This window comes from Suncus etruscus, chromosome 10 (genome assembly GCF_024139225.1).
Source record: "Suncus etruscus isolate mSunEtr1 chromosome 10, mSunEtr1.pri.cur, whole genome shotgun sequence".
Taxonomy (NCBI): domain Eukaryota; kingdom Metazoa; phylum Chordata; class Mammalia; order Eulipotyphla; family Soricidae; genus Suncus; species Suncus etruscus.
Window position 1 is genome coordinate 79567719 of NC_064857.1, and position 576716 is coordinate 80144434.

General features: G+C 45.9%; 6 protein-coding genes and 3 non-coding genes across 28 annotated transcripts; 7 read left to right on the forward strand and 2 right to left on the reverse strand.

Moving 5' to 3' along the window:
• Positions 1-103436: 103436 nt before the first annotated feature.
• CXXC1 (CXXC finger protein 1) lies at positions 103437-108665 on the forward strand. Of its 2 annotated transcripts, none has more exons than XM_049781538.1 (15): positions 103437-103527; positions 104073-104191; positions 104277-104377; positions 104640-104875; positions 104961-105167; positions 105613-105639; positions 105716-105961; positions 106101-106220; positions 106328-106512; positions 106784-106991; positions 107076-107186; positions 107323-107372; positions 107484-107580; positions 108009-108161; positions 108242-108665. In XM_049781538.1, exons 1-15 carry the CDS (start codon positions 103525-103527, stop codon positions 108386-108388), a joined length of 2010 nt encoding a protein of 669 aa, XP_049637495.1. In that variant the 5' UTR covers positions 103437-103524; the 3' UTR covers positions 108389-108665. The 2 variants fall into 2 exon arrangements, with proteins under 2 accessions (XP_049637495.1, XP_049637496.1); XM_049781539.1 differs by having other exon boundaries at positions 106101-106208.
• Positions 108666-109985: 1320 nt separating this feature from the next.
• On the forward strand, positions 109986-124637 carry MBD1 (methyl-CpG binding domain protein 1). Of its 19 annotated transcripts, none has more exons than XM_049781521.1 (17): positions 109986-110165; positions 111119-111254; positions 115833-115947; positions 116041-116207; positions 116295-116377; positions 116531-116571; positions 116922-117068; positions 117212-117340; positions 117491-117565; positions 117677-117838; positions 117922-117993; positions 118543-118710; positions 119012-119305; positions 119395-119532; positions 119887-120015; positions 120102-120163; positions 122860-123626. In XM_049781521.1, exons 2-17 carry the CDS (start codon positions 111145-111147, stop codon positions 123047-123049), a joined length of 2082 nt encoding a protein of 693 aa, XP_049637478.1. In that variant the 5' UTR covers positions 109986-110165; positions 111119-111144; the 3' UTR covers positions 123050-123626. The 19 variants fall into 19 exon arrangements, with proteins under 19 accessions (XP_049637478.1, XP_049637484.1, XP_049637483.1 ...); XM_049781527.1 differs by having other exon boundaries at positions 122867-123626; XM_049781526.1 differs by having other exon boundaries at positions 119440-119532.
• A 780-nt stretch (positions 124638-125417) lies between these two features.
• Positions 125418-159542, forward strand: CFAP53 (cilia and flagella associated protein 53). The gene is made up of 8 exons (XM_049781679.1): positions 125418-125799; positions 133752-133981; positions 134257-134430; positions 136923-137226; positions 148920-149138; positions 151343-151559; positions 157437-157539; positions 159329-159542. Exons 1-8 carry the CDS (start codon positions 125731-125733, stop codon positions 159540-159542), a joined length of 1530 nt encoding a protein of 509 aa, XP_049637636.1. The 5' UTR covers positions 125418-125730.
• A 20465-nt stretch (positions 159543-180007) lies between these two features.
• Positions 180008-390364, forward strand: MYO5B (myosin VB). The gene is made up of 39 exons (XM_049781585.1): positions 180008-180081; positions 274394-274504; positions 281497-281668; positions 285008-285152; positions 311493-311649; positions 321209-321352; positions 321922-322003; positions 324248-324355; positions 327031-327140; positions 331255-331520; positions 336753-336834; positions 337534-337674; positions 341617-341739; positions 342322-342405; positions 343850-344005; positions 344541-344638; positions 348971-349057; positions 352475-352586; positions 353706-353917; positions 355559-355715; positions 356996-357235; positions 360278-360511; positions 361547-361631; positions 362775-362909; positions 364344-364465; positions 365184-365324; positions 366896-366961; positions 368491-368730; positions 370043-370137; positions 374260-374458; positions 375462-375555; positions 375999-376142; positions 377780-377931; positions 379207-379296; positions 382394-382544; positions 384610-384895; positions 385607-385781; positions 386951-387031; positions 390058-390364. Exons 1-39 carry the CDS (start codon positions 180055-180057, stop codon positions 390208-390210), a joined length of 5457 nt encoding a protein of 1818 aa, XP_049637542.1. The 5' UTR covers positions 180008-180054; the 3' UTR covers positions 390211-390364.
• Positions 188714-188877, forward strand: LOC126021089 (U1 spliceosomal RNA). Its single transcript, XR_007499702.1, has one exon. It is a non-coding gene; the product is annotated as a U1 spliceosomal RNA (small nuclear RNA).
• A 9150-nt stretch (positions 390365-399514) lies between the features above and the next one.
• On the reverse strand, positions 399515-399595 carry LOC126021041 (small Cajal body-specific RNA 18). Its single transcript, XR_007499660.1, has one exon. It is a non-coding gene; the product is annotated as a small Cajal body-specific RNA 18 (non-coding RNA).
• Positions 399596-401135: 1540 nt separating this feature from the next.
• Positions 401136-427269, forward strand: ACAA2 (acetyl-CoA acyltransferase 2). The gene is made up of 10 exons (XM_049781564.1): positions 401136-401209; positions 407241-407407; positions 414417-414545; positions 416592-416708; positions 418022-418169; positions 420920-421095; positions 422454-422583; positions 424812-424882; positions 425667-425821; positions 427067-427269. The coding sequence occupies exons 1-10, from the start codon at positions 401194-401196 to the stop codon at positions 427149-427151; spliced, it is 1194 nt and encodes a 397-aa protein (XP_049637521.1). The 5' UTR covers positions 401136-401193; the 3' UTR covers positions 427152-427269.
• Positions 427270-482103: 54834 nt separating this feature from the next.
• LOC126021378 (5S ribosomal RNA) lies at positions 482104-482222 on the forward strand. Its single transcript, XR_007499905.1, has one exon. It is a non-coding gene; the product is annotated as a 5S ribosomal RNA (ribosomal RNA).
• A 50740-nt stretch (positions 482223-532962) lies between these two features.
• LIPG (lipase G, endothelial type) lies at positions 532963-555494 on the reverse strand. Its single transcript, XM_049781680.1, has 10 exons — positions 555389-555494; positions 551964-552145; positions 548994-549173; positions 548260-548371; positions 541989-542210; positions 539561-539803; positions 537581-537701; positions 536542-536760; positions 535072-535176; positions 532963-533089 (listed from the first exon to the last, which is right to left on the reverse strand). Exons 1-10 carry the CDS (start codon positions 555492-555494, stop codon positions 532963-532965), a joined length of 1617 nt encoding a protein of 538 aa, XP_049637637.1.
• Positions 555495-576716: the final 21222 nt, after the last annotated feature.

Sequence of the window (576716 nt, forward strand, 5' to 3'; positions counted from 1 at the left end):
TTTTTAGGACTGCTGGGGCTTCAGGCTAGGGGTAAAATTATGGGTTCTTAGTATATGCTGTGTCAGCCAAGTTTAAACTGGTTGGCTGAAGTAGCAGAGGAGAGGCTCAGACACCTCATGGGTACCTACAACCTTGGCATGCAATTACATAAGGTTTATCACTCGCAGGCCTCTGGGTATAGCTAGTTTATCTAACTGTCCTGGAACATGCTCTCAAAGTTCCTGGAACTGACTTCTGGCCTATTCCTTTCTGCCACATATCTGAGGCCTGTCATGGCAGTCCCTATGTCTAAAGCAAAGCACAGCTACAGAAATGAAACAGCAGAAGTTAATTCTAAACTTAAATTTCCTTCTAACAATATCAGTTCACATTTACGCTAATGTGCACAAACCTGATTTAATTATATAATTTACATATATTAACCTGTGGAATATTTATAGTCAACTTATGAATACATCATAGTTAAATATGAACCATGCTTTGCACTTTACAATTGAGGAACCTGAGGTTTATGATTACGAAATGTGCCTATGGGGCCGGAAGTGGCGCAAGCACTAGCCTAGGACAGAACGTGGTTCGATACCCCGGCATCTCATATGGTCCCCCAGCCCAGGAGCAATTTCTGAGTGCATACCAAGTGGCTATGTCACCAGGTATGGCCCAAAAACCAAAAAAAGAAATGTGCCTCCATGCAATAGTGGAATAGTTCAGTGGTTAAAGTATTTGTCTTACACATGGCTGTTCCACTTTAATCCCAGGCACATTCCCTGAGCACAGACCCAGGAATGAGCACTGAACACCAAGCAAGTTATTGGACAATCATGTAGTTCCTAGGCTTAGAACTTGCTCGAGGTGTGTGTGAACACAAGTGTGCACTCACATGTTCACACACACTCCTTCCAACAGTGCAAAAGGTCACCATGGCCATGGGAGGCTGTGGTAAGTCAAGGAATGAACCCCAGGGGCTGGAGAGGTGGTGCTAGAGGTAAGGTGTCTGCCTTGCTAGCACTAGCCAAGAAAGGACTGCGGTTCAATCCCCTGGCGTCCCATATGGTCCCCCCCAAGCCAGGGGCAATTTTTGAGCGCTTAGCCAGGAGTAACCCCTGAACATCAAACAGGTGTGCCCCCCCCAAAAAAAAAGGAATGAACCCCAGACTCTATTCCACACCTGAGCTCCAGCCCCTTAAGCTGCTCCTCTGCCCGCTGCTCTGCCCCCTCTAGGAGCAGGGGGTGATTTGCTTCCATGTTGATGTTTCTGAACCTTGAGGCACTTGTTATAGTTTAATGTCTGTATGTGACTTAAAGTGAAGCAGAACATTAGGCAGAAATTAGACAGTGTAACTTGAAGTTGCTGAGCAGGGATGAATAGGCCATAAAACATGAATTTAGAATAAGGACAGAATAAGTCTGAACAGGTTGCAATGAACATGAATTGGGAAGTCATAGAAATAGTAAATCGATGTTTGTTTAGAACTTAAAATAAATTATACTGACCAACCATTGCTGTGCCATTTATAGAAATTTCTATATTTCTATAGGGGATGGACAGAAAGCCCGCTAAAATGTCATACTCTTAGTGTGGATGGCTGTTCATTGACCCCTAATGAGATTTTAATCAAAAGGCCCACTGTGGAAGTTTCACCATTGTGAGGAAAGTTGAGGAAATTCCGTAGAGAAATTTTTGAGATTCGTATTATGGTACTGACATTATATTCCCTTCATATTATTTAGTCTAAAATTAATTCTCCCTTCTGCTGGTATTCAAAGGCAAAATATACCCTTATTAAAATCCCTAACCTGGATACTTTTCAGCACCAAATTAAAGACAATATTTCTTTTCTCTCTCTTCAAATTGCCCTTGAAGTGTCTGCTTCTGGGAACCAAGGGTTTGACTAGAATGCAGATTTTGAGCTATTGACTCTTCCCAGATATTGAGAATTGCTTCCTTATAAACTTAGCTCTCTCCTTCACTTCTACTTCTAAAATGATAGAGCCTCTCCCCTTATTATTATTATTATTATTATTATTGTTGTTGTTGTTGTTGTTGTTGTTATTTGTTTTGTTTTGGTTTTGGGGTCACACCTGGCAGCGCTCAGGGGTTCCTCCTGGCTCTATGCTCAGAAATCGCTCCTGGCAGGCTCAAGGGACCATATGGGATGCCGGGATTTGAACCACCATCCTTCTGCATACATGGCAAATGCCTTACCTCCATGCTATCTCTCTGACCCCAAGCCTCCCCCCTTAAAAATAAGGATTCCTACAGAATTCCCATATTCTCATAATCCTTTATTTTACTTCTGAGGCTAGCTTAGCAGGAACTGCTTTAAGATGTTAAACTTAACCTTCTCCTTTGTAACTCAGAACTTTTACTGTTTATTCCCCTAGCCTGATGTATTATTTTATTATTAAGCTGTGCTTTGTACTTGTAAACATTATTCTCATACCCATGACTGGCATTTACCCCTTATAAAACTCCTAGCTTGAAGATTAACGTTAGAATGTTATTCTCCACATACATTGTGTGTGCTCTCATTTCTTCATATTTCACCACCCATTCATTCCACTCTCATCAAGAAGACTCAAAGAAGTCCTCTAATCCATCCAGACCCCAAGAGCTAGTCAGCAGCAAAACATTGTATAAATTAAATAAATACTGTTCCCTCTCCAATCATGTATTATGTTTAAATACTCTGTGTGAATTGGACTCAGGACTTGATCCTTTTTGGCAATAGCCAGGTCAAGTATACATCTGTAAATAAATGGAGTCTCCCTCATCCCTCTTCTGTGCTGCTTGTTCTGTAACAAAAGTACCATGTGACCATTTCTGGATGATAAATTGCAAGTTTTTGATGCCCACTAACTTGGAGAGAAAAGATTTTATTTGTACATTTTGATTTTTTTCTGATAGCTAGAATTCAAAGTTTTCATGCCTCTGAGTCAAAGTAAGATTCACATTATTAAAGGATCTCTGTAAGCAATAGGACTCTGTATTTCAGGCAGCCTGGGAAATATTTATTCCTTTTTAGATCTATGACCATTTAGTCTAACAAGATTTGGGACTATTTCGAAGCTTTCTGGTGTCCACGGGTCTTTTAGGAGATGGAAGGTCTATTCTAAAAGATGGAATGCTTCTGAGATAATATGGAGTCTGACCTTTAGGGAGTTAGTTAGAGGCAGATTGTTTTTGCATTTCCTACTAAACTGCATTCCTTTGGCTTGTTTAAAAAAAGCTCCTTTTCAACAGACATTAAAATCCAAGGCCAGCATTTGCACTACAGTTCTCACAGGGATCATTTCTCTGCTTTTATTCTTTTATAGCAGTTAAAGTGAATCGTGAAACAAAATCACAGCTCATTTCTGCAAGGTCTGCTTGTGGAATGGTAAATGATTTATAGCTCTGGGGGGATTTGGGGGGATTTTGGTTCATTTGTTCCTTGCTTTTGTTGTTTGTTTGATGGGGCTCAGCACTGCATGGACTGGATTGTGATACAGTTGGTTATGGTGTGCCAGACATCATTTGTTGTGGTGCAATAAATCACAAATGACTTTGCCACCAGTTGGCTCTTGCAGTCTGATGCTTACAATGGATGCATTCTACCCTAATTTTTTAACTGGGAAGGTGGGGGTAGGAGGAGGTTAAATTTTCTCCTATGTTCTCTGTTGTTGATGTTGTTGTTGTTGTTTGGACAGGGCCACATCCAGAGATAATTGGGGGCTACTCCCAATTCAGTGCTTTGCTGTCACTCCTAATGATACTCAGAAACACACAAAGCTGCCTCATACTGGTAGCACCATAGATCAAACTCAAGACCTCATATTAACAAGACAGGAGCTTTCTGTCATTGAATTATCTCTTGGGCACCAAGAAGATATTATTTGAAAATGCATTTGCACTGAAAGGACATACATTGTATTCTGTTTAAGAAGTGGCAATTGGGCCAAATAGATAGTACAGTGGTACAGTTACTTTCCTTTCAGGCAATTGACTTAAGTTCAAACCCTGGAACCACATATGGTCCTGGAGCACTGCCAAGAGTGTTCCTTGAGTGCAGAGCCAGGAGTAAGCAAGCTCTGAGCAGAGCTAGCAGTGGCCCCAAAACTAAAAAGAAAAACAATAGATGAGAAACACTATTTGTGATGTAATTCCATAAGAATTAAGCTTTGCATAGAGAAGCTACATTCCTTGAAGAGGCCATAGGAAGGTGTTGCTATGAAAACTGAATACTTGTCTGTGATAGGTACCTAGAGTTCTTTCAACGAAAGCTTTAGCTCAAAACCACCTCTTTGTGGTTGTCAAACCTGATAAACATCCTGTTTAATTGAAATGGTTAGCGCCAGCTTGCCAGGTGACCACTAGGTGGCAGGGCAGCACTATTCCTCTCTAGACCACCAATCTGACAAAAAATATAAAACCGCCAGAAGTCTTGTTCTAAAAATTACAAAGTCTAACTTACTCTTCCTTTTTAGGTACTCTTTCTGTTCTAAAACTATCATGTGTTTTCATTGAAAGTTTTAATAACACACTATGATAAAAGCTCCAAAGTAAAAAGTGTTACAGTCAGAAACATCCACAGGATCCAGATCCCTTTCCTGAAAATGCAATGGTGGCCCCGTGGAACATTCTAACAGTTTCTGTAAATGTCTCCTGCTCAGGGTCTCCTCTTTCCCCTTCTTAATGGCAAGTCTCTGACCATTGTCTCACTTCCTCTCTCCATCCAACAAGCCGTCAGGAGAGATGAAGTCATGAAATGTTCTTATACATGGATATACATGGAATCTATTATTCTGAGTGAAATTAGTCAGAGGGAGAAAGAGAGACACAGAATAATCTCACTCATCTATGGGTTCTAAGAAAAATTAAAGACAATGAAATAATTCCCAGAGTTGAGGGCGGGAAGAACTGGCTCAAGATATGAAGCTCACCACAAAGTGTGGTGAGTGCAGTTAGAGAAATAACTATGCTGAGAACTAACATAATAATGTCAGTGAATGAGGGGTGTAGAAAGCCTGTCTCAAATACAGGAGTGGGGTGGGAAGGAAAGAGATGGGGCATTGGTGATGGGAAGGTTGCACGGTGAAGGGGGATGTTCTTGCTATGACTGAAACCCAACTACAATTATGTTTGTAAATCATGGTGTTTAAATAAATTATTTTTTAAGTTCTTTTAAAAGCAGTCAAATGAAAAAAAAAAGTAAAGAGAAAGAAGTTAAATGACTATACAATTAAAAAAAAGATTCATCAACCTCACCCTGTTGTCTGTTCTTTCTTCTTAGTGTCAGTTGTTATAGTCCATTTCTACTGCTGGTCTCTGAGCACCAAGTGGCCAAGAATTGTGCCCATAGACACAGAAGGAGTCTCCATGGCTTGGCTATTGTGAATAATACATAGATAACCATAAGAACAGGGGCTGGAGATAGCACAGTGGTAGGGCCTTTGCCTTACATGCAGCAGACCCAGGACTGACCTAGGTTCAATTCCTGGCATCCCATATGGTTTCCCCAAGCCAGGAGCAATTTCTGAGCACAGAGCCAGGAGTAAACCCTGAGCACCGCCAGTTGTGGCCCAAAAAAATAAAAAATAAATAAACATAAGAACAGAGTTATTTTTGAGATTCTAATTTCTTTTGTGTATTATACCCACAAGTGAGATAGCTGAGCTGTGTGATAATCCTAGTCATGATTATTTAAAAGAAAACCTCATACTCTTCTACAACCTCTCCACCAATCCATAGCTTCACCAAAAAGGCTTGGTTTCGCTCCAGATTCATACCAGCACTTTTCTTTCCTTTCTTTCTTCGTTTATTTTTGTCATCTTGGTAACAACTATCCTAACAATTTCGGTTTTGATTTGCATCTTGCTATTGATGAATGACACTGAGAATATTGTTATATACTATTTTCTTTGGGAAAAATATCTATTCATTCAAGTCCTTTGCTACATTTTAAATCATCAACAAGTATTTCATAGGTATCCATTGTTAGATATACTATTTCAAATCTGTATTTCCCAGACTTTAGTTTGTTTTCTTATCTTCTTGTAATTGTTGTTCTTAAGTCACATCTAGTGTTGCTGAGAGGTGACTCAAAACTTAGTGTTTACAGGACCAGAGCAGTGGCACAGCAGGCAGGGCATCTACCTTGCACATGGCTGGCCTAGGATGGACCACGATTCGATCTCCTGGCATCGCAGATGGTCCAAGCCAGGAGCAATTTCTGAGTGCAAAAGCCAGGAGTAACTCCTGAATGTCACTGGGTGTGGCCAAAAACAAACAAACAAAAAAAAAAACAAATAAAAAAACTTAGTGTTCAGGGGAAGCTCCTAGCATTCAGCAAACTATGTGATGCTGGGGATCAATCCCAGGTCTCCTGCATATACCATCCTACTGAATATGCACTAAGTTTGCACCAGCCCACTGATCTTTCTGGTCCTTCTTCACATTCTTTTAACCTTAATGCCCTTAATGTTTTCAATGCCCTTCAATATCTTAATATTCTTAATGTCCTCAATGTCTTCACCTCTTCACCCTAATTTCCTCTATGTCCACAGAGCAAAAGTTTTGAATTTTAATGACGTCCAGTTCATCAATGTTTTCCTTCATGCATTGGCCTTTTAGGGTGGGAGGGGCAGCTCCCAGGTAGTGCTCAGGAAACCTGAGGGCCCTCACTGGAGATTCTCATCCTGAAATGACACTGGTGAAGTCAGATCCCAAGATGGAGAAGTCACTGGTGAGGTTGGATCCTGGGTGAGTAGAATACTCACTAAGAATACAGCCACTTCAGGGGAGTGACTCAGTTTATTGTGAGTGGAAAAGGGATATTTATATTAGAGGAGAGTAGGGTGTGGACTCTATGTCAGGAAATCAGGTAGGATGTGAGAGGAGATTAAAACAGGGTGTGTGCTTCTGTGTTTATAGAAGACAGAGTAAGGGGATTAAAGAAAGCAGGGTGTGAGCTTAAAGTGATTAGCTACATCAATCAACTGAGCTGCTGGTAAAATGTGGAGGATAGAGGATGTGGTAATTGGTGGTACAAGGACCCAGGCCTCCAACACCACAGTCGGGAACTCAGTTTCACCTAACAATGGAACTAGGGACCAGCTCCACTGCATATAAGCCGTGCTTTAACCTTTGTACCACCTCTCTGACTTTTATATTGTATTTTTGATATTGCATTTAAGAATCGTGGTTCTACTTGGATCTAAATATCTTGGATTTACTCCTTGTCATTGAGTTTTTTTCTGGATAATGTTTAGATGTTCTATAGTTTCATGTTTTACACTTAGATGTAAGATCAACTATCATATATTTGCATATCAGGTATGAGGTTTGAGTCATCCTTTTTTCATATTAATACCCAGTTGTTCCATCATCATTTATTAACAAACACTAATCCTACTTTTTAAGTGCATGTTTACCTTTGCAAAAAAAACTAACTGCTCTTGTTTGAATGGGTCTTTTTTATTTTGTTTTGTTTTGGGACCATACATGGAAAGCTCAGGAGTTACTCCTGTATCTATGCTCAGAAATAATATCTGGCAGGCTCAGGGAACCATATGTGATGCTGGGTATCAAACCCAGGTCAGCCATGTGCAAGGCAAATGCCCTACCTGCTGTGCTATCACTCCAGTTTTTAGTCTGCTTTTTGTCATGCTTTTCAGTTCCATTGATATGTTTATTTTTCTATCCCTTTATACCATACTATCTTAACTATTGTAATATGGGCCCGGAGAGATAGCACAGCGGTGTTTGCCTTGCAAGCAGCCAATCCAGGACCAAAGGTGATTGGTTCAAATCCTGGTGTCCCATATGGTTCCCCGTGCCTGCCAGGAGCTATTTCTGAGCAGACAGCCAGGAGTAACCCCTGAGCACCACGGGGAGTGGGCCAAAAACCAAAAAAAAAAAAAAAAAAACTTTTGTAATATATGTCTAAAAACATTTGGAGAGGGGATGGAGTGGTGGCATAAGCAGTAGGGTGTTTGCCTTGCATGCACTAACCTAGAACAAACCGTGGTTTGCTCCCCCAGCATCCCATATGATCTCCCAAGTCAGGAGCAATTTCTGAGTGCATAGCCAGGACCATCACCAGGTGTGGCCCAAAAAGAAAAAGAAAAACATTTGGAGAGTACTCCACCAATGCCAAGTCAGGTCCGAGTGATATAGTACAGTGGTAGGGTGCTTGCCTTGCACTCTGTTTTTGATCCCTTAGCCCCATATGGTCTCCTGAGCACTTACAAGAGCAATTCCTGAGTGCAGAGCTAGGAGTAACCCCTAAGCATTGCCATGTGTGCTCCTCCTAAAAAATCAAACATTTGGGGAGGTGGATTGGGCGACACCTGGAAGTACTCAGGAGACCCATATGCAGTGTGAGGGTGATTCAAACTAGTGTTGGAAAGTGCCTTACTAAATACATGTAGTATCTTTTTGGTCCCAGTAATCTCATAATTCAAAGTAGAGTCAGGGACTAGGGAGACAGGTTAAAGGCCTGGAAAGTAACTTTGCATAAGGAATCTCTGAGTTTGATCTTTGGCAACACATGGCTTTCCCTGAGCACTGAAATTGGAATAGCCCTTAGCACTTTTCCCTTGCCCCCCAAATAATGAAAATGAAGTTTTGTCAATTCATCAAATAGCTTTTCCTTTTATAATTTGTTTTGGCATTTTGGAAGCCAGGCCAAGAAGAGGAAAGTGGCCTGTGAAGGAATAGGGTTCAAAATGCACCTTGAGAGCCTGAGAGATAGTACTGTAGGCGAGGCACTTGCCTTGCATGTAGCCAGCCCAGATTGAATTGCTACATCATCTCCTGTGTAAACTCTAACCCTGAGTATTAGGTTATACCTTATTTTATCTAAAACAAAGATTATACCTGGTTTCTTTGTATCAGTTTATTTACAACTTGGTATTACCCAGAGATTACCTTACTTGTAAACCTGGGTGGAACTGGCTCAGGCTAGCCTGAACTATTGCTGTGAGTTAGCTTTTGGGGTCCAGTTGTGTTAGAGAACTTCTTTGGGTTCCCTTGAGGAGAGTGGGTGATGCGAATGGCGAAATATGAAGAAATGAGAAACCACACAAATCTTAGGTGGGAGAACAAGCATTTTCAAATATTTTAATGTGGGAGGCAGGTATGGATGAGGTAAATTGCCAGTCACAGGTATGAGAAGAATGTTCACAAACAAAGCACAGATTAACAGTAAAACAACTCATCTGGCTAGGGGGATACACAGACCTGGTGATAAGATAAATATTAAGTAAGAGTCCTGAGTTACAAAAGAGAAGGTTAATTTTAACATCTCAAAGCCATTTCTGGCACACTAGCCTCAGATTTAAAATAGTATATTAGTGAACAGAGTTTTTCTTTTTTGTTTTGTTTTTTTTTTTTGTTTGTTTTTGGACCACACCCAGCGATGCTCAGGGGTTACTCCTGGCTGTCTGCTCAGAAATAGCTCCTGGCAGGCACGGGGGACCATATGGGACACCGGGATTCGAACCAACCACCTTTGGTCCTGGATCGGCTGCTTGCAAGGCAAACGCCGCTGTGCTATCTCTCCGGGCCCTGAATAGAGTTTTTCTATCAAGTTCCTATTTCTAAAGGGAAATTTTTTGTGTGTATAAGGAGTACCTACTTATAGTTATATGAAAGATACAGACTATATTTAAAGGAATGCAGAGTTTATACCTGGTAAAAGTTTTGACAGTCCAATGCCACATCCTGGCCAAACTTTTTTCTATGTAAATTAACAAGTACTCAAGATCCTATTAGAGATGTCCCCAGAAGTATAAACTGCAAGGGCAATTTAAAGACAGAGAAAAAATTGTTTCTAAGTGTCTTCAATTTGGTGCTGAAAATTTCCAGGTAAAGAGAAATAAAATCAAGATTATATTTGCCCATAATACACACAGCAGAAGGAAGAAAGGCCAATTAGATGTTAGTCGCAAAGGAAATATGTCAGTACCATAACACGAATTTCAAAAATATTTCTAAGGAATTGACCAGCCATCCATGCAGTGAGGAGGCTTTCTGGTGAAATATTCCTTGGGAGTATTCAAAATAGCAGTCTGCACTAAGAAAATGGCATCTTAGTGGGCATTCTGTCGGTTCTCTTCTAGAAATATAGAAATCCCTATTTATGGCGCAACAAGTTATCTGTCCGTACTGCTCCACCCAGGGTGGTCTCTGTACTCAATAAAAATGGCAGTTCTTGGGGCCGGAGAGATAGCATGGAGGTAAGGCATTTGCCTTGCAAGCGAACCCAGGACCAAAGGTGGTTCGAATCCCAGCATCCCATATGGTCCCCGTGCCTGCCAGGAGCGATTTCTGAGCACAGAGTCAGGAGTAACCCCCGAGCACTGCCTGGTGTGACTCAAACAACAAAAAAAGAAATGGTAGTTCTGGCAGGTAGCTGGGGGATATACAAGGTAGAAGATGGTCAAACTGTACGTGTTTCACTCTCAGCTTGGTTTGAATTATTTTATGCATGACCCTGATTTAGACTCGTTCACCTGTGGTTGGAGATAAGACACATGGGATGATTTTACAACTAGTGCCCAAACAGCAACCTAGGACTCAGGGACCCAAGAAGACCACACAATGGTGAGTTACTTGACCTGCTGGCTAATTATCACCATCACAGCCACCTAGAGCTGTGCTGAATGTGTCTTGTCTTTCACTAGAACATCAATGAACATAGCTCCTGTTCTGAATGGCTTCATGTTGCTCTGGTCCATCTACCTGCATTTCTCACTCTGGACTGTACTGCCAGACTCCCTAGAGATTCACCTGCATACATTTTACAAGAGGGAAAGAGTGCCTTTCCAGTAGTGACGAGTTCTTGATCATCCCAGGGCTGATAATGTATCATTTACTACTGGCACTAAACCATAGAGACCCCATTTCTCAAGAATGATGAACCAGCTATCGTCTCTGCAGACTCAGAGTCTAAAAATGACTCATTCAGAGATAACCCTGCACAAGCACTGAGTCAGGTAGACAAACTGGTGCTGGCAATCCAAGTCCTGGGCACTGTCAAATTGTCAAATGGTTCAATGTCCAGAATGGTTATGGATTTATCAACAGAAATGACACCAAAGAAGGTGTCTTTGTTTACTGGACAACTATTAAGAGAAACAATCCAGGAAGTTTCTGTGTAGCATTGGCAATGGGGATACTGTGGAGTTTGATGTTATGAAAGCTTCTAATGTATCTGGACCTGGCAGAATGCCAGTGAAAGGTTGAAAATATGCTCCCGGGCCCGGAGAGATAGCACAGCGGTGTTTGCCTTGCAAGCAGCCGATCCAGGACCAAAAGAGGTTGGTTCGAATCCCAGTGTCCCATATAGTCCCCCGTGCCTGCCAGGAGCTATTTCTGAGCAGACAGCCAGGAGTAACCCCTGAGGACCGCCGGGTGTGACCCAAAACCTAAAAAAAAAAGAAAAGAAAAGAAAAGAAAATATGCTCCCAATTGACTGTCGATTCATCTCCTGGCCTCACTCAGCTGCTCCACTACCTATGGTGGCAGAGGCCACTCATGTTGAACAGAAGCAGGCAGTGAAGGGGAGATAGCTAAAGACTCTGGGCAGCATCTCAGACACTGATGTTTTTCCTCTATCGGAGGCCCCTTTTGCAAAGATCTCAGACCTCCAACCTGCAGCAACTTGAGGCGACCCCAGAAGCCTAACATAGGAGAAAATGGATGATCCATGCCCAGCTGAAGACCAGCTGAGGAGAAGCTGCTTTCAGAACTTTCTGCACCTGGGTTACCTTCAAAAATTAACTTTCTTCAAGGTTAATCTCTTGATCCTATTTGCATCAGTCACTATATTGCTGGTTAAATTGTGTTTTATTTGTATGAATCTTAATAGCCACTGTTTTGTTGTTCTATGCCCCACTGCAAACAGAATATTTTGTATACAATTTTAGTGGTTTACTATTAGTTTGCACAATTCTGGGGGAAATGCTTCATGTTGTTAGAGTTTTAAAAGTTCTGAGTTTCTGGGTTTATATCCCGGACGAGCCCCCAAGGGAAAAAAGTTCTGAGTTATCCTAGTGAATGTTTCCCAATTGCTATGATGTTTGGTTTTGCATATTATTTAGAAACTTGTTCTCTAATTATGTCTGCAAAATTGTTCTAATGTCTTTGTCCACAGAAGTCGATGAAAACAGAACTTGGATGCTATAGACTTTTACTACAGTGCTCGTTATAAGAATGATTTAGCGGGCCTGGAGAGATAGCACAGCGGCGTTTGCCTTGCAAGCAGCTGATCCAGCACCAAAGGTGGCTGGTTTGAATCCCGGTGTCCCATATGGTCCCATATTGGTCCCATATGGTCCCAGGAGCTATTTCTGAGCAGACAGCCAGGTGCTCAGCTATTTCTGAGCACCGCCGGGTGTGGCCCAAAAAACAAAACAAAAAAAAAAAAACAAACAAAAAGAAAAAAGAAAAAAAGAAAAAAAAAGAATGATTTAGCAAACTTATTTTCAAACTATATATACCTGCAGAATGTTCTTGTAATTTTGTTTAATTAGGTTTATAAAAATGAATGTGGATATTCTAGACTTGTATTACAGTGCCCAGTGTAAGAATGTTTAAGAATTAAGTGTATCTGCAGAAAGGATCGAATGCTGGGGTCCTCAAACTTTTTAAACAGGGGGCAAGTTCACTGTCCCTCAGACTGTTGGAAGGCTGGATTATAGTAAAAACAAAAATTATGAACAAATTCCTATGTACACTGCATATATCTTATTTTGAAGTGAAGAAACAAAATGGGAACAAATACAATATGTGGCCCATGGGCCATAGTTTGAGGACCACTAATAATGCTTATGTTGAGAAAAGTCTATGAAAAAGTGTTGTGAGATGTGTAAGATTGAGCATGAACAATATGAACATCTGAACTAACATCTCTAGGATGGGTGCTGATTCTTTTTTTTTTTTTTTTTTTTTTTTTTTTTTGGTTTTTGGGCCACACCCGGTAACGCTCAGGGGTTACTCCTGGCTATGCGCTCAGAAGTCGCTCCTGGCTTGGGGGACCATATGGGACGCCGGGGGATCGAACCGCGGTCCGTCTCCTAGGCTAGCGCAGGTAAGGCAGGCACCTTACCTCCAGCGCCACCGCCCGGCCCCGGGTGCTGATTCTTTTGTTTGGACTTGGACCTTCTCTCCTAGAGAGACCTGAGGAATTTATCCATAGAAATTGGCAAACATGGGGCTGGCGAGGTGGCACTAGAGGTAAGGTGTCTGCCTTGCAAGCGATAGCCAAGGAAGGACCGCGGTTCAATCCCCCGGCGTCCCATATGGTCCCCCCAAGCCAGGGGCAATTTCTGAGTGCTTAGCCAGGAATAACCTCTGAGCGTCAAACGGGTGTGGCCCGAAAAAACAACAACAAAAAAAAGAAATTGGCAAACATGTCTCTTGTATGGATCCCAGTATATATAGGTGGCCGAATGAAGAATGGAGAATTTCAGATGAGGTGAAGGTTGATCTTTTGTTAACTTTAAGATGTTTGTGGTGAAGGTTGATTGTAATAGATGATGCCAGTGATGCCAGATATTAGGCAAGATTGCAGAAGCAAGTTTGCTGTGAAGTTCAGGACAGATTAAAAAGTTACATAGTTTTCTGTAAATATAGATTCTGCCAGCCTGTCCTCAGGAACAATGGAAATGAATACAAAAGAAATAACTTGAGATTTTTCAGTTACAGAAGGTCACGTCCACCCACTTTCTAATTGATTCTTCAAGGTAGCCATTGCTGGGTAGTCATTATGTATTCTTTTTTTTGTTTTGTTTTGTTTTGTTTTGTTTTTTTGTTTGTTTTTGGGCCACACCCGGTGACGCTCAGAGGTTACTCCTGGCTATGCGCTCAGAAGTCGCTCCTGGCTTGGGGGACCATATGGGACACCGGGGGATCGAACCGCGGTCCATCCAAGGCTAGCGCAGGTAAGGCAGGCACCTTACCTCCAGCGCCACCGCCCGGCCCCGTCATTATGTATTCTTGAACTCAACAATGTTTTTTTCAATCTACTAGTCTCTCTGTATGATTCAGGAGCTTGAATAGTTCCTAATTATTTCGTGTTCATTTAATAATGATTTTCTAATTGTTTTGCCTTTATTTGGGCACACAGCAAGCCAGACTTTCAATAGAAAGTTACTTAGGGTTACTTGGGGCTGTAGGGAGTTTTACAGAACATTTACCTATAATCAATCCCTTTTTTTTAACCATTTAAGACAAAAAGAAATGGCTTCTCACATAGTAGAGAATAGGGAATCCTTAGGTGATTAGAAATGTTGGGGACCCTATTTGATATTGAAATCCTCTTCACAGCATTTCTACTGCCATTGAAGCACTTCTCTCTCTCTCTCTCTCTCTCTCTCTCTCTCTCTCTCTCTCTCTCTCTCTCTTTGGTTTTTGGGTCACACCCAGCAGCGCTCAGGGGTTACTCCTGGCTCCATGCTCAGAAATCGCTCCTGACAGGCTCAGGAGACCATATGGGATGCCGGGATTCGAACCAATGACCTTCTGCATGAAAGGCAAATGCCTTACCTCCATGCTATCTCTCTGGCCCCTTCTCTCTCTTTTTATAAATTAATTTATTTAAAGAAAATGCATTACATAGTTGACAAAACTGATAATAATGCATTTTTAGGAAGACCAAAAGCAACATGTTTTTTTAAGAAATAGAAAATTGAAAGAAAAACTAAAGAGATGAAAGAGATAGAAAAGGATATTTTTGAAAATTATTAACTCAATGAATTCATTGAAGCACCAGCAGAAAGTTTTGTAAGCTCTTCTTGAAAAAAAAAAAAAAAAAGGATAAGAGTTAAAAAAAAATACAGTAATAATGGGTGAGAGTGGCAATTGTTATTGTTTGCATTGGCCCAGCAAATATGGGTAAAATGAAAAATAGAAAACAACCTTAGCCTAAATATAAAGAGACCTTATCCCTGAAGTTTTCTGGCATAAGACTGACTCTGGGTTCCCTGCACACTAGGTTGTCCAACCTGTGAGTCATTCTCTGTGGTCATGGTGAATTTTTTTCACACATTAGTTGTTGATGGTGTCCTGTTTCTATAGTTAAAGGTTCTGGTTTCTGTGTTTTATCGAAGTCAGGATGTGGAGCATCCTCTAGTTTCACCTTACCATTAGATATGGGGCATCCTGCCCTGTAAGCAAGTTGTTACTATTACTGAGTCATCTGGGTGTTAAGGGAACACTCCTTAGAGTAAAGTCAATGCCAGGGTAGCGGTAGGGTCTTCCTGATAGAGGTTTGCTTCCTGGTGATGTTGTAAACAATTGTGGTTGTTTCTTTAGATGGTCAATGGTTCAGGGGTGTGTGGGAAATGCCCATTCTTCAGAGGCCTGAGCTAAGTCATTATGCCAGTGTTCAGGGTATAAGGCCTAACTGCATTACAAAATTTGTGTTTTTATCTCTATTAGATAATAACTTGTTTGCATATGTAGTATTTTCCCATTTTAATGCATCTATGCAAAGGAGGAACAATACCACAATGTATTATTGGTGTCTCTGGGGAGCCGAGGGAACAAGTCCAACAATCCCCTTAACTTGTTTTTAACATAGATTCTAAAGAGAAAGACTCTTCTACCCGAATTCCTTGTTGAACTGATTACAAAGAAAGAAAAACAAATAAACCAATAAAAAAACAGTGGGCACAATTATCACTGTAAAAGGGGATAGTCAATAAGAGTTATAGCACTTAAGGGAATACATCTAGGATATTCAAAGGAGATATGTATGTCCCTTTTATGTCATTAGAAATAGTTGGAGGAGGGTGCTGAATTCTGGACGCCACTTTGGTCTGTGATTTGGCCTTCTGAACTCCCAAAATGATTCCCAGCGCATCCATATCAGGAAATGCCTTTGAGTGGGAACTAATCAGAAACCTAGTATGGTAGCAACCAAAGTTACAGAGTGAAGGAAGGTGGATGAAAGGAGGCCGCTGAAAGTAGATAAGTAGGAACAAAGTACTGGATTCTTCTCAGACTGAGAGTCTATTTTTTCCAAGAAGCACTTATCTTTTAGTGTTTCTGCTGATGGAGAGCATATCAGTCCTCCAAAAAGAATAGCTCTAAGAGGCCCTTTCTTAAACTCAGTTCTGGGTTTGGTTTATCATCTTCCTCCATCTCTTCAATTTAAATTCTTTACTGGAGAATCCAAGGAGATCCATCTTAGTCTAGGGGGTTTTATTCCCAAAGAATTCTCTGAAAATAAGTCTTAAAGATACAAGGAAGTGTGGGGCAAGAAAAGAGGCCCTTGGCAGGAAGTTGGGAGACAAAGAACTCACAGTGAGTCTCTCAGGGATGGTCTTAACCCCATAAGTCCTGGGGCAGTTTCACTTTGCAGTGAACTGTAAAGTGATACTAACAGCCCCAAACAACCTCTTTTTTTCTCCAAATCTCTTCTTTTGGTATGTAAAAGCCCACTTGGATTGTAGGCTCTCCCCTTCCTGGTGGATTTGGTTCTGGATATAAAAAAAAAAAGCAGGTCTGGCTTGGAGCAGGCACAAAGGCAGCATGGGGCAGTGAGAGATGATGAGCAGAAATCAGGCTAAATCTGATTCTTATCCTAATTGATTTGTGTATTACTTCTCTGCCACTATCCTGGTTCATCAGACCCATCTACCTAAGAAGTTAAAAACACAGTGCCTGTGGTGGACTCACCAACTCATTGATTTATATATTTTACAACTGGCACCCAAACAGGAACAATATAAGATAATACCCAGCTATTAACCCAAACAAAAGTGTTCCCCTGACTTCCTCTTTCTGGTAATGTCTTCTTTTGATATGTAAAAGCCCACCTGGATTATTAGACCTTCTCTCTCTGAGGCTGGGGAATTGGTTTGAATAAAGAAAGGAATCTGACTTTGGGATCCGCAGAGAGAGGTCATAAGGCAGAAAGGTCAAGAAGAACAAGCAGACTAAATCCAGTAAAACTCAGTGGCTTGGTATTATTTCTCTGTCAATACCCTGCTTCATCAGACCCATTCATCTGAGGGGTTAGAAACATGGTGCCTGGGGCAGTCTCACCCAACTCCTGAATATTTTTTTACAGTAAACAAAGCTGAGTTGAAGAGGGTTGCATTGGTAGACAACAGCCAGTTTTTAACTTCTTATGGCAGATTCTTCTTTTTTGCATGTGTGTGTGTGTGTGTGTGTGTGTGTGTGTAAAGCTCACCACCTCCTCCCTTGACATGGTGTGGACCCTGAGTGCTGCGAACCTGTGTATCTTCCTTAGAAATGAGGGTAAAGGAGGAAATTGGAGGATAAGTGGCATGTTCCTAGTGATTGTCATTGTTAGATCTACACCCAATAGCTGGTCAGATATTTAGTGACCATTGTGTCTGAAGTTCAATCTAGGACACATTTTAGAATGAAAGGGGAACCCAGAAAAAGATGTCATAAAGAAAACGGGGGCTTGAGACCTAACATAACCCATTTACAATGAGTGAGAATGAGGCCTGGTTGGGCCCTCTGTCTGAAAAGTTATATGAGAACACCTTAAATACCACTCACTAATGCCAATTACAATGCCAATTACAATAACACTCACCAATTAATTAATTCATTTGTTTAGCAAACATATTTTGAGGGCCTGCTAATGCTGAAATTGGCACAGGAACATGCAAGGCAACATGGGCCTGGCCAGTCTAGATTTTTGCTCAATGCAGAGTGGGGGAGAATCATCTTGAAAGGGTTAAAAAGAACTGTGATTGTCAAAATAAAAGGTCTACATGACCTGCAGAGCTCCCCCTTCACAGAGCTCCCTCCCTCACATCTTGCTTTTCTACCCAAGCCTACATGCCTGACCTTGCATAAGCTAACTGATAATGTCAAAACTGTAACTCATAAAACAGCAGAATGTTCTTTGGTAAGGCTTAGAATTTCCATCTTCTGGAGGTTGCAAACCTAGTATTTTATTGACTAAGGGGCCTGGACACACTTCCCCCCTCCTGGGCAGATATTGGCCCTCAGTTCGCAAACTGAAATCCAAGGTGGGTTGAGAATGTGGTTGAGTAGCAGGCAATTATTATGTTATCAATGGCATTACTAATTATTAATAGATTATTGTGACATTTATATTAACAAAATAATCAGGTGAACATAGTTAGCAAAAACACTACAGCTTGCCTGTATAGGTAAAAGTAAAAGAAAACAGTCTTGTTATTCAAATAATCTACCAAAAAAGGACTTTGGTGAATATTTGGGTCCTTAGTTAATGGGATCAGAAGATGTTACAGGAGGCAATATTTCAGGTGTGACTTTATGGGAATTTTATGCAAGCATTAAGAATAATGTAGTGGGAATCAGATCTTCATTTATTCTATCCATAAAAGAGATTGATTAGTCATCATGCACAAGGGTTTTTTCCTAGTAAATAAAATTATTCAGTAAAATTCCAAGATTGACTATGGTGTAATGGGTAGCAAGACTGCCTTGAAAGCAGCTGACTAGACACAGACGGCGGTCCGACCTCCCACATGGTCCACTCCCCCCCACCCCCCAGCCTGCCAAGAGCGACTCTGGCTGCAGAACCAGGAGGAAACCCTGAGCGCCCCCTGGTGTGACCACTAAACAAAAAAGAGAAAACCCTCTCACAAAATTATTCAGTGAAATTCCAAGCTGAGAGATGACATATATTTGCAGAGTATATTTATGGATTTGGGCTTTTGGACTGTGAATACTGCAGCAAACATAGCATCACATCACCCTCTAGAAATGTCTGGGTGAGGACATTGTGTCACCTGGCTACCATTTCTGGTACACAATATTAAACCAGAGAGAGATGTTGCAAGCTATGCTACAAATACATTTCCAGATCTTTATTTCTAAATAGAAAGAGGTCAAGATACTCTATTTGTAATTTCCCTGGCAAATAATTGCTTCAAACTATTGGATTAATAATAAAATTGATGCTACCTGTCATCGTATAAAAAAGTTGTTTTAAAATCTTTGGGGCCAGAATAATAGCTCAGTGGTTGTTGGCTACCGTGACTGACTCAGTGGTTACTTTTGCAAAACTCCCTGCCATTTTTTCAGTGCTAAGTGCTATTTGCTATAAGCCCATATACCAACAGGAAAAAGGCAACCATCAAGTAATAAGTAACTTCTCAGCCTAGGGGAGGAAGACACTGCCTGATACCATGGAGCCAAGTCTCCCCTTAACTTACATTCCTGAGTTAATAGCTAAATGCAACAAAGCTTGCCTGCTGAAAGTTCCGGAAAGTGGTCTGCAAACCCTACTTTAGGGTCATAGGGCAATTCCTTGAAAGCTGCTGACTTAGGAGTGCTTGTAAGATGTCACTGCTTCTCCCTCCCTTCTGGAGAATGATTTACTGCCTTTGTTTCATGGCTTTCGCGCCAAAAAGTATGATTGACATGCCTTTTGCCTGCCCCCTTTCACCTTCCCTATATAAGGGGTGCAGGACCCTAATAAACCTTACCTTAGACCGGTTTAATCGCCTAAGGTCATTATTACTAACCTCTCACAGATTTTTTACAGGTGTGGTTGTGCTTCTAGCCCTGCTAAATAAAGATGTGGTCGTCCGTGAGCCTCCCGACTGATTCCTGCTGGCCGGGCCCCCCCGGGGGGCTTGCAGGACCCCCCAAGTGGTGGGGCATTTTCCTTGCATGCAGCCTACTGAGGACAGACCCTGATTCGATTTCCAGCATTCTATATGGCCTCCCCAATCCTTCCAAAAGTGATTTCTGATCGAAGACCAGGAATGACCCTTGAGTGCCACCGGGTGTGGCGTAATTAAAAAAAATACCATCTTCCTCATGGTTTCCTGCTATACCTCTTTCAAAATTTGCTTTAACTTTATGCCTTTCTGCTCACTCCTTGCTAGACCTTAAGTTACATATGTACCTATATTCCGAGAACCAGAAACTCAACGTTGACATGAATTAAGGCCAATTTTGCATCTGTCCCTTGTCACTTGTAATGCTCTGACTAATCTCGAGGTACTAATTATTTTGTCACCACCAAAGACCATGATTCTAGATCTCAGTTCAGTTCTTTTTCTATTTCAGTTGGCATGATCAAGAAGTAATATCCATTGTACCACAGTCAAACTAGAGGGAAGTCTTACACCTTTAAATTTATGAGACATACCAAGGTAAGGAATTTAAAACCTAAACCTAACTTAGATCCATATTGCTGATTAATCCTAATACAGAATTTTTTTTCTAAATTGTAGAACAGAGCTCTACCCTCCTCACACATCCCACTGTTCTTCCAACTGTGTTCATTTGTCTTTCTGTCCAGACATCATGGACCTTAAATATTTGCCTGTGTAGCAAATTTCTTTTGAAATTTCCTTTTTCCTTTTTTTTTTTTTTAGGCCACACCTGGTGACGCTCAGGGTTATGCACTCAGAAATCGCTCCTGGCTTGGAGGACCATATGGGATGCTGGGGGATCAAACTGTGTCCGTCTTAGGTTAGCATGTGCAAAGTAAATGCCCTACCACTTGCGCCACCACTCTGACTCCTGTGAAGCAAATTTCTACCATCCACTGATTTCTTTGATAAAATGCCAAATAAACCCTGTTGTATATGAAAACATTTCCATAAGATTATTCTTTGCCTGTTGTCCCACCTTGACCTTCCAGGTGGGGGTGCTGTTGAGAGCCGAATAAATAGTTTGGAAGCGAGGTATTTAAGGTCTTTTGCCAGAGTTTACTGGTTGACTCCAGGTGTTTTTTGGAGCTGGTCGTAGGCTCTCTGCGCCCAACCTTTTTACCCCTTTACCCTCCTGTCTGTGTGGATTATTTGCTGAGGATAAATATTACTAAGATCTACCCCCACAAGGGGATAAGGGGATGGGAATCAATTTCTCATTCTGGGAGCTCTTTGAGGATACACAAATAACCAATAAAGGAGTAAACGGGACCCAACAAAACCCCTGTAAGTACATGGTTCTGTCCAATTCAATATGACATTGAATGGTAAAGACATTTCAAATACTTTTTCTTTCATGTTGATTTATTTTTATTTTAGTAGTAGTAGTAGTAGTAGTAGTAGTAGTAGTAGTAGTAGTAGTATTTGGGTCACACCCAGCAGTGCTCAGGGGTTACTCCTAGCTCTACGTTCAGAAATCGTTCCTGGCAGGCTTGCGGGACCTTATGGAATGCCGGGATTTGAACCACCATTCTTTTGCATGCAAAGCAAACGTCTTACCTTCATGCTGTCTCTCTGGACCCATGTTCATTTTTTTTTTTTTGTATTAGAAAATCTGAACATTTATGCAATGGAACATTTTCCTACAACTTCAAAGATGATTCGTCCAACTATTATCTGTTAATATGCTGTAAGGACAAGTGGGCTCATGCCAACCTCACATTCACAGATACAGACTAATATGCCTGATCTGTTAGGCCCTAGGCTATGCTTTAACTATGCCTTATTGCTCATATACATTACCAGCGGTCAGGCTGATTGATGTGGGGAAATAGAGCCTACCAATCTTCCAGAAAAAAAGAGTGACCAGAAGGCACAGAAACTGATACTGATATATGCTTATGGTTCCCTCATAAACACTTATCTATGTCCATTCTCTCACATCTGGGCCTGGTGGACATGCCTTGTCTAGGGTGGTCTTGATCCATTTGAATTGTTATTTGTGTTATGCAAAATGTGTATGCTGTTTCCTGAGGCTAACTGAATAATGTGCATAATGTCAGTGACTATAAAAACTCTACAGATGGGCCCAGAGAGATAGCACAGCGGTGTTTGCCTTGCAACAGCCGATCCAGGACCAAAGGTGGTTGGTTCGAATCCCGGTGTCCCATATGGTCCCTCGTGCCTGCCAGGAGCTATTTCTGAGCAGACAGCCAGAAGTAATCCCTGAGCAATGCCGGGTGTGGCCCAAAAGCAAAAAAAAAAAAAAAAAAAAAAAACTCTACAGACTCCAAGCTTCAGGCTCTAACCTACACCCTATTGATCAGGAGTAGTTGCACCCCAACATGCTGGCTTAATAAGCTTCACTTTGTGACTTGCATTGCCAAGTGCTCTCTTTGTCCTATCACTGGGCTGATAGCACAAACCAACAATACCAGTCTGAAAGATAGAACACAAAACATGGGTTTAAAAAACCACTCTTTGAAGGGCCAAAAGTTAATTGAGTGGCTAATCTTTTGCTTTGGCACATGGTTGACACAGATTCAATCCCTAGCAACCCATATAGTCCCCCAAACCTGCCAAGAGTGTAATTCCTGAGTGTAATTAGGAGTAATTAACCTTTGAACTGCTGAGTTTGGCTCCAAAACAAAACATTCATGTTACATTTGATTTTATAAATTAATGCAAGTTCAAAAGACTTTACTGGGGTTTCATTGATGTGCAAGTATCTACGAAAAGTACCATATTTTCCAGTGTATAAGACGAATGGGCATATAAAACAATCCCTACTTTTTCTGTTAAAATATAGGGTTTGGGCTATATTTGCCATATAAAACTACCTCTCTTTAATGCACACCAAATGGAAATTAAAAAATGTAAAGGAAAAAGAGTAGAACCCTCAAAGGTTAACAGAATATGTTTAATAAAGCTAGACGTTAGAGTGCCAGCAATCATTTTACATTTGTCATTTGTAGTGAGTAACTGTGATTTTTTTAATTGTGATCTATATTGAGAGCGGGGGGGGGGGGGCTCCTTCAAGAGCTTCTGGCTGGGGTGCAATGATTAATAGGACAGTTAGAGGGAGAGAGAGCACCTCCTCTGTGTTCCATAAAAGCTTAACAGAGGACTGAGCACTGGAAAGCCTCATACCAACGATGATACCCAGCTGCTCTTGGGGTGCAGCGCTCAGTAACTCAGCTCCTCTGTGTGCCCTGATAGATGAATCAGGACAAGCAGAGGACTGAGTGATGATGGCTGGCAGTTGGGTGAGATGCAGTGGTAAGAGAGAGGTGGATCATTGGTCCCTGAAGCTGAAGTAAGTTTCAGCATGCTGTATACCAGTGAGTAAGATTACCCCCTACTTTTAAGAAGTTTTTCATGGATTAAAATGTCGTCTTCTACAATGGAAAATACAGTACTAAACCCATAGATTTTATAATTAATAGAAACATAAAAGATCTGGAATGGGAAATAATACACATTCATAATTATCAACAAACATATGATCTGGTGACAAAAAGTTCATGATATTCAAAATGAATCCTGAAATTAGAACAAGAAATCAGAGTGCCAGTTTAGAAGTGGTAGCGCCATTGAGACAGGAGAATCAGTGTAGAAATGTACATTCAAGGATCACAATCCAAGTAGATTAAATATAGGTAGTACAATGCCACAAAGTGCAAGAAATTCCTGGACCCTTTGAAACCTAACAAAGGTGTTGCTGGTTCATCAATAAAAATTAAAGATACCAAAACACTTCAGCAAGAAGGGAGTAAATGCAAACCAGCTCTTTATCCATGAAGAAGACAAGTAAGTTAAAAAAATTACATGAGAAATTAGAGTTCAGGTCTTCTTTTCTAAGATGTGGTATGTGCAAGCCAGAGTCCAGATGTGGCTCTGATCATCCTGGAGAAATGGTCGCTGACACTGAGAAAATATGCATCAGAACAGACGAGGCAAGAATTATAAACTTTCAGCATATAGAGATAGTTCTAGAGGGAGGTATTATTCAAAAGAAAGTGTCCAGTGAGAAGTTGGTGGCTTTGTTTGGGCCTAGATGAAAGGTGGGAAGGCTTCTGGATGCTGAAGGGTATCTGGGAAAGCTTTTGGGAGGAGAGAACAGCATGTATGTCTTCAGCAGGGACAAAGTCTGAGTCTCTCTCTCTCTCTCTCTCGCTCTCGCTCTCTCTCTCTCTCTTTGGTTTTTGGGTCACACCCGGCAGTGCTCAGGGGTTACTCCTGGCTCTACAATCAGAAATCGCTCCTGGCAGGCTCAGGGGACCATATGGGATGCCGGGATTCGAACCACTGTCCTCCTACATGCAAGGCAAATGCCCTGCCTCCATGCTATCTCTCCAAGGTCTGAGTCTCTTGAAACAGAATAGTGGCTATGGCTGGGAATAGGAATTACCCAGAGAACAGATCATCAAAATCAGTCTACATTAAAATTAGCCCTATAAGTCTAAGAGAAAAAGGCCTTTCCAGGACTCTTGACAGGAGAGGTCTAGGCTGCTTTGGGCTGTTTCATATCCTAGCTGCTTTGTGTTATCAGTCAGATCACACAAACCAAGAACACTGCTAACTCAACACCAGCTTAGGCACAATAAGGCTGCAACTGAAAAGGGAAGTCAGAAGTCGTCACTATTCCCGCCCCCACCTTGGCGGATGTCCTGCCCTCAGGGAAGTCGTCACTACCTCACTGCTTGCCCCCACCAATACCTCGTGTTACCTAGGCGGATGTCCCGCCCTCAGGGAAGTCCTCACTACCTCACTGCCCACCCCCACCAATACCTCGTGTTACCTAGGCGAATGTCCTGCCCTCAGGGAAGTGTTCACTACCTCACTGCCCACCCCCACCAATACCTCGTGTTACCTAGGCGGATGTCCTGCCCTCAGGGAAGTCCTCACTACCTCACTGCCCACCCCCACCAATACCTCGTGTTACCTAGGTGGATGTCCTGCCCTCAGGGAAGTCCTCACTACCTCACTGCCCACCCCCACCAATACCTCGTGTTACCTTGGCGGATGTCCCGCCTCTAAGGAAGTCGTCACTACTCCCCCCCCCATTATCGTATATAAGGGAGAATGTAGAAAACCACGAGGTCATTTGCCTTTGTCCTGTTACGGACACACACAGCAGTTGACCCTGACCAGTCAGATTAAAAACCCATTTGAGCTTTTGCCTGAGTAATCGTCTTTTCATTTCTCCACGTCGGAGTGTTATCTGGACTATTGGACCTTTCCATTAGCGAACCAGCCAGGAGTCCTTGATATGCCCGGAGCAGGGTGGTGAACAGACGAACTCAGTGGGTTTTAAGTAGTATATCTTGTGATGTCAGTTGTAATTTGATGTGTGTAGAAGCTAGCAGTATATCTTGTGTTGTCGTTTGTGAGTTAACGTGTGTTGGAAATAGTTGTGTGATCGAGGGCTTGAGAGTCTCCATTCGACGTGGATTATGGGTGGAATTAAAAGTCCCCACTTGACGTGGATTCTGAGTAGTAGTGAACTGACGGGTTCAAAAAAACTATAGGTCATGACCCTGGAGGAGCCCCAGGAGTTTGGTTTTTGCTGCAGCAGGAAGACGTTCCCGGGCTGTCATAGTGGATCCTATTTCTATTAATTGGAGATCTTTGTTTGTGAGGTTTTGTTTTTCCTTTTGTGTAAGTGTGTAGGTTGTGTAGGTGGATGTGGGTTTCATTTCCTTGAATTTTTCTGCTTCCCTCCCTCCCTCTCTTCCCATCTCTCCCTCTCTTCCCTCTCACTTCCTTTACCCCCTCATCTACTTCTTTGATTTTCTACTCCCATCATGGGTCAGCCATCCCACTGTGCCTAACCCATACAATCTCCTCAGCACCTTAAGCCCTGAAAGAGTATGGTACACCATACTGGACTTAAAGGATGATTTCTTCTGCCTGTCTCTACATCCGGCCAGTCAACCCTTATTTGCTTTTGAGTGGAGTGATCCGGAGGCAGGAATTTTGGGTCAACTAACCTGGACCAGATTGCCCCAGGGATTTAGGAACTCCCCTACCATCTTTGATGAGGCCTTGCACCAAGACTTAAGTCTCTTCCACAGCCAGCACCCCCAGGTTTTCTTGCTTCAGTATGTGGACGATATTTTAATTGCAGGAAAAACTAAAGAGAATTGCAAGAAGGCCACCCATCACCTGCTAAAGGAACTTGCTCGACTAGGGTATAGAGCATCAGCCAAGAAGGCACAGCTGTGTCAGAGAGAGGTGACATTTCTGGGATATATGCTAAGAGAGGGAAGATGATGGTTGACGGAAGATCGGAAGAAGGTCGTGGCACAAATGCCAGTGCCTACCACCCGACGGCAGTTACGTGAGTTTCTGGGAGACAGCAGGTTTCTGCCACCTCTGGATCCCTGGTTTCGCCAATCTGGCAGCCCCACTATACCCCCTCACGAAGGGGGACGCCCAGTTTGAGTGGACCCATGAATGCCAGAAGGCGTTTGACTCTATCAAAACAGCTCTGCTGACAGCCCCAGCCCTGGCCCTCCCTGATGCTAGCAAGCCCTTTACCTTATATCTAGAAGAAAAAGGGGGATGGCAAGGGGAGTGCTGATGCAGACGCTAGGTCTGTGGAAAAGGCCAGTTGCCTACCTATCAAAGAAACTAGACTCAGTGGCCAGCGGGTGGCCTAAATGTTTGAGGGCTATAGCCATAGCTGCACTGCTGGTAAAGGATGCAGATAAAATTTCCTTGGGACAGAAGTTAACTATAATAGCTCCTCATGCTCTGGAAAGTATAATTCGGCAGCCCCCGATCATTGGCTCTCAAATGCCCATATCACCCACTATCAGAGTATCCTTCTAGACAAAGGCAGAATAACCATTGGCCTACCTGTGACCCTAAATCCAGCCACCCTGCTCCCTGAAGAATCAGAGACACCAGTGTTGCATAACTGCCAGGATTTGCTGGCCGGAGAGAGTGGGCTGCAGAGGGACCTACAAAACCAACCATTAAGAAACTCTGACGTCATGTGGTACACGGATGGCAGTAGCTTTCTCCAGAATGGGGAGAGGCGAGCCGGAGCTGCAGTGGTGAGTGACCATGACATTATCTGGTCCCAGCGCCTAAAAGAGGGAACCTCTGCTCAGAGAGCTAAGTTGATAGCCCTTACCAGAGCACTGGAAATGACAGCGGGAAAAAGAGCAACCATCTACATGGATAGCAGGTACGCTTTTGGAACTGCCCGTGTCCACGGCGCTATCTACCAAAGGAGAGGACTCCTGACTTCAGCGGGAAAAGAAATTAAAAACAAAGAAGAGATACTGCATCTTTTATCAGCTCTACTCCTACCCAAAGAACTGGCCATAGTTCAATGTCCAGGTCATCCAATGGGCAAAGGGACCATCGCGTCCGGGAACCGAAGAGCTGATGAAGTGGCAAAGGCAGCGGCATCCTGCACAGAGGAGACCCCTGTGCTTACTGTTACTGAACCTGACAACCTCCCTCCAGTGTCAACTGGAGAATTCCTTCCTTCTGACAAAGTACAAGAAGTCAATCAGTATCTGCAAACTCTTCACCAACTCACCCATCTAGGGGCCAGAAAAATGATGAAGCTAATTAAAGAATGGCCCCGGGCACCCAAACCAAAGTGGCTAAAGGAAATGGCTGAAAAAATTGTAAAATCCTGCTGACCCTGTCAGCTGGTAAATGCCTATCCTACCAATATGGGGACCAGAAAGAGACTGAGAGGGGAGAGACCAGGCCAACATTGGGAGATTGATTTCACTGAAATCAAGCCTGCCAAATGTAGACTAAAGTATTTGCTAGTCTTTGTAGATACCTTTTCAGGATGGGTGGAGCTTACTCATGCAAGAAGGAAACAGCCCAGGTGGTGGCTAAGAAGATATGAGATGACATCTTCCCCAGGTTTGGACTTCCTCAGGTAATTGGGTCAGACAACGGACCTGCTTTTGTGGCCCAGGTAAGTCAGGGACTAGTCAAGACCCTGGGGATTAATTGGAAGCTGCATTGTGCATATCACCCTCAGAGTTCAGGGCAGGTAAAAAGGATGAATAGAACAATTAAGGAGACTCTAGCCAAATTATCTCTAGAGACTGGCATTGGGGACTGGATTACCCACCTATCTTCTGCCCTTTTCAGGGCAAGAAATACCCCCTTGCCTTCTTTGTGTGAATTAACCCCCTTTGAAGTGTTGTATGGTGCCCCTCCACCAGTCCAAATGCTTTCTGAGACTTACGATGTTTTCTCTCCCCCTTCTACCCCCTAGCAGCTCGGCTGGCTGCCATCACTGCCCTACAAAGCCAAGTCTGGAAGGGACTCAGACAGGCATATGAACCCAGAGGACTGACAGTGCCTGACCCCTTCAAGCCGGGAGACCAGGTCCTGGTGAGGTGGCACAGCTCACAAACTTGGAGGAAAGTACCTTATGTCGTCCTTCTGATCACCCTGACTGCTGTTAAGGTGGACAGGATTGCTTCCTGGATTCACGCCTCTCATCTAAAACCTGCCCCTGCTGATCTCAACCATGATGAGTGGAAAGTGGAGCGTACTGAGAATCCCCTCAAGATTTGGGTCTGGTGGACACACTCCAGCCCTGATGCGTTCATTGACTCTGACAATGCTTCTCCTGGCACTTGCTGAGGGAGGACTCGATCAGGTCATACACCCGGATGAACTGGTAAAAAGACTATATGGGACCCCTGTGACTGCAGGGGGGGCTATCAACTCAACAGTAGGCTTCTGTACACTCGATCAGTAGACTGTGGAACTAGGACTGCTTACCTCCAGTCCCCCACTTCTTCCCATGTGGGGGGGAAGCCGGAATGGGTATGTAAAGCAAAACCTCAGACTCTGCCTCCTTCTTTGGGGAGGCAATGCCCTGCTGGATGTGTGGAGCTTGATCAAGTTCACTCCCAGTGCTATAGGGAGTATCGAGAGTGTACCAAAAATAACAAGGCATATCTGGTGGCCAGGCTTACCGAAACTTACAGGGGGAGCATGGGAGGGGAGTGGACAGTTAATAGCCATAAGTTCCCCTATGCAGCCACAAGTTGCATGGCCGAAGTGGGAGACTTGGTCTGTTGGCCCCTAAAGGCGCCCATTCACATCTCGGATGGGGGCGAGGGGGCCAACAGACCAGGAAAGAGAGAAGGAGGTCATAGACTGGGCTACGAAGAAGGGGGAGGCCCTAATGCCTAAGTGGCCCCAGCTTCCCTCCCTCCGACCCCGGATGCCTGCTGAGAAGTTAGATCCAAATACTCAGAGCATCCTAGAGAAAACTCACAAACTCCTTAATTTGTCTAACCCTTCTTTAGCTGCTGATTGTTGGCTTTGTATGAAGATGGGGGAAAATTGGCCTCTGGCTGTCCCTGTCTGACTAGGTAATCTAGCCTTTGCTACTTTTAGTTGTACTTATGTCAAACCCTTTAAGGTAGTTCCTCTTAGCTTTGAATCTTCTGTTTGCTATTCGCATAATGGCATCGAATCTGTAGACCTAGGTCAGGTGGGAGCCGCTCAGTGCTCAGAAGTCCTACCTGCCCCCCAGCCCAGGGTGCTTTCCTCTGGGGCGGGTATGGATATGTGGGGGAAATTTGGCTTACTCTCTTCTACCCCAAAACTGGACTGGGATTTGTGCCCCAGCATTAATACTTCCCAACATTGACATCATCCCGGGGACAGAGCCCATTCTTCTGCCTAGCATAGATCTCTTAGGAGGTGCTTGTCAGTCTCGACGAGCTGTGGTGTTCCTGCCCCTACTGGTGGGGCTTGGGGTAGCAGGAGGATTAGCTACTGGGGGAGCAGGCCTAGCAATATCAATAGACAGGTATAACAAACTCCCGCAAAAGTTAATTTCAGATGTGGAGACGGTATATAAATCCATTAGTGATCTGCAGGACCAGCTCGACTCCATGGCTGAAGTGGTATTACAAAACAGGCGAGGGTTATATTTAATCCTGGCAGAGAAGGGAGGGCTTTGTGTGGCCTTGCAAGAAAAATGTTTTTATACCAACAAATCGGGAATAGTATGGGACAGAATCAGACACCATCAAGAGAAGCTGGCCAAAAGAAGAAAGAAGCTATTAGATGGTCCCTTATGGTCTCTATGGAGTGGGATTCTCCCCTATCAAATACCCCTACTGGGGCCCCTTTTGGGCCTCTTACTCCTGGTAGCCATTGGGCCATGCATAGTCAGCCACCTCACCACATTCATTCGAGCTCAGGTTGGGGAGGTCAAGCTCATGGTATTATGCCAACAATACCAAGAATTAGCTCACGCAGGAAATTCTGACCAGGAATATCAGAAATGGAGGCCCCCGATCACACTGGCTTCTAGAATTAGAAGCCCCACTACAAGAAGTGAGGATTGAAAAGGGAAGTCGGAAGTCGTCATTACCCCCACCCCCACCTTGGCGGATGTCCCGCCTTCAAGGAAGTCATCACTACCTCACTGCCCACCCCCACCAATACCTCGTGTTACGTAGGCAAATGTCCCGCCCTCAGGGAAGTCGTCACTACCTCACTCCCACTCTTAACAATACCTCGTGTTACCTTGGCAGATATCCCGCCTCTAAGGAAGTCATCACTACCCCTGCCCCATTATTGTATATAAGGGAGAATGTAGAAAACCACGAGGTCATTTGCCTTTGTTCTGTTACGGACACACATGGCAGTTGACCCTGACCGATCAGATTAAAAACCCACTTGAAAAAAAAAAAAAAAAAAAAAAAAAAAAAAAAAAAAAAAAAAAAACAACCACTTGAGCTTTTGCCTGAGTAATTGTCTCTTCATTTCTCCGCGTCAGAGTGTTATCTGGACTGTTGGACCTTTTCACGACCACAAGTGAACAAATGAAGAAATAACAAAATTGAATTCCCTTCTTTGCTCTTTTCTCATTTCAGCCAGGCCCACAGGAAACAGAAGTGTGAACTGTTGTTGAACCCAACACACATGACTGCTAAGCCTTCTCATGTCATGAATCTCTCTGGTGGGACTATGTCAGAGACAGCCAGAGATCAAACCCTGATATGGAATTTATCAGGACAAAACAGTCTGTGTGGCAAGAATACATAACCTAAGTCCTAAGGCATTAACTAGCCCAGAGCCCTAAGAAATATCACAGTTTCCTATCAGGCATACATTCCAGGAAGCTTGAGATATCTTTGAAGCTTTACTATCTTAAGGTGAAAATTGGTTCCTGTGTAAAGATAACATGTACAGTTTAATTACAGGATGCACCCTGTAGAGACTGCCTGTAATGCTGGCTGTTCCATTTTGGTTCCTCTCCACCCCGTTTTAATCATGCTTAAAAGAACCTGTGCGCATCAATAAAGAGAGACCTTGATAAGACACTTTACTTGGTCTCTGTCTCTTCCCCCCCTCATTCTTTTTACAGGCTGGAACCCCTCTATACACCCACGAAATAACTGAGTCCTGCAGGATGGTACATGTGGTGCCCCAGACGTGGACATAGAGTACGGACCCCCCAGTCGGATGGAACCAGACTGGACCTCGAGGACCTGATCGTAAGACGCCAGTTAAACCCCATCAGGGCGGCGTGGATAGATAGGAACATCTGCACAAAACCTCAGCAGGGTGGCGCAGATTACTTTGTGCACATTTATATTTCCATCCCATCAGAATGGGTCAACATTTGTCTAAAGAACTGCCTTTGTCAAGAAACTGAAGGCATCTCTCAGGGAAAGAAGTGTTAGGGTTTAGAGAAAGGAAATTTTCTTTCTTTGTTCATAACCAGTGCCCATACTTTATCATAACTGACCCAGAAATTCATCCCTTGCAATTACCTCTGCTCCTGCCCTTTACTGGGAGAGAATTCTGGCCAGCAGCTTTCTCTCAACCAGGACAGAAGGCAGAAGGCAACTACAAATAATTCGCGAGTGTTAAGCTCTTTTGTGAACACCTAGAAAATTAAGCTGTAGAAGTTAGTAAAGGGCTCAGGGTGACATGTGCCAGTCGAGAGACTTTATTAAGGGGAGAGCAGGGTTTTTATGCCCTGCTCCAGTGGGAGGAGTAGTAACATAGGATTGAAACATAAACCAATCAGATTTGTACAAGTACAATAATTTTAACCAATGGGAGCATAAATTCCTTTTTTGGTTTAGTGCGCATACTGCACATACACATTTTGATGGCGGGAAGGATAAGGAGGAACCTGGCAGGATGAGGGGAGGGGAAGCAAATTCTTAAACAAATAGCTAATTGATATTTACGCAAATACAATTTTTTGTTTAGCCTATTTTCCATTTAGATCTATCTTTTGTGCAAGCAATAAGGATCACAATTTAAACTTTACAAAAACATATCTATAACTACATGCTTGAGAGCAGGCACAAAAACAGATTCCATGGAAAGGTTAAGGAATCTGGTTAAGCCAGATTCTGTGTGCTGAGCTAAATTTATTTGCAGAGTTTCCTGTTGGCTCGGGGCTATGCAAACTTTGTGGCTATCAGGCAGGCGGTGGAAAATTCATCCAGAGTTCCATTGAACATGTGGGGTGCACGGTCGCCCACAATCCCTCATAATGGCAAAAAGTGGGCCGAAAAATATCATTCTAATGGAGTAAGGGCAGAAGGATGTTACAAATACCATTTTTACCTATTGGGGCTTGATTAAAGATATTGTTGAAGGGGCTGAGAGTGACCCCAACAAACAACAACTTCTGTAGCTGAATTCTGCTTGCACCCTTTGTCTCATACTGCCTCTCGAGCTGCCTCTAGGGCTGCTCTGAGACCTCCCTCCACTCCCTTCCCAAATGTGATTATTCCTGTCAGACAAGTCCTTCGCCTTCTATTGCAGATGATCTCTTCCCACCACCACCCCCGCCTAAACATCTTTACCCCACTCTGTCTTTTCCCTCTGAGGATCCCCTTGATCCAAGGGATACCCAAACCTTGGAGAATGACACTGCCCATTATCATAACCCTGATGGGCTGCTTCAAGCAGCTGCACCATTACAGCCTCCTCCATATCCCTATTCAGGATATTCATTATCCAGCAAATAAGTTTATACAGTTTTTTAAAAGATGCATGTTTGTATATTTCCCATTATAACACAATCTTCTCCTATCAATAATGCAAATGTCATATTTATGAATGGGTCTTCTAAATAAACACACTGCCTATATAATACCATAATATCCACTAATCACACTTCTGCACAGTTGGTAAAATTATGAGGTTTTAAAAGTGTTCAAAAATGTCATAATAAGCCCTTTAATCTATGCAGAGGTAGTGTATATGTGGCATATTTTATTTATTTTTTTATTTTTTTATTTTTTTTGGTTTTTGGGCCACACCCGGCGATGCTCAGGGGTTACTCCTGGCTGTCTGCTCAGAAATAGCTCCTGGCAGGCACGGGGGACCATATGGGACACCGGGATTCGAACCAACCACCTTTGGTCCTGGATCGGCTGCTTGCAAGGCAAACGCCGCTGTGCTATCTCTCCGGGCCCCATATTTTATACCTGTATTGGAGACAGTAAGTTTCTGTGTAGTCAAAACATAGAGTAAAATAATGGAGAGAATATCACTTCCCCCTTAAAGTTGTTAAAATTTGGCTTAAGTTCATCAGAAATAGTCTGTGTGTGCCCTTGTAGTCGTAAGTTTGATTGTTCTGCTAAAGATGGCAGATAGTGACGGAGGTATATATTGAAAATAAATCAGCAACTCTGTTTATGTGGAATTTATAATAAGAATTAGTGTCAGATTTATGAATTAAATTAAGTGGCATGAATGTGCCTTTTCTAAAAGCATTTGTGTAATTAAGCTTTGTGCATTGGGTGGTATAATTATTAAAACATTAAAAATTAGACAACCTTCTAAATTCAGGTCTGTAAGGGTTAAAGAATTCTCTAGGGAGAAAAAGCAACAGGGAGATAAGGGCACTAAACTTTGTTTATGCCTCAGGAATTTTAGAGCAAGGTAACAATTCTATCACTTGTAAAAAAAAAAAAAAAAAAACTTTTGGTGTTTTAAAATTTGAACGGACACAAAAATGTTAAAATTTGAATATCTTATATATCTATTAGAAAATTATTTTGATCTTAAAAGTATATGCAATATGTTGTGGTTAGCCTTTTTAAAATAATATTATTAATATTATAAAAGTAACTAAATTTTATAAGCAGGTTGACAACAAGTATCAAATATAATTTTGGTCTTAAGCTCTAGGTGTGGAAATGCATCAGATGTCTAACTATATTTTATAATGATCTAAACCTTTTGTTAATTTGGTATATAATATTTTTTACAAATTATTCACTTGAAGTCTTCAAAGTAGGAATAGTTGTTTGTTTTTTAAAGTCAGTTTTTCATACCTTTTATAATCATAGTTTATGCTCTTGTGTTTAATCAAAAATTTTTAAACTTTATTGCAGCTGTCTTACTGTTCTACTGTGAAACTAATTTAAAGGAAATCCATTCATTTACAGCAAATGGTATCATACTTCAAAGTGGAGACTCCTACTACAGTGCTCATTAACCATTTTACTTTAAAATTTTTAACTGCTTACTAACCATTTTACTTAATTTTTTAAACTTCAAATTAGAATTGTTTTAAAAATGTTTTGTGCTAAATCTAAACCTTAAAGCTTTTATTATCAGCAAAGTTCCACTCCATCTACATTAAGTACTTCTAAAAACTGAAAAAGTTTTTCTACAAAAAAATTTTCTTACAAACATGCTGGCTAAATATTTAAAAGCACTTTTCCAATTTTACCCAGGTCATTTTTTTCTAACATAAGTTTTGGGTCGATCCTTTTTGTGTTCATGTGTGTGTTGTGTTGTGATAAATGAAAGTGACCACGAGTGTAAAATGTTGTATTTAGTGTTGTGGGTTTTTTTTGTCTGTTTATTTGGTATCTCTATATTTTATGATAAATACAATTTTCAAAGCCTTATCCATTTTTGAAATTTCAATTAATTTTTTCACAACTTGGTCAGCCTGGTCACTTAGCAGCTGACAGACTGTGGCATCCTGCAACTAAAGATCATGTGTTAAAAATTATGTGTTAAGCTGGCTTTGTCCTTCTGAGAACATGGCAGAAGGTGTAGGGGATGGTAAACCCCAGATTTCTCAATGGCCATCGGAGATAAATTTTCCCTGGAGAATTTCTGGAATTTGCAATCACCCAGCTTTTCTGCCATGTGTAAGTTAAGGCCAGAAAAATATGGATATGTGGTAGAGAGAGAAGCATCTAGCTTTAAGATAATAACTAATAAGTTTAAGAAAAATCACCTAGGTTCAGTTTAAAAGTTTTTGAAAAATTGGCGATTGTTAATTATAAAATTCTTTGAAGTCTAAAGTCTGACAGAAGTCAGTAAGCATTCCCCTGGTATTCAGAAATAATTTGTGTAATGTAAATTGCTAGTGTCTTCTGCCTGTAAACTGAGACCAGAAGACTAAGTAAACTCCTATTTTTATATGAAGAATTAAATTTATGGAAAATTTTATTGTAAAAAGAACCTCCCAAGTATCCATTTTGCCTCCTGCCAAGCCGTTTCTTATAGACCTCCTGCAGACTTGTCTTCATCCACCTCGAAAGAACATACCACCTCTGTGTTATCCACCCACTGTTTCAGTCCTTCAGCCCACCATTCCTGCCTGACCTGTTTCTGACTGACTCTGCCTAAGGGGAATGTTGGATTCCCTACTCTGCCTGGCAGCCCTTGAAGAAATTGCCACCTTTGGCACGCCCACTGCCACCAATGACCCTCTCACTAAGGCTTAACTTTAAGACAGGTCATGAGCATGGGACTTTGCTTACTCAGACCATATATGCGCCCCCCTGTCCATTGGACATTTGCAACCAAACCATTGTGGTTAACAACTCTTCCATCTTTATTCAAGCCCCCAACTCCACTTATTTTGCTTGCTCCACTGGACCTTCTCCCCATATTGTTACTGAAAATGTTTCTTGCTCATCGTGATTACTGTGTTTTAGTTCTGTTAATGCCTAGATTAACCATTAGACCTGCTGATGATTTGCTTTGGGATAAGAAGATTACTATGTTTAAACATAAGCGTGAACCTATCACTGCTATTACCCATGCTGTTGTGTTAGGTTTGAGTTTTGCTGGAGCAGGAACTGGTATTGCTTCTTTAATCATTTCACAAAGTCATTTTAATCAGCTTACACATGCTATTGATAGAGATGTCTAGGAACTGGAGGAAGGTTTAAAATATCTTACTGAAATTGTTGGCTCTATTGCTGAAGTTGTACAGCAAAACCGCCGCAGTTTGGATTTAGCCTTTTTTGAAAGAGGGGGAATTATGTACCGCCCTTAAGAATGTCGCTTTTTTAAAGATAAATTAGGATTGGTTAATGACAGATTAATAAAATACAGCAAAGCCTAGAGGCAAAGAGAACAGAGTCCTGGTATCAAAATTGGTTTTTCACCTCCCCATGGCTATCCACTCTATGGATATCCACTTTGCTGGGACCATTCATGGGATTTCTGCTGCTCATTTCTTTTGGCCCTTGGGCATTTTGTAAATTAACAGATTTTGTTAAAACTCAGGTTGACTCTGCCACCAAGAAGATTATAGCTGTCCATTACCAACATCTGCAGGTATCAGAGGCTCTGGACGCAGACTTTATTGACCCCGCTTCTGATGGGCTTTTAAGCCCTGAAGGACCACTACCACAGGATGCCCTGCAGCTTGAAAAGCTAATCAGACTATCCTTGTGGTCCCAGCTGTGGAGTAGCCAAAGACAGGAATAGCTCGATGCCAGGAGTCAGTCACACTCCGTCAGAGTCACACTCCCGCATATAATTAATGATTGGGCAGAACAAAATTATTTCATTGTTTTGAGTGCTGACCCTGGGGGCCCCATCGGGCAGGCCTAAGACAGGCTCTCCACCCACCTTTTCTTTTAAACACGGAAGGGGGACTTGTCAGACAGCCAGAGATCAAACCCTGATATGGAATTCATCAGGACAAAACAGTCTGTGTGGCAAGAATACATAACCTAAGTCCTAAGGCATTGACTAGTCCAGAGCCCTAAGAAATATCAGTTTCCTATCAGGCATACATTCCAGGAAGCTTGAGATATCTTTGAAGCTTTACTATCTTAAGGTGAAAATTGGTTCCTGTGTAAAGATAACATGTACAGTTTAATTACAGGATGCACCCTGTAGAGACTGCCTGTAATGCTGGCTGTTCCATTTTGGTTCCTCTCCACCCCGTTTTAATCATGCTTAAAAGAGCCTGTACGCATCAATAAAGAGAGACCTTGATAAGACATTTTACTTGGTCTCTGTCTCTTCTTTCTCCCCCCTCCCCATTCTTTTTACAGGCTGGAACCCCTCTATACACCCACAAAATAATAGAGTCCTGCAGGACGGGACAGGACTAGAGCAATAGAAGAGTGGTAGGGCATATGCCTTCCATGTGTCAGAGCAGGGTTTGATCCCCCAGCATCACATACATTCCCCTAGTTTTCCAGGAATGTTTTCTGAGCTCAGAGTCTGGAGTAACCTGAAAGTCACCAGGTGTGGCCCAAAACCAAACAAATAAAAGGAAAAAGAAAGAAACAATCTTTCTAGAAAGGATCTCTGGTCCCTTCCTCCACTCCAACGGGCCCTAAGTACAGGAGGCAATCTGACTCTGTGATGAGAAAGGAGAGCAAGTTTTACATGAGGTGAGGAGGTGAGGAGGTGAGGTAAGGTAAGGTAAGGTTAAGGTAAGCTGTCTTGCTCATTGGCCCCTTCAGGTCATACTTCCTTCCATTCAACACCACATATTTCTTAAGCTTTAAAATACCAACTCATGATTCAAAAATGTTAAATCTCAGAGAAGAGAAAGTCCACAGGTCCTTTTGATCCCCTTTCTTCCCTCTGCTCCAACCCTCCTTATGGCCCTGTGGAGCTTAAATAACTTCTAACTTCCCAGGGTTCTAAGTCCTCCCCACAAACTGTTAACTGCTTCTCAGCAACTGCCACTAACTCAAAATGGCCTCTGAGTCCTTGCTCCCACACCAGACCAAAAACTTCATCTCAGCAGTGGTCCTTGTCATTACCAAACATTCCCACCCCAGAATTAGAAACATTTTGAAAGTTTCTCAGGGATCTCAACAGTTGGTGACTTTCTTCATCTGAGGATCCCAAGTTGGTGTATCTGCCCTAGAAAGCACACTTTAATACATTTATCAAAAGGGCCCCAGGGTCACAGAAACTTTTAGGAGAGAATAGAATTGCATGGACCCTCATTCTGGCTAGTCTAAGCATTCATAGAACTTGTCTGCAGGGCAGAAGGGATAGTACAGCAGGTAGGGCTTCAAAAAAGGAGCGTCTAAATAATATAGATGCAGGGATCAAAAAAGCTATTAATTGACAAGTTCTCCATAGGAAGAAGAAAGCAATTGACGGGTCTCTTATAAATTAGGAAAAACTCAAGCAAACAAGCCTGAGGCCTGTAGTTTGGGAACTATAAGATGTCCCCAGAAAAGGCACCTGCTCTAAGCTCCTGCTCCCAGGAGGCCATTTATGCTAATTCTAAAATTATAGATAAAAAAATTCTTTAGGGGCCGGAGCAATAGCGCAGTGGTAGGGCGTTTGCCTTGTATGTGGCCGATCAAGGACGAAACTGCCTGGTTTGATCCCCAGAGTCCCATATTGTCCCCCTTGCCAGGAGCAATTTCTGAGCACATAGCTAGGAGTAACTCCTGAGCATCACTGGGTGTGGCCCCAAACCAAAACAAAACAAAACAAAAATATTCTTTATATTTATCACCATGTTTTATACAAAATGACTGGCAATAACTATAAGAAGTAATGTAACCTGTTACTGTCATTATTTAGTAGATCACAGTAAAGTTAAAGAGAAAATTATGTTTTAGTAACTTGCATTTCTATAGAATTTAGATCCAAAAATAGTTAGACAAGTGACTTCTAGTAGGCTTAATTTAAAAGATAGTAATTTTTTGTTTTGTTTTGTTTTTTGGGTCACACCCAGCAGCACTCAGGGGTTACTCCTGGCTCTGTGCTCAGAAATTGCTCCTGGCAGTCACGGGGGTGGGAGGTGAAGGGGTAGGGGGACATATGGAATGCTGGGATTTGAATCACTGTCCATCCTGTTCGGCTGTTTGCAAGTCAAATGCCTTATCGCTGTACTATCTCTCCAGCCCCTAAAAGATAATCCTTAGTTTAAAAGATATACTGGCTCACAATATGAAGCTCACCACAAAGAGTGGTGAGTGCAGTTAGAAAAATAACTACACTAGCAAATACCATGACAATGTTAATAAGTGAGAAAAGTAGAGGGGCCTGCGAGGTGGCGCTAGAGGTAAGGTGTCTGCCTTGCAAGCACTAGCCAAGGAAGGACCGTGGTTCGATCCTCCAGCGTCCCATATAGTCCCCCCAAGCCAGGGGCAATTTCTGAACACTTAGCCAGGAGTAACTCCTGAGCATCAAACGGGTGTGGCCTGAAAAACAAAAACAAAAACAAAAAAAGAAAGAAAGAAATAGAAAAAGAAAATTAACTACGGGCCCAGAGAGATAGCACAGCGGCGTTTGCCTTGCAAGCAGCCAATCCAGGACCAAAGGTGGTTGGTTCGAATCTCGGTGTCCCATATGGTCCCCCGTGCCTGCCAGGAGCTATTTCTGAGCAGACAGGAGTAACCCCGAGCATCGCCAGGTGTGCCCCCCCCCAAAAAAAAGAAAAAAAAAAAAAGAAAAATAACTACACTAGCAAAAACCATGACAATGTTAATGAGTGAGAAAAATAGAATGCCTATCTCACACAGGGGGTTGGGAAGGAGAGAAATTGGGGGCATTGTTGGTGGGAATGTTGCACTGGTGAAGGGAGGTGTTCTTTGTATGACTGAAACCCAACTACAATCATGTTTGTAATCACGGTGTTTAAATAGACATTATAATTAAAAAAGATAGTCCTGTAGAAAATTCAAATGAACCTTGATTTGCTGGTGGCATTTTTTTGCATATTTATTTTTAAAAAATGAAATGGCAACATACATATTGAGCAATTAGAATTTACTCTGAAAGCCAGAAAGATAGCATGGAAGTAAGGCATTTGCCTTGCATGCAGAAGAATGGTGGTTCGAATCCCAGCATCCCATATGGTCCCCCCAGCCTGCCAGGAGCGATTTCTGGGCGTGAAGCCAGGAGTAACCCCTGAGCACTGCCGGGTGTGATCCAAAAACAAAGCAAAAAAAAAAAAAAAAAAAAAAAAAAAAAAAAAGAACTTACACTGAGCAATTTGAAGTAATCCCTTAATAGTTTTTTTTTTGTTTGTTGTTTTTGTTTTTTGTTTTTGGGCCACACCCAGCGGTGCTCAGGGGTTACTCCTGGCTGTCTGCTCAGAAATAGTTCCTGGCAGGCACAGGGGACCATATGGGACACCGGGATTTGAACCAACCACCTTTGGTCCTTAGATAGGCTGCTTGCAAGGCAAACGCCACTGTGCTATCTCTCTGGGCCCAATAGTTTTATTTATTTATTTATTATTTTTTTTTTTTTTTGGTTTTTGGGCCACACCCAGTGACGCTCAGGGGTTACTCCTGGCTATGCGCTCAGAAGTCGCTCCTGGCTTGGGGGACCATATGGGACACCGGGGGATCGAACCGCGGTCCGTCCTAGGCTAGCGCAGGTAAGGCAGGCACCTTACCTTTAGCGCCACCGCCCGGCCCTAGTTTTATTTTTTAACGCCCATTTTACATATTATATACATTGACAGAATTTTTCTGTCACTAGCGGAAGTTATTTTGTCTTACAGAGTTATTTCAGGGTCGTTCAACCAATTGGTGATTGTTCTTCTATTTAATTTAATTTCTATTTTTGAAATATATACTAAAAAGTACTTTGTGATGTGCCAGGCAAGAGACCTCCCCTTAGAAAGATGAGCCTCATGTAGAGGTGATAATGGTTTGTAGGCACCTGAAACCTTGGACTTAGTTGACAAAAACTGTCTGGATGTACAATCTTTGTAAGGTTAGGAGCTGGGTGGAAATTGCCCATCTTTTTTATTATTTATTTATTTATTTATTTCTGTATTTATCTTTCGGTTTTCGGTCACACCGGGCTAGGGTCAGGGGTTACTCCTGGCTCTGCACTCAGAAATTGCTCCTGGCAGACACGGAGGACCATATGAGATCTTGTAGTGCAAAGGGACCTTACACCCTGAACATTGACATAACGACCTGGCACAGGCCTCAGAAGAAAGGGCATTTTCCATTCACCCCTGAACCAGGGAAGCCATCCACGAAACATCCAGGTTTGTCTATAACATCACCTGGAAGCAATCCTCTACCACGGAAGACCCTACCACTGCTCAGACATCGACTTGCTCAAAAGAGACTTCCCTTAACACTAAGAAGACTTAACAACAACAAGGACCTGCTTACAGGACAGGGCTTCCTGCATTGCCCTTTAATGGTGAGGTGAAACAAGAGGACACTCCACATCCTGACTTCAATGTAGGATATGCAGATTCCAGGATATTTAATACAGAAACATGATACCAACAACAGAGACTGTGTGAAAAATAAAAGTGTGTTGGCACTACAGACAATGTCTTGGATTGGACGATCTAGCTTGCCTGGAGCCTAGAGTTGGTCTTATGCCAGGAAACTTCAGGGGTCGGGTCTCTTTGTATTTAGGCCAAGGTTATTTCTTTCCATTCTCTCATATTTTGGTGAGCCTATGCAAACAACAATTGCCACTCTAATACCGTTTTTACTGTGCTCCTTTGACTCTAATCCTTAAAAAAAAAAAAAAACACTTAAAATTTGAAGTTAACTTAAGCTAATATGCATGTACATGGAAATGTAAAAAATACTATGCCTCTAATGTTTAAGGAGTTATGTAAGTTTTATGGCTTTAGATTGCCTTGTGTGCTGTTAAGAAATATTATAATGTGTTACAATCTGGGGACTTGAGGGACAAAGTAATTGTACATGGATTTTGTTTTATTTATCTTAATGCTCTTTGGCTGAAAGTTCAAAGTTAAGATATCAGCAAGGGGACTTATTCTGAGAATTATGTTATGGGTGATTGTCCTTCCACTGTAACTTTAACTTGTCCTCTTTCTTTGCATCTTTGTTCTCATAATTAAAAATAAAAAAATTTATAAAAAGAAAAAAAATTAATTGTCTTGTACAGAGGTCCTAGTGTTGCTAAAGTTATACCTATCCTCATAATACAACCCAATTTCTAACTTAAGTTGATTTAGTTCTGCAAGATGAAGTCCTGTAGGTCATTTCATTTTATCTTTGGTTCAATTCTTCTGCTCTTTCCAAAGAGCACAGGTTCTAATACTCAGGAATTTTAGGTGTCAATGTATTTCATTTTTCCCAATAGAATATTTAAATCAAGAATTCCAATTTCTTTATAGTCTCATCAGTCAATATAGAAAATGGTCAGCTTACTTTTGGTAAAACAAGGTCATAGTAAATAAGTATTGTACCTAGACTTTTAAAATTGCTAGCTTATATAGGATTTTGCTGTTTATCCCATTTACTTACTGATCTCCCAGGTTTGTACCTGAGAATTTCTATTTCTTTCTTTCCTTTTTTTTTTTTTTTTTAGAATTTTTATTTCTAATTCCAACCTGGCTTTAATGTTCCACAACACAGACAGACATATGAATTGAATTGATTAAAATCATAGAAGTGGCCTCCACACACACATAACATATATACACAGTTTTGTTTTGTTTTTTTTTTTTTTTGGTTTTTGGGTCACACCCGGCAGTGCTCAGGGGTTACTCCTGGCTGTCTGCTCAGAAATAGCTCCTGGCAGGCATGGGGGACCATATGGGACACCGGGATTTGAACCAACCACCTTTGGTCCTGGATCGGCTGCTTGCAAGGCAAACGCCGCTGTGCTATCTCTCCGGGCCCAGTTTTTCTATCAATTTTCTCCAGCTGATATTCTGATCCATTTAGTGTGGCAGGGAGGAAACTGATGTGGGGGATGAGAAAGGAAAGGACAATTCCCAAGGCAAAATTGGCCCTGTCGGGCAATTGGAGCTTTGTCCTACATTTCCCAAACTTGCACACCAGACACTGATTTTAGCCTGTTTTACTTGGGAATGGTCAAAGCAATTCATTGGTAGAAAGCCGACAAGTATGGTCTGGTATGTCAGTATACGACAGTGAAATGTTATCATTATCAGCTCTGCTCTGAGGGAGAGAATTAATATTCTCTTAGACACAGGGAGAGGTTGCGCTAGTTAAGCCTCTGCAAAAGGGATATTAAGGAAATTTTCAATCAGTTACTGTAATTTCCAGTTTCTGTCAATCATTGCCAGTGAGAGAAGGCTTGACTGCAAAAGTTCCATAAATTAAATTGCTGCACTCACCATTCTCAAACAAATCAGCTTTTTCCATATCCCTGTCTTCTTCTTCTTCTTCTTCTTCTTCTTCTTCTTCTTCTTCTTCTTCTTCTTCTTCTTCTTCTTCTTCTTCTTCTTCTTCTTCTTCTTCTTCTTCTTCTTCTTTTTTGTGGTTTTTGGGTCACACCCGGCAGTGCTCAGGGGTTACTTCTGGCTCCATGCTCAGAAATTGCTCCTGGCAGGCACGGGGGACCATATGGGACGCCGGGATTCAAACCGATGACCTTTTGCATGAAAGGCAAACGGCTTACCTCCATGCTATCTCTCCAGCCCCATATCCTTGTCTTCTAACACATCACAAAAACTAAGGAGTTCCAAGGACTCTGGAAGAGTTTCTTAACTAAACAAATTCTTTTATAAGGTCTTTTATTGTACCCAATTGTTCGTACTTTAAGAATTACTGTCCCATCAACATGGACAGAATGTATTTCCATATCAAGTGTAGGGACAGTAGCCCTGCTTAAAGATTTTTATTAGGATCTTGCTTTAAGGGGTATTCATTTTCTTTTCTTTTTTTTTAAGTTTAAACACCATGTCTACAAAGTTGTTCATAATACAATTTTTTTACAGATAAAGTTGTTCATGATTGAGTTATTCATACAATGTATAACAAACTTCACCAGTGCACATTTCCTGCCACCAGCGTTGACAGTTTCCTTCTCACCATCCCTGAAGCCCTTTTCCCTTCCATTTACCCTCTCCCATCTGCCTCTGGTACAGGCATTTAATTCTTCTTTCTCCCTCTTTCTCTTTCCCTCCCTCCCCCACCCCTCCCTCTCTCTTTCTCTCTTCTTTTGTGGCAATGTAGTTTGTACTACTGCAAATGATGAGGTGCCATGAATGTCCTTTCCATATTAGACCTTCTCTACTCTAACTGTACTCTCCACTCTTTGTGGCAAGCTACCTATGATGCAATGGTTCACCTGATTTTCATATTTATTGTCTCTAGATATCATCTCCACTGTTTTTTCTTTCCTTATAACCCAGTGATGATTGAAATTATGTTCTTCAAGTTCATCCATGTATAAGCAAAATTCATGACTTTATTTTTTTTCTAACAGCTGCCTAGTATTCCATTGTATAGATAAACTAGTTTCATTAAGGACTTATTTTTTGTTGAGCACCTGTGTTGCTTCCAGATTCTGTTTTGTTTTTCTTTGGGAGGGTCACACCCAGCAGCACTCATGGTTACTCCTGGCTCTATGTTCAGAAATCGCTCCTGGCAGGCTCAGGGGACCATATGAGATGCCAGGATTGAAACCACTGTCCTCTGCATGCAAGGCTAATGCCTTACCTCCATGCTATCTCTCCAGCCCCTGCTTCCAGATTCTGGCTATTAATAAATAGTGCTATGATGAACATAGGAGTGCAGAGGTCATTTTTGTATTGTGCTTATGTTTTCGTAGAGTATATCTCCAGGAGTATTTTGTTGGATAAAAAAGAAGCTCAATTTCCAGTGTTTTTAGGAATATCCTTATTGTTTTTCAAAAAGGTTGGACTAGACCAGTGGTCGGCAACCTGTGGCTCGCAAGCCACATGCAGCTCTTTACACTTTTTAATGCGGCTCTTCTGTGTGCCGGGCGGCAGCTCCAGGAGTCAGGACTCTGTTCCTAGCCTCTGTCAGTGCTTGCCCTGTGTGGCTCTCAAAATAATTTTCAATCGTGGTTTTGGCGAGCTTTGGCTCAGTTGAAAAAAGTGTGACTCTCCCCATGCCAGAGGCCTTCTCCCTAGCCTGAGGAGTGCTGGGAGGCTTGGCAGGCCCCCAGCCATCCATATCTTTTTCCCCTGACTCCAGGCCTTCACTGGGTACCAGCTCAGATGGCCAAAAGTGGGTTCAGGTGGACTCTTAGGGGTCCTCAGGCTTCCCCCCTCCCTCCATACTCCAGGGGGAGTGCATGGGGAGGAGGGCGGGCAGACATCTGGCTTCTGATTTCTCCTTTGATTCTGGAGGCCAGCTCTTGCCAAGTATGGGATTCGGGGAGGCCCCATGCCGGAGGCCTCTCCCTAGCCTGGGGAGTCCTAGGAGGCTTAGCAGGCCCCCAGCCGTCCCCCTCTTTCTCCCCTGACTCCAGGCCTTCCCTGGGTGCCAGATCAGATGGCCAGAAGTGGGTTCAGGTGGAATCTTAGGGGTCCTCAGGCTTCCCCCTCCCTCCGTACTCCAGGGGGTAGGTGCATGGGAAGGAGGGCGGGCAGATATCTGGCTTCTGGTTTCCCCTTTGATTCTGGAGACCAGTTCTTGCCAGGTATGGGGTTTGGGAAGGCCCCATGCTGGAGGCTTTCTCCCTAGCCTGGGAAGTGCTGGGATGCTTGGCAGGCCCCCAGCCATCCCCCTCTTTTTCCCAACTCCAGGCCTTCCCTGGGTGCCAGCTCAGATGGCCAGAAGTGGGTTCAGGTGGACTCTTAGGGATCCTCAGGCTTCACCCCTCCCTTCATGCTCCAGGGGGTAGGTGCATGGGGAGGAGGGCGGGCAAATATCTGGCTTCAGGTTTCCCCTTTGATTCTGGAGACCAGCTCTTGCCAGGTATGGGGTTTGGGGAGGCCCCATGCCAGAGGCCTTCTTCCTAGCCTGGGGAGTGCTGGGAGGCTTGGAAGGCCCTCAGCTGTCCCCCTCTTTCTCCCTTGACTCCAGGCCTTCCCTGGGTGTCAGCTCAGATGGCCAGAAGAGGGTTCAGGTGGACTCTTAGGGGTCCTCAGGATTCCCCCCTCCCTCCACACTCCAGGGGGTAGGTGCATGGGGAGGAGGGCGGGCAGATATCTGGCTTCCTGTTTCCCCTTTGATTCTGGAGGCCAGCTTTTGCCAGGTATGGGGTTTGGGGAGGCCCCGTGCCAGAGGCCTTCTCCCTAGCCTGGGGAGTGCTGGGATGCTTGGCAGGTCCCCACCCATCTCTTTCTTTCTCCCCTGGACTCCAGGCCTTCCCTGGGCACTGGTCCAGGTGGAATCTATAGGGGTCATCAGGCTTTCCCCCTACCTCTTTCTACACTAATGGGAATGCACTTTGGGAGGAGAGCGGACCGTTCTAGCACTCGTTTATGTTGGGACAGTCACTGGAAATTTTTTCTCCTTGGTCTCCTATTAATAGTATTGTATGCATATAGTTTATATATGCATAATATCCATCTTGTATTGTGACCTTGATACTGCCCTACAAAGCTCATTTCTAATCTTGTACTGCCTCAGTCCCAACCCTTATTTCCTCCCATCTACCATGTAGGTGCAGCTCATGACATGAAGCTCACCACATAGAGTGATGAGTGCAGTTAGAGAAATAACTACACTGAAAACTACCATAACAATGTGAATGAACGAGGGAAATAGAAAGCCTGTCTCGGGTACAGGTGTGGGTGAGGTGGGGAGAGGGAGATCTGGAAAATTGGTGGTGGGAATCTTGCACTGATGAAGGGGGGGTGTTCTTTACATGACTTTAATCATACAACTACAATCATATTTGTAATCATGGTGTTTAAATAAAAGAAAAAAAGGAAAAAGTGTGGCTCTTAAAATAAATTTCAATCATGGTTTTGGCGAGATTTGGCTCAGTTGAAAAAAAAGGTTGCTGACCACTGGCTCGAGAGCCACAAGAGGCTCTTTCCACTTTTGAATGCGGCTCTTCTGTGTACCAGGCGACTGTTCCAGGAGTCAGGACTCTGCTCCTAGCCTTTGTCAGTGTGCGCCTTGTGTGCAGTCCCAGCAGCAGGATCCACACAGCTCCAATCAGGTTATGTTGCATGGGGGGGGGGGGGGCGTGACTTTCTGTGTGGCACTGCGACATTGAGGCAGCATCCTATCTTTTTCTGCTGCCCTCAGAAGAAGACTGCACCTCCTAAATCAGCAGTGTGTCATCCAATAGGTGTAGCAATGGCTTGGCCTGCCTGCCTCTGGGTACTCAATTTCTTTTTTTTCTTTTTTTTTCTTTTTTTTTTTTTTTTTTTTTTTTGGTTTTTGGGCCACACCCGGTAACGCTCAGGAGTTGCTCCTGGCTATGTGCTCAGAAGTTGCTCCTGGCTTCTTGGGGGACAATATGGGACACCGGGGGATCGAACCGCGGTCCGTCCAAGGCTAGCGCAGGCAAGGCAGGCACCTTACCTTTAGTGCCACCGCCCGGCCCCGGTATTCAATTTCTGTCACAGAAAAAGGAAGGGTTGGGGGGGTGGAGGGGATGAATATGAACTATATGCCTCTGAAACTTGGAAATGCAAAGTTATGAAATTGGTGATTAAGATGATCAACTCCATTGTAGCTAAAACTCTTCATCATCGCCAGTTTAAAGAATTTTTAGTTGAAATGGAGAGTGAGTATGCAGATTTTCTGCTGCATAACAAGGTATGTTGGTTATCAAGAGGAAACATTTTGAAACATTTGCTTCCTTATTATCAGAAATCAAAGCATTTTTCCTCGAGAAGGGTGTTCACTATCCAGAATTAACAAACGATCAGTGGATTCAAAAACTGTATTTCATGGTGGATGTTACTTCACATCTAAATCAGCTTAATCATAAATTACAGGGGAAAGGAAACACAATTTTTTCGATGTTAAAAGTTATTTCCTTTGAAAACAAATTATTTGTTTTTGTTCAAGATTTTGACAGAGAAACTTTGATTCACTTTCCAAGCCTGTTGAAACATTGCCAAGAAAACAATTCTGATATTGACATTACCTATGTTAAACAGCACTTTTAAATATGAGGGAAGCTTTTCTCAAGAGGTTTCAGGATTTCAAAAGCAGCAAAGTGACGTTGGCCTTTGTTAAAAACCTCTGGATGCCACTGTAACAGAATTAAATTTTTCTCCCTTTAATATCTACATTAGCAACTTTGAAATGCAATTGCTGGTTTTAAGAAACAAAAACCGTGGAGCTCGAAATTTGAAAGTCTTTGTGCTAATTTAAAAAGATTGGAGAAACACAAATGTGAATTTAGTTCACAGCACAAGTGGTCTGCTTTGAAAGACCTGGAGAAGGAAGATATGTTAATTTTTAACACCTGGAATAGTATTCCTGACTCATATAATCAACTAAAAAAGCTAGTGTTTGCTGTTCTTACCTTGTTCGGGTCTACATATTTATGTGAACAATCATTTTCAAGCATGAATCTTATCAAGAGTAAATTGAGAAATCGTCTCATCAATGAGAACCTGGAATCATGCCGAAAATTAAAAACAATAACATACAAACCTGACTTACTCAAACTATCCAAGGAAATGCAAGGCCAATGTTCACATTTGTGTTTGTGACTTTGTCAGTCATTGTCAGGATGTAATTTTCTCTACATTGTAAGGCAAATTTTAGGGAATTTAACATTATTGATAAATAATATCATTCTAAAGTTTTTGTTTTATTAGTTGTGTTATTTGTATCCTCTCAACTTATGTGGACATTTGCATGCAGAATATTCTCAATAAAAACTTATTGAAACTAAAAACAGTGTACCATCCTATGTATTTTCAGTTTTAAAAATGTGGCTCTCAGGCCCGGAGAGATAGCACAGCGGTGTTTGCCTTGCAAGCAGCTGATCCAGGACCAAAGGTGGTTGGTTCGAATCCCGGTGTCCCATATGGTTCCCCGTGCCTGCCAGGAGCTATATCTGAGCAGACAGTCAGGAGTAACCCCTGAGCAACGCCGGGTGTGGCCCCCCCCCCCAAAAAATGTGGCTCTCAAAATAAATTTCAATCGTGGTTTTGGCAAGATTTGGCTCAGTTGAAAAAAAAGGTTGCCCACCACTAAACTAGACAGCATTTCTACAAGCAGTGAATAAGAGTATCTTTCCCTCCACATCAAAGCCAGTTGTTCTTTGTGATGTGTGCCATGTGTTTTGCATAAAACTGAAAAGAATATTCTTTCTAAATTCTAACTCCATGGGATCAGATAGTGCTGGGTTAATGCTGCAGGTGGAAAACACTGTCTGGACCTCTATTACAGTATGCCCCCCCCCCAAGCACTACAGAAAGTGACCCAAAGCACAGAACCTAGATTATCCCCTAGACTCTTTGGTTGTGGACCACAGTACCCACAAAATCCCCGCACACTACTTTACCTAAATGCATATAAACTCTATTATGCAAGAACTTTTGAACTCTGCCTCTTTTAGATACCCGTCATGAGCTTATTACAAGGTAATACAGAGGAGAGAGAAGAGAAAAATCATCTGAAACTCTTCCAGCTCAGGTCAATTTCAATTCTCAAGCAAAGAATGTAATAAATAGGGAAACTTGACAATACCTCTCATGTCCTTGTCAAGGCAACAATGGTGAGACGACAAGTGGCCATTGACACATGCACATTCTGCTTCTAGCTAGTGAAACATAAACAGGTAGCAGAAAATTAATAGCTACACTTTGAATAGTCAGGAACCCTAGTGTGTACCTTAAGCCTCTGATTCCTCTCCATATATCTGAGATGGACAATATTTTCCATCTGATGGAGCCAAGGTTTTGAGAAATAACTACCAAAGCCTAAAGGCTCTTACTCAGTGAAGGCTAGTAAAATGGTAAAAAATATTTACCCAAAATGCATCTGATAGTGGATTCGCATTTAAGATATACAGAGCACTTATAGCACTTAGCAAGAAAAACACATATGACCCTTTCCAAAAGTGCAGAGAAGAAATAAACATGCATTTTAACAAAGCAGAAATCCAGAAGGCCTAAAGACTCATGGAAAAAAATGCTCCACATCGTTGATCATCAGAGATGCAAATCAAAACAGCAATGGAAGCCATCTCACTCCACAGAAACTGATACACACCATAAAGAACAAGAGCAATCAGTTTTGGCACAAATGCATGGAGAAAGGGACTCTCAATCTCTGCTGGTGGGAATGTCGACAAAACCAGCCTTTATGAAGACTATCTAGATATTCCTCCAGAAACAGGAACCAAGCTTTCATATGACCCAGCAATCTCTCTCCTAGGAATCTAGCCTAAGAACCCAAAAATACAATGTTGAAAAGCTTCTCCATTTCTATGTGCATTGCAGCATTCTTCACAATATTCAGAATGAGGAAACAATACAAGCGCCCCAGAACAGATGAGTGGATAAAGAAATAACTTACAGAGGCCAGAGAGACAGCATGGAGGTAAGGCATTTGCCCTCCATGCAGAAGTTTGGTGGTTCAAATCCCGGCATCCCATATTGATCCCTGAGTCTGCCAGGAGCGATTTCTGAGCATAGAGCCAGAACCCTGAGCGCTGCCGGGTGTGATCCAAAAAAACAAAAAATGAAAAAAAAAGAAATTATGTACAGTTATAAATGTAACACTATGCAGCTGTTAGAAAAAATGAAGTCATGAAATTTTCTTTCTTTTTTTTTTTGATTTTTGGGCCACACCCATTTGATGCTCAGGGGTTACTCCTGGCTATGCACTCAGAAATCGCCCCTGGCTTGGGGGGACCATATGGGACGCCGGGGAATTGAACCGCGGTCTGTCCTACACTAGCACTTGCAAAGCAGACACCTTATCTCTAGCGCCACCTTCCCGGCCTCGATATTTTCTTATTCCTGGGTGGATATGGAATATTATGCTTAGCAAAATGTTTCAGAGGGAGAGGAATAGGCATAGTATGATTGTCATACTTTGTGGGATATATAAAAATGATATTGTGATAATATCCCAAAACAATACAAACTAGGGCCAGGCAGACTGGTCCATGACATGAAGCTTGCCACAAATAGCAGGGGTATGGATTTAGAGCACAAAAAGGACGTTTATGATAATGATAGTTGGAAATGATCTCTTTGGACAAGGATTGGATCCTGTACAGAGATAAAGTCATAGGCATAATATCCTTTCAGTAACAGTATTGCAAACCACAACCAGTGACTTAAAGGAGGACAAAGGAAGAACCAAAGGGTGGGTGAGAAGAGGGAGGAGAAGATAGAGTATAAGAGAGAGAAAGAAGAAGAGAGAAAAGAGAGAGGAAAATTGTCTATGCTAGAGGCAGGCAGAGGGAAGGGCAAGTGGGTAACTGGGGACATTTGTGGTGAGAAATGTTCACTTGTGAAGCGTGTCATACATTGTCTGACTGGAAATCAGCATGAACATTCTATTGACTGAAAATCAATCATGAATAAAAGTCTGTGGAAAAAAACAACCAAATATAATATGGACAACATTGTAACCACAGCATTTACTAACCACATTATTTAAAGTAAAAAATATTAATTAGCTAAAGTACCTATGAAACAGTCAGACAAAAGCATTCATAGTGAATCACAACACACTCTGCTTGTATAAGATATTGTGACATAGGCATTAGAAAATAAACATTTTGTAAGTACAGATGTAAAATTTTCTTTTATTTCTGGCAGGAACAGTAGGTATATAGAGTGCATCCAAACCAGGGAAATCAAAAGCATTTTATGATGTTCCAGGCAAGAGACCTCCCCTTAGAAAGTTGGGTGCCACATGCAGAACTGATAATGGTTGTGGCCACCTGGGACCTCGGGCTTAAATTGACAAGAATTATCTGGGTGCACAGTCTTTGTAAGGGTAGGAGCTGGATGGACATTCATGGCCTGTTGCTCATCTTTAAATCTTACTCTTTTACTGAGCTGTTGGTTTGTTCCCCTGGCAAAATAACTCTGGTTGTTGGGGATGGCTTCAGTACTGGAAGCTGTATATTTCCCTAAGTCTACAAAGTATTGGGGCCTATGGGAATATAAAGTCCCATGTACTGTGGGCAGATGTTTATGCATGTGTAATTCTGTGGCTTGAAGGCCATGATTATTTGCAAATTTTTCATCTACAATCTTCCCTAGAGCCACCATGAATCTCTGAGACTCAGACATCTCACCACCCATCATCACTCTGTCTTTGCCTACTCCTTGGCTCTTTGCAGAGGATGCTGTAGGTCTGCAGTTTTGCAGAGAATCCTGGCCTTTGTCTTTTTTGTTAGCAAAGATTGATTGTATAAATAATTTTAACCTATTAAATAAATTTTGAGGAGCCTGTTTTTGGAGGCATTTGCATGTAGGAGAGTTTGCGGTTGGCTTTCCTGGAAAGAGAAAAACATGATTACTCAGTGGAATGGTCTTTGATTCTTCAGTTCTTTTCTGTTTTCTTGGGCTGGGTCTCACAAAAGCCACATTCCTCTGCCCTTTCCAGGGGTCCACAAAGTTGGCACTCCTGGGGCTCCTAGGATCGAGGCTGTTCCTAGGATCTACCCTTCCATCTGTCTTGTAGATACATCGCACAGGGCGAGCAAACTGTTCTCCCATAGGACTTTTTTGGATGTGGTAGCGAGGAACATTAGAAGGTACGTTGTGTGCAGCAAGAAGTACATGTGTGTGACCATCTTCAGACTGCTTCTTCATTTTAGATTTAAGTTCCCTTACTATCTCGTCTTGATGGTGATGAATTGGAATGTTATGGAATAAGGGGCTTGTTGTACAAGTGCTATAACTTTCTTTGCTAATCATGGGCAAATATTGGACTTGCGTCTGCACACTGGAATCCAAGGTAGATTTAGAGTCCGGTTGAGGTGCAGGCAACTTTTCAGCCTCTGCTGTCCCTGTGGTCTCTGTGGCCTTCACAGAACCTAAGTTCTCCCCCACCACTTTTTCCTGATGGCAGGGCTCCGTTGACATGCAATTAGTAATCTCCACTTTTGATACTTTTGTGGCGATTGCAGAATCTGGACTTAACTCTGAACTTTCCTTCCTAGCCTGTTCCAGAGATCTGCTCTCAATTTTTGTGGCCTCAATGTTAGATTTGAAGGAATCTGTAGGTTGTGTGTCTTCTGTAGGCTGAGAAAGAGATGTTCCCATAGACACCTGTTTACTACCAATGGAGATCTCACTGCACAACTTCTGAATCTGCTCAGATGAAGGTGATGACAATTGGACCGGCTGCTCTGAGCTGGGAGCTGTTTTTGATTGGACCTTCCTTTCTAGAGGGACCTGAGGACATTCTTTGAAATTGGGCATTTTGACTCTTGAGGGGGTCCCAGATACATTGGTAGATGATTGGGAAGAGGATACTTTCTGTTGAGGTGAAGATTTCAGAATGTTGATAGGCTTGAGAACCTTTAATGGAAGCCCCCACCTGTGATTGACCCAGTATTTCCGAATGTGTGCTTCTAGAACTGACCTCGTGATGGAATCGAGGAAGTCATCTCTGAGAGAGGTTTTTGCACAGTCTTTACAAATCTTTGAAGTTCCCGATTTTCTGTTTTTTACTCTCGTGTCAGCCATCTTTCCAGCTTCACTGGCATCACGCCAGGATCGAGCCACACTCACAGGAATGAAACCCTTACAGATATTGCCAAACTTCTTATCCAGATGTCTTTTCAGGCGTTGTTCTAGAAGGTCATCTAAAGTTTTCATTAAGTCAGTTCCATATTCACTACTTGACACATCCAGGTCACTGCCTGACTCCTCAGACCTTACAAACAGCTTTTCACTGGATCTTTCTGATTCCTCAGGCTCTGGAGCTTGACTCAGGTGCTTGCTGACCTCTTTTTTTTTACTTCTACCAGCCAGTACAGATGGCTCTGAGTATCCATGCTTACCCTCTAATTGGCATGTCCTTGAAGCATTTCCCTGGTGCTGTACTAGTTCTAGGCTTTCTTCAATGAGGCTCAGTTCTTTATGATGTTTGATAAGCCATTCTTTTATAAGTTTGTCAAGTTTCTCCTGGAGATGGGGATTTATTGAAAGGTCTTTTGCAAGAATGCAGTCCACTGTCTTATTCTCATAGGTAGAAAATACACTAAAATTTTTCTGAGATTTTTTAGGTATAGGAGGGAGCATCCACCCACTTCCTACTTCATTTTGCAAAAATAGCCATTCTGGATACTGACTCTTGATTTGAATGAGGGATTCTTTATTTTTCCATCGTGGAGAACCAGCTCTACTCTGGGATTGAGAAAACAGGGGCTCATTTTCCATAGAAAAATGGGTCTGAACCCCAGTAGTATTTTGACCATCAGATAGAGTTCCAATTGGGCTTTGAGATTCAATCTCGAGATGGCATAGGGACTGTGACTGGGAAAGCAAGGGAGATATATTTTCCTTCATTTGTTCCTGGAAGGTACCCACAATCCTATTAAATAGTAAAGGATATCGTGATGTTGTGGAGTTCCAGGCTGTAGCCACTAAGGACTCACTGTGGAGCCAGGGCAGACCCCAGAAAAGCTGAGTATATTTCTTTTCTAAGATCTTGGAATCTGAAAGCTGCATAAACAACTGCTGTTTGAATTGTCCTTTTGTGGTCCAAGATGTAACTGGTGCTCTGGTTTTCTGCGCACCACCCAGTGACTTTAGCACGCTCTTCAATGGATGTAGGGGGTAGCTTGGATTTACTTGTTTTAAAAATGATGCATTTTCTATGCATTTGTTGATTTCTTCTCTCTCTGGACTTTTTAATTCCATGTTAGGAGAAATTAAAGAGAGACTATCAGGTTTGGTCTGCTTGAGTGTTTGTTCTTCCAAGAACAAGATTGCTTGTGAGGGACAAGAATTCTGCCCTTGTTGGGACTGAGAGGATGATGCTGTTGAGAGGCACAAGGTTTTGACAGTTGTCTGGCACCAGGACAGGGTTGAAATGGCACAGTTTGCATGGCCAGTGCCTGAGATGTTTGGGGTAAGAGAAGCTGGCCATGATATATGTGTGGAGGAGCTCTGTGGGTCCATATCCATAGGAAGTGCCAATGGGTGACCCTGGACAGGACTCTGAATAGAGCTTAGAGATGGTTCAGTATCATCTGGGGGAAAAGGGGCACAGGGCCCTGAATCAGGCATTTGTACAGGGGGACTAGAAGGTATAAGGAGTGGAGGAGAAGGACATTTCAGGGGAAGGGAAAGTTTAGGTTGATCATTATCCACCTCCTCTGCAATAGGACGTTGAGCTACAGTAGACACTGCTCTGCACACCTCACCAGGATGGTCTTCACACCAGAGTGCATGCTGGCTGTCCTTGTCCTGGTATTTCTGCACTCTGCTACAGGAGACAGAAAGCACTAGTTTAGACAGGAGCATATAGAGTGAGGAAAGACAAGCAGGGTGAGCAGAAATGAGAACTGCAGGCCAAACTGCCTGGACTGCCACACCTGTCCCTTGACATCTTCTCTGCAAGTAGTTTTTTATACTTGACATCTGTGGCTTAAACCTCTCTGCCCCAGATTAGTTCTAGATAGCCCGTAGTCCTGATTTTAAACCAAAGGCCCTGATCTGACAAATACAGGAGGGAAAGGGGAAGATGATTTACCTTTGCAGAAATGAAATAAGGTTTTGAGTCCTGTCCAGTTCTTTCACAGATGTTCTACAAGCTGAAAATCAAAGGAGACTAGGTCAGGTACTGAATATAAGAGGCCTAGAGCTCTTACAAGACATTATTACCGTGTCCAGCAAGAGGAGAACTGGAGAATGAGATTCTGCAAGGGCGCAAGGCCCCATAATCTCTCCTAAAGGAGAATTCTTTTCAGGCTTATGGGGTAACAAAGGGCAGGGGTCATTTCCCAAAGGAATGTAAGCAAGATTTTTTTTTCTCTAGCCAGCCTCTTTTGAGTTAGAGTAAGTACAATTTAAGTACAATTGTTCCTCTGCAACCCACATACCCTGACTGGGCAACAGATCATTTCCTGGTGTCTTATGACTTCCTTCCTAGCCTACAAATCTGAAAGTTCTGCATTCTGACACCTTCCATGGAGACTGGGTGATGGGCTCTTCTGCTGACACCAATCACATTGTGGAGTTGGACTCTTAGAACAGGAGATTTGGGGTTTCCTCTTGGGGAATTCAGGATTAAATGGGAGAAGCTTACATTTCAGAAAATCTCTTTTCTTCCACTTCCTGTTCCTTGCTGTAGCCTTTATCTGATGCAAAGAGATGAGAAAAAAACACATATTTATTAGGTGCCTATGACCCATTCTTACTGACACCTAGACAGGATTAAGTCATTATCCTTCAAAAATATGATTAATAAAACTTTGTTTCCCCTGTTAGTCTACTCAGAATGAACAACATATTTTTCATTTGAAATCCAAAATGAATGATTTTTCTATGTGAGACTTTTTAGGAATTCTCTTTCATCACTGTTCTCTACTCAGTGAATATCAGTTCATTATACTTTGGCCTGACTAAAATGTCAGGACCCTGCTTCCTGGGGCAGAGCTGGGTAGACCCTGCAGACATTCCGCACTGTCCTTTGAACAACTCTGACACAGAAAACCTTGACCCTGAGACATCAATCACAGAAAAAAAAAAAGCAATGAGGTAGTCTTAAGGACTTATCTTCCCTGCAAAATTCCAAATAATCAGAGATGGAATTCCTGGTCATTGAATTTGTACCTTTGCTCTGGGTCCTCTATCATACTTGGGCACTCATACATGTGGTCAGAGATCTCTAGATAAAATCTGAAGATCAATCCTAACCCTTCTTTTGTCTAGCTTATGCTTAGAAGAAGAAAAACCATTTTTTTCTTCTGAAACATCCTATTTTAAAACTGAGCCTTTCCAGGTTATTTCAGAAAGCAGAAATAAAAAAAAAAAAACAGAAGATCATATTAAATATTTCTGATGCAAGTTTCCTTACTTACCCTCCTGACTTGCTGATACCTTTTAGGTTGTGGTGTTGTATTCTTTGGGAGGAAAGGGAGAAAGAGAAGGAAGATCCCCACTCCACATAGAATGGCAAGGATGCCATCAATCACTCCAGAGGAGAGGCCAAAATCTAGCCAAGTAGCACTAGTACTTTCCATTATCTGAGCACTCTGTTCTTCTGAGGCAACTGAGCACTGAGAAGTCTCTCAGGACAGAACCTGAAGGTCATCATAAGGTGGTGACTTTGTCACAAAGGGATCCTTATGATGGGTGGATGGGGCAATAAAACATGCATAACCACTGCCTCGTATTTTCAAGTCACATCCACATGGGGGGGAACACATATATTTCGAGATACACACAAAAGCCAAAAGGGCAGAACTTATAGATTCCTTATAGATAAGAAAAGGCCTCCTACATTTGTGACCTGAGAGATGAATGGTCTGAGTCTCCTTAACAGTTGGTGAGAGAAAAAGAAATCAGTTGCACAGATTAAGATAAGATTGGGTGTCAAAGTAGAGCTACCAAGTAGCTCATAAAATAGTAGAGTCTAAAACTCCGGAAGAGGTGCAAGCTAGAAAGTAAAGTAGGCTTAAGGCCAGATGTGGAACTTTACCTATAAAATTCTTAAAGGGGAAGAATGTAAAGGCTGAGACTAATTCACCAACACGTAGAGCAAAACTTCTGGCTTCTTAATCTTTCTTTTTTTTTAATTTTTTATTTTATTTTATTTAATTAATTAATTTATTTATTTTTTGGTTTTTGAGCCACACCCGGCGGTGTTCAGGGGTTACTCCTGGCTATCTGCTCAGAAATAGCTCCTGGCAGGCATGGGGGACCATATAGGACACCAGGATTCGAACCAACCACCTTTGGTCCTGGATTGGTTGCTTGCAAGGCAAACGCTGCTGTGCTATCTCTCCGGGCCCAATTTTTTTTATTTTTTTAACTGAAACCCAACTACAGACATGTTTATAATCACGGCGCTTAAACAAAGACATAAGAAAATAAATTAAAAATAAATCTTCAGTCTATTTTCCTTTTTTCTTCTCTTCTTTTTCTTCTTTCTTACTCTTCTTCCTCCTCTTCCTCTTCTTTTTTTTTTTTTTTTTTTTTTTGGTTTTTGGGCCACACCCATTTGACGCTCAGGGGTTACTCCTGGCTATGTGCTCAGAAATCGCTCCTGGCTTGGGGGGACCATATGGGACACCGGGGGATCGAACCGTGGTCCATTCCTTGGCTAGCGCTTGTAAGGCAGACACCTTACCTCTAGCGCCACCTTCCCGGCCCCCCTCTTCCTCTTCTTCCTCCTCTTCTACTTCTACCTCTTCTTTTTCTTTCTCCTCCTCTTCTTCATTTTCTTCTTCTTCCCCATCTTCCTCTTTTCTTGTCTTCTTTTTCGTCTCTTCTTTTCCTTCTTCTTTTTCTCCTTTTCCTCTTCTTTTTATTCTTCTTCTTCCACTTCTGCCTCCTCCTCTGCTTTTTCTTCCTCTTCTTCCCTTTTTCTTTTTATTCTCCTTCCCCCTTTTCCTCTTCTTACTCCTCTTCCTCTTCTTCTCATACTTCCTTCAACTCTTCTTAATCTCTTCCTGAGTCTCTAGACACCAATGATTCCTATGTTGTTTGTGTTGAGTTTATCACAGACTTCTATTTTCATCTGTTCACATTTTTTGAGTAGTTTATTCATGGTCTGATCATTTGCTTTAAGGTTCCTTTCCAATCTCTTCTGCTGTATGGAGTGAATCTGCCTCTCAACCTCTGGCTCACTGACCCTATCCTGAGCTGCTGTTACTCCCTTGGAAAGGCTTTCCATTGAGGTTTTCATTTCATTTACTGAGTTTTTCAGGAGTTTTCTGAGTTCTATCTCTGTCTGTTCAGCTCGATCTATGCTTGCTTTGAGTTCTTTGAGCATCTTAATACTCTAAACTCCTTATCTGGGAGGCTTTTCAGGTCATCTTCATTCTCTATGCGTGGCGTTGTCATGCATTGTTTCCCCATTGCAACACTTGTATAGTGGTTTTTACTATGTGCTGTGCTGGGGTTTGTGGGTTAGAAGATGCCGTGCAACCATGGAGCAAAGAGGAGCAGCTGTGCTCCTCTGGCTATGGTGTCTTCTTGGCTGTCTTGGGCAGAAATGCAGACAGGGAGCAAGGCAGCAGTCTTTTATAATGGCTCTCCAGGTTTGGTTTCTGGAGGCTGTGTTTGATGGCGTCTTCTTGACTGTCTAGGGCAGAAAAGTAGACAGGGAGCAAAGCAGTAGTCCTTTATAATGGTTCTCCTGTGCCCAATCACACGGCAAGGATCAGCACCCACCTTATTGGGTGGGGCCCTTACAGGGTTTGGTCCCTGGAGATTATGTTCGATGGTGTCTTCTTGGCTGTCTTGGACAGAAAAGCAGACAGGGAGCAAGGCAGCAGTCTTTTATAATGGCTCTCCAGGTTTGGGCCCTGGAGATTGTGTACGATGGATTCTTCTGGCAATCTTAGGCAGAAAAGCAGTGATCTTTCTCCTTTGTGATCCTTTTTTGCCCAAGAAATTTAGTCATGATACCAGATGTGTAAGTATATAAAATAGGTATATATATATATATATATATATATATGTGTGTGTGTGTGTATATATCAAACATATATATAAACATATATCAAACATTTACAGATAGTAAGTCATAAAAATTAATTTTTCAGAGTTTTAGGATTAAAATGTTAGAAAACATTTATATTTTCACAGTCCTCACAATTGAATCGTGTGGCCCACAACTTAAGAAATTAGGGTCTAGAAAATTGGCAAAAGAAGCAAAGGTAGATAACAGAACTGGTCTTCAATAGGCAACAAACCACTTGAGGGGGCTGGTGGATCAGACAGGGAGGTAACAATGTCAATGATGGTGGGAAGCATTCAGCTTGAAGGAGATGGGTGAAAGGTGGTGAACTGTTATGAAACCATAGTAGCAATAATATTGTAAACCACAATGTTAAAACGAATAGAAAAAAAGCATCTCTCATAGAAGCAGACTGATGGCTGGCTGTATGAGGAAGGCTGTATGTGGCTGGCAGTGGAAGACTACATATACAAATTTATATATTCTAGGGGCCGGAGAGATAGCATGGAGGTAAGGCGTTTGCCTTTCATGCAGGAGGTCATCGGTTTGAATCCCGGCGCCCCATATGGTCCCCCGTGCCTGCCAGGAGCAGTTTCTGAGCCTGGAGCCAGGAATAACCTCTGAGCACTGCCGGGTGTAACCCAAAAACCACAAAAAAAAAAAAAAAAAAATTTATATATTCTATAGTTGACTTCTCCATAGCAGTAAACATTCAAGAAACAACTAATTTTATCTAGAGGGAGATATTCCCAGAAAAAATAATGATCTGAGGACTGTTAATACAAATTACCAAGAGGTAGGTACCCACAAAGAACACCCTGGAGTGAAGGGAACAAACAAGGGCTTCCTGTTTCTCTTCTCAGTTAAATCAGGTCCTTCAATCCTGCCAATCTATGAGCAGGGTGTGTGTCTCCATTTTCTTGTGTCCTCTCTTATTTCTTGAATCAGGCTGTTGTAGTTTTTTTTTTTTTTTTTTTTTTTTTTTTTTGGTATAGGTCCTTCACCTCTTTATTTAAGTTGACTCCAAGATATTTGAGTTTGTGACAAACTCAAGTACAATGTGAATGTGACTTTTTTTTAATGTCCATTTTTTTTCTCTATCATTGGTGTATAAGAATGCCATTGAGGGCCCAGAGAGATAGCACAGCGGTGTTTGCCTTGCAAGCAGCCAATCCAGGACCAAAGGTGGTTGGTTCGAATCCCGGTGTCCCATATGGTCCCCCGTGCCTGCCAGGAGCTATTTCTGAGCAGACAGCCCGGAGTAACCCCTGAGCACCGCCGGGTGTGGCCCAAGAACAACAACAAAAAAAAATAAAGAATGCCATTGATTTTTGCATGTTAATTTTATAGCCTACCACTTTGCTATATGAACCTATTGTTTCTAGAAGCTTTTTGGCAGAGTCTTTAGGGTTTTCTAAATATAGTATGTCATCTGCAAACAGTGAGAGCTTGACTTCTTCCTTTCCTATTGGGATACCCTTGGTATCTTTTTCTTGCCTAACCGCTATGTTGAATAAAAGTGGTGAAAAAGGGAAGCCTTGTCTTGTAACAGATTTTAAAGAAAACTCTTTTAGTTTATCTCCATTGAGAATAATATTTGCCATTGGCTTGTGGTAGATGGCCTTGACTATATTGAGAAAAATTTCTTCCATTCCCATCTTGATGAGAGTTTTTAGCAAGAATGGTTGGTGGACCTTATTGAATGCTTCTGCATCTTTTGATGTGATTATATGATTTTTATTTTTTGTTGATATGGTATATTATGATTGATTTACTTATGTTAAACACATGTTAAACCATCCTTGCATTTCTGGAATGAAACATACTTGGTCGTGGTAAATAACCTTCTTGATGAGGCATTGGATCCTATTTGCCAGAATTTTGTTGAGGATCTTTGCATCTGTGTTCATCAGGTATATAGGTCTATAATTTTCTTTTTTGGCAGCATCTCTTTCTGGTTTTGGTATCAAGGTGATATTAGCTTCATTAAAAACTATTTGGAAGTGTTTCTGTTTCTTCAATTTCATGAAAGAACCTGAAAGTAGTAGTAGTTATAAGAGGTAATAGTTCCTCTTATAAGGTTTGAAAGAATTCATTAGTGAATTCTTGGCCTGGGCTTTTGTTTTGGGGAAGACTTTTGATTACCATTTTAATTTCCCAAAGCATTATACAGATTTAATAAATCCCTCTAAAGATACCCATAACATTCTTCAAAGAAGTGAATCGAACACCCTGAAATTTTTGGGAAACACCCACAAATAACTAAAGCAATCCTTGGGAAAGGAATATGGGAGGCATTACTTCCCCAATTTTAAATTATATTACAAAGCAATAGTTATTAAGACAGCATGGTATAGGAATAAGGACATCCTCAGATCAGTGGAATAAGCTTGAGTATTCAGAGAATTTTCCCCAGATATATTATCAACTAATCTTTGATAAAGGGGCAAGAAATCCAAAATGGAGCAAGGAAAGCCTCTTCAACAAATGGTGTTGGCACAACTAATTAGTCACTTGCCAAAAAGCTAACTCAGACCCCCAGCTAACACCATGCACAAAGGTCAAATCCAAATGGATTAAAAACCTTGATATCAGGCATCAAACTGAAACCATAAAGTATATAGAGCAACACGTAGGTAAAACACTTCATGACGGGCCGGGCGGTGGCGCTGGAGGTAAGGTGCCTGCCTTGCCTGCGCTAGCCTAGGACGGACCTCGGTTCGATCCCCCGGCGTCCCATATGGTCCCCCAAGCCAGGAGCGACTTCTGAGCGCATAGCCAGGAGTAACCCCTGAGCGTCACCGGGTGTGGCCCAAAAACCGAAAAAAAAAAAAAAAAAAAACACTTCATGACATTGAGACTAAAGGCATCTTCAAAGAGGAAACAGCACTCTCCAAACAAGTGGAAGCAGAGATAAACAGAAGGAAATATATTAAGCTGAGAAATAAATAAAAGTTTATTCATTCATGAGAATATCTTACATGAATTAGAATGAAATGTACTATTGCCATAAATTTTGGTATTGCCCTGCCAGGGCTTAGATGCAGCAGACCCAGAGAACCCTGGTAAGGAGCAGACACAGTCCAGCATTGGATCGGTGTGGCCTGAACCCTGGCAAGTCTCCTTTCTGGGACAGCATTGTGGAAACTTCGCAGTGTTATTCGGGTAGATGTGGGGTTAATGGGCTGCTTCCTCCTAATGAACTGGTGATGTTCCACAAAGTGGGCCATACATGAGTCAGCCAGGTGCAGTCATAGGGGGAGACCCTGGGCAGTAGCTCTAATGAAGGACCTGATTTAACTGAGAAGAGCAACAGGAAGCACTTGGTTGTTCCCTTCTCCCTTAGACTTTTGAACCCAGCTGGACTCAGCAGGGGTGAAGCATTCTGTTTCCAAGAAAAGAACCACAAGGACTCTGAGGAGACATGTTCCTGTGTCAATGAGTTAAAGGCCAAGGGGTCTATTTTCATGCCATAGGTTGTTGGGGACTGTGACTTGTTTGAGGTTATTTTGCTATACTTTCTGCCTTAGTTCAGCCTTTCACCTAAAGGCTACATGCAGTCTTGCTGTAAGTTCTTGGGCCAAAGAGAAAGGAATGTGCAGCTGCAAAGTATAATTAATCTTGTAGCCCGGAGGAGAGCAACACGGAACCGGTACCATTCCCAGAAATGAGGTCTTACTCCCTCAACTACATTCCGGAGTCAACAAGGCAGTTATTATGTGTATATGTTACATTGTCTGTACAAAATTATTTCTGTAAGAACATTGCCCCCACCTTATATCTGTTAAAAGTTTAGAAATGCAGCTAGAAGGTCACAAGATGTTTCCATGGATACTGCAAGAAGTATTGCCCACTTGCCTTATTTGGAATAATGAAGTAATTTTCATGCCAAAAGAATGATTGACATTGCCTTTTGCCTGCCTCCTTCACCTTCCCTATATAAAGAGGTGCTGGACCTCAATAAACGCCTTTGAACAGAGTTTATGTCTTGGGCCATTTATTATTAACCTCTCTCAGATTTTTTACAGGTGTGGTTGTTCTTCTACTCAGCAAAATAGAAGTGCGGTTGTCTGAGAAGCCTTCCCAGCTAATTCCTGCTGGCCGGGCCCCCCTGGGGGGCTTCAGGACCCCGCAATAGGTGGGTAACAAGGACCCATGTTTCCAGCCCTGAGGCTCTGTGAGCACCAGAACAGCCATGCAGATGGTCAGGTTTGGGGAATTTGGCTGGGTGAGATAGTCCACCACCCCCCTCAGGCTGTTATAGAGACTAGTAGTGGCCCTGTACCTGCCACCTAACTCAGGCAAGTATTGGTGATCATTGTGTGCTGGAAGGCTTTGGTACACTCCTTGTCCAGGCCCTAGACTCTCTGGATGTTTTGATCCCCAAAAGAAACCACCTGGGATTGAACACTAAGTTCAGCAGCATCATTTGCAGTGATCAGAGGGCAGTGTGCCAGATGTCACTGCTGGACCAGGTCTGGTGATGTTCTAAACTACAGACCCAGTTATGAGCTGGATAGGGACTAGACCTCTAGATACCAGAAGTTGGAGTCCCAGGTCTCACCATAACCATGTGGGGAATTTTTTGGAAATCTGCTAAAGGTGGGTACAAGCAAAGTAGAGACTATGTCATATAGGAGTCAACACACCTGGGCTGGACCATGCCTGGTGGAGGGAAGTTGAGCCCCATTGCTGCAGAAAACCTGATATGTGGATGACTCTAGCCATGTAGCCAGCTAGGTTTAAGCCAGTGGTCATCCAGCCCTCTACAGATATGGGTCTGTATGTCCAGGTGAGGGGACATGTTAATATGGCAGGACTTGCAGCTCTGCCTCCTTGTTCCATGGCAGGCTGGCCCTGGTAAGGGGGCAGTGATAAGGGTTGTTGCTCAGCAGAGTGGCACTGAATAGACACCCACTGATTGCATTGTGACAGCTTGCTGCATGCTGGCTCCAGTGCTCTATGGGTGATGGATTAGGATTGGATTCATTGCTCACTCTGGAGAAGAAAGTGATGCTATCTATGGGCATCTATGTGCTTAACTCCCAGATCGATCACCTGCTTCAGGGCCTCCATGGAACATTTGCCTGCCTTGGAAATACTGTGCGAGCTCAGGAGGACCCCTCGTGACGGAAAGCAGTCATGACACCCATTTGACAGGCACTATGCAGGATATTCCCTGGAGCAGAAGTAGCCATGCTGTGCAGGTCCCCAAGAAACCTGGAACTTGGTGGCACATGTGAGCAGCAGAGGAACCCAAGAGACTACAGAATGTGTCCCAAGTGGGTGCTTGCTCTGTAGAGGAGCAAATGATCAATCCTGCTACGGATCAGCACTGGGTACGCAGTTGAAGCTGTGTCTCCACGCAACATTTAGACTAGGCAGAGACAAGAGAACAAAACACCAAGTCAGGGTGCCAGCATCCAGTATGAAAGCCTGCATTGCCCTTTTCATTCAGTATTTATTCTTCAGGACAAGGAATTTTTATAGGACAAGAAGAGAATTCATTTTTCACTTAACCTTGATAGAGAGTTCTAACACACCCAAGAGCCTGTATCATTCCTGAATTCCTGAGTGCAGAGCCAGGGGTAAGCCCTGAGTACTGCTGAGTGTGGTCCATAGCTCCCCACAAAAAAAAAAAAAAAAAAAAAAAAAAAAAAAAAAAAACACTTGATAACTGATAATTTGATAACCTTGATAACAAAACAAAACAAAATGAATTTTATAAATGGCAATAAAACAAAAAACTAAGCAGAAAATTTGTCATATAGCCCTGAAAGACATTGTGAGACAGTACCCAGCAAACAGCAAAAGTAGTTTTCTTTTATATTGAATCATCATGAATTCCAAAATTATAGTTACTTGTGATTGAATTTCAGTCATACAAAGTTCCAATACCCATCCCTTTACCGGAGACCAACTCCTCAGGGAATGTTCATGCCAGGAATCTCTAAATAATAAGGCCAGGGACAGGCCCTCAACATTGGAAGAGTGGCAAAGCAGATGGAGGAACAGTGGGCTAAAAATTCACCCAAAGTTCATGACTCTTCATCTACACAGGACCTGAGTGGAAGGCTAAAGCAGGTCTGGCTGGGTCCCAGGCTGGCATTTGATGCAGGTGTGAGAGTGAATCTACAGTGCAAGGCAGGGAGGTAATCCAGCATTCAAGGCCAAACTCCACCTGAGAGCTAACTACAAAGGCCTTTCTCTGTCTGATCACAGTCATTCACTCTAAGGAGGTCCGATCTATGAAATAAGGCAAGACTGTTCTGCAGTGCATGGCTGCCCAAGCTCAAGGACTAAAGCTCCAGGACCAGAGTGGTGAGAGCAGAATGATAGTGCTGGCTTGCACTACAGAGTCTTAGCATGAAGCAACACAAAGTCAGCCCCACAGATTACATGTGAAATTATTGAAAATGACCTTGAGATCGCACAAAACCAGACCCTCACCCCAGCCCTCAAAACGCACTAGACAAAATAAAAAAAAAAAAAAGCAAAAGAGTTCACCAAAATGAATGGGTATAGACAAAAATTTGGAAAGTTCCTCAACATCCAGTACTTATAAAACCAGTAGGGGGTAGGAGGGGCAAGCTGCAGTGATAGCACAGCAGGTAGGGCATTTGCCTTGCATGATTCAAAACGACAAGGATTTGCATCTGATCCTCTGAGCCCTTCAGGAGTGATCCCTGACCACAGAGCCAGTAGTAAGCCTCTCCATCAAAACTCCTTCCCCACTCCAATTTGCCTCTTTTGACCAGTTTGCCTCTGCAAGAGATGCAAAAACCACAGTTGTGCACTGTGTTTTCTAATACCATTGCTGATGGGCTTCATACATGACACTTTGCACCTTTTAATATCATCTCCTCCTGGTTGAACTCTTTACTCCACATTTGCCTCCTCCTTGCTCTATCCTGAGTCCCAACAGATCCTATTTGGAAGTAATATGATGTTGAAAATATATAAGGGGGTAAGGAAAGAGGATTAATGGAGATTGATTCAATGCACATGAGGCTGCTTTGCTTTGCATGGTTTTTTTTAGTGGCTCCCTCCATAGTGCTTAGATGGTCTGGAGTGTCTCTTGGCAATTGTGAGTTTGTACTTCAATACCAGAGTCCTAATGTTGTTTTTCTTTCTAGGTATACTCATTTTTTTGTGTGTGTGTGTGTGGTTTTTGGGTCACACCCGGCAGTGCTCAGGGGTTATTTCTGGCTCCAGGCTCAGAAATTGCTCCTGGCAGGCACAGAGGACCATATGGGGCGCCGGAATTCGAACCGATGACCTCCTGTATGAAAGGCAAACGCCTTACCTCCATGCTATCTCTCCGGCCCCTAGGTATACTCATTTAACGACTTTCACTATTTTTATTTTAACATCATTGCTTTATTTCACTCAATTTAGGTTTTAAGACGCTGGCATAATGATACTTTTTAGGTGGACTTTCTTCACAGTACTTCTTGCCCATGATTGATTATCATAGAGTTACTGTTATACAACAACTTTGTATATATAGTGTTACACACTTATAGTAGAGTTTTCCATGTTTGTATTATGCATGAAATTCTCTTTCAGATCTGCTCTGCTCTGCCATAAAAAAAATTTTTTTTTGAATTTGAAATTATTTATCTAAACAGTTGCCGGCTATTACATTTTAAGGCACTTTTAGTTGATTCAGCTGAATTCTCTTCTCTTTTGCTCTATTTTAGATCCTTTCCAACAAATATTTTTTGGTATGAGTGAGTGTTATGGCCATATTTTTTGTGAAGTCTGTATGTGTATGTCTTGTTCAGTGTCTGTCTGTTTTGCATATTTTGTATATAGTCCCCTTTTTCCCAATTATATCTTCCCCAATTTAGTCTTCCTTATCCTTCCTTTCTAGTCCTTAACATTTAATTCTCAGGATTCCCTTCACATGTGCAACTCATCTCCTTCACCCACAACTACAAGCCTCCTGATCTCGGCCTGAGGAAGAAATCTGTGACTGTTGGAGTTTTGTACCATGTTTGCTGCAAACTTGTTGGAAATGAAGCCACCTGGAATTTGTGTCACAATATATCCCCAGAGAAAAGATCCATGGATAAGGCCCACAATCTCTGGATCCCTGTTAAACTGTGCTATCTAAATTTCTGGTTTTCCATCCACATACACAGTGCTATCGTTGACCATTTCTACAATGGCTACCCCAAGATTGCACCGATCCCAAAGGAAATGCAGAAGCCCAACCAACTCATGATCACTTCAACCCGTTTTTCCAGACCCATCAAGTGTCTTTTGCTGGTCTTCTCGGAGTTCCAGACCCCTTATCTTTACAAATTGGTATTGGACTCTGTAGAAATTTCACCTTTTGTATTTTTCTTATAATTGTAATCCTTTGAATTTATATTTGGTACTACACTTCTTTTGACTATTGTAATTAATGTTTTTCTATTTTAGTCTTTAGTCTTAGGAATTGATGTTGTATTACATTAGGGTTTTGCTTTCTTGACTTTAGGTTAGTGGGTTAGATATTGTTGTCTATAATTTCCTAAATGATATTTTTGTCTGGTCTCAGGGCTTTTTGCGTGGGCGCATCATAGGCAAAATACTAGGTTTATAGGAGGTTCCATCCATTTTGGATGGGCCCTCAAGTTGTTTATTTACACAGAGAGGGTCTCTGCCTTAAACATTTTGTTTTGGGGGCCGGGCGGTGGCGCTAAAGGTAAGGTGCCTGCCTTGCCTGTGCTAGCCTTGGACGGACCGAGGTTCGATCCCCCGGTGTCCCATATGGTCCCCCAAACCAGGAGCAACTTCTGAGCACATAGCCAGGAGTAACCCCTGAGCGTTATCGGGTGTGGCCCAAAAACAGAAACAAAAAAAAAAAAATTTTGTTTTGGTTTGTGACTTAAGCTCCCATCTATAAATAATCGACTTTATTGGTACATCAATTTTGGACATCATATGGACTTCAGCCTGGATTAAGAACTTGGATTAAGTTCAGAAGCCTATTGATCATTCATTGCAGTGGCCCCCCACACTGTGCAGGGGGTATATGCTTCTTCCTCCAAAATAAGGGCCTAATTCAATGACCTCAAAGATGGGCTTTCTGGTCTACCTGGACTTGAATGAAAATGGGTTCAGAGAGATAGCATGAAGATAAGGCATTTGCCTCACATGCAGAAGGTCATTGGTTTGAATGCCGGTATCTGCCAGGAGCAATTTCTGAGCATGAAACCAGGAGTAACTCCTGAGCACTGCTAGGTGTGACCCAAAAACCAACAACAACAACAAATAAAGAAAAGGTGCTTCTTCTCGTCTGCTACACAATCTTTCTGGCATCTCTTCGAGGATCTATGTACGTCTTAGATTTATCTTCTCAGGAGCTTGTAGTTGATTCCTTGATACATGTTTCTGGTTTTAGACACCCTGTGTTTAGGTTAGAAGTTTTTCTTTACATTTTCCTGTGATGCGCTTATGTAAACAGTCGCTCTTTTATTATTGACTAGTTTTTCCTTTAATAATTGTAGACAATATTGTTTGTTTACTAAAAACAAACGGGGGAATTGTTGTATATGTAAATATTTTTGGGGTTATTATGTTACTGACCCTACCCTGATCCAGTGATTGTGACCTGGCATTCTGCCCCCACCCTAGGGCGGTACCTGATTCTGCTTCCACCATTGGGTGGTACCTGATTCTGGGGGATAAAAACAAGGGTCTGTGAAAGGCGAGGGTTGGTTGGCTGGAACTGAGGCTGAGACCTTGAACTTCAGTCTTGTCCACCGAAAAAAGCTAATATTTCCACAAGCCTGACTGTCTGCGAGCTGTTTACCAGCCTTTTCACCTCAGAACCATTGGCTGGACAGGGTGGCAGACGCGTGCTCCGAGCTGGAGGGGAAAGACCTCATCCTCCATCCCTCCATCAGTCAACCTCTTCAGGGGCTGACTTGCAACACCAGGATGCAGTGTTGCTGGTGCTTATGGTGCTAGGGATTACCCAGATCACCTAGGTTGTTCTCAGGGAGTCCAGAATCATACTTGGCAGGCATCTAGGGCCACCTTTTGTGAGGGACCATGTAACACTGAGGACCAGCCCAGAGACAGTGATATGCAAGGAAAACACCTAACCACTCGATTATTGCATCCTACTCAATTATCTAGACCATGTTTTGCTGGCGGCAGCTTCTGTCCTACAGCCATCAATGGGATTTCAATGAATCCACTTCAGCGAGAGTGGGTTGCATGGGCAGCGGAAATATGAAAAAATGAAGCCACACAAAATAAATTGTATGGGGACCTACGTCTTCAATAGGTGTGAGACAACTTTAATCTCCAGGCTGGGAGTATATAAAGGGTAAAGGGACAGTCATATCATGAAAGGAATGCCCACATTTGTTTCTTTTCAAAATACAGAAACTATCAATGTATATTGTTTGATTTTAAAACAAATGCATATGGCTTTAGGTAGCTTGTAATCTTAGAATAGAATAGAGTTCAGTTAGGAGCCAGAGGATAAAAGGAAGGCTAATTTCTTACATATCTGTTGGTTACCGTGACCTGACAGTGGCCATTTTACAATAGCCTCTCTGCCATTTTCCAGTCTTGCACCTGCAAACTGGCTACGTGCTGTTTTGCTACAAAGCCCCTGAGCCAGCAGGAAAAAAGCAGCCACAAAAGTAATAAATAACTTCTTAGCCCAGGGGAGAGGAACACAGCCTGGTACCACTCCCAAGAATGGAGCTATACTCCCCTGGCCCGCATACTTGAGTTAACAAGGTATTCATTATTGTTCTGTGCAACATTGTTTTTACAAAGTTATTTCTTAAGAACTTGCCCCACCATAAATCTGTTAAGAGCTCAGGAATGTGGTCAGCAGACCCTACCCAGGGTCACAGGGTGTTTCCATGGAAACTGCTAATCTAGCATGACTTGCAAGTTGTTTTGCCCCCTGCCCCACTGCCCACTTTCCATATTTGGGGAATGATGTTATTTTCTTTGTTCCACCCAACCTGTGCTGTGTTTATACCTTATTTGGAATAATGGAGTGGCCTGCGTGCCAAAAGAATGATTGACGTTACCTTTTGCCTGCCCCTCTTTACCTTGTCTATATAAGAGGATGCAAAATCACATTAAAGGGCCTTTGAACGGTTTTTCTGTCTTGGGTCATTTGTTATTAACCTCTCTCAGATTTCTTACAGGTGTGGTTGTGATCTGAGCCTCGCAAAATAAAGGTGCGGCTGTCCATAAGCCTCTCATCCACTCTCCGCTGGTCGGGCCCCTTCGGGGGGCTTACAGGACACCCGCACATATCAAATTAGTTTCTAGCCCTAGGAGTCAATACTGATGTAAATTAAAGGATAGCAAGAATCCTGTTTTCCTTCCTAATAACAACTATCCTTAACCTAAGGGAATAGTTTTCTAGCTAGGGGCTAAGACCAACTTCCTATGGTCTGGTTATAGAAAGAGATAAAACTTATATGAGAGGGGTACAGAATTATACCTAGTAAATTCAATACTACACTGGCCAACCTGTTTGTTAGCAGGTATTCAAAGTAACAGGGAAAGTCCCTGAGGCAAAGCCATCCTGCTCTGGTGTTAAAGACAAGGAGAGAAGACATTGTCTTTAGGTTGCTAAGTTTTGACTTGGCCTTTAGAAGTAAATAGGCTGACAGAAAGAGACCAAGCCTGTCTTATTTGGTGTGAAAATTTCTCTGGGAAAAGGAATTTGATAGAGGCCCTATTTCGGCCTGTAATTTTTTTTACCTCCCTCCACCATTGTTTCCAAAGTCCATCCCATGCCAACACCCCCTACCCCACAAACTGCTAGCATAACAGAGCCATTTTTCATTTGGGTTGTTGAAGATTGAGTCTCATATTTTCATTGTTGTTGACTCTGGCTTGGCTGCTTTCTGTTCTGTTCTGTACTTTTTTTTTTTTGGTTTTGGGCCACACCCAGCAGCATTCAGGTGTTAATCCTGGCTCATGCTCAGAAATCACTCCTGGCTTGGGGAACCATATGGAATACCAGGAATCAAACCCAGGTCCATCCTGGGTCAGCTGCGTGCAAGGCAAATGCCCTACTACTGTGCTATCACTCCAGCCTTGTTCTGTACTTTCTTTTTTATTTTTTATTTATTTATTTATTTATTTTGGTTTTTGGGCCACACCCGTTTGACACTCAGGGGTTACTCCTGGCTATGCGCTCAGAAATCGCCCCTGGCTTGGGGGGACCATATGGGACGCCGGGGGATCGAACCGCGGTCCGTCCTACACTGGCGCTTGCAAGGCAGACACCTTACCTCTAGCGCCACCTTCCCGGCCCCATTCTGTACTTTCTTAACACCACCAATGAACCCGAGACATTTTGGTCCCTGTCCCCCATGCTTTCATATTTGTGATTCTCCTCTACTCAATTTCTGTCCTTCTCACTGTACTCTAGGGCCTAGAGTATTCTCAACAACCCCCATTAAAACCATTGCAATGGGGCCAAAGAGGTGGCGCTAGAGGTAAGGTGTCTGCCTTGCAAGCACTAGCCAAGGAAGGACCGCGGTTCGATCCCCCAGAATCCCATATGGTCCCCCCAAGCAGGGGCAATTCCTGAGCCCTTAGCCAGGAGAAACCCCTGACCATCAAATGGGTGTGGCCCAAAAATGAGTTTAAAAAAATAAATAAAAATAAATAAAACCATTGCATTATTTATGCACTTAGTATAAATATAACATGTAAGTGATATTATTTTGTACTTATTTTTATAAATAAAATAATTTTTAGAAACAAAAATTGATTTTTCGGACCAGAGCAGTGTCGGCCTGAAAAAAAAAATTTTTTTTGGTTTTTCGGGCCACACCCGTTTGATGCTCAGGGGTTACTCCTGGCTAAGTGCTCAGAAATTGCCCCTGGCTTGGGGGGACCACGTGGGACGCCGGGGGATCGAACCGCGGTCCTTCCTTGGCTAGCGCTTGCAAGGCAGACACCTTACCTCTAGCGCCACCTCGCCGGCCCCTGAAATTTTTACAAGGGAGAGAATGTGCCAAAGTATAAGAAATGGTAATGTCACTACCATGTCATGAATTTCAGAAATATTGCCAGTAATCCACGTAGGGGGTATAATTAATGTCCACCATTGGGCCTGCTGACTAAAATATTTCTTGGGGAAATATCAGCTCACTGCTCCAGAAAAATCATGTTAGATACATCTGGCGGCCCAACATTCCCCTAAAATGGAGGTGTCTATGTCACCGTGTGGCAATGCTTGGCTCATTTCACAGCAAAGAAATATTTTGCCATTTCAGGCCCTGTTTGCCCAGCATGTAGTTTGCTGAAGATCAGCAAGCAGCTCAGTAACAAGATGTGGGTTGTCAGCAGGATGTGCTTCCTGTTCGACTATTAAATCCCAGAAAAACATGTTCGTTCATTTCGATTCCCTTCTTCCTCTTGCTCACTTCCTCCTTTTACCCTATATAAGCTATAAGCCTGCTCAATAAAGTAGGAGCTGCTCTGACAGAACCCCTGCAGTGTCATGTCTAAGTATTTGTTAGCACTATGGAGAGACTTCTCTCCTCCACTCAATCCTTCCCAGAACTCTCACCTGTGAAGGTAGTTTTCCGAAGAGGCTTCAAACTCCTGAGTTTGAGCAGTGACTGCTGGATGACCTGCTTAATCTGCTACCGAAAATCCAGGAAGACTCTGACACTCAGTGACTTCTCTGGCCCCAAGACTCACAAGAGAGGAGCACATTTAAGAGGTGACACACATTTAAAACCTCAGGAGTAAACCACATGGTATTATTGAGGTAAACATACCTAGAGGATATGATCAAAATGTTACTGGAACCTAACAACTACTAACTATAGGGGAAGAAAATAAAAAGTGATCAAAGAATCAAAGACAGATTTTGTTTGTTTGTTTGTTTGTTTTGGGGCCACACCCAGTGTGCTACTCCTGGCTATGCATTCAGAAATCGCTCCTGGCTTATGGGACCATATAGGATGCCAGGGGATCGAACCACACTGTTAGTCCTAGGTTAGTACGCGCAAGGCAAACACGCCCTACCGCTTGCACCCCGCTCTGGCCCTGTAAAGACAGATTTTAACAACTCAAATAATCCATAAAACAAGTGTAATACTTTCATTTCAATTAATTCACTTCCAAAATGTCCTGAATTCACCAATTAGAAGGCACAGAGTGCCCAAATGAATCAGAAAACTGAACCCTGAGCTGAAGAGCTAGGCATAGCATTTGCTTTACACATGGTAGCTCAGGATGGTCCTGGGTTTGATTCCCAGCATCCTATATGGGTCCCAAAGCCTGCCAGGACCTATTTCTGAGCAGAGTCAGAAGTAACCCCTGAATGCCACAATGTGTGCCCCCCCCAAAAAAAAAGAAAAAGAAAAAAGAAAGAAAGCTGAACCCAACTTTCTGCAGCTTACAAGAGATAAACCTCAAAGGTTTGATAAATATAAGCTCTAGATACAAGGTTGAAAAACAGAAGGAGATGATATTAAAAGGTGTAAAGTATAATATTACAGGCAAATATTACCTTTGAAAAGGCCAGCAAGGCCATATCAGACAACATAGTCTTGAAATTTTATTTTATTTTATTTTAGAGCGGGGAAGTTAGGCCACACCCAGTGGTGTTCAGGGCTTACTCGTGACACTATGCTGAGGTATCAGTTTGTACTATCTCTCTGTACAATAGTAACACTGTAATATCTCCACAGATAGTTGGCTGGAATGTTAAATTGTAGACTATCTTGAAACATTTTGACATTTAAACATACTGAGTCATTTGATCTATAAATCAACATTTATTTCCATTTATTTAGATCTTCTTTGATTTATATCATTAATATGTTTGTAGATTTAAGCATGCAAATATAGCACAAACTTTATTTGATTTATCTCTATACATTTTGCAGTATTGTTTTGAAATCAATATTCCTGTTTAAAAATTTTGTCTTTGGGGCCAGAGCAATAGCACAACAGCTAAGGCATTTGCCTTGCACATAGACCCACCTGAGTTCAATTCCCTGTATCCAATAGGGTCTCCTGAGCCTGCCAGTAGCAATTTCTGAGTGCAGAGCCCCTGAGCACCACAGGGTGAGTCCCACTAACCAAAAATAAATAAATAAAAATTTTGTCTTTAGGGAACAGACAAAGTCAAATGACTTCATAACTGAGATTATCAAAATAGAAAGGAGTTTGGGGCCACAACCAGAGATGCTCAGGTATTAATCCTGACTCTATGCTTAGGGATCACTCCTGGCAGGGCTCAAATGATCATTTGGGGTTCTAGGTTTGAACTCAGGTTAGCTACATGAAAGGAGAGCATCCTACCCACTGTATTATTACTCTCATCCCAGAAAGTGATTTTTGAAAAAGGTGGTTTAATGGACAGAGATAGAGAGATATTGGTATTTGGTGTGTGGTATCATAGCAACACTATAATACTAAAATACATACATGCTTGTAAATTAGTGTTAGCCCTATAAAATGTAAATTAAAAGTAAACAAAATTAACTTTTTGGTTTTGGTTTCAAGTTGGTCAGATGTCCATATAGGCATCTGATTAATTAGATGTGCTGAACTTTTATTCTCTAACATTACAAAAAGTTCTAGAAACTTTATTTGAAATGAAAAAAAAGATTGCTTAATATATATCATATAGGAAATCATATTGTTTATCATATTAGAATAAGGGTTTTTCTGAGGCTGGAGAGATAGCACAGCAGTAGGGCGTTTGCCTTGCAAGCAGCTGACCCAAGACTGATGTTGGTTCAAATCCTGGTATCCCATATGATCCCCATGCCTGCCAGGAGCAATTTCTGAGCAGATAGCCAGGAGTAACCCCTGAGCACTGCTGGGTGTGACCCAAAAAACAAAACAAAACAAAAAAAAAAAAAAGGAAAATGGGTTTTTCTGGGATCTGGGATATGGCTCAGTGATGGAGTATTTGCTTGGCAATACTCCCTTTTTCATTGATGTAACGTTCACCACTTCTTGTAGTTCCTATTACTGACTTCAACAGGAATGAGCTGCAGCTCATTGGGAGTGGTGTGAGCAGGCACAGAGCACCACACTATCTACCAGAAGCAGCAGGACCAGGTTATCAACCCATTGCTGGTTTGCAAGTGCCAGATCACCAAGGCAAGTGTGACTCACAGGCATTGGCACAGCAACACCGTAGCCATTGAGAAGCAGAGACAGAACAATGGCAGCTTCAGAAGTGAAAGTCTCCACCTCGGTGACAGCCAACTTCAATCCAGGGCCAAGTCGATAGTCTGCACCCACACTCTTGTGCTGCCTGCCTCATTTCTCCCTGATAGGAAGGGAGGTTGGCCAACTGCCATGTGACACACACAGTTAAGATAAGCAAGAAGTGTTTGTAAGCCTGAAATAGATAAAGGCATCCCCAAACAAAGAGACAGGATCAGTACAGGCTGTAAGAGGAATGTAACCCTTTGCAATGAAATGTTCCAGAAGGAAACATAGAGAGAAAATGTTAAATGGGGAAACTCTCATGTAATAGCAACCAGACAGAGGCAAAAAGCTACTTATGACTGCCCTTCCCAAATGCAGACATCCTTATTCCAGTTATAAGGAGAAAGCAGACAGTCTTTCATTATTTAAAGTGATGCTAGCTATAAAATTTTGTAGGTTTGGGGCCGGAGAGATAGCACAGCGGTAGGGCTTTTGCCTTGCAAGCGGCTGACCCTGAACCGATGTTGGTTCAAATCCCAGCATCCCATATGATCCTTCGTGCCTGCCAGGAGCAATTTCTGAGCACAGAGCCAGGAGTAACCCCTGAGCACCATCAGGGGTGACCCAAAAACCCCCAAAAAGAATTTTGTAGAATTTTGTTGTTGTTGTTGTTGTTGTTGTTGTTGACGGCAGCGGCAGGGGACACCCAGAAGTGCTCAAAGGGTTTACTTCCAGCTCAACACTCACAAGTAGTGCTTTGGGAGTTGTGTGGTATTGGGGCCTCCTAAATGCAAAGCATGCACTCAGTCCTTTGAGCTATTTCTCCAGCTAACTAAATTTTTTATAGATATACCCTGTCCGATTCAAGATGTATTTTAGTGGGCTGGAGATATAGTGCAGTGGGTAAAATGATTGCTTTGTATAAGGTCAACCCTGCACCCCATATTATTCCCTAAGTCCTGCCAGGAATGATCCACAAGCACAGTCAGAAGTAAACTCTGAGCACTCCTAGGATGCCCCCCCCCAAAAAAAAAACCCAATATTTTTTGTTATGTACCTGGAAACCGAGAAATTGGTTTATAGCTCTGGTCAAGTGTTTGTTTTGGTTTGTTGTATTGGTGTGGATTCTTGGACATTTTCAATACATAGTATCTTGTCTTGGAAGAAATAGTTTTATTTCTTCTATTTCAGTATGAATGTCTTTTATTTCTTTTTCTTGACTAATTATTCTGGCTGGAATTTCCACTAGAAATGTTGCTTTGTTGTGTTTGTTTGTTTGTTTGTTTTCTTTTGGGGCTTCTATCTCTTCAGATAATTGTAACTTCTTAATATATACAGGTGTTCAGTAAGAGAAATAAATCACAATGTTTTCATTTCAAAAAATATTCCAGAGTAAAATGAACAGTGTGAACTAGCAAGATAGGTTGAATAAGAGATAGATATGAACCTGAAAAGTGGGTTTGAAATTTGAAGGAAAAAGTTTTGCTAACTGCAGAAAGTTGTACCAAAAAAAAAAAGAAACTGGAGCATTGAGGGGAGAAGGGAATGCCACAGAGAGTGTAGCAAGGAGAGGCTTAAACTAAAAAACACTGTTGGAGTTCCTTCCGAGTAGGCCACATTAATTGCCTACTTTCAAACATAATTTGTCAGCCATCAGGAAAGAGTAAGCATGAAGGAAAAGATCTCAAAAGCACAACGAGTATTTTCAAGCATCCAGCTCACACTTGTTACGCATGGTGACTCCAGTTCCAGAAAGAGAGCCAATTTAGCCAGTCATGCATTCCAGCTCCATTTTGCTGTTTTCAGTTCCAATCTCACCTGGTTATAAAAGCCAAGCTGCAGGCCAGGATCAGGAGGGAAAAAAGTCAGATCCCACCTCCCCCTTGGGCCTTCAGAACTACCGTCCCTAATTCCGATTTCTTGACAGAAGACGCTGGTGCAGGGAGTTATCAAAGTGCCTGTTGGGATCGTAGGTGTTCACTGGGCATGTACTGTAATTATTAAACACCCCCCCCCATTTTCTGAGCCACTAGGTAGAAGGAAGGAGGTTCCTGGTGTGCCTATAGGCTAACTCACCCTGCTGTTCATTTTGATAAGCATGTACTGAGAATAGCTATGGTAAGATTCTCAGCTTCTCCATTCTCCAGTCCCTGAACCAAAACAGACTGAGGGTGATTGCAGTCAGAAGTCCTAGCAAAGGACCATTTCCGGGGGGTTGGTGGCACACACCATTTGCTCCCACTTTCCTAATGGAAAATATATCTTCCTGTAGGGGAAGAAAATAAAAAGTGATCAAAGAATCAAAGACAGATGTTTTTTGTTTCGTTTTTTGGGCCACACCCATTTGACCATCAGGGGTTACTCCTGGCTATGTGCTCAGAAATCGCCCTTGGCTTGGGGGGACCATATGGGACGCACGGAGGATTGAACCGAGGTCTGTCCTAGGCTAGCGCTTGCAAGGCTTTACCTCTAGCACCATCTCTCCAGCCCCAAGAGGTGGGTCTCTTAAGGGTGGTATCACAGTCTGCAAAGGAGATCAGAGGTTAAGGCACATCTGCACCACACCCATCGACTCTACCAGGAATGAGACCTCAACGGTGCCCATTTGTGAGATGCTGAAACTACAAGGGCCATAGGGGAGGCACCACAGTGAGGGGATACAGTGGGGAACAGGACTTTTGGCTCCTGTGAGATTTGTGAGACCACGACCCTTGCTCTCTCTCAAGAGTCGGCTCCTGGATCCTGCCTGTGTACTATCCCACCACCACCACTACACATATACATACTTTACGCCAGCACAGTAATCACAAAATAAACAAAGAATTTTCCAGTGCAGTGAAAATTCTCAAAGCCAAAACCATGCATGCTTCTAAACAAACCAGCTCTCCTTGGGACCTGAGGGTTGTGCAATGATTCAATGCCACCTGCAGAGAGATTAGGCCCTAGATCTAAACAGGTGATTTTCTGTTTAAAGGGCTCTGCAGGGATGCCCTGCTTAGAGCAAGGACTGCACATTCTCAGGCTCCCCCTTCTGTACAGCAACTTGCAAGGTCTGCGACCCTTGATGCCCAAGGCAACAGTGAGTTTTCTTTCCCAGGTCAAAGGATACTCATCACACTTGACCAACCTGCTCAATTTGTGGGGAACCCTCAATCCACAGAATTTTGTACTGGTGAGATCAGCAATTGGGAGGAGCAGAATTCTCCATCCTTAGTGAGAACAGTAAGTGTAGTGGCCTGATGTATGTCCTGGCCCCTGAGTGATCTGCCCTACACACTGTCTAACCTGAATGAACTCGCAGTTAAAGTCTCCTAGACTCCTAGGAATATACCCTAAGAACACAAAACTACAATACAAAAATCCCTTCCTCACACATATATTCATTGCAGCGCTATTTACAATAGCCAGACTCTGGAAACAACCAAGATGCCCTTCAACAGATGAATGGCTAAAGCAACTGTGGTACATATATACACAATGGAATATTATGCAGCCATTAGGAGAGATTAAGTCATGAAATTCTCCTATATATGAATGTACAGGGAATCTATTATGCTGAGTGAAATAAGTCAGAGGGAGAGAGATAGACACAGAATAGTCTCACTCATCTATGGGTTTTAAGAAAAAGTAAGGGCATTACTGTAACAATGCCCAGAGACAATAGAGATGAGATACAGAAGGACTAGCTCACAATATGAAGTTCATCACAAAGAATGATGAATATAGTTAGGGAAATAACTACACTAACAACTATCATGACAGTCTTAATGAGTGAGAGAAGTAGAATGCCTGTCTTGAATACTGGCAGGGGTTGGGAAGGAGTGAAGGGGGCATTGGTGGTGGGAATGTTGTACTGGTGAAGGGGGGTGCTCTGTTTATGACTGAAACCCAACAATACCATGCTTGTAATCATGGTGCTTAAATAAAGATTTTATTTAAAAATAAAATAAAATTTCAAAAAAAAAAAAAAAAGAATCCTTAGAGTAAAGCATGACCTGAGTTCTAGTGAGACTTGAAAGATGAAAAATAAAAACAATTTAGTCTTGCACCCCTTACCCATGCCACAGAATCTCCATACCTCTTTGTAAACTTTATGTAAACTCTGTGCATCTAGATCAATATAAAGATGTGAGACAGAATCTATATTTAAAAAGTCATATCATGGGTATATTGAAATTCTTTTCCATCTAAGAACCCTTGAAAGATGGGGAACAAGTGTCACTTAAAGGGCACTGCGTCCAGTAGCAGAAGATCTGGGGTCCTGGGCTGACCAATATGACCAGCACTCAACTGCATTACCTGACCATCTTCTGTGGAAGGTTGGCTATAAATACTTCTCAAGCCTTTTGCTGAGCTTATTAAATACTAATCATTTCACTGCTGCACAGAATCGTCCCTGCAAGCCTGGCAAAGTGGTCAAGGCTCAATGTCTCAAAGGACTAGGAAGTTGGAAGGAGGACACAGGAATGCTGTTCCTGCACAAGGTTGACTCCCCTGCCCAGAGTCATCCCCACACACTTGGGCAACAGAAACTGGTAAACTACCACCTGGATTCCTGTGTTCCTACAGCTTATTTCTGCAGGCCAGAAACTCCTCCAGCAGGCAGTACAGTGGCCCTCAAAGACTTGTCCTTCAGGAGACACAGGATCCCTGTTAGAATCTTAAGTGGGGAAACTCTCTGTTCCTGAAACCATTGCATGCTAGCAGCAGATGAGGTGCTTTGCTGTTTGTAATGATTGTGCCTTAAAGGGAAAAGCACAGCAGACGAATAGCAGCAGAAAATGATTTGTGATGCTTACTTTTGCACATAACTAACTTCATTCATTATAGAAACCTGCACCATATTCTCCCAGGACCTTGGAACCTGGAGGAATTGTGTCTGAGTCAGCAGGAACTGAAGAAACCTGCCACCAACCCAGAGGAGCAGGTGTGTTCAGTGCTTTGTGCTCCTAAAGGAAGGAAACCGGTTTGGAAGAGAAAAGAATAGAAAGCTGAGTTCTGGGGGTGCAGCCCAGTGGCAGAATATGTGTTTTTCATAGGTGAGTGCTTGAGTTCTATCTGGTACTGAAGAAGAAGAAGAAAAAGTACATCCTCTGCAACTGATACAAATCTCAAGAGCCTGAGTTTGAGAAGTATAGGTATCAGGAATGGTAGGAATTGAGGTATGGGTAGGGATAGGAATGAGATCCACCATCAAACAATCTAAATAATTCATCCCATAAATCATCTTAAAGGGTTTCTCTTGAGACCTGGCAAGTTTCCAAATACTCAGGGAGACAACCATTGGAAATATTATAAAGAACTCTTTTTGGTGAGTTTTTCCAGTAAACCCAGTTTATCTAATCCTCAATACAGGTTGGGTTTTTTTTGGGGGGTGGGGCTATTATTTGTTTGTTTATTTTTGATTTTTTGGTTTTGGACCACACCCAGTAGCGTTCAGGGGTTACTCCTGCTCTGTGTTCAGGAATCAAACCTGGCAGGCTCAGAGACCATAATGGATGCCGGGAATCAAATCAGTCGGAAGCACACAAGGCAAATGCCTACCTTTTGCCTAATTTGGTATTTGATACCTATTTGATAATACCAAGGCATTATCGCTCTGGCCCTGGTTGTTTGTTTTTGATCCAAACATTGTCCTGTCTGTTTTGGTCCTGCTCCTGGTTCTGAGCAGAAAGATCACTCGTGGTGGCCTCAGGGACCATGAGGAGCACTGGGGATTGAACCTAAGAATATATTAGCCTTACCAGTTGTAATATCTCTCCAGGTCCTCAGCCATTTTATGGGGGCATTAGGGTTTTGTTTTGGTTTTGATTTTTGGGCCACACCAGGCAACACTTAGGAGTTAATTTCTGGCTCAGTAATTACTACTGCTAGGCTCAGGAGTCCATATGGGATGCCAGGGATCAAACCTGGGTCAGCCACATGCAGTGGCCTACGCACCGTGTTATTGCTCTGGCCCCATCAAACAGTTTTTTTTAATGAAGATATTGGTTTTTTGTTTATTTTCACAAATAAGACGCAAAACAGATGGACTTCCTAATGTCAAACATCTGGTATTAGGAGGACTTGGAGTTATCTAGTTTGTAAGATTTTGTCCTTTGTGGGGCCTGAGAGTTAATATACTGGATAGAGCATTTGCCTTGCATGTAGGTGACCTGGGTTCAATCCTTGGCACCATATGTCCCCCAGCTTCAGCAGGAGTAAGCCATGGGAGCAGCTGGATGTGTCCACCTCCTAAAAAAAGATCTTTAAGCCATTAGCTTGTACACTGGAATCTTAGTTTTAGGTATTAAAATAGTAATAGAAGACATTTGGGAAACACAAAATGAATCCTCACCCCTTACTCTTGCAGAGACCTATCTACTCTAAAATAGCATTCTCATGTGACTTAGTTCACCTTCAAATAGTGAATTCCAAAAGCCTTCTAACTTCTGTCTCCCCTCACTGCATCAATGCCCTAGTGCTGTACAAGTGCTATATATATAAATACTCCCAGAACCCCCACAACTACTTTGGATGTTATTTAAAAACTAAATATGTAAATAAACACATTTCATCCTCAATCAAATGATTGATTCCTAGAGTTTTGTTTTTAAAAGACCACAATTTAACTACACAGTTTGAGACACACCTAAATCAAAATGGCATCAAAAGAAAAAATATGAGGGCCGTAGAGATAGCATGGAGGTAAGGCATTTGCCTTGCATGCAGGATGGTTGTTCGAATCCTGCCATCCCATATGGTCCCCTGTACCTGCCAGGGGCAATTTCTGAACATAGAGCCAGGAGTAACCCCTGAGCACTGCCAGGTGTGACCCGAAAGCAAACAAACAAAAAAAAGTACAAGTTATTTGTGACTTATCCTTCTAATCTCACCTCTGCTTAAATACAACCTCTTCACAGCCAGCAATAATCTTGGGTGTGTCCAGTTTCAAAGACATATTCAAGGGCAAAAACTTACAGATTTCCGGAAATAACTCTGGAAATGCTGAATCCCTTTCCTGCTCCACCTACTACTCTTAGAAATGAGGTAGAAACCTTCCCCTTAAAAACCACTTCACGGGGCCGGGCGGTGGCGCTAAAGGTAAGGTGCGCCTGCCTTGCTTGCGCTAGCCTTGGACAGACCGCGGTTCGATCCCCCGGTGTCCCATATGGTCCCCCAAGCCAGGAGCAACTTCTGAGCACATAGCCAGGAGTAACCCCTGAGCGTTACCGGGTGTGGCCCAAAAACCAAAAAAAAAAAAAAAAAAAAAAAAAAACCACTTCACTTGGTCCTTAAGCTATATCCTGATACTGTGCAGTTAACCTCTTCCAGTAACCTTTTTTTTCCTGGCCTGATCAATTGATCAATCAGTCATCATTCAATATACAACAAAATGTCCCTGACCTTTGTGTGGTGGGTGGGGGTAGGGAGAGTGTTTTAGGGCCTCAGACATGCCTGGCAAGTGCTCCACAACTGAGCTAAGCTCCTGGCCTCCAACCCTTTGTCTTTAGCATTGTTTGCCATGCATAGCTCTTCTAATGTCTGATCTCCAGAGGCCTGTTGGTGAATTTCCTGCTTGTGACCTTTCACCTTTCCGTGCCTTTGATCATCTTTCTATGGCTTTCAGGCACTTTTGTGACATTGAGGCAGAACACACGTTTAAACTCAAATCCTTTATCTTCACAAAGAGGTCGTGAGATATATCGGGCCTTCCAAGCGTGTCCCTGCTATGGCCTCTTTTTCAGGACACTTCAGGGAGTTCTTGGGGTCCCTAGGAAAGTGGGTGCAGGTTTTGGCAAAGGAAGGAGACACCCTCAGTTGTTGTGGTGGATCATAATTGTGTGTCTGTTTATTGAATGCTACAGAGGTGTATTTAAACATGAATTTTATGTGTGAGAGACTGCCTATATCTGCTTTCCTGCAAGGTTAAAAAAAATGTACTTTTTGTTAGCAACAAGCTTATCAATACATACTGTTTGATCTATACATTTCTTCACAACAGATAATTCACAGGCCTTTAGTATGGGTTACAAATCTTCTGAATGATAAGTTCCAATTAAAAGATGGAGGGGAGTTGAGCCAGAGGCTTCTCTGATATCTAAGGGCAAACTTTAACATCTCAAAGTTTTTTACTCCTAGGCTGGACCTTGGGTGTCAATTCTAATGTAAATTAAAGGATTAGCAAGTTTATCAAATGTAAATTAAAAGATTAGCAAGTTTGTCAAATGTTCCTACAAAAGGCTTCTTTCATCTGAGCAGAATATCTTTCTTTTTGTTTGTTTGTTTGGTCACACCCGGCGGTGCTCAGGGGTTACTCCTGGCTGTCTGCTCAGAAATAGCTCCTGGCAGGCACGGGGGACCATATGGGACACTGGGATCCTGGATCGGCTGCTTGCAAGGCAAACGCCACTGTGCTATCTCTCCGGGCCCTGAGCAGAATATCTTTTAAAACTTTAACTTTACTTTGGGAGAATTACAGTTATTTGTATGTTTCTCTTGATGCTGATTTTCCCAGGTAAAGTGATATTTAATCAAGGCCATATTTGTATGTATTTTGTCATCTGAAAGTAAATGTTCAACTATATACATTCTTAGCACAACAGCAGAAAGATTCTTATTAGGCGAAATATATGTTTGCAACTATTGTTTGAAACTGTTACTAAGCTTGAGAAATAGCAACCTCACTTTTCAAGGAAGCGACCCCTCTTTGAAGTCTGAGGTCTTTTCTCAACCATCGCACAGGGGGAGCCCGGGAGCCCAGCGGGCCTTCTGATTTTAACTTTCCTTAAATTATGCGGCAGTATGTCCCCAAGCTATTTATTTATTTATTTATTTATTTATTTATTTATTTATTTATTTATTTATTTTTGGTCACACCTAGCAGCGCTTAGGGGTTACTCCTGGCTCTGAGCTCAGAAATTGCACCTGGCAGGCTTGGGGACCATATGGGATTCCTGGGATAGAACCTGAATCGGCTGTGTGCAAGGCAAACGCCCTACCGCTGTTCTATTGCACCGCCCCCACCCCCACCCCAGCTCTTTTTTCTCAAAAATCTAAGTGGATAAAATCCTCGTTCAAGATTCTCCACCCAACCAGGCTGTTGGGGCTTTTCCACTGATCAGTTCAGACTTTGACCCTCGAGGCCAAGCCAGGCTACCCCCTTGCCTCTCCTGGAGCTCCCCTCTCTGCAAGCTCTCCTGGTCTCCACTCCTGAGCTCTTAGAAACCTGACACCTGCATTCGGATTAGCCTCCAACTCTTTTTTTCCTGCAGCCCTCCAGGCTCAGAGGTCTGTAAGGACAAAAACAGCCCCTCCAGGAACCCTCTTGCAAACCAAATAACACTTATTTTCTTTGTTTCTTTAAGGCAACATGAATAAACCATGAGCAGAAAATGAAAACAAGAATTTCACCAAAATGCAATTAAAAGAAGAAACAATTGGGCAAGAGAGGGTTCAAATAAAAGACAATGAAAATCTCACAGGAAAAGAAAGTGACTTAGAGACAAGATTTGGACACAGAATAACTCAAGGCAATTCAGTAACAAATACAGAAAGAGAATCTTGAAATGAGTCTATAAAAAAGGATTTGGTGAAACAGCTCAGAAGCTAAAAGCACCTGCCTTGCCAGCTTAAGGATGTGAATTTGATCCCCAGAGCTGCTCACAAGTTTCTTTTTATTTGATCGTCATCAGGCTAAGCCTCGTCACACACCATGACTCTTCTGCAACATTTTCAACCATTTCTCATGAGGTAAAAGTGAATATTTTTTCTTTTTCGGGCCACGGGCCCTGGCAGTGCTCAGGGGATAATTCTGGCTCAGCATTCAAGGGTCACTCCTGGTAGTGCTTCCAGGGACCATGTGTTGCTAGAGATCAAAGCCAGCTCTCCTCCATACAAAACCAGCATTCTAGCTCCTGTCAGCTCTCTCTGGGCACTCAAAAGTGAATTGACAGAGGCCAGAAAGATAGCACAGTGGTAGGGCATTTGCCTTGCACGCAGCTGACCCAGGACGGACCTGGGTTCAATTCCCAGCATCCTATATGGTCCCCTGAGACTGCTAGGAGCAATTTCTGAGTGCAGAACTGGGAGGGAGTAACCCCTGAGCACTACTAAATGTAGTGCTCAAAAAAAAAAAAAAAAAAAAGGCGAATTGACAGATTGACTTAGCAAACAAGTAGAAATTACAAAAATGGAAAGCAGAGTTGTGAAAACAAGCCAAATAGAATTTTAGAATTTAAAGATAAACAAACCTTAATACAAAACAGAGTCACTAAGAACCAGGAATATGGCTCTGCAGCAGAGCACATGCCTTGCAAAGTGTAGGCTCTGGGTTTGAAACAACTGGGTGTAAAATGTAAATGACAAAGGGTTCAAGAAGTTTAACAATAGGGGGCCAGAGCAAGAGTAGGTAAGGTATGTCTTGCACATGACTGACCCAGCACCCCTTTTGGCCCCCCCAAAACCACCAGGAGTAAGTCCTGAGTGCAGAGCCAGGAATAACCCCTGAGCACTGCCAAGTGTGGGTACCAATCCTTCCTCAAAAAAAAAAAAAAAAAAAAAAAAAGTAAAGATGGGGATGGGAGTAATAGTATAGTGGGTAGGGTGTTTGCCTTGCATTCACCCAACCATGGTTAGAGCCCCAGCATGCTATATGGCCCCTGAGACTACAAGGAGTGATGCCTAATTGTAGAGCCAGGAGTAACCTCTGAATACCACAAGGTGTGACCCCCCCCCCAAAAAAAAGAAATTTAAAGATCTAGAGAAAGTAAGGAAAAAGAAAAACAATTATGAACAACTTTTTATTGGGGGGGTCACACCCGGCAGCGCTCAGGGGTTACTCCTGGCTCTATGCTCAGAAATCGCTTCTGGCAAGCTCAGGGACTTATGGGATGCCACCGACCTTCTGCATGAAATGCAAACACCTTACCTCCATGCTATTTCTCCGGCCCCAATTATGAAAAACTTTTGAACAATATATCAATAGACTAAATTTAATATCATGGAAATCTAGAAGAAAAAGAATAATACTGATGAGATCATTCACCAGTGATCTGAAATGAAAATATATTATATATATATATATATATATATATATATATATTACAAAAGATACCTGTGCCTTCTTCCCACAGTGACTAAAAGACATAAATATATATATTCAAGAAATTCAGGGGCTGGAGAGATAGTGCAGTGGTAGGGCATTTGCCTTGCATGCAGCCCATCCAGGATGGGCCTGCCAGAAGCAATTTCTGAGCACAGAGCCAGGAGTAATCCCTGAGCACCACCAGGTGTGGCCCAAAAATCAAAAAGAAAAAATAAATTCAGAGGTCAGAGCAGTCTAGCAGGTAGGGTATTTGCCTTACATGTGGCTAACCCGGGCTCGATCCCCAGCATCTCATCTGCCCCCCCCCACGCCCACCAGGAGTGATGCAGAGCCAGGAGTACATCCTGAGTACAGTCAGATGTGGCCTCAAAACCAAAATAAAGAAACTCAAAAGGTCAATGCCTCCCATGGCCATGGTGGCACCACCAAGTAGAAGGTGCACTGAGGAAAGGGGCATCAGTAAATAAGGCTTTTTTTTTTTTTAATAAGGCTTTGAACATAAATTTCAGAGACTATGAAAACCTATATTTAAAAGCTTTCTATACTACATATATACATACGTGTATAAATACAGATATATATATATATATATATATATATATATATATATATATGAAGCTGAAGAGATTGTGTAGGAAGGAGAGCAAAAGACTTAAAAAAAAAAAAACAAAAAGGGTCCTGAGAGATAGTAATGTTTGACACGGGTGAGAGAGAGAGAGAGAGAGAGAGAGAGAGAGAGAGAGAGAGAGAGAGAGAGAGAGAGAGAGAGAGAGAGAAAGCGGTTGGTAAGCTCAAAGACACAAGAATGCAAAACACAGAGGGAGTTTATTCCCTTAGCTAGGTAAGGGCCCAAGACTTCCACCTGACAACAGGCTTCCAGTCACTATTCCACTCAGGTTATATAGATGTTTGGCATCAATCTAGACCCACCCAGTTACTTTTCTATTGGCCCCTGCTACATTTCAAAGAATACATCTTCTATTTCATTGGGTCCTGTCACTACCTGTAACACAGGGGTCTCAAACTCAATTTACCTGGGGGCCAAAGGAGGAAAGTCGGGGTGAGGCAGGGCCACATAAGGGATTTTGCTTACCGAATATTCGCAATAAAAAATCACATTAGTGGGGCCGGGCGGTGGCGCTAAAGGTAAGGTGCCTGCCTTGCCTGCGCTAGCCTTGGACGGACCGTGGTTCGATCCCCTGGTGTCCCATATGGTCCCCCAAGCCAGGAGCAACTTCTGAGCACATAGCCAGGAGTAACCCCTGAGCGTTACCGGGTGTGGCCCAAAAACCAAAAAAAAAAAATCACATTAGTGGGGCCGGCGAGGTGGCGCTAGAGGTAAGGTGTCTGCCTTGCAAGAGCTAGCCAAGGAAGGACCGTGGGACCGCAGTTCGATCCCCCAGCGTCCCATATGGTCCCCCCAAGCCAGGGGCAATTTCTGAGCGCTTAGCCAGGAGTAACCCTTGAGCATCATATGGGTGTGGCCCAAAAAACAAAACAAAAAAAAATCTCATTAGTAAGAAAAAAATCGTAAAAAATCGCATTAAACATTTTTTTTTATTTTTTTTTATTTTAATTATGACAACAAAGATGCAAAGAAAGAGGACAGGGTAAAGTTACAGTGGAAGCCCAATCACCCATAAACAGGATTCTCAGTAGTCCCATCGATGATATCCCAGCCTTATACTTTCAGCCAAAGAACATTAAGAAAAACAAAACTGAACCCATGTACCATACAATTACTTTGTCCCTCAAATCCCCCGTTGTAGTACATATTATTTCTTAGCAGCACACCATATAATCTAAAGATATTAGACTTATGTAACTCTTTAAACATTGAGGGCAAAGTACATTTATCTAGATCCATGCACATGCTTACTAGTTTAAATTAACCTCAAAAGTTTTAGTGGGTTGTTTTTCTTAAGGATTGGAGTCAAGGGACCATAGTAAAAAACGATATTAAAGTGGCATTTGTTTGCATAGGCCCACCAAAACATAAGGGACATGGAAAGACAAATTATGGTCTAAATAGATGGAGACCCTACCCCTGAAGTTTCCTGGCACAGGACTGACTCTAGGCTCCAGGCAAACTAGTTTGTCCAATTCAAGTCATCGTCTGTAGTGGCAATACACCTCCATTCCTCACATAGTCTCTGTTGTTGGTATCATACTTCTGTATTAAAGATCCTGGAGTCTACATGTCTCATATAGCGGTCAGGATGGTGCAGAGCATTCTCTCGTTTCATCTCACACTTAAGGGGCAATAGAGAGAACCATGTCCTGTAGAGCAGGTCATTGTTGTTGTCACGTCTTATCGCAGGTCATTGTTGTTGTCACGTCTTCTCAGTGTAAACGGAGGGGTCTTTTTAGGAGGTCGATGTCAGACCCTTGGTAGTGTCTTTCCTGGTAGAGGACTGCTTCCAACTGTTGCTATAAAAGACCTTGGATGTTTCGTAGATAGCGTGCCTGGTTCCAGTGTGAATGGAGAATGCCCATTCATCTGAGGCCTGTGCCAGGTCATTATATCAATGTTCAGGGTGTAAGGTACATTGTAATGAGATTTATTAGATAATAACTAATCTGTATGTATAGTGTTTTCCCATTTTAATGTGTCTATGCAAACAAGGATCAATGCCATGAAGCGTTATTGGTGCATTTGGAGGCAATAGGAACAAGACCAGCAATTTCCATGACATAGTTCAATCATAGGCATCAAACTGAGGGACAGTTCCACCAACAATCCTTACTATACAGCTTACAAAGAAAAGACAAGATGAAAAGTGGATAGAAAAATGATGGTAGAAGAATATATAGAGAGTTACAGTAGTTAAAGAAAATAATCATAAAATATTCAAAATATATATGTGTTCAATATGTGTTCGATTTATGTCCTTCTAAATAGTTCTGAGATTTGTAAGATCTACTGTATGTCTTTGGACAGAGATTAAAACTGTTTGTTACTGAAGGTAAGAAGGGTAAATCAGGGGTACTGGTGGTTGGGAGGAGCATAAGTTCAAAATGTAGACTGGTATGAAATTGCCAGTGACAGCCTGAGTATAGCTGAGCAGTTATCTGCCACCCCCCAGATCAAACGCCACCCCCTAAGCCAACCCTGGAGCAGGTCTGGGAGTGGGGAAAAACCCAGGGTGCCCCATCAGCTCCTCCCAGAAACCCACCTGGAGATCCGGAGGAAAGGGGGAGAGGGAGGCCGGGTGACCCAGGTCCGGGCCCCCCCTACCCTAGGCCAGGCCAAAAGGCCGCTGGCACATGCGGAGGTCTGCCAGCTGCCCGCCCGTGCGCATTAAACATTTGAATACCCCGAACGAAAGTGCTCGGAGTATGCGAATGTTTAATGTGATTTTTTCTTACTGATGCGATTTTTATTGCGATTATTCAGTAAGCGAATAATTGCGAATACTGCAATATTTGCAGGCCGGCCGCGGGCCACAAAATGTTGTATGGAGGGCCACAAACGGCCCGCGGGCCATGAGTTTGAGACCCCTGCCATAACAGGTATGTCTCCATTATCAAGAGAGGCACACACCAGATGTGTCTTTTGGCTTTCCTGGTGCAATGCCTAATTTTCCTCCCAAGAAATATTTCAGCCAGAAGGCCCGTTGGAGAAGTCAATCATAACCCCTGCATGTGTAAGGGCTGGAACACAGTTCCAGGAAAGAAGCTTTGCGGCCCACCAGAGACCCCGACTGAGGGAGAGGCTGGAGACCACAACAGTTATTCACGAGTCACGAAGAGGATTCCGGCCTAGAAGAGAAGAGGGGCTGGGAAATAAAGAGACTCGAGATGAAAAGTTCCGATCAGGAGTCTGTTTATTATGGAGAAAGGTAGATCTTATATAGTCAAGCCAAACAAAGAGAAAGGGGGCAAGGCATTCTTGGAATAACTGTAACTTTCCATAGGCACATCTTGTTTTTTCAAAATTAACAAGGTTATACATCATGAGTCTGGCATTCATCAGTCATGAGGCCCACATTGTGTTTGAGCAACAAAGTATAAGATCTAATCTCCGCTTAGGCCCACTAGCCCCTATCTTTATGAGAACATCTTGGTGCCTGTGGTCGACTCCCCTAGCTCTGAGGTATGCGGTAACTCCCTTTTCTTTAGGTCCAAGGGCAATGGCCACATCTGCTAGCTGCTCAGGCTGGCAGTTCGTGCTAATTGTCATGTAGGCATTTTGACTCAGACTTTCAGAGACTCCATTTTGATTTTAGTAAAAAGGGGCTTTTAGTTATGCCAAACAGTCTTCAACAAAGCTTGACCTTTCTTTTTTTTTTTTTTTTTTTTTTTTTTTGGTTTTTGGGCCACACCCGTTTGACGCTCAGGGGTTACTCCTGGCTATGTGCTCAGAAATCGCCCCTGGCTTGGGGGGACCATATGGGACGCCAGGGGATCGAACCGCGGTCCGTTCCTTGGTAGCGCTTACAAGGCAGACACCTTATCTCTAGCGCCACCTTCCCGGCCCCAAAAGCTTGACCTTTCTAAAAGGCAGATGTGTGGAAACTCCCCCGGGGCAAGGTAGAAATTCCCGTATGACTGCTCATTGTAGGGAACTTCCTGGTATAACTATCATGTGATATCTTGTACTTTTCCACTGCCTCAGAATGTCTTAGCAGATGTTATGCCCTTATAAGGAAATGTTAAATTGTCCCCTATCCCCTCTCCCCTCCTTATGGTATATAAGGGTTGACAAAGAAAGCCACGAGGTCCTTTGCCTGAGCCTGGTTACAGCAAGGCACTGGACCCTGGCCGGTCAGAATAAACTGGAGCTTACTTGTGTGCCTTACAGAAGTGTCCATCTCTTCACTTCCCCACACTGAGACCCTTATCGTAGGCCTGACAAAACTAACACCGCGAGACACACAATGTTCCATGCAATATTTCAGCACCCATCACGTCACCAGCGCACATGTCCTACCACCAATGTCCCCAGTTTTTCTCATGTCTTCTCTTTGTCTCTGTCTCTCTGTCACTCTTCCCTTTTTCCTACTAGTCACTGTAGAATTGTTAGTTAAGGGATATCATGCAAATCACTACCCTCTATCAGCACCAAGTTCTTAACCAGAGTCATTTCCAAGTATATTGATAGTGGTTGCTTCTCTCCTCTAACTGCACTCTTCTGCTCTTTGTAGCAAGTTTCCAACCAAGGACTAGTTCTCCTGGCCCTTATCTTTATTGTCTATGGGTGTTATTGTCATTGGAAAGTAGGTTTTTGAGCCAGAGTTAAGATACTTGCCTTGGGGCTGGAGAGATAGCACAGTGGTAATGTGTTTGTCATGCATGCAGCCTACCTGGGGTGGACCCAGGTTAGATTCCCAGCATACCATATGGTCCCTCAAGCATGCCAGGAGCGATTTCTGAGTGCAGAGCCAGGAGCATTGCCGGGTATAACCCAAAAACCAAAAACCAAAAAAAAAAAAAAAGACACTAGCCTTGCATGCAAGAGACATGGGTTCCATTCCCAAGAACTCATAAGGTATCCTCAGGCCCAACAAGAGCAATTTTCACCCTCCCCCACAAAAGTAGATTTTGTTTTTGTTTTTGTTTTTTGTTTTTGTTTTTGGGCCACACCCGTTTGATGCTCAGGGGTTACTCCTGGCTATGTGCTCAGAAATCGCCCCTGGCTTGGGGGGACCATATGGGACGCCGGGGGATCGAACCGCGGTCCGTTCCTTGGCTTGCGCTTGTAAGGCAGACACCTTACCTCTAGCGCCACCTTCCCAGCTCCCAAAAGTAGATTTTGAAATGGCGGCAAAGGACTCTCCAAAGGCCTGCATCATCAGAGTGCACATTTGCAGGACATTTCCTGGCAAAATCCACTTTGGTTCTACAAGTTCATGCATGTTCAATTGCATATGCTAATATAACACCTGGATGGTTAGACCAACCCACAGCTGGGAGGGGTTTGAGGTTGGGAATAAAGGTGTTGCCTGGGAGGAAGGGGAGTAGGAAAGGCAGCAAAGTATCATGAAGGGCAGCAGGAAAGAGGCTGCTCAAAAATCTTAGCTTAAAAGCTATGTGGAGAAATGCACATGGCGGTTAGGGCCATGTAATAAAGCTTGCTGTCTCCTGAAACTTTATCTGACTGCTATTGAATCTCTCCGCTGTTATCCTGCAACTTTCAGACTCAACGACCATGAGACTACAGGAGAAGGGCCTCACTCCAGCACTAGGATTTTATATTTTATATTTATACAACAACTTTGTTTTTGAAACTGTCTCTAACTAAAAGAGCCAGGGAGACCTGGCAATCTATTGAAACAAAAGTGGTTAGGGCATACCATGTTTCCTCCCCTAGTGTCCCCAGCCCAGCCACATCCCATACTAGGTACCGGGGTTGCTAGGAAATTAGCCCATATCCACCTATGACTGCCAAAAATTTATTTCCGGCTGAGGAATGGGCTGTCCAGAAAAGGACTTTTTTTTTTTTCTTTAACTATTGCTTGGATTTCTTGGCTCTGGACATAATAGTGACTGTTGGCTTCTATGATTCTACTTTTTGTGGCACCACATTTTATCACTTTTCCCAGTTTTCTTCGTGATTTCCTCCATACTCCCATAGACACATGGTGGAACTATGGCTTGTGTGAGTTTCTGCTGTAAAGGGCTAGCATTAGTATCAGTGTTAGTAGTTTGGGGACAATACTGGGTTGCTCAGGCTCTATTTCTGGCAATGTTAGGAAGCTGCAATACTAAGGACTGAAACCAGCGTCCTGTATGCCACACATAAACTGTAGCTGTTGTACAGCTTCTGCCTCCCTAGAGGGGGCTTTTAATCCATAGAACAGGCTATCACATAACCTTTGACAACTTTTTAATGTTGATTTAATTCTTATTCAGTTGAAGTTAATTTTATTCTTTAGATTGTTAAATGTTAGAGAGGAAGGAGATAGCTCAGTGGGCTGCAGTAAATGTTTCACATGGGAAAGCATAGACTTGATCCCCAGCACTGGCTTACATGCAGCAACTTTTCCCATTGGTATCCTAAGGGAGTAGTCCCTGAATACTACAGGATGTGTGGTTCAAACCACCCCAAATTATTAAATGCTATTAATTAGCTTTAATTGATATTATTAAATTGATTTGTGTTGACAAACTACTTAGAAAGAGTTGTTACAATTACTAAACACTATGGAACTCAATTCAATTTTATTTCAATTTGGTGTGTGAAAATAGGTTTAAATGAATATGGTTACACTATATTTTTTTTTGCAGGGGAGACACACCCAGTGATGCTCAGAGAGAGATAACTCCTGGCTCTGCACTCAGGAATCATCCCCTGCCACTCATGGTTTCTATTGGGAATAAAACCTGGGATGGCCACATGCAAGGTGACCCCTACCCACCATCTTATTGCTGGCCACATCTAGTGACTCTCAGGAGTTACTTCTGGCTCTGTGCTCAGAAATTACTCCTGGCAGGCTTGGGGGACCATATAGAATACTGTAGATTGAAACCAGATTGGGCCCTGGACACACCCATTGGTGTTCAGCCCTTACTCCTGGCTCTGAGCTCAGGATCACTCACTCCTGGTGATGCATAAGAGACTATACAGGGTGCTGAAGATTCAGATCACGTGTATACGAGGTAAGCACTTTATCTACTGAATTATATTTCTGGGACCTTAATTTTTAATTTAATTTGAGTCAGTATAATATTAGCATATTAAAATTAATGTTGATGGGGCTAAGAGATAATACAAAGATTGAGATGTGTTCATTGCATGCAACCAAACCCCATTCAAATTCAAGTACCATATAGTTCCCTGAATATCACCAGTGTAGTCCAAAGGATCCCTAAGCACCAAAGGGGTGGGAGATAGTCTCAGACAGCACCATATCCTTGGGTCCAAAAAAATCACAGGTGTGTTTGAGAATTATCAGAAGTGTCCTAGGCCTAGGCATTACTTGGTAGATGCCAAAAATGAGTTTTAAAATAAATGTAATACTTTCATATATAGTTAATGTAATTTTGGTTTATTTGTTTTATATTTAATATAATTCATTAAATTTCACTTATTGCAGTAAAATTTTTGTTTGTTTTTGGGTCACAGCCAGTGGTGTTCAGGGGTTACTCCTAGCTCTGCATTCAGAAATCGCTCCTGGGAGGCAGGGGGGACCATATGGGAAGCCAGGATTTGAACCTGGGTTGGCTGTGTGCAAGGCAAATGCCCTACTGCTGTGTTAACTCCCTGGCCCCTACATTAACATTTTTATCCTAATTCAACTTAACTCTTTAAACTAAATTTAAATCCAGTTACTATGATTTGGAAATACAATTTATTAAATAAAATAATACTTATCTAATTGAGAAAACATATAAGTTAACCACCTCAAGAATAAAAAAAGAGTCATCAGTACAGACCCTATAGATGTACAAAAGAAAATGTGATTTATACATTCTAACTACTATATGGATGCCAGGGATTGAACAAAGTTGGCTGAGTGCAAGGCAAATGTCCTACCCACTATATTATTGATCTATATTTGTCACTCTACCTTCACCTCACCTTGTGATCCTGGAGAAATACAATGCCACTTATAACAAGATTCTCTATTTAAACTTCTCTTGTGGTCTATTGTTCAACATGGAACTCACCATCTGCCAACTTATGCTCCACTTAATTTTATTTTATTTGTGGTTTGGGGCCCACACCAGGTAGTGCTCAGAACTTACTCCTGGCTCTACTCTCAAGAATCATTCCTTATGAGACCTGGGGGACCAAATGGGACACCAGGGGAATTTAACCCAGGTTGGCCACATGTAAGGCACCATCTTACCCACTATAATATTGCTCTGACCCCTCCATTTAATACTTTTTTTTTTTTTTTGGTTTTTGGGTCACACCCGGTAGTGCTCAGAGGTTATTCCTGGCTCTATGCTCAGAGATCTCTCCTGGCAGGCTTGGGGGACCATAGGGATGCCAAGATTCGAACCACCGACCTTCTGCATGAAAGGCAAACGCCTTACCTCCATGCTATCTCTCTGGCCCCTACATTTTATTTTATTTATTTATTTATTTATTTTTGTGGTTTTGGGTCACACCCAGCAGTGCTCAGGGGAAACTCCTGGCTCCATGCTCAGAAATTGCTCCTGATAGGCACTGGGGACCATATGGGAAGCCGGATTCAAACTGATGACCTTCTGCATGAAAGGCAAACACCTTACCTCCATGCTATCTCACCGGCCCCTACATTTTATTTTTTATTTTTTGGTTTTTTGGGGCCACACCCGGCGGTGCTCAGGGGTTACTCCTGGCTGTCTGCTCATAAGTAGCTCCTGGCAGGCACGGGGACCATATGGGACACCGGGATTTGAACCAACCACCTTTGGTCCTGGATCGGCTGCTTGCAAGGCAAACGCTGCTGTGCTATCTCTCCGGGCCCCATTTTATTTTTTTTAACTTGATATTGATTGGCCTTGGGCCACACCCAGAAGCACTCAGAGTTACTTCTGGCTCTGCACTCAAAAATCACCCCTGGCAGACTGGGGGATCATATGGGATGCTGGGATTCGAACTGGGTCCCTTCTGGGCTGGCCACATGCAAGGCAAATACTCTACTGCTGTGCTATCTCTCCGGCCCCTTCATTTAATAAATTTTAAATGATCAGAGTCATAAGATGAAGACTGGCAGAACCTACTGCCAATTTGCTCCCTCAGCCTTCCCAAGATTCAACTCTGCCTCCTCACAAGAAAGGCAGGTGGCCAAGTCAGGCAGGCTCCAGCAGGCATAGAAGGATCAAGTGGGCTAGGAATGACCCGGTAGGAATTGGGGCCAACTTTGCAGAAGTTGCTTCCTTTTCCACTGCACTAACATTTTTAGTTTTCTAGTTTTTTGGTTGTTTTTTTCTTTTGGTTTTTGGGTCACATCCAGCAGCACTCGGATTACTCCTGGCTCTTTGCTCAGAAATCGTTCCTGGCAGGCTCGGGGGACCATATGGGATGCCGGCATTCAAACCACCATCCTTTGGCATGCAAGGCAAACACCTTACTTCCATGCTATCTCTCTGGGCAAACAGCACTAACTTTTACTGGCTGTGAATTCAGCAGCAACTTTTTTTTTTTTTTTTTTTTGGTTTTTGGGCCACACCCAGCGGTGCTCAGGGGTTACTCATGGCTATCTGCTCAGAAATAGCTCCTGGCAGGCACGGGGGACCATATGGGATGCCGGGATTCGAACCAACCACCTTAGGTCCTGGATCGGCTCTTTGCAAGGCAAACGCCGCTGTGCTATCTCTCCTGCTCCCGCAAATTAACTTTTCTATGGTAACTATTTTTATTCATATTTTCTTTGTCTTTAAACAGAAAACTACTTCATCACTAGTCGGTTATAAACCCTCAAACATGTTTTGTTTTACTCTAGTTTCCAATGAACAACAATAACAAAACTAAGTTCTTTCAGTGGCTGCTCCCTACATGTATTTTTTCCTCTTGTTTTCTCCCTACATATATTGGGTTGTTTTTTTTTTCTCATTACCTTTGGTAGTATATTCATGATGCCTGAGGATATGATTTTTGTAATGGTTTGACACAAGGACAACTATCTTGTCCCCAGACCACCAATTTGATTTTTGTTTTTTGTTTGTTTGTTTGTTTAAGAGACAGGGTCTTGCTATGTTGCCCAGGCTGGAGTGCAGTGGCTATTCACAGGTGTGATCCCACTACTGATCAGCACGGGAGCTTTGACCTACTCTGTTTCCGACCTGGGCCGGTTCGCCCCTCCTTAGGCAATCTGGTGGTCCCCCACTCCTGGAGGGTCACCATATTGATGCCAAACTTAGTGCAGACATCTGATCAATCAGCATAGCGCACTGCAGCCAACTCCTGGACTCAAATGATCCTCTGGCCGCAGCCTCCCGAGTAGCTGGGACTACAGGTGAAAGCCACCATGCCCGGCTTGATTTTTGTTTATCTTAAAAAAAAAAAAAAAAAAGACAAGCTCCACAGAAGTAACCAACCGAGACCAGATAGAGATCTACTTTAGCTATAGACTCAAAAATAAGACTGATTACTAGCCGCTAGGGCTGATTGATAACTCTGGGCTTTTTCCCATAAGGAAACTGCATATCTACTTGTACACATCTGCTCTAGAAGATGCACTCCACTCTGTAAAAGACTTGGAAAAAAAACTATCATGGAGGCTTCATGATTTGGGTCTAGGACCTATGCAGTTGCTGGTTAATAATACCACTTAAAATTCTTCAACTTTTTCTAGGACTTTGAGTCTCTCTGTGCAATCCCAATACAATTTTGTTTGTTTGTTTTTGGGCCACAACCCTTAGTGTTCAGGGGTTACTCTGGGCTCTGCACTCAGAAATCACTCCCGGTCAGGGATCATATGGGTTGCTGAGGGATTGAACAGGGATCCATCCCGGGTTGGCAACATGTAAGGCAAACACCCTACCACTGTGCTATCACTCTGGCCCCAATTTCTTTTTTAAGTCAGGTCTTGTTGCATGCAAAGTATGTATTTCTGGTTCTGAGATCAGGGTGGAATTTGGAACCATAAGTGATGCCCAGATGGAACCTAAATTGACTGGCTTAGAGGGAATTACCTTACTCACTGTACTATCTATTGGTGTGGTGTAAGGTCCGGATAACTCGCTCTCCAGCTGCCTGGCGCAGAGTAATAAAAAAGACTCAAACCCAGCAATAATGCAAGTGAGTTCTGTTTATTATCTGACCGATCAGGGTCCGAAAACGTTCTCGTAGCCAAGAAGAGGTTTGTGGACCCTGAGACCCTAAACCAGTCTCCTTTTATACAGAATTTTAGCGGACAGCTGCATTCTTATCGTTAAAGCACAATCTTGAAAAGAAACAGGAATGAGCACTGACGTGGGAGAACTGCATCTGAGGGTGGGAGATAAGAAGATTTCAAATTCCAAGACTTTAGAGTGGGTGGGCCACACAAGGAGCAGCTCGTAAAACGCAGGAAACAGGGGAGGAGGAGCCGGGAGCAGGCAGGCAGCATCTGTAACTCAGAAGATAAGAAATACATAGGCAGGCAGCTAAAGAAAAACAACATATGGCTAGTTAAAAATGAAACGGAAGTAAAACAACCCAGGCAAGAGAGTTTCATATCATGTTTTAAAATTTTCAATTTTCATTACATGTTCATTCCTTTCAGTGGGATCGCGATTTCTGCTTTCCCCATGAAAGTTTCTGCTTTTCGCTAAACTGCTTAAAATTGCTTATTAGTTTCTGTATATTCCTTTTGTTCGCTTGTAGCTTGAAGGCCTATTAGAATGTTCCTGCTTGTCACACCACCTCAACTCCAATTATTTCTCTGAAAGAGGGTTTTGGGGTCCCCTCACTAATTTTAAGATTTCCTGTCTGCATGGGGATCACTCCTCATGCAGAGAGGAAAGCCATCTGCTTGTATCTTGTGCAAAGCAACATGATGCTGTGACATAAAATGGTACTGAAGGTTCTAGGAAAAGAGAAAAAGCAAATATTACTTAAATTTGCACAGAAAATTCTAGAATCTTTCAACAAGATATTTTATATTTTTAATTCTTTAAACCATGACCATATTCAAAAAGCCTCTTGTGATACAAATATCAATGTTCTTGGTAGCAAATAATGAAAAATTGTAAAATAACATTGTAATTATGCTTAATTTTACATATAGAAAACAGAAGTTTACTTAGTCTTCTGGCTTCGGTTTACAGGCAGAAGGCACCAGCAATTCACATTACACAAATTAATTCTGAATACCAGGAAGAATGCTCACTACTTCTGGCAGATTTAGACTTTTAAAGAATTTATAATTAAGAATCACCAATTTTCAAAAACTTTTAAACTGAACCTCAATGATTCTTTTAAATTTTTGACTATTTCCCTTAAAACTAGCTTTTATCTTTTAGATGTTTATAAGATTTCTTATTACCCTACCCAATAACATGAGAATACTATAACATGTTTTGAACGTTTAAACTCCTTTTAATGAACACATTAACTAATTTAACCAAAATTTAATCATTTAGTTTGATTCTCGGTTCCTTTTGCACATTCTTTTTTTTTTTTTTTTTTTTTTTTTTTTTGGTTTTTGGGCCACACCCGTTTGACGCTCAGGGGTTACTCCTGGCTATGTGCTCAGAAATCGCCCCTGGCTTGGGGGGACCATATGGGACGCCGGGGGATCGAACCGCGGTCCTTCCTTGGCTAGCGCTTGCAAGGCAGACACCTTACCTCCAGCGCCACCTACCCGGCCCCCCCTTTTGCACATTCTTAAACTTTCTGCATTCAGCCACTACTGATCAGCATGGGAGCTTTGACCTGCTCTGTTTCCGACCTGGGCCGGTTGCCCCTCCTTAGGCAACCTGGTGGTCCCCCACTCCCAGAGGGTCACCATTTTGATGTCGAACTTAGTGCGAACACCCGATCGGCATAGTGCACTGCAGTCCAGAACTCCTGGACTCAAGTGATCCTCCAGCCTCAGCCTCCCAAGTAGCTGGAACTACGGGCGCACTCCACCACGCCCAACAGTGCTTGAGACCATGCCGGAATTTGAGCTACATTTCTTTTGTATGCAAGGCAAAAATGCCTTACCTTTATGCTATTTCTCTGGCTCCTTATCTTTTTAACTTCTTCTCCACTCATCCCTTGAGAGTGGTTTTGCTGCTAAAAAAAAACAAAAAACAAAAAATGCCACGTGCACCAACTCAGATCCAGCCTTTCCTTAAGGACCAGCTTTCCAAATTTACAGTCTAGAACCCAGCATTAGGGCCCTAGGAACAGAGCTTTAAATTGTCTGCTGCCAATTTGGAATTACTTTGCTGAATATTTTTGCACCTAGTGGACCATATTCTATTGATTCCTTTTTCTTTAGGTATTTACAACCTAGTACTATCAAGATTTTTACATTAAAGCTACCTTAAAACCCACCATTAAGTTTGGTGAGATAAATTCGACATGGAATTGAGATACTTTATTCACAAAATTAACAATATTGTTTTAAAAGACCAACCACAATAACTTGCAACATTTTTCACCCAATTGTTCATTCTAAGAAACTTCTAAGTCAGAAATTTAAACGCTCAAAATTTTTTTTTCTTCCAGCCAACAAGGGGCCAGTTAGCCTTGCTCCTTTCTCTAGTCACGTTCATCTTTTTCTGGCCTTAACTAACACATGGCAGGAAAGCTGGGTGATTGCAAAGTCCAGAAATTCTTCAGGGAAAATATATCCCCGATGGCCATTGAGAAATCTGGGGTTTACGATCTCCAACACCCTCTGCCATGTCCCTAGAATAACAAAGCCAGCTTAACACACAATTTTTGGCCTAAGGAGAGGTAGCATTTTTCCTAGAGTTTCCCTCCTTGTTTAAATCAGACAAACATGGAACACAGAATCACAGACAAAAAACAGACAGACTGACAATGGTGCCACACTGGAACATTCCCAATGAATGCATTCCTTAACACTTTTAGCCTTTAGAATCAAGTCACGATGGAATAACCCCTTAGTGGGCCATCTAACCTTAAAAGTGGGCCACTTTGCTGCACAGAGGGTCTGTTACTTCCCTTTCTTGACCGGGAAGGAAAGTTCCTGGGCTCTTACTTTCAGATCACTGAGCGATTCTGCGCTCGGCTCCTGACCTCGGTCGGACCAATGGTCCAGAATAAGGGATAGAGGGGCTGCCTGTTGTTGACCCATAACGACTCAACAAAAATGAAGGACAAGAAGAAGAAGCAAGAAACCAAAATCGGACCCGAACCTTTATACTGTCCACACTCACGCGGTACCTTCCCGCCATTTATTATGCACCTGGGGTGCCTCCAGGGCCGTGACCTATAGCACCAGAGTCCGTAGACTCACTACCAGTAGGAACTTCTTCAAGTAGGGGCCTCAAGCCCTCAGTCATGCAAAACACGGTCCGATCACATAAAAGAACAAGAGCAGCAATAAGACAAAGTGGAAGACTCTGAAAAGTAAAAAGAAAAGAGAGAGGCTGGAGCTTACCAGGCGCCGCCGGTTTCACCAACCCACAGAGACGGACCAAAGTGGGCCTCCTGGCTGGCTCGCCAAATGTTAGGTTTGGCAGGCCTACTGTCTCGATGAGACAGACACCTCTATAAGGCACACAAGTAAGCTCCAGTTTATTCTGACCGGCCAGGGTCCAGTGCCTTGCTGTAACCGGGCTCAGGCAAAGGACCTCGTGGCTTTCTTTGTCAATACTTATATACCATAAGGAGGGGAGAGGGGGTAGGGGACGATTTAAAATTTCCTTATAAGGGCATAATATCTGCTAAGACATTCTGAGGCAGTGGAAAATTACAAGATATCACATGATAGTTATACCAGGAAGTTCCTACAATGTTCCCTACAATGAACCATCGTACGGGAATTTCTACCTTGCCCCGGGGGAGATTCCACACATCCACCTTTTAGAAAAGTCAAGCTCCTTTCCTGGAACTGTGTTCCAGCCCTTAATCGGAAATTCAATAAAAAAAAAAAACTTGTTAAGTAAAGCTAAACACAAAATGGACAAAATAGTATGAGATGCATGTGGAGGGAGGTCAACACTGGTGGTGGGAATGGCCCTAATTCACTGTCACTAAATGCCTAAAATACATGGTAATTCACAATGATCTCTTTTAGAAGCTATAAGACTTAGAGAGCAAAGTGGAGTCTCTGATGCCTGGGAAGTCAAAGGCCTGTGTGACAGGCTGCTGGTGGCGCTTCCCCCATGAACCTAAAAGAAAGAGCTGACCATAAAGAGAGCCATTACCAGAGGTCAATGGTTAAGCAAGAACAAACATGCTATGTAAAGGCTACAAGTTAAGATTAGATCTGTAGCACTGTTAACAGAACAGAGCACCCCAGGACCACTTATAGTAAATGTATAACTCGCTAAAAAAAAACCCTGACATATTTGATGTATGGGAATGTTACGGTGGAAAAGTACTGAACCACCCCTTCCCCTATTTTGTCTGAAAATATGCTCATGCTATATAAGCTAGCCCCCTACTATAATAAAATGCCTTTTGATCAGAACACTGTCTTAAGCTCATTATTTTCCCAGCCTCTTCTCTTCTAGGTCGGATCCTCTTCGTGACTTACGAATAACTTCGTGACTCCCCAAGTCTCCTGCGGGCAGGGGTCCCAGGGGGTCGCAGATCTCAATAAAAATTTTAATTAAAAAAAATAAATAAAAAGTGGATTTAGCCCATTCAAAAAAATAACTTAATTGAAAAACAAAAACAAAAACAAAAACAAAACAAACAAAAAAACAAAAAACCTAGGTTCTGGAGGGATAGACGAACCACGTCGTCGTTGTTGTTAATGGGGAACTTTCCCCGAGTGCTCGCGTCCATAGGAAGAAGTGAGAGGAGAGAGTGCACAACCCAGAGGTTGACAGTGCCAGGCCTGCGGGTGGCAAGAGGGAAAAGAGGGAAGTGACACAAAAAAAAGAGGGCTGACACCTTCCAGGGGGTAAAGCACACAGCCTAGAGGCGCCCCCTTGCCGAGAGTGCGCGCCAAAGGAACTGGATGGACGGGGATTGGCGAGGAAGGAAGGAAGGAAGGAAGGACCGTAGATTCCGCGGGCGTTTTGCGTTTCCAAAACTCTCCTGCGTGCTTTAGCTTCCGCGTACGGAATCGCCGTCCAAGATGGCGACGCCCGGTGGAAGTGTCGTGACGGACGCGGCCATGACTTGCCTGGTGTGTGGACTTAGGAACTCAGCCATCTTACGGCATCAGATTCCAAGATGGCAGCGACCATTCGGAAGTTGCTCCGTGGGGGCGGCCATCTTGCCGCCGACAGCCGGTCCGTACGAATGCTCGGCACCGTTCGGCGGCGAGGAAGGCGGCGGATTATCTTAGGCAAAGCAAAGAGAGGCGAAATCCTGTTCCACGTAGGGAGGGGCTCGAGAGTCAGGAGGGCGACGCCTGACAGCTCCCCGAGGCTCTAAGTGGACGACCTCCTTCCGGGGTGGGGGTGGGGCTTCGGCGCCGCTGCACTGGGCTTGCGCACTAGGAGTACGGTGGCCCGGAGGCTCAGCCCAAGCGGAAGTAGCTGCGGCGCTTCGCAACGGCCGTGGACGCGGCGACCGTGGACGCCGCCGAGGGTTGTGCGCGGGGGCGCGGGGCGCGAGCTGGTGCGCCCGCAGCTGGAAGATGGTGAGTCCGGGTCCCGGGGCGGGGGCCGCCCGGCTGCAGAGGCCACAGCCCCCAGGCGGGGCTGATCGTGCTGGGGGCCTTCGGCAGAAGCTTGGGGGGCTGAGATAAGGTCTGTCCCGGGAAGCTGGTCTGTTTTCGGGGGGCCCCCGGGGAGCCTTGCCGGAGGCGGGGGGTTCGGACTGCCCCGACGTTCTCCAGGAAGAACCGTGCGGGAGCTTTGGGAGGAGGAGCGGGGAATCGGTCGTGCAAGTTTCAGCGGGAGCAGTCCTGGGGTGATCCCAGTGGGGACCAGCCCCGACTTGCACGCGGGTTTTCCCGGGGGTCTGCGCAGGCCACGTTCGGGGCATGCATGCTTGTCTGCAAGAGGGGCAGGAGTGGGGGGCGTGGCAGGTGAGCGCCAGCTGCAGGGAGGTAGGTGTGGGGAGGTCTGGGTCTCAGTAAGGGAGTGCTTACTTAGGGTGGCATGGAGAGAGGTGGGCCTGGGGGGAATAAGTTGGAGACTTTGGGGGTGCCTAGAGGAGTCCTCATGGGGGCGGATCTTGCAGGAGGGGGATGGCTCGGACTTGGAGCCCCCTGACGCCGGGGAGGACAGCAAGTCGGAGAATGGGGAGAACGCGCCCATCTACTGCATCTGCCGCAAGCCCGACATCAACTGCTTCATGATGTGAGCGTCCCGGCGGGCAGGGGGGCCAGCGTGGGGGTGCGGGGCGGCCCTCACTTCTCCCCCCCCCCCAACCCCGTCCCCGCAGCGGCTGTGACAACTGCAATGAATGGTTTCATGGGGACTGTATCCGGATCACGGAGAAGATGGCCAAGGCCATCCGGGAGTGGTACTGTCGGGAGTGCCGAGGTGAGCGGGACTAGTGGGAGGCTTTGGGGGGTTGGCAGGGTTTCGGTGAAGAAGCCAAGCTAGAATGAGAAAGGGGGTCTTGGTCTTAGGGGTGACATTGATGGCATTTTGTGGGTAGAGCTGTAAGTGGGGGGGGGGCTCCGTAAAGAGCCACTAGAGCAAGGACAGAGCCGATGGATGGAGGAGAAAAGAGGGACAGAGAAGTCTGACTCCCTCCAGTCCCTGACAACCAACTTAGCCTACACCCCTCTTCTGCCCACAGAGAAGGACCCCAAGCTGGAGATCCGGTATCGGCACAAAAAGTCCCGGGAACGAGATAGCAATGAGCGAGATGGCAGTGAGCCCCGGGATGAGGGTGGAGGGCGCAAGAGACCTGCCCCAGATCCAGACCTACAGCGCCGGGCAGGGTCAGGGACAGGGGTTGGGGTCATGCTTGCTCGGGGCTCTGCTTCGCCACACAAATCTTCTCCTCAGCCCTTGATGGCCACTCCTAGCCAGGTGAGTGCTGGTGGCGGCAGGGTTGGGGCAGGTGACCTCTTTCGCCACATGTGGGTCCCTGACCTACCTCACACCTTCCCCTCAGCATCACCACCAGCAGCAGCAGCAGCAGCAGTCGCACCAGCAGCAGCAGCAGATCAAACGGTCAGCCCGCATGTGCGGTGAGTGCGAGGCCTGCCGGCGCACTGAAGATTGTGGCCACTGCGACTTCTGCCGGGACATGAAGAAGTTTGGGGGCCCCAATAAGATCCGGCAGAAATGCCGGCTTCGTCAGTGCCAGCTTCGGGCCCGGGTGAGCAAGGGCAGAGTTGGGCAGCACAGTGGAGGGTGGTGGTAGGGGTGGTAGTGGAGGCACATGTGTCCAGGAAGAGCAGATTGAGGGTAGAGTGGGTGAGCCAGGTGGATGGGGCCTGCCTGCACAAAGATAGTCGGAAATAGCCTTGATGAACGGAGCATGATCGTCGTATGTGCTGGGCTAGTAGGAGAGCCCTCACCCCAGAATTGGTAGAGCAGAGCCTGAAGTTTCTAGGCAGTGAGCATGCCAGGCCAGGTAGAAAGGATTTGAGCATGACTTGGCACTGAGGGGAGGTAGGGGCCAGTGTATTTTTTTTAGAGGATCAAGAAGGGCTAAATAAAGAAGAGCTAGATCAAGAAGGGCCAGATGCTTATGGGGGATGAGGGGTTAGGGCCACCCTCTATCCAGATGGCTGACCTAGGCCTGCCTTCTGCCGGTACAGGAATCGTACAAGTACTTCCCTTCCTCGGTGAGTCCAGCCACCCAGGGCGGGTGGAGCATGCGGGCAGGGCGGGCAGGGCCAGTCCTGAGATTCTGCCCTGCAGCTCTCACCAGTGACGCCCTCAGAGTCCCTGCCAAGGCCCCGCCGGCCGCTGCCCACCCAGCAGCAGTCTCAGCCATCACAGAAGCTGGGGCGCATCAGGGAGGATGAGGGGATAATGGCGTCATCAGCACTCAAGGAGCCACCCGAGGCTACAGCCACTCCAGAACCACTGTCAGATGAGGACCTGCCACTGGACCCTGACCTGTATCAAGATTTCTGTGCAGGGGCCTTTGATGACCACGGCTTGGTAAGTGGATAGTGTCCAAAATGAAGCGAGGAGAGGCAGAGAGCATGATTTGAGAATTTAGGCAGAGAGGCTGGTTTGAGAACTTAGGTTGTAGGGGTCCTATGTGGAGTAGAGAAATTGGGGTGTGCCTCACTTACAGCCCTGGATGAGTGACACAGAGGAGTCTCCGATCTTGGATCCTGCGCTGAGGAAGAGGGCAGTGAAAGTAAAGCACGTGAAGCGGCGGGAGAAGAAGTCTGAGAAGAAGGTGATGGAGAGGGTAAAGTGGTAACGGGAAGGCAGAGGTTGTGGGCTGAAAGGGCCAGGAACCTGAATGCAGGGGTTACTGGGGTTTGGGTTCTACCTTACCTATCCTCTGCCCCACAGAAGGAAGAGAGATACAAGCGACATCGGCAGAAGCAGAAGCACAAAGACAAATGGAAACACCCAGAACGGCCTGATGCAAAGGACCCTGCTTCCTTACCGCAGTGCCTGGGGCCTGGCTGTGTGCGCCCTGCTCAGCCTGGCTCCAAGTATTGCTCAGATGACTGTGGCATGAAGCTGGCAGCCAAGTAAGTCTTACTTGTGAGGCCTCAAGGCATCAGGGACTCCAAGTGTTCTGATAGTATCAAGGCATGAGTGGCAGAGTTTTGACTCTTCACCATAGTCAGCCAATTCCCCATCCATCATGTTTCCCATCATTCCCCATTCATTCCCTCCATTTATTCATCCATTTATCAGCTGCCTGTTACCTTGTTGCCATTCAGTCATCTGGTCTGTCCTCCATGGATTGGGTTCATGCCACTTGTTGGTGTTGCTTGCTACTTTCTCTGCTCTTTGCAGCCGCATCTATGAGATCCTCCCGCAGCGCATCCAGCAGTGGCAGCAAAGCCCCTGCATTGCAGAGGAGCATGGCAAGAAGTTGCTTGAACGTATTCGCCGTGAGCAGCAGAGTGCCCGCACACGCCTTCAGGAAATGGAGCGCCGATTCCATGAGCTAGAGGCTATCATCGTGCGTGCCAAGCAACAAGCTGTGCGTGAAGATGAGGAGGTAAGCGAGCATGGGCTGGGCAGAGCAGGCCCAGGCCCACTTCTTAGCCTACCCTGGCTTCATTGTTTCCTCTGCTCCATGCAGAGCAATGAGGGTGACAGTGACGATACAGACCTGCAGATCTTCTGCGTCTCCTGCGGACACCCCATCAATCCACGTGTTGCCTTGCGCCACATGGAGCGCTGTTATGCCAAGGTCAGGGTGTCAGCCTGAGGGGGGAAGATGGTATGGGAACATCACTGAACCATGAGTGATAGACATGTTGTCAAGGTACTGTGTTGGGAGGGCAGGCAGCGCACATCCACAGTGTCTTCCATTCTCATTCCTCCAGTATGAGAGCCAGACGTCCTTTGGGTCCATGTACCCCACACGCATTGAAGGGTGAGTGGGGGCATCATTTTAGAGGGGGGAGGTTAAAGCTGGAGTTAGTGGTGGGTTATTGGGTAGAGTATGGGCATGGGTGAAATTAAATACCTTCTATTTAAACCCCAGGGCCACACGACTCTTCTGTGATGTCTACAATCCTCAGAGCAAGACTTATTGTAAACGGCTCCAGGTGCTGTGCCCCGAGCACTCACGAGACCCCAAAGTAAGGTTTCTCTCAGCTCCCAAGTTTCTTCCTCCTCCCCTCCTGACTGCCCTCGTGTTCCTCTTTTTCCTTTCTTCCCTTACTACTTCCCTTCCTGACTCCTCATCCACCTCCCATTGCTTTTCATGTCTCTCCATTTTCCTGTGTCCTCACCTGTACTTCCCTCCACACCCTTTAAAAAAATTTTTTTTCTGGATCCACTCTGGCAGTGCTCAGGTATTCCTGGCCCTGCACTCCAAGATTACTCCTGCCAGGGCTTGGAATACGGTGGTATAAGCACCCTACCTTCTGTACTATCTCTCCAGCCCCCTTCATACCCTTTGCCTTGCTTCACCTTCCATTCCTCTCATTGTTCTCTTCCTCCCCCACCATTCTCGATACCTTCATCTCATACCCCCACTTAACCGCCAATCCCTGGTCTCCTGCAGGTGCCAGCAGATGAGGTATGTGGATGCCCCCTTGTGCGTGATGTCTTTGAACTCACGGGTGAATTCTGCCGCCTGCCTAAGCGCCAGTGCAACCGTCACTACTGCTGGGAGAAGTTGCGGCGAGCCGAAGTGGACCTCGAGCGTGTGCGTGTGGTAGGTTTCCATGCAGGACGTGCCAGAGAGAGCTGGGGCTTTGAGGTGCCTTCTCACAGCTCCTTCTGCTCCCCTGGCAGTGGTACAAGCTTGATGAGCTCTTTGAGCAGGAGCGCAATGTCCGCACAGCTATGACAAACCGGGCAGGCTTGTTGGCCCTGATGCTGCACCAAACCATCCAGCATGACCCGCTTACTACGGACCTGCGCTCCAGTGCTGACCGCTGAGCCTCAAGACCCAGATGTTCTCACATCCTGCATTCCAGTCTGGGACTTCTCCTGAATCCGTTTGTCAGTTCTGCTGTTCATATTTCTCCGATTGTCTCTGAGTTTCTTCCTGTGCCCACCACAATTTGACTGCTTCTCTGCCCTTCCTCGAGGGTCTTGGAACTTCTGCCTATCTTGTCTAGCCCTCTTCATTCTCTGTGCCTGGGTGGAACTGTGGAGGCCACTCACCTTTGCTTCCCTTCCCCCTGGTTTTGTTAATAAAATTTTGAAGACTTAAGGAAGGTTTCTACATAGGGTCTCATCTTTCTTAAGGCAGATGAAGGTGATGCACCCGAGGTCCAGGAGGTGCTGTAGCGCAGGTGCAGGAATACAGTCGAAGTCTGCTCCACTGAACCCTTCACTCCCTATCGGAGCTGAGTTCATCGGGTTATTGCCGATTTACGTGCCTAGGCGAGCCTTCACATTTAAACACAGAGGTGTTTAAATACTAAGCCCTCTGTTCGGGGCATCTAGACACAGTGTCAGCCCACAGTTTTGGCATCAGGGCATCATCCCATTTGCCCGTTGTCAAGTCTAGGGGACCCCGCAGACCAGCCGTTGGGAGAAGGCACAGATTGCCAGTGCCAGGCAGTATTCACTTGCCTTCTCCCATCCTTCCTCCCAGTTCCCGCGGAAGCAGCGGAAACCTCTCCCGTTCCTGCAAAAGATCGAGTTGGGAGGAGAGCAGAGAATATCCCCGGGGAGGATGATCCCAGGGACCGGGAGAGCTCAAGCGCAAGCAAGGCTTAGAGAAGGGAGATGCGGGGCCTGGACACCTTGCTCCCAGCTCCGCTCCTCGCAGTGGCTGCTTGAGGAGACCGCCAACCTCACGACGCGGAGGCCAGCCCTTGCAAGTCTCCTCCCTCCACGCCCACTTAAAGCAGGAACTGCTGGGAGCAAAACCAATCGGGAGGGAGAGCTCAGGCGGGGGGAGGGAGCGAGCTGGCTAGCGGAGCAAGGAGCCTCGCGCAGGCCTGGCGGGTCTGTCTCCCGTCTCCCTTATGGGTCGCGGTTGGACGGAGTTGCACAAGCGCAATAGAGCCCAAACAAGAGGCGCGCGCCGCCCTGGGACTGAGTACGCAGGCGCAGGGGTTCTGCTCTCTTAAGGGCAAGCGTCCTCGGGGGGGTGGGATGGCAGAGACCCAGAGCTGGCCAGTGGACTTCGCGCAGCTTCGGGACTCACTACGCAGGCGCAGGGATTCTGCCCTCTTACGGGTAAGCGTCTGAGTGCAGTAGTGCACATGCGTCCTTGCGGGGGCGGAGACCCAGAGCTGGCCAGTGGACTTCGGATCGCCTTGGGACTCAGTACGCAGGCGCAGAGGTTCTGCCCTCTTAAGGGCAAGCGTCAGAGGGCAGCAGCGCGCTTGCGTCCCTCCGGGAGGGGGCGGAGACCCAGAGTTGGCCTGTGGACTTCACGCCGCCTCGGGACTCAGTACGCAGGCGCAGGAGCTTGCTCTCTTGAAGGCAAGCGCCTGAGAGCAGCAGCGCGCATGCGTCCCTCCGAGAAGAGGCGGAGATTTGGAGCTGGCCAGTGGACTTCCGGTTCCGGGAGCAACGACCTGCCCAGCCGCGGCGGCGGCGACTGCGACGCTCCCGCTTCGGAGCGCAGGAGGAAGCGCCTGATTGCGAGGCCCGCGCTGGGCTGGGCTGGGCTGGGCTGGGCTGGGCGGGAGTCGCCGGCGGGCCTCGCGCCATGGCCCCGCGGACCTAGAGCGGCCGAAGCCCCGGCGCCGAGCCGGTGAGCCAGGAGCGGGGCTGGGCGCGGAGAGGAGGGAAGCGCAAGGCAGGGAGGGCGGGCAGGAATGGCGGCGTGGCTGGGGTGCTCGCGGGAGGCGGAGGGCGGGCCGTGGGGCGCTGACAGGTGGAAGGAAGCGTCGGGGGCCCGGAAGGGGCCTGGGGGACAGGGGGTCGAACCCAGCGCCGAGCGGACGTGGAAATACCCCGCGGGCCCTCGAGAAGCGGTGTTCCGAAGGCCGGGGCGAAGCCAGGCCCCCGCCGCACCCCCCGAGCTGGTGACGGGCCCCGTGGCGAGAGGAACTCGGGGTGCTGGGGAGCCTGACAGCTCGGGGCGGGGCTGGGGCTGCGGCCCCCCCCCCCCCCTGCTAGCAGTCGGTCGGGGCGCTTGCTGGCGGGAGACTCGGGGCCCCTCGGGACGGGGAGGGGGACCCTGGCCTGGACTTGGGGCGAGCGAAGGAGGCCTCTCGGGCAGGGAAGGAGTTTAGGGGTTCCAGGGCAGTAAGAGGCATTAAGTCCGGACCCAGCGTCTGTCGCCTGGGCCCGGAGCAGGAGCGGAATGAGCCGAGAAGAATGGCAGTTTCCTGCTTGGCAGTGGGAGGAGAATCTGGGCTCCCAGAAAGAGGCATGCATGGAAGGGGTGAGTGAGGGCGCTAGAAGGAAGCAATGGGGGGTTTAGGCAATCAGGCAGAAGCGGAAAATGAGGTCTTGGGCCCCTCACAAGAAAGACTGAGTGAAAATGATGTGATGGGGTTTGCTTGTTGTTGTTTGGATTTGCTTACCCAGGCTGGTGATGAGCGGCCACTCACTCCCAGGTCTTGGGGGGGGGGGGGGAGTGTTAGTGAGTACCCGGTTTTTGTTTTTTTTGTTTTGTTTTGTTTTTCTCATGTGATCTGGAATACAACATAATTCTTTGTAGACCCTTAGTTTCTCCTGGTTGTGCTCTTCACGTTACAGGCCGCTGCTCCTCCCTTTTGGCCTCCATGGCTGAGGATTGGCTGGACTGCCCAGCCTTGGGCCCTGGCTGGAAGCGCCGTGAAGTGTTCCGAAAGTCTGGTATTACCTGTGGACGCTCAGACATCTATTACCAGAGGTACTGGGCTGAGTTGTAGCGGACAGAGTCAGGAGTTGGCTTAGCTAAAAGTGGGGTGTGATGATAAGTTTACAGGGGGGTTGGTTTCTTTGCATCTCGTAGTAAGCACTCATCTGTTGCAAATTCATGCGTTGTGTGTTTGTGTTCCTAAACTCAATACTCAGGTTATGTTTCCTGCTTAGTTCGTGTACTGTTAAATATGTCTTAATGCCATATATTTTGGATTTTTGTACTTTTTTGGGGGGTGTTACTTTGCTGTTTACACAAACCTCCAAACACAGTGCTGAAGTGCTGTTTACTCTAAATGGAAGTCTGATATTTTATAAGAAAAATGTAGGTGTAAGTTCTGGTATGTACTCATAATCAAAATGATCAAAACATGAATTAGAATCAGTGAATCAAAAACATGGCACATTCAGAAAAAAGTAAAAATAATTTTTCCATTTATGTATGATGTCTATACTTTTACATATGTGCCCCCCCAAATACAACAGTAACATCTTCAGTATGTGAGGAAGCTATGGGAAAAGTAAAAAAGTGTTGAGAGTATGTATAGGTCTGAAGTAAAGACCATTAAAGCAGTGTGGTTCTCAAATAGTGAGGCAGGAGGCTCCGTATAGGGGGGCGCATTTGACCTCGGCAAACACTGTCATAACAAGCTAAGCCCCGTGTTTCTGTCTCTGTATGTCTCTGGAACTAAGATTTGCTGTGTCCTGCTTCAAACTCGCTTCGAAAAGCTATGCATTGCAAAACGTGCTCACTGTAGCCATTAATCCAGACATCACGTCTGATTAAAAAATCAGCTCAAATTATTTTATATATTTTTGTTTTGCAGGTCAAAGTTTTTTTTTAATAAAGATACTATTTACGGTCGCACGGGGGTCACGAAAAATGTTTTCTTCTTCCTAGGGGGGCATGACAGAAAATAATTGAGAAGCACTGCATTAAAATCACACATGCTATAGCATTGGTATAAGGGAGGTTGTAGACATGAAAGCCATGGATACTGTCATCATGTTACTCAGCACTTGAAAATGTTAAATATGAACAAGGCAAATTTTGCAGGTCATGAATCCAGGAAGAATTTTTATTTTTGATGTGTATTTGTTTGGGGGTGGGGTGGGGCCACATCCAACTATGCACAGGGCTTACTCCTGGCTTTGCACTAGGAATCACTCCTGGGTAGCTTGGGGGCCATATGAGATGCTGGGGGTCGAACTCAGGTTGGCTGCAAGGTAAGGCAAACACCCTATCTATTTCATCCTAGTCTCCTCTAATTTGTATTTTTCAGAGTATGTGGTCAGGTGTTCTGTGCAAAGAACAGAGGTGTGTAGCAGAGTTAGGTTTTTAGTGCTGATGAGAATGGCAAGTTTTACCAGGATATTGGCAAAAAAAAAAAAAAAAAAAAAAAAAAACTATACAAATTGGCTTTCAAAGCTTTTCACTTTCCTCGGTCAAAGGCCATGAATGTAAGGACAGAGTTGTGGGCGCATAGCAGAGTACCTGCCTCACATGTATAGCGAATAGTGAGAGAGAGGAAACAAAAGGAAATACAAAGTGGGGCGTCTAGACAGAAACACAGATAAGTCGCACATTGATCTGGTGACCAAAATATTGGGACCAAAGACTTGTAAGAACCCAACTTGTAGGTCCTCTAGGAACAATGATTCTTTATTCACTAACTCAAGATGACTTTATTGAACATAACTCCTGTAATTAACAGGAATTCACTATAAATACATGCACACAAATCTCATATTTGCTAAAAGGATTTATTATAATTTACTATTATACTTGGCTTAGTTCATTTTAGTTAATTTTTTTTAAATATTAATGAGCTCAAAGGTATGTTTTAGCAATACAATCAATTTTCTACATTCTTCCTGAACTTGTATTATATTAAGTTGCCACTATGGAGAAATGTAGTACAGTTGTAAATATGATTGCACTTTAGTTGCACATTTATCTTACAACATGTAAGTTTCTGTGGGTTTTCACCTTGCAGTTTTGCACAAGAAACCAGACAGAATCACAGAAATGAGTGCATTTTGGCTTTATGGATCCTCCTGAGCCAGCCAAACTTCTTGCTTTCTGCTGCTTTCCCTGCCACTTTTATTAGCCAGAGATCAACATAAATCACCTGGGGTCAGGGTTGATGTAATTAGGAGTACTTGCGTAATCAACTTAGAAAAAGTGAAAGGAAAAAGTGATTTTACAGGTGTAGAACAACAATGTTTATAACTATTCAAGTATTGAGAATTGAAAGGATCAGAGTTTATCCTGTTTAGGGCAAGACAACAAATATGTCACAGTTTCCTGATGGCTTGTAGGTCAGAGACTCTTGGGTCAGATGAATTTATTATTCATACGTATTTATTCGAGTATAACATGCACCCCCTAATTTTCTATTAAAAATCGGTATAAAATTTTGTTTCACACCAGTAATTGACAAAAACGTTGTCGAACACGTGTGGCCATAGTAAGTCATTTATTGACAACATAAACTGGTATAAACACAATACCGAAATAAAATTACCAATAACATATATATATATATATATATGGGTTAGGCCACACCCAGCAGTGCTCAGGGGTTACTCCTGGCTATCTGCTCAGAAATAGCTCCTGGCAGGCACGGGGGGGGGGGGGGGGGGGAGAGGGGGGGGACCATATGGGATGTCGGGATTCGAATCAACCACCTTAGCTCCTGGGTCGGCTGCTTGCAAGGCAAACGCTGCTGTGCTATCTCTCCGGCCCCAATTTTTTTTTTGTTTTTGTTTTTGGGTCATACCTGACAGCGCTCAGGGGTTACTCCTGGCTCTATGCTCAGAAATCACCCCTGGCAGGCACAGGGAACCATATGGGATACCGGGATTCGAACCACCGTCCTTCTGCATGAAAGGCAAATGCCTTACCTCCATGCTATGTCTCCGGCCTCCGGTAACAATATTTATTTAAAATGCTTCAAAGTAGATTCATCATGAGATACACTAAAGAGTTGTTACCATTCTTCTCGAGTTAATTTTTCATCAGTGTCCCAGTTGGCAGGAACATCTGTTTCTCCAGTTTCTTCGCTTTCTTCTGAGTCTGAAATCCATAGCAGGTTGTCTTCTGTGCCGTCCATTTTATTGCTGATGCCTATCTTCAAAGAAACTCTTGATGATCATTTCTTTTGGTATGTCTTCCCATGATGTTTTAACCCAGGATGTCACAAGAGATAGGCCTGGTTTCTTGCGTTTTTTTTTTCCTTCGCCCTCACGTACAGTGCGCAGCTGCAGCCCGGAAAAGGCTCAGTGCGAACTCACAGTTCGCCTGCGCCCTCATTGGACTGGCCGCCACTGCCACCCCACCCCAGCCCTTGTTTATAACGTGCACCCAAACTTTGATTTCTTTTTTTGGTGAAAATTTTGCGCATTATACTCGAATAAATACGGCAGATCCATTTTTTTTTTTTGTACCAGTTCCCTGAACGCTTATTTCCACAGGGTGAACAGGAAGAGAGCTAACCAACACCTACCATATGCATTAAGTTGTGCTATAGGATAGGGATCCAAGGCTTAAGAAACCAAATATTGGGGCCAGCGAGGTGGCGCTAGAGGTAAGGTGTCTGCCTTGCAAGCGCTAGCCAAGGAAGGACCGAGGTTCGATCCCTTGGCGTCCCATATGGTACCCCCAAGCCAGGGGCAATTTCTGAGCGCTTAGCCAGGAGTAACCCCTGAGCATCAAATGGGTGTGGCCCGAAAACAACCCCCCTCAAAAAAAAAAAAAAAAAAAAAACCAAATTTTGGCTGGAGTGATAGTACAGTGGAAAAGGCACTTGCCTTGCACATAGCTGACCAGGTTTAATTCCTTGGCATCCCCTGCGGGCCCCTGATTCCACCAGGAGTAATTCATAAGTACAAAGCTAGGAGTGATCCCTGAGCATGGCTGTGTGTAGCCTAAAAATCAAAAAGCAAAGAGAAAGAAACCAAATCTTACAATGTTCAGTAAGAATGTCTTCTCTTTGCTTTGGATGGAGACCTTATCTTTTTTTCTTCTAAGGCATTTTACAAAGATCCTTGGGGAAAAAAAATTCATAATAAAAATGCAAGAAGTAGTTCTCTTGCAAGACTTTGCTTCCAAGTTTTACATTTATTTTGTATATGATTAGACTTGTTTACATATGTGCTTATATATAGCTTCTTTACAGATACAGATTCACTTTGTGTACTTGGTATGTAATGCTAACACCTGTACATGTTATTTAATAATACATTTGTGTTCTCTTTGTGTTTACATCTACTCATCCACTCATAAGCATTTGCTATATGTGCCTATACACATCCATTTATTCATTCACTGTTATTCACTGACATGTATGCGTATATGTTATGTACTGGTATTAACGTCCCTTTTATATTCTTGCTATTCAGGGTTAGTTGTAGTGGGGCCTGGAAAAATTTGCGCATAGGCACATCCCAGGCTGCCTCCTGTATCCTACCCACCCTGCAGGCCTGTTCACCAGCCCTGTAGGAGGGTTGTATGGGTAGAATGACAGTGGCTCTGGCTAAGTGCCAAACTATCCTGGCCCAACTCCAGCCCCACAGGAGACAAGATCAGAAGCAAAGTAGAGCTCACCCGATATCTGGGCCCTGCGTGTGACCTCACCCTCTTTGACTTCAAACAAGGCATCCTGTGCTATCCATCCCCCAAGGTATTATATGTGTGGGTATTCAGACAAGGGTGTAGCTCTCACCCAAGACCCATCCATTGACTATATTTCTCTTGCCTGCCCTCTGATCTCCAGGTCCATTCCTTGGTTGTTCATAGCAAGAAGAAAAAGAAATCTTCAAAGCCAGCCAAGGCTCAGAAATGGCAAGTTGTATCCCAGAAGAAAGAAGTTAGAAAGGAGACCCCAGAGGATGAGCCCAAGATTGATGCTGTCACAACCCAACCTTTGCTCCCTGCACCTGGGTGAGTGTGGCCAGAAGTGAGCCAAGTAAATGAAGGCTGTGGTGAGGCTTGGCGAGCAGGGCCTCATATACAGGCGTCCCGTGTTAGGTGCTGTGAGAACTGTGGAATCAGCTTCTCGGGAGATGGTTCACGAAGGCAGAGGCTCAAAACGTTGTGCAAGGACTGTCGAGGTGGGTGTTCTCCAGGGCACTGGGAGAGAACAGCTGAGGCAAGCTCTGTCGTGCTAGAATTAAGATTGGTGAAAGGAGAGGCAGAGGCAGTGAAAGAAGGCAGATGTCTGATATTTTCTTTCTGCTTCTCTCCTTCTTTACCCTTTACCCTAGTACAGAGAATTGCTTTCAACCGGGAGCAAAGGATGTTTAAGGTGAGTAGAGCCACCTTCTCACAGGATTGTGGTGGGAACAAGATGTGATAGCAGCTGGCTAGGGAAGATCAAGGAAATGGTGATGGTCTATCATTTTATGGAACCTAGCTGCAGCCACATTTCAGTAATAGGAGTTAGTGGCCTGACAGTAGATACAGTAATGAGCTACTAGGAGCCAATAGAGTTGGAGCATCCACAGATATTGGCGGCCAGTTAGAGAAAGGGACAAGGCAAATGGGCAACTAACAGACATTGCGATGGTTGCTAATGTGGGATCAGCAGACAGTGAGGGACAGTGGTTCTGGAGTAACTCTGCCTGGGCATCTGACTTGTCCCATTCTTCCTGGCAGCGTATGGGCTGTGGGGAATGTGCAGCCTGCAAGGTAACTGAGGACTGCGGGGCCTGCTCTACCTGCCTCCTGCAGCTGCCCCGAGATGTGGCCTCAGGACTGTTCTGCAAGTGTGAGCGGAGACGGTGTCTCCGGATTGTGGAAAAGGTGAGTCGGACAGATGGGGTGGGCCCGAGGCTCACCCTCCCCTTTATCTGTCCTTCCTCCTAGCTTCTGGCCCTCCTGACCCTGGTTCCTAACCCATGCATCTTGCCTCTGCTCTTCCATGTCCTGTGGCCCTCTTCCCCCAGAGCAAAGGATGTGGAGTATGTCGAGGCTGTCAGACCCGAGAGGACTGTGGCCTTTGTCGAATCTGCCTTCGTCCTCCCCGTCCTGGTGTCAGGCGCCAGTGGAAGTGCATCCAGCGGCGTTGTCTACGGGTTAGTCTGGTTGGAGGGGCTAGGGCTGGGCCAGAGTTCATTTTACTATTGAAGTTGCTACTGTTTTCTCCAACCTGGCCCAACGCTTATCTTCCCCCTCTCCCCCCCCCCCCCCCCACTTTATGCTCTCCCTGCCTGCTACATTGCCAGCACTTAGCACAACGTCTTCGTCGAAGCCATCAGAGATGTCAACGACGTCCTCCTCTAACTGTGGCTCTCCCAGCTGTGAGTGTCCCCAGGCTTCATGAGGTTTTTTGCATTCCCAGGGGCTTGAGAGGAGGCCTCTGTTAATTGCCTCTTTCTACCAACGTAAGACATGCTTTGGACTTTTCCCAGGGGAAGCATGGCCGCCGCAGAGGAGGCTGCGACTCCAAGAAAACTACTCGGCATCGCCCTCAAACTCAGCCTCAGCCGTTGTCACCTTCGCCTCCACCTCCGCCTCCGCCTCCGCCTCCGCCTCCACTTCCTGCACCACAGTCCCCAGGGTCCCCAGAGCTGGTGAGGCCCTGGTGGGCAGGGGGATAGCACAACCCAAATCTGATCCATTACCTGACCTGACCCCACCCCATTTGTCTCTGCAGTATCCCAGGGGCCTGGCCCCCTCACCACCTGCCGAGTTCATCTATTACTGTGTAGACGACAACGATGAGCTAGTGAGTGGCGCCATCCCACCTTGACGAACCTAGACTCTCCCAGGACTCTTGGTTAACTCCAAAGAAGTAGATGCTTGTAATGGACCCAGTAGGGGCACAACAAGACATTGTAATGGCTGCTGGTATGGGATGAGCAGGCAATGGTAGGGGCCCACTTCAATCCACAACCAGCATTCTGGTGGGTTCTTTTAAGAGGAAAAGCTGACCAGTGATTGGGATTCATGGAATTTCAGAATTTCAGTAAGTGGAACAAACAAGTATGGTTACTGGGAGCCACTTAAGGGTCAGCAGACACAGCCAAAGACTGTCTTGGTTGCTAGTAGCAACTAGCTGACAGAGTGGTAGATATGCAGTGGAGCAGACACAATCTTCATGGTGCCAAGGGTCAGCTGGACGATGATGGTGCCTAATGGTGGACTGAAAATCACTAGTGTGACAAGTGTGAGTCAGTCTTAACCACCATTTCCTTCGATGACACTAGTAAAGGAGCAACAGGAATAGCACTGTGATAGTCTTAGTGACCAAACCCCAATTCCCCTTGCCCCTCAGCAACCTTACACGAATCGCCGACAGAACCGCAAGTGTGGAACCTGTGAAGCCTGCTTACGGCGGATGGACTGTGGCCACTGCGACTTCTGCTGTGACAAGCCCAAATTCGGAGGCAGCAACCAGAAGCGCCAGAAGTGTCGTTGGCGCCAGTGCCTGCAGTTTGCCATGGTGGGTGGGGCAGGAAGAGCCAGTGCCTGGGAATGGTGGGCTGGCCAAGTGGGTTCTGTTGTTTCAGAAGGCTTGGCGGTAAGTGGGTTTGACTATGATTTCAAAGCCTTTCTGCTGAGGCAAATGAAGAATTTGGGTGGCATTGGCATTGCCAACAGACAAGGAGGCCCAGTGATGGGAACACATGTGTAAGCAGGTTCTCTATTGGACTGATGGGAGAATAAGCAGGCACATTAGTCAAGACAGGGTGGTACTTGGGTTATTGCATTAGATGGCCATAGCATCCCATGCTTTCTCACAGAAGCGGTTGCTGCCAAGTGTCTGGCCAGAGGATGGGATGGAGTCATCCCCTACAAAACGCCGTCGGAAGAGACCTGGCTCTGCTCGATTCACCCGTCTGGTCCCAACAAAGGAAGCCCCCTTGGTCAAGTCCACAGCCCATGCCAACTGCACACCGACTCCAGTGAAGGAGGAAGCAGGCAGTGACTTTGTGCTGCCTCCACCAGGCACAGATCTTGTGTTCCTCCGGGAAGGTGCCAACAGCCCTGTGCAGGTGCCTGGCCCAACTTCAGTTGCTGCAGGATCTCTGTTACAGGTGAGAGCCCACTAGATCCTGCTCATTCCAGCTCCACTTAGCCTTGTGCCAAGGAGTTGGGACCAAGTCTGCTGCAATCCTCCATACAGGAGGTCCACCTACCTGACCTGGGTTGGGTTATGACCTTACCCCAGGTGAAACAAGAGAAGGTGGATGCCCAGGAAGACTGGACACGGGGTCCACCCGTCCTGACTTCTCCTGTATCGCTGCCCAGCTGCCCCAGCAAGGTGGGGATCTGATAGGTGGTCTGTGAGCAGTGATGGTGAGCCAAGATGGTGGTTCTTATGGTTCACCATAGTGTGCTGACTGCAGCCTCTCCTAGAATTACCTTTCCTACCCAATGGATGCCTCCCCCCACCCCTCCAGGTAACTAACCAGCTTTGGCCACTTTGCTGCTCATCTAACAAAAAAGGAAGTGTGTGGTGAATGGGAATGAGAAAGATTGGCAGGCAGAGGAGTGGCTGCTCTGTGCTGACTTACAATGGAATTTGCATGTCAACCCTGTGGTGGGTTGGCTAGTAGACTCTGCTCCCAGGCTGCCGTTGCCCTTCTAATGGCCCCTCCTTTCCCACCTTTTCCAGGCAGTGGACTCAGGCCTGCCAGTTGTGAAGCAGGAGCCACCAGATCCTGAGTGGGATAAGGAGAGCAAGAATGACTCTGCCTCTGACTCGGCTCCAGAGGAAGAGACAGGAGGGCCTGGCACGCCTGTGGTCAGTGCTGCATTGCACCCCACTTTGCCCTGATCCTTCTTTAGCCCCACCAGCCAACTTGAATCACAATGTTAATTTTTCCTCAGATCACGGAGATTTTCAGCCTGGGTGGAACACGCCTCCGGGACACAGCACTCTGGTTGCCAAGGTGTGCTCCCCACAATGAGGGTTGGGGATGGGGTGAGTGCAGACCATATGTGGGCCCTGAGGTATGGAAGTGTGGGTAGTAGTTTGGCATGGTGCCATGGGGTAAAAGGTCCAGCACAACTACCCAGTCATAATAAGTAAGTGGATACAGACAAGATTCTAGAGATTCTCCGAGGCCCAGGTCAGACAGGCACTCCCTGAAGGGATAATGAAGGCTATGGGTAGATGATGGAAGAGGATTTTAGTGCCCTGTGGTGCGATTGGGAAATAAAGATAAAAGGCTGCTTCCTTCCCCCCTAAGAATATTCAGCAGGTGTCAGACAATATAGACATTCTTTAGAGAAACATCATTTGGGTTCTTGAAGGTGTTTGGCGTCTCCACGAGATGACCAGATGGGCCTGCACAGTGGTAGTTGGCAGGAGGTAGGTCTGGGTTCTGAGAGAGCTCTGTGATCTGGGTTCACATGCTGGCACCTTTGTGATCTTGGGCTAGTCCAGCAAAATAGAGCCCTTCTCTTAGGAGACAGTGGAGGGATAGGGTGTTACTATATAACCTTCCTGAGGCTGTGGTTAATGGTTTAAACTGCTATAGAGACCTATTCTGGCAATGTGACCAAAGCTAGGCATCTCAAAGAACTAGGAGGTTGGGAGGGATGTTGGTTCTGCGCAAGGTTGACTCCCCTGCCCAGAGTTCTCCCTACTCATCCCCACTCTCTTGGGCAACAAAAACTGGTGACCTAAGCACCTGGATTCCTTTGTTCCTACAGTTCATTTCTGCAGGCCAGAAACTCCTCCAGCAGGCAGTACAGTGGCTCTGGAAGATTTGTCCTTCAGGAAACACAGGATCCCTGTTAGAATCTTAAGTGGGAAAATAGTCTCCCTGTGCCTGAAACCACTGCATGCTAACAGAAGGAGATGAGGTGCTCTGCTGTTTGTAATCATTGTAGAAGAGACTAAGGAAGCCTTAATAGACCAATAGCAGTAGAAAATGGTTTGTGATGCTCCCTTTTGCATACAACAAAATTTATTTACCATAGAGACCTGCACCCTCTTTTCGCAGGTGCCAGGACCTTGGAAACCCGAGTATGTTAATGTACAGATTTTTAAAATGAGTGAACTAGAGTGGAAATGGGAGTACAATTAATGCCCAACAGAACCACCTGAATAATCTAGCATCATCATTTTAAATGATCTTTAGGTGAGACTTAATAGTATCTCAAACATTTTCTCAGGGAAACAACAATTAAAAATATGAATAAGTAGGGGCCAGATAGATAGCATGGAGGTAGGGTGTTTGCCTTGCATGCAGAAGGATGGTGGTTCGAACGCCAGCATTCCATATGGTTCCCCGAGCCTGTCGGGAGCGATTTCTGAGCATAGAGCCAGGAGCCCTGCTGGGTGTGGACCCCCCCCCCCCAAAAAAAAAATATGTGAATAAGTAAAGGGAAGGAACCTTGATGTGGGTTGTTCTTCTATTAAACTAATGTATTTAATCCTTAAAACTTTTTTAGGAGAACATTGATTTTTCCCAATTACACTGGTGGAAAAAGATACTTCATGAACTTGTTTAGTTTCAGAGAGTTAGTTAACTGGACCAGTGAGATAACTCAGCAGTCTGCATGCTTTGCATTCAGGAAATCTGTTTCTGGCACCAAGTCCCCAAGCACTGCTGGGAGTGTCCCCCCACACATAGTCAATAAGAGTTGCTCATGAGCACACCCTAAGTGTGATCCAAAACATAAAAATAGCTTTTATTGATAGATCCCTCATCAAACTTGTGGTTCTTTAAATTATGGTAACAGAAATTTCCAGATAACCTTTCTAAGCATTTTAACTGGCCCTTTCTCTCCTACCTCTAGCATGGTTTCTGTTGTCCAAGGCTGTAAGGATGGGCTTTCCTTGTCAGAGCAGTATACATCTAGAGACTAGCTTCTTCCCAAACCTTGAATGTTAAGTAGAATTTTGTAGAACATAGCGGGTCGTTCCTACCCCCACAGGCTGATTGTCCATTATTTCCCCTCTCTCCCCCTCAAAGTAGCCTTTGGAAGATGCCACTCCTGCTGATAATTTTTGTCACTTTCCCTCGATGATCTTTGTGCTTATTTTCTGCTATCAGTCTCCATCACTAGGAGATCATGTTCTTCAAATCCTGCCAAAGGGCCAGTTACAGCTTAGCCTGCCTTTTTGTAAAATACCAAAGAAGGTTAGACCTGTGATTCCTTATCCAGTTTTATGGAACCAGGATAGTGTGCCTTTTAAAATTCTGTATTCTTTGTTTTTCTCCTTTTATTAATTTCCCAGCTTTGTGGGTTTTAGGTAATTCAGATGTAGATTAGCCACTTTTCCTTCTCTAATTCTTGATTAGCTACCCTCTTTTTCTTTTTTAACTACTTAAGTCAAGATTGTATAGTTTTCTCTAATTCACTCCCCCCAAAATCCCGCCACCCAACCTTACTTAGCATTCTGTCCATTTTGTCTGTGATTACCAGAATGTCCATTGTAGATGTATTTGATGGACATTCTCACCAAAGACGGGTTTGGTTATCCTGTACATCAGGATGCAATCAAAAATGCACCTCTAATATAAAGATTCTTATGTGCATACATATTTTAAGGAATTCATTGGAATTTGACCTATGCAATTGTGGGAGCTGGTTAAACAGTATTTTTAAGGCTATCTAATGCTGGAGCTTGAAGTCTGCAGGGCAGGCATTCGAGGAAGAAAGATGCACATAAAGTATGGGAGACCGCGGACACATTGGCACCCACAAGCAGTAGCTGGAACCCACAAGGATGGCCTGGAGCCCATGTCCACCTTTCAACACCTCCAACTCCGATGATGTGGGTGTCCTGTAGAAGAAGCTGGTGCCCTTCGTCACAAAGTTAAATACACCTCTGACCCAGGACTTAGAGGAGCTAAAGGAAGATCCAGGGGAAGGTGGAGCAGCTGCAGGCCTGACTTCAGGCCTGACTGCTGCCCACACCAACGAGGTGAGCCAGCAGATAAATGACAACAGGTGTGAACTGCAACAGTGTCCGGTGCTGCTGCATCTATCTTCTGAGTGTAAAAACAGTATACAACCGCTTCACTTCTGACCTTCAATTATCACGCAAATGTGGCCTGTCCTAACCGGAATCATTGGGGAGGGGAGGCCTGGGAAATATAGTCTAGACGAGGTGACATTACAAAGCCACCTTGCCAATGAATCAACGCCCAAGGTTCTTGCTAATCACCTGAGGATAAAACGTTACTGAAAATGGAAAGCTGAAGACCATGGATTTCATGGTGACCGCAGGAAGTACAGGAATTCTGTCAAGCCCACCTAGAAAAATCTTGTTGGTCTCTATTTTTGTTTCACTCATCAAGTACTGAGAATTTTGCCCGTCGTAGGCGCTGTAAATATAAGGATACAGAAACGAGAAAGATATAGTCCATACAAATTTATTAAATGCATTATTATGTATTATAAGTGGTGAATGGATTTCCAACTTTGTCGTGAAGTTTAATGGCAAAAATATAGAATTTGGGAAACTGGAGGACAGCCCTTGTGGGAACCTTGTTGGGGCACCATAGGTATTGCAAATAACATAGTTCTATCTCTAAGATGTTATATGTATTTTTAATTATTTCAAATGATTTTTATCGTCCCTTTAACTGATTGATGTGCTTGGTATTTCTTTGGGAGAGTATCCATGTCGGTGGGACCAGCGTCCACCGCCTCTGAGAGTGGGATCATGGGTGGCAAAATGGAGGTCAGGTTCTGCGTAAGAACCGGGTGAGTCACGCCGCTAGCCCGGGCGGCTTTGGCTGCAGGCCCAGGCTCGCAGCTTGGCGCCGCACACTTCAGCTCCCCCAGCCTCCCAAGGGGCCGGCCGCAGGACCCCGACCTCTCCTGGCCCCGCCGGGCGTGGCCTCCGCCCCGGGGCGGGACTTCAGTCGAGCGTTTTCGATTTCGATTTCGGCCGCGTGGGAGGAGACGGTGGGAGCGCCTCTGCAAGCTCGGGGCCGACGTGTACTGTAGGTGGATCCGACAAGGGTCACAGCTCAAAGTGAAGAGCGTTTCCCGGCTTTCTGACCTCGGCGGGAGGCACAGGACGGCACCAGAGAAGCACTGTTGCCGGCGATTGGACGAAGTTCTCCTGGCCTCCGTTCCCCCTCCCCCCCAGGGTGTGGTGTGGGGGGCGGCTTTACCCTGGCCCTGCAGCTTGGGTGGGTCTCTGGGATCGGAGATCTGTCAAGAATCGGGCCCTCAGCAATCCTTAACGGGGACCAGGCGACCCTCTAATTTTTCCTTCTGTTTGTTTGTTTCAGGCTCTGTAAACTCTTAGCAGGAAATGAGTATTTTACCGAACTGCAATCGAAAGAAGACGCATTATAGGAGGAAAAGAAAAAAGACAAAAACGAAAGAATTATTAAAACGTTGTTAAAAGACATTTTGTGGCTGAAAAGCTGAAACTAGCAGTTAAGAAAGTGGAAGCCTAGAATCGTATCTTAACACAAAATCCGAAGTGGGTGGATTACAAATAATTAAGGCATATCAATTCACAGTAAATTGTGACCTTACGGTGATATACAGAGTAGTTGCACTGGGGCGATTATCACACGTGAGTGTGACTAGGGACTGCTTTTCCCCCCTTTGCTCTCGTGTTCTTGTTCTGGCCCCAACTTTACTATGGAGCATCAAAGTGTCTTCTGTAATGGATTTTTCAGCCTTCCCGGGGACTTAAAAGTATACACAGCTGTGGTCTCCAGCTGTGCTGAAGACCTCTCTTAAGAGTCCATGCCCTGGAGGGCTATTTCTCAGGGCCTGATTGCATGCACTTAACCACTGCACCCTCACCTTGGTCCACTGGGGCCCTGGATTCTGTACATGATGCCTGGCAAGATTGTTGCACTGCGCCTCCCCCTCATCCCAGGGCACACGGAGTCTGAGACCTGTTTCTGCCCAGAGTTGTGGGAATGGTTTTAACAGATTACTGGTACTTAACTCGTCAAGGTAGCTAGACTTTCAGCCGTGTCTTAGCTGGCTATAAGTTATATGTTTCATCGTCTCTATGAGGCTTAAAGGTATCCTGTGTGAATATATTTTGCAAATTACTTGTAAAGATCACTCAAATGTATGAAAAGGCAGCCTTGTGGTGATTGTTTCCCTCCTGCAAGGTTAACCTGAACAAGATCACAAAAGTAACGTTTCCCACTAATCTCGTCTTTTAGGCCATGACAAAAGTATAGGTCGTTGGAATGTGATTAGATCTTCGCTTTGAGTTCGGGTTAAAGAGGCTCCCCCGTCCCCCACTTCCTTTAGTTCAGCCTCAGAGGAAGGGAGCAAGTTCTGGGGAGTACAGTTCAGGCGCTCTAACTCTGGCAAGAGGAAGTCACCAATGAGGCCCAGCTCTGGTCACCATGGTAACGGGGTCAACTTCCGTCCCCCCTCCCGCCCCTCATCCCCCCCACCCCGCGTGGTGCACCTTGGCAACCAGAACTGCCACGCGGAAGCAGGTCAGGTCGCAGCTGTTGGGGCGCCTCGGTGAATTGGACGCTGCCCTCATTCCGAGGAGATCACGAAAATGTACAGTCAGCGATTTGGTGTCGTCCCGCGGGAGATAAAGGGGCCCACTCCCAAAGTGGTGATGGTGGTAAGCATATCCCCAGGGGAGCACCGGAGCACCGTCCGCCCCACCCCCGCCTAGGTCCTCTCCAGCAGCAAGTACCTGGTGCAATGAGTTGAAACCTAAATAGATCATTTCGTTCACCTAACTTCTCTATGGGAGCGAGGGTGGGCCATACCCAGGGTGCTCAGGGGATAATCACTCCAGGCAAGCTCGGGTGACCATATGGTTGCTGGGGATCGAACCCAGGTCCATCCCCCTGTCGGCAATGTGCAAGGCAAACACTCTACCGCTATGCTATCATTCCATCCCTCACCGAACTCCTCTTCCATCACTTGGCTTCCGCATTCCTGCAGACTTCACCCCAAGTCAGTTATATGATTTAGAATCTAAATCTTCTATCTAAATCTAAATTTTAGATGTGTATTTGGATAGTGACCACTTGATACCTTTTAAATGCAACTTGATACCTTTTAATGCAACTGGAGTTGCATTGCTTGGACGTCAAGTATGCCTCCCAGAAAGAGTACCAGGAGAGATAAATAGGTGGTAGAAAGGATGGTGGAAACGTGGCTGCTAATGGAGTGATCTTGGATTGGTCCTACACCCCTTGGAAAGTTGCCTTGTAAAGGGATTAGGCTGTGAGAGGACCAGAGTGGTTATAGAGTCCTTCCAACTTGCTGTAGCAGAAATGTCCCTGCAGACCTAGACATAGAAGGGCTGGTTTCTTCTAAATTGCGGTGGTGGTAGGAGACCAGGGAAATGCTGTCAGCTGCAGAATTAGATGGACCCTGTTCAGTACCTCATGTACTTAATCCATGCACTTGGGATTCCTTTGCCTTTAGTTTCTTTGGCTAGAAAATCTTCCAGGTATAATTAGTCAGTTTTCAGATAAATATTTTGGGCCTTGTTGATGTGCATAATGGGATATTGTATTGTTGGTGTGCATAATAATATGGAACATATTAGTTGGATACAATGATAATTTATCATTAGAGGTTTAATTCTTTCTAGTCGCTAATTATCTGATCTCAGAAACAAGGTAGACACGGTAGATTATGCTATGCTAGGGCTGCTAGCATTATTTACTATAGCACTTTATGGAAGAAAATTAAAAATAAAGATCAAGATAATGACAGAATGTATAATGCTCTTAAAGTGCACATAGCAGTTCTCAGACAACTTAAAGACGTTCTCCCTAATCTATTCTGGTACATCTGTAGGACCCAGGTCTAAAATCGTGCAGACTGAAGATGTTTACAGATTACATGTTCAAGGTTAAATTTCAGGCAGACTTCTTGGAGGACAGAGACCCATCTACTTTGGGTTCTGTATTTGAATGCATCTCAGCTTAGGAACTGGACCATTCATTGGTCAGATTGCATTATCTGTGCTGGGAACCAATAGGGAATGGGAATTTTTCTTTAGAGTCATCAAAGAAACAGACAAGTGGAATACTCTGTAAGCTTATAAAAGAAGAAAGAGGCAAAGAAAAGGGTCAAAGAGGTGGGTGGAGTTGTACCTCAGCAATAGAGCACTTACCTGGCATGTACTAGTTCTTGGACTCTACCTTTGCCTGTCTTGAACTACCAAAATTAAAAAATAGAGAGAGAGAGGAAAACATTTGGAATTGGTGCATTTCAGGTGTAAGACTGCTAAGTATGGATGTTCAAAGTTGCAGAGTTGGGGAAGAATTGAAGCCATTAGAGATGATATACTTGGATGCTAAACAACTTACGGATTACAAAAAAATTAATGTCTGAAGTAATAGAGAAGTAAAAGGAACAATTGTGTGTGCCATCTGGGAACCCAATTCTCAAAATATTTTTTTAGGAGAACATTTATTTTGCTCACTTTTACAGATATGAAATAAACTCAGAGTTTAACTAATTTACTCAGTAATACATATTGTGTATGAAATCAGACAATGTTCTTTAGGATTAGTACAGTTGAAAAATTGTAGTACCAGAAACTAATTTGAGATGTTACAGTAACAAAAGACTTTGAAAAAATAGGCAGTTATTAAATCCTGTGTCCTCCGGCATTTTTAAAGCTGGTTTTAGAATTGCAATTGCAATTTTGAATTGTCCAGTATGGTGACCACTACCAGACATGGCTTTTGATCATTTAAGATGTGTCTAGAGTCACGTGTTAAAATGACAATATTTTGAAAATAATAAAATAATATTAAAATTAATTTCCTGGTCTTTATTTTTAAGTGCCATTACTATAAATGTTTGATTATAGATTTTTGCTTTATATTTCTCTTAATAAAGGTTTTTGAGTGATGTCCAAACAACCTATATTAGCATTACCTTGCTAGAGAGCTTTAGGTCATACATAGTTCACCCAAGTCTGGTTTATGACTAAAAATCTATAGGTTCTGCAAACTTTAAAAGGCTTTCTCACGGGCCCGGAAAGATAGCACAGCGGTGTTTGCCTTGCAAGCAGCCCATCTAGGACCAAAGGTGGTTGGTTCGAATCCCAGTGTCCCATATGGTCCCCCGTGCCTGCCAGGAGCTATTTCTGAGCAGACAGCCAGGAGTAACCCCTGAGCACCGCCGGGTGTGGCCCAAAAGCCAAAAAAAAAAAAAAAAAAAAAAAAAAGGCTTTCTCAGCAACTTTGGCATGGCAGTTTCTCACCACCCTTACCCCACTCCTTTTCCTTTTCAGTCAAAGTATACTTCAGAACCTAGTTTCTGAAAACTAGAAACTCAAGAAAACATTTATTGGTGGGGGCGGGGCAGGGGAGTTTCTACACCCAGAAGTGCCTAGGACTTACTCCTGGTTCTACACTCAAGAGATTACTCCCAGATGCACTTGGGGAACCATATGGGAAGCTGGGGGTCAAACCCAGGTGAGCCACATGTACTGGCCCCAAGAAAATGGATTATTTAAAAAGAAAAAAAAAAGTGTTATACCCAGCAACGTGAAAGGCATATTTCAGGGTCTGGTACTCGGGCCACCAGAGTTATAATGAGCAGTGCTGAGACAAGACATGAGAAGGCTTGAACTGAGAACTTTGCACATACGAGGCTGTGACCACTTTGAGTTATAATCCCTGCTCCAAGAAAATGGATTAAGATATTTGTGTGTGTATGAAGCAAAATCGTTTTTTGGGGGGGTTGGCATTTGGACCACATCTAGCAGTGCTCAAGGGTTACTCCTGACTGCACTCAAGGGTTGTTCCTGGTGAGCTTAAGGGACCATATGGGGTGCTGAGGGTGGTCACATGCACATCTTTACCTGCTGTATTATTTCTCCAACCTCATGGAATAGTTTTTGTTTGTTTTGTTTTGTTTTTTTTTTGGACCACACCTGGTGACGCTCAGGGTTACTCCTGGCTATGTGCTCAGATATCACTCTGGCTTGGGGGACCATATGGGACACCAAGGGATTGAATTGTGGTCTGTCCTAGGCTAGCACGGGCAAAGCAGATGCCTTACCCCTTGTGCCACCACTCGGCCCCTCATGGGATAGTTTTTTGTTTTTTGTTTTTATTTATTTATTTTTGTTTTTTGGGGGGTCACACCCAGCAGCGCTCAGAGGCTACTCCTGGCTCTACACTCAGAAATCGCTCCTGGCAGGTTCGGGGGACCATATGGGATGCCGGGATTTGAACCACCGTTCTTCTACATGCAAGACAAACACCCTACCTCCCTCTCTGGCCCATGGAATAGTTTTTATTGAAAGTTTTTTTGTTTTTTTTTTTTTGTTTTTTTTTTTTTTTGGGTCACACCCGGCGGTGCTCAGGGGTTACTCCTGGCTGTCTGCTCAGAAATAGCTCCTGGCAGGCACGGGGGATCATATGGGACACCGGGATTTGAACCAACCACCTTTGGTCCTGGATCGGCTGCTTGCAAGGCAAACACCGCTGTGCTATCTCTCCGGGCCCTATTGAAAGATTTTTACTTAGAAAATTAGAGGGGAGAAAAAGAGAGGAACACATGTTCAAGAGAGACCATGGGCTTCTCAGAGTGGAGGAAAAAAATTTTTGGTTTTTGGGTCACACCCAGCACTCCTGGCAGGCTCGAGAGACCATATGGGATGCTGGGATTCGAACCCAGGTCCGTCCTGTGTTGACCACGTGCAAGGCAAACAAATGCCTTACCGCTGTCCTATTGCTCCGGCCCCTATAACTGCTTTTTTTAAGGAACAACACTAGGTAGTTCTTTGCCTACACAGTGGGCAGTATATGAGGCTACTACAAACACCAGATGTACAACGGGTGTGAGAGGAATCATATATAAGTCCTCATACCTGCTGCCAGGCTTAGGGACCACTGGTAGAGCTATCTCCCAGAACAAAGCAAGTGGATTCTTGATGACCTTTGGACTCTGACTGCTGGAGCCTGAGTTTCTTTGTGCATCTGGATGAGATACAGTCACAATTCTTTTGGGGTTTTTCACTGAACTCATGAAATGCCAGACAGGGCTGAGGAGACCACTCTGAGGGAGCCTCTGGATCAATTCCTGGGACCCCATTGCCCCCTACATACCATAGTGGGAATAATCACCCATTATCAAAACCACGAACAAAATGTATCTGCTAGAAAAAGCGTATTAACTAGTTCCAGGCTCTAAATGATTCTGATACAGATGAGTCACTTGCCATGCTGTAAACCCAGCAACATCTGTCTCTGACCGACCTCATTCTTGTCCTTTCTGTTCAACAAATGCTGGGTATCTGTATGTGTAGACTGAACCCTGAGTCACTTTCTCAAACATTCTTCAAATGTTCTCCTTTACCTACACCACAGTCTCTTTGTAATCCTGGTAGTAGTATTCTAGGTGTAAATAACCAGGCTCTGCTCTGTGAGTTAAGAGTTTACTGAGGTTGAGTTGGCACACTTGAATCTCAGTAATCACCTGAAGGTGACTTGCCTAACCTCACTGCAAATTCACAATTTCAGGGAGAGGGGAAATGGTCAAGCTCACTCACAAACATTGCTTTATTTATTCATTCACTCATATTGGGAACATGCCACTCATAGCAATACATGTCCTAGGAATACAGAAATGAAAAGTTACAACCCATTTGATTTCAATAAATGTCTCAATATTTGGTATGTTCATGTAGTACTAAATTTTCAGTAATTTAAGTTTGTATAGCATATATAAGTGTGTATTTAAAAATTTTTCCTCGTATGGGGGGGGCTGTATTTGGGTCACACCTGGCGATTCACACCTGGCATTTGGGTCAGAACAAGCTGTGCTCAGGGATTACTTTTGGCAATAATCAGAGGACCACGTGAATACCACCGATGAAACTCAGGTTGGCAGCATGCAATGCAAGCACTCTATCCACTGTCATCACTATAGCCTTAAATTGTGTGGGCTTTTTTTTTGGGGGGGGGAGGGACACAGGGATACATATCCGGTGATGATCAGGGGTTACTCCTGGCTATGCACTCAGAAATCACTCCTGGCTTGGGGGACCATATGGGACATCGGGTATCAAACTGAGGTTTGACCTGGATCATCTGAGTGCAAGGCAAATGCCCTACCACTGTGCTATCACTCCAGCCCCTTAAATTGTGTATTTTAACAGAAATTTGAATTACCAAATGTTAGGAACAGAGAGCCCTTGTATTACACATCTCAGGCAATATAAAGAACAATAATATTTTCCTACCAAGTTTTTCTCACTCTTTTCTCTCTAATTTCCTTCTTTTCCTTTTTTCTGAGAGAGGGTTTGTTTTTCAGTGCTGCTGCTCATTACATATGTCCTGTGTGTCTGTATTCATCTTTTTTTTTCCTGTTGTATTTATCGTTTGGGAAAAAACCAAATAGTGTCCAGAGACCCTTTCTGGCCTGATAGTGGTGTATTTTAAATGGATAGTATTTTTATGACAGTAGCAATGTCATCTTCTGTTTGATTACTGGGTTCTACCCTAATCAGTATTCATATTCCACCCAAGGGTGTGATCTGGTGATGGGATTTCTGGGTCCCTTCCTACTTGGTATTCCTTCTCCACTCAAGGGTATGGTATGGTACTTGCTAATAAAAGCCTGGGTTTCAGGAAGAAAAGGGCTCTTCTTTGATCTTCCTCCAGTAATCTGCTGTTCCTTCAAAGGAACAGAATGCTTGGGTGGTGGAATTCCTGGATTGAGTGTTGGAATTCATGCACCCATTCTTGCACCCTTTCACTGTGTGGATTATTTCCTGTGTCAACACTTGCTTTCAGACCTTTGTCTCTCCAGGTCCTAGTTTTGGAGCCTGAGGTTACTCTTAAAATCTACATGTGATGCAGTTAGAGAAATAACTATACTGACAACTATCATGACCATCTCAGTGAGAGAAGTATAATGCCCATCTCAAATACAGGCAAGGGTTGGGAAGGAGGAGGGTGGTCATCGGTGGTGGGAATGTTGCATTGGTGAAGGGGGTGTTCTGTTTATGACTGAAACCCAACTACAATCATGCTTGTAATCATGGTGTTTAAATAAAGATTTTATATATTTAAAAAAATCTACATGTGAGATTAGAAAGTCAGAAATTAGGGCCAGAGTGGTGGCGTGCGATAGCCTATTACGGACCGCGGTTTGATCTTGGCGTCCCATGTGGTCCCCCAAGCCAGAAGCGATTTCTGAGCACATAGCCAGGAGTAAACCCTGAGTGTCACTGGATAGGCCCAAAAAACAAAAATAAATAAATAAATAAATAAATAAAGTCAGAAATTAGAACTCTAATTCTTGTCCTACACAGGTTGTCCCCAACTATTAGAAGTACCTTGAGAAACTTATTTAATAAGTTTGACAAGACAATTTCTAAACTCCTATTCAAAACATTTTTTCCAACTTTTGGTTATTCTTGGCTCTGCTCCAGGCTTACTCCTTGCCCTACAGTTAAAGAAGTCCTCCTGACAATGTTCAGGTGACCCATATTGCATGCCAGGGATTGAACTTGGGTCAACAGCATACAAGACAAAAGGCAGCCCCCTGTTTCACTTTTTTGTTTTGGGGCTACATCTATCTGTACTACACCCAAACTGGCTTGGTGCTGGGACTGGTGTGTGTGTGTGTGTGTGTGTGTGTGTGTGTGTGTGTGTGTTTTATACAGTACCAACAGTTGAATTGAGGTTCCTTAATGTAAACCATGCACTCGAGCCCTGTGACCCACCCCCCCCCAACTTGTAGACACCTGTCCAACATTCATTTTTTTTTTTGTGGGTTTTTTTTGGGGGGTCACACCCGGCATGGCTCAGGGGATACTCCTGGCTCCATGCTCAGGAATTGCTCCTGGCAGGCACAGGGGACCATATGGGACGCCGGGATTCGAACTGATGACCTTCTGCATGAAAGGCAAACGCCTTACCTCCATGCTATCTCTCCAGCCCCCTGTCCAACATTCTAACTTTAAAATCTCATGAATTTTTTTGGGAGGGGTCACACCCAACAGCGCTCAGGGATTCCTCCTGGCTCTACACTCAGAAATCACTTCTGGCAGGCTCGGGGGCTTAGACAATATGGGATGCCGGGATTCGAACCACCGTCCTTCTGCATGAAGGTAAACGTCCTACCTCCATGCTATCTCTCCAGCCCTAAAATCTCATGAACTTTTACTCAAGTGACACTTGAAAAGTATTTGATGCCATCTTACATAGAACCAAAGAAGTTAGACAGTCAAAGAAGTTACATCTCAGGTACTTAAAGCTAATGTAACTGAGTAGAAGCTATTGTGTATATCAACTTTTATTAGTTTGAGTATTGGTAGAAGTTATGATTAGTTGAAAATAAGCAATCAGCCAGAGTGATAGTACAGCAGAAGGGTATTTGCCTTGGATGCAGCTGACCTGGGTTCAATTCCTGTTATTCCATATGGTCCCCCAAGCTGCAGGGCTATTTCTGAGTGCAGAGCCAGGAATAACCTCTGATGGCACGTTTTTGGGGTGTGCCCCCCCCAAAAAACAAAAACAAAAACAAAAAAGAAGCAATCAGTTTGGGAGTTTGTCGGAAGTAATAGTTATTTGTTTCTAGAGAGCCAAGCCTCCCAAAGACAATTGGAGAGAGCGACGTCTGAAAGACATTCTAAACAACCAAGAGAACTACCATGCTATTTTGGCTGCTGTAAAAGAAACAGAACGAGTCCGTTCAAAAGTTGACTGGGAGCAGCACATGGACAAAGTATGTGTTAATCGTCTTGTGAAATCGAGAGTCCAGGACACCATGCAAGGCTTTATCTTCAACACTGAAGAAAGGCGAAATAAGTAAGGCTCACAAACAAGTGACCTAGCGGAGGAATGTCCCTATTCTTTGGTATTTCTTATTTTAATTAAAATCTGCTTTCTGTGGGCAATCAAATAAAATAGATCACAGATGAGTAGGTATATTGCTTTAAATATCAACTAGACTAATTTAACATCATCTTGCCTTCTAACAAAATGTATGATTACTTCTATACTGAGGTAAAATTTTATAAAATTGAGATGAGTAAAATAGTGCATGTGACTTGAAAGTTAAATTTTGGTCATTTGTTTTTCAGGCTACGTCAACTTTTAGCATCAGAAGAAAATGAATATTTTGCAGAAATGCAATTGAAAGAAGAAACAATTGAGGAAAGAAAAAATAAAATGAAAGAGAAAATAAGTGTATTAAGAGGGGAGAAAGAAAGAGAGAGACAGAATTTCGTAGCTGAGAAGCTAGACCAGCAATTCAGGTAACAATCCAGAAAAGCAAAATCTAAAGTTGCTACATGATAAAAGACTAAAGGACATTAAAATATAAAAACTTACTGTCATCAAGGTCTATGAATTAGTTGTATTTTAAATCAATAATTATATATCATCTAATAATTTAGACAAAGGGCGTGAATTTCATTCCCAAGTAACTGTTTCTCAGAATAATGAGAAAAATGAAATTGTAAGTGGCTTATGCCTCAAACTACCTATTATATTTGGTAGCATTTTAGAAATTTATAGAGAAAACATATATAAGAAATCATAAAACTCCATAGAGAAGTTATGTAACTTGTAAAAATGTTAACAATTGTCAAAATGTTAACAATTTGGGGCCAGAGCGATAGCATAGTGGATAGGGCATGTGGCTTGCACACGCTGACCTGGATTCTATCCCTAGCATCCATATGGTACCCCCTAACCTGCCAGAGTGATTGCTGAGAATAGAGTTAGAAGTAGTCTCTGAATGCTGCTACCTATGGCCCCCAAACCAAAATAAATAATAAAAATTAAAAAAAATTATTAGTAATTTTTTGGGGGGTGAAAGGGAGGTTTACATTCCGATGGTGCCTTATTCCCAGCTCTGTGATGAGGGATCACTCCTAGTGGAGTTTGGGTTATCAGGATTTGGGCCAGGTTGGCTGTGTGCAAGGCATGCACATTAATTCCTGAACTATCTCTCTCATCCTATATATATATAATTTTTTTTCTTTTTGGCCAGGGTAACTCCTAAGTAGTGCTCTGGAGGCCTGGGCCTTCTTTCTCCCAGTGATTCCCAGCCAACTAGACCTGCAGGTCAATGTGATGGTCTGAGGATACGATGTTGCTTGTAGCCTTCAGTGCTGGGGATTAACAGGCAAGCTGAGAGATGCTTGGGGAGATCCAAGGCCACATGCAGGGATGCTCCGGAGCCTCCAATGCTGTACCAGCAAAGCTGGAGGTGGAGGCATGTAGTGCCAGGGATCAAACTGAACCAGGTCAACCACACACAAGACCTAAGCCTTAATACCTATGCTATTTCTTGGGTCCTAGTAGTTATTTTGAAGAAATTCAAATTTCTGATTGCTGTAACTTACAGCAATGGATTTATCTGAAAACAATCATTTTAAATGTTGATAATGCAGATTTTGCCAATTATCTAATACATAGCAACTAACAATTTTAAAGTATGAGTGAAGAGCTGGAAGTAAATTTGACCAAGATTATGAAATCAGGTCCCATTTCAGATTGTTCCTTATTTCCTTCCCCTTCTCTTCCACCTTACTTATGTCATGATTCTCCAGTTGATAGACTTTTCCGTTACTTCCACTTTGGGACTTTTATGAATAAAGCTGTGATTTAACACTTTTTTTTTCTTTCCTTTTTCTTTTTGGACCATACCTGGTGATGCTCAGGATTTATTTATGGCTCCACATTCAGGAATTACTCTTGAAAGGCTCAGGGGACCATATGGATTCTGGTGACAAAACCTGGTTTGGCTGTGAGCAATGCAAACGCCCTACCAACTGTACTATCACTCCAGCTCCATATAGGGTGTCTTTTATATTTATTTATTTATTTATTTATTTATTTATTTAATTTATTTATTTATTTGGTGGCACTTGGGGGTTCTGGCTTTGCACTCAGAAATTGCTCCTGACAGTATTGGGGGACCATATGGGATGCCTGGATTCAAAACTGGATTGGTCCTGGGTTGACCACATACAAAGCAAACACCCTATCCAGTATGCTATTGCTCCGGCCCAGGATGTCTTCTTATTACATAATTAAATAAATTTATTTATTTAGACCATGCCTAGCTGTGCTCAGTGCTTACTCTTGGCTCTGTGCTCAGGGATCACTTTTGGTCGGAGTTCAAGAGCGATATGGGATAGTGGGAATCGAACCCAGATTGGATACATGTAAGACAAGAGTCCTATTCACTGTACTATCGCTCAGTGTCTGGCACTTCCCTTTTTTGCTTCCTTGATAGTATTTGTAATAATACCATTACTGATCCCTTACTACAACCTTGAAAGACATTTATGTTACAGAAGAAACAAGCTCAGATAGGTTGAGGTGACTTTTTCTTTGTATTTGGTGGGTCACAACGGGCAGTACTGAGAGCAATGGTCTATATTGCTCTATATATGGTGCTGGGGATTGAATCTGGGTCGATTGTGTGCCAGGCATTTGCCTCTAACCCCATACTTTCTCTGGATCCATCAGAGATTGAAGTTTGGAGGCAAGGGTCCCTAGGAAATGCCAAAACTAAAAATCAGAAGCCCACTTAGCCTTAACTCCAGGCCCTGTTTCACCACCATGGTGCCCTCCTTCCTTCTGTCCCATCCCGCTTTCCCTACTCAGATGGTCTCCTAGCTCTGTTCATTTTTTTTATGGTGTGACCATGCAGATTGGTGGCTGAGCTGATGAAAGCTCAGTCTCAAAAAAAAAAAAAAAAAAGCTTTTGCCTTTTAAAAAAGTCTCTTTGCAGGGACAACTGTGAGATGCTTCGCAATCAGATGCTGTCTACCCATCAACAGAAGGTGGCCGAGGATCGGAGAGCCCAGATAGCATTTAATGAGGAGTTGAAAAGGCAAAAACTTCTAGAAGAGCAGTTATTCTCCAGGCTCTGGGAGGAAGACCGGTTGGCCAAGGAAATGCGAAATGACGAAGAGAAGCAGCGACAGCGAGAGCTGATGGACAACACACTCCGGATGCTGAATGCTCAGGTCGAAAGCATCCGAGCACAAAGGATGGCAGCTCAGAGACTGAAGGAGGAAGAGGCACTCCTTGTGGTGGGCCTTTTTAAGTGCTTCTCTTTGTGGTGGTCAACCTGGTGGGTCTCCTGGAAAGGTAGCGTGAGGGCCTGGGAGCTTTTATATAGGATCTGGAATGATCACATGGCAGAGCTGTCACATAGTGGTGGGCAACTTGCAGCACTGTTGTGGTTTGGCTGCTTTATCTGAGGCAGAAAAGAAGTGGGATTGTTGCTGGTAATGCCCACCCCCCTGGGCTAATGGCAGTGGGCCCCCTTCTTTGGTAGTGGACAGTATCAGATTCTGTGCAAAGGGCCGTCAAATAGCTTCAGTGACCCTGCAAAGCTGTCACTGGACATGTATGGAAGGAGTAGAGAACGTATCAATTTTATATGACCATAAAGCTTTGAACAACTGATACTTCAACATCATTATCCTGGGAAATCACAAACTTTCAAATTGAACCATAAGAAAAATGTCACTGTTGTATAAGTTAGAGCCCTCTGAAGCTTTCTCTGAGAATTCAGATTTGACTCTGAAGAGTTTTGTAAACATCCAGATATTTTCGCTTCACTACAAAAATCAAATTAGTGGCTCACCCCAAGGCTATATACATAAAATACACTTATACACATTTGCATGCATGAGTGCTCCCATTCACACACACACATACAGACAGACACACACACCTATTCTCTGGTGTGACATGCCTTATGATCCACTTTTGCTCAATACTTCTTGTCCTTGAATAAGTGAGATCTTTTTTCTTTGCTCTGAATAGGTGAGATTTTTTTCCTCTCCTTTTGTTTTTGTTTCGGGTTTATACCTCAGAGTACTAGGGAGCTACTCCTGGCTCAGGGATTGGGGCAGGGGTGTGTGTGTGTGTGTGTGTGTGTGTGTGTGTCTTGTGGTGCCAGGAATCAAGCCTAGGGTTCTCTCATGCAAAGCATGTGCTCCAGCCCTCTGGGCTCCATTTCCAGCCTCAAATGTGTGTGTGTGTGTGGGGGGGGGGGTGAAAGAGGTTCTCACATGGTGGGAGGGGATTCTCGCACCAATTCTCTGAATTTCTGTGAACGAAAATGTAGGTGTTCTGACAATTCTGACAGTTCTGACAGTATCAGAGAGCTTGGCAGACTAGAGGTTAAGGGCTCAGCCTTTGAGATTGCCCAACTTTTGGCAGAGATATTGTTCAATGGATTGAGTGCATGCAGAACACTTTGCATGTTGGTGGCCTGGGGTGGTCCCTGGCACTATCTGCTTCCTCACGCACTACCCAGAGTGACCCCCAAGTATCGCTGACTGTGTCTTAAAAAAAACTGTCGAGGGGCTGGAGAGATAGCATAGAGGCAGGGCATTTACCTATCATGCAGAAGGACGGTGGTTCAAATCCTGGCACCCATATGGTTCCCCGAGCCTGCCAGGAGCAATTTCTGAGCATAAAGTCAGGAGTAACCCCTGAGCGCTGCAGGGTGTGACCCATAAACCAAAAACCAAAAACAAAAACAAAAACAAAACTGTCGAGACTGGAGTAGTGGCACAGCAGTAGGGCGTTTGCCTTGCATGCGGCTGACCTAGGATAGACTATAGTTCTATCCTCTGGCCAGGGGAGAATTCTTCTTTTTTTTTAATATCTTTATTTAAACACCTTGATTACAAACATGATTGTGATTAGGTTTCAGTCATGTAAAGAACACCCCCCTTCACCAGTGCAACATTCCCACCATCAATGTCCCAAATCTCCTTCCCCCCACCCCACCCCCACCTGTACTCTAGACAGGCTTTCCAGTTCCCTCATTCATTCACAAGGTTATGATAGTTCTCAGTGTAGTTATTTCTCTACTGCACTCACCACTCTTTGTGGTGAGCTTCATGTGGTGAGCTGGACCTTCCAGCCCTCCTCTCTTTGTCTCTGAGGATTATTGCAAAAATGTCTTTCATTTTTCTTAAAACCCATAGATGAGTGAGACTATTCTGCATCTATCTCTCTCCCTCTGACTTATTTCATCAGCATGATAGATTCCATGTACATTCATGTATAGGAAAATTTCATGACTTCATCTCTCCTGATGGCTGCATAATATTCCATTGTGTATATGTACCACAGTTTCTTTAACCATTCATCTGTTGAAGGGCATCTTGGTTGTTTCCAGAGTCTGGCTATTGTAAATAGTGCTGCAATATAGGTGTGAAGAAGGGATTTTTGTGTTGTATTCTTGTGTTCCTAGGTATATCCCTAGGAGTGGTATAGCTGGATCATATGGGAGCTCGATTTCCAGTTTTTGGAGGAATCTCCATATCGCTTTCCATAAAGGTTGGACTAGACGACATTCCCACCAGCAGTGGATAAGAGTTCCTTTCTCCACATCTAGGGGCGATTTCTGAGCACACAGCCAGGAGTAACCCCTGAGCATCACTGGGTGTGGCCCAAATCCCCCCCCCCAAAGCTAACTGTCCCACTTCATATGTCAATATCTGTTTATAGAACAAAATACTTTTCATTAAAAAGAAAGGTTTTTATGAATCCCTTTTAGATTAGATATTTTGCCAGAACATGTTAATCTCAGAACATTGCTTAGAATAAACTAAAATAAGTTTTTGGGTTTTTTTTTGTTTTTTGTTTTTTTTTTTTAGTTTTGGGCCTACAGGGATTACTCCTGGCGCTGCACTCAGAAACTCCTGGCAGGCTTGGGGGACCATATAGGATGCTGGGGATTTAACTTGGACCCATCCCAGGTCAGCAGTGTGCAAGGCAAGGCAGTGTGATAGGCAGACAGAGCTGTGGAGTTACTCAGGACTCCGTGTTGACAACCCTTGGTGTGTTCTCAGCCAGAAGCTCTCAGTACTTCTTTCTCTGAAGCTTTTGCAGAAGCTTCATTGCTAGGCAAGTTTGGTTGAATTACGCTTCATTTCCTGGCTCATTGTGAATGAATCCAGACTCAGCCACTGTCCATCCTGGAAGCTGAGGGCTAGAACTTCAAGTTTCACTACAGAGTAGGCCCTTCTGGTGAAAGGCACAACCCTGGTTCTATCTGGGGTCCCAGCAGTCGTGAGCTCTTTAGGGGATCAAAGACAGTCTTACCTTTGGAGCTTCCCAAGGAATCACATACCAGGAACTGGTAAGAACCACCTATCTTCTTTGTTAAGCCCAATCTTTTGTTTTCTTCCCTTTAAAAGTTTTTTTATTTTGGAGTGCTGGAGTTATAGCATAGTGGGTAGGGCATTTGCCTTGCACAAGGGTGACCCGGGACAGACCTGGGTTCGATCCTTTCATTCCATATGTTCCCCCCGAGTACCAGGAGCGGTTTCTGAGTGCAGAGCCAGGAGTAGGCCCTGAGTGCCACTGGGTGTAGTCCCCCCAAACCAAAACAAAGCAAATAAAAAAAATTTCCATTTTGGGAGTAAGGTAGGAGTGGGAAAATAATTTTTGCTTCACAAGAAATGACTTCAAAACAGTGAAGAGTTTCTATGTACTTTTATATATAGGTATTCTTATATATACCTTAAGATATACTTTTTGTTTGTTTGTTTTTGTTTTTGGGTCACACCCAGCAGCGCTCAGGGGCTACTCCTGACTCTATGCTCAGAACTTGCTCCTGTCAGGCTCAGGGACCACATGGTATGCCGGGGATTCAAACCACTGTCCTTCTGCATATGAGGCAAACACCCTACCTCCATGCTATCTCTCCAGTCCCTAGATATACTTTTTATATATGTATACCTTTAAATATACCTTTTACCTTTACATACACATTACATTTTATAAATATCTTATATATACCTTTATATATAACTATTTGTCATGTATTATAAATATATCATATTTATATATAATATTTATCCTATGTTATATTTATTCTATATCCTTTATATATCATATTTATCATAGCTTTTCATTTATAATATATGCATATAATTTAAAGACCATAAACTTATCTGTTTACTACTGTTATAGTAGTTTAAAGTTATCCTTTGGTTAGCTGAAATAAAATATTTTTTGGACTTCATCAGTCAGGTTTTATATCTACTGTTTTAGGGAAAGGATATAGTTTTATGAACTATTATCATGTAGATTTATTAAAATCACTGTCAGAAATCATAGAATTGCCTATAGAAATCTATAGAATTGTCCCATCACCCAAAGATACTCCTTCCAATCATTCCTTTATACTTCCATCTTCCTTCAACCATAACCATTATTATGATCTTTATCGCTATTTGTTACATCAGGAATGTTATCCATGGGCCCGGAGAGATAGCACAGCAGCATTTGCCTTGCAAGCAGCCGATCCAGTACCAAAGGTGGTTGGTTCGAATCCTGGTGTCCCATATGGTCCCCCGTGCCTGCCAGGAGCTATTTCTGAGCAGACAGCCAGGAGTCACCCCTGGGCACCGCAGGGTGTGGCCCAAAAACCAAAAAAAAAAAGGAATGTTATCCAGGCTAAACCTCTTTAATGTTTTATTTCAACATTTTCAAATGCACAGAAAGGAAACCAGTAAGATAACCAGCTGTTATCTCGCCCTAACTCAGTTTATAGATGTGTATATATACATATCTATATGAACATATATATACATAGTTTTTTTAATGTAGGTACCATTATTTATAGTACTGTTACCATTAATATTTCAGGGATAAAGAATTGCTACACTGATACACCCACAGTGTGTCAGTGTTACTTTTCATCTTCTACTCACCCCTGCTAGGCCAACTCTCAGGGCCTATTATCATTGGTCTCTGTGTCCACAGTCAGAAGCTTTATTCCCTTGTTATATATCTTTATACGTCCTGTGTGAATGAAGTCATTTAATATTTGTCCTCACTTTTGACTCATGGGCGCCACTTGCGACCCCCGAAGGGAGACCCCTGACCCGCAGGAGTTGTTGGAAAAGGGGTCGCTAGTTATTCGTAGGTTTCTTGAGCAGCTCCGGTCTTTTGCTGTAACAAAACTGTAAGAAGTTAATAGGAACAGGCTCAGGACAACTTATGCTGATCAAGAGCAAGTTTATTGGGGCATATATTGCTTATATAGAGAGAGCGCACGAAGGGGGCATGTCCAGCCTGTTAATCAGGCTTGAAACAAGGGCTTAATCCAAATAAGGCAAGGTCTAACAGCTTATCTCTAAATTTTTCTGTTGCTTCATCTTAACCGTACATTTTTTTCTACATAGCTTAACGGCAGGAAATGGGGAAGGGGAAAGAGGGGAGTTAGTGGAGCTTAACGGCAGGAAATGGCCTTGAAGCTGATTGGCTCTTGCGAGTAGTGGCTAGGGTTCAGTAGATGTTATCTCTCTTAGCTTTCCACTTCTCCAGGCCATCTGGTGAAATAATTTTGTGTATATTTAACTTTTGTGGTGAGCTATTTCCTTTGTGCCCTGAGCTTGTGTCCAACAGACACGTAGGCAAGACAAAATGGTCTCAAAGACTCCATTTTGCTCTAGGTCCACACAGCTTCCCACATGTGTCCACAGTCAGAAGCTTTATTCCCTTGTTATATATCTTTATACGTCCTGTGTGAATGAAGTCATTTAATATTTGTCCTCACTTTTGACTCATGGTACTCACTGCAATAGCTTTAAATTCCATCCAGATTTCAGGGCACTTAGACACGGTTGTTTCTAGATCTGGGTTATTCTGAATAATGCTATAGTGAACACAGGAGTGCAAACATATTTTAAAATTAGTGTTTTTGTGTTCTTGCAGTTGATGCCAAGTAACTGAATCACTGGATCATATGACAGCTCAGTTCTTAAATTTTTTTTTGGGGGGGGGCCACACCCTGTGCCACTCAGGAGCTACTCCTGGCTCTGTGCTCAGAAATCGCCCCAGCTCAAAATACCATATGGGATACTGGGGATCGAACCCATGTCTGTCCTGGGTCAGCGACGTGCAAATGCCCTACCACTGTACTACCACTCCAACCCTCTGTTCTTAATTTTTTGAGAAGTCTTCAAACTGTTTTTCATAGAGTCAAACCAGACAAATGGCATTCCAATAACTGTGGATAAGAGGGTCCTTTTCCCCACATCCCTGTCAGCACTGGTTATTTTCTTACTTTCTTTTTTTAAAGAATGATTTAATCATAATGATGTGAAGTGATGCCTATTGCCATTTTGATTGGCATTTCTCTAATGCTAAATGATAAAGAACACCTTTTCTATTGGCCATCTTTATGTCTCATGGGGAAAGTGTCTGTTCAGTCTGTTCAGCATCTATTCCCTTTTGTTTTTTGTTTGTTTCTAGCTACACCTGATGGTACTCAGTGCTCAGGGGTCATCATTCCTGAGGGTGTTTGGGGAACCAAATGAGATGCTAGGGATCAAACCTGGGCCAGCCACATGCAAGGCAAATGTCCAATCCACTGTGCTATCACTCTGGACCCTTTATTCCCATTTTTATTTATGAGATGCTTTTAAATTTTGCAAGTGTCAAAGTTTGTGAGTGGCTATTAGGCCTTTTCAGATGTGTGGTGAGTGACTATCTCCTTCCACTCATAAAAAAGCAGGATATTTTTTATTCTCATTTTGTCAGAAAACTTTTAGTTTGATATCATCCCATTTGTTTAATTTTGCTTGTTTTCTTAGCCAATGGCAATGAATATTAAAGATGTTTCTGAAGTCAATTCATGAAGAGTTCTATTTTTCCTCATGTTTTGTGGTTTTCGGTATAATATTAAGGACTATATATATATATATATATATATATATATATATATATATATATTGGTTTTTGGATCACACCTAGCAGTGTGCAGAAGCTACTCCTGGCTCAACACTCAGAAATCGCTCCTGGCAGGCTTGGGGGACCATATGGGATGCTGGGATTCGAACCACCGTCTTTCTGCATTCAAGGCAAATGCCCTACCTCCATGCTATCTCTCCAGCCCCTAGTTTCTATTTTTTAAGACAATCCTCAGACATATTTTCCCCTAAATGCATCTCAAGCAATAAACATTTTCTTTTGTTTGGGGAGGAGGCCTTACAAGCAGTATTTGCTTGGAAGATTCTATGCTGGATCTGCTGCTAGGGCACTGTGTTGTGTGGTGCGACCCCCAGTGGGGACCCCCAACCAGCGAGAGTGAGGTGATGAGGGTTGCTAGTAATTCGTGGGTCTTCTCGAGCAGAGCCGATCTATAAAGCAAACTTTAGAGGTTAGACAAGAAAGGCTCAAGACTGGCCTAGTCAACCATTCCCCAGGAACCCTTGCCTCGGGCCACACTGTAGATAATTCCAACTCCCCCCACTATGACTGGCCTTCATTTAGAGCATTTTTAAACCACTATCCCTTTTATGTTTGTCCCGGACCCCACCATGATCACTCACTTAATTCTTTGTTTGTTTTTTTTTGTTTTGTTTTGTTTGTTTTTTTTTTTTTTTTTGGTTTTTTGGGCCACACCCTGCGGTGCTCAGGGGTTACTCACTTAATTCTAAGTGCGGGCATCACGCTGATTTTTTTTGTAAGTCCTGGGGCTGTGAGACCACTGGAGATGCAGATTGGAACCCATCTTCCACTTGGGACTATATAACAGTCTCTCATAAAATTAAAACCAACAAAAAACCTTGGGCAACCTCCGATCTCCCTGACATCCATGGGTGCCAGCACAATTCCGCCGCCTGGTGTAACCCTCTAGTCATTACATGCACTCAAGCCAGCAAAAAACAATCCTGGCCTCGGTAATTGGAGTGGGGCCTTTGCCTTTATAAAGAAAAGTATGACCAAGGTCTTACCTTTTCTATTAAACTTCTAAAAGAAGCCCCCAATTTTAGACCCATTGCCATTGGCCCAAACAAGTTCCTGCACCCGCACAACCCCCCTGCTGCTCCGGCACACCCTGCAGCCCCAGCCCCGGCCCCAGTTAACCCCTTCTCTCCTGATGCCACTGATGCCACCAGCGTCTTTCAGCCCACCCTTCCTTCCGGACCTCTATCCTCCTCGCAGCTTATCCTTAATATGGTCAACGCCTCGGCCACCACCATCACCGATCCTGCCTATCAACAATGCTGGATTTGTTATTCTTCTCAACCACCCTTCTACGAAGGAGTTGCTGTTTTTTGGCGAGCCTGAATATCTCCACGATGTCGACAGACTCCGCTGGGACTCTGAGTCCCAACAGGGAATAACTCTGGGATAAGTACTGGGTGTCGGACTTTGCCTTTTGGGACCCCATATGCTCCCTCCCGTTCAATTAATGGACATCTGTAACCAAACTATCACTGTTTCCAATGCTACACAGTATGTACAAGCCCCCATTTCCACTTATTTTGCATGCTCCTCTGGTTTAACTCCTCATATTGTTACTGATGTTTTCCTTGCCCATCAGATTATTGTGTTTTAGTTTTGCTTCTCCCCCACCTCTCTGTTCATCCCAAGGAAGATTTGTTGTTTTCCACCTCTGATACCTCCTTGCATAAGCATAAGCGAGAACCTGTCACTGCCATTACCCTTGCTGTTCTTTTAGGCCTTGGCGCTGCAGGCGCTGGCACCGGAATTTACTCTCTCATTAGTTCCCAAAATAATTTCTACCTCCTCTCTAAAGCCGTTGATAGAGATATACAGGAACTTAAACAGGGCCTGAAATACCTTACTGAAACAGTTGGTTCCCTTGCAGAAATGGTGCAGCAAAACCGCCATGGTTTAGATCTGGCCTTTTTGAGGGAGGGGGGAGTTTGTGCCGCCCTTAAAGAAGAATGCTGCTTTTTTAAAGATAAACTTGGCTTAGTTAAAGATAGCAAATGACGTGTGGAAGAAAGTCTAGAGGAAAGAAAAAGAGAGAAAAAGACGAATCCTGGTACCAAAATTGGTTTTCTACTTCACCCTGGCTATCTACGTTGCTGCCTAGCCTATTAGGACCTTTCATTGGCTTTTTGCTGCTTATTTCCTTTGACCCCTGGGCATTCCGTCGCCTCACAAGTTTTGTTAAGAATCAGGTTGATGAGGCTACCAAACGCTCTGTAGAGGTTCACTATCAGCAGCTCTCTCAGCATGACCCCGAAGGACACGAAGTTGTGGATAGTCCTGCATTTCAGCCACTGAGCTTTCAGGAGCTTGAATACCTGGCCAAGTGCCCGTGTTCACTCTGCTCTAGGCTGTGGAGATGCTTAAGACGGGGATAGCTTGGTGCCAGACACTGGGAGCAAACATGGCCCCCTAAACGTTGCCGGCAAAACCTAATTTGAACCTTTTCTCGCCATGTCCAGAACTGGAATCACACCAAGTAACCTAAGACAGGCACTCCACCCATCTGCTCATTTTTTACTATATAGAGAAGGGGGATCTATGGGGGGCTGATGGAGCCTAGAACAAAATGGAGGCTCACAAACCTCTAGCATTGCTGTCCACGTGACAGGAGGCACATATGCTCCAGGAACAGAGGAAATGGCTAACCACTAAAAGTTAAAATAATACAGCGTGGCCTTGCTACTTAGCCAGGAGGAAGTTACTCTAGACAGAACAATTCACCATTGTATAGGATAAAGATTTATAAGCCCTTTTGACCATTTGTGCCCTGACATTTTATAGTAGTTCTTTTCATACTTGCTAAGTAAAGTTTTTGTGACAGTTTACGTATTTGGTGCCCCTTTAAGCAAACAAGATGTTCTTTTAAGATAATGTTTGAAATGTTGACTCATGAGCTTGCCTAAAGTCCTCCTCCTATAGAAAGGGTAAACCCTTTCTATTTCCTGCCCCCGGCTTAGGCAGATAAACACTTACAAGAATGTAACCAGTGAAAAAGTACTGAAAAACAAGTTGTTCATTGCCTTGTTTGGAATACTCCTTTGCCCAAAGAGTGATTGACATGTTTGCAACGCCCTGCATTTTGCTTTCTGTATAAAAGCTAGCCACACCCTGAAATGAACGCTTTTGAGCAGCGTGAGTTGTCTTAAGCCTCCTTCTTTCTAACCTCTCAAGTTTGCTTCATAGATCGGCTATGCTCGAGAAGACCCATGGATTACTAGCGACCTTCATCTCCATACCCCCTCGGGTTGGGGATCCCCATTGGGGGTCGCAGTGTAGACTACTCAAGAGCCCTCAGTGTACTTAGGGGCCTCCAGGACTGCATTCCACAATGCTTTTGGGATTCCAAGGCTATACTTGGCACTACTCAAGTGGCCATGTGGTGCCAGGGATCAAATTATCACCTAAACTCATCAGCAAGCTTCCATCCTCTAAATTATCTACGTTTGGAGCCAGGAGTGGCCCTCAAGCACTGAACTGGGAACAGCCCCTGAGCACTTTTGGGTGTTCACTCTGCCGATAATATTCAAATCTAGATATACAAAAGAATAAACTCTGGGGGGCTGGAAAGATAGCACGGAGGTAAGGCGTTTGCCTTGCATGCAGAAGAAAGGTGGTTCAAATCCTGCCATCCCATATGATCCCTGGAGCCTGCAAGGAGTGATTTCTGAGTGTAGAGCCAGAGTAACCCCTGAATGCTGCCAGGTGTGACCCAAAAACAAAACAAAACAAAAAAAGTAGTTCCCCTTATTTGCAGGGGCTGTTTCCAATAGCTAAGGAATGCATAGAACCTCATATAGTGTCACTTCCATCTCCACTCTTTTTTCTTATAGAAACATGCCTAGGAAAAAGAAATTTATAATTAGTCACAGAGAGATATTAGTAACAATATTTTTAAATATTAATGATTTTGATAACTAATTTAAATAAAATATATATGAGTTATGTGAATGTGGTTTATGCCTACATGTCTCAAAATATCTTTGTAGGGGCCGGAGAGATAGCATGGAGGTAAGGCGTTTGCCTTTTTTTTTTTTTTTTTTTTTTTTTGGTTTTTGGGCCACACCCGGTGACGCTCAGGGGTTACTCCTGGCTATGTGCTCAGAAGTTGCTCCTGGCTTGGGGGGCCATATGGGTCGCCGGGGGATCGAACCGCGGTCCGTCCTAGGCTAGCACAGGTAAGGCAGGCACCTTACCTTTAGCGCCACCGCCCGGCCCCAAGGCTTTTGCCTTTCATGCGTGAGGTCATCGGTTCGAATCCCAGCGTCCCATATGGTCCCCCGTGCCTGCCAGGAGCAATTTCTAACCCCTGAGCACTGCCAGGTGTGACCCAAAAAACACACAAAAATATCTTTGTATATGTAATATGTATATATTTAATTTTTGTTTGTAATATTTTAAACCATGGTTGAATAATGTAGATAACTTTAAATATTTGTTTTTGTTTTTGTTTTTTGGGCCACATCCAATGATGCTCAGAGGTTACTCTTGGCTATGTGCTCAAAAATCAGAAATTGCTCCTGGCTTGGGGGACCATATGGGATGCCCGGGGATTGAACTGTGGTCCATCCTAGGCTAGCGCACAAAGCAGACGCCTTATGGCTTGTGCCAATGCTCCGGCTGCAGTAACTTTAAATCTTGAAAAGAGAAAACATATGTAAGGAATGAATAATTGTATCCCAAAATGTTAAGAGTGGTGGTGGGGTGATTGGCATTAGAATTAATGGTAATTTATTTTTATATATTTTTGCATTTTGAACTTTACGACTATCTCTAATTTTACAATCATGCATACACACACACACACACACACACACACACACACAGAAGTTTTACAAGGGCTTACTGTTACATCTATCACCAGAAGGCCAGTTTTTATTTCTTAAATCCAGATGTGTGAGTGATTCCAATAAATTGTTTATCCTCGTTTCTAAAATAAAATTTATTAACTGGCTCTATCTAATGATACTGATGCCTTGTCTTCCTTATTATACTTTAGGAAAATGAGATTACACAGTTAAAGCATGAGGATGAAATAGAAAAGCTAAAGAAACTAAAGGCAAGACAGGAAACTCGGAGCAGCTTACACAAAGCCCTCCAAGAGAAGATGGAGCGAGTGCAGCAGGAATTCCAAGAACAACAGGATCTGGACATGAAGCTCGTGCAGAATGCCCTCCGAGACATAGAGGAAGAGACTGGTCAAAAGAAGCAAAGGAAAGTAAGCAGCTAAGTGCCTATCTCATGATGGGTGACCATCTAGTAGCCATCCACCATCCACTGCCAGAAACCAATTGTCCTGCTCCAAGTGTGGCTGAGGGCTGACAGCATCAGAGAGGAGCAGTGAATTAGAAATCCCCTCCACTCCAGAATCCAGATCTCCAAAGTTAAAGCATGGAGGCTCAAGAAATTGTTGTTTTTATTTAGTTAGTTAGTTTTTGGGTCACTCCCCGCAGTGCTCTTGGGTTACTCCTGGCTCTGAGCTCAGAAATCCCTCCTGGCAGGCACAGGGGACCATATGGGATGCTGGGATTCAAACCTCCATCTGTCCTGGATCGGCTGAGTGCAAGGCATATGCCTACTGCTGTGCTATCTCTCCGGCCCTGAAATCAGTGTTTTTAAAAGCTCCCCCAATGGTTCTGAGGGTCAATGAATCTTGAGAACTCCTGTAGTATTGCGTGGTGTTTGTTAGCCCGGTATCTGCAACATGAGGTCATGGGGAGTGGGACGATTTAGTAACCTTTGAAGTTGAAGGGAGATCGCACTAAGTCTGTGATTGGCCCTTGGTGAATTAAGTAAGCATTGGATCTTAGCAGATAGGCAAGTTTAGACTGGTAAAGAGAGCAGAGAAATGTATTCCCTTACCTGTTCCTCTGAAATCTATATAGATTGCTTAAGAATATTGTACTTAAAAAATAAAAAGAATATTGTACTTTTTACTTTAAGTACTTTTGTTTTGAAAAAAGAAAATTACAGAGCCAGGGAGATAGCACAAGGATTTAAGGGCAGTTTGTATGTAGTTGATCCTGGTTCAATTCACAGGCCCATTTCCTGCATGAGTCCTCCTGAACACCATTGTGTGTGACCCTGGTAGTCCCTGGCAGTGCAGAGTCCAAGTACCACCTCCTCCTAAAAATAGACTTTAATTTCAGACAGGGTTTACTTATTTGCTATGGGGACCTATTAGATTACTGATCCTACCTTACTCAGTATTCATACTCTACCCTAGGGTATGATCTGGTTATAAGATTACTGAATTTCCCCTACTTGGTATTCCTCCTTCACCCTAGGGTGTACCCTAGTTCTTATGAATAAAAGCATGAAATTCAGAAGGAGGGGCTCATTCTTCTCCACTAAGCTGCTTTCCTTCTTAGATGCAGAAAAAAGGCTGTGTGGTGGGATTCCTGGCTTGACGGTTGGATTTCCTGAAACTGTCCTTGCACCCTTTCACTGTGTGGATTATTTCCTGTGTTGACTTTGCTTCCAGACCTGTGTCTCACCAGGTTCTCATTTTGGAGCCTGGGGTTCTGACTATAGGTTCCCTCAAGGGAACCATTCTGAGCTGTAGGCCACTAAGGGTCACATTGTGGTTATGGTGTTTGCACAGGGATATCACACACTTGGCACAGTGCTCAGCTATCTTTATTTTGGGGCTTCATATGGCTGTGTTCATGCTTATTCCTGGCTCTGTGGTCATAATCAGTTCTATTAGGGTTCAGGGAACTATCTGTGCTGTTGGGAGACAAAATGAGGGTTAGCCACTTGTAAGGAAAGTATCCCTGTGTTATCTCTATGTTCTCTACTCATGTATCTTTTTTTCTCTTAAGTTTTTGGGTCATATCTGGCAATACTCAGGGGTTACTCCAGGTTATATGTTCAGTAATTACTCCTGGAGGGGGGGGGCTCTGGGACCATATGACATTCTGGGGATCAAATCTAGGTTTGCTGCATTCAAGACAAAGGCCCTGCTTGCTGTACCATCTCTCCAACTCTGCTCATGTGTCTTTAGTTGTGGTACTTGGCAGGACTCACAGTGCTGCAGTGCTAATATGTAGTGGCTGGCGACACCAGAGAACACATACTCTTCTGTGATGCCTGAACTCCCAGGAGCATGCATAACTCATCTGGCAGTTCTAGGAATGGAGCCTTTTGCCATTGCTGCAAAGCATGAGGCCATTGAAATAACCAGGGGCCCCTGGTAATTGAATCTTTTGCCTCTCCCTCCTGCAAACTTTAGAAGCATTTTGCCAGTGTCCATAAAATACATTGCTGAGGTTTGAACTAAGATTCCATTAAATTTATATTCTAAATTGGGACGGAGACATTTTGACATTATTGAAAAAAAATTTTACTCATCCTGAATATTGTTTTCACACTTAAGGATTTTGCTAATACAAAGTGACTTTTTTTTTAAACGTCCCATAGGAAGAGATGAAAAGAGAGCAGAAGCTATATAATCAATATCTAGCCCAACGGCACGAGGAAGAAAGAGCTCATGAGAAAGAACTAGACAAAATGTTAGAGGAAGAGAAAGAAAAGAAAATGGCTGAGAAGGAGAGGGAGCTGAGACTCGAAAAGGAGGCAAGGAAACAACTTCTGAACGAGGTCATGTGTACGAGAAGACTTCAAGTCCAAGAGAAGTGTAAGCAAATGAATGACAATGTTACTTAGTTAAGCCTTACGTCAATGTAAGAGGCAGTCCAAATCATTAGTTTAAGTGGGCATCCTGTGTGATAAACTATGAGGGAAATAAAAAGGATCAAGGGTAGCTCCTTGTTTTGACTTACCTAGTGGAACTTAAACAAAGCATAGTTGTTTTGTTTTTGGGTCATACCCGGCAGCACTGGGGGGGGGGGGAGGTTACTCCTGGCTTTGTGCTCAGAAGAAATCACTCCTGGCATGCACCAGGGACAATATGGGATGCTGGGATTCAAATCAGGGTTCGTCCTGTGTTGGCTGCATGCAAAGCAAATGCCCTACCGCTGTACCTTCTGTCTGGCCCATAAGCATAGTTTTATATTGCAGCACATTCTGAGCATACCTAAAGGAGAAATTCTCCAGATTAAGAGCCGAATATCCTCTAAGTGTTCTGTGTGCTTTAGAGAATGACAGCCTGGACACAGATATATATCTCCCTTTCTCCCTTTAATCTGTACCTCTGTCCTTTCTCTCTTTTTAAAAAATAATTGACTTGGGGCCGGCGCAGTGGCGCTAGAGGTAAGATGTCTGCCTTGCTAGCACTAGCCTAGGACGGACATCGGTTCGATCCCCCCGGCATCCCATATGGTCTCTCAAGCCAGGAGCGACTTCTGAGCGCATAGCCAGGAGTAACCCCTGAGCGTTACCGGGTATGGCCCAAAAACCAACCAACCAAACAAACAAACAAACAAAAACAAAAAAAAACCAAAAAAAAACTTTATTTATAGACTATGTGTCACAGAGTTGACATAGTTGATCATAATAAATTTGTTTCCAGGTAAGTGGGAGTGAAATGAGAGAGAGAGAGAGAGAGAGAGAGAGAGAGAGAGAGAGAGAGAAAAGAAAGAAAGAAAGAAAGAGAGAGAGAAAGAGAGAGAGAGAGAGAAAGAAAGAAAGAAAGAAAGAAAGAAAGAAAGAAAGAAAGAAAGAAAGAAAGAAAGAAAGAAAGAAAGAAAGAAAGGAAAGAAGGAAGGAAGGAAGGAAGGAAGGAAGGAAGGAAGGAAGGAAGGAAGGAAGGAAGGAAGGAAGAAGGGAGGGAGGGAGAGAGGAAGGAAGGAAGGAAGGAAGGAAGGAAGGAAGGAAGGAAGGAAGGAAAGAAGAAAGAAAAAAAGAAGAAAGAACAGCAACTAGAAAATTTGTGAAAATCATTGTATCTCTCAATGAAACCATTAAGTCATTTTTCAGAACTTTTCAGAACTCTTGTTGCTTGTTCTGGTTGTTACATCTTTGATTTCTGAACATTGGGTGGCTTCAGATACACATTGCATCTAGATTAGTGTGTTCCTATGGATGACAATATTAAGCAAAAATAGAGTTGCCACGTGGTCGTAAATGTGGCCATATGGTCCAGGAATTCCAAGCATTATTGCTGATACTGATCCCAGGCCTCCTTAAGGAAGGCTCAGAGGTCTCAATGGTCTTCTGCTGTGTCAGGTTTACTCCTTGACTGGTTATCAATGGATCCTCAAAGAGCTCCCAGAATGAGAAAGGGGAAGGGGAGGCCATCTTGGTAATATTTATCTGTGACAAATAATCCACACAGACAGGAGGGTAAAAGTGCAAGAAGGTCGAATGCAGTCAGTCCTTTGTCAGCCTACCACCAGCTCCAAAAAAACCAGAGCCAGCTAGTAAAGTGCTCCCAAACTATTTATTAGGCTTTCAACAGCGCCCCCACCTGGAAGGTCGTAGGTGGGACGACAGGCAGAGATAATCTTATGGAAATGTTTTCATATATCTTCATATGTCTTCAGTGTGCCTTTGTTCATATAATGTCACTTTATGGGGCCCGCACTACTTTTGTTCACATTTCTGTTTTAGCACACCAATGAATCTCCTCTGCTTCAAACGGTGCCTGGATGTAAAGGGAAATCTTTGTTGAGTAGATGAACTGCCACCTCCAGATTTCTATTTTGTGTGTGTGTGTGTGTGTGTGTGTGTGTGTGGTTTTTGGGTCACACCTGGCAGTGCTCAGGGGTTATTCCTGGCTCCATGCTCAGAAATTGCTCCTGGCAGGCACGGGAGACCATATGGGATGCCGGGATTTGAACCAATGACCTTCTGCATAAAAGGCAAACGCCTTACCTCCATGCTATCTCTCCAGCCCCCACCTCCAGATTTCTACCACTGCACATTCAGTCCAAGAAACTGGAAATCTATCCAAGAAAATGGATAGATTTATTATGGGATTTCATTTGTTGTCTTTGTAAGAGAAAGTTTGTTTATCTTGGTTCCTTTGATTAATCCTCCACTGCAGGGCTGGAGAGATAACTCAATGGACTGAGCACATGCTTTGCATTTTAAAGACCCAGGTTCAATCTCTGGTGCCATATGGTTCCTGAATACCTCTGTGAGCAATACCCAGGCCCAGAGTTAGGAGTAGCCCCTGAGCATCATCTAGTATAGAGAAATAGTAATAATAGCCTTCCACTCCAAGAATTATAACAGCAGTTAAAAATCGTTAAGCCAGGGGCCAGAACAGTGGCACAGCAGTAGGGCGTTTGCCTTGCATGCAGCTGACCTAGGACAGACTGCAGTTTGATCCCCTGGCTTCCCATATGGTCCCCCAAGCCAGGACCAATTTCTGAGCACATAGCTAGGAGTAACCCCTGAGCATCACCGGGTGTGACCCAAAAACAAACAAAAAAAAAATTGTTAAGCCAGGGGCTGGAATGATAGCACAGTGGGTGGAATGTTTACCTTGCATACAGTTAGCCTGGGTTTGATCCCTGGCATCTCATAGGGTCCCCCAAGCCTACCAGGAGTAATTTTTGAGTGTAGATCCAGGAGTAAACCCCTGAACACCACTGGGTGTGCCCTCCCTAAAGAATTTGTTAAGCCAGGGCCTGGATAGTACAGTGAGTTCGGCACTTGCCTTGCATATAGCCGAACTGAGCTCAATTTCTGTCACTACATGATACTCTGAGCACTGCTAGGAATAAACTGTGAGCAGAGAACCAGGAATAGGCCTTGAGTGACACCAAATGTGGCCCCAAAACAAAACAGAACAAATTGTTAAGCCAGTATTAGCTGGAGTTTTAAGAAAGCAAGAAGAAAACTGATAAGTGAAAAATATTTCTGTATTCATCTATGATAAAGATTTTAGAACTTAGTGAGAAACATTAAAATTTTTTTGTTTTTGTTTTTGTTTTTTTTGGGGGGGGCACACCTGGCGGTGCTCAGGGGTTACTCCTGGCTGTTTGCTCAGAAATAGCTCCTGGCAGGCACGGGGGACCATATGGGACACTGGGATTCGAACCAACCGCTTTGGTCCTGGATCGGCTGCTTGCAAGGCAAATGCCACTGTGCTATCTCTCCGGGCCCAACATTAAATTCTTAAGTATTTGAGACTGGGGCCGGAGAGATAGCATGGAGGTAAGGTATTTATTTACCTTGCATGCAGAAGGTCCGTGGTTTGAATCCTGGCATCCCATATGGTCCCCCGAGCCAGCCAGAAGGAGCGATTTCTGAGCATAGAGCCAGGAGTAACCCCTGAGTGCTGCTGGGTGTGACCCAAACCCCCCAACCCCCCCAAAAAAAGTATTTGGGACTATTAGAAACAAGGAAACAGAATCAACCTCCTCCCAGGAATAGCTACTATTCACTACATCATGTATTTTCTTCCAGTATTTCTGCTATGTATATAATTTCACTCACAAATTAGGATCTTGTTGTATATATTGTTTTACAGCATATATTTTATACAAATTGTAAACATTTTTCAAGCCATTTTCTTCAATTATCAGATTCTTTAACGAAGTCTCTAAGTCCATTATAAAAGTAAACTTTGGGGCCGGGAAGGTGGCGCTAGAGGTAAGGTGTCTGCCTTGGAAGCACTAGCGTAGGATGGACCGTGATTTGATCCCCCAGCATCCCATATGGTCCCCCCAAGCCAGGGGCGATTTATAAGCACATAGCCAGGAGTAACCCCTGAGTGTCAAACAGGTGTGGCCCAAAACCCAAAAATAAAATAAATAAATAAATAAAATAAAGTAAACTTTATTTTAAATTTAAGTTGTTTGTAATCTTTTATTATTATTTGAGCATACAGTTACTATCTCTGAACAGCATTTTTGTTTTGTTTTGTTTTGTTGTTGTTGTTGTTTGGGTCACACCTGGTGGCACTCAAGGGCTACTCCTGGCTCTGCACTCAGAAATCGCTCCTGGCAGGCTAGGGGGACCATATGGGATGTCGGGACTCGAACCACCGTCCGTCCTGGAATGCCTGTGTGTAAGGAAAAAGCCCTACCACTGTGCTATCTCTTCGGCCTGCAAATTTGTTTCTGAGTCATATCCTGCAATACTCAGGGGTTACTTCTGGCTGTGCTTTCAGAAATTACTCCTAGCTTGCATAGAGGACCAAATGGATGTCAAGGATCGAACTTGAGTTAGTCACATGCAAGGCAAATGCCTTCCCTGCTGTGCAATTGCTCTGGTTCCTGAATACCAACACTCTTATCAGAGTATTTGAAGTAAACTCCATAAAGTGGGTTTTGGAACCAAAGATCATTTATATTTCCAGATGTATTTTTCTCACTTGTATCTATTCTGAGCTCTGCTTTCATTGTCTTTTATTCTACTGGAATGCTTAACTTTTTGTTATTGGGGCAAGAGAGAGTACAGAGGTTAAGACACTAATTTTACGTGTGGCAGCATTTACAATAGTTCAAATCCCAGCATTGCCTGTGATACCCTGAGCATTGCCATATGTGAAGAAAAAGGGGTGGAGTTTCTTTTATGATTTTATAAGAGCTCATAAATACTATGTCTATATTTGTTTTATAATAAACTTATTTATATAAGATGATAACATGATAAAAGGGATAAATGTTTTAACAATGATAATCTTAAAATGGTGACCATAAATTAAGTGAAAAATGGTTTCAGGGGTCTCAAACTCGCAGCCCGCTGGCCATTTGCAGCCCTCCGTAAAACATTTTGTGGCCCTTCCCTAGAGGAATCTTTTTTTGTTTTGTTTTGTTTTAGTTGTTTGGGTCACACACCCCCAATGGTCAAGGCTTACTACTGACTTTGCACTCAAGGATCACCCCGACTTTGTCTCCTGTGGCCCGCAGGTAAATTGAGTTTGAGACCCCTGGTTTAGATTATAACTTATGCCTCTAAGTCCTATTCTTTGTTCAGTGGAAAGTATAAATTCTACTGTTTAAATATTTTTGTTTTTTTGGTTTTAGGGCCACACCCATTTGATGCTCAGGGGTTACTCCTGGCTATGCGCTCAGAAATCGCCCCTAGCTTGGGGGGACTATATGGGACGCGGGGGGATCCAACCGCGGTTCGTCCTACGCTAGTGCTTGCAAGGCAGACACCTTACCTATAGCACCACCTTCCCGGCCCCATGTTAAATATTTTTTTCTTCCACCCCCGTGTTAAATATTTTTAATTTAATTATTTTATCGAGGTGCTAGAGATCCAACCCTCACACCTATATGGCAAGTGATCCTTCCTGAACTCTATCCCCAGTCCTGAAATCTACCTTCTCATTCTAAAATCTAGCTAAGAGGCTTGAGGGGATTGTACAGCAGGTTGGTCTCTTGCATTGTGCAGCAGCTACCCTAAGTTTGATCCCTAGCATCCCATATGGTCCCCCGAGCAACACCAGAAGTAATCTCAGAGTGCAGAGCCAGCGTAAGTGCTGAGCCAGGTGTGGCCTCAAAACATTAGCAAACAAATAAAATACCAATAAACACTAACAATGAGTCTAAGCTCTGCCTAAAGACAAAATAGTATTGATACCTAGAAAAACACTAGCAGTATTCTCTGAAAAAAAAAGTTACACAGAAGAAATTACTTTTGTCTTTCTTAGTGCAACGAAAAGCAAAAGAACAGGAAGAACTTGCTTTGGAGCAGGAACGCATAAATGAAGGTCTTCAAGTACTCAATCGTGAAGAAAGGGAGAATTTTTCAAGGTATAAGTTTATTATTGATTCCTATGTTATAAAGGACAGACTTTGACATAAAGAGTATGTTATGCCATAATTTGTGCATTATTATGTATCATTAATCTGTGCATTAATCTGTGCATTAATCTGTATCATTATTACTGTTGTCCTAAAACTTCAAAGCAGCTTGCAAAATTTCTTGTAAAAATAAGCACCAAGGGGTCAGAGAGATAGCATGGAGGTAGGGCATTTGCCTCACATGCAGAAGGACAATGGTTCAAATTCCGGAATCTCATATGGTTCCCCAAGCCTGCCAGGAGTGATTTCTTTTTTTTTTTTTTTTTTTTTTTGGTTTTTGGGTCACACCCGGCGGTGCTCAGGGATTACTCCTGGCTGTCTGCTCAGAAATAGCTCCTGGCAGGCACAGGGGACCATATGGGACACCGGGATTCGAACCAACCACCTTTGGTCCTGGATTGGCTGCTTGCAAGGCAAACACTGCTGTGCTATCTCTCCGGGCCCCAGGAGTGATTTCTGAGCATAGAGCCAGGAGCAACTCCTGAGCGCTGCAGGGTGTGGCCCCAAAACAAAAACAAAACAACAACAACAAAAAGCACCAAGCCTGTTAGTAAGATGAAATACTACTGTTGCTGGAGAGAGAGCTCAATGGGTTGGGTGAAGGTTTTGCATGAAGAGACCCATGTTTGTTTGATCCTTGGTTGCATATGGCTCGTTGAGCACTACCAGGAGTTCCCATCCTAAGCATGGACCTGGGTTTAGACACTGAGCACCGTCAGATGTGGTTCCAAATCAAAGAAAACAAAATGGAAATTTTATTGTCAGAGGTACTGATGATAAGCATTACATTTAACTGGATGAATGTTCGGAAAAATATCAAAAACAGGGGCCGGGCGGTGGCGCTAGAGATAAGGTGCCTGCCTTGCCTGCACTAGCCTTGGATGGACCACGGTTCGATCCCCCGGCGTCCCATATGGTCCCCCAAGCCAGGAGTGACTTCTGAGTGCATTGCCAGGAGTAACCCCTGAGCGTCACCGGGTATGGCCCAAAAACCAAAAACCAAAAAAAAAAAAAAAAAAAAAAGAAAGAAAAGAAAAAATATCAAAAACAATTTTTTAATTCAGCACCAATCAGACCAAATCTAATGAAATAAGATCTGGCCTCTTACTGACATGAAATAAATATGGAAATATAGTATGACCTAATTAGTTTAATGAGCAGAAAGGCTAGAGCTCAGACTTAACTATTCAATCACCAGCAGAGCCTGCACGGATCATAGCCCTTAGGGCAAGGGCAGAACAGAAAATAGGTAGATCAGCCTGTTTTTATTTTCACAGAGAGATGGGCCAGGCCTTCCACAGATGGGATGAAGACAAGTCAAAGGTTATCCCCTCTTGACAGTGACTCTGAATACATAGGGCAGAGCACGGTCTCACTATAATCAGTATTAGCAGCGCTCAGGGGTTTACTCCTGTCTTTACACTCAGATATCGCTCCTGGCAGGCTCGGGGGACCATATGGGGTGCCGGGATTCGAACCACCATCCTTCTGCATGCAAGGCAAACGCATTACCTCCATGCTATCTCTCCGGCTCTCAATATTAGTTTTTAAAATTATCTGAATTACTATTATATAACAAACACATAATTGAAATGTTCATCTACCTCTTACCCCCACTAACCCTGATTTTAATGGGAATTTTAATTGGACTTCACCGACTAAATAGTGATTACAATACCCTAACTCAATACAAATGTCACTTTTATAATTTTATGCTTTGTCACTTCCAATATTTCAGACACTGCCGTCTCGCCCAAGAGTATAGGAAGCAACTTCAGATGCAGATAAGCTACCAACAGCAAGCCCAGGAAGCCAAGAAGGAAGAGGAGCGCAGAGAGTTTGAAGCAGGGTTGGCAGAACAGAAGATGTTCGAGGACAAGGTGAAGGAGCTGCTATGTATCCAAAAGCTGCCCAAAGCCATTCACCCCATGCGGCGGGGAGCACCCTGCTGACCAACCTCGCTAGCTCTGTAAACACCAGCGTGTTACTCAGTCTGTTCTTTTTAATCATTACGCTTGTATGTGTGAGTTTTTTCGGCAGGGGAGTGGAAGGTGAGACACAGCCATCAGTACTCAGGGACTATTTCTGGCTCTATGCTCATAAAAGACTCCAGCAATGATCAATGATCAATGGTATGCAATGCCAGGGAACAAACCAGAGTCAGCTGAAGTGACTACATGAAAGGTAGCTTCCTTATTTTCTTTCTTTTCTGTCCTTAGGATGGGAGTGGAGGGATAAGGGACACTATACCTGGCAGTGCTCAGGGCTTACTTCTGACTATATTCAAGCTCATTCCTGGCTGGCTCTGGGGACTATATGGGATGCCAGAGATTGAATCCAGGAGGGCCACATGCAAGTCACATGCTCTACCCGCCATACTCCCTCTCTGACCCCTTATTTTCTGTATTGTATATCTTCTTATATATTATTTTGTTTGAGCTATTTGGGCCAGATCCAGCAGTGCTCAAGGTTCATTCCAGGAATATTTGTTCAGGAGTGATCTCTGGCAGCACTTGGGGGAAAACGTGTGGGATTTGATCCAGGCTTAGTGGGTCATAAGGCAATACTCTTCTGTATCTCCAGCCCTATGTGTTCTTTCTCATTCATTCTTCCTTCTTTTTTAGGGCAGAGTCATGCTTTATTTCCTCTTTCCCTTTACCCACCACTAAGCTTATTCATGGTGTGTATTCTCCATTCCCAGTCTCTCTTTTTTTTTTTTATTCTTAGTCTCATTAACACTTAAAACATGCAGACATAATTTTGGTATGTTTGTTTGTTTTTTTGCTTTGTTATTTTGTTTTGGAGTCACAGCATCAGTACTCAGGGGTTCCTCCTGGCTCTGCATTCAGAAATCACCCCTGGCAGGCTCGGGGGACCATATGGGATGCCAGAATTTGAACCACCATTCATCTGCGTGCAATTCAAACACCCTACCACTGTGCTATCTCTCCAACCCCAGTATGTTTGTTTTTTAATGACTGAAACAAAACCCACTGCTTTTGGAAGAACCATTTGGACTTGTCAGTTTATCTCTCTGCCAACTTGACCTTAGCTTCTTGCCAGGCTTTGCATTTCGGAGTGGGGGTCTTTGAAGACATCTTTGTGGATGACAGTTTTATCCCGGAGATATCCACAGAGCACCTCTTAGGCAGAGGACTACACAGACACTTCAACAAAAGGTTTGATTTTTAACCTTTTGGCAATTTTCTTCTTGTTCATGGTGACTGTCACTTTGTGAGGACACCGGTCAGGTCCAGCCTCCAGGGCACAGCTGTAAGGGTGGACTGAGGGGCTCTCCTCAGGGTCCTCTGCAATGATCATTCATGAATTTGCTTTTTTTGTGGGGGGATTTGGGTCACACCTGGTGGCGCTCAGGTGTTACTCCTGGCTCTGTGCTCAGAAATCGTCCCTGGCAGGCACAGGAGACCACATGGGATGCTGAGATTCGAACCAAAATCCGTCCTGTGTTGGTTGTGTGCAAGGCAAACACCCTACTGCTGTGCTATTGCTCTGGCCCCATGAATTGCTTGTTTTGACAGAATCATTTGGGTCTATAGCCATTATGTGATTTTTGTTGTTGTTTTGTTTTTGTTTTTGTTTTTGGTTTTTTGGGCCACACCCGTTTGATGCTTAGGGGTTACTCATGGCTAAGCGCTCAGAAATCGCCCCTGGCTTGGGGGGACCATATGGGACGCTGGGGGATCGAACCGTGGTCCTTCCTTGGCTAGCACTTGCGAGGCAGACACCTTACCTCTAGTGCCACCTCACTGGCTCCTGTTGTTTATTTTTAACTAATTTTTAACTATTTTTAACTGTTTTGTTTTTTTAACTAATAAATAAACTCAGGTCTTTTCTGAGTTTGGAAAATCATGGATACTTTTGTTTGTTTGTTTGTTTTGGAAGCTCGGGGCTTACTGTTGGCTTGTACTCAGGGATTATTCCTGGTAGAACTCCAGGACGTGTGGGAGTTCACGTTCAAGGGACCAAACCCAGGTGTGCAAGGCAAGCACCTTACTCGCTGTACTATTTCTCAGCCCCAGGCATAATTTTTTCCTTTCAACTTAAACTTTGTTCCTTTTTTAGAAATTTCCTATCACAGCTATTTTCCTGTTTATCCCTTTGCTTCCCTTCATTTTTTATTTACTAATAACTGCACCTCTTCACAATAGCCTTACCTTTTCAACATGGTTGAGAATCAACTAACCGCAAATACAAGGGTTTATTCCTGACGAACTATTCCATTGGTTTGTCTTTCTGTTGTTGCACCAGAGCAATAAGTCATTAATGTTAGTTTGATTACATTGATGTAATATGTAATTGATGTTTTCTCCAAAATAGTTTTGTCTATGAAAAGTTTTTTAATTTTAGGACGGAAGCAATAGCACAGCAGGGAAGGCATTTGCCTTGCATGTGGCTGACCTGGGTTTGATCCCTGGCATCCGGTATGGACCCCAGAGCACTGCCAGGAATGATGCCTGAGAGCAGAGCCAGGAGTAACCCTGAGCACTGCCAGATGTGATTAAAAACCAGAAGGAAGGAAGGAAGGAAGGGAGGGAGGAAGGGGGGAGGGAGGGAGGGAGGGAGGGAGGGAGGGAGGGAGGGAGGGAGGAGGGAGAAAACAAAATTTTTTAAATTTTATATATACTGTTAATATCATCTTGTCAACTTTTACAAAAAGTTGAGATTTGTTATGAGATGATACTGAATCCAAAGATAATACTGGGTGAGTAGAGATATGGCATAGAGGTTAAGACACTTGTTTTGGGGCTGGAGAGATAGCATGGAGGTAGGGCATTTGCCTTGCATTCAGAGGTATGGTGGTTCAAATCCCAAATGAAAGCTTTACATTAACCCCATGGAGCTTTCTTTCCAGCCCATAGTTTTTATATGTTAACATATAGTTTTATATGTTGATGCATTTTCATTGACTAATTATTATTACTATTTTAAGGGGTCACCATGTTGATTTTAATCTTTGTAACAATCTTGAATCTAAATATCTTTAATCTAGACCTCTATTTTGAAGTCTTTGCCTGGGTCTGGTAAATCAGGATATTGTTTTCTGTGGGGTTTTTTTTGGGGGGGGGCTATACTTAGTGGTGCTCAGGGGTTATTCCTGACTCTGTGATCAGAAATTGCTCCTGGCTGGCTCGGGGACCATATGGGATGCCAGGATTCAAACCACTGTCGGTCGTGGGTTGGCTGCTTGCACAGCAAATGTCCTACTGCTGTGCTATCTCTCTGGCCCCTAAATCAGGATATTGTTGACCATATAAGAAAACTCAGGATAGTTGGCATCAAAACTTGGTGTTGACTTGATGATTGTAAGTGTTTAGAGAATCAGAAGTTGGTGGTAGAAAACAGCCCATTAGTGAAGGGAGGCTGGCATCTGAGCCCGTCTGAATAGTCTGTGCTTTCAACATTTCTACTTTACTGCCTTCCCACAGCAGGTGGCTCAGGTAAAACCCATAAATATAGTTTTCAAGTTTGAAAATCCCTGACATATTTTAGTTGGTTGTCTTAATTTTGGGGGTAAAAATCCAGAATTCCCAAGAAATCTACTGTTGGTTCAGCACTTTTCCATTATAGAGCATTATGATTTCTCATCCAAATCCATTTCGTTCTCCAAGCACTCTCAATTAACCAACCTGCTCTTGAAGGCTTGCTCTTCTGGCAATTCATAACACAAGGCTGTTTTCACTTCATTTCTATCACTTTGTGTGTTTCCTTCCAAGCCTTTATAGCATTTTGGTACAAATTCATCAAGTACATTTAAGTGTCCACATTCTGTAAATTACACATGGCATGACTCTTTTTCTCTCTATAAACCATACTTCTGATATGTTGATGACCTCATAGAAACAGGGAAAATGGCCTTTCCTAAGACAGATGGGAGTTTCATCTAACAAAAAGAATCACTTCCTGTACAGAGACGTCCTGGGTGACTGGAAGAGAGTATTTGATCACTCTTAAGTGCAGGTACAATCACAAGATGGGGTATTGTTTGTGTCTTCTGTGAAGCTGTTGGCTAAAGCATCACTCTCCAATTCCCAAACTGTCTCCAGACTCTTGCTATAAAGTTCTAAGATATGCTTTGGCCTAGAGTTATTCATGCCTACAGGCATTGGGATGTGAGACTTTTATTTGACTTTACTTTGTAGTGTTAGGGTCCAAGTTGACACCCATGTCTGTGCTGAGAATCAAAGACCACCTCTGATAATGCAAAGTGCAAAAGGGAGTTCATTCAGCTAGCCTAGGTCCAATCAAATCCAACCAAGAGAGTCTTGATAAGAACCCTTATGCAAAATCTTAGCTAGTTTGTCTAGACATCACAAGCATTAACAGCATAGCATTTCATTGGTTAATACAAACAGCTCAATCTCTACAGCATACATGACTGACCTATAACACTTATCCCACAAATGATTGGCTTATATCATTTTGTGCACGAAGCACATTATTTCTTAGCATTGATGTTTCAACTTATCTCTGACTCATCTGACCGAACTTTGGTTGTCAAGGATGCCTTATCAGGTGGAACATTCCAGACCCACGTAGTTCCTCTATCCTAACAGAATAGGGAGTATCTTGACATCTCTGCATTCAGTCTGTGGTTTTATTTCTGAGTTAACTACCTCTCCCTTGGATCAGAGTAGAAGCTTTAGCTAAGTGGAAAAGTACCGAACCTTTTAACTTGCCTGAAGAACTGCTTTTAACCCGTCTCAGAAAAAACTGCTTTTACTAAGGTTTGGGCTCATCTTAGTCTAGGACCCTTATTATGGACCCAGGGGGATCTTGGTTCTCACAGTAGACATAGATTTGGCCTGAAGCACACTGGTGTATGTACAGTATGTGTTGTGTGTTTGTGAGTGTGTATGTGTGTGTGTGTGTGTATTTCTCCGGTTTAACGCAGCATTACTTAGAGCAGAAACCCAAACCTTAGACAACTTTGATGACTCCACACTTTCAGCACAGTGCTTAGCCCAGAGATTGTCCTCAGAAAAATATTTTTTTCATTTGTTCTGTGGGGAAGGAGGGAAGAAAAACCAGCAGCCACAGGGTAATCATAGGACCAACTTTGACATTAGCACTCAGTTTTCTGACATCTGAGAGGAGCTGCCTGGAAGGGGCGAGGGCTGAGAGACAGGCCTGGGGACACCTCAAGTGGCTCCAGTAGGAGGAGGCAGGACACTGCTTCTGGGGTGGAATGACCTGGGCATTTCTGCAGCTCCCAGCTTCAGAGGAAATGATGGATTTCAATTTCCAGGTGCCACGACATGGGCACAGAGCCGATGTGTGGGTTCTCCTCTCCTAGTCTTCAAAGATTCCTTGCACCGGTAACCCTGGCACTGCTCAGGCTGTGTCTCAGGCAACAGTCCTGTTGTAGGGCTGTGGGGAGGGAGAGTCGCTGGCCAAGCTGGGCAGGCAATTACTTAGTGTCCTGAGCCGCCTTGGAGGTCATGTTGGCCAGGGAAAGGGAGGAGGGATTCAGGACTGTAGAAAAACATATGGCCACCAGGTGGCAGTATCTTGGTTCTCACAGGAGAGATGAATTTGGCCTGAAGCACACCGATGTGTGTACAGCTGGGGTCTCAAACTCAATTTACCTGGGGGCCGCAGGAGGCAAAGTCAGAGTGAGGCAGGGCCGCATAAGGATTTCACACACACAAAAAAAGTCCTCAAACGTTATTATTAACAGTTTTAATTAGTTCTTCTGAACATGAATAGAATATTGAGTGAAGATCATGAACAGTTCTTCTGAGCATGGCATCTTTTGCCTATTCCTTGCTGCCAGAGACTTGACAGCGCTTCTTCTCACAAATCTGAACCACATTTGGCTTTAGAGAGGAAGCAGTTGAGACCCTCAGTATGGCTTGAAGATGATCATCATTAAGTCTAGACCTGTACTTTGACTTATTGAAGTTCAATGTGGAGAATAATTTTTCACACAAATATGTGCTCCCAAAAAGGCACATGGTGCGCTTGAACATTTGGGAAAGCTCAGGGAAGCTGGGGGGCAATTCTCTTAAAAATTGCCATGCATGTCTGCTTTTCCACTAAACTCCCTGAACTTGGCTTTGAGATCAGAGTTGCATTGCAGGTCAATGAGCTCCATTTGAAGCACAGGAGGGGCATCTTGCACATCAAAGGAAAAGGGGTCTACAAAAATTTGGAAAGTGGCTCTGTGCTTTTTGAAGTCTGCAAGTCTGTGATCAAATTTCTTCTCTAGCTTAAAAATAACATCAACATATTTTTCACCACTGAATGGTATGCCTGCATCCACAAGTTCCTTGCATGCTGGGAAATGGCAAAGGTTTGTCTGAGAGAGCTGGGATTTCCATAACACAAGTTTTGTAGAGAATGGCCTCATGTTGTCATAGGCAGCACTGATAAGCTGCCCCAGGCCTTATAACATCTTGTTTAGTACATTTAGCTTATGTGTGATGTCAACAAGAAAAGCTAGTGTGTGATCACTCAATTCAGAAACAACATTCCCATCCTTCTCCATGAAGGCTTTCACTTCTTCTCTCAACTCAAAAAATCTTTTCAGGACATTTCCCCTGCTGAGCCAACGTACCTCGGTGAAATAGAGCACATCTCCATATTCTGACTCCATTTCCTCTAAAAAAGCATGGAACCTCCTGTGCTGTAAGCCCCTGGATCTGATTTGGTTGATGCATTTCACAACAGACATCATATTGGCACATGGCAGGCATTTACTGCAAAGGGCCTGCTGATGGATAATGCAGTGAAGAGCAATGGCCTTCTCTACACCCTCCTCTTCAAGTTTTTTTTGAACAAGTGCCACCAGTCCATTTTTCCTCCCTGTCATCGGTGGTGCTCATCGGTTATTATTCCAACAAATCTCTTCCATGGCAAACCTGCATTCTCAATGACATCACACAGATGCCTAAATATCTCATTAGCGGTGGTCTGGCCATGCATTGGAATTATTGTGAGCAGCTCCTCTGTCAATTCAAAATTGCAATCAACACCACGGACATAAATAGTGAGCTGCGCATTGTCTGTTATATCTGTGCCCTCGTCAAGAGCAACTGAGTATGCATCAAAACATTTGGCTTTCTCACATAGTTGTTGATAAATGTCACTTGACATGTCAGAAATGCTCTGATTTTGCTAAACTGACCTTTCTTTTTCGGACAGATAATACTTGCAGCCACATATTGTATTTGTTCCCATTTTGTTTCTTAACTTCAAAATAAGATATATGCAGTATGAATAGGAATTTGTTCATAGTTTTTGTTTTTACTATAGTCTCGCCCTCCAACGGTCTGAGGGACAATGGATTGGCCCCTTGTTTAAAAAGTTTGAAGACCACTGCTAGAGTGTTGATAGAAGTGACACTAGTCCCGAAACAAGCACTGCCAGTGTGTTCCAATGACAGAAAAAAAATTTGTCAAGAATTTAAGACTTGGGGCCGGAGAGCTAGCATGGAGGTAAGGTGTTTGTCTTGCATGCAGAAGGATGATGGTTCGAATCTTGACATTCCAGATGGTTCCCTGTGCCTGCCAGAAGCAATTTCTGAGCATAGAGCCAGGAGTAACCCCTGAGCGCTGCTGGGTGTGACCCCAAAACAAATAACAACAAAAAAATAATTTAAGGTTTGGGGCTGGAGTGATAGCACAGTGGATAGGGTGTTTGCCTCACTTGCAGCCCACCAGGTTCAATCCTGGCATCCCATATGGTCCCCTAAGCCTGCCAGGAGAGCCACGAGTAACCTCTGAACACTTCCAGGGTTAAACAAAACAAAACAAAACAAAATTAGGCTGGAGTGGTAGCGTAGCGGTAGGGTGTTTGCCTTGCACATGGCTGATCCAGGACGGACCTCAGTTTGATCTCCGGTGATCCATATGGTCCCCCAAGCCAGGAGCTATTTCTGAGTGCATAGTCAGGAGTAACCCCTGAGTGTCACAGGGTGTGGTCCAAACCCCCCCCCCAATTAAAACTTACCTGGTCCCAGGGTTTGGGATAAAGAATCAAGTTAAAGATGGAGTTAGTATTAACACCACAACTGTTCCCTCAGAGAAGACAGTGGGAAACATTAATTATCCAGTGAGTTACTAAACTGTTATTTGAACAGAATAGGAAATAATTTAATTCTCAACTGGAGAGATACTTGATTGAAATCAAACTCATGTATTGAGATGCATGCCACCGACATCACTGTGAGTTCTAAGCATTTTATTTCATCTGCCTACAAATTTGCTGAGTCCAGTCTTCAAGAGGTCATGAAAAAGTACCACATTACCAAGGAAAATAGCAGCGGGGCAGTTTAAAGTCCAATTGGCTTTTGATAAATTGCACCTGACAACGAGAGAAATCCATATAAAACGCAATTATAAGAGCACTAACGATCATTCATTCATGATATCAGCACTACTCCTGAAAATGATAGGACTGCAGTGATGTGTTGAATGGCCTAAATCTGGTCTGTTTGCAGAGAATATCAACCTCTGACTTGGGGTTCGCTCAGGCTTAAAGATTTAGGGGACCTTCCAAGAAACAGGCACCATTTCTTTCCTAAGGTGTCTACAGCCTTGTCTGCTCAAGGCCAGAGATATAGCACAGGGGTTAAGGCACTCACCATGGACTCTGCTAAGTAAGGTTCGATCCCCAGTACTGCATAAGGTTCCCTGAGCATCACCAGGGATGATCCCTGAGCACAGAACTAGAAGTAGCTTCTGAGCATAGCCAGGAGTGAACCCACCCAAACCTCATCCCCCAAAAGACAAACCAAAAAAATAGTAAATCATGGCTAAAAAGGTTGAGAAACGCTGATCTAACAGAAAATGGGTTTCCAGTGTTCTGTGAGTCAGTCTAGCAAATTTGTGGTATGTGAGGGGGGCTTGTGGGGACCTGCATTCAAGGCAATGGATCAAGAGCACAAGAGTGCAGGACTGGCCCCTGATACCTCAGGAGGGGCAGTAAAGACTTGTGCACTGAGGCTGGTAGGTCTGGCAGGGGCTGAGGCTCCTGTGTGACTTCCTGCTAGCTTTGACTTTGACTTTCCGAATTCGAAGTCAGCCAGGCCTGGACCCTCCCCCTGCACTGTGGTGGTCCAAATACATGCCTGATTTCCGAGACCAGGCAAGAGGAGGCCGAGGCCATGAAAGGCACCACAGAATGAGACAATTACAGGCACAGGTAAGGCCTCAACAGGGTCGTACACTTCGGTCCTGCATGGGATGGATGACTTCAAATCGGGATGCATGCTTTTGGTCTTGGAAGAGCTCACACTGCCCCAACACCATCAGTTTCTGGCTAAAATTATAAGTTTGGACTCCAACACCCACTTGCTTTATCTGGGGGATCTTTTTCCTGAATCTGAAGTTGGCACAAAGAAATTAAGAATGGGGGGGGGGCCAGAGAGATAGCACAGCAGCTTGTCTTGCATGCAGCCACCCCATATAATTTCCAGCATCTCATGGGATCTTGAGTCCAGCGAGGAGGGATTCCTGAGTGCAGAGCCAGGAGTAACCCCTGATCATCACCCACTGTGGCTCCAAAACAATACAACAAAAGAAACCAAGATTGAACTGAATTCAATATTGGTACCATTTAGGGGGAAGGTTATGAAGCTCAGCGGCTATGGTGCTATGGGAGCATTTGGTGGCTGGGAGATTGGCCACATGCAAGGCAAGCACCTTCCCTGCTTCTGATCCCTCCTGCCCTGGATTCAATATCGAGAACCAGAAAACTTGTTTGACAGAGATGGTTGAAAATGTTGACAATGTTGCCCTTTTTCTTGCCACAGAAGAAGTGGTTAGGAACCATCAGAAATTGTCTTTGACAATCTTGGCAAGTGTCCTGAGGGGAGCAGCCCAGGAGGACTTTATTGGTCTGGACCCTACCCTTCCTAAAACTGAAGTTTCCTGTTTTATTTTTCTGCCATGTATGTAGACAAGGTAGCTGCTTTGAGCACCAACTTGATGATCCCCTCAAAGTTCTTTCTTGACTGTCAGTCACTGTGTCTCCAGAGGGATTGACCCTCACAGCTACAAACCTGCTTCCAAGTTATGACCCCTGTTAAGAATGAGGGGGTGAGGCTTTCAGCACCACCTTGTTAGGAGTTAGCATATGAATCCAATTCATCCCCTAACACAGGATATTGACTCAGGCAGGTCTGTCCCGTCCAGCCATAGACAGTCCTCCAATGCACAAAACTTCGTTCCTTATCTTGATGGTTGACTCCAAGAATGTTTCCAAGTTGGGCACCTGCACATACTGCAGATGAACAGGTGGACAAGAGTGCCTGGCCAAGGAGAAAACACAGAGGATGGCACTGGGCGTGCTGAGCTTCTGGGGTCACCAGGCAACAGCAGTGTCTCTCTGCAGAACCATCTCTTCCAGACACCAGCTGGCATCTCCTGTCAATGCTGTATCCCCAGCTATGGTAGTTTTGGAGCATGGGCCAGCATCATTTATATGCACCAGCTAAAGGTTTATGGGTGACTTCGAATCCAACACGTGTCACTCCATAAATTTATCTGTGCAACTTGCTGTGGCATGAGCTGTCTTTAGGTTCCAGCTCAAGCTAGTCTGCAAGTTCATCCTATACATGGCCCCACTGGTTGTCTTGAGTTGCCGTAGTGTAGGATCTCCAAGGGCTGGAAATTAGCCAGCTCAGTCTTGATGCATAATAACCCATCTCCAACGTCTCAGGCAGCTCAGAATACAGGAACTCAATCTCTCCTCTCCCTGTACCGGAGCCTCTTTCTCCCTGCCCATGTCAGCTCTGGATTTCTCAGGGACAAGGCTTGCCTTTGTTCACCCCTTTAACACTCCCCCTACCCAATTTTTCCTTTATTTTTTGATACCACATCACTTTTTGTTTTTGCTTTGAACCACACCAAGCAGTACATGGGGGGTTATTCCTAGCTTGGTAGTCAGAGGTCTCTCCCAGTTGGGCTGAGGGTTAAATCTGGGTCTCCACCTTCAGAGTATGTGATCGACTCCCTGAGCAGGCTCCAGCCCAGAACCTCAGAACTTTGTCCCAGTTAGGAGAAAATTCCTCCTGGCCAGCTGCACCTGCCTGCATCTCACTTCTAGATCGCCTCTGCTCTGGTTTATAGTTGGGGCAGGATCCACAGCTCAGGTCCTCCCAGGCTCTTCAGGTTATATAATTCTGAAGGTGAGGGAATGATGATATTTTGAAACCAAGAAGAAAGGCCAGAAGCTGGAGTGATATCACAGCAGGTAGGACAATTGCCTTGCACGTGGCCAACCTGGATTCCATCTCCGGTATCCTACATGCTTCCCCGAGCCTGCCAGGAGTAATTTCTGAGCGCCGAGCGCGTCACTGGGTGTGGCCCCAAAACAAAAGGCAGTCCAACGTGGAACCAGCTGTTAGGAAAGTGTCCAGAAGAGGGCGCCAGAAGCCGGGGTTAATGGAGCAGGTGGGTCTGGAGGCTCCTTACCACTGGGCCTGAGGCTTGTAGCTTTGAGGGAACCCATCTTCCTTGTTGAGGTTCTCATTTTATTTATTTTTTTTTTACTTTATTTTACTTTATTTGGTTTTGGAGCCATGCCCGGCAGTGATCAGGGCTTACCCCTGGTTCTGTACTCAGGAATTACTGGTGGTGCTTGGGGCGAACATATGGAACGCTGGGGTTGGTTGTATGCTAAGCAAAGTGCCCTACACAATGTGCTATTGCTCTAGCCCTTTATTTGATTTATTTAGTTTTGGGGCCACACCAGGCAGTGCTCAGGGGTTGGTTATTCCTGGCTCTGAGAACTCAGGAATCACTCCTGCCAGAGCTTAGGGAACCATATAAGATGCTAGGGATCAACCCAGGATTGGTTGTATGCAAGACTAATGCCTTACCTGCTGCACTATCACACCAGCCCAATCAATCTAAGACTTGATAAAATTGACCTTATATATAAATATCTGAAAAAGCCATTTCCAGGGGTCAGAGCGGTGGTACAAACGGTAGGGCATTTGCCTTGCACATGGTAACATAGAATGGACCGCGGTTGGATTCCCCATATGGTCCCCCAAGCCAGGAGCGATTTCTGAGTGTATAGCCAGGAGTAACTCCTGAGAGTCACTGGCTGTGGCCCTCCCCCACAAAAAAGAAAGTCACTTCTGGCCTATTGTATAAATTGTGAGATTAACATGATCTTTTGATATTTTGGTTTTGGGGGCCACATTCGATGATGGTTAGGGTTTACTCTTGGCTCTGTACCCTGAGATAACTTTTGGCAGAGTTCTAAAGACTTATGAGGCACAAGGGATTGAATTGGGGTTGGCCACAAGCAAGGTAAGTGCCTTACTTGCTGTACTTCTCCAGCCTTTTTTTTTTTTTCTTGAACTTGAAATTCCATTTTTCTTTCTCTACAGATTTTTACTCCCCCCCTTTATTTATTTTTTGAGAGGACATATCCCACAATGCTAAGGACAACTGGCCACTAAGAGCTTGGGGTGCCAAGGATGACCCCAAACTCCCATATACAATATCTGTGCTCCAGTCCTTTGAGTCATCTTTGCAACCCATAATGTCCATTCAACATTTTTAATTTTAATTGATTTTTATTTATTTATGTTTATTTTAGGGGGCCATACCTGACATTGGTCAGGGCTTATTCTTAGCTCTATGTCCAGGGATCACTCCTTCTAGGGTTCAAAGGACCCTTTGTGGTGCTAGGGTTGAAACTGGATCAGCTGTGTGCAAGGCAAACACCTATTTATTGTTTTATCTTTCCAGTCTTCATAATGTAGATTTTTAGTGCTAGAAATTTCTTCAATAACCACCTTACTATTTAATGCCTTACTATTTATGATGACAAAACTACATGTACAAATGAATAGGTCTAAGACTTTCCATTGGATATTAGAATGATTTTGATCCAAATTTTAATCACAAATATTGTATAACTTGAAAAGCCAATTCCACCTGTTGTAGACACCAGGGGTTGCATATTTGTCAACATAAGAAACACAGAAGAGAGCTACTAGAAGCATGTCCCTCAATTCTCTGCATTCTTTCCGAGCTGCCAAGTCACCTAGTGAACGACCAGAGGATTATTTTTAATAATCTGTCAGCTGACACTGGATTAGCTCTCCCAGTGTAGCTGGTCATGGAGTGGAAACCTAAGTAGCAGAATGCACGGCCTTTTCAGTGTCACTTGCTTTCTCAAGTCCAATTTTTTTTTCTTTTGGTTTTTTGAGCCACACCCGTTTGATGCTCAGGGGTTACTCCTGGCTAAGCACTTAGAAATCGCCCCTGGCTTGGGGGGACCATATGGGATGCCAGGGGATTGAACCGTGGTCCTTCCTTGGCTAGCGCTTGAAAGGCAGATACCTTACCTCTAGCACCACCTCACCAGCCCCTCAAGTCCAATTTCTAATTGCCATTTTGTTTGAGGTCCAGAAGGTCCCTGTCTTGCATGCAGGAGGATTGAGAAAAGTGTCTTCTATACTGATGTGGGGGACATAATACTGGATGGTGCTATTCCTGGCTCTCTGTTCTACACACATTGCTGCACTGTCGTGTGCCAGGTGATACCTTTCTTTTGCCAGGCTGGAGAAAAGAGAAGGGAGACTCGAGAATGTGCGGAGGGTGGTCTGCTCATCTGTTTCTTCTGATTTCATTCTTTAGTATGTTGGGGATTGATGTGGAGATTTCTGCTCTAGAAATGGATTTACTTCAAGTCTTGGGAAATGCCAGGAGCTCGCCAACCTTGATTCAAAGGTGTAACTTCGGAGTCTTGAAGAAATAGGGAAGGGGAGGAGGAAAAGGTCAGGGAGGGGTTCACTTCCTAATGCATTACCCGAGAGCCTCCCAGGTTCTGAGTCAGCCTCGCTCGTACTTCACCAACCACCCCAAACAGCTGTATCTTATGTACTGTCTCAATCTTCTGGGGACTTGGACTTATCTTACCATTTCTTTCAGCACAGCCTTTATGGCACTTGCTTCTGGGTATAGTCAGAGTCCTCCCTTCTCTAAGAGTATGTGTATGTGTGGGTTCCCTTCCCCTTCCCAGGGCTGTTGGTTTTGAACTATTCTGAGTCTATTTATTTATTTATTTTGGTTTTTCAGGCCACACCCATTTGATGTTCAGGGTTACTCCTGGCTAAGCACTTAGAAATCGCCCCTGGCTTGGGGGGACCATATGGGATGCCAGGGGATTGAACCGTGGTCCTTCCTTGGCTAGCGCTTGAAAGGCAGATACCTTACCTCTAGCACCACCTCACCAGCCCCTCAAGTCCAATTTCTAATTGCCATTTTGTTTGAGGTCCAGAAGGTCCCTGTCTTGCATGCAGGAGGATTGAGAAAAGTGTCTTCTATACTGATGTGGGGGACATAATACTGGATGGTGCTATTCCTGGCTCTCTGTTCTACACACATTGCTGCACTGTCGTGTGCCAGGTGATACCTTTCTTTTGCCAGGCTGGAGAAAAGAGAAGGGAGACTCGAGAATGTGCGGAGGGTGGTCTGCTCATCTGTTTCTTCTGATTTCATTCTTTAGTATGTTGGGGATTGATGTGGAGATTTCTGCTCTAGAAATGGATTTACTTCAAGTCTTGGGAAATGCCAGGAGCTCGCCAACCTTGATTCAAAGGTGTAACTTCGGAGTCTTGAAGAAATAGGGAAGGGGAGGAGGAAAAGGTCAGGGAGGGGTTCACTTCCTAATGCATTACCCGAGAGCCTCCCAGGTTCTGAGTCAGCCTCGCTCGTACTTCACCAACCACCCCAAACAGCTGTATCTTATGTACTGTCTCAATCTTCTGGGGACTTGGACTTATCTTACCATTTCTTTCAGCACAGCCTTTATGGCACTTGCTTCTGGGTATAGTCAGAGTCCTCCCTTCTCTAAGAGTATGTGTATGTGTGGGTTCCCTTCCCCTTCCCAGGGCTGTTGGTTTTGAACTATTCTGAGTCTATTTATTTATTTATTTTGGTTTTTCAGGCCACACCCATTTGATGTTCAGGGTTACTCCTGGCTAAGTGCTCAGAAATCGCCCCTGGTTTGGGGGGACCATATGGGATGCCGGGGGATCGAACCGCGGTCCTTCCTTGGCTAGTGCCACCTCGCCGGCCCCCTATTCTGAGTCTCTTACTGACTGGGTGTCTCTATGAAGTGGCTAAGAGCAAGCTTAGTGGGAAGAGAGAGAGAGACAGAGAGAGAGTGTGTGTGGTGAGAGAGAGAGAGAGAGAGAGAGAGAGAGAGAAGAGAAGAGAGGAGAGAGAGACATAGAGAGACCCAGAAGTCAAGCACAACCTTGAAGAACATAATCACAGTAGTAACATTCCACCCACTTCTTTGGGCCTTCTTTGCTAGAAGCAACCTCGAAGTTCAGCCCAGGCTTTATTCATTTGCTATTTCTGGAGATCTGTGTTGTTCAGGCCTTGTACTAGGGAAAGGCAGAGGGACCACTATGTGGCAGGAGTTTCCTGCTTCAAGGTCCATGGGTATGAGAGTCAGGAGAGAGGAGTGCTGGATCACTGAATGCAGGAACAGTGAGGAGTTCCTCAGGAGAGAGGCACATGAAGGTTCTGCAAATGAAAAGTTCTTCCTTCTTTGTGTGTGAAAGACAGGCCATCAAACAGGAAGGAGACCAGGTGCTCCAATGGATACAGTCTCTGAGGAATGAGTGGCAGCAGAGTTTATGAATAGGTGCTGCTGATGCCATATGCCAACACAGGAATCATGTATGGACCCTGTAGTAAGCTCTCCTTCACCCTGATATTGAATATGTTCTTGGCTTCTCTTGACCCACTGTGAGGTGGAATCATTACTCAAACCACCTTTATGGGACTTCTCTGACATTCAACTATGCTCTGGCAGATAAGTAAAGCATTTGCCATTGTACCCAGTTTTCAGTAGCTTTATTCTGATTATCAACACAGGGGTGTCTGGTGGAGGACTGGACATTTGCAGAGCTCTGGCCCAAAACTGTCTTTTTGAGGTCTCAGTTTAGCTCAAGAAGCATAAAGTAAACTTTTAATTGATGGCAGATGTGAGGGGAGCCAGCCTCTTGGAAATAGGTAGGGCTGGGATGCAAGGATGGAAACAAACAAACAAACAAACAAACTAGTTCCCACTTGATCCACAGAATCCTGGGTTGCCTCTCTGGAAGGTGGGCAGAGGAATTGAAATTGAAGTCAGAATTTGATTTATGCATTGCCAATGAGGTGGTGAGAGGTGAACTACGGGGTGTGGAGAAGAAACATGAGGACAGAGCACTGGATTGTGCTTTTGTGCAGGGCCCAGGAAAAGGCTTTGGTACAGAGAAGGACAAGTGCATGTGTGGCTAGAGAGGCCGAGAAAAGAGGACAAAAGCTACAAATGTCCTGGAGGTGATTTATGTGACCATTGTGGAGAGTCGATTGCCATTCAAGGCTTTAGGGAGAAGTAGTTTATTGGCTGGGTTGAGTAGATGCCAAAGAGCAGAAACTAATAGAACTACCAGGCACTCTTACCAGGCATCACCCAGGGAGAGCTCAGTTGTGAGGACCAGGTGTGGTTTTGGGGGTGTTGAGTCGGGGGAAGCGGTGACTAATGGAGGGAGGGGAGTGATAGCAGCCCTCAATGGAAGGTCAAGAGTCCAGTGGGGACTATTGCTGATGGGGAGCAGAGGCTCCCTGATGGTGCAGGGAGGAGAGGAGGTAAGGGCCAACCTGAGTTTGGGGGAGGAGTGAGCAGTTGGTATCTCCAGTGTTTCCAATGTAGGTGACACTACCTGCCCAAAGGTGGTGGTAGTGGTGGTAATGGCCACAGACACCACTGGGGGGCGCTTTCTCTTGGTTCACATAAAGAAAGATTTTCAGGTGGATGCTACCAACCTTTTTTTTTTTTTTTTTTTCTGAAAAGAGGTTTGAAGTTCTGGAACCTCAAAATGATTTGCCTAAAAAAAAAAAAAAAAAAAAAAAAAAAGGAAACTAGAGAAGAAAAAGAAAACTGTCTGCCATATAGGCAAGTGGGCTTGGGAGAGGGCAGGAGAGAAACTAAGGACATTGAGGCAAGAAATGTGCTTTGGTGAAGGGTGTTGACACTGTAGGACTACAACTCAGTCAGAAACAACTTTGCAACTGTGTACTCACAGTGATTCGATTAAAAAAATTTAGGCCCGGAGAGATAGCACAGCGGCGTTTGCCTTGCAAGCAGCCGATCCAGGACCAAAGGTGGCTGGTTCGAATCCCGGTGTCCCATATGGTCCCCCGTGCCTGCCAGGAGTTATTTCTGAGCAGACAGCCAGGAGTAACCCCTGAGCAATGCCAGGTGTGGCCCAAAAACCAAAAAAAAAAAAATTCATACTAGGGGCCGGCGAGGTGGCACTAGAGGTAAGGTGTCTGCCTTGCAAGCGCTAGCCTACGAAGGGCCACGGTTCGATCCCCCGGCATCCCATATGGTCCCCCCAAGCCAGGGGTGATTTCTGAGCGCTTAGCCAGGAGTAACCCCTGAGCATCAAATGAGTGTGGCCCAAAGAACCAAAAAAAAAAAAAAAAAAACCAACTTCATACTAGTGGCTGGAGTGATAGCTCAGCAGTAGGGCTTTTGCATTGCATGTGGCCAACCCGGAACAACCCAGCACCCCATAAGGTCCTCCGAGCCTACCAGGAGTGATTTCTGAGTGCAGAGCCAGGAGTAACCTAACCCCTGAGTACCTGCCAAGTGTGGCCCAAAAACCAAAATAAATAAAGTTATCGGAGCTGGAGAGATAGCAGCGTGTTCCCAGCATCCCATATAGTCCCCAGTGCCTGTCAAGAGTAACCCCTGAGTGCCGCAGGGGTGACCCAACCCCCCCCCCAAATTAAAGTTCTCTAAAAAAATTTATACTGAAGAAAAGATTGGGAACCTTTGCTTCCCAGTGTGTGTGTGTGCTGGCCTTCGAATTCTTCAGATGTGAAGCAGAGGCATTAGAACCTGCTGCCAGACAACACAGTTCAGGGAGAACGGAAACACATCCAGAAGACTACAAACAGACTTGGGGAGGCCGTGCTTTTTTTTTCCTGGGTGTGAGTGTGGGAGACACTCCCTGAGGTCTGTGCTTACCTCACTTCATTGTTCATTCCCAGGCTATACTTCAAAACACTGGAGGAAGGTGATTCAGATATGCCTACCCACCTATCCTGAGAACCCTGAATTCCTGAGTCATTGAACTGTTAGATCTGCCTAGCAAATGCCCAGCCAGGAGGCACCAGAGTGAAGGGCCAGCAGGTGCCCTCATAGTCAGCTGCAGTGTAAGTGGAGGGTCTAAGGACCTCCATCCACTGGGTACAGCGATAGCACAGCCCTTGCCTTGCACATGGCCAACCCTGGTTCCATCCCTCGCATCTCTTATGGTCCCCTGAGTCTGGCAGGTATGGTTCCTGTTACCCCTGAACATTGCTGGGTGTGGTTCCACCTCCCCACAAAAGAGAACCACCGTCCAGGAATACAGAGTCCAAGGAAGTTGCTATACTTGAAGCCACTGCATCGGGCTGAGAACCAGCTCTCATTCAAGCACAAACCTCTCCCTTCCCCATTCCCACTTTGCATCCACAACTCGGGCAGGTTGATTTTGGTTGACTTTTTTTTTGTTTGTTTTTGTTTTTTGGACTTTTTGGGCCATACCCTGTGACACTCAGGGGTTACTCCTGGCTATGCGCTCAGAAATTGTTCCTGGCTTGGGGACCATATGAGATGCTGGGGGATCGAACTGATGTCTGTTACCTAGGTTAGTGCGTGAACGGCAAACACCATACTGTTTGCGCCACCGCTCCAGCCCTGGTTTTGGTTGGCTTTTCGGTGGTTTTCCTCTGCAGCTGAAATCTCTGCTCTTTGCTGGAAGCATGACTGATGTTGTAGGCAGCTAAGTGCCTGTGGCAGAGAGGCCAAAACTGAATGAGGTAGAGAGAAGCAGAGGGACTGAGAGAGGGGGTGGGCAGGCGAGACTCCAGGAAAGTCTCAGTCTTCAGTGGTGGCCTGGAGTCTGGTTGGGAGCTATGGTAAAATGGGCCCACAAGGACAGTGTGAGGATCTCAGGGATTAATCAAACCTCCTTAACAATAGGGGCTGGAGCGGTAAGGTGTCTGCCTCGAAAGCGCTACCCTAGGACTGACCTGGGTTGGATGTCCCGATGTCCCATATGATCCCCCAAGCCAGGAGCGATTTCTGAGCGCATAGCCAGGAGAAACCCCTGAGCGTCACTAGTTGTGGTCTCCCCCTAAAAAAACACAAACAAAACAAAAACAAAACAAAAAACCAATAAGCTATGTCAGAACTGAGTTTCCGAGGCTCAGTGTTGGTAGGCCAGGAGGTGCTGGGAATCGAACTCAGTGCTCGCTTGAGCCCTTTCAGTCGTCTCTTTGGCTCCTGTAAATGAATTTGTTTGTTTGTTTGTTTTTGGGTTACATCCGGCAGCGCTCAGGGATTACTCCTGGCTCTACGCTTAAAAATCCCTCCTGGCAGGCTCGGGGGAGCAGGCGGGATTCGAACCACCATCCTTCTGCATGAAAGTCAAAAGCCTTACCTCCATGCTATCTCTCTGGCTCTGTAAATGAATTTTAATCATGAAACCCCGACTAAGTGTGAAGTTGGGAATCGCTCAGTGGCCAAACAGCTTCTATATAAATCAGGCCCTTGCTTCATCCCTGGTCACTACCAACCCCACCCCTTCCTTACCCGGCCAAGTAAAGTTGGAAATATCCCCCCAGGAAAAGCATATGGAGACTTTCATCCACCAATACAGCTCCTTTGGTTTGGGGGCCACACTCAGAGGCCAGGGGCCTCCTCCCAGTCCAATGCAAGCATGCAAGGGTGGAGGAGAAAGCGGGGACGCTCCTGGCGCCCACTGAGCAGTCTCAGTGGAGAGGTTCTCTTTTTTTGGGGGGGGGCACACCCGGCGATGCTCAGGGGTAACTCCTGGCTGTCTGCTCAGAAATAGCTCCTGGCAGGCACGGGGGACCATATAGGACACTGGGATTCGAACCAACCACCTTTGGTCCTGGATCGGCTGCTTGCTAGGCAAACACCGCTGTGCTATCTGTCTGGGCCCTGGAAAGGTTCTCTTTTTATTTTTTCACTCCTCGTGCTTTTGCATCGCCTCTTCCACACAGCCCCAGGACCCCTGCAGCGTCCCGGCCCAGCGTTCCAAAGGCGCGGGCCCTGGAAGGAGCAGTCGCAGGTGCTCACCTACACCTGCGCGCACCTGTGCCCGGGCGCGCGGCGGCCAGCAGGGAGCGCCCGCGCGGCTCGGCTCGACTCGACTCGGCTCGGCCCGGCCCGGTCCCGGCCTGCGCGCCGCCTCCTGCCGCCACTCCCGGCTGCCGCGCCGGAGTAAAGGTCGCTCCGGGCCCGGGCTCGGGCCGCGGCGTCTCTCCTGGAGCGCTCGGAGCGCGCTGGCACCGGAAAGATGGCGCCAGGCCGGCCGGCCGCGCACTGAGCCCGCCCCGCAGCCCCGACTCGGACCCGGCCCCAGACCCCCGCGCTCACCCCGCCGCTGCCCGCCGGGCCATGTCGGTCCGCGAACTGTACAGCCGGGTGAGTGCGGCGCCTCGCGGGGGGCTCCGAGCCCCGAACTTGGGCGCGGGAGGAGAAAGTTTGGCCGGTTCCCGGAGCGCACCCGCCAGCGCCGTGCCGGGGTCCCGGCTCGGTCCCGCGGGGACGTGGGGAGGTTCTGCAGCGCCTCGGAGCGCCCGGGGTGGACGTGCAAGACGGGGTGGGGTGCGGTGGGCTGAGGACGCTCCACGGCCGGCGGGGTCCGGGGACGCACGGAGACGCGGGGCTAAGGCGGGAGATGCGGGTCGGGGGGCGCTCCTAAAATTCCAAGGGGGACGGGGCACTTTTTTGGGGGGGCCGTCCCGGGTGGGCTTCAGTGTCGAAGGGCGTCGCGGTCCAGGGAGCGTCAAGGTCAGAAGTGGGGATGGATGGAGATGCGGGGCGCCCCGAGCTGGGGGCCGGGAACAGGTGCGGCTGCAGCGAAGTGGGCTGCACTTGCGGGGGTTCCAAGGTAGAGCTCGGCCGGCTCCCCCTCGGGGGTGACCCTGGCCGGAGCGGGGATGTGCAGGGGTCTCGGTTCACCCACCCACCCCAGATTCCGGACGGCCAACTCGGTCGGGGGCGGCTCCCCGGGGTCCTCTGCGCCGGGGGTGGGCGCGCGCGGGTCGGGCACACCTGCCCGGCCAACAGGTCTGGGCAGCAACAGCAGAGCCACTTCCGTCTCCCCACCCGCACCAGGGCTTCAGGGGCACCCCCTTTCCCCGAGGAATTTTCTACTTCGGCCGCTCTCCCTCTCCCGAGGGTCCCGGGCCGCTCCCGGAGGACCTGGAGGACGGACAAGGGACGGGGTTGCTAGGGAAGGCTGAACCCCGCTTAGGCTTCCTGGTGAGGGCCTTGGACACCTGCTCCCCAATTCCGAGCTCTTAGCCAGGCGGTCGCCTGGGTGGCTCGACTTCCCCTGGGTGGGCGCTGCGAGCGGGCTGGAGGGGCGAGCTGGGGTGGGTTCCGATCTCGATCATTGCCGATCGAGAAATGCACCCCACCCGCGTCGTTGTGGTTCCTGGGAGCCCTGGGCGGTGCCTACGGGCCTCCACCTGCCTCCCCGGCTTTCTCCCAGGCTGGTTACCAGGAACTCACTGGCCCGCCTGCCCGGCGAGGCCGGGGAGAACCTGAGCTGCTTTCCGAAAACCGGAGTCACGACTCCTCCCTCTCCGCGGGATACACCTGCGACAAAGCAAAGTCCTACCCTCCCCTGAGACAATCATTAACTCACTCTGCCTTAGAGGAAATGCGTGGACACTCGAGCAAGTCCCGAGCTCGAAACTCGGTGTTCAAGACAGAGCATTTTGGGGGGTGGATGGGGGGACGCATCCGGCAGATGCGCCACCAGAGTTTAAGTTAGAAGTGAGTATGTTGGGGATATAGCACAGAGCTGTAGCACAGCGGTTGGGCGCTTGCCTTGCCCAGGGGCTGATCCAGGACGGATCTTGGTTCAGTCCCCCGCATCCCATATGGCCCCCCAAGCCTGGAGCGATTTCTGAGCTCATAGCCAGGAGAAACTCCTGAGCGTCACCGGGTGTAGCCCAAAAACAATCAAACAAACAAAAAAAGTATGTTCCGCTTCAGTTACTAGGAAGGTGGCGATCTGGAAGTTCAGTTTAAGGGTCAGTGCGCCTTTTTTCTGCATAAAATTTGTTTCACCAGGGAAAGATCAGGGGAGGGTACTATTTTTTCTTCCAATAAACAAACAAACAAACAAAAAATAGAGTCTTGGCTGTGAAGGTTTGGCATAGCTAATCCCCAAAGCATTCATTAGTGCTCCTCCCTGGGGCTGCCAGCTTGTTCCTAGTTCCCAGGTATCTTTTGAGGCTTTTAAATCTGTGGGCAGATTCAGGAGCTCTCAGATTTGAGTTTCCAGCATTTGCTATTCTTTTTGGAAGACTTAAATGTTTACACTTACTATGTATGAGACACCATCTTGTTTCCTGGTCATTGTCACCCCACTGGCTAAGCTGGATTCTCAGTCCACACATGAATCACAGGTTACTCCGGAGAACAGTGCCTGCTACTTAGATGCGCCCTGTTTCTTGGAGATGACGTCTTCATTTCACTGTGTTGTGCAAACAGTCAACGTTCCCTTTTATTTTTAACCTGCTGGTTGGTTTTCCTAATGCGACAAGCTCTGCATCTAGGCACGCACGTTCATGTTTTATGCTGTTGTAAATAATCACCCATATGCCATTAGCACTTATTATAAGTAGGATGGAAATGGTTTTAATGTCCCTTTCTTAGTATGACTGCAATGAACAAGGGTGGCACACTTGGTTGTTGGGATTATAGAGATTATACACTTAGTTGTGCTCTATGTGTGTGTGTATTTTTTTTTTTTTTTTTACCATATCTGGCGGTGCTCAGGGATCATTTCTGCTGGGCTTAGGGGACCATATGGGCGACTAGGGATTGAACCTGGGGCAGCTGCATGCAAGGCAAGTGCCCTCCTTGCTGTATTATCTCCCTGTTGTGCTCTATAGGAATGGTGGAGGGGAGTGGTGACCCCTGGCATTGAACTCACATCTTTAGGCTGCATTGCCAATTAGCTGTCCCTTCATCCTGGACATTTTTAAGTCTTTCACTGGCCTCCCTGTTGCTTTGGTGACATAGTTGGAAGATGCTATTGGATTGTGATATATATCAATATATATAAATCATATATATATAAATCATATATATATATATATATATATATACATATATATGGTTTTTGGGTCACACCCAGCAGCGCTCAGGGGTTTCTCCTGGCTTTACGCTCAAAATCCCTCCTGGCAGGCTAGGGGATCATATGGGATGCTGGGATTCAAAATACCGTCCTTCTGCAAATGCCCTACCTCCACGCTATCTCTCCAGCCAGGACTATGAGATATTTAAGTGTATATATAAGCCTGAAAGCATTTTCAGTAAGAACTTAGTATATTGCTGTATTCCTAGTTATCCAAGAAATGACCTTCCCTCCTTCCTTTTAGGTTTTATTTTGTTTGTTTGTTTTTATTTTTGTTTTTGGGTCACACCCTGCAGTGCTCAGGGGTTACTCCTTGCTCTATGCTCAGAAATGACTCCTGGCAGGCTCAGGGAACCATAAGGGATGCTAGGATTTGAACTACTGACCATCTGCATGAGAGGCAAACACCTTACTTCCATGCTATCTCTTTGGCCCCAAGGCCTGGGTTTTTGTATCTTCTGAACTCAAAGAAGATCCCTATGGTGGTTTTTTCTGTTTGTTTGTTTGTTTATTTTGTTTTTGGGTCACACCCCGAAGAGCTCAGGGGTTACTCCTGGCTCTACACTCAGAAATCGCCCCTGGCAGGCTCAGGGGACCACATGGGATACTGGGATTCAAACCACTGTCCTTCTGTATGAAAGGCAAATGCCTTACCTCCATGCTATCTCTCCGACCCCTCCAGGTTTTATTTTTATTTAAATTTTCTTTTTGATTTGTTTGGCTCACACCAGCAGTGCTCTGAGGTTATTCTTGGTTCTGCACTTAGAAATCACTCCTATTGGGTTCGAGGGACCATATGGGATGCTGGGGACTGAACCTGGGTAGGCTTTGTGCAAAGTGGTACTATAGCTCCAGTTCTAAGTAATAATTTTCTTACTATAAAGAAAGCCCCTTACTTGCATCAGAGGGATGATATGCTGTGTGAAAAATATATTGTAGTTAATTTGATTCAAAGAGCACTCTTCATTTAGAAACTCCTCTTACTGGGCCAGAGAGATAGCATGGAGGAAGGGCATTTGCCTTGTATTCAGAAGGATGGTGGTTCGAATCCAGGCACCCCATATGGTTACTCGAGCCTGCCAGGAGTGATTTTTGAGTGTAGAGCCTGGAGTACACACACATGCACACAGCCCAACTTCTGGCCCCTGGGAATCTTGTGTGGATGGAAAAAAGTTTGAGCAAATGACAGCCTCTTTGAGGGCTGTTGTTGAGCTGCCTTCGTACCTTAACCTGAGGATAGGGGTTGCATCTCCCTATCATTCTGAGATGCATGTGGCTAGGGTTGGTGATTTGCTTCCAACCTGCAAGAAAAGCCAGAAGACAGGAGTGGCAAACAGGATTTTTACCCTCACTCAAAATGGCAAAATGCAATATGTGTTTCAATAGATTATTGTTAAAATTATATGCTTTTGTGTGAGTGTTTGTCTGTTTTGGCAGGTCACTGCGTGGTGTGGCTCTCTGACTCTCACAGTTTAAAATTTTGGCTCTTTGTGTCGAACTTGTTCGTCACCCCTGCCAGAAGACATCATGAGGCTAATTTTTATTTTACGTGTGTGTTTGTGTGTGTGTGTGTGCGTGTGTTTTGGGGAGCTCATTCCCTGCAGTTCTTGGGGAACCCTGTGTGCTGGGGCTCAAGCCCTGTATGCAAAGCATGTGCTCCAGCCCTTTGAGCTCTCTCCCGTAGAAAGATTTGATTTGTAGAGTAAGATGTCCAAACATGAGCATGGTTGGTGAGTAGTACAGCTTAGTTATAATAATTGCAGCAAATAGCCTGATTTGTAAAGTGTCAAATCTTTAAGGTCTCTGCTACCTGGAATAAGGCAGTTCCTTTGGAGAAGGCTTCTTCTGGATAAAAAGTGGAAACGTTGCTATTTCAGAGAAGAGATTTCCAGCAACCTGCACTGCTTTTAGCCTGCACAGTGACTAGGATGTCCCCACACGAGCTAGTACTACTAAGCATTCTTTTCTGGCTTAGCTTTTAGCTGCTAGTGTCCAAACAGTGCGTTTTGACTGCTGTTAAGGATTTCCTTTAGTGGGAGACACACTCTGTGGGCATCACAAAGGCCTTTTTTGGGGGGCCTGATTGGGACGGGAAGCTAGAACCGCTGAGCTTTAGGGATATGGCCCGTTCTTCATCAAGCACCACACACAGCCATTTCCCCTTGCCCCTATGAAGGGACCCACCAGCGCTTTCCTGCTGGCTGCCAGATGCTGATCCTTGGGAAAGTGATGGTGGTCGAAAGTGGGGAGCCATTAGGAGCCCCACAAGCATTTGCTATAGTATGTATGAACTTGGTTTTGTTTGTTTCAGGGCTATGCCTGTCAGTGCTTAGGACTTATTCCTGGCTCTGTGCTCAATGATCACTCTAGGATCTATTGGGCACCATACATGGTGTCAGGGATAGAACCTGGGTCAGCCACATGCCAGGCAAGCACCATACTATTATCGCTATTATCGCTATAGGCTGGGATGCAGGTACTTGGGTACCTGGCTTCAGGAGCTCACTCCCTGTCCCCTCCCATCCCTTAAGATCTCAGAGCCCCAGAACTGACGTCCCTTCTGACAGGCCAGTGAAGAAGAGCACCTGTGAAGAAGAGCACCTGAATGTCTGTGTCCCTTCTTTTTCTTGGGTGTGAGATAAGCTGTGAGCCAGGCTGTTTGCAAAGTTTAGGGGGACTTTGCTGGGCATCACCCCCTGCTGCCCTCCTTCCCTCCTGTCCCACTCCCTGCCTTTTCTGAGCACACAGCCTTATGAGTCTTTGTGTGTGTGTGTGTGTGTGTGTGTGTGTGTGTGTGTGTGTGTGTGTGTGTGTGTGTGTGTGTGTGGTTTTTGGGTCCACCCGGCAGTGCTCAGGGGTTATTCCTGGCTCCAGGCTCAGAAATTGCTCCTGGCAGGCATGGGGGACTATATGGGACACCGGGATTCGAACCAATGACCTCCTGCATAAAAGGCAAATGCCTTCCCTCCATGCTATCTCTCCGGCCCCAGCCTTATGGAGTCTTGCTTGATCAGTTTCTGATTCTGGAACCATAATTGTTGAGGGGTGCTTGGAACAATGTGCACTCTGACCATTGGGTTCCCCCAATTAAAATTGGGAGGCACATAAGGGCATGTTTTCTCCCTTCTGCCCAGCCTCCTGTATCTCTCATGCTGTTTCTCTCCCTCCCCCCCATCCCCTGATTTGCTGAGTACCCCTGAAGTTCTGGCATTTATGTAGGAACCCTTTTCCCATTGTTCACCAGCCTGCGGCTCTATCTGCCCCATTGCTATTTGCATTGGCCTCTCCTGTCCTATCCCCCAACTTGGCTGGTTATGTCAGAGCTCCCCAGTGCAACTGACCCTGGAGCACAGAACATTCTGGATGTTTCCAGCATGTCAAAAAAGTGCTTCTCCTTGCACCCAGCAGGTGCCTATCTTTGCATATCTGCGCCCTGGTCTGAAAAGCTGTGGCCTGTATCTGGAGTCTGCACTCAGGCCTCCTGGGAAAGCCTGTGCCTGACTGCTGGGTTACTCCTGCTTCCTGGGCTCTGAGGGTGTATTCACCATGGGGTATCCCGCTTGGTCTCTGCCGGGTCTGACCAGCCTCTGAGCATATGAATGACTTTTTCCTTTTCTCTTTGTTACTGTGAGGGTGTTGCAAAGTGTGTACTTGCACATGTGACTGCGGTAAAGCTTATTATTGACCTTGATTTGTTCGGCTGAGGGGATGTTCTTTTTAATGTCGGGTGGAATCTAATATACTCTCAGTTTGGCCACAATTTTTTTCTGTGTAGTTTTTGTTTGTTTTTTTATTTTGGCTCACTCCTGGCTCTGTGCTCAGGGAACCAGATGGGATACCAGGGACTGAACTTGGCTCTGCTGTGTGTAAGGCAAATGCATTCACCTGGCGTTTCTCTGGCCCTGGTTTTTTTTTTTTAAGGTCTATGATTTTCAGGACTGGGACATGGCTCAAAAGGCTGCAGCACCTGCAGAGGAGCTCTGGGCTTCACCCCTGACACTGTGTGTTTCCCTGAGCACCATGGCTAAAAGTAGAGATGAAGTGCTTTTCATAGGTGTATCATTATGCTGCCAGTATCATCTCAGGAGACACATATGCTGCCTGTGCCAGCGTAGGAGACATGTACTCTCCCTGTGCCATCTCAGGAGTCAAATGTCATGTATGCTACCTGTGCCATCTCAGGAGTCAAATGTACTGCCTGTACCATCTCAGGATACATCACAACATCACAGACCCTGAGTGTGCCATTTCTGTGTGTTCTCTGTCTCAGGGGATAGGAGTGTTGCATGCATGTCTTGCTCCTGACAGCATCATTACATTGATCTCTTGGCTAAGATGATGGTTATTGGTTTTCAATCACTGAACAATGGTAGGATTATCGAAACAATGCAGACAGTTTGGAAACTAGATCTGGATGCTACGTGTGACTAAGGATTATTATTGAACTCAGAGCTCAAGACATATTGGCTTATATAAGGAGGGAAGGGAGACAGGTCTGGAAGCTTCTGACTTGCAGGCGGACAGAATATCGGAATAGACAAGGACAGCACTTGACCTTGTGTTAAGTTTGGGGTTTGTCCCAGTGGAAATATATTTACACTCTGATGCATAAAAATGAGCTCAGAGGAGCAATGCCAGGAGCTGGGGTTCTCACAAGTGAAAGATGTGTGGAGTTTGTTTTTCTCTAAGAAAGAGATGACTGTCTTACGGCAGGTGCTTATATAGAGTAGATCATAGCCTTGGTATGGGCAGTTCTGATCTCTGTGGTTATGATCTTATCGTGACTCATCCTGAAATTTTGGTTTTGGTTTTGGATCACACCTGAAAGTACTCCTCGCTTGTTGCAGGAGGTCACGCCAAGCTATGTTCAGGGGACTATATGGTGCTGGGATCTTGCATGTGGTGTGCTTCTTGCATGCAGAGCATGTGCTCCAGTCCATTAAGCAATCTTCTTGGCCCCCATCCTTAAATTTCTCACTGAGAAACTGGGGTGGAGCTATAGTATGGGCTCTGGAACCTTTTCTCCCCCTATCTCATAGTAGGGGAGCCTTTTCTCTAGCCCTTCCCTGCTGGCCAGTAGGGGTTTTGATTATAAGTGGGCTTGGTGAGAGGGAAAGATTTCTCCAAATACATGGATGACAGTAGATAACCAAGGCCCAGACAGAGATTAGAAGTTCTTTTCCCGCAGTTCCTACCCACCTCCAGTTCCCACTGTCTCCTGAGGAAGAAGCAGAGCATTTTGGAGTTTTAAATTTAATTTGTGCCTTCTAGACTCCGATTAGAGACATAAGAGAGAATTAAAAAGCATTTTTCATAATGCCCCTTTTCCCTGTTAATACAAATGATTATTGAAACAATTCATATTATGCAGGAAAGGCACAGATTCAGCGGGCCCATCCTGAGAAATCATTTTTCCCCAGTCCTCTGGGCTCTTCCTGCGGTGTCCAAGAGAACATTGTCTTACATTGTCCATTAGGGTGTATCAGTGGCTGGAATTGGGAGGAAAGTGTCAAGCTACACTTCAGATTATCAGGACTTGGTCCAAAAAAGTGAATGCAAGATGACTCATTCATACTTTATTTTTTATGAAGCCAGGGAGTAAACTCCTCTGACATCTTATATGGAATGCAAAAATATTGATTTACCAAGTAAAATATTTTGATTCACCTTTAACAAAATTTTGTTTTTTTTGTTTTTGTTTTTGGGTCACACCCGGCGGTGCTCAGGGGTTACTCCTGGCTGTCTGCTCAGAAATAGCTCCTCGCAGACACGGGGGACCATATGGGACATCGGGATTTGAACCAACCACCTTTGGTCCTGGATCGGCTGCTTGCAAGACAAATGCCGCTGTGCTATCTCTCCAGGTCCAACAAAAATATTTTAAGACAGATCATACCCATACTTACCTGGCAGGGGTAATTCCATGATCAAGAAGGTGGTTTCCCCAGGGTGAGGCTCACCCATTGCACTTCGGGCATGTTGATCCCTGCGATTTCCCCAAATGTGGGAAACTTGACTGTGTAATTTATGGTAGTGGGGGACTACATGTGCGCTCTTCCCTAAAGAAGGAAGAGGAGGAGGAGGAGGAGGAGGAAGAAAAAAAGACAGATCATACTCAGATGTTCTGGGGGAAAGGCATTAGTGCTGGAACTCAAACTCAGGTTTTGTGTAAGCTAGGTACTTGCTCTATGGCTCATTTTATTTAGGGCAGAGGGGCACAGCCATTGGTCCTCAGAACTTATTCCTATCTTTGCACTCAGGGACCACTCCTGGCAGGTTTAGGGGAACATATGGGGGTGCCAGGGATCAAACCCAAGTCAGCCTTTATCTCCATACTGTTGCTTTTGCTCTTGACTCGCTTGTTTTTAATGTGGCTATTAGAAATATAACAATTTCTTTATGTACTTTTATTTACATTTCTACTGGACATTACTGCTGTAGACTAAGGCATAATAAAACTTACTTAAAAATGGATGATGGCATATGAGAGACTGTAATCTTAGCCTGTTATGCTTTTTCCCCCCAGTGCCATAAAAAGTAACATTTGGGGAGAGGGACCACATATATCAGGCAGTGCTCAGGGTTTACTCCTTGCTCTACGTTTAGGAATCACTCCTGGTGGGGCTGGAGGACCATAGTAGTTGCCAGTACATTGAACTCTGGTCAGCCATGTGCAAGGCAAATGTCTTCCCTGCTGTACTATTTCTTTGATCCCCAAAAGGGTAATGCTTTAATATTTATATAATAGGGCATTACATGGATATAGCATGATGTTTAACTTACTATTTCTTTATTGGTTAATTTTTTTACATAAATGTTGTGAAAATTTTTGCAGTGTATTCTTTAAACCTCTTTTAATTATTTCCTTGGAAAAACCCTTCCAGAGTAGAATTACAAGAACCTCTTTTTTTGGGGGGGGGGTGTCAAACCCAGTGGTGCTCAGGGGTTTCTCCTGGCTGTCTGCTCAGAAATAGCTCCTGGCAGGCACGGGGGACCATATGGGACACCGGGATTCCAACCAATACCTTTGGTCCTGATCGGCTGCTTGCAAGGCAAATGCCACTGTGCTATCTCTCCAGGCCCACAAGAACCTCTTTCAATTATTTCCTTGGACTCACACCCCCACTTCCCAGGTGGAATTGTAATCACAGTTAGTGTGTCCTGATGGCCTGTGGCCTCTGAAAAAGAGCTGTTTTATTCCTCTTTTTAACCTTACCACAATTTTTCTTAAAAAAATGGGGGGGGGGACTGGAGCAGTGGCACAAGCAATAAGGCGTCTGCCTTGCACACCACTAGCCTAGGATAAACCACAGTTTCACCCCCCGGCGTCCCATATGGTCCCCCAAGCCAGGAGTGATTTTTGTGCACAGACAGAAGTAACCCCTGAGCGTCACTGGATGTGGCCCCCATTTTTTTTTTTTGTTTTTGTTTTTGTTTATACCCGCCAGTGCTCAGGGGTTACTCCTGGCTCTACTCTCAGAAGTTGTTCCTGGCAGGCTTGGGGGGACCATATGGGATGCTGGGATTTGAACTAGAGTCCATCTTGTGTTTGTCACTTGCAAGTCAAACACCTTACCCCTGTGCTATTGCTCCGGCCCCTAACACTAAGGTTTTATTTATTTTTTTATATCCACATCTAGTGATGCTCAGGGGTTACACCTGGCTCTGTGCTCAAGAATCCCTCCTGGCAATATTCAGGAGATCATATGGGATGCCAAGTATTGAACCCAGTTTTTGTTTGCATGCAAGATAAGTGCCCTCCTCACTGTGCTATGTGTCCTACTCTGCCTCTTAAGGCTTTGTTTCTGTTGTAAGGATGACTTGTATTGGAGGTCAAGCATCCCTTCATACACTTCCTGTATTCCTTGTAGTTTTCCTTGCATTTCCTATAGTAAGACATTTACAACTAGGATTTTGATCAGTGGGTGGCATTTTTATTGCCCAGAAGTCATGGCAAGCAGTGTATCCAGGTAAAATAGCCACAGACTTGTTTTGTATAGGGCACCTTTCTTTTGTTCAGAGGTAGGAGTATGTGAGCTTGGGTGAGAGAGGCACTAATGATGGATGGAAGCTTATGGGTTGCTGTTGAGACTGGCCATTTCTGAAGGCTCAAACCAACCACACAGCAGGCCCACCTTACGTGCTTGAAGCAAGTCCAAGATACCTTGGAGGACCCAACCCTGTTCCCTGGCTTTATCTCCATTCCTCTCCTTAGCCTTCTGGGAGTTCCAGCTACATTGAGTCTACAGGACTCAATTCATTAACTTTGGCATTAAGGTTAAAAAAAGGAATAAGACAGAGTTGGGAAGGGCTGGAGGGTCCCAACAGCTCTTTCAGCAGTCACTGGCCATCAGGACAGAACAATGTGATTACAATTCCACCTGGGGCAGGGGGATGAATTCAAGGAAATAATTGAAAGAGATTCCATGCAATTCATTTGCAGGGCTCAGTTCCTTACAGGACCTCTTGTGCAGCAGAGACTTTCTGGGGACCCATCCCCTGTGCCCCCTCCCCTTCTCCCTGGGAGAATCCAGAGGAACAGGAGGCGGTAGCATGACATGCAAGTTCACACACAGAGAAGGGCAGGAAGCCTGACCAGCAGCTCTTTGCTTTGGGCCCTTGGCCACCATGCCTGTGGGCTGCGGTGGTGCTGTGAACTGCATGCTGTACATAGCAGCTGCCCATTCTGATGAGGCCCCCATGGAGATTCACTCTCCAGAAAAGGCTCCACATGCAATTGTGCAAGAACTCAAACTGCAAGAAGTGGCTTCTGATTTCCCGCCTGGCCGCCCTCTCACTCCTGTGTGAACATGTGGCCTGTTGGTTATTACCTGTGCCTGGTGGGCAACTCGATCTCGACAGAGATCAAGGACTGAGCAAGTTCCCATAATCCCCTAGAGCCTGGCACCTTCACATGGAAGTGACAGTCTCATTGCCACCCCCTACTTGCTCAGGGTGTCAGCCTGCCCTTGGGGACAAGTACCCCTGCATGGAACCTGACAATGTTCATAGAATGGGGTGCTGGTTGGGGTTTTGTCAGAACACTTTAAGGGCTACCTTGGTAGCTTGTCAAGGACAGAAGCAAGCTTAGATGGGAGCCTGAGTTCTCAACTCACAATGCTCTTCTTCTTCTTCTTCTTTTTTTTAAATAGGGTTCCCACACCCAGTGTTGCTTAGGGGACTATTATTGACTGTGCCCAAGGATCACTCCTGGTAGTGTTCAGGGGAACATATGTGGTACCGGTGATCAAACCTGGGTCGCCTCCCACACAAGACAAATCCCCTAACCACTGTCCTCCAGACCTCTGAGTGCGTTTCTTTATGTATATTCAAGGCCTGTGAAATGACACCTTTCCAGATGCTTCTGCTAGTGTCACTGGCCCTGCAGGCTTTCTCCTCCTCAGCGGAAGTTGGGGGAGGACTGAAAAAGCTCTTTCTGAAAAGTTAGTTAAGGATTTTCCCAGAGAAGTTGGACCATAAAACTCAAGCACGTTCTGACAAGAAATCCTCAAAGAAACAGGTCCTTCCAGATACCTCTGCCTGGAGCTCTGAAGAGGGCCTGTTGCCTTTTCCGCATGGGGCAGTGCATGTGTCCAGGCTTGGGGATAAGTCAAGAATCTGGGCACCAGGACGATGCTTCCCTGGATGCTGGGATCTGGAGGAACGTCAAGTGCATTCAAACCTATAAATTGTACTATTTTCTCCATGGTGTGCACTGGTCTTCACTTCTAGGTCAGTTTGGAGCCCAGGGTCTCATCCAAATACAGTATGTGACACGCCATAAGCCACATCCTTGACAGCTGTTAGCTCACCTGGACTCTGTTTCAGTTTCCTCACCTGTCCTGCCAACACAAATGCCTACTCAGAATATGGTACCTACCGAGGCACCATTGGAATGTTTCGGAGAAAATGAACTGGAATAATGACTGCTTGCTGAGTTTCTAAAATAAATAAAATGAGAGTGAGGATGAAGATGTACACATGAGGAAACAGAAAAGATCAGGAAAAGAGGGGAAAGAAAGCTGAACTGGCCTTGAGGCAGGTGTATGGGGAGATTGACTGGGGATGTTGCAGGGAGGAGAGCAGGAGGCCCCTGTTTTACTTGTCTGCTCAAGTGCTGGCTGAGGACACAAACCCTGGGCTTCATCAGCGAGAGGCCAAGAAAGTGATATTGCTGAAAATGGCACAAGTTTCCAAAGTCAGGTTTTCCAGAGCTCTGAGATTAGAGGTGTCATTGTACATTCCCAGTCTGACTCTCGCTCAAGTTCTTGCAGAGAAAGGTTGAGCACTGACTTTTGTAAAATCACCTTCCTTGAGGTGGAGGCTGTATGTGGGCTGAGTCTTGCCTTCTAGCAGTTCCCACGCTAGTTTCTCCTACTGTTGGCATTCCAGAAATGTTGTTGATTGGGTCTTAAAGCCTCTGTCCTTAGCTCCAGAAAGGCCTCTTGTATTTAGCGTAACACCAAGAGCTGAAAAGGATTTGAACATGGAGTGCCTGGTGCAAGGCCCATCTGTTTGCTTGGGCACTTGGCTCAATCCATGATTGTATGTGTGTACCATCAGGAGAGAGTTAAATGTTGCTTTTCTTTTTTATTTTTGTGCCCAGAGGCCTCACAACAAGATGTGGGAGGTGGAGTAAGCAGTGATTTGTGGACGCAAAAATGAACAAAACGGCCTCTGTTTTATAATATCCAAATTTTACACATGGTTTGAAGCACACATTTAATCGTACTTTTCCCCCAGGGTTGTCATTTATATTGAAAACATTCAGGTTTAATTTCTTCCCAATTAACTCATAATTTTGTTGTTGCTTTGGGGTCATACTGGTGCTACTCAGGGGTTACTCCAGACTCTGCAATCAGGAATCACCCCTTGTGGTGCTCGGGGGACCTTATGGGATGCCCAGGATCCAACCTGGGATGGCTTTGCACAAGGTAAATGCCTTACCTATTGTACCATTGCTCCAGCTTGTAATTCAGAATTTTCAGTGCTGTCTTTATGACTCATAGATGTGTGCCTGACTAGGTGTATATGGAGAGAGATGGGGGCTTATCCCTCCATGTGCAGTTGAGAAGAGCAGGTGATCCTCAGAAGGGGCCCTGAGTCAGGAAGAAATGAGATGGTTGATCTGGCTTCCCCTCCCACAGGAGAGATAATCTCTCTGATCTTGTTCCCTGAGCATCCTAACTCTAGGTCAGCACCTCCTCACAGGCCAGTGTCCAGAGCATTTTCCACTTGCCGGGATGTCCGTCCCAGGCTCTTCCAAGCACCCAGGCAAGCCAGAGCAGCAAGGCCCACCCTGCAAACTCGTCTTATGACCTTGACGTCTTCCCAGTTCATTTGTGATGGGAATAAGCATTAAAGAGATGCTAGTCCATTAAACGGAGATGAATTGTTCCGTCTCATCATCAGATGTAATCACATTGTGAATTTGCCAGCGCTCGCTAATGAGGGCTAACATTTATTTGTAAAATAAGGAAAATGAATGTCTCCTCAGCCAGAAACGACTGTTTCTTCACTTATCAAGCCGCCTATTCTTTTAATTGTCATTTGACTGTGGGGACATGTGCATCTCTGGAGAGCAAGCTGTGCATGCCAGACTGCTGAGGATGCCCTTAAACTGTGATTGATTCTGCGCCTGGCTGTCTGTCGGAATGGGAGCTGTTTCCTTAGGGATGGCCTCTTTGGCAGAGGTGGGTGGGGACAGGAGAGCCTTCTTTCTGAACTTGGCCCAAGAGCTGGGGAGGTATTCTTCTGGCACCAGCGGTGATTGTGTCTACATCCCTGGGCAGTTGGTTCTTTGCTCTGGGAACAGCAGAGGGCCACCCAGCTCAGAGAGGCTGAGATGTGACCGACATGCTTGTTAGACTCAGTATGGCACCATATACTGGTGTCGATGTTGTGTGGTTGGTCACCTCAGCTTCCATCTCCAGAGTCTGCCAACTTTCAGAGGTTCCCCATTGTCAGACCAGGTACCCTTAAGTCATAAGGATCATACCCTTCCTCAGGCAGCAGTGCTTATTGGTTGGGTTATGAAAAAGTCAAGGCGTAGGGCTGGAGAGATGGTACATAGGCTAAGGGTCATGCCTTCACACAGCCAGCTCTGGTTCTATCTCTGGCACCATGTGGTCCTCCGAGCACTGCTGGCCCAGTTGGTAGAGAATACCCAGGAGAGGCCTCTCTGCCTTCTGAGCATCATTGGGATGTTTTTCCTATAGGGGTTACTCCTCGCTCTGCACTCAGAAATTACTTTTGGCAGGCTCAGGGATCCATATGGGATGTTGGGGATCAAATGCCCTACCATTTGTACTATCTATCACTCCTGCTCCAGTTCCTCCAATTTTTAAGAACTCACAGAACTTAATGATTGCTCTAAGATCTCTATGGTCCCACTTCTATAACTGTCTGTTGATGTAATAAACTTAATCATAGGCAGGTAACTGCCATACTGTCATCATAAGCATGATAGCAGTAGTAGTTGATCAGGGAAACCCAATGGGAAGCTCTTTGTAAAATGAAAACAGAGAAATGTCAGTCACCCATCAGAAGGAAGGACACATGCTGCCTAGGACAGCCAGGTGACACCTGCAATTTCCACAGAGCTGAGTGCATGGGGGTCCCTGGGGATCCACCCCCATGCAATGGCACCTCTACTTTTCTTGGCTGTTAAAGTAACAAGGATGTTGGGGCTGAAGAGATAGCATGGAGGTAGGGCATTTGCCTTGCATGTAGAAGGACAGTGGTTTGAATCCCGGCATCCCATATAGTCCCCCGAGCCTGCCAGGAGCAATTTCTGAGTGTAGAGCCAGGAGTAACCCCTGAGTGCTGCTGGGTGTGACCCCAAAACTAAAAAAAAAAAAAAAAAAAAAGAAAGAAAAAAAAAAAGAAAGAAAAAGATAACAAGGATGTTGTTGGCTGCAGGCTCTGCTTTATTTTTGGCAGAGGTGGGGTGTGGTTTGGGTCATGTTCACCGATACTTGGGAAGACCCACGTGGCATTGAACCTAGCCTGCAACATTCAAGTATCTTTCTAGCCTTACCCTTAAAAAAATACAAATGCATTTTATTTAATTATCATTTTGGGGGGGATGGGAGTCAGACCTGATGATACTCAGGGATCACTTGTGGTGGGACTTTGGGGGCCATATATCTTACTACCCAGGATCAAACCTGAATTTGGCTGCATGCAACTTAAGTTTCCCTACCCACTGAACTCTTTCCTGGCCCCATCAGTTTACTGTTTTATACAGAACATGCAGAAAGTTTTGTCCTGCGGACATCATTGATTATCAAGAGAGTGTTTTGTTGTTGTTGTTGTTTTGCTGGGAATGTCTCTGCCAGTTATATTTTCTTCTTATTCTACTATGTGTTGAGCACATAGTACATTAGAAAAGTACCTTGGCAGGCCGGAGAGATAGCACAGCGGCGTTTGCCTTGCAAGCAGCCGATCCAGGACCTACGGTGGTTGGTTTGAATTCCGGCGTCCCATATGGTCCCCCGTGCCTGCTAGAGCTATTTTTGAGCAGATAGCCAGGAGTAACCCCTGAACACCACTGGGTGTGGCCCAAAAACCAAAAAAAGAAAGAAAGAAAAAAGAAAAGTACCTTGGCATGAAGTGCAAACTGATATTCAGATAACTGGAAGTCTCAGATATCTACATAATTTTTCTCCTCATTGATTTTTAGTGAAACAAGAGGTGTTCTTGGCCTGGATTTTATTTGAGATGCACTGATGACCCTGCTTTAAACTAAGTAACTATATAGGTAATGCTAAGGTACTTTATCACAGAGTAAAAAGAGACAGGAAGCTGGAGACAGTCTGTTTCATACTTGGACAAGCGTCACATTCTGTGTTGGGGCGAAGCTCCTGGGAGGTGCTCGGAGACCACCCAGACCCACTTCTCATTTTTTGCCCATCCATTTCTGGCTGTGGGCAAAATTATAGTTTTCTGGGTCGAGTGTGCTCACAGCAGGGACAGCTGCATAAGTGCAGAAATGGGGGAGAGTTGTGTAGTCTCTGCTACACAACTGCGTAGTCTCTGAGGACTACATATAGGTTGGCACCAGGAGGAAGATTGCTGTACAGCCCGGCTCAGGGCCAGGTGCTGCTGGTAATGGGAAGGGTGTGTTCCTTCTTCCTCATGGCCTTGATCCCCCTGGACTGTTGCCTTCTCATTTTTCCTGGAATGACACACTCTAACCCCAGTCTCCAGTTCGGTGGGCTCCACTACCCATCTTTGTCCCCAGGTTACTAATAACCAGAACTTCTCTTTCTAGAACCTTTTCATTGACTACTTCTTGGCAGGTGTACCTGGTACAGGTGACTTTGGCTATCTAGGCCCCAGGAGCTTCCCAGAATGCTTCAGTGACTGGGACCATATGATTGCTCCATGGAGATGAGGGGTGATGAGGCACTAAAGACCATGGTTTGTTCCCTCACGGGACCCCAGAGGCTATGACACAGAAGAGCACTGGGGTGTGTGGGTGGGGGGCCTGCTTCTTTCCTTTCTTGTCCTGTATGGAACATGGATTGTAATGGTCCCAAAGGCTGTATTTCCACCCAGGGAAAGGGGGTCTGAAGCAAGGATTGCCACAGGAAATAATCCAAACAAAACTGAGAGTGAAATACACATGGCCTAGTAGCAGTCTGTTTTGTCAAGTCAAGAGAGAGCTGCCTTCCAGAACTGTAGTTTTTATTGCATACAGAGACCACACCCAGGACAGGGGTAGTAAGGACAGGCCTATCCTGAGCCAATCCCACCAGGTTTGCTTGAGAGATGTAAAATAAAATTAGTAGGAAGATCTCTATTTTGGACAAAACCATGTTGTAAACAAACAGATACAAAGAAACAGGGATGATCTTTGTTTTTGGTGGAACTAAATTGTAAACCAACAGTTGAGCCTCCATTTGTGTTTCTAATCTGATTTCTTCTTTTTAAAAAACTTTATTTATTGATTGATTAACTGGTTGTTGGACCACACTCAGCAGAGCTCAGGGGTTACTTCTGGCTCTGTACTCAGAAATTGCCCCTGGCAGGCTGGGGGACCACATGGGATGCTGGGAATTGCTGCATGCAAGGCAAATGCCCTACTGCTGTACTATCACTGTGGCTTCTCTAATCTGGTTTCTGATAGTCATTCTCAGCTGTGTAGGTTCTTGGTAGAAGGTTCTTGGCTGGCAGAACTCTAGCACCCAAAGGCAGCTCTGAGGTGGCAGGTGGAAGGTAGGGCTTCATTGCTATGGGTTTGGGTTGGAGGTGCCAGGCAGGATCTGCCCAAGACCAGCAGAGGCTCAGAACTGGGTACAGGAATCCCCCCCCATATGACTCTGAAACTGCTTGCCCTCCTGAGAGGAACGATGCCACCTTGCTGGGAAAGAAAACCAGAAAAAAAAAAAAACCACAAAGGTGAAAAGGAATAATTCCTAATAAGCAGTAAAAGAAGGAAGGAATAAATCATGCTGTTCTTTACCTATAAAATTAGACCAAAGGAAGTTTGATTTATGGTTTTGTTTCTCTTAGAGAAATTAGTTTCCATCTTTCCTGGATTTATTCTCGGGATGGGAATGGTGACGCTTTATTGATCTGGGATACAGCCGTTCAGTGAACTTCCCATTTGGGCTTTGTGATTGGAGGGGGATTTCCCCCCCCCCCTTTTTTTTACTGTAAGGGTGGTTGGTGAGGACTCACCAGAAATGGGGAGGATAGTGAAGAAGACTCAGGGAGGCCTGGCACTGAGGGGTACTCCCTGAAGGGCAGAGTGCTTATCTGCCTCACCTCCCTCTTTTCAGGGCTCAGCTCCCCTCCCATCCCCCCCACCCCCCATAAAACCAGAAGCTGCCTATGGAGTTGCAGAGTTTAGACCTGGAGTTCCTAGATGGGCTGTGTCCTGATTTGACTGAGGCTTCTCACTTCTCTGCCTGTCAATCGATTGTAATTCTTCCAGGAACAGGCCTTGATGTCTGAGTTCAAGGACCTTCTGCAGGGGGAGCAAGGTTGAGGCTCTGCTATTGTGTGCCTGACTCATTCTGACCAAAAGAAGGAAGTCCCGAACATCTGCATTTCAAGGCTGTGCCTTGGTGTCTCAGAGTACCTGAAACTCCCCCTCCCCACAGTTTCTTATTGTAGCTATGAAGTGGGTGACAGAAAGGCAGCTGGGAAGGCATGAGCTAGGATGGCTTTTGCTCTGACCCTTCAGAAACTATCAATTTTGGGGCCGGAGTGATAGCACAGAAAGTAGGGAGTTTGCCTTGCACACAGCTGACTGGGGTTTGATCCTGGGCATCCCATATGGTTTCCCAAGCACTGCTAAGAATGACACCTGAGCACTGCTGGGTATGGCCCTCACCCCCCCCCCAAATAAAACAAATAAAAATATCTGTTTGGGGGGTTGGAGATATAGTGCCTAGTATGTGGCCAACCCAGTTTTGTTCTCTCGTACCCATATGGTCCCCTAAGCCCTGCCAGAGTGCAGAATCAGGAATCCAGAGTGCAGAGTCAGGAGGAAACTCTGAGCACATCATGACCCTGAACCCCTCTCCCCGCAAAAAAGGCTATCAGTTTTTTCTTTTTTTTTTTTTTTTTTTTCACTTTCTTGGAGTTTGGGAACTAATTTTGCTCGGTGTCCCTGGATTGTTCTCAGTGATACTCAGTCTCCCTACCCCCAATTTTAGGGATGGAACTTGAGTTTCTGCATACAAAGCCCACACCACAGCCCACTGAACATCTCTGGCCCTGACATCTTGTGTTCTTAGTGGCAGTTTCTTGATACACTTGATGCTTCCCAGGCTATGCTTTCATTTGGGTTTCTTCTTAGGGACTGAAGGGGTGTGCTCAAAGGGCCTGGGGGAACCTTTGGTAATACATGGCCAATAAGGCCAATAGGGATTAGCTGATAAGTGTTGGTATCTCACACAGTGGTGCTGGGGGTATGTGTCGTACAGTAATAATAGGTTCAAATTCAGGTCTCTGTGGTTGTAGGGCTTGTGTCCCCTGATCACTGTTCCATCCTGGTCCCTGCCTTTGCCATGTCTACAGGAGTCCTGTGAGGCAGGGCCCTGGATTGGTTGGTGATAGATGGATTGGACCATTATGGTCTCAGCAGCTCTCCCCATAATCTTTTTATTGGGGGAGGCCACACCTGTTTGATGCTCAGGGGTTACTCCTGGCTAAGTACTCAGAAATTGCCCCTGGCTTGGAGGGACCATATGGGACGCTGGGGGATCGAACCTCGGTCCTTCCTTGGCTAGCGCTTGTAAGGCAGACACCTTACCTCTAGCACCACCTCTCCGGCCCCTCCCCATAATCTTGAGCTTCAGTTTCCTCCTTTGCCAACTGAAGGGAGGAAGACTATGATCTCAGGATCCGTCTGTACTCCAGAGCCTAAGACCATGTCATGAGATCAGAGTTGGGTGCCTGTGATGCCTTGACAAAGGGAAAGATCCATAATGACATGGACCGCCGTGGGGTGCTGGCTCAGGTGGTGGCAGCCACACTGGTTTTCTGCCTTCTGAATCTTCACAACCCCTGACTCCTTTTGTGCCACTGAAGGTGCCTTCTGGTGTAGTGCTGTGGGTGACTTCCCGCCTAGTGCCTTTGCCCTTTGTCTGTGCACCAGCTCCTCTCCTGTCTGTCTCTCTGGTGAGACAGTACACCCAGTTAGGCTCTTGAATATAGCTGACCTTGGGACTATCCCCAGCACCCTGAGCACCACCATGAATGTTGCCTGAGTTAAGAAGGAGGAAGCCGGGCCCGGAGAGATAGCACAGCGGCGTTTGCCTTGCAAGCAGCCAATCCAGGACCAAAGGTGGTTGGTTCGAATCCCGGTGTCCCATATGGTCCCCCGTACCTGCCAGGAGCTATTTCTGAGCAGACAGCCAGGAGTAACCCCTGAGCACCGCCAGGTGTGACCCAAAAAAACCAAAAACCAAAAACCAAAAAAAAAAAGGAGGAAGCCCGTGGGGCCAGAGAGATAGCACAGCAGTGCTTGCCTTGCAAGCAGCCAATCCAGGACCAAAGGTGATAGGTTCAAATCCTGGCATCCCATATGGTCCCTCATGCCTGCCAGGAGCTATTTCTGAGCAGATAGCCAGGAGTAACTTCTGAGCACTGCTGGGTGTGACCCAAAAATACAAAAAAAAAAATAAATAAATAAAAAAGGAGGAAGCCTTGAGTACTGCCCAGTGTGGTTCCAAAGCACACAATAGTGACAACAGTAATGCCACCACCATTGGTTGAACCCTGAGTCCTCTCCTTGTTCTGTGCATGAGGCTCTCCATCTTCTGGTAGAAGCCTTAACCATGCTGTGATCTGAGATCTTGTTTTCCTTTTCTCCCCACTGCTTACTGCTTCTCTGTACCCAATCCTCATCTAGCTTCCCTCGATTCTCAGATATGTGGGAGCAGAAGCGAGTCAGTTGTTCAGTCCCCTGGGCCCAGCCCCTGGAAAATGCAAGGAGGAGCTTGGGAAAGACCTTGTTAGCCCCTGAATGGTATCACAGGCTCACTGGAGGGGTCCTGCTTCCCGTCCATCACTCAGACTCAGCAGTATTGGAAGATGTTGATACCCCAACATGCTGGGCATGGGGGTCAGGGTCAGATACGGAGTCTGGTGAAGTTGGTCTGGGAATAAGGCATATCAGGGATACAGGAGGTGGGGGTGGAGTGAGTGACCATTTCCTGACCCCCAAAGCTATCCTTTTTCTTCTGGACCGGCCTGTACAAAGGAATAGTCTTGGTGGCCACGTGTTCGATCTCACACTCTTGACAGAATTATGGCTCAGTGTCCTTGAATGCATACATGCTGCCCTGGACCTGAGCCAGTAGTGCTGGTCCGGCCTTCCAAGCGCTTCTCTTTGGTCCTTGGATGTGGCGGTCTTTTACGCAGCTTCCCCATTGGCTCTGTTGATCTGTGGGGCTGAATTTTTATAATTCACGCCCATATGAATGCTCATAATGATTCAGACCCTAGAGGCAGTGTGTGGTACGCCAGGACTATGGACTTGCACCCGGATATTGGTGTCTTCCATGTAAAGGTGAAGGAATAGAAATGTCAGCAGGGAAGGTAAAAGTTCGGGCTTCAGCAGGTCTCCTTGGCATCACTGTGAGCGACAAATGGGGCTCCTCTGGGGATTGGGGCAGGGCTAGGCCTCCAGGGTAAGGTCCTGGTGTGCCTCCCAGCAGGACACCAGGTCAAGCGGGTGCTGATGACTGACAGGGCTGGAGAAACTGCTGGGAAGCTGCAGGTTGGAGTGACCTCATTGACCGCAGTGACTGTGGTGAGTGGGGCTCCCTCTCCTGGGCCCTAGAGTGACGTCTTTGCCTCCTGCTGGAGTCCCTGAGGAACCCCCAAGGGTTCTGGGTAAAAAGCCAGGCCAGGAAAATGTCTTGCTGCAACTCCAAGTCTGGTCTTGGCTCTGCCTGTCGTGTGGGGGAGACACTTTGGCTGGATTTCTCACTGACCTGTGTCATCCCACCTTGTCAGGATGGATAGGGTGCAGAGGCCTGTTGCAAGTCAGTCCTTTATGGGACTGACTGATGGAGGGATGGAGGATGAGGTCTTTCTCCTCCAGCTCAGACCATGCGTCTGCCACCCTGTTCAGCCAGCGGTTCTGAGGTGAATGTGGCAGGTATAAAGCTAATAGGTAGTCAGGCTTCAGAAGATATCAGCTTTATTCAGTAGATAAGGCTGAAGCCAAAAGCCCCAGAATCAGTCCTCCCCAAAAATCCCTTGCCTTCCATAGACCCTTGCTTTTATACATCAGAATCAGGTACCACCCTAGGGTGGGGGCAGAATCAGGTACCACCCTGGGGTGTGAGCAGAATGCCAGGTCACACCCTAGGGTAGGGCACAATAACCGATCAGGGTAGGATCAGTAACATAATAATCCCATGAAAATGTTTACATACACAACAGAGGCCCTTCTTTTTAAAAAAAATTTTTTTTTTTTTTTGGTTTTTGGGTCACACCTGACAGTGCTCAGGAGTTACTCCTGGCTCTATGCTCAGAAATCGCTCCTGGCAGGCTCGGGGGACCATATGGGATGCCGGGATTCGAACCACCATACTTCTGCATCTAAGGCAAACGCCTTACCGTTGTGCTAATCTCTCCAGCCCCCTTAAAAATATCTTTTAAGATTTTAAAATTGATTATTAAAAAAGGTTGAATCATTGTGAGATATAGTTGCAAAGTTTTTCATTATTGAGTTTCGGTCATACAGTGCTCCAACATCTATCCCTTCACCAGTGCTCATTTCCCACCAGCAGTGTTCCCAGTCTTCATCTTCATTCTTGTTTTGTTTTTTGGGGTCACAGCTGGTGATGCTCAGGTGTTACTCCTGACTATGTACTCAGAAATTGCTCTTGGCTTGGGGGACCATATGGGACGCCAGGGGAATCAAACCGTGGTCCATCCTAGGCTAGCACGGGCAAGGCAGATAGATGCCTTACCCCTTGCATCACCACACCGGCCCCTTCATCTTCGTTCTTGACAGAGCCTGACCTATGTAGAGGCCCTGATCCCAGTCTAGCCATGCTTTACCAGCAGCTCTGCAAGCAGTTGGACTCAGCACCTGGCAATGCTGGAGCCTTTGGGATGGGCTTGCCAGACCTGGCTGCCTGCAGGTCAGTGATTGATCAGCTCCCCTAGAAACCTGCCCCTTGGCTTTGGCATCTCTATGTTAAGCTGCCTGGAGCCATCTGTCCTCCTTCTGAATTCCTGCTCTCAGGACCAAGATAAAGTTCTTGCTTTCCCTGTAAACTCTTCCTGGAAACCTCAGCTGAAGGAAATCTCTTCTGGACTCTGAAGGAAGTTCCTGAATAACTATTTGGTTTTGGCATTTGTTGGAAGCTTAAGCCTCAGGTCCTTGTCATATGCTGCTGTTTCTTTGATAATTGCTTAACTTTATACATAACTTTCTTTCTTTTTTTTTTTTTTTTTTTTTGGTTTTTGGGCCACACCCGGCAGTGCTCAGGGGTTACTCCTGGCTGTCAGATCGGCTGCTTGCAAGGCAAAGACCGCTGTGCTATCTCTCCTGGCCCTATACATAACTTTCTTATCTCCTTGACTTCTCATTGAGGCTAGAGGCCAACCCCAGCACTGTCCTCCCTAGTGGAGGGCTTGTCTCTTGTGGGACTTGCTGATTCCAAGAACAGGATTGTGTAGGGACTTGGGGCCAAGGGAGAGTTTGCACCTCTGTCCCTTCTCTGAAGTCTGAACAGGTCCTGAAAGGTGGAGGGGGAAGGATGCAGCTTATGGAGTGAGTCAGGGGATGCAGGTGTAGGCTCACTCAGGAAGGATATTTGCAACTTTTCATTTCTGCAGGAATCCAGCAAGCCGGGAGAGAAGGGGGTGCTGAGTATCTGCACATTCTTCTACGCTTAGGTCAAATAGAGGCAGTTATTTTCTTCCCTTGCTGGCTATTTTCAAGTCTTGCGATTTGGTTGTTTTATAATAGTCTTCTTATCTTAAAGCAGGGAAGGCAGTGCTAGAATTGGATCATGCCCTTATCTCCGTGCAATTCAGGCTAAGAGCACTGAGCTGGGAGTCACGATCAGGAATTTTTTGCCACACCCATGTGTGGCAAACCCCCTACCACTATTACTCCAACCCGAAGAACTGGGAATCCTTGTTCCACTTAGGCATTTCCTGGTGGAGAGAGCTTGGATAAGAGACTCTGATTACTCTCAAAATTTTCTTCTTTTTATTCCACTTCCCTTTCCCTTTGTTGTTGCAATGATCAGGAGCTTGGGCATATATGCTGGACAGTGGTGCTTGGGCATTAGTGGTGCACAAGGTTGTAGTTATGGTGCCTACCTGCTCTGCCTCTTGGTGGTGCTCACACACATTCTGATTGCCCTGGGGTCGCTGCAGTATTCACACGCATCCTGGCTAATGGTGCTCTTCCGTCCTTTGTTAGCTGTGGATCAGGGATCGAAGCTTTTAGTTGTGGAACGCTTGCTTCCTTGGAGGCTTGAGATCACCTGTGACTGGATCACAGGCAGCAGAGCAGCCAGGCCTGATCAGCCAAGTTTCGAGGGTCGTGGGTGATGCTTGTGGTAGCCCTGGGGATGGAACTTGTGCACAACCTTACAGATGCAAGTCGGGTGGGTGCTCTGCCTCAGAACTATTCCTTGGGACCTTGGACTTTGTTTTCTTACAATTAAAGGAAACTGTTGGATTTGCCTCATGTTATTGTTAAGTAAGAATGAAATTTTTAAAAAGTAGGAGGGGTGGACCACAAACTAGCTCAGTGGGCCGATGTAAAATAAAAATCCATGAGATCACCTCAAACACCGTATTTCTTTTTTTTTTTTTTTGTTTTGGTTTTTGGGCCACACCTGGCATTGCTCAGGGGTTACTCCTGGCTGTCTGCTCAGAAATAGCTCCTGGCAGGCACGGGGGACCATATGGGACACCGGGATTCGAACCAACCACCTTTGGTCCTGGATCGGCTGCTTGCAAGGCAAACGCCGCTGTGCTATCTCTCCGGGCCCAGGCACCGTATTTCTAAACCCATGGATCTGGGTCTGAAGAAGCAGGGTAGCAGCGAAGAAATGATCAACCAAGCCAGTTAGGAGCGAGTCATTGGAGTCTGTCTGCTTTTTACCTCTTGGCCTCTGTACCTCAGTGGGCTTCTGTTGATGCCCAACCAGATGGGAGCTAGAGCTGTTTCCTTCCCTCCAGAGTATTTGTTCTTTCAGGTCAGGCCTGGGGATGCCAGCTGCACCCATCTAAAGGAATGCTTTTTTGGTGAGTCAGCTTTATGTTTTGCTTTTTTGTTTGTTTGTTTGTTTGTTGGGCCATACCCGCAGCACTCAGGGTTAACTTTTGGCTCTGTGCTCAGAAATCACTCCTGGCAGGCTTGGTGGATCACATGGGATACTGGATATTGAACCCAGGTCCATCTTGGGTCAGCCATGTGCAAGGCCAAGACTCTACCACTGTGCTATCGCTCTGCCTTCTAGGTGACGTGGTTTTGAACTGATGTTGCAATGATCTATCAGGTGCCAACTGGGGTCTGGTCTGTTAGTGGCAATGGTCTCTTTGCTCCTTGTTTCAGGTGGAATCCTCTGTTTTCTCTATGTTTTCTCTCCCCTTTGTAGCAGATGTTTTATAGAGCAATACTCAGAGAGGATGGATGTTTTCCCAGGACTTTCATCTGTTAATTTTAGGATCCCTTGATGGGTTTGACCTGCATTTATTTTTAATAGAGTGGTTGCCAAATGGTGGTTCTGTTATTAGCCTTGTTTCCTCTCTGCTAGTTGGGTGGCTCGTACTGGTGGGAAGCACTTTATCATCTTCCTCACTGCCTAGACTCATTACTTGTGGTATAATTTGGTGGGTTGTCATCTGTGCTTGTCATTAATTTGTTTTCTTTTTAGTACCAGATCAGGTTGGTGGACACCCTTTGAGCAGATGTGTGTGTCCTGTCCACAAGTTCCCATTTCTCATATGGAGATGCTCATACCCCAGCCGAGAGAGGACTATTTCTTCTGAGATACTTAGAAACCCATTTCAGGAAGTTCTCCCTTGGAACTGTGGCTGCCCTCTGTTCCCTGAATGGACAGCTTAGAAATGATTGTGTCCACAATTACACTGAGAATCCTATATACACATTCAATTTTGGGGGTTAGAGTATGGTGGTTTTGGAGCCAGGATCAGCTTTGGGCTTTTATATACAAAACATGTTCCAGGGGGCCCGTGCGATAGCGCAGCGGTAGGGCATTTGCCTTGCATGTGGCCAACACAGGACGAACCCCTGTTTGAATCCTGGCATCCCATATCGTCCCTTGAGCCTGCCAGGAGCAATTTCTGAGCACAGAGCCAGGAGTAACCCCTGAGCGCTGCTGGGTATGACCCAAAAATCAAAAAAGCAAAGAAACAAAAATGTTGTAACCTATTCTGTTTTCTGTCTGACCCCACACTTAGGTTTTTCTTTCTTTCTTTCTTTCTTTCTTTCTTTCTTTCTTTCTTTCTTTCTTTCTTTCTTTCTTTCTTTCTTTCTTTCTTTCTTTCTTTCTTTCTTTCTTTCTTTCTTTCTTTCTTTCTTTCTTTCTTTCTTTCTTTCTTTCTTTCTTTCTTTCTTTCTTCTTTCCTTCTTTCCTTCCTTCCTTCCTTCCTTCCTTCCTTCCTTCCTTCCTTCCTTCCTTCCTTCCTTCCTTCCTTCCTTCCTTCCTTCCTTCCTTCCTTCCTTCCTTCCTTCCTTCCTTCCTTCCTTCCTTCCTTCCTTCCTTCCTTCCTTCCTTCCTTCCTTCCTTCCTTCCTTCTTTCTTTCTTTCTCACACAGTGATCAGGGATTCCTCAGGGAACATTTCTGGCAATGCTCGGGATCATATGGGATGCAGGGTTCGAACCTGGGTCGACCACATACAAGGCTAATGCCCTACCAGCTGTACTATCTACACTGAGTTTTTAATGTGGTTACTTTGATCAGTCTCATCTTTCTATACCTGCTTCTCTGAGTTCCGGTGTGTCCACTCTGGGTGTGTGGCCAGTCTTTCACTCTGCTGGGCAGACTCTTCCCCACTGGTGAGCCTGCAAGAGGTTAGCAGTCTTTCTCCAGGCTGCCTGCTCGTCTACACTGTGTGACATCAAGGTAAGTGTAGAATCACACGCAGATGTAGCAAATAAGGTTGAGAACCCTGTATTTTTGATAATGGCAATAATTGGCAAATTTCTGGTATGCAACATAAACTTGATATTGACACTGACATTCAAGGTCCTCCCAGAGCTCAGAGTCCCTGCTGGTCCCTTTATATCTTTCTTCTCCTTTTTCTCAGTCACCTGTGGCCCTGCCCAGTTCTCTAACCTTTGTCAGGATGTGTTTTACATCTCTCTCTCTCTATATATATATATCTATATATACATACATACATATATATACACATACATACATAAATATACACACATGTATACATATATAACAAAATACTATGTATTTTATTGAAATAATAATTAAAGTGAAAAATAATTTAATTATTAAATTTATCATTAAAATTAAAAATACTATGTATTAGGGGCCAGTAGCACAGTGGGTAGGGCAATTGTCTTGCATGTGGCCTACTCGGGTTCAATCTCTAGCATCCCATATTGTCCTCCAAGCCTGCCATGAGTAGTTTCTGAGTAAAAAGCCAGGAGTAGCCCCTGAGCCCTACCACGTATGGTGCATAAAATGAAAATAACAAATAAAATATTATGTAAACTTTTAGAATCGCCTCGCCTCCCTTCCACTCCCCTCCTTTTTTTTTTTTTTTTAACTCCAGATAATTCCCAGAGATTTATTTCCTGTTGCTTCACTTCTTTATTGATGAGGGTTATTTCTTGGAATGATCTATCTCAGCTTCTCCATTCAGGGACATCTGGTTGATTTCAGTTTATGTTTGTTAGCTTCTGTAAAGACGAGTGCATTAGTTTTATTTGAGCATCAGCTTTTATTTCTCTGACATAAATGCCCCAAAGAGCTGTGTTGTTGGTGAGTTATGAGACTGTTCAGATTTAGTTTGTAAAGAAATTGCCAGTGTACAGGTGATCTGGTTTCTCCACCTCCTCATCAGCATTCTGTGTTGGCATTTTTTTTAAAATAAGTTTTTAATTTTAGAACAGTTTTGGCTTTACAGATACATTGCAGAGATATACACTGAGTTTTCGGGTGCCCTAGCTCAGTTTGCCCTTTTGACTTCTATGACTGTGGTACTTTTTTTTGGTTTGTTTTTGTTTTTGGGCCACACCCGGTGGTCCTCAGGGGTTACTCCTGGCTGTCTGCTCAGAAATAGCTCCTGGCAGGCACGGGGGACCATATGGGACACCGGGATTCGAACCAACCACTTTTGGTCCTGGATCGGCCACTTGCAAGGCAAACGCCGCAGTGCTATCTCTCCGGGCCCGAATGTGGTACATTTTTATAACTAATAAGCCACTGTCAGCACTTTTCCAACACTCCATCTCTGCTTGCTGCCTTTCACCTACTGGGCACCACACCTGCCCCAGGGGTACTGGTGCACCCAGGAGCAATAAGTGAGTGCTACAGGTTATCTTGCAATAGAAGTTGCTAGAAAGGCCTCTGATTGGGGCAGTTGTTCCCCTCCACTAGGAGAGAGGGTGCCAGCAATCCCAGGAAGGTTGAACTAGCTTATTCTTCTTGGAAGTACCTGGTTGGGCTGCAGAGAAAGCTTAGTGGGTGGGAGAGCACAAGCTTTGCAGGCAAAACAGTCAGGTTTGATTTCCAGCACTCAATGGTCCCCAGAAGTCCCACTGGGTGCGGCCCCAAACTCTGAGTTAATTTATCATCAGCTAATTAAAAGTACCCAAGTATCCAAGTATCATTCTCTGGAACCTGCAGGGACTGGAGATCTTGTCGTTACCTGACTGTCCACTCTTGCTTCCTTAGCCTTGTGACCAGTTTCTCCTTGGAGAGGAGGAAGGCCGATGTGCTTCAGGATGTCAGAGCAGGAGGGAGGCAGGGGCCAGTGCTTGGGGTTTGCTTGGTCTTCAGCAGTCTGTGAGGTGTGATATTGAGAATGAATGGAAAGCCAGCCCAGGTCCCTTTTGGACATCGCATCAGAGCACGATAAATGCCACGGAGCCTGGGCCTGTGTGAGATAGTACAGCTCCCTAAAATGCTGTGTTTTATTTCTGAGCCATTGGATTGGATGAACCTAAACCACCAATCCTGGAGGCAGCAGGGGACTCCATGGCTGAACAGGAGATTTCTCCTCTGACGACTGTTTCTGTTCCATGCCCCAGATGGCAGATGGGCCTGGCTTTGTTTATTTTGGAGGCTGGGATGTTTAAGTTATAAGTATCACTTTAAAAAATCAGAGGAATGAAGGCCCTGGGCGACAGGAGCAGCTTCTGACTGGAACCTCCTGTCTCAGCTGGGAAGTAGTGAGTGGAGGACAGACATTGACTCTCACACCCCAGACTTGTCCCCTTTCCCCTTTTTTCTATTTCTTTTTTCCTTCTGTAGTCATGGAATTACAAAGTTATTCATGATTTTCCACAGTGATCCCTTCATGTCTACTTCTCTCCACCACTGCCCCCATCCCACAGCTGCATTCTTTATTTTTTATTTTTTTTACAGCACACAGGAACACATAGGGATTCAGGAGGAGTATGTCATCAAGCCTGGACACAAAGATTGGGGTCGTTGGGGCTGGAGCAGTGGGACAACAGGCACAGTGCTTGCCTTGCATGTGGCCAAGCTGGGTTTATTCCCCAGCACCCCAGAGAGTCCCCCGAGCACTGCCAGGAGTAATGAATGAATGCTTGAGTGAAGAGCCAGGAGCATTGCCAGGTGCGGTCCCAATACAATACAAAACAGAAAATGCTCACAAAAATTGGGGTAGCTTACTTCTGGGCCTTTATTTATTTATTTATTTATTTATTTATTTATTTTTGAGGAAATTGCTCTTAACACAGACACCAGTGCTGCAATATCCAGTGTGAGCTACTTGAGGTGTGTGTTGGATTCAGCCTGCTAAGGAGTACACAGGGGTCTTACCCAGGGCAGCTCTGTCCTCTGGGCTGGACAGTGCAGTGTGAAGCCTGCGATGCTCAGCCCAGTGGTCTCAGGGGCCTCCTGGGCTCAGTGAAACTTGACCAATCATGTAGTTCTAGGGATCAAAGTCAGGGCTTTGTGCATGTAAAGCACATTCCCCTGACTATTAAGCTACCTCCTCGGCCTCTCTACCTGCTTTTCTGTGTCTTGAGTCCTGGGTGAGGATCTCGACATCTACCCTGTGTAAAACCTGAAGTCCTTACCCCAAAGCTGCCTTGTGACTTTCAGCAGAGGAGAGTCTTCATTTCTTTGAAATTTTCTTTTCCTGGAATGTCACACCTCCATGGAGTTGAGCATTTTTGTGACCCCGTTTCTGTTAAAAGTAAGGTTCAATTCCTGCCTCCAAAAAAAATAAATAAAAAGGGGGACACTTGTAGAATTTAAACAAAGGAAGAACATTTATGGTTGCTAAGGTATCTTTCTGGATCTCAGAGCAAATCTCTGTGTGGCCATGTCTCTCCTGTCAAGGCCGTGTGTGTATGTGTGTGTGTGTGTGTGTGTGTGTGTGTGTGTGTATTTGTATGTGTGTGTATGTGTGCTGTGTGTGGCCCATGTGTGGTGTGTGTGTCCATCCATCCATCCATCCATCCACCCGCCGTCTGTCCGTCCGTCCGTCTGTCCGTCCCCTGGATGTCGCTGATGCAGCTGTTGGTAGGATCAACAGGAGCTACTTGCTGTGACCTAAGCAAATTGCCTCTGTCCTGCTTCTTGCTTAGTCCAGCCTGAGTTTCTGTGATGGAGACAGAAGCCAGGCAGAAACTTTCCCACGGTCTAGGCACCTGGGTGCCAGGAGTGAAATTCTAGTAGAGAGGAAGCCAATGAGCTGCCCCAGGGGAGATGTGTGGTTCCCCCTCTTGTGCACCTCGCATTCCACACCCATGCAAATGAGCTATGCCGGTCTGGAAGGGAGGACCCAGACAGGGCTGTGCCCCCATCTGCCCATCTCCTGGGGAGCATGAAGTACCTGAAGATGATGCTTCTGGGCAGGCTGGGCCCTACCTCAAAGGTTTTGTTTTCTTTTCTTTTTTTTTTTTTTTGATAATTTTTTTTTATTTTAATTATGACAACAAAGATGCAAAGAAAGAGGACAGGGTAAAGTTACAGTGGAAGCCCAATCACCCATAAACAGAATTCTCGGTAGTCCCATCGATGATATCCCAGCCTTGAACTTTCAGCCAAAGAACATTAAAACAAAACTGAACCCATGTACAATACAATTACTTTGTCCCTCAAATCCCCAGTTGTAGTACATACTATTTCTTAGCAGCACACAATATAATCTAAAGACATTAGGCTTATGTAACTCCTTAAACATTGAGGGAAAAGTACATTTCTCTAGTTCCATGCACATGCTTACTAGTTTAAGTTAGCCTCAAAAGTTTTAGTGGGTTGTTTTTCTTAAGGATTGGAGTCAAGGGAACATAGTAAAAAACGGTATTAAAGTGGCATTTGTTTGCATAGGCCCACCAAAACATAAGGGATATGGAAAGGCAAATTATGGTCTAAATACAAGGAGACCCTACCCCTGAAGTTTCCTGGCACAGGACTGACTCTAGGCTCCAGGCACACTAGTTTGTCCAATTCAAGTCATCCTCTGTAGTGGCAATAGGTTTTGTTTTCTTTCCACTATGCTACCTCTGGAGGCATGGTGAGAAAAGGCATCAACTCAAGGGGGTGTACTTGGACTCCCCTCATTCAAGAGTTTCTGCAGGGGTCTGGAACCGGCGTGTCCAGGCCAGCTGTGATTGCAATTCTGGTTCATTTCAGAGAATCTAGTTGCACTGTATTCCAATAAGCCATTTTTTGTTATTAGCTACAGTGGCTTGAACAGCAAACAAAAAAACCACTGAAATGTGAAATGCAGCTGCCTTCACCAGTTTGTCAAAGGCCTGTGCTTAGCTGATGGATGCACTTTTGGGTTCTGGGAGGACAGGCGGCCCCTAGAGGCATGCAGGGGCACCCCCCCCGCCCCCACCCTCGGTCAGCTGTGGTGACCTTGACATGTGCCCAGGAGGAGGTGTCATGTTTGCAAGGCTGGTTGGTGCTGTCAGGTTTGCCTCTACCCCTGAGTCACCCTGTGTGTGCTGCTTTTTCCCTATTTCCCCCAGGCTTCGTCCAGGCCAGACGAAGGGCTGATCTCAACGCAGATGAGCTGCCTTTCCGGAATGTGTCCCCACATAGTAGACACACTTCTGCTCTCCTAAGCTCCCAGCATCGAAATGGGCAGCCAGATTCCTATTTTAGGGGTAATGGCATTTGTACAATATGCTAGTGTTTGGAGGTGGGAGCGATAGCACCATAGTAGGGCATTTGCCTTGCAAATGGCCGATCTAGGATGGACCTTGGTTTGATCCCCTGGCGTTCCATATGGTCCCCTGAGCCAGGACCATTTCTGAGCACATTGCCGGGAGTAACCTCTGAGTGTGTGGCCCATAAAGCAAATAAAAAAACACACACACGTGTGTGTGTGTGTGTGTGTGTGTTGTGGGTATGTTCTCACATTGCTGCCTGTGGCATTAGAAGATTCATTCACAAATGCAGCAGGACCTGATTCATAGATGGCATCAGGGCTGAGTGGATGGTTTGAGGAAACTGTTTTCCTGTTCTGGGGATGTCCAGCATGCTAGAGAAGGCAGCCAGTAGGGACCAGCATGTGGCCCTGTCTATAGGCCAAACTGAAAAAGATGACAAACCAGTTAGGCAGAAAAGCTGGTTGGCCCAGCCTTGGCTGTGTTCCTCTGCTTCTCAGCTGCCTGAATGTGGGGCCATCTCTGCACCCCAGAGATAGGAACTCAGCTCACTTTGGCTCTAGAAGCCCTCTCACTTTGCTGGGGGTCTGACCATGGGGAGGCTGGTCGGGATGTACCCAGGATTCTGAGCTCTTGCTGGTCCCAGGGCCAGAATCCTCTGTGGAACTGTGGGATTCTCAGGTTTCTGTGGCATGCAGTATTGGATCTGTATGACAGGTATGCAGTCTTAACTCTTTTAAGTGAATCAAGATAGTGTTTTTGGGGGTCATACCTGGTGGCACACAGAGGTTCTTGGCTCTGTGCTCAGAAATCTCTCTTGGAAGGCTTGGGAGACCATATGGGAAGCTGGGAATCGAACCAGGGTCCATCCTGGGTTCGCCACATGCAAGGCAAACACCCTATTGCTATGCTATCGCTCCAGCCCAAATCAAGATACCAGTAGTTTTTATTTAAACTTATGTAGATGTGAGTGAGGGTCAAGAAAGAGAGGAAGTATGTTTCCAACAGAGATCACAGACATCTTCAGAGTGGAAAAGCAAAGAGACATTGAGACAAGAACACGAGACACAAGTTCAAGGGAGGAGGACATGAGCTTAAAGATCAGGCCCACTATTTCTGGTCCTTGTTTTGGCCATGTGTGTCTCCATGCTTGCAGGTAGCTCTGGGGTACAGTGCAGTGTGGAGTTGGAATCCAGGTCTCGGTTGTGCAAGGCAGGTGCTGCCTTGGCACCACAACCCTGCCTTCCTCTTGGCTAGCAGTTGTCTCGCTGCCCATCTCGTTTCAGTCTCTGCAGTGTCCCAAAAGCCTTCACAGTGCCCAGAAAATCAAACTCTGGATGTAAAGGAGGATTGACACAGCTGATAGTAGATTGATTGAATCATGCTGGCAACGTGCCGAAAATGGTCTGAGTTGAGGTGGATAGATCAGTGATCAGAATCCAGGTGACAGTGGTACTGGCATGGCCTGGAGTTGGAGTGGCTGGACTTGATGGCCAGGATGGACGAGAGACCAGGAGAGGTGCCTGCAAGCTTGGGGCACTCTCATTACAGTGGGGATGTGCTCACTAAGTGACCCTGGTGAACTCTCTCAGAATGTGCTTGTTGGGCCATTTCTATGCTTTCTTGCCCACATAGGCAGTATGGGGTTAGCATCATCAAACAGCAAACTTGATTTTTTTTTGGTTTTTGTTTTTTGGTTTTTTTTTTGGGCCACACCCGGCACTGCTCAGGGGTTACTCCTGGCTGTCTGCTCAGAAATAGCTCCTGGCAGGCACAGGGGAGCATATGGGACACCGGGATTCGAACCAACCACTTTGGTCCTGGATCGGCTGCTTGCAAGGCAAACACCGCTGTGCTATCTCTCCAGGCCCCAAGGTGGCCCATGTGCATGCAGAGAAGCTGTAGGAAGGTGATTAGAAACTGGGTGTGGTGTGCAAACTTGAGGACAATCTTTAAATTTTCACAAGAGAAGAACAAAATCTCTTCCCCAAAGATTACCAAAATATGCCTGGTGTAGTTATTTGGATGTAAATACTTTTTTCTTCTGGCCCTGAATGGGTGATATTTTTTTTTTATTCAAGGACAATAGGAGAATATAGGTTCAAATTATATTTAGCTCTGTAAGGAAGAGCTGTATTTTAAAGCCTAATAATGGAAAGGTAACTCATATTTCTCAGAACTTACATGGAATGATGTTGAATTCAGCTCCTGGTTGTTCTCTACCAGAAGTGATTGCAGTTAACTGTTTGTGGAGCAAGTCAGAAACTTGATCTACAGACTTTAATCCATGTACATTTGGAAGCCAAACTGTTCTTTATAGCTTGATAGCTTTGCTTTTGCAGTCTTGTCTATAAAGACATGTTGCAGTAAGGTCTGTTTTCAAGCTGACTTTCTCATCTATTCTACCTCATCTCTACTGTACTAAATGACCTAGAAAGCACAGGTGCTGGAGTGCCAAAGTCTTCAGTCTGTCAGCCAGTGTCCCAACTTTAGTACTGGCCTTGAAGAGGTGAGAGTCAGCCTGACTGCCCTGGACTCACGAGGAAGGGAGCTTTGGTGCCCTGCCCATTCCAGCCCTGGTGTAAGGAAAGGCTTCCTCTGACTAATTACAGCAACTCCCAACTTGGTGCAGACCTGGCCCAGATAGAAATGCTTGTTGGGCAAGCTAATGGGTTATTAATTTGCAGTTTTGCTTGTTAAGCATATTGTATTAAATGACCTCATGGCACTTCCAGGACCAGGTAGCAGCTGGGAGCTCAGACAGATGCTTATGTGAACTAGAAACAAGGTCTGGAGAAGCTGGGAGGCTCCACTTTGCCATTACCCTGCCCTCTGCCTGCCTCTGCCCATGGATAGTCCCTTAGAGCTCCTTGTTCAAGGAGAGAATAGTTTGCCCATAATATCAGCCCTTTGAACCTTAGAAGTGAAGGAGTCAGTCTGGCAATAGATGGAGAACACTGGGGATCGGCTTCATGGTCATGGATTGGCATTTACTCTTTTCAAGGCTTTCTCCCGGCTCTGCACTCAAATTGCTCCTGGTGATGTTCATCTGGGATATTGGCCATCGAACCTGGGTTGGCATATGCCAGGCAAGCTCCCCACCCCACTGCCTGGCACTTACTTTCTGTGGTCAAAATTGTTTGTGAGACCTTGAAAATTTTCATATAATTATCATCTTGTAAATATGTGAACAGTACAGAGATCTCTAGAATAAGAGAGGGTAATAGTCCCAACCCCTCATCTGTTTTCTCTTTCCATTTTATTTTTGAGCTATACCCAGTGATGCTCAGGGATTACTCCTGGCTCTGCATTCAGAAATTGCTCCTAGTGGGACTCAGGGAACCATATGAGGTAATGGTAATCAAATCTGGGTTGGTTGTATACAAGGCAAGTGCTAGCTCTCCCTGCTCTTTGGCCTCCTTCTCTCCTAGTTATCTTTTTTTTTTTTTTTTTTTTTTTTTTTTTGGTTTTTCGGGCCACACCCGTTTGATGCTCAGGGGTTACTCCTGGCTAAGCGCTCAGAAATTGCCCCTGGCTTGGGGGGACCATATGGGACACCTTGGTCTTCCCTTGGCTAGCACTTGCAAGGCACTTGCCTCTAGCGCCACCTCGCCGGCCCTCTCCTAGTTTTCTTTAGATAGCCAATACTTACATATACACGTGACCCTGGAGCAACTTGGGGGTTAGGGTTGCCAACATTATGCCCTGATGATATCTTAATTATAACTTTGATATCCTCTGGGGAGGATAATGGTTTCAGGACAGCCCCTGTAGACAATGGGCTCCACATCAGTGGATTCAGTCCCGTGATGGTGAATGTGGACTTCAAGGTGGACATGGACCCTCTGGTGTGGTGAGCAGGAACTCTCTTCTAGGTATACCTCCTTATCACAAATCAGTACTGACCAGGGTTTTGGCCAGGGAAAAGTATGGAGGTTTGTATTCTCATCTGAATAAAGATGGTATTGTGAGGTGATACAATCCTATTCTTGCTCTGTTGAGGTTTTTTTTTTTCTTTTCTCTTTGGGCCACGGCTGGGGGCATCCAGGTGTTACTCCTGGCTCTGCACCCAGAAATCACTCCTGGCAGGCTTGAGGGACCATATGGGGTGCTGGGAATCAAACTCAGGTTGCCACATGCAAGCCAATTGCCCTGTCTGCTGTATTAGCAAACTGGTCTTGGGAGAATAAAAAGGAAGGCCTGTAGGCCTGTAGAATTCATTTTTATAGAATAAAGTATTTTTTTCTGTATAATCTTACTTAATTTGCATGAGAATATGGACTTCATGCCAGTTTTATAAGGAGCTAGAGCCTGTGGTTCAATATGACAGTGCAAATTTTCTTTGTATTTTGCCTATAAACTTGGCAGTGAAAAAAACAGGCTAAATCAGAAAATAAAGTATAGTAAAAAGGAAAAGTAATACATTAGTGTTTTTCATTCCCGTGTCTTTTAAGTCATAAAGGAAGAGCATCATGTTAAACTTTCATGGAAAAGCAAATTCCTAAGGTCAAATGTGATTTGTGCCTGGGACAACAGCATGGAGGTCACCGGCACATGGGACTCATTCTTATTTCTTTGATATTATTGTTTTGTGGGGGAGGAGGCTGACAAGGCCTGGGGATTCTGTCAGTGATTCTCCATCAACCAGGCCAGTGGTTTAGTATAAGAATCTGGGATGTGGGGCCGGAGAGATAGCATGGAGGTAAGGCATTTGCCTTTCATGCGGAAGGTCATTGGTTTGAACCCCGGCATCCCATATGGTCCCCCATACCTGCCAGGAGCGATTTCTGAGCCTGGAGCCAGGAGTAACCCCTGAGCACTGCCAGGTGTGACCCAAAATCAAAAAAAAAAAAAAAGAGTTTGGGATGTGGCTGATGTACTCAGGCTCTTGAGTGTTGCCTGGTGGGCTGTACCTGGAGATGCTTGGGTGACCATGTGGTGTTGGAAATTGGATCCAGGTTGGGCACATGCTCATGTATGCATCCTAACCATGGACTAACCTCCTAGTCCTGGAACCTGTATTTAACACTATTCTTCTCTTAAAGTCCTCTGGTATTCAGGAAGCTGTGTGTGTGTGTGTGTGTGTGTGTGTGTGTGTGTGTGTGTGTGTGTGTGTGTGTGTGTGTGTGTGTGTGGTTTTTCTTTTGTGGCCCACACCCAGCAATACTCATGGCTTACTCTTGGCCTATACTCAGGGATCACTCTTGAGGGGCCTTCTAAGGTGTAGGGTTAGTGGCAAGTGCCTTAACCCCTATAGTTCTCTGGCCCTTGACAATAACAACTGTAGCATCATGTTCTTTAGTTCTGTATAACTGAGGCCCAGATGACTTTGTGGCCACTCAGGGTATCCATAAAGGGGTGGAACCCAGTGATGTATGTCCTGTTTCCAAAAATAATTCTTTTTTTTTTTTTGTTTTTTTGTTTTGTTTTGTTTTTGGGTCACACCCAGCAGCATGCCAGTCTTCTCCGGTTTAAGGAAACAGTGACCTCCATTATTACTCACTGAACAAGACACTTCCCACCCTCTCCCTCCTGTCATCCCTTCCTGGTAAGAGCCTGAAGACAGACTTCAAGGCTTGTAGCTGACAGCAGGCTTGGAGTGTTGTCACTCAACAATGCCAGGAGTGAACTGCACTTAGCACCTTTTTTAACTTAGTCCCTGCCAGTCTCCTCCCTTGATTGTTCTAATCCATGTCCTTCCTGTACAGTGCATCACTGTATAGTGCAGTGAGGACAGAGGCATCTTGGGGGTTCCTATAGTGTATGGTGTGACCTTTGCACTGTGACTGGTGCCCTTTGGAAACTCACCCTCTCACCGTGCACTATCCTCCCTCTGAGGAAGGTCAGAACTGATTTCTGCTCCATGCATGATGTAAGGGCTGGTACATGCTAGAAGGGAAGGATTTTCTTGGGATCTGGGAGGATTCTCCTTCTAGTGTGTGGGCAGGAGAATACCCACTGGCTACTGTCACTCATGTTCACATAAACTCTGAGACCCTTTTACTGGAAACTCTTCTATCAATTGAAAATCCCAGTGTACGTGGCATCATTTTTTTTTTTAATTTTCCTTACAAAAATAATTTGGGAAGGGAAGACACCTTTTGGTGTGAGAAAGAAAATATGTATTGCTTTTCTTGGGCCTTCTCCAAATAGCAGTCCCTTATTTCCCCCAAATGTCAACTAGTGAAGCTGGCCTGGAGCCTACAATAGTCATTTTAATGAGGGAACTGGAACGGAGCATGAAATATTGGTTTGTTCCAGTTCCAGTGAGTTTTACACATGATTGCAATGGTCACACACTGCAAATAGTGGACAAGCACTTCTGGAAATCTGTGCTGATGCCTGGTCCTTGGTAGTTCAGCTAAATAGATGCCATGTGGTACTGGAATGGAACCTATGAGTTATGTCCTCTGTCACCAAGTACCATCCCCAGTGCCTTGTAAAATCTTTTTGAAATGAAATAACTGCTCCGATGGGTGGGGGAGTGCAACCAAAAGAAATGGCTTTGTAAGCTATGATTCTGGTGAGAAGTCGCTGGTAGACATGAGAAGGAACAGTAGAGTTGGGGTACTGGGGCTCTGTGTCTGCTGCTTCTTTGGGGAGAGGGGCCACATCTGTAAGGATGGTCTTTGGAGCCCATTGTCCTGAGTGCTTATCAGAGCCACTGCCAGGCCTGTGGTTTGGGGGAGATATTGGCACCTCTACTTTAAAGAAGTGGCTTTATCTCACCTGTCTGTCTTCCCTTGGTTCTCTGTGGAAATCGGTTTTCAACAAGCCAGTGACTCAAATGCCTAGACTCTTGCTTGGGAATTTATTAAAAGAATTTCTGTTGGGGGGGGAAAAAAAAAAAGAAAAAAAAGGGGCCAGAGAGATAGCATGGAGGTAGTGTTTGCCTTGCATGCAGAAGGACGGCGGTTCGGATCCTGGCATTCCATATGGTCCCCCGAGCCTGCCAGGAGCAATTTCTGAGCATAGAGCCAGGAGTAATCCCTGAGTGCTGCTGGGTGTGACCCCCCCAAAAAAACCAAAAGCAAAAAAAAAAAAAAATTCCTTGTTGGAACAGAAGGTGGAGGTCCATAGGGTTGGATGTTTGTGGGTCATTAGTGGACAACCAAGGAAAAGAACCTGTGATGGGCCTCAGATCAGATAAAGGGCTATATATATATATATATATATATATATATATATATATATATATATATATATATATATATATATATATTTTTTTTTTAGCCCCACATGAGGGTCTTTCTAATAGGGCAGAGTCATGTGGTTATTGTATGCAAGAGGAGGGTCTCAGCTTCAAGTCTGTAGTCCTTCAGGACTAGCAGACCCTCCGAGAGGAATAATCCTGTGACAGAATGTGATGTGAGACCTGATTTTCCAAAGGATGCCTGCAGACTAGACGTTTATTGTTCCTCAGCCTAAAGTGCTACTGAAAAATCCCACAGACTCCTCAACTTTTACATCTTGTTTATTTTCTTTCTTGTACCAACTAGGGATTGACCTCCGGGCTTTGTGCTTGCAAGGCTTAGGATTTACTACTAAGCCGTGTCCTGGCCCTTAGCCAACTATTTGCTTATTATTATAAGGGTCGCTCAGAAACCTATTGGGAATGTATTACTTTATATTAATTTACCAGAGTCCTGGGATGTAGAAATGTTAATTGGTGGTGACGGGAAGGAGGTAAGACTTGCTAGTACCTGCTCAGGGTTGCGGTTGCTGCCCCTCTCCCCCACACTCCCAATGAGGCCCTCGACTTTCACCCCTAAACGTTGGCAGCTCTGGCTGGGATCACAGATTGCTGTGGGAGAAGGGCTGATATGAATATAAAACAAATGACACAAATTTGAAAAGTAAAGGGAAAAACTTTCTTCCAGAGTGCTGGGAAATGGGGTCTAGGTTCTTGGTTTTGTGGGTAGCAGAAAGGTTAGTGACCGAAGCTCCAAAGCACATCAGAAATTTTATTTAGGGATTGGGGGAAGAAACTCTATCAAATGGAAACTTCCTTTTTGTTTTTGGACCACATCTTGTGGTGCTCTGGGCTTACTCCTGGTTCCTCATTTTGGAAACACACCTAGTGGTGCTCTGGAGATTATATGGGCTGCTGGGGATCTAACCCAAGTCTGCCACATGCAAGTCAAGTGCTCTACCTGCTCTCTCTCTCTCTCTCTCTCTCTCTCTCTCTCTCTCTCTCTCTCTCTCTCTCTCTCACTCTCTCTCTCACTCTCACTCTCTCTCTCCCTCCCTCCCCCCACTCTCTCCCTCCCTCCCTCGAGCCCTCCCATGGAGACTTCTGAGCATGATTTTATTAGAGGCTATTGGTGACTTGGGGCTTACTAAGGGAGAACCTCAACATTTCAGTTGGGGGCTAGCATGAAGAAAACAGCTGGCCATGCCTTCTATTCTCTCTTCCACATGGAACCAGAATGACCGAACATTCTTCTCACACCGTCTTTGATGTTCTCTTCTCAGCTGCCTACTACTTGCTGCTGCAGCCTCTACTCTAGTCTCAGGGGGCCCGATTCTCTCTCTGCCTCCTGCTGGGCACACTTGGCTCCTGTCTTCCCTAACTCGTCACATTAAATAATTTGTTTCCCTTGTGGGAAAGATGGCAGGAAGGAATGCTGAGTGCTGTGGTTTTTTTGTTGTGGGACTCGAAGTGACAGTCAGTCGGTTTCATTAAGGAAAACATTACTTTAACGCTCATGGATTACTGTTACATTTAGAAATGCGTTTATATTTTTAACACTTGTCTCCAGAGGCAGTTTATTAATAGACTACTGGCGAGAATGGCAGTGGGATTTAGAGGCAAATTATCTTATTTCTTCTTTAGCATTAGAGCTCGGGACACTGAGGCTGGTGGAGATGGGCAGAGCTAGGATGGGGCTAGGCCAGCTGCTAGACCTCGGGTATTTGGAAAGTGCTTGAAAGTGGGGTCTGTGCCTGCTTCTCCTGTCTCTCCTGGGTTTCCCTGGGTCTTGTGCAGTTGCTGCCTACAGCAGACTGCTGCACGTGATTGTTGAGAGATTGTTTCCCTAATGACCAAGAGGACTCAGGGTCATCCAGAAGAACACTAATCCTTCACTGTTCCTATATCTGCTGGACCTTGAACTGTTCACTCAGCTGCCCTCTGGACACCTGCTATTTTTTAAAAAAAAAAATTGTTCTACTTGTTTGCAACTTTTTTTCCCTTGGTAGAGCTTGTTCTCTGATAGCAGAACCTCTTGTAAGAAGCATCTTCAGGGCTGGAGCGATAGCACAGCAGTAGGGCTTATGCCTTGCATGTTGCTGACCTAGGAAGGACCTGGGTTTGAGCCCCGGCATCCCATATGGTCCCCCGAGCTTGACAGGAGTGATCTGAGCTCAGAGCCAATAGTAAGGCCTGAGCACTGCTGGGCATGGCACCCCTCCTCCCCCAAAAAAAGCATCTTCAGAGAGGCTCAGTGAAGGCTGTAAGGCAGGGGTTGGTCTTCTCTCCCCATCTATTTGGGAATGTTTTGGCAGTTGAATATAGAGTGATAAGTGGTAGGGAAGGGAATTTCGGGGATGTTTGATGGAGCCAGTGGGAACTTACTGAACCAGCCTCTGTGCCAGATTCTGCCTTAGGAATCTTAAGCCCTGACCTCCCTTGATCTTGGCTCTGGTTTCTGAGGAAGTTGTCTCTCTATTAAATATTTTATTTATTTATTTATTTTGATTTTTGGTCACACCCTGCAGCACTCAGGGTTACTCCTGGCTCAACGCTCAGAAATCATTCCTGGCAGGTTCAGGGGACCATATGGAGTGCCGGGATTTGAACCACTGTCCTTCTGTATGCAAGGCAAATGCCTTACCTTCATGCAATCTCCCCAGCCCCTGTTAAATATTTTAGAGAATGGAAGTCAGCGGACATTCCTTTCCCAAAGAGCCATAGAAGAGTAGGGTTGGAATTTGAATGCAACCTGTGGTTGCACATACTCGTGGACACATACCCTTCGTCCCAGACCAAGATTTTGATTGGAATCAGCTGTGAGGATTGACAAGGCGTCTCTGAGCAGGTGTGAGTGCTCACAAAGGCTTTCAATTTGGTCCTTGTGTCATCGTAGCTCATCCAAGATGCTGCCTGCATAGTGACTTGGTTCAGAACTATTTCGATGCAAAACTCCCCCAAATCATACAGCAGGACTGCATCTCAGAGTAAGAAGGTAGGAGGGTAAGAGATGGGCAGAGTTGGGTTTCCTGGTCCAGTCATCATGGTTTCTCCAGTTAAGTGGCAAAGACCCAGCATAGGTGACCTTGGTACCCTCACCTGAGTTATAGTTTCATCATCTGAGGCCTCAAATTCCTTGATCTTAGAAGGTCACAGAGCCCCAGAGCTCTCTCCAAAGGGGGGGGGGTCCCTCTCCTGCAGGGATGCCCCGGGAAACCAGCCATTATAGATGTAGGGCAGAGTACAGATGCTATTTCACCTATAATGGGGGATAACAAAAACCTGTCTTGTAGGGTGGATCCAAGCTAGAACCTGGGCCTTTCAAATGCAAAGTGCCCACTGAGCTCTGTCCCAGCTGCACAGGGGTATTTTATGCTGATGAGGCGAGAGCATGAAAAGCCAACAGCCAGGGCACTCACAACCACCTTAGCCCCTCACATGGGCAGCATCATCCCTGCCTCCCAGGCTCACAAACATGGTAGCTGAGCATGATATAGAAGCACCTCCCTGCCTGGCTGATTTGTACATGGGACAAGCTGCACAAGGACTCTAGAATCTGTTGTATGGTCCCACTTTTCTTGGGGATGATCTGAATATACACAACTCAGCCCTTGAATCTGTATTTTCTCTGCTACCTAAGAACATCAGGTTGAAAGGGGGCAGGAGGGTGCCTTCAGAGAGTCTGGAACCCCTGTCTCTTCATGAGTTCTGGTGTATGCACAGAGCCCAAGGGGGAGTAAAGTAATTGGTGGGGGAGTGAAGTAATTGGTAAGAGAGTCTCAACTCTGACAGAGATGGATTTGATCAACTTGTGTTTACATGCATCATCTGTTTTCTTTCTATCCTCACCCAGGAGAGGTCTTCTTGCTTCAGTGTTGTGTGCTTAGTCTTCCAATATACCTATTGTGTGCCCTTTGGAAAACCCCAAGGCAGACTTCCTTAAAGGGAGGTGAGAAGTAGAGCTAGACGGAAATACCACTGGCTTTTCCAAGGCATGGGGGGGGGGGAACTGAGAGGGGAAGATAAGAGTCAGGACAACGAGGCAGAATGCAAACAGGTGGGCAGAGTTTGCTGGAACATGGACATGGAGACCTCGGGCTTTTCTGGGTCAGTGTGTGAGTTTCAGGAGGGAAAGGGGAAGAAAATTATCTCTTAGCAGAACATACATGCTCTTCTCAGTCCAAGTAATGTAGAGCTATCTATACTCAGAACAGCTTCCAGGGTCTTAACTCTAAAGTTCAGAGTCTGTCTGTGAATGTGACCTTTTATCCTCTCAGTAGCTGCTCTAGATAGGGTATCAAAGGATGTTAAAGCAGTTGAAGATCTTTACTCTTGGGAAGACTTTCTGTTCAACTGGAAGTGGACATACTGGAGGACTCGGTGCCACTTCTGAGCACTGTATTTTTAGCAGGAGATTGTAATAATAGGCAAGTTCTACTATGACTCTGGGACCCAGGGTGGTAGCCCAGGCACAGCAAGGAGCACCCTGGGCCAAAGATAAGACTGAGCTGGTGGGAAGGTTGCACATGCAGATATGTGAAACCCTGGCAGTGCCAACCCTCAATGCTACTTCTTTTTTTTGTGGGGGGGTTTTCAGGCCACACCCGTTTGATGCTCAGGGGTTACTCCTGGCTAAGCGCTCAGAAATTGCCCCTGGCTTGGGGGACCATATGGGACGCTGGGGGATCAAACTGAGGTCCTGATCCTTGGCTAGTGCTTGCAAGGCAGACACCTTACCTCTAGCGCCACCTCGCCAGCCCCCTCAATGCTACTTCTATTTTATGGTGAATCACAACTTAAAAAAAAAAATTCATTTTGGGGCCAAAGCAATAGTACAGCGGTAGGGTGTTTTACCTTTTACACCGCTGACGGAGGACGGACCTAGGTTTGATCTCCGGCATCCCATATGGTCCCCCAAGCCAGAAGCAATTTCTGAGCACATAGAACACCCCTGAGTGTCACCCACTGGGTGTGGCCCCAAAACAAAAAATAAATAATTTTTTTTGTTTTGTTTTTTTTGGGCCACATCCGGCGGTGCTCAGGGGTTACTCCTGGCTGTCTGCTCAGAAATAGCTCCTGGCAGGCATGGGGGACCATATGGGACACCGGGATTCGAACCAACCACCTTTGGTCCTGGATCGACTGCTTGCAAGGCAAACACCGCTGTGCTATCTCTCCGGGTCCAATAAATAAATAAATTTAAGGCTCCGTGATTCACAAAGTTATTCATAGTTGAGTTTTGGGCACAAAATGTCTCAGCACCAATCCTACCACCAGTGTCAACTTCCCTCTACCTGTGTTTCCAGAGTTTATCCCATGCCACTCCCTGGACCCTCACCCCAGCATGCCATCATGGCAGGCACCTTTTTAAATTTGGTTGTTAAAGTTTGGGTCTCAGATTTCAGTGTTATTGACTTCATGGTTTAGATATTTAGTTTTGTCCTTTCTTTCTTTCTTTTTTTTTTTTTTTTGGTTTTTGGGCCACACCCATTTGACGCTCAGGGGTTACTCCTGGCTATGCGCTCAGAAATCACCCCTGGCTTGGGGGGACCATATGGGACACTGGGGGATCGAACCGTGGTCCGTCCTATGCTAGCGCTTGCAAGGCAGACACCTTACCTCTAGCGCCACCTTCCCGGCCCCAGTTCTGTCCTTTCTTAACACTGCCAATGTACCTGAATTCTCTTGACCCCTTTTTCTTATTATTTCATATTTGTCTTTCTCCCCTTCCATGTTATTTCTTTTGTTTTCCCCACTATACTCTGGGTCCAACAGTGTTCTAGGCAACACCCATTTAAACCATTGCATTCCCTCATGTGGTTATTCTAAATACCACATTTACGTGATATCATCCTGTATTTATCCTTCTTCTGGCTTGCTTCATTTAACATATCTTTTAGTTCCATCTATGTTGCTGTAAATTTCATGATTGCATCATTACTTATAGTAGCTACATAGTATTCCATTTATATATATGTACCTCATCTTCTGACACCTTAAATGTAAAATCACCTCATGGTCCATAACTCCAGTCCCAGGTGAATGAGTCTGAATAGGGTCACACAAGAAGTAATCCAGACCAGGCTGAGGGTGAAACTTATATATTCTGGTAGTCTTCTACCAAGTATCTTCAAGCTGCCTGCCAGAACTGTTTTTATTGAGAATAGAGACCACCCCTGGTTGGGGCAGTAAGGACAGATAGCTCAGGTTATCCTGAGCCAGTCCCATCTAGGCTTACAAGTAAGACAGTCTCTGTTTTGGGGTAAATCCAAGTTGTAAACAAACATACAAAGAAACCAGGGATGATCTTTGTTTTAGGTAAAATAAGGTATAACCTAACACTTAAATGTTTGGAAAACCAACAAGGAACCTAAACACTAGTAGAAGAAAATAAATAATAAAAACCAGAATAGAAATCAGTGATATAGAAACCAAGAAGCAGTGCAAAGAATCAATGAAACTAGGAGCTGGTTCTTGAAAGAATAAACAAGACAGACAAACCATTGGCAAGACTCATGAGGAAAAAAGTGCTCAAATATATTGAATCAGAAATGAAAGGGAGGCCAGAACAATATAGCACAGTGGTAGGGTGTTTGCCTTGCATGCTGTCGATCCAGGATGGACCTTGGTTCGGTCCCCAGCATTCCATATGGTCCCCCGAGCCAGGAGCGATTTCTGAATGTATAGCCAGAAGTAACCCCTTTGTGTCACAGGGTGTGGCCCAAAAAGGAAGGGGAAAATTACAATGGAACTTCTAGAAATCCAAGACACCATGAGAGCTTACCATCAACGTTATTCTTTTAAAGCAGAGAACCTAGAAGAAAAGGACAGGTTTCTAGAAACATGTAATTTTCTAAAATTGAATGAGGAGGAAGTAGATAGCCTAAACAGACCAGTCAAAAGCAAGGAAATTGAAATAGTAATAAAGAATCTCCTCAAGAATCAAAGTCCAAGCCCAGGTGAGTTTACAGGTGAATTTTATCAAATATTCAGAGAAGGCTTACCACAGTTATTTGTTCCAAACAATATTTTGTTCCAAAATATTGAAGAAATGACAACCCTCCCTAATATGTTCTATGAAGCTAAAATTACACTGATACCCAAATCTGACAGAGATATTAACAAAAGAGAGAATTATAATCTCTCCAATGAGCATCGATACAAAAATCCTCAACAAAATCTTAGCAAACTATGTCCAACAGCACATTAAAGAAGTCATACATTATGATCAGGCGGGTTTCATCCTGGGGATGCAAGGATGTTTCAGTATAAACAAATCAATGAACGTCAGACACCACCACATCAGTAAAAAGAAAGATAAAATTCATATGTTTAGACTTGTTTTATCAGGAGCCCACACTTCACTGGATCCTGGAGAACAGACCCTGGTCTCCTATGTGTAGAGCTTGTGCTCTGCACTTTGAACTGTCTCTCTGGCTCCTGAATCATTATTTTAAGTTTTGTTTCTGCTCAGCTCAAATCGTTTTTAAAATTTATGTTACATAAGATGTATGAGGTCAGCTATTGACACAGTTCAGAATTTGAAAGAGATTAAAAGCAATGTAATGATAAGTTGTTCTTTTTTTTGTTTTTGTTTTTGGTTTTTGGGCCATACCCAGGGTGCTCAGGGGTTACTCCTGGCTGTCTGCTCAGAAATAGCTCCTGGCAGGCACAGGGGACCAACCATATGGGACACCGGGATTCGAACCAACCACCTTTGGTCCTGGATCGGCTGCTTGCAAGGCAAACGCCGCTGTGCTCTCTCTGAGCTCGATAAGTTGTTCTTGTACCTTTGTCCCTAGTCAGGCATTTCTTTTTCTTTTTTTTTTTTTTTTTTTTTTTTTTTTGGTTTTTGGGCCACACCCGGTAACGCTCAGGGGTTACTCCTGGCTATGCGCTCAGAAGTCGCTCCTGGCTTGGGGGACCATATGGGACTCCGGGGGATCGAACCGCGGTCCGTCCTAGGCTAGCGCAGGTAAGGCAGGCACCTTACCTCCAGCGCCACCGCCCGGCCCAGGCATTTCTTTTTCTTTGCCGGAAACTAGAGCTCTCACTTCTGTGAATCACCTGAGTTATACAAAGGTAACAACTAAGTGGTCATTTGCAGTATGGATATATATAATTTACGTGCAGCAAGTCTATGTATATAGATACATCCATACTTATGCTTGCACATCTGACTTTCTTTCCCAATCCGATATTTCCCCCCTTTTCTTCTTCTCTCCACTTATTGTGATTCAGTTTATGAATGACATTATGTGATTACATAATGTACAAGGTGATGATTTTATAATCGCATATTTTGAAGTGATTCTTACACTAGATAAGGGCCCATTTTTTATTATGACAGCATATAAGAGTTATGCTTTTCAAAGATTTTGGATATACCATATGGTATTATACTGGTAGTTGCTATGCTGGACATGATCCCCATACTGGAGTCAACTGAGCATTAAAAGTTTGTGCCCTTTGACTGACATTCCCCCACTGGCAGCCTCCATTTTATTTTACTGTTGCTTTGATATTTTTGTTTGTTTTGATTTTGTACCTGGAAATATACAGGGATTACACTTGACTGTGCTCAGGGATCATTCCTGATGGGATTTAGGGATAATATTTGGTGCTGGGTATTGAACCTAGGTCATCTGCATGTCAGGCAAATACCCTACTCAGCACACCTTCTCTCTGGCCCCAAGTTCAGCATTTTTATATTCCAAATACAACGTCTTTGACTTTATTAAAAATACTGAAAGACCACTTAACTATGATCTCTGCAGAGACACAAAACTGACCAAAACTCCGGGTATGCCAGTGTTTGGGCTGATATTTCCAGGACTTTTTTGGAATGAATGTAGGCACCTTCTCCCACCTTCTCATACTTCCAGAAGCCATGGGAACCAAAACTATGCCCCCCCCCCCCAATACAATTGCCATGTCTATATCCAGCCAGCCCATAGACTCAATCAGTTCTTGAAAAAGATGTAAACCAAGACGTGAAAAATCATGGGTACATGGACCAAGCAGCTGAAATCTGGCACTCTCAGGAGAGGGTGAGTAAAATCTCTGCCCTGTTGAAGTTTTGCCAGTTGCACTCACCATTCACAAATACTGCTTTACCAGTGATCTAGTTTCACCACCCATATATGGCTCTGCAGAGACATCAAATCAACCAATACTCTAGATATGATGATATTTGAGTTGACATTACCAGGACATTTTTGGAATGTATGCAGGTACTTCCCATGTGCCCTCTCATACTTCTGGAAGGCCTAGCAGCCAAAAACAAACTCCTCGAAAGTCACAGTATTAGCCACAATGCCTGGAAGTCCTGGATCATGTGGCTACATATGTGACTCTGCAACAACTCCAAAGTTTTTAATATTGTCATCGCAACAGAAACATACCCATTTAGATGCCAATGTGTATTTGAAGCCACCTACTGCTCAGAAACAAAAATAGCAGAAAGATCAACTAGCAACAAGAGCCTTCTGACAATGACTTAATGATCTCATTGCAAGATACAATAATTTTCTTTTTTTTTAGAAGTTTTTTCTATCAAAATCTTTATCATTCCTTTTTTATATATTTTATTTAAACACCTTAATTACATACATGATTGTGTTTGGGTTTTAGTCATGTAAAGAATACCACCCATCACCAGTGCAACATTCCCATCACCAATGTCTCAAATCTCCCTCCTCGACACATCTTTTTCTTGCTGTACTCTTTATCTCTCTTCTTCTCTTTCTTTTCTTTTCTTTTTGTTTTGTTTTGTTTTGTTTTGGGGTCATACCTGGCAGTGCTCAGGGGTTACTCCTGGCTCTACATTCAGAAATTGCTCCTGGCTTGCTTGGGGGGCCATATGGGATGCAGGGATTCGGACCACCAACCTTCTGCATGCAAGGCCATGCTATGTCTCCGAGCCCCTATCTTTCTTTTCTTTAAAAAATAATTTCTCGGGCCGGGTAGGTGGCGCTGGAGGTAAGGTGTCTGCCTTGCAAGCGCTAGCCAAGGAAGGACCGCGGTTCAATCCCCCGGCGTCCCATATGGTCCCCCCAAGCCAGGGGCGATTTCTGAGCACATAGCCAGGAGTAACCCCTGAGCGTCAAACGGGTGTGGCCCAAAAACCAAAAAAAAAAAAATAATAATTTCTCTCTCACTTGGGGTTGGAGTGATAGCACATTGGTGGGGCATTGGCCTTACACGCGGTCAACCCAGGACAGACCCTGGTTTGATTCCTGGCATCTCATATGGTCCTCTGAGCCTTCCAAGAGTGATTTCTTTTGGTTTTTGAGTCACACCCAGCAGTGCTCAGGGGTTACTCCTGGCTCTGTGCTCAGAAATCGCTCCTGGCAGGCTCGGGGGATCATATGGGATGCTGAGATTCGAACCACCGTCCTTCTGCATGCAAGGCAAATGTGTGACCTCCATGCTATCTCTCTGCCTGGGTTTTGTTTTGTTTTGTTTTGTTTTGCTTTTGGTTTTTGGGGCACACCCAGCAGGACTCAGGGGTTACTCCTGTCTCTGTACTCAGAAATCGCTCCTGGCAGGCTCGGGAGATCATATGGGATGCTGAGATTTGAACCACTGTCCTTCTGTGTGCAAGGCAAATGCCCAACTTCCATGCTATCTTTCTGGCCCCTCTAGGAGCAATTTCTGAGCACAGTGCCAGGTGTGCTCCCCCCAAAATAATTTCTCTCTTACTTAACTGGAAACAAATATTTTATAATGAATATGGAATATATTTTTGGGTCACACCTGACAGCACTCAGGGGTTACTCCTGGCTCTACGCTCAGAAATCACCCCTGGCAGGCACGGGGGACCTTATGAGATGCTGGGATTCGAACCACCATCCTTCTGCATGCAAAGCAAATGCCCTACCTCCATGCTATCTCTGGCCCCAGGAACCCAATTTTATTCCTCATTTGTTACCCCAGTTTTCTTAGCACTGCTTATTGAAATGACTAGCCTTTCTATTGATCATATATTAGAAATGAATAATGGAGATCCAGGCTCATCTGTGGTGTATCAAGTGACAGAATTCTCATATTTCTCATAGCTAAATAACTGTTGAGTTATTTATTTTGCTCACGCATGTGCACTCACACACACACACACACACACACACACACACACCAACACCAACACCAACACACTGTTAGGTGTTTGTATAACTTGTCAATTGCGAATAACACTGCTATGCAAACAAGGTGTACATATATCTTTTAGATCCTGGTTTTATCTTTTTTAGGTGTATATTCAGAAATGGGACTGCTTGACTGTATGGTCAGGGTGTTTTTCATTTAATTTTTAATTTTTTTCCATGCTGTTTTTTAGTGGCAGAACCAATGTACTTTCTCACAAGCAGTACAATTGGGTTTCTTTCTCCCACATACTCACATGTAGCTCTTATAATTTAGTTATAGTCATTTTAGTAGGTGTCACTTGAGTATTGATTTGTCTTTCCTGCAGAGTAATAATAATAATGGGCATTTGTTTGCTGTTGTGTTTGAGAAAATGTCTGTCCAGGCTCTGCCTATTTTTTAATTGCTGGTGAATTATTTGAGTCTGAGATTGAATTTGCAAAAATTTTCTTCTGTTCCATAGATCACTTTTTCATTTTGTTGATTGTTTCTTCTATGTTCTATTCAGAAGCTTTTTAGTTTGATGTAGATCTCTCTATGTTTTTTTGTTTTGTTTTGTTTTTTTTGTTTTTGGGCCACACCCGGTAATGCTCAGGGGTTACTCCTGGCTATGTGCTCAGAAGTTGCTCCTGGCTTGGGGGACCATATGGGACACCGGGGGATCGAACCGCGGTCCGTCCAAGGCTAGCGCAGGCAAGGCAGGCACCTTACCTTTAGCGCCACCACCCGGCCCCAGATCTCTCTATGTTTGCTTTTGATGTCATATACAAGAAAGTTTTTGCCAAGATCAACGTTGTAGAGATTTTTCTTCTTGGAGTTTCTTGGTTTCCGATCTAAATCTTTTTTTTTTTGTTTTTGTTTTTGTTTTTTTTTTGGGCCACACCCGGTGGTGCTCAGGGGTTACTCCTGGGTGTCTGCTCAGAAATAGCTCCTGGCAAGCACGGGGGACCATATGGGACACCGGGATTCGAACCAACCACCCTTGGTCCTGGAATGGCTGCTTGCAAGGCAAACGCCACTGTGCTATCTCTCCGGGCCCAGATCTATATCTTAATCCATGTGAATGACATATGAGAGGAAGCCAATTTTTTTTTTTTTTTTTTTTTTTTGCTTTGCTTTTGGGTCACACCTAGCAGCAATCAAGGGTTACTCCTGGCTCTATGCTCAGAAATCACTCCTGGCAGGCTCGGGGGACCATATGAGATGCCGGGATTCGAACCACCATCCTTCTGGATGCAAGGCAAATGCCCTATCTTCATGCTATCTCTCTGGCACCAGGAACCCAATTTTATTCCTCATTTATTACCCAGTTTTTTTAGCACTGCTTATTGAAATGACTAGCCTTTCTATTGATCCTCTATCAAATCCTAATTGACTGTTATATACATGCTTACTTCTGAGGTTTTGATCTATGGATTATTTTTGGGGTAATATTAGTTTATAAGATTATATTTTAAAGGGCCAGAGAGATAACACAGCAGTAGGACATTTGCCTTGCATGGGGCCAACCCAGGAAGGATCCAGTTCAATTCTTGGCATCCTATATGATCCCCCAGCCTTCCAGGGGTGATTCCTGAGTGTAGAGCCAGGAGTAACCCCTGAGGGTCACTGGGTATAGCCCCCCCAAAAAAGGTGGGGAAGTAGATTATATTTTAAAAAGACAACTTCACACCTCTTCAAATGTATGTTGCCACATGATGCCCCCAGCAAGATATCAGTAAGACATCCTTTTGAAGCCAGAGTGATAGTACAGCAAGTAGGGCATTTTACTTTTTATAGGATGGACCTGGTTCAATCTCCAGCATCCCATATAGTCCCCCAAGTACTGACAGGTATTAATTGCAGAGCTAGGAGTAACTTCTGAGCATCGTTTGTGAGGCCCCAAGACAAAACCAATAACAATAATAAATTGTGTATAGATTTGGGCCATATTCAGCTGTAGGGGGTTGGAAATTGGGTCAGCGGTGTTTAAGACATGCACATTAACTAACCTCTGTACTTACTGTCTCTTTATTCCCCGAATAAAGCATTGAAACATTGCAGCTTTAATCAATGCTTGGATCCTCATGCTATTTTCTTAGTGACAACTACCATGATCTGTTACAGAAATCTGACCAAATGGGGATAGGCAGCCATCATTGTATGAAGAGAGTGAAACGAGTTCTTTTCTGGAGCACAAGTAATAGCACACCAGGTAGGGCACTTGCCTTGCATATAGTCAACCAAGGTTTAATCCCCCAAGCCTGCCAGGAGTAATTCCTGAGCACCACAGGGGGTGGCCCCAAAACAAAACAAAGCAAAACTCTTCCTTAGACAGTGGTGATGGCTATTGGTCAACTTGCCAGTCCTAGAGCTGCCATCTGGGCAGGGCATTTGCCTTGCCTGTGGTAGACCCAGGTTTGATCCTCAGCACCCTTTTTGGTCCCTCAAGCACCACCAGGAATAAATCCAGAACACAGAGCTGGAAGTGAACCCAGAGCACCATGGGGAATGACCCCTAAACAAGGAAAAAGTGCTATCACCGTTACTTCTTAGCATTCTTCATTAAAATTGAACAGTTCTATGAATCTTCATACAGTACTTGGTTATTTATTTGTTATCATCTTGAATCCCTTCTATGATCTCTGTTCTGTGTGAGAGAAACTGAGACCAGATATGTCAAGTAGCAGGATTTGAGCTAGCTTATCTCTTTAGACTCTCTTTGCCCCCCCCCCCACCATGTTTGGATTTCCACTGTCCTTAGCCTTCCACAGGATTCTCAAAAGACCTCAGTGGGGACATTGGTGTAAAGCAGAGAGTGAGCAGATGGCAGTTTGGGAGATGATTTTCTGTCTTTCATTTTGGTGGGATAACATTGACTCACGGATTCTGTTCTTCAGGCGGAGGAGGTGATATTGCATGTGCAGGCAGGGAAGAGAAGTGGGGAATGTCCCTGTTTCACCAGTGCCTGCCTTGGAAACAGGAACCCCTTTCAATAATTGCTGCAAATTATTCCTTGTTGGGAAAAATGGGGCTGGCGGAGCCAACAACAGGTACAAATACTAGAACTGTTCTTTTGTGAGAAAGTTCCGGCACTGAGCTGTGCTCGGCGGTTGGTTGGCTATTGGGCTGCTGAATAATTAGTGTGATTCATATTCACTCAGAGTGTTATTTGGGAGTCCAGCTTGGCTACAAAGAATAGAGGCGAGGTGGTTTTCCCCTGCTGTTTTGAAACTTGTGAAATGTCACATTGTCACCTCCTGTCACAGCGACAAAAAGGCTTTTGTCATGATCTTAGTATCCAGCTAAATGCTGGCTAAACGGGCCAGCCCCACAGGCTTCCAGGCTAACATGATTTTAAAGCACAGCTCAGCCGACCTAGCTATCAAAGAATAATCATCCCTGTGGCGCTGCTTCTAGCTCCTACCAGTGCAGAAGCTGAGCTAAGAGCTGGGGTGAGCTAAGAGCCCCATCCATGCCTGGGGTCAGTGTCAGAATAAAGGAAGTTTGTCTGCTGGGCTTGAATAAGGGGGTCTAGGTGTAAAGGTGGACTCAGTTAATACTGTGGCACCAACTCTTGAATTTGGGTGTGCTTAGAGTCCTTTTCTGGTAGGAACCTGGCTAGCTGCCTCTGGTCTTACTGATCGGTTCAGAGACTTGAGGCTTAGTTTCTCTTTGAATGGTATCCAAAGTCTGGAAATGAAGGAGAGAGAGGCTGAAAATCAAAGGGTTGGAGCTAGAAACATCAGGGTTTCAACACACATTGGCAGTGCCCAGTTCTGACGATCCAGATGATGATTTCTGAAGTCTTGGTGTGGAAGAGGAAGCCCAGGCTTCACCCTGCACAGTAGGTGTCTCCTGTGTACAGTAGCGTTGGCCCCTGGCCCACCTAGACGGCTGCTTTCCAGTAACAGGTGCAGCAGAGCACCTGTATGCAGTTGTATGGCATCTCAGACTCTTGACCTCCCCTTTCAATTTTCTTTCATGAGAACAAAGCAGAAGAGAGCTAGTCACTGCCAGGACCCTGCTGGAAACCTCAGTGCTATGTGCGAAGAGACAGAATCTAAGGCCTGCTTTCCAGAAGCTGGGTTCTGCCTGATGCATCTGACTCTGGATCTTAGGAATCAGCTGTGCTGAGTCGGCATCAGGTGAAACTATTTGTGGCAGCAGAAAAATGTGGGAAGCAGAAAGCTGAGGTAGAAGTGTTGGTAGAGGCACAGTCTGCCATTCAACAAGAAGGACATGAAGCTCTAGGCTGGGGGAACTCGGCCCTCTTGGAGGTGAATTCCTTCTGATTCCAGCATGGGTCCTGCTGCCAAGCACATCTGCCACCTCAGGCAGCTCATCTGTGAAAGCTGTTGGGGAAGGGCTGTGACTTCCTGGAGAGACAATATTGTTGGCTCCTCTGTCTCAGTCTTGTAGGGGAAAGAGAATATCCATCAGCAGGAACATGAGGGAGGACAGGCTGTATGCTTCCCCAGGGCAGACAAGCCTTCTGAGTATTGCTGAAAACAAATCCAGTCTGGGGCCAGATCTGTAGGCCAGGCCTACAACAGGTAGGGCAATTGTCTTCCACACAGCTGACCCAGGTTCAACCTCTGAACCCACCAAGAAGTGACTTCTGGACATAGAGCCAGGAGAAATCCTGAAACATAAGCTGTGTTCAGTCTCTTTCCCCAGCAAAACAATGATCAAACTGTGCTTTTCCAAAAACTAAGTAGAGTTTCCATATGAACCAGTGAACGTGTTTGCCCCATGAACACAAGAGTGTTACATTGAAAAGGCATTTGCACCCCTGTGTCCAGCATAGCACCTAGTTCAACAGACAGGATGGAGAAACAACCCAAAGGCCCAACAACAATAAATGAATGGATATAGAAGTGCTGGTGTATGTACGCCATGGAATGCCTTGCAGTCACAGGAGAAAATAAAATCTTGTCGTTTCTGTAACTTAAATATTACTAAAGGGCATAGTGGTTCAGCGAATTAAGTCTGGAGTGGAGAGGAGGATGACCTCACTTATCTGTGGGATTGATATTGTCAAATAAAGATATGCCCTTGGTCTTTGACTGTGAGACATTACCAAGCAGTAGGGGAAGGAAGAAGACAACAACGTTGAGAAGTTTACATAAGGACAGTGGTGAGGGACAGTGTCTTGAACATCAAAATCATAAACAGTAACATGGTTGTAAACTTGTACCTAACTATACTTAAAAGGGAACATTCACCTCTGTAAGCAGGATTATTTATTTATTTATCTATCTATTTATTTATTTATTTCTGATTTCTGAACAAGTGCCCGTTGGCTTCAGCTCTAAGGTACAAATTTGCATTCTCACCTCCTAATGCTGCGTCTGCCCATCAGGCTTGGAGCAGCCATGGTGAACAATGCGGACTTATCCTGTGTGCATTTATCCTGGGGCCTTCTGGGAGCTGCCAAGCTTGTCCTGCCACCAGCTGGAAACAAGTGCTGAATGCTCCTTTCCAGCCAACTGCAGGGCAGCCCTTTGAGCTTCATCCCCAAGTCTTAGTCACTAAGTCCAAAAGATTGCTGCTGCTTTGCTTACCCAGCAAAGCTTTCTGTTGATTTGTTTTTGAAAGGCAAGAGACAAGGTTGTTGTTTTATCCAGATGGGTTGATGTTTTTTTAATGGTACTCCCAGCATTAACCAGTTTTCCTTGAGGAGTACTAGGTGACTTGGCAATGCATCCTTGCCCAGCCTCTGGGCTTCCTCCTCTCCCCAGGCCTCACCTTTGTGATTCTTCATTCTCTATGACCTGCAATGGACAGGCATCATGTTCAGGGTCCAAACAATTAGGGAACTTGGAGTCCCCGGGAGGGGTGTGAAGCTGGGCAAGGGTGAATGTCACTATAGGATATCAGTCAGGTTTGGTTTGTGTTGTCTATGTTTTTGTTTGCTTGGTTTAGACAAGAGCCACACCTGGTGATGCTCAGGGCTTACTCTTGGCTCTGTGTACAGGAATCACTCCTGGAGTTCTCAGAGGGACCAGATGGGGTATGAATGGTTGAACTTAGATCAGCCACTTTTAAGGCAAGAGCCCTGCCTGCTGTGTTATGGGCCCTGGTGTTTGTTTTCTGTTCAAAGAAATGCATCATGCTTATCCCAATTCCCCACAAAATATTCCAAAATCAGAAAAGTAAAAAGGTCAGGAAGGCAAACCAGACACCTAGCAGTTGGACAGACACTCTTGTCCTTTCAAACTCCTTGTTGGTCCTTTATTGCGGAGGGTTGCGTGTGTTAGCCTGGCTGGATACTCACTACAAAGCATAGGCCTGATGCTTGCCTGCATTTGGGTTCCAGCTTTGCCTCTTACCTATGGCCCCACACAGCTTCCTTCCCCTATTCCTCTTAAGTGTCCTCACCTGGAAAATAGACAGGCCCTCTCCCAGGGATGAGGATAAAAGTTCCAACGTGCCAGGAAGTGCAGTTATTCAGGCTTCCGCTTTCTTGGCACACACAGCTGGAGCATTTGAGGGCTGACATGGCAGTGGTTGGGAATGGCGGGGCCTGGCCCATCTCATCTTAGTTCCTGGGATGCGGGATTTGCAGGGAGGGCTCTGTGTGCACAGTGATGGCCATGTCCGTTGTTTGGAGCTGGGGTTTGAAGAGCCTGTTTCAGAACTTGTCTTTTCAGCAGCTCCACTCCCTGCTTTCCAGGGAAGCCCTGGTGTTTCCTTATCCCAGGACTATATCTGGGCTGTGTGTAGGTTATGTGCATAGTCCTTATTGGCAAACAGCACTTCTCTGAACTTCACATGAGGCCTAGGGAGGTGATGTGGGGGTCTGAGGAGTATGTGATCACAGATTCTTAGACTGTGCAGTGTGGTCTTCTCCCTGAACTCCTTAGCTTTTTAATTTTATTTTTCAAGAGATGAGGGGGCAGTTTTGGGTCCTACCTGGCAGTGCTCAAGAGTGACTCCTGGCGCTGCCTGGGGGACCTTGTCTAGTGCTGGGAACTTGAACTGTGGCTGGCCTCATGCAAGCCAAGCACCTCCTAAGCTCTCTGGCCTTTGTACTGGACTGCTCCCTGAGCTATTGATTAATCACAGGGGCTAGAAAGAACTTCTAACATGTGCCCCACCCTGCCCTTATGCACAGATGGACAGTCAGGAATGAATATACAGAAAAGTAAATACAGACACATGAGCACTTACAAACATGCACAAAAACAGACACATGCAAGTCACATACATGTGTACATATAGACACACATAGATACAGGTGTACAGGCATATATACAGATATATATAGATGTATATACAAACATATAAACATATATACACAGATACAATGATCATAAACACACAGACACACTGCATAGACTCATAGATGCATGGGGCTGGAGTAATGGTGCAAGCCGTAGGGCGTTTGCCTTGCACACGGCTAACCTAGGACAGACCACGGTTTGATCCCTCGGCGTCCCATATGGTCCCCAAGCCAGGATTGATTTCTGAGCACAGAGCCAGGAGTAACCCCTGAGAATCACTGGGTGTGGCCCAAAATGAAAAAAAAAATGATACAGATGCATACAGACATACATCATGCACAAACACATAGATACACAGAGGCACACACACACCTGTCTCCAGCTGTTTCTTCTCTATATGAGATTTGTTTTCCTAAAATGCCACCTTCGTGGGATTCACAAGATGACAGGCATCACCTACATCTGTGTGGGGCCCCTCAGGACTCCCAGCTGACCTTGGATAACCTGCTCCCCTCCCGGTGCTCTTCCTGTGAGTCCCCATGCCCTGGCTCCCACAATTTACACTCGTGACTTTTATTGTTGGTGCACTTGCTCTCCTCTTCCTGCTGCTTTTCTGTTTCCTAATCTTGGGGGCGCTTTCTTCCTCCTTCTTTGCCTAGTTAATGGCATTGTGTCCATGTGTGTAATTGGCTCATATGATTATAGAGACAGAGCCAGCCTGAGACGCAGATGGTTGTGTTAGTGGCTGCCTGAGCACAAAGGCCTCCAAGAGGACAGAGCTGATGGTGTGAATTCCGAGCTCAGAGTCAGCAGACAGACTAGGACGAGCTGATGTTTCTGTGTGAAGTCAGAGAAAAACTGATGGCTCAGCCTAAAAGCAGCCAGGCACAAGAGACTCAACTACTTGAAGGCATCTCTGTAGTGTATCTCTGTCTCTCTCTGTCTCTCTATCTCTGTCTTTCTGTCTCTCCCCCAACCCCTGGTCTGGACACATGAATTTTCACAAAATCTCACTCTTTAAACTCTCACCTGAATCTCACCTGCTCTGTGATGTTGTTCCTGAGTTACATCCAGAAATTTGTAATTCAGTCTACTTGATTCTTCTGAGTTCAAAGAACTTCTTGGTGCCCCTAGAATTCCGAAGCCCCCCCCCCACCACCTTTCTTTAATTGTTTCTGCCAACTACCTGTTGTCTCCTCCACCGAGTTTTCTCCTGTCTCTGTTTCCTTGCATGGAGACATGGGATTGATGGGAAGTGTCTGATAGAAGCTTGTCAGCTCAATACCCCAATGGGTGAAATTAGAGGCTGAGTGTGGCTGTCAGTGGTGGACTTATAGAATTGGGGATCTTGCTACCCAAAGAAAGGGTCACCAGAATTTGGGGTATAGCAAAGTGCCCAAATGTTAGGAGACTTCATGTTTTCACTGGATGTCGTTGGCTTGTGGGAAGTGCAGTGGTGTATGGAGGGGATGGTGTTATAGGGGCCTCAAACTTAACAACGTCTTTAGCAACTTGCTCTTTCTGGACCACAGTTACTTGTCTGTCAAGGGGAGATGTGCAGTCTTGGGTCTTGTGAGAATAGAATGAGGTGTTGGCGATGGCAGTGATGATAATAGCAGCTAGCTTTCTGGAAACTTTGAGGTTTCCTATTTCTAGGCTCCTTAGAAAGGGAGCATAGACATTTGCCCTTGACCTAGTATCATCAAGGTTCATTCACCTTGAAGCATGTGTCAGATTCACTTGTTTGTTTTGCTTTGTTTTGGGGTCACACCCGGCATTGCTCAGGGGTGACTCCTGGCTCTATGCTCAGAAATCGCTCCTGGCAGGCTCAGGCGACCATATGAGACACCAGGATTCAAACCACCATCCTTCTGCGTGCAAAGCAAACACCCTACCTCCATGCTATCTCTCCAGCCCAGATTCACCTTTTTCTGACATTTGAGTCATGTCCATTTTCTGTGTAGCCCTTTCTCTATTTATCCTTTTATCTGTCAGTCAGTATGCATGTGGGTTATAGCCACCTTTTGCTATTGTGAATATGTAGCAATGAATGTTGGTGTGTAATTTGTTGGATCCCTACTTTGGATTCTTCAGGGCATTTCCTCCGCTGCTGGCTCATCATATGGTTCTTCAGAACCTAATATTTGTAAAGCTCTGAAAACAATTTCTGGCATATACATATTTGCTAAAAAACATCTCAAGTTTTTATTATGTTGAAATATGAATTTGGACAGTTTATTTCCTGATAGACTTTTGAGTTTTTAAGTCAAGGAAGGAAGGAAGGTTAAAACTTTGGGGCTTGGCCTGGAGAGATAGTTCAATCACTGGTACCCCATATGGTTCCCTAAGTTGGTCCAGGACTCATTTCTGAGCACCACTGGGCAGGTGTGGCACATTGAAAAAACAATAACTGAAATTAAAATGCTGGGATCAGGGCCTTGGCCTAGGGATCTTACAGCCAAGACCTCTGGTGCACTGTAGGCTTTTGGAATCTTTCAAGGCAAGGTTGCAGTCCCTGATGTTCAGACACTCCTTGTCCTTTCACCTGTATAGATACACGACTTGTGTTCCCTGAGGGAGAAGAGCTCTAAAAATAGTTGTGTTCCCCTCTGCCTCATTCCACAGATGACTCAGATCCTCACTGAATTGTCCAGAAATTCTGGAGTTATCCTGTTGTCCTGGAGCAGCCAGTGTGTGTGTGTGTGTGTGTGTGTGTGTGTGTCTCTGTCTGTCTGTCTGTGTGTCTGTCTGTGTGTCTGTCTGTCTCCTGGTTTCAGAGACTTCTGCTTCACTTGTTCCTGTCCTGTCCTTGGCTGAGTCTGCTTTCTAGCTCTTCGATCTCAATTAATCTCTTTGGCCCCTCTCCAGTGGAGAAATCAAAGCAGGATTTCCCCCAATCTACACTGAGACTGTAGGTTACTGAAAAGAGCAGGCTGGCATTCTTGAAATACTTTCCGTGCAAGTGTACCTTTTGGAAAAAAAAAAAGTACCATTTCAAATGATCAGGCAGCAGGAGAGATAGATGAGCCCATGGTCAGCAGCAGTATGGCATCAGTGATGGGAAGGATGTTACAGTGCAGAGTGGACGCTGTGCTCAGAGATTGTGTCTTCTGGACCTGAGTTTGGTACCATGATTCCCCATCATGCATATCTAGATCTTCTGATTGCAAAGCACTTTTTGGTCCCATGGTTTCCTGTTCTTTGAAGGATTTCCCCTCCCACGGCCTTTTTAACATCCACTTGAAAACCTGGGTGAGGAAGGAAAATGTTGACATTTCTAAGCTTTTTTTTTTTTTTTTTTTTTTTTGGTTTTTGGGCCACACCCAGTGACGCTCAGGGGTTACTCCTGGCTATGCACTCAGAAGTTGCTCCTGGCTTGGGGGACCATATGGGACGCTGGGGGATCGAACCGCGGTTCGTCCTAGGCTAGCGCAGGCAAGGCAGGCACCTTACCTCTAGCGCCACCGCCCGGCCCCATTTCTAAGCTTTTTAATAGTGATGGCATATCTGGGAGAGACTGTTAGCTGTGGCAGGTGGCATAGTGCAGCCTCTCCCTTGGCCCATCAACCCCACAGGCTTTGAGAGACCAGTTGCCAGTTGCTGAATGTCTTCCTCCTTACAACCAGTTTCAGCAGGAGCTTTTGCTGTTGGAGGATATATCTGGTGTGTGCACAGAGTGCAAGAAAGTGTGTGCTGCTTGTAGGTCACAGTCTGGTGTTGCTGCATTAGTAATAGCGACCCAGACTGACACATGGAGCAGACACACAGAAAACAGAAGGGATAGGCAGGGACAGCCACTCAGGTGACAGTTTGAATGGGACATAGCCATGTCCTGTGAGTGGCAGAGGTCTCTGTGCATGGACAATCTATATAAGAAGTACCTGATTTGGGCCCGGAGAGATAACACAGCGGTGTTTGCCTTGCAAACAGCCGATCCAGGACCAAAGGTGGTTGGTTCGAATCCTGGTGTCCCATATGGTCCCCCGTGCCTGCCAGGAGCTATTTCTGAGCAGACAGCCAGGAGTAACCCCTGAGCATCACCGGGTGTGGCCCAAAAACCAAAAAACAAAAACAAAAACAAAGAAGTACCTGATTTGACTCAGGTACCTCAATGACTCAGTGACATGATTTGACTCAAATGACATCCAGACATCAAGGGATATGTGGGCAGAAATCATGACAGGCTCAATACCTGGTATAAAGCATGATATTGCTGGGTATTGAGGAATAACTGAGTAGTGACACTGTGCTGTCTTTTTTTTTTTTTTTTAATTTTTAATTTTGGCCACATCTTGTGGTCCTCAAGGGTTACTTCTGGCTCTATGCTCAAGGGTTATTCCCAGTGGTGCTCAGGGAACCATATGGAGATACTGGTGATCGAATCCAGGTCGGTTGCATACAAGACAAATGCCCTACCCACTGTGATATCACTTTGGCCTCAGTATCCTCCTTTCCTTGAGAGGAACATCTCCCTGGCAGTGCTCAGGTACCTGCATACCAGCAGTTGCTGATAAGCTTGTGACCTCACCTCATTCCCAGAGGCTGTCAGTATCTCCATGACCTGAGAACACAGACCTACAGTTTTTCAGTTTGTGCCTGTGCTCTTTCTCCCTCTCCCCCCCCCCTCTCACCCCCTTTCTACATCTGGTTTTCTCAGTTATTTCTCCATCCCCAGTGCCCGTTACCTGAGCAACATAGTAGACACTTGGTCACCCACATGTTATTAGATGGGCAGGTGGAGGGTAGTGAAAAGAGACAGAGAAGCTACTCATTCCTTGTTCCCAGAAGAGGGAAGCCATTCCACAGGCTGAGGGTTAGTCTTGGGGTCCCACCCCCCCGCAAGCAGCAACATCTGAAACTAGACCCTTATGGAGGCCTCAGGGGCCACAGAGCAGAGGCCATGCCTTACTTACTGTTGTACTGCGCACCACGCACTGAACACCATGCACCGAGTACCATGCATTGTCCTCCAAAGCTAGGAACTGAGCCTTCACCCCTCCTATGCACAGGATAGTATATTAAGTGACCGCTCAGGCTCAGCAGGTCTCCTAGGGTGGATGGACCATGCAGGGAACCATCACTCCTCACTGTTCCATTTCCTCAGTCAACTAGCACTGCTCAAATAAGTGAGGGGACCCCGTCTGAGACCCTTATTTCCCCTTTTGTGCTTTCAGTCAAGGGTAAAGCCTCCATGAGAGAGAGAGAGAGGGGGGGGGAGAGAGAGAGGGAGAGGGAGAGGGAGAGGGAGAGGGAGAGAGAGAGAGAGAGAGAGAGAGAGAGAGAGAGAGAGAGAGACTGACCCAGCTTGGCTTGTCTGTCAGGCCCCCAGATAGAAGTAAGAAGGAAAGTGCTGCGCAGGCTGGAGTCATGTTTCTTCTCTCTAGCTGGAAGCTAGAGAAATGTCAGAAATATTTCTCTCTCTCTCTCTCTCTCTCTCTCTCTCTCACACACACACACACACACACACACACACACACACACACACACAGCGCATTATTTGTGGCACACTCTGGAGTATTTCTGGTGAGATGTCTCTCTGAACGTGCATGAGGGTAGAAGCTAGATTATTTAAAGAATTAGGGTCTTGGCAAACCCTCCATTCAGCTTTAAAGCTTCCCCCAGCTCTTCCCTTAGTGCGTGAGTGCTGAGGAACTCGATACTCAAAGGCTCTGTGTCCTTCAGCAAAAGTGGCCGAGCAGCGGGGGTTCCTCCAGCAACTTTTCTTTTCCCTCACCCTTTTCTAAGTGCTGGGAGACGTACTTGACATAGTTGGGGAACAAAGCTGAAGGAGGTGCTGACTGGACTGGAATAAGCTTGCTGCCTTCTGCATTGGGGCTGGCCTGGACGACAGCCCCTGAAAGGTGTGATTTAGTGGATGGAGGGCGGAGGCACGTCCTTTCCTCTCTTCCATCCAGGCTTACTGTGTGATGCAGACAGCCCTGTCCTGCCTGGTTCCTAATGCTGGACATTGACCAGCAGCGTGACTGGCCTCTGAGATGTCCCTGTCCATAGCTACTGCAGGCTCTGAGTCCAAATAAAAGGGGAGGGAGATGGCGTGCAGCTGTTGGTATCATAAGAGAGAAGAGAAAATAGAATTTGTTGGGAATTAAAAAAAAAAAAGGCAAACACAGTTGGAACTGGAGAGCTAGCTCAGGGGTGAGGGGCATGTGTCTTATATGGACCAGGACCCAAGTTCAGTGCTCAGAACCCTGAGATTTGATCATTGTCACTGGAACCCCCAGACACTCTCACCTAAGTTACTTGGTTCCTCCCAGTTATGTCTGAACCAAGAGCATTTTTTGAAGTGCGTCACCAAATATGCAGACAGACCTTCAGGGATTTCTTGTTTCCAAGTGGGACTCATGCTGGCTTGTCTTGCCTCAGAGAGGCGGCTGCTGGACACTGGTGGTGACGTACCGGATCCCCAAGAAGGAGGGGACAGGTGTGTCTGAGGTGGGTGCGTAGCTGAGCCATATTACTGATACCGAGACACTGCCTTGCTGGCCCTGTGTCTTGTTTCTGGACTACGGGGCTTCTCAGCCTGTGGAGGGAGCCTCACAAACACAGGGGCTGAGGATTGGAAAAGAGGCCCTGAGTCACACTCAGCCCTTCCATCCAGTCCCCCCTCCCCAGGGTGGGGCTTTGGAGTACAAAGACCAAATTCTGGGCCTGGGAGACACTACAGGGCTTAGGGCCACACTTTGGAGACTGGGCAGGTCAAACCCTGTGGTGTCATGAGCATTTTTTCTGGGAGTAGAGATGAATTCAGGGACATTTACCTTGTCAGCATTCTTCTCTGCTTTCACCTGCATCTGTGCTGCCTCCCTTCCTCCCTCCCGCCCTCCCTCCCTTCCTCTCTCTTTCCATCCCTTCCCTTCTCCCATCCTTTTCCTTCTCTCTCCCTTCCTCCCATCTTTATTCCTCTCTTCCCTCCCACCCTTCCTTCCTTTCTTCTTTCTTCCTCCTTCCTTTCTCCCCCTTCCATCCCTTTCCTTTCTTCCTTCTTACTTTTCTTCTTCCCCCCTTCCATTCCTTTCCTCCTCCCTTCCTTCATTCCTTTCTGTAAAATGGCACCCAGCTATCAACCCCAAGCAAAGGAGTTCCCCCAACCTCCTCTTTCTTTTTTTTTTTTTTTTTTTTTTTTTTTTGGTTTTTGGGCCACACCCTGTGACGCTCAGGGGTTACTCCTGGCTATGCGCTCAGAAGTTGCTCCTGGCTTGGGGGACCATATGGGACACCGGGGGATCGAACCGCGGTCCGTCCTAGGTTAGCGCAGGCAAGGCAGGCACCTTACCTCCAGCGCCACAGCCCGGCCCTCCTCTTTCTTTGATGTGCAAAAACCCATTGCTAGGTACATTTGTCTCACTCTTAACTTTCCCTCTCCTGGTGATGGGTATTGGTATAATAAAGAAAAGTCAAGTTTGGCTTGGTGCTCAGAGATACCACCAGGTGCAGACTAGCTCCATGGCTCTCTTCTGACTGGGTTGGCTTATTATTTCTTCATCATTTCTTCAGACCCATCCACTAAGGAGTTAGAAACACAGCGTATGGGGTAATCTCACAATTTGTGGGATTTTTATTTTGCCCTCCCTCCCACCCTCCCTCCCTCCCTCCCTTCCACCCTCCCTTCCTCCCTCCCTCCCTCCCTCCCTCCCTCCCTCCCTCCCTCCCTCCCTTTCTCCCTTCCTTCCTTCCTTCCTTCCTTCCTTCCTTCCTTCCTTCCTTCCTTCCTTCCTTCCTTCCTTCCTTCCTTCCTTCCTTCCTTCCTTCCTTCCTTCCTTCCTTCCTTCCTTCCTTCTTTCCTTCCTTCCCATACACAGTGGTACATGGCCTTAGTCCTGCCTCTGTACTCAAGGATCACTCCAAGTAGAGATCAGGGACCATGTGCTCAGGGACTGCTCCCATCTCTGTGCTCTGGAGTCAGTCCTGGTGGTGCTTAGAGAAACATGATGTGCTGGTGCTCAAACACGTGCCTCCCCTATGCAAAGCCTGCACTGCAGTCTGTTGAGATCTCTCCGACCCCCAGACATGTTTCTTAAAAGATTGAAATTCCTCTACATTGATCCGCTTACATTGCCTCAATTTACTCAACTCTAAAGTGTTAATAAATGCCCATGGCCACTGCCTTCTGCATAGGGACGACATCAAGCCAAAAAAAGTAGCAGTGCGGTATGCGGACTGTTTTATCGGAGGTCGAGGGCTGTGCAGTCAGGCTCAGGTGGCAGATAGATTTGAATGCTATAAATGGGGCTGGAGATGGGAGCTTAATCTTTTGCAATCGGATCCCATTTGTTCAGTCTCAGGACTTGGGGAATCGATGAAATGAGTTAATTGTATGTTCTCTTTTTTTCCATCCTTGTGGCTGTTCTCTAGGCTTCAGACAAAAGCTTAACTCCCAGCACTTCAAGCTAAAATAGCATTTGCGATGCCTGGGAGATAAGAGCAGCGGCCTGAGTTGCTGGCATCGAGGATAATGATGAAACCCAGGAACCTGGGCACGGAGGGCTAAGAGGGCTTTTAGAAGGCTGTCCCCAAGAGCAGGGGCCCGATTCCCTCCTGCAGGGGCTTTAGTCTCAAACAGGGCCAGAGGGCAGCAGTACAAAGTTTAGGAGGACTTTTTTCCTGGACAGAAGTGAATGCATTTTCTCCAAGCTCAATAGTCACAAAACCTTGCTGATTTTTCAGGCAGGGAGGAAAGGAAGGTGCAGCTTTCTGACTTGAATCATTAAACCTCCCTAGAGCAGTGCTCTGGGACCCAGTGGTGAGCTGTGACTCTGAACTTTGCTTGTCCTGGCTCCTTAGCAGAAAGTGTGCCATAGTTAGCTGCTTCCACAGTGGACTGGGCCCTGCGGGCCAGTTGGAGGACAATTGCCTCACTCCAGGGAGACCTCTGGAAGCGGGGATGGGCAGGCTCAGGACTTGCTGGGGAAGGAAGGGCAGACTTTGCACACGGGTCTTGGTTCAGGGCATTGTTCAATATTGGACCTTTAGAACACATTCACTGGGGCCAGAGAGATAGATAGCACAGCAGTATGATGTTTGCCTTGCACGCAGCCTTCCCGGGATTGACCTGGTTTTGCTCCCCGGCATTACATATGGTTTGCCGAGCCTGCCAGGAGCAATTTCTGAGTGCAGAGCCAGGAGTAACCGCTGAGTGCTGCTAGGTGTGGAAACCCCCCCCCCAAAAAAAAAAAGGAGAAAAAAAAAAACTCAGCCTCAGAGTGCTGGAGCACTGGGAGCATATGGGAAATGTTGAAAATGCCTGTGAAGGACCAGAGTGAGAGTTCAGGGGTTCGATGCTTACCTTGCATACTGGTCTCACACTAGCAATGTCTCTCACGGTCTCCTGACCACACGGTGAATGCTGGTCTCCCTCTGGAAGTATCTCTGATGGCTTCCTGACCGTACAGTGGCAGCAGGCTCAGCTCCGGGCTTATAGGGTGCTGGGATTCTAACTCATGACTGTCTGCTTGGAAGGCAGGCACTGTAATCCCACAGTTATTCCTCTGGGCCCTGAGCTCGAGTAGGGCAAGCCAGGATAGCTCTCAAAGTAACTGAGAGATTGGCTGGGACATTGGACAGAGAGTCAGGTGGCAGCGTGTCCCTCCAGAATCCCCGAGAGTGGCAGATCTGGGAGGCGAGGAAGTGACCCAACCCTAAATCAGACTTAGCTCTGCTCCTGTGCCCTGATCCATACTCAGAACCACCTCTGTGAGGGCACACACTTGCTCTGTTCTAAGGCAGAGGCTTTCTAAGCCTTTCTTTCTGTGTGGGTTAAAGTAACAGTTTCAGTGGGATGAAACCTTTTAATGGCTGCAGACCAGCGGTCATTGTGAAAAGCAGATGGTCTAACACGGCAATTGTGGATGGTCTAACCTGGCAATTGCTGATCAGTTTTGCTGTCACTATGGCTTTGCACTGTTTGTAACTTTCTGCTAAAACTGAATGTAAGTGGCACTATCCAGGTGGAAAGTCTGTGGGCCCAGATACTGTGTTCCCCTAGGTTTCTTGGGTCTGGAGTTGGTGCAGAGCCTGAAATTGGTCAGTGGAAACAATGGTTTAAATCTCCAGATTGGCATATTGATGCAGCACCTTGAAAAGATGGTCTATAGTTCATCATTGATTATGTCATTCATAATTAATGAGGAACTGGGTTTGTCATTGTGGAAAGCCCCAGATTTTTTTCCCTGACTGTATGAACATTATTTTTCATCCCACAGAGATCAACTGATTACATAAGCTTCACTAAGTGTCTGTTCTCTGAACTAAATTACTTTTGAAGTAATTTGTCTGAGAGCCAGAGAGAGCCCAAGTGCACTTCACATGCTGGACTCTGGATTCTCTCTGCAGACCACAGAAGAGCCTCTGAGCATCACCCAGTGTGCCCTCTCACAAAATTATTAGTCATTAAAAAAAAAAAAGTAATCCTATTGATTTCATAGTAGGCTGAATTAAGTAATCTGAATTAAGCTAAGATTTCTTTTTAGATTTTTTTTTGGGGGGTCACACCCGGGAGCGCTCAAGGGTTACTCCTGGCTCTATGCTCAGAAATAGCCCCTGGCAGGCACGGGGACCATATGGGATGCTGTGATTCGAACCACCTCCCTTCTGCATGGAAGGCAGACGCCTTACCTCCAGGCTATCTCTTGGCCCCTAGATTTTTTTTTTAAATAAATTACTTTAGGGGCCAGAGACATAGCACATAGGTAAGGCAAGTAGCCTTGCAAGTAGCCAATCCAGGATGGATGGTGGTTCGAATCCCGGCATCCTATATGTCCCCTGTGCCTGCCAGGAGCGATTTCTGAGCACACAGCCGGGATTAACCCCTGAGCACCGTCAGGTGTGACCCAAAAACACAAACAAGAAAAGTTACTTTGGGCCAGAGCAGTTGTGCAAGTGGTAGGGCATTTGCCTTGCATGCACTAACCTAGGACGGACTGTGATTCGGTCCTCTGGCATCCCATATGATTCCTCAAGCCAGGAGTAATTTCTGAGCACATAGCCAGATGTAACCCCTGAGCGTCATTGGGTCTGGCCCAAAAAACAAAAATAAATAAATAACTTTATTTAAAGGCCATGTATTACATAGTTGCCCATAATACATGTATTCCAAGATCAATTCCACCACCATTGTAAAAGTCCCTTCACCGTTGTCTCCAGATTCCCACTCATTCCCATGTCTGCCTCCTTGGCAGGCACAAAATAATATATTTTATATTGCTTGTTTCTAGGTAAATGGCACTAAAATTATTTTTTTAAATAGTACAATAAGAAAATTTCTGAAAAATAATGAATCTTTCAGTGAGGTCATTAAACAATTATCAGAAGGTTTGCTAAGCAATTTGTTGCCAGTTGAATTTCTGTTGTTTTGTTTCTGAATATTGGGTGGCTTTGAATTCATGTTGACAACAAAATTGGTGTGTTCCTATTGGGATGACAGTATTAAAAAATTAAAGTTTTGGGGCTGGAGAGATAGCATGGAGTTAGGGCATTTGCCTTGCATGTAGAAGGACAGTGGTTCGAATCCCAGCATCTCATCTGGTCCCCCAAGCCTGCCAGAAGCAATTTCTGAGTGTATAGCCAGGAGTAACTCCTGAGCGCTGCCAGGTATGACCCAAAAACCAAAAAAAAAAAAAAAAAAGAAAGAAAAAAGAGGGGCCGGAGAGATAGCACAGCGGCGTTTGCCTTGCAAGCAGCCAATGCAGGACCTAAGGTGGTTGGTTCGAATCCCGGCATCCCATATGGTCCCCCGTGCCTGCCAGGAGCTATTTCTGAGCAGATAGCCAGGAGTAACACCTGAGCACTGCCGGATGTGACCCAAAAACAAAAAAACAAAAAAAAAACAAAAAAAACAACAAAAAAAAAAGAAAATTGAAGTTTTATCTCTTGGCGGTGAATGTGTATGCAGCTGTACAGTCCAGGAATTTCAAGCTCTGTGGCTGATATTTGGCCTTTGTGGATGTGATTTTGGCTGCCAAGATTTCTGGAAGTATGAGAAGGTAGGGGAAAAGATGCCCATACTCACTCCAACAACAGTTCTAGATATGTCAGCCTAAATACTAGCATACCTTGAGTTTTGGTTGGATTGGTTTTCTGCGGAACTCTGTGGTTGAGTGGTGAATCTGGACCATAGTCGAAGCAGTGATTGTACGTGCAGCTAGTGTGGTTTAGGCTGGGCAGAGACTTGGTTTGCCCTCTCCTCCTGAGATTGCCATTGCAGTTCTGTGACCTGTATACTCATGATTTTTCATGGTTTGATTTACATCTCTTTCGAGAATAGATTGAGTCTATGAAGCTGACTGAATGCAGACACGGTGACTGTTTTTATGGGTATGGTTTTGACTGCCAAGGGAGATTTTTTATTAATGGTGCTTTTAACTAACGACCTTATTTCTTTTCGTGTGTGTGTGTGTGTGTGTGTGTGTGTGTGTGTGTGTGTGTGATCACATCTGGCAATGCTCAGAGAACCAAATGGGATTCCAAGGATTGAACCCAGGTTGGCTGTGTGCAGGGCAAGCACCCTAACCTGTTGTCCTATCTCGCCAGCCCCTCTCAGTGTTTTCTTTTTTTTTCTTTTTTTTTTTTTTTTTGGTTTTTGGGCCACACCCGGTAACGGTCAGGGGTTACTCCTGGCTATGCGCTCAGAAGTCGCTCCTGGCTTGGGGGACCATATGGGACGCCGGGGGATCGAACCGTGGTCCGTCTCCTAGGCTAGCGCAGGTAAGGCAGGCACCTTACCTCCAGCGCCACCGCCCGGTTTTGACAATAACCAGCTTGGGTCTCCCAGCTGCACCTGAATGTCGCTATTTAATTGGAATTAGATAATGAGGGCACCAGCTTGAAAACCTGTAGCTCCAAAGCAACAACTGACCTTGTGAGCATTTGAGCCAGTTGCCTGTGAGATAGACAGCTGCTTTTGAGCAGCATGGTGTCACGGGGATTTGTCAGAAGGATGGTTGTTCAAGTCCCCTCCTCATTCAAGCCTTTTTCCTAGAGGCGGTGTAGAGGAGGAAATGTCTCGGGACACCCTGGGCTCTGCAGGACATTGTTGCAGATGCTGCCTGCATCATCCTCTCTGTGCTAAGAGGTGGTTCTGGTCCTTTCTTTTTTTTTTTTTTTTCCCCCTCATTCACCACCAGCCTCCTGTGTGCACTCTCTCTTCTCACTTCTCTGGAACCACCGGGCCTTGGGCAGGCTGCCTGTGCTTTGCTCAGTCTTGCTTCTGCTAGTATCTCATCTCCATTCCCCTTTTATTTATTTTTTTATTTATTTTTTGGTTTTTGGGCCACACCCGGTGGTGCTCAGGGGTTACTCCTGACTATCTGCTCAGAAATAGCTCCTGGCAGGCACGGGGGACCATATGGGACACCGGGATTCGAACCAAACACCTTTGGTCCTGGATCGGCTGCTTGCAAGGCAAACGCCGCTGTGCTATCTCTCTGGGCCCGAAATTTACTATTTTAATTGGATTTTTTTTCTGTTTATAAAAGAACAACTCATGAGAGCTATTGGAAATTGGGAAGATGCAGGAAATAATGATCATTCATCATTTTACCATTCATTCTGGACACATTTTCATTCCCTTCTAATACCACCTTCTCACACCCACTCTTCATCTTGGTCTAAGCATTCCAGAATAGCCCTCTACATACACACCTCTGTGTTATATGTGGGGGTTGAGGTTCAAGCTCTTTATACTTTTTTTTGGTTACTTATATGTTTCAGTCTTTCCAAACCCATACACATCAGCCTATGACAACATGCTAATGGCTGTCAGACACATGAATGACTGTGCTATCATTGAGGCTAATTTTCAAACTTTGCTTCTATAAACTATGTTTCAGTTACCATCCCTGATTAGTTACTTGGATTTTTAGACTTTTGTTTGTTTGTTTGTTTCTTTGTTTTGTGTCACACAAAACAGTGTTGCTTACTCCTGGTTCTGTGCTCCGGGATCATTCCTGGTGGAACTCAGGGACCATATGGGGTACTGGGGATTGAACCTGTGTCTGCTGTGTGCAAGGCAAACACCTGCTGTACTATCTTTTTAACCTCTCATCTGGTGTTTCTAAAGTAGTCTGGGCTTCCTTTGCTAAATTGCCCTTGAAGCTTAATCCATTTTTGCCTTTCTGTCAGTGGACAAATATGTCAGGTTCTTTGTCTCACTATTTCCAGTGTTAATCTTTTTTGCAAGTCCATAGGTAAAACAGTGATAACATTGTATGGTTAAATAATCCTTTCTGAAATCCCTACTGTGGTTCAACATAGTTGTCTGTTAATTGACTCTTTGTAGTTCTTTGCTGAATTGCTTTAGGTGACTTCATATGTCCTTCCTGATTCATAGCATTTTAAAGTTATTAAACCTTTCTCTGTATGTGTGTGTATTTTTTCTCAACTTTAGTCATTTATTTTAAGATTTGTTCCTGAAGAATCTTTAAAATAAGAAATACTGTCAAATATGTCAGTCTTATCTTGACTGATTATGAGTTTAATGCCATGTGTAGGCTTTGAGATTCTTGAAAAGAAAGTAATTTGTAGCTGGACAGTTTGACAATTATTCAGTGATTCAGTACATCAGCTCATACTGGAGTTCTGCTTCCACTTATCACAGTATCATTTCCTCTCCCCTTCAATTCCATTTTAGACTCCAGCATATCAATATCTCTGGCATTCATTTATGATGGTGGCTCTTTAGGAAATTGATTATCACCCTGTTGGAAAGCATGAAAGTTGTGATTCAATTAGGAGCTGAGCACCTCCTCTCAGAGCCCTCCTGGCTTCTTGAAGGCCCTTTTTATTGCTCTGAGTAGACCAGGTATATTGGGTAAAAAACAGACACTGAGCTGTCGGCTTCAAACTCTGTCCTTGTAGGATGGAGTGTTGGAGCAGTGCTCAGATGCAGTTCTGGGTGCTAATTTTCCTTCTCATATAGTGGGATGACCTTGGCTTTGTCCCTGCACCTTGCCAGTCTTTGTTCATGCTCCTAGTCTGCTTGATGCAAGTCCCAGTTACCCCTTTTACTATATCACTATTGATGTCTTAATTATTCTGATTTTCAGTTTAGGGCAGTGCCTGCTACCATGGTATTCTGGCCGATCATTTTCCTTTTTTAAAATCTCTGTTCTTTCCTTCTTAGTCTCTTATTTGAGATCCCTTCCAGGCACACAGTTATTCATTCGGATACTTCTCTTTGTTTCTATGGGCCCTGAGACGTGTCTGCCTCATTTCCTGGACTCTGCCTTTGCAGCTGAAATTAGAAACCTGCAGAAGCCTCACAGATTTGAGAATCTCGTGAAGTCATGGGCCCAAAATAGTTCAAGTCCATGGCTAAGGGTTTGGCTGTAATTCTAGCAGCAGCAGACACCCATGGTGAGGTGTCCTGAGGAGGTCATCACACTGGTCCCCAAATTCAGACTTTGAAGAATAGTTTCAATACACCATCGTCCCTTGACCCAGCCTTGGCCTTTCCTAGGTTCCCTGCCCTTTTTGTTTGTTTGTTTTTTGGCCATATCTAGTGAGGATCAAACTTGCCCCTCCTATATGCAAAGCACTTGAAGCCCTAGAGTCATCTCTACAGCCCCACATTTTCCTTTCAGTTTCTCCATATCAAATTGTTTTTGTTTTTGTTTTTGGGTCACACCCAGAGGCTCTCCAGTTATTCCTGGCTCAGCGCTAAGAAATCGCCCCCACCCACCCCCAACAGGCTGGGGGACCATATGGGATGCTCGGGAAAGCGAACCACAGTCTCCTGGTTTGGCCTCGCACAAGGCAAACGCTCTGCCCCTGTGCTATCTCTCTAGCCCTCCATACCAAAAGTTTTGAGGAATGTGTGTACCGGTGAGTTCACATTTGCAGAGGTTGAAGCAGACACTGTTTCTAGCCCCATGACCAGGGTGTGGCTCAAAGCCTGGGGCTCATTTGATAAGCAAATAGCTGAGGCTGTGCCCCCAGAGCCTCACCTGGAGGCCAGCAGCCTGGAGATGGGGAGGGGGGAAAAAGGCAGAATAGAGCAGATATGCGCTATTACTTTATATCCCTTAACTTCTCTGAGTGAACCTCCTTCATTGATTGAGGCAGGACTCTCCCTTCTCTTGAACATTAGAAAGCACCGTCTGTGAGTGGCAGGTTTCTTGCTTAGTGGCAGGTGCTGTGTCTGCAGATGAGCTGAGTACAAGTGATAGTTGTGTAAGCACAAAGGAAACTTTTCCAATGAATACCTCAGGGAAAGCACTTTCACCTCCCTGGGTGGGAGGAATGACCACTTACATATCTATCTTCTTTTTGTTTTTTGTTTTTTTGGGGCCACACCCAGCAGTTCTAAAGGGTTACTTCTGGCTCTGTACTCAGAAATCACTCCTGACAGGCTCCGGGAATCATTTGGGATTGAACCTGGGCTGGCCACAAGCAAGGCAAACACCCCTACCTGCTGTGCTATTGCTCAGGCCCCATATCTATTTTTGTTTGTTTGTTTTTTTGGGTCGAACCTGGTGGCGCTCAGGGGTTACTCCTGGCTCTGCACTCAGAAATCACTCTTGGCAGGCATGGGGAAACATATGGGATGCTGGGATTTGAATCACTGTTCTGGATTGGCTGCGTGCAAGGCAAATGCCCTACCACTGTGCTATCTCTCCAGCCCCCCATATCTATTTTTTTAAACAAAATTTGGGGGGCACACCCTGCATTGCTTAGGGGTTAATCCTGGCTCTGCACTCAGAAATTGCTCCTGGCAGGTTCAGGAGACCATATGGGATGCCCGGAATTGAACCCAGTTACCACTGTGCTATCTTTCTGGCAAAACAAAAAATTTTAATAGAATCACCATGAGATACACAGCTACAAAGTTGTTTATGATTAAATTTCAGATCTTCAATGTCTAACCCCCATCTCTTCACCAGCACACAATTCCCATGACCAATGTCCCCAGTTTCCTTCTCCCTCCTCCCTGCACTCTTGCCTTCAAAGAATGCCTTCAAAGAAGACATTCCACTATCTTTCCCCCTTTTTCCTTTTAGGCACTGTGCTTGGCAACATTGCTGTTGAAGAGATACCATGCATATATTACTTTATCCTCTTTCAGCACCTAGTTCTTATCCAGGCTGATCATTCCAACCACTTCTATTACTCAATGCTCCACATCCACCAGAGCTGCCATGAGATAGGCTGGAGGAAGGCACAGCCAGTGTCCAGTGGCTTGTGGCCACAGTGCATCCATCTTCACAGGCTCTTCCTGAACTTGGCAGGGTCCCCATTAAGGACTTCCTGCTAATAGATTGAGGCGCACGACTGTGACCATGTTCAGTCTGTTCCCAACTAGGCTGTCCTAGGACCTTACTGCTTATAGGACTTTTTCTATGGAAGAAGGGGATTCTGAATTGTAGAATTACAGCTTGGAACCCAGCTTGTTTGTAGCCTGATAAAGGACCATGACCCCAGATTGGTGCTCTAAGAGGAGGTAGAGGAGGGAAGAGACAGTGGTGGCACCATGAGGTTCTTCCTGGGTGAACCCAAGAGATAGGCCTATCCTGCATGCTGAAATGCAATGTCCTCCAGGTCGATGTGGGAACTCAGGTCAAGAAAATGCTGGATTGGGGGCATGAGTGATAGCACAGCAGGGAGGGTGTTTGCTTTGCAGCATATGACCTGGGTTTTGTCCCCAGCATTCAGGAGTGATTTCTAAATGCAGAGCCTGATAACGATAGAAGCCATTAGGACTTAAGGTACATCCCTTGCATGTATTGACCCTGGTTCAATCCTTGGCTCCTCTTATGGTCCCCTGAATACCATTAGGAGTCACACATCAGCACAGAGCCAGGAATAGTCCTTAGGCACCATAGTATGACCCAGAACAAAGATGGGGCAGCTGCCATGGCAGGAACAGCTGTTAAAACCCTGCTTGTTGTGGTGAAGCCCCAGACACTTCAGGAAATGACTCCAGAGAAGCTGCCTGTTAGGGGCTTGTCTCTGGGCAGAAGTGGAAATAGACTGTCAGTTCCCAGAATTCCTGTAGCCTGACTCCCTGGAGCTGGTGTAATGAATTCTATGGCTGACTTCTGAGTAACACAGAAGGCTTCTTCAGGGCTCCCAGGAAGTCCTAGATCAAGTCCTCAATCAAGTGGACCAGAGGACTATCTCTCACTATGGTATTCCTGGTGGAAGGGCCTAACTCAGAGTTTCTCTTTCTCGGGAAGGACATTGGTTCTGTTCATTGACACTACTGTAATGCTCCTGCTCACCACCTAAAGGGTCCTCCTTAAAGCACTGCTTCATGGGGGCTCAGTTTTAATAGATGGATTCTGGGGCTGCAAGAACCTCTACTGTGGAGCTTCGTATCCACGCCCTGTAGCTCCATCTCACTGTCTGCTGCAGAATTTTCAGTTATTTATTTTTTTCAGAGAGACCAAGTTTTCTTTTTTGTTTGTTTGTTTGTTTGGTTTTTGGGCCACATCTGGCAGTGAGGGGTTACTCCTGACTCTGAGCGGAGGAATCACTCCTAGAGGGGCACAAAAGACTGTATGGGATGCTATTGATCAAACCTAGGCTGGCCATGTGCAAGGCTAGCACCTACCTACTATATTACTGCTCTGGCCTTGTTTGTTTTTAAGTGGTTACACCACACTTTATTCATCTATTAGTTAATAGCTTTTCTTGGTTATTTCCACTTTTTGCATATTATGCCTTTATGAACATTTCTGCATAGCATTTTGGATAGATCGGTTTCATTTCTCTTAGGTGCATAGATTCCTAAGAACTAAAACTAGTTAGATATTTAACCTTTTGACTGTTGAACTTCCATGAGGTTTTCTTTTTTTTGGGGGGGGGGTCACACCTGGCAGTGCTCAGGGTTACTCCTGGCTCTATGCTCAGAAATCGCTCCTGGCAGGCTCGGGGGACCATATGGGATGCTGGGATTCAAACCACCATCCTTCTGTATGTAGGGCAAATGCCTTTCCTCCATGCTGTCTCTCCGGCCCCATCCATGAGGTTTTCATGGATAGTTTACACTTCATGTGAGAGTTCAAGGATTTGCTTTTCTTGTTCCCAATACTAGAAGGCTTATATTGTTTGACTTGTAGGTCAGCTTTATACAACGATGCTGAACAAATAAACAGACTTTGCTTTCTGGGAGGCTGCTTTGGCCAAGTACTACCTAGCAATAGCAGAAGTTTGAAAATAACTTTCTTCCAAGTGATATGATCAGGAGGGTGAGTACTAGAATCCATCAGAAGCCTGATAGGTATTGCCTTGTGCCTTTGATTGGGACTGAGGGTTTAGAGAGAACCAGACATGCATTATACTCAGCCTTTCCAAGGACTTCTGATAATGTAGAGGGACAGATATGACAGATGCACAAAATAGTGATGGAAAAAGACATTATGAAGTGAATCATTTTGCTCCAGATCATTTTTAGAAGATGATGGATGTAACTCAGGCATACCTGAAAGCATGCATTTTAAATAACAGCGCACAAAATCACTATCCAAAGAACTAGAAAACTTGGTCATCTTTGAAGTGTGGATTCCAACTGACGGAGTGTGACTGGATCATGCAAGAAGATATGTTTGTTTGCTATGAATTTAAAAAAAATAGGTATGGAGGGGCCACAGTGGTGGCACAGGCAGTAGAGTGTCTGCCTTGCATACCCTAACCTAAGACAGACCGCGGTTTGGCGTTCTATATGGTCCCCCAAGCCAGGGGCAAATTTTTTTTTTTTTTTTTTTTTTGGTTTTTAGGCCACACCCGGTAATGCTCAGGGGTTACTCCTGGCTATGCGCTCAGAAGTTGCTCCTGGCTTGGGGGACCATATGGGACACCGGGGGATCGAACCGCGGTCGTCCAAGGCTAGCGCAGGCAAGGCAGGCACCTTACCTCTAGCGCCACCGCCCGGCCCCAGGGGGGGCAATTTCTGAGAGCTTAGCCAAAAGAAATCCCTGAGCATATCTGGGTGTGGCCCAAAAACAAAACAAAAAAAAAGGTGTGGGGAGATCCAGAGAGATAGCTCGGGTGCTTCTCTTGAGAGCTCAACAAGTCCAGTTCCTGGAGCTACATGTTCTGTCCCCTGACCTCAGCACTGTCCATGAGACCTTGGAGGTTCCCAAGTACCACCAAGTATGGCTCTAGTGAACTCTAGGATCGCTGGTCCCAGCAACCCTGCAGCCAGGCCTGCACATTGAATCATCTGGCCAGGATGACTGAGTGTTGTGGGGAGTGATCTCCACTGCTGGGGAGCCCCCCGAGTTGCATTGCTTTGTTTATTCTCAGGACGTTTTTGATCCCATAGGGACCTGCCTGAAATTCCTAGATCTTCTACTGGGTGCTTCCCGATGAGCTACATCCTCTGTCCTTGGTGTGGTTTGATTTCTCACCTTCCTCTGGACCCCAGAACCTAAAGCCCTCCTTCCAGCCCTTTTCACAAGGCTCTTGTCTGCCAGAGGGCCCAAATATACTGCTCTCTGCCTCAAATCTGGCCCATCCCACTTCCAAGTCTTCTCTTGCTGTGGCTGGAAACAGTATCCCCGCCCTTCCGGTTCCTACCTGTCCCCAAGACCTGGGCACTTTCTTTTTTGTTCTGGACTTTAATGTGGAACTTCTTGTTTGTTTTCTCTGAGCTCACCTAACAGTGCTTTATAGGCCTTGTGGTACTAGGCTTAGGCCCCTAAGCTTTGCATGCATACTCTGGGAATGCAATCTCCCTGGCTCGATGAGAACCTTTTCTACTCTGATATCACCTGATATTATCCTCATGGATAGCTGTTCCTGACAAATGTCCCCTGTATCAGGAGGGCCTCCTTGCTGCCACAGTTTTTCTGCCACTTAGGGGCTTTGCTGGGTGATATAGTCATAACCATATGCAGACAAACAGGCACCCTGGGATTCTGTGAACACCCTGCTCTTAACACTCACCAAGAGGAAGTTTATCTAAGATAGATCACCAGCGCCATGGAAGTGCATATGACAGGCCAGGGTTCACAGACTTCCCCATCAGTATTGTGCATGCCATGGGGGACTGTAGTCAATTTTGAGTTCCTGCTCCATCCATGGGAGAAGGATATCTTCTCCTGTCCATGTGATTTATAGTTGCTGGTGAGTGACCTTCTAATTCTGTTGCTGTATACAAACTATCTGCATATAGTGGCATTAAAAATAAGGGCAGACAGGAGCAATTTCTGAGCATGGAGCCAGGAGTTTCCCCTGAGCACTGCCAGGTATGACCCAAAAACCACAAAAACAAAACAAAACAAAAAACAAAAAAACAAAAAAACAAAAAAAAAAAAAAAAAAAACAAGGGCAGAGCAACAGCACAGAAGTAGGGTATTTGCCTTGCACACGGCTGACTAGGACGGACCCAGGTTTGATTCTCAGCATCCCATATGGTCCCCTGAACCTACCAGGAGCAATTTCTTTTTTTGTTTTTTTGTTTTTTTGGGCCACACCCAGCAGTGCTCAGGGGTTACTCCTGACTGTCTGCTCAGAAATAGCTCCTGGCAGGCACAGGGAACCAGATGGGATATTGGGATTCAAACCAACCACCTTAGGTCCTGGATCGACTGCTTGCAAGGCAAACACCGCTGTGCTATCTCACCGGGACCAAGTTAAATTTTTTTTATTTTTGGATCACACCCAGTGCTGCTCAGGGGTTACTCCTGGCTCTGTGCTCAGAAATTGCTCCTGGCAGGCACAGAGGACCATGTGGGATGCTGGGATTCGAACCATCATCCATCCTGGATTGGCTGCATGCAAGGCAAATGCCCTACTGCTTTGCTATTTCTCTGGCTTAAGGAGCTATTTTTTTTTATATTCTTTTTTTTTTTTTTTTTTTTTGGTTTTTGGGCCACACCCGGTAACGCTCAGGGGTTACTCCTGGCTATGCGTTCAGAAGTTGCTCCTGGCTTGGGGGACCATATGGGACACCGGGGGATCGAACCGCGGTCCGTCCAAGGCTAGTGCTGGCAAGGCAGGCACCTTACCTTTAGCGCCACCGCCCGGCCCCTTAAGGAGCTATTTTTGATCATAGAGCCAGAAGTAATCCCCGAGCGCTGCCAGGTGTGGCCAAAATCCAAAGTTAAAAAAAGGGGGGTGGATTAAAAAAAAAAAAAAAGCTGGGGCTAGAGAAGTAGCACAGCAGTAGGGTGTTTGCCTTGCTAGCGGCCAACCTAGAACCAATGATGGTTTGCATCCCTGCATCCAGTATGGTCCCCCATGCCTGCCAGGAGCGATTTCTGAGCAGATAGCCAGGAGTAAACCCTGAGCGCCACCGGGTGTGGCCCCAAAACAAAACAAAGCAAAAAAATTCAAAGAAAGAAAAGAAAAGCTAAACAGTATTTCCAGCCAGTATTGGAAACCCAACTTCTGTGGGTTTTCTAGTCACTCTGGCTCCATGTTTCTGTGGAAGGTTCACTGATCCCTCCAGCTTTGTGTTTCTGGGGTTGTTGGATTCTACTGGTTCTGTATTTCTTTTTTTTTTTTTTTTTGTGGTTTTTGGGCCACACCCTGTGAGGCTCAGGGGTTACTCCTGGCTATGCGCTCAGAAGTTGCTCCTGGCTTCTTGGGGGACCATATGGGACGCCGGGGGATCGAACCGCGGTCCGTCCTAGGCTAGCGCAGGCAAGGCAGGCACCTTACCTCCAGCGCCACCGCTCGGCTGGTTCTGTATTTCTAATGTTTTTTTTTTTTTCTTTCTTTTGTTTGCTTTTTTTGGGTCACACCCTGTGATGCTCAGAGGTTATTCCTGGCTATGAACTCAGAAATCGCTCCTGGCTTGGGGGACCATATGGGATACTGGGGAATCCAACCAAGGTCCATCCTAGGTCAGCCGCATGCAAGGCAAACGCCCTACCACTGTGCTATTGCTCCTGCCCTTCTGATGGTTTTCTGATCCCTCTTGCTACCAGGGTTGATGGATCCTTCTGGCTTTGTGATTCTGTGGGTGATTGATCATTACTGTTCTCTTGGCCAGTTTGGCCACTCTGGTACTTTCACCTCCATCTATAATCTGAAGGCCTTGAGGCTCATTCCCAGAGTCTGCTCCTTGCATGCACTCTAAGCATAAATATCCAACTGATTCCTGGCCTGGTCAGTGGGTTGGGAAGCTCTTTGTTTTTGGTTCCAATGTGAGAATTGTATGATTTCCCGCCAGGTGTCTGGTTCTGGCAGTGTGTGGCTCTCAGTAATGTGGAGAAATAGTTGAGTTTCTAAGTGAGTGGATACTTGCTGAGGCCACCAGCGAGAGTGTGGATGAGTAATATACAATAGGACATTGAAGTGAGCCAGAGACAGCCACAAAAAAGAAAAAGAGCAGGTGGGGGGGGGCGAGAGTGGAGGTGGGGTGGGGTGGAAGAAATCAGCTATGAATGTGCAATTAAGGCAGTTCCATGAGGTCTGAAGTCCCTCTGTTGGGGACTGTGGGTCTGTCACACTAATGGTACGTAACATGGAAATTGGCTTCTCTTTGAGGAGAATCCTTGAATACAGTACAAGAGTCTCTTGGGAGATGGTGTTCCACAGATGGTGCTGGGAGAAGGGACTCCATGTGGGGTGAGGACATGGTGGTTGTTGTGTATTGGTGCCTCTGAGCACAGGGAGCACAGTTGTCCCTGAATCCACCCTGACACCTGACACCTGCTGCTTAAACATTCATTTGAACAAATGGCTCTGAGCATGTTTTATGAATCAGCCTTGTTAAGCAGGATGTTGAAAGTACAGATAATTTAGTTCCCATATTCTGCCTTCCCCTTGTAGGGGTTTCTGGGGAGCTGTGTGGAGTTCCTATGTCAGACCACACCAGTTATTTTCTTGGTTTACCCAGGGCCAGGCATCCAAGGCCTTGTGCTGGGACCCATGGGGCTTTCCAGCTTGAAGATCTCTGTGAAGAAAATGAAGGCATTTTAGTTCAGGGGTAGGGAGGATTCTTGAGGGTTCTTGGAATCCTGGGGTGTGGTCAATGGTAGCTTGCCTGCTTTGCATGCAAGAGACCTTGAGTTTGAACCCTGTCACTGAAAAGCTGCCTGTCTGGTTTTAGGTTCACTGCGGCAAGTGCTCTGATAGCAAACCTGAGCCAGGAACTGCATCTTCTCACAGCACGAACACAGGGCGGGTGATGGCCCGACAGTATCACACCCTGAACGCTGTGTACTGGTTGCTTCACCTTCCAGCTTAGTGCTTAGTGGTTCAGCCCAATTCCAAGAAGGGGCTTATCCACATGGATTTTCTGTCCTTTGAGGAAAACAGGATAAATAGGCATCAGGTAGCTTGGGAGTGAAAACAGGACTCGTTACTATTTAGTGCATTAGCACTCTCAGTGTTACTTGCTCAAGTTCAACCTAATGAGTCCCAAAGAATCAGAAGTTGGAGAGCTTTTCCTTTGTGCTCGGGCTGCCTAATGCAGTGGGTTGAGCAAAGCTTGAGTGGGTTGAAAAAGTCACTCCTGTATATCCACAGTGAATTATCTTGGTGGCAGAGAAAGTAAAAGTGTGTGTGAGGGACACTGTGGATATTGATTTTAAGGAGTTGGAACCACACCTGTTGGTGCTTGGGCCCTCCCAAGTGCAGTGCCGGGAATCAAACCCAGGCCTCCTGCTTTCCACATCTCATGGCCCCTTTCATGAGTCTGATGTGGAGGTGTAGGGAAATGAATTGTCATTCTTGGCTTGGAGTTAGGAGACCTAGGCTGGATTCTACAGTTTCATTGGGACACTGGGCAGATTTTGGAACTTGCAGAGGCTGCAACATCCCTGTCCTGAGTTTGTTGTATTACTCTGCATTTTGTGTTTGTGGTATCCGCAATGGAACCTCAGCCACATGCTGGGCAAGTGTGATCCTTCACTTTGCTGGAAATGGAATACTCCTTGCCCTGTCTTCTAGGAGGTGTGGTAAAGCTCACAGGAGATGATTCAAAAATGAAATTAGGAGGTACTAACATCTTTGGAAGCATTGTATGGATCTGGTGACAAGTCCCCAGAGGGAGGGATGTAAAGACTTAGCAGGGGAACCAGCAGGTGCTGGCAGATCCTCTGCCTTTTCTTTATGCTTTGGTGCACAGGCTTCTGAGAGACAAGGTCACGGTCCCTGAGCTCTCTCTGTGTCTCTCTATGACCTAGTTGCACATCACTGGCACTGGACAGAAAGTCACTGTTTGCATAATGCTCTTGCTTAGATCTCCTCACTTCCTTTTTCATTTTCCTTATTCCTTTATCTTCCTTATTTCCATTCTTCCTCCAACTCTCTTCCTTTAAAAAAAAATTGGGGGCCTCATTCAGCAGTGCTCAGGGGATTATGAGGTGATCAGGAATTGAACCCAACCATTTCCCTGAGCCATCTTTCCTCTTTCTCACTCTCTCCTACCAAGGCAACTCCTAGTTATCCAATAGTCCAAGCCCCACACTTGCAGGGGCTGCCTCAGCCCCGATCGGCTGGATTCTCATTCAGATCTTCCCTCAGTTGATCTCACAGCTGTGCTTCCCATGAACTCTTTTCTAGTTAATGAGATCATCTAGGAGACTTCAGTCATTGGCAGTGGTTATCCCCAGACATTCTTGCATTCCATCCACGATCACAATTTTCAGTCCCACTTGAGCTCAGCAAGTGGCCTCTGATCATTCCTCAGCCAGGCCCACTCTGATGTAGTGGATGCTGACAACTGGTATTTTCACTTGGGGCTAGAGTTCTTGGGGGAGAAGAGTGTGCTGGGGCAAGAAGTTTGGGCTTCAGGTACAAAGGCCTGTCTATCTTTCATCCCAGGAAGAGTCAGTTGTCTGGAGGGTTGCAGACTTCCTCCATTGTACAATCACTACAGCCCCCTCCAGAGGTTCTTCTCTTACCTTGCATTTGGAGGTGGGAGCAAAGCATTGCAAGTGGCTTTATTTATTTATTTATTTATTATTTATTTATTTATTTATTTATTTATTTATTTATTTTTGTGGTTTTTGGGTCACACCCAGCAGTGCTCAGGGATTATTCCTGGCTCCAGGCTCAGAAATTGCTCCTGGCAGGCACGGGGGACCATATGGGATGCTGGGATCTGAACCAATGACTTCCTGCATGAAAGGTAAACGCCTTACCTCCATGCTATCTCTCCGGCCCCGCAAGTGGCTTTATGAATAGAAATGCTGCACTGCTCTGTCTCATCTTGGATGCTTCATTCTACTGACTTGTACCCTACTCCGCCATAGGTGAATGCCGAGAGTAGTGTCACTGGCCCTGGCTGCTTGGAGTACATACCCACTTCTCAGGAACTAGCTTTTGCTTATGGATCAGGATGGGGAGACGCATCCTGGGCAGGATTTCAGCCCTGTCCTCCCATACATAGCCTGCTCTACACAGTCTCTGTGACTGAGTATCTCAACACACATCTTCCACCCTAGGGACTGCAAGGGACTGTGTTTCTTCCCGATATTCCCCATGTGGTCATTGGATTATGTGGGGTCTCTGCAGAGGGCCTGGGACCCCAGAAATATAGAGACAGTGGGAGAGTGCTGCCAGTCCAGGATCTCCACATGGCGGTTTTGTTGGCGTGGAAAGCATTTGTCAGGCCACAGGCTTTGTTTGGAACCTGGAACTGAGGAGCCCCATTCAGCAAAGAGCTTGCTGGTATTTCCACACCCACCATGTACAGGCCCACTTGTGTGTTTGCTGAAAGTTCCTCTGTCACCTAGTGGGTGCTGCTCTTTCCATTCAAGGCCTTTTTGCTTAAAATTTTAGGTGACCCTAGTTAGGAAGCTTTATAAAAATAGGTATGTAGATCTGTTGATAATACTCATATATTTATTTTATTTTATTTTATTTACTTATTTTGTTTTTTGGGTCATACCCAGCAGTGCTCATGGGTTACTCCTGGCTCTGTACTCAGAAATCGCTCCTGCCAGGCTCGGGGGACCATATGGGATGCCTGGATTCAAACTACCATTTGTCTTGGATCGGCTTTGTGCAAGGCAAATGCCCTACTGCTGTGCTGTCTCTCTAGTCCCATCATACATTTATTTTGAAACATATTTTGGGTGGACTTGGTGCTGGGAGATACTTTCAAACTTTCTGCTTAGGGATCACTCTCGGCAGCACTTAGGGGTTATGTGGTATTGGGGATTGAACCCAAGCATGTTCTCAGCTTCTTGATTTCTCCCTCTCTCCACTCTCTGTTCTAAAGAGAATTTCAAGATTTGTCACATCCCTACTTACCATTATGTGACCCTTTATGCTCTCTCATGACCCACATTTAAGAAGCCAGGATTGTGTCTAAGGCATTTGTATAGAAGAATTGAGGTTCCTTAATGTAAACCATGCACTCGAGCCCTGTGATCCAACCACCCCCAACTTGTAGACACCTGTCCAACATTCTTTTTTTTTTGTGGGTTTTTTTTTGGGGGGGTCACACCAGCATGGCTCAGGGGATACTCCTGGCTCCATGCTCAGAAATTGCTCCTGGCAGGCACGGGGGACAGATTCAAACTGATGACCTTCTGCATGAAAGGCAAACGCCTTACCTCCATGCTATCTCTCCGGCCCCCTGTCCAACATTCTAACTTTAAAATCTCATGAACTTGGGGCCGGGCGGTGACGCTAAAGGTAAGGTGCCTGCCTTGCCTGCGCTAGCCTTGGACGGACTGCGGTTCGATCCCCCCGTGTCCGATATGGTCCCCCAAGCCAGGAGCAACTTCTGAGCGCATAGCCAGGAGTAACCCCTGAGCGTCAAATGGGTGTGGCCCAAAAACCAAAAAAAAAAAAGAAGAATTTTGTGAACTCTTTTGTTGACTTAATGTTTTCAAGCCCCCTAGTAGGATCAAACGTTCTGGTTTAGGTTCAGGAAGCTGCAGAGAACTGCCTCTCATGGTTGAGGCCTTAGGTCTGACCTGGGCACTGTGACCCCTCAATGCCCCGAGTACGGGACCCCACAACATTTTCATAAACAGTAAGAATAAATAAATTTTTCAGCTAGAGGGGACCTGGGGCTGTGGCATGCAGAAGGCCATGAGTTTTCTGTGTAGCACCTCTGCTTTTCTCTAAGCACCTGTCTGGACTCTGCTCTTGTGGTCATACTGAGTCCTCCCATGTACTTTAGTGACAGTAGTGAAGGGAAGAAAAGGAAGATGCTGCAGACATAACAATGTAGTTGGGTGTTCCTCCTCTGCCCCCTCTCACAGGCCCCTGAGTCACTTGTAGACAGGTAAACGGGGACCCCAGTGGGCTGCAAACTTGATGTAGCTTAACCTGTCACAGTGTCAGTTTTGTTCAGGGCAGTTAACCCCTTTAACCTGGGTTAACCCCTTTGTTCAGTTAACCCCCTTAACCTATCACTGTATCAGTTTTGTTCAGGGCAGTGGAGGAGGCATTGGGCCCAGGCTCCTGTCCTTGCAACTCAAATCAGATCGTGCGGTGTGGGTGGTGGGTTACCCAGGTCTGAAGTTGGAAGGGAGCAGAACAGGGCTGCTGGGTGGATAACCCTCCTCCCCTCTCATTATTGTTCTCCGATGAGACCAGCCCTCCATTCCAAAATCCTTCTGGGTTTGAAGGTGCCCTTCACCCCACTTATCTTCGTTCTCTCCCTAAAATCTCCATCTTCCCTGGTTTGCCACATGGGGGTTCAGATCAGCACTTCTGTTCCGTCGCTAGCCAGCAGAACAGAATTTCAGGGTGAAGCATTCTGGGATAGATCTCTCAGACATAGCCTGTTATCAGGCCAGGAGGGGAGCTTGCCACCATCTCCCCACAGATCTGTGACTCTATGACAGCACATTTGTTTGCTGTGAACACTACATAAGACACTGGAAGAGCGATTGCCTTCCTGTGGGCAGACCGAGGCATTGATAAAGATTCTTCTGGGCACTGAATGGGACTCGGAGGTGCTGTCAGGAGGTCTGTAGCTCACAGAGATTTGTGTCAGACACCCTTTCACTTCCTCACTCTCAAGTCAAGACCATTTCACAGCTGGCCCATGGAGAATGTATGTGTTGCCTTGGGAACACATTTCCCCTGGGGCCTAGAATTCTCAATACCATTAACCATGCCTGTTTATGCATATGTGCCCAGATCCAACATTCCTACTCTAGCGTATGCCTGAACCGTTTCTGCTCCCTTCTGTATGGTGACATAGCAAAGATGGTAGGGGAGGAGGCCTGGAAGCAGCTCCATAATATATTAGGCATGCTTTGTCAGCCAGGGTTCAATCTCTGTCATCACGTATGGTTCCCAAATCCCACCAGGAGTGATCTCTGAGCACAAAGCCGGGAATAAGTCTGGAGCATCAATGTGTGGCTCCCAAACAAAAGAAAACAACAACAAAGATCACCAGAATTTTATTTATTTATTTATTTATTTTTTTTGTTTTTGGGTCACACCTGGCAGTGCTCAGAGGTTACTCCTGGCTCCACGCTCAGAAATCACTCCTGGCAGGCTCGGGGGACCATATGGGATGCCGGAATTCGAACCACCGACCTTCTGCATGAAAGGCAAATGCCTTACCTCCATGCTATCTCTCCGGCCTCATCACCAGAATTTTAAATGAAGGCCCCTGTTACTACCTCCTTGATCTGGTAGTTCCAGTTTCAGCCTACCGTTTCTGTTTTCATGTCATATTCTGCTGGAGCACATCCTGGCAGCTCAGATGTCCTTTCGCCATAAGTCACACTTACCCCCTTTACTGGCTCCAGCTGGCTCCAGCTGGGACCAATGAGATGTGAATGTGCTTATCTTTGGGACTTGGGAGGAGAGCACATGCACAAATACCCATCAGTTCACTCTGGCTGAACCAGATTCCCCCTCAACATTACAATGAAACAGTGTTGAGTGGCTGGTTTTATTCAGGGGCCTGCTGTTTATTCTGGATGAATAGAGTGATTCTGCAGTGCTTCCAGACATGATACACTTCCTTTCTCATCTACTTTCTTTCTCATCTGTTTGCCTTTGGAGGGGTCTGGTGCTTACTCTGTTAACCACCTCTGTAGGGCAGTCAATGGCCCGGTTGCCCAAAAAAATAGGCTCCCAGACTTGCTGCTTCATCAGCTCCCAGCATGTAGGTTGGATGTGAGTTAGTTACAGCATAATGGTGATGGACAGGGTCAGGTATCAGAACGAGCTGAGTTTTTCCTCTAAAGCGAATGACATCGTTTTATGAAAGGACATAATTTTATGAACACATAACTAACAAATAACAAAAAAATGGGATATGACAGCCAGCACCAGAAATATTTAGATGAACCTGCCTTTTGGTCCATTGGACTTTTATCTGAATTCTGGAAGCATTTAGTTTTGATATGATTTTGCTACTTAATTTTACGTTTATTACATTACCGAATGGAGTTGGTGTCCCTGTTCTAGTCCATCCATCCTTTTCCCACCAAGGACGCAGAGTGAATTTGTGTTGTCCCAATCTGTATGCATTGAATTACCATGCAACCTCCCAGCATTCAGATTAGCTGTGTTTTGAGCCACTTAGAAGAATAAGGAAGAGACCTGGTTTGGGCCTCATCTAATTGGCCAGAAACTCCAGAGTTGTCAGCTGTTCCTCTACTCTGGACAAGCAGGATGATTATGTTTAATTTCCTTTGGCTATTAGTTACAAGAAGAACATATGGGGGATAGGAAAGGTTATTGGGGGCCAAGTAGCCTTAGTGGAAACATGTCCACTGGGTTAGCAGGAAGCCCCACTCTTAATACCTGAGGAACGTATTAACTCAGATTGAGACATAGCAGCCATGTTCCCATGATGCTCAATAACACAGCTCTGTTGGGATTATTTGGTTGTGTCCTTGATCTCCTGGGGGATTTCACGGTTGCATTGACTCCTGGGACCCACGTGGGAATAACGGAGCCTTGTTAAATGCCAGAGACTGTGCCAGGTGATGTTATGTCACTTCCAACAGCATTGATCTGGATGCAGACATCACCCACCACTTTATAGCTAGGGCAGTGGAGTTCCTTCCCAGACCTGGGTATTCACCTCCATAAAGTGGATGAATCTACAACCCCTGGACTCCAGGTGCAATTGTAAATGAGGCCATGGAAGGAGGAGAGGTCTGCTTGGTTGGGGTAAAAAGCCTTATCTTGGTGCCCAAATCCCAATGCAGCCAGAAAATGGAATGTGTGCTGCCTGCAGGGTCAGGCCAGTAGGTGGGGTGAGTGGCTCTGCCCCTTTATGCCAGGCCCTGCCAGGTCTACACTGCTAGGCAAACCCATGGCAGTGAAAGTGTTGATTTTATCTCCCAGGTTCTCTGTAGCCTCTCTATGAGGAATCATGTTGCTATTAGGCTCAGTGAGGACTAGTACACAGCTACCATCATTGACAGTTTGGATCCATGTTTGTCTTCTAACCTCAGTGGAAAACTGAGCTGTGACTCTCTCCACATTTATTTTATAAGGGACATAAGTGTTTGGGGCTTGGGAGGAGCATGCTCTCTCTGCACATGGTTCTTGGCATATCCAACTGTCCCTTTGTTGGGACTGACTGGGGGGCCTCTGGGCAAGGCTGAGAGAGGAAGGAAGCTGCTTGCTTACCTGGATTGGGTAGGGTGCTTCCTGCCCAAGGACATGCCTGAGATTCAGCTTTTTTTTTTTTTTTTGGTTTTTGGCCACATCCACAGACACTCAGTGGTTACTCCTGGCTATGGGCTCAGAAATCGCTGGGGGATCGAACTGTGGTCTGTCCTAGGTTAGCCGCATGCAAGGCAAATGCCCTACTGCTGCACCACTGCTCCAGCCCCCTGAGATCCAGATTTCTCCACTCCACTTCAGAAACCCACAGTCTGTCCTTCTGGTCGCTTGTGTGTTTGTGACTTTGGCCTGTATTTGTGTTGGATCTTTGGTCTTCTGTGGTGAAGTAGAGTGACTTCTATGGAGCTTGCAGGGTAGACACTGATTAGCAGGATCTGGAGTCTTCTCCAGACTTCTAGAACATCCTGAGCAAATGCTGTTAGGCTACAGAGCAGAGATCTGAGAGGGGGTTGGTGTGATGCAGACTGTGTCCCCCTTGCCCTTTGTCCCCTAAATATAAGTAGAACCACTGTGACATATCTAGCCATGCTCGGGGTTTGGCTGGGAGGATCACTGCTTGTCTAGGGTCCTTGACTGCTGGCCTGCAAACTATGCTGCGTTTTAATAGGGCCTTGGTCTGATTCTTCTCTCCTAAACTACTAAGTGGCTATGCAGGCATTTGAGCATCTATCTGAGTCAATACTAGAACCTGTGCATAAAACACATGCTTTCTGGGATCTGAACTACTGCAGAAAGCTGATGTTTTTCCAGGCAGTGGGGCTTAGAGTGTGAGTCGATGTCTTGTCTCTACCCAGGCTCAATCATTCACTGTATGTTTGAGCCAGTGGCTGGGGTCAGCTTCTCCACCCTGAGGTGCTGCAGATGACCCTGCTCATCTTACCTCAGCTTCAGAATTCAGTTGAAGTGATGAAAACGCTGAGAATTATGGGTATCAGACCACAGTGGTGGCCAAGTGGAAAACCCTAATGGTGGTTGTGTCTATGGGCTGCTCACTGCCCCTGGCCCACTGTGGCTCGAGCTCTGGATGCTACTTTTCACTCTGTGGCTGCATGCTCAGCACTTGGGAAGCTGAAAAAAAAAGGAAGAGTATTTGGGCTCCAGCTCTGGAGATTTGATCTTCATTATTCACCTGAGGGACATAGGCCTTGATTTTCCTCTTTTTAGAAGATCTAGCACTAATTCTAGTGGGCCAGTATCGACAGTCAGATCACTCGGGGTTTCGAGCTGAAGTCAGCTAGATCTGGAGTTAATGCTAAGGGACTCTTGGACTGCGACAGGAAGGTCTGCAGAGGGTCATGGAAACATGGTTCCTAATGCCTATCATGGTCCCAACCCCAGTCCTGGGTGCTGCACCAGCATCCGATAGGAAACTCCTATTAGAATAATTCCCCCTCAGCAGTGTTGTCACTGCCACCCCTGCCCAGTCCCCACACTTCTCATCTACTCTGCACTCCCTTAACTCTTAGCGTGCTTCATTTCAGGAGGGATGACTTTTTTTTTTTCTTTTTTTGGTTTTTGGGTCACACCCGGCAGCACTCAGGAGTTCTCCTGGCTTTATGCTCAGAAATCGCTCCTGGCAGGCTCAGGGAGACCATATGGGATGCCGGAATTTGAACCACTGTCCTTCTACATGCAAGTCAAGTGCCTTACCTCCATGCTGTCTCTCTGGCCCCGAGGGGTGACTTTTCACCCTCTCACAGCAGCTAGAGGAATGAGTTTCTGCCCTGGCCCTCCTTGCCTGCTGTAAGATTCTTTTTTTTTTGGGGGGGGGGGGCCCACACCCAGCGGTGCTCAGGGATTACTCCTGGCTGTCTGCTCAGAAATAGCTCCTGACAGGCACGGGGGACCATATGGGACACCGGGATTTGAACCAACCACCTTTGGTCCTGGATCGGCTGCTTGCAAGGCAAACGCCGCTGTGCTATCTCTTCGGGCCCTGCTGTAAGATTCTTCCCCAGGTTTTAGAGTCCCAAGATTCCCATGTGGTGACTGGTGTGATGGGGTGACCCATGATGTGTTTACCTTTTCTTTATCTCAGGGGTTACTCCTGGTTGTGCACTCAGAAATTATTCCTGGCAGGCTTGGGTGACCATATGGGATGCGGGGATCAAATCTGGGTCAGCTGCTTGCAAGGCAAATGGTCTACCCATTGTGCTATCACTCCACTCCCTCTGTTTGCCTTTATTATGGCCTCTAAGGACAGTGCAGGAGCTCGGGGCTTAGAATCAACAGGCTGGAGTTTCATGTGCCACTAATGGCTAGGGAAAGGCTTCCCTGCCCATAGTCTGGGGCACCCTGCCAGCCAGTGCCCCATTGAGTCACATGCTCTGTTGCTGTAGGAGCCCACCTGCGTAGGAGCGAGTTGTGAAGGCAGCGGCTACCAGCAGCCAGCAGGGCAGCTGTGTAGGGTGTGAGGAGTCAAAGAGCAAAACTGCCTTTCCTGCTGGTACCCAGGAGGGGTTTTCCTCTGCTGGCTGCCTTGGGCCTGTCATCTCTGCATAATGGGATCACTTTCCAGAGGGATAGTTATGGGCAGAATAGCTACCCCTGGACCACTTACTCATTGCTCATCCTGTGGTGGGTAAATGGCTCAGCTCTGCAGCTCCTTGGTCCTTACAGTGAAGAAGCCATAGTCAGAAGAGGGTGAGGAGGCCTGACCTTGTCTCCTCCACCAGTGCAGGGTTTTTGATGCTCTGATTTAAACAAAAACCACCAGCATCCATGAATGCCTTCATTAGGCAGACAGGAGAAGTGTATGCTAGTCTCTGCATGGATGGACACACCCAGCCCACACTTCACACACTCATGACTCAGGTGTGTTGTTCATCAGACACGCATGGTCCAGGTCTCTGCAGATGGGCTTGTGTGCTCTGCCTCGAAGTCTCAAGTTCTCTCCCTCAGGCAGGTGTTTTATCCGCACCCTTAAAGTCAAGAGGAAGCCACCTGCTTCCTTCTGTCACCCTTCTTCTCACGCCTCCCCCCACAGTTTCTGTTTCTCTTGGAAAACAGTTACATCATTCCTGAGAGAGCATTTTGATGGACATTATCTACCCAACAAGATGCAATTTTTTCCTCATGGTCATGAGCTAGATTGTGCCTGAGTACCTGGTGCCAATCCCTGTGTGGCTTTGGTATGTCAGGCGCCCCATGGGTACACATTGTCTTTGCTGATTCTCAGACTCAGCACTTACTGAGGGAGACCTGCTGCCTGGGACAGATGCCCAGTCGTGTGTTTGGGAGCTTGTGATGGGAAGGTGAAGCTGACAGGAGGCAAACCATCCTGACAAGGTCGGTTAGTCACACGCTCATTCATGGCAGGAACTCAGAGCAGGGCCTAGAGCAGGAAGTGCCTATGGAGAGATGGGCCAGAACTTAGATGTGTCTTGTGTACAGGTGAAGGAAGGATACCTGGACTGTGGGGTGGAACCAGAATGTACAGCTTATTGTCATGAAGCATACCTGGAGGTGGGGAGAAAGACAGAAAGAAAGAATCCAGAAACAGCAACACCCAACTCGAGAGAGACCTGGCTTCCCTATCGTTTGCACCTCCAGGAATAGCCCCTAAGCTCTGCACTGTGGCCACCTAAGCCCTACTCAGCCTAAGTGCAGAATGTTGGTTCTGACCCATGATCCAGCTCTGTGCTAGTATGGAGGCTCAGGAAGTGTGGGCTGGTCTCTGTGTAGAGTAACCAAGAGTCAGCATCTCTTAGTGTCCTCTACCCTATGTCTTCAGACTGTGGTAGGTTCTGTGGTGTGGGGGCCCAAAGAACCCAATTTTCTGTACTCAGGAATTATTCCTGGTGGATTCAGGGGACCCTATAGGATGTTGAGGAGTGAACTGGGTTCGTCGGCCACAAAGGAAACACCCTATCTGCTGTGCTATCACTCTGACCCAGATATCAGACTTCTAGACAGAGACAAGGAGGGTGATGCCAGGAGAATCCTGGAAGACGTTAGATTCTGTGGTTTAGAGCATCAGACCAGGATCCTCCAGACTGCCCGTGACATGCATGCCCAAAGATTTCTGGCCCTGCCACCTCTCACTGAGCAGGTTTGAGTTGAATACTGATTTGGTGTGCTTGAGGCTCCCAGGACATTGAGTCATGCAGGCTTGCTTGGGGTCCCTGCTCCTACGGGCTGGGCTTTCTCAGCAGGATTTCCTCAGGTTTGGGAGACACACACATCAGGAGAGGCACTGGGGAAGGTTGAGTGAGATTTTGGGGGTGTGTTCATGGCTTAAAGAAAGCTCCAATCAATAGCAGTTGCTGACAACTTAAGAAAAGTGATCGATAAGTTTTTGATTTTTTTCACTAGGAAAGAAAGAGCTTTGGACAAAAACCCTGTCCCCGGGCAGCCATCCTACAGGAGATTCCAGGCTTGTAGACTTGCTGGACAGCCTTTACATGAGGATGTGCCCACATGTATGGAGCAACTAGATGTGCCCCTCTTGTACCCCTGTTTTTTTTCTGTCTGTGGCTGGGGGACAGGGGGTTGTAGGACTAGGTGTGGACTCCTCTAGTTTCACCCAACTCTCAGGTGTGGGAAGATCCCTTCCACTCCCAGTCCTTGAATTCTCTGAGATGAAGTTGGTGATGGAGGCATGAAACGAGAGGAGGGAAATGACAGTGAGAAGACCCAGAGCATGTCCTTTTGGTTCCTCAGGGAGCATCGTGGGTCAAAAACAGGAAAGATCCAGCATCCTGCAGGTGTCCACCTCTCCCAGCTGTCTAAGTCTCTCCCACTTTTGTCTTGCAGCACACCCGGGTCTGGGTCCCTGACCCTGAGGAAGTGTGGCGCTCAGCCGAGTTAACCAAGGACTATCAGGAGGGAGACAAAAGCCTCCAGCTCAGACTGGAAGATGGAACGGTGAGTGTGGCTGCAGGGCGGGAGGTTGGCCCTGGGATTTGCCTTGGGGACACTAGAGGGTCAGCAGTGCTCCCAATAATAAATAATAATAAACAATAAATCAACAATAAACAATAAATAATAAACAATAAATGTTTCCCCCCCCCCTCTGGTCTTCGCACCATTGTGTAGTAGAGTAGCTACTGGCATCAAGATGATTTTCTTTTTTTTTGGTTTTTGGGTTTTGGGTTTTGGGTCATACCCGGTGCCGCTCGGGGGTTACTCCAGACTCTACGCTCAGAAATCACTCCTGACAGGCTCAGGGGACCATATGAGATGTTGGGATTTGAACCACCGACCTGCATGCAAGGCAAACGCCTTATCTCCATGCTATCTCTCCGGCCTCACGAATGACTTTCTTGCTTTAGATCTGTTATGTTTGCAACCGCATGTAAAAAAATGGAAGGGCAAGAATAGTGTTGTGAAGCGTCTGTCTCTGTTCTGTGGTTGTGATGAACTGTTCTGGAACCACAGTAAGAACATGTGGAGTGGCAAGAAGTTGGACTTTTGGCTCTACTGGTACTTAGTGTTCTATTCTGTTTGAATTTTTTTCTCAACTAACAGCCAAGGGGGCATGCACTGCCTGTCACAACTGCAGTGATAGTGATGGGGGTGGGGGGAGGCTCTTAAAAACAGGCACTTTTAAAAGGAAGTAAGGATGGATATACTAGCTGGTCTGTCCTTCTGTTCTAGTGTCATTACTACTGGTTCTCCCTCACATTTCAAAGCAGTGTCTGTCACTGACACGCGCATAGTCTATTTCCTTGAGCCTTTGAGGCCCTTAGATTTCTGATTCCTGCTTCAGGAACAGCCATATTCCCTGCAAATGTTTGACATGGCAGCGGCATTAGAATCAAATTCCTTAGAAGGAAAAAAATGGTTCTTAAGTTCTCCTCCCCTTTCTCCCTCTGGATTTCTACACACAATAAGGAATCTGTAGTTGTAAATGCTGAGTTTGCAGCTCCTAAGTCTTTTCTGCTGTTCTGGACATTTTTATTTATTTATTTATTTATTTTTGCTCCTTATCAATTTTACTGTAACCAATACCACTCGCTTATTGATAGATCATGTTTTTCCCGAAATTGTGTATGTCTTGCCCTCTCGAAGATTGGGGGTGGGGGTTGGGGATGTTTTGAGATTGGATGTAGTGCTAGCTTTGCAGTTTGGTTGGAGCACTTCTGGCTCAGCTTAGGTCCTGGCTTTCTAATCAGGAAAATGAGGGGCTGGAGAGAATGCAGTGGGTAAGGATCTTACCTGGCATGCGGTCAACTTGGGTTCAATCCCTGACACCACATATGGTGCCCTTAGCACTTCCAGGAGTGATCCCTGAGAAGAGAGGGGTAAGTCCTGAGCACTTCCAGGAGCACTCCTTCAGCCCCCAAACAAAAAATGGCAGGGCCAGATGCGTGTACTGTTGTGCAACCAGCTGGTTTCTGCTTGCTTAGGTGTATGAGGGCTTGGGAGAGACAGTGCCAGGCTCCTCAGACCAGGCTCCATATCTGGTCCAAGTCCCAGTGATAACCCCCTGCCGGTGGGTGAGAAGGGGCCATCAGCTCCAGAATTGAAGCCTCCCATTGAAGTCCCCGTGTGTCTCTCCTTTGGGACATTTTGATCTGCATCAACATGAGACTTGTTTGTTGGTCTCTGTGGAGAATATTTGATAGACATAAAAAAGAGCTTTTCAAAGAAAGAGCCTTCATATTAAAAAGGAAATGAAAGAAAGACCCAGCCCTGGACTCTGTACAAAGGAGAGAAGTCACCAGCATGGATGAAGACTTCTGTTTCATGGGTGTGCCAGCCCCACAGACTTTAGTGACAGTCTTAGATAAATGGAGTCCTGTTAGATATTTTATTCTGGATTTTAAAAATTCAGCAGAAAACGGCATGTCCCTCCCTGACTGTAAATACAGGTCTCTGTCATGGTTCACTGAAGCTATTTATAGCTTCTGAGTCGATATCTGTGCTCTGCTATTAGGTTCTCTTTTGAGACCAATGGAGTGCATATGTTCAGGAAACATCCTGCTCTGCAGAAAGGGTCGGTCTAAGTATTCCAGGGTGCTTAAACTGCCTTGGCCCACCTTCCCCTTTTAAGAAGAAAAGTACTCAGTGCTCCTGGAAATTTACTTTCTTTGAGTAAAAAACAGACAGTGAACCTCCCAATAATACCTGAGGTCCCCCACATATTCATGAATGCCCTCATATTGGTGGTGGTGCTACATCCGGAAACATGGGGCAGCCCCTTCCTCATGAATTTATTCAGCTTCTTTGACAATTGGTGAAACTAGTGCTTGTCATCTCCCTCTCCTGAGTCAACAGCTGAGGTGAGGGGCTATGGCAAAGCTCAGTGGAAAAAGTGCCTGCTAGTTGCTTGGGGCTATGAGTTCTGCTCCCAGTACCTACCCACAGGCACGAAGCATAGTTTTGGCTGCTGTGTGCCATAATAAGAATTGTTCAGTCTCCAGTGCCTGCAGCCAGCCAATCAAAGACAATGCAGCTGAAAAGTATATGTGGCCTCTGGCCACCAAAACAGCAACAATAGAAAAGGGGAGGTGCTTTAAAATAGTAATAACAATTGAGAAGATTAAAAAAAAAAAAACAGATCAAGTAGCAGAGTTGTCCCCCTTGTTGTTGTATCTATTCTTTTTTTTTTTTTGACTTTTGTATCATACCCAGCAGCACTCAAGGGTTACTCCTGGCTCTATGCTCAGAAATCACTTCTGGCATGCTCGGGGGACCATATGGGATGCCAGGATTCTGCATGCAAGGCAAACACACTACCTCCATGCTATCTTTCCGACCCCTGTTGTACCTATTCTTGATCCTTCTTCTGTGACCTGTGTTCTGTGCCCAATATTGTGTGGATTTTTATGACTTCAGACAACTCTTTGGATGTTAAGATTATACTTTGAAGCAGTGGAGAATCACTGTCCTGTCCCACTGTAGTTTGTAATGCTTGTTTTTATTACTTATTTTTTTAAATTTTATATTAGTGAAAGCATTGTGATTTACGAAGTCCTTCATAGTTGGATTTCAGATATACAGTGAACTAGTGCCATTCCCACCACCAGTATCAACCGGGCCCGGAGAGATAGCACAGCGGTGTTTGCCTTGCAAGCAGCCGATCCAGGACCAAAGGTGGTTGGTTCGAATCCCGGTGTCCCATATAGTCCCCTGTGCCTGCCAGGAGCTATTTCTGAGCAGACAGCCAGGAGTAACCCCTGAGCACTGCCGGGTGTGGCCCAAAAAAAACAAAAACAAAAACAAAAACAAAAAAAAAACAGTATCAACCTCCCACTACCAATGTTTCCCACAGTATATCCTATCCCACCACCCTTTACCTGGTGGCCTGCCAGTATAACAGACCCAATTTAGGTTTAGATTGTTATAGTTTAGATCTCTTGCATTTATTGTTGACTCTGGCCTAGATATTTAGTTTTGTCCTTTTTTTCTCCACCAATGCATCTGAGACCACTTAGCCCCCTGTTCCTGGCCCAATCCTTTGTTGTTGTTTTTTCCTTAATTTTATAGAAAAATGCAGAAATATGAGAGTAATTCGTGTCCCAAGGTTTTATGAAAAAGGTGGGAGCTCCTATCTAAAAGATAAAAAAGATAAAAGGGGTTGTTGAATTAAATATTAATTATAAAGTTCTTGGTGGTTCATGTCTGCCTGGCGCCTGATGCCCCTTTAGACAAGCAGGTTGATAAGAAATGACCCACAAGCAGTCAGTAGAACTCAGGAGACAATGAAGCTTTATTTAGGCCCTAACCATGTGCATATCTTACGTGGCTTTCAGTTAACCTTTTAAGCAGCCTCCTCCGGCTGCCCTGCATCTCTCCTGTCTCTTCTCTCTCTCCTGCTTCCTCCTCCTGAGGCTTCTCTTGCAGTATCTCTTTCTTACCTCTGAGGCAATCCCTTAAATTACCAACCAGACACCTCCCAGCTATGGAAGGGTTTCCCTCTCCAGGTGAGATAGGCAGGAAGTTGGGGGAAAGGGTAACAGGGGTGGCAATTTTTTTGCATAGGTGCAGCAAAAGTGGGGAAAATAAAAAGGAAAACCTTTGGCCTAAAAACAGGGTGTCCCTACTCATGGAGCATCCTGCCATAAGACCAACTATAGGCTCCAGGCATAGTAAATGGTCTAACCCCGAAGTCTTTCTTCATGGTTCTCAATCGCAAAGTTCTCAATTGCAGTTGTCACAGTCAGGCTTCTGTAATGAGAGATCTTGGTTTTTGCACAGATCCTATGTCCAAGTCAGGGTGCCACAGAGCGACTTCTGGTTTCATCTCACTGTTAGGCGGTGATGCAGAGAAATCTGCCTTGAAAGTGAGGTTGTTGCTGTTTCCAAGTTATCAGGATATCATATGAACCCACTCTGGAACAGTCAGTTCCCACACAGCATTAGGGCCTTTCTTGGTAGAGGTTCAATTCCTTGTGCTGGTGCAGAAAATGGTGCTGGTACCAAAGATGGGATACAAGGTTTGGGGGACAATATTGATGTGCTTTTTTTTTTCTTTTGGCCCACACCCATTTGATGCTCAGGGGTTACTCCTGGTTAAGTGTTCAGAAATTGCCCCTGGCTTGCGGGAACCATATGGGACGCTGGGGGATCGAACCTCAGTCCTTCCTTGCCTAGCGCTTGCAAGGCAGACACCTTACCTCTAGCGCCACCTCGCCGCCCCCTCGATGTGCTTTTTTTAAAATAATGGCTTTAAGTTTATCTCTGAGAGACAAATTGTGGCATGTGTTTCTCTGTTCTGGTATTGACATCAGGCATTTACACGTTGACTGTAAAAACTGTAGCGTTTGATTTGTACCTATTATTTACCCTCAGATCTACTAGCACAGCCCCTTGAAAATTGGGACAGGGCGATGAGGATCCTTTAGCCTTTGACTGCACAACTGAGGCTCCCAAACAGTGGGAAGAGGGTCTGGGTTGAGGGAAGAAGACAGACTTCTGGTAGCATTAGGACAGATGGTAAAGGGTTTTGGACAGTGGCAGTGGTGGATGTTATGACTTTGTAATATAAACTATAAAAGTTGAGTCTATTGGTTTGAAAAAAAATTTGTTTTGAATCCTGGGAGTTAGAACTACATCCTATGGTGCTCAAGGCTTACTCCTAACTCTGTGCCTCAGGGTTCACTCCTTGTGGACTCAGAGGATACCTTATGGTGTTGTTGCATATTGAACCAGAGTTGGCTGCATGCTAAGCAGGTCCCTTACTCCCTTGTACTATCTCTCTAGCCCCGATGTTAACACTATTGTAACTATATTACCTAGATGGAAATAAATTTTATTAAAAAAGAATTAAAGAATATTGGGACAGGAGAGGGCACTGATATTTATATCCTCTAAAAAGTATTATCTCAGCAAATGGAAACTATGTCTATAAAACTTTCCTGAAAGATTTGTATCAAATAGCGGTCTCAAAATTTAATCCATTTTTCTCGAGCTACTTGGGCAAGTTCTTTTTGGAAATCTAGACTCCCAGACCCTCTCCTCAGAGCTCTTAAAACATGAATTGTGTTTGGGAAATGATTTTTACTAGCTCTAAGCTCATTAATAAATAGCACTCAGATCCAATATGCAAAGAGGAGCTGCCAAGTTCTTGCTTAAGTGTTAGGCACTATCAACGTCTTCTTATTAATTAAGTTTATGCCTGTGTGTATAGGAGTAGGCAGAATTATAAATGAATCCTGCCTATAAGCATTTATGAGAGTTGCATAGTATCAGCACTGTGTATAACACCTTGCATTTGAGATTTTCCCTAGAGATGTATAATTATAATTCCTGATCTCTCCTCACCCACACCCTATACACCTTAACTTCCAAGCTCCTGTTGTGCCCAGTCACATGATTTTCTCAGAAAAGCTTCCACAGTTAGCTTGTGGGAACATGTATGTACAACTTGAAGGCTCTCATGCAGGGTAGTTTATCAGTTCTTAGATAATCCAAATAAAACATGAGTGTTTTGGTAGATGAGAAAGTGAGTAGAGACTCCCACCACACAAAATGGGTCAGAAGGTTCCTTGATGGGGAAAGTAGAGCCCCACTATTGCTCCTGGAAGGAAAGACCTTGGCTTTCCCACTGACACAGTGGACTCTGGGCTGTCATCTGGCTGTGACCCCTACTTGTGGGCTTCAAGGACAAGGTTAGCAGCACATATTTCATTTGTTTGGGGACTGTTGAGCCACACTTGATGTACCCAAAAGCTACTCCTGCCTCTGTGCTCATAAGTGACCCTTGCAGTTCTCAGGGTTTTTTTTTTTTTTTTTTTTGTGGTGCCCAGGATTAAAGTGGCAGCAGCTCTATGGCAAGGCAAGTGCTGAAGCCCATGGTCCATCTCTTTACAGTTCAGCTCCTACTGGGGCTGAACTCTTAAAGTCCAATGTAGAGTTACAACCCTTAGGATGGGCTTGGATGGTGGTGGACACATGGAGAGGGACCTTTCTCTGCCATCCCAGGCCACGTGGTTCTGCAACCCCCTTCAGCCGGTGGGTATCTGGGTCCAGGAAAGCGGCGGGTATAGAACTCACTCACAGGCAGGCTTCCAGAGAGATAACATCTTTATTGGCCCTGGCCCATGTGTGTGGCCTAAATCATGACCATTTAACACATGCCATTCTTAGCTTGCCCTGCGTCTTATCTTTCCTCTACCCTCCATGCTGGTAAATTCTTTCATCCAGGTAAATGCAAATTCCTCACTGTGGCCTGAGGCCACACCTTTATAATCTCCCCAAGATCCCTCTCATTCCTGAGAGAGTCTTGCAGGTAATGACACCTCCCAAGAAAGGGCGGGTCTTGCAGGTGGAGTCACAGTCCAATGGGTGTTTTGTCCCATTTGCCTTTCTATAAAACATGGTTTTCACCACTTAAGGACAGTTTAGGATGGTGGCGTCAAATGCAGGATCCCTGCTTTATAACTTCTGTTGTATGTGACCTCTTTCTTTAGATTCAGGAAAGCCCCATCGATGTCCAAAGCAACCAGCTGCCCTTCTTGCGGAACCCAGATATCTTGGTGGGTGAAAACGACCTCACTGCCCTCAGCTATCTACACGAGCCCGCAGTTTTGCACAATCTGAAGGTCCGCTTCCTAGAATCAAACCACATCTACACATACTGTGGTAAGTGTGGGGGTTGTGTCAGGGTCACTCTGGGGCTGTGTGTTTCTGAGGCTGCATCTGTCTATAGTATCAGTGCATTTGACCACACTCTTTTTTTTTTATTTTGGTTTTTGATTTTTGGGCCACACCTGGCAGTGCTCAGGTTACTCGTGGCAGGCACGGGGGACCATATGGGACACCAGAATTCGAACCAACCACCTTTGGTCCTGGATCGTCTGCTTGCAAGGCAAACGCCGCTGTGCTATCTCTCCGGGCCCCATGACCACACTCTTGTTCACTCTTTGTTGTTGTTGGGTTTAGTTTTGGGGCTGTGCTCAGCTTAGAAGTTACTTCTGGCTCTTTGCTCTTTGCTCAGGCATTACTTCTGACAGTGTTCAGGGACCATATGGGATGCTAAGGATCAAATTCAGAGCATGTGCCTACAAGGCAAATCGCTGTCCACTATACTATTCCTCTGGCCCTTCTCATTTACTCTGGTAGTTAAGCAGCTCTTGCCAGAGACTCTGAGTGGGTTTATAGTCAGCAAGTGTGACTTTGTTGTGTTTCCGCCTTTCCTGTGAACCTCTCATTCACCGTGTACAAACCTGGTACTGGATGACTACTTTTAACTTGGGGGATAGTACAGCGATTAGGGTGTAACTCTGGAGGTCCCCAATACTGCTGGGACAGTTTGGGGACTCCCCAGCACTATGGTGCCAGAATAGCACCAGATCCCCCCCACTTCCCTAGTATTTAACCCTCAGGCCTGGTTGGCTGAGAATCACAGATGGAGTTTCTGGGCCTCCTGAGTGCCACTCTGAAGGTCCCCCACACCCTAAAGCACATATGCTAAATTTCTGAGTAGAAGCCTTGATCAAATGCTTTAAACGTATGTTCCTGAAATTAACTCCTTTTTGCTTTACTTTTTTTTTTTTTTTTTTTTTTTTAGTTTTTGGGTCACACCCGTTGGTGCTCAGGGGTTACTCCAGGCTGTCTGCTCAGAAATAGCTCCTGGCAGGCACGGGGGACCATATGGGACACCGGATTCGAACCAACCACCTTTGGTCCTGGATCTGCTGCTTGCAAGGCAAACACCGCTATCATATCTCTCCGGGCCCTTTACATTTTTTTATTTTAACGTTTACTTTTTTTTTTTTTTGGTTTTTGGGCCACACCCAGTGGCGCTCAGGGATTACTCCTGGCTCGGCACCCACTTTTTTTTTTTTTTTTTTTGGTTTTTGCGCTACACCCAGTGATGCTCAGGGGTCATTCCTGGCTATGCGCTCAGAAATTGCCCCTGGCTTGGGGGGCCATATGGGACGCCAGGGGATTGAACCACAGTTCATCTGCCGTATGTCCTGTGCCACCACTCTGGCCCATGCACTCACTTTTTTTTTTTATCTTAATTACCTACATTGCAAAATTTGGGTTCTCTCATTTGGAGTAAGAGTGGGGGAATATGAAAAACAAAGCCAGGCTTTATGCTGAGGACTGCACTGGGATGTGGAGGGTCACACCCAAGGCCTTGTGCTAGCCTCTATGCTCACTTCCTCCAGAATGTGGGTGTTGTCTGGGCTGGTGGGGAGATGGTCTGTGTTCATTGGAAGCCTTTGATATTCGCCGAGGCTTTGGAAACCTCATTGAGATCCCAGGGAAATGGCAAGCTTTGCAGCTGGATCCTTTTTGTACAGGATGAAATGAAAGTGACTCCCTTTTGCAGAAAAAGGGATGAGTAGCTGTAGAAAGGCTTCTGTCTGTACTTCTGCTCAAGTGTTCCTCTGCCCTTCAGGCTGTGCTGGTGACCTCTGTGCCAGAACGTTCCTTTTTGTTCCAGAAGTGATGGGCCATTTAGGGCAACATGGGACCTCAGGGTATGACCTTAAAACAATAAATAGCAGGGGTCAGGGTGATAGAATAGTGGTTAAGGTGACTGCCTTGCATGCAGCTGACATGAGTTCAATCCCCAGCATCCCTGAGCCAAGAGTGATTCCTGAATGCAGTCAGGAGTAACATCTGAGCACTACCTGGTGTCACCCAAAAATAAACAAACAAAAATCTTACAGAAAAACAGTAAACAGCAAATAACACCTTTTTGATATGGGGGATCAAACTACAGATCTGACACATGCAGAGTGAGTGTATACCACTGAGTCCCAGTCCTGCAGAGGCAGGTTTCTGTGCTCTCGGATCCTGCCAGCTTCACACTGCCCTGTCCAACAAGAGTCCAGTATGATGACTGTAGGTGTGTGCCCACTATGCCAGCCTGGCTGTGTACTGTATACACATTCATGCCTTTCCCAGCCCCCAACACTGGCTTCCTCTGACCTTGTTTCTCTCCTGTGCACCCCCACTGGTTGGTTCTCTCGGCCCTACATTGACCCTTATTTATGTAGTTTTCACCTGTGCCACCCCCTGCAGTATCTATCTGGGGGGGGGGGGGTCCACAGCTGGTACCCAGTACAGAACAACTGCTCTAGACTATTTGGACATCTGACATATTGTTACCCTCCAGGGCATGTCACACTTGTAATCAGAATTTGATTTGGTTGAGTATTGGCCAAGAACCCTCCTCTTAATCTCTGCTTTGAGACTTGATGCCTCTGAACACTGAAGTTGGTGGTGGGGCCTGAGCAATAGCACAGCAGTAGGGCATTTGTCTTGCACGTGGCTTACCCAGAATGGATCTGGGTTCAATCCCCTGTGTCCCATATGATCCCCTGAGCCAGGAGTAATCCCTAAGCATCACTGGGCGTGGCCCAAAAAATCAAAAAAAAAAAAAAAAAAAAGAAGTTAATGGTGGGGCTGAAGCCATATCACAGCAGGGATATGCTTGCTTGCCTTGTATGCAGCCAACCTGTTTTTCAATCCCCAGCATCCCATCTGGTCCCCAGAGACTACCAGGAGTGATTTCTGAGTGCAGAGCAGGAGAAATTCCTGAGCAGCACCAGGTATAGTCCCAAAACAAAAGGGCCAGAGTGGTAGCACAGTGATAGAGCCTTTGCCTTGCAAGCAGCTGACCCAGAATGGATGTGGGTTCGATCCCCAGCATCCTATATTGCCCCCGGAGCCAGGAGCGATTTCTGAGTGCAGAGCCAGCAGTAACCCAAGTGCTGCTAGGTGTGGCCCAAAAATACAAACAAAAAACAACCAATCAAACAAATGAAAACAAAACAAAGTAAAACATTCAAAAGAAGCTGATGATCCTTGAGCTTGGCCATGAACAAGCACTCAACTGGGAGTAGCCCCTGAGCATCTTTGGGTGTGGCCCCCAAACCAGAAAGAAAAAAGGAAAAGGAAAGCCTAGAAGCTGACCCACTGATGACCTACCTGCTGATGGCCTTGCCTCCCTCCTCACCACAGGTATTGTGCTTGTTGCCATCAACCCTTATGAACAGTTGCCAATCTATGGACAAGATGTCATCTATGCGTACAACGGCCAAAATATGGGTGATATGGACCCCCACATCTTTGCGGTGGCAGAAGAGGCCTATAAGCAGATGGCCAGGTAAGAATGACCTTGGCCCCCAAGTTCTCTGGGCTTACCAGAGAATTCATTGAATTCATTGGTACCCCCTCTCAGCAGAGATGTGGAACTCTAGAGCGGGTCTATGCTTGGTCTCTACACAGCTCCCCTGGTCTTTCTGTTCTTGGAAACTGAGACTGGGAGTACACAGGGCCCTTTGCTTCTTTCTGGATCAGTGAAATCACTGCCTAGCACTGACCCGTCCTTCCTCCCCTTTAAGGCAGTGGACCCATTTGACATCCCCCATTTGAGGCCTCTCACCAGTGGGACCCTCCCCTCCCCCGGGAGTGACCAGGCCTCTGGATGGAATGAGAGTTGCAGCAATGATGGAAGCGTCAGAGTAGGACCTAATGGTCCTGTTTAATTTGGAAGTGAATTTTCCGAGACACACACTGTGTGTGTGTGTGTGTGTGTGTGTGTGTGTGTGTTTCTGTCAGCCTCAGGGACACACGTGTGTGTGTGTGTGTGTGTGTGTGTGTGTGTGTGTTTCTGTCAGCCTCAGGGCTTGCCAGGGAGAACAGAAGCAATGTGGGTAGAAAGTATGTGTGTGTTTGTGAGAGAGGAAGGAAGGAAGGAAGGAAGGAAGGAAGGAAGGAAGGAAGGAAGGAAGGAAGGAAGGAAGGAAGGAAGGAAGGAAGGAAGGAAGGAAGGAAGGAAGGAAGGAAGGAAGGAAGGAAGGAAGGAAGGAAGGAAGGAAGGAAGGAAAGGAAGGAAGGAAGGAAGGAAATGAAAGGAAGAAAGAAAATGAGTGTCTGTGAGTGAATGTCCTAGTGTTGGGCTTCCTGGGGAGAGAGGCCTCCTCCCTCCTCTGGGGGTAGGCTGGGGAATTTCTTTAACAACCTGAAACCTAGGTGGGTTAGGCTTGCTTGGAGGAAGCATTGCCAGCCCACGCCCCCACATCAGTGGTGATTGACTGGGGCTCATTCCACCCCTGCTCCCAGCAGTTGCTGTGCTTTATCAAAGGCTTCTTTTTCTTTTCTTTGCCATCCAAGACTGCTCAAGCTTCCATGAAGATTTGAGAAACATTCTATCCCCTCCCTTTACCCCTCTCTATTGGTTCCTGTGATAGATCCCTCTTGGTCCATGCTTGAAGTTAAGCCCCTGGTTGTTCCACTCCTGGGAGGTTTTTTTTGTTTTGTTTTGTTTTGTTTTGTTTTGGTTTTTGGGCCACACCCGGCGGTGCTCAGGGGTTACTCCTGGCTGTCTGCTCAGAAATAGCTCCTGGCAGGCACGGGGGACCATATGGGACACCGAGATTCGAACCAACCACCTTTGGTCCTAGATTGGCTGTTTGCAAGGCAAATGCCGCTGTGCTATCTCTCCGGGCCCTGAGAGGTTTTACTTGCCTGTATCTTGTTCCCACTCCTTAGAGAGAGCCCTGTCAGGATCCAGGGTACTGGTGCTAGGGTTTTTCCCAGGCTTGCGCTTTTAGAATTGAAGGGGTTTGCCTGCAAAAGTTAGATCAGGAATTGCTTCCTTTTTTTTTTTTTTTTTTTTTTTTGGTTTTTCGGGCCAGACCCATTTGATGCTCAGGGGTTACTCCTGGCTAAGCGCTCAGAAATTGTCCCTGGCTTGGGGGGACCATGTGGGATGCCGGGGGATTGAACCTTGGTTCTTCCTTGGCTAGCACTTGCAAGGCAGACACCTTACCTCTAGCGCCACCTCGCCGGCCCCAGGAATTGCTTCCTTAAGCCTTTATTGCAGGTTTTAAGATTTGTGTTCACTTTCCCTGCTGAGCCCCAGGCTGGGGCCAGAGAATTTTGCTGAAATTCTCAGGCAACTTTTGTTCACCGACATGCAGGAGCTGTATGAGACCAGGTGAGGCCCCAGGAGAGAGCTATTTCTAAATAACACCTGTGGTCAGCAAGCTCAGGTCTCTGTTACTAATCTGAGCAGTGCCTTGGACGCCCCAGCAGAATCCGGGTGTAACCGGGAATGAGGAGGCGCTTTGAGCAGCTGCAGGGAAGGCATATGCTTGTATTTCCTGCCCAGGCTTTCCCAGGTACCAGGGAAGGCTGGAACACATCCATTTAATGACACACGCCAACGCACCCATCCTGGATGGAATTATGTAGCTCAGGTTGGCACGGCCTGGCACCAGGTGCTTCATTGTGAACCTTGAATAACTGGAGGACGCAGAGTTCCAGAAACTCAAGTGAATGAATGACTTGAGGGTTTGGAGACTATGACTTCACTCATCTTCAGACTCAGCACTTTTAGACACAAAACAAGTTTTCGAGACTGATATTCTATGAAGCACACTCTGCTGGCCCAGGGCACTGGTGACATCTCAGACTTGTTAGAGAAAGATAATGACCAGGGAGTGTTCAGAGAACAGCTTTTCCTCAATCTTCACAATTCCTGTCACTCTCTTCCAGTGCCACTGGAGAGAAAGGAGCACCCCAGAGAGGCTTAGAGTATCCTGGAAATAATGTGTCTGTGATTTCAGAGTGAAGGGAGTTTCCCTCATTTGGGGCAGGACTTTGGGTCACATCCAATAGTGCTCAGGAACTATGCACAGTGCTAGGATTGGAACTGGGATCATCTGCATGCAGGGCAAGCTCCTGAATTCCTGCATTAACTCTCTGGGCCCTAATCTAAATGTGAACCTTTTTTTGTTTTGTTTTGTTTTATTTTTGGGTCACCCCCCCCCCCTCCCAGCAGTGCTCAGGGTTTGCTCCTGGCTTTATGCTTAAAAATAGCTCCTGGCAGGCTCTAGGGATTTGAACCACTATCCTTCTACATACAAGGCAAATGGTCTACCTCCATGCTATCTCTCTGGCCTCTGAACTTTTGTTTTAACCCAGGTACTGGAGGGTGTGTCCTAGGGTCTTTTGTATACAGGTTGAGGGGGTCTCTCCCACAACATCCCCCTCACCAGGCCATTAAGGGGGTCTCCCAATTGGGTTGAGACTATGGGTTAGCTGCCTCTAATCATTCCCACCCCTGACATGATTGACCCACCAAGGAGTATTGAGTTAGAAGGACAGTGAATAATTCTCCAAGGCCAGGAGGACCAGCTGCAGAGTGAGGCTGGACTTCAGACCCAGACTGTTTGCCTCAGTTTCCCCCACCTTCACCTACATCAGGCCAGTGAGGACATCATGGTCTTTCCCATTCATAGAGTGTCCAAGTTCCTGACAGCACAGTGGCCTCGGAGTGTTTTTTTTTTGTTTTTTTTTTTTTTTTTTTTTGGTTTTTGGGCCACACCCAGTAACGCTCAGGGGTTACTCCTGGCTATGTGCTCAGAAGTTGCTCCTGGCTTGGGGGACCATATGGGACACCGGGGGATCAAACCGCGGTCCGTCCAAGGTTAGAGCAGGCAAGGCAGGCACCTTACCTTTAGCGCCACCGCCCGGCCCCGGCCTCGGAGTGTTTTTCTAGCCTGATTGGTGTCTGCCTGAGCTTGGCCTATTCTCACATGTTTTTGTGAGAGGGAACATTGCACAGCGCCTGCCTTTGCTCAGGTAGTCAAGGAACAGACACTTCCTGGTAGGACACAGGAACTTGGATTGTGACAGTGGTATGGCTGTGATAGGGAGACTCAGTTCATGGCTGGCAAGAAGAGGGGGGTCTAACCATGACCCCTGGTGTAGCCCCCCAGAGAGGGCAATTTGCTTGTTTGGCATCCCCATAAGTATCAAAAGAATTCCCAGTTCCTCCAGGGGAGCAGTTTGAAAATAACTATTGGAGTGAAAAAGTATCCACCCCCCCCCCTCCAAACAAGGAGCATCTTAAATTAGTAAAGAGCAGGAGAATTTAAGGCTGGAACATGGGTGGAAGTGGGGTGCTTGGTGGGGGGGGGGGGGGTTCTTTCCTGGGAGTGCTCAGGAGTTCTGCGGTGCTGAGGATCCAACTTGAGGCTTCTGCTTAGAAAGTATGTGCCCGTGGAAGTGCCCCTGGTTCCTCTGAGGTCCAACCTGTTTTTGTCCCCCTGATGTCCTGCTCCTGATGTTTTGTCTGTGGATTCCAACTTTGCTTGCTGTGCTGCTCTTGTTCTGCACCTATGTGATGGACTCTTAGGAACTGAACAGGTTTCTGTGGTTATCAAGACTAAATGTCACCTTGTCCCTTCTGTCCTTTGATCTTGACCAGTGTTGCAGTGGGAATCCCAGTTTCCCCCGAGGTTGTGCTGGGCATTGGACTCTGTGCTGGTGTGACTGGGTCAGAAGTGCTGCCCCGGGCTGCCCTGGAGGGAGACAGTCTCCCTCCAGGAATCGAACATGAGACAGGTGCAGGGTTTCACAGCTGGGACCTGGAGTCCCGTGGCAGAGGTTTGAGGCACAGACTTCTGTTTACCTAGCAACCTCCTTGCCTGCAGACCTTGTGAAAGGGACTCCAAAGGGTGTGCATTTTGTGCAGTGGCCAGCGTGTTTGGGGCAGTTTGTACCTTAGTGTTTTTCTGCCTTCTGAGTTGTCCTCACTATGGTCTTCCCTTACAGCGGTGCTGATTTGGGACTAAGGTGTCATTCCTCAAAGTGTCTGGAACAATTTCCATTGAGAAACACTAACACAATGTGAAGCCTAGTGGGAGGAGATGGCTTTGCCGTTGGACACGGTGCTGCTGCCTTTCACGCCATGTTAGCCACCCTCTCCCCTTCATCTAGCACTTTCGGTATCCATGCTGGAGTCCTGGCAGTCAGTGGCAATAACTGCTCCCTGTGGTGTGCCTAGCACCTGACTCAGTGCAGAAATGAAGTGTTAGAGGAGAGGTAGCCTAGCAAGGAGTGGGTGGGTGAGTGGGAAACTGGGCCTCCCCTCACAAGTTTTCTGCACATCCCTGCCATATGACTTTGGGCAAGTTTGAGTTATTCGAGTCTGAGCACCAGGGCCTGCCTCTTCCCAGTGAGGAGAAATACAAGGTTCTGGGCCTAAGCTGGTTCAGTTTAAAGGAGAAGTGGGCCCTGGGAGGAGTTTGGGATGGGTCTATATTCAGAGAGTGGTGTTGATGGTGGTGGTGATGCTATTAATGAGAAAGTCCCAGCAAGGCCCGCATTGGCATTCATCAGGGCCACAAAGGAACGAGCTGGAAGGGCAGTTCAGAGCCGATGGGGCAGGGCTAGGGACTCAATGGTCAGGGAGCTAATTCAAAGGGTGAGTGCACATACTTGGCATATGGGAGGCCCAGGTTAGAGTCCTGGAACCATGTGTTCCTTCTGGCACTGCAGGGAGCATTCCCTGAGAACCTCTCGATTTTGCCTTAAGATTAAAAGAAAATGCTGAGTTGTGTTTTCTTTAAAGGTACCCTTTAAAAAATGTTTTAACTTTATATATTGATTGATTAATTGGTTGACTGGTTGTTGGGCTACACCCATCCAGAGTTACTCCTGGCTCTGCACTCAGAAATTGCCCTTGGCAGGCTGGGGGTCCATATGGGTGCTGGGAATTGAAACCCCCCCCCCTGTCAGCTGCATGCAAGGCAAATGCTTTACCACTGTGCTATCTCTCTGACCCCTAAAGGCCCCGTTAATGTCCCATAGACCTTTGGGACTATTTTGATATCACTCATGATTTTTCTTGGGCTTTTTCTTTTAACAGGTTTTTGATTGCAGTTCGGTTTGTAGGTGTTCTTGGGTGACTGCTGCCTGCTGAAAGGACAGGTCTAGAGAAGTAGGGACAGAAATAGAAAACACTCGGGTCAGAACTATGGCTGCCAAGCAGCCAGGGATGGTGATGGAGTGTGGACACATCTTCCTTTCTACTGCGTCCCTGCAAGCAGAGGCAGAGGAGGCCTTGTTCATCCCATATAGGACCTATAGGGCTGTTCCTTCTGTTCAGGGAGCAGGGGGCTACCTGCACACAGCTTGCCAGATCCCAGGAGTACATGGTAGTAGCAGGAACATAGCTTTTCTCATGTACTGCTGCTGACGTGAGTGAATCAGGAGAGCAGCAGTCTTCGAGCTAAATCTGCATTCGGAAGAGCCAGACAGTGGGAGAATAGCTGAGCTATGTTTTCAGTATTTGAGAGCGTAAAGTACAGTGCATATCTTCATCCCATACACATGTGTGAGTAAGAGTACATGGATAGGAGTGGGAAGCACGCTTTATCTTTCTCATTGATAGGGGGTCCATGCTTACAGGCTGTGATGTCTTTATTTTTTTTTTTTGTTTGTTTGTTTTTTTGGTCTTTGGTTTTTGGGTCATACCCAGTAGCGCTCCTGGCTCCATGCTCAGAATTCGCTCCTGACAGGCTCAGGGTACAATATGGGATGCCAAGATTTGAACTACCAACCTTCTGCACGCAAGGCCAACGCCTTACCTCCGGCCTCAGGCTGTGATGTCTTTAGTGACAGGACCACATTCAAAGCCACAGATGCCTTCATCTTTAAGGACTAGAGACAAGCCCCCTGAAACAAAGTCCTGTCCTAGGAGATGGAATAGAGAGAGCATGATGCCAACCTCTCCGTGGTGGCTTCCGTCTAGACTGGTGAGGGAGGGCTACCTCCTTTTCTGCTGTTCCGCTATGACCTCAGGACATGTGTGTGTAACTGCGGTCAGTGTTCAGGCAAATGAAAAGGAACAAAGCCTTGAGTCATGAGAGAGTTTGAGGAGATAGATGGAATCCCCTAAATAACTGTTTTGGATTCTCTGAGGAAACCCCCTTTTCCACCACCACCACCACCACTAATAATTATTTATTCAGTCAGAATTCAAAGGGAGAACCAATCATTTGTATTTTTTCCCTTTAAATTTCCACAAGTGAGTCAGAAAGGAGCAAGTCTCTGGACTTGTATTTGAGAAACTCGGTTTTAGTAAATTTCTCCTGTTTCTAGGTTTCTGGATTCAGAAACATGCTCAGAACACAAGACTCTGTGCCCCAACTTTGAGTGGTCTTCCCAATCTGTAACTCTGCCTGGTTGCTTTTGATACTCCAGCGGGCTCTGAGAATGGTTTGGGATCAGGGAAAGAAGCTGCAGAGTTGAGAAGCAGGTTGGGGCACCATCCAGGCCGAGGCGCTGCCTGGCTCTGCTTCTATCTGGCTGTGCAGGAGAATCTGGAAGGTCGTGTTTGCTCACATCACATTTTCCCAAGCCTTTGCAGGTTCAAACCCGGGTGTCAGTGGTGCTCTGGAAGGCACCTGTGTGACTCAGGAACTTCTGTGTGTCTCAGAGCCCCTTGGCACTTTGACCACAGCAGAGCCCTACAGAGGGAGAGGTTCTTCTATGTCATGACAACAGGGAGGGTCAAAGCCCTTTGTGTCCCTCCTTGAGAAACTCAGCTGGAGTTTTCTGCCTGGCACATTTACCAACCTAGACCTGCAGGTGGGGCCCCCACAGCCCACACAGACGGTGGGGATGAGTTCACCTCTCTGATGCCCAGAACTCTGGAAGGAAAAGCCTCAGAGTCGATGACCAGCTGTCAGAAAGCTGCCCATCAGTTAAAAGGGGATTAACCTACTTTATTTATTTATTTATTTTTTTTTTTACTCCTTCACTTGAAAAGCTAAACTTTATGAAAGCAGAAGGCAGACAACACTGTGAACTCTAGGGTTTATTTCCAGTCTCCAGGGAGGTAAAAGATAATTCCAAATTGAAAATGACTAGAATTATTATTTATGAATCGGCTAATGCCCCTTGGTAGGAAGAAAAACTCACATGTTAATTGTAAGCATTTGTATCTCTTGTTTTCTAAATCTAACTTGTGTATGGTTTTATTTGCAATAAAAACACACACTCTATATACATTTAGCCAAAAGGCTGTTATGTTTCAAGTACAGCTAAGACTTGAACTACAGGCTTAATACTTTCCTTGTGGAATACATTTCTTATTTTTATGTCATTCCTTTAGGTATCCTGCCCCAATAAACAATTTGAATGACTGGGATAGCTACAAACATTCTCTGTGCACATTCTCCCAGATGTAAATTATTGGCAAGCTTCTTATAGAATTTATGAAAACTTTTAGTCTTGTGTCCCTTTAATCTTGGTGAATCTATCGCCCTGACAGCATCCTGCTTTTACTCTATGCTTACACTTTGGATTTATTTCTTCGGCTGATCATGAAGAAAAAAGAGAAATGAAATTGTACTTTCAGATGTATGTAATTTAGTTTCTTCACATATTCACTGAGGTTTAACGCTTCTGTGGTTTTCATTTTTGAATTTGTCAAAGCTTTAGCTAGACAGGGCAATTCTCTCCATTTAGTTCTGGTGGTATTTTTTTTTAATTTATTTAAACACCTTAATTACATATATGATTGTGTTTGGGTTTCAGTCATGTAAAGAACACCACCCATCACCAGTGCAACATTCCCATCACCAATGTCCCAAGTCTCCCTTCGCCCCACCGGACCCCCGCCTGTACTCTAGACAGGCTCTCCATTTTCCTCATACATTCTCATTATTAGGACAGTTCAAAATGTAGTTATTTCCCTAACTAAACTCATCACTCTTTGTGGTGAGCTTCCTGAGGTGAGCTGGAACTTCCAGCTCTTTTCTCTTTTGTGTCTGAAAATTATTATTACAAGGGTGTCTTTCATTTTTCTTAAAACCCATAGATGAGTGAGACCATTCTGCATTTTTCTCTCTCTCTCTGACTTATTTCACTCAGCATAATAGATTCCATGTACATCCATGTATAGGAAAATTTCATGACTTCATCTCTCCTGACAGCTGCATAATATTCCATTGTGTATATGTACCACAGTTTCTTTAGCCATTCGTCTGTTGAAGGGCATCTTGGTTGTTTCCAGAGTCTTGCTATGGTAAATAGAGCTGCAATGAATATAGGTGTAAGGAAGGGGTTTTTGTATTGTATTTTTGTGTTCCTAGGGTATATTCCTAGGAGTGGTATAGCTGGATCGTATGGGAGCTCGATTTCCAGTTTTTGGAGGAATCTCCATATCGCTTTCCATAAAGGTTGAACTAGACAGCATTCCCACCAGCAGTGGATAAGAGTTCCTTTCTCTCCACATCCCCGCCAACACTGTTTATTCTCATTCTTTGTGATGTGTGCCATTCTCTGGGGTGTGAGGTGGTATCTCATCGTTGTTTTGATTTGCATCTCCCTGATGATTAGTGATGTGGAACATTTTTTCATGTGTCTTTTGGCCATGTGTATTTCTTCTTTGTCAAAGTGTCTGTTCATTTCTTCTTCCCATTTTTTGATGGGGTTAGATGTTTTTTTCTTGTAAAGTTCTGTCAGTGCCTTGTATATTTTGGAGATTAGCCCCTTATCTGATGGGTATTGGGTGAATAGTTTCTCCCACTCAGTGGGTGGCTCTTGTATCCTGGGCACTATTTCCTTTGAGGTGCAGAAGCTTCTCAGCTTAATATATTCCCATCTGTTAATCTCTGCTTTCACTTGCTTGGAGAGTGCAGTTTCCTCCTTGAAGATGCCTATAATGTCCTGGAGTGTTTTGCCTATGTGCTGTTCTATATATCTTATGGTTTTGGGGCTGATATCAAGGTCTTTAATCCATTTGGATTTTACCTTTGTACATGATGTTAGCTGGGGGTCTAAGTTTAATTTTTTGCAAGTGGCTATCCAATTGTGCCAACACCACTTGTTGAAGAGGCTTTCCCTGCTCCATTTAGGATTTCCTGCTCCTTTATCAAAAATTAGGTGGTTGTATCTCTGGGGAACATTTTCTGAGTATTCAAGCCTATTCCACTGATCTGAGGGTCTGTCCTTATTCCAATACCATGCTGTTTTGATAACTGTTGCTTTGTAGTACAGTTTAAAGTTGGGGAAAGTAATTCCTCCCATATTCTTTTTCCCAATGATTGCTTTAGCTATTCGAGGGTGTTTATTGTTCCAAATGAATTTCAAAAGTGTCTGATCCACTTCTTTGAAGAATGTCATGGGTGTCTTTAGAGGGATGGCATTAAATCTGTATAATGCCTTGGGGAGTATTGACATTTTGATGATGTTAATCCTGCCAATCCATGAGCAGGGTATGCGTTTCCATTTCCGTGTGTCCTCTCTTATTTCTTGGAGCAGAGTTTTATAGTTTTCTTTGTATAGGTCCTTCACATATTTAGTCAAGTTGATTCCAAGATATTTGAGTTTGTGTGGCACTATTGTGAATGGGGTTGTTTTCTTAATGTCCATTTCATCCTTATTACTATTGGTATATAGAAAGGCCATTGATTTTTGTGTGTTAATTTTGTAGCCTGCCACCTTGCTATATGAGTCTATTGTTTCTAGAAGCTTTTTGATAGAGTCTTTAGGGTTTTCTAAGTAGAGTATCATGTCATCTGCAAACAGTGACAGCTTGACTTCTTCCTTTCCTATCTGGATTCCCTTGATATCCTTTTCTTGCCTAATCACTATAGCAAGTACTTCCAGTGCTATGTTGAATAGGAGTGGTGAGAGAGGACAGCCTTGTCTTGTGCCAGAATTTAGAGGGAAGGCTTTCAGTTTTTCTCCATTGAGGATAATATTTGCCACTGGCTTGTGGTAGATGGCCTTCACTATATTGAGAAAGGTTCCCTCCATTCCCATCTTGCTGAGAGTTTTGATCAAGAATGGGTGTTGGACCTTATCAAATGCTTTCTCTGCATCTATTGATATGATCATGTGGTTTTTATTTTTCTTGTTATTGATGTTGTGTATTATGTTGATAGATTTACGGATGTTAAACCAGCCTTGCATTCCTGGGATGAAACCTACTTGATCGTAGTGGATGATCTTCTTAAGGAGGCATTGAATCCTATTTGCCAGGATTTTGTTGAGGATCTTTGCATCTGCATTCATCAGTGATATTGGTCTGTAATTTTCTTTTTTGGTAGCGTCTCTGTCTGGTTTAGGTATCAAGGTGATGTTGGCTTCATAAAAGCTATTTGGAAGTGTTTCTGTTTGTTCAATTTCATGAAAGAGTCTTGCCAAGATTGGCAGTAGTTCCTCTTGGAAAGTTTGATAGAATTCATTAGTGAATCCATCTGGACCTGGGCTTTTGTTTTTCGGCAGACATTTGATTACTGTTTTAATTTCATCAATGGTGATGGGGGTGTTTAGATATGCTACATCCTCTTCCTTCAACCGTGGAAGATTATAAGAGTCCAAGAATTTATCCATTTCTTCCAGGTTCTCATTTTTAGTGGCGTAGAGTTTTTCAAAGTAGTTTCTGATTACCCTTTGAATCTCTGTCATATCAGTAGTGATCTCTCCTTTTTCATTCCTGATACGAGTTATCAAGTTTCTCTCTCTCTCTTTCTTTGTTAGGTTTGCCAGTGGTCTATCAATCTTGTTTATTTTTTCAAAGAACCAACTTCTGCTTTCGTTGATCTTTCGGATTGTTTTTTGAGTTTCCACTTCGTTGATTTCTGCTCTCAGCTTTGTTATTTCCTTCTGTCTTCCTATTCTTGGGTCCTTTTGTTGAGCATTTTCTAGTTCTATTAGCTGTGTCATTAAGCTACTCAGGTAAGCTCCTTCTTCCTTCCTGATGTGTGCTTGCAAAGCTATAAATTTTCCTCTCAGTACTGCTTTTGCTGTGTCCCATAAGTTCTGAGAGTTTGTGTCTTTATTGTCATTTGTTTCCAGGAACCTTTTTATTTCCTCCTTGATTTCATCTCGGATCCACTGGTTATTGAGCATGAGGCTGTTTAACTTCCAGGTGTTAAAGTGTTTCTTCTGAGTCCCTTTGGAGTTCACAAATAATTTCAGAGCCTTGTGGTCAGCGAAGGTAGTCTGCAAAATTTCTATCCTCTTGATCTTATAGAGGTATGTTTTATGTGCCAGCATGTAGTCTATCCTGGAGAATGTCCCATGTACATTGGAGAAGAATGTGTATCCAGGTTTCTGGGGATGGAGTGTCCTATATATATCCACTAGGCCTCTTTCTTCCATTTCTCTCCTCAGGTCTAGTATATTCTTGTTGGGTTTCAGTCTGGTTGACCTGTCCAGTGTTGACAAAGCCGTGTTAAGGTCCCCCACAATTATTGTGTTGTTGTTGATATTATTTTTCAGATTTGCCAACAGTTGTATTAAATATTTTGCTGGCCCCTCATTTGGTGCATATATGTTTAGGAGAGTGAATTCTTCCTGCTCTACGTACCCCTTGATTAATATAAAATGTCCGTCTTTGTCCCTTACAACCTTCCTGAGTATAAAGTTTGCATTATCTGATATTAGTATGGCCACTCCAGCTTTTTTATGGGTGTTGTTTGCTTGGATAATTTTTCTCCAGCCTTTTATTTTGAGTCTATGTTTGTTCTGACTATTCAGGTGCGTTTCTTGTAGGCAGCAGAAGGTTGGATTGAGTTTTTTGATCCATTTAGCCACTCTGTGTCTCTTAACTGGTGCATTTAGTCCATTGACGTTGAGAGAAAGAATTGTCCTGGGATTTAACGCCATCTTTATTTCAAAATTTGGTGTGTCTTTTGGGTAGTCTTGTCTTAGATTAGGTCTTTCAGTTTTTCTCTTAAGACTGGTTTTGTGTCTGTGAAGTTTCTGAGCTGTTTTTTGTCTGTGAAACCATGTATTCTTCCATCAAACCGGAAAGTGAGTTTTGCTGGGTATAGTATTCTGGGTGAAGCATTCATTTCATTCAGTCTTGTCACAATATCCCACCACTGCTTTCTGGCATTGAGTGTTTCTGGTGACAGGTCTGCTGTAAATCTCAGGGAAGCTTGCTTGAATGTGATTTCCCCTTTTGATCTTGCTGTTTTCAGAATTCTGTCTCTATCTGTGGGATTTGTCATTGTGACTAGGATGTGTCTTGGGGTGGTTTTTCTGGGGTCTCTTTTGGTTGGTACTCTTCGGGCATGCAGGATTTGATCACATATATTCTTTAGCTCTGGAAGTTTCTCTTTAATGATGTTCTTGACCATTGATTCTTCCTGGAAATTTTCTTCCTGGGTCTCTGGGACTCCAATGATTCTTAAGTTGTTTCTGTTGATCTTATCATAGACTTCTATTTTCGTCTGTTCCCATTCTTTGACTAATTTTTCCATTGTCTGCTCATTTGCTTTAAGTTTTTTGTCCAATCTCTCCTGCTGTATGGAATTGTTATGTATCTCATCTTCCACAGCACCAAGTCTATTCTCAGCTTCTGATACCCTGTCCCAGAGCTTATCCATTTTGTCATTCACTTCGTTTACTGACTTTTTCAGTCCTGTTAGTTGACATGTTATTTCAGTTTGGAGTTTTGTGATTTCTGCCTTCATATTTTCTTGGTTCTTATTAGTGTTCTGTTCAACTCGATCCATGGTTTCTTGGAGTCTGTTGAGCATCTTCCATATTGCTAGTCTAAAGTCCTTATCTGAGAGGTTGATTAGTTGGTCAGTTGTTATCTGGTCCTCAGAATTGTCATCTTCATTCTCTATGTCTGATGCTGGCCTGCGTTGTTTCCCCATTGTCACACTTGTATTGTGGGTTTTTCTACGTGTTGTGGTGGTATTCATTGTCTATATGATGTAGGCAGCACACTCCTCTGGCTCCTCCCTTTCTGGATGGGCTGACTTGCCTCTAAGGGAGGGGAGTCCTCCGTGGATGAAGCCTCACACTGGGTCAAATCTTAGGCCCGAGCATGCAACAGAGAAGACAGTCCAGAGAGAAATGTTTGCTTCTGTGATATAGCGCCGTTCTTAGTGTGATTTTTCCTTCTTGTTGCGATGGAGTTCTTTCCTTAGAAAGAGTGCACGGCCGCGTAGTGAAGCGGAGCGGCCGTGCTCCTCTGGAGCCTCTTTTTGCCCCACTCGCAAGAGTTTCACGCAAGAGGACAGTAGACAGACATAGACAGGTCACACTCACAGTTTTTCACAGTTGAGCCCCACTGGGCCGGTGTACTTTCACGGATTTTCCCCGCCTGGTGTCACACACAGGGAGCCAGCTTTTGCAAAGCTTAGCCGGTTTTTATGCTCTGAAGTCCCTCCCTGAAAATGGCGTCTGGGCGAGCGAGGTTTCTGGAGCCTCTCCTTGCCCCACTCGCAAGAGTTTCACGCAAGAGGACAGTAGACAGACATAGACAGGTCACACTCACAGTCTTTCACAGTTGAGCCCCACTGGGCCGGTCGATTAACCTACTTTAGAAGAGGAGGTGTTGAGAGCACTTGGAATTATGGGGTTTCGTTGTCTTCTCTTTCTTTCTTTCTTTCTTTCTTTCTTTCTTTCTTTCTTTCTTTCTTCTTTCTTTCTTCTTTTTTCTTTCTTATTTTCTTTCTTTCTTTCTCTATTCTTTCTTTCTTTCTTTCTTTCTTTCTTTCTTTTCTTTCTTTCTTTCTTTTTTTCCTTTCTTTCTTTCTTTTCTTTTCTTTCTTTTCTTTTTTTCTTCTTTCTTTCCTTTCTTTTCTTCTTTCTTCTTTCTTTCTTTTCTTTCTTCTTTCTTTCTTTCTTCTCTTTCTTTCTTTTTTCTTCTTTCTTTTTCTTTCTTTCTTTTCTTTCTTTCTTTTCTTTTTCTTTCTTTTCTTTTTTTCTTCTTTCTTTTTCTTTCTTCTTTCTTTCTTTCTTTCTTTCTTCTTTCTTTTTCTTTTTCTTTCTTTCTTTTCTCTCTTCTTTCTTTCTTTCTTTCTTTCTTTTATTCTCTTTCTTTCTCTTTCTTTCTCTTTCTTTCTTTCTTTCTTTCTTTCTGTCTTTCTTTTTTTCTCTTTCTTTCTTTCTCTCTTCTTCTTTCTTTCTTTCTCTCTTTCTTTCTCTCTTTCTCTCTCTCCCTCCCTCCCTCCCTCCCTCCCTCCCTCCCTCCCTCCCTCCCTCCCTCCCTCCCTCCCTTCCTTCCTTCCTTCCTTCCTTCCTTCCTTCCTTCCTTCCTTCCTTCCTTCCTTCCTTCCTTTCTTTCATTTTTCTTTCTCTTTTTTCAAAAGTACTTTCTACCTGGTTGTCAAAAGGGAAGCAGGAGGAGTTTTTTTTCCTAGGCACTGCTGTGGCTTGGGAATCAAGACCAGCTAGGAAAAACTTTGCTCTCATGGGTCTTTTGGACACATGGCATGGGCATGTGCGCCACCTGGACCTGTGCAGTGGTGTTTGTCATTGAGTACTTATTGAGTCTTCAGTGAGTCCTTAGTGAACTTCAGAAATTCTTTAGTCTTTAGGAGCTGGAGCTCAAGCTATAGCTGAAGCTATAACACAGCGGTAGGGTATTTGCTTTGCACGTAGCCAACCAAGGATGAACCTGGGTTCAATCCTCGGCATCCCATATGGTCCCCTGAGCCTGTCAGGAGTTATTTCTGAGCTTGAGCCAGGAGTAACCCCTGAGCGCTGCTGGGAATGGCCCAAACAAAAGAAAAAGAAATTCTTGAGTCTTGAGTAAGTCTTGGGTTTTCATTAAGTCCTTATGAATCTCCAGAGAGTGCTCATTGAGTCAGTGAATCTTCACTGGGTTCTTACTGAGTCTTCATTTATGCTCATGCTGCCTGGTTCTTCCCTGTTGGGTCTCTAAAGCATCCTCTTCCTAGTCAAAAATAGGCCTGTCCCAACAGCCCAAAGAGAGATTTTTTTCTTCCTTTTGTGTGATCTTGTTCTTTATACAATCCTATTTATGTTGTTTCTTCCATGGAGAACATTTGAGGTCTCCTCTTCTAAAGAAAGGGTTTCTTCAGGCCAGAGCAATAGTGCAGCAGTAGGGCTTTTGTCTTGCATGCAGCTGATCCAGGACAGACTTCAGTTTGATCCCTGGCATCCCATAGGGTCCCCCAAGCAAACAGAAGGGAAGGAAAGGAAAGAATAGAAATCTCACCGATGTCCCTCCTTCCCTCTAGAGAGTGGGGTCAAGAATCACTATGAGCCCCAGTACCCCGGCCTCCCATCAGCTTGTCTTTTCTTGGTGTGGAGATGGGGTGTTGTAGGTGAAGGCATGCCTGTTGAGAACTTCCTAGACTTTACTGGGTTCTCCTCTCAGCTGCTCAGCTCCTGTGCCCACATTCCCAGTGTCATCCTCTCTTATGGCATTGATGTTGGAGGACAGGGAAGATTCTCCTAGCATTGGGATTCAGCTTGACCACTGAAACCTTGCTTGGACCAGTTTTCCAGGGCTCATAAGGGACACTTGACTTAACTCAGTGTCAGCAGAAAAGTAAATAGACTTGCTGGACTTAGATGGTGGAGGAGGGTGAAGTAGGGTGGGGTTCCTTCTTGCTACTAGTGTTCCTTTGGCTGATCACTCTCTCACTAGGGGCCTGTCCATTCACAGCAATTTCTCTCTGGGCCCTATCTGTTGTTCTTTTTTATTTTTTTGGACCACATTCAGCAATGCTTAGGGGTTACTCCAGGGGATCCCTCCTGGTAGTGGTGGGTGGATGCCAGGAAACAAATTCAGGTTGACCACATGCCAGGCAAACTCTCTACCCACTGTACTGTTGCTCTGGCCACTCACATTATTAAAAATAATTTTGACCACACCCAGAAGTGTTTAGGGCTTACTCCTGGCTCTGTGCTCAGGGATCACTCCTTGTGGGGTTCAGAGGACCATAGGGAGTGCCAGTGATCGATCCTAGACTGGTCACTTTCAAAGCAAGTGCCTTACCACTGTACTATCATTCCAGCTTCTGTGCCCTATTTTAAAAGTGCCCAAGGAAGAACAAGAGTGGAGAAATCAATAGAAATGATGAGAACTAAGATCTTGGCTCTCTGGCCCAGTCCCAGGAATTGAAGGAACTGATGACCCTCTCAATGAAGTGGAGGTGTTTTGCCTGAGGCTTCTGTCTCTGAAGCTCAGCTTCCACAGAAGTCTTGTCTTTCACCTACTGAAAAGACTTCATGTGCTGCCTTAGCACTTGGAGCAGTGGGTACAGGTAGAGTAGAACACTTGGCAAGCTCAGCAACCAGAGGAGACTTTTGAGAGAAGGTGGTACATGCAGGTGGGGCCTGTAGGTCAGGCCTGCCTATTGGGCAAGGGAGAGGGACCACTCCCATCATTGGTTTCTTTGAGATGCTTCTGATCATCAGCAAGTTCTCCCTTAACAGATCTTTGGCAGCTCCTAAAAGCAAATCTTTTGCTCTCACCTGTGCTTAGAGACCCAGGAGGTAAATCCATTTGTTTCTCTCAAGATCCATAGACATTGGTCTATTGCACCCACAGAGAGCTGGTGAATACCAGTGCAGTTGATAGAGACCACATCCTGCATCTTTTTTTTTTTTTTTTTTTTTTTTTAGTTTTTGGGCCACACCCAGCGGTGCTCAGGGGTTACTCCTGGCTGTCTGCTCAGAAATAGCTCCTGGCAGGCACGGGGGACCATATGGGACACCGGGATTCGAACCAACCACCTTTGGTCCTGGATTGGCTGCTTGCAAGGCAAACACCGCTGTGCTATCTCTCCGGGCCCCACATCCTGCATCTTATTGTGGATTTGCTTGGGGCCACTGTTCTGAGGCATCTCCTGAGTTATGAGGTCAGCTGTGTCTGCTTGAACTGCAGCCTTCTGCAGCAATGGCTGCATGCGACACATTCATGTGTACTTGACAGAACCCTATGCTGTGAGTCCTGGGGTGGCAGAAGGAAGGGGGCAGGGCTGGACATGTGGGGGGGCACTCTTTTACAGGAACTCCCAGCCTCTGCTGCTGCATCATACTCAATTTCTTCTATAGAGGAAAAGATGTTGCCTACTTTCAGCTGCACTTTTAGGGCAGGTTTCCTGGGAAAGACCTGAACTGTGGGGCATAGAATTTGCATGTGAAACTCGGGAATGGTAAGGGAGAGAGATTTTTTTTTTATTTTGGGGTCACACCCAGCAGCACTTAGGGGTTACTCCTGGCTCTGTGCTCAGAAATCGCTCCTGGTAGGCTCAGGGGACCATATGGGATGCTGGGATTCGAACCACCATCCTTCTGCATGCAAGGCAAACGCCTTACCTCCATGCTATCTCTCCGGCCCCCAAAGAGAATTTCATGGAGAGAAATCTGGGGAGGACTGGACTTCTGCATGGCTGACTTCATGTGGTTGCAATTGTAAGGTCGGGGCTACTAGAGATGGTTCTGCCCCATGGATAGAGTTGCTCATGGGGTCGAGCTGACTTCTCTGTCTTGAGCACATTCATGTTCAAAGCCTGTCACCCTGTGCCCACTGTTCACAGTCTCTTCTTATGCTGCCTCCATGGGTGTTCTTGTTCATATCATCTCTGAGGAAGCTATGGGTGCAGGACCCTTGTGCTTTCCACTGGGTAAAGCCCCTGACGAGCGTTAACCAGGAAGACTACTCTGATGAGGGTGGCCTGACCTGGGTCCTTTTCTTCCATTTTTTTTTTTACTTTCTGTTTTTTGGGCCACACCCAATGACGCTCAAGGCTTACTGCTAGCTATGGGCTCAGAAATCGCTCCTGGCTTGGGGGACAATATGGGACACCAGGGATCAAACCGTAGTCCATCCTAAGTCAGCCGCGTGCAAGGCAAACACCTTACTGTTGTGCCACCGCTCCAGCCCCCTTTTCTTCCATTTCAACATGGAGACCCTCCAGGGGTGTGTGTGTGTGTGTGTGTGTGTGTGTGTGTGTGTGTGTGTGTGTGTGTGTCTATGTTTCTATATCTGTGTATATCTCTAGGTGTTTTTGTATCTCAGTCTATGTATCTCTGTGGCTGTGTGTCTCTGTTTCTCTGTGTATGTCTGTGTGTGCCCTATGTATGTTTCTCTACATGTTCTCTGTGTGTCTGTAATTCTCTGTATTGTATGTGTATCTGTGTCTCTATGTATGTATATATGCCATTGTGTGTATTTGTATGAGTATGCATGCACGCATGGGATAGGATAGGGAGAGGTAATGGGACTGAGCACCCAGGAAGTAGAGGAGAACCTAGTAGAGCTGGTGGCTGAGTGTTCCTCACCAGGCTTGGCTGCTCGCTCTCTCTCTCTTTCTTCTCTCTCTCTTTCCTCTCTTCTCTCTCTCTCTCTCTCTCTCTCTCTCTCTCTCTCTCTCTCTCTCTCGCTCAGTCTGCTTGTTGCCATTCTCTCTCTCTTTCTTTCTCTCTCTTGCTCAGTCTGCTTGTCGCCATTCTCTGTGGAACATGGTCCTGGGGCCTGAAGCAGGAGCGCTATGAAGATTAAGAAAGCCAGACATGGGGCCGGAGAGATAGCATGGAGGTAGAGCATTTGCCTTGCATGCAGCAGGACGGTGGTTCAAATCCCAGCATCCTATATGGTCCCCTGAGCCTGCCAGGGGCGATTTCTTTTTTTTTTTTTTTTTGTGGTTTTTGGATCACACCCGGCAGTGCTCAGGGGTTATTCCTGGCTCCATGCTCAGAAATTGCTCCTGGCAGGCACGGGGGACCATATGGGACACCGGGATTCGAACTGATGACCTTCTGCATGAAAGGCAAACGCCTTACCTCCATGCTATCTCTCCGGGCCCATCCAGGGGCGATTTCTGAGCTTAGAGCCAGGAGTAACCCCTGAGCACTGCCGAGTGTGACCCAAAAACAAAAAGAAAAACAAAAACAAAAAAAGAAAGCCAGACTGCCTCCAGGACTGTGAGCCCTGACATCCCTTTACATAAAATATTAAGGGGCCTGAGCAGTGGCACAAGCGGTAGGGTGTTTGCCTTGCATGCATTAACCTAGGATGGACTGTGGTTCGATATCTGGAGTCTCATATGATCCCCCAAGCCAGGAGCAATTTCTGAGCACTTAGCCAGGAGTAACTCCAAGGATCACTGGGTGTGGCCCAAACAAAACAAAACAAAACACACACAATATTTATTATTTAGATTAGAACCAGTAACTAGGAAGAAAGGCAAAAATTAACAGAGAATTACCTATCTATGTTAATCTTACCTGGTTGGGCCTTTAGATATTGTTATACAAATGCAAAAGTCTCTGAATGTGTTTTTCAGGGAGTGTTGGCAGGTAAAAGAGTGAATACAAGACCTGAATCAATAGGGCCATTTCTAAGGGTGCTAGCGTCCTGTAATTAGAAATTAACAGCCTCCTAACTCACCATTTCAGCCCCACTCCACATTATCATCTTTCTATCTAAGCATATTTGTTTTCTGCATGTCTGTGTATCCAACAGAGCAATTACTGCACATCTGCTCCAGGTCGTTAATCGCAGGGAACAGGTTACTGGCCAACAGTCTTGTCTTGTGGAAACCCTGGCAGACTTTGTCCCCTCGAAGAGACAGGAATCTACATTGCATGTCAGTCCCTGTGTCCAGGGTAACTTATTCCCCACTTCTGTGTCTGGATGAGCCCTTGGTCCACTCAGCTTCATTCTTATGGAGAAACTGAGAAGTCAGGTTGCAAATATTGGTTTTTTTCTCAGTTTCCCTGATTCCCTTATCACATCTAAGACCTTCAAGTTTTCGCCAACTCCCAGCTCCCACACATCACTTCCAGATTCATTCCTGTGTTTTCCTCTTCCTTTCCCTTTAGTTCAGGATTCTTTTTCTCTTGGACTGCATCCCTGGGTACTGAGTGGGATTCCCAGGGCAGTGGGTTTCCACTTTCTCAAGGTTGGATTTGTGCCTATGGATAGAATTTGGATTAATTATTTTTTTAAAGCTGTGTAGGCAAAACAGTATGCAGCCTGCACATTTATTTTGGTGATCGAATAAAGCCTGCAGCAGTTAGTCTAACATATTTAATGATATTCATAATCATTGTACAACATGACCAGCCAGGCATACTTATTAACCACCTGGCATAAATGAATGCAATTAGCGACACCCTTCCTTAGTCACTGTCACAATCCAAGTTCCTGTTTCCTACCAGCAGTGTCTGCTCATCCAGTAAATGTCTGTCCAGGGCCTCCAGACCTCATTCTACTGTTGGACCCTGTTACCATATCTAGGTCCTGTGGCAGCCCTGGTACCACCCAATGCTCTGTTCCTATCTCTTTCCTGCCTTGAGTCTCAGACTCAACTCCTCAGAGGCAGGGAAGTTGGAAGGCAGGGCTTGGAAAGAGGGATGGCTGGTTCTTAGCCAGGAAAGGTATAGGGCCTGCTTAACCTGCCTGAGCCTCTACATGCAGATGTGGTTGGCCTTGTGGAGATAGGGGAGGATATGTCTGCAGAACTGCCTCTCATACCAGCCCCTCACTTTTAAAGTTACCTCCCTCCACACACACACAGAAGATAACCAGGGAGGATTCAGCCTCAGGCCCAAAGCTGAAATCTCATGAAGTGATTGCACAGCCATGGGAGTAAGTCATGACGTTTCCTACCACAACAGACAGATGGACTGTCTACTGTGCTGATTCTCCGGGCACCCAGATTGGTAGCACCAGCTTAGCCCAGGCTCTTGTGAGGACAGTCTTGGCATTCCCCAAGGACCATCTCAGATGGCAGTAAGATGCTCTTCTAGATGCTTTTTTTTTTTTTTTTGGCCACACCCAGCAGCACTCAGGGGCTACTCCTGGCTCTACGCTCAGAAATCGCCTCCAGCAGGCTCGAGGGACCATATGGGTTGCTGGGATTCAAACCACCATCTTTCTACATGCAAGGCAAATGCCCTACCACTGTGCTATCTCTCCGGCCCCACCTAGGTGCTTTTTTGGCCTTCTGGTCTGAGGCAAATTATCATCGGAATGTCCCTTTACTCATCTATGCTCTAAGATAGGTGCAGTTCAGTGTGGAGAGCATTCCCTGTATGCCAGGGATCTCTGCAAGTTGCCCCCACCACCACCACAGCTGATGACCTTTCAACTTGGTCCTAGGAAACAGAAGAACTGAGGGAAGACACATATAACCTTGGCCAGCAGCCTCAGTACTGATGCTGGAGGAGGCCCCACCATCAGAGATTTTATTGGAAAAGACATTTGGAGTTTAACTTTTTTTTTTTTTTTTTTTTTTTTTTTTTTTTGGTTTTTGGGCCACACCCTGTGACGCTCAGGGGTTACTCCTGGCTATGCGCTCAGAAGTTGCTCCTGGCTTCTTGGGGGGCCATATGGGATGCCGGGGGATCGAACCGCGGTCCGTCCTAGGCTAGCGCAGGCAAGGCAGGCACCTTACCTCCAGCGCCACCGCCCGGCCCCTAACTTTTTTTTTTTAACACACTCAAGTATATCCAATATAATCTACGCAATTACCAAAATAAATAGATGCTGTTGAAAGTTATCAAGACCGCTTAAGAATGTGTGTCTTCAATCCATATAAGGGATTGTTTATTAAGGCATTAGTGGCAGATCTAATAACCACCGTCATGAAGGGCTCTGGGGAAGGCTTACCCAGTGATGCTCGGGCTGCTCCTGCCTCTGTGGCCAGGAGGGATACCAGGTGGTACTGGGGATATCATGTGGTGTCAGGGGTCAAAACAGGTTCCACGGCATGCAAGGTAAACTCTTACTTACCTTTGATACTAGCTCTTTGGCCCTATAATAACCATTGTTTTAACGCAGGTATAAGTATAAACACTTAATGTATCTTTAGCAACTAAATGGTGGTGTCCAAAGCAGTTTTTACTAATTCTGTATTTCAGTTGTGTTGTGTTGAGTGTGTGTGTGTGTGTGTGTGTGTGTTTATGGCAAGGTGGGGAGGTATTTCTTCGACAGTGCTCAGGGGCTGATCCTCCATGGTACGGTCTACCTGGAGTTAATAATGTGCTGCTGAGGCCTAGGCTGCCAGGGGCCAGCAGGGCCACCCCCAAGATTTATGGGGGCATTGGACATCATACTACAATCTCTGTAAGTGCCAGCCATGTGCTCCATTCCTTTGAACCATCTCCCTAGCCCTTACTGACATTTTTAACAGAAGGAAATTGCTAGAACTAGGAAAACTGAAGATGCATATCTCAGCCTGTATAACTTCATGGATCCCTTGAATACTGTGAACTGCTGGGGATCTGGGCCCCCATGCTAAGGCCCCCTTCAGTCCAAGCAGGAGGTAACTAAGCCCTTCAGGTGTTGCTAAGGAGCAGACTGGTTTGTTAGCTGTGAGTGCTGGCAGGAACCAGTACCTACTTCTGAGCCCATATGCGTTCTTATACCCACTACCACTTTTGCTGTGTAGATGTTGGCCATGTGAATTCAGCTAACACGGCTGCAGTGCTTAGATTTCCAGGTGCCTTACCACCAGCCATTAGCTGGAACTAGGCATCCAGTTGAAAGGTTCCAGTTGTCTGCAGCCTGGAAGAGGTGTTAATAAATCCACAGATTAATGGCTCTGGATAGCTGTTGAGAGCTCACTTTTGTTTTAAGTTCAATGTTACATTGTACTAGGTTATAGGTCTGTGAATTTCTGCGAGTAACTAAACCTTGTTTGTACTGTTAAACGTTTCATTAATCTGGTGAGTCTACAGCTGTGTTCTTTTTGTTTTGTTTTTGGGTCACACCTGGCAGCGCTCAGGGGTTACTCCTGGCTCTATGTTCAGAAATCGCTCCTGGCAGGCTCAGAGGACCATATGGGATGCTGGGATTCGAACCACCGACCTTCTACATGAAAGGCAAACGCCTTACCTCCATGCTATCTCTCCGGCCCCTACATCTGTGTTCTGTCCTCCCTTTGTTGGGGCTCAAGGACCTTTGTGCATATGGCATGCATGGTGCTCACAGAAGATGTGGTGCTGAGGATCAAATTATGTAGCATTAAGAAGTAAACCATCGGGGCCAGGCGGTGGCGCTGGAGGTAAGGTGCCTGCCTTACCTGCGCTAGCCTAGAAGACGGACCACGGTTCGATTCCCCGACGTCCCATATGGTCCCCCAAGCCAGGAGCGACTTCTGAGCGCATAGCCAGGAGTAACCCCTGAGCGTCACCGGGTGTGGCCCAAGATCCATTGGGGCCGGGAAGGTGGCGCTAGAGGTAAGGTGTCTGCCTTGTAAGCAGACAACCGCGGTTCGATCCCCGGTGTCCCATATGGTCCCCCCAAGCCAGGGGCGATTTCTGAGCTCATAGCCAGAGTAACCCCTGAGCGTCAAACGGGTGTGGCCCAAAAACCAAAAAAAAAAAAAAAAAAAAAAAAAAAGAAGTAAACCATCAAGGCCAACTTTCTGGGCTCCACCTGCAGAGTCTGTACTCTGTGACTGTGCTGGTATCCAGAGAGGTGATTAAGCTCTTTGGGTGTTGCTAAGGTGCAGCTGGTGATTCTGAAAGTTCTCAGCGGCCACTTCTGAGTGTGCTGGACCTTTTCCTCACTGTAGCTGCCCTTGCTTGTTTCTGCATCTGCCAGGAAAAGACCCTGAAAGTCTGTCTGTAATAGACTCGAGACCACAGTGCCACTGGCAGGGATCTGGTTAGAGCCTGAACATAGCAAGTGAGAATTTTCAGCAGCAGCAAGGAGAAGGGGATAAACATGGTGCAGACTGACCAGTTATGTGGCAACGTAAGACACAGAGTAAGGCAGCAGGGTGGGCGGTTTGGAAAAAGAAGGGGCAGTGCCCTCGGTAGTATCTTTTCTCAGGCAGAGAAAAGGAAATCAGGCACTCCCCAGCCCCCAGTTATTGTTGGCTCCTCACTGTCATTCCCCCACACTATCATCCCATCACCCCTTCAGCAGCATGAATATATCATCCCCTGTGGACCAGTCCTTTTGCAACACTCAGTTGCTTCTGCAGAGCTGCTGTATATCTGTGTCCACGAGCTCTGTGCTCAGCCCTGTGACCCCTGTTGGGTCTCCAAGGGCAGGGTGTGTCCCACATCTCTGAGCCTTATGGACACCTTTGATCCAGGCTGTACCATGGCTCAGATTCATTCCCGAGTCTTCAGCCACTGACTGTCTGTGGTGCTGACACCAACCCTCACCCACCCAACAAAAGTCTTCATTAAACACTCTTGGTGCCTCCTTGATCAAACTCGGGCCTGTTGTGTTGCGCTCTTAGTCAATGATCTCTGTTGTGATGATGGTGTTGAAAATATAATTAGATACTAGACTGGCACAGACAGGCTGGAAAGAAGAGATTGATGAGCCCATTAGTGAACAGAATTTATTCTACTGACACACCCAAGTCCTCAAATGGCTGAGGAAAGAGGCGATGGAGGGGTTTAATGATGTGTCCCGAGACTGCCTTCGCCTCTTCCTGGACTGTCCCACCCCTCCCTTTATGTCCTGTACATGCTGTCCCTCCTCTTTATCAGGGAGTAAGACTGATCCTTTCTGAAGACTAGGCCTTTACTTGCAGACAAGTCTGGGATATGAGCAACTGCAGGAAATTGCACCTCTGCAGGAGGCAGTGGACCCAGGTCTCACCTGGATGTTTTGTTACACATATCGACCTGGCCCATTGTAGGTGCTGGCCCAGGCCTCCAAGTCATGGGCCCGGAGTTCGACTAGGTCATGGGACTTAGTAGAGTTGAGCTGGAGATGAGGAGTGAGCTCTTCGAGCTGGGGGTATCAGAGGGATTGAGAAGATGGAGTTTGAGAGGCAGAGGGGATGTTCAGCCCACTGCACTGCAGCTGCTGAGCTGTACATATTTCCTTACGGTGAGATTAGTCTGAGGTCCACGTTAATGCAGATGCTTGTTTGGTTTAGCCCCAGGTCTGCACCTAGCACTGGCTGTTAGAACTAGGGAACCATTGCCACAAAGGGGCCATGGACAACCACTGAGGCCCTGACTTCAGTTTCCCTGCCCAGCCCCAAACCAATGGCCCAAAGATCCCCCTTTCCTCTGTGCTGAAACTTTCTCCAGACACAAAGGCTGTTCCTGATTCCTCTTCCTGCCCTCCTGCCCTGAGCAGAGATAGAATCTGCCCCTTCCACTGAGTGTAAAATGCTCTTTCTGCTGTCATTACCAGCCTGGTTTGACTTCTAGAAAAGTGGCCTGGTGGGACAGTGACCCCTGTGGTCTGCTGGATGCTGAGCTCTCAGGGGTGACACAAAACTTTGTTTTGGATTGAGTGTACTTTAGTGGCATGGGGCAACATAGAAAAGGAACAAGAATGAGATATTGACTTGCCAATGCGTGCAAAATCTCAGGGGAGACACACATGTGTGTCTTTTCTTACATTGATGTATGCATTTGTACGTGTATGCTTATCAATGTGTGCATATGTACATATTGCTTGTGTGTGCCTGTATGTGTTTACATACATAGGTGTTCATTTGTGTTTATAAATATGTAAGAGTGAGCCTATAGGCAGTACTCTATCTCTAACACAGAACTTTCAAGAGGAGCTAGAGCCATAGCGTAGCAGGTAGGATGCTTGCCTTGACTGTGGCTGACTGGGATTTGATCATTGGCATCCCATATGGTCCCCCAAGCCTACCATGAGTAATCGCTGAGTAGACCCTGAGCAATCACCAAAAACAAAAAATCAAAAAAAGCTTTGGAGAGTAACAGCTGGGCTTTATCTCCTATCCCCAGGTCACAAATCTGGGCATGAGCTCCTGAGAGGCCCTTTTTTCCTCCACATGCTCAGACTCTTGCAAGTACGTGAGGGAGAGTGACTTCCCCATGTCCCTCAATCTACCTCTCCAAGGGGACAGATGCTCCTGGTGGTGGGTTCCAGCCTGGTCAACACTGGTGGGGACATGGCCAGCAAGGGCACCTCTGCATGCCTAACCCCTCACATCCCGACCCTGTTGCCTTGCAGAGATGAGAAGAACCAGTCTATCATTGTCAGCGGCGAGTCGGGAGCCGGCAAGACTGTGTCAGCCAAGTATGCCATGCGCTATTTTGCCACAGTGGGAGGCTCGGCCAGTGACACCAATATTGAAGAGAAGGTGCTGGCGTCCAGCCCCATCATGGAGGTGAGCCTGCTGGGCCCTGCCCCTTCTGGGTGGGTGCATAAGTCCTGGGGAGCCCTCTGTGGCAGGGCTGTGCTCTCACACCTCTTCCTCGGGATCCCCATCTTCTACTGTGGGGAGGTCACAAAGGTACCTGCAGACCATGAAGAGACGAACCTGGCAGTCTCTCTTCAGTCTCTTGAGTTCATAGCTTGTGGTCCTACCAGGGCTCACCCAGGAGGGGAGAGCTCCCAGGCCCCCTCACTTGCTCTGTCATCATGTCAGCAGATCAAAGTGCTAACCACACCCCAAGTGCTACCCACACCTTAAGCTCAGTTCCCTGAGGCAGAAGCCCAGAGGAAAGATTCCCTTTCCTGAAGTAGCCTTTTTCTTTGGGGTGCAGAATAATTCCAGAGCTTTGTGCTGACAGATCATCTGTGATCTGTCATGACCTGTCAGGTGCATGTCCCTGAGCAGTGAGACCAGCATGAAGGCCAGGGTGGGCTTGTGTGTGTCCCTGTGAGGTCCTGTGGCTCTAACCTGCTCTCCAGACCCCAGCAAGTTCTGAAGAAGAGTCTCTTTAGCCAGGTTTCCACTTTTCCTCTCCTGTCTTGTAATGGGTTGGAACTAAATGACTGGTCAGCTTTGAATTCCTGCCCAGGAATCTAGAGCATCTTCATTCTAGATTCAGGAGCTGGCCCCTCCACAACCCTGACATCTCTGTCTGTTCCGGCGGATCCTGTGAGGCTCCTGGCATTACCGGTGGCAGAGCAGCTGCCTGGCCTTCCTGAGCCCTCATACCCTGCAACCCACGCTCCCAAGTCCCTCTTCATAGGACTGTCTGCCCAGCTGCTATCAAGGGAAAAATGTGTGTAACAGCAACTTTTAGAAGGACTTTGTCCAGAGTTGATTATGGTGTGTTGATCACATTCTATCCGGCACTTCTGGGTCATATGGACAAGGGCCCAGCAGGTCGGTTCTCAACATTTCTAGTTGGCACAATACGTGTGGGTGCTGCCCTTTGAGAGCATTGTCCTGTCGAGGATGAAAGGGGCTCTCTGGACCATGGGGCTCAGTGGAAAGAGAGAGCCCCCCACTTTCCTATGGAAGCACTTTGATATATTAACCTCCATCTTTTCATTGAATATGAGAATAAACCTTGTTACCATGGTGCTTTTCATGATTGGTCTTACCTGCTAAAGTTGGTATGACCAGCATTTCATTGACTTCCTCAGGTCAGTTTAGTTGGCAGCAGCCTGTTTGCTCATAGTTTTTATTCAAGCACCTAGTTGGGTCCCAGCATGATCCTCATCCAGGAGGTGACTGTGGGCCTTGGCCCTGCCTTTCTTGTTTCCTCTGCTGCACTTTAATTGGGGCTCCCAGGTCCATATGGAACCAGGCCTTTGGCTGCCCTGTGTCCCTAAATGAAAACTCTCCTCTTTTAGGCAGAACCTAAGATATGAGAGTGCCGCCTCTTAGGGAAAAAGTCATTATTCTTGGATCCACCAGGATGAAGAAAAAGTTTTGTGATCTCCAGCGGCTGGACCAGGCTGGTCCACATAGTTGGGCATGGCCACCAGTGCGTGTGTATGAGCCACACTAGAAGGACTTTTTTTGTTGTTGCTTTGTTTTGTTTTGTTTTGTTTTGCATCACACCCAGCATCGCTCAGGGGTTACTCCTGGCTCTACTCTCAGAAATCACTCCTGGCAGGCTCAGGGGACCATATGGGAGGCTGGGATTCGAACCACTGTCCTTCTGCATGCAAGGCAAATGCCTTACCTCCATGCTATCTCCCTGGAAGGACATTTTTTAAGTTTTGCTTTGTAGCGACCCAGCCCACGCGCTCCACAGCAACCCCTATTAGCCAGTATAAGAAAATGCTCAGCACAGAGCTACCAAGAGCATTCTCAGTGTCAGGGAACCATCTCCTCTCCCTTCCTGGGGCTTCCCTGGTCCCCCTGCCCAATTAATGCCAATTCTTCTCCTCTCCCCTGAGAATGCCCCTTCATCCAATTTTTTGTCTTTGAATTTGCCTCTACTGGGATCCTCCTGTAAGTGGAATCTTGCAGTATTTCAAGGATCTTTCCCTGGTGCCTCATTCACTTGGTACATACTCACGTTCATCTACTGGTAGACAGATCATGCTCATCCTTGGCTCCTTTCTTTTGTGAGTAGATAATATTTTCTCTTACAGCTGTTCCACATCTGGTTTTTCCCTTCCCTAGTTGATTGGATTTCAGCTTATTTCCAGTTTTTATCTGTTGGAATAACAGAGGGTCCGGGTAGATGTCTGTCCTTGCTATGGGTAGGACCCCTTTGGGAAGGAGAATGATCTGGAGTTTTCTGGTGCTCTCCATCTCTATGATAGCCTGAGACAGTTGGAGTGGGTAGAGTCATCTTCAGATAGGAGAAATGTGCTCCCCTATGCACACAGATAAATGCAAGATGTGGGACACTCATGAGGGTCTATGGGGAGGAGGGTATGTCCGAGTCAGCTCTCTTAGTCTCACCTGCTGTCATACAGGAAATGCTAGTGTGGTTGGAACTAGTTTTTTTTTTTGGGGGGGGGGGCACACCCATCGATGCTCAGGAGTTACTCCTGGCTGTCTTCTCAGAAATAGCTCCTGGCAAGCACGGGGGACCATATGGGACACCGGGATTCGAACCAACCACCTTTGGTCCTGGATCGGCTGCTTGCAAGGCTGCTTGCCGCCGCTGTGCTATCTCTCCGGGCCCTGTTTTGTTTTTTGTTTGTTTGTTTGTTTTTTGGAACTCAGTAGTTTTTAAATATCTTCTGCCATCTCAGGCGAAGATCAAATTAAGAGAGAGAAATAGGGGCAGTGCATTGGCACAGGAAAGGAAAAAGCTGAGGAAACCTGGTAGCTATCGTAGGCACTGTGGAAATTTTATTCTAGAAGACAAACATGTTTAAGCTTCAGTGCTGAGGGCATCTTGCATCTCAGCAACTCTAGCGGGGGAAATATTCTTCATGAGAGGAAAGTGGATAATCACAAGCGGCCTGGCAGAATATGAAAGATGAAATAATAATGAAACCACACACAAGTATGTGGGGACAACACGTTTTTCTGGCAAGCATGTGACAAAATTTAATCTCCAGACTGGGAGTATATAAAGGGTAAAGGGACAGTTAAATCATGAGAGGAATGCTCACATTTGTTTCTTTTTTTTGGGGGGGTTGGGTTTTTGGGTCACACCCGGCAGTGCTCAGGGGCTACTCCTGGCTCTATGCTCATAAATCGCCCCCAGCAAGCTTGGGGTACCATATAGGATGGTGGGATTTGAACCACCTTCCTTCTGCACGCAAGGCAAATGCCCTATCGCTATCTTTCCGCCTCCTCACATTTGTTTCTTTGCAATGTACAGAAACTATCTATGTACATTGTTTCATCTTAAAACAAATACACAAGGCTTTAGGTGGTTTGTAATTTTCGAATAGAATAGAGTTCAGTTAGGAGTTAGAGGATAAAAGGGAGGCTAATTTCTTACATATCAAAGTAGTTTCTGGCCCTAGGTGTCTTTACTGTTGTAAATTAAGGGATTAACAAGAAGCCTGGTTTCCTAATAACAAATATCCTTAACCTAAGGGAATAGTTTTCTAGTTAGGGGCGAAGACCAACTTCCTATGGTCTGATTATAGAAAGAGATAAAACTTATATGAAAGGGGTACACAATTATACCTAGTAAATTTAATAGCCTGATTCTACATTGGCCAAACCTGTTTGTTAGCAGGTATTCAAAGTGACAGAGAAAGTCCATGAGGCAAAGCCACTCTGCTATGGTGTTCAAAGATAAGGAGAGAAGACATTGTCTTTAAGATGCTATGTTTTGACTTGGCTTTTAGATGTAAACAGGCTGACAGAAAAAGACCAAACTTGTCTCTATTATTTGGTGCAGAAATTTCTCTGGGAAATGAAATTTGAAAGAGGCCCTATTTCAGCCTGTAAATTTACAAGGGAGAAATAATATTAAAGCCAAATAAATGAAAGGAAATGTAATGTCAGTACCAAGACATGAATTTCAGAAATATATCTTCAGGAATTTCTCAACTCTCCATGCAGGGCAAGAGCTCTCTCAGCGGGCCTTTAGAGGAAACCCGGAAAATCCGAGAATTGCATTTAGTGGGCCTGCTGAATTCCCCTAAAATGGAGGTGCCTTATGTCATGTTGTAGGACATCAGCATTACACAGATTTCTAAAGAAGTAGCAAGTGAGACAAGAGAGGAAACTAAGGTGTAGTCACAAAGTTGACACCAACTATGAGCACAAAGCATGATTTTATAGAAATTACCAAAAAAAAGTTAATGTTGAAAAAAATATTTCACACCTTTGTATGAAATCCCAGAATCACAAATGTGACTATTCCAAAAATTTTTGGAACTGCACGCACATGCGCTCGTGCGCGTTTGTTTGTATTAACTATCAGAGTCTTGCCATCATGCTGGGAAGGAGATTTCTGCAAGGTTAAATGGCATTTATTCAGCCTTTACACTTCAAGCAGTTCCAGGTAGGTGTGAACTGTTGAGCTGTAACATTTAACAATCCTTAACAATCTGTGTCCACGCATGGGGCCGGAGCAGTGGCGCTAGAGGTAAGGCGTCTGCTCCGCGCCCCCCCATATGGTCCCCTCAAGCTAGGAGCGTTTTTTTGAGCGCATAGCCAGGAGTAATCCCTGAGCATCAATGGTTGTGGCCCCCCAAAAAAACAAACAAACAAACAAAAAAAAACAAAAACAAAAAAAATCCATGTTCACAGTCAACATTGAGCTCCTTGCATTGGCCAGGTTGTTCTCTACAGTCAGTTTTGGGTGCTCTGGTGCTTCTAGTCTCACGTTACTAAGTATGTCCGGATCTGCAGAGCAGTCATTACAGTTTGTATTGAATCCCAGCTGAACCGGCCATGTGTAAGAAATCTCCTTTCTCCTCACCACCTCCTTATATAGGCCACTTTGCAGTTGCTTCTAGTGTGATCTGCATTGATGATTGAGGTGTGGCACTGGGCTGGTTGGTTCTGTGATTTTCCTCCTGAGCTTTCTGCTGAATGGCATTTGTTGTCACTCCCATTTTAATTCCTGACATCTCCCTCTTTTGTTGGACTATGGACTCCTCAGCAAAGTCTGGATTTGTTTTCATCTGCAACTATTGCACTTGGTTTACCTTTGCTTTAAAACGTGTTCTGGAGGCCAGGGATATGGTTCAGTAGATGATACAGCCAGCATGTTGAAGGCTCCAAGTTCAACCCTGGAACCTTTTGGTTCACCATCACTAATCTGAGCACGGCCAGATGTGGCTCCGATGACCTCAGCACTGCTGAGAAAAACATTATGAGAGTTGCTCTTTTTTTTTAATTTTTAGTAAAAAAATAAAAAAAGCCTGAGGCTGGAGTGATAGCACAGTGGGTAGGCATTTGCCTTGCACAAGACCAACCCGATTTTGGTTCCTGGCATCCTATATGGTTTCCTGAGCCTGCCAGGTGTGATTTCTAAGTGTAGAGTCAGGAGTAACCCTTAAGTGTCACTGGGCATGGCACAAAACCATAAAGCCCTGAATTGGGCTTTTTAAAAAAATAGCAAAAATCTATAAAGAGTTTAAAAGATTAAGGTCTCCCTACAGCCCTCCACATATACAGGTTGACATTTCTTTTTTTTTTTTTTTTTTTTTTTTTTGGTTTTTGGGCCACACCCGGTGACGCTCAGGGGTTACTCCTGGCTATACGCTCAGAAGTCGCTCCTGGCTTGGGGGACCATATGGGACGCCGGGGGATCGAACCGCAGTCCGTCCTAGGCTAGCGCAGGCAAGGCAGGCACCTTACCTCCAGCGCCACCGCCCAGCCCCATGGTTGACATTTCTTGTCCCCATAGTATAGCTCTGGATCTGAGAGCAGTACCAAACAGCTTCTTCACTTTGTGGCCACCACCTGTGATTTTTGTTTTGTTTTTGGGCCACACCTTGTGATGCTCAGGGGTTACTCCTGGCTATGCACTCAGAAATCATTCCTGGTTTGGGGGACCATATAGGATGCCAGGGGATGGAACTGCGGTCTGTCATAGGTTAGTGTGTACAAGGCAGATGCCCTACTGCTTGCAGCACTACTCCGGCTCCCAAACACCTGTGCTACTTTTTTTTTTTTTTTTTATGGTTTTTGGTTTTTGGGTCCCGCCTGGCAGTGTTCAGGGGTTACTCCTGGCTCCACGCTCAGAAATCATTCCTGGCAGGCATGGGGGACCATATGGGATGCCAAGATTTGAACCAATGACCTTCTGCATGAAAGGCAAATGCCTTACCTCCATGCTATCTTTCCGGCCCCCACCTGTGCTTTTATATCCTCCATTACCCACCTCAGCATAGTCAAACCTACAGAGAGGATGGGCAGAGTGGTTAAGCCTTCCCATCTCCTTCCTGGGTACCGGGGCTTCCCTGGGGAAGAACAGACTCTGCCTTCTGTGTGCAAACAGTTCTGAGACTTGAGGCCTCACTGACTCAGTACGAGTGGGGCCCAGGGACCCTGCTTGTTGCCTGGACCTGTGTTTCCTAGAGTATTAGTCCAGGAAAGCATCTTGGTTGTTTGTGGCCAGCACTTCTATTGGCCTTGTTCACAGAGACCGCCTGTGAGGGCTGGATGGTTTGGGTGCCAGATAGTGGTAGTTCTGGGGCTCAGATTTGGCTGGCCAGGGTGGAGTTAGAAGTGCCCAGAGATGTTGGAGGTTGAGCTCAGATTGGGTACTGGGGTTGGAACTCAGACCCTGAAGATGATAGGCATGAGCTCTACTACTCAACCATGATCCTGGCTTCTAGGAAGACATTTAATTGTTTTTGGTTTTAGTTTGTTTGTTGTTGCTGTTTTGTGGGGCCACACCTAGTGGTATTCTGGGCTTACTTCTGGCTCTGCAGTCAGGTATCTCCTGGCTAGACTTAGGACCACATGTAGTGCCAGGAATTATAGTGCATCAACCATGTGCAAGGCAAGTTGCTGTAACCATTGTACTGTCTGTTACTCCACTCTCAAGGTACACATTTTGTGTGTGTGTGTGTGTGTGTGTGTGTGTGTGGTTTTTGGGTCATACCCTGCAGTGCTCAGTGGTTACTCCTGGCTCCATGCTCAGAAATTGCTCCTGGCAGGCACGAGGGACCCTATGGGACGCCGGGATTCGAACCAATGACCTTCTGCATGAAAGGCAAACGCCTTACCTCCATGCTATCTCTCCGGTTCCAAGGTACACATTTTAATGCACAAGAAAACCAAGTTCTGGGCCCGGAGAGATAGCACAGCGGTGTTTGCCTTGCAAGCAGCCGATCCAGGACCTAAGGTGGTTGGTTCGAATCCCGGTGTCCCATATGGTCCCCCGTGCCTGCCAGGAGCTATTTCTAAGCAGACAGCCAGGAGTAACCCCTGAGCACCGCCGCTGGGTGTGGCCCAAAAACAAACAAACAAAACAAAAACAAGTTCTAACCTGGGATTTGGGATTTTCTCTCTAGCTCTTTGTCCCTCAGATTTATTAGACTATTGAAAAATTATGGTAGTGAGTGTTGTATATGAAAACATTTCCATAGAATATTCTTTGCCTGTTGTCCCACCTTGACCTTCCAGGTGGGGACGCTGTTGAGAGCAGAATAAATAGTTGAGGAGCGAGGTGTTCAGGGTCTTTTGGCAGAGTTTATTGGCTGGCTCCAGGCATATTTTGGAGCTGGTAGTAGGCTGACAAAGGACTCTCTGCACCCAACCTTTTTACCCCTTTACCCTCCTGTCTGTGTGGATTATTTGCTGCAGATAACTACCAAGATCTCCCCCCTCAAGGGGATAAGGGGATGGGAATCAATTTCTCATTCTGGGAGTTCTTTGAGGATATACAAATAACCAATAAAGAAGTAAACGGGACCCAACAGTGAGTATTTTAAAAGGTGTTTTAACCAGTTGAAAATGTAAGCCTTTAGGGGCCAAAGGGATAGTACAATTTGTAAGATGCTTGCCTTGCCTGCTAGGGGTGATTTCTTTTTTTTTTTTTTCTTTTTTTTGGGGGGTCACACCCGACAGCGCTTGGGGTTACTCCTGGCTCTATGCTCAGAAATTGGTCCTGGCGGGCCAGGATTTGAACCACTGTCCTTCTGCATGCAAGGCAAACACTTTACCTCCATGCTATTTCTTCAACCCCACTAGGGGTGATTTCTGAGCACAGAGCCAGGAGTAGGCCCTGAGCACTGCCAAGTTTGTCTCTGTTTTCCCCAATATAAGCCTATAAAAGGGATTGATATATAATTTTACATTCAGGGCATGTTGGAATAGCACCTCATTGAGCACAGTTTGGTTGTAAAGTTGCTGAGGAAAAAATAATCAGTGCCTTGATTCACTGATGGGTTCCTGTTATCTGGCAGTCACTTACTGATGCTTTCTGAGGAGATGGGTGCTGGGAGGACTCTTCCCACATGGAGCATTCTGTGTGGCTCATTGGTGATGGAATATTTTAGAGCCAGTGAACATTCAGGCAGCAGCTCCACTCACTTGGCCTTTCATTTTAGAAGAGACAACCAGTGTTTGAAGAATGTCCCTGTGAGCTTGTCTAAAATGGGACCTGTCCTGCCCACTAGAAAGAGCACCTCGTTTAAAGTGCTCTTTCTAGTGGAGCATAGTGTTGGCTGCTTGATCATGAGCCTGGTCCATGCAGCTTAGACCCAGGAAGGTGTGACTGCTCAGAAACCCTTTAGAAATGTTGGGTGGGGGTTTCAGAACTATTGGATGGCCTTGGTATGGTGGCTCACAGCTGTCAGAGCAGTGGCCTCTGATACTTGTAAACTAATGGCTGTAAATCTCCGCTCATGGTCCCAAGATGACTACTGCTACTGCTGCCATCACGTATGTTCTAGGGAAGGAGGAGGGGGTGAGAGAGAGAGAGAGAGAGAGAGAGAGAGAGAGAGAGAGAAGAGAGAGAGAGAGGAGAGAGAGAAGGAGCTGGGGCCCCCTCTGAAGAGCCTAGCAGTCAACCCCCCTCTATTTCCTCCATCATCCTATGCAGGACAGGTAGCTGGACAGCAAATGGTGGCTTTATTTCTTTTTTCTTTTTTTTGGTTTTTGGGCCACACCCGTCGGTGCTCAGGGGTTACTCCTGGCTGTCTGCTCAGAAATAGCTCCTGGCAGGCATGGGGGACCATATGGGACACCGGGATTCGAACCAACCACCTTTGGTCCTGGATCAGCTGCTTTCGAGGCAAACACCGCTGTGCTATCTCTTCGGGCCCAGTGGCTTTATTTCTTTTTTTTTTTTTTTTTTTTTTTTTGGCTTTTGGGCCACACCCAGTAACGCTCAGGGGTTACTCCTGGCTATGCGCTCAGAAGTCGCTCCTGGCTTGGGGGACCATATGGGACACCGGGGGATCGAACTGAGGTCCGTTCTAGGCTAGCGCTGGCAAGGCAGACACCTTACCTTTAGCGCCACCGCCCGGCCCCAGGTGGCTTTATTTCTATGTGCACTCGTGTCCCCCTGAGAGCAGGGCTCTGAGAGGAAGGAAGGCAGCATGGCGAAGGTGTTACCCTACACAGTCCCCAGCCCCACACTTGTGTTTGTTCTGCACAGGCCATCGGAAATGCCAAAACCACACGCAATGACAACAGTAGCCGTTTCGGGAAGTACATTCAGATTGGCTTTGACAAGAGGTTCCACATCATCGGTGCCAACATGAGGACGTACCTGCTGGAGAAATCCAGAGTGGTCTTCCAGGTGAGGGGCCTGCTCCTGCATTCTATTGTGCTTCCCATTCCCTGCCGACTCCCTGTGCCCGAGGCCTAGTGGTGGGCACTGTAGCAGTGCTGGGGACAAGGCCTCGGAACCCCAGGGGACTAGACCATTCTGGCAGTGGCAGGCAGTGAACACTGACAGGCAATGTTTAGCCTCTCCTGCTACTTGTCAGAGTTTAGTCCTGGCAGAAGCGATTCCCTGAGCACAGAGCCAGGAGTAAGCTCTGAGCACTGCCAAGTGTAGCTCCAAAGTAATGAGATTAAAATGACTTTTTTGATTTGTTTTTGGGCCACAACCAGAGGTGCTCAGGGGTTGGTTACTGCTGAATCTGAGCTCAGAAATTGCTCCTGACAGATTTGGGAGACCGTATGGGATGCTGGGATTCCAACCCAGGTCTACCCTGGGTCAGCCGCATGCAAGGCTGTGCTATCTCTCTCCAACCTTATTAAAATGATTTCTAAGTGAAGAAGCAATAAAAGAATCATCCCAGGGCTCTGGGGTTCTGAGAAGGGGTCTCTGGCCTGAACCTGCTGACATTCCTCTTCCTGCAGGCTGACTACGAGCGAAATTACCACATCTTCTACCAGCTGTGCGCGGCAGCCAGCCTCCCTGAGTGCAAAGAACTGGCTCTCAGTGAGTTCCCAGGCACATGGGGTTCTCATCTTTGACCTGTTACAAATGTGGGCACAGCAACAACAACACCACCACCACCACCACCACCACCACCCCGTCACTGGACTGTGCCCATTTCCTAGCCTGGCTCATCATGTGACCTGAGCCCAGGATGCCCATCTGAAGTGGAAGCTTTATTCTCCAGTCCCGAGGAAATGGGGGAAACATAGATCTGAAAGCAAACGCCAACACAGAAAATAATTCATACAGATTGAAGGGAATAGAACAGGTTCAGGAAAATTCCACCACAAGCCTTCCACTCACTAGCAAGAAATACCAGCAGGCAGATAGAATAGCTGTGGAAAAGAAACTGAAAGCAGTTTCTCCCTGAGACCCAAGGTTTTTATTGGGAAGAGAAAGACTACCTACCAGGATGGAGAATAAGTAGGGTAAGGGACCAATTCAGAGAACTTCTTCTAGCAAAGAATTCTGAATAGAATGAAACTGGTTACTTCCATACCCATCAGTAGCTGAGGAAGAGTTGGGACAAGCAGGAGAAAGGGATTTAGCAGCAACGAAAGATGGTCATAGTTCTGCAGCGTAGTTCTGCAGAAAATGCTTCCCACTTGAGGGTCAGCAGAAAGAAAGTACATTGGAGCCTAGCCCAGGTGCTGAGTGCCATCCCTACCAGCTCCACCTGCTACCTCCCTGGAAAATTGGAAATGTTTCCTATATGTAAGCTCTGAGTCTGGACCTAATGCTCATAAGGCAGGCATGGGCAAAATGGGGGTGGTGATGGTGGTTGGTTGCTGGGGATGGAGCCCAGGAATGGAGTTCAGGGCAGAGCCAGGTGATGGAGCCAGGAACAGAGTCAGATGATAGAGCCTAGAAATGGAACCCAAAGATAAAGACAAGGAACAGAGCCCAAGTTGATAAGCCCAAGAATAGAGCCCAAGGAGAGTGTCAGGTGATGAAATCCAAGGTCAGAGTCAGGTGGTGGAACCCAGGGACAGAGAATAGAGATGGAGCCCAAGGGATGAATGAGCCTAGGGATGGGGCCCAAAAACTGAACCCAGGGACAAAGCCAGGTAATGGCGCTTATGGATGGAGTCCAAAGACTGATCCAGGAGATGGAGCGCAGTGCTAGAGCCCAGGCAGGACCCCACAAATTCCAAGCTTTTCCTCTATGGCTGAGGCACATTACAGGTCCTGTGACATCAGGTAGCTGAGACAGACAGAAAAGGGCAGACAGAAGGGGATAGGGCCACCATGCAGATAAGAGTCCCTTGGAAGAGAGAGACAGCAGTGCTCTCTGCCAGGAAGCTTCTGGCACTGAGTCCACCCTGGACTGAGTGCTGTGGGGGTCATCTCCATTGCAGGTGGCCTCTGAGCCCCACTGGTCTTCTCTTCCTGCTGCTGCTGCTGCTCCCCAGGGTACTGCCCACCTGACCCCTCCTCAGGCCTGCCCCTCCTTCCCCACCACTCCCTCCCTTCTGAGGAATTCACCCAGAACTGAACACAAGTGTGTGTCATTGTGCTTTTTTTTTTTTTTTTTTTTTTTTTTTTTTGGTCTTTCAACCACACCCTGTGACGCTCAGGGGTTACACCTGGCTATGCGCTCAGAAATTGCTCCTGGCTTGGGGGATCATATGGGACACTAGGGGATCAAGCCAAGGTCCGTCCTAGGCTAGTGTGAGCAAGCCTTATGGCTTGCACCACTGCTCCGGCCCCTCACTGTGCATTTTTTACAGCCCCGAAGAGTTCAGGTGCCCGTCTTTGGAGCAGACTTGAGTCATGTACCCTTGGGCATGTCACTCCCTGACTTTGTAGATGGTTGAAAGTCCTAGAAATCTGGGACTCAGAGACAGCAGGATGCCCCTTATTTGCATGCATCATATCTTAAAAAAAAAAAAAAAAGAGGGAGGGGATGATAAAAATAAACAAACAACATCAATGCAGGGAATCTACCATCTCCTGTTTTATCCCAGTTTTAGCTGAATATTCTAATGCTCTGTCTGGGGTCAGTCTGACATCATTCAGTTTTGTCTCCATGTTCCTATTGCCCTAAGGGCAACCTCCTTTGGTTGATTGGGGGCCATATCTGGGGACCATGTGAGGCTCCAGCTCTTGGAGCTCATTCTCTCCCTCATTCTCTCCCCGGACCTAAAGACAGTCTTTCACAGGCCTCCTCACCCATCTGCCTCTGTGGTTCAGTGGGCAGATCTCCCCTCCCATGATGACATCCACCCCCTGTTCCCCCCATAGCCTGTGCAGAGGATTTCTTCTACACGTCGCAGGGCGGGGACACATCCATTGAGGGTGTGGATGATGCAGAGGACTTTGAGAAGACACGCCAGGCTTTCATCCTCCTTGGTAAGTTAAGGGGCTTGTGTGCATGTGTGGGGTGCAGGCTCTACAGGTTGTCTATGCAGTGGAAGGCCAGCCCAGTCCCACAGCATGGGTGGGATAGCAGGGGTCCTCAAACTTTTAAAACTGGGCCAGTTCAGTCCTTCAGACTATTGGATGGCTGGACTATAGTTTTAAAAAAAGCTATGAACAGGGGCCGGCGTGGTGGCACTAGAGGTAAGCCTTGCCAGCGCTAGCCTAGGACAGACCGAGGTTCCATCCCCCAGCGTCCCATATGATCCCCCAAGCCAGGAGCGACTTCTGAGCCATAGCCAGGAGTAACCCCTTAACGTCACCGGGTGTGGCCCAAAAACCAAAAAAAAAAAAAAAAAAAAAAAAGCTATGAACAATACTGGCTTGAGGGCCATAGTTTGAGGACCCCTCCCCAAGACTGATAGGAGGAATTAAGAGACAGAAAAGAAAGGAGGGATGTTGGAGAGTTGGAGAGTGCGGCTCTCATCCTACATGTGTGTGCTGCTGCCTGGGACAAGTCAGCTGCTAAGCAGAACAGGCAGCAGTGGCAAACACACCCAGTGGCCAGATAAATGTCCTCGGTGGGCCGCATGAGCTGTAGTTTGAGGACCCCTGATCCTTTTGAGTGGGACCCTTTGGAAACTGCTTTCTCCTGCTGCTCCTGCCAGCAAGGTCACGACAGTGCCCTCTGCTGGCCAAGCTCAGCCTTCTAGGCATGATGCACTTAGAGCAAAGGGAAGGGAGAGGGAAAAATCTCATCTTTGAGAGCATCAGCTCATCCTCTGTCCCAGCATCATAGAGATGATTTCTCTTTTTCTAATTAGAAAAAAGTGTGCGTGCCTGCCTGCTTGTCACTCTCTAAAACTGTGTTGGGGTGGAGGTAGACTAGGAGGGACACTACTGGTCATACACTGTCCTGGCTGGAGCTGGATGGTTCTATGCTTAGGCTTTGCAGTGCCAGGGATCATGCAGTGCTGGGATTGAACTCAGGTCCTTGGGTTTTCAGAGTGTGCTGAGCTCTAAGACATCTCCCCAATCTGGGACTGGTTGGTTTCTTCTTTGCAGTGAGCAGCACATAAGCAGGAGAGCTTTGGGCTGGGTTTTCAGTCCTTGCAGAGGCTGAGAAGATGCTAGAGCAAGGATAAGGAGAGAGAAGCAGAGCAAACTGTGATCTCTGCCAGGCACTTTATCCCCTAGAGACCAGGGGCCTTTATTCTCAAAACACACAGAGTGTGTAAGATAACTTGTAGGGAGCCACGAGTCCATGCCTTGATAGAATGTCTTTTTTTGTTGTTAACTCAAGGGATTGGTGACCTTTTTTTGAAGGACAAGACAGTAACTCTTTGGTGCTTGTGTTCCAGGCAGTTTCTGTCCCAGCTACTCAGCTGCCCCCTTTCAGGATGAAAATAGATACTGGCAGGGTAGAAACAAATGGACAGAACTGTGTTCTAATAAATCTTTATTTACAAAAATGGGCTAACCCTGGCTTTCCTCCTTTGGATTGAATGTTCAGATTTGGTTTGTTTTGAGTTTTGCTTCCCACTAGTTAGAGTTCTTCCAGCTCTCTGTTTTTTAAGTTTGAAATGTTTTTGTTTTTGTTTGTTTGTTTTTGCTTTTTGGGGGCCACACCCAGTAACACTCAGGGGTTACTCCTGGCTATGTGCTCAGAAATTGCTTCTGGCTTGGGGGACCTTATGGGACGCTGGGAGATCAAAATGTGGTCCAAATGCCCTACTGCTTGCGCCACTGTTCTGCCCCAAGTCTGAAATGTTTTGTAATTTAAAAAGAATCTATAGTTCTTTAAAGCAAAATCAGAGTCTAGGGGCCAGAGAGATAGCATGGAGATAGGGCATTTGCCTTGCATGCAGAAGGATGGTGGTTCGAATCCCAGCACCCCATATGGTCCCCCGAGCCTGCCAGTAGCGATTTCTGAGCGTAGAGCCAGGAGTAGCCCCCCTGAGCGCTGCTGGATGTGACCCAAAAACTAATAAAATAATAAAATAAAATAAAATAGGCTAGGCAGATATTTGAGCCTGAGAAACATCTTTGGAACTTGGCTTTTAGGCTAAGTGGGGGTGCCCCCTGGGCCTGGGCAGCCATTCTTGTCCACCACTGAAAGATCCTGACCCAGGATGGGAGCAGCCCTGGCCAGCTGACCCATCCTCCCTAAGATCCCCCTAGGGGACGCTTTGCTCCAGGTCCCTGTGGGCACTTTAGATTCATGGCACAGATGTTTGCAGGTGAGGAGGTGAGGAGGAAAATGACAGCAGATAAATGGACATTTTTTTTTTAATGGAGAAAGCAAGAATTCCCTGGAAGCATTGTGTTGGGGTGAGATAAAGTCCACTGTAAATCTGTAATTGTGGCCTCTCTGTGATGAAGAAAGTTAGGGGGAACGATGTGGTGTGACCCATCTGGTTTGATCAAGACAATCACAGCCAGGAAATTTCATGCCTCATCCGGGGAGCCCCTTTGCCCTCGGAACTATTGCTGTGAGTGGCAATTACTTGGTGAGGAGCCTGGATCATTTTAGGAGTTATTGGTCCAGAAGATAGAAAAAAAATCAAACCTATGTTTGTTTGGGTTTTTTTGAAGTTCTTTATAAAGAGGGTGAAATGTCCTTTCTTCTCCTGGATTCTAAGTGTCATTCATCCCCTTTCTTCCCCCAGGAGTCCGTGAGTCCCATCAGATAAGCATTTTTAAGATAATTGCTTCTATTCTGCACCTCGGAAACGTGGCGATCCAGGCAGAGCGTGATGGCGAATCCTGCAGCATCTCGGTAAGGCGCACTCCAGCCCCCAAGATAAAATGGGCAGTTTGCTCTGCTCTTTGGCTTGATATGACTGAAATGTGCCTCTACCCTTAGAGGACACTCGTAGGTTATTTATTCTCCACACTTAGGATTCCTGTTCCCTTGCTGATAATATTTTTTGCAAAAAGAATGCATCTGTCCTCTTTTTTAAATTTGCTGCCATCGAATTTCTGCCCTGCAAGGCAGGGAGTTTAGTCGTTATTCAGAAATTCTTCTTGCTGGATTAGAAAAACTAGTGAGCTTCAAGGATAGTCAATCGCTCAGTCCTTGCTGAGCTGTGCAGTGAGTTGGGAGTGACAGGGAGCAGGTGCTGGATCAGACATTGTACTTTGCAGTGGACATCCAGGAGCTGGTAGCCCTCTTGGTAGGTAGGATGGTGATGGCACTTGTGTCAATGTACTGGGTTGACCTGATTCTCTGAGTGCCATTTACACATAGTCAGTGCTGGATTTTGTTCCATTGCCCACTGACTAAGATATGTGTCAGATGGCAATGCCCAGTGTGTAGATGTTGGGGGTCAGCACTGGGATGACTGGTAGACCATACCTGGTGCTGTGTAGTGATGACAGGCTGGCCTGGCAGTGGCACTCTAGCCTGGCACACAGAATCTGCTTATTGTTTATTTAGATCCTCTCTATGCCCCTGGCAGTAGAAGCTGGGTACAGTTCAGAGTTTGAGTCTTATCTACCAACTCTGCACTGAAATGCCCAGAAGCTGGGAGGAGACAGGCTATACAGCACTGACTCAGAAGCCTGAAAATCCAGGCACATGTCCTCGCCCATCACAGTGGGAAGATGCTTGGTTGGGTACTGGGGATGGAACCCATGCAAGGTGAGAACCACCCTGTCCCTGCCATGGGCTTCCATGCCAGTGGAGAAGCATGAATCACCCTCTCCTCGTTGGTTCAGGTTGAGCCCTGCCTGGCGTTTGGGGAGAGGAAGACGTGTGTTAGGGGCACCAGTTTGCCTACTTTCACCCCACACACTTCCCTTATGAGTTAAGTGGCTTAGGATTTGGGGAATCCCTGGAGCTTTTCGGGGATGGACATGGACTCTGCAGCCTCCTGAGCAGTTTCCTTGCCAGATCCTGTGTTGGAGAGGGGCATGGTGGGACTGGGGATGTTGGACAGTCTTGGACATTGATGCTGGTGCTGGGGGACTAGGGGCAGTGAGGTTGGCATGATGATATTTGGAGAGTAGGGTGCTAAGAGGGATCATATGTATCCGGGGTGGGGGGGGGGCCTGGTGGGTGCCATCCATATTGGCCCAACATTCCCTTCTGAGTCTCATCAAGTCAGCTTTCAAGGACCTGGGCCTTCAGTGCATGGACACCCCATAACCCCATTTTTTGAAGGCAGTGCCCTGCCTCTTAAAGACAATGGCCCACAAGGGTTTAGACACCAGAGGCAGCATGTACCCCAAAACTTACTGCTCCCAACTTCTTGTGGACTTTGCATTGTTTAAGCATGAGTGTGACTGCAGGATGTGATGTCAGTTTTGAACCAACAGGCAGGATTATAATAGAAGCCAGCCACAATCAGCATGCCAGACGTGAGTGCAGTGGGCTCCCTATGCGTGGTCCTATCTCCCCCATGGTGACATAGCAGTGCCTCAGAGGAATGGGATGCTACCCACAGGTTCTTCTACAGCAGATATTCCAGTGTCCAGCAGTGACCAACTGCTTAGAAATAGAACAAGTGGATGAGAGGACATTGTCCTGCCTACCAGTTCCAGTCACTAACACCCTTTCTTTTTTTTGTTGTTGTTTTTTTTGTTTTTGTTTTTGGGCCACACCCGGTGATGCTCAGGGGTTACTCCTGGCTATGCGCTCAGAAGTTGCTTCTGGCTTGGGGGACCACATGGGACACCGGGGGATCGAACAGCGATCTGTCCAAGGCTAGTGCAGGCAAGGCAGGCACTTTACCTCTAGCGCCACCACCTGGCCCCACTAACACCCTTTCTAAGGCTTTGTGTTTGGGTCTGGTGGAAACTGCTGGTGGCCCAGAGTCATGACTGTGGTGAATTCTCTGTGGGGCGAATGAAGTCAGGTGGTCCCGGGTCTCTCCCAGGTCAAGGCCAAGGTCAGGCAATTTGGCTCAGAAATGCTGCCTACTCTTTGGTCAGTCAAATTCCAGAAAGGCCCCATAAGATACCCCTCTCTTGATGCTCTGAAGAAACAGCCAGGTCTAACTCGTTTCTCCCAGCAAGACCCTCCTACCCCCTCTATTCAGTAACGTCCTCCCCACAGGCCCAACTCTGGAAAAACACTGGTCACAAGGATGTGGAGAGGAAGGAGTGAGATTTTCCTCCTACACTGTTGTTTGATTATCTTGTAATTGCACTGGTGGGGGGAGTAGATGGATTTTTAACGTCTGTAGGAGGAAGAAAAAATGGCCTAGGGACATCGGGGTGGAAGTGGGGTGCAGGAATAGTGCCATTATCTGTAATCTTGGTCAGGGAACAAGCCTATTTTGCCATCTTGGCAGACAGCACCCCTCACAGAATGACTCCCCTGGGCCAGGCAGAGCCATTAGGAGGTGACACATTGTTCTGAAAGATCCCCTCTCCTGCAGTGGAGTTATTAAGCTCCTTGCAGGCTCAGGCCAGAACCAAAGCCTTCCAGGGCATAACTAATGATGTTTAAGAGTGGAAGCTTCAGGGGGGCAGGCAAGGGTTACCCAAGAGCCTGCTGATCCCCAAGGTTCGGTGTCTCAAAGGCCAGCAGTTAATGAGAACTTTGCTGCAATGGGAATCAAGGTACTGAGGTCACTGGTATGTGAGGAAGACTGGCCTGGCCTACGGGACCTGGTGAGACGTGGTACTGCAGATATCTGCTTCTTACCCAATAATAAAGGGGCTGGCGATGGGACATTGCCAGTGGCTGCTCTGTCCAGCTCTAAACCTGAGGTACACTGGTGTCTGGAGCTCCCAGGAATCTCCTCACATATGGAGGTGTTCTGCATAGCTCCAACATTTCGCCACCTCTGTTGATTCCCTTTCTGGCTGAAGCAAGAGCACTAAGATTGTGCATGAACCTTGCTTAGATGTTATTTATCATCTCTGAAGCTTGGTCCTGTGTTTCTGGGGAGCAGAGAGTTAGGGCTCAGCCTATTTCTTGCCTCTGCATGTGTGGCATGTGTCCTGCTGTAGCAGGGAGGAGTGAGGTGGCAGCCTGGAGAGGGGAGGCTCGCCTTCCTCTTCACCTGGGAACTACCAGGGATATTTTATAAGGCCTGAGTTGGCCATCTTCATGGCACAGATCTAGTGGCTCTGCAACCTGGTAGCAAGCAGTAAACTTCAGGGTGTGGGAACTTTACTCAGCCAGCACAACATAGAAGCAATGAAAGAGAGTTCTTCTCTTTCCAGGAGCTCCTGGGCATCTTGAATAGGTCCTGTGTTTCAAAGCCACTTGAGTTGTTTAGTTTCTAGTGTGATTTCCTCCACTTCACACTTACTAGGCCCCCTTAATGATCTGCTTGCAACCATTCATTCTGGCCACAGGAGCTCCAGACTACTTTTGAATATACAACTATTTGGAAGATTGCAGGCCATAGGTAACTGAGATAGAGGCATCCAGGAGGATTCTTCCACCTCTGGCTCCTTCCTCTTAATGGACACCAGCCCTTTCTTGAGACTTCTCTCATGCCAGTGCTCTGCAGCCCTAGATCAGGAGAGCTGGAGAATATTCCTAAGAAGCCTAAAAATTTGCCACTGGGCAGGCATCTAGACACATTTGAGCAACACTTTGTTAGTTTTGGGTCATGTCCAGCAGTGCTCAGGGGTTTCTCTGGTTCGTGCTCATGGATCACTTCTGGCAGGACTCAAGGCACCATCCATGATGCCAGGGATAGAACCCAGGTCAGCTAGGTATGAGACAAGCTCCCTTGCCCACTGTACAATCTCTCTGGCCTCTGACCATCTCTTTATCAGGCCCTGTCACTGCCCTCCCCATGTAGCAGACTCCAAGTGTGTGGGGTGCCAGGAAGGCTGCGACTGGGGCTGGCCTCCCATTGGCTGGCAGGGAGAGGGTAGTGTAGTGGTGTGGTCCTCTTCTAGCCCTGTCTCTGCTTTGTCTCCTGCAGCCCCAGGATGAGCACCTGAGCAACTTCTGCCGCCTGCTGGGTGTGGAGCAGGCGCAGATGCAGCACTGGCTGTGCCACCGCAAGCTGGTCACCACCTCAGAGACCTACGTAAAGACCATGTCCCTGCAGCAGGTGGTCAACGCACGCAACGCCCTGGCCAAGCACCTATATGCGCAGCTGTTCAGCTGGATTGTGGAGCATGTGAACAAGGCCCTGCACACGTCCCTCAAGCAGCACTCATTCATTGGGGTCCTAGACATATATGGGTAGGCTCCCAACAGCCCCCTGCTGGGCAGATTGGCGCCACATCTGGAGCCCCTAGTAATACCCACACACCTCTGGAAGGGGTCTTGAGAAGGAGCCATAGCTGGCTTTAGGGGACCTGAGTCCTGGGATATTCATGTCCTATTACTGAGACAGCCTGAGCAAAAGTGAAGACTAATTGCTCCTAGCTAAGAGTCTCTTTTTATCCCAGGCTCAGAAAGGAAAACCTCCCGCTCTCGCTCTCTCTCTCTCTCTCTCTCTCTCTCTCTCTCTCTCTCTCTCTCTCTCTCTCTCTCTCTCTCTCTCTCCTTTTTTGAAAGTTTAGAAGACATTTTTGTTTGTTTGTTTGATTTTTTTTGGGGGGGTCACACCCAGCAGCACTCAGGGGTTACTCCTGTCTCTACACTCAGAAATTGCTCCTGGCAGGGTCTAGGGACCCCATGGGAAGTCAGGATTCAAACCACCGTCCTTCTGCATGCAAGGCAAACTATCTACCTTCATGCTGTCTCCCTGGCCCCTAGAAGACATTTTTTTTCCCTAAAAGACATTTTTAATAGAAAATTTGACAGTCAAATTTATATGGCAACTAGATTTTGGTGTGAGAGAATGCTTGTCAGTATCCAGAATTTTATATTAGATAGTTTTCCCAGTTACCCTCACATCAAACCATCCTCAGACCATTTCTATAGCAGATACTTTTCTTCTCTCTCTCTCTCTCTCTCTCTCTCTCTCTCTCTCTCTCTCTCTCTCTCTCTCTCTCTCTCTCTCTATCTCCCTCTTTTCCTCACCTTTCCTCTCTTCTCCTCTCTCCATTCTCAGCATTTTATTTTCATTTCTTTTTGTTTGTCTGTTTTGTTTTGTTTTTAGGTCACACCCAGTGGCGCTCAGGGGTTACTCCTGACTGTGCTTAGAAATTGCTCCTAGCAGGCTCAGGGCATGCTGGGAATCAAACCACCATCTGTCCTGGGTTGGCTGCATGCAAGGCAAATGCCCTACCATTGTGATATCTCTCTGGCCCCTTCACCTTCATTTTATTTGTGTTACTTTAGGGGTGCTCCTAAGCAGTGCTCTGGCAGCCTGGGACACCCCAGGTAGTAGGGTTCAATGTTTGGGCCCCTTCTGCAGTTCTAGGGACATAAGGACCACCTCTGCGATGCAGGAAGCTCCATGTGGTGCCAGGGTTTGGACTCAGGGCCTCTGACCTCTGAATTGGCTCCTGGGGCCCTGGTATGCTACTTAAATCTGCCCATGGGCCTCTTTCAACCCTCAGAATTCTGGTGATGCTGGGATTGCTTCCTTCACTGCTTCACTAACCTTGATGATGTGACACTGACGATGCTCAGGGGTTACACCTGACTCTGCACTCAGGAATTACTCCTGGGAGTCCTGGGGAAACCATAGGGTATGCTGAGAGATTGAACTCAGATTGGCCACATGCAAGGCAAGCACCCTTCCCACTGTACTGTACTATGTCTCTGGCCCCACCATCATGACCTTTTTAAGTGCACAAACTCCATCATGTTAAATAGGTTTCACATAGTTGTATGATAAATCTCTAGTTTATGGATTTTTCTTCTTTACTTGGGTTTTGTTTTACTGGGCCTCATCTGATGGTGCTTAGAGCTGTCTCCTCTGTGTTCAGGGGACACTATGGGCAGTGTCTAAGAGACCATGTAATGCTGAGGATCAAATGTGGACCCCCTGGACATGAAGCTTGCACTCAGCCTGTCCACTCTCTCCAGCCTGGCCCCTCAAGATTTTTTGAATCTGCAAAACTGAAATGATTTTGGAGGCAGCTTCTAGAGTGTTCCGGAGACCTTCGGATCCCTCCCAGCAGTTCTTGGAACCTCCTGGGCTGCACTTAATGATGCGTTGGGGATGATGTGGTGTGAAATTCTGTCCTTTTTGCTCCAGTGAACCTAAACTCTGGCTAAACAGCTCCCTGGTCCCCTTGCCCCCACTCCTGATGACAATCATCATGTACCTGCTATTGCCACTAACTCTCTCATAAGGGTCACACCCTGGACATGACTGTCCTGGTGGGTGTTCGTGGGTGCCCATGTCCTAAGACCCATCACATCACCCACTGCCGGAAAACTCAGAGTCTCCCACCTGAACCTGGACACCAAAAGCACCGTAAGATCAGACTCTCAGGCAGCACCTTGGAGTATTATGGAATCAGGCCCCTGCCCTGCTCTAAAGCAAAGAAATCCCTACTTGTCTCTGTCCATGCCTGCACCCCCATGAACAGACCCAGCTGCAAATGCTTCAACCTACTTGGGCAGGCTCCTGGAGCAGCTCTTGCCACCTGTCCACCAGCCCTTTCCTCAGCTCTGTGATTGGCTACCACCCATCAGAGCAACGGACCGATTGATTATGGGCATTGCCATGTATGACACACTGCTGTCTTCAACCTCACACATCTAGGTGCCAGAGCCACTAGCCATGGGCTCCACAGGCCCTGTGAGCAGACCCTCAAGGGCAGGTCCCATAGGGCATGTGCGGGTACAGAGAAGCATCTCTATGGTACCAAAGTCCGACTGTTTTCTAGTTTAGCTGCATCCCTGTAGCTTAGTGGATGGCCACTGGATTGGATTCCCAGGTTGGCCACAGTGCTCATGCGTCATTTCAGGAGCATTGAGAGGGAGAGAGAGCCCCACAGGGGTTGTTTGGTGACCACTCAGCCCTGCTCTCTAGTCTGCTTGAGCCAAAATTGTTGGATTCTACCTTCTGGAGGGGCAGAAGTGCCCCATGTTTGTCTGGTGCAAAGAGCATCACCAGACTCAGAGATGCCTGTTCCTGCCTTCCAGGGTCTAGGGGAAGGAAGGACAAGCTCATCCTCAAGTATCTCGTGCCACTCAGTCCTGGAGGTGCAGGTGTCTGGGAGTCTATCATTAGTACACAGTGACTGGGGGACTTCTTGGGGTCACAGCTTTACAGACACCCCTTGTTTTCTGAAGCCTGTGGTGGCCCATCAATGCCCTGAGATCAGGGTGGAAGGCCAAAGAAATTGTGCTCTCAGCTACATCTTGAAGATCAAAGGAAATCAAAATAGGCATAAAAATTGTGCCTCCACAAATACAGATCTCAGGTTTCTTCATGAAATCTTGACTCTGTTGTTGATCAATGGGGGCAGGATTGAGGGTTGGAGGCTGCCGGAAATGAGCCTGGGACTTAGCAGGCCAAGCATGTATCCTCCCTGTCACGTATGAGAAGTCTCTGGCTGGCCAGGCTTATTCTAGGATTTGACTTTCCTCCCACCCACTCAAGGATTCTGGTCTAAATTCTCCTAGTATTGATTTTATAGGAGGAATCCAAATCAACTCTTTTGTGACACTGTAATGTTGTGAACTCTAAACAGATCCGTTGTGTTTATTTTAACAAGTTCTCTTTATTGATGGGAAGAATCACTGTACAGATGATTCTTTCAGAGAATCGGCTTCTCTTTCTGAACATGTTCATCTTAGGCATTTTCTAAGCCACCCATACCACTCATTCATCGCTGGCCCTTGGGCACTGCAGTGATTACACTTGCCGCCAGAGGAATTGTTGCCAAATAATATCTTAGAAATCAGGAAATTATGAGCTAATTTCAGGCCATTTCAAATTCATGAGAAGGTTCTTTGTAGGTTGCTGGCTGGCATCGTAAACCTTCAGAGCTGATGAGTGGGATGTACTTAAATCCTTTCTCTATGTGAACTCTGCAAGCAGCTTCCTTTCCCTTTCCCTTTCCAGTCCCTAGCCAAGGGTGAAGCTAGGTCTTTTATCTGCCTTCTAAGTTTCATTGATGCAATTTCCTGTTTTGGCTATTGTCAGCTAGCCCTCCTGGGGAAAGAGAGGAGTATGTGGGGCAGGACTGAGTCTGCAGGACTCCCCTGACCTGGGAGCAACCCTGTCTAGTGGCCTGAGCAGCAGACACGGGCCTCCCTGTGGAGGAGATGGGCCATCACTCTATTAGGGACTGTGTCTTGAACCTAATTCAAGGCTGTTCTTTCACCAAGTGTTTTGCTCCCAGCAGTTGACCCCTTGGATGTCACCCTACTTTCTACTTCCCCACATCCCCAGCCCTACACCTTGTGGGGGAGGCAAAAGCTTTTCTTCCTGGGCACTGAGCTAGGCTGACTAGGGGGTCACCTGTCTTTCTACCTACAGCCACTTCCCACCCAGCCCAGAAATATAGGGCTGCTTTAATATTTTTCTAAGGCCAGTAGTAAGGATATGTGGTCAATGTGGAAGGAAGTACATCGTGTTTTGTGAGGCTGGAATTGGTCAGTGGTCTGTGAGGGGGTATGTGTGTGCTGGGGGGTTCCAGGAGTCTTTCTAAGTCCCAGCCCAGGCCCACCAATGTCCCACTCTCTACTTCCTGTGTGCTCAGATAGCGCCTCCTCCAGGAAGGCCATCTGCTAGCATACAGTTTTTCTCCTTAATGTTTTAAGACACAATTTTTCTTTGCTGTTAAGAATGTCGTCTTGGTGGGGCCGGGAGGTGGCGCTAAAGGTAAGGTGCCTGCCTTGCCTGCGCTAGCCTTGGACGGACCGCGGTTCGATCCCCCGGTGTCCCATATGGTCCCCCAAGCCAGGAGCGACTTCTGAGCACATAGCCAGGAGTAACCCCTGAGCGTTACTGGGTGTGGCCCAAAAACCAAAAAAAAAAAAAAAAAAAAAGAATGTAGTCTTGGGGCCAGAGAGATAGCGTAAGGCATTTGCCTTGCATGCAGGACAGTGGTTCGAATTCCGGCATCCCATATGATCCTTCAAGCCTGCCAGAGGCAATTTCTGAGCATAGAGCCAGGAGTAGCCCCTGAGCGCTGCCAGGTGTGACCCAAAAACCAAAAGAAAAAAAAAAAAGAATGTTGTCTTAAGGAGCTGGAGTGATAGCACAGTGGTCACACATTTGCCTTGCATGCAGCTGATCCAGGACGGACCTCGGTTCGATCCTAGGCATCCCATATGGGACCCCAAGCCTGGAACAATTTCTGAGTGCAAGGCCAGGAATAACCCCTGAGCTTCACTGGGTGTGGCCCCCGAAAAACAAACAAACAAACAGAAAAAGAAATGTAGTCTTGGGCAGAGGGAGAGTACAGCAAGTAGGTGCTTGTCTTGCCCGTGGCTGAGCATATCTGGGATCTCTGCCATTGGTGGGGGTGCTCAGAGAAATTGGGGTTTGGGCTGGAGTCCTAGCTGCCCTGTGGAGGAAGGAATGGCTCTTACTGGGTCCCCTCCTCCATGCTGCAGGTTTGAAACCTTTGAGGTCAACAGCTTTGAGCAGTTCTGCATCAACTACGCCAACGAGAAGCTCCAGCAGCAGTTCAACTCGGTAGGATGGAGGTCGGGTTGAATCTGGAGGTCTAGGGCTGGGGAACTAGGCCTGGGTGGGTCAGAGCTGAGGTTTCGGGTCTGGGCATGTTAGGGCTGGTGGTTGAGTCCAGACACACCAGGGTCCCAGGCTTTCTCTCTTCCTGTAGGAGCCAGCCCAATTGTCTTTTGCTTAGGTCAAGTTCTCTAGCCCTGCAGTGCCCCTGGTTTTGGGGGCATCTTCATTTTCTGGGGCACTCACCTTGCCCAGGAGGTTGTCCAAACAGAGTGGATGGATCCAGCAGGGAGACACCCCTCCACCTGACTGAGAGGTTCCTTTGCCCAACTTTATTCCACTTTGAGCCTGGCCTTCAGGGTCTCAGTAGCCACTGGCCCAGTCTAAGACTTGGAGGGAGCAGCAGTAAAAGTGAGGGCTGAAGGCATCTAGGGGAAGGTTCCCTGGGACCAGGCACCCCAAGCGTGTCTTCTTTGACATGTTCCTATCTGTGCTGCACCTTGTGCCAATTAAGCTGCAAGTGAGTATGGAACATTCCCACACTCAACTGATAACCTGGGATCATGTCTGTGACTCTCGTGCCAGAATCTTTTCTGGTTTGGGCACTTCTCATTCTCCAGGACTCGCAGGGCTGAAGATCCAGGGAAGTGAAGGTTGGAGCATCCCTGAAGGCCTCTAACTCTTATCTCTGACTTCTTCCTCCAGCACGTCTTCAAACTGGAGCAAGAAGAATACATGAAGGAGCAGATCCCTTGGACCTTGATTGATTTCTATGACAACCAGCCCTGTATCGACCTCATAGAGGCCAAGCTGGGCATCTTGGACCTGCTGGATGAAGAGTGTAAGGTGAGGCAGAGCTGGCATGGCTGCAGGACTGTGCTAGGAGGGAGTAAGGGCAGAGAGAGCAGCCCTAGATCATGTGAGATGGTCTGGCTGCCCGTCATCTACAAGTTCTGCCTCTAGTGCACAGGAGATACTCGCCTGCCCAATATGGGTGTGGATGGTGCACAAGTGGGGATAATCAGTCTCTGCATTCATCCACAGCTCCTGGCTTCTTTAATATTTTCAAGAAAAAATACTGAGTAATTGGGGTCCAAGTGATAACACAGTGATAGGATGTTTGCCTTGCACACATATGACTCGGGACAGACCTGGGTTCAATCCCTGGCATCCCATATGGTTCCTTGAGCCTGCCAGGAATGATTTCTGAATGCAGAGCCAAGAGTAATCCCTGAGTGCCACCAGGTATGGCCCCACCAAAAAACAAATAAAAATAAAAATACTGAGTAAGGACCAAAGCCACAATCCAGTGGTCAGGGTGCTTGCCTTGCATATGGCAGACCTGGTTCAATCCCTGGTACTACCTATAGTCCCCTGAGCTGGCTGGGGGTGATTCCTGAGCTCAGAGCTGAGGGGTAAGCCCTGAGCACTTTGGGTTCACAGGAGACTGAGAGAGAGAGGGCAGAACCTGGGAAAATGGTGAAATATATAGCCTAAAAAGTCTTAAATAGATCGTCGTTACCAGCCTAAGTGGGAATGGGAGATGTTAATCTTATCTTTACAACACAAATGGGTCTTAAATTTGTAAGGCATACCTGGGAAACAAATGGAATCCTCTGAGACTTTAGTAAGAAAAACAACGACCCAGTTTTCCTATAAAGACTCAATAAAACGAGCCACACTTCACTTCTTCCTGTTTCAATAAACTGTTTATCTTGGGGCCAGAGAGATAGCACAGCGGCGTTTGCCTTGCAAGCAGCCAACCCCTGAGCACCACCGGGTATGCCCCCCCAAAACAAAACAAAACAAAAACTGTTTCATCTTTCCAACTCTGAGTCTGAGCATCTTTTTCACTCAAATTTTTATTTTATTTTTTGTTTTAAAATGGATTTTTCTATAATCAATTTTGTTTGTTTTAACTCATATCCAGTGATGCTTACGGCTTACTCCTGCTTGGGAGACTGTACAGGATGCTGGGTATTAAACCCAGCTTGGCTACATGCAAGGCAAATGCCTTACCTTCTTTCTTTTTTTATTAGGGAACAGGGGGTTGGGCCATACCTGGTAGTGCTCAGGGCTTATTCTCAGCTCTGCACTCAGGGATCACTCTTGGCAGGTTGGGGAACCTATGGGATGCCCTAGATTGAACCCAGATTGGTAGCATACAAGGCTAGCAACTTACCTGCTATAATATCACTTTGGCCCCCACTGTTTGTTTGCTTTTCAACTCTGAGACACTGTGCTGTTCATGAGAGTGTTTCATGCATACTATAGTCCAATACCAGCTCTCCACCAGAATGTCTGCTTCCCTTCTGTGTCCTCTCCTCCCTTTCCCCTCTGCCCCCACGCCTGGTAAGCTCAGTTCTGTTGCTTTTATCATTAGTTATCCCCTGATCATGTTTTATTATTTTTATTTTGTGGGGACCCATACCTAGCATTACACAGGGATGGATCCTGCCTCCATGCTTAGGAACGCCTGGGGAGTTTGGGGGAATATCTGCTGTGCCCAGATCTAACCAGGGTCAGTTGTGTGCAAAGCATATGCCTTTACCCTGTGCTGTCTCTCTGGTTTCCCTGGTTGTTTATATGTCCCCATAGCAGGAAAACCAGGTTGTATCTTTTGATGGTGGGGACCACACATATCCGCTCAGATGTGCTTTCTTACCCCAACATCCTGCTCTACCTTGACTCTGCCACACCTGATCTCTGTGTCCCAAGCCCTGACGTGCTTCCTGGCACACACACACACATCCACACCTCTTCCCTATCATCTCTTTTCCCCCACTTCCTTCCCCATACCTGGTGTTTCTAAACATAGGAGACTTGGAGACAAGTGCAAAACAGAACCTATTTCAAAGATGCTGAATTAAATATTTTTCATTTTGTCTTGCCAACACAATTAATAGCTGCCCTCAGGGAAAAGTTTTCTTTTCTTGGCTTTCCTCTGGCACTTAGCACTGGATGCTCAGTAGTGGTTATGCCAAATGAGATCTTGAGAAAACTGTGTCCCCTGCGGAGTCCTTGAGAAACTTCTTCCCGAGGGTGGAGGCGATTTTCTCATGGCACCGATTTTATTCCATTCCCAAATGCAGCCGGTGGGAAAGCAGTACTTGGTGCAGGGGTCACCTTCAGGCAGAGCAAGTCCCAGCTGCGGTGGGAACTGTGAAGACCCCTGCAGTCCTCCCCATGACTGGGGAAGTGGTGCCTTGGCACCCAGGATTGGGGGAGGGAGCATCTTCCCTTAGAGGAGGGGCCATGACATATATACTGACTCACAACTGTGGCACATTGAGATGGTTTTCCCTGCTCTTTGAGTTTCTGTTTATTATTATTATTATTATTATTATTATTTTGGACCACCCTGGCAGTGCTCAAGGATTATTCCTGGCTCTTGATGGTACACTGGGGATTGAACCCGTGTCAGCTACATGCAGGGCAAGCACGCTACCCACTGTACTATCACTCTGGTTCCTACATTTCTGTTTTTACTGTTGTTTGTGTAGCATGAGCACAATAGTGTGAATGAGTATGGTTTTGATACATGAAGCCATTGTACCCTCACCACCTCCCACATGCCCAAGGCCCTTCCCATTGTCCTTCTGTCCCTCCAGACCCATCTTCACTTTCCACCCACCCCCCATTTGTAATCTTTGTTCTGTGGTGCATATCCAGGGACCCATCATCATTCCAAATACTTTCTGTTCCCTTGTTTGATTTCTTTCCATACCACAGATGGGTGAGATCATCCAGTATCTGCCCCACTCCCTCTTGTTTTGTTAAACATGACACTGTCCAATTCTATTCAGGGTGCAGCCAAGTGCACAATTTCATCTTTTCTCATCACCATATTGTACTTGATTGTGTTTACATATCACAGTTACATTATCTGTGCATCTGTCATTGGAGAGTTGGGTGTTCTATAGCTAAGCTATTGTACTTAGCCCTGCTGTGAACGTAGGTGGGCACTCATCTTTCTAAATTAGCATTTTTAATACTTGGGCTAGATGCCAATAAATGGAATCACTGGATTATACAGAAGCTCTGTTGTATCTTAATTTGAGACATTTGAGGCCTCCAATAAAGGGATCAAAGGGAACCCCCTGCAGCATCCTCACATCAGTGAAACATCCATCTAACCATTTACTGTGCCCGGACAGAAACAAGGGCCATGTCTCAATCTCCAATATATGCTGCTGTAGTACTTAGTACCTAGCAGCCAGGGGGAGGCCAACACCAAATTCTCAGCTTTCAGTTGAGGGCAGGGCAGAAGCAACAAGGCTAACTTCTTGAACCCAACCAGCTTTATTTGTACCCCCAAGACAATACACGAACCCAGCAATGAACAGACTTGTTGGGTGTATGGAACATACACTGCAAAGAGCTTCCCTGTGATTCAGGAGTGGTCAGGGGAGGACAGAAGAGATGGGGTGATGGCTCATGGGGGCAGGGCAAGGAGAGAGTGTGTGTGCCAGGAACTGATTGTGGAGGTGCATGAGACTTGGTCATGACAACGGGTCCCAGGCCCTCCCAAAGGGGAGAATCCTCTTCTAGCTTATTCTACTTCTGCTCCCGTGACTTCATGATTCATATTCCTCCCCTCTCTAACTACTTCAACCCCACCACCACTACCCAGCATGCCTCACTGGCATCCGTGGCTCACACATCATTTGGGATCACACTGGAGAGCAGAATTCAGTCTCTCAGGAGCTCATCTTCCTGGTAGGTTCCCTCCTCTTTCATGACCTGCATTTCCCTTTTCACAAAGCAGTTGTTTCTGGGGTTCCACAGGTGCCCAAAGGAACCGACCAGAACTGGGCCCAGAAGCTCTATGACCGACATTCGGCCAGCCAGCACTTCCAAAAGCCTCGCATGTCCAATACGGCCTTCATCGTCATCCACTTTGCTGACAAGGTTAGTCGTCTCGGGAGCATGGGTGGGGGGCTCAGCGTTCGTCTATCTGACTTGCAAGTGGTCTGAAATCTGAAATCACCCTCTCTTCTGGCCATCACTGTGGCACCCCTGAACCCTGGCAGAACCCCTCAGGAATGTGCTTCCCAGCCAAATGCTTCACAAACTTCACTGGGTGCAGGGTGGTGGTGATGGTCTGTGCCCTGGGAACAGAACAGTAGGATTGATAGACAGGAAAGAGAAGGAAATCGAGGGGTGGGGAGTGGGGGGCAACCCCTGTCCTTGTTCTGGGGAATCCCTGGAACCTTTCCTGACTTTTTCCTCCACATAGAAGGGAGGAGACCACCTGGTAGCCCCGAAAGGGACATCTTATAAAACCTCCCCATTAGAACACGATTATTTTTCATTATGAGAGTCCCAGATTCCCTCTGTCTCTGGCTCTCTTTCTCTCTGCTCTATCTCTGTAAATTCCAAGCACATTGTGGACTAGCCTATTAAACAGGCACATTCCCAGGCTGCTGTCTGCACAGGGAGCTTGGCTGAGCAATGCACATTCTCATGGCTGCTATATCCTGCCCTTTTCAGGTGGAGTACCTCTCGGACGGCTTCCTGGAGAAGAACAGAGACACGGTACATGAGGAGCAGATCAACATCCTGAAGGCCAGCAAGGTGGGGAATGAGGGCTGAGGGAGTCCAGGCAGGACAGGGGCGATGGCTGGGTAGCTGTTTCTGCCTGGAAATGTGTGAGGAAATGGCGAAGCTGGGAAAGGGATCAGCTGATGGTAGTACAGGAGTATTTCTGGGTGAAGGTTACATGCAATTTTCTACCCATCTAGAAGGAAGTGAGGTTCTGCCCGTCTTTGGTGGTAACACCTCATAGTATCTTGGAAAGTTAATTTTGTTCCCTTCCATTTCAACTACATTCTTTATTTTTAATTTTTATTTTATTATTACTAGTATTGGTTTCTGGGCTACATTCAGCAGTGATCAGGGGTTACTCCGTAGCTCTGCACTCAGGAATTACACCTGGCAGTGCTCAGGGGACCATATGGGATGCTGTGGCTCGAACTATATAGACAAATATATATAAGACAAACATACCTGCTGTACTATCACTCTGGTCTTCTAAATCTTTTATTTTTAAAATTTAATTTGGAGGCCATACCCAGTGGTGCTCAGGGTTTACTTCTGGGTCTTTGTTCAGGCATCATTGTTGGCAGGGGACCTGGTGTGGTGCCAAGGCTTGAACACACAAGATTAGTGCTCTACCTGCTAGATTATATCTTCAACCCCAAGTTTATTCTTTTATAGTCTATAATTCTGCATATTTGTCCAGTAGAGTAAGCATTTTTTCAAGGAGTGTAGGAACAGGTGCTCTAAATTTCAAGAATATTTTAATTGTATTCAAAAAGAAAGTGTAGGGGCCGAAGCAACAGCACAGCGGTAGGGCAGTGCCCTACTTTGCACCCAGCTGATCCAGTATGGACCTCGGTTCGATCCCCAGCATCCCATATGGTCCCCAAAGCCGGGAGCAATTTCTGAGCACATATCTAGGAGTAACCCCTGAGCATCACCAGATGTGGCCCAAAAATAAAAATAAAAATAAACCTGTCCCCCATATCTCATTACACAGACCCTCCTGCCCAATCTCAGACAACCATTGAACTACTGCCTGTTCACCAGAGATTTACTTAATAAGTCACTAAATTACTTCCTGTTCACCACAAGCCTGTTTCATATTCACCACTAAACTATTTCCTGTACATCACAGACCTACATTATATTCACCACTAAACTATTTCCTGCACCATGGTTATTTCATATGTAGGAATCACACCCAGAGGATATTTTTCACTCAAGTGTCTGGGGTTCCCCAGCACCTTGGGACCAGGCACTTGTTCTTTGTGGGGACAATATCCCCTGGCATGGATAGACCCCGCAGACTCTATTCACCCTCTCTGAGTCTGGGTTGGTATTTCCTTGTAGCCATTGTGAGAGCTTGTTTCTCTGTGGATCTTGGTTCTTTGGGCCCTCTGCTGGAAAGCTCCCTGGAAAGAACTGCCACATAAAGCACAGAAGGTCTTGTCATGTTTTTCTCTGTATCTGTCTCTAGTTCCCACTTGTGGCCGACTTGTTCCATGATGACAAGGACCCTGTTCCTGCCACCACTCCCACCGGGAAGGGTTCATCCAACAAAATCAATGTTCGGTCGGCCAGACCTCCCTTGAAGGCCTCCAACAAGGAACATAAGAAAACCGTGGGCCACCAGGTCAGCTGGGGGAGTGGGGGAGAAACAGGGTGGGGCATCTGGGGATGGTGATAGGAAAGAGGAATTGGCAGGACTGGAGCCCTAAACTCCACTATCCCCATAGAAAGACCAGGGGAGAGACCCCGTGTTAGGGGCAAGAGGGCCTAGAAGTCTAGGGGAGACCAGAAAACACAAACACTCCCACTGCAGTCTTTATCGATGTTATTAGATCCACTGTGCTGGCAGCCCAAGCACCCCATGGCCATCCTTGCTGCCAGTGAGTCCTGCTCTGGGTTGTACCCATCTCCAGCCTCTTGGTTCCAGGCCCTCTGCTTTAGGGGTATCAAGCAGCCTCTACACACCTCCTGCCTCTCAGCACATGTGAACCATAGCCCAGAGTGGGGACACATGGGACTTCTCCCCAGGTCCCGAAGACTAGAGGGGCCTGGTCCAGGTTGGCAAGGAGTCCAGCAGTGTGACATGCGGGGATTTTCTTCCATCCCTCACCACGCCTGGCACAAGGGCAGGGGTTCACTTGATTCCCTCCTGCCCCCAGTTCCGCACATCTCTGCAGCTGCTCATGGAGACCCTGAACGCCACGACCCCACATTACGTCCGCTGCATCAAGCCCAATGACGAGAAGCTCCCCTTCCAGTAAGTAACTCCACCTTGCAGACTCTGTGCCAGAACTATGGTAGCACTGGGGCTCTGTGTCACACTTGGGTGTAGATGAGTTAGGGACTACAGTGGGGCCCTTGCACTGCCCAGGCTATGCCATTGGGTTCTTCAGGGGGAGGAGGGAAGTGCAGGCTGCTTGCACCCTGTATTGGGGAGACACAGCAGCTTGTGTCTAGGTAAGTGCTCCCTGCAGAAAGCCCAGCCAGCCCTCGTGCACTGAAGACACAACTTCCTGGCATATGGGACATTTGGCTCTTCCTCGCTCCTCCCCACCAACACAGAGCTGTGAGAGTGACCTCTTATGCTCACCTTCCTCCTCCTCACCCTTCAGTCCCACAATCCAAAGTCTCCCCTACACCAACTCAGTGCTCCTCCTTGTTCCATCATTGCCCTAGATGGCTGCACCCCAGCCTGTTTCTGGGACTCAGTCAATACCAAGTGATCACTGTCCTTACATTGGTCTAGCCCAGGTCCCCCTGCTCCCAACCATCTTTTGTTTTTTTTTTTGGGGGGGGTCCCTGTTACTGCAAATAGCAGCACCTCTCCTCTTCCCTCACTCTCCCATTAGATTGGCATTTCCCAGTCAGAACCCTGTGGGAGGGGCCAGAGTGATATCTCAGAAGAGCATTTGCCTTCCATGTGACTGACCCAGGTTCAATCCTCACCACTGGATATGGCCCAAAAAACAAAATATAAAACAAACAAACAAAAGACGCTTGAGCCTGAGCAATAGCACTGCAGGTAGGGTGTCTGCCTTGCACATGGCCCACCCAGATGCAAATGCCAGCATCCTATAATGTCCCTCGAGCCTGTCAGAAGTAATTTTTGAGCCCAGAGCAGGAGTAACCCCTGAGCACCATCAGGTGTGGCCCCCAAACAAATAAACAAACCCTGCAGGGTCTCAGTGCCACCTCAGGGAGCTTCTGCCTGGCCATAGGAAGGTTCTCTGATGTCGTTGACCCACCTTGAGCTGCTAGTCAGCAGGGCTCCAAGTGCTACACTGTATCATGGGTGACTGAGGTCACAGTCAGATATGCCCCGTGCTTCGTACCCTTCTTCCTGGGCTGTTCAGCCCACGTCTTTCCTGTTACCAGCCTCACAAAGTCCCGTGGAGAATCTTGTCTAAGATGCTTTTTCTCCTGTCGAGAATGCTGCACTAGGGCCAGGAATATAGGACCAGGGTTAGCCTTGCATCCTGCTTTCCCTGATTTGGCTACTCAGACCACATATGGTTCCCCAAGCACAGTCCAGGGCCATGCCTGAGCTCTGAGTCAGGAATAGCCTCAGCACTGTCAGGTATGGCCCAAACCAACTCTTCCACACACCCTCTTTCCCCAAAGCTAATTTCTTCACATTTTTTTGATTCCTTTTTTGGACCTAGGATACCTTCTTTTCTGTATAGCAGGGAGTGGGAGGAATGACATTTCTGCTTCTCAGAATCTGTTTCCCAACTGCTCTGGGTTGTGACTATTTCTTTTTTGTTGTTGTTGTTTGTTTTGATTTGGGTTTTGGGCCACACCCGATGATGCTCAGAGGTTACTCCTGTCTATGAGCTCAAAAATCGCTCCCGGGTCAGCCAAGTGCAAGGCAAATGTCCTACTGCTGTGCTTTTGCTCCAGTCCCAAGTGACTATTTCTTAAAATACAAAAACATCTGTCTAATTTGTTCATGAGTGTAAGATGCTTAGAATCAATCTTACATTTACTTGGCCTTTTAAAAATTCATATATATTGTCAGTTACATTATGAGTTTATTTTCACAGCCTTTTCTATTTGTGATAACACAAATATAATTTTTTCTTTCTGCATAAACCCATAATAATTTCTTGGGGCTGGAGCAATAATAGTACAGCACGTGGCTGACCAGGTTTCATCCCTTGTACCCCATCTGGTCTCTCAAGCCACACCAGGAGTAATCCCTGAGCACAAAACCAGGAGTAAGCCTTAAGCACTGCTTAAGAAACCAACATCGGGGCCGGAGATATAGCATGGAGGGTAAGGCGTTTGCCTTTCATGCAGAAGGTCATCGGTTCGAATCCCGGCGTCCCATATGGTCCCCCGAGCCTGCAAGGAGCAATTTCTGAGCATGAAGCCAGGAGTAACCCCTGGGCGCTGCCGGGTGTGACCCAAAAACAAAAAAAAAAAAAAAAAGAAACCAACATCATGACATTATATTTTGATCATGTTAGAGTTGAACTTACAATTTTTTTGTAATTGATTGCAATTTATTCATTTGGGGCCAGTGAAAATATCTGTATTAGTTTAATCCTATTACATTTGTGAAAAAGAAATTTAAGACTCTAGCATTTGTCTTCCCTGGAGACTGTTTTATATGGGGTAGAGAATGTTTATTTTCTTATTTAGCTGTGATCAATAAGTGTCTATTAAACTTACAAAATGTAGAAACAACACCTGGGACTGAGGCGATAGTGGAAGGGGCTGAGTGCAAATGTGACATCAGGTCCCAGTTTCAATCCCCAGCACCACCTGTTCTCCAGAGTACCACCAGGAGCCACCCCCAACCACTACCCTGGGAGTAGCCCCTGAGCACTGGCCTGTGTGCTCCCCCAGAAGAGATCGTGAGAGCCAGCAAGCCTGACTTGCATTCAGGTGGGCCAGAATTGGAAGAATTAAGGGGATATCTCAGATTAACCTCTATAAGATGCCACTGTGTCCCCCTCTCCTTGCTGCTCCCTGATTCCCAGGCCATGCTCAGCAGATCCCTCAGGGACTAGCATTGCTCACTCGCAGCCTCCAGCAGAAAGGAGACTGTTGGCAGCAGCTGCATGGAGGACTGAGATCGGGTGTGACGAGCAGAGAGGGAGGGGCCAGTTGGGCTCCATTCTGCAGCCCTCAGCTTTGACCTTGAAGGCTCCTTCATGGGGATCTGCCAGGCTCCTCCGAGGGGGGACCTTGGGGACTTCAGAGAGCCACTATCCTGCCCTTAGGATCCACTCTCCTAAGTCCCACCTCTTCCTCCCAGTGAGCACAGCAGAGGCAGGATGTGGCTCAGTAGAGGTCACTGGCTTTACATGAATGCGGCCCCGGGTTCACCCCAGCACCATCCAAAAACTGGAATTAAAAACCCTAAACAAAGTCTGCTCCCAGTGGTTTGATGACAAACTGGACCTTCTTTGTCTCCTTGCTTCCATTGTGGTACAAAGATTGTTATGTGGAGCCCAGCAGCAGTGCAGTAGTTAGGGCCACCTGTCTGGGTTCAATCCTGGCACCACAGGGTCCCCTAATCATCACCAGGTGCAATCTTGGGTGCCCCCCAGTACTGATAAGGGAACCCCTGGTACAAGTTGGCCTGAGCAACTTAGCATCTTTGTGCCTCTGCACAAAATACCAACCTGGTTGGTTTAGAGTCACAGGTGTGACAGCTGCTCCCCAAAAATAAGTGATTATCCTGGTAGGGAGATGCTGAAAGGGCTGCAGATGTGCCTGGCATGAAGAGGTCTGGGCTTAATCTTAGCTCCAACTAGTCCTCCTGAAATCACCCAGACCTGGGGCCCCAGGCCTGAGCAGAAAACTATTGACTATCACCCTAGATTCCCTGAACACTGGTGGGGAGGCTCCGTGCATACAGGGGCTGGAGTGATAGTACAACAGGTAGGACATTTGCCTTGCACGCAGCCTGTCTGAACTCGATCTCCAGCATTTCATATTCCAACTTCCATATGACATTCCATATCGCATCTCTGAGCCTGCCAGGAGTGATTTCTGGGCATAGACCCAGTAGTAACCCCTGAGTGCTGCAGGATGTGGCCCCAAGAACCAAAAAAAGAAAAAAGAAAAGAAAAGAAAGAAAGAAAGGTAGGGAGAGAAAACGATTCTCATGAAACTTCTAGGAGATAAAAGATGGGTCATCTGTGAAACTATGATTTACCTGTATTCATGACAGGACCAGAGCTTATTTCTGATGGTTCTAGAAACACAGTGCTGCCCACCTTCTGCTCCCCCATGCCCAGTGCTCTCAGCCTCTGCATCGCTGACCTTGGGACTTTGTGGTTCTTTGCTGTGGGGTTCTTTGAGCACTGTTGGAAATGGAGCTGGTCTGGCCTCTGGCCACCAGATCTAGAAGCATCACATAGTTGTGACAAGAAAAGCACCTTCAGACATAGCCAGATGTTCTTTGGAGCCCAGAGTAGAGAGGGGGTGTGCTGGAAAGTCTGTGTATTCACATCTCTGGGTCTCTACCACCCACCATCCCCGGCATCGGGTAGGCTGACCTGGAGCTTCGGGACAGGAAGAGCTCGTGTCCCTCTTCCCTGGCTTGCCTCTCATGGCTCACTTTGTCTTTTCACAGCTTTGACCCCAAGAGAGCAGTACAGCAGCTGCGAGCGTGCGGAGTGCTGGAGACAATCCGCATCAGTGCAGCCGGCTACCCATCCAGGTATCTTGTGCCCACTGCCCTCTTAAGGCTGCCTGAGGACCCCACTCTTCTCACCCCTGTCAGCTAGAAAATGCTCCTCAAAATTTTCCTCTTGCTGTGGCCCAAACCAGATACAAATAGAAATAAGAATTTCCTGGGGCCGGGCAGTGGCGCTAGAGGTAAGGTACCTGCCTTGCCTGCACTAGCCTTGGATGGACCGCGGTTTGATCCCCCGGCGTCCCATATGGTCCCCCAAGCCAGGAGCAACTTCTGAGCACATAGCCAGGAGTAACCCCTGAGCGTTACCGGGTGTGGCCCAAAAACAAAACAAAACAAACAAACAAAAAAAAGAAATGGGACCAGAAATGGAAATTCTGTGGGGAAGGCACTTACTTGCCTTTCACACTGCTGACCAAGATTTGGTCCCAGACACCCATATGGTCCCCCAAGCACAGAGCCATAGCAATCCCTGAATACTTCTGGGTGTGGTGCTAGAACGCCACCAACTTGGGATCAGAGTGATAGCACAGCAGAGAGGGCATTTGCCTTGTATGTGGCCAACCCAGGTTTGACCCCAGCATCCCATATGGTCCCCTGAGTGAGCCAGGAGTGATACCCAAGCACAGAACTAGGAGATATTCCTGTACCACCTGGTGTGGCCTAAAAACAAAGCAAAACAAAACAAAATAGAACAATCTTATATCACTTGCCATCTAATTTGCATGAAGCCACCCCAGTGTTCTAGTATAGTTATGCCAGGACTGTGGATTCCCCTCTGGGATTTATCTGAAATATGGGGTGTCCATAAGATGGTCCGAGGACCAGTTTGCATGAGCACACTGGTCACCTAGAGCTAAGCAGAGCCAGGCGCTCACTTCCAGCCAGTGCTGCATTTCTTGGGGACCCTCTGATCTGGGAAGTCAGCATGTATCGGGAGGTGGAAAAGAACCATGAAGGACAGGCAGGTCCAGGGGCAGCCTTCCAGAGAGCTGACACTGATGCCAGTTTTGCTTGCTTTTCTCTTTAAGTGGTCAAGGAGCATATGCGTGCGTGCGTGCGTATGTGTGTGTGTGTGTGTTATGAAGAGAAAAAAGTGGAAGGAAGGAATAAGGAGAGGAGAAAGAAAGAGAGGAAGAGGGAGAGAGGATGTAAAGGGGAGGGAGAGGGGGACTCTTCCAGGCTGTCAGGAACCCTTGAGAATGGGCCCCAAGGTTGTTCCAGGGAGCTGAATTCTTCAGCCATGAGGCTGTGGACTGACACTGTTCACACACCATGGGCTTCAACCTTTTACACCTGAGAACAGCACCTGTCCACATATGGTTCATGGATAGGCAGCTGTAACCAGGTGTTGGACCAGTGGCTCCCAGCCTTTCTGCACCTCCATACCAACCCCAATTCACAGACCCTCAGCCCTGCTGTGGACAGCTGGTCCTGCACAAACCTATTGTGTCTGCTTTACTGGCACGCAACTTGTGTCCCCTGAGGCCACCCAGCCAGATTATGGATGCAGTTGGGGAGGGGGCATTGGGCCCCTGATATCCCACTTCCCCTTTCAGCAAACCTGTCAATCTCTATCCTCCCTAAGATTGGTGGCTCTCCAAGTCTGATTTAAAACAACGATGCATCATTCACCTTGAAGCTCACTGCCAGCCTGAGAAATATGATCCTTCCCCATGTGTGAGCTCAGTGATGGATGCTGTGTGTCCAGGAGCTCCCCCTCCTGTGTTTCCTCTCTCTGCAGCATCTGCCTCCCTCTCCCTCTCCCTCTTCAGGGCTGCTTCGTGTCCCGCAGGAATTATGCAGTAAATGCCACTTAACTAGTGGAAGCGGGGCAGTGTATGTGGGGAAACCACAGTCTGTAGTTAGTCTGAAAGAAGGGACTCTATCTTGCTGCACTTCTTCCCTCTCACCTGCCCTTCCCAGTGCCTCCGAAGTGCATGCTGGAAATTCCAACTTTCTGCCCCAAACAGGTGAAAAATCTCCTCAGAGTGCAGGCTGGGGCAGAGCCCCCAGAAGTGGCCTGGCTGACTTTTTAAACCCAATTATACATGCACACTCTTGGAGCTCCTTGCCTGCAATCTGCTTTGGATTCCCAGGGATTCACCTTCTTTCGGGCTCTTCCAGGCCGGCTCAACGCTGTGTCAGGGGTTCCTAAAGGGATGTGCCTTCCCTGAGGGAACAGCTCTCCATCAGGGTTCATTCATACTGGAGTGTGCAATTTTTTTTTCTTTTTTTTGGGGGGGGGGCGGGGTCACACCCGGCAGCACTCAGTTGTTACTCCTGGCTCTACGCTCAGAAATCGCCCCTGGCAGGCACGGGGGACTACATGGGATGCCGGGATTCGAACCACCATCCTTCTGCATGGAAGGCACACACCTTACCTCCATGCTATCTCACCGGCCCCTGGAGTGTGCAATTTCAGTGTGTATACGACTGTCAGGGTATGCACTGTTTTCTTTCACCCACCACCATCTCCTAGTTGCTCTGTTTCTTTCCACCTTTGGGCCCAATATTAACCTTATGGTAGAGATGTTGCTTCTATGGAGGCTGTGCATACCATGGTCTCTTGAGGACCATGGGGTTATTTGTTTGTGTTTTGGAGCCACATCTGGCCATGCTCAGGGGTTCCTCCTGGCTCTGCGCTTAGGAATCACTTCTGATGGGCTCAGGGGGACTGTCTGGGATGCTGAGGATTGAACCTGGGTTGGTCATGTGCAAGTTAAATGCTGTACCCACTGTGTTATTGGTCTGCGCCCCTCCCCCATAGACTTGTGTTTTCTTTCTCTCATGTCTCTCACTGACAAGGGGATTGTGTGACGATGGAGCCAGAGTGGGGTGTCCACAGCAAAGGTTGTGTGGAGCCTTCATTAGCATGGAGACATCTTTAGTGACCAAGGAGAAATCTTGGGGTACTCTTAAAGATTATAGGATGTCCAGTACAGTCCTGTGAGGAGGTTGCTGACTTTCTGGCCCAGTCTGTCTCCTTATTCTTTGGTTTTTACATGGGGACCTACGTAGGAGCCACGACAGAAAACACTCGACTCAGAGCGGGGGACGATTCCTTCGAACTTTATCAGGGTGTTGTGTGCAGTGTTGTTCGGGATGAGGGTGTTACCTGAGGTAACAGGTCAACAGTGAGGGGTGCCCATATGGTAAGGAGAGAACCAGCATGGAAATGCCAGGCCACATGCCAGGGCAGGTTCCCTTCCTATTTCAGCACCAGCATCTGAGAGGGCATGTCCACAGGCTCTGGTCACTCCTCCCAGAAGTGTCCCCAAATCTGCCTTTCCCCTCCGCACTCCCCCTGTAATCTGTTTCCAACCACACACCACAATTCTCAGAGGGCATCATGGAGTATTCCAAGATGCTCTGAAAAGGCTAGCTTGGCACTGGCATTAGTGAGAATGCCATGTGACCAATGGCCTGGCTTTCTTGTAGGTGGACCTACCATGATTTCTTCAACCGATACCGGGTTCTGGTGAAGAAGAGGGAGCTGGCCAACACTGACAAGAAAGCCATCTGTAGGTCGGTCCTGGAGAGCGTCCTCAAGGTGAGCTGCCCACAACACACCCACAGGGGAGCTGGGATACACAGTCACACAAACTCAAATGCTCACGCAGACACTCACATAATCACTTGCAATCATACACATCCACAAACACATATAAGTCACTCAACCATTCACAATCACTCACACACACACACACACACACACACACACACACACACACACAAACATGCTCACATTCACTCACCCACACACATACACCTGATGCAGATGCAGATGGTAATTGGGGAGGGACCAATAGCCCCATTTTGGGGTTCCCCAGCTTCTCGAAACCCTTTTCAGAAAAGTTTCCCTCAGCAGCGCCTTTGAGCAAAGCCCCTTCTGTGTGGAAAGCCGCCCCTTTTTTGGCAGGCAGGAGGGAAGTGAGATCCTTATACAGCCCATGGTGGGTTGAGGCGGCTCCTTATATGTCATTAGTTCCATGGGACAGAGGTAGTGTGGGGGGGGGGGTCCATAGAGCTGTCTCCCCTCAAAGAGCCAGTGTGTAAGGAACCTTCTCATGAACATAATGGCATCACCCTCACAGTTCTCACTGCTGGGGGAAGTCTGTTCTCTGGAGGGGCTCTTAGGAAGATCAGAAGGATATGAGGTCACCATGGCCAAGGTGACACAGCCATATCAGAAACACTGGCCTCTCTCTCTTCTGTTGCTGCGGAGGTGGAGACATTTGAGGAGCAACAGGATGCGCCCTGGTACCTGGGCTTGGCTGAGGTCTCATTGTGGTGCTTTCCTTGGGTCTACATCCTCATGTTCTATATCCATAGCTGAGAGAAACCTATCTCAGAGCTGCTGGGAGTCTCTGTCCTTGCAAGGGCAGGCACTGGCCCGTCAGCATGAGGGCCCCCACTGTCCTGCCATCTGTATGCTCGTTTCTTCTGTCAATTCCCCTAAGCTGCAGTGTGAGCCTGGCAGCTGCACACAGCCAAGTAGCCTGTTCCCTGTTACCTCTGGACGCTGCCATGATGGGCACAGATGTGGCTCATGCTTGGCTCACGGATGCTCAAAGGTGGCAGCTGGACACTGTGCCCCGGATGCAGAGGGGTCAGTGAACATTCAGCCTGATGGCTCACAGCTCGCCCACCACTCTCTCCCCTCACAAAGGACCCTGACAAGTTCCAGTTTGGCCGCACCAAAATCTTCTTCCGGGCAGGCCAGGTGGCTTACCTGGAGAAGTTGCGGGCAGACAAGTTCCGGGCAGCCACCATCATGATCCAGAAGACCGTGCGGGGCTGGCTGCAAAGGGTGAGGTACCGCCGGCTGCGGAGGGCCACCATGACGCTGCAGCGCTACTGCCGAGGGCACCTCGCCCGCAGGTGAGTTGAGTCAATCCGGGACACGAGGCGGTACATTGTGGGCAGGCCAGGTCCTGGGCCCTACCTGTACCCCAACTCCCTCAGCACGGGTCTCTTCTACCCACCTCTTCCTGGTGGGTGCTCTATGCTTCGCCTCTCCTAAACAGCCCCAGACAAGGACTAGCAGGTTCTACCCAAAACCACCACGTTCCCATCATTCACCTTTCAGATTTCTAGAAAAAGACCAGTTCAGCCATTGCAGTTAGTCCGGTGCTCTGCTTTGTCATTTGTGCCTCACTTTCCCCCGTTTTTAGATTCTGAAGTGAGGGGTGGACATTCAGACCCAATAGCCCCAGATAGTCCCTTGGATAAGGTGCTGTACCCACCAGCCCTCGGGGGTGACTCATTTGATCACTGCAGTGGTTCCCCAAGGCCAGAGTCTGCTGAGCCTGCCCCATGAGTGTCATCATGCTAGTGCACTGGGGTCACGAGTGCCAGCAGTGCTGTTGGCCAGGGTGACTTGGGGACCATCATACCATCTCAGACCAGGCTCCTTAACCTCTAAGGCAGGGGTCTGTTACACTGAGGCCTGGCACAGAGACACCACTGGAAAGTACAGGCTGGGGAGCCCCTGTGACAGCCCTGCAAATCTCCTTTGGGTCTCCACTTTGAACTGCTCACTCTCATGGCCAAGGGCAAGACCCCTACACAGCTGCCCTGAGCAACCAACCCCACTATTGTGACGTTACCCCAGGGTTGTGAGGCTGGAAGAGGACCAAAGAAACACCTGGGCATGGGCCTGAGATGGTTCATCTGTTCATTGACTACAGCCTGGGACCTGATGCATGGCACCTGGGAATAGCTGCAGGGGCAAATGGCCTTGTAAGCACAGTACTGCCCAATGCGATGGTGGGGAGAGGTACAGAAAGGGCATTTGAGGGTAGCAGGCTTGCCCAGGCTCATCAACTTGGGGTTGCCAAAAAATTGTTGAATGGGCAGCACACATGCATTGCATATGGGTGGTCTGGATTTAGTTCTAAGTATCACATGGTCTCCTCAGTACTGTCCAGACTGACCCCTAGCATAGTGACAGGAGTAGCCCCCAACACCACTAGATATGGCCCAAGAAAAAAGCAAAATCTTTGTTTGTTTGTTTTGTTTTGGGGTTACTCCTGGCTACGAGCTCAGAAATTGCTCCTGGCTTGGGGGATCATATGGGACACCAGGGGATCGAGCCGCAGTCCATCCTAGGCAAGTGCTTGCAAGGCAGATACCTTACCGCTAGTACCACCGCCCCGGCCCCAACCTTTTTATTTTTATATTTTTTGGTTTAGGGGCCTTACCTGGCAATACTCAGGGGTTACTTCTAGCTCTGTGTTTAGGACTAACTCCTAGCAGGTACTCAGGGGACCATATGAAATCTTGGGGATTGAACCTAGGTCAGCCATGTGCAAGGCAAGCACCTCACCCACTTTCTTTCCAGCCCCAGCAAAAGAAAAAAAAAATCATAAATAAACTTGGCGAATGCACTGGGGAGGGAGAGGCTGCTGGACTTGCACCTGAGATTCAGGTGTGCCTGGCCTGCTGCAGCCTTTCAGGGCAAAATGGGCGGGGATCGGGGTGGGCCTGTGGGCAAGCCCGTGACCATGCTTTCCCTGACAGGTTGGCTGAGCATCTGCGAAGGACCCGGGCAGCAGTGGTGCTCCAGAAGCAATACCGCATGCACAGGGCCCGCCTGGCCTACCTGCGTGTCCGCAAGGCTGCTGTGGTCATCCAGGCCTTTGTCCGTGGCATGTTTGTGCGGAGAAACTACCAGAAGGTGCGTATTTACCACTGAAAGGATACATACACAACTGCAGCTTCAGCTTGCGCCACTGCTCACAATTCTTACCCACACTCCACTGGTCAGGGAGACTGATTTCTAAGGGATCACATGACCTCTCTCACTAACTCCTTCCTAGGCCATCGTCCATATCCTGTCAGGGCTCTTAGGAGAAATAGAAGCAGTGGGAGATACAGAGGTGTGTGTGTGTGTGTGTGTGTGTGTGTGTGTGTGTGTGTGTGTGTGTGTGTGTGTGAGTGTGTGTGTGAGTGTGTGAGTGTGTGTGTGTGGAAACAGTGAAAGATACAGAGGGGTGTGTGTGCAGTAAAAGTAGTGGGAGATACAGATGTGTGTGTGTGTGTGTGTGTGTGTGTGTGTGTGTGTGTAGACATAAACATACAGAGTCATCAGAGGCCAAAATGATAGTATAGCAACTCAGTATCCTGAGCCCCATGATGCCTGAGCATAGAACAAGGAGTAACACCACTGGGTGTAGCCCACTCGTTCCTCACCCCAGACAGCATTTTTGAGAAGAAAGCAGTTGCCTATGGGAGCCCCAGTTGCTGTGTGCAAACAGGACATGCAGGGAGGGCATTTTTCTTCCATTAGGCCAACCTTGGTTCGGTCCTGGGCATCTACCCTGTTGTATATGAAAACATTTCCATAAGATTATTCTTTGCCTGTTGTCCCACCTTGACCTTCCAGGTGGGGTGGCTGTTGAGAGCGGAATAAATAGTTGGGGAGCGAGGTGTTGGGGTCTTTTGGAGAGTATGCTGGCTGGCTCCAGGTGTTTTTTGGAGCCTGCAGCAGGCTGACAAAGGACTCACTTCGCCCAACCTTTTACCCCATAATCCTCCTGTCTGTGTGCATTATTTGCTGCAGATAAATATTACCAAGATCTCCCCCCAAAAGGGAACAAGGGGATGGGAATCAATTTCTAATTCTGGGAGCTCTTTGAGGATACACAAATAACCAACAAAGGAGTAAACGGGAACCCACAGGTGGGGCCACACTACCCCAGAGTGATTCCTGAGTGCGGAGACAAGAGCAATACTAGAACACCACCAGGTATGGCCCTAAAAGAAAATGAAACAAAACAAAAACTTCTCCTGAGTATCTCAGCTGATCCCTCACTCCCCAGTGTGGAGATTTTACAACACAGTTGCCCCAGGCAAGCCCAGTTAGAGCTGGATCACAGTTCCTGTACTCGCTCCTCTCCTCTTCCTCTTCCTCCTCTGATCTGCCTGCATACCACTCACCGGTGCCTGTCTCCGCAGGTCCTGGCAGAGCACAAAGCCACCATCATCCAAAAGCATGTGCGTGGCTGGATGGCTCGCAAGCACTTCCAGCAGCTCCGGGGTGCGGCTGTGGTCATCCAGTGTGCCTTTCGGATGCTCAAGGCCAAGCAGGCACTGAAGGCCCTCAAGATAGAGGCCCGCTCGGCTGAGCACCTGAAGCGCCTCAACGTGGGGATGGAGAACAAGGTGGTGCAGCTGCAGCGCAAGATAGATGACCAGGTCAGTGCGGGATGGCACACTTGCCCAGTACATTGGAGACACACACACACACACACACACACACACACACACACTTCCTGGTGCGTTGAAGTCACACAGTTGCACACACCCTACCTGGTGCATTGGAAAGACACATACTGTATTTTCCAGCATATAAGACAACCCCCTAATTTTAGACTCACACCAGCTGCCCCTGGGACCTGCATGTTTCAGAAACCTGGCTGCAAAAAGGATTTTACAGAGGTGCAGTGAGAGGTCTTGAGCTGGGTCATTTGAACTACTCCAGAATATTCCAAAGGCCCCTCATCCAAAGCAGGAAGAGCAGGTTCTGAAAAGCAGCACCAGACTTAGGCGCTGAGAACTCTGGAACCTGGGGTGAGGTGGGCAGTAGAGATGGGGGAAGGGTCCACATGGACTCTCCTCTTCAAACCCTCAGAAGGTGCCAGGTCCTGCCAGGCCCTTTGTGACTCAGGCTGACCTTTGTAGTGGAGACACAAGACAGACACAAGGGGCAGAGTGGAGTGCTGGGTACTCCCAAGGGCCAGGTCTAGGGAGCTGGACTTTGTCAACATTCAGTGAGAAGTGGATTTGAAGGCAAGGAAAAGGGCTTCTCTCTGGAACTGGCTGCCAGAAGCACCCAGCAGAGTTAAGGTGGACAGTCACTGCTGCTGCTGCATGTACAGCTACATTCTGTCCTGGCAAAGCACAGGCAGCGGACAAGCAGTCTCCAGGCACCTCCGAGCTTCCCAGGCACTGTCTCAGCTATCAGTCCTTCTCTGACATTGCTGATTCCTGCAGTTGATTTGAGAGGGTAAAAATAAACTGGTGCTTGATAATCCGTGTGCTTGAACATTCAGAGAGAAGCATAAATGACCTATTTTTAAAGAGGGCCTTTTGCTCCAAGCTTCCTGCTTACAAGTACCAGTGAGTGGTGGCAGATGTCACTCACCCTAGGCTGGTGCCTTGTCTGCCGAGGAACATCAGAAGTGTGGGAGGGGTGGATAAGAGCTGGCATTGCCCTCCACGTGCTAGGCACTCTCTTCACACTCACCTCACACTCACATTCACACTTACCTGGTGAGTCCTTGCTGTGAACTTTTTAGATAACATTCATCCCATTTCTATGGTCTACATGAAGCCTGGAGAAACCTGCCATCCAAGGAAAGCCAGCCTGTTTGGAGGTGCACTGGCTGGCCTTTTCCAGCAGGTGTGGGACCTGTGTGTGTTACAGAATGCCCTTGGCAGCTCTGTGCAGAGTCTGAGTTTGCTTAGTCCCATCACCACTGCCTGGACTTGTGCTTGGGGTCAGACTTGGAGTGGCTGGCTCGGTGGTTTAGGAGTGACTATTCTGCTGTTGTTCAGTGGTTTAAGGCTGTATTCTCCTGGAACTGCTTATCTCAGTTATACTCACAGTCAGAGCTGAGAGCCTGGGATGACAACTGACATCTGACAGGGACTTTAAGCCTTGAGTGGCCTCCAGCATCCACGATCTTTCACGCAGCTTCTGGTTCAGAAACTTGCTAATAACACAGCTTGTCTGTCACCACCCCTCCGCACTCCCTGTGAGGATCCTTAGGGAGGAGGAGAGAGGCCAAATAAGACAGAGGATAAGGCACTCACTCGCCTTGCATAGGTCTAACCCAGATCATCACAGAGGGTCCCCTGAGCACAGCTGAATGTAGCTGCAAAACAAACATAAAATAACCTGGACCAAGCAAAGTGGAAGGTGGAGGGTAAAAGCAGCATACCTGCCAGAGAGATGAGAAACCAGATCAGCTGTATTCTGAGTGAGACACAAGAGGAGCAGGACTAGGGGGCCTTGGTCCAGGATATGGGAGGAGGGACCTGGTTTTAGGGAGTCACCCCTGTCCCTGGTGCTGATGCCCCTGTGACTGAGGTTAATGCTGTCCCTGGTTCTGATCTGCTCCCTGAACTCTAGTGAGCCTCATCTTCCCCAGTGGCTCTCAGCAGTTAGCAGAACAGCGACAGTACCTGGGACCACCGAGTCCTCCCAGATTCCCAGAGCAGGCCTGTGAGTTGATATTTTTCAGTCCAGGCATACCTCTGACCTCAGCTTGCTCCCAGGCCAGCCTTGTCCAGGGCCATCACATTGAGTGACAAACAGGTCCAGTCAGACTAGCGCTTCTTCTGTGATGAAGGTGAAGCTGCTTAGATCTTTCCAGGTGTGAAGTTAGACCCAAATATATCTGGGTTCAGTGATCAGCCTTGCAGAAGTCCCTGGATCCATCTGCCTCGTGCAGGGTCTTTCCTGTGCTAAAACTTTGAGACACACTATACATGGCTCCTGTACCTCACTTATCCCCCACCACACACTGTGAAGTAGAATCTGGGGCTTCCCCCAGCTTGTTGATTCATCCAGTAGCTGAGTCCATCCTGGAGCTGCTATGGGTATAGTGATGGTGAGTAACCAAGGACCACTTGCTGCTAGCTGAGTTATTCACAAAATCCAACTCCACCCACTCCTCCCTATACCCAGCACTGGCCATTTCAGTTCTCTCTGGAAGTATCCAGCCCTCCCTCCCCACCAAGACAACACTCACATATAGTCACATGAAGTCAGGGTCCATCGAAGCACCATCCCTGCAGTATCTGTATCATGAGCAGGGACAGGACCTCACTTTGGCCGTCTCCAAGGAACAAAGTGTCCAATGTTGGTCCTGCCAAGTAAGCTGACAGGTGTGGAGGAGATTCCCTGCCTCATAGAAGGTCTCCTCAGAGTGGGGGGGATGCTGATGCGGCCCTTTACCTCCAAGCCCTGATTATGTTGCATTTCTCTATTCCTGTGAGTCTGAGAGCAGGGAAGGTTCCTGGGAAAGAGTAAGGACAGCAGCCAGCAAAGGCACTATAGTTGGGACCCAGCCTCCATGCTGGGATACAGGGTCCCCATCTCTCTCCAAGGTGCAGTTGACTTTAGCCAGGGAGACATATCAGAGGTGCAATACTGACCATGAGAGTCCATCCCATGTCCTTCCAGCCATGTAACCCTGCTCTCTGCTTCTCTCCCTTTCCTTGTCCTCCCAGAATAAAGAGTTCAAGATGTTGTCGGAGCAGCTGTCGACAGCCACCTCCACACACTCCATGGAAGTGGCAAGGCTGAAGAAGGAGTTGGCCCACTACCAGCAGAGCCGTGAGGAAGACAGCAGTCCCCGGCTACAGGAGGAGCTGGACAACCTGCAGGCAGAGCTGGACAGGGCACAGTCAGAGCGCAAGGTCCTGGAGGACACGCATGCCCGGGAGAACAGCGAGCTGAGAAAGGTAGGGCAGGCGGCGACCATGGACTAGCCAGCAGAAAAGCTTGTGTGTGCCCATGTACATGTCATGTATATCCATGTGCGTCTCTGTGCACAAGCTTTTCCTCCAGCTCTACAGTTGTGGAATTTACTGAAAGTTGTCCCCCAGGCTTCAATCCCCCTTCCTTTTGCATTGACATACACACACACACACACACACACACACACACACAGTGGCCTCACTTTAGGATCTGGCATCTTAAACTGGGACAGGGATCCAGACATGGACCCATCTGAGTCACATGTGGCCTATGTAAAGGCTCTGAACACATGATGACAGGAATTCAAAAGCCACCACATCATGAATCAGAGGCATTTCCAGCAATGCTAGCATAATATTGCATTTTTCTGGTGAACACGGGTCACGTGTGGGAGTGTTTAAAAATCTCTGATCTAGGGTACCCACATGAAGACATGTCAGCTCACCCAATTCTGAACACCCGGTACATACCAAAGGGATACAGACTTGGGTGGACTCTAGTGTCTCACATATAGCCTAGAATCAGCCGCTGAGTCCTTGTGGCTGAAAAATGGCACCAAGTCATTGGCTTTCCTTCTTGGCTTTATCTGCAAGGATTAGAACAGCCTGCACTAACCCCTCACTCCCATACCAGGCAGCATATCCATCCAGACCACATCCTCTGGAGTAAGGTGTAAGCTCACCCAAGGCCAGTCAGTCTCTGTCAGTGTGAGTCCTCTGGGTGCATGGCAGGTGATCCAATGCCCACAGGGATCTGTCCTCCTGGGCCTCAGCTGTGTCACTCACCATTAGTGGGGCAGGGAGTGAGTTAGCAGGCTGTGAATGAATGGCTAGGCTGAGCCTGGTCTGGGTGAATATGCCCTGTACACCGAGACTCCCTCTATCTTCCCTTTCCACCCACACTGTGCCCCTCAAAATGAGACTATTTGGGCCCATTACAAAGAGCACAAGCACATTACCAGTGGTGCCTATCCTTGGGGCACTTTCCCAGAGAAACCTGAATCTCTGCTGCTCTTGCAGCGCGTGGCTGAGCTGGAGCAGGAAAATGCGCTGCTGAAAGACGAGAAAGAGCAACTCAACCAGCAAATCCAGCGCCACTCGAAAGGTGAGTCCAGGCATCAACCTTTCCATCAGCCTCTCTTGCATGCTAGTGCTGGATGCTCCGCAAACTTGTGGCCAGCTGGGGAGGAGGGCTCAGTAATCTTCTGGTCTTGACAAGCCTGCCAGACACTGGGCTTTGAGGGAACCTGCTCTGATTCACCCACAAAGGGTAGCGCTACGGAGGGCAGTGCTACTCACCCACAGAGGGACTTGAAATGTTTGTTGGGGCGGAAGCGTGTCTCTGGCTCTGCTCCGCTAGGACTCACTGGGCCTCTGAGTGGTGTCCTTCATCCATTTCTTCACCTGTCCTGCAGATGGGCAGGACTGTCTCCACCTCTGAGGCAGGGGTGAGAATTTGGGCACTTTCCTGGAACACCTGGCTGGTGCTTGACCCACAGAGCACCTCAGGGCTGTGGTCTCTGCTGCCTGCATTTCGGTGGATACCAGGCCCATGAGGCTGCTCCCTCCCCATGGGGCTTTACTGAATTGAGAGGGCTGATGATCAGCTCCGCTTCACTACTATCGAACACCCACCCACCCCCAGGATGCCTGGCACAGACACCCTCCTCCCCATCCATGTGGCTTTCACTCCTCTCCCTTTCCCTCCTTCCTACTCTTTCCTGTGTCTGGATCAGCAGACCCATTCGCCAGGCCAGATTCCAGTCCACCAGTGTGTAGTCTGGGAGATGGGAGCTGAGACATCCTTGAAGGGCCTTTTAAATTTTTCTGCTCTTGATGGGAATCTCAGGTGGGGATGGAGAAAGGCCTTCATGCTAATGCCCCCAGCCAACCTATATCCACTCTTGCCCAGGTCTCCCTTCTGCACCCCCTACCCACCACTCCCAGTCCCCAGAGGGAAGGATCAGGGGCATGAACCAGCTTTTTCCCTGATTGTTGGGGCCACTCTGAGCTAGTCAGGGAAGTTTCTTACCCTGTAGGCCTAAGAAGAGCTGTTCAGTTCTGTCTCCCCATCTTTAGCTCCCCTTTGCCCTACAGAAGCAGGAGGCATAGGCCCAAGAGCCTCAGGCCTGAGTTTGGGGCTTTAATCAGCAGCTTTGGTGCAAGAACAGGCTTGAGCTAGCCACATGCAAGTGGCCATGTGTAAGCCGGCTGCGTACTCAGCAATCCCACTGTGCCCACCTTCCAGATGAGTCTGCCCGGAGCTCTGCCCAGGGCGAGGCACTGGTAGTGAAGAAGGAGCTGGAGGAGGAACGGTCCCGCTACCAGAACCTTGTTAAGGAATACTCGCGGCTGGAGCAGAGATATGATAACTTGCGGGACGAGATGACCATCATCAAGGCAAGACACACCCCCAAGCAGTGCCCTGGGGGTGCCCTCTTAGGCCCTGTGCTGCTACCCTCCACCCCCACCTGTGCAGGGTACCATGTGAACAGAAGGGCTCGACTTGGCTGCCCTCATGTGTCTACTTGCTGTCATGTGGGTGATTGTCTTGTCAGGAAATTGCTAGGCAGCCAGTTCATTCTCATTCAGCACGTTTCCCTTTTGGGGTCTTAGCAAGATTGCTGAGGATTCAATGGGAAATGGCAGCCCAAGCATAGGCGTTATCTCTCTTGTTTCTTGCCCCAAGTTGAAAGGATAATGGGGTGTGGGAGTTTGATTCCCAGCTCCATGAGTGATGAGACAGCACAAGTTCATGGGGGTGGAGTGGGTGATGCAGGTATTGGTGTCTGACCTTTTCTCCTGCTCTGGGTCAGAGGCAAAGTACACTGGAAGTGTTTTATTATTCAGCATGTATAGCAGCAGATTCTCCAAAATGCACATTCAGGCAAGCCTTGGAAAGGTAAGTATGTAGAAACCAGGAAGAGAGGATCAAATTGAAACGTAGCTCAAAGTCACAATTTTCTGCCAAGATGCTTTTTTCACTCTCAAAGCCAAATCAGATGCAAGGGAGAGAATTTATGTTTGGGTTTTGGGGCTACACCTGGCTGTTCTCATGAGTTACTCCTGGTTTTCTCCTCAGGCATCACTCCTGGTGATACTTAGAGCACCATATGGGGTGCTGGGGATCAAACCCTGGTTGGCCACATGCAAAGCAAATGGCTTGTATTGTACTGTCTCTTCAGCCCCAAGCAGGGGAGAGAAGTATTTGTAAAAGAAGAGTATAAACCTAAACTGTAGGTTCCAAACTAGTTTGGTCTGCCACCCCATTTTCAAAAAAATGCATCACTCAATACCCCATGGAAATCTTTCTGCTTTTAGTGAACAAACAGAAAGTATCTTCCAATTGCACCCAGAGCTGCTTCCAGCTCCCTCCCATTGTTTTCGTCCCACTTGGGGAAAGATGGGTTTGAGGTGACCCATTTCCCATCTCTTCTTGCCTGCTGAATCTGGGCACCACCCACAGACTAGGAATATTCTCTTCCAGCAGGAGGCTGGCCCAGGGCTGGAAAGAGTCCTATTCCCTCCTCCACCTTTCCCTCTTCCCTTCCCTCCATCCACCCCTCTCTCTCTCCCTGCTGGCCCCTTCTTAGGACCAGGCTGAGGATTCACTTAGGAATGGGGTCAGCCCTGTTGTGCAGTTATTCAGGGTCAGCTGGCCTTATAGCTGGACCTTAGAGCAGCCATTGAGATGCTCATGTTTGAAGAAGGATGGTGTTTGTGTGGCAGATGAACCTGAGGTCCAGCACTCAGGCTATGGCCTGAAGAGGGATTGTTCTAACACTCAGTTTCTGAGGGGTTCCCCATTTCCCTCAACAGCAAACCCCAGGCCATCGGCGGAATCCATCTAACCAGAGCAGCTTAGAATCTGACTCCAATAATCCATCCATCTCCATGTCCGAGGTTGGTGACACAGAGGATGCCCTCCAGCAGGTGGAGGTGAGGAAGGCAGGCACTGTCTTTATTGGGGTGCAGGGGCTCCCCCACTGAGACATAATTACTGTTGTGTGGTTGTGACCAATATGACCAGTACATACTGGGCTCAGTCTTGACATGAGGATCCAGTGGACTATTTACATGTGGTGCATTTTCCTGGATACCACAGCATCATCTGATGGCTTGTTCTTGAGGACTGTGTTCAAGTGGACTGTTTTTACATAGAACATGGGATCATCTAAATTGTGTGTTACATTGAACACAGGATCCCATGGACTCACACTGAACACATGAACACATGAACTACATACCACACAAAACACAGAATCAAATTAACTGCGTTCACATGGAATACAGGATCTCATGAACTGGGTGCCACATGGAACACCAGATCTCTTGAACTGGGTGTTACATGGAACACAGGATCCCAGGGACAGTGTATTTACATGAAACATGATATAAAATGAGCCTGCCCCAGCAACTGTAAGTTAAGAAATGATTGGTAGTGGAAAGACAAAAAGGGAAAAAACACACATACACACAACAGAAACATAGACCACCCTCCCAAAAAAAATAGAAAAAAGAAAAATAGAACTGAGTGGTGGCTGGCATTGGCTTGCATCTGTGCTGTGTCTGGAAGGGAAGCTGGATACAGAGGGAGGGATGAGGGTGCCTGGTACCCCCAAACCACCCCTTATCCACTTGCTGCCCTCCCATTCAGGACACTGGCCTGGAGAAGGCAGCCATGGACCTGACAGTTTTCCTGAAGCTGCAGAAGAGGGTCCGGGAGTTGGAGCAGGAGCGGAAGAAGCTGCAGGTGCAGCTAGAGAAGCGAGATCAGCAGGACAGCAAGAAAGGCCAGGTAAGGTGGGCCTGAGCCCAGGTTAGAGTCAGAGCTCGCTGGGGTCACCGGGCACCTCCCACAAGCCCCCCCCCCAAACAAAGGGAGCTGCCCTTCCCTTTCGAGGCTCTCCACTGGGATTCAGGCAACCGCAGGGCTTCTCACCAGTGTGAGGCAGAAGTGGAGCTAGAGGGGGGAGTGGGGGCCACCCCTTCAGAGCCTGCTTTGGGCCTGTTTGGTCTTTGCTTCAGCCCTGGGGTGACACAGTCTGTTCACCCACCTTTCTGTGCCTGGGCCCCTGGGTCTAAAAGGAGCCCCACGAGTGTCCCACAGACAAGTCACTCCATCTTGGGGCCCAATGGGCACCTCTGCTTTGCTCAGCCCCTGCTGGTACCAGGCTCTTGTAGGGATTCAAGTGTTCATGGGCTGGGGCTGGAGCAATAGTACAGTGAGTAGGACATGTTGCTGACCTTGGTTCAATCTCCTACATGATGCCAAATGGTTCTCTGAGCCTACCAGGAGTAATTCCTGATTGTAGAGACAGGAGTAACCTCTGAGCATCGCTCAGAGTATGGACCCCAAAATAACAAACAACAACAACAAAAAGCCAATAAGGTATTCATGGGGACAGGTGATAAAAAAATTCCAAGAAAGCCCCCTTCATTGAGGAGACCAACAGGATGCAGGTGGTGTGGTGAATGCCTGTAGGGGGACAAGGTCACCCAGGATGCAGCGCTGAGACCCATGTGGCCTGGAGGAGGTTTGGGGACCCCTTCCTGATGGGATCCAGGCTGCTCAGGATGAGGCTAGTTCCCCTGCCAGTCTCAGTGGGCACATTTCAGCTGGGACCTCCTGCGGCTGAATTGCCCAATGCAAGGTGTGTCCTATTCCTGCTTCTGCAGAACCTGGTTCTGCATCAACCAGAAATTGCCACATGACTAATGGGAGGGTCTCTGAGCCTGACAGTAGCCCCCTGGTTTAACCCCTGGATCACGCAGAGGAAGGGGTTCATATCTAGCGGTTATGCGCCATGGATCACAATGGCCAAACTGACCCTGTCCCCACAGAGGTACCATCCAGGAAGTGGGGCTTAAGACTGAGGTGTATGTACAGGATTGACCCCAGCACTGTATTACATGGACTTAAACAAATATCTACACACATGCAAGTGGCAGTGGAGAGGGCATGGCTGTTGATGTGGAGGGTGGGGTGGGCAGAATTGGTGCCCAGTCCTCATGTAGGGGCTGCAGCACAGCCTGAAGGGGAGATGGCGTAGGCTCTTGTCTGACAGGTCTGTGTGTGTGCGTGCCTGATGGGCGTATGTGTTTGTACCTTTCAATAGGGTGAGTGTGTTTCCCCACATGTGTGTGAAGTGTATGTGTGTGTGCACTCCTCCAGATACATGTGTGAGGATATGTGTGTGCGAACCTCCATATGTGTGTATGTGGTATATATGTGTGTGTTGTGTGTACATGTGTGATGTTAGTGCAGGTACAGATCCACAGGAGAGCTGGGCAAGCAGTCTGGGGGCTCTGAGCATCACCTGTGGGAATGGCTGGAACCCTGCTTACCTTCCTCTGGTCTCCACACAGATGGAGCCAGTGAAGAATGAGGTGGACTTGGCCCAGGATGAGGATCTGGCCTACAACAGTCTGAAGGTGAGACTCCAGGCTAGTGCAGGGAATGCTCAGATGTTCCTCTGAGGCCACAGCACAGCCCTTCCCACCACAGCGCAGCAGATGGGGGTGCGGACCCCAAGTCAGCATCTCCACTAACAGGATGCTGTGTCTGTGTCATGGGATTTTCCAGAGGGCCCTTCTATTGAACTCAATATTGACACCAAGCAGGCAACAGGGCAGTGAGGCCCCACTTCATGTGCAGGTGCCTGGGGCTTGGGGTATTTTAGGGTCACACATTCCTGTCCAGTTCAGCTATCATTGAGGGATTTTCCCTTTCTGAGTTTGCTCAATGGTGAGAACAGATCCCGCCACTCAGAAACAAATTTTCCTCACTGTTACTGCTTCATTATGACAAGACATTATAACAAGCCTGAAACATACCAGCAAAGCTATTCCCATGATGAGCGCTGGGGGAAGGAGGCAGGTGCTCCCACCCACCCTGGTCCCTCCAGTTGCTTCATCTAAGTGCCCTGAACTCAAAGGTTTCAGTCTGCAGCCCTGACTGGCTAAATAAATCATTGGATGGATGGCAGGTAGAGTGCTTGGTTCAATCCCTGCATCCCATAGGATCCCTCGAACACCACCATGAGTAATTCCTGAGAACAGAGCCAGAAAAATTTCTGAGCATCATCAGGTGTGACAACACCCCTACCCCCATAAATCATTTATTGTTGATGATCCAGATGCTCAGTGTCCATCTGGGACTTGGCTACTTCCTCTTCTGCTGGAGGTTCAGTCTTGGTGTTGATCCAAGGATCACATGATGCCAGAGATGGAGCCTTGACTTCCCACTTGCACTCAGCCCAGAGCTGTCCTTTCAGTAGAGCGAGCTCCTGGTTCTAAGACTACCCTCACTCTAGATATTGTTTTCCTCTTCTTGGACCTCTGAGCAGTGAATTCTCTGCCCTTGTCCTTGCAAATAATCTGCCCTGAGCCATGACAGCCAAGCAGGGCCAGGGAACCCTGGACCTGCCATCTAGTCTCCCTCCCTTGAACAACCCTGAAAATATCTCAGGTTCCAGGGTTTCCCCAAGCCTGATTAGAACCTAGCTCTTTTCCCAAACACAGAGCCCCAGCGCTGTCCTCCAAAGGGTAGTCCCCTTCACAGAGGAAAACACTGGCCTGGGTGCCAGCCAGGCCAGTGCTTCTGGGCCCCCACATTCCCATAGATGTGCCCTTATCACCTTGTTTCTGCAGAACATGGTTCTGCATCAACCAGAAATTGCCACATGACTAAGAGGAAGGTCTCTGAACCTGACAACAGCCCCTGGTTTGGCCCCTGGTCTCACTACATGAGACCTTCACACCATCTTCCAGCCCAGTCCATTACAGTCTTATTAGCTAGACAAACTCCAAGGACTCACTTGAGGAAAGGGGGTTCAGCTCCTCTCCTCAGCTTCCTATCAGGGGACATGTTCTTGTTCAGCTGGAGATAAGATTGGGGTTGCTCCTTCCGAGGAGCCTGCCCTGAGTATGAGTAATGGAGCATTTCATTTGGGCTCTCCCAGAGACAAGAGCTGGAGTCAGAGAACAAGAAGCTGAAGAACGACCTGAACGAGCTGAGGAAAGCCATGGCCGACCATGCTATGCAGGCTAGCTCGCCCTACGGCTCCACAGATGGCTACAGCCTGCTGCTGGACCAGCTCCGGCTGGCCAACGAGGAGCTTGAGGTGCGCAAGGAGGAGGTGCTCATCCTGAGGACACAGATCGTCAGTAGTGACCAGCGCCGTCATGCTGGCAGGAGCACGGTAATAGGATGGCATCACCTGGTTTTACTCAGAGCTCATGCCAGCTAGGAGGCTGGGCTCATGCCCTTCATATCTGTCTTAAACTGAAATAAGATAGACTCTTCTCCTTGGGGCTCTCTTCTAAAGTGGAGCAGAGAACTGGCTGCCCCTTCACTCAACATGGCCATGAAAGACTTTGCCAGAAGTTTCTAGAATCTTCAAATGTTACTTAGTAGATTTTTGTCCCAAAGGAAAGGGACACGGAATGACAATACAGGTCATAGGACAGGAATGATAGCACCGAGGGCACTTGCCTTGTACACTGCAGACCCAGGTTTGATCCCCAGCATCCCAGGTGGCCCCCTGAGCTTACCAGGAGGTAATTCATGAGTGCAGAGCCAGGAGTAACTACTGAGTGCCACCGGGTGTGGCTCAAAACCAAACCAACAATAAAACCACTGGTCACAGTCTGCTTGACCTTTCCAACCAACTGATCACAGCCTGCTTGACCTTTCCAACCAACATTTCAGCCTCATGCTGTGGTCCTGACTGTTTGCTCTGCTCCTGAGGTAGAGAAAGCACCTCCTCCCTGTGGCAGCTTCAGCCTGATGCTTGTTCCTAAAGTTTTCACATCTGGGACAGATTGTTAAGGGTCATTCTGGCCTCTTGCAGTGCCTCATTTTTTACCATGGCCTTGGGAGAGCAGGAGGGGTTGGTAGGCTGTGGTGGTGGAGGAAGCCCCGGTAGCGGCTTCTCATGTGTCTCTCAGCACTGAGTGTCCGTGTCTCTCCTCTGCCTGCTCCTTCCAGATTCCTCCCATTGTGACCTCTACTCTGGTTTTGATTTTTGAGCCACAGCCAGCAGTGCTTAGAGTTCATTCCTAGCAGTGTTTAGGGGACCTTATGAGGTCCTGGGATTGAACCTGGGTTGAGTGCATGCAAGGCAAGCATCCTACCCACTGTACTATCTCTCTGGCCCCCATTGTTTTTTCTTTTTTTCTTTTTTTGGTTTTTGGGCCATACTTGGCAATGCTCAGGGGTTACTCCTGGCTCTGCATTCAGAAATCGCCCCTGGCAGGCTTGGGGGGCTATATGGGATTAGAATTTGAACCACCATCCGTTCTGGGTTGGCTGCATGAAAGGCAAATGCCCTACTGCTGTGCTATCTCTTCAACCTCTCTGGCCCCCTTTGTGATCAAGTCATATTCCTGTTCAGATTTAAGCGCCATTTGAGCTCTGTGTCCCCATCCCATCTCGCTCTCTCCCCATCCCATCTCATCCCTGTGGCAGTTGTGTGTATGATATGACCTCTTCTCCCTACCTGGCCCTCCCAGGACATTAATGCCAGGACAAGTTGGCCCAACAGTGAGAAGCACGTGGATCAGGAAGATGCCATCGAGGCCTATCATGGAGTCTGCCAGACTAACAGGTAACCCCAGCCCAACCCCAAAGTAACTGAGTCTTCAAAGGGCCCTATCTATTAGGAAGGCCCCACCCAAAACCTCACTGCTTTGCCCCTGGAGACTGCAGGGCTCAGACTTCTTGCTGGTCTCAACCCCTGGGAAGTCTCAGTCAGTTTGGGAATTCGGTGGCCTGGTGAGGCCACTAAAGCTCAAAGTGTTGGAAAAGCTGCAGAGGAGGGAACTGAAACAGGGAGGATGGATTAATGAAGAGTTGACCACTGGAGCCTTGCCAGGCATGGGTGAGAGGGCTGGTCCTCCATTTTGCTGTGTTCCCACCTTCCCCAGCCCTCAGAGCCCCTCACAACAAAGGACCCTGATCCCTGTTGTTTTGAGATGGGCTGGGGGCCTCAAAACGGGTAGCAGAAGATTTGCAGATAAAATTTTTCGCCCAAAAGGAGGGAGAGAAGGAAATGAAGGCTAATCTTCCCATGCTGAAATAGAGTTAAGATTTTGTCAGTTTCAATTATCCTGAGTGAAGATAAGGCATGAGACAAGAATTTCAGAAAAAGGCCAGGTTGGGAAAAAGAAAGGACAGCAGGAAGTGGGTATGTAGTGCTGGCGATCATCTTCCCCATCTCCAGAACTTTGCTGCTGCCAGGGCCACTCTCGACTCCTCCCAGCCATGCCAGAACCTTGCCCAGGCCAGTGTTTGGAGCAGTGGTTGTGTGGGTGCTGACTTGGGAGTCTTGAAGAGGTGGGGAATGGAGTAGAGAAGAGAAGATCCAGCTGCTATTAGATTGCCTGCCCTTCTAAGCAACACACCAGGCAGCAGGGACCAGGTGGGACCTCAGCAACATGCTCCTTTGGATACTTGCCTGCACCCTCACCTGCTCCAGCCTTGCCAAGTCTTCCTGCAATCTTCCTGGGAGATCCCTGCAGCCTCTCATCAGCTCCCAAAGCAGGAGGGCTTGGGAGCGGAGAGTGGCTTCTTGGAGGGACAGGAAAGAGGGGTGACCACCTGTATCCTGCTGGTCAGCCAGAGCAGGGAGATGCCATTTATTTTATTTTGGATTTAGGGCCATCCCAGTGGTGCTCAGGGGGTTCTCTGGCTCTGCACTCAGGAATCACTCCTGCTAGGGCAGAAGCCATAGAACAGCGGAAGGGCACTTGCCTTGCACATGTCCCACCTGGTTCAAGGCTGTTTGTGTTTACTCTGAGAGGTGCAACTTTGAGGCGGCAGCCTCTGAGCAGACAGTGTACCCCACCCCACCCCCACGCCTCCCCTAGGACTTACTTGACTTTACACAGCAGCTTTGCCTACTGTGTGTTGGTACTCTGAGCTGTGATCAGTAAATTATGTGAGTTCAGAGATCCTGCCAGTGCCCTTTGTTCTGATCATGGAGAGTCCTGTGTCACCTTTGGCCTTTTCTGGAACGTAAATTAATAGAGGCATATGGTGGAAGGTTCAGGAGAAAAACCAGATAGTCGTCTTACACTGCACAAAGCAGCAGCTATCCATTTGCTCCAGGCCAGGCCTGAAGCCCTTTCTTTTCCTTCTAGAAAGTCTTTATTTGTGGCACCACAGTTTTCAAAGCTGCTGCAGGTCAGATTTCATTCATGCAAGAGACATTGCAGTCCCCACTCTCCTCCTGAGTAGCCAGTTGTCCCCTGCTTTCACACCAGCCGCTGGGAACTGCACTCGGCACTAAGGCTGTTCCCTCTCACATCACCAGGTGGCACTGCCTCCCACCTCTGCAGGGGAGACCCTCATGGGCAATTTGGGCCTTTCACCTGGCAACTGGTAGAAAGAGTTCCAGAGTCTGCAGGCTGGTTTTTTGATTTACCTGTGTACCTGGATTCCTGAGCCACTCCCATGAGTGGGGCTGGGCTGCCTTTTTTTTTTTTTAATCTAAAGAAACTGTATTACATAGTTGACATAGTTATCATAATACATTTGTTTCCAGCAAGGTTATTTGGGAAAAATAGAAAGAAAAAAGAAAAAGGAAGAAAAGAAAGTTTAAAATAAAATAAAGAAAAAGATGAGGTTAGACTGATAGCATAATAGTAGGGCGTTTGCCTTGCACTTAACCAACCGGGGACAGATCTGGGTTCAATCCCTGGTATACCATATGGTCCCCCTAGCCTGCCAGAAGCGATTTTTGAAAGCAGAGCCAGGAGTAACCCCTAAGCACCTCTGGTTGTGGTCCTCCCCCCCAAAAAAAAAGTACAGTAGCAAGTAATTTTCCATTTATTTTGTTTCCAATGAAGTCATTAATACAACGGCAGAAGGTTTAGGAAGCTCTTGATGTTAACTGTTTATTCTGATAAATTGGGGGATGGCAGCATCAAACAAATAAAGTTGTCTAGAAATTCAAAGCACTATTACTGATACTACTTTTAGGAACATGTACTCAGCTGCCAGCCCTTCTGGAAGAAGGAAGATATGGTGGAAGGGTACCCACATTCCAACCCAAAAGTCCTGGTGATATCAACTCCAAAACTGGTATACCTGGAGTTTGGTCAGATTGGTGTTTCCCTGAAGGGAATCCTAAGAGGGTCAGTGATGAGTCAGGGCCATTGGGAAAAATGATTCTGGTGATAGACGCAGCAAGCATGGCTTTGGCAAGGCAGGGGTGTGGCCCACCCTCTCCTCCTGAGATGGCTAGTTTTCTGCTGATCTTGGTTTATATCTCATTCAAGAAAAGAGAGAGTCTATGGAGCTGGCCTGGTTCAAACATGTCCCCCTTTTTTAAAGGTCTTGTTCTCATCTGCATGTCTGTCCCAGCACTGAACTCGCCTCTACTTTATTATATTTGGGGGACCACACCCAGCAATGCTCAGGGATTACTCTTGGTTCTGCACTCAAGGATCATTTCTGGTGATGCTTGGGGAACCATATGGGGTACTGGCGATGGAATCCGGTCTGCCAGTACAAGGCAAGTGCCTTACCCACTATACCATCTCTCCAACCCTGGGCTGCCTTCCTCCTCGTTCTCATCTTCAATGGTCAGCAGAATTTTGGAAATCTGTGCATCCTCAGGGCTCATGTGCTGCTCATATAGCTCAGCATCTCCCAGATGGACCTTGATGGAGGGTGAATGGTAGGACACAGGGCACCAGCAGGCATGGGGGAAGCAGTGACCTTGCCTGGCACTGGAGGACCAGTCAGTCAGAGGTGCAGAATTGGCAGGTCCTGGCTGAATGTTCTCCCAGATGCTGAGTGAATCAGCAGCACTTTGTTCTCCCAGTTCCGCCATGCCACTGCCCTCCCTGATCAAATCTCTCATTGCCTTTGGTCCTTGGGGCCATGACTTGACAACAAGGCTATTGGGAGCTCGGTGTTGTGTCTGGGGATGTGCTTGTGCTGTGGGCAACATGCTGCTTCACCACCAGAAGCTGAAGGGGAGGGTTTCCAAGTATCACTTATCCTGGTGTCACTGCCAAGCAAGCAGAATCGTCATCTTCTGAGCATCTAGGGACTCCCAGTATCCCAAGCACTGCCCAGCTGGAGCACAGTGCCCATGGCTGCACAAATCAAGTGTCCCCCAGGAGAGATGGGCTGTTTGGGGAGGAAAGTATATGTGTACCTGTACTTATGTGCTTGTGTATGTATATATGTGGGCATTTGTGTGCCTATGTGTATATTTGGTTGTGTGTATATGTATTTGGCTGTGGGGCTAACAGGGAGAAATGATAAAGAAGAGGCTTCATGTTTTACTGATTTAAAACTTGCAGAGAACCTACTGAAGGGAAAGTTCTCCAGTGACTGAATGTGCAGACACCTCCAGTTTTATGAGCTGGGGGAAAAGAACTCTGGGACAGGAGGAGGTGAGGGGTTGAGATAGAATCAGAGCAGATAGATGAATACTCCTCACCCTCCTCTCGTCAGTGCTGTCTGCTCCAGCCTCTTCATAATCCTTCTCAAGGGCAGCTTTGATAGCAAAGATGCCAGAGAAAGTTTCTGCTGATAGCATCTGAGCTTTTCAGAGCAGTGTCTGGCCCCAATGCTGAGGGGTGGAGAAGGGGTTGGAGATCTCTGCACAGCTGCCCCCTTTGACTCATGCATTTGTTGCTGCCAGTGTTTGGCTGCTCCCTGCTGCCCTGCTATCCATCCCTGGTCCCTTGCTTACGACTCCTCCTGGCTGCAGGTTGCTGGAGGCACAGCTGCAAGCCCAGAGCAGAGAGCACGAGCAGAAAGTGGAGCAGCTGCAAGCACAGGTGGAGGCACTGCGGGAGGAGCTGGACCGGCAGCAGCAGACCTTTGCCCAGACCCTTCTTCTCTCCCCGGAGGCCCAGGTGGAGTTTGGCGTCCAGCAGGAGATCTCTCGGCTGACCAACGAGAACCTGGTGAGTGGTCACCCCGCAGCCTGGCTCGGAAGAACGTGGGAGTAGGGATGACCTTTAGCCAGATGGACCACACTTCTAACCTGAGCTCTGTTGCTGGAGTGTCCATTAACCTCAGTGTTTATGGGTCATTTCATGTCCACATAACCTCTCTCAGACTTAGCAGCTTCCAACAGTAACCAACAGGACCTGAGAGAGAGCACAGAGGGGAGAGTGCTTGCCTTGTACACAACCAACCTGGGTTCAGTCCCCAATACACAGGAGCCCCTCTAGGAGTGACCCTTGAGCACTGCAAGGAGTGGCCCCAAAACAAATAGCCAGCCATGAGACCTAGCAAGGCTCAGTGATTCTGAGTGCTGTGGAGTGTCCCTTCCTGTGGCCTCATGACCCTTCCACTCATTAGTTTGCCCTGCTTTCTACCAGCTGCCAGTCAAGGTCAGAGCATGGCAAGAGAGACATGAGGCTGTAATGGGGTGGGCATGAAACTGAGGGCCCCAGAAGCCTGAAGAGCTCCTGCAAACCCTAGCTCAGGCTTTATGGCACCCTGAGGAGCTCCCAGGCACTAAGTGGGACCTGGCTCTGCTTCTGCTGACCTTGTCTGTGGAGCTGAGTTCTTGTTGCCTGTCTACTAGAAAACCCCTACAGTTGAACTTTAGTGACTCAGATCTCCAGTCAGGAACTTTGCTCAGTTGCTCTGGTAGCATCGCAGTCCTAGCACTGCCTAGAAATTGGACCTTGAGCACTGCCCGCACCTGTCCCTTCCTTTCCAGGGATGGGCACCACGCAATTGCCCCCAGCCTGAGTGTTTTCAAGGGGGCTGCCGAAAGGATGAGCTTGGGGGTTGGCACATGCTGTCTTGATTGGCCTTGGCTTTAGCTTCCCGGGGAGCAGAGATCTCCCCAGTGCTCACGGTCATGGCCCATCCCTCCTCTCAGGCCGCCCTTTGGCCAAGCCTGGCCCCAGCCCTCAGCCCTGCCCTACTCACACCGCTCCCTCCTGCTCTCAGGACCTGAAAGAAGTGGTGGAAAAACTGGAGAAGAACGAGAGGAAGCTCAAGAAACAGCTCAAGATTTACATGAAGAAAGTACAGGACCTGGAAGGTATGGATGCAGGGAGGCTAGGAGGGGAGCTGTGGTGAGGGGCAGCCATACAGCAAGGTGGGGTCTTGCTCACTCACAAACCCTGTTCTCACTTTTGGGTCCATGTAGTACACCAGGTGAGCGAGAGATACAGGGTGGGGTTGGGGATCTTACTAGATCCTTTAGGACATGGTGGGGGCCAAGGGCACAGGCCCACCGCTCTTGCCTCTCAGGACTCACAACCAGGTCTTGGGGGGGTCTGTTCTGGACTCCCTTTAAGACACTTCACCTAAGCACAAGGACCCATATCTGTGGCCTCCACCAGTGCCTGGCTGCGTCAGAAAGAAGAGATCTATTCTGTGACTGAATCCCTAAAACACAGGATCCCCCTCACCCCATGCTCACCTCCCAGATCTACCAGTTGGGTTGTCTGCTTCATACCCCACCCCATCTCGGCCCCACAGCTACCCAGGCACTGGCCCAGAGTGACCAGAGGCGGCAGGAACTTCACAGGCAGGTGACAGTGCAGCGGAAGGAGAAGGACTTCCAGGGCATGCTGGAATATCACCAGGAGGACGAGGCCCTGCTCATTCGCAGCCTGGTCACAGGTCAGCTTTCCTCCTGCCATCTTGAGGGGTCTAGCAGAGGGTCTTTCTCTGGAATGCAAAGAGCAGGATTCCGCGCTTTGACCTCTGAGTCCTCCTGTCTGTCAAGTGGATGCAGAGGGATTCAGGCAGCTATCTGGGCCTTTCCGTCTGCACAGCATCCGGTCACTGCCCCCATGAGCACATACCACCTCTTTAGACTCCCAGCACAGTTGCTGTGGGACCTGGGGAATGGCGATTCCTACCCTCACCTGCTGGCATGTATCATGTGCCCATGTGTATGCAGGACTTGCTAGGGGACCTCCTAGAACATTCTAGGCAGGACAGCCTGTGTGCTGTCCCTTATGGGCCTGACGCCAACCTGAGTGTCTGCATAAGGCTGAGTCCATATGTGTCCTCAGAGGGGCACAGCTGAGAGCGAAGCCTGGACTCAGAGGCGAGGATGGCTGGAGATGGTGGCCCAGTTCACCTGGAGATGGCACCCCTGCCTCCTTGGCTGCTGCTAGCTGGTGTGTTAGCCCTGGAGAGGGGAGCAGCAGAGGCTGCAGTCCTGCCCCTGACTAGCAGCTGTGCCCCTGCAGGAGGGAGAGAAACCAGGTTCCATTCCCACCTCAGGTTCCACAGGGAGGAACAGAGAGGCTGAGTGTGACTGAGGTCAACACTGACAAGAGAATCCAAGTCCCAAGCAGCCCAAGCAGGGTGCACAGCAGATGGGGAGCTGGTGAGGCAGATAAGGGATCCAGGGAGGAAAGTGTGGCCAGGTGTGGACAGCACTGGGCTGGGCTTGAAGGATTTTCAGGTGGGCGGCCAAATGGGGGAGAGGTGGTTGGAGCCCCACCCCGTACACCTTCAGGCTGGCCTCTCCTCCCAAGATGTCCTCTTGGTCTTGCTGCTGAAGCACCTCTGGTTGGTGGCCCTGGGGCCAAGGGAACCCCTCTGACAGCAAGCTGGGGCCCTCCTGATGCCTGAGCAGAGGGTATTTTGCAGGGAAGTATCTGGGATTTCTCAAGCTGCCACTGCATCAGGGCCAGAAGGCACTTGTCTGACTCTGGAAGTTTCTCTCCCTGCTCCCCACCCTCACGAAAGTGCACCCACAGATGTGCTACAGCACAGCAGGGGGCAGTCGAAGAGTTAGAACAGGGGTAAAGGCTCTTGCCGGGTGTGCTTCCAGCCTGCGTGCAGTGTCTCTGTGAGACCCTGAACAAAGAGCCAGGAGTGGCCCAAACTCTTCACCAAACTCTTTGAGTTTTGATGAGGAATCTTTTCTGGATGAGGCAAACTTCCTTCACACACATCCTGTGTTTTGTTCTGGTGTTTTGGATTTTTCTGCTAGGGTGTTGGTGGGAGGTCTCCCAAGCAGTGATCAGGGTACCTGGGGGCCATGCAGGCACTGTGTAAGGCTCAGGGTCATGAGCTACCAAGGACTGCAGACCTGAAGCCTTACATGCTGGCTTGGCTCCAGCCCCTACTCTCTCCCCAGCCCCATTCAACAAAGCGCATTTCAGGGGCATGGTTTCATGCCTTCTCAGAGCAGATGCTCCCACACAACACACAACCTATCCAGGCCCCACTGAGCATACAGAAGGATGCGTTACCCTAGGTTCTACCTGGGGAAGTCATGTGTGCCTATGTATGTGCAGATCTGAAGCCACAGGCGTTGGTGGGTGCTGTACCCTGCCTGCCCGCCTACATCCTGTACATGTGCATCCGGCACGCAGACTATGTCAACGACGACGTCAAGGTGCACTCCCTGCTCACCGCCACCATCAATGGCATCAAGCGGGTACTCAAGGTCAGTGCTGACAGGTGGGCTTGTCCCCCACCCTCATCCCACCCCATCACTGCTTTTTCCCATGGCTCCCACACAGGTCACCCCATCCGTGAGAGCCACCAGTCACCTGGACTCAGAAATGTTGGGGTCACTCTCCTAATCCCCAGGCATCCCCACCCAGTATTTTAGGAATGTTGACCACAGAGCTGAAAAAAAGAGGGCTAGAGTAATAGCATAGCAGGTAGGGCATTTGCCTTGCACCCAACTGACTTGGGTTCAATCCCCAACATCCTATAGGCCCCTCAAGCCTGCCAAGAGTAATCAGGAGTAACCCTAAATACCATCAGGTGTAACAAAAAAAAATTAAAAAGTGAGTTGGAGCCATAGTGCAGTGGTAGGGCGTTTGCATTGCACACGGCTAACCCAGGATGGACCTGGGTTCTATACCTGGCGTCCATATGGTCCCCCAAGCCAGAAACAATTTCTCAGCATATAGCCAGGAGTAACCCCTGAGGGTCACCGGGTGTGGCCCAAAAACAAACAAACAAAAAATAAGTGAGTTGGAAAAAGAAACTGCCTCTGCCCTGGGCAGGAGGCTCTACCCAGTGTGACTCTGGGGTCCCAGCCTAAGCGTTTGGCATCTTTCAGGCTGGCTGAGGGTCTGGATGGGGGCTAAGTGGGCCCGGGGAGGCCCAAAGAAAGCAGACTCAGTGTGGCGATGGTGTGTCAGCACTTGAGCTTGCAGGACCCCAGGGAGCACCTCGGGTAGGGGGAGCTTTGAAGAAGGGGGCTGCCCTTTCCTTCGTGCGCCCCATCAGCACCATAGCCAGCCCTGTGTGGGTATAGCACTGCCCTTCATCCCACCGGTAACCCATCCTTGGGCCTCTCTCATGAGCTCCAGCTAGAGACCAGGGATGGACTTCAGAAGTCACTTCTGGGAGGCCCCATGCCACCCACCATGTCGATCACTCTGTCTACAGTCCCATGGTCATCCTGCATTCACAGCTCTGGCAGTGTGGGTGGTGGTTTGCACCCCATATGCAGCAGTTCTTGTTCTGGTTCCTGGAACCCCAGTTTCCCAAGTGTTGGCCTATGGCTGGATGGAAATAGTATGGGGCCGTGAGCACTGTTGTCAGAGCCCCATAGGGGCCTGCCCAGCCTTTGTGGCAACATGCATAGCCTACCAAGGATCTTGCTGCAGGGTCCCCCCATCTATCTGCTGGGGCCCAGGCAGGAGTAGGAGGGGACAGAGGGTATTGGGAGCCCCTCCTACCCCTGGTGCCCCTCTCCCTACAGAAGCACAGTGATGACTTTGAGATGACATCCTTCTGGCTGGCCAACACCTGCCGCCTCCTGCATTGCCTGAAGCAGTACAGCGGGGATGAGGTGAGTGACCAGGTGACCAGGTGCCCCCCACCCCCGTCAGGAGCACCCACTGTGTAGAAAACCTCAAGACAGGGCCGTCTGCAGATCCAGGTCCTCCTCCTTGGTTGTCCCCTGGGAAAGACCTCTGGATGGGTGTGCTACCCAGGGTCTGGGAGAGAGAGGCAAGAACGAGCAGAACACAGACACCTGGCCTTGGAGATCCTGGGGCCCCATAGATGCATGAGCATCTCCTCAGGTAGCCCTTGTATCATTGTAGAGAAGCCTTTCATCCCATCCCAAGTCTTCTGCCCTTTCCTGTGTCTCACTCCGACACCCAGCCCCCTAGCTGCCCTAGGTACCAATTCCTGGGACTGGATCCAGATCTTGCTTTGTCTATTTGCCTCTGGGCTGTGCCTCTGCTCAGAGTTCAAACCAGAGCTCACCTGGATCAACTGCTTGGATGGTGAAGGCAGGGTATGAGTCCCAGAAAAGGAAGAGTCTGTCATTTCCTCTCAGTCCCCTCAATGGCACAGCCCTCTGTGGGCCCTCAAGATTTGATCATGGAGCTGCCCCAGGGTATCCCTGAGTGCAGCCCTCTATCTGTGCTGTAGCAGGAACTTGAGTTGTAAGTCATCCTTAAGTACACAGAGGAATTTGTGCCTCTTGATTAGAATCAGGCATGAGATTGGAGCCTCAGTGGGCCGTGGTATTCGAGTGTGGATGGTTCCATGTATATGCTATGATATCAACTTTCATCTGCACCCCTGCTCTTCCTGCTCAATAGTACGGACTAGGTTGGACACTGTTGGAGATGGTCGCCCTTGGAAGGAACATCAGGCTCTCTTGATACTTGTTTTTTTGGACCATGAGCCAGAGAGACAGGCCACACAAACCCTGCCACAAGAGCAGTGTCTTAATTTCATCCTGTGAGGACAGGAAACCCTGGCATCACTTCAGCCCACCTGTGAATCCTGAGTCAGGGCTAGGCCTCCTGTGGCATTCCTCATGAAAATCCCGAGAAGCTCGTGCAACTTGGTCCTCAGCCCTGCCCCGTCCTGACTGTTGGATCTCACTATCCCCATCATCAGAGCACAACCTGTGGCTCACTCTTTCCCTAGACATGCTCCTAGTCTTAATCAAATCAAAACAAACAAACAAACAAAAACAAAAAACAAAACAACACAAAAAAACTTTCTTCTCCAACCAGCTTGAAACCAATTTCTGTTAAGGTCAAGGTCAGAGAAATGGGGTAAGAGAGTACAGCAGGAAAGGCAGGCAGTGACATTTGAGCACTTGTGAGGTGAAGGGCCATCTCAGTGTCCAGCCTTAGTCACTGCCTTGCAGGTGATGACCCTGGTTTATTGAATGGTGGGTTGTGTGTTTCACAATCCCCAGAGAGGGAGAGGATTTCCATCCCTCTGTCTGGGTAGGACAAGAGACGCAGGCCCGACAGCAACTCTGATACAGGAAATATTCCACACACAGTTGGGAAGGTATAGCACGCCAGAAAACTAAGCGCAAGCTGTTCACCTACGAGCCAGTTACTCTACCATATGAAACCGCCAGCTAAGATGTCAGACTTTCCTCCAGGCTGTCTGAGTGGCCTTTATTGGAATAAGCAAAGCCCACCCCCCAAGGGAAGGGGAAAAGGCCACATGAGGAGGGAATGGGGAACCATCATTTTAACAAGAAAACCTAAGGAACCAATTGAGAGATATATAATTAGAAGTCAATATGAGGATGAATCCAAAGGCCTCTACCAACACTGGTTCAATTCCAGCACCTCATAAGGTCCTCCAACCACCACCAGGAGTGAACACAAACCTCAGCCAGGTGTGGCTCAAATCTTCCTACACTCCCAAACAGATTCAGAAAAACATTTTGTGACAGACAGACACTTTTGGAAAGGTCCCACATGAACCCATCTTTCCCTCCCTCTCTCCCTTCCTTCTTTCTTCCTCCCTTCCGAACCAAGAGATTAAAAAGTTATTCATGATTAGGTTTAGGCATAAATGATTCAACACCAATCCCTTCACTAGTGTCCATTTCCTCCCATTTCTTCCCACCCTGTGTTTGCACTTTTTTTTAAACTTTATTTATTAATTGGTTGGTTGTTGGGCCACACCCAGTAGTGCCCAGGGCTCACTCCTGGCTCTGCAGTCAGAAATCGCCCCTGGCAGGCTGGAGGACCGGATCATATGGGTGCTGGGAATCAAACTGGGGCCCTCCCGGGTCAACTACATCCAAGGCAAATGCCCCACCATTGTACTATCTCTCCTACCCGAGTTTGCACTTTCTTATACATGTTTTTGCACTGTGGTTTCCAGTGCCTTGCTGTCAAGGCTTCATAAGTAACACTTTTCTACCTTTCACACCTCTTCCTCCTTCCAGTTGAGTGGTTCCCTCCACCACAGACTTTTCTCCTTTCTTGTCCTATTCCCTAGCCCCACAAGAGGCATGTTTTCTTTTTCTTTTTTTTTTTTTTTTGGGCCACACCCGGTAACGCTCATGGGTTACTCCTGGCTATGTGCTCAGAAGTTGCTCCTGGCTTGGGGGACCATATGGGACACCGGGGGATCGAACCGCGGTCCATCCAAGTCTAGCGCAGGCAAGGCAGGCACCTTACCCTTAGCGCCACCGCCCGGCCCCAAGAGGCATGTTTTCTACTGAAGACCAGTTCTCATGTTGTTTCCATTGTCTTTGGGAATTCATTATTCCACCATTATGCTTCTTAATATCCTGCATATGAAAGAGATTATTCTGTCAGTATCTTTTCTTCTGATTAACTTCTCTAGGTATGATACTCTCCAGGTGCCTCCATGTAGCAGCAAATTGTATGACTTTATCTTTTCTTATGGCCAAGTAACATTCCATTGTGTCTATGAACCACAGTTTCTTTGTCCACTCATCTGTTCTTGGGTACTTGGGTTGTTTCCAAATTCTGGATATTGTAAATAGTGCTGAAAGAAACTTAGATGTGCAGATGTCTTTTCTATATTTTGTTTTTGGGACCTTGAGGTATATTTCAAGAAACAACGAGGCCATTTTGACAGTGCCTAAAACTGTCACCCCAGTACAGCCCAAAGCTCAGGAACACTCCTTCTCTGTCTCCTCACAGGGCTTCATGACTCAGAACACAGCCAAGCAGAACGAGCACTGCCTCAAGAACTTTGATCTCACCGAGTACCGCCAAGTGCTGAGCGACCTGTCCATTCAGATCTACCAGCAGCTCATCAAGATCGCAGAGGGTGTGCTGCAGCCCATGATCGGTGAGGCCCAGCCTGTGTGTGGCAGCCCTGGCAGAGCTAGACATGCCCCAATGAAAAGAAGTGGCCTGCCTTGGGAAGAGGGCCTCTTATGCCTAGAGGCAAGGTGCAGGCTGCTCTACAGATGTAGCTTCTTTACCTGTCTCTATAGATCACCACATTCTTTGTCTTTTATCCCCCCTCCAACACTGCTTTTCACGGGTTCTTAGGGTACAAGTGCATGCAATTGGGAAAGACAGATGTCCTTGCCTGTGTTCACTGATAGAGAAGCCTGTGTGACTTTCAGTGAACCCACAAGTTGTGTGTGTGTGTCAATGAACCCACAAGCTGTGTGTGTGTGTGTGTGTGTGTGTGTGTGTGTGTGTGTGTGTGTGTGTGTGTGAATGAACCCACAAGCTCTGTGTGTGTGTTTTGGGCCTGGTGAGACTCGGGACCATAAGGTGTGCCGAAGATCGAACATGTGTGTGTGTGTGTGTGTGTGTGTGATTAGGGCCTGGTGGCACTTGGAACCATATGGTGTGCCAGAGATCAAATGTGTGTGTGTGTGTGTGTGATTTGGGCCTGGTGGCACTCAGGACTATATGGTCTGGTTGCACTTGGCATCATATGGTGTGCTGGAGATCAAACGTGTGTGTGTGTGTGTGTGTGTGTGTGTGTGTGTGTGTGTGTGTGTGTGTGTGTGTGTGTGTGTGTGTGGTTTGGACCATATGGGGTACCAAGGATTGAGCCTGGGTCATCCACTGCAAGACATAGTGTCTTCCTGCTGTTCTCTCTCTCCAGCCCTCTCCCTGTTGTAAAGCAGTGAAAATAGGAAGTTAACTGTGGTGGTTCAGGTTCCATTAGGAGGCATCCAAATAGGACACAGCCATTGGTGGCATCCACAAGTATACCCTGTGCAGAAGTTTGGTTCCAGAACCTTCCTGTCTGAGGGTCTTAAGAGGCAACCCATCACGTCTCCCCATGGCTTGGGGAGCAATGGGCAGTGCCATATTTTAGAATCATGTAGGAACACAGAGCCCTAGCTCCCTGACATGTTTTTCTGGCCTTCTGCTTCCTTTAGCACAGTTGGACACTCTTTGGGATGGCTGTACACCAGCACACGTAGGACTGGGGGCCAGATGGTGGGTGAAACACCCACACCCAGGGCTGTCAATCCAGCTGCTGGCTCATGGAGAAGAGAGAGCTCTTTGCATACTTGTGGGGTGAATGGTCATCTCGGTGTCCAGGCCTTAGTCACTGCCAAGGCCAGGATGAATCCCCCCAAGTCACACAGTTCTCAAACCTTAGACTGAAATCTCAATACAGTAGCTAGAACAGACTTACACCCCTGGAGTGTCACCTCACCCACACTTCCAAGTGGAAATTCAATGCACTGATGCCTTGTACAGTTCTGGAAATGAGCAGGTTAGAAATTCCACGCCAGCAGAGTACAGCGACTAAGGAACTTGCCTAGCACACAGCTCACCCACTCTAAGTCCTGGCATCCCAGACACTGCTAGGAATGATTCTTTTTTGTTTTGTTTTGTTTTTGTTTTTTTGGGGTCATGCCTGGCAACGCTCAGAGGTTACTCCTGGCTATGCACTCAGAAATTGCTCCTGGCTTGGGGGACCATATGGGATGCCAGGGCATTGAACCACAGTCCATCCTAGGCTAACACTGGCTTACTGCTCCATGCCACTGCTCCAGGCCCTGGAATGATTCTTGAGTGCACAGACAGGAATAACCCCTGAGTTTTGCCAGGTGTGCACTCCCCTCCTCCCCCCCAAATTCCATGTCAGGTTCTGGAGATTGTACTGTGGGCAGGGCATTTGCCTTGATTGTGGCTGACCTTTGGTTCAATCTTGGCAGTCCATTTGGGCCCCTGTATCCTGACTCCTGATCAGTCAAGCATAAGCCCTGAGTACCACTGGGTCTTATTGAAAAAATAAAAAAAAAACTGGGGGGAAAAAATTCCAGGTCAAATACTGTTAGATCCCGAGCATGTCATCCCACACCCCTGGACCGTGTGAGGTCTGAGACAGGTCCAGTGAAGGTGACAGTGTTTCCTCCATGTTGCTTCTTCCTCAGTGTCAGCCATGCTGGAGAATGAGAGTATCCAGGGCCTGTCAGGGGTGAAGCCCACGGGCTACCGCAATCGCAGCTCCAGCATGGTAGACGGCGAGAACACGTACTGCTTGGAGGCCGTGGTACGGCAACTGAACACCTTCCATATGGTCATGGGTGACCAGGGCCTCGATCCTGAGATTGTCCTGCAGGTGTTTAAGCAGCTCTTCTACATGATCAATGCCGTAACCCTCAACAACCTCCTGCTCCGGAAGGATGTGTGCTCCTGGAGCACAGGCATGCAGCTCAGGTAAGGGCCACTTGGGCAAGTGGCTCAAAAGGAGTCCCAGGCTCACCAGCCAGAGCTGGAACTCCCGGTATTGTCTTGCGATGGTCAAACCATGACCAAACCTGTCACTGGGCATGACTCAAATCCAAACTCTTTTGCTTTGCGGGTGAAGGTCTTCAGATTCAGCACTTAGAGAGGTTTTTGTATACTCTAAAGACTTGAAGGGTTGTTTTTTTTTTTCTTTTTTCTTTTGGCCTCCCAATCAATGCTTAGGAGGTCCGAGGTCCTTCATCCCCTGCTGATTCTCAGCTAAAATGAGCCACTGGTTCAAATCAAGAGGCCGAGGGTGTGGTGCTGTAAGTATTCAGGCATTGCCAGTGGGTCTTAAGGACCTCTGTGGTGCACCTGGCAATGCTCAGGCCTTGTGGTGCCCAGAATTGAACCCAGGTCAGATGCATGCAAGGGAGGTGCCCTCCCAACCCCTACCTGAGGACTGGACTTACATGGATTAGTCAGAGGAGGAGGAGGGAAGGTATGCTTCTTATCTCGGTTCTCTCACTTGGATACCTCTTGGTACCTAGATACTTGAGGCCTCCTTTTGGCCCTTTCTGGCTCTGGCCCACATGAGACCAGTAAGGTGAGGAGGAAGTTCTGGGTGCCTCACAGATGCAGAACAAGCCTCCAGAGGGCTCATCCCAGGGGATTCACCCTTCACTTTGGCTCAAATCTCAGGTACAACATAAGTCAGCTGGAGGAGTGGCTTCGGGGAAGGAACCTTCAGCAGAGCGGGGCAGCCCAGACCATGGAGCCCCTCATTCAGGCAGCCCAGCTTCTGCAGCTGAAGAAGAAGACCCCTGAGGATGCTGAGGCCATTTGCTCCCTGTGCACGGCCCTCAGCACCCAGCAGGTAGGCCCATCCCTGCCCATGGTTGTTTCTCCAGTGTTACCTGCTCTGCCTCTAGTCACTCCCAGTGGGTTTCAGCCTGCAGGACATTTCTGGTGGGCCACCAGTCACTTGGTTCTGTGTCAAGTGACACAGATGCCACTGTAACTGCATCCTGGCAGGTCTCGGCCCTCTCTACTCACTTAGAAAGTCATATCTGGGTCCAGAGCAATAGCACAGTGGGTAAGGCATTTACCTTGCACACAGATGATCAGATTCAAACCTTGGCTCCCCATATGTGTCTTGAGCCTCACAAGTAGCAATTCCTGAATGCAAAGCCAGGCGTAACCCCTAAGAATTACCAGGTATAGTCCAAAAAACTTTAAGCAGAAAAAGGGAAAGAAAAACCACACACCCCGACTTACCACTCCCAATATCAAGTTCAGCTGAAAAATGTTTTTAATGTTTAGAATGAATTCAGGAATGTTTAAGCCTGGAAATTTAAATATCTTCAGAAATTGGCAGCATCAATTGAGTAATTTCTTTGCAACTCTAATTTCTTTGTGGTTGTGTTTTCACTTAAAACCCAGGGGTCTTATTTTAAAATGTGAGATGCCAGAGGTCTTTAAATGTATCTTCTCTTCTCCCCAGATTCCATTTCTACCCAGTTGTGGTGACATTATCCAACTGTAGAAACCATGTCTCCACCCAGTAGTCCTGCCTTTCGTGAGGACGCTAGTCAAAGTGGACTCCGACTGAGCCCAGGTCCCTGCAAACTGCCCTTTGATCTCCTCATTAACCACTCTGTGGAACTGAAAACTTCCAAACCTTTTTCCCCCTTAAAATAACTACATTTTGGTTTCATAGATTTTCTTCTAGAATGCAATTGGTATTTGGGTAGGCTACTTCCTGCTACCAAATTTTAGGGCAAAACGTTTCTCTGGCGAATGCTTTTAGGGTGTGGTGTGAACAAGAATAGTGTTATTTGTTGTCAGGTGAGGTTCCCTAAAATTCCATGGAGAAATCTCTCCTTTGCTCAGACTAAAGAAGCAGATATTACCAGATAGTTACTGGTAAACCTTCCTTTCAGGCCGCAGGGGACATGACAGGCAGGGGACAGGACACCTGTCCCATCGCATAACCCTATAAGCAAAAATGTTGACTTGGCTACACCTTCATTTTCACTCTAACAGATTGTCAAGATTTTAAACCTTTATACACCTCTGAATGAATTTGAAGAAAGGGTAACAGTGGCCTTTATACGAACAATCCAGGTAAGTTTGAAAATATTAATCAAGTTAAGAAAGGAAATGGAGGGTTTAGACTTTAATCTTGTTCTTTATTCATAAAATGCTAGTTATGTGATCTACACCATCCTATATACAGAATCCTAAATTTTTACATCTGCCTTTCAGATGTTTGATTTTATAACTTTATTATGACACTACTTTAGTTATCATTCACATTGACTGTAGGTTTTTGAAAGTGATGATGGGCAGGCACATAGGTAACCAATGGATACACTTGTTTGGTGAATCTTCAATTTCATTACCTTTTCTGGACAAACATACATGGATTCAGTATGGACATTCCTTTGGCTCACATATCTTCATGGAGCCTGGTATCTAGGCGCATATGGAGTGCCATTTCTTTCATGACAAACTTCCAGATCTCTCTCTCTTTTATTTTATTTATTTATTTATTTATTTATTTATTTATTTATTTATTTTGGCTTTAGGGCCATACCCAGTGACGTTCTGGCTATGTGCTCAGAAATCTCTCCTGGCTAGGGGGGCCATATGGGACGATGGGATTGAACCAGGTCCGTCCTGGATTGGCTGCGTGCAAGGCAGACACCCTACAGCTATGCTATTGCTTCGACCCCACTTCCGGATCTCTTTGAGTGCCTGAGGCACACGTTTCTTAAAACTCACTCTGTGTACACATACTCTGTATGTATATATACTCTGTGTATGCTTGTGGATGTTGATAGTGTACTCTCAGGTCACTACCTCGCTGATGGTCAAGTAGCCTTTCTCACTGCCCTTGCAGGAGCCATCCTGCCGGGCCTAGGAAGGAAAAAAAAGAGCCTCTCAGATATTTTTGACAACTTTTTTATTTCATGAGACACTGGCATGTTGTTGACCTCGATGGTGCCAAGTGGAATTGACAAAGGAGACAGTGTCAGCCCTGCCCAGTAAAAGAAATGAGACCCTTTTGAAAAGGCTGTCTGAGGGGCTAGAGGGATACTAAAGCAGGAAGGCATCTGCCTGGCATATGGCTAACCCGGGTTCCATCCCAGGTACCTCTTCTGGTCCGCCAAGCCCTGTCAGGTGTGGCCCCAAAAGCAAAAGAAAAAAAAGACCTATTAGGTAAATCATTAGAGCAAGTTTGACTTCCTGACCTTGCACTTCTGGAATGCTGTGTGTGTGGCACACCAAGGGGAGATATCAGATTTTGTCACATGCTTTAATAACCATTATAGCCCATGGAGTGGGCTTGTTTCCTCTAGGCTGAAAAGAAATAGGGGGAGTCTGGGCTCTGCAGGAAAGGGATAGGCTGTCCGAGTTGCTGATGGAAGAATCCGAAGAAACAGGAGGCCTTGCCAGATTCCTGGGTCTCAAAGAACTGAGCTGGCAGCATCCATGGAAATGGAGACTGGAGGCCAAAGGTCACTGGGAGGGCCACATATGCAGTGGGCTGCGCTCCCTGCTAGAAGGGCACCTCAACTGCTAGGAGAGCAGGGCAGAGATCACTTGAGAAAAGCCCATGTGAGCTCTGAGCAACCCGGCCCAGCAGAGTGCGGGTCGTGCATGCAGGCCAAAGTGCAGGCCGGGAGAGTTCCTCCCTGCAGTCTGAAGACCAGACTCAGAGTGCTGGGCAAAGCCTGAATCCAGACTATAGGTCAGAGAAGGCGCCTGCCAAATCAGACTAGGGGAGGGCACAGAGTCCATCCCAAGCCTGGCAATCTGTCCTGAACCACCTTGTGTACTCTGGCCAGCTCTAATTTATTTTTGCTTTTTTAGGGCCACAATCAGAGGTGTTCAGAGATTACTCCTGGCTCTGACTCAGGAATTACTCCTAGCAGTGTTCAGGGTCCAGAAGGGATGCAGGGGTTCGAACCCAGATCAATCATGTGCAAGACAAAGACCCAACCTGTTGTACTGTGACTCCAGCCCCATCCTGTGCTCTGAACTTTATATATGTGCTGTTTGTTGCTGGGAAGAGCATAGTGCTAGGGCACTTACCTTGCAGACAACCCAGGGTCAATCCTCAATTCCATATAACATCCCTTGAGTCCCTCTAGGAGTGAACTTTGAACACAGCCAGGTTTGGCTCTAAAACCACGTACAAAAAAATAACAATTTAACAAATAGAGGTCTGATTTAATGTTCTTTTTTTTAATCCCATTTTCTGTTGTAGGTTTTTTGGGGGGTGGAGGGGTGGAGATGGGGAAACACACCTGGCAGTCTCAGAACTGTTCCTGGCTCTTTGTCAGGAATGACCTTTAGCAGTGCCCAGAGGACCTTATGTGCTACTGGGGATTTAAACCAGGCTCATTGCTTGCAAGGCAAGTCCCACCCTCCTGTACATTCTCACCAGTTCCTGTCCCGTTTTTCTGTTCTCTAAATCCTTTCAATATTAGAGTCTACAGATACATCTGCTGTAGAGAAATCAACAGACCTCTGTAATGCTAGAAACGTGATTTTTAAACACCTCCCACTATTCAACACTGGGTGTCTGTTTTCACATGCTGTCATGTGATGGGTTTGTAATGACACAGTGACCTCAGAGCAGGAAGCATCTATTTTCACATTTCATATGACCAGTCCGCAGTGGCAGACACAGTGACCTCAGAGCTACCCCTAGGCTATATGACTTTACTCTCCCGTATGTGGAAATTGAGGCATTCTGGCTGCTCTAGGGGCTTACTATCTTACAGCACCTCCCCACCTTATCTGTTCCTGAGTAGAGCTAACAACATCATGTGACTTCATTAGCACAAAACCTAGCACCTGCCTAACATTAGTGTTAAAGCATGGGTGGGAGGGCCCAGAGAAATAGCACAGGGGTCTGGGCACTTGACTCCCCCTGTATCTGATCTCTTGAATATCACTAAGGATCACACTTCTGAACACAGAATAGAAATTGGCCTGAACACTGCCAGGTAGGTCCAAACTCTCACCCCAATCCTCCAAAAAAGAAATCCTTGCTTGCAACATGCCAACTCACTCTGGTGCATTTGCCGGGAGGGCCCTTCCCTGGTGCCTTATTTCACAGGATCCTCTCACTCCTCCAGGCGCAGCTACAAGAGCGGAATGACCCTCAGCAGTTACTGCTAGACTTCAAGCATATGTTTCCTGTTTTGTTTCCCTTCAATCCATCTTCTCTGACCATGGACTCCATCCACATCCCGGCCAGCCTCAATCTGGAGTTCCTCAGTGAGGTGTGAATGCATCTACTTTGGGTTCAAGTCCCAGTGAGGGCAAAGAAGGAGCCCGGGACAGTGCTAGCCATCAGACAGAGCCCTGATGAGGTCGGAACTCTACAAAAGATACCTAGTTTTTGTCTCTCGTACTCAGAATAAAAGCACGTGAACTATGGAAGATATTCTTGAGGGACTACAGTCTAAACACACCATCATCTGCAGCACGTCCAAGGCACCAGTCCAGAAAGTGGAAACCGACTATGTCTGATCTTTGCAGAGAACTTGAAAGTGTCCTGGGTAAAATACTTAAATTATGTCAGTCACATAAATTGCCTTCAGAGATCTTTTAACAAATAATGGTACTAATAACCATGAGACTGTCATATAAAAAGTTACACCCCTCGGAGTCAAAAAAAAATTAGCATGGACGAGTTCATGAGAAAAGATATTTTAAAAACAAAAGTACATTGCCTACTGATGCAGAGACAACTGGATTAGCTTCTAGGCCAAACTTTTGGGGGTGAAAGAGCACATCCAAGCAGTACTTGGGTGACCATGAGGTGCCAGGGAGGTGCCAGGGATCAAATCTGGGGCTTTCTCATGCACACCAGCCCACTGAGCTCTCTCCCTGGCCCAAACATTGGCTTCTGAAGGAGAAGGTGAAGATAAAGTCCCTCTTGTGCTCTGACCCTTTTGAACCACTGGATTTATGGGAGGTGTCTGCTGAAAACATGCCACTTGTCTAAAAGGCAAGCAAGGTGGCGAGATGGCCTTTGATTCCAGTGTTGTCTCTGCACTCTTAGAGCCACCAAAACCCCCAACAAAATCTATCCAAGCTCAGTGTCAGAGAGCAAAAATTCTAGTTTTACAATTAAAAAACCCAAGGGTAATTGCATAAGCCCTTATGCCCTTAATGCCATTAAACCTTTGATCAAAATAATTCATCTGCAACAGTAAATGTAAGTATATTGAAGTCTAGAGGATAAAGGAAGACAAATGGTTTTGAGAAAAAATGATTTGAAATTCTACTTAAAAAGTTCAGGGAATATTATTAAAGGTTTTTGAGGCTTTTTGTTGTTTTGTACCTCTGTGCTTTTTAAAAAACAAAGTACCAACTTACCCTTTTTAGCTTATTTTCAGTATTTTTTATTTTAACACATAGAAATCATAAATATGTCTGTGAAATAAGGATTGAAAGTATTTGATTACAACAGGTTTTATATTTTTCTGCTTTTAATTAAAAAAACATCATTTTAGCCTCTTCAAAAGTAGGCATTCCATAGAAAGCCTGACAGTCTTTACTTTTTTTCCTTCTGGAAGAGAACAGTTCCTTTAAGGACATGTTTGTCAACCATGGAAAAGCAACTTGTGTATGACACAGATTTTTCTACAGATCTCCCTGGAACATTCACTCCTACCGTTACCAGCAACTGTGCTACAAAGGTTCATGGAAACATAGCGAGGCCCTGTGCTTGAATCCTTACAGCCTAGCCCCACAGGCAGCACTAAACAAAGCTGCTGGGCGAAGACTGCAGACCACTATGTCCAAATTAGTGTTGCCTTCATCACCCCCTCTTACTCCCTGTAATAAGCCTTGGCCCACAGCAATCTGCTTTGTCCTATTGCAGTTACTGATGTCATCTGACACCCACTGTTGGGAAGGCCAGCAGGAACACCTTCCTGTTGGATCTGTGACTACCTCTTCTTAAAGTTTTTTTTATCAAGTATGATTTGCTGGGCCGGAGAGATAGCATGGAGGTAAAGGCATTTGCCTTGCATGCAGAAGGTCGGTGGTTTGAATCCCGGTATCCCATATGGTCCCCTGAGCCTGCCAGGAGCGATTTCTGAGCATAGAGCCAGGAGCACTGCCGGGTGTAACCCAAAAACTAAAAAGGATTTGCTTCTTGCTGCACTTTAAAACGTGATTTTATATGAGGATGATTTAATCCTTAAGGTTATGATTGGAGTGTTCATGGGTCCGGGAAGCAGGGACTCCAGAAATGCCATGAATCTCCTTCTTGACCCTCTTACATTTCTTATCTCCATCATCTTTGTTCACCAGCTCCCCATCATCCAGGCTAATCACTCAGTTCCAAGGACTCAATGAATAAAACTTGGTGGTTAGATTCAAAGGGTTTGGAGGAAAAATAAATGACAGCAGGTAGGGCATTTGCCTTGTGTGTGGCTGATCTGGGTTTGATCCACAGAATCCCATATGGTCTCCTGAGCCACCAAGAATAATCCCTGAATGCAGAACTAGGAGTAAGTCCTGAGCACCACGGGGTATGGCCCACAAACCCATTCCTTTCCTTAGAAATTAAAGGGAGGGACTTTAAGAAGTCTTTAATTGGGGCTGGAGTGCTAACACAGCAACTAGGGTGTTTGCCTTGCACTTGGCCAACCTGAGTTTGATTCCTGGCATCCCATATGATCCCCCAAGCTTGCCAGGAGTAACCCTTAATCATAGCCAGGAGTGACCAAAAACAAGAAGTCTTTACTTTTCCTAAGAAATGCAAAGTCTTGGGCCCGGAGAGATAGCACAGCGGTGTTTGCCTTGCAAGCAGCCGATCCAGAACCTAAGGTGATTAGTTCGAATCCCGGTGTCCCATATGGTCCCCCGTGCCTGCCAGGAGCTATTTCTGAGCAGACAGCCAGGAGTAACCCCTGAGCACCGCCGGGTGTGGCCCAAAAACCAAAAAAAAAAAAAAAAAAAAAGAAATGCAAAGTCTTGTTTTCTTCTGAAAGATAAAGCTCCATCAGTAGGACTATTTTACTTACATATTCTTTTTGTTTTGTTTTGTTTTGTTGGTTTTTGGGTCATGGCAGGCTCGGGGGACCATATGGGATGCTGGGATTCGAACCACTGTCCTTCTGCCTTACTGCTGTGCTATCTCTCCGGCCCCACATATTCTTTTTTAAAAAACATTAGGCCACACATAATTACAAAATATGGTAACCACTGCTTTATGTTTAGATCTCTGTTAACAATTGGAAATTCAAAGAACCATTTTTAGAATAATCTCTCTTGTTAGCATTTAAAAATATCATTTCAAGTCAGACATTTTCCACCTTCATGTAATCTATAATGACTTAAGTAACATAGGTCTGAACTCTGACTTGGGTCTTTTCTTTCTTATTATTTAAAATTTAGCTGTTACTTCCTCACCCTGTGCCTTTAGCAGTTACCAAGACTGACTAATTAATTCTCTAAAATAAGTGTTGTGGGAAGAATTTTGATGTTCGACCCAACATCAAGTGGAGTTTGGATCTGTCCTTTGATACAGGAGACAATCCCTTGCAGGGGTTTCAAACTCAATTTACCTGGGGGCCGCAGGAGGCAAAGTCTGGGTGATCCTTGAGTGCAAAGTCAGTAGTAAGCCTTGAACATTGAGGGGTGTGTGTGTGTGTGTGTGTGTGTGTGTGTGTGTGTGTGTGTGTGTGTGTGTGACCCAAACAACTAAAACAAAACAAAACAAAAAAAGATTCGTCTAGGGCAGGGCCACAAAATGTTGTATGGAGGCCACAGGCCGAGAGTTTAAGACCCCTGCAAGCCTTGCTGATTCACAATGTGTGGGCCAGCCCACTTGTTTGAACTCTCACACAGGAGATGGTCACGCATGTGTGTCTTCTCTATCACTTCACTATGCCATCCAGGCCAGTGGCGGATCCCAGTGCCATCTCAACTGCTCAGCATTTTAGAACCTGGACACATGCCTGGCAAGTTAGCAAGGCCCAGGAAAAACAGGTTGCTTTTCTCCTTGTTATAAAGCATGTCAGTGGGTTTTTCTTCCCTTATAGCCCTATGCCAAATTTTTAAGACTTCTGTGAAAATGAAAGACGAAACCAGGAGCTTGGAAAAATCTAAGGGGAAAAATGACCACTACTACCATCAGCTCATCAGATATTTACTTAAGAGTCTTGACGCATTGAGCTCATAGGAAAAATAAGTTAGGATTCATTTCTCTGGCACTGTTCGATTTCTGAATTTGCTCCTGCAGTAAGTATCACAGATGTCATCCTGGAAGGCCAGCATGTGTGGCAGGGTAGGACCTGTAAATTTTTTCTCACAGGTAGTTTCCCAAATTCATTTGTTGCATGAGCCAAATAGCCATAATTCGATATTCGTACACACTGGTGTTATAGAGAGCTGGGAATATTAAAAAATTTAATGTGAGGGACCAGAGAGATAGAGTGTTTGCCTTGCATTCAGAAGGACAGTGGTTCGAATCCCAGCAACCCATATGGTACTCCAAGCCTGCCAGGAGTGATTTCTGAGCGTAGAGCCAGGAGTAACCCCTGAGTGCTGCCGGGTGTGACCCAAGAACAAAAACAAACAAAATTTTAAGATGAATGCCTAATAAGGGACTTTTTTCTTCTCATTAAATGTCACTAGGGGGCCAGAGTGATAGACTAGCTTGCTTTGCAATTAGCTGGCCTGGGTTCAATCCCTTGTCCCCTAAGCACCACCAAACACTATAAGGAATGATTCCTAAGTCCAGAGTCAGGAGTAACCCTGAGTATCACCAGCTGAGCCCCCTAAAAAAAGTTACTACATACTCAATACTGTTTTTCCTAAAAAAAAAGTTGAATCGTAATAAAGATCAATAAAATGAGTTTTAGCTGCTTTTTAAAAATGTATATTGTATTACAACAATCCAGATCTGGATGTAATATTGTGCCACCAACTGATGTTTCGATTTATTGCCTGAGTGGATTCACATCATTATATAAGAGTGAATCTAACAAGTGTAGGAGAAATATTAGTGGTAAAGATATTTTTTCATTTTGAACAAATATAGAAACTACCTTTGTTTATAGAAAAATGTTTGTAATAGTCACAATAATACTACTCAGCTATGGATTAAAAATTTGTGTAAATACTTTGGAATAAACAGATGTGCCAAATCTAAATGAAATTTAAAACTCTGCAGCTGCATATTAACTAAAAATTTTATCTTTTAACATTTTCTTCAGAAACTTCATTTTAGAATCTATATTCACAAGTAGGCAAGTAGAGGCTCGGAAACACTCTGTCTGGAATGACAAGACTCACTGAGCATATATTTTGACTTTGGGGTCACATTTGGTAGTTCTCAGGAGCTGTTTCCAGCTTGATGCTTTGGAATAGTTCCTGGCAGTGCTCAGAGGACCGTGCAGTGTTCATGGATCAAACCTAAGTCCCCTGCCTGCAAATCCTGAACCCCAGACTGTTGGGCCAACTATGTGGCCCCTGTGCAATTATTTTTATTTTTGTTTTGGGTTATATACAAGCAGTAAAGCTCAGGCTACTCCTTGCCAAGTACATGGGGATTTCTCCAGAAGTTCTTGGAGTCCTGTGAGGCCAAGGACTAAGTCCAGCTCTCCTAATTACCTGAGTTAGCTCTCGAGCTCCTGAGCAGTAAATTTAAAGCTAGAAATGTCAAATAAGACAATCAGGTGTAGGAAAAGACTAGCAGATCAATCACATGGAATAGAAAACCCAGAGACATACTCAATCATATTTTATTTTTATAAATGGTAAAGATGACATGAAAACTTGGGGAGGATATATTTCCAATATCTACTGAAATTTATAAAACATGGAAAATATGAATGAAAACAAAAAATAAACCATTTCATGGATATCATACCACAAAATTTGTCAATGCCTCCAAGTTGGCCTGTAGATTACGAATACAATTTCACATTTTTGGTGAAGATGTCCAAAATGTATAGAGCAGAGTAAAATCCTGAAAGTTAAAAAAAAAAAACCCTACTTGAGAAAAAAAGGCCAGAGAGATAGTATAGAAATTAAGGTAAATTTTTTGCACATAGCTGCTTGGGATTTGAGCCCGGCACTGTATATGATTCCCAGAGAACCATATGAAATGATCCTTGAACACTTCCAGATAGGGTTGAAGAACAAAAAGTATTTCTTTAGTAGGTATTAAAATGGAGTATTAAATTCTAAGATGTGTAGAATTAACAGAGGGAAAAATTGTCCAATTCTGAGGCTAGAATCTGAGTATCTGTGGACACTATAATTGATACTTTAGTTGACTACTAAAGTTACACACACTCCAAACCATCTAGAAACTGTGTTTGGTTTGGAGGCCACAGCCAGTGGTACTCAGGGATCACTCCTGGCAGGGCTTGGGGGACCATATACGGTGCCAGGGGATGAACCCAAGTTGGCCATATGCTAAGCAAGTACCTGCTGTACTTCACCCCAGCCTTTCATTTGGAAACTTTATAAAAGTCACAAAACTAAACAATAAGACATCAGATGATGCCTTTAGACACCCGTCACTACTGAAAATTTCACGAGACCAAACAACATTCACTATATATTGGCCAAAGGTAAGCTACTTCTCAAACCAAACTTGAATGATCTATGAATGGACTTATCCTCTTCCTGTGTGGCTGATTGAAAAAGAACCTCCCTCTTCTATGGAGAGCCCTGGGCTTGCTTAAGGGCTTTTATAGGAAAATTAGTTCTGCAAAGAGCCTTGTCATTCAAGAGACCCCTGTTTAGCAGCAGTTGAGAAGGAAACAAATGCCAGATATTTGGAATCTGGTCTGACACCAAGTGCCAGGACTGGCGCTCTCAGTTAATGGTTGTTTTCAGCACAACTGGACAAAATGCCAACGCCAGACAAGATCATTCTGTGAGTAAGTGAGGTGACATGAGACCACAGTTCTGTGAACACATAAACAGCCTTGTATGCACTACCAGTACCAACCCACTCTCCTGGCTAAGGAATGACTGAGCTCCTTCTGCAGTGAAGGCTTCAGCTAGACTTTCTGCATTGCACTGCGTGAGTGTTGCAGATTTTATCCCTTTTCTTGCAAAAGTGGGGGTACATTATGTGAATCTTTAAAATGGTACTAGTATTACTTAAAATTATTTGTTGAAATATGGTAGTTAGCACTTGCAGACAGGGTTATAAAAATATCACTCAAGCTCCTCTTCCACCTCCTCCCTCCTTTTCTCTCCATCCTCCACCTCTACCTCCTCTTCCTCTTCTTCCTCCTTTTCTGAGCCTCCTTTGCTTCCTCCTCCTTTCTTTTCCTCCTTCTTTCACCCATTACTTGTCCACGTGACCTCTCCCATACCTGGCAGCAAACACCTGGAGAGCTTCCAGAGCCTCCCTAAGCTAGCTCTTGCTCCCTGGGTCACTGTGGTTCTGACTTCTATAGGCTTTAGCCCCGCCCCACGTCGTCATGCCCGCCCAATGCCCTATAACCCACCCCCATCATCTCAGCTCCGCCCTTAGAGCTGTGCTAGTACTTAAAGAGGAAAACAAAAAAACAAGCACTTGCCCCTCTTGTGGACAGTACCCAAGAGTGAATCAATATTGGAACCCTCCCTGAATGACAAAGTACACCCAGCTCCTAACACCCTTACAGCAAGTGTCCCAAGTTCCCTAAGGCGGGGCCCTTGATGGGAGAACTTTCCGCAACCAACTTCACCTTGTTCAAATAGGTGTATTTCATGGGGCAGCTAGTTGAATATCACCAGCAAGACAGCATTCCCTTCCACCAATATTAGCATTTCAGAGTAAAGGGAATGAGGCCAATGGTTAAATAATGAATGAAATTCCCACATGGGGTCAAATGAATTCCTGCAAATAACCTTTAACAAGGGAGAGAAGAAAGACACCGAACTATATTGTTCTCCTGTATGTACACTATGTCCGAAAGCTGCTGAAAATAATCCAAGAATTTAGATAAACTTCAAAGCAGGATGTTAAGCAAAACAATCTGAATTCGATTCCTCTATTTACTCTTGGCACATGCTTGTGTTTAAGGATTAAACCATACCCAAGCCAGTAACTGCGTTTTCATTAATGGCACCATTAACAGAGAGTACATAGAATTCTCACCCAGTCTGCAAAGGGTATATTCCAGTGACTCAGGTAAATGCCCCAAACCACAAGATAGTACTGAATCCATCCATGCTGCTTTCCTATGGTCGTTTGTTTTGTTTGGTGGCCATATAAGGTGCTGGGAATTGAACCCATTGGAGGCAAGTGCCCTACCTACTGTATTACCTATCGCTCTGGTCCCATGTTTTATCTATAAGCACAGTAAGAGACTCAATACTAGAAGTTAAAATATGTATGTGGGGGCCTGCGAGGTGGCGCTAGAGGTAAGGTGTCTGCCTTGCAAACGCTAGCCAAGGAAGGACCGCGGTTCGATCCCCGGGCGTCCCATATGGTCCTCTCAAGCCAGGGGCAATTTCTGAGTGCTTAGCCAGGAGTAACTTCTGAGCATCAAATGGGTGTGGCCCAAAAAAACAAAATATATATATGTATATATATATATGCACATACAGTGAACATGACTGTAAGTCTCAAATGTTCTGTGTGCATAGTTTTTTTCCTTTAGTGCCACACCAGCAGTGCTCAGGGCTTACTCCTAGCTCTGCACGCAAGGAGCACTCCTGGCAGGGCACGGGGGACCATATATATGCTGGGAACAAACCCTGGAAGATCTGCGTGGTGCCTGTCTGGACTTCTTAGTCTGGATTCCAATGAAGCCTGCCCCATTACTGAGCACAGCAAAAAGTGATTCCCAGTACGGAACTGAAGTCTCACGTTCTCTAGGAGTTTGGTTAAGGTTTGATTCCCACTGAACTCCGAGACAGGAAAGGCAGTTCCCATTCCCCTGTTCGATTAGTTCAGGGCGAACAGTTCCAAGTTGTAGAGATCCGCAGAAAATAACTCAGTGAAAAGGTACAAGAATGAGCCTAGGAAATCCAGTGCTCAAGCAAGGAATTCAGGCTTTCTGCTCCTAAGATGCAGAGCAGCTCAGTGGAAGAAGACGGAAGAAATGAGCCCCAGCCTTCCTCAGACCCTGGCTTCTATTGACAAGAATCAGGTCCCACCCTAGGGTGAGAACAGAATACCAAGTAAGGAATAATCCAATATACTCTCACCAGGTCACACCCTAGGGTGGGGTACAATTATTGATTAGGGGTAGGATCAGTAACCTAACATCTTCTGCTTCTAAGATGAAGAAGACCTAAGAAATGAGCCCCAGATCCTTAAGGGCTTTTATTGACAAGTATCAGGTCCCACCTTAGGGTGGGAGCAGGATACCTAGGAAGGAATAATCCAATATACTATCACCAGGTCACACCCTAGCGTGGGATATGATAATTGATTAGGGTAGGATCAGTAACCCAACACAGAACCAGGAGTGACCCCTGACCATCACCGTGATGCATGTGGCCTGGAAACAAAAAAAAAAAAAAACCACTCAGAATCAGGGTTGCACCCCCTAGCACGCCCTTAGCTGGGGTCCCCCCCCCCCCCCGGTGCCCCGCCGCCGCCTGCGTGCCCCACGGTCTCAGTCCGTTCTCAGAGCTCCATCAGCGGGTTTCCCGAGAACTCAGATTGCGCAGTGGTCTAGTCATCATCGACCAGGGCTCGCAGACGCGGCGCAGAGGCCTCCCCGCTAGCCCGCCCTCCACCCAGCCCCGTGCCCCTCTCGGCCAGACGCGTCCTAATCCTCTCCGGTCCGCAATGGGGCCGGATCATATAAGGAAAATACCGCGGGCTCACGGAGGGGCTACAGAAGGGGGCCGGGGGTCCCCTGGCCTGTCACACCCGCCCCACCCGCCACCCGATGGGTCCCACATCCCCAACTGGTCCCACCCGCCCGCCTCGAGGCCCAGGCGTCTGCCCTGCCCCACTCTGCGCAGGCGCACATTCCAGCGAACGCTTTAGCCAATCAGCGCATGTTCCGGCGGGAGCTTATCCAATCAACGCACGCCCAGAGCGGTCGACTTCCGTTTACGCCCGATACGCAGGCCACGCCCACTCGCTTCCGGGCCCCGGCCATCCTCGAGGCTCCGCCCACGTTCAACGAGTATCTTGACAGCTGTGTGTCTGGATGCTTCAAAACATCCTTCCTCGGGGCCCGAGCGGTGGCGCAGCGGGAGGGCGTGGGCCATGCTCGCGCTAACCTAGGACGGACCGCGGTTCTATCTCGGGCGCTCCATATGGTCCTCCCAAGCCAAGAGCGATTTCTGAGCGCAGAGCCAGGGGGAACCCCTGAGCTTCACCCGGTCTGGCCCCCCCAAAAAAAACAAAAGATAAAAATATCCTGTGGCTGAAGTGGAATATTAAGTACACGTTGCCTGGGGCACAGGGGTCATGCTAAGATCCAGGTTGAGACAGGAGAGGATGCAAGTCGGGAGACATGGAGCTGGAGAGATAGCACAGCGGTAGGAGAGATAGCACAGCGGTAGGGCATTTGCCTTGCAAGCAACCAACCCAGGATCAAAGGTGGTTCGAATTCCTGCAACCCAGATGGTCCCTATGCCTGCCAGTAACCCCTGATCACCGCCGGGTGTGACCCAAAAACGAAGGAAGGAAGGAAGGAAGGAAGGAAGGAAGGAAGGAAGGAAGGAAGGAAGGAAGGAAGGAAGGAAGGAAGGAGAAGAAGGAAGGAAGGAAGGAAGGAAGGAAGGAAGGAAGGAAGGAAGGAAGGAAGGAAGGAAGGAAGGAGAAGAAGGAAGGAAGGAAGGAAGAAAGAAAGAAAGAAAGAAAGAAAGAAAGAAAGAAAGAAAGAAAGAAAGAAAGAAAGAAAGAAAGAAAGAAAGAAAGAAAGAAAGAAAGAAAGAAAGAAAGAAAGAAAGAAAGAAAGAAAGAAGGAAGGAAGGAAGAAAGAAAAAAAGAAAAAGAAAGAGAAAGAAAAAGAAAAAGAAGAAGAAGAAAGACACGCTGTCCAGGAACTCTCTCTTCTCCAGGGTCGTTAGGCCCACTCAGCAAGTCTAGGACCGTTTGGAAGAAGCCCAGGGATGGCGCGAAGAGGGCAGCATCCCGCAAGTGGGCTGGGGTGGGGCGATGCAGGCCTAGAACTGCGCCAGCCCCACGCGGGCGGAACTGGGTGAAAGTGCGAGGGAGTGGCTTCGAGGGCGCCGCCCCCCCACTTTTAAGGGCCCATGTGGGCTGGCTGGAGGAGGCTCGACCGACCCGGAGAAGCCCCGAAGTGGCCAACCCTGCTTGCCGCCCTGCCATGGCCTTGCTCCGAGGTGAGCGCCGCAGCCTCTCCTCTCCTCTCCTTCGCCCCCTCGCACCCCTACTTTGCGGCCCAGGCCCAAGCTGCGGGATGCGGGGGCTGGCTCCCCGCAAAAGGGACTCCCAAGGGAGATGTTGAAAGTTCCAGCGACCGTGCATTTGCTGTTTTTCCAGTTGAGAGCACGTTCCGCCTTCTGCTGACCTTGAAGGGCATTGCCCTCTGCGCAGCACTGACCCCCCACTTCTCCATACATGCCCGACTTTGAGCCCAGAAAACCCTGGACCGCGGCCAGGCAGGGGGTGCACACCCGCCGAGCCCTCCCCTCCGCCCCCGCTCGTCCCGAACTGGGCCAGCTTGCAGGGAGCATTTGCCCTGGTCCTGGAGGATCTGCCGGGAATTGTTGCCCCAAATGGCCCGCTCCCCCCCAAAGTGTCCAGCGCAGCCCCGTTCGTGTCTTTCCCTTCCGTTCTTGTAGTTGGAGTGGCTCCTCGAAAATGCAGTCGCCAAAAGGACCTCAATTTTACGAGATCAGCATCGTTACAATAGTGCATTTCTCTCCTAAATGGTGCATTTCTCATCACCCATGCCCAATACAATTTTCTTTTCTTTGGTTTTGGTTTTTGGGCCACACTGGCTTGGGGGACCATCAGGGAGGCCTGGGGATCGAACCGTGGTCAGTCCTAGGTTAGCCAGGCAAACGTCCTACCGTTTGCGCCACCGCTCTGGACCCTTACAGTTTTCTTTTCTTTTCTTTTTTTTTTTTTTTGTTTTTTTTGTTTTTTGGGCCACACCCGGCGGTGCTCAGGGGATACTGCTCAGGGGATACTCCTGGCTGTCTGCTCAGTAATAGCTCCTGGCAGGCATGGGGGACCATATGGGACACCGGGATTCGAACCAACCACCTTTGGTCCTGGATCAGCTGCTTGCAAGGCAAACGCCGCTGTGCTGTCTCTCCGGGCCCCCAGTTTTCATTTTTTAAGGACCAGAACCACCAACTTCCACGTTTTTAAGGTGCTGGGCAGGAGGGTCACAGTTCCTGCTCAGTGTTGCTGTCTGGGTGAGGATCTTGCTTCCAGCCAGGGAGGCAGCTGCAAGCTGCTTGACTCCAGAAACTCGAATGGTGGGTCGAGTAGTTGAAAGATTTTCTTCACCTGCCTACACGGGTTGCTTTTGTGTAACTGTTAACTTTAGAGTGGCTTCATTTCTCTTTCTTTCCGGGTGTTGTTTTTGTTTTGTTTTTCGTAAAAGCCACATCAACTCATCCTATCCGGCCTGGGGCTTTTTTTTTTTTTTTTTTTTGGTTCACTAAATTCTCTGTCTTTTCTCGGTTTTCAGTCTTTGGAAGTCTTTAGTTGCTGAATTTTTTGGCCTTTTGAAAGACACAAGGTTTTGTTAGTGTTAAAAAGTCTTAAGTTTTAGACTTTTCAATAATGACAGCCAGTCAAATAATTATTGACATGGTATCTACTTTATGGGGAGAGGAGACCTTATCTAGTATTTTTATCTGTACATCCATATATTTTAAAACTTATATTTAGTAACATTTCGCCTATTCAAAATAACTCTGCTATTTCATCTTTAGCCTTTCTCTAGCTGTAGTGTGGGAGTTCTAAGTAGATCAAAGGTGATAGAAGTAATGGGAGAATTCTTGCTTTTGCTCTTTTTTTCTCCACACCTACACTTTCATAAAATTCTCATCTCTCATCACTGCTATTGCCCTCATTTAAAAACAAAAAGTATCAGATGAAAGAATCCTACTTTGAATAGTATATTTGATTAAGTATGTGGTTCCCAATTTTGCCTTTCTTTAGAATCATCAGGGACATTTAGAGAAATAGATGCATAAACCTACCTTTAGAGATACTGATTCAGATTACAATTTGTGGTGAGACTCTGAACTCTGCATTTGAAATGTTCCTGATTCTGATGCTACTTCTATAACCATTAGCTATCTGTCTGTTAGGCCTTTGAACAGCTATAAGAATCACTGATCGTGGCCATAGTAATGAATTAACTGAATTAATTAAACATTTGTTTTAGCTATAAAAAATAAACACCACCACCATTACCAAGAACAACAACAACAAAACCAAGCTCTTAGACTGAAGTACAGAAAAGAAACAACGTATGAAAGGAAATTTATGGAGAGATGCAATTAGCTGAATCATTTCCAATTAAGTTTGCTGTTATTTTTTTTCCTAACTGAAGATTTTTGCTTTGTCTTTAATTTGCAGAAGTTTGACAAATGGTATGTTTACATTTATTCTGAGGTTTATTGTCTTGAGATCTCTAATCAGACTTGGAGATATTTTGACTATGCAAATATTTTCCCTATACATTCTCCTCTCCTATACACTAATTATGCTTTCAGCCCTTGAAGTTCTATCCATATTCATTTTTTTTCCATTTTGGCTTTTTGACCATATCAAAATGGTTCTCAGGGTTTGCTCTTAACTCTGGAGTCCGGTATCACTCCTGGAAGTACTCAGGGGACAGTATAGGCATATTAGGGATCAAACTCAGGTCAGCCACATGCCAGGCAAGTGCCCTACCTACTTACTGTACTTGTACTCTATGGCCCTCTTTTTTTTGTTTGTTTGTTTGTTTGTTTTTAGGGTTCACACCCAGTGGTGATCAGGGGTTACTCCTGGATCTGCACTCAGAAATCGCTCCTAGCAGGCTCTGGGGACCATGTGAGATGTCAGGAATTGAACCGGGGTCTGTCTTCTTTTCTCTTTTAAAAGTAGTTTTAGGTTTATAGAAAGACTGATTAGAAAGCATTCCCAAGGGCCGGGTGGTGGCGCTGGAGGTAAGGTGCCTGCCTTGCCTGCGCTAGCCTAGGACGGACCGCGGTTCGATCCCCCGGCGTCCCATATGGTCCCCCAAGAAGCCAGGAGCAACTTCTGAGCGCATAGCCAGGAGTAACCCCTGAGCCTCACAAGGTGTGGCCCAAAAAACCAAAAAAAAAAAAAAAAAAAAAAGAAAGCATTCCCAAACAAAAAAGGGAGTTAGAAAAAGCATGCCTATATGTAACCCTCAACTCATCCCTAAAACTACTCTTTTCAATATTGTGCAGATTTGTCACAATTGCTCTGAGCCACACTGATAATTATTAACTGAATTCATATTACACAATAAGATTCTTGCTGCTCTATGAGTTGATGTTCTGTGAAATGTAAAATGATACTTATCTCCTTTACAGCATCCTTGAGAATACTTGGGGCCCACCCTAAAATTTCCTGCTGTACCTCTATTCCTCCTTCCTTCCTCAAACCCCTGGTGACTATAGATCTTTTTCATATTATCCAGATGTTGTATAGTTGTGAAACTGTCCCAAGAAAAATTAAGAGACAAGTTGGAATAAGAAACCAGCTAGCTCTTCTGGGTAAAGCAGAGTTGTCCTTATCATATGCTTCCCCTCAAAAGTCACAGATCAGGAGAGCTTGACCTCTTCCTCAAACCTTTATCTAGGCTTTTAGGTCAATGGAGTGGGCTCTCCAATATATATAATACCTCCATTCCTAAAAAATAACTTATATATATATAAACTTCTTGTGGTCAGGCAGCGAAAGGGGTTGCTTTGAGGGAGGTTTGCTCTAACCAATTGCTGACTTGCTACCCATAAAGCTCCTTCCGACCTGTTGCCCTCTCTGATCACCCTGTTATGGGGCAATGGATGGAACCTTGGAGGTTGCAGTTTGGAAACTTTTTGGAGCAGCATCACTCTACTTTTTGCATCTACAATGCTTAAAAATTTTGTAATGTTACTACTCCATTCTATGGATGAATCTGTTTTTATTATCCATTCATTTGCTCAACATTTTGAGTAGCATCTTACTGCTTCCAAGTTTCAGCAATTATGGATATAGTGGCTGTAAACATTCACATGCTTTGTGTGGATCTAAGTTTTCAGCTCGTATGGCTAACCATAAAGGAAGGTGGTGGTTCAATCATATGGGTAGAGTATGTTGCATTTTCACTTGGAAAGAAATTGGAAAATGGTTTTTTTTTTTAACGTGATGATTTCATTCTTTCATTCCCCACAGCAATGAATGAATGACTTCTTGTTCCACCCTAACCTCACCCATATTTGGGGGTGTCTGAGTTTTGAGTTTGTGTTCTGTTGTGTAGTATTATCTTATTGCTATTTTAATTTTCAGTTTCCTAATGAGGTATAATATAGATATTTGGGGGAGGACCTGTCTTTAGTTTGGGGGTCACTTGGCAGTGTTCATGGGCTACTTCTGGCTCTGTGCTGAGGGATTGGTCTTGGAGATGGTGCTAGGGCTTGGTGGGAGAAGCCTTGTGGTGCTGGAGTTAAATCCAGGCCTCGGTGGTGTCAAACCTGTGCTCAGCCATGCAGCTCTAAACTTCTTCTCGTATGACTATCTCATTCTTTGTGTCAACTCTGTCAACTCTGTCTGTTTAGATTTGAGGGAGGCCAGGATGGTTTAGCCCAGTGGTCCTCAAGCTTTTTAAATGGTCCCTCAGATTGTTGGAGGACCAGACTATAGTAAAAACAAAAACTATGAACAAATTTCCATATACACTGCATATATCTTATTATGAAGTGAAGAAACAAAACGGGAACAGATCCAATATGTGGCCCTCAGGCCGTAGTTTGAGGACACTGGTTTAGCTGTATGTGGTAATACTTAGGGCTTACTCCTGGTTCTCTGCTTGGAGCTTGCTCCTGGCAAGGCTCCAGGCACCATATGTGTTGCTGGGAATCTAATCATATATCAGACAAGGAACTTAGCCCTGTACTACCTCTCGACCCATTTGTTCAGATTGTTTTGGCCCATTTTTAACTTTGTTTTAAATTTGAGAGTTTTTTTTGTTTGTTTGTTTATTTTGGGTCACACCTGGCAGGGGTTACTCCTGGCTCCAGGCTCAGAAATCGCTCCTGGCACACACAGGGGACCATATGGGATGCCGGGATTTGAACCAGTGACCTTTTGCTTGAAAGGCAAATGCCTTACCTCCATGCTATCTCTCCAGCCCCTTAAATTTGAGTTTTAAAATGTGTTGTATACAGAGCCAGAGTGATAGTTCAGTTTTCAGGGTCCTTGCCTTGCATCCCATTTGGGGCCCGAGCCCTGTCAGGAGTAATTCCTGAGTACAGAGCTAGGAGTAATCCCTGAGCATTGCTGGGTGTGCCCCCACCTGAAAGTAATTTAAAAAGATACATTTTGGGGACCTAACGATGGCACAAAATGGTTAGGACATTTACCTTGCATGCAGCTGACCTGGCTTCGATCTCTGCCATCCCATGTGGTCGGTTTCCCAAGCCTTCCAAGAGTAATTTCCGAATTCAGAGTCAGAGTAACCCCTGAGCACTGCCAGGTATGGCCCCAAAACAAAAGCAAACAAAAGCAAAAAAAATAATTAAAAAATTTTAAAAAGTGTATTTAGGATAGGTAATTATTTGAGATGAGGCTTTTTCAACAACTTTCAGGAGGTTACTATTTTTAAAATAGTTTCTATTTGTGTCTTTTCTTTTCATTATTTTAGTATTGTCTTTTGCAGAGCCAGAATTCTTCATTTTAAAATTCTTCATTCTTCATTCTATATATCATTTTTTATTTTATAGTCCATGTTTTGATATTATAGATAAAAACCCGTCACACAGTCTAAAGTCCCCTAGATTTTGCCTTACAGTTGGGAGAACTTTTGACTCTCTGACTCGGCACACCAGCCAGAAACAGCGTTTCTATTGCAAATGAAAGCTACAGTACTATAAAACTCCGGGCATGAATTCCGTCTAACCAGGGTATTTACCTTGCAGCAGACTTGCAGTTCTAGGTGCTGGCATATTGCTACTAAAAAACAAAAACAAAAACAAGAGCTCTTGATGCTGCTTTCATGTATAGTACCCATTCCACGTATATGACATAGCAAAGAAAAATATGTTCAGGGAAAAAATATATTACCTCAGGGATAATTATAATTGTTCTTTACAATGAAGGCTCATCGTGGAATTATTGAAAGCTGATCTTTGGTACAAACCCAGCTGTAATGGCTTTCAAACTTCCTTCCAATAGGTGTGTTCATTGTCGCTGCAAAGCGGACGCCCTTTGGAGCTTATGGGGGTCTCCTGAAGGATTTCACTGCCACCGACTTGACTGAATTTGCTGCCAAAGCTGCCTTGTCTGCTGGCAAAGTCTCCCCGGAATGCATTGACAGCGTCATCGTTGGCAATGTCATGCAGGTTAGTAGGGCAAAAGAGAGGTGGTACCCCCCCCACACACACACTGCTTGCTTTTCATCCATTTCTAAAAACTCTTCCTCTAGCATGTCACCATGATTAACAAATAGACAGTGGTTAAAAGTATTTACAGTTTATATAAATACAGTTTACATTTCCTCTGACGCTGGAAGCAACATATTATCCCATGAAACCAACCTCCCCACTCACTCATAGAGTTGGGATAAGGCTTGGAGTGATGTACTTCATTGTCCCCCAATTTCTGCTATGGAGACACTACTCAGATTTTGTTTCTACCAAAAACTGAGTCTGGGGGCCAGGGATGTTGCTCAGTGGTGGAATATGTATGAATTCTGGGTTCAGTTTGCACTGGGGATGAGGGCTGTTTGCAGTGGCATGAGCAGGACTTGGCTCATTTCGAGGACGAATAATCTGTTGTATAAATATACTCCATTTCCTTTCCCATTATTATTCAGCTGACAGTCTTTTGGAGTTGTTTCTATGTTCAGGCTCTTATCATTATTACTGCTGGAGGATGGGGTATTCCATCCATTGGTCTCACTCTTTGTTTTTGTTTTGTTTGTTTAGGGGTCTCTTCCATTGTGCCAGGTATCAGGGCACCTGTGTGCTAATAATGAACTCAGCCCTTTGAGCTATTGCTCTGGTCTTTTTTTTTTCAACAATCTTTTATAGCTTTCAGATATGGGCTTAAAATTTTCTCTTATTAAATTTTTACTCTTTGAACTTATTGGAATGGAACAATTTGATTATTTCACTTTTGGAATGTGAATTGCAAGTATATAGAAACACAATTTTTACATATTCTTTTATATCCTGGAACCTTGTTAAAGTCAGACATCCTCATTTTTTTATTTGGTTGATTTTGTTTGTTTGTTTGTTTGGGGGTCAAGTGCTGCTCTGGGGTTATTTCTGCTCCTACACTCAAGAATTACTCCTGGCAGTGCTTGGGGAAATATATGAGTTGCCAGGGATTGAACATGAGTTGGCCACATGCAAGTCAAATGCCCAACCTGCTGTGCTCTTAGTCTGACCCCCATCCTTAACAAGTCTTTTAGTGGTATCTTCATTCTGTTCTATAATAACATAGTGTCACCTAGAGGGCTTAGCATCTTCCTCTTCATCCTACATTTTTTTTTTTTTGGTTTTTCGGGCCACACCTGTTTGATGCTCAGGGGTTACTCCTGGCTAAGCACTCAGAAATTGCCCCTGGCTTGGGGGGACCATATGGGACGCCGGGGGATCGAACCGTGGTCCTTCCTTGGCTAGTGCTTGCACGGCAGACACCTTACCTCTAGCGCTACCTCGCCAGCCCCTTTAACCTACATTTTATTCATTTCTTTTTCTTGCCTTGTCCTGGCTAAACTCCCTGATATTGAATAAAAAAAGGAAAAAGAGGGGGCCAGAGTGGTAGCACAACTGCCTTGCACACAGCTAACCCAGGATGAACAGAGGTTGATCCCGGGCATCCCATATGGTCCCCCAAGCCAGAAGCGATTTCTTTTTTTTTGGGGGGGGGTTTGGTTTTTGGGCCACACCTGGTGACGCTCAGGGGTTACTCCTGATTGTGCACTCAGAAATTGCTCCTGGTTAGGGAGGACCATATGGGATGCCGGGAGATTGAACCACTATCCGTCCTAGGCTAGCACGGGCAAGGCAGATGCCTTACGGCTTTCGCTGGGTGTGCCCCTCTCCCCAGAGAGATAGCACAGTGGTAGGGCATTTGCCTTGCGCGCAGCTCTGGTTCGAATCCCAGCATCCCAAATGGTCCCCCGAGCCTGTCAGGGGCAATTTCTGAGTGCAGAGCGAGGAGTAACCCCTGAGCGTTGCCAGGTATGACCCATCCTCCCCCCCACAAAAAAAAGGAAAAAATATTCTTGTCATGTTCCTGATATTAAAAGGTAAGTAACAGATTTTCACCATTAAATGTGATGTCAACTGTGAGGACTATGTAAATGCTCTTTATCAGTTTTAGATGATCCTTTCTAACTTTGTTAATGTTTTTAACCTATTTGGGGGCCTGGCATGATAGTATAATGTGTAGAGCACTTTCCTTACATGCTGTTGACCTGGGTTCTATTCTCACCAACCCATGTAGTTCCCCCTTCAAGCTCCACAGGAGTAATTCTTAAGTTCAGGGCCAAGAGTAATCTCTGAGCATCATTGGGTTAGCCCAGAATTAAAACATTTTTTTTCTTTTTAATTTTCTCTCAATTTTGTTAAATGTTTTGTTATTGTTACTGCTATTGTTTAGGTTACATTGTTGTTGTTATTTGCCTTTTAGGAATACCCAGAGGTGCTTAGGGTTTTCACATGGCTCTATGCTCAGGTATCAGTCCTTGGTGGTACTGGGAGATAAGAGAAAGGTCGTATGTGGTACTGGATCTGCCAGAATGTTTATGTTGTTCTGATAATATGATGTGATATATTGATTTTCAGATAATAAACAACAAATCCTGCATTTGTGGCAAAAATAAATTTCACTTGGTTTTCATGTATAGCTCTTCTTAAACATTTCTGGATTCTGCCTGTCAGGTTTTTTTTTTAAGATTCTACATCCAGGGGCCGGAGATATAGATGGAGGTAAGGCATTTGCCTTGCATGCAGAAGATCAGTAGTTTGAATCCCGGCATCCTATATGGTCCCCTGAGCCTACTAGGAGTGATTTCTGATTATAGAGCCAGGAATAACCCCTGAGCAGCGCCACCGGGGTGACCCAAAAACCGAAAAAAAAAAAAAAAAAAAAAAAAGAGAGAGTCTACATCCATAGTCAGTAGATACAGTGTTCTATAGTTTTCTTATAATTTCTGGTTGCTATGATATAGGATTAAAGTGGGGTCAGCCACATAGGAGACAAGTTCCTTAACTCCTGTACTCTCTCTCCAGAACGTTGCTTCTTAAATTACTAACTGCCTGTTTTCACTTGTTAAAGTCTATTAAAGTTGTCTATGTCTTCTGACTCCGTTTCAGTAGCTAGCAACTTTCTAGAAATGTAGCCCTCTGGCCTCGGTTGTGTAAATGTTGGCATACATCTTTTCACAGTGTAGTCCTGTTTCTTTGTGTATAGTATTTGTGTTCTGAATAATCACTGTGAATTCTCTTGTGATTACTAAGCCTTTGATTAATGAGGAAGTACAAATTGGTTCCCACAAGGCTCTGGGCAGTTTGTCAAACAAAACCTTTTCAATGTAACTTTTTATTTGAAGACACTTTTTATTTTATATCATCATCATTAAACTCGTAGCACTTTACTCAATGTATGATGAAGTGGATCTCACACATTTCCCCATGGCATCTTTCTTATTGGCATACAGTGTTTCAACACCAGTTCCTTCTCCAGGTTCACTTCCTTCCACCAGTGACCCACCCCTGTTTGCCTCCCAACCTCCAGTCTGCTTCCATAGAAATGCTATTTATATTGTTTGTTTTTTTTTTTGGGCCACACCTAGCGGCACTCAGGGTTTACCCCTGGCTCTGTGATAAGGAATTACTCTTGGCAGGCTCAGGAAACTATATGGGATGCCAGAGATTGAACCCAGATCTGTCCAGGGTCATCCATGTGCAAGGCAAATGCCCTACTGCTGTGCTATTGCTCTGGCCCCAGAGATGCTTTTTTTTTTTTTTTTTGCAGTTTGTCCATAGTGGCACTGTGGTTTGTTGCTGGTAGGGTTTTGTACATAGTATTTTACCACTTTTTACATCTCTTCCTTCTCCTCCTGATTAAGCTTATCTCTCCAGTTATTGCTTCCTTCTTCCCTTCTATACTTTGGGATCATTGTAAATAGAAAAAAAATCATCCATGAAAAGCACAAAAATGTGAATAAAATAAAATAAAATTCTATATAGGCAGCAAGGATGGTTGTTTATAGCATGAGTGCCGATGCAAAGAAGCATCCCCAATTCCTCAACTAAGAAACTACTAGAAGAACTAGAATTCCTTCCACTTTGCATTCCACTAAGCACAATAGCCTGACAAGTACTGATTTGGAGATCACAGATACATTTTCACAAGTAAATAAAAGTGCAGGTATGGGGCCAGAGAGATAGCATGGAGGTAAGGCATTTGCCTTGCATGCAGAAGAGGACAGTGGTTAGAATCCCGGCAAGCTCTGAACGTAGAGCCAGGAGTAACCCCTGAGCGCTGCCAGGACCACAACCATACTTTGAACTTCCATGTTTGTTCTAAAATCAAACAGATTGGCACCAAACAGATTCAGCCTCTTCCCAGAAAAGCTCAATCACAGAGAATGAGACAAACATAAGGAGACAGACAAACAGGCATGAACAGGCATGGATTGCTCAAGTTTGGAATGTCCCAAGTTTTAGGTTGCCTGGGCAGCCTCGAGTGGTGTCACAGGCAGGCCAGAGACTGGGGTATTTCGAACAGCTAGTCAGCAAGCACCCTTAAAAGTACAAAGTGGCAATTTCCCGTTTTATTTTGCCAATGTTATCCCTACATCTGAAACACCCTGAATAGTCTTATTCTGTAATTGCCTGCCTCATTTTTATAGCCACCATATATTTGTTATTATTCCATTCTTTCCTGCTATATGTTATCTTTTCCTGGGTGTGTATTGGCAAAATATTTGCATTCTGATACGTAAACTATCTTACCAAGGTGCATATCCCATCCTTGAGAATTTTTGTTAGGGGAAAAATTCCCACACATGTTTTATATCCTACTGCCTATGTTGAGAAATACTAAAGTTATTATATTTCATTCTAAAACATCTTAATATAGGACAGCTTTTTAATAGAGAATAATTAGGAACTTTGCAAAGGTAAGTTCCACATAAAATTTATGAATGTTAAAGAGGCAAAAGAAACCTAAAAATTTTATGAACTTTAGGTCTCCTTTTTTTTTTTTTTTTTTTTTTTTCTGGTTTTCTGGGCCACACCCGGCGGTGCTCAAGGGTTACTCCTGGCTGTCTGCTCAGAAATAGCTCCTGACAGGCACGGGACCATATGGAACACTGGGATTCGAACCAACCACCTTTGGTCCTAGATCAGCTGCTTGCAAGGCACACGCCGCTGTGCTATCTCTCCGGGCCCTTAGGTCTCCTTTAACATATGAGAAAACTTCCAGGAAAGGAAGCTCTGCATTCAGCGTTCACTCCTAGCCATTTTGGGGGAATGAAATGGAGATGCTGAGGATCAAACTCTGGTCAGCTGCTTGCAAGGCAAACACTCTACCTGCCGTACTCTCACGCCAGTCTCTCCACAAAAGTTTTAAGGACTTATTCAACTAGTCCCAGGAGATCTGGAATAGTCTGGGTTCAAAACATATTTCCAACTCCTATTCGTCATTTAGGGGAGTAAAGAGGAAGGAATAGTCGGGTTACAGGGGAGGGAGGTGTTGAAAAACCTGGCAGTGCCAGGGTCTACCGGGCTTGTTGGTCAAGGGTCACTTCCTCTAGTGTCAGAGATCAAACCCAGATCTCCTACAAGCACCAAAGCATGTACTTGGCCCTTGAGCTATCTCCTGTATTAAGTATGATCATCTTCCTGAATTAAGTTCTTCCCATAGATTTTAGCATTAAACTGAAGTCTCACTTTGTACCAGAAATTCTTGGAGAAGTTTTTTTTGTTTGTTTTGTTTTGATTTTGGGTCACACCTGGCAGCGCTCAGGGGTTACTCCTGGCTCTGAACTCAGAAATCGCTCCTGGCTGGCTCTGGGAACCATATGGGATGCCAGGCTTCGAACCACTGTCTGTCTGGCTGCATGAAAGGCAAATGCGCTACTGCTGTGCTATCTCTCTGGCTCTTTTTTTTTTTTTTTTTTAAATAAATATACTTTTATCTCTTTGAACCAGCAACATTGGTTTCACCAGGGAAATGGACTGAAATGTGAAATCTTAGCTAATCCTGGACTGATTGTTGGGAATCTATATTTTCACAGGATGTATTTAGAGTTTGGAAACAGCGATCTCATCCCCATTGTGTGTGTGTGTGTGTGTGTGTGTGTGTGTGTGTGTGTGTGTGTGTGTGTGTGTGCCATCCACACCTGGTGACACTCAGGAGTTACTCCTGGCTATGTGCTCAGAGTGTGTGTGTGTGTGTGTGTGTGTGTGTGTGTGTGTGCATGCCAGCCACACCTGGTGACACTCAGGAGTTACTCCTGGCTTGGGGACCATATAGGACACCAGGGATCAAACCCACATTTGTCCTGGGTTAGCCGTGTGCAAGGCAAATGCGCTACTGCTGAGCTATCGCTCCGGCCCCCCAATGATTTTCCTGATCTATAAGTTTCCTGACCCATGTGTTTATTTCTCTCGTTCCAAGTTAGCTAGTCTTGTCCTCTGCTCTGTGTTATAGTTGCTGTGGTGCCTTTAAAAGGCAATATAGATGACAGTCCCCCATGCTGCCCACCCCAGCCTTTCTGGTCTTATTTATTGCTTTGGTAGGGAGCTGAGTTGGAAAACTTCCCTACTGTTCCAGAGTGTGGCCAGCACTGAGAGCAACAGCCTCGGCTACTTTCTCTGTTAAGGAGCACTGAGTCTCTGCAGTAACCTAGAGGGCTGGGGAGGAGATTTGAATCACACCTGCCTGTGCTCAGGAATCACTCCAGGTGGTGCTGGGAAACTTATGTGGTGCTAGGGACCCATTCTGAGATAAACATTCTAGTTACTTAAATATCTCTATAGTTATTTAAAAATTAAATTAGAAGAATTTCTCACATGTGATGTAAAAGTCATTGACATTATTATAGTTTAGCCAAAACCTTTTGTTTTGGGACTATACCCAGTAGTTCTCAAGGCTGTGTGCTCAGATATCACACCTGATAGTGCTAGGGGGCCACACATCATACCAGGAATCGAATCTCAGGCCAGCTGTATGCAAGGCAAGCACCCTTCCTGCTTTGTTCCAGCCCCTAACCAAATCTCAAACACATGTAGAGTTTCACCAGGAACCATGTGGCTGATGTGTTTCTCCGGAATGCCAACATTTCCATTAGTGTTGACCTCTTTTTAATGCCATTTTTCTTCCATTTAGAGCTCTTCTGATGCTGCCTACCTGGCCAGGCACGTTGGGCTGCGTGTGGGAGTCCCCAAGGAGAGACCAGCTCTCACAGTTAACAGACTCTGTGGTTCCGGTTTCCAGTCCATTGTGAATGGGTGTCAGGTATGGACATTTTCTGTTTTCTTTTCTTTTATATTTTTCTTCTTTTGGATTTTGGTCCACACCTAACAACACTGAAAGGTTACTCCTGATTCTGGGTGAGACCATATGGGATGTCAGGGATCGAACCTGGGTCAGCCACATGCAAGGCAATTAGCCCTATCCGCTGTGCTGTCGCTCCACCTCAGGTACATTTTCTTTCATCTCTAACTCTCGGGAAAATATGCTAGTAGATGCTATGGAAATCAGTAGCCACTTCAACAATACTGTGGCTTTTTTTTGTTGTTTGTTTGTTTGTTTTGGGGCCACACCCGGTGACGCTCAGGGTTTACTCCTGGCTCTGCATTCAGAAATCTCTCCTGGCTTGGGGGACCATATGGGATGCTGGGAGATTGTACTGTGGTTCATTCTAGGTTAGCCATGTACAATGCAAGCACTCTACCTCTGTGCCACTGCTCTAGCCCCAATGCTATGGCTTTTTAAAAAAACATATATAGTATTTACTAGGAGAGGGCTTTTCTTAACATTAACAATGAGATTTAGTTCTGTTCTGTTTTTTTTAATTATTATTTTATTTATTTATTTATTTTTTTGAGTTAAATCTGGCAGCACTCAGGGGTTACTCCTGGCTCTATGCTCAGAAATTGCTCCTGGCAGGCTTAGGGGTCAACATGGGATGCTGGGATTCGAACCACTGTCCTTTTGCATGCAAGGCAAATGTCCTACCTCCATGCTATCTCTCTGGCCCCTTGGTTCTGTTCTATTCTGACCACAGCCATTGGTCAGAATAGCTAGCTCAGGGCTAGTCCTTGGAATATGAGGCACTGGGAGGGGGTCAAACCTGGGTTGGCCACATGCAAAGCAAGTATTGCCTTTTAGACTATTGTTCTGCCCATAAAAGTTTCTTAAAAGTCGGGCCCGGAGAGATAGCACAGCGGGCGTTTGCCTTGCAAGCAGCCGATCCAGGACTAAAGGTGGTTGGTTCGAATCCCGGTGTCCCATATGGTCCCCCGTGCCTGTTAGGAGCTATTTCTGAGCAGACAGCCAGGAGTAACTCCTGAGCACTGCTGGGTGTGGCCCAAAAACAAAAAAAACAACAACAAAATGTTTCTTAAAAGTTAATGGTGGGCCTTGAAGAAATTTTAGTCACTGATTCATTATGTCACAGATGGAAAAATACTGCTGCATCTACTTAAAAGAAATAACTGCAGTCACCAATTTCATAGAAATTAGAATGAGGGTTGCTTGATGGGATGAGAGAAGTTAGGGAAGAGGTCAGTGTTCAGTGGGTTTTCAGATCTGTAGGTTTATTTGCTGAATGTACAAGTTACATAATGACTCACACTCTTGATATTCTTGATATGGAAAACTGCTGAGTGAGGGAATCAACTATCCACATGTGAAATAATTCCTTAGAGAAATAGAGGTAGAAAAATAATCACTGATTAGACCTTAAAAAAGAATTTACTTCGTGACATGACAGAAAAGCCCAAATTGGACTCACAGCATGGCAGCCTCACAGTCACTCTCCATGGACTGTTTAATACAGTTTTTGAAACACATATTTCAGGGCTGGAGCAATAGCCCAGTGGTGGGTCGTTTGCCTTACACGCGGCTGGCCAATGACGAACCCAGGTTTGATCTCTGGCATCCCATATGCTCCCTTGAGCCTGCCAGGAGTGATTTCTGAGTGCAGGGCCACAAATAACCTCTGAGCACTGCTAGGTGCAGCCCCAAAAGAGCAAAAAAAGACAAACAAAAAAAAATTAAATAAGGGGCCGGGCGGTGGCGCTAAAGGTAAGGTGCCTGCCTTGCCAGCGCTAGCCTTGGACGGACCGCGGTTCTATCCCCCGGTGTCCCATATGGTCCCCCAAGCCAGGAGCAACTTCTGAGCGCATAGCCAGGAGTAACCCCTGAGTGTTACCGGGTGTGGCCCAAAAACCAAAAAAAAAAAAAAAAAAAAAATTAAATAAAATGCATTTCTGGTACCACAAAAGGACCTCTTTATTTCATTTTATATTATGTTTGCTATTATTTTCTTTTAAACAGGAAATTTGTGCTAAAGATTCAGAAGTTGTCTTGTGTGGAGGAACTGAAAACATGAGCCAAGCTCCTTACTGTGTCAGAAATGTGCGGTTTGGAACCAAGTTTGGAGCAGATCTCAAGGTAGGAATCATTCAAGCTGTGAAAACACTTTCTCCTACTATCTATCATATACTTATGACTTTCACAATATTTTGGTGAGACAAAACTACTTTTTTTGGGGTCACACCCAGTGACGCTCAGGGTTTACTCCTGGCTATGCCCTCAGGAATCGCTCATGGCTTGGGGGACCATATGGGACGCCAGGGAATCGAACCGCAGTCTGTCCTAGGCTAGCATGCACAAGGCTTACCTTACCACTTGCACCACCGCTCCGGCTCCTACTTTTGAAACCAGTTTTGTTCCCGTGAGGATGGTGAGATCAGAGAAGTTGATAGATTGTTTTAAAATTCTTTCTGTGCTTGCTACGGTGGGCATTTTAAGCCACAGGAAATTCTCTCAGCTCACCCCTGAAGATAGTAGTAAACAATTTGGGGGGGGGTGGCAAAAGGGAAGAAGTGGATCAAGAAAGGTTAAACTAATCTCTGGTGAGAAGTTAAAAGCCGAATAATTACTGTGATTTCTATGAGCTCTATTTCTATCTTTGTTGACTAGATCTATCCCCCAAAACGTTGTCTGTGCAGGTAGATGAGATGTGCCTGTCATTCAAGTTAGACAGAAACCACCCTACATGCTCTGAGCATCTGCTCTCCTCAAAGAGTATTTTCCAGTCACAGTGATTGATTTTACATGCTTCCCCCAGAGGTTCTCCTGACCTTCTCCAAAACTGAAAGAGATAAGACTTAGGAAAACTGAGAAGAAATTTTAGGCCCTCAATATATTTTGTGACAGACTTTTGGAGAGATGAATCATTGATTCAAAGGTTGATGAAGTCTAGAGGAAACAGAGGTGAACTGAATGATAAATAGCTTCTGTCACCCAGAGGACCTGTTTAGGTTCTTTTCCAACCTCGTGGTAATGGACAGAAGCAGCTGTTCACATCCCCACAGACCCAGCCTTCCCTGCAGAGCTGCTCACAGGTGAATCAGGTGGCCCCAGAGAAACTGCCCGAGGACTCAGAGTTGGCATCTGCATAGGCCATACCCGGAGGGCTTCATTTATTGGGGGTTCACCTGTCATCTTCCCTGCACAATGAACCCCACCAGCTCTCTTTATTAGCTCCTCCATCCTCACCATGAATGGGTAGCATGTTCACCCTGAAGAACATTGCTAGATGTTTTTTAAAATAGATCCCAGAGTCAAATAGGACTAATAGCAAAGGTGTAAGTGCTTATCAGAAAGGCTCATTTGACTTTTGGTCATTGGAACTGGTATGTAAATGTAAGAAAGTTACAGTGTTTGGCTTTCCCAGTCACTCTGTGGCCATCTTTGAACAGATGGAGGACAGCTTGTGGGCGGGACTGACTGATCAGCATGTCAAGCTGCCCATGGGGATCACTGCAGAGAACCTCGCTGAGCAGCACAAGATCAGCCGGGAGGACTGTGACAAATACGCCCTGCAGTCCCAGCAGCGCTGGAAGGCAGGTAGGTCATTGGCGCTGGGTGTCATCAGCATCCAGGAAAGCTTCTGTTAGACACTTCAGGTGACAGCGCTCACAGAGCAGTTGAAAATGAGGCCTTCTGGGGTCTGAGTGATAGCACAGAAGGAAGGGCACTTGCCTTATATGCAGCTGACTGGGTTTAATCCCTGGCACCTCATATTATCCCCTGAGTATTTCCAGGAGTGATCCCTGAGCTCAGAGCCAGGAGTCAACCATGAATACTGCTAGGTATGGGCCCCAACCTCCCCCAAAACAGAAGAAAAAAGAAAATGAGGTCTTGTTTTTGTTGCAGTTTATACATATTTTTAATTATATATTTTAGCAAACAGCATCTTTCCTATTTTGTTTTTAGATGTTTGCAAAGTTATCTGGGAATTTTTCTTCTGAAATGTATTAATTTATAAAGAATATGGTTTATAATATACCCTGAAATATATTAATTATAGATGTATAAATAAAAAGCACTGATAAAGAGTGTATTTTTATTTATTTAATTTTTTTTTTTTTTGGTTTTTTGGTTTTGAGGCCATACCTGGTGGCACTCAGGGGTTACTCCTGGTTCTGTGCTCAGAAATTGCCCCTGGCAGGCTCAGGGGACCTGTATGGAATATCAGGCTTTGAACCACCATCCATCCTGGAACAGCTGTGTGCAAGGCAAAAACCCTACCGCTGTGCTATCACTCTGACCCCAAAGAGTGTTTTTTAATGGACCCCATCTGGACATTTGCATCATGTTCTGAATAGGGCTCATTGTCAGTGAACCTGCTGAGTTTTTGGAACATTCCCTCAGAGGCTGCTGACTCTTGAAGCCACTGGGCTTCCCCTTAGGCTGGCCATACTCCCAGAGAAGGGGTGGCACTCTGGAAAAGACCCATGGGAAGAGGCAGGAATTGACAGTACATTGGGCAGGGCATTTGCCTTGCACTCGGCCTAATTAGGTTCCATCCCGGCATCCCATATGTCCCCCAAGCCTGCCAGGAGAAAACCCTTAGCACAGCCAAAAGTAAGCCCTGAGTATCATCAGCTATAGCCCCCAAACCAAAATAATATCCACGGGGATCCTATAAGGCCACCCCACATTCCTCCCCAGAAGTACTGCACTGCCTTATGCCAGCTCTGGGCCATTCTGCAGCGATAGGGACTCTGCACCTCCAGGTATAACCAGGCATAACCAGGCATCTTCTGATACCTGCTTAATACAGATTGTATTCAGAAAGAGGGGCTCTGAATCACTCTCTAGAGCAGAGCTTCCCATTTCAGGGTACACACATGGGCTGCTATGAGGAATAAACCACCATGACTCCCAGTTATACCAGAGGGCTCAGTGGACGGGGGCCCAGAGCATTGAGTGTTGAGTTCTGGACACCTAGTGCAGGACCCCAGAGGTCAGGAGCCACCAACTCCATTTATGACCTATACGTACAAGTCACCTGACCTCCATCATGACATTTTGTTCACTAGCATCTGCAAAGTGGAGACAAAAGCCATTAACTCTCTAAGGACAGAAAAGAGAACTGCTTTCTCTGTTGACCTACTGGGAGCCAAATAAGGGAAGTGTGTGGCTGCTACAGGCAGGCTCTGGCCTGAAAGTGATGCTCAAACCACTGTGCTTATGTGCAAACCACTGAAACTTCAGCTTGTTTCATTCCCAGTCCTGCTGGTGTGAGTCCAGTCTTAGTGCTGGGCCAGTGACAGCCTGAAGAGTTTCCCCAAGTCTTCTGCCTGCACATTTCTGTCAGGTATTACTTGGTGATGCTTTGGTGATGTCACTCTGTGACAGATGACTGGGATGCTTCTTCTTTGTTTGGGGGGTCACACCCTGCAGTGCTCAGCCTCTATGCCCAGGAATTATTCCTGGTTCTTTGGGACCCATATGGGAGCTGGGATTCAACCTGATTTGGCTGCATGTACACAAGTGCCCTGTCCACTGTATACTATCTCCACAGACCCTAAAACTTTTGTTTTTGTCTTATTGTAGTAAGAAGATAGCATGTCCTCGAGACAAGGACTTAAGTTCATAGGACATTTCTGGTATCTATAGAAACAGCTAAGTAACTTTAAAATTACCTTATCTCCTTAAGAGATAAGAGAGAACACTAACTCTGTTCAGTATTGTTCAGTGTTGTTACCTATAGCTGGCACATAAACCGCTTACAGAAGAGCAGAGCCTTGTTTTTTTTGTTTTGTTTTTGTTCTTTTTTTTAAAAAAAACTATATGGGGGACAGCAGGTAGGGCATTTGCCTTGCACACAGCTGACCCAGGTTCAATTCTTGACATTCAATATGGTCCCCTAAGCACCACCTGGAATGGCCTCTGAGCACAGAGCCAGGAGTAACTTCTCCACACCACTGGGTGTGGGCCAAAAACCAAAACCAAAAACATACAGTGGGAGTGACAGTGCAGCAGGTAGCATGTGGCTGTCTTGAAATCAATCCCCAACATCCCATGTATTCCCCCAAAGTCCACCAGGAGTGATTCTGAGCACTACTGGGTATGAGTCCCCCACCCCCAAAAAATCATACAGTAGTTTAATATTTTTTGTAAAGATGCATGCACATAGAGACATGTTCTATATTTTAAACCCTCCTCTAGGTGAAGTGGGTGAAACCAGTAATAAGGGTTTGTATGAAACCACCACAGGGAGGCCAACAGAAGTTCAGTTGAAAGGGGGTGTGTTTGATTTTGTCTCCTTTCCTCCTCATTTATCCTCAGTGCTCTTTTTTCCACCTCAGCTTATGATGCTGGCTACTTTAACGAGGAGATGGCTCCCATCGAGGTAAAGACGAGGAAAGGAAAACAGACCATGCAAATGGATGAGCACGCGCGACCCCAGACGACGCTGGAGCAGCTAAACAAACTCGCTCCAGTTTTCAAGAAGGAAGGGACGGTCACTGCGGGCAATGCTTCGGTAAGGCACCGCCAGTCTCTGCAGTAGCAGCGTCCACTGCCCCAGGCCAGTCTTTAGTTGTTGAGCAAGCCTAGGTATGTTGCAAGCCTGCCAATTCAAGTTTTTCCAGATCGGAATGAAATAGTTTAGATAGGAGCCCTTCGATGACACATTTCCAGTTCCTTGGTCTTCCCTGAATGTCACAGGGAACTCTGCTTTCTTATTTTGTTTTTCATTTCTTTCTATTGTAGACAACATCTTGGATTCTTTCCTCCTTTCTTTATAGTTTGACACTTCTTGAAAAATGTATACACATGTTAGGGGCTAGAGAGACTGTACAGCAGGCATGGTGATTGCCTGACTTGTAGCCTACCCAGGCTCAATCCAAAGCACCCATATGATTCTTCTGGCACTGCCAGAAGTAAACCCTGAGCACAGAGCCAGGAGTTCAGCCAGGTATGACATACACACACCCCCAAAGTGTATACACATGTATAGTTACCAATATGGCCAACATAGGACATTTTCATTATGAAAGTTCCCTACTTCCTTGGGCAAGAGTGATAGTATGGCAGGTAGATTGGTTGCCTTGCACATGATCTTAGCCAAAAGGCCGAGAAGCGATAGAATTGGTTGCCTTGCATGCAGTCGACCTGAGTTCAGTCCCCCCAGCATTCCATATGGTCCCTTGAGCCTGCCAGGAGTAATTATTGAGTGCAGAGCCAGGAGTAACCTTTGAGTATCACTGGGTATGGCCTAAAAACAAACAACCAGGGGCCGGAGTGATAGCACAGCAGTAAGGCATTTGCTTTACGTGCTCCCAACCCAGGATGGACCCAGGTTCGACCTACAATTGTCCCCCAAGCCTGCCAAGAGTGATTTCTGAGAGCAAAGCCAGGAGTAACCCCTGCGCGCCACTGGGTGTGGCCCAAGAAAAACAAATATATAAACAAAAAGTTCTCCACTTCCCAAAGTTCTTGAATCTGTTTATGCCTAGAAAGAAGCTTGTCCTTGAAATTTTTAAGTTATCCCTTTGTGGGGTGGTTCTTTGTGACTTGAAAAAAATCTCCTTTGGATCAGAGAGGTAATATGTATGTAGAGTGCTCACTCCAGCTCCCCCTTGGTACCAATTCCAATGCCCCAAATCCCATCAGAAGTGATCCCCGAGCACAGAGCCAGGAGTAAACCCCAGTACCATCATGTGTGGCCCCAAAATGAACAAACCTCCAAATCTTTGTAATTTCTCTAAGTACCACTGGTATCCCATGTTGTCCCAGAAGCCTCTTGCCGCAGTAGCCCGAATGCCATCCCGAATGAGACATGCAGGGCTTGGTTCACTGGAGCCCCCACCTCTGGTGAGCTTCTGCCTTTCTTCCCAGGGGGTGTCAGATGGTGCTGGAGCTGTCATCATAGCCAGTGAAGATGCAATCAAGAAGCACAACTTCACTCCGCTGGCTCGGGTGGTGAGCTACTTTGCATCTGGCTGTGACCCCTCCATCATGGGTATCGGTAAGTTTGCAGTAAAACAAGCCCATTGTGCCCCAATTCCTTAGGAAAGTCTGCCTGGGCCTTCAGGTTTCTGAAACAACAGGCCAGTCACAGCCACTCCTGGAGAAAAGGGGAAGTAACCCATCACCAAATACCTTAAGGTGGCACAGGCTTCTGGTGACTCGCGCTTGAATGTGGTTTTATTAATGCACACAGATTGTAGTGCCGGCATTAGCATGGTAACCAGCCAGACCGTGCTAAAAACAGAGGAAAACCAGGCTATTAATTCCTGAGTGCCCACTTGAGACAGCTTAAATTAATATGTAGAAAAGAACAATTAAGAGACCCAAGATTTCTTTTTTCCAATGGTGATGGGAGAATTGCCAGGGATGGGAGAGAAACAGTGGTTGGAAGAGATGAATATACCTGCTGGGCATATGTTTGCTGGGCATGTGATTTTAGTCTGCCTTATGTCTTGGTTCATCTTCCTCCCTTCTTGCTTGAGCAGACAGGTAGAAGGAGGCTGCGGCAGAAACTGCCCAGGTGTAAGAGTGGAGCAGGACATGACCTGAGTCTCTGGGCCGCTGTCTGTCATTGTTGTATCAGATAATAGCTCATAGCTTCCGCTGGCCCACGGCCCCTAGAACAGTCTGGAATCATGAATCATCTTGCTACAAAATGCACGGATTAGGAGGAAATCAAAAATGCTTTTCACTGGAGATGCCCCTGGGAACTAACTACAGGTGCTGCTGAGTTCTTAATAGTTCCTGTTGCTCTTCTCGAGGGCTGAACCAATCAGAGGCCTTCCAAGAATAAGGCTGGTGTCAAAAGGCTCTGTTCAACACCACCTTTACCCCAAGTCCCCCAGGGAAAACTTATCTTGAGTTAAGATCCAGACACTGGAGAGAGCAGGATTTTCCTGTCAGCTTAGTTAGTGCATAATGGCTGATTAAAGTGGTTTAGGAGGCCTGAGAGCTAGCGGAAGGAGGAGTTGCTGCTGGAAGGTCTCAGAGAGGCCTGAGTGTTTGCTTAAAGGACCCTTCATCAGACCTGGTGTGCAGTGAATGCTCAGTCATGTGTGCAGTCCAATGCTCAGAGGTTCTGCTCTGAGGATACCAGAGGACACCAAAGAAAGCACACTTATTTTTCTCTCTCCCCTCTCCTTCCCCTCCCCTCCCCCTCCCACTTTCTTTCCTCCCCTCCTCTCTCCTCCCTCCCCTTCTCTTCCCCTGCAGTTTCCTCCATTCCCTTCCCCTCTCTTCCCCTCCCCTCCCATTCTCTTCCTCTCCTACTCTTCCCACTTCTCTTTTCCCCTCCTCTCCTTTTTTCCCCTTCTTTCTCTCCCCTCTCCTCTCTTCCCTTCCCCTCTTCTTCACTCCCTCCCTATTCAACTGTTACCAAAATGGTGTACTTGGATAGTTCTGATGATGAATCGGAATCATTGTTCAGTATTCAGTGGAATCTCAACGAATAGCTTTGGATACACCTGTAGGGTGTGAGGGGCTCACTGGTGCTGCAGCACATATACTAAAGTGGGGCAAAACAGAGTTAGCATGGCCCATGTGCCAGCAGGACTTGCAGAGACTGTTCAACATTTGCACCTCAGGGAAGGAGCATGTAGCTGTTCCCCACTGCTGTAGCAGAGCTGCTTGTGGTGCCAAATGTGCTCTGGGGACAAGTGCTCCTTTGCCTCCATCATTCTTCACCTGTCACTTACAGGAGGTTAAACAAGGCAGCTGTGTGAAATGTGCCAGGTAAAGAGGGCTACAGGCTCCTGAGGACTTGGTGGAGATTTCTCAATCCGGTCTGCAGACGCTGTTCCTTGGCTATGTGATGATCCATCAGAAAGCAGCCCTGGACCCTGACTAGTTATGGAGGAGTAGGTGGCTGGAAGAGCTAGAGCACATGTCCCCAGATTCAATCCTCTACACTGTCTGGTCCCCTGAGCACCTCTAGGAGTGGCTCCTGAGCACTACTCAGTCCCTAAGAAAGAGAACTTTAGGGCCTAAGAGAGCTCAAATCCAGGGCATAGAAGCGCATTTCTTACATGCATGGGGCCCCCAAATCTCATCCCCACCTCTGCCAGGCCTAAGTGGCATCTCATGGCCAGTCGCAAACACTGGGCTTCCCACTCAGTGGACCAAGTATTGCTGAACGTGGCAACTGGGCATCCTTGCCACTGTTTGGGAGACCACCCACCTCCAAAAGGGAGATGTGGATATCAGAGATGGGTTTGTGTTTCTGTATAGGTCCCGTTCCTGCTATCTCGGGGGCCTTGAAGAAAGCAGGGCTGAGTCTCAAGGACATGGATCTGGTGGAGGTATGGTCCGTGTTATGAAAGACTCTCAGCTTCCTCAGCCTCCTCAGCTTTGCTTCATTGTCCCCTATCAGCATGATTAACTTTTCTCAGTGACTTGTACCTTCATTTTACTCTCATTACATGTCTTGTGTTGTTATTTTCTTCTACCTGATTAAAATGCTTTAAGTTTAAATAGTTAAAAAAACAACCTAACTGGAGCCAGAGTGATAATACAGCAGAAGGGCACTTGCTCAGTGCCAAGTCATTGCAATGATTTTATTTAACCTTGACAGTAGTTCTTAGAATGCTTACAGATGTTACAGTCACATTCTGTCATTAATGGGCTGGAGAGATAGTATAGCAGATTGGGTAAGCCTTGAGCACCACAGGGTGTAGCCCAACATTAAAAACAAAACTAAAAGTCTGTCATTGAGGATATGGGAGTTAGCAGTGCTTGAGAAATATGCATTGAACCAGGATTTGAACCAACCATCTGGCTGCATTTTACAGTGGCACCCTAGCTCCATGGTGTCAATCTTAATATCCCTGTAAACTTTTTATTTCCCTCAAAGTGATGCATTGACTTAAAGTAGCATTAGTAACCATGCCCATTTCCAAGCTGATAGAATTAATCAAATGCATATAAATGAAAACAATCTTGTATGTGTTCATTCTCGTTCTCCCTCTCCTTTCCCCCTCCTTCCCCTTCCCCTCTCTCTTGACAGCAGTTTTCTGTCAGTAGAACCAGTTAGTGCCTCTCAGTTATTTGTGACTAAGGATCTCCACCTGCATTTCTGTTTTTAAGGTCAATGAAGCTTTTGCTTCCCAGTACTTGGCGGTTCAGAAGAGTCTGGACCTTGATCCAAGTAAAACCAATGTGAATGGAGGTGCCATCGCCTTGGGCCACCCATTGGGAGGATCCGGATCCAGAATCATGGCACACCTGGTCCATGAGTTAAGGTACTTGCTGTACATTTGCCTCGAATACGTGGATGCAGGTTTTCTAGAACAATTAACAGTTTCCACCCCCACATTGCTGCTCACTGTAAATGCCACCAAGTGAAGTCACATCCCAAGATGTAGAAGTCACTGGTGAGGTCGGTCAGATCCCTGGCGAGGATCTCACAAAGAAGCATCCACAGTCACTTCGAGGGAGACTAACTCAGTTTATTGTAGGTGGAAAATGGATATTTATATATTAGGGGAGAGGAGGGTGTGGACTCTGTGCCAGCCAATAGGGTAGAACGTGAGAGAAGATTAAAACAGGGTGTGTCGAGGCCAGAGAGATAGCATGGAGGTAGGGCGTTTGCCTTGCATGCAGAAGGACGGTGGTTTGAATCCCGGCATCCCATATGGTCTCCTGAGCCTGTCAGGAGTGATTTCTGAGTGTAAAGCCAGGAGTAACCCCTGAGCACTGCTGGGTGTGACCCTCCCCCCCCAAAAAAAAAGTGTGTGTGCTTCTATGTTTAGGGAAGACAGGGTAAGAGGACTAGGGAAAGAAAGGTGTGTGCTTAAGGCCATTAGCTCGCCAGTGGCAAGTTACCAGGACACCCCTTTTAGCTACCTTGTAAGCAGCCCCATTATAACTGGCACAGGCACTTGTCCTCACCACATTTATGGCTCCAGGTCTGATGTTTGTGAGCAAACACATGCTCTGAGCAAACACGAGACACTTGCTCCTGTGCCAGTTACTGGGCTCAGATGGCCCCTCAGTACTGACACTACAGTTGGTGTTTTTCTGACAACTTCCTTATCAGCGGTCTGCTTTGTCAGGTCCTGGAATTTTGGCCACAGTAGCCACTCCAATCATGATACCTTCTGTCCAGTGAGTGACACCTAGGCTTGAGCCACCAGAGCCCCGGTGTTAAATGTCTTAGATGGCAATGTGCTGAGAGGGCTCTGAGCTTGCTGCTATCCTTGAAGGAGCCTCTTTAAACTGGCCACATGGGTCTGAGCCAAATCTGTTGGGTAGTCTTACAGAAGCCTGTGTACTGACATTCCCCAGTCTAGTAGACTGGGGAATGAACTCTTCCTCTTCTTTCTCCTCTTCTTCTTTTCTTCCTCCTCTTCGTCTTTCTCCTCTTCCTCTTCCTGGGCCTGTTAGGGAGCCGCATACGAAACCAATTCTATTTACTCACATCACTCCCTGGCTCCCACCTCTCCCTCTCAATGAACTCACAGTCACTTGCTTCCTTGCTTCTGCAGGCGCCGAGGTGGGAAGTACGCGGTGGGCTCTGCCTGCATCGGAGGCGGCCAGGGCATTGCTGTCATCATCGAGCGCACAGCCTGAGTGAGGAGCGTGAGCAGCTGCCTCTCACTGAGCTGGGCCAGGCCGCAGGAAACTGGGACCTTCAGGACAGGTCGGCCTGGTCAGCCTCCTACCCCATGTGACAAGACATCTCGCTTGCTCAGGGGTGGTGGGACAGAGAAGTGTCTCTCTAAGAATGAGCCCCTGCTGAAGTGAGCTCCAGGTTTGACCCAAGTAGGATATCTTTAAGAACTCAGGTCCACTTTAGGGGGGCCTGGAGAAGGGATGTTTTCTTACCATATGCCTTAGGAAATGGAATAAATAGCGCCTTAACTTGAGCTCATCTTGTCCTGTCATTTACTATACAAATGTTCTGGTATGATACAGAATAAAACTGATCAGGGATCACTTCTGGCAGAGTTTGGGAACCATATGTGGTATCTGGGGAACCGACCAGGTTCAGTTGCATGCAGAGCAACTGTTTTAGCCCCTCTCTTGTTTTCAGGCCCATGTCATCACCACTTTTTTTTTTTTTTTTTTTTTTTTTTTGGTTTTTGGGTCACACCCGGCAGCGCACAGGGGTTACTCCTGGCTCTATGCTCAGAAATCGCCCCTGGCAGGCAAAGGGGACCAAATGGGATGCCGGGATTTGAACCACTGTCTTTCTGCATGCAAGGCAAATGCCTTACCTCCATGCTATCTCTCCGCCCCCTCATCACCACATTTAAGGAGACAGTTCATGTTACTACGTGGCCTTCACTGCCACACAGGATATTTTTCATAAAACAGAAACTGTCCCCATTAAACGTCACATTCTCCATGCCTCACCCCATCTTTCCATCTCTAAGACCCTCACTTCTATGGGATCACGAGGTCCTTGCCTTGCTAGGACTTGCTTTTCCCCCTCATCATCATGTCCTTAATGGTGCACCCCAGTTTCTGATGGTCTTTCAGGCTGAATTCGGTCCCATCTGGTGTGTGCCTGATTCTGAGCATCCTTATGAACCATGGACACTGACTGACATCCACCATAAGCTAGTGTATATCATGCTGCCATGAAATGCAATACGGAGAATTGTCACCTCCTTGGATGCTTTGGGGAGTATGTACCCTTGAAAACGGAATTTCTGAGCAATGTCGCAGTTCTGTTGATGGCATTTGAGAAGCCCTCACACTGTTGATCACTGATTATGAGGTGTTCCCAGGTGTACCTGGGTGTTACAGGAGCAGAGAGTAGGGAATGTCACAATAGTGCCTGCCACCTGGTGCTGAACAGTAGAAAGCCAGAGAATAACTGGGCATTTGGTTTTGAACCTAACTGTTGTCATACATCTGGAAAATAACTTTACTTTTTTCTTTCATCTTTTTTGAGTTAATTAGCACAAGCACCCTTAATTACATCAAACTTGTTCCTCGGGCAATTTTTGTAAATTTGCTAATAAAAGTGGCAGGGAAAGCAGTAGCGAGTCAGAAGCTTGGCTGGCTCAGCAAGATCTAAGAGGCTGCTCAACAACCCCTGGCCAAAATGCACCTTTTGCCATGGCTCTGTCTAATTTCTTGTGTGAAACTGCAAGCTGACACCTCACAGATTGGGGGGGCTCAAATGTAATATAAAAATACCTTTCTCCTGTTGTCACACAGGAACAATTCCAGCCAGACAGGTTTTTCTGAGAAAGGATTATTAGGACCAACAATAGGAGGCCAGACTCTTAAAGCAAAGCCGTTAGAAAATCCAGCCAGAGATCACCCTCAGCACAACTGCTACGGACAACAAGCACTACTACACCAACCCACTGTATCCCAGCTTGGGTTTTGTGGCCCCTGGGCAGTTGCTTCTCAGTGTGATACTGGAGTCCTCTAATTGAGAGGATTCTTTGGGATTATTTTTGCATTTGTTTCCAAGACCTAACCACCTAATGACAAGGGTTGAGAAAGAAAGTCCTTTACCCTAAGTGCTCACTTAGAATTTATCATACAAAATTGGCCAGTTATGAGGACTTAAAAGAGATGTTTAAGAGCTCCAAGTTATCTGGAACTACCTTTGGCAGACTAGGATATAGAGGCACCTGATATTTTTTTTTCCTCTTTTGGTCACACCTGGTGATGCTCAGTGGTTACTCCTGGCTCTGCACCAAAATTTATTCCTAGCAGTTTACAAGAGATCATATAGGATGCTGAGAATTGAACCTGGGTCAGCCACATTCAAGGCAAATGCCCTATCCTGGTTTCCAAGACATCTGATTTTTCTTTTGTTTTTGTTTGTTTTTTTGTTTTTGGGTCACACCCGGCGGTGCTCAGGGGTTACTCCTGGCTGTCTGCTCAGAAATAGCTCCTGGCAGGCACGGGGGACCATATGGGACACCGGGATTCGAACCAACCACCTTTGGTCCTGGATTGGCTGCTTGCAAGGCAAATGCCGCTGTGCTATCTCTTCGGGCCTGATTTTTTTTTTTTTAATGTAATGAGGTACTTGGCATTGACTCCTTACGTTCTACTGAGCTGAGCAAACATTGTCTGACTAGGGATTTTCAGATTTAAAGATTGTAAAAGCTGATTAAGGTAAATTTCACTGAGTACTTAGTAATCAAACACACACGAGGTGATTCAGATGGGAAGATTAGCAGAAACAGCCTGGGGTGTTTGGTCCCAGTCAGGGGTTGGTAGGGGCTCAGAAAACCATCAGGAGGCAGGGAGGCCCTATAGGCTGGTCAGTGAGTGAGATGGAGATTAGGGGGAAGGATTTATCTTCTAAACTTGGTGAGTGGAACCACAGCCAACCTCTTTCTTTTTTTATTAATATATTATTTTTATTTTGATCATAGTGGCTTACATATCTTTCATAGTAATATTTTAGGTACATATTAACATTGAATCAGGGAAATTCCCATCACCAAATTTGTCCTCCCTCCACCCCTGTTCCCATCTTGCATCCCATGTCCCCCACCCTGACTCCCAGGCTGCTAGAATGAGTGGTCCCCTCTGTGTCTAGCTTACTACTTAGTGATCACTTTTTTTTTGACTTCTTTGTTTTGGTGTGGATATTGAAGTTGGTATCTCCATTTTTTTTCTTTTTCCTTTTTGCACTCTTTCTATTTCAGGACCATAGCTGTTATGTGGCGCTTGTCTTTATTGTTGTAGTGTTCACTGGATATTTTATTTAATATTTCTTTTTGTATTGTTGTGGTGTTTCCTTTTTTTCCTTTCCTCTCTCAAACTGAGGTTGAGAGCCTCTAGAAGGACTCCGCCCATTTTCGGCTTATTTGATTTTTACCCCATTTTATTGCTTTTCTTTTCAGCCAAAACCACATAACTGGAACTGTCTAGTTCTGCCTCTCAAATAGAGGGGATTCGAACTACTGTCCTTCTGCATGAAAGGCAAACGCCTTACCTCCATGCTATCTCTCCAGCCCATAGAAAAAGGTTTTTGTTTTTTTTTTTTTTGGTTTTTCAGGCCACACCTGTTTGATGCTCAGGGGGACCATATGGGACGACGGAGGGGATCAAACTGTGGTCCTTTCCTTGGCTAGCGCTCGCAAGGCAGACACCTTACCTCTAGCACCACCTCGCCGGCCCCAGAAAAAAGATTTTTTAAAATGAATTTTTAAAAAGTAAGTAAAGTAATAAAGTGATTCAGGAGGCTACCTTACATTTGGGAAAAATGGGTTAAGAGGTAGTGTTATATAGGTCTTAAACTTATGATGTAAGTATAAGCTTTCCCATTGTCTTTTGAGGTTTTCTTGTGGGGTGTGGGCTCCAGGGCGCCTTTTGATCACACACCCTGGCCTTCTTGAGATTAAGAAAAGATTTGTGGCAGAGAGGTCTTGGGTAGAGTTCTTGCAGTGGGGATCCTTTTAGAACCAAGTCCGGTATCAAGCAACAGTACACGTTAGGGAGAGGTGATAAGGAGGGCCACACAGCATGAGTCAGCAGGGTTGTTGGTTGTATTTTCTTGCTGGGGACGAGGTGACCACAGCCAACTTCTGAGTAGAGGAAAGACCCCACTTGGGTGGGAAGCTGATCTACTGAACTGAACTGCCATGGAGCAAAGCCAGATGCCAAGAGGCTGTTGGAATGCTCTCCCAGCTGGAGTCAATAATAGGGGAAGAAGCTATTCAAACCTGGACATTTCTGCAGAGTGCAAGCTGGGGCTTCCCCTGAGTTGTACGTGGTGGGAGGCTGTCAGGGTCACTCCGGGGTTCACATTAGAAGCCAGATGGGAAAGCTGCTGGTGGGGCAGATGGTAGGGGAGGCTTCTTTAGTTCAGACATATCACCTTACACTTGGGGAAAAGACTGCAGGCATTTGGGATGAGGCTGAAGCTAAAAGTCAAGGTAGCTAAAAGGGTTTCATCAAGAATTCGTGGTCAGGGATCAGAACAATTGCACAGCATGTAGGGCATTTGCCTTGCACAGGGTCAGCAACCCAGGTTCAGTGTTTAGCATCTCATGTGGTCCCTGAGCACTGCCTGGAGTGATTCCTGAGCACTACCAGGTGTGGACCCCAAACAGGAATAAAATAAGAAAAGAATTGATGGCTATTTTTGTTTGGCAATGCCAAGGATCCAATCCTAGGCTTTGGGTATTTGAGGCAGACCCTCTGCCATTGAACCACGTTCCTGGCCCCTTAGTGTTTTTTTTTTTTTCCCCATACCTATCAGAGCTCAGGGGGTTACTCCTGGCTTTGCACTCAGAAATCGCTCCTGGCAGGCTCAGGGAACTATATGGGATGCCAGGAATTGATGCCGGGGATCAAACCTTGGTCAGTCTCAGGTCAGTAGCATGCAACTCCCTACTGCCGTGTTGTCACTCTAGTTCCTTTTGGTCTTTCTTTTCCCCCTTAGGTTTTTCTTGAAGTGACTAGGTTTTCTTTTTTGTGACTAAAAAATAATTGAAATGCCAGTAATACATAAAACCAATTTTATCTAGGTTTCTCTTCTAGAGAACAACTCAATTCTTTCATAGAGTTGCATTCACTATACAGAGTAATCACCTTCTCACCTGCATGAGAAAATTTATGAATTTCTTATTCAATTGAATACCTTAAGGATTAGAATGTGGCATACATTTTGAAATGGCATCCTAAAAGAATTGCATGTTCAAATAAACCATTGAAATCATTTTAGTGAAACAGTGATCCTTCTTTCCCTTTTTGATGGTAATCTGGCCTTTATATTTTTTTAATCATTTATTTTGTTTTGAGTCACAACTGGCGGCACTCAGGGATTACTTCTGACTCTGTGCTCAGAAATCACTCCTGGCAGGCACGGGGACCATATAGGATGCCGGGATTCGAACCACCATCTGTCCTAGATCGGGTGTGTGCAAGGCAAACACCCTACCACTGTGCTATCTCTCCAGCTCCAAGTTTTTACATCTATTCTAATTTAGGTTGAATATCTCATGATGGATTTAATTTGCATTTCCCTAATGTTGTATGATGTAGAACACCTATTCATGTGTCCTTTGTTTGGCATCCAAAAATTGTTGTCTTCCCATCAAATCTTTTACCCATTTGTTTAGTCTGTTTTTATTAATAGTTGTGTCCTTAGAGTTCTTTTTATTTTACAGATATAAATTCTCTTTTAATATCTTTATTTATTTATTTATTTGTTTGTTTATTTATTTTTTGGTTTTTTGGCCACAGGGGTTACTCCTGGCTATGCGTTCAGAAGTTGCTCCTGGCTTGGGGAACCATATGGGACACCGGGGGATCGAATCGCGGTCCATCCAAGGCTAGCTCAGGCAAGGCAGGCACCTTATCTCTAGCGCCATCGCCCGGCCCCTTAATATCTTTATTTAAGCACCATGATTACAAACATGTTTGTAGTTGGGTTTTAGTTACAAAAAAGAACACTCCCCTTCACCCTTGTAAAATTACCTGATTTTGAGACTAGCGTGATAGTGAGTGAGGGAATCTGGCCTTTTGCAAATGGAGCTTACTCAAGGAGACATGAACTTACACCAAACTCCGACACTTCCACTAGGGGGCACCACCAGTCCGTGCATGTCAGTTGCTTTTCTAGCCTTTCAAAAGCTGCTTGTGCAGGAAACTTGACCTGACTTTTGGTCCTTCCTCTTGGTTATCAAGGGGCCAGAAACCTAGGTGGGCAAGTGGGGGCAACAAAACTGTTTCTTCAAAGTCCTCTGGCCAGAGACTCAGCCAGCCTTTCATTTCTCCTTTGTGCATAGACACAGATGCAGAGCCAAGAGTCCTCTTGTCACCTCTCCAGAGCTGCTCAGAGCCCCAGCACAGAACCAGGAGTGGCCAGGTGTGGCCCAACAGCCCCTCAAACCAATCAATTTACAGCCAATGTGGCGGGGGGGGGGGGGGGGGGCGGCGACAGGACATTCAGGGCAGCTGCTCCTCTTTCTCCTCTCTTCAGGCTAGAGCAACTGGAAAGTTTCCCTGCTTCTTGCCAGGATATCAGGGAGACCCCCACGCCTGGCCGGCTAATGGTATATCCAGGAAACTCATGTGAGAAGGGTAACTGGAAGCCAGGATAGGGTTATCTGCATCTCAGGCTCCCATAGCTGAGACCCAGCAAACCCAGGAACCCTAGATCCCCCAAAATGAATGAGGGTCCCAACAAAAGGAAGGGCTAGGGAGGATGAGAGTGGCAGCACTGAACTCCAACTCTCCCAGCTAGGCAAGATTTGCAAGTCAGGATTAGCAGAAACAAGTCCCCCGTCTCTGTCTCTGTCTCTGTCTCTCTCTGTCTCTGTCTCTGTCTCTGTCTCTCTCTCTCTGTCTCTCTGTCTCTCTCTTAGTCTCTCTCTCTCTCTCTCACACACACACACACACACACACACACACACACACACACACACACACACACACACACACACCTCCAGCAATCCCTAAGGCTTCACGAGTTTTTCTGAGGGCACAGTAATCCCTCCAGAGGCGGAGGAGGCAGTGAAAATACCCCCTCTCAACTATAGCCAGAGACAGCTCCGAGGGGAGAAACCAAAAATGCAGACATGAAAGTCTTTGCTACTTCAAAGGCTCTGGCAGAGGAGCAAGTCATAAAGCACAGAACATCACAGAAACGGGGATCACAGCAAAGAAAATGACGGTTCCTTAGAAACAAAACTTTAAATCACAGAGGATTATGATCTAACTGACAGAGAATTCCAAGCCAGGATGAAGAAACTCAGGTTACAACAGCCACACACAGAAAGGCAATGGACTGCGGAATAAAATCCATCAATGGAAGTAGAATTTTACCAGACCATGTTTGCACTCTAAAAAATAACCCAGTTAGGGAGCTGGAGAGATAGCACAGCAGTAGGGCATTTGCCTTGCACGCGCTAACCTAGGACAAACCATGATTCAATCCCCTATCATCCCATATGGTCCCCCAAGCAAGGAGCAATTTCTGAGCACAGGGCTGGGAGTAACCCCTGAGCATCATTGGGTGTGCCCCCCCCCAAAAAAAAACTAACTGCTTCAACTTGGTAATGAATTTACAGTATAAAAATAATAATTTGTGAGGTTGGAGAAATAACATGGAGGTAGGGTGTTTTATTTTTTATTTTTTATTTTTTGGAGGTAGGGTGTTTGCCTTGCAGGCAGAAGGATGGTGGTTCGAATCCTGACATTCCATATGTTCCCCTGAGCCTGCCAGAAGTGATTTCTGAGTGTAGAGCCAGGAGTAAACCCTGAGCACTGCCAGATGTCATCAAAAAACAAAGAAATAAAATAATAATAATAATAATTTGTGATAAAGACATAAATGAGTCAAGGTTAGAAGGAAAATGGTAAAAGCAGAAAAAGAACTATCTAACAAGACATTTTATATAAACATCATGGTAACTACAAAACATAAATCTGAAACATAGTCATGAAATATAAAAAGAGAGAAACAGAGAAAACATCATAGAAAACTACCAAACTTCAATGTCAAAAGCATTTGGGAAAAAAAATACCAGAGGACCAAAGATTAAATAGTTCTACTAAGTCCTCATATCTCTTTTTCTTTTTTCTTTTCTTTTCTTTTTTTTCTGTTTTTGTTTGTTTGGTTGGTTGGTTGGTTGGTTTTTGGGCCACACCCTGTGATGCTCAGGGGTTACTCCCAGCTATGCACTCGGAAATTGCTTTTGGCTTGGGGGACCATATGGGACGCCAGGGGATCAAACTGTGGTCTGTCCTAGGCAAGCATGGGCAAGGCAGATGCCTTACCACTTGCGCCACCGCTCTGGCCCTAAAGTCTTCATATATTAACAGTCACCCTAACTATGAAGATTCAAACTCACCAATCAAAGAAGATTTGGATGGATTTAAAACAAAATCTAGAGGGGTTGGAGCAATAACACAGCATTAGAGCTTTTGCCTTACCGACTAGGAAAGGACCTGGGATCAATTCCCAGCAATTTCTGAGTGCAGAGCCAGGAATAAGCCTTGAGTGTAACCGAGTCTGGCCCAAAAACAAAACAAACAAACAAACAAAAATCTGGAGTCAAGAAAATATATCTATATACCTTCCTTGTAGGAGACCCAGATTTAATTCCAAGCACATGGTCTCCCAATGAATAAAATACAAAAATCAAAATTTAAAAATCTAGCTATGTGCTGGCTTTCAAGGATTTATCTTATGTATAAAGACAAAATCAGGTTTCAAGTGAAAAGATAGAAGATGGTAGTACAAATAGTAGCTGAGAGTAGAGCCAAACTTAAGTCAGACAAAATAGACTTACAGGTAAAGAAAGTCACGAGGCAAAAGTAACATATAACAATAATAGGGAGGACCAAGATGATTTATTTTATTAATATATGTACAAATTTGAAAAATAAAATAATATCATTTACATATGAGACACAAAACATTTTAGCCAAGTTCAAAAGATATCTTTATACATATGAAAAATTATATACATAAGAAAACTAAAAGATATTATTGAAAGAAATTGAAACACACCACAAAAAAGATGTTCTATGCTCGTATTTGGAAGAATTCAAGTTACTAAAATGTTCATATTACTTAAGGCAATCTACATATTCAACATAATCTTAATTTTTACAGAAATAGATCAGTAAATTCTAAAATTGATTTAGAAACACACACACACACACACACACACACACACACACACACACAAATGCCCCAAATAGCCAAAGGAAAAAAATAGAACTATAATACCACACACTTTACTAAAATCTATAGTAAATCAAAACAATATGGTATTGGCAGAAAAGCAAAAGCAAAGATCAAAAGAACAGAATTGAGTCCAGAAATATAAGACCAAACTTACATGAATAAATAAGTCCAGAGCAGACAATAGAGAAAGAAAAGTCTACTCAGTAAATGGTGATGGAAAGGATAGCTGCAAGCAAAAGAGTGCAACTAGATCAAACCACACTGAGTTATCACCTCACACCTATTAGGCAAAAGACAAGTGTTAGGGGCCAGAAAGATAGTACAGCAGGTAGAAGGACACTTGCCTTGCATATGGCTGACCTGGTGTAGAACCCAGGGTTCAATTTTCAGCACCCCATATAGTTCCCAGCAGGAGTGATTCTTGAATACAAAGTCAGGTGTAAACCCTGATAATCACTAAGTATGGCCCCAAAACAAAACAAAGAAACAAGAAGACGTGGAGAAAATGAATCTTCACACACTGTTGGTGAGGATTTAATATGGTTCACCAACATAAAAAAAAAAAAAAAAAAAAAAAAAACAGTATGAAGATTTCTCAAGAAATCAAGACTAGAAATGGCATGATCCAGATATTCCACTTCTGGGTATTTATCTAAAAAAAAAAATAACAATCAAAATGATATATGTCCAACAAATAGCCCAACTCTTGGCCCAATTAATCTCAAAGAGACTCCAAGCTGTTGAATTATCCCAGTCCCACAGTTTTTGGAGAGTTTGACCACATATGTGGTCACAAAACATGTCCAAATTTCACAGTACTGACAGCCTAACAAGATCAGAGCAAATTAGATGGGAAAGGTGTGTAGAATTCCACCAAGCTGGGCCCGGCGAGATAGCACAGCGGTGTTTGCCTTGCAAGCAGCCAATCCAGGACCAAAGGTGGTTGGTTCGAATCCCGGTGTCCCATATGGTCCCCCGTGCCTGCCAGGAGCTATTTCTGAGCAGACAGCCAGGAGTAACCCCTGAGCACCGCCGGGTGTGACCCAAAAAAAAAAAAAAAAAAAGAATTCCACCAAGTTGAATGAGCAAAAAACAGTAATAGAAAGCTCAACTTGCATCAAATAGCTCAATTAATCTTCAGTGGCTTTAGTAACACCATTGTGAAATATATGTTGTAACAAGACACATAAATTATTTTGTATCTGCCTAGGGGACAGACTTTGGGAGTGGAACTGGGAACATTAGTGCAACTGGGAACTGGGAACACTGGTGGGAGGAAGGATCATGCTGTTGATATGATTGGTAATAGAACATTGAATACCTAAACAACTGCAATGTGAACAACTTTGTAAATCACATTGTTTAAAGTTTCAAACACAAAAAAATAGATATTCTTTCTTATATTAATTGAAATATTATTTATAATATTCAAGATATGGAAACATTCTACATGTTCTATAACAAATGGATAGTTATGGCTTGGACATATAATAAAGTGTCACTCAGACAAATAAAACAATAAAATCTTAAATTTAAGCATGGTACATTTTACATCTTATATTTTACATGGGTTCCTGCTAAGTGAAATAATTTAGGGAAACACAAATATTGATAATTGTACCCATATGTAGAACATGTTAAAAAGTAAAATAAAAAAAAACTCAGATACAGAAAGCAGAATGGTGGAGCAGAAGAGAAGGATAGTGGGTGGAAAATGAAACAAGTGTTGGTGGTGAGCATACTTTAAGGCCTTAAAATAGAGGATTATAATCTTGTAAACTAAAACTTTCATGTCATAAATAATGTTACATTAAAAATAATCTGCAGGGGCCAGAGCAATAGTGCAGCAGTAAGGCGTTTGCCTTGTGCGCAGCTGACCCAGCATGAATCTGGCATTCCATCCTGGCATCCCATATGGTTCCCCAAGGCAGGAGCGATTTCTGAGCACATAGCCAGGAGTAATTCCTGAGCATCACCGGGTATGGCCCAAAAACCAAAATAAATCAATAAAAATAAAAATAATATGCAGGGTCAGAATGATAGTATGGCAGGTAGGGCTCTTGACTTGCATACTGCCAACTCAGTTTCTATCCCTGATACTTTACATGGTCCTCTGAATATGCCAGGAGTGATCACTGAATAGAGCCAAGAATAAACCATGAGCATCTCTGGGTTTTGACCTGCTCTCCAAAAGGGGGAAAATCATATACAAAGTAAAAGCAGCTAAATTCACAGTGGTTTTTTGAGTTACATCTGGCAGCGCTCTGGGGCTACTCCTGGCTCTATGCTCAGAAATCGCCCCTGGTGGACTCAGGGGACCATATGGGATGCCAGGATTCAAGCCACTGTCCTTCTGTATACAAGACAAAAGCCTTATCACTGTGCTATCACTCTGGCCCCACATCACCACATCACCATAATAGAGTATTTTTTTAACTGACACATAACAGGTAAGGTACAGTAAAGTACAAAAGCTAAATGTAGGCCCAGAGAGATAGCACAGCGGTGTTTGCCTTGCAAGCAGCTGATCCAGGACCAAAGGTGGTTGGTTCGAATCCCGGTGTCCCATATGGTCCCCTGTGCCTGGCAGGAGCTATTTCTGAGCAGACAGCCAGGAGTAACCCCTGAGCAATGCCGGGTGTGGCCCCAAAAAAAAAACAAAAAACAAAACAAAAAAAAAGCTAAATGTAGTTGAAAGCTTAGCTTTTGACTTTGTACATCTGTGTTACCACCACTCTCGAGACCACATGCTCACGTGTCCCCTTCTTGGGACCCCCCCCTCAAATGTAACTCCTAGTGTCAGTCATTGTGGGCTTGTTCTGATTCTGGAACACCAGATGTGTGAGTTTTTTCTCCAGCCATGTGATACCTATGAAAGCCTATGATGTGTCTACTCACATATTTGGTTTAATGGCTGCAGAGCAGGTGAAAGAGAAATTGATGCCAGCCAACTTCTGGGGAAATAGGGCATAGGAACCCTGCCTAGTGGGGACTCTGCATCAGCTGTATTCACAGACCTGAAAGTCAGTTTCTCCCTTTGGGGGGGAACAGGTTGTGAGGGTGAGTCGTGAGGAAGAACGCAAAATCAGGAGGAGCTCTGTGCCAAGTCACTGATGAGAGTCACTTTGGCCATTTCCAGAGCTTTCTCAGAACTTTCCAGGGTAAGTGAAATAACAGTTTCTGTATCCTCCAGCCTGAAAATGACTCTCAGTTGAAGTCTGTGCCCAGAAACAGGAATTTCTATTTAGGAGCAAATTCCAGAGAAAAACCACAAGTATTCCCACCTGAAAGACAGGTACCAGGAACAAGAAGGTTCAAAGCCTTTTTGCATCTCCTTGAGATAATACGCCCCTCTGGGAGAATCTCTTCAGACACTTCTGTGTGAAGCCAGGACACCAAAGGGCTTAGTGTCCTGGAGATAAGTAACCAGAAAAAAGGGGAAATACGGAGGGGGAATCATGTTTCCCTTGGTGCTGAGGGCATGGGATAAAGTTCCCCAATACCAGTTTGTTTATGAATTCTCAGGACAATGTGGTTCCAACAAGCAAAAAACCCTCAAGCCAAGAATATCAAGTAGGTCCAGGTGTCCATCATCACCAAAGGAGTGACCCCTGAGCATAGAGCACCCCTAGGTGATCAGTAAAATAAAAACAAACCTTTAAACATGCCAACATGTGAAAAGTTGCATGCAGCTTTTTCTGGGAGAGGTGAACCTCGAGGCAGTTCAGCTTCCCTGACTCACAGGTTCAGCAAGGCCGTGCATGGCTCATCGGGGCTCATGCCCCAGGAGGCACCACTCAGGTGCTTGGAGCTAGAGTGATAGCACAGCTGGTAGGGCATTTGCCTTGTATGTACCTGACATGGGTTCAACCCCCAGCATCCCATATGGTCCCCCAAGCCTGCCAGGAGTAATTTCTTTTTTTTTTTGGTTTTTGGGGTCACACCCAGCAGCACTCAGGGGGTTACTCTACACTCAGAAATCGCTCCTGGCAGGCTTGGGGGACCATATGGGATGCCGGGATTTGAACCACTGTCCTTCTGCATGCAAGGCAAATTTCTTACCTCCATGCTATTTCTCCAGCCCCGCAAGGAGTGATTTCTGAGTGGAGAGCCAGGAGTAATCCCTTGAACACCACCAGGTGTGGCCGAAAAAAAACAAAAACAAACAAACAAAAACAAACAAAAAAACTACTCAGACTCCAGTGCTGGCAGCATTTTACTGCAAACTGACATTAGTTTATCTGAGACCAGAAACTGTTCAAGGCAGAGTTCCAGTGTCTCAGATGCCAACATTAGATATGCCCCTTCCCTTCCCATGTGTCCAGCTACCCAGGGCCCCTGCATCATCCACAGAGGGGGTCACACCTCTAGTTATTGCTTTCCCAGCACTCTCAGGGATCCTTTATTGGGCCTTCAGCTGGTCACAACCATTTCTCCTGTGGTATTTGTCTACATCACAAGGACTGAAGTACCAGAGAGTCCATCAGAGAAAAAGACACACTTTGCATTCAGGAGTCACTCCTAATGGTGCTCAGGGGTTTATATGTGGTACCAGGGATAAAACCTGGGTCAGCCACATGCAAAGTAAACATTTTACCTGTGTCCTATTGCTACAGCCCTGCACAGTAAATCTTATAAATTACTGTGTTAATTTGGTGAGTTTCATTGTGCAATTTCTGGGTTTTTGGCACCTCTCCATCCCATTAAGTCCTTGTTTGGATATTTCCATAGTAACCTTCCACTCTATCTCTTCAGTCCCAGATTCACAGTGGCCCTGCAGAGAGTGCCTTCCTTCAGCTCTCACTTCCTTTGCATGGCCCAGATACCTCAATGGCACCTGGATTATCACAAAGGAAAAAAAGGAACAAACACTGGGCCTATATTTTATACCCTACACCAGAATAAGCCCAATTGAGTAAAAGATCTTAATTTTACAAAGCAAGCTCATGTCAATGTTAAAATAAATATCCAAACTGCAAGACATAAACCTTCAGACATGCTCTGGCTGGTTAAACTATTGACTTAGGAAATAATTTTTCCTCACTGAAGTCGAAAAGAAATTCACTTGCAGGAAAAAAATTAAGGCCGGTTTCAGATGTCTTTCCAGCAGCAAGAAGTGCCAACAAAGGACAAATTCCTACAAGGAAAAGCATCTGATCCACATGAATTCTACCCTGCCAACTTGGTGCTTAAATGCATGAGTTCACATTTCAGACATAAAATCACTCAGGAATCAACATTTGTGAGCTCTTTTGAAAAATCTACTTATGGTAATGGGCTCTGTGGCCACAAAATTATGCAAATTTCATTATCAATTTAATTATAATCTGATCTTTTATTGTGGTCACTTAAACATCTTACCACTTATAAACTACTTATATACTTATATATATATATCATTTATATACCACTTACCACTTATGCTGTACTTTATTCTGATGGCTTTACTAATGTGCTTCATATCTAGAAAGGTTTTTATGGGAAAGAATTTGACAAATACTCTGGAATATAGGTTTATCCAAAAACTGAATATATGTGTATCATAAAACTGAATTGATACTGGCTGATCATAAAATTCTATTTTAGAACAAAAGTATTCCTCTTTTGGAAGAGAAGTTTGAGCATTACCCAACAGTGCCCAGGGTCTATTGGGATTAATTACTGAGGACTATATGTGGTGCTGGGTGTCAATGCAGCCAACTGCATGCCAGGCAAGTGCCTTAAACCTTATTATAGCTCTCTGGCCTTAAAAAAAAAAAGTATTATTTTTTTTTTTGGTTTTTTTTGGGGGGGGCCACACTCAGTAACGCTCAGGGGTTACTCCTGGCTATGTGCTCAGAAGTTGCTCCTGGCTTGGGGACCATATGGGACGCCGGGGGATCGAACCGCGGTCCGTCCAAGGCTAGCGCAGGCAAGGCAGGCACCTTACCTCTAGCGCCACCGCCCGGCCCCAGAAAAAAGTATTCTTAAAACAACTCACAAAAATGATAAATTGAACAAATGAGGATGATAATTTTTTTTATTACTTTTTGTCTGAAACATCTGTTCTTTTATGTTTTGCCTTTTTAATATATTTTGTTTGCTTTTATATTGTGGTCAAAGTGAATTATAATTCTTTCACAGTAATATTTGAAGCACATAGTTACAGTGAATGAAGGGCATTCCCACCACTAGTGTTGTCCTCCCTTCACCCCTGTTTCCAGCATGCATCCACATCTCCCTCCTTTACCCCCGTATTGCTAGTGCAACTGTTCCCCCCTTGTACAGCTTGTTGTAGATTGGGTATTGATTCTGTTGTTGTTGACTTTGGACTTGCTATTCATATCTGATCAGTTTTTATTTCCATCAAATGAACAAGACTGTCTGGTCTTGGTACCATGGGTGGGGGAGAGAAAAACTAGAAGTTTATCTAGGTGCTAAAAATATCCATTTGGAAGAAGAAAGGGAAAAAAGAAAAGGGTAGCAAAACAAAACCAAATCAAACTAAAACCAATGATGGAGTAACAAAATTACAAAAAGAATAAATAAAGAATAAACCAAAAACCGGAGTTGATACGCCCAGGGAGGGAGAAGCTGCTGAACTCTGCTGGCACTCTGATGCCAGCACCTCTCTCTGTCTCCTGTACTGTCCTGCATTCTTGGTCTGATTTCATCCTTTGTGTGGCTTCATCTGCGGACGGCTAACCTTCCCTGGAGTTGAATTGATACGCCCAGAGAGGGAAAAGCCGCTGAACTCTGCTGGAACTCTGATGCCAGCACCTCTCTCTGTCTCCTGTGCTGTGCTGCATTCTTGGTCTGATTTCATCCTCTGTGTGGCTTCATCTGTGGATGGCTAGCCTTCCCTGAAGCCTTCCCTGGAGGTGAGTTGATACGCCCAGAGAGGGAGAAGCCGCTGAACTCTACTGGAACTCTGATGCCAGCACCTCTCTCTGTCTTCTGTGCTGTGCTGCTTTCTTGGCCTGATTTCATCCTGTGTGTAGCTTCATCTGCAGATTGCTAGCCTTCCCTGGAGTTGAGTTGATAAGCCCAGAAAGGGAGGAGCCAGAGGAGTGTGGCCGCTCTGCTTTGCTATGTGGCTACACACATCATTTAGCCAATGAATACAACCACAACACGTAGAAAACCCCACAATACAAGTGTGACCATGGAGAAACAACGCAGGCCAGCGCCAGACACAGAGAATGAAGATGGCAACTCTGATGACCGGAACATAGCCAACCAACTAGTCAGTCTCTCAGATAAGGAGTTTAGAGTAGCAATATGGAAGATGTTCACAGAACTCAAAGAAAGTAAAGAAGAGAACACTAATAATAATCAAGAGAATATGAAGATAGAAATCAGAAAACTCCAAACTGAAATTTCAGGTCAAATAACAAGTCTGAAAAACTCAGTAAATGAATTGAAGAAAAAAATGGATGAGATTTCCCACAAGTTAACAGCAGCTGAGGATAGAATTAGTACACTGGAAGATGAGATAAATAACAACTCCATACAGCAGAAGAGATTGGAAGAAAGCCTTAAAGCAAATGATCAAACAATGGAAAAATTACACAAAGAATGTGAACAGATGAAAATAGAAGTCTATGATAAGCTCATCAGAAACAATTTAAGAATCATGGGGCCGGGCGGTGGCGCTAGAGGTAAGGTGCCTGCCTTGCCTGCGCTAGCCTTGGACGGACCACGGTTCGATCCCCCGGCGTCCCATATGGTCCCCCAAGCCAGGAGCAACTTCTGAGCGTATAGCCAGGAGTAACCCCTGAGCGTCACCGGGTGTGGCTCAAAAACAAAAACAAACAAAAAAAAAAAAGAATCTAGGCCTAGGGCCGGGTAGGTGGCGCTGGAGGTAAGGTGTCTGCCTTGCAAGCGCTAGCCAAGGAAGGACCGCGGTTCGATCCCCCGGCGTCCCATATGGTCCCCCCAAGCCAGGGGCGATTTCTGAGCACATAGCCAGGAGTAACCCCTGAGCGTCAAACGGGTGTGGCCCAAAAACCAAAAAAAAAAAAACAAAAAAAAAAAAAAAACCAAGAATCATTGGAGTCCTAGAGACCCAGGAAGAAAATCTCCAGGAAGAATCAACAGTCAAGAACATCATTAAAGAGAAACTTCCAGAGCTAAAGAATACATGTGATCAAATCCTGCATGCTCGAAGAGTACCAACTAAAAGAGACCCCAGGAAAAACACCCAAAGGCACATCCTAGTCACAATGATGAATCCCACAGATGGAGACAGAATTCTGAAAGCAGCAAGATCAAAAAGAGAAATTACGTTCAAGGGAAAATCCTTGAGATTTACCACAGACCTGTCACCAGAAACACTCAAAGCCAGAAGGCAGTGGTGGGACATAGTAACAAAACTCAATGAAATAAATGCTTTGCCTAGAATACTGCATCCAGCAAAACTCACTTTCATGTTTGAAGGAAGAATACCTGGTTTCACAGACAAACAACAGCTCAGAAAATTTACAGACTCAAAACCAGTCTTTTTTTTTTTTTTTTTTTTTTGGTTTTGGGCCTCACCCAGCGGTGCTCAGGGGTTACTCCTGGCTGTCTGCTCAGAAATAGCTCCTGGCAGGCACAGGGGACCATATGGGACACCGGGATTTGAACCAACCACCTTTGGTCCTGGATCGGCTGCTTGCAAGGCAAACGCCACTGTGCTATCTCTCCGGGCCCTCAAAACCAGCCTTAAAAGAAAAACTGAAAGACCTACTTTAAGACAAGACTGACCAACAGACACACCAAACTTTGATAAAAAGATGGCACTAAATCCCAGGACAATCTTTCTCTCAATGTCAATGGACTAAACCCACCAGTTAAGAGACACAGAGTGGCTAAATGGATCAAAAAACTCAATCCAACCTTCTACTGCCTACAAGAAACACACCTGAATAGTCAGAACAAACATAGACTCAAAATAAAAGGCTGGAGGAAAATCATCCAAGCAAACAACACTCACAAGAAAGCTGGAGTGCCCATACTAATATCAGATGATACAAAATTTATACTGGGGCCCAGAGAGATAGCACAGCGGTGTTTGCCTTGCAAGCAGCCGATCCAAAACCTAAGGTGGTTGGTTCGAATTCCGGTGTCCCATATGGTCCCCCGTGCCTGCCAGGAGCTATTTCTGAGCAGACAGCCAGGAGTAACCCCTGAGCACCACCAGGTGTGACCCAAAAACTAAAAAACAAACAAACAAACAAACAAAAAAAACAACTTTATACTCAGGAAAGTTATAAGGGACAAAGATGGACATTTTGTATTAATCAAGGGATATGTACAGCAGGAAGAAATCACTCTCTTAAACATATATGCACCGAATGAGGGCCAGCAAAATATTTAATACAATTGTTGACAAATATGAAAAATAATATCAATAACAACACAATAATTGTGGGGGACCTCAACACGGCTTTGTCAACACTTGATAGGTCAACCAGACTGAAACCCAACAAGAATATACTAGACCTAAAAAGAGAAATGGAAGAAAGAGGCCTAGTAGATATATATAGGACACTCCACCCCCAGAAACCTGGATACACATTCTTCTCTAATGCACATGGACATTCTCCAGGATAGATTACATGCTAGCACATAAAACATACCTCCATAATATCAAGAGGATAGAAATTTTGCAGGCTATCTTCGCTGACCACAAGGCCCTGAAATTATATGTGAACTACAAAGGGACACAGAAGAAAAACGTTAATACCTGGAAGTTAAACAGCCTAATACTGAATAACCAGTGGGTCTGAGATGAAATCAAAGAGAAAATTAAAACCTTCCTGGAAACAAATGACAATAGAGACATAAACTATCAGAACCTATGGGACACAGCAAAAACGGTACTGAGAGGAAAATTTATAGCTTTGTAAGCACACATCAGGAAAGAAGAAGGGGCATACTTGAATAGCTTAATGACACAGCTCATAGAATTAGAAAGTGCTCAACAAAAGTAACCAAAAACAGAGAGACAGAAGGAAATAACAAAGCTGAGAGCAGAAATAAATGAAATGGAAACACAGAAAACAATCTGAAAGATCAACGAAAGCAGAAGTTGGTTCTTTGAAAAAATAAACAAGATTGATAGACCACTTGACAAAACTAACAAAGAAAGAGAGAGAGAAACTTGATAACTCGTATTAGGAATGAAAAAGGAGAGATCACTACTGATATGGCAGAGATTCAAAGGGTAATCAGAAACTACTTTGAGAAACTATGCCACTAAAAATGAGAACCTGGAAGAAATGGATAAATTCTTGGACTCTTATAATCTTCCACGATTGAATGAAGAGGATGTAGCATATCTAAATACCCCCATCACTATTGAGGACATTAAGACAGTAATCAAATGTCTGCCAAAAAACAAAAGACCAGGCCCAGATGGATTCACTAATAAATTCTTTCAAACTTTCAAGAAGAACTACTACCAATCCTGACAAGACTCTTTCATGAAATTGAAAAAACAGAAACATTTCCAAATAGCTTTTATGAAGCCAACATCACCTTGATACCAAAACCAGACAGAGATGCTACGAAAAAAGAAAATTACAGACCAATATCTTTGATGAACACAGGTGCAAAAATCCTCAACAAAATCCTGGCAAATAGGATTCAATGCCTCATTAAGAAGATCATCCACTATGCTCAAGTAGGTTTCATCCCAGGAATGCAAGGATGGTTTAACATCAGTAAATCTATCAACATAATACACAACATCAACAACAAGAAAAAAAAAGAATAAACCAAAAACCAAAACCATCAGGCCTTTTTTATATTTAATTTTTAAAAAGCTTTTTTTCCCCAAAGCTATTTAAGAGTACAGAGAGATAATATGTAGGCAGGTAACTTGAGTCTCATGCAGTCTGTCTGGGTTCAATCCCTAGTACCCCATAAGACTCCATAAATTCACCAGGAGTAATTTCTGGATGCAGAGCCAGGAGTAAGCCTTGAATACCATAGATATAATCCAAAAACCAAATAAATAAAAATGCAAAAATGGTCCTTAAGCATTTAAAAAATAAACAATAAAAGCTAAAATTAGCTGTGGCAATTTGGTAAATTATACAAATTGAAAGCATTTACTGGGGCCAGAGAGATAGAATGGAGGTAAGGCATTTGCCTTAAATTCTGGCATCCCATATGGTCCCCTGAGCCTGCCAGGGGCGATTTCTGAGCATAGAGCCAGGAGTAATGCCTGAGCACTGCCGGGTGTTATCAAAAACAAAAACAAAAACAAAAACAAAAAAGCATTTACTTTTATCTCCTTATCAGATCTTTCCATAATGTATACATTCTAAATATTTTTATTTATGTGGCAGTTGGTACATTTATTTGCATAACTCAGAAGTGTCCTCATAGAACACCATTAGAATCATGGCCATACACACAACACAAAGAATGGCAATAAGCAGTGCTGGTGGAGATATGGAGAGAAAGAAACTCTTATTCACTGCTGGTGGGAATGATGTCTAGTCCAACCTTTATGGAAAGTGATATGGAGATTCCTCCAAAAGCTAGAAATTGAGCTCCCATACGATCCAGCTATACCACTCCTAGGGATATACCCTAGGAACATAAAAATACAATACAAAAATCCCTTCCTCAGACCTATATTCATTGCAGCGCTATTTAGAATAGCCAGACTCTGGAAACAACCAAGATGCCCTTCAACAGATGAATGGCTAAAGAAACTGTGGTACATATACACAATGAAAATTATGCAGCCATCAGGATAAATAAAGTCATGAAATTTTCCTATACATGGATGTTCATGAAATCTATTTTGCTGAGTGAAATAAGTCAGAGGGAGAGAGATAGATGCAGAATAGTCTCACTCATCTATGGGTTCTAAGAAAAATAAAAGATTTTTTGCAATAATTCTCAGAGACAAAAGAGAGGAGAGCTGGAAGGTCCAGCTCACACCATGAAGCTCACCACAAAGAGTGATGCGTGCAGTTAGAGAAATAACTACATTGAGAACTATCATAAAAGTGAATTAATGAGGGAAGTAGGAAGCCTGTCGAGAGTACAGGTGGGGGTGGGGTGGGGAGGAGGGAGATTTGGGACTTTGGTGATCGGAATGTTGCACTGGTGAAAGGGAGTGTTCTTTACATGACTGAAACCCAACTACAATCATATTTGTTGTAATCTAGGTGTTTAAATAAAGATATTTAAAAAAGGAATCATGGCCATAATACAAGGATTTTTGAGAATGTTGTACATAGATTCAGATATGACAAGACAGTTTTAAGGACCTTAGGTTGGCTTTATGGGTCACAGAGAAAAATCAGCCTGATACCGTGCTCATAAGAGTTCAAACAGCCAGTCCCAATGCACCATAAAGGCTACCAACTGCAAACCCAGAAATCTTATGAAATTATGGTAACCCTAAAAAAAGAAGTTTTAACCTAAAGTATTTAGGGTTAAGCCTGATGATGAGACTCAGAGACGTGGAGTTAGCTGGAGTCAGAGGCTAGAGATGAGGTAACCATTGGAGCATGTATTGGAGAATGGGTGCTGCCCTGTTGTCTCTCTTGAGGACTTCTGCATGGAGAGTGAAAAGTACCCTCTGTGATTTAGGACCCTCTGAGCCACCTTTAGAGAGCCAGCCCTGACTGCACTACCATATTTTCTGGCATATGAGACGACCCCCTAATTTTAGACTACCTCTCTGACTGGCCAATCTGAGCAGGCTTTTGACAGTGTAGATCCGGGTACAGAGCATTCTATAATTTGCGTGCATCAAAAGCCTGCTTGGATTGGCTGAGTTGGAGAGGCAGTGTAAGCAGAATCGAGTTGGAAAATTCGTTTTGTGGCAATATCCAGACGATTTTCGTTTAGCGGCATATTGAAACGTTTTTTCGGGATATAGTCGGGGTATAAGACGACACCAGATTTTCGGTTGACTTTTTTTTTTTTTTTTTCGTTTCAAAGGTCATCTTATATGCCAGAAAATATGGTATTTAACCTTCCCTCCTGCTTTCTGACCCCACCCTCCCTCTGTTCCTGCCTTGTGAAGACAGATGACCATAGACTACAGGCCCCCAGTTACATCATTCCTCAAACCCCCAATGCCCCATGTTCCCCCATGTTCCTGATGCGTGTGCTCCAGCAAGCATTCTGCTTTCTGGGTGGGTTCTTGGGAAAACTGCAAAACAGGCCCACAGAACCTCAGATGCGTTGGGTATTTGGTATTTTGTTATTGTTGTTTTGGTGTCACACCCGCTATACTCAGGGATCTCTCTTGGCTCAGTCCTCAGGAATCACTCTGGACGGTGCTCCAAGAACACATTGGGAATTAAACCGGGTTGGTCCCCTCTCGCCTGCCCTGCTGTACTATACTCTGGGCCTAACATGTAGGACATTTTATTTAACAGCCTGAACAGGGGAGTTACTGCTGCTCCCACCACGTTGATCTCTGCCTCCAAGCCCAGCTGCATGTGTCAATCCTAGACTGGACTCTCTCTCTCTCTCTCTCTCTCTCTCTCTCTCTCTCTCTCTCTCTCTCTCTCTCTCTCTCTCTCTCTCTCTCTCTCTCTCTCTCTCTCTCTCTCTCTCTCTCTCTCTCTCTCTCTCTCTCTTTTCCTGGAGACTGATTCCATGCCCTGGTGAGCACATGTCTCTCTGCGTGCTGCGGTGCATTGAATGACAAGCTCAAGTCAATATGTTCCCTGAAAGCAGAAGGTATGTCCTAAAACTCTTTCCTCCTGAAGGAGCATAACAGAGGTTGCTATAACCATAGTACAAAGTCCATAAAAGTTGATTAAAATAGCAAGACTCTGGAAACAACCAAGATACCCTTCAACAGATGAATGGCTAAATAAACTGTGGTACATATTCACAATGGAATATTATGCAGCTGTCAGGAGAAATGAAGTTATGAAATTTTCCTATACATGGATGTACATGGAATCTATTATACTGAGTGAAATAAGTCAGAGAGAGAGAGAGAGAGAGAGAGAGAGAGAAAGATGCAGAACGGTCTCACTCATCTATTGGTTTTAAGCAAAATGAAAGACATTCTTGCAATAATAATTTTCAGACACAAAAGAGAGGAAGGCTGGAAGTTACAGCTCACCTCATGAAACTCACCACAAACAGGTTTAGTTAGAGAAATAACTACATTGTGAACTATCCTAACAATGAGAATGTATGAGGGAAATAGAAAGCCTGTCTAGAGTACAGGCAGGGGTTGGGTGGGGAGGAGGGAGATTTGGGACATTGGTGATGGGAATGTTGCACTGGTGATGGGTGGTGTTCTTTACATGACTGAAACCCAAACACAATCATGTATGTAATCAAGGTGTTTAAATAAAATATATATTAAAAAGACATAACTAAATATAAAAGCCAAAGGCAGCAACAGTGAAATCAAGGGACTCAAATTTTACAATCTAAACTTAAAATGGGCCTGTTATACTGACAGGGTGGGGGACAAGAGGAGGGTTATGGGATGCATTCAAAGAACTTTGGTGGAAGGAAGTCAACACTGATGGTGGGATTGGCCCTGAATCATTGTATGTCTGAAACCCATCTATGAAGAACTCTGTAACTCACAATGGCTTCAATACAATAAAAAATAAAAATTAAAAAAAAGGCTGATTAAAGTCAACTGAGCACCTCCAGGGAGCACCAGCAGGGGGAGTATGAGCCAGAGAATGGGATCAAAAAGGCAGCAATGGCAGAAGGCTGAAGGGAAGTCACTGTTGGGGTAGCTTTTTTGGCACTCAGCATGACAGAAATCCCAGTTCAAATATCTAAAGTCTAAGAAAAAGTTGGGGCCAGAGAGATAACTCAAGGGGTGAGAGCATATGCTTTGCAAGTGGCTCAGATTTTATCCCTGGCTATTCATGGTTCCTAGAAGGACTTCAGAATATGGCCAGATATGCTCTCCTTCCCCTACCTAAAAAGAAAAAAAGTCCAGGGAAGCTTTAGGTGAAATTTGATCCAAGAACTCAAACAATATTACCAGAGTCCAGTCTTTAATGTCTTGGATTTGTAATCTGAACTGTCCCCTATCTCAGTCCCTATGGGACCAGGTAGGTCTACATCTACACTGGCCAGGTTCCCATAGATTAGAAGGAATGCCCTTCTCTTTCCCAACTCCTTTATCTCTCCCACCTATTCCAGGAAAAGTGCTACTATTTATCTCCAGCATGAGACTTTTCTGAGAGAGAGAGAGAGAGAGAGAGAGAGAGAGAGAGAGAGAGAGAGAGAGAGACAGAGACAGAGACAGAGACAGAGACAGAGACAGAGACAGAGAGACAGAGACAGAGAGACAGAGAGAGAGACAGAGAGAGAGACAGAGAGAGAGACAGAGAGAGACAGAGACAGATAGAGACAGACAGAGACCGAGAGGGCCTGGGGGGTCTGTGTGTAATGCACGGGTATGAACATCCAACACTGTTGGATATTAGAAAGGTCCAGTGACACACCTTCTCTGCCAGGAACCAGGATGTGAACTGGGCAAGTTGCTGAACATAGCTGCCTGCACTCACTCTCTTCTTTCCGAGACACAGTGGGATCATGTTCCTGTGGGTGCCCCACGTTCTGGGAAGCCTGCATGGAGAATGTGAGAGACCTATCACCTCCCTTTACTGGGCACAGTCCTATCTCTAGGCGAGTATCTGCCTGCAGGTCTCCACTGGTCCAGCCATCTGCATCCCAGAGTTCTGCGACTCCTGAATACAGGTCCTGGGTTTGGAGGAACAAGGGCAGAGCTGTACAAGAAATCTCCAGGCTTTGTGCAAGCACCTCAGTTGGGAAACTGGGGAAACATCTCAAGTTTTCTGACTCAGGAGCAAATGCCAACGCAGGAAATAATCCACACATGAAGTGGGTTAAGTCTAGGGGTGGGGTCAAGGCTGATCTAGAAAGACATGGGGTCCCAGGGGGAAATATCACCCAAAGAGCTCTGTAGGAGGCAAGTGGCAATGCTGAGGGGGAGGGTCAGCTCCACCTGTATGGGCCCATTCCAAAGAGCAGGACAGACAGTGTAGAAAAGGGTAGAGTTAAGGATGACTTGAGGAGGGGGAAGAGGACATTTGGAGGGGACTTAGGTGGCCCTATAACATGGTTCAGTCTCTGTATCAGGAAACACCTCCATAGAGAGTGGGCAAAATTCAGTCTGTAGGGTTAGCAAAGGTGGGGCAGTTTCTTGGGGAATGCAATGGATGTGGATCTGAAATAGCTCAAAGGGACCTTATTTGATTTGGGACCAAATTTAAGGCCAGGGGATGCAGACAGGCTGGCAGGCCCAATAGGCCGAATAAAATGTTTGCTAGGGACTATTTTTGGCCAATCTGTGGAAGTCATGTTTGGCCCATGTAAGTCACAATGAGAAACAGCTAAAAGCATTTTCTGGGTGGTGTTTGCCAGCAGGTGCTCTGGGCACAATGAAATTCCCCCAAACCTCAGGCCTCCAGGAATCCATCATGTTCTTCTGTGATAATCTTTCAGGGAACTGCTTCCTCAACACTTTACATGCCTGGAACACTCGCTTTCCGGCACTCAGTTGGCTTCTCCCAGGACCCTCAGGGCAACCAAGAAAATCTCATCTGAGGCCACCACCACCACCACCCCACCCCACATTTGATGGGTGAGTGAGGAGTTAGGTGGGACCAGGCTGGGGTCAGAATCCTAAAGTCCTGTCCCATCAAAGGGCTTGTTAGAGGAGGGACAGAAGTCCTGCCTTGGAGACAGGAGAGGAGACGGGAGGGGTGGCCCAGGAAGAGGAAAGGAGCTCTGCTTGGCACAGACTGAGACTTCTCCCATGACTGTGCCACACTGCTTCTGGGTTAGTTGGTTGTTTGAAGCGGAAGCCTCATGCTCCAACCTCAGAGGATTGATTGTAGGAACATGGATCTGGAAGCAAACGCCAACACAGAAAATAATCCACACATGATTAAGGAGATAAAACAGGTTCAGGAACTTCCGCTCCTATCAAGCAGATAGTTCAGTTGTGGAAAAATCTAAACTGCAAGCAGCTTCTCCCTAGAATCTTTATTGAGAAGTGAAAGACCACAAGCTTGGGTGGAGAGCAAGTAGGGTAAGAGACCAATCCAATGGATGCTTCAAGCCAAAGGTACTTCCATTCAATGAGTTACAAGCACCCAGCAAAAATAAAAAAAAAAATTATTCTGAATAGAGTGAAGACTGGTTATTCCAACAGTTGGTTTCTGAGTATGAGCAGCATCAGTCTCAGTTCTTGCAGTGCTAGGGATGCCCAGGGTAAGTCTTGTGATAGCAGGAGACCATGTGCTACAGGGAACTGAACCCAGGTCAGCACGTGCCCTAACCACTGTACACACTTTTAAAAACCAATCCATCATGGCAGTCATCCTTAAAGAGGGAGAAGAAAAAAGACATGTCCATGTGTCTATCTCACTGAATTTCCCAGCTAGACAGAATTTTATTTTTAGATTGTGGGGCACACCTGGCAATGATCAGGGGGTACTCTTGGCTCAAGGTGCAAGAGGTGTTTATGGTGGTACTCGGAGAACATCAATGCTCCTGCATGCAAAGACTGTGCTCTAGTCCCTAGAACTCTCTTTCACTTCCCCCACTCTCCCTCTTTCCCTTTTCCTCACTCCCTCTCCTGCTCTCTCTCCTTCTCCTCTCCCCTATGCTGTTCATTTGCTTTCTAGGTCCCCTACCCTCCAGAGGGACTTTAGGGTCAGAAAACCCCTCTTAGTAGTGCTCCAGCTGGTGACACGGCCCAGACAATTTGGTGGCTGAGGGCTACTTGGGTCATGCTTAGTAGTGTTGGGGGACAAGTAGTAGCAGGGTTGGAACTTAGAGCCCCAAGCATACTGAACATGTGCCCTATTCCCTGAGCCATATGCATCCCAAACCTAAGTTTTGGGGGACCAGAAACATAAGCAGTATCTTAAAAAAATAACACAGGGGACAGGGTGCTTGCCTGGCATATGGCAAGTCAAGTTTGACCCCTAGCACCATGTATATCTCTTGAGTATCTTCCTGAGTATATCTTCCTGAGCAGAGGAAAGAAGGTAGGAAGGAGGTGAAGGAAATGAGGAAGAAAGAAAGTATAGAGAGGAAAGGAAGAAAGAGGGAAGTAAAGGAGTGAGGGAGGAAGGAGGGAATAAAGGGAAGAAAAAAAAGAAGAAAATTAGGAAGAAAGGAAGGAAGAAGAAAAGCAGGAAACAAGGAAGAAAGAAGGAAAGAAGGACAATGCTCAAGTTTGTTGGAGTCTGAATGTCTCTCATGTCACAGGGCAGAACAGTGCAGCTCCAGTGAAGAGAGAAGACAGAGATCCCCGTGTCCCCTACTAGTTCCTGCAGCTTTTCCTGCAGGAAACTTGGTTTCAAGTCTCTGTCAAGAGAAAGGACACCTGTGTCCTTGGTACCACTCATGTGGCAGCAAGTCAGGGTCTCCAGGAACCCAGAGCTCCCTTAGGACCTCACTCAGCACTGATGCCTCATGTGTCACAACATGAGTGTGCTCAGGGCTGTCCCCAGGAATAGGCCTAGAAGTGCCATGTGGAAGGAACCTGAGTCCTGAGCCACAAGAGACAGCTGTCACCCACAGACGGTCCATCTGGGCCACGACCCAACCCAGTGCACAGAAGATTGGTCCAAATAACTGGTTACTCAGAATCTGCCCGGTGCCCAGACTGGCTCTGTACAGCAGAAAACACGCTTCCCCGTGTCCTCACCAGGAAGGAGTGGCTCTGCCAGGCAAAGGGTGGGCAGCCTACTTCCAGGGAGCACTAGTAAATGAAGGGGCCACCGCCTCATTGCGCCTGTACACTGGCCTGAACCCTCATGACTGATGGAGAGATTGGCTACAGTGGTCACTCTTGCATAGGGACAGTGCCAGGGTTTGAACTCAGGCCTCGACCTTCAAGGCACATGCCAGCCACATACCTGGTGGCCGGGGTGGGGGGTGGTTGTCAATGCTATTTCCTGTGTGGATTTCACGGGGGAAACTCTCAAGGCTTAGAAGAAGTAACCCCACTGTTCTAATGGTCCCACTGTCCTACCTGACCCCACTGTCCAACCTGGATCCTTTTTTTCTAGGCATCAGACCCTCCCCAGAAAAGCCCCTGGAGATCAACTCCAACCAGTTTGAAGCCACTGCCTGGGGTGAGGAGGCCTGGCACAGGTATTGGGCATGCTCCCTTCCTCCCTCCGTCACCCCAGTATCAGGAGATCCTGACAGCCAATGTGCGACTGAGTCACCCACAAAGTGTGGTTTCCCCAGCAGATGTTCCCACACCACATGAAAGGCTGAAAGTATTACTGTCTGGTTTAAGATTCCTGCTTTTGTTCAAATCCCTAGTGGAAGGAAGTAGGGTGTGTGTTTGTGAAGGGAGCTCAGTTTACAGTGAGGTAGAAGCACCCTCTCTCTCTCTCCATGATGGTCCCTTCCTAGGAGAGCAGAGGACACTTCCCAGGAGCAAACTTGAGCACCTCACCCTCCCTCCACCCCTACTTCTCCATCCAGGATGGGAATTTTTACCAGGATTCCTTTCTACTCTGTGTCTGGGGCCAGGGCATGGGCAGGAATGTGAGGGTAAGTGAAGAAACTCAGGAGGAGCACGGTTGTGAGATTCTACTGATTTAAAGCTCCTAGCGAATCTTGCTCATGGACAGAAGGCAGCGAAGGTGCCACCCGGGTTGGGTAGAGGCACTAGAAGTGGGTTGCTGAATGTCTGTCTGGGAGTGATGATAAAATTCTGGAGACAGACCTTGGAGTCAGCTTACCAGCTTATATACTGTGCATATACTTCATGCAACTAAACTGCACGCTTAGTGTGGTGAAAATGATATGGTTTATGTTGGGCTTTTTTGTGCCACAATAAAACTATATTTTAAAAAAGTATTTTATTTAAACATCATGATTACAAGATTGTTCATAATACATCTGTTTTTCACAATTGCAAAGTTGTTCATGATTGGGTTTCAGTGTACAAAGTACAACAGCCTTCACCAGTGCATACTTCCAGCCACAATGTCCCCAGTTTCCCTTCCCTGCTCACATTGTCTCTAGGACAGACATTTTTCTTCTCTCTTTGTCTCTCTGTCTTTGGTTTGAAATATTGCTGCTAAAAAGATATCATGCATATCGAGGCACATTAACATGGGAAAATAATACATATGCAAACAAGTTCTTATCTAATAGAGATGGAACACAAATTTGGTAATACAGTTAGGCCTTATACCCCGAACATTGGCATAATGATTTGGCTTAGGCCTCAGAAGAATCGACAACGCCCATACACACCTGAAAAATGGATACCATCTATGAAAACAACCACAATTGTCTACAACATTACCAGGATCCAAACCTCTACCAGGGAAGACTACTCTGGCATTCACTTACTCCATAGAGTGCTCTCAACACCCAGACAACTCAGCAACAGCCTGCTGGCAGGGCAGATCACTCCACATCTAATGGTGTGCTGAAACTAGAGGTTGCTCCAATCAGCCTGACTTCGATGAAAGAAATGCATAGAATCCAGAATCCTTTAAATATAGGACCCTGATACCAACAACAGCTAAAGTGTGAAAAAGTGTCATCGGGACCACGGAGAATGACTCGGGTTTGGACAGACTGGTTTGCCTGGAGCCCAGAGTCGGTCTTAATGCCAATAAACCTCGGGGGTGAGGTCTTTTTGTAACAGGCCAAGGATATTTGTTTCTGTTTTCTCCATATTTTTCTGGGCCTATGCAAACAACAGCATTTGCCACTGTCACACTTTTACTATTTTTTTTTCTTTAACCCTTATCCTTTAAGGAAAAAAAAAACAAACAATTTACTGAACTTAAAAACAAATAACTGTAGAAGAATGCCTGTCTCGAATACAGGCAGGAATTGGGAGGGGGGAATGTTACACTGGTGACAGGGGGTCATCTATTTGTGACTATAATTTAACTATAACCATGTTACTTAAATAAAATATTAATTAAAAATTAAAAAAAGATGGGCCTGGAGAGATAGCACAGCGGCGTTTGCCTTGCAAGCAGCCGATCCAGGACCAAAGGTGGTTGGTTCAAATCCCGGTGTCCCATATGGTCCCCCGTGCCTGCCAGGAGCTATTTCTGAGCAGATAGCCAGGAGTAACCCCTGAGCAATGCCGGGTGTGGCCCCCAAAAAAAATTAAAAAAAGATATCATGCATATCACTTTATCTCCTTCCAGCACTCAGTTCTTGTCTAGAGCGATCATGCCACAATAAATCTTTTTTTTTGTTTGTTTGTTTTTGGGCCACACCTGGCGGTGCTCAGGAGTTACTCCTGGCTGTCTGCTCAGAAATAGCTCCTGGCAGGCACGGGGGACCATATGGGACACCGGGATTTGAACCAACCACCTTTGGTCCTGGATCAGCTGCTTGCAAGGCAAACGCCGCTGTGCTATCTCTCCGGGCCCACAATAAATCTTTTTTAAAAAATTTTATTGCTCTGATTTGGTCCATTTGGCAATGTTCAGCGCTTACTCTTGGCTCTGTGTTCACTCCTGGCAGGGCTGAAGGGAGAAAATAGGGTGTTGGGGATTGAACCTGGGTCAGCCACATACAAGGTTAGACCCTATCAACTGTACTATTGCCATGATCCCACAATAAAACTTTTATTCATTGATGTGGGTGGGGGTGGTGTTCACCAGGCAGTGCCCAGGGCTTACTCCTGGCTCTTTACTTAGGAATTACTCTTGGCAGTGCTCAGGGTTATGAGATACGAGGAATCGAACTGGGATTCACCACATGCAAGACAAGTGCTCTACCTACTGTACTAAGATCCCTACTGCACAATAAAGTTTTTAAAGGTAAAATGAAAAAGGATTTCAAGACAATGACAGCAGAGTGGTGAATCCATGTGGCACTACTATAGCGATGGCTGAGATCCAGGCGGTGTGGGCAGTGCCTACCACGCCCAGTCCATCTACCCAGTTCCTTACCCTGACTGGAGAAGGGCCTGAGCAGGCATTCATACATGGCTGCCTCCCCTGGCTCTGTCTCCTATGGGCTCTGGTTTTCCCTTCAGTAAAAGTAGTGAGGTGGAGCCACTCACTTTCTCCCTGGGACTGTCAGAATCAAAAGAGAAAATGCCCCATCAGGTTCCCAGAGGAGCTAGAGAATGATGCAATAGGAGCTTCTGAAATCAGAGCTGGGGTGTGGCCCTGGAGTGACAGTTCCAATGCAGAATGGATGAGTCAGGAGGGGAAGCTCAGAGGAACAACTGCCTCAGAGTCACCACATCCCTCTCCTAGCTCTGGAAAGGGCCCAGGTTTCCTCTAGTGAATTTCAGAGGGGCAGAAAACACCTCTCAACTGGCCTAGATTTTAGTCTCTCCTTAGGAACAGAGAGGGATCTCCTTTGGTTGCTGCAGTTCCATCATGCAACCACAGACCTTTTGTGTCCCTGCAGGCACATGGGTGGGTCAGACAGGACAAACTTTCAGGCATTCCTTTACAGGGGACAACTGGGTGCAGCCCTCCAGTGGCCTCTTACTGGCAGGAAGTAACCAACACCTGTTGGCATTCCTCTGCCCTTACTCTCGTTTCTGTAGCCCTTCCATTGTGCAATCAGGCTTTCTGAGCTTCAGGAAAAGTCACTGTGTGCGTAAAATTAAAACAAAGCCAAAGAACAAGAAAGAGCTAGCGCAAGACAAAGGTCAAAAGCTCTTGTTTTAAAGAACTTAATGTATAACAAGACTATGGCGTGGGTCCCTCCTCCTCACCCCTACTGGCTATTTTTTTTTTTAACCGCCCCCCCCCCACACTGCTATTTCTTTACCCATCATCTTATATCCCCAGGAGCTGCTGCTTCCAGCCACTGTTCTAAGTGTCATTTGATCACTTTATGGTCAATTGCATGAATAAAATGTTTTATTATCTATGGTCAGTTGGATAAATAAATATACTATTTAAGTTAATATATTAAATGTTGTTAGGAGAAATGCCTTAAAATGCAATCATTAAAGTCAAAAATGAAAATCAGAATCAAGCTATTAGTGATTATAGATTATCTATATTACAGATGAAGCAGTTAGCCTTAATTTAAAAAAAGAATAAAATGCAGAAGTACAGGCCATAGAGATAGCATGGAGGTAGGGCATTTGCCTTGCATGCAGAAGGATGGTGGTTGAATCTCGGCATCCCATATGGTCCCCCAAGCCTGCCAGGAGCGATTTCTGAGTGTAGAGCCAGGAATAGCCCCTTAGCATGGCCGGGTGTGACCCAAGACCAAAAAAAAAAAAAAAGAAAAGAAAAGAAAATAGTTGATAGTTGAGAACATTTCAGCTGACTTTTTTTTTTTTTTTTTTGGTTTTTGGGCCACACCCGGCGGTGCTCAGGGGTTACTCCTGGCTGTCTGCTCAGAAATAGCTCCTGGCAGGCACGGGGGACCATATGGGACACTGGGATTTGAACCAACCACCTTTGGTCCTGGATCGGCTGCTTGCAAGGCAAACGCCGCTGTGCTATCTCTCTGGGCCCTCAGCTGACTTTCTGTGTAAGTGAAATATGTGAAAGTGTGATCTGCAAGAGTGAGTCATAATCTGGGAGTGGTTGGAGCTTTTGATCTCAAAGGTAGCGAACCTTAGCCAAGAAGGTGACTTTAATGTAGGGCATCTGACTGCAGCTCCATTCCTGAATGGAAACCTGGTGGGGCCAACTAGACATGGGCGGGCAGGCAGGAAAGAGGACTTAACTGCTCCACCAGGCGAAGTGAAGTGCAGAGACAGGCCAGACATGCCGTGCCTTTTAGAGGGTATCTCTGAACCAGGGGGAATCATCAACAGCCCTCTCCAGACTTTGCTAGAAACTGTCCTGAAGCCAGCTAGTCTAAACTCAGCTGAATTGTCTTCACCACTGCCCAGGAACACGAGGGCTGCCCACCTGCATGCACAATGAGCAAGGGAGACCTTTCATACCAGGCAGCTGAGCAGTTGCCCCCTAAGCCACTTGGGTTAATTTTTTGTTTTTGTTGGCACACCTCATGATATTCAGGGGTTACTCCTGGTTCTGCACTCAGGAATTACTCCTGGTGGTGTTCGGAGACCATTTGGGATGCTGGGAATCAACCTGAGGGAAGGCAAACACTCTACCCGCTATACTATCAATCTGGGCTCCTTTTGAGTCGTTTTAACCCACTGAGGAAAAGAAGAATTGTTACTTGCTAAGGGACATTATAACTGTCTGTTTCCCCACTCTCTGATACTACCCCGTGTCATGAAAGGCAAACATTCAAACATCCTATTTTGAACACTAGAAACATTTCTGAGACTGGAGAGAGTTCAAGGGTAAAGGAGTTGTCTTCCTTATGGTCTAAGCTGGTTTGATCACCATTACCTGATGGTACCCCAAGGGTTGTCAGGAGCATCCATCCTTCAACCTCAGAGCTAGGAGTAACTCCTGACCCCCAACTTAAAGCACTATAAAAACAATAACAAGGCTAGAGCAATAGCACAGTGGGTAGGGCTTTTGCCTTGCATGCAGCCAACCCAGGTTGGCATTCCATATGGTCCCCAGAGTGAACACAAGCCGGGAGTAAGTCCTGAGCACTGCAGTGTGTGACTCCCAAACAAACCCCCCCCAAAATGAATCACAAAGAAAATTGGAAGCATATCAGGTATCAATTGGGTTTTTCCTTCTATCTTCCCCTTTAAAAAACTATACTCTTTTGAGGCCGGAGATATAGCATAGAGGTAGGGCATTTGCCTTGCATGCAGAAGGACGGTGGTTCGAATCCCAACATCCCATATGGTCCCCCAACCCTGCCAGGAGCGATTTCTGAGTGTAGAGTCAGGAATAACCCCTGGTGTGACCTAAAAACAAAACAAAACAAAAACAACAAAATTTTTTTAATATATTTACTACCTAATAATGAGATGCCACATCAAATTCCCTAAATGGTCATTACAAAGTAAATAAAAATAAGATGTTGCCAAAGAAGTGGGGAAATGGGAACTCTAGAGATCTATTGGTGAATTGCAAAATGCTTCTATATTGTCCACCCACAGTATTGAACATAGACCCACCACCTGATCCAGGAGCTTCACTTCCAGGCACATGCTCAGAAGAACTCAGGAGGTGTTTGCACACCCAGGTTCATAGTTCATTAGTCACATCCATGAAAGAATGGATGAATGGCTCAACAGAAGGTGGGACATACACACATGCTCATGCACTATTATTACATTTTTTTAGAATGAATTAAATTTTAGCACAGGTACAATAAGTACAATTAGGAGGAACAAAGACATGTCAAGTGAAATAAGCCAGATGGACACCATGGACATATGTCACATGATTTCACTTCTAGGAGGAGCTTGAATAGTCAAATTTATAGTCTTAGGAAAGGAGATGATGGTTTCCAGGAACCAGAGGGTGTTACTGTACAGTGCAATTTCCCAAAGTGGATGATTCTACCCTGCTAGGAAATGAAGCAATGTCAAGGGAGGGGAGTCCTAGGGCTGCTGGGAAGATCCAGGGCTGGCAATAGTAGCTTTCTCAGTGCCAAGGAGGCACTAAATAATTTTTTCCTGAAAAGAGGCAATCCTTTTTTTGCGATCCTCTGGTTTAATAATTAGAGCCTCTCTTGGGGTTATGAAAATAATACTGAAACTGGATGTGGTGACAGTTGCTCCAGTGTAAAAATGCTTAAAGCCACCAATTTTGGCTAAGATGATTGATTTTACATTTGTGCATATTTTTCTACAATACAAAGTAGAACAACAACAGACTTCTGTAAAAATACACAAGTCAGCCCCACTAGTTCTTTGCTCTCACCCATCAGACACTACCCTGTTCCCTGTCTGAGTTTAGCTCCGACACAGTGCTCAGGAATCATGAGGGAGTGTACTCCATGAGGAAGCAACACTTGTCCTTATTCACTTTGAATATTATGTGATGCCTAGTAAGCTGGGCATCCAATCAAATTAAGTTCCACCTGAGACTCCTTTCTGCAATCAAATAAGCCAGATCAAGACTTACTCCTAGCTCTGCCCTCAGTAATCACTCCTGGCATTGCTTGGGGGACATTAGGGGATGCTTGGGTTGAAAGCTGGATCAGCTGCATGCAAAGCAAGATCCTTACCCATTTTACTATTGCTCTGGCCTCAAAACTTTAAAATGTTAAAAAAATATTTTAGAGCATATATCGTGATAGTTCTCTCTACCTATAAAACATCACCGGAAACAGAAGACAGGACTTCTCTGTTGCCCTCAAAAGTTCCTAAGTCCTGCTATCATCGACTTTTTCCTCAACCCCATCCGCAGGAACCAAATCTGCTCTTTGTCTGAGTATATCCCTTCTCATTCAGTTGTACAGAATTAAGCTCTAGAGCCAGCACATTTTGGGGGTGTGAGGTTTTATATTTTTTCCTCACAGCATTGCAATTCTGAAGATTCCTTTAAGTTATTTTGCAGTTTATTGGTTCAGTTCTTTCAGTTGTTGCTTAGTGGTTTTCCACTGCACATCAACATTCCTACTCAGTCACCATTAGAGAGATGATGCTGCGATCTCAACTGGACTGAACTTTCATGTGACCATTTTTATTCCTCGTGGCCTTGGAGTGGAAGGGCCAGGTTCTTGTTCTCAGTTAATACATTCATAGGAGTCCTTGGGTCTTGCTTAGACTGGGAAGAGAATGGGGAATTCAGAATTCACCCCTCTTAGGTCTGACCATATCCTCACATAATTGCTTTCCTCCCTCTCCTCCCTTTTTTAATCAAGAAAGGTTTCCATGGACAAGAAAGAAAACAGTTATGGCCATACAGAGCATAGCACTTGCCTTGAACCATTCAACCTTCAGATTCAATCCTCTGCATCACATAGCACAGAGCCAAGAGTGATCCGTGAGCATAGCCAGGTGTGGCCCAAACTCTCACACTCTCAAAAGCAGAAGGACCAAAGAGATAATATAGGGGTCAAGTTGACCCTGATCAATCCCTGACATCCAGTATGATCCTTTGAGGACCACCAAGAATTGTCCCTAAATGTGGAAGGAAGGAAAGAGGAAAGGAAGGAAGGAAGGAAGGAAGGAAGGAAGGAAGGAAGGAAGGAAGGAAGGAAGGAAGGAAGGAAGGAAGGAAGGAAGGAAGGGAGAAAGGAAGGAAGGAAGGTGGGAAGGAAAGAAAGAGGAAAAGAAGAAGGGAAAGAACAAAGAAAGAAAGGAAAGAGGGAGGGAAGGTGGGAAGGAAGGGGAAAAGGAAAATAAGGGAAGGAAGGAAGGAAGGAAGGAAGGAAGGAAGGAAGGAAGGAAGGAAGGAAGGAAGGAAGGAAGGAAGGAAGGAAGGAAGGAAGGAAGGAAGGAAGGAAGGAGTGAAGCAACCTGGGGTGATGCTCTAAGACCAAGGAAGGGACCTATAACTCTAAGCTTTAGAACTGTGCTGGACCTGCCAGCCCTCTCCCTGATATGGATACAGCTCTCCCAAGGTGGGCATGGAGCTGCCTAAGTGCAGGTTGGCAGAACTCAGCTGCTTCCTGCAGCAGAGCAGACAATTCTGCCAGGGAGCAGTAGGACTGGTGAGTTGGAAAAAAAAATAAAAGAGAGAAGAGAAGCAAAGAACAATAGATTTTTCTCTGGGGGAAATCCTAATACTGTGATTCCCCTAATTTTGGTGAATTTCCTGACTCAACCCATAACTACCTAGTTAGCAGTTATTCCCCAAGTCAGATCCTCATGGAATTCAACAGATGGAGCTGCTACTTTGGGTCCTCACAAGGGCCCCCAAAATGATGTAGGATAGGGAAACGTATAAAGAATCACACTCATTTCCTAATTTTTTTTCTTTGCCCCCTGTTCCCTTAGCAATTCTGCATTCCAGTCTCCTCCTTCCCACTGATTTTTTCATGCTTATCTAACAAGATTATCTGAGATCATACTGGCTGGAAAGATGATGCTCCTCTAATGTCCAATGACTTGGAGCCAGAAGATCTAGATTTCTCCTTTTCTCAATCTTCCAGTGAAGGTTATTTCCCTATTGACTATAAGTGATGACTCACATGTCTGCTCAGCATGGAAGGAAGAGGAAGCAGGAGAAGAGGAAGAGGGAATTATGAACAGTGATAAGAAACACTGTAAGTGCTGACAACTTACTGTAAATTCTGACAACTCGAGGGAATAAGAACTTTTATTCAAAAAGCAACATTGCTATTGGTTATAATTCTCAGTCATCAAGCAAAAAGCAGGAAAAAATATATATTTTTTTAAATTTTGGGCCACATCTGAATAGTGCTCAAGAATTACTCCCTGCTCTGTGCTCAGGATTCTTTCCTGGCTGAAGGAGAGATTGAGAATATGTATTGAGGTATTGCTAAAAATATCTCTTGCGACAAAAATAGCTTGCTTCTGTACTTTCTTTTTTTGGTTTTTGGGTCACACCGGCAGTGCTCAGGGGATACTCCTGGCAGGCTCAGGGGACCATATGGGATACCGGGATTCGAACCACCAACCTTTTGCATACAAAGCAAATGCCTTACCTCCATGCTATCTCTCCAGCCCTGCTTCTGTACTTTCAAAGGGCCTCTTTTGCATTTTTGGGGTGCTAAATGCTATTTTGTCTTATTAATATTGTACTCACTTTGGATGGTACACTAATTTGCACAGTATATTTTTTTATTCCTTTCCTTTCAATTATTCTGGATAATGCCCACCTTGGGAGAGCTGTATCCATTTTTTTTTAAGTGTGTGTGTGTGGGTGTTTTTTGGGGGGGGGCACACCCGGTGACACTCAGGGGTTACTCCTAGCTATGTGCTCAGAAATCGAGACTGGCTTGTAGGACCATAGGGATGCCAGGGATTGAACCAAACCCAGGTTCATCGTGGGTCAGCTGCTTGCAAGGCAAGCACCCTACTGCTGTGCTATCACTCTGCCACCTGAATGAATTTATTTTAGCTGAGTATGTCAACTAGATCATTGAGCTTGATTTTGTTATGTTTGTTCAAGCTAGTTATTCTTTCCTTAAATAGGTGGTTGAATCTACATTAATCATGAGATATTTTTTGTTTATTGTCATATTCTTTCTCCTGTTTATGCTCCATATTGAACTGAATAGTTATATGAATATTTCCACCTCAACCCCCACTTTTATTTTTAATGAATTTAATATTCATTTAGAAAATTGACCCAATGATTGGGCTAGAAATCATCTGATAACAGAGACAATTGTGGTATCAGTGCTATCTTTCAGTGGTTTTATATTTGTTTGTTTGTTTTTAGGCCACATCTGGCAGTGCTCAAGGCTTACTCCTGACTCTGCACTCAGGAATCACTCCTGTTAGGCTCAGGGGACCATACGGGATGCCAGGGACCGAACTTGGTGGACCACATGAAAGGCAAATGTTCTACCCAATGGTTCTGGCCACTCCTTCGAAGGCACAAGTAGAGAAGGCTTGATCATGTTAGGCCTTTATCCCAAACACCAGGACACTGGGCCAGCATGAGTTCACCCACCTCCCTATTATCATACTCTGCCACACTTACAGAAACTATACATTATTTTATTACTATACATATTATTATATAATAATATACACATATATAGCTAGATAGCCATACATATACTCTTGAGTCAGTGGTTTCCCTTTACATTTTAACATTCTATTGAGGCAGTTAGGGCATCTCATGTTCAAACAGATTTAGACCTGTCAAGGGGTTGATTGTCCCTGCGGCCTGCTTTCTGCTTCCTATCAGCAGAATGGGTGTCATCTGGTGCCATGATCATGTTCCTAAATTATCATGGCCACCAGGATGGGAGTTGGCACATTGGGACTTTCATTGGCCAGTCTCTGTCAGGGGTCAGACTGAAAGCGAGGATGGAAAAAATCTAATCCACCCGAACAACAGAGACTGGGCACAAAGGAGGGTGCTATTTCCCAAAGAAGGGGGCCTAGTTCGGGCTAATCTCATATATTATTATGTACCTGTTTACAGGGTATCATAATATCTGACAGAGGCCCTGGAGTAGAAGAACTTGTCAAGCCCACAAATTTGGGAAATCTACCACTTCATTTTCCTGCTCAGCATTGGAAGTATAAAATAGAATTAATTTTCTCAGACCTCCTTAATGAAACACTGGAAGATTGATTACTTCTTGGTCTCTGGGAGGGAAATTAATTTTTTCACAGCTAACTATCCTAAATTAGAATTTAATGGGCTGCGGAGAATAACTGTGACAAAAAGAGAAGGGAAGGAAGAATGCCTTCAAAGGTTCACCCACTTTGAATGAATGATTGGGGCTATTTGGGCCTTATTTCTTCCTCTTTTCCATCCATTTGGTTTGTTCCCCCCCCCCCCCTTTTTTTTTGGTCAGCTCAGATAGAGTGTGATTCAATTTATTGATTTATTGGTTTTTGATTTTTTGGTTTCTGGGTCACTCATAGTGATTCTCAAGGGTACTCCTGGCTCTGCACTCAGGAAACACTCATGATAGTGTTCAGAGAGCCATATGGAATGAGGGGATTGAACTTAGGTTAGTCATATACAAGGTAAACGCCCTACCTGCTGTACTATCTCTCTGGTCTATTGATCTCTTAGGAAACCGCTTTTGGGGTATTTGGGGTTGTTTGTTTCTCTATTTTCTTTCTGTTTTAATTTCATTATTTCTACTCCTATAATACAGCTTGTTTATGCTTGCTTTGGTTTTAATTTGTCCTTTTCTAGCTCATTAAGTAAAAACTTCAATTACTGATTTTAGACATATTTATGTTCAAGTATAATCATTTTATTCTATAATTTTTCCTATAAACATTGCTTTCACTGGAAATGTTTTCACTACAAATGTTAATGTAATATTTTTATTTTCATTCAGTTCAACATTTTTAAAACTCCTTTTAGACTCTTTTGTTGCCAGTTTCATTTTGAGAAATATGCTGTTTAAGTTCATAATTTGGGGTGATTTTCTAGGTATCTCAATTATTGTCTAGTTAACTCTCTTACTGTCTTAAACATATTTGCATTATTTTTGTTCTATTAAATTTTTAAAGTACTGAAGCCTATAACTCTTGTTTTTCTATTTCTCCTTTGTTCTGTCAACTTGAGAGTCCTATTGTTAATATTACACAGATGTTGGACTATAAGATAGTTTTAGATACTTGGTCCCATCACTTAACATTTTTTTCTTTTATTTATTTTTGTTTGTCTTTGAGTCACACCCAACTGTGCTCAGGGACTACTTCTGGCAGGACTATATGTGGTGCCAGAGGTTGAACCTGGGTCAGCTGCCAACAAGGCAAGTACTTTACCTGCTGTACTATCAATCCAACCCCATTAAGTTTCTTGTAGTATAGAGATATACTGGCAATAAATTGCCACATTTTTTTTTTTTTGTGGTTTTTGGGTCACACCCGGCAGTGCTCAGGGGTTATTCCTGGCTCCACGCTCAGAAATTGCTCCTGGCTGGCACGGGGGACCATATGGGACGCTGGGATTCGAACCGATGACCTCCTGCATGAAAGGCAAACGCCTTACCTCCATGCTATCTCTCCAGCCCCAAATTGCCACATTTTTTATTTGTCTAAGAAAGTCGTTCACTTTTTTTGAAGGGGAGAGTGGTCATACCTGGCAGTAGTGGTCAGGATTTCCTCTGGGCTCTGCACTCAGAAATCGTCCCTGGCAGCTTGAGGAACCACCTGAGCTACCCGGAATTGAATTACCGTCTCCTTGGGTTGGCTGCATGCAAAGCAAATGCCCTACTGCTCTGCTATCTTTCTGGCCCTTACATCTCTAAAAAACATTTCACTGAATAGATTTCTGAATTGATAACTCCTCTCACCCTTTCTTTTAGTATTTTAGATGTCATTCCATTGTTGTCCTACTTATAGAGTTTCTGTCAAGATATGAAGGATAATTCTTAGCTTATTCCTCTGTATATAAGGTATTTTCCCCTGCCTACAAGAGGTTTCTTTATATTTTGTTTTCTGCAGTGTAAATATGATATGTCTAAATGTGTTAATTGTGGGATTTTGGGTTTTGGTTTTTTTATTTTGGGTCACACCTAGAGGTGCTCAGGGCTTACTCCTGACTTTGAGATCAGGGATCACTCTTGGAGGACGTGGGGGAGGGACCATGTGTGGTGTTGTGGATTGAATCTAGGAAAACTATATGCAAAGCGAGCATCTTACTTTACTCCTTTCTTTCTCTTTCTACCTACCTACCTACCTACCTACCTACCTACCTACCTACCTAACTACCTACCTACCAACCTTCCTTCCTTCCTTCCTTCCTTCCTTCCTTCCTTCCTTCCTTCCTTCCTTCCTTCCTTCCTTCCTTCCTTCCTTCCTTCCTTCCTTCCTTCCTTCCTTTTTTTTTTTTAAATTAATCTGTGTATTTTCTGGAGCTGGTACTTATCTTTGCAATCTCTATGTCTTTTTTAGTAGTACACACCTACCAGTGTTTGGGACATACTCCTGGCTCTGTGCTCTATCCACTGTACTACCTCAATTTTAATGTGTATTCATGAGTATTCAGTGCATCCTGATCTTGCACCAAAGACAGTTTAGCAATATATCCTTTTTTTTTTTTTTTTTTTTGCTTGTTTTGCTTTGGGACCACCCCTGATAGTCCTTAGAGCTTACTATCGGCTCTATGCTCAGGGATTACTCCTGTGAAGGCTTGGGGGGAATATATGGGATTATGGGGCTCAAACTCAGATTAGCTGCATGTGAGTTCTTACTGTACTATTGTTCCAGCCCCTAAATGATTCTTAATATCAACACACAAACACACACATAATGATCTCACTCTACTCTTTAATATAAAAGTTTTGGCCTAAAATCTGTGATGATTATAGTACGATTTAGGGCAGTCGAGGACATGGTGTGGTTTTGTTCCTTATATACCAGCTTGGTAAATGCTGTAAAAAGAGTAAGTATTTGTATACTCAGTCCCCAGGGCTCCCAGAGAGTCGCAATCATTCACCTGTGTCAACCAAACACTTCATGGCTAAATTTAGAAAGAGCTGGCAGTGTCTGAGATTCTAATTGCTTCTGGAGACTTTACATAGCTTGTGTCCAAACTTTTCCAATGTCTGCCATTCCCACTAACCTCACACATCCCCTCTCAACCCTTCACCTCCTGCTGGCACACAGGGTGTCTCTAGAAATAAACAAGTTAACTTGCAACTACTGAGGATCTGTTGTCTTCAAAAATTGTTTGGGGTTGGGTGTTGCTTTTTTTCTTATTGCCTCCAAAGTAGGGAGGAAAACACATTTTTTTCCGGAATAGTTTATGTTGACTTGCAGTTTCATTGACTTTTTAGCATGAAAGCTGAGTTTGTCCTTGTGGCTTCTCATACCTTTATTGACCCCGAGTCCCTAAAGTGCCCAAGAGAGGGATCTATTCCTGGGCCCTGGGTGAGGAAATCAATGCTTGTGGGAATAATATGGCTTCCTTAAGTATTAGAGGAAGTGTTGGACACTAGATGTTGAATCAAAAGTCAAAGTAGAGTTCAGAGAGCTTTGAATAGCGGCTTATTTTTTGAGAGGGACAGATGTATTTTTCCAAGGGACTGGAGGCAGAGAGCTTCACGCGATGAGTTAAACTTTGCATGCTAGAGGCCCGGTTCAATTACTGAGACTATATGGTCCCCTGAGCACTGAGCAGGGAGTAACCCTGAGAGAACCACCAGGTATGGCTGTAAAACTGAAAAAGAGCATGCGGAGATATAATCTAATTTGCAACTAGACCAAAGTTTAGCACCAAGAGTTCCTACTCTTTTTCTATAAAGAATCAGAGAATAAATGTCATAAACTTGCAGGTGGTTTGGTGTCTCTTATACCTTTTCAACTATGTCATTGAAGCATAAAAGCAGCAATAAACATGCATTTAAAAAAAAAAGACTTTACGTGTATTAATAAAACTTTAATGACAAATGACAGTCAGTGAAACAGATGGATCTTGAGGCTAGAGTTTCATCCTGTATGGCTATTCACCTGAGTCTACAACCTGGAAGTCTCCTAAAGGGCATTATTTTCCCTTCCTTTGCTCAAGCTGACATCCACACTCAGCTGTGCCAGTTCAATGGCTTCCCAGCAGACAGGGAATGAATGAAGTATATAGTACACAGCAATCATTTGACAGGAAGAAGTCTCAGGGCACCGTGGGTTGCCTACCTAGTATTGACTCTGAATCTTTGACCCAGTGGAGACTCCTTCAAGGTAATTTTATATTATAGAAGACTAATAAAGACAATGGAAAGATGTCTACTTACTCTCTATGAAACTTTCCTTGGGATTAATAGTGAATGTACCATACACATTCCTCTAATCAGGGAACTGACAGTGTAATGGAATTTCCAGTTTCCCACAGTGCCCAGCAATCTGTCCAGAACCCAATCCCAACCCTACCATGTATTTAATCTTTGCATTTTCTGGGACTCCTGGGCCTGCAACAATTTCTCCTCTTGGTGTGTTTTGTCTGATGTGCTCTTAGAATCAGGTCGGGATCAGATGGTTTGGTCATAGGCTGCAGCCACAATACTGTGCTCTCCCGTTGTGCCTGGGTGTCCTATTGGAGCAAGGACCCTCCTGGCTACATGGTGGGCAGTGAGCAATTAATCTTGAATCTGTTAGGCTAGTAAATTGTTTCACAGTCAAATACTCTGTAATACATGCTATCTTATGAGAAAATGTCAAAGCTATGTAAACATTCTGTTTCCCCTTGTTTTATCCAATTTTTAGCAACTATTTTTTTTGTTTGTTTTTTTGATTTTGGGGCCAGACCCAGTGATGCTCAGGGGTTACTCCTAGCTATGCACTCAGAAATTGCCCCTGGGTTGGGGGACCATGTGGGGCACCGGGGATCAAACCGTGGTCCTTCCTAGGCAAGTGCACACAAGGCAGACACCTTATGGCTTGTGCCACCACTCCAATCCCCAATTTTTAGCATCTATTTATAATTATCACTTAGACTAATGATTCATAGGACATTATCCACTGTTCATTTTCTCTTTTCCTCATCCCTTCTATGTTCGTTAGCTAGAATTTTTTAAGACTAACCTGTCTCTTCATGCCTATCTTGAGTTATTTTAATATAATTATATGAACAAATAAATATTTGCCTTTTTCTAGAATTATGATATAAAATCACCCTTCTACCCACAAGTTGACTGCAACCAGTGAGAGCTGGAGTGAAGACAGGCAAAGACCCAGAGTGTGAGAACCACATGGCCTGGCCTCAGCAGGGCTGAATGAGCCTACATGAGTGCCAGCGAGGTCCTAGGGAAAGCCTCTGTTTCCCCAAAGTGAGCTCTCAAGTCTGGAGCTCATAACACCGAATTTCCCTCTGGTTGAATGCTCTAGGGTTCAGAGGAGGCCATTAACATCTGACCATCTGAGGTCAAAGCTGAGCACCCAAAGCTGAGCACCCCCTAGGAGTCTGGGAGAGCAGAGTTCTATCAAGCTTTTTGTTACCTGAGGCATGTCCCACTCCTTCCTGAGGATTTGGCCCTCTGACTGAAAAATTAGTGCCCTCCTAGAGAAAGCCTTACCCAGTCAAACTACCCCCAATCTCCCATAAATTCTGAGAAGTAGGAAGTAAACAGGCAGTGCCTCCCGACTAAACAAATCCTAGGGATGAGGAAATCCCCTGCTGAACTTTCTTATGAAGAAAGTGTCAGAGTGTTAAAACATCCCCATAGAGCTGTGAGCCAATCCACTGTTACCTTCTGTGCCAAAAAGAATGTTCCAGGAGCTGAAGTGACAGTACCATTAGGTAAGGCACTTGCCTTACATGCAACCAACCCAGGTTAGATCCCTGGCATCTCATATGATCTCCCTGCACCACAGAAGTAATTTCTTATTCCCCCCCCTTTTTTGAGGGGAACTGGGACACACCCAGCAGTGCTCAGAGGTTGCTTCTGGTTCTGCACTCAGAAATCACCCCCTGGCAGGCATAGGGGGTTCAGATGGGATGCTAGGAATCGAACCCAGGTCCATCCTAAATTGGCCACGTGCAAGGCAAAAGTCCTACTACTATGCTATTGCTCCCGCCCACCAAAAGTAATTTCTGAGTGCAAGGCCAGGAGGAATCCCTAAGCTTCTCTCTCTCTCTCTCTCTCTCTCTCTCTCTCTCTCTCTCTCTCTCTCTCTCTCTCTCTCTCTCTCTCTCTCACACACACACACACACACACACTACCAGAACTAGAAACTTTATCATGGCTACTTGACTAGAAAGAAAAGCATCAGTTAATTGCTCTTTGTATAAGTTTTGTTTGTTTGTGTTTTTTGGTTTTCGGGTCACACCCAGCTGGAGCTCCTGGATCTGTGCTCAGAAATTACTCCTGGCAGGCACAAGTTACTATAGGGATGCCAGGATTTAAACCACCGTCTGTCTTGGATTGGCTGCTTGCAAGGCAAATGCCCTTACTCTGTGCTATCTCTCCGGCCCCTCTATAAGATTTTTTAATTAATTCATAGCTGCTAAGCTTGGGAGAGGGGCCTGACTCTTTGTCAGGCATCCTAGTCTTCTTTGGCCCAGGCCAGCCACCCGGATCATCTCCAATGGAGAGGTGAGTGGGTAGGTGAATGAATACACTTTTTTTTTTTTTTTGGTTTTTGGGTCACACCCAGCAGCGCTCAGGGGTTACTCCTGGCTCTACACTCAGAAATTGCTCCTGGCAGGCTCGGGGGACCATGTAGGATGCTGGGATTCGAACCACTGTCCTTCTGCATGCAAGGCAAATGCCTTACTTCCATGCTATCTCTCCGGCCCCAAATAAACACACTCTTAATAAATAGGATTTCTTTTTGTGCCATACCTGGTAGTTAGGGCTACTCCCAGCTTGATGCTAAAGGGATCTTTCCCAGCCGTGCTCACAGGACCATGAGGAACCTCAGATCAGACTCTGGGCCTCCCATGTACAAAGCATGATCTCTAGATTTTAGATCCATCTTCCCATGAGCCTGTGCTTTTGTGGGAAGAGTTGAGGGGCAAAACAGTTGAGCTTTCTCCTTGCTTTCATCTTACAGTCTTGGATAATACTCCCAAAAAGGGGGTCCATCCCTTTAAGAAAGAAGAAACCTCTCAGTTAGAGACTCCTATAAGGAGGGTGAGGGGGATAAGAACTGAAGCTTATTGGTGGTGTTGCAGTTGATTTTGGCTGCTGTGTTAGTAGTTATTGGTTGAAAGCTGCTGTAAGGACTCTGGCCTCCCTCCTGCCTGTATTCTCTATTAAACCCATTTTGAGAAAACCCCGTCTGGCAGAAGTCATTTCTGCACAGCAATAGTTGGGAATCGATTTCTTTACATTACAGAGCTAGCCACCTTTTGCTATGAACTGCTTCCTCTGACTCAGTTTACCTTGCTAGACTGGCTCAGATTTCCAAACCAGAAGGGACTAAAAGAAAAGACTTCTCTGTGGTGCTGGGGACTGAGTAGGGATGAAGACAGAGGCAGGAATGGAGCACTTTCTTCCCTGGGCACCTCACATGTATTAGCAGTTCCCAGTAGGCCCCACAGGGCATCTTTACCTCCAAGGAGACCAAGGAATACTGATCTGAGAAACATGATGTTGGTGAGAAGTAGGAAGTCAAACCTTTGAATATGTTCTCAGAGGCTAACTTAGTGCCCAGTCAAATTCCACAGGGCAACTAAGACACTCAAGAGGCTGTGTATGGATTTCCCCTTCTGCCTGAAGGCACAGCAGCCCACATCAACACCAGAGATCCTTCGATGTAGAAATGGTTCAGCTCTACAACTGAACCTAATTACAATGCCATGTCATTAAGTTATTCCAGATCTATAGCTCCTTGCCCACATGGCCACATGAAGCAACTCACACCTTCAGTTTCATAGTGCTGTCAGCTCAGTAGGATCATAGCAAGTCTGATGGAAAAATTATATCGAAGACCACCACGCTCAACGAGTCTAAACAATAACACATAAGTATAAACTAGTGAATATCAGCACAGTAGATCCTCAGTGAATTTAGTAACACCTTTGTGAGACATAATCATTAGCACAAATGGACTCTTACTGATATAAGTTCTGATCATTTTATTTGTCTTTGTGTTGTAAGAAACAATATGAAGGGGCTGGAGAGATAGCACAGCGATAGAGTGTTTGCCTTGCAAGTGGCCTACCCAGAACGAACAGTGGTTCGAATCCCAGCATCTCATATGGTCTTCTGTGCCTGCCAGGAGCAATTTCTGAGCACAGAGCCAGGAGTAACCCCTGAGTGCCTCTGGGTGTGACCCAAAAACCAAAAAAAAAAGAAAAGAAACAATCTTAAATAAATTTGTGTCTGCAAGGGAACAGCTAGGATGTTAGAAAGAAAACAGGGGGCCTGGAGAGATGGAGGTAAGGTGTTTGCTTTTTATGCAGAAGGTCATTGATTCGACTCCCATATGGTCCCCCGAGCCTGCCAGGAGTGATTTCTGAGCATGGAGCCAGGAGTAACCCTGAGCACTGCCGGGTATGACCCAAAAAACAAAAAGCAAAGCAAAGAAAACTGGAGACATTGGTGGAGAAATGGTGACATGGTAGTTTAATGCCTGAAATAACTTTATTATGAACAACTTGGTAAATCATGCTGTAATAATTTTTAAAAAACATCTTTTTTTTTTTTTTTGGTTTTTGGGCCACACCTGTTTGACGCTCAGGGGTTACTCCTGGCTATGCACTCAGAAATCGCCCCTGGCTTGGGGGGACCATATGGGACGCTGGGGGATCGAACTGCGGTCCGTCCTATGCTAGCGCTTGCAAGGCAGACACCTTACCTCTAGCGCCACCTTCCTGGCCCCTAAAAAAAAATCTTTTAAGAAGACTTGCATTGTGTGAGGCCCCAGGTTCAATTCCTAGCATGACAAACAACTCACATTATGATCATGTCACAACAATCGAATCAGAATCAGTCAGCCATGCATTGATTTTTTTTTTTTTTTATAATTGGATGGTTCTATTCTGAATGATTTCAGCAGAATAGATGAAAACTTAGGAGGGAAGAAGTCCTGGATGCTCCTCAAGTAATTCTTCCAAGCACTTAGGAGAAAAGTACAGTTATGATCCTCTGGTTCTACTCAGGAGGAAACTAAGATCCAAAGAGGCTGAGTAGGGCCCGGAGAGATAGCACAGTGGCGTTGGCCTTGCAAGCAGCCGATCTAGGAGCAAAGGTAGTTGGTTCGAATCCCGGTGTCCCATATGGTCCCCCGTGCCTGCCAGGAGCTATTTCAGAGCAGACAGCCAGGAGTAACCCCTGAGCAATGCCGGGTGTGGTCCAAAAAACCAAAAAACAAAGAGGCTGAGTAGCCTGTGTGAGGCTGAGTAGCCTGTGTAAGGCTGACAAGCAGCCACCCAAGGGCAGTACTGCTGGTGGAACGAGGGCTCCGAGCCGCAGCTCTGTGGGTCTGTTTCTGTTCAACCAAGGACACAGCAAACAATGACCTCTCTGGCATGGAGGGAAAGAACTTGCAAACTTAAGAAGTTCCCAAACCTTCCCTCTGAACTAAAGCCTGTCTTTTCTTAATAAACACTTGTTGGAGTTGTGTTCAATTTACAGAAGAGCTGCAAATAGAGCACTTTGTGGTTTTCACTGTTAGCCCAGCCAGCATCTCCCACCCCACCGGTCTCTTGAGTCCTGCCTGTGCTCCCTCGGTCCATCACTGGCTCAAGAGGCAACTCTTCAAGGAAGGATCCTCCAGCTCCAAGTCTCTCTCCCTCCACCATCCTCCCTTCCTCCTTCACCCCCTCTTCTCTTCTTCCTCGTTTGCACACAAAGTCACAGAAGGATCCAAGCTTGGACACCCCTGTTGCTGTTTTCTGTGAGTCTCTCTCCTAGTTCTATCAGTTCCTTTAGAGAAGAGAGCACGATCCTTTGGTTCTCTCTGGATAGGTAGCCTGAGACTGCTTTCATTTCACTGAACAGATTTGGAGGATCAAATTCTAATAGAGCAGAGAACAAAAATCCTGGGAGATCTGGATAGAGTAAAAACCATGCTCTTCCTGAAGAACAAAAGAGAAATGTTCATTCTTTTTTTTTTGTTTCTGGTTTTTTTTTTTTTTTCTTTTTGGTTTTTGGGACACACCTGGCAGCACTCAGGGGTTACTCCTGGCTCTACGCTCAGAAATCGCTTCTGGCAGGCTCGGGGGACCATATGGGATGCTGGGATTCGAATCACCATCCTTCTACATGCAAGGCAAATGCCTACCTCCATGCTATCGCTCTGGTTCCGAAATGTTCATTCTTAACTAAGATGTCATTTCCCTGTAATTAAGCACACACAGAGATAAACCTGATTCCTTGTCATATTTCTTCTTCCTCATGATTAATAATGTGACTCTGTTTCTCCTGGAGGTTTCCTGAGTTCACTGGCTAGCTGGCTAATGCTCAGAATAGAGGACTGAAGACCCCAGGTCCAAGCTGGGCCTTTGGGTAAAACCAGAGTTCTAAGCAGCTCTTAAAACTGCATAGCTGCTCAAGGAGGACTCCCCATTTAGCTCTTTGGCATCCCGGCCATAAAGGACAATCCTTGTCCTTTTCTTGGAGTGATTTCCTAATGACCAAGACCCTGCCCACCTCAGTCCTTGGCCCGGCTCACTGACGACTCTGGGCTGCCATTCTAAGCTGGATCTGAGGGTTGAAGGTCATGAGAATGTCTGTGGAGCTCCTATACCATTGCCATTTATTGGCAGCATCATCTCCAGTCTTGGCCCTGGGGGAGGAATGGGCCAGAATGTTCCCTATGTTTGCCTCAAAGAAGGCCCCCTTCTCAGCAGCGAGAGCAGTAGGGCTCCTCTTGGGAATTCACAACACTGACCACATTGTTCACCAAGTTAGGCCAAATAACGACCCAACACGATTTACACAACTTTGCCAAGGGTTGCATTGGCAGAGAAAATCTATCCCAAAGACCTTGATGTCAGTGGGCCAAGTGACCTCATTGTGATGGTCACTTTCAAGTTCTATAGAGATGGAAACTTCACTGACAACTTACTGAGCCAACTTGTGTTCCCTGTGCCATCCTGAGCCAAGTGTAAATAACATGAATGAGAGAAAGCAGGAGACAGGAGATGAAAATCTGGGCACCAGCCCCTCTATGCACTATAGAGACTGCATATAAACTCACCAAGAAATCCATCAATAGCTACACCCAGGCTTGCACACTTGGCTGACTAGGAGAACATAAATTGATTGGCAGGGCCTCTATAAAATGTTATGAAGAGTTCTTTTTAAAAAAAATTGAAAATAATGGGGCCAAAGTGGTGGCAAAAGTGGTAAGGTGTCTGCCTTGTGCATGCTAGCCTAGGACAGACAATGGTTTAATCTCCCAGTGTCCCATATGGTCCCCCAAGCCAGGAGCGATTTCTGAGTACATAGCAAGGAGTAACCCCTGAGCATTACCGGATGTGACCCAAAAACCAAAAAATAAAAAATTGAAAATAAGTTCGGAGCAATAGCAGAGTGGGTAGGGTGCTCTTCTTGCACATGACTGACCTAGGTTTGATCCCTGACATCCCTTATGGTCTCCTGAGCCCACTAGGAGTGATTCCTGAGCATAGAGCCAAGAGTAACACCTGAGCACCACCTAATGTGGGATGGCACATGGTTGGCATCATCCGCGCTGCATGAGAGGGAATGTCTACTTAACTTTCTGGTGATGAACCATGCATCCACAGCTTCACCAAGCGTGACACCACAATATGGTCATCTTATTTCCACAGTCCTTCTTTCCGACTTAGTTTATAGATCAAAAGGACACAATTCCATTAATTCTGTCTGCCTTGTCTCTTCTCCAGGGCTACAGATATCACTGACTCTGATAGCCAGAGACATCTACTGGCAGCATTTCCAACTCATTCCTATTGGGAGCCTACCCTGCAGCCAACTCTGTGCAAAAACGTTTGCAGGCACACTCTCATTTAGCCTTCTACATCACTAGGTTCACTCACAGAAGGCATGGCCCATCCCAAGGACCCTCCCCTGGAGAAAAAAACTTGTTTGCACAATGTTATTGGTGACGAGAAAGGAGCACATTGATGTAGTCTACAAAAGATGGCAGGTGGGTTGCAGGCTTGTATCACAATATCTCTTCTTCTACCCACTTGGATCCAACAGCTATGTACTTATCATCTCCTCACTCACTGCAACCAGCCCAGGCTGCACCCAGTCCCTGTCCATGTGACATTTCAATTCTCTTTAGAGAAGAAAGATGCTCATGTTGGGGCCGAGCAATAGCACAGCAGTGAGGCTCTTGCCTTACATTCTGCTGACTTGGGTTCAATTCCCAACATCCTATACAGTACACTGAGCTCTGTCAGGAGTGATTCCTGAGCTCAGAGCCAAGAGTAACCCCTGAGCACTACTGGATATGGTCCTAAAACCAAAGAATAAAACAAAAAGAAAGATACTCAAGTATTAAGTAATGAGGTTGGGACAGTCCATCAATAATTTTCTATAACAGACAATGTGCAGGTCAGGGTCCTTCAAACTACAAGGGCCAACTCTACTGTCATGGAAAAACTGATGGGGCCATTTCTCAGGAGAGGAAAAAGCACAGGGTGGAGAAAGAGAGGCTCACCTTCAGGTCAGCTTTTCTCTTTCCTGCTACAGAAACCTCTAAATGTCTATTGGAGGGGCTGGAGAGGTAGCACAGTAGTAAGGTATTTGCCTGGCAAGCAGCCGATACAGGATGGATGGTGGTTTGAATCCCAGTATCCCATATGGTCCCCCATGTCTGCCAGGAGCAATTTCTGAGCATAGAGCCAGGAGTAACCCCTGAGCACCACTGAGTGTGACCCAAAACCCAAAATAAATAAATAAATAAATAAATAAATAAATAAATAAATAAATAAACAAACAAACAGGGCCCGGAGAGATAGCACAGCGGCGTTTGCCTTGCAAGCAGCCGATCCAGGACCAAAGGTGGTTGGTTCGAATCCCGGTGTCCCATATGGTCCCCCATGCCTGCCAGGAGCTATTTCTGAGCAGACAGCCAGGAGTAACCCCTGAGCACTGCTGGGTATGACCCAGAAACCAAAAAAATAAAAATAATAAAAAATAAATAAATAAATGTCTATAGGAGGCAGGACAGGTACAAGACTATCAATAGATAATGGGGAATGATCCACTCTGGACAAGAACTGGGTGTGGAAAGGAGGAAAAATTATATGCATGATATCCCTCCAGTAACAATATTACAAACCACAGTGCCTAAAAGGGAAATAAAAGGGGGGGTGAATATCTGCCACATAGATAGGCAGGAAGAGACAGATCAAGGGGTAGAGCAGAAGGAAAACTGGGAACATTGGTGACAAGAAATGTGCACTGGTAAAGGATGTTGACACAATATGTCTTAAACTCAATCATGAACATCTTTGTAACTATGAAAAAAGCCAACTGTATTAGGAAAATCCTTGTAAAACATGGTGTTTAAATAAAGTAATTTAAAAAAATAAAAAGATATCAATAGTATTTCTTTCTCTCTCACACACACATACAAATACACACTCAAACACACAAGCATTTCAAGAGATACTTGAGTGATCAAACAATTGGTCGTGGAAGCTGTGATTAGTCTTTGTATGTAAAGGGAGAGCAGGAACTAAGCCTGGCTAAGTCCAGGCAACAGAATATTGTAATGGCAGCTCAGAAGTATCACAAGATTGGAGTCGAGGAAACTCACTTCCACAGGAGTAGAATAGATGGTTCTGAAATCAGAAGAAGGAGGAAAAGCTACTGGCCTGACCAGAAACACCAGATGTACTGCCTAGCCATGTTCCAGCATCTATTTGGCAGTGGTTGTTTGGAACTCGTATGACATTTCCCAGAAAGTATGCTATGGGTGTGGGGTTCTGGAAGACATGTGCCTGTTCCTGATGTCCCCCTGTCAGCCTTGTGAGCTGAGTATCTACCTCTGCTTCACTACAATCACTCTCAACATCCAGCCAGTCCATTAATACTCTTCCTTTGGAAAGTGGCTTGGATGCCAGTGCTCAGGAACCCTCAGATTTCTGGTAGACAATTTTTACCAAGGTGCCAGACAGAGATGATGGCTCCACTGGGCTTTCAAATTCCTGCTCTCCTGTCCCCTGGAGTTCATCCATTTGGGCCTTCACAAGCTACCCAATGTGGATGAAGCCCCAAGGCAGCTGCAATGTTTTTTGTAAATCTTTATGGAAGAGTAACAGGGAATGCTAGCTACTGGCAGTGAGGTGGAGAGATGGAATTAAATTAGATGGGGCCGAAGAGATAGCATAGAGGTAAGGCATTTGCCTTTCATGCAGAAGGTCATTGGTTCGAATTCCGGCATCCCATATGGTCCCCCGAGCCTGCCAGGAGTGATTTCTGAGTGTGAAGCAAGGAGTAACCCTTGAACACTGCCGGTTGTGACCCCCCCCCCCAAAATAAGAGCAGGTGGTGAGAGGTCAGTGAGACAGCAGCTCTATAGGTTTCCAGGGCCACTGAAGAAATTGGAAAGTGGGGTGGGGGAGTTTAGAGACAGAAAAATGTTGGGGCCAGATCAATAGTGCAGTGGGTAGGGTGCTTGCCTGGTGTGTGGCTAACTCATGTTTGATCCCTAGCATCCCATATAGTTCCCTGAGTGATCCTTGAGCTCAGAGTCTTAAGCACTGATAGGTGTGGCCCCAAAACAAAATCTAAAAGAAAAAATCTAAATTCTTTCAGTGCCAAGAGGAAACATGTAGCACATCTGAGTGGATGCCCATGTTTAGGGGATTAAAGGGAGGAGAGGGGAAGATTTGGAGAGTTCTGAGGAAACAGGAAGCAGTGTCAGAGTCACTCAAGTGGTAGTGACCCAGGAATTCTCTGACACTTGAACTTTGATAGAGCACAGGCGTTCACTACTGCAGTGCCAGCTGTATCTCAAGACTTGGGGGTCACTCTCTTCCCTCACACATGATACCTCTGCCCCAACCTTGGTTCTCTCTAACCACTGTCCCTACCAGCACTGACCAACCCCCATGCCTGGGGTATGGGGGAGGAGGAGGGTTGTGATATGTGGAATGAGAACAAAATGAGGTGCCCCCACTTCACAGATGACAGTGGACACTGGATCCTTCTTACAGGGGGAACAGGGCAGGAGCCCCAGGGATTATCTTCCACAGAGAAGTTAGAGAGACAAACCAAAGTAGAAAGAAATGACCATTTCAGATTGTCTTTTGCTCCTCAACTTCCAGTCACGCCCGAGGACACAAGCACCGAAAGTCAGCAGCACCTAGATCTGAGGGCTTTGCTTTAGAGATTTGTCCTGAAGAAATCTCAGAGAGATCTCTCAGATTTCTCAGAGAAATCTCAGAGAGAACTCTGCTTTTGTATGAGTGAGGTCCTGTGTTATATTCTGAACACACACACACACACACACACACACACACACACACACACGCACGTACACGCACACGCACAAGTTAAGAAATAATCATGGTGGAGCTGGAGTGTTAGCACAGCGGTAGGGCATTTGCCTTGCAGGCAGTCAACCCAGGACAGTCCTGGGTTCAATCCCCGTCATCCCATATGGTCCCCTGAGCCTTCCAGAAGTGATTTCTGAGCACAGAGCCAGGAGTAACCCTAAGTGCTGCTGGGTATGGCCCAAACCCCCCCAAAAAATAAAAAGAAAAGAAAAGAAAAGAAAAAGAAAGAATCATAGACTAGGGAGATAACATAGCAGGTAAGTCACTTATCTTTTTTTTTTTTTTTTTTGGTGTTTGGACCACACCCGACGGTGCTCAGGGGTTACTCCTGGCTGTCTGCTCAGAAATAGCTCCTGGCAAGCACGGGGGACCATATGGGACGCTGGGATTCGAACCAACCACCTTTGGTCCTGGATCGGCTGCTTGCAAGGCAAACACCGCTGTGCTATCTCTCCGGGCCCAAGTCACTTATCTTGCATGTGATTAATCTGGGATTAATTCCTGGTACTTCATATGGTTCCTGAGTTCCACCAGTAGGGATCCCTGAGCATAATTAGAAGTAAACCCTGTCTATGGCCATACCACCCTGAACGCGCCCGATCTCGTCTGATCTCGGAAGCTAAGCAGGGTCGGGCCTGGTTAGTACTTGGATGGGAGACCACCTGGGAATACCGGGTGATGTAGGCTTAAGATATGCTACAGGCCAGTGGACACGCTTCAAGAAGTACAAACCCATGGCTAACGTGTCCTAGGGCCCCAATGGCTGGATCTGGACACCATCTCCTGAGCCTAAGTCTCTTTAAGGGGGTATTTGGACTCATTTTATAAAAATTGTGTGATTTAAAAAAAAAAAAAAAAAGAAGTAAACCCTTAGCACAACTGGTGTGCCCCCCCAAAAAAATATACACAAACATAGTAAAAGAAATAAACAGAGGGTCACATAACTATGTATTTATAAGAATGCCATCAGGTCACAATTTATATTTTAAGGTTATTAAAGCCACATTTTCAAAGATTGCTTCATATAGAAATGCCCACAATGAAAACCACTGCATTTTAGAAAAAGGCGATGAAGCACAAACAGCTGTGAGGGCAATAACAATGCTGATTCTCAGGCCACGGGGAGGGAAATGCATCATAATGGCTGCCAGACTTTCTGGGGCCATTGCTGAGTCTTCCTTCTTACCACCAGTCTCAGTGGACTTAGCAATCCCCCCCCCCCCATCAACTTTCCTTCTGCTAGATCCCCAAAGAGAAAGGAGCCTCTCCCACTTCCACCCTCATGCTTGCTTGGTTACATGGACCACTTTGAACACTTTGAACCACTCTGTGTTCTTCAGGGACAAAAATAACCTCACTTCACAGAAGCCGCCCCCCCCCCCAATGAGTTTAAGATGCCTTTTCCCACCCCTTTCTCCCTCCTGCTATTGTGCATGGATGCATGAAGACCTTAGCCAGCCTGCACATATATGCCCCACCCAGATGCCATCAGTACTCCCCAAGTCCAGTCTAATTCGATTCAGTATTCAAAATGTCCATGTTTGAGCCAAGAGGATGGTTCAAAGGGCTGGCATGTTTTGCATGTGGGAGAGCCAAGTTCAACCCCCATCACTCCATGGTTCCCCCTACCGCTGCCAGTAGTGAGTACCAAGTAGGATGTAGCACACACCCCCCAGCACTAGAAATGCTCCCCTCAAAAATAAATAAATAAAAAAGAAACAACAACAAAAATCCATGTTTAGAAAACTGTTCTGACCTTGAGGACAAAAACGATAAATAAATCACCACTCACCCACTCATTCCTGATTTTTGCTTGTTTGGTTGGTTAGACATCCCATTATTAGTCATCTGAATTGCAGATACTCAGGTATCTAATGTTTTGGCAGTGGATGTCAGGCCAGGACCATTCTGATGCAAGGGTGCCTGCCCTCCTGAGACACAGGCCAGCAGAGGCAGGTAAACTACGCCGAATACACGAAGACATCCTGGGCAGGCTCACCAAGTGAGTCCACCAGTGCGGGTGGTGAGGAGGCGGGGTGTATTTTCCATTAAACTAATAGTGCCTATTTCCCACTAATGTGCCATCATATTCTTATCCATCTGCTTTAGGAACATGATCTCCACTTCTTAAAAGACTTGGAAGAACTGTGATCAGGCCCCATGCAGTCACCAACTAAAAAAACTCCTTGAAATTCTGAAACTTTTTTTAGGTTTTTGAGTCTCTCTTGCCATCCTAAAATAAGGGCAGCTCAGGGTTTGACACCAATAGTGGGATTCGATAGATGGCATCACCCAGCCAAGGCTGTGAACTTCTCTCAGTCCCATAGGCTGTGCCCACTTCAGTGCCTGGTGACACTGGCTCTCCATCAGATGTTCCCATCATCCCTCCTCAACCTAAATGATTCTCAGATGCAGAAAAACTTGTTTCCTTTACCAGTCTATTACCAAGAGTTATTTCAGTACAGGAAGGGAAAAGTGAAAAAATGTTCAGGCTGGCACTCGAAGCTCTTGACCTTCTTGGGTCACCACACCTTACCTCTGAACTTGGGAGTCAGTCGGGAAGGAAGTTTCTAGGAAAGACTTGAGTGTTTTTGAACACAGATGAGAGGCAGAATTGATCTAATTTTGCTTTGGCCTTTAGGGGGGTGTGAGCTATCTAGGAATTCACTCAAAATGGCCTCATTCGAATCAGAGACCCAGGAAATTCCAATGAATTTTGGTTTGGGGCCAGGAAGGAGGAGGAAAAAACAACAACAACAACAACAACAAATTAAAGAATCATGGCTTACGTTTTTACTGTGCTCCTTTGACTCTAATCCTTAAAAAAATAAACCCACTTAAAATTTGAGGTTAACTTAAGCTAATATGCATGTACATGGAAATGTGAAAAATACTATGCCTCTAATGTTTAAGGAGTTATGTAAGTTTTATGGCTTTAGATTGCCTTGTGTGCTGTTAAGAAATATTATAATGTGTTACAATCTGGGGACTTGAGGGACAAAGTAATTGTACATGGATTCTGTTTTATTTATCTTAATGTTCTGTGGCTGAAACTTCAAAGTTAAGATATCAGCAAGGGGGCCCGGAGAGATAGCACAGCGGTGTTTGCCTTGCAAGCAGCCGATGCAGGACCAAAGGTGGTTGGTTCGAATCCCGGTGTCCCATATGGTCCCCCATGCCTGCCAGGAGCTATTTCTGAGCAGACAGCCAGGAGTAACCCCTGAGCACCGCTGGGTGTGGCCCCAAAACAAAAACAAAAACAAAAACAAAAAAAAATATATATATATATCAGCAAGGGGACTTCTGAGAATTCTGTTATGGGTGATTGTCCTTCCACTGTAACTTTACTTTGTCCTCTTTCTTTGCATCTTTGTTCTCATAATTAAAAATAAAAAAAATTAAAAAAAAAAGAATCATGGTTTATTCTAATCTCAGGGCCTTTCATGGTTCAAATCAACCAGGAGATATTTTTGTCCCCAAAGCAGGGGATCTAACCCAATTTGTTCCACCACTAAGTCTCAAGCCCCCACCAGGAGCACTTTCAACACTCACGAAGCAGTGCTGGAGCAATACTACAATGTATAGGGCATTTGTCCTGCATGCAGCTGACCCGAGTTCAATCCTCTGGTACATCATATGCACTGCCAAGAGGGATTCCTGAGCACAGAGCCAGGGATGAGCTAGATTCAATCCCTGGCACCCTACCTGGTACTCTGGGTACCACCAGAAGTGATTCCTGTGCACAGAGCCAGGGAAAAGACCTAAATTGCAGTGTGGACAGATGCAAAGACAGGAACAAAGGGAAGAAATTGCCAGTGATGCAAACCCCAACTGGAGCCTGAAGGTGGCCTGAGGATGGACACGAGCACACACGCGCACACACACATGTATACACTATTATCTGTGGTCCTTTCTCATGCATTCTCCTTGCCCACAACATGGGACTTAGCTTGTCTTTTCACCTTAACTCCCTGCCTGCAAAGGAGCAGGTAATGAGATCATGTGATAAGAAGCGTTCGAGCCAGAAACCCAGAGGTCTGGCTCCTGGGGGATACCCTGACTGTGGTCCCAGACATCCAGCTAGTGCAGCAGCCTCCTGCCTTCATCTTTATGGGTCTCACTGACAATACATGCCCAGCCGCAGAGCTGTGAGAGCAGTGAGTCTCTTTTCTGTCCTTTCTGTTGCTGAGACTCATTTCTGCATTTCCCCTCAAAGTGTCTGACCCCCAAAAGAATGCTTTGTAAATCTTTGCTCTGGGTGATGTTAATCATTCACACACAGGTTAATCCCACTGACATAGTTTCTTACGGTGCTAATCACGCACCAATTGCAGCCTCAGGTGCTATGGAAAATAGACAGCTGTGGTGATGCCAGCCAGGTGAGCTGTGGAGGCATCCATGTGTAGAGAACACAGGGCCACACCCCAGACTCAGTAGGATAAGTAGAGGTGTCCCCTGAGCTCTTGCAGTGGGCTTGGGGAGGCCTTCAGAGCAGAAGTTAGGGACTATTTTGGTTGTTGAGGAAGGGCTGCACCCAGCAGTGCTCAGGATTCACTTCTAGCTCTGTGCTTCAGTGTTCACTTTGTGCTCAGGGATTGGCTCCAGGCTCTGGACCATATGCAGATTGAAGCCAGGTAATGCACATGCAAGGCAAGCACTTCAACAACCCCTACAGTCTCTCCAACCCCAAAAGGCAAGGTCTGAGTGGGCTTTTCTCAAAACAGAACTGAGAAAAGAGGAGAGAAAAGAATCACTCAGCTCACCTTTCATCTGAGTTCGCCCAAATCAAAGGGGCACATAGTAGGGTATGCATCTCCAGAGACCAAGACCAGCACTTTCTGGAGCCAAGCAGGAGAGTGGACCAGCACATAAGTGGAAGACTACAATGATTGCCACTAAGAATTATTAGCACGGGAAGGGAACAGCCTTATCAGGCCCTGAATCATGGTTTGCCCCTGGTGTGTGACAGGGCAGGCAAAGACACTTCTCAGTGCCTGCCCTCACTTGTTCTGTCTGCTGATATTACATGTTCTGCAAATGACATTACAAATTTCCACGTGACCCTTGGCCTTAAAAGTTTCACCAGCCCCCCACTGTCAGGCTGGGAACCAGACCCTCCCTCCTACTGGCACCCCTCTCCTGTTTACTTGCTGAGTGATCTTGGACCCATTTCCTGACCATCTCGTTTCTACCTATATGAGAAGCATGTGAAGGGTTTAAGGATCTTGGGAGAAAGTATAGAAGCTGTGTGGCGGGAAAAATGTGCAGTGGGTTGTGACTGAAACCCAACTACAAACATGTTTTTAATCATGTCTATTTAAAAATTGCTTATTTTATTTTATTTTATTTTATTTTTGGGTTTTGAGTGCTCAGGGGCTACTCCTGGCTCTTTGCTCAGAAATTGCACCTGGCAGGCTTGGGGGGCCATATGGGATACTGGGATTCGAACCATCATTCATCCTGGGTCAGCCTCTTGCAAGGCAAATGCCCTTCCTCTGTGCTATCGCTCTGGCCTCATAAAATCATGTATTTTAAAATAATTGTTTTTTGGTTTTTTAGTCACACCTGGCACCTCAGGGGTTACTCCTGGCTCTCTGCTGAGAAATCGCTCCTGGCAGGCTCAGGGGACCATATGGGATGCCGGGATTCAAACCACCGTCCTTCTGCATGCAAGGCAAATGCCTTGCCTCCATGTTATCTCTTCGGCCCCTATTTTAAAATCACTTTTATTTAAAAATATATAAATAAATGAGGAATGGGGAGGACATTTGCCTTGCACACAGGTTGATTTCCCAGGACCTCACATGGTCCACAACTAGCCAGGAGGAATTCCTGAATGCAGAGCCAGGAGTAACTGCTAAGAACCCCTGAGCATGGCCAGGTGTGGCCCAGAAACAAAACAAAAATACAGAAGCTAGTCAGTAATTAGGGGCCAGCAAGAGGGAAGGGGAGATAATTTTTTAATCTGAACACAGCACTGGTCCTTCTGTGGCAGTCTCAAAAACAAACAGCTGATGTGATGCTGTGTGTATTGTAGCCTCCCCCAAAATGCTCCTTGGGAAAGCACTGTCGATCAGCTGAAGGGCTGGAGTGAGAAGTCAGCCTGACTCTCATCAAGGTATCCCATTTTTCTTTCTTTTTTTTTTTTTTTTTTGATTCATACCCGGCAGCACTCAGGGGTTACTCCTGGCTCTATGCTCAGAAATCGCTCCCAGCAAGCTCAGGGGACCATATGAGATGCCAGGATTTGAACCACCAACCTTTTGCATTCGAGGCAAACACCTTACCTCCATGCTATCTCTCCAGCCCCCAGTACCCCATTTTTCTAAGTGAGGCTATCTGCCTCTAAATTCTGAATGGGGGGACTGGAGAGATAGTAAGAGGATAAAGCATTTCCTTTGCATGCTGTAGACCTCTGGGTTGTTTGTTTGTTTGTTTGTTTGTTTGGTTGGTTGGTTGGTTGATTTTTGGGTCACACCCGGCAGCGCTCAGGGGTTACTCCTGGCTCTATGCTCAGAAATCGATCCTGGCAGGCTCAGGGGACCATATAGGATGCTGGGACTTGAACCATCATCCTTCTGCATGCAAGACAGACACCTTACCTCCATGCTATCTCTCCGGCCCCCTGTAGATCCCTGTTTGAATACCCCACACCATATGGTTCCCAGAGTACAGCCAGGAGTTAGGCCAGAGCGCAGAGCCAGAAAGAGCTCTGATAACGCTCCCTTACAAAAAAATTAAAATCAAAGTAAGAATAATTTAAAATTTTCAAATAGGATTTGGTTCTCCCAAATGTTAAACTAGAGGATCACAGTCCAATGAGAAGAGCCAGTGTGACCCACTAACACAGTTGCTCCCTAAATTTTCCTCAGCCCCATTCCTAAGGTAGTTTAGCTTTCTGCTCTTCTCGATCTCTCTGGCATCCCCCGGAGTCCTACCCTGACCCTGTGCTTTCCACATCTTAGCAATAATTATCACTATGAAATGAATTTTACTTATTTATTTATTTATTTATTTATTTATTTATTTTGACTTTTGGGCCACACCCGGCATTGCTCAGGGGTTTCTCCTGGCTGTCTGCTCAGAAAATAGCTCCTGGCAGGCTCGGGGGACCATATGGGACACTGGGATTCGAACCAACCACCTTTGGTCCTGGATCGGCTGCTTGCAAGGCAAACACCGCTGTGCTATCTCTCCGGGCCCCATGAATTTTTATTTTTAAAAATATAACAAACTCATTGAAAGTAATTCAGAACATCAATTATATAAAAATAAGATTATAAAAAAAAATCACCTTTAAATTCTGCCAATAATTAAAAGCCATCAAAAAAAAACTTCAGGGGCCGAGTCCATATAGAGTGGGTAGAGCTATGCCTTAAACCAGCCGACCTGAGTTTGATCTTCAGCATCCTATATGTATTAGGGCAACACCTGGCAGTGCTCAGGACTGACTCCTGGTTCTGCACTCAGGAGTTACTCCTGGCAATGCTTGGAGAACCATATGGAATGCCGGGGATAAATCCAGGTCTATTCTGTGCAAGGTAAGTGTCCTACCCACTCTGGCCACAAGAGAGATTTTTAACATATCCCCAACGTTGTGTAACCATGGCCCCTATCCAGTTCTAGAACATTCTTACGAGCCTCAAAATGAAACTCTTGTCCATAATAAAAGCAATCACTTCTTCCTAGTATCCTCCGCTGCCCCCAGCACTCATTCACTGTATGTCTCTATACTCAGGTTTTTTTCCAAACAAGACAAATGAGTGAAATTGTCTTATGTGGCCTTTGGGAAGGATCTGGCTTCTTACACTTAATCATGTGTTCAGAGTTCTGAATTGTATTGTTTCATTCCCTTTTTTTATGTGGCTTGTCTCTACTTTTTGGGTATTGTGAATAATGCTGCTAACAAGCATTTATGTGCACGTTTTCTTACTTTTGTCAGGGGATAGGAGTTTGGGACACAACTGGCTATGTTTAGGGCTGAGTCAGGGATCACTTCCAGGGATGCTTAGATGACTGTGAAAATCATGGATCTGTCTAAACCTTTCAACTATCTCCCCAGTCCATACATACAAGTTTTTGTATAGAAACATTCTCCCATGCAGTGGTTGTCTTCTTGTTTATTAGAAGCACATTTTTTAATTTTGATAATGCCCAAATCATCTTTCTTTTGTCACTTGCACTTAAGGATCATCTCAAAGGAACAATTACCGATTTCAAGGTCGCAGAGATGTATTGCTGTGTCTCCTAAAAGTTTTAGAGTTTTAGCTAATACATTGAGATCTTTGAGTTAATTTTTACAAATGGTGTGAGGTAGGGCCCAATTTAATTCAGTTACATGGGATATTCAGTTATCTCAGAAAACTACTCTTTTCCTGATTGAACTAAATGCCTTTGGGGCCAAAGTAATAGCACAAGAATAGGGTGTTTGCCTTGCATGCAGCTGACTGGGGATGGACCCGGGTTTGATTCCCAGTATTCCATATGGTTCCTAGCACCTGCCAGGAGTGATTTCTGAGCGCAGAGCCAGGAGTAACCCCTGAGTGCTGCCAGGTGTGGCCCCAAAACTAAAAACGGAAGGAAGGAAGGAAGGAAGGAAGGAAGGAAGGAAGGAAGGAAGGAAGGAAGGAAGGAAGGAAGGAAGGAAGGAAGGAAGGAAGGAAGGGAAGGAGGGAAGGAAGGAAGGGAAGGAGGGAAGCAAGGAAGGAAGGAAGGAAGGAAGGGAGGGAGGGAGGGAGGGAAGGAGGGAGGAAGGGAGGGAAGAAGGAAGAGAGGGAGGGAGGGAAGGAGGAAGAGAGGGAGGGAGGAAGGAAGGAAGGAAGGAAGGAAGGAAGGAAGGAAGGAAGGAAGGAAGGAAGGAAGGAAGGAAGGAAGGGAAGGAGGGAACTAATTGCTTTTCCCTCCTTCTTTCCTCCCTACCTTCCTTCTTTCCTTCCTTTCTTCTTTCTTTGCATTCTTCCTTCTCACTTCCTTTCTTTCCTTCTGGAGATCTCACCTGGTGATACTTGGGAACTACTCCCAACTCGGTGCTAGGGTGCTCTCAGTTACTTAGGGGAATATGCAGTCAGGGTTTAAATTGGGGCTTCCTACATACAAAGCATGTGGACTGAACCCTCCACCTCTCATACCCCCTCCACTGAATTGTCAGAAAGCTTCATAACCTGATAAAACATGGCTGCTGAAGAGCCAGAAGCGTCAAAGGCAAGAGGAATTGAGGATTCCTTAATAATAATCATGCTCCCTGAAAAATAATAATAATAATCACTCCCTCATGTCATTTGCTGCCCTGCATTTGGATCAATTCTCCCTGCTCCATATTCAGTATTTCTGATCTATGTCTTGGGATAGAACTCTTACTTATGGCTTTTTAGTCACAAAGCTATACAGAAATTTTAACATGCTTTTTTTTTTTTTCTTCCCGCAGTTTCAACATTAGGTACCATTCCTCTGTTTCACTGGCTATTAACTTCTCAGAAACAATGAAACTTCTGGGAAATTCCATCTCTTCAATATGCAGCTGATTTTGCCCTGAAAGCAGCTGTTCCCAATTCCATTAATCTGGAGTGACTCCAGAAAGGGATGTGGACCCAAACTCCTTTGGAGAAGATCAGCTGGGGAGCCTGCATCTTTGGGAAATCAGCCCACAGCTCAGCCCCAAGGACTGCTAGGTAACCTCATTGACTTAGAGACCTGTGGTTTCATGGACTTTTTTGGTTAAAACAAGTGTGGTTGCCTGAATTGCCTGGTAAATAATTCCCCACTCGGGCCTCCCCAGCTTTTACCTACCATGTGTGGTGAAGATAGATGGTAATACAATGAACCACAAATGGATATTGAACACTTGTTAGGTGACCATTATTGTTGAAGAGCGTGAATTTATTCTATGACATGACAATGGTTATGCCCACTTTATAGGCAAGAAAATTGAGTGCTTAAATAACTTGAGAAAGGTCACACATCACAAGGATGCCAATCTCTGGAGTCTGGGTGGTCCCAAATATACCCTGATCAATGCACCCAAACTGAGTTCTTAGGGAAGACCATCTACCTAGGCAGCTGCAGGGCCCAAGTATGAGGTTGTTCAGGAAGTGTGGGCATTGTCAGAGATAGGAGATACCAGAGCTGAAAGTAGACTGAGAAATCATCTCGCCCAGCTCTTTCACCATGCACATAAGAAAAGTAGGAGCCAGACAGGGCATGTGGCAATGTGGGGATCACAATTGCAAACTCTAAACTAAAGCAGCTCAAGTGCTTTCTCCCTTTCCATTTATTGCAAGAATGTCAACAATGCAAGAAATGTCTATAATGAGCTGGGCCTGCTCCGGGTTCTAGGAGGACACAGCCTTGGCCAATGGCACAGAGAAACCATAAGGCCACTGCCTAACACCCCCCTCCTTCCTGGATTATGCCTCATAGGGACCATAGGAGCCATCCAGGATGCCCCCCATTTCAGAGAGAGACTGGACAGCACCAGTATGAGATTTCCTAAAATGGCTAAAGGTGCTGGGGAAGTAGGGAACAAGAATAATTGAAATAAAGATCTCCAGGAACATCTTGACCATTTCCAGAAGTTTCTAGACCAATAGTTTGATTTACTGAAGCTTCAAGTCAATAGGAAAACTGAAACAAAGCTCTGGCCTCCACAAAGTACAAATTTCTCCAAAAGAACTCCTAGTTCTAGATGGCATGTTATCACCTAATCTTCAGAGTCCATCTGAAGTTAGTAGAATTCTTGTTTTGCTATATTTTCTGTTAACAAGTAAAATGCTCCCCAAAGCATTTCATCTGCCATGCACTTTAGAACCAGTTTACTGAGAACCAGTCTCAACATGTTCCTATTCAACACTGGCAAGGCCTTCTTGCCATTTCCTCCTTCTGGACTTGATCTTCAAGTCCATGATGCATGGCATTAAAAGCTTTAAGTTACCTAAGTGGCACCTCTCCACTCTTAGGACAGTTGTGTCCTCCTTAGGACATTTGGCATTATATAGATATTTTTGTTGGAGATCTGGGATGCTGCTAAATGCCCCATGCACAGACAATCTCCCACAGCAGAAAACAGTTTAATCCTCAGAATCAGGAGTGCTGGGGCTTGAGGCCAGAGATATTATACAGCAAGTAAGGCACCTGCCTCGCTTAGGGCATCCCACATGGTCCACTGAACACACCAGGATTAGAAGATAGGAGTAAGCCCTGAACACAGCTAAGTGTGGCCCAAAAACAAACATAAAAGAGTCCTAGGGCTCAAGATTCCAGAAAAAGAGATGAGAATAGGGTGCTACAGAGGGACTGACTTCACTCCAGAATTCACTCCAGAAAAGAAGAAACCCTGGGCAGGAGCAAATAGCACATTTACCTTACATGTGGCTGACCTGGGTTCAATCTCCAGCATTACATATGGTCCCCTGAGCCTGCCAGGAGTAATTCCTTTTCATTTGTTTTTGTTTTTGTTTTTGGGTCATACCTGGCAGTGCTCAGGGGTTATTCCTGGCTCTACGCTCAGAAATCGCTCCTGGCAGGCTCGGGGGACCATATGGAATGCCAGAATTCGAACCACACCTCCATGCTATCTCTCCAGCCCCAAGAGTAACCGCAGAGCACTGCTGGGTAAGCTCCCCGCCCCAACAAATAAAAATGGAGGAGTAGGAGGAGGAAGAGGAGGAGGAGGAGGATGAAGAGGAGGAGGAGAAACTCTTGGGGCCAGGCCAGATTTTATTTGAAGCAATATGATGTTTTATTTTTATATGCTTGAGTGGGTAAGTGGCATGGAGGGAAAATGTTGATCTTCTTTTCTTTTCTTGGAGTGTGGCTGGGCCACTCACTAGCAGTGCTCAAGGGACCATATGCAGTGTTGGGAATTACATCAGGGTCAGCTATATGCAAAGTCTTACCAAGAGGGGTAGTTGGGGTCCTGGCTATTGGGGGTCCTTAGCAGGAAGCTTGCCACAAAGGATAAAAGGGAGAATGCAGTTAGGGCAGAAAAGGGACCACAATGGTAATGACAGTGGAAAATGATTGTGGGCAAAAATTGGGTGCTGAAAGGAGGTAAAGTGATATATGTGATACCCTTTCTATAATAGTGTTGTAAACCACAGTGTCTAAAAGGAAAAAAAGAAAAAGTGTATAGAAGTAGGTTGAGAGTTTGGGGACTGGAGGGAAACTGAGGACACTATGGTGGGAAATGTGCACCGGTGAAGGGACGGGTACCCAACAGTGTATGACATGAATAGCTTATAACTATTTATCTCAAGACAATTCTATAAAAAAACAAAAAAGAAAGAAAGAAAAGGAAAGAAAAGAAAAAGCAAGTGTTTTAACCCTTATACCATCTCTTCAGTCCCTACTTTTTCCTTTCCTTTTCCTTTTGAGTTTTCTCCCTTTTTCTCCCCTTTGTTGTCTTTGCAATAACCAGTCACACGACTCACTCATGGTGCTCACACACTGGGTTGTGGGGCTCACACACATGCCCTTTGGCTTTGTCATCGACTCATTATTCTTGGGGAGACCTATTGGCACAGAGCAGCCCCTTCCTCACGAGGAAGTCAAGGTGGCTTGCTCCCAGCCCTACCTGGGCGAAGCATCACCCAATGAAAGTGCCTACACATCTGTCTCCCTGGAATCCCCGACCTCCCTACACCTGCCCCTTTTCCATGTGGTTCCACCCATGTGGTTCCACATAGGACCAAGCAGGCGGTTGGCCCAGCATCTGAGCTCTCGCCCCACACTGCAAGCCAAGGCATGGTTTGATGTAGAACAGGGAACTTCCTGGGACATATAAACCCTGCTTTCATCCTGGTTTTCCAGACAACCTCTCACACTTTTATTTCTGACCTAATTTCTCCTGCTTCTGACCTACTTCTAGAAGCCAGGAGGGACACAAAGAGAGATAAGGGTACTGCAAGGTGGGGGAAAGTTCGCCGTGACTCTCATTTCACAGGTCAGCTTCCAGCACGAAAAAGAATGAGCAAGGTCATGCCTTAGCCCCCTTTTATGCCTCACTGTCATCCTATGGGTAAGGGACTGATCACTGTTGATTAGACAGTGGCTCTCATCAGCTATGACCACAGGCATCTGTGTCCACAGACACTTTTAATGCTGCTGTCACAAGGGTTGAGCTATGCTTCACATTAGCATCTTGGCTATTAATCTTTCTTCCCTGCCAAGAGACTCGTCAAGAGCCTTTTTCAGTCGTCATTGTTTTTTTGTTTTTTTGTTTTTTTAGTCGTCATTGTTTATACTCCAAGCAGACCTTGGGAAAGCTCCGGGCAGTTCCCACAGCCCCATGACACAAGCAGGAAGGTCGGGCATCCAGGCACACAGGAGGCAACTTCAGAACTTGACCTGCCCAGCTACCTTTGCAATCCACAAGAGGCCACTCCTTTCCCTGTCTGCCCAGAAGAACCAAGTTCAGAGCTCCAAGGGAACCTCCAACAGTGTATCTTCCCACTCTCCCTTTCTCTTTCCTACCTCTACCCCCAACTAAGTAAAAAATTAAAAGCTCCCAGCTAGGAAGCTGTCATAGGAACTATTTTTTGTTTTGTTTTGTTTTGTTTTTGGGCCACACCCGGCGGTGCTCAGGGGTTACTCCTGACTGTCTGCTCAGAAATAGCTCCTGGCAGGCACGGGGGACCATATGGGACACCGGGATTCGAACCAATCACCTTAGGTTCTGGATTGGCTGCTTGCAAGGCAAACACCGCTGTGCTATCTCTCCGGGCCCTGTCATAAGAACTTAAAGAGGAGAGTAGATTCTGAAAAACACAAATCAAACATCTTCCACTCTTTGGGGTGAAATGGGGATAGTCCCAGCAATGCTCAGGGACTTATTTTGGTGGGTGCTCAGGATGCCAGATAAAGGATGCCAGAAGTCTAACCTAAGTTAAGTGCATACAAGGCTTACAAGGTGCTTACAACGCTGTTCTATTGCTCCAGTCCCAGTAACTTTTTTTTTCTCTGAGTCATACCTAGATAGAATTTTAAGCAACAGGGGATTAGAGTGATAGCATGGTGGTAGGGTAGTTTGCCTTGCATGCAGCCTACCTGAAATGGACCCAGGTTCCATTCCATGCATTCTATATGGTCCCCAGCTGTGATTTCTGCCAGGAGTGATTTCTGAGCACAGAGACAGGAGTAACCCTGAGTGCTGCCAGGTGTGACACAAAACACATAAAAAAAAAAAAAAGAATTTTAAGCAGCAAAAGCACAGATGCATTCTGCCATATTCCATATATATTCTTTCTATCACTCTTCCTGTCTCTCTGTCTCTGTCTCTGTCTCTCTCTCTCTCTCTCTCTCTCACACACACACACACACACACACACACACACACACACACACACACACACACCACAATGAAACAATCCATGGGGTACATTGCTACCCACTGCACTGCCCTCCACCCAGTACTGTTCTAGCCCAGAAGACAGAACCTGGCTACTTCTCTGGGGAAAATATGGTATATTCTGAGAGCTTCCACAAGACTGTCCAGTCCCTCCTCTTGTGGGAAATAAGTTCTCACGAAGACTCCACTCACAAAGTGTCTCAAAATAGGGGCCTAGGAATCAAGAGCGCAGTGGTGGAAATGCATCCTCAGCCTACTGCAGTGGCTGTTTGAAGGGGGGGGGGTTGGCCCCAGTATTAGGTTTTCCAGACCCAGTGCTGGGAGCAAGCTGCCATCACAAGTGTCATAAATCAGGATGAGACACAGAAAACAGCAGACCAGACTGGTGTAGGGTGTGAGAACCTACTACGTTCTTCTGAGTCACCAGCACTGCCTGATTTTCCAAGGCTTCACTTATTCTCCCTCAACCTCCCATGACATAGGGTCTTGTGGGAAAAAGATAAGATGGAAGCCCATCACCACAGAAGGCAAAGGTAAGTCAGACCACCTAGCCCAGACAGACCCCACATCTTCCAGTGTATCTGAGACCACCCCAGGTCTCAAGAGATGATGGGAATGGTGTTTAATGCCACTCAATCCACCACATCCAGTGCCTTGAGCTTCTGTAAGTCCATGAGAAAGGCTCACACTGCAGAAAATCCCCCAAAAGTGCATTTTTCTTTACGTTGGTGCCTCTGCTTGGCTAAGAGCCATCTTGTCACCACCTAGGAAGGTGACAGGAGAATCCACAGATCCAGTTTTTAGAAAAAAATGCAAGGAGAGTAGGCTAGCACCTCCTCATCCTCTAAAGAGGCTTCTCCTCAGCCAGGGTGACGGAGCAGTCCCCCTGCAGTCAACAAACTGGGCACCTTTGCTTAAATCAACCATCATTCTACAGGCTGTACTGAGACACTGACTAAGCAATGTGGACCCTAGTGTATCCAGGCCTCCACTTAACAGGAGAACATCTTTAAAGAGATCACACACTCAGAGGGACATAAATAATTTTAGGGCCATGGAGATAGCTCAAAGAGCTGAAGCTTCCTCTGCATGTGGGGGGTCCAGGTTTTATCCTGAGGACTGAAAGAGACTCCTGAGCACCACTGAGTATGCACCCCAGTCAATTAATTCATTAAAGAATTCATTGAGGGCAATAGTTCAGAGCTGAATGCATGATCCCTGGTACTGCATGGTCCTCTGAGCACTGTTGAGAGTGACACCAGAGCACTGTGCCCTGGGAATAGCCTCTGAGCATCACTGGAGGTGACCCAAGAAGCAGGTGAGGCTGGACAGGTGATTGGAATCTGTATGTGTGTGTGTGTGTGTGTGTGTGTGTGTGTGAGAGAGAGAGAGAGAGAGAGAGAGAGAGAGAGAGAGAGAGAGAGAGAGAGAGAGAGAGAGAGAGAGAGAGAGAGGTGGACATCAGATCTTCCCAGGACACTTGACACTCTTTCCTAAACCTCACACACCAAAGGCCAATGGCATGGGTAGGGCCATGTGTGGGGACTGTGTCCCAGCAAAGATAAAGCTATCTCTGTGTGACTCTTCTCCCAAGCTCTTGCCAGTTCTGGATTTTCATAATCTAGAGGAGGACTTCAGCCCTCCCTAATTTGACCAAGAGGCCCAGAGGGCCCATGTGTGTGTCCTGTGACAGCATCTATATCGTGCTTTGTTCCTTCCAACAAGGCAACAGAGGCTTTGGCACCACAATCTCTGCCCCCTAGCAGCAGAGATTAGGAAACGTTGGGGCCCACGCATGGGGAAAGTGTAAGATACACTGAGTCTCAGCATATTCAGGGGAGCCTGGGCAAGCCAGATCTGGTAGCACATTCATTTGGCCACAACGTAAGTTCTTAAAGTTTGGGGGAGCAGGGACTGGAAGAATTGGTTCTTGGGCATTGAGCAACAGTCCAAGAACAGTCAAAGGATTGCAACAGGCTTTGCTTCTAAGGAGACTGACCTGAAACTTTCATTGTGAGAAGGTCATTGTCCTCATGAACCCTGTTCTCAAAAATGCTGTGCACTCTGCACCTCCTCTTCTCCTGGATGGGAGTGCACAGCTGAGATCCAGCCCCAGAACTCCCTAAGACATTAGGCCTTGTGGCTGTGTTCTCACCAACACCTGGAGAGTCCGTTCTTGTCTGCTGGTTTCACAGAAAAGGGTGTTAGGGTTTGAGTTGTCACCAAAGTCGGTGTTGAGAGTTAAAGACCACCTCCAATAATGCAAGGTGCAAAAGGGAGTTTATTCGACTAGACAAGGTCCAAGTCTCATCCAACCAGGGGATTCTTGAGAAGGACTCCGAGGGGTGGGGGTGGGGGGCTGAACATAAAAGGAAAAGTGTTGTGTATGTAAACATTTTATGGGATTATTATGTTACTGACCCTACCCTGATCGGTGATTGTGCCCTACCCTAGGGTGTGACCTGGCATTCTGCCCCCACCCTAGGGTGGTACCTGATTCTGCTTCCACCATTGGGTGGTATCTGATCCCACCATTGGGTGGTACCTGATTCTGGGGGATAAAAACAAGGGTCTGTGGAAGGCGAAGGGCTTTTGGCTGGAACTGAGGCTGAGACTTTGGACTTCAGTCTTGTCCACCGAATAAAGCTAATATTTCCACAAGCCTGACTGTCTTCGAGCTGTTTACCCGTCATTTCACCTCACAACCATCAACTGGGCAGGGTGGCAGACACGTGCTCTGAGCTGGCAGGGGAAAGACCTCATCATCCCTCCATCAGTCAACCTCTTCAGGGGCTGACTTGTAACAGAAAAGAACCCCGAGTTAAATCTTCAAGCAGTATATATATATAGAAATTTACAGGCTTCAACAACTCAAGCATTTCATTGGTTAATATAATAATGCAAGCATTTCATCTACTTGAACAGAAATCACATCAGGAATTACATCATACTCAGGGTTGACGCCTCAACTTATTGCTGACTCAACTTTGTATCAGGGGTCCTTATCTAGTGGAACATTTGGACCCACCCAGTTTCTCTATTTCAGCTGAACAGGGAGGGTCCTGCCCTTTACAGGATACATTTGTGGTTTTATCTTTAGGCTAACACCCTCTGCCTATGGGGAAGTTATAGAGTAAAAAAAATAATTTACAGTGGCTTTTCTGGGGACTTAGGACCACCTTGGTCCTAGACCCAGGGGGCTTTGGTTCTTACATGGGGTCCCTAAAAGACCACATCAAGGGGGCCTGATGAATTTTCCCAGCCCTTTTCCTGGGGGTGCAGGGAATGTGCTAGAGGGAAGAGGAGAACAGAGGGGAGGAGAGAGAAAGGAAGCGAAGGGAGAGGAGGAGAGGGAAGGGAAGGCACAATGGGTTTGCTAAACCACAATCTTTGCGGTGCTCTCATGACGCCTTACTATTTTCTCAGTAATCATAGATGAAGTTAAAGAGGGAGACCCAAGTGTCCCAGAAGAGTGGCACAAAGAGAAGCCCAGCTTCAAACAGACACACACCACAAGATCACCAGTCCAGTACTTCTTTCTGTGAATCCACCTACTAGATCCGACTTAGAACCACATTCCTGCCTCCTTCTCTTAGCCATGTTCCATATCATTCCCTGTCTTCCATTTTATTTTTATTAACTTTTGGTGCTACATCCAGTGATGCGCAGGCCTCACTCCTGGTTTTGTACCCAGGGATCACCCTGGCTCAGGGAGCACTCCTGACTCAGAGGACCCTATAGGGTGCCAAGAATCAAACCTGGGCCTGCCTGGTACAAGGCAAGCACCCTACTGGCTATACTGTCGCTCTAGCCTCCTCCCTCTCTGCTGTATCTTTCATTTTAGACATTTAAATCTTTATTTACCTCAGAGACAGAGAAATACTACCAGGTTTTTGACACTTGCCTTACATGCAACCAACCCTGGTTTAATAATCTCCTCCTGAGCATTGCTACTTGTGAACAAAACCACACCCCACCAAAACAAAATAAACAAACGACAGAAATCCTTATTATCCACCAACTATCTTTCCTTTAGGACTTTTTTTCCCAGCCACAGTTAAGAATATAACTACTCAAAAAAAAGGTGGGGGGGGGCAGAGAGATAGCATGGAGGTAAGGTGTTTGCCTTGCATGAAGAAGGTCAGTGGTTCAAATCCCGGCGTCCCATATGGTCCCCTGAGCCTGCCAGGAGCGATTTCTGAGCATAGAACCAGGAGGAACCCCTGAGCGCTGCCGGGTGTGACCCAAAAAAAGGAAAAAAAAAAAAAGAAGATAACTACTATCTCTTTTTTTTTTTTTTTGAGTGGGGGGAGAATTTTGGGGCCACACTCGCCAGCACTTAGGGGTTACTCTTGGCTCTGCACTCAGAAATCACTGACAGGCTCGGGGGACCATATGGGATGCTGGGGAACAAACCCAGGTCGGTCACATGCAAGGCAAATGCCCTACCCTCTGTGCTATGACTCTGTCCCCATAACCACTATCTTTTAGATCCACACATACAGGTCCTCCCCCAGTCAGAAAAAGAGTTTGGTTTCTCAACCGCAAGCCCCTAAAGCAAGTTTCAAAGGTGGGTGAAGCCAAAACATATGCGGAATGCGGAGTGTGTCACTGAAATGATGGACTGCCCAGGCCCAGCGCTGCCAGGAAGGGCCTGGAGCCCTTCCCTGCTTGTTTCCCTCTGGCAGCCCTGGCCTGTTCTGTAGGGGACGAAAGATGTGAGTTAAATGGGTAATAAAGCACTGTACCAATCTGGCCTTTGGCCTCGCTCAGAATTCTACTGGCCCGTGTTCTCCTGTTCACCCAATCTAATTGTTCCCTTGAGCAGCCGCCCGCTCTCCAAGGCCTTTGGGCCAGCTGTCACCAGCTGCTGCCTCCCTGGCCGCCTTCCACCTGGCGCGCACAGAAAGGCCTAGAAGCCAAACAGCCTTGCCTTTCAGCCCCCTGGCTATCTCTGAGCACCAAGGAGAACAGTGTGGTCTGAAGGAGGCCTCGGACCCCAGCTGGGCCCACTCGTGAGGTCTGAGAAGAGTTGACTCAGCCCCCACTGGCCACTCTGGCGCATTCTTGGTTACCAGAGCGACTCGCAGACAAGGCATGGAATGGCCAGTGAAGGCCCCACAACCTTGCCCATCCCTGGAAGTAAGCACAGAGCCAATACTGTTTTTCTCCAGCTCCTGCCCCCCCAACCTCCCAGGCCCCAAAACACCCTTGGTCCGCAGCAGAACTTGCAGCTTTTTTGTGCCTGGCTTCTGCCTGGGAAGTCTTTCAGGTTATTCTCTACCTGCCTGGATTCTGCCTTTCCTTGCCAGGCCTAGGAAAGTTCCTCCACAGAAAGTGTCTCTGGTCACCTTTGGATTCTCCCCTGCCCTCTTCTTTCCACCATTTCCTGAAGTTGTTCCCTGGGAGAGGGTGGGTCTCATTTTTCCCTTCAGGAACTGGCTCCTTCACCACAGAGGCCCCCTCGCTGTTGGCAGTGCCATGGGGCATCTCCTTTCCACTTGGAGGATCCCTCTCTGTCTGGTTTCCCCCAGTTTTTATTTCCTGTCATCAGAATTTATGGTTGGGGTCAACACTCTGCTGAGATGCCTAGACCTCACCTCAAGAAGAGATTAGGAGAGGCCGGCGAGGTGGCGCTAGAGGTAAGGTGTCTGCCTTGTAAGCGCTAGCCAAGGAAAGGACCACGGTTCGATCCCCCGGCGTCCCATATGGTCCCCCCAAGCCAGGGGCAATTTCTGAGCGCGTAGCCAGGAGTAACCCCTGAGCATCTAACGAGTGTGGCCTAAAAAACCAAAAAAAAAAAAAAAAAAAAGAAGAAGAGATTAGGACTATTTTCTTATTTGGGTTCATCCTCCCAAGGATGAACTCCCAAAGCCGCTCTCTGAATGAGTCTTGAATGAGGAATCTTCCAGAATCTCATCTGGATATATATCATATCACGATACAGTGTAGAAACATGTCAGGAGCATGTCATTGATGTCCACATCTGAAAAAGAAAATTATTCTCTGTCTCTCTCTCTGTCTCTCTCTCTCCCTCTCTGTCTCTCCCTCCCTCCCCCTCCCTCCCTCCCTCCCTCTCTCTCCCTCCCTCCCTCCCTCTCTCTCCCTCCCTCCCTCCCTCTCTCTCCCTGACCCTTTCTCTCTCCTTGTTCCTCTATTTTAGAAACCAACTCTCAGAGTGTTGGGGGAAATGTGGGCTTAAGAGAAATTCTCCTGGGCCCGGAGAGATAGCACAGCAGCGTTTGCCTTGCAAGCAGCCGATCCAGGACCAAAGGTGGTTGGTTCGAATCCCGGTGTCCCATATGGTCCCCCGTGCCTGCCAGGAGCTATTTCTGAGCAGACAGCCAGGAGTAACCCCAGAGCATCGCTGGGTGTGGCCCCAAAACCAAAAAAAAAAAAAAAAAAGAGAGAGAAATTCTCCTGAAACCACCCATCCTCTCACAGAGACTATATACTTTTCCCACAAAATCAGGTTCCCAATATGCTGTTCACTGGTTCATAGGAGAGGGAAGAAGACCCAGTCTAGCTTATGGAATCACTTCCAGTTTTTTGGGTAGAAGCCCCAAAAGCTGTCTAGGTGTAGCTGTCATTTTATGTGACTGGAGAAAATAGCTGAGGAAGAGAGAGAGAGAGAGAGAGAGAGAGAGAGAGAGAGAGAGAGAGAGAGAGAGAGAGAGAGAGAGAGAGAGAGAAAGAGAGAAAGAGAGAAAGAGAGAGAGAGAGAGAGAGCAGGGCCCTAAGGTGGGGTAGACACAAGAATCAAAACTAGTCAAAACTGAGAAGTTAGAGACCCAGGAAAAACAGGTATATGTATGGTGTCAGAGAATTTAAGAGGAGAGGTGAAGAGCTGTGTTTTGTTTTTATTTCCACCAGTCCAGAGTATGAAAAATGCCCATTGGTTCTTCTCAAGGGACTTTTGGTGCCACTGAGGGAGAAGTTATGGTCCAGCGGTAGATAAAGGTGGCATGAATAGGAGGGGAGGAAATAGGGAAGAAAGGGGGTTAGAAAGTATCTTCCAGGTGGCCAGAAGAATAGCACATTAAGTAGGGCACATGTTTTGCATGCAGCCAACCCAGGTTCAATTCACAGCACCCACATATTGCCCCCCAAGCCTGTCAGAAGTGATCCTTGAGCACTGAGCTAGGAGTAAGTCCTGAGCATGACTGGATATGGCACAATCCCACCCAAAAAAAAAAATAGAAAGCACCTTCCTGAAGGTGCTAGAAATACAGTTGTAGGGCATATGAAGGCAAGTAGGCAGAAGTGTTTATCTTAATAACTATGTTGACCTTGATCAACACTGAGAGCAGAAGCCTGTCAAGAAGAAAGGCGCCCTTTGAAGGAACCCATCGATGTGAAGCCAGGGGAAAGGAGATGAGAACAGACTCACCAAGACTCAAAGCCAAGGGCATAGCCAACCAGGGGGCTAGGGCTGGAAGGAGCTTCATTTGGATAGTTCTCATGTTTTTGTTTTTGTTTGATTGGGTTTTAGCCACACCTGATCCCTGTCTTATGTCTCCAAGTCTTGTTTTGTTTTTAAATCATAGGGGATCTCACCCTGGAGGCAATGGACTAGTCTATGGGCAAATGGACTGATCAGAGGAGGCATTTTAGGGTTACAGGCTTGGGGTCTCTGGGATCACGCACTTTCAGGGAGTCCACAGTCCACCACTACGAACCCTTGATTTTCAGCCCCGAATGCACCTAATACCATCTATCTGGTAGCTGCTTTTTAGCACAGAAATAACCTGCACCATGCCTACCCCACAGACACACATTGCAATACTATTCACAATAGCCAAAATCTGGAAATAACCCTGTGTCCAAGAACAGGGGCCTAGATAAAGGTCATTGTTAGTTGTGAATATATGTATTTATATGATGGGATACATGATGGGATACATGATGGGTTACTGTTGGGGTTAGCCCATTTTCACTCTACATTGCCCTGATTTTGGAAGTAGGCTTTGTATTCCCAATAGATACAATTTAGCTCTAAGACAAAACTGCTGTTTTCTGCTATGTGAATGGATCTGAAAAGTATTGTGTTGAGTGAAGCCAGCCAGGAAAGGGACAGACACAGAATGATCTCTCATAGGTGGAATATAAAGAAACACCGTAAGAGATGGGCTGGACCACTACATGAAACTCACCACAAAGAGTGGTGAGTGCAGTTAGAGAAATAACTACATTGAGAACTATCATAACAAATGTGAATGAATGAGGGAAGTAGAAAGCCTGTCTAGAGCACAGGCAGGGATGGGGTGGGGAGGGGGGATATTTGGGACATTGGTGATGGGAATGTTGCACTGGTGAAGGGGGTGTTCTTTACATGACTGAAATCCAACCACATCATGTTTGTAATCAAGGTGTTTAAATAAAGATACTAAAAAAAAAAAGAGAGAGAGAAGATGGGCTGGAGAGATAGCACAGCAGGTAGGGTGCTTGCCTTGCATGTGACTGACTCAGGTCCAATCCCTGGTATCCCAAATGGTCCCGTGAGCCCCACATGGAGTAATTCCTGAGTGCAGAGCCAGGAGTAACTTCTAGCACCACTGGTTGTAAACCAAGAGCAAAACAAAACAAACAAAAAAACAAGAAACGGGCCCGGAGAGATAGCACAGCGGCGTTTGCCTTGCAAGCAGCCGATCCAGGACCAAAGGTGGTTGGTTCGAATCCTGGTGTCCCATATGGTCCCCTGTGCCTTCCAGGAGCTATTTAATAGAATACTGAGCAAAAGTAACAGAGTTGTTCTATAGAACTGAGTTTACCATGGTGGGGAGATTAGACTGGGAGAGATGGGATGGGCCTGAGTCAGTGGTAGAGGGACACTGGTGGAGGGTCTGGGATTACAGCACAGTATCCATGTAACCCTACCATACACAATACTGAAAATCACAGTGGCAGGGGACCAGGTAGAACACATGCTAAGGGACTACCACCTTCAGGGGCTCCCATTAGCCCTCCTTTACTAGCCCTCCTTTATCCTTACCAGAGGTTCCCACTAACATCTAACTGGGCCCACTGTAACAAAATAACCAGACAGAATATGTACAACAAAAACTTCTTTTTTTTTTTTTTTTTTTTTTTTTTTTAGTTTTTGGGTCACACCCGGCAGCGCTCAGGGGTTACTCCTGGCTCTAGGCTCAGAAATTGCTTCTGGCAGACTCGGGGGACCATATGGGATGCCGGGATTCGAACCACCGTCCTTCTGCATGCAAGGCAAATGTCTTACCTCCATGCTATCTCTACAGCTCAGAAACTTCTTTCTTATGGTTCTGAATCTGAAACTCCCGAACAAAGGGCCCCTTCCCACTGCAGAGCCTAAGCCTCGGTCCCAGTGGAAGGACTGAAGCAACTCACTGGACTCTTTCTTCCAGGCATGAGCCCTCAGGACCTCACCACCTCACATGGGCCCCAAGAGTCCTCTCCTCAGACTGAGGTTTGAGCTGTGTTTTTCTAGAAAAGACTCTAGAGCAATTGAGTGGGAAAGAAGGGGCTTAATTGTCAATGAAACAACATTAATGTGGAAAGATTCTCCCAACCCAGATGGAGAACTACAAAAGGACGGAAATAGATCTGGTTTATGCCCAGTCAAGGTAGTTTTGTGCATTCTAGTAGATTTTCATGCCTACTCATAAGGAAGAACAGTGAGTACACTATTGAGAAACATACAAAGGATATACATCACATGTGCAAAGACAGTGAAGAAACACCCTGGATGTGAGTTTTTAGTGTGGTAATGACAGCCACAGAGGTTAGAGGGGAAAATGGGCTCTACTGATCAGACTCCACTGTCCAAACAGCCCAGGGCCCTGAATTCTTTTTTTTTCCCTTTGGTTTTTGGGTCATACCCGGCAGTGCTCAGGGGTTACTCCTGACTCTATGCTCAGAAATCACTCCTGGCAGGCTCAGGAGACCATATAGGATGCCAGGATTCAAACCACCAAACTTATGCATGCAAGGCAAACTCCTTACCTCCATGCTATCTCTCCGGCCCCAGGCCCCTAAATTCTAATCAGCATCTTTAAGGTGTTTATTTGTGCCTTTGGATGAGGGGGTTGGGCTACACCTGGTGGCACTTAGGGGTTACTCCTGTTCTGCACTCAGAAATTACTCCTGGCAGGCTCAGGGAACCATATGGGATGCCAGGGATAGAACCCGGGTAGCTGTGTGCAAGGCAAACACCCTGCCCACTGTTCTATCACTCTGGCCCCCATCTTTAAAGTTCTGCTTTAGCCTGATCAGGAACAATGAGGGTCAGTGAAATTCTACATGGCAGTCTCTCCCAGGGCTAGCTTATCATCCAAACTACAAGCCTCAGGCCAGTCTGTATAATCCCAAAGTCATAAATACTCAGAGGGAAAGAGAAGAAGCTAAATTGCAAAATCTTTTGACAGCTGCAACATAGAAACTGAGGGAAGGCTAGATAGATACAGAGAGAATGAGACCAGAACTATTCCATCACATGTTGGGACCTGTGAACGGGGTGATCATTGGGTGTGACTCCACCCAATAGCTTTTCCTGTAGGTTCCTGGATAGAGAACATGAGTCCTTGGGACCTTGTTCAAAACTACTCTCCACGAGGATGTGGCTCAGTGGCAGAGCACCTGAGCTCCATCGTACATGTGTGAGGTTGGATCCCAGGATTCCTCACCCCACATACATATGTGAATGCAACAGCTCCAGGTACACAGCCCCAACATCACAACATCCCAGAGGAAAAGGGAAGACCAGCCAAAGTCTAAATTGATCACTGTGTGAAACTGGTTTACCCCACACAAGTTCCAGTCTTTTTTTTTGGGGGGGGGGTCACACCCAGCAGCGCTCAGGGGTTACTCCTGGCTCTATGTTCAGAAATCGCTCCTGACAGGCTTGGGGGACCATATAGGATGTCGGGATTTGAACCATCATCCTTCTGCATGCAAGGCAAACGTTTTACCTCCATGCTATCTCTCCGGGTCCCCAAGTTCCAGACTTGATGTCAATATTTGGGGACTAGACAGCACTCAGGAGATGACTCCTTGAAACCATCTCCCCCTCAACATTGTCAGGGCTGTTTTCACTTAGGCGGGTTTTAAGATGACATCCAGGGATTAGTAAACCTGCCCTGCCACTGTCTCCAGACCTAGAGAGTTCCCAGGACTTGTAAAAGCCACAGCTGAAGCTTTTCTTTTCCAGAGCACAGTTTCATGTCTACCAACGATGAGGCCACATTCTAGTTCTGTTCTCCCAGGTAGTAATAAGAAGCCTGAGAGACCAGAAGAGCAATGACTGTCACAGAGATGCAGTTTGGCCTTTATCCACAGTTGTTTTCTTTCTTCTTTTTTGATTTTTGGGCCACACCTGGTGACATTCAGGGGTTACTCCTAGCTTTGTGCTCAGAAATCACTCCTGCAGGCTTGGGGGACCATATGGAATGCCATGAATTGAACCCAGGTCACCCTACCACTGTGCTATCTCTCAGGCCCCCACAGTGGCCTTCTGTGGAACTTGCAGTGCATCCTAGGAAAGCATTACTTCTTTCCTCCTCTTGCATCTTGTCCTATGCCTTTCTTTGCCCACTGTAAGGTCTCTTTGAGGCCACCAGCCCTACCTTTGCTGTGGTCATGAGCAGTCTTAGCTGGCTAAACAGAGTTGTTGCTTTTTTTTTAAGTGCTGGTATATAAATCACTGTTCTGCATTACTTGTATAGTTTTGAAGTTCAGAAATTAATTATTTAAAATTGTGGGACCAGAAAGATAATACAGTGACTAAGAAATTTGTCTTGCATGCAGCTGACTTGGATTTAATCCCCAGCATCCCATATGGTTCCCCAAACCCCACCAGAAATAATTCTTGAGTACAGAGCCAGGAGTAACCCCTGAGTATCAACAATATGGCCCATAAACAAAAAAAGAAGAAGAAGAAGAAGAAGAAGAAGAAGAAGAAGAAGAAGAAGAAGAAGAAGAAGAAGAAGAAGAAGAAGAAGAAGAAGAAGAAGAAGAAGAAGAAGAATTATAAAGGTCTATAAACTCATGTGTTTTGTTATAGCTCAGATTCTGTGATCTATATTCTGCTCTGGGCTACATGTCTTCTAAGCAGTTGCTCTGCTGCCCTTGAGAAGTCATGTTAGGTCCATCAGACTTTTCACTGCTAACCAACAGGACAGGATAGACATTCAAGACCAGGCCTGACCACCCAGTTTTGGGAAAAGCCAGCTGATGTCTTTCTTCATGTGCTTGTTTGTTTGTTGCTGTGATTTGAGGGGTTTTCTGTAAACTGAGAATTTGGAGAGGGTTTCTCTCTCTCTCTCTCTCTCTCTCTCTCTCTCTCTCTCTCTCTCTCTCTCTCTCTCTCTCTCTCTCAATATGGTGCAGCACCTCATTCTGTCTATCCCATTGTTATAAGAAGGAAATTTTGGAAAAAGAACTTCAAAAATCTCAGAAAGTCATTATGGATTCTCTTAGTTTTCAAAAATCATGCTGTTACAAACATGGATCTAAAGGGGAAAAAAATGCAAAATGGAAAGGCTGATAAATCTCCAGGAACTACAAAAATAGGATATGAGAGTCAGTCTGTTTTCTGTGCCAGCTTTTGCCTGAGACCTGCCTTTGGTGACCTTCAGGTGAAGAGTCATGAGATTGGATTAAAGGTTGACAAAAATTGACCTCGGTTCAATCCCCCAACATTCCATTTGGTCCCCAAGCCAGGAGCAATTTCTGAGCACATAGCTGGGACTAACCCCTGAGCATCACCGGATATGGCTGAACAACCAAAAAAAAAAAAAATTAAGTCAGTTTTCTGTTTTAACACACACTGAACAAATCAAATAATTTTTTAAAATTTAGTTTATGTGACACACCCAGTGGTATTCAGAGGTTACTTCTGGTTCTGAGTTATAGGGTCAATCCTGGCAGACAAAGTTGGGAGAGGGGATGGGGAACCATCTGTAATGCTGGAGAGCAAATCCAAATTGGCCAGTGTCAACCTATACTATCTCACTGGCCCCTCAAATATATGTTTTGTTTATAGTTTTTTTTATTTTTTGTTTGTTTGTTTTTGGGTCACACCCAGCAGCACTCAGGTGCTACTCCTGGTTCTACATTCAGAAATTCCCTCGGCAAGCTCGGGGACCATATGGAATGCTGGGATTCAAACCACCGTCCTTCTGCATGCAAGGCAAACGCTTTACTGCTATATTATCTCTCTGGCCCCAGGTTTTTGATTTCTTTTTTTTTTGGTGGGGGGGTTTGGGTCACACCAGTTAGTGCTCAGGGGCCACTCCTGGCTCTATGCTCAGAATTCATCCCCAGCAGGCTCGGGGGACCATATGGGATGCCGGGATTTGAACCACCGTCCTTCTGCATGAAAGGCAAACGCCTTAACCACCATGCTATCTCTCCGGCCCCCAGGTTTTTTTTGTTTTTTTTTTTTTTATTATTATTTTTAATTGGGTTTCCAGGCCACATCTTTTGGTGCTCAGTACTTCCTGGGAACTTGAGATCAGAACACAAGGCAAGGGAAAAGCCTTATACTATTTCTTCAGTCTCTGAAATTTTGATGGAAACCAAGAGACTTATTTTCATTTTTGAAAATATACTTGTACTTCTCTCCCACTTTGACTCTCCTTCTAAGTGAAATTGTTAGGTTATCCTGTCCCCAAAATGCTTATGATCTGAGATAATTTTAATAAATAAAAATTGATTTAAAGTGTAGTGGTTGAGTTTGAAATATGTAGTTCTCTTAAACCAGGGGTCTTCAAACTACGGCCTGCGGGCCACATATTGTATTTATTCCCATTTTGTTTCTTCACTTCTAAATAAGATATATGCAGTGTGCACAGAAATTTGTTCATAATTTTTGTTTTTACTATAATCTGGCCCTCCAACAGTCTGAAGGACAGTGAACTGGCCCCCTGTTTAAAAAGTTTGAGGACGCCTGTGACTTAAACCATAAAATTGGATACAAAGTTTTAGCCAACTTACGTTTTTTAATCAAAATTAGTTCATGTTGTCTAAATGGGAAAAGTAACTGACTTGGTTTTATAAATTTTTAACTAGTATGGGGGCCAGGAAGGTGGCGCTAGAGGTAAGGTGTCTGCCTTGCAAGTGCTAGCGTAGGACAGACCGCGGTTCGATCCCCCCCCCCCCCGTGTTTCATATGGTCCCCCCATGCCAGGGGCGATTTCTGAGCGCATAGCCAGGGGTAACCCCTGAGTGTCAAACGGGTGTGGCCCAAAAACAAAAAAAAATTTTTTTTAACTAGTATGGATGAAAAATAGAGTCACTTGTGCCATTTCCATTACAATTTTCCAACCAGGAAAAGTGGCTTAAGAGGATTACCCAAGTTAGAAGCTGGCAAGAGTAGGTTAAGGTGCTTGTATTGAGCATGGTCGACCCTGGAACTCCATATGGTTCCCTGAACACCACCAGGAGTGACCTGAATTCAGAGCCATGGAGTAAACCCTGGTCACTGTTGGATATAACTCAAAAGCCACAAGAGAAAAAAATAGAAATCTATAGCAATGACTGGTCACTGTGATTTATTGATGGCTTTGATTTTTAGAGTGGCTCACTAAGAGAGTATAGGATTATTTCTGGCAAAATATGATTCCAGATGGACTGCATTAAGACCCACTATGGATAAGGCTGAAACCCAGCATGCCTTGATAAATGTTTAAAGGGCTCTGTTTTGAAGGCATGTCTTAAATCATTTTCCAAATCACTTGAAAAAAAAAATCAAGTTGTACAAGTTTAATTATGGAAATACCTCCAGTCTCTAGATTATTTTACTAAAATTTTGACTACTGAACTTAATTTACTTTGCAAATAGGAATTTTAACCTATAAAATGTCATTATAAAAACCATATAGCTGGATGTTTCAAATGAAAGGCTCGGTAGTCCAGATGCTGCTCCAACGCAGAGAAATGAAGAGGCAGTCACTCAGGCAAAGGCTCAAGTGGGTTCTTTATTCTGGCCGGCCAGGGTCCAGTGCCCATCCAGAACCAAACAGAGGCAAAGGACCACGTGGCTTTCTTTGTTCATCCTTATATACCATAAGAAGGGGGGAGGGAGGAGGGATGATTTCCTTATAGGGTCATAATGTCCACTAAGACATTTTGAGGTAGCACAAGGTATCACATGAGCTTAGGATTGGTATAAGCTTCCTTTTTAGGACAAAAGGGTTAGATACAAAAAGCAGGTACAAGCATAGAAAATCACAGAATTCTGGTTACAAAAACCTGACCTTTAAGTTCCATGAGCTACAGCAGTGGGGGCTGGTATAACTAGTTGTTGACTTCCCTTTTCACAAGTAAGAAGGAATTACATCTTAAAATGAAGCTGTTGTGCAATGGAATGAAGAAAAGCTATGGGACAGAATGTAAACTAAAAGGAAAGAAGTTTTGAGGACTGGCTTTTGGGGTAAGAAACTTATGTAGTCAATAGAATTGAAGAAATTTTTATAGAATCTTAAAATTAAGGGGTTTTTTTGGCCACGCCCAGCTGTGCTCAGGGGTTGCTCCTGGCTATCTGCTCAGAAATAGCTCCTGGCAGGCACGGGGAACCATATGGGACACCGGGATTCGAACCAACCACCTTAGGTCCTGCATCGGCTGCTTGCAGGGCAAACACCACTGTGCTATATCTCCGGCCCCAAAATTAAGTTTTAATATCTGTAGATATTTAAGAAAGATCAGCATTTAGAGATTGAATAAATAGTACAGGATTAAGGCACTTGTCTTATATGTGACCAAGCCCAGTTTGATACCAGGCACCACTTATGGTCTTCCAGCCCTGCCAGGAATGATATATGAATAAAGAACCAGGAGTGATAACTGAGCACCACTCGTGTGACCCAACTCCTATACTCTGTTCCCCTCAAAAAGATCAGATTTTAGTTTTCCTTTTCTAAAAGGACAGTACTCGGGGCCGGAGAGATAGCCTGGAGGTAAGGCATCTGCCTTCCAGGCAGAAGGACAGTGGTTCGAATCCCGGCATCATATGTGGTCACCCGTGTCTGCCAGGGGCAATTTCTGAGCATAGAGCCAGAAGGAATCCCTGATTGCTGCCGGGTATGACCCAAGGGGGACAGAATTAAATATAAGACATGGTTAGGTGGATGGTCAGGGACTGGGCATGCCTGGCATGCAACCCACCTACGTTCAAATCTCAGCAAAGCACAGTCCCCCAAGCATGGGTGGGCACAGGCTTGGTGGCCCTAGTACCACCCAGGTAACCCTTATACCACTTTGTCAGATCCTCTCATTGATCCTCCAGCCTGTTGGCAGATAATTGCTGGACCCAACCTGAGTCCCTGGCCCCAAAACTGTGCTTCATATTTTCTTTCTTTCTTTTTTTTTTTTTCAACTTTAACGTTTTATTTTGTGTAAAAAAAGGGCAAATTTAGTGAATTATTTTCATCTTGTACACAAAGTTATAAATTTAATGCTTTTCACATCCATGCTGAAAACTGCAATTTGGTAAAAATAAAAGGAACATAAATTTCTCTGAATAAAATTTTCACGTCGTTATATACACTTCATGAGAAAGTTTCAGACTTTCTCAATGATCACAAGTTACCCAGAAAATAAAAGATTAAGTTTGTACAGATATTGATCTATATATCAAATACATACAGAAATGATGTAAAAACCTTATGCAGTTTACTTTGACCTCTATCCTCAAAAGATTTGCCCAGGGACAGATACTTTTCTTGTGTATAAATGACTGTGGCTTTATTTAAAGTATGAAAATCAAAGGAAGAAACCCAGTTTAATCACAGTATTTTTAAAATCCCTTCCAAATAGTAAAGGATCATTACCAAATATATAGCACCATAATACAAATATTGATGGGAAAGGGTATTCACATCACGCAAAATAATAATAATAATAATAATAATAATAATAATAATAATAATAAAAACAAACACTGAAAACCCGTGTTAGTATCCGTAGAATAAGAAGTTGATAACAGCTTCAGCTTTCCTCATGCTTCATATTTTCAATGAAGCAATTATTAGTTGCTTCATTGGTCCACCAAAAAATGGGAATATATTGGTTTTGTTTGTGTTGGTTTGGGGGCCACACCCAGCCACTATCAGGGGTCACTTCTGACTCTGCACTCAGAAATCATTTTCTGGCTATCGGGAATCATATGGGATGCCAGGGATCAAACTCAGGTCAGCCTCATGCAAGGCAAACACCCAAACCACTGTGCTATCACTCAGGCCCTGAAGAAATATTGTTAACTAGCTGTATTGTGTGTTGACTTGATAACCAGGGATCTCATCTCTGAGTGTAGGAGTACCAGACTTGATCTGTGGTTCCCAGGGAGCACAAACTGAGCGTGTTCAAGCACCACTATTGGGCCTGTCATGAAGGCACCACTGACAGGAAGAGGCAGGTCAACATTTTTCAGTGATTTTCTTAATCACTCACTAAGTGACCTCAAGTCTGCTTCCACTCTGAAGTTCCAGTAATAGGTTCAAGGAGTACAATTTTATCTGTTTTTATGCAAACTATCTGGTCATATTTCTCAAAAGTAAACTCAGCCTGCTGGTGCATCATGACATTATGATGGGTAAAGCCAGAAGGATTCAGCTCTCCATTTTGCCTCTGCCCCGCCTCATTCCAGCCATCTTAACTACTCCAGGTCCCAGAAAGCCCAAATCCCTTGTTTATCAAATGGTTTTGTACATGCTTGTCCCAGAATGTGACACCTGTGTAATAAACTATAGGTCCTTATAATTTGAGTCATCACCTCTTTGGAAGTCTTCCCCCACTCTTCCCTCTACCCCTTCCCAGGTTCATTTCTGTTCCCCTTCTCTTTGCTCCCAGAGACCCCAATTCTTCCCTCTCTTCACCTCTAGCTTACTCAACCCTTCTTCCAGATGATGCTTTTCCCCTGGCTAAAGGCTTAGGAAGGAGTTTCTTTAATCAGCCTGCATTAATCCAGCAATTGATTTGTTAACTTCCTTGTGAAGGAACTGGGGTCCCCAGGAGGAGAGAGTATCAATAGTGAAGCAATGGAAGAGTTTTGTACTGAGAGCCTGCCTACTTTCCTGCATGCAAAGCTGGGTAGAAACTTGAAGGAGGAAGAGATGAAGAAACTCAAGGAGCCAGCAGGTTCCCAGAGGAGCCGTGCATGGGGCCTCAACTCCACCTGTGCATTTTCCAGTAGCAGCAGCATTGGAGCAGATTTGATGCCAGCAGGCGCCCAGGGTCCCTTCCAGGTAATTAGCATGTCTGGGAGAAGGCCTGGATGGCAGAGACTGGAATGCAGACAAAGAGGTTCTGTTCCAGTTATGCTAATTGCTGCCTTTCTCCCACCAAGGATGGGGTGGGGGCAGAGGATCCAGGAGGCCAGCAGATGGGGAATTCCCAGCCCCCTCCAAGTCCCTTGAGCCCAGGGCCCTTCACCAGCCTCCCTAGAGGAAGAGCCGTCACAGTCCTTAAAGGCAGATTCTTCTTTCACTCTGGAACGCCAAAGCTTAAAATTTAGGGCTAGGAATAGTGCTTTAGCATAGCCACTTTGAGTGGGGGGAGATGGCTCAAAGCACAGGCTTTGCATGCAGGAGCCTCAACCCCAAGTTTGATCCTCAGCACGACATGATTCCCTAAACCACTGCAGGGGAACCCCCTAAAACCCAAAGGGTCACCTTTGTATGACCCTGGAAGAGGTAAAGCAATTAATTTCCAGAACCTTAGTGGGGAAGGGGAATCATCTGAGGGGCAGGGGGTCTGTGAAGGCCAAGACTGGAAACCCTGGATCCCAAGGACACTTTTGCCAGGCACAGTCCACCTCACCCAGCCCCCGTGACCCCCATCCGAACTGGCCTTACCTCTGCCACTATCTGGGCCGGAGATCACTATAATCTCAAGGCCACCCACCCCGCACACCAAGATCCAGGAGCTGAAAGCCCTCAGCAGCCTGAGGGTGCAGGCCAATACTTTGAGGTCATTTGTGGGGTCTGAGAGCTGTCAGGTCTCTCCAATGGTTCTTGAGTTCTGGCAAATACTGAGCTTCCCAGAAAGGTCTTGTTACAACAAATCACAGTGTCCCCCACAGGATTCCCATAAGACTATGGGTGTACTGAGATTTTTCGGTCTCTAAGAACTTTCCAGGCTGCTGCTACTGCCCATGATAGGATCCCACTATGAGAATCAGGGCTCCAGAGTCAGGCCACTCCCATTAGCTCTGCCACCCAGTATCCACCCCCTAAAAGAAATGCAAAATTGGGGCAGGAGAGAAAAAAATAAATTTTGGGGTGAAAATACTCTTTTAGTTCTCTTGAACCTGTAACTAGGTGTGGAATCTGGGTCCTGTGTCAACTCCATGCTTAACTTTTATAGTGCTCGGGTCCAGAGTAAAAGGATGAGACCACACAACTGGAATAAAGTTTAATACTTAATCTGTCTACCAACAAGATCCCCACACTGACCAGCCATGGCCATCCCTCAAAAGAGATGAGTCCCACCCAAAGTCATGACGAAGATTATATAGGTAAAGGATATAGGAGGTTCCAGCTTTCTGATGATCCTTAAAATGATTGACTCTTGTCTAGGGGTACCTTTCTGTTTTATATGAAAGCATTCCATAAGATTATTATCTTGGGCCCTGAGAGATAGCACAGCGGTGTTTGCCTTGCAAGCAGCCAATCCAGGACCAAAGGTGGTTGGTTCGAGTCCCGGTGCCCCATATGGTCCCCCGTGCCTGCCAGTAGCTATTTCTGAGCAGACAGCCAGGAGTAACCTGGCCCAAAAACAAAAAAAAAAGATTATTATCTTATTAATCTTACCCTAATCAATTATTGTACCCCACCCTAAGGTGTGACCTGGTGATAGTATATTGGATTATTCCTTACTTGGTATTCTGCCCCCACCCTAGGGTGGTACCTGATTCTTTCCCCCCCCACCCCCCCGGGCCACACCCTTTTGATGCTCAGGGGTTATTCCTGGCTACGCACTCAGAAATTGCCCCTGGCTTGGGGGACCATATGGGACGCCAGGGGATCGAACTGTGGTCCTTTCCTTAGTTAGCGCTTGTAAGGCAGACAGACACCTTACCTCTAGCGCCACCTCGCCGCCCCGGTACCTGATTCTTGTCAATAAAAGCAGGGGTCTGAGGAAGACAGAGGCTCATTCTTTGGTCTTCTTCCACTGAGCTGCACTCCATCTTAGGAGCAGAAAACTATTGTGGTTTGAATTCTTTGTTTGAGCACTGGATTTCCTGAACCCATTCTTGTACCTTTTCACTGTGCGAATTATTTTCTGCTGATAAATATTACCAAGATCACACACACACACACACACACACACACACACACACACACACACACAAGGAGATAGTGGAATGGGAATTAATTTCTCATTTTGGGAGCTCTTGAGGATACACCATTAACCAATCATGGTGAAAATGGGACCCTAACTCTAAACCTACCGCCTTGCTCCAGATCTCCAGGGCTTCCCTGGGCCACATGCCTGGGCAAGCTGGTGAGTTGGGCCCCTTGGCGGAGCTTGAAGGTACCCTAGGCTTTCCCCCATTATCCATTCGGCTCCTTAGGGAGGGTCTGGGTGGGGCTCCGAACTTCTGGCCTCCCAGCTTCTTGAAGTCACTGGTAATATCTTTTCAGTCTATATTTTCAAAATCGCGTGGGGGCTAGCGCCCCCACAAGCACAAGATACATTAATAGTACTCACTATCATTGAATTATGTTTTTATGTATGCAGAATGTTCATTTTGTACTCTGCCCTTTTGCACCCCCCCTACAAAAGATCATTTTTCTCTTTAACTTCCTTAACCCCTATCATCATTACTCCTCATTTACCCTTTCTAACTTAAGTTCTGTAGAGTCCTAAGTCACAGACCAAAACCCTGGAGTTAACACCCACCCAACTATTCTGAAAGGCATAAAAAAGACACATATGTCTTTTCAACATTTTATGGGTGTTTTCTTTGATGGCTATAACTTTTGCTGAATATTTTCTTATACAGTGACGATTCCCCATCCCCCTTTTTTATCTTCTCTTTGTGAACTGCTCAATATGAAATTTGGTGTGAAAGAATCCCTCAGTTTAATGCTTATGTTTGAACCAAGTCATGGGTATTGTTGGACATGTTCTTACGCCACCATATACTCTGATAACGCCACGTGGCTTTATTTCTTGTTTGCTTAGGCACACTAAAACGGGAAACTACTATACATACCAATAAGTTCTTATCTAATAGAGATGGGTGCTCACAAATCTTGTAGTGCAATGGGACCTTACACCCTGAACATTGACATAAAGACCTGGCACAGGCCTCAGAAGAATGGGCATTCTCCATTCACCCCTGATCTAGAGAAGACATCTACAAAACATCCAAGGTTGTCTATAACATCATCTGGAGTCAATCCTCTACCAGGGAAGACCCTCCAGCTGCTCTGACATCGATCTACTCAAAAGAAACTTCCCTTAACACTGAACAATGACCTTAACAAGAACAATGACCTGCTTACTGGACAGGGCTTGCTGTATTGCCCCTTAATTGTGAAGTGAAACTAGAGGATACTCTACACCAGCCTGACTTCAATGTAGGATATGCAGATTCCAGGATCTTTAATACAAAAACCTGATGCCAACAATAGGACTGCATGAAAAATAAAACTGTATTGGCACTACAGACAATGACTTGGATTGAATAAACTAGTTTGCCTGGAGCCTAGAGTTGGTCTTATACCAGGAAACTTCAGGGGTAGTGGTCTCCTTGTATTTAGACCAAGGCTATTCCTTTCTATGACCCCCATATTTTGGTGGGCCTATGCAAACAATATTTGCCACTCTAACACCGTTTTTACTGTGCCCTTTTGACTAACCCTTAAAAAAAAACCTCTTAAACTTTTGATGTTAACTTAAACTAATATGTATGTGCATGAATATATAACAATACTATGCCTTCAAAGTTAAGGAGTCACATAAATCTCATGGCTTTAGGTTGCTTTGTTTACTGCTAAGAAATGTTATAATGTACTACAATCTGGGGACTTGTGGACAAAGTAATTGTACATGGGTTCTGCCTTATTTTTCTTAATGTTTTTTTGACTAAGTTCAATATTTAGGCGTCAGCAAGGGGATTTCTTCTGAGAACTCTGTTTATGGGCGATTGTTCTTTCACTGTAACTTTACCTTGTCCTCTTTGCATCGTTGTTCTCATAATTAAAAAGAAAAAAGAAAAAAAAAGAAAAGAAAATGGGACCCAACACCTTCCCACTGCTGCTGTTTTGTCTTTCCCTGATAGGCTACCTAGTGTGGCCAGGTAGCTTGGGGCAGTGTCTATGGAAATAGGCTTATGAAGATCTAGCATGTGATTCACACCATGTGGTTCTTACAAAATGGCATCTCTCCCAGCTCAGAACCTGAGAAGTCACCTGTATGTGGCCTTTTCAAAATGGTGTCCCTTCTTGTTCAGAATTCAGCTTCCAACAGGAGAAACTCCTTTTTTGAAACAGAAGGGCATTTCCATTCCCAGGGACACTGCTCACTCTCCCCAGCTATTTTCACTTGTTTTTATAAGTAGCCTCTGGGTCTGAAGTGCTACTTCAGGTCTGTGGCCCTGCTTTCCCTAATAGCAAATGGCTTTGAACATCTCTTCAAGTTCATTTGCAGATCTTCACTGTAGAAATGTCTGCCCTAGTCTTTCTTTTTGTTTTTTTTGGGGGGGGGGGCACCACACCTGGCAGTGCTCAGAGGTCACTCCTGGCTCTCTGCTCAAAAATAGCTCCTGGCAGACACAGGGGACCATATAAGACATTGGTATTTGAACCAACCACCTTTGGTCCTAGATCGGCTGCTTGCAAGGCAAACGCCACTGTGCTATCTCTCCGGGCCCTGCCCTAGTCTTTCACCCATTTTTTTTAGGTAGGTGGTTGACTTTGTTGTTGGCTTTTATGAACAAGAAAGTCATTTAAAATCATCACATAGATACCCAAAGTGAGTACACTTGCATATACCTGTATCAGAGACACCACCAGAAATGAACCCTGAACACAGAGCCAGAAGTAAACTGTACATGGATTAAGGCACTTGCTTCAATGTGACTGACCCCAGTTTGATACCAATACCCCATATGGTTCCCTGAGCACCACCAAAAGTGACTCCTGAGCACAGAGCCAGGAGTGCACCCTGAACACAGCCAGGTGTGACCTCTAAACCCCCAAATAAAATATAATATAAGATCATCACAGGGGCCAGGATAGGTCAGTAGTAGAGGACCTGCCTTGCAGGTACAAAGCCTCAAATTTGACACACACACACACACACACACACACACACACACACACCTTGAATTATCGTATATGTGGAGTATGATATTAGCAGCACTACCTAACAGCAAAGTGTGAATACATATTCCCAGCACACTTCAACGAAGTATTCTGGTTTCAATCACCAATTTTTGAGGCAGATAGGGCCATGGCAATGTGCTTTTGGGAAAGAATAAAACTGAAGAAGTGGGGCTAGAGCTGTGGTACAAGGGGTAAGGCTTTGCCTGAGCTAGCCCAGGATGGACCATGATTCAATCCCCTGGCATCCCATATGGTCCCCCAAGCCAGGTGCGATTTCTGAGCACATAGCCAGAAGTAACCCCTGAGCGTCACCAGGTATGGCACAAAAATCAAAAATAAAATAAAATAAAAATAAAAACAAATGAGTGATGGCCTAGACCTGAAGTCATCTAAAAGCATAAAGACCACATCCCTTTGAAATATAAATCCGGAGCTCTTTAGAGAGAAGATGAGGCAGCACTTTATACACACCTTGTACAGAAATTCAAAGCACCTATCCCAGCTGACTGAATCAGAGTCAAGTTTAACAGGCTCCCCAGCTATGTAGCTCTCAAGAAGATTCAAGATGGAGAGGCACTGATCTAAGTTATGTCACTGAAGAAACATCCAGAAAGGCCACTTGCCTGAAACAAAATAAGACAACAATTCTACCCCCCAAGAGGCAATGGTCATTAAATTGTTCCTTAAGATAATGACTCTCTCTGAAAAGGCAACAATTAAATAACTCTTAATCATGCATATCTTAGCGTGAGTAATCTTATGGAAAAACATCAAAGCATTCTGCCATTTACACGTAAGTGGCGTTCTTTCTAAGGATTTGTTCCGCCATTTATCAATGTATCAAAGACTCATTTATCAAAAAGACTTAACCAGTGTTGGAGGGATGCGATGAAAAGGATCCTCAGTCTCTATTGGTGGGAATGTCATCTGGCTCAACCTCTCTGGAAAACAGTATAAAGACTTTTCCAAAAATTAAGACTAGAGCAACTCTAGGCTCTAATAATTCTACTTCTTGGTATCTACCCCAGGACACAAAAACATCAATTTGAAAAGATATATGCACACCAATGTTCACTTCAGCACTAAGTACAATAGCCAGAATATAGAAACAACACCAAAGTTCAGCAACAGACAAATGGATAAAGAAGCTTTGGCAGGGGCTGGCGAGGTGGTGCTAGAGGTAAGGTGTCTGCCTTGCAAGCGCTAGCCAAAGAAAGATGGCGACTGCGGTTCGATCCCCCATATGGTCCCCCAAGCCAGGGGCAATTTCTGAGCGCTTAGCCAGGAGTAACCCCTGAGCGTCAAACAGGGTGGCCCAAAAAAAAAAAAAAAAAAAGAAGAAGAAGCTTTGGCAGAGGCCAGGCCAATAGTACAGCAGGTAGGGCATTTGCCTGGCACACAGTCAACCTGGATTCAATTCCTGGATTTAAAACCCATATGGTCCCCAGAGACTGCCAGGAGTGATTCCTGAGCACAGAACCAAGAGTAACCCCGAGCATCACCTGGTATGATCCAAAAACTAAAAATTAAAAAAAAAAAAATGTTTGGAATTAGAAACAATGGAATAGTATGCAACTATAAGGAAAGATAAAATCTTGCTGTTCACTGCAACTTGGGTGGAACTGAAGGGTAACATCAGGTTAAGCAAAGAATTTAAAGAGAGAATAACAAATAGGTCATCTGCAGATTATTCAGAAACAGAACAATGGAATGGACATGGTGTCAGACAAAGGAAGACAGGGAGTAGAGGGGGAGACTAGAGGTGACTTTGTTAGGGTTTGAGTTGACACCTGGCGATGAGAGTCAAAGACCACCTCTGATAATGCCAGGTGCAAAAGGGAGTTTATTTGGTTAACCAAGGTCCGAGCCTCATTCCACTAGGGGAGTCTAGTCAAGGATCCCAGGTCAAGTCTTCAAGCAGTTTATATAGAAATTACAAACATTAACAATGTTAACAGTATAATCATTTCATTGTATAGATATTTTAATTAATCACTGATTTTTCTGGCTCAACCTTGGTCCGTCAAAGGATATCTTAATTTGAGCACTGGTTTGTCGGGAGATACTTTGATACAGAGTCTGGTTTTTGAGGGGTTACTCTGATTTAGACCCTGCCTGTCAAAGATTACTCTGATTCAAACATTTGGTGTTAAGGGAGCCCTTTTCAAGCTCATTTAACCCTTAGTTCCTTATTCTTGGAGGGCACTAACTTGATTTTATTTCTGAATTAACTTTCTCTGCCTTTAGCTAGGAGTGGAAAAGTACACTTTATTAGGGTTTTGGGCTTGTCTTAGTCTAGAGTTTCTTACCATGAAATTGAGGGGGGTGGAATTCTGGATCTTACAACTTAAGGACATTTGAACTCAGGTTGACTGCATGCAAGGCAAACATTCTCCCCATGTGCTATCACTCCAGTTAGCTTGTTTGGAGTTTGTTTGGGGCCACACTCCATGGTGCTCAGGGGTTGCTTCTAGCAGTGCTCTGGAGCATGCAAAGCCCCAGCCCTTTGACCTATGCTGAGGGCCCACATTATAGTCCCTTTAGTAGGTGAAGCAATATGACTGAGTAGCTGCTGCAGCTTCATCAACTGTCTCAGGACCGACTTCAGTGGAGCACTTGGTCTGGTGCTCATCTGAGTTTTTTGGAGATGCATATTAATGGGCTTGTACTAATGACCACCAGTCAATCTTCACCCCCAGAAAATAACTTGGAGTCAAGACTCCTGCAGTTACCTCAGACCCTGCTTTTTCAAGCAAAAGCAGAAGAATTGCAACTCCTGGCTGTACAAAGGAGCCAGCACAGATGGCAAGGCCCACCCTCACACTGAGTCTTCCATCTCTCCCAGAAGCCTGAGAGTCTGTACCTTGCTGGAGAGCAACTCAGCACCCCTGAACCCATCTCTCTGGAGTAGGGGTGTCTTTTCCCAACACAAGAGGTGGTTCTGCTGGTCAAATCTTCCAGCAAACTCCTGGGGAATGCTCTGTTCTGATGCCCACCACTGCCAGTTGAGCAAGTCTGGAACTCTCCCTACCTGCCAATCCCCCACTCACCTCAAGCACCCCCACTGTGTCTCATTTTATTTTTATTTTTTTGGGGGGGTTTGGGGGGTCACACCCAGCAGCGCTCAGGGGTTACTCCTGGCTCTATGCTCAGAAATCGCCCCTGGCAGGCACGGGGGACCATATGGGATGCCGGGATTAGAACCACCATCCTTCTGCATGAAAGGCAAACGCCTTACCTCCATGCTATCTCTCCAGCTCCCACTGTGTCTCATTTTAGGATCATGCTGGAAACTCAAATATTCTGCCTCCTGCTCCCACACATTCCCAGCTTCATGGCTTAGGAGTTGAAAGAAGTTAGGAAGTGAGACTTTCTCATCTGTTCCTGCTTCCAGCCTCCCACCAGGGACTTGTCCTTCTGCAAAATTAGGGTGCTTCCAAAGGGAGACTTAGGAAGGAAAAAACCCTCTAATCTCAGGCACTAATGACCAGAGAAGCACCAGAACAGGTCTGCACTCAAGGAGTGGACTCTACACACCACTAAACTGCTGGCTAAGACACAATCCTCTGCCTATATCTGGAAATGCGATTTGCCTGCTGGATCTCAAAGAGAAGCAACAGAGAAGGGTGCTGGGAGGGAGCAGCTGGGGCTCAGTGGGCTCCCACATTAGCTTTTGGAGCCACCAAGAGCTTTACAGTGTCACTGACCCATCAGAGAATCCCAGTCCTTCCTCATTGTCCTGTGTCCTTGGACCCCTGGAAGACACATGGGGAGTGGGGGAGAGAATGCATTACTAGAGAGAAGCTCAGATAAAGGACCTCAACCTTCCTCACTGCCTGCAGCTGGGAAAAGGGGTGTCTCAATCTTGAGGAGAAATAGAGGTGAAAGGGAGTGGGAGAAGACTGCACCAGAGGTGACACAGTCACTGTGGAGGGTCACAGGCAATGGTGGTGATGAAAGCAAAGTAACTTTGTAAAAATGCCATAAACATTAGGAGGCAGGAGCGATGATACAGTGAGGAGGGCATTTCGCTTGTACGTGGCAGACCCAGATTTGATCCTAGCATCCCATTGGGTCATCTGAGCCTGCCAGGAGTGATCCCTGATATTGCTGGAATGGCAACACACACACACACACACACACACACACACACACACACACACACACATACACACACACACACACACACACACACACACTTTAACCCTATTCTAACTATGATATATAATCTTTTTTATTCTAAAAAGGTCCTCTGGCATTGGCCTTGCACATAGCCAACTCAGGTTCAATCCCTGGCATTCATTCATTTTGGTCCCCCAAGCCTGCCAGAGTAATTTCTGAGAGCAGAGCCAGGAGTAAACCCTTACTGCCACCACATGTGGTCCCAAAACAAAACAAAAACTGCAAATTTGTATGTTTAAGCCTTAAAATGACAGGTCTTCGGAGATAGTGAAAGAGTTAAGTTTCTTGCCTTGTAGGCAGGCGACTGCTTCGGCAGATCCAGGTTCATATTCTGACACTTAAGTATGACCCGGAGCACCACCAGGGGTCACTCCTGAGCCCATAGCCAGAAAAAGCTCTTGACTACTGAAGGGTGTGACTCAAGCTTCACTCCCCGATGGGGTGAGGGTGGTGGGGAGGAAGGGTGTGAAATATACCACTGTAAATAACTGATTCTGTTTATTTGAAATTGCTCCCTAAAAAGAATATTCATTCTATATTCAGAAAAACTAAACTATGGTTCTCCAATGTCAGTAAACAAGCTGGAAAAAACACCAATATTTAGTCAAGAATAGAATTAAGAATTAAGAGGAGTAGTAAGCACAATATTGTCATCCTTTCTTCCAGAGTGTATGAACAAGCCTCCCAAAATCTCGGCAGGTTTTATTTTTACAGAAAATAACCTAATGATTTGAAATTGCATACAAAAAAATAGCTAAAACACCTTTAGAAAAATAAAGTCGAAGCAGAAAAATGATCAGTTTCCAATTTCAAATCTCATTATACATGAAGTCAGAGAGATAGCACAGCTGGTAGGGCATTTGCTTTGCATGTGGCTGACTGGGGTTTGATCTCTGACATTCCATATGGTCCCCTGAGCCTGCCAGAAGTAATTTCTGAGCACAGAACCAGGTGTAACCTGAACACCACCTAACTGCCAGGAGTAATCTCTAACCATAGAGCCAGGGGTAAACCTTGAGCACCATCAGGTGTGGACTCCTCCACCCCCAAAATATCTCATTATAAAGCCACATTAGCCAAGAGGTGTGTGTTATCAGTTGCCTGCTACGATGTCTAAACAAGATGAATTGTGGTTGGCCCAGATCCTCAGCTGATGGCTCCTGGACCTGAGGTTGCCTGCTCAGACCCGCCCTGTGTCCTGCCTCCCGGAAAACCAAGATAAAATAAGTGCTCTTCACAAATGACCTGAAGCCTGGTTTATGTTTATTTTGCCCTTATTTTTTTTATTGACTTATAAATTTGTTTTTAGGAGAGAGCGTCCCCAATTTATAAATGAACCCACAGTTACAGAAAAAGCATCTTTGATCCCTCACTCCACCTTCCACTGTCTCCATGAAAACCACAGGGTAGGAAAGGAGAGAAAAGCAAAGGTTGGGGATTAGTTAGTGCTGCTGTGAATTATGAGGGATGAAATTAAATCAGCTGTACACACACAAACACACACACACCCCTTCCTTACACTCAGGTGTGGTTGTGGGAAGGCACACCCAACAATGCTCGGGGATTACTCCTGGCTCTGCACTCAAGAATTAGACCTGGTGGGACCTAGGAAACTATATGGAATGTCAGGCATCAAACCCAGCCTGAGTTGTGTGCATGCAAGCAAGCCTTCCCCATTGTATTATTGTCCCATCCACCCCCCTTTTTAGCAAATAGAATTTTTTATCAACTCTAGTGAATCTACTTGTGTTCCTCTCTGTCAGACCCAACATTTCTTTCTTGTGTCTGTCATTTCCCAACACTAGAACGATGCCCTTTGTTGCAACCATGCATAGGGTTCACTTGACATGATGGCAGACATGTTCGCCTAGTGGGACCATGTTCCACTCTTAAGAGCTATTTCTCTATGGGGAGACTCTGAACCCATCTTTCTGTTCTCTCCCTTGAATCCCCCTTTTGTTGCTGCTCTTTCACATGTTCATGTTGCTCCACATGCTGTCCCTACTGTGTCGTCCTGTAAAACTCTATTTTCCAAGCTGACTTTTCACCCTCTCTACCTAAACTTGAGCTAAATTCCACCAGGGACTGTTGGACACAGGACTGTTTTTTTTTTTTTTTTCTTGGCTTTTGGGCCACACTCACTTGTGCTCAGATTAACAGCCTCCCACCCCATGCTGAGGATCAAACCTAGACCTGTGCTCCAAGTTTTCCTTATCTCGTCTCATTGGAAGTTTTATAGCTTGTCACAGACTGGTTGGTCATGACACAAAGAAATCAACTGGGGTCCCTTGAAAGGTGTGTACCAGGATAGGCTAATGGGTAACTGAGGCCAAGGAGTCAAATTGGGTTCAAGCTCTGTTTTGTTTATTCAAGGCACAAGGTGGAATACTTATACTCAATTTCTTGACAGATCATAAGGCTAATTTACCAAAAAAGGCATAGGGGCAAAATTGTTCAAGGCATATATATTTTTTTTATTTATTTTTTTATTTTTTGGTGTTTGGACCACACCCGGTGATGCTCAGGGGTTAGTTACTCCTTGCTATGCACTCAGAAATCGCTCCCGACTTGGAGCAAATATGGGACGCCAGGAATCGAACCGTGGTCCATCCTAGATCATCTGTGTATAAGACAAATGTCCTACTGCTGTACCACAGCACCACTCTGATCCCAAGGCATATTTTTGATGCAGGATAGTTTCACTTTTGAGGTTGCTCCTTGCTATCAGTAGTTTCTCAGTAGCAAGGTCAGTTGAGAATTGTTTTGCTTTGTTTACAGTTTTTTTTCTTTTTTTTTAGGAGAGAGAGAATAGACACAAGAGGCACAAGTGAGAGAGGAGAGAGACAAGAGACACAAATGTGAGAGAGAGAAGAGACACAGTGAGAGAGAAAAGAAACACAAGTAAGAGAGGAGAGAGAAAAGAGACACAAATGTGAGAGAGAAGAGACACAAGTGAGAGAAAGAAAAGAGACAAGTGAGAGAAAAGAGACACAAGTGGAGAAAAGAGATACAAGTGGAGAAAAGAGACACAAGTGGAGAAAAGAGACACAAGTGAGAGAGAAAAAGAGACACAAGTAAGAGAGGAGAGAGAAAAGAGACACAAGTGAGAGGAGAGAGAGAAGAGACAAATGAGAGAAAGAAGAGACACAAGTGAGAGAAAGAAAAGAGACACAAGTGAGAGAGCAGCTTTTTAAATTTTTAATTAAATAATTTTTATTTTGACCAAAGTGGATTACAAATATTTCACAGTAGTATTTTAGGTACATAGTGACATTGAATCAAAGGCATTCCCACCACCAGTATTGTTCTTCCTCCACCCCTGTTCCAGCATGCATCCCATATCTCCTCCTTTGACACCCAGGATGCTAGTATAAGTGGTCCTTTCTGTGTCTAGCTTGTTGTAGATTGGGTTTCGATTCTGTTGTCATTGGCTTTGGATTTGGTGTTTAAATATGATCATTTTTTATTTCTACTCAATGTTCATACACCTGTTTGGTCTTGGTACCCTCCATTATTTCCCCTTCAATTTGTGAGGCAGAACAAGATGGTTCAAGTTATGTGGTTCTGTTTGGAGGGAAGAAAAAAGAAAGAGAAAAAATGGGGGGGCAATAAAAATCAAACAAGAAATAAATGGGAGGAGTTCTATTAGAGGCTATAAATATCAATTTAAGAGAAGAAAGGGAAAAAGGAAGAAAAACTTACGTTTTTACCTTACCAAAACAAATTCAATCAAAAGAACCCAAAAAGCACCACAGCAATAAAGACAACAACCAAACAATAACCACGGCCCTGAAATAAAAACAAAACAAAGCACACAAAAAGAAAAAACAACAACAACAACAACAAAAAATTAACTTGTGCTTTTTTTTTTTTTTTGCATAGGCACAGTAAATATTGGGGAGATTAGAAAGGGAATTCCCTTGGCCTAAGAGATAAAGGGTTTCTCCACTCTTGAAGCATACTGTCATGGAAATAACTATAAGCTCCGTACATGCTCTTTTTCTCTTCCCTAGGTCCTTTTGTGCTGTCTGGAAACTTTCCACTCAGTAGTGGATGATAAAATCAAGCCTCAGTAACTAGAGATCTCGATATTTGCACATGTCATAGGATGGAGACTAGAGTGAAGTCTTTCTTTACGTTTCTAGAAGTTCTGTTCCAATATTATAATTTTAATTAGTCTTGGTTTTTGCATCAATCCTAGTATGAAGACTAGGATAGAGTCTTTCATTATGTTTCCAGAAGTTCTGCTCAGTTGCAGTTGTCTCAGTCAGACCTCTGGGATTAGAGATCTTGGTTGTTGCACAGGTCTTGGGCCAAAGCCTACTAGGGTCTTTTTTATTGGTCCCAGGATAAGTTCTGCCCAGTCATGGTTCTCACAGTCAGTCTTCTGTAGTTAGTGATCTTGGCTTTTGCACAGATCAAAGGATGACATGTCTTTTGATTTCATCTTATTGTTAGGTAGTGGGGTAAGACAGCTTGCTCTTAGACCTAGTTGTTGACATTTCCTCATTGTCAGGATGTCATATCAAAACTGGCGCATATTGGTGTCCGAGCAGTATTAAGAATGTCCCAGAGGGAGTTTGGTTCCGGGAGCAGAGAACCATGTCAAATCTATGTCTGAGATCTTGGGTTCGAGGTTGGACGGTCACTGTCTAATCACATGGAGTCTAAGTTTTGACCACATGGCATATGTTCAAGTTGGGAGACACCCCGTATCGTAAAATGTATGACTTCTTATCCTTAGTAGATAAGAGCTTGTTTTTTTATTTTTTATTTGTATTTTTTTTTATGATTTTTGGGTCACTCCCAGCAGCAATCAGGGGTTACTCCTGGCTCTATGCTCAGAAATCGCTCCTGGCAGGCTTGGGGGACCATATGGGATGCCGGGATTCGAACCACTGTCCTTCTGCTTCTAAGGCAAACACCTTACCGCTGTGCTATCTCTCCGGCCCCAAGAGCTTGTTTCTATATGTAAAATTTTCCCTTTTTCAGTATGCCTTTGCAAAAAGAAATGGTGCTATATTATATTGCTGGTGCATTTGGGGGTGAGAGTCAGAATACATCATCTCTGTGCCTTGGTTTTAATCTGAGCTTTTATCCCAGGCAAGACTTTTTCTTATAGTTTTTTTGTACCTAGAAGAACCAAAACAGGTGAATTGTTTTGGTTTTATGCACACTGAACTGGGGCCTGAAATGTCAACTCTTACTATGGCTGCACTTAGGCCAAGAGCAAAGTTAGATTTGAAGGTGAGTAATTATTCTGTAAGTCTAAATAAAAACAACACTTGAGTCTATGCAAATGTTCCTCATAGGTGTGTTTATATATCTGAGTAAAAAAAAATTTTTTTTTTTGGTTTTTGGGTCACACCCAGCAGCGCTCAGGGGTTACTCCTGGCTCTATGCTCAGAAATCGCTCCTGGCAGGCTCGGGGGACCATATGGGATGCCGGGATTCGAACCACAGACCTACTGCATGCAAGGCCAACGCCCTACCTCCATGCTATCTCTTTTTTTTTCAGGGCCCTAATGCCTGTGAGTACAGGTTATATATTCAAGCATCTTTTCTTACAAGTGCTACATTTTTCAAACATCCTCTCTGCGAGTACAGACTGCTTTGAAAAAGTTCCTTTAATAGCAGACAGCTTTAAAAAAAAAAAATACAAACCTCCGTTTGGGGATTAGAACCTTTAGATCTCAGGATTTGTTAACACAGGGGATGTAGCGATAGCTGAACTTGGCCATATCATGTTTCAGTTGCTAATCACCCTAAAGACATAGCTCATTTACCCTGTTCAGAGAAGATGTCTATTGGGCCATAGAGACAGAATAACGGGAAGGCACTTGCCTTGCATGCGACTGACCAGGTATATCTCATATAGTTCCCCAAGCCCTACCAGGAGTAATTCTTGAGCATTGTTGGGTATGCCACCCCTGAGCAGAAAGGACAGAGAAGATGTCTATTAACTCAAATTAATAATTGAATTCTAGTAAAACAGCAGAGAAAATGAAAAGGAAGATTTTTCTCTTTGAGCAAGAGACTGTTGGATTAAATAGGCTCATTTTGCTCAGGACCATTTTCTCTGATCAAGTCCTTTAAATAAAATGTGTTGGTTTGTTGTTTGTTTTTAGTTTTGAGGCTACATCTTTCAGTGCTCAGAGACTATTTCTGACTCTGTGATCAGAAGTGACCTTGGTGGTACTCAGGGACCCCTATGTGACACCAGGGAGCACATCTGGGTTGACCATGTATAAGGCAGTGTGTGTGTGTGTGTGTGTGTGTGTGTGTTGCTGGTGGTAGTGGTGGTGACTTTGTTTTTATTTGCAGCTGAGACTCATTGGCTGTGACTAAAAAAGAAGAAAGAGATCTCTTTTTTAAGCCCCTGTACTATCTTCAACTCCCCTAAAAGGCTTTTTTCTTCTAGTGCTGACATACTATTTTGTTTGGGGGCCACACCTGTTGACATTCAGGGATTACTCCTGGTTCTGCACTCAAAAATTACTCCTGTTTGGGCTCAGGGGACCATATGGGATGCCAGGGATCAAACAAGAGTGGGCTGGTGCAAGGCAAGAGCCTTATCCTCTCTACTAAAGCTCCAGCCAAGTTTTCACATTCTGATTTCCAGCACTGAGAATGCAAGAGCTCTATGACTGTAGAATCCTGGCACACATGGCCTGGGACATGGTGGGTAGGGTGGTCCACACGTGTAACAAGTGGGAAAAGCATGAAAGTTCACTTCCAAGCACAAGGTGGAGACTGCTTCTAAGCATAGATCAGTAGTCCACTGCAAGACTGAATGATTTGAAGGCCTCCTGACTTGTCTCCCTGCCTTTGGGGAACAGGGTGAAGTCCTAGGAAACAGATAGCAATCTCAGCCTCTCCTTTCACAGCATGAAGTTTCCTGGAGGCCCAGAGCCCCACACTATGACAATTTCCTATTTCCTCTGTAACCAGATGACTAATTTCAAACCCACAGAATTGGGAGGGACCAATATTCTTAAAAGGGGCATGTGCTTCCCTCTCCATTACCTTCCTAAAGACCAAAAGGGGGAAACTGAGGGAAGCCACTTTGGATGGAACCACAAAACCTTCTGCCTGGTCTCCTCTTGGCTTTCTGGAGCCAAACAAACCCAATACCAGCCAAGGTTTTAACAGTCCCACATTCCTCTTCTAGCTGGCTTATACCCATTATCCAGATATCAAGCAACCAGACCCATATCATCTTCAATAACTAGTACTTCTCAGTCCTGCCACCTCCCTATTCTTCTCAACATAGACCTTCCCAAGAGTTCTATTCTAATTCAAATGCCATTGCATCTTTTTCCTTAGAGACAGAATAGGGCAGTCATAAATGTTTACCATTTTTTTTTTTTTTTGGTTTTTGGGCCACACTCTGTGATGCTCAGGGGTTACTCCTGGCTATGCGCTCAGAAGTTGCTCCTGGCTTCTTGGGGGACCATATGGGGCACCGGGGGATCGAACCGCGGTCCGTCCTAGGCTAGCGCAGGCAAGGCAGGCACCTTACCTCCAGCGCCACCGCCCGGCCCCAAATGTTTACCATTTTAAGAACTGCCTTGCCAGAACCGGAGAAATGCTCAAAGGCAGGAGCACACAGCTTGCGTGTGGGAGTGTTGGGTTTATTCCTCCAAGCATGAGCACCAAAGCTGGGAATGAATCCCCAAGTGCTGAGCCGGGAGTGTCTACTGAACACCACTGGGTGTGGACCCAAAGTCAAAAAAATAAATAAATAATTGCATTGCCAGACCACGACACACTTTGTAGACTTTTATTTTTCACAATGAAAACTTTTTAAATTTGAAAATGGGTTACTCCAAGTAAAAATGAACTATGTGCTTGGTTGTTTGTTTTTTTTTTATACATTATATACACTTTTGAGAAATAAATAGTGTCCTGGGCATTCTTTAAAAAGGCTTCATTATATACAAATAAGGCTTCAAGCCCAAAGGATAAATACAGAACCCACAGAGGACTGGAGCACCCCCAATTTTATTACTAAAAACAGAAGTCAGTGGTTCCCAGGATGGACAGTCAGTCACACAAGGTCCCTCTGGCTACAAAACAATCGCAGAAGCCACAGAAGAAACACACCATTGGCCAGAGAGCTCCCTTGAGTTAAGACTCAAATGATTCTGTCCTGCTGAAGGCTTTGAATAGCGATACAACTTTGGCACCACACAGATCAAAATAACATCCTTTAAAAACCAAGAACCAAGGAGACTGTCCCCCCCACCACCACCCAATGATACTACATTTCCTCCAAGTAATCTCATTCATAAAAGGCCTAGCCCTGGCACCGTTGGTGTCCTGGTTATTTATTAATACGAGGGGTGAGGATTTTATAGAGCTCTCTGGGGGAAATTCCTTGTTTGTCTTAGTAGGAGCAGAGTGATTTTAATGGTTGTAAAGCCTTAGGTGAGCAGACCCCGGACTTTGCCTGCAGGAAATGTGGGGTGCCTTCTACCAACCAGCCTCAGGCTTGTGTGTGAACCCCGGGCAGCTTTGGCTTTGTTAAACAGACTTGCACAGCTGCCCTGCTTGTCTCCTCTTGGGATCCTCTCAATAGGCATTGCATGTGCAAACTGCCTGGGAGGTATTTAAAAGAGTGTCTCAAACATCATGCATATTCATTTCGATCAAAGGCTGAGATTGAAGGCTGAACCCAGAAAAGGCACTGGAGCAAAAGGTTCCAATGAGGAAGCAAAGCCCGACAGGAGCTGTTCTGGATAAAGTGAAACGTGACTGACACCTTCTACGAGCCCAACAACTGCCACCATCCTGGTCCCAAGGGGTCTGAGCTCTGTGTCTCTCTTGTCACTCTTTGGGGAAATGACACACATCAACTCCGAAACCTGGCCTTGGAGCCAGCTTGCCTTTTATCAAATGTAGATTCACAGAGCATGAAAATTGGCAGGAGCTGACAAATCTCTATTAGTGTCCCCGGTGAGCAAATAAATAGCCCGAGAGGTTTAAAGACATGTCTAAGGTCAGGTGCTAAGTTTAGTGTTTAACATGGCCAATCGAGAAGTGAAAAGGGGAACATTGAAAAGCCATAGTGTACTTTGGAGAGTAATTGGAGGTACAGGACAGAGTGTCTGTCTACAAAGCATTTGATAAGGGGCTGAAGAAACAATACAGCAGGTAAGGCATGTGCCTTACAGGCAGCCAACTCAGGTTCAATCCCTGGCACCACACATGGTCCCCTGAGCCTGCCAGATGTGATTGCTGAGCACTAAGCTCTAGGTATAGCTGGATGTGGCCAAAAAACACAAAAGATCAGCACTGTTGATCATTGCAGCCAATTGAACCCCAAGAGCAGAGATCTTGAGGCGCCACAACCCCACACTTGATCCCTGAGTCAATGAGGCAATGGGGCCACCTCCTGACAAGGGTCCGGCACCCACAAAAGACCTCTCACTGCGACTCAGGTGAGGTTTCTCAGCTAAGCACAGGCTCTTCTGGTCACTTAGCAGCAAGATACATGAGGGGGATATGCGAGGGGGATACGCCAGGGGCCTTCAGCAGGCCCACACTCAGATCTGGAGATAAGGTTGCTCTGTCTAGATCAAGTAGTAGAACTTCAGCAGGACACATGCTTGCAGCAAGCAGCTGGGTCTGGAACCCCAAGGCCAGTCAACACCTTTCCTGCTGCTCCAATTTCCAGGCCAGTGGGCGACTTCATGCAGGGGTCCTCGGCAGTAATCATCCTTCACAGACACAGAAGGTGAGGGGAGTGGGATACTCAGGGCAGTAGCAGGGTTGGACTGGAAGGAAAAAAGCATCAAGGTAATGTCACTTATCCCCCTTGTCAAGCCCACCAGCCCCTATAGGTGCTCTGCTCCTCCCCTTAAGAGTGAGTTTCCTCTCCTCTCAGGGTTCCTCCTTGTTCCCCTTCAGAACAAAGAGCTGCATGAAGCCTCCCCACACAACAGATGCCCACTGACTTATATGTATTCTGTACCCCAGACTTTGGACCTCCTAGTTACATCCCGGCACACACACATGCACACATGTGTGCATAAGTATACACATGTGTATATTTACATACATCGGTACATGCACAGACATGTACATACATATATGCATGTGCTCACAAATAAATGAGGGGCAGGAACAAAGTTCTCTTTCTCTGCCTAGATTCAGAAATATGAGAGACTAGATGGAGGTCATGAAGGGCCACCAGAAAAAGGGGTTGGAGTCTCTCAGTCCCACTATGCCACAACACTTCTTAGAAACTGGGTGCCCATGCCAGAAGAGATAAAACTAAGGGGTGACCCAGCCCAGGAGATCACACCCTTCCATGCTCAAATGCTCCTCTGACTCCTCTGATCCCCTGAGGATAAAGGAAGGAACCCCTTGTTTTCCCATACTGGAAGTAGGGGTAACTAGCGTTCTCAGCAGTTACAAAGTTCTGGTGGTAACAGAGTCAAAGATTTCATAAGAATAAACAAGAAAAAAAAAAAAAGAATAAACAAGAAGGGGCAGGAGAGAGAACAGCAAGGAAAGTGCTTGCCTTATACTTGGTCAGCTCGGTCCCAGACACAATCCCTGGCACTCTAACCCTAAGCATCTCCAAGAGTGAGCACAGAGGCAAGAATAAGTCTTGAGTACCATCAGTGTGGTTCAACACAAACAAAAACAAAGCATAAAGAGCAAGGACACTGGCCACCACGTAGTGAGGGGAGAACTGGACCAGATGACAGAGGACAGGAAATGGTCAGGGGCTAGTGGGCAATGAAGGGTGTGACTTTGTGTATCAAAATCACAATCTACAATGCTATTGTAGCAGTGTTGCCTCAAATACAATTTTAAGATTTTTTAATTAAAGTAATATACAAAAAAAAAAAAAAAAACAGATAAAAACAAAGAACCTTTCTGGGAGTGTCCAATCTCTCTAAGGGCTGTTCTGGGACTTGCTGAAGCTAACAGAGGGGGACCACTTGGGAGAAAAACATTGGAATACCCCACACTTCTAGACTGAGTCACATAATCAGACAAGCAGGCAGTGCCCAGCACTGAGCCTGCAGGCATATGGATGGCCCCTGAACAGAAGACAGGGTGGTTGCAGCCCCCCAAGTTGGCAGACAGTTAATCACTGGGACTCAGCCCAGACACAGAGGTTTGATAATTGATACCCAGAGTCAGGTGAGACAGTGATTAGGGACTGCCACAGTGCATGAAAGTGTTGCAGGTGGCCCCAGTCTCCCACTGGCCCCACCTGACCTCCCATGCCTCAGTTTCTTCAATTGCAGTCCAGGTCAGCTAAGATTCTGAGCTCAGCAAGTAACTCTATCATGTGGGGTGGAGACAGGGCAGGTGATAGGCCCCATCCAAAGCCTCACAGCAAGAGAGAAGTTGTAATTCCAACTTGAAGCTAAGACAATGGAGCAAGGACTTTCTGCTCACATCCAATCACACTGACGGGACCCAGAGATGCACAAAGGGGTCTATGACTGTACTCCTCCTCACCTCCCTCTCCACTCCCCAGTCCACACACACACACACACACACACACAAACACACACACACCCCTCATGTTCCATGTCTCCCAAGAGCAACTCAGTCTTCCAGGAACAGGAAGACACCTGTTCTGAGCCAGGGATGTCCTAAGTACCCGGCCCACATCCAGTCTACACTCAGGGACTCTCCCCACAATCTGCACAGACCGGCAGAAGTAGAAGCCCATTACCTGGTTTCATTTTTCATCCTCCAGCCGTCCCGACACTTGTGAAACCAGAGCTCCTGGCCAGGGGCTATTCTGGTGTTCTCCAGGTCTTCAGCACAGAAAGTCAGCCTAGGAGGAAAGTGAAGCCAGAACTGTAGGGCTGCATCATGAGTGAATGCTAGGTGGGAATGTGCCTGCCAGGCAGTAGTACTCTTTAGCCCCAGAGTCCAGACAAGGGGAAAGGGAGGGTCCCTTTTCCAGGACAGTTCAGCCCTCCAGAACATTCCTCCCATGGTACTACACCTGGTCTCTCCCCAAAGTGCCCAAGGATTTAGCTAATACAAACATTATTTACTGTGGGGGTTATGACATTTCTTGGTGTCAAAGTCAAGATATTGCATACACAGTTAATCAATCACACCCTTCAATTACACCTCTGACCCCCCCCCTTCTGTTAAAAGGCTTCTGTGGCCTGGTGCTCTCAGTATAAGACAAAAGCACAAATTTCTATAAATACTGCTTTTGTGACTGTCCTTATTCTCTGTATGAGACCCTTTGTAGCTCTGGTGTCCCACCATCACACTTTCTCTATAGAGCACCCGTTCCTAAGTCCACAGCAGATACTCAACTTGAACAGCAGAACAGGAGAAACCACAGAACCCTAAGTTCAACACCAAGTGCTGCAGGATCTCAGCACCACTGAGACTCAGCAATTCGCCAGTCAGAATGGGCAGAGCTCTCAGAGATGCTGCTACTATAACATGTTCACAAACCATGTGGGCTGCCCAGCCTTGGCGGTGGGGGAGTTACTGAGAATCCCAAACCAACAAGTGTGGGACACATCTGGCTGGACAACAGCCACTTTTCAATGGCATGAAGCATCTGTCCATGGAAGCCTCAAAATCCACAAGGTGACAAGGTGGCCTACCTTATGCAGCATCAGAAAATGTGAATTAGAACAAGAGCAGAAGACTAGTGCCCCTTCACTCCCCCCCTTCCAGAATACCCACAAGTTTACAGAAGTTGGTGAGAAGGAGAACAAGAGGAATGTTTCTCTGGTTCAACAATCAAAACTGGTCTCCCAGGGACCAGAACAATAGCACAATAGATAGGGCATTTGCCTTGCATGCAGCTAACCCTGGTTTGATTCCCAGCATCTCATCTGGTCCCAAGAGCCTGCAGGAATAATGTACAAGCACAGAACCAGGAATAACCCTTGAACACAGCTGGAGAATGTTCCCAAAAACAAACAAACAAACAAAATTGGCCCCCGTGGTTTCAGGGAGTGATCCCTGAGTACCACCAGTGTACACACACACACACACACGTACACACACACACACGTACACACACACACACACACACACACATCAAAAGAACATCTCTCCACACTGGCATCTAAGATCAGGCCCACGTATGCATTTGGGGCTTCTAAAGGAAACCCAACGCAGAGCCAGGTAGACTCCAGGCCCAGACAGAGTCCCAGACACTCACTTCTGCTGTGTCTCTCCAGACTTGACCCTGATGCGCCGGACACTCAGCTCCCGCCCCGGGCTTCGGGACTGAGTCAAGTAACTACGCAACTCCTTCCACAAGTTGTACCAGGACTCAGAGGTGCCCTCCCAGCTGAGCTTGATCTTCAGAAGGTCACCCAAATCTTCCTCAGTGTAGACCAGGAAGGTATTAGTGGCATTCAGCCCAATCTGCTCCACTCTGCAGGATGAGAAGAAAGCTGAGCTCGGTCCCTAATGGAAGACTATCCTGGGTGAAGTGGGGAGTCCCAGCCCCACCATGACTGGAGAGGAACTAGCAAGGGAACCGCCATCCCCCAGCTGGACCAGAAAAGTTCAGCCATGCTTCCAGCACCCCATTCAAACCATTGAGCGTTTCTCCCCAGCCCCACAGCTTCCTGAGCAGGAAGGAGGAAGCACCAAACCCAGCAGCCCCCATGCCGGACTGCCACGGACCCCTCCCTTCTCCTGCCTGTCTGTGTTCATCTGGCATTTGGGGGATGAGTCTGCCCTAACCCTCTGGGGTGCATGAGCGTGTGGACATCTACCAGATCTGCCAACTAGACAATGAACACTGAGAGCGAATATTGGGTGACGTGATTGATGTCCAATACGTCTCCACATGGAGCTTTGTGCCCTGTGTGTAGCTTAACAAATACGTGTGGCCCGAGTCTCCCTGAGCCTCCCCAGGACATCAACTCCCCAGGAGGTGCGGAGAAGTTAGTTCTTAGTTGGATCGGAGGCTGCAAAGAAACTGGATCAGTTTTGAATGCAGATCCAGTCACTTCTCCTGCTGCTAATTCATTGGGAAGCTTCTGTCCCAGCACCACTCTGAGCCAAGAGCTTAATAAGAAGCATCAGAAGCAGCATGAGGTGGAGAGGTTAAGGGAGAAACCCAGCTTCCCACCCCACCTGATGGCAGTGCTGCACGGTCCTTCACCACTGTCACCCTCCTGAGCTCCTCCTATCCTCGAACCATGCCCTGTTCTGAACCTGGTCTGGGAGCCGCGTGTGTGGCTTACATCTCCAAAGGCAGAGTCTGGGAGTCTGCATTGGTGCCGTAAAGAGTCACATAAAAGCTGGGCTCGATTTCCGCCGTGTGCTTATAGCTGAAGATGTGGATCTTCATCTGATAATGGTAAACTGCAGAGACAACAGGACACAAACATTTGGGAGCCTCATTCTGCATCTCAGGACCCCCTAGATCCCCTTTACCAGCACACAGAAAAGAAACCACCATACTTCACTACACAAGTGTCACAAATTTTATGCCAATTTTTTGGTCCCCAAATGGAATGTGGCCATAATGTGAAGCTTTAAAATAAAAAAAAATAGTTTAAAGGCCAGAGAGATAGCATGGAGGTAGGGCATTTGTCTTGCATGCAGAAGAACGGTGGTTTGAATCCCAGCATCCCATATGGTCCCTGAGCCTGCCATGAGAAATTTCTGAGCATAAAGCCAGGAGTAACCCCTGTGCACTGCTGATGTGACCCAAAAACCAATAATAATAATAATAATAATAATAATAATAATAATAATAATAATAGTTTAAGGGGGCAGAGTGATAATAATACAGCGATAGGGTCTTGCACGCTCCTGATTTGAGACGGACCCAGGTTCAATTCCAGGCATCCCATATGGTTCCCTGAGACTGCCAGGAGTGATAGCTGAGTGCAGAGTCAGAGTAACCCCTGAGTGCTTCCAGGTGTGCCCCCCCCCCAACAAAACAAAACAAAACAAAAATAGTTTAAGTATCTACAATGGGTTTGATATTTATGGTCTTGGTATACAGTCACCTTGCCTCTCCATTCCCAAAGTATTCATGATGCCCACCCATCTCCCTGGGTCACCCCAGCCCACTATATTCCTCCTAATCTTGTGGTCTCTCACATTTTACTCCATAATTTCTCAGGGTTTGTAATCAATAGGCGTTTCTCTCCTGTACCTCTTTACCCCTGCTTTTCAAAGTTTTCTGGTTGCTTTTCTTTTTATTTATTTATTTATTTGGTTTTTGCGTCACACCTGGCAGCGCTCAGGGGTTACTCCTGGCTCCATGCTCAGAAATCACTCCTGGCAGGCTCAGGGGACCATATGGGATGCCAGGATTCGAACCAATGACTTCTGCGTGAAAAGCAAATGCCTTACTTCCATGCTATCTCTCTGGCCCCTTGTTTTTATATTTTGTGTTTTTTTTAGACTACACCCAGCAATGCTCAGAGCTCCCTGCTTTGCACTCAGGAGTCATTCCTGGCTGTACTCAAATAACCACATGGGATGAACCTGGGTAAGCTACATGCAAGGCAAGCATCCTACCCAATGTATTATCCTTTTGCCCCTTTTTCAAAGGTGTTATATGAAGTTTTGAAATTAAAAAAGCAGAGTGTTACAATTTTTAGGGACATCCAGTACATCCCTCAGATCTAACCTAACTTCCGGTTCCCTGCCTTTTCTGCCCAGTGGCATTTCACTTCACTCTGTTCTGTTCACTCTTAGGAGACTCTAAGGAATTCAGGAACAGCCACCTTGAAATCAGGGCCAAGGTATCATCACCTAAACTTCAAGTACTGCACACAGAACTACCAAATCTTAGCACCTAAATACAGTATGTCAGGAAAAGGCAAACAAGCATTGTGAGCCCCTAGTGGTCTGACAAGACATTTGCTGCCAAGAACAACCTGGGAAATTATTGCTGTGAATGTGGCATGACAGTTCACAGGACAGAGGAAATCCACTCTACTAACATGGAGTGCGCCAGCAGTTACTGGAGAAGGGGGCCTCACATACACAATACATGTTCTCTATGCCTCTGAGTTGTCTGCCCGCCCATCTCACACATACCCCCAATTTTTAAAGATGAGTTTCCCAAGGACAGGCACAGAGTGGAGGGATTTGCAGTGGACTATGCTGCCCACTTCTCTGGGCTAAGTAAGACAAGCCCTGGGGGACCCCACAGAGGGAAAGAAGCGGTAGTTTCCAGAAGTGCCATGGCGGCACAGGGTTACCTCGGAAAGGCATGCCAGCCCGGGTTTTCAGGTACATTTTGCTATTCCTTTTATTCCTCATTTTCTTGGCATTGTAGCCTATGCTGTTACAGCGGTTCTTGCGGCAGCTGAGACAAATGCCTTTTTTGAAGCGGTTCGAGTCCGTGCACTGGAATGCAAAGCTTGGCTTGTCCTCATTCACCAGGGAGTCCACAAAGAGGTGGACAGCCCGCTCGTGCTCGCATTTCATCACCTCGGCAATTGCTGGGGAGGAGAGAGATATGGAGGTAGGATGAACCATTTCTGGTTGATGCACTCACTTCCTCACTGAGCCCAGGAGAACCCTCAAGAATTCAAGACCAGCTAGACAAAGCACAGCAGGGAGATTGTTTGTCTTGCACACAACCAACCTAGGTTCAATTTCTGTCATTCCATATGATCCCACTAGCACTCTCAGGAGTGCAGAGCTAGTAGTAACCCCTGAGCATCAACCAGGTATGGCTCTAAAATAAAAACAAAACAAAACAAAAAAACAAAAATTTAAGACCATGGCACACCTCCCTTCTATGTCCATGTAAGAGAGCATGAAGACCAGAGCAGCAAAGAGGTAGCTCTCTTGAGCACTAATCAGGGTGATGAGGCTGCTGGGCAGCAGGGACTAAGTTGGGTGAGGTTGTCCAATCATAAATTGCAACAAGGAGACATCTAGAAGCTGAAGAAACAGCACAGCAGTATAGATGTTTGCATTGCACATGGCCAACCCAAGTTCTCTCCCCAGCATCTAAAGTGGTCCCCCAGCCTGCCAGGAGTGACTTCTGATCACAGAGCCAGAAGTAACCCCTGAGCACTGCAGGATGTGACCCAAAAATCAAACAAACAAACAAAAATAAAAGGGCATCTAGTAAACCATTACTTGCAGTAAGTAAGACTGATGTTTTTGTAGTTTTTTGTTTAGGGGTCACACCCAGCAGTGCTCAGGACTTACTCCTGGCTCTATACTCAGGGAACACTCCTGGCAGTGTTCAGAAGACCATTTGGGATGCTGGTGATCAAGTTGCTGGGTACCTGTTTTTATAAATAAAGGTGGACTAGAACAAAGCAAGGCCCATTGACTTGTGAAGGGTGGATGACCACTCTCAAACTAAAACAGTTGAGTGAGGTAGTGGAAAGGATACAAGGTGGCCTGCTTGAAGACTTCTAACATGTATGCCAACACCATGCTGGCCCAAGTCTTTCAACTACAGCTTTTTGCTCAAAAAGGTAGTCATTTGTTGAGACTCACACAGTCAATGGACCACAAGACCTTACAAGCATTGCTAAGTGTAGCCCTGGAGGTCCCTGGGTACTGTAGTGTCCAAATATTGAAACTTTGTCCAGTTGGCCAACATTTGCTTGACGGAAGCCCCAGGCCTCCTGAGTGCTGCTTGGGAGACACCCCCCAAAATTGTAGTTACCTCCATTTCATCCTCACCAGCCCAACATGGACCACCAAGCCCTGAAAGGTTACTTGGATATTATCATGTTGGGAAAAGGCAATAATCCTAAAACAGTATGAGAATGAGAGCATGGGAAAGAGTGCAGTGTCAAAGCACAGAAAAAGAATTGGGTTCAAGTTCTGAAACTGCTGCCTGACCTAAGACAATGAGTTAGAGAAAATCTTTGTAAAGAGATGCATTTCTGGGACCACTATTAATTTCAGCACAAATGCACTTCAACTCCAGTTAGCTGGAAATCAGCTCAGGCTTTCTGAAGACAAGCTATAAGCAAAAGGAGGAGGCTTCTTGCTTTTGCATCTTTAAAATGTTGTAAAACTAGAGATGTAGCCCAACAGTAGAGCACTTGCCTTACATGGGTGAGGTTTTGGGTTGGATCCCTGGGACCAAAAAACTGTTACAGAAGTTAAATTGTAGTGCATCCAAAATATACACTACTATACAGTACTTAGAAAGTAGAACATGAATAGATCTAGCTTGATAATAATACCCACATTTTTTATAATTACAAAGAGAAACTGATAAACAATGTGATTTTAAAAATATTATCATGCACATACATCTCCAAAATACAAAAGCAAAAGACAACCCACAGAACTGTTCCTGCAAAGAACTGAAATTTGGAGCAATAACAGGAAATGACTAAAAAATCACCACATTTGGCATTCTGTGGTTCTATATATTTTTGATGTTCCCCGAAAGAGTCAATAATAACAAAATTAATTATTAATGGTAATAAAATGTATACAGTTCATGTGACATATTAAGCAATTTAAGTGCTTAATACAACTGAGAGCACAGAGCCTGCACGGAGGCATCCAGGAGGATGGGAAGGGACAAGGGGGAAAGGAATGAATGTAGTGAATGGTACTGTACCCCTAACAATTCTGACCAAATGAGGAGATGCAATGACTGAGCCAGAGCTCCATATGAAGCAGAAGCATCAAGGAACTCACTTCCATAAGCAATGGACCCCAAGACATCGTTGAGTCCACAGCCCGGCTGGTAGTCCCCTCCATTGGGGTAGATGTCAATGTGGCCCACAGGCATCTGGATGCCGATGCTCAGGCCGAAGGATCGCGTGTAGGTGTGGAGGACATCCACAAAATCTGCGTCATCAGGGGACAGCCTCTTGTGGATATCCGCCCCTTCGAACAGGGGGCCAGCAGGATCCAGACCTACACAAAAGGGTGAACCAAGACCAGCCATTAGGAGGGCCACATCTCAATTTCCTCTTATGCAGCTACAGGAAGAAACTCTTCTGGCTTATAACTTGCTGTATTGGAGAGGAAGAGGCATTTGTAAAGAACTCTAATTCTCACACTTGAAACTGCAAACAACATTGGGCAGTGTGTTAAGAAATATGCGCTGAGAGGCCTAAGTGATAGTAGAGTGGGTATAGCATTTTTTTTGCAAGCAGCCAGCCCAAATTCAATCCCCAGTACCCTCTATGGTTCCCCCAAGTTTGCCAGGAGTGCAGAGTTAGGAGTAATCTCTGAGCATACCAGGTGTGGCCCCAAAACAAACACCTCTCAGAGCATATTTTTTTTTTTTTTTTTTTTTTTTTTTTTTTTTTGGTTTTTGGGCCACACCCGGTAACGCTCAGGGGTTACTCCTGGCTATGCGCTCAGAAGTTGCTCCTGGCTTGGGGGACCATATGGGACACCGGGGGATCGAACCGCGGTCCGTCCAAGGCAGCGCTGGCAAGGCAGGCACCTTACCTTTAGCGCCACCGCCCGGCCCCTCAGAGCATATTTCTAGCCACACCAATCTACCAATTAGAATCTCTGGTGGGCAGGAACCTTACTTCCATGCTATCTCTTTGGGCCTGGGCATTCTTTTTTAATGGTTTCCTATTTTTGTGGTTTCAATATTAAAGGATGGTAAAAAAAAAAAATATATATATATATATATATATATGTGTGTGTGTGTGTGTGTGTGTGTGTGTGTGTGTGTATCGGGGCCAGAGAGATAGCATGGAAGTAAGGTGTTTGCCTTTCATGCAGAAGGATGGTGGTTCAAATCCCAGCATCCCATATGGTCCCCCGTGCCTGCCAGGGGCAATTTCTGAGCATAGAAATGCCAGGAGTAACCCCTGAGCACTGCTGGGTGTAACCCAAAAAAACAAAACAAAAAAATAAATAAATCTCTCTTTTTAAAAATTTATTTATTTATTTATTGAAGTTCTTTTTAGGTCATACCCACCTGTGTTCAGGGCTTATTCACTGTTCTACACTAAGGGATTGCTCATTGAGGAGGGCCCCAAGAGATAGCACAGTAAGTAAAGCACTTGCCTTACAAGGAGCGGACCTCAGCATCTCAAATGGCTCCCCAAGCACTATCAGGAGTGATTACTGAGTGCAGGACCAGGAGTTATACCCTAAGCAATCAAAACTGCAGCCCAAATTATAAACAAACAAAAAAAGAAACAAACAAACAAAAACAAAAAATTATACATTGATGCCTCTGGTGTTTCTAAAAGGTAGTCTCTGGACCAGATTTTGAGAAATTCTCCACACTGCAGTATCATCTCTAAAATGGAATTTAAGTGTCGTTTTGGAGAGAGGAGCCACACCAGGCAATGCTTAGGTACTTAAAAACTAGGTACTAAACCCAAAACTCCCAGAAGCAAGACATGTGCCAGCTCCTCCAAACGTCCAAATGCATATAGTCACCACAACCTATCACCAGAGCATGTGCTGGTTAGTGAATACCAGCTTTTCTTGTTGTTGTTGTTGTTGTTGTTACTTGCTTGCTTGCTTGTTTTGGAGTCACACCCAGAAATGCTCAGGTGTGAGCATTTACCCCTGGTTCTGAGCTCAGGAATCACTCATGGCGGTACTCAGGGGACCATATAGGATGCCAGAGATCAGGTCACTAGTGCCCTACCTGCTGTACTATATCTCTCTGGCCCCTGAATACCTGGTACTGTCATCAAACCTAAGGAACAATAGGCAGTGGCATCATCTAGGCTCAGAAGGCTCTTGCATCTGCAGACAAAGAGACTACTCTTGGGCAAAGCTAAGGAAACGCCATGGGCAGCAAAGGAAGGTTCAGATTGTAGCATCTTGACTGAGAATTATTTTATTTCCAATGAGCAGATCCCTGCAGAGAAGCTTCCAGCATCTGGTGACTAGAGGCCAGAGAAACATTCCAGGAGCACAAATAAGCTACAACAGGCATCCTCAGGCTACAATATGTATGGAGGTCAAGGGACCTCATGGAGCAACCCCAGTGTGGGGAGAGACAGAACTCGATTTCCTACTACAACCAACAGACACAGAGCACAGAGTGACCTCACAAGGCTCAGCTGAGGGGAAACTGTCACACACTATAAACCCAAAGAATTAATTACTTAAGGGAAAGAGAAAGGCAGGTGTGACAATGTTTCCTGAAGTATATACGAAGGTGTTGAGGTGAGGCTGGGTGGTGGAGATCAGGGCAGAAGCCCAAGACACAAAAGAATCCTAAAACCCTTCCCATATTTCCCACAAGGACCCTGTTTATAAGTTGCAAGGACCGTGGCACTCACATAAGCAGCCGCTCCCTGTTCCTCTGGAGGAAAAATAATCAAAAGCAGCAGAGGGTCACTCTGTCCATTCAGTCATGCACCAATACAAGAGAAAAGGCTCTTTGCTGGATGTGGACAAAAGTCTCTTACCCGCCGGTCACTGCCATGGAAACAGAGCTATGTGGGAGGTACGAGGTCCACAGGGGCCCTGACAGGGTGGCCCCCATTGTGCAAGTCTTCACCTCCAGCAACTGACCAGGCCCAACACCCCTAGGGCCTAGGAAAGATGCACTTGGCTGGTTTGACTGGGGAGGGGCAATGGATGCTCCCCCGCTTCACTGAGTACGACTCCTCAAAGGTGTTATCCTAAGCACATAGGAGCATGCAAACACACACACACACACACACACACACACACACACATATACAGAAAAACCTTGGGACTGAGCACTCTGGCTGAGAGGCAGAGCCTTCTGCCCTGTATCTCTGACTACAGGAGCGGCAGCATATCGCTGGCTAGGGCAGACATGGACTGTGACGACCTGGGTGTGACTGCAGCTCTCCTGATGACAGAAGTGCAGAGTCTGTTCTCTCCTTTATTTATTATTATTTTGAATTTTGAGCCACACTCAATGATGTTCAAGGGTTACTCCTGGCTATGTGCTCAGAAATCGCTCCTGGCTTGGGGGACCATATGGGACGTTGGGGATAGAACCAAGGTTCCTCCTGGATCAGCCGCATGCCAGGCAAACGCCCTACCGTTGCGCACTATCATTCTGGCCCCATGTTCCCTCCTTTAATGTGAACCCAAAGCACCCCTCCAGGCTGTGTGTGACCTCAGATAAGTACAGAAAGTAGCTGTGGCACACATGCACATATACACCACGCACACACACAACATTGGGCAACCTTGAATATGTACAGAGAATACTCCCTTCTCTCGGGGTTCTTGGAGAAAATGAACAAGCCCAATTTTCTGCTCAGAGCCATATAGCCCGGTTCCTCTTGCAACATTCCCAGACATGTTGGGAAACACAAAACTCAAGGGGCCGGGTGGTGGCGCTAAAGGTAAGGTGCCTGCCTTGGACGGACCACGGTTTGATCCCCCGGTGTCCCATATGGTCCCCCAAGCCAAGAGCAACTTCTGAGCACATAGCCAGGAGTAACCCCTGAGCATTACCGGGTGTGGCCCAAAAAAAAAACAAAAAAACAAAAAAACAAAAAAAAAACCTCAAAAATAAACTGATGATTTCCAGAGCACAACTCTCTGATGGACCAGACCAAGTCTTCCCTCTCCACCTTCTAGCGCCGCCAAGCTCGGAATCTTGGCAAGATGCAGGCTCTAGTCCCAGGACCAAGGGAGCATTTACCAACAGGGACAAAGACATTGAGCCCCTGAAGGCAGTCACAACAGCACCTGTCAGGGGGGACCCAATACTCTTTGGGGAGCTGCTGGCAGCTAAAGTGAGGCCCCTTCTTCCTCTCAGGTTTTACATAGGCCCCTCATTCCTCAGAGGAAGACTGAGGTTGGGGTCTGGGCAGAAGTTGTGATCCACAGGCCAGGAAGGTCCTGTGCTCCTCTGTGCAGACTGCACAGCACTAATTAGCATTCTGACTGCGAATTCCTCGGGCTGCCAGCTGCCACCCAGCCAGGTCCAGCAAAAGCCCTGGAAAAGCTCCATTTTATCAGAGACTTAGATACAGGCAAAGGGGGTTTGTCCTGGCTGCAGAGGAACAAGGTCCCACCCCAACACTGGGGGGCAGGGTGGGTGTGCATGTGAGCACAGCAGACTCTGAGCCCCACAGAGCTTCATGAGGGGGCTAGAAGGAGGGGTAAAAACAATGGGGCTCAAAGTCAAACAGCCCAAGACCACCAAGGGGCTAATGAGCTGTCACCTGTGGCTCATCACAGTGGCCATCACAGCAACAGAGAAAGAGAGAGAGAGAGAGATATTGTGACCCCAATCCAGCATTTCACTCATGAAAGGCACCAACTCTCCCACTAAGCCACTTTCTCAAAACACATATCTTGAAATCAAAAGAAAATACTGAGGAGAGAGAAATTAACAACTCTTCATCTAGGTGACAAAATGGGACCAAGTGGAGACAAGGGGGAAGTGGAAACCAGAAACAAGAGATGCTAGAACATGGGACACTGGGGGACCGGAGAGATAGCACAGTGGTAAGGCGTTTGCCTTAGACACAGAAGGATGGTGGTTCGAATCCCGGCATCCCATATGGTCCCCCAAGCCCGCCAGGAGCGATTTCTGAGCATAGAGCCAGGAGTAACCCCTGAGGGCTGCCGGGTGTGACCCAAAAAAACAAAAAAACAAAACAACAACAAAAAACAAAACAAAACATGGGACACTGGGTCCCAGCTAGAGTAACCCTCACATGTTCTAATGGGTCACCTCCCCCTCTCCCTGACTAAAATAAAGGGAGAAAGTTCAACAAACTTACATTAATTTTAGCTGAGAAGAAAATCTGTGTATATATTTGAAGAGCTCAAAATGAGATAGGAAACCTTTTTCATTTTCTAGAATCATTAAATGATGTTCTTTTTTGTTTGTTTGCTTTGGTTTTGGTTTTGGACCACACCCAAAAGCCAGCAGTGCTCAGGGGTTACTCCTGGCTCTGCATTGGGGATCACTCCAAGCCAGGGACGATATGGAATGCCCAGCATAAAATATGATCCCCTGAGCATCAATGAAAGTGACTCTCAAGCTTTTCATATGTGAGAACTTGAAATAAAATGTATATATGAAGCTCTAAATAAAGAATTTCTCCTGAGTTCTCTGAGGCTAGCCTTCCCCGGCACTCAGGACAGCCTCTACAGAAATATTTGGTTCAAAAGAGCTAGGCTAGGATGGTAGTGGGAAGAAATAGCTCAAAGGTTTGAGCACATATATAATGGCCCTAGTTCACCTCCCACCCCCCATACAGCCCCACCCAACAGTCAAGCATCAGGCCCATACAGCAGGTTGAGTATTACCCTGAGTTCTCCCAGGGTCATTGAGCTCAAAAGGAAAGAAAAGAAAAGAAAAAGAAAAGAAGAGGAAAGAAAAGAAGGAAAGAAAGAAAGAAAGAAAGAAAGAAAGAAAGAAAGAAAGAAAGAAAGAAAGAAAGAAAGAAAGAAAGAAAGAAAGAAAGAAAGAAAGAAAGAAAGAAAGAAAGAAAGAAAGAAAGAAAGAAAGAAAGAAAGAAAGAAAGAAAGAAAGAAAGGAAGGAAGGAAGGAAGAAAGGAAGGAAGGAAGGAAGGAAGGAAGGAAGGAAGGAAGGAAGGAAGGAAGGAAGGAAGGAAGGAAGGAAGGAAGGAAGGAAGGAAGGAAGGAAGGAAGGAAGGAAGGAAGGAAGGAAGGGAGAGAGAGAGGGAGGGAGGGAGGGAGGGAAGGAGGGAGGGAGGGAGGGAGGGAAGAAGAGGGTGAGGATGAAAGAAAGAATAAAGAAGAGAAGATAGGAAGAAAGGGAGGGAGGGAAAGGCAGGGAAGGAAGGAAGGAAGGAAGGAAGGAAGGAAGGAAGGAAGGAAGGAAGGAAGGAAGGAAGGAAGGAAGGAAGGAAGGAAGGAAGGAAGGAAGGAAGGAAGGAAGGAAGGAAGGAAGGAAGGAAGGAGAGAGAAAGGGTAGAAAGGTAGAAGGAAGAAAGGGAGGGAGGGCAGGCTAGGTTGGCAGAGGAACTGGACCTCTCAGATTGACAGTTTGTGGAAGGAGCTGCTCACCTGTGATTCTGCCCACCGTGCCATTCACAAAGTTGCCAGCATACCCAGCTACATGTGCACCAAGACTGTAGCCGATCAGGTGAACATTCTCAAGAGAAAAGCCCTCCTTCCCCTATGGAAGACACACAAGAGGGTGCATCAGGGCCTTGAGTCTACAGTTTCTGAGTGGTAGTAGTGGAAGGAGTAAGAGGAAAGGCCTGAGCCAGGCCCAAGACTAGGCCCTGCTGGCTGTGCCACAGAGCAGGGAACAGGCAGGAAGGCAAGGACTAGGGGACACCTGAAATATAAAGGTGCTGTGGAATGGGGAGGAGAGGCAGGAATTTCAGACCTGAGGCTCTGTCTGCTTGTCTTTTCTTCTTTCTAGGAAAACTCCACTGGGCAGCGGAGGGTAAAAGCTGCCTCAGTGCCAGCCCAAGCCCCCAGCAAGAAGCTGTCTTTCAGACATAAGAGCAGGGCATAGTGCTTGCTTTCATACAGCTAGCCATATTCCGACACACCATATGGTCCTCTGAGCCTTGCCAGGAATGATCCTTGAGCACAGAGCCAATAGTAAACTCTGAGCACTGTTGGGTGTGATCCAAAAGCCAAAAAAAAAAAAAAAGATTCAGATTTCTGTAGATGCTGTGTTATGAAAGGAAAAGGGGCCCTCTCCTCCCTCACAACCCCCTATATCTGCGCACACGCATGTACCATGTATGTATACACACACACACACACACACACACACACTGTACCTTCAGCCAGTCAAGCATCCTGGCCAAGCTATGTCCCACTGCCTTGGTGTTGTTGACGGCGTTTGTGTACAGCTGGTGAGCCAGGGGGAGCCAGTCTACCACCACCACGTTGGCCTCCTTTTCTCTCGTCTGCAGGGCGGACACGAGCTTGTACAGCCAATTTTCAAACATGCCACTCATCTGCCGAGAAGGTAAGACATGTCACCAACTCTTCTGCTATATGGCCAAAATCCTGGTACAAGGGGACTCAATTCCAGGATCCTTTTGCTGGCCAGTTCTGAAACTCTGATAGCAGTGGCCCACAACCCCCAACATGTGAATCTGCATAGAGCTAAACAGGCAGAAGGACCCCAAACATGCATGGCTTCCCTGCTCTTTTTATCCCATCCTATTTTCATGGAAAAGTTTTTCCCATCAGGACTTTCTTTTTTTAGGGGGAGGGGTGCACACAACTGGTGGCACTTGAGTTACTCCTGGCTCTGCACTTAGAAATTGCACTTATGGGGGCCGGCACGGTGGTGCTAGAGGTAAGGTATCTGCCTTGCCAGGGCTAGCCTAGGACGGACCGCAGTTCGATCCCCCAGCATCCCATATGGTCCCCCAAGCCAGGAGTGACTTCTGAGCGCACAGCCAGGAGTAACCCCTGAGCGTCACCAGGTGTGGTCCAAAAACCAAAAAAAAAAAAAAAAAAAAAGAAAGAGAAAAGAAAGAAATTGCACCTATGGGGCTGGAGAGATAGCACAGCTGTAAGGCGTTTGCCTTACGGTGGTTCGAATCCTGGCATCCCATATGGTCCCCTGAGCCTGCCAGGAGCACTTTCTTTTTTTTTTGGGGGGGGGGGGGTTTGGGCCACACCCGTTTGACGCTCAGGGGTTACTCCTGGCTATGTGCTCAGAAATCGCCCCTGGCTTGGGGGGACCATATGGGACACCGGGGGATCGAACCTCGGTCCTTCCTTGGCTAGCGCTTGCAAGGCAGACACCTTACCTCCAGCGCCACCTACCCGGCCCCTCCAGGAGCACTTTCTGAGCGTAGAGCCAGGAGTAACCCCTGACCACCCCCGGCTGTGACCCAAAAACAAAACAAAACACACACACACACACACACACACACACACACACACAAATTGCTCCTGGCAGGCTCAGAGGACCATATGGGATGTCAGGGATCGAACCCAGATCAACCACGTATAAAGCAAATGCCCTATCAGCTGTGCTATGCTCTGGCCCCAGCCATCAGGTTGGAGTAATAGCACAGCAGATAAGGCATTTGCCTTGCATGTAACAGACCAGGGTTCAATATCCACCATCCCATAAGCTCTCCCAAGCACTGCCAGGCATAACTCCTGAGCACTACTGGGTGTGCCCCCCCCTCAAACAACAACCTAAAAAGAAACTTGCTTAGCGCATCCTAGGCTGCTGTTCCCAATGGTCATGACAAGAATGTTTTGATGGAGCTAGAGTGATAGTACAGAGGTAGGGCACTTGCCTTGCACATGGCTGATCCGGGACAAACCTAGGTTTGATCCCCAGCATCCCATATGGTCCCCCAAGCCTGGCAGGAGCAATTTCTGAGTAAAGAGCTAGGAGTAACCCCTGAGCACCATCAGGTGTGGCCCAAAAAACAAACAAACAAAAGTGTTGATGGCAATGCTGCCTGAGTTCCTATCATAGATGGGCAAGGGGCCTGAATATCACAGAAAGGCAGGGGGAAGAGTTGCCCTGGTGAACTACTTCTCTCACTGAGATTCAGGGACAAGCTGTCTCCTAGGCAAAGGCAGAGTTAACAAAGGCCTCCTTCCCACAGCCCATCTCTGCCACCCCTGTTGACCTCGGAGCAGGAAAGCTCTGTCCCCGGAATCACAAATTAGAACCCAGGACGCATTTTCCCACACCGCCAGTTACAAACAGAGACTTGGTCCTGTTGCACACTGAGCCACAAGTACATTATTAGATAAATAGATTTTCTGTGCCTGGCCTGGGAACCCAAACTCCATTTACAATCTCCCTTCTATGAAAAACTGCTGCTGGAAGTTCCCAAAGACTACAAAAGAACTTTCTGGAATGCAACCCATTGGATAGTTGTGTGTAGTTTGTATTTGCATTTTGACAGGATGCCTTAAAAAGATCCCAATGTTGGACCTCAGTTGTAGGCAGCGAAGGACAGCAAGACAGACCCGGAGTGTCTCTTCAATCACATTAGGTGGGTAGGCACCACCCAGCTCCCTCCAGGCTCGACCCCAACAATCCGTGATAGACCTAAAGACCCAGAAAGCATGTAAAGGATATGAATTTCGCATCCTCAAAAGGAGGAATGCCCCCTCCCAATTAGCCTCAGCAGAAACCTGCTCCCCTAATAGTGCTATTTTCCTCGTGACTGTCATTCTATGAATGAATAAATCCCTCCCTAGTCAAAAGCTTCTAAAGCAGAGCGTTAAAGGCCTTTTTTGTTGAAGTTTGTCATGGGCCTTTCAATGTGAATTGCTCAGCTGAGGCACATAAAGGGCCCCACTGCCTTTAAGCGGAGCCACCTCTCTGCTCACAGGAGGGCACCATGCCAAGGCAGCCAGCAATCTCAGCCAGCTGGTTCCTCATAGACTCCGAGCAGTCAAGTTGCTGGAGTGCGGCTCAGCTCTGGCAGAGGGATGGCCCCGTGAGGCAGTGGTTGACCAAGGTAATTAAGTGTAATTAGAGGGGCCTTAAGAGCCAGCGGAGCTGGGCCCTGGCACTCTGGAGAGCCCCTTTCTAAAAGCATGCTGTGTGCCAGCATTAAATACCACCCTGCTGGGGTCCAGCCTGCCCCCTCCACGAAGGGCCCATTTACAACCTTCACAGCTGTCTGAAATACAAGCAGCCCACAAGAGGGGAGAGAGTGTGAGATGTGGGAGCCCCGGGATTCTTTTCCCGGGACCCAGACAAAGGAAAGCAGATCAGGCGGAAAGCATATGTGTGCTCTGCCTCGACTCCTCACCGTCCAGCCATGAAGGACGAAGAAGGTCTTGGCGGTCGTGTTGAAGCCACAGGTGGCCAAGGGCTGGTCGTGGCCGAGGGAAAGGTAACAGCCTTTGTGTTCTGGGTCTGAGGAGGTGCGGAGGTTGAACCTCACATCGGACTTTGATGGAGCTTGATTAGCTGCAGGTCTGTGGAACTCGTCTGGAGAGAAAAAAACAAAGGGGAATTGGGCAGATTTTAACACCAAGTTCTAACACTGATTCAACCTGGAGCAAATGACTTTTAAGTTTCTGGGTTGGTTTGATTGTATGTGCACATGTGTGTGTGTGTGTGTGTGTGTGTGTGTGTGTGTGTGTGTTTTAGATTTTAGAGCCACCTAGACAATGCTCAGCGGTTACTCCTGGCTCTACACTCAGGAATTACTCATGATAGGTTTGGGGGACCATATGAGTTGCTGAAAATCAAACCTGGATCAGCTACCCTAAAAAAAAAAAAAAAGTGCCCTACTCACTGCACTATCACTTCAACCCCTCTGGGTTTGTTTTTTCTCAATTTTAACGTTTTGATTTGTGATCCACCCTCTGGCTGTCTGTGCTCAGGGCTTACTCCTGGCTCTGCACTCAAACATCAATCCTCATAATTGGGGAGGAGCCCATATGGAGTGCTGATAATTGAACCAAGGTGAATAAGGCAAATAAATGCTCTACCCTTTATACTATCTCTCCAGCCCCACCTTATTGGCAAACATCACACTATGAGGAAATCTGACTGCTCACACTTGGGGGTGGGATAAAGACTTAGCATATCCTCTCATTGGCTTATTTTGTTGCCAAATCAGATCTCATGGGGGAAAAACCCTGCTTTGGCTTCCAAACAAGTTACTCAAACAGAGCTTCCCATTTAGAGAAGTTTAGGATTTAGGAACTGGATATCATGATAGGCTTCTTGAGTACACCCATTGCCCTTGAAGTATTTGCTCCAAAGGCCTCAGGCACTTGCCAGACTCTACCCTAGGTCAACATAGAAAGCCAACATAGAAGCTATGGAGAAAGCTCAAAGAGGGGGAAATCCTTCCTTCCATGCCTACTGCCCACACAATCCAAGCCTGGCTCTGTCACTGACAGATACAGAAATTAGAGCCCTGGGCATGATCATTTTCCCATAATCAAAAGGAACCCCATAGAAGGATTTTTTTGAGTGTCCCAGAAGTCATCCTTGGCTGAGGGGGGGGCAAGAAATGCAAAATTTCAGCTCTGCTGTGTCATCTGGAAATCAAGGGCAAAGCTACCAAATGGCTCTGCCAAGAATTCATCCTGGAGCTCAGAAGCCCATGGAATCATGGCAGGAGACCAGCATGGTGGAAGGGAGATTGGAGAAGGGGACAGGAAGAGGTAGAAGTATTCACCAGATGTAAAGAGAATAAAGTTCCAGTAAATGCAACTAAATACATACACACACAGAGAACTTGGTCTTGAAAGTACGGAACAAAAGCCCTAACGGCAGAAATTTGAACCATGACTCTCACTAATTGGCCTCTGCCCACTCCACACTGCACAAAGACAGATGGAGGTTTGGGGGAGAAAGGAAGGGGAGAGCTCGGACTGGCCAGCCACACCTGTGAATAGACCCACATAATGGCCTCAAAGGCTCACCTTAGCATCTGAAACCACATTTCTTTAGCTTCACTGCCACTACAGTGGCCCTAAACAGATGAAGCCCTGGCTGGGCCATTAGCATTGCTCTTCTCCCAGATGTCCCTGGGCGTGTTCTTGGGTTCCTTGCCCAATCTTCAGCTTCTCAAGAAAAATCCTGACCTCAGATTACAAGGGCATAACCTTCCTGTGGAGGTTTTTTTTTTCTCCCTAACTCTAAGCAGCTCTTATGTGGTTTTATGATTTGGGTTGTGTTTTTTTGGTTTTGGGGGTTTTTTGGCAGGGGGAGGGAACATGCACCTGGCTGTGCTTATGGGCTATTCCTGTCTCTGTGCTCAGGAGTGATCCCTGACAGTTCTTGAGGAACCATATGGGATTGAACCCTGTTGGCCATATGCAAGGTAAGCTAATTTTCTATACTATCTGCTGTACTCTCTCTTCAGCCCTAAACTTAGGGTTTTGTTATAGAGGGACATTTCCATCATTGAAAAGTGAGCCCCAGCTGGTAAGTGTTTTCATCAGTTTTATCTGCTGCTCAATCAAACACCTGGCACTTATGTGGGCAGCACTTATGTGGGTAGGCTAGAAACGCTTTTCAGAATCATAAAATGATGGCCCACAAATATTCAGTATGGCCATATTAGGACGCCTGCATGCAGCACTCACATTTAACAGGAGGATCTGAGGTGCATCCTCCTAGGGCAGGTGAATTCCTGTTTGCAAGCAAGTGCAGTTAAACAAGATTAACTTCTGTGAGACGTGTTACACAAAACTTTCCCGTTACTTCATATTCCTCTCGCAGACGGACATAAGCTGATAGTCTGCTCCAACCTCATTGGAAGAGAGGTGAAATAAGGGAGAGCAGTCCACTCTCCACTGCCTCCTTCGCTATTGGGTTGTCCAACTGTTGGGCAACTTACTCCCTTACTGCTCAAGTTTCTGACAGTAGAAGAAACAGGGCCCGGGGAAGAGAGAAGTTAGAAGGGACTGAGGCACTGGTGGAGAGAAGTTGTGTTGAAACATTGTGCACCTGAAGATCAGTCCTGAAAAAACTTAGTATTTTCACAGTGACAAAAAGTTTTTTTAAATATACTTAAAAAAAATAGTCAGAAGTGGGGGTGCAGAAGGATAATACAGCAGGTAAGGGATTGCCTTGCAAGCAGCCAACCTGGGTTCAGTTTGCATCGCCATCATCCCATGTGGTCCCTAAACCCTCTAGGAGTAATCCCAGAGCACAAAGGCAGAACCCAAATCTCACTCCCACTCCCAAAAAAGTCAGAAGGGAAAAAAAAAAAGCCAGCGCCAGGAGCAGAAAGGTGAAGAGGGATGGGAAAGAGGAAGCCTCCGTCCAGGGACATTCAACTCGCAGCTTCTCAGCGGGACTTGGCGCTGCGCTGTCCGCAAGCCGGGCAAGACTTCCAAGGTTGGAGAGCGAAGCGGCTGGCCAGGAGCTCGTCCTAACAACCTTCCAGCTTGGCCAGACTCCAGGTTCCTAGCCAAGGTCGAAAGGCAACTGGCAGGCAGCTCTGGGGGACTGGACAGCCCTGATTCTGAGAGCCCTATCCTGGGCGGGCGTGGAGCGCGCGCGCTTGCGGGAGCGCACCGGCCAGCAGCCGGCCGACTCGGACGCTCGGGACGCCCCCTCGGAAGCGACTGAACTAGAACATCTCAGGGGCCACGGAGGGGGCATTCCAGGAGAGTTGGAATGCAAGACACCCCCCCCAGGGGCCTGGCATGGAAAAGCAGTGAGCATGGGGAGAGGGAGAGGGAGACCGGAATCAGTTAACATTACCTGGTGGCCTGTCCTCTGGATGGGGAGGACCCGGGGGCGCGGGGCCTCCCGCGGCAAAGCAACAATAGACGCTGCAGAAGCTGAGCAGAGGAACGAAGTTTCTCATTTTTCCCGAGTACACCCCTCCCGCCAAACTGAGCTTTCCAAAACAAACAAAAAAAAGTTTCAAAAGCAAGAAAAAGAACAAAAAGTTTTCACTTGCGCGCGCGCACACACACACAGGGAGACACGCACACACATATATACACACACATGCGAGCCCCACAACTTCTCAGCTCGCTCGCCCTGCGAGTTTACAAGCTGAAGGAGCAGAGGTGCAAAAAAAAATCCGCCGAGCGAGGTGGAGCGGTTGGGGTGCGGGAGCCCGAGGGACCCTCCCGGGTGCCAAGCGCCGGCAAAGCGGAGCGCACCACGGTCACACACCGCGAGCTCCCGGGGAGGTCGTTTTTTAAGGAGTCATCTGACCCATCGCCAGATGGTGATTTGCATAATTTATTCCCGGCCCTGGGCCCTGATTGGTCACACCTTCGCTGACGCCTCCCTAGACTCCCCAAAGTTTGAATGAAAGCGTCGCACACCCACAGCCACCGCGTGCAGGCACCGACGCGTAAAGTCGGGCTTCCCCCCTTCGCCCCAGACGCTCGCTCGCTCCGCTCCAGGGATCCCATCCAGGCCCAGAGCCTTCCCCTCTGGTGGGAGCCCGGGGGGTCCGATCGCACCTGCCAACCCCCACGAGGGTCGTTGCTCCCCAAAACGCTGCGGCAGCTGAAGTTTGGGCGACAATCGGAAAGTCCACCCGAGTCCCGGGCACATTTTTCGTCCGTCCGCTTCTCCCCAAGCCTCCCCAGGTGCCAGGGAGCTGCGGACCGATCGGAACCCCGCAGAGCTAGGACGGAGCACACAGTCCCCTCGACTCGTTGCAAAGCAAAGCTCTGGGCCAGGCTCCCAGACAAAGCCGCAGCATTCGGAGTCCAGCGCCTACCGCGTGGCTCCTTCTTACCTGGACCCTTAGAGAGGAGCGAGCTCGCCGAGTGTCAGACCTTGGCACGCCCTGCCTTGAGACTGGGCAGACTTGGGGAACCTGTTGAGTAGAAAAAAGCAGTTGCACTCTCTACCCCCCTCGCTCTCTCTCCCTCCCCACCAAGCTCCCCGTTTCCTGGCCTTTGTCGTGCGCATTCCTGCTCCTCCCTCCCTGAATCGGACTGGCTCTGGCCCAGCGGGTGAGTGAGTGCCCCCGGCACCTTGGCGAGGAAAGGAGGCTGCGAGAGGAGAGGAGCCCGAATCTTAGGATACGCTGCGCCTCCACTGCTCCAAGGGACTTTTTAGGGGTTGCGGCAGAGGCACACGCACCTCTCGCCACCTCTCTGCAGCCCGCCCAACCCGGCTGCGCGGTGGCGACCACGCGGCCCGCTCTTGTTGCGGGAGAAAACACCGCCAGCACAACCTCGGCCCCGCAATCCTTCGCCTCCGATGGGTGCCCAGCCTGGGAGAGTTGGAGCTGCCTTTCAACCTCTCCAAGTTGTAGCATGCGTTATCCCCAGCAGCCCGAGCGTCTCTCCTTTTGCTGTAACTTTGCAAGAAGCAGACACACTTTTTATTGGGGGGGGGGGTCACAACAGGCAATACTTAGAACTTACCCCTGCCTATGCACTTAGGAATCACTTTTGGGACGCCAGGGATTTAACCCCTGTTGCCTGAGTGCAAGGGAGCGCCTTATTCGCGTTCTGATCCTGTCTTTATTTCTGAATGCAAACACTCTAAGGGCTGGTAAGTGACACCCCATTCCCATGTTGCTGAAAACTGCCATGTGTAGCCCAAAAACCAATAAAATTTATTTAATAAAATAAATGTTAAGTGTTTCTGATGACTCCAACAAGTGAAGTCAGCAAGGACCCCCCTTTCTTATTCCACTACTAATTCCAGCTAAATCCCAGAGATAATCAAGATCCATTTGGCGTCTGACTGTGACTTACCACCTCTTTTGTTTCTGTCCCAGACCCCACCACCATTCTCACACTACATGGACAAAACACCTTCTAGGAATGTCTTCCAATGACTCCTGACTCCCAATCATAATGAGTCTTCACACTAATATATCTTGCTCTAAATATCATTCCTGTGCCCTCCTACCACCCTACAACTGCATCTTCTTTCTGACTACCCTCCTCTGCACACATCAGCCACAGTCCTCAAAGCCTTTATATGAGCTAGCTACTCCACATCCAAGTTCCCAGAGATTTCCAGGGCTTCCTCTCCCACCTTCTTAGATGCTTCCTCCAATCTCTGAGATGTGAGGACCCCTCCAGGCTCTCCTTATCTTCTTCCCCTGCTCTTTCTCCACGACACTTACCACCCTCTGACACATTCTGTCTCAGCTACTCTGTCCACCACAGTCATCCTAGCCCCACACGGATAAAATAAAAAGGACTCTTGTTGGGGCTGGAGAGATAGCTGGAGGTAGGGCATTTGCCTTGCATGCAGAAGGACGGTGGTTCGAATCCCGGCATCCCATATGGTCCCCTGAGCCTGCCAGGAGCGATTTCTGAGTATAGAGCCAGGAGTAACCACTGAGTGCTGACGGGTGTGACCCAAAAACAAAAACAAAAACAAAAAAAGAACTACAGGGATCAGAGTGATACAGCAGTGAAAAGGGGTGAAAAGAGACTTGGCTTGCACATAGATGACCCAGTTCAATCTCCGGCATCCCATATGGTCTCTCAAGACTACCAGGAGTGATTCCTGGATGCAAAGGCAGGCATAATCCCTAAGCACCTCTTGATGTGCCCCCCCCCCAAAATCTACAGTTTGGGAATATTGTACATTCCTCAAATCCTATAGAATTCTATTCTACTATTATAATTATATTATATAATATATATATTTTGGTTTTTGGATCACATCTGGCAGCACTCAGGGGTTACTCCTGGCTCTGAGCTCAGAAATCGCTCCTGGCAGGTTTGGGGAACCATATAGGATGCTGGGATTCAAACCATCATCCTTCTTTCTGCATGCAAGGCAAACACCTTACCTCCATGCTATCTCTCAGGTCCTATATTATATATTATTATTATATTATAATTATTATATTCAGAGAAGGAAATTCATAGAATTCCACTGCAGTCTTATTTCGAGGTGTTTTGGTTTGATTTAGGACCATCCCCAGTGATGGTCAGGGTTTACTCCTGACTCTACACTCTGGACTCTTGTCAGTGCTTAAGGGACCACATGGGGGATAATGGAGATCAAACGTGGGTCAGTCACATACAGTCACATACATCTTCCACTGTGTGCTCTCTCCATCCTTACTCTGGTCTTATTGAAGCAGCAACACCACCTTGAGGCAGAAAAGACAAGCTCAGTATTCAGTTTGAAAGTGTAATAATTAGCTGAACATTTCATACTGCCAAATATTATGCAGCTCTCGGCATGGCTTAATGAGAACTGCATTGGTTAGCACCAATAAGTCTCAAATTTTAAGGTAGAGGAAATCAAAAACTATACATTTAATTATATATATTATCATTTAATAAACTTGGGAGCAGTGTTTGCCCAAGATCAAATCCAAGGTCTCACACAGGCAAAATATGTGCTTTAATGCTGAATTACATCCTGGGCCTCCATTCAGTAAATCTTACACACACACACACACACACACACACACACACACACACACACACACACTAACATCTTGCTTATACATCACATTCCTGAATAAGTATAAAACTTAGACCCATCTATTTGAACTGTATCAAAAAACTTAACTTTTTTCTGTTTTTATTTTGGGGCTTATTCCTGTATCTGCACTCAGGTATCATTCCTAATGGACTCAGGAATGTTATATGGAGTCTTGGGGATCAAAACTTGGGTCAGCTGCATACAAGGCAAACACCTTACCCACTATGACTATTGCTCTGACCCCTAAAGTGTAATTTCTTAAGCATCTGGGTTTTGTGTTTTTTGCTTTGTTTTGTTTTTGTTTGGGGGTCATATCCAGCAGCACTCAGCATTTACTCCTGACTCTGCTTAGGAATCACCTCAGAAATCACTCCTGGCAGGCTCTGGGGGCCATATGGCATGCCAGAGATGGACCCCAGGTCAGCTGCATGCACGCCCTACCTACTGTGCTATTGCTCTGGCCCCATCAGCTGGGTTTTGTATGTAAATCTTTTAAGAACTCACTAGCTCAGAAAAAAAAAAATCCATTTTTACAGTAACAATAGGATACTGTCATCATTATATCTGGGTGGTATGCGTGCACAAAACAACTATTTGTGAAACCCCAGATAAAGAACCCAGAGTGAGTGGCAATAGTCTCAATGGAATGCCCTCTTTTTTGTTTGAAGGAAATACTCAATTAGGTATTGCCATTGCTTGAAAGTAACTGGTCCCACTAATGGCAATCTTTGCAAATCAGTCACTACCCCAGGCCAGTGAGGACAGAGAAGCCAGGCAGAACACTGTCTCCAGTCTCCAAGCCCCCTCCTCGCTGCTTAGAGCTTCCTGAAGAGGTTGAGCCAGGAAAGGAGGAATGGCCCAGTCAGTGATTCACAGAGGAAAATTTGCCTTTCTAGAAAACTACAGAAAACTTTTCATAAACTCTCACCTAATTGCAGAAATCTCTTCTACAAGCCCCCTGCCAAATCTCTACTTGGTTATTTTCATGGTGGGGTCCCTTTGATTTTGAGATCATTTTACTGAACAGTTCTAGTTATTGAAATATTATAGGGCTGGAGAGTTAGTACAGTAGATAGGACACTTGCCTATATCTCATATAGTCTCCTGAGTCCACCAGGAGTGATCCCTGAGCACCACCAGGGGTGATTCCTGAGTAAAGAGACAAGAATAACTCTTTTTTTTTTTTTTTTTTTTTGGTTTTTGGGCCACACCCGGTGACGCTCAGGGGTTACTCCTGGCTATGCGCTCAGAAGTCGCTCCTGGCTTGGGGGACCATATGGGAAGCCGGGGGATCGAACCGCGGTCCGTCCAAGGCTAGCGCAGGCAAGACAGGCACCTTACCTCTAGCGCCACTGCCCGGCCCCCAAGAATAACTCTTGAGCATTGCCAGGTACAGCCCCAAAACAAAAGGAGATTGTGATTTGCCCAGCATGCAAAGCATCTATTTTAGTGAGCCCTATATGCATACCTAGATCTCTAAAACTTGAAGCAGGGGGAAAGTTTGAGTTTAAATTTGTTTGTTTGGGAGTTGGGGCAACTCCCAGCTCCATGCTTGGAGTTAGTCCTGGTGATAGGGAATCCTGAGGGGCATCTTCTATACGCAAAGCAGGAACAGTAATTTAGCTATAGCTCTAGTCTTTTTGTTTGTTTGGTTGGTTGGTTTGGGGGTGCAGTGCTCATGGCTTACTCCTGGTTCTGCACTCATGAATCACTCCTGGAAGGCTCAGGGAACCATACGAAGTGCAACGGATCAAACCTGCATCAGCTGCATACAAAACAAGCACTTTAGCCACAGCACTAAAGTTTCAGCCCCCTCAAATATGCTTTATAATTTAGTACATCCTATGGATCTGATCATAGCCATGACGGTGATATTTTGCTGGGAAGACAGGTTCACACTTTCATCATATTTTCAGAGGTTTGCCAACCACAGATACCTTAGGAGCCATGAGAGGGATGATATTGGTGAGGGCAAGTGTCTGGTGAGAGCAGAATGGGTCACATGCTTCCTGCAATGCCTTTGCCCCTTTCTATGGTTCCCTTAGCAGGTTGACTGGCCTTTGAGTGCTAGGACATGTCACAGTCTCCCAGACAAGCTCCTAGAAGCAATGGGGACTTCTGTCTTCTTTATGACAGGTTTGGAAGCCAACAAAACCTTCTGGCGGGGTCAGAGGACTGGCCAGCCTGTCTGGCTACAGTGCATTCTCCTCCTTTGCTTTGACTGCAGCCAAGTGCTGCAAGAAATTTGAATCTGAATGCCTCTGCCTCAAAAATACACTGAGAAAAATATATAGGATCTTCAACAAAGCAAGGCCAGCTGACTCCAATGAACCAGGAGTGGGGGGTAGAGGGAGGAGGCTGGGAGGAGGCAGATAAAGACTCAAAGGCAAACTGCCCTGCTGGAACCAATCTCAGGAAATCTTTTTAGATGAACTTGGTGTTAGAAGGACTGGAGCCTGCGAGTGGGGTGGAAGGAAGGCAAGTGAGTGAAGGTTGAAATGGAAGATCTTAGTGGAGGTGCATACTAGATAGTCTGGGTCCCCCTGAACACAGGGTAAAGTGCTATGTATTTCCAAATACCCTGATCCTGGAGAGGTGAGCCCAGAGTTATGGTATTAGCCTAGATTGCAGCTGACCCTTGATCTAATCCTTGCACCATATTATTCCTCAAGCAGGATTCCTGAGCACCACCAGGCAGGATTCCTGAGCAAAGAGCCAGGAGTAAGTTCTGGGCACTAATGTGTGTGACCCCAAACACCCACTTTGCTACTTTTAGAGCCTCCTTTATCTAAACCTTGAGTGAGGCCTGAGTCTTACAGATAGGTACTCAGGCACACTTCACATTACCAGGTCCACACTGAACACCCTGGTCCACCTCCACAGCTGCACAGTGCAGACTCTGAGTTATCCTGGAATGAACAAGTAGTTCCAGGGATCAAACTTGGGGACCTCACATTTGGAAAACACACACTCTGTCTCTACACATCATCTCACCTGCCCCTGACTTTTTTTTTTTTTTTTTTTTGGTGGTGGTGGTGATGGTGTTACATCATACCAGTGATGTTCATCGCTTACTCTGGCTTCAGGAGTAAGTAAGTAAGCTCAGGAATCACTCCTGGTGGTGCATAAGCATCCATTTGGGATGTTGAAAATCAAACCTAGGTCAGCCCCATTCAAGGCAAGTGCCCACTCTGCTGTACTCTGGCCTGTTTTTTTCTTTTTCTTCTCCCCCTCCAAGTTTTTTTCTTCCCATGTCTTCTTTGTGAAGAAGATTCCTGCAAAAATAAAGTTATTTTCAGGGAGGAACAGAGCTATAGCACAGTGGGTAGAGCATTTGCCTCGTACATGGCTGAGCCAGGTTTCAAACCCTGGCATCCTATATGGTCCCCCAAGCACTGCAGAAATGATCTTGAGTGCAGAACCAGGAATAACCCCTGAGCACCACCAGGTGTGGCCCAAAAACAAACAAACAAAATAGATATTTTCAGGGTGCTCATCTTCCTCCATCTGATTCTATTTTCCTCAGTTCAGTCACAAGTGATGACCCTCCCCACACTCAGGGTCGGCAAATTCTACTAAGCAAAAATGAGTCAGTCAGTTACTTTTTCTCAAAGAACCAAATAAGTTTGGCTATTTCCCCAGCTTTCTTTGACTGAACAAAACCAAGCTATTCAAGTCAAGATGATTGGAAATGACATGTATAGCTAGAGAGCGTCTTTTTCTCTCCCCTTTCAATGCATGACATTGGAATTTTTCATGCAGATGGTGTTATCCGTCTTCTATTCCCCTGGGAAAGGAGATATAAAGTCATCTCAAGTCAAAAGGCCTTGCTCGGAGGAATCCCTTTAAAATAAAGGGCCAGATTAAAATAATAAAAAAAATAATTAATAAAAAAAAATAAATAAATAAAGGGCCAGGATTGGAGCGATAGCACAGTGAGTCGGGCATTTGCCTTACACGTAGCTGACCCGGATTTGGTCTCAGGCATACCATAAGATCCCTTGAGCCTTCTAGGAGTGATTTCTGAGTGTAGAGCTAAGAGTAACTCCTGAGCACTGCTGGTGTGGCCCAAAAACCAAATAAATAAATAAAATATAGGACAGAGCCATCATACAGAGGTTAAGGTGCCTGTTTTGCACATGCCTGAGCTAGATTCAATCCCTAGTACCACACCCAAACATCCCCTGATGTTGCTATGGAGTTCTCCAAGCAGCATTGGGGTGGTCTAGGTAGTCCCCTTCACCTCAGAATCTGAGCTGGGTCCTTGCATTGAACTGCAAGCAGATAATCTCCAGTATGACCCCCAGGCTTCCTGAGTACCATTTGGAAGAGCTCTCCCCAAACCTTTTCAAATCCATCTACCTGCATTTCTCACTCTGGACTGTGTACATGCCAGTCTCCCTAGAGATTCTCCTGCACACAGGCCACAAGAGAAGAGTTTCTTCCTAGTGGTGACGAGTTCCAGAACAAATAATTTATCGTTTACTATTGGTACTAAACCAGAGATACCACCATCTTCCAAGAATGATGAGCCAACTACTCTCTCTGCAGTCTGGAAACGGCTCAACCAGAGATACCCCTATGCTCCAAGGACTGAGTCAGGTAGATAAGCCGTGCTGGAACCCAAGTCCTGGGCACTATCAAATGGCTTGATCTCTGGAATAGTTATGGATTTATCAATAGAAATGACACCAAAGAAGATTGCTGTGTCAGGTTTACTTCTAGATTGGTTAATGATAGATCCTCAAAGAGCTCCCAGAATGAGAAATTGATTTCCATTCCTTTACCCCTAGGAAAGGGAAGTGATCTTGGTAATATTTATCCGCAGCAAATAATCCATACAGACAGGAGGGTAAAAAGGCAAGAAGGTAGGATGCAGAATCCTTTGTTAGCCTGCCAGCAGCTCCAAAACTCCAGAGCCTGCCAGTTAGCTGCCCCAAAAAACCCTGAACACCTCGCTCAAAAACTATTAGGCTCTCAATAGCACCCCCACCTGGAAGGTCGTAGGTGGGACAACAGGCAGAGATAAGGATATTATAGGGAAATATAAAAAAGCCTTCATATAGAGGCTGGAGAGATAGCATGAAGGTAAGGCGTTTGCTTTGCATGCAGAAGGACGGTGGTTCGAATCCCGGCATCCCATATGTCCCCCGAGCCTGCCAGGAGCGATTTCTGAGCGTAGTGCCAAGAGTAGCCTCTGAGCGAGCGCTGCCGGGTGTGACCCAAAAACCAAAACCAAAAACAAAAACAAAAAAAAGCCTTCATATATAAAAGAAGATGTCTTTGTTCACTGGACAGCTATTAAGAGAAACAATCCCAGGAAGTTTATGTATAGCTTTTCAAAAGATCCCTTGGCTTGGCCTAGATTCCCTCATGGTGTCCCCCTCAAAGTCAAAACCCAGTTGTGATTTAGTCCTCACATAAGGCATTAAGAGGCCTCAGAGGGGCAGAAAGAAGACAAAGCCCACTCAGAAATAGGTGATAAATTAGCGAAGCAGCATTAGACCAAGCAACAATGCAGAACAGTCACTGTGGATGGAAGCCCTTTCTTCAGAGATCCTGGGCATTGAGATTGAACAAGATTGAGAAATAATCCCACTTTATCTTCTGTTAATCCCTTCAGCGACCCAGCAGGTCAAAGATGGAATTCGGACTTGAGCCAGATTTTTCAGTACCTTGGTGGGTGTCCTGATAATTACATCAGAGAAATGACACAACTTTCCAGACCAGGGCAAAAAGCACAAAGACCCATAGCACAAGGGAGAGAGGAGCCAAACCAGGCCAGTTGTTACCAGTAGGCACTGGCTCCCAATTCAAGGACACACATACCTCATACACACACAATTTTGCACACATGCAATCTCACATAAACATGCACGAATACACATAATCTCACTCACATGCATATATATACACAATTATATGTTTGTATATACAATTATTCCACACAATCTAACACATATATAAGCATACATATACACAAAATTACATGCTTGCACAAATACAGACATTTCCCACACACATTCTCACATACACACCTCATTTATGTACTTACACATACATATACATAACAACACACACATTGTGTTTTTCTCAAATCACACTTTCTCCTGAAAATATTCACCAACAAAGTACTAACCATGCAGCAACTGAGCCAGGTTCCTAAAGGTGCCTGTTGACTCTAGGATTTTGCCCCATAGGGACCAGCCCCTAGCTCATTCCACAGAATTCTATGATGTTACAAAACCGACAACTGGCTCATGACATGAAGCTCACCACAAAGAGTGATGAGTGCAGTTAGAGAAATAACTACATTGAGAACTATTATAACAATGTGAATGAATGAGGGAAGTAGAAAGCCTGTCTAGAGTACAGGTGGGGATGGGATGGGGAGGAGGGAGGTGATGGGAATGTTGCACTGGTGAAGGGGGGTGTTCTTTACATGACTGAAACCCAACTATAATAATGTTTGTAATCAAGGTGTTTAAATAAAGAAAAAATGACAACTGGGCACAATTGGCTTTGTGTCAGAAACAGCCAAAATGTCAGAGCCAGGGCGATAACACAGTAGTAAGTTTGCCTTGCATGTGGCTGACCTGTGTTGTGTTCAATCCCCAGCATCCCATTTGGTCCCTAAGCCTGGAGTAATTTCTTTTTCTTTTTCCTTTTCTTTTTTTTTTTTTTTTTGATTTTTGGGTCACACCCGGCAGCACTCAGGAGTTACTCCTGGCTCTACGCTCAGAAATTGTTCCTGACAGGCTTAGGGGACCATATGGGATGCCCGGATTCGAACCGCTGTCCTTCTGCATACAAGGCAAACATCTTACCTCCATGCCATCTCTCCGGCTCTATTTTTCCTTAAAAAAAAAAAAAAACTTGGAGCCAGAGAGACAGCATGGAGGTAAGGCGTTTGCCTTTCATGCAGAAGGTCATCGGTTTGAATCCCGGCATCCCATATAGTCCCCAGTGCCTGCCAGGAGCAATTTCTGAGCATAGAGCCAAAAGTAACCCCTGAGCACTGCTGGGTGAGACCCAAAAACCACCAAAAAAAAAAAAAAACTTTATTTATTCGATTGATTGATTGGTTGGTTTTGGGGCCACACCCAAAGGCGCTCAGGGTTACTTCTGGCTCAGCACTCAGAAATTACTCCTGGCAGGCTCTGGGCGATCATATGGGATGGCAGGAATCGAACTGGGTCCCTCCCAGGTTAGACAGATGCAAGGCAAACACCCTACCACTTTGCTATCTCTCCTGCACCCTTTTTTTGGTTTTTGGGCCACACCTGGTGGCACTCAGGTTACTCTGGCTCTTAGCTCAGAAATCACTCTTGGCAGGCACGGGTTACCTTATGGGATGCTGGGAATTAAACCCAGGTCAGTCCTGAGTAGTAGGCCACGTACAAGGCAAACGGTCCACTGCTGTAACTATTGCTTCAGCCCAATCTTTTTTGTTTTGTTTTTGTTTTGTCAGGAGTAATTTCTGAGTGCACAGCCAGGAGTAACACCTTGAGCACCTCTGGGTATGCCCCCCTTCATTAAAAGAATGTCAATTCTTCATCCAAAGAAAAAGAGAAAAGAAGCTTTATTATCACCATAAAATTATACACATTGTCCCGAAGTTGATAAAATCTGGCACCCTTTTAGCCATACACCCGAGAATTAACAGTGATACAAGGAGAAATTTGTCCTAGGGCAGTGAACACTTCAGTTCATTGGTCTGAGGTTTCAGAGGCAGAAGATGGTGCAACCACAGAAAAAGCTCAAATACACTGTAACTGGGAACTTTGCAAGCCCAGCGATGTCAGCAAGGGAGAATGGAGTGAGGCCTGCCAAGAGATTCCACTCATGGCCTCTGTTTCTCTATCCTGGCCTTCAGGCCCCTTATCTGTACTGTTATGATAATAACTAAGAGACGTTTTTCTAGCCTTTGGAGGCCACTTCCACGTAGGAAGGGCTGAATCCATCTTCTGGACCTTTACTCCCAAGCAGAATGTGAGTGGGGAGGGGCCGGAGAGATAGCATGAAGGTAGAGCGTTTGCCTTTCATGGAGAAGGATAGTGGTTTGAATCCCGGCATCCCATATGGTCCCCCGAGCCTGCCAGGAGCGATATCTGAGCATGGAACTAGGAATAACCCCTGAGCACTGCCAGGTATGACCCAGAAACAAAAAAAAAAAAGAATGTGAGTGGGAAAAAGCAGGGATATTTCTAGAGGCCTCCCCATGGAGATCTCAGGCCAGGACGAATGGACAGACAAGTAGGATGAAGTCCCACCTCCCTGACCACCGGAATCTTCACTGTCCAACCTTATATCACCTGAGAAATAAACACTCTGATCATCCCCCTCTCTGGTAAACCCCCTTCTGGGTCCTGGACAAGCTTTCTTCCATAGCTGCTGGCCACCCCGGAGAAGGCCAACTCATTAGAGCCAGTCACTAGCCTTGGTACCTGTCTTTCCCAGGACAGGAAGTCTCTCTCTCCTGTCCTTCTTTTTTTTGTTTTGTTTTATTTTGGTTTGGTTTGGTTTGTTTTGGTTTGGTTTGGTTTGGTTTTGGTTTTTGGGTCACACCCAGTGGTGCTCAGGGCTTACTCTTGGCTGTCTGCTCAGAAATAGCTCCTGGCACGCACGGGGGACCATATGGGACACCGGGATTCAAACCAACCACCTTTGGTCCTGGATCAGCTGCTTGCAAGGCAAACGCCGCTGTGCTATCTCTCCGGGCCCTCCCCTGTCCTTCTTACTCTTGATGTTCAGTTCTGTTTGTGTCCTCACCCCTCCACTGAGCCCAAGTTCTAGAAGACTGTGGTGTGAATGGCACCTCTGGTTCTTCTCTGATCCAGGTCCAGTGTTATAGTAAAGTCTCTAGGTGTGACCCAGAAGCCGTGACTTTCCCATCTGAGGACCTGACGTTCCCCTTCTTCATAGCTCCCTGTCTGAGGCCTATGGGACATCACTTCCTATACTAAAATTTCTTTTCTTCCCCAAGGAAAAGGAACAGTAATAGCTATTTCAGATGCTGGGACAGACCCTCTAAGTGGTCCTTGGTCTTGGGTCCTTATGTGGTTTTCTCTCTGCCAATGGGCCAGAAACTCTGATGTGCTTTAACTCCAGAGTTTTGTTTTTTTGTTTTTTGTTTTGTTTGGGGGGTTTTGTTGTTGTTGTTTTTAGTTTTTGGGCCACACCTGGCAGCACTCAGGGATTACTCCTGGCTCTGTGCTCAGAAATCTCTCCTGGCAGGCACAGGGACTATATGCTGGGATTTGAACTGTCTGTCCTGGATCCACTGTATGCAAGGCAAATGTCCTACCGCTGTGCTATCTCTCTGACCCCAACTTCAGAGTTTTTGGTGAATGTAACTCAATAACAAGGAGTCCCCTGAGAGTCTAACACTATCCTGCTTGCAGAAACTATCCGGGCTGGCTTTGATAAAAGGAACTACCTTGATGGTCAGGCTTTCGTAGACAGAGACCATCTCTGACCAAAACTAACTAGGAATAAACAAGGGCCTCCAGCCAGTAGCCACTAGGAAATTGAGGCCTCACTTTAGCAGCCAGCCCTCATCTGACTCTTGCCAGCACCTATATGAACTTAGAAGTAGACATATGTCCTGTCCAGCCTTCAGGCAAGAACTCAACCTGCCTTTAAACTTGCAGAGTCCATCCTTCCCTGGTTCCTGACACACAGGCGCTGAAATGATACACTTGCTCTATGCCACACAACTTATACTGTTCTTGTAATGTTTGTACATATGGAGCTCTAGAAAGTGGTTTCTCTGATGCTCTGAAATTATGTAAGTGATATTTTCAGACAGTAAGGATTTGATATTTCTGTTGTTGTTTTAGTCTTTTTTAGAAAAAAATTTTTTTTGTTTCTTGGTGTTTCTTTTTTTTGGGGGGAAGGGTCACACCTGGCAGGGCTCAGTGGTTACTCCTTGCTCTGTGCTCAGAAATTGCTCCTGGCAATACCGGGATTTGAACCACCATTCCTCCTAGATCAGCCACGTGTAAGGCAAACACCCTACCTCTGTGCTATCTCTCCAGCCTTCATTTTTAGAAGTTGTATTGCAGAGCCAGAGCAATAATAGAGTGTGTTAGGACACTTGCCTTGTATGTGATCAAGCTAAGGTTCAATCTCCAGCATCCCTTCTGGTCCCCTGAGCCCACACAAGAGCGATCCCTGAACACAGAACCAAGAGTGATCTCTGAGTACAGAGCCAAGAGTAAGACCTGAGCATTGCTGAGTACGACCCAAAAACAAACAAGCAAACAAAGTATATCTACTCATAGAACATTTAATCAGCACCAACATTTCTAAACCTTCCCAGTCTGCCTCAGAGTCATTACTACTTCTCATTAATCTTTCAAATATGTTTATAACTTAGAATCTTTTCTGGTGAAAAAATATTACTTTTCCATGTGTCTAGAAAGATAGTACAAAGTTTACTCCTTGCATGTTTCCAACCTCTATTCAATCTCTGGTACCATATATGGGTTCCTGGTACTATAGGAATCATTGATTATCACAGGAATAACTACTGAGCATTTCCAGGTGTGACCCAATCTTTCTTCTTTCCCTCCGACCCTGACAAAATCACCTTTCCAGGTGGCCACTAAAAGGCTCTTGAAGCGCGCGCGTGCGCGCACGTGTGTGTGTGTGTGTGTGTGTGTGTGTGTGTGTGTGTGTGTGTGCGCGCACGCGCACGAAGTGGAATCCTACTCAGCTATAAGAAGAAATCTTGCGGGGCCAGAGAGATAGCATGGAGATAAGGCATTTGCCTTGCATGCAGAAGGATAGCTGTTCAAATCCCAGCATCCCATATGGTCCTCCGAGCCTGCCAGGAGCAGTTTCTGAGCATAGTGCCAAGAGTAACCCCTGAGCGCTGCCAGGTATGGACCCCCCTCCCCGCAAAAAAAAAAAAAAAAAAGAAGAAGAAGAAATCTTGACTTTAGGACAGCATAGAACCTGGAGGAGGAAATGCTCGTTGAAATTTCAGGAGAAAGACAAATATCACATGGTAAGTCACATGTAAAGAAATAAAACGAAGTCTAATAAAAGCAAACCCTTAGGAACCAGAGAAAGTATATCAGAGAGAGAACACTTGTCTTTTTTTTTTTTTTTTTTTTTTTTTGGTCACACCCAGCGGTGCTCAGGGGTTACTCCTGGCTGTCTGCTCAGAAATAGCTCCTGGCAGGCACGGGGGACCATATGGGACACCGGGATTCGAACCAACCACTTTTGGCCCTGGATCGGCTGCTTGCAAGGCAAACGCCTCTGTGCTATCTCTCGGGCCCAGAACACTTGTCTTAAATAAAACTGACCTAGGTTTGATCCTCTGATCCCATATGGTCCCCCTAACACCACCTACAGTAATCCCTAACTGTAGAGCCAAGAGTGAGCCCCAAGCACCGAGGCTTGGCCTAGAGGATTTCAAGCAAACAAAAGGAGAAGAAGCTCCTTGGGGATGAAAATATGAGGCGCAGAAGCAGGTCCTGTTTGCCTGATGGTGGCACTCTTAAGAGTCTTCCACACCTGGCAAGGCCATGAGGTGAGCACAGTCGAACCACTGTTAATTTATCTGAGCAGTGGGGGAGAGTGGGGGGTCACTTGCCCCAGAAACAACAAAGAGTTTCTCCATCTAACCATTGAGGGGGGTGAGCTGGAGGCCAAGTCAGACCCATCCAGCTCCACCACTTTCCTGGTCTCCAAATGACAGCTTGGTTTACCTATCACTATAGGACAGGTCCCCTTTCACCCCACTGACCCTGCCAGGTGCCTCAGAGCTGGGCCAGCATTATTCACAGTTTTCCCCATACCCTGCTGACCACTTGCATCTCTGAAAGCCTTAAAAGGCAGCCCAGTTTGAAGGAAATAAAGTCGCAGTAGCCTATCAAAGTTCTTGTATCAGGGGGAGGGGCTGAAAAGACAGCTTGGGAGGTAAGGTACTTGTCATGTTGGCAGCTGTAGTGAACACCACCCCAGTTCAAACCCCTGGGACCACACATGGTTCCTGAGCCCAGCTGTATGAAGCCCACCCTGCCCTGCGTCCAAAATACACGTGCCTGGGTAAGACCTTGCTTTGGGGTGGTTAGCCCAAATAAATGATGGGGAAGTTTCTCTCCACGAAGAACTGCTGCCATCTAGCGGCAAAGGTTCTGCCAGTAACAAGAACTTTTGCCCATCCAGTCTCTTTCAGGAAAGCCCTGGGGACCCTGAAATGCAAAAGGAAGGCCCCTGCGCTTCCGATTTCCGGAAGGCAGGTAGGTGTACTGGAAAGAGAGTGAACACTAAAGTCGATGACCTCCCTTTATACCAGAATCATCCATACTGCCTTTTAGCAATAGGTTTCAGGGCAAGTAAGCCAACTTCTCTGAGTGTGGGGTCCACCCTTTGTGAAATCTAGGGAATCCGATCCTTATAGAGTCACTGTGGGAAATCATTGTGACCTAGGGTACATAACAGATGACATTAAATATCAGTTCCAGTGTTGGGGCCAGTATAGCGAGTAGGGTCAATTAGCTTTACATGTGGTTGACCTGAGTTTGATCCCCAGCATCCCATATAGTTCCCCAAGTCCACAAGGAGTTGGGGGACTTCCCGCCACTAAAGAATGAAGATTGCCCAAATGCAAGATCCTCTTCAGAAATCACCATTTGAGGGCTCGAGAGATAAGTTAACAGACTGAGCACATGTGGTCACTGCCACTTCATGGTGTCCTAAGCACTGACAGGATCAACCATAGAGCGCAGAACAAGGAATTTGCCCCTGAGCACTTCCTGATGTGAACCCCAAAACAATAAGTAATGGCACAAAATAATGTGCAAGACTTTTTTTAGGGACAGAGCAATAGGACAGATTGTAGGACGTTTACCTTGAATGTGGCTGACCCAAATTCAATCTCCGGCTTCCCATATGGCTCCCTGAGTCCTCCAAGAGTGATTCCTGAGCACAGAACCTGGTGTAACCCCTGAGCTACACTGGGTGTAGCCCAAAAATAAAAGCCAAGAATAACTTTGGGGGGACTCCAAGAGCCTGTAAGTTACATTTCAGCTTCTAGGTCTCTCTCTTCAACACACACACACACACACACACACACACACACACACACACACACACAAATAAACAGATGAAGGGGCCAGAGAGGTGGTAAGGCATTTGCCTTAGATGCAGAAGGACAGTGGTTCGAATCCCAGCATCCCATATGGTCCCCCAAGCCTGCCAGGAGCGATTTCTGAGCATACAACCAGGAGCGCTGCTGGGTGTGACCCAAAAACCAAATAAATAAATAAATAAACAGATGAGGAGCCCAGGAGGCCTGCACAGCTCATCTCTGCTTCTGTAGCCCCCTGCCCCCCCCATTTCAGAATTCCACTCCATTTCCTACATGAACTGAGCGGGACACAGTGATGATTTGAGTTGGCAGAGAAGTCAGTCCCCTTGAGCCTGCCTTTCCTGACCTCCTGGTAGACAGCTCTTCATCCAGCAAGGGGATTTTCCACTTCTGTACAAACAAAAGACCACACAAAATAAAAAAATTACCATTTTCTTGGGGAAATGTCTGTGCAGTAAACTTCTCAATCATCTGCTTTTGTCATATGTGTCTCCCTGTCCTCATTGTGAGTCCCCACTCCTCCCTCCTGAGTACCCCAAGCGCCCCGTCCACCCCTTGGCCCAGGACAGCAGCCCTCCCTCCATCTCATTTCTTCTAGAACATTCATGAAATGTCTGTTTCTCCTACAGGAATCCATCTGATGGTAATGTACACGCAGAAACCAACCCAAAGTCCTTGGAGGAGGGAGGGACGCATTTTCCCTGTGCTCCAACATCTTTTCATTTTCTCTCCTCCCTTTCACAGCTCAGCACATTGGGGTTATTGTCTTTTTTACAGATGAAGAAGCAAAGCTCAGCCAAACCAAATAACTGGCCCTCAGACATCCCCACCCGCTGGGCGAGGAGGATTCAAGGCTGGTTCAGAGACATGCTCCCCTGAGTTGCCCGGTGCTGGCTCTAGGGGGTGCAGAAAAGACAAGCCAGCCAGCAGGGAGAGCTGACAGCAGCACAGTCCTGAAAGGCCAACAATAGGCCCAGGGACCCCTGAGTGAGGGATTACATTCTCCTTATTCTTATGGGAAGAAAGCCCTGTTCCTGCCATGGAAAGCCAGTTTCAAAGAGAAGCACAAATAGCATTGAGCTATTTGCATCTGGGAGATGCAAACTGTGAGTTGCCCAAAATCCCAGGCCTAGGGATTCCCTTGCCTTAGAGACTCCACTTTTTCCCTTGGATCTTCTGGAAATCCTGATGGGTGTTATAGACTAGTATGTGGGCCAATGAGGAAAGACACAAGGACATGGGCCAGCAACTCTTCTGCATATCCACACCATACACTGATTCTTATTGGCCCTGGCACCAGCCTTTCTCCTTCCCCCACTAAGACCCCACATACAACAGCTGTAGGGACAAAGTGTCAGACCCCTGAGGGGCCTGCTTGACATCTATCTCCAAGCTACTGGAGAAAGGCTACACGGCTGCCCCCAAAGACCAGGGTAGTAAATGAGCCTCCCAAAACGAACCCCCCACTAACCTTGCCCCCATCCCACCCCCCAGCCCCATCCCAGTCCTGGGTCACTGTGATAGAAAAGAATGGGGCCCAGAGAGATAGCACAGCGGCGTTTGCCTTGCAAGCAGCCGATCCAGGACCAAAGATGGTTGGTTTGAATCCCGGTGTTCCATATGGTCCCCCGTGCCTGCCAGGAGCTATTTCTGAGCAAACAGCCAGGAGTAACCCCTGAGCAAAGCCAGGTGTGGCCCAAAAATCAAAAAAAGAAAAAAAGAAAAAAGAAAAAAAAAAGAAAAGAAAAGAATGGAAGATCTCAGGGGCATGGTGGTGAAGTCCAGTTTGAAGCCCTTGCTCTTCCTTCACCCTCATCAAACTTTGATTTCCTTGAACCAGGATATCTGCCACAATTCTGAGGCTCTGCCAGAATAGGTCTCATCTCACCAATAAGAAAAAGAAAAGCAAGTAGGGCAGCCTGGTATACACCTGGCTGGCCTAGACAGGGAAGGAGCCAGAAAATGTGGCATTTCGTAGAAAAAAAAATTCCCTTGTGCAGATGCACAAAGCCAACTTGGGAGCATTCTGTTCCCAAAACACAAGTTTCTACAGGAAAAATAAACAAACAAAAAAACCTGGGATAATAGTACAGTGGTAGGGTGTTTGCCTTGTATGCGACAGACCCCAATGGACCCAGATTCGATTCCCAGCATCCCATATGGTCCTCCAAGCCTGCCAAGAACGATTTTTTTTGGGGGGCCACACCCGGCGGTGCTCAGGGGTTACTCCTGGCTGTCTGCTCAGAAATAGCTCCTGGCAGGCACGGGGGACCATATGGAACACTGGGATTCCAACCAACCACCTTTGGTCCTGGATCGGCTGCTTGCAAGGCAAACGCCGCTGTACTATCTCTCTGGGCCCAGAACGATTTCTGAGTGCAGTCAGGAGTAATCACTGAGTGTTGCCTGGTGTGGCCTAAAACAAAAACAAAACAAAACAAAATTTTCTGTGGCTAGCAACCCTAGTGTCTTGCCCTGTAACATGGAATTAACACTCTCCCTTCCTTCTTCTATCAGTTCTTGTCTTGAACGTGACTTGCTTGAAACCTCTAAAGGTGAAAAACAGGGTGCGGGGGGAATAGCACAAGGGGCTGGGTGCATATGTTGTCTCCCAAACCTTGCTGGGGGCAACTCCTGAGCACTGCACTGGGAAGAGCCCCTGAAAACAGCTTATGTGGCCCCAAAATGAGACGTTTTAGAGCAGGGGTCTTCAAACTTTTTAAAGTGGGGGCCGAATTACAGTCCCTTAGAGAGCTGGAGGGCCGGACTATATGAGCTACTAATTCCTACTCACACTGCACATATCTTTTTTTTTTTTTTTTTTTTTTTTTTTGGTTTTTGGGCCACACCCTGTGACGCTCAGGGGTTACTCCTGGCTATGTGCTCAGAAGTTGCTCCTGGCTTCTTGGGGGACCATATGGGACGCCGGGGGATCGAACCGAGGTCCGTCCTAGGCTAGCGCAGGCAAGGCAGGCACCTTACCTCCAGCGCCACCGCCCGGCCCCTCACACTGCACATATCTTATATAAATAAAATGAAAACCATTTATAAATAAACAGATCACGCACCAGTATTTCAATGAGAACTGTGGGCCTGCTTTTGGCTAATGAGAAGGTCAATGTCCGGTTCCATATTTGTCACTGCCAGCCGTAACAAGTGATGCAAGTGGGCATCAGTTAATCTTGATCTGGTTGGAGATTTCAGATGTTTCATTCTTGAAAAGTCTGTTCACAGGCATAAGTGCTACCAAAGATGGTTACCATTTTGAGTGCATGATTCCTGATATTTGGATATACACTGAGTGAATATGCTGGCAGGTATCTTGGCAACCAAACAGCGCTCACTGCTGGCGGGCCGGATCAGACTCCTCTGTGGGCCACATGTGGCCCACGGGCCGTAGTTTGAAGACCCCTGTTTTAGAGTGTAATGTTCGTGGCAGCCAAGAAAATTAAAGACAGTGGAACCAGTGGGTAATGTGACTCCCAGTTTTTTTATGGACTCATTATATATTTGCACTGTAAAAATTATACCCACCAGGGGGCCAAATTTACAGTTGTCATGGCAACCCCAGGAAATGACCACATATGGTTAGGTTCTCTGGTGAGTACTTGGCTCTGGGAAATCAATGTCCTAAAGACATCCCTGTCCTTTGAAAAATCTTTAATATTCCTCAGTTTGTTAATTTACCTTGTTTCTTTTGTAGGGTTTGGGCCACAGCTGGTGGAACTCAAGCTAGCTCCAGGTTCTGTGTTCAGGGATCAGCCCTGGGCAGGGTTTGAGGACCATCTGTGCTGCCAGGGAACAAACCATGGTCAGCCAAGTGTCTTAACTTATGCATTATCTCTCTGGCCCTTTGGCTTGTGATAAACCCTGGGATTACCTCCCAGCGCCCTCTAGAGGCATGTGGACAAATAAAATGTCACCGCTCCAAGAAAGGACGGAAAAAACTCACTTCAGTTTCCATGGAAGGTGGTCAGGAAGAAGAACTTTGTTCCTGGCACCACACACTTGCCCCCAGAACCACTTGAGTGTTCTCAAAGCACAGATCTGTGAGTTACCCTGAGAACCCTGGCTGCAAGGGAAGGAATTGCCTATATTGAATGCAGGGAGAGTGATAACCCAGAGGCAGAAACATTCCAGGTATTCAGACTTGCAAATTTTGAGTGGACCATTCACCTAGTTAAGTAGCTATTTTTCCCCCTAAGGATTGGAAAGTAGGGGCCAGAGCAGTGGCGCTAGCCATAAGGCATCTGCATTGCCCGTACTGGCCTAGGACAGACCACAGTTCCATCCCTCGGTGTCCCATATGGCCTCCCAAGCCAGGAGTAATCCCTGAGCAACATCGGGTGTGGCCCAAAAAACAAAACAAAACAAAAAAGGATTGGAAAGTCCATTAGCTGAACTGGGGTTACAGGACTTCTCACAGTGGAAAGGGGAGGCTTATTTCCCCACATAAAAACTTTTGCAAACTCTGTACCATGGAGGTAAGGCATTTGCCTTGCATGTAGAAGGACGGTGGTTTGAGTCCCGGCATCCCATATGTGC

Bases quoted from the DNA above. Each gene is read 5' to 3' on its own strand.
- CXXC1 (XM_049781538.1), top strand. The intron at 104,876-104,960 runs GTGAGTGCTGGT...CCTTCCCCTCAG, and splicing joins TGATGGCCACTCCTAGCCAG to CATCACCACCAGCAGCAGCA. The intron at 105,168-105,612 runs GTGAGCAAGGGC...CTGCCGGTACAG, and splicing joins AGTGCCAGCTTCGGGCCCGG to GAATCGTACAAGTACTTCCC.
- MBD1 (XM_049781511.1), top strand. From the start codon at position 111,145: ATGGCTGAGGATTGGCTGGACTGCCCAGCCTTGGGCCCTGGCTGGAAG. The intron at 119,306-119,394 runs GTGAGAGCCCAC...TCCTCCATACAG, and splicing joins CTGCAGGATCTCTGTTACAG to GAGGTCCACCTACCTGACCT. The intron at 120,016-120,101 runs GTCAGTGCTGCA...ATTTTTCCTCAG, and splicing joins GAGGGCCTGGCACGCCTGTG to ATCACGGAGATTTTCAGCCT.
- CFAP53 (XM_049781679.1), top strand. From the start codon at position 125,731: ATGTACAGTCAGCGATTTGGTGTCGTCCCGCGGGAGATAAAGGGGCCC. The intron at 133,982-134,256 runs GTAAGGCTCACA...TTTGTTTTTCAG, and splicing joins ACTGAAGAAAGGCGAAATAA to GCTACGTCAACTTTTAGCAT. The intron at 151,560-157,436 runs GTAAGCAAATGA...TGTCTTTCTTAG, and splicing joins ACTTCAAGTCCAAGAGAAGT to TGCAACGAAAAGCAAAAGAA.
- MYO5B (XM_049781585.1), top strand. From the start codon at position 180,055: ATGTCGGTCCGCGAACTGTACAGCCGG. The intron at 336,835-337,533 runs GTAGGATGGAGG...TTCTTCCTCCAG, and splicing joins TCCAGCAGCAGTTCAACTCG to CACGTCTTCAAACTGGAGCA. The intron at 377,932-379,206 runs GTCAGTGCTGAC...CTCTCCCTACAG, and splicing joins GCATCAAGCGGGTACTCAAG to AAGCACAGTGATGACTTTGA.
- ACAA2 (XM_049781564.1), top strand. The intron at 414,546-416,591 runs GTATGGACATTT...TCTTTTAAACAG, and splicing joins CCATTGTGAATGGGTGTCAG to GAAATTTGTGCTAAAGATTC. The intron at 418,170-420,919 runs GTAGGTCATTGG...TTTCCACCTCAG, and splicing joins CCAGCAGCGCTGGAAGGCAG to CTTATGATGCTGGCTACTTT.
- LIPG (XM_049781680.1), bottom strand. From the start codon at position 555,494: ATGAGAAACTTCGTTCCTCTGCTCAGCTTCTGCAGCGTCTATTGTTGC. The intron at 537,702-539,560 runs GTAACCCTGTGC...TTGTCTCTGCAG, and splicing joins GGCTGGCATGCCTTTCCGAG to TTTACCATTATCAGATGAAG. The intron at 533,090-535,071 runs GTAATGGGCTTC...GTGTCTGTGAAG, and splicing joins AGGATGAAAAATGAAACCAG to GATGATTACTGCCGAGGACC.